The 529840-nt window shown below is 43.2% G+C and overlaps 4 protein-coding genes, 1 long non-coding RNA gene and 1 other non-coding gene across 19 annotated transcripts; 3 read left to right on the top strand and 3 right to left on the bottom strand.

Annotated features, from left to right (window-relative positions):
* Positions 1 to 58356: 58356 nt before the first annotated feature.
* Positions 58357 to 276588, bottom strand: NEK1 (NIMA related kinase 1). Of its 10 annotated transcripts, XM_067040071.1 has the most exons (35): positions 276506 to 276588; positions 276152 to 276263; positions 240528 to 240676; positions 239767 to 239863; positions 233967 to 234064; positions 218366 to 218449; positions 215611 to 215678; positions 215399 to 215485; positions 213126 to 213180; positions 210360 to 210560; positions 206119 to 206179; positions 202649 to 202800; positions 190837 to 190896; positions 190536 to 190595; positions 190393 to 190440; positions 189825 to 189899; positions 183962 to 184125; positions 174137 to 174239; positions 142042 to 142125; positions 141534 to 141617; positions 141041 to 141118; positions 140182 to 140460; positions 124789 to 124920; positions 122897 to 122962; positions 122585 to 122813; positions 116348 to 116500; positions 94603 to 94779; positions 92286 to 92406; positions 88554 to 88642; positions 87234 to 87466; positions 79492 to 79643; positions 76228 to 76436; positions 74911 to 75041; positions 74607 to 74739; positions 58357 to 59611 (listed from the first exon to the last, which is right to left on the bottom strand). In XM_067040071.1, the coding sequence occupies exons 3-35, from the start codon at positions 240642 to 240644 to the stop codon at positions 59598 to 59600; spliced, it is 3894 nt and encodes a 1297-aa protein (XP_066896172.1). In that variant the 5' UTR covers positions 240645 to 240676; positions 276152 to 276263; positions 276506 to 276588; the 3' UTR covers positions 58357 to 59597. The 10 variants fall into 10 exon arrangements, with proteins under 10 accessions (XP_066896172.1, XP_066896166.1, XP_066896167.1 ...); XM_067040065.1 differs by lacking the exons at positions 276152 to 276263; positions 276506 to 276588 and adding an exon at positions 257205 to 257663 and having other exon boundaries at positions 140290 to 140460; XM_067040066.1 differs by lacking the exons at positions 276152 to 276263; positions 276506 to 276588 and adding an exon at positions 257205 to 257655 and having other exon boundaries at positions 140365 to 140460.
* A 475-nt stretch (positions 276589 to 277063) lies between these two features.
* On the top strand, positions 277064 to 361587 carry CLCN3 (chloride voltage-gated channel 3). 4 transcript variants are annotated; one of them, XM_059071532.2, is made up of 14 exons: positions 277070 to 277297; positions 289209 to 289384; positions 329919 to 330076; positions 335628 to 335727; positions 337046 to 337233; positions 338223 to 338345; positions 339492 to 339698; positions 342017 to 342097; positions 343027 to 343572; positions 345804 to 345990; positions 348522 to 348920; positions 354420 to 354636; positions 358754 to 358829; positions 360338 to 361587. In XM_059071532.2, exons 2-14 carry the CDS (start codon positions 289225 to 289227, stop codon positions 360494 to 360496), a joined length of 2601 nt encoding a protein of 866 aa, XP_058927515.1. In that variant the 5' UTR covers positions 277070 to 277297; positions 289209 to 289224; the 3' UTR covers positions 360497 to 361587. The 4 variants fall into 4 exon arrangements, with proteins under 4 accessions (XP_058927510.1, XP_058927515.1, XP_058927511.1 ...); XM_059071527.2 differs by lacking the exon at positions 358754 to 358829 and having other exon boundaries at positions 277064 to 277297; XM_059071528.2 differs by lacking the exon at positions 358754 to 358829 and having other exon boundaries at positions 277081 to 277511.
* A 2430-nt stretch (positions 361588 to 364017) lies between these two features.
* Positions 364018 to 366797, top strand: LOC136794629 (uncharacterized). The gene is made up of 3 exons (XR_010841691.1): positions 364018 to 364521; positions 365311 to 365434; positions 366167 to 366797. It is a non-coding gene; the product is annotated as an uncharacterized lncRNA (long non-coding RNA).
* A 221-nt stretch (positions 366798 to 367018) lies between these two features.
* On the bottom strand, positions 367019 to 451814 carry HPF1 (histone PARylation factor 1). 2 transcript variants are annotated; one of them, XM_067040063.1, is made up of 9 exons: positions 450294 to 451814; positions 449124 to 449202; positions 386611 to 386770; positions 384756 to 384945; positions 383559 to 383657; positions 376489 to 376639; positions 372050 to 372137; positions 368916 to 369088; positions 367019 to 367263 (listed from the first exon to the last, which is right to left on the bottom strand). In XM_067040063.1, exons 2-9 carry the CDS (start codon positions 449172 to 449174, stop codon positions 367132 to 367134), a joined length of 1044 nt encoding a protein of 347 aa, XP_066896164.1. In that variant the 5' UTR covers positions 449175 to 449202; positions 450294 to 451814; the 3' UTR covers positions 367019 to 367131. The 2 variants fall into 2 exon arrangements, with proteins under 2 accessions (XP_066896164.1, XP_058927521.1); XM_059071538.2 differs by lacking the exons at positions 449124 to 449202; positions 450294 to 451814 and adding an exon at positions 389756 to 389877.
* LOC131762109 (U6 spliceosomal RNA) lies at positions 404063 to 404169 on the bottom strand. Its single transcript, XR_009337186.1, has one exon. It is a non-coding gene; the product is annotated as a U6 spliceosomal RNA (small nuclear RNA).
* Positions 451079 to 452308, top strand: LOC131760884 (bcl-2-like protein 13). The gene is given in 4 exon segments (XM_067041077.1): positions 451079 to 451387; positions 451390 to 451457; positions 451583 to 451782; positions 451863 to 452308. Coding segments are annotated over 4 exon segments (999 nt in total). The 3' UTR covers positions 452285 to 452308.
* The last annotated feature ends 77532 nt before the right edge of the window (positions 452309 to 529840 follow it).

The raw sequence follows: 529840 nt of genomic DNA, 5'->3' as shown, positions 1-529840 counted from the left end.
ACCGGCCTCGCAGGTTGCTGTGAAGCTTAAAAGACAGAAGACATTTTGAAGCGGCTGGTGTATTTACATGGCACTTAGTAAGAGCTCAGTAAAGCTTCAGCAGTCTTATCAGTAGTAATAGTGTTGACATGGTTATTTTATTTTATTTATTTTTTTATTATTGAAGTATAGTTGATTTACAATGTTGTGTTGGTTTCTGGCGTGCAGCAAAGTGATTCAGTTACATAAATATACACTATATTTGTATGTGTGTACATATATATTTATATATACTTCTTCATATTTTTTCCCATTATAATTACAGGGTATTGAATATAGTTCCATATGCTGTATGGTAGGACTTATTGTTTATCCATTTTATATACAGTAGCATGTATCTGCTAATCCCAAACTCCTAATTTATCCCTCCCCACCCTTCCCCTTTGGTAACCACAGTTTTGTTTTCTAGTCTATTTCTGTTCTGTAATTAAGTTCCTTTGTATCATTTTTTTAGATTCCACATATAAATGATATCATATGGTATTTGTCTTTCTCTGTCTGACTTATTTCACTTAGTATGATCATCTCTAGGTCTATCCATGTTGTTGCAAATGGCATTATTTTATTCTTTTTTAGGGCTGAGTAGTATTCCACTGTATATACGTACCACATCTTCTTTATCCATTCCTCTGTCAATGCACATTTAGGTTGTTTCCATGCCTTGGCTGTTGTGAATAGTGCTGCTGTGAACACTGGCGAGCATGTGTCTTTTCAAGTTTTGGTTTTCTCTGGGTACATGCCCAGGAGTGGGATGGCTGGGTCATAGGGTAGCTCTGTTTGTAGTTTTGACACGATTGTTTTACACGGAGGTATTTAGGAGCACTTTTTCTTAATACCATCAGAATTCTATGTTTTAAGTCTTGCGTTTAGCTTTTTTGTTTTTGTCTTTCTTTTCTTTCTCTTGGCACCAGAAGCTGCCCAAACCTCTCATGGTGAGGGTTGGAAGTCGGAGGGGTTAGGGGACAGGGAGAGGAGAACGACCCACAGCCCTGCTCTGTGGGCGCCCTTCCTGCTCTGAGCTCCGGACCCGTCTCCCAGGACCTGATTCTTTGCTGAGAGCCGCCCCTGAGTCTAAGCGTCCTTGACCTCTGATGCTGGCCTCTCACACCCACTCTTCCTCTCCTGCTCCCCACCCCCTCACCCGCCTTTGGTAAATAAGCGTCACCTGTGGATCTTCTCTTACACCTCCCCCGGACCTCTGTCTGCACAGATACTTTCCAGAGCGTGCTTGTCACCCGTCCTGCCCACTGCTGCTGGTTCTGGCTTGGCCTCCTCAGCTGGGGCAGGGGATCTACAGACTCTGACCTCGCACTGTCTCACAGTAGCCATCTTTCTCGATTAATTTATCCAAATAGCTGGTGCCTCAGCAATCAATTAACCCAGATTGTAAGGACTGTGTGCGGAGCAATAGAAATTAGTCAGAATGGAGCAATACCACCAAAAAATTATCTCCTTCTTATCTGTATCCACCCGTCCACCAAACCTGTGTATGGTGTTGTAACCACGTGGGTGAGCGTCCATATCTTTCCACCTGCTCATGTAATCGTACGTAAAATGGCTATATGTATTGGGAAGTTAGCTGTGTTGAAAAAATAGGATTATATCTTACATATTTCTCTGCATCTTGCCTTTTTCCCCACTACAAATATATTGTAGGAATCCCTTTTAGTCAGCTGACAAAGAGCTCACATTCTTTATCATGGTTGTATAGTTTTCCACGGGATGCTTGTATCCCAATCATTTTTCTATTAATAATCATTTACTGTTCTGTTTTTGCTACTAAAAACAAAGCCGCGATGAAGATTCTTGTCTCTATATCCTGATCTACAGAATAGATTCTCCAGAGGGGGCTTCCCTGGTGGCGCAGTGGTTGAGAGTCCGCCTGCTGATGCAGGGGACACAGGTTCGTGCCCCGGTCCGGGAGGATCCCACGTGCCGCGGCTTAGGCTGTTGAGCCTGCGCGTCCGGAGCGTGTGCTCCGCAACGGGAGAGGCCACAACAGTGAGAGGCCCACGTACTATAAAAATATCAAATCACTGTGTTGTACACCTGAAACTATTATAAGTCAACTCTACTTCAATAAAAAAAAATACAAAAGAAGTATAGTTATGAGATGTAGAAGTTCCATACATCTTCTAAACCAAATTTGTCGGTTGTTTTATTCTATTCCTTTGTTTCTTTCCTTTTTTTGTTTTTGGTCTAAAGTCGTCTGATCCTGAGAAATGTGTACTAAAATCCCCTATTATAATTGCATTTTTACTACATTCTCTTAATAGTTTTTGCTTTATATATTTAGCTGCTATACTGATTGGTGAACATGGTTTATGGTTGTTATACCTATTTTATAAATTTGTCTTTTATCATTACATAATATCAATCTTTATCCTGTTTGTTCCCATAGTAATGGCCAGACTTGGCTTCTTTGGGTTTATATTTATCTGATGGCATCTCTTTACATCCTCTGAATTTCAACCTCTCTCGCTTGTTTAAAGTGGGTTTCTTAAGTAACATGTGGCTGGGTTTTGCTTTTTCACCCACACTGACAGTTGTCAGTAGATATTACCCTGCTGCCCTCTGATTTCAGAGTTGCAGATAGAAATCTAAAGCCAGCGTTACTCTTCTGCGTCAATAACTTGTTTTTCCTGTCTGGGAGACTGTGGAACTTTATCATTATCCTGGAATGAGGACATTTTACTGCACTCTGTCTTAAGTGTCCTTTCTTGTGTGTGTGTGTTCCTTCCTTGGAACTCAAAGAATCTTTTCTATCTGAAGATTCAAATGTTTCTTTAGCTCTGGAAGATTTTCTTCACCTATTGGCTTAAATATTGCCTCTCCTCCCTCACTTGCTTTTTCTCCTTCTGAAATTCCTACTTACGTATACATTACAACTTCTGCATTTACCCTCTGGTCCTCTTATATTTGCTCTGGGGTTACTGTCCTTACATGTTTTCTGCTTTGACAGATTTTTTCCACTGTTTTTTCCAGGCCTCTGTTCATTTCTCAACAGTGGCCGTACCCTTTTTCAGCACATCTGCTGTTTTTTTATTTTTATTTTCATTTATTTATTTATTTATTTGCGGTACGCGGGCCTCTGACTGCTGCGGCCTCTCCCGTTGCGGAGCACAGGCTCCGGACGCGCAGGCTCAGCGGCCACGGCTCACGGGCCCAGCCGCTCCGCGGCACGTGGGATCCTCCCGGACCGGGGCACGAACCCGTGTTCCCTGCATTGGCAGGCGGACTCTCAACCACTGCGCCGCCAGGGAAGCCCCGTTGTGTTTTTAAAGTTACAGCTCACGTTGCTGAGTCCTGGTGATGGCGGTTGAATGCTCTCTTTGGAACTCGGTGCCCTCCTCCCGCCTCTGCTCTGCTGGCAGCTGCCCACCCAGAGAGCTCTGCTTATCCTCTGCTACCTGCAGTGCTGTTCACCCTGCGGCCACATCTCAAGGAACAGTGATCCTATGAGTTATGGGAGGCTCGGTGGTCTCTGCCCACCCTAGACAGACACGGTATCAGCTGGAAAATTCTCAATTTCTCATCCCAGCTTCTCTGCCTGCCCCGCTCCAGGTTCCTCAGCTACAAAGGTTAGTTTTCTTACAGCCTTGAAGATACAGAGGCTTCAGCTCACCTGTCAACTCCAGCCACTCTGTGAGGGCCAGCGAGACCAGCAGGTCCTTCAGGGACGCCAGATAAAATGGATTCCATGGGAAACATTTACATTAAGAGAATTATTCATTATTTATCTGGAATACAAATTTTGTTGGTTTTTTTTTTTTTTGCGATACGCGGGCCTCTCACTGTCGTGGCCTCTCCCGTCGCGGAGCACAGGCTCCGGACGCGCAGGCTCAGCGGCCACGGCTCACGGGCCCAGCCGCTCCGCGGCACGTGGGATCTTCCCGGACCGGGACACGAACCCGCGTCCCCTGCATCGGCAGGCGGACTCTCAACCACTGCGCCACCAGGGAAGCCCTGAAATACAAATTTAACTGGTCGTTCTGTATTTCTCTCTCTCTGGATAAATCTGGCCTTCCTATCCACTTGGGTGGTTCTCTTCTAATCCTTCCTCTTATCTATGGATTTCATGGCCCAAGCTCTCTCCAACTTTGGGACTCTGACCCTGGTATCCAAGCCCCTTTCTGAGGCCCCTAATTCCCTCTGGCCTGGAATACAGGCTCTGTCCACACTGGACCCCACAGCGCCGAATGCCCTGCACATTCTCCCTCCCCAGCTGCCACCCCCACTTGAGCAGGAGCTCCCAGGGATGCTGAGCTTGGAGAGGACGGAGCGCTGCTGGGTGTAGATTTAGGCAGCTCTCGTGGAATATGTGAGGAAAACTTCTCCTCCTCAAGCTCTGTGGGCAGCCAATCTATCAACTACAAAGCATGCACACAAACTATTTTCAGACCCACAAGCACTCAGAAAGCCTACGTCTTACCTATTTTTCTGAAGAAGCTGTGTGAAGATGTGCTCAAGCAAACAAGGAAGTAAAACAGGAGAGAAGAAGCTACGGGATTAGAAAAAGAGCAGGTCAACCTGAGCAGCGGGTTGGGACTCAGGGAAGGGACGTTCCAGAGTGCTGGCCCCGCAGTCGGCCCCGAGCGGAGCCAGCCCAAAGGAGAGCAGGGTCAGGACTACAGCATGCCCGTGTGTAAACAGTGTGGAGACCACAGAGAGGGTGAGCATGTAATGGGAAGCAGAGCACCCACGTCCCCCCAGCCAACTTTTATTCGAGATACGAGCAGGTCATTCCGGGATGTTCGTTCCGAGTTGATTCTATTCAGGTTCCTACCCTCAGGGGCTAGTCTCAAGCAGACCAGTATCTGAAGGATGAGAGAGGATGTTTGTTAAAAAGCCAGTCAATGCAATCGATCCTGCTCAAATTCAGATTTCTGAGATTTCAAAAGAATTCATTTCAAACCTTGAGTCCCCACTTTGTCCTGCTTCCACCCATTTCTAGCTAAAGCAAAATAGACTAAAAAGGATACCTGTGGTTCTGGTCTGGCATGTCAGGAGCTTGGAAGTTGCCACTCCATTCTAACAGGGTGAAAAGCTGAACACACTTGAGAACTGAAATGTTGCCGCCATATCAGTAAACAAAGGATGTTGCAGCCGTCAAGCCATCAAGCAGTCACATTACAGCAGCCCGGACGGTGAGCCCCGAGGACACTCAGGATGCGAAAGCACAGGACGCTGGCCCCAGAGAGCTGAGGTGCAGATCAAAGGAATGATTTCAGTGAGCCCAGCCTTTGCATCTTCCCATACACAGAAAAGCGCTAAATGCATTAACTTGAGATGTCTAGCTTTCTTTAACGAACGGTAATCTTTTGATGTTCCGGCTACCTGGTCTTTGTTGCAAAAACTCTGGTATATCCTGGCTCCTCCATCACCCCCTCGGAGCCCATCTCCCAGAGTTTTCTGAGATGCTGTCTCCCGGGCCTGAAGTCCTAAGCAGGTCCACTGCATAAAACATAACTCTCAATGTTTAGGTTGTGCTTTTCTTTTTTTTTTAGTTGACACATGAAAATCAACTCTCCTCAGATCTGTCAGAGAAGTGAGGGAGCAGAGCAAACCACTGTCACCCAAACTGGAGACACACAGATGGATACAGAGGATTACGAGCAACTGGTGCGCAGATCCACAGCCATAACATCTGCAGGAACCAGTGGCAGGGCAGGGAACCCTGCATTGTAGCCGGCACGTTGCTGGAGGCCCGTGCGCACGGTGGGCATGGGGTACAGTCGTGTGAGTTTCCCCTGCTGGAGCTCTACCAGCTTCTCACAAAATGTCAGAGAGAATCCACTCTGCTTCCGGCAGGGGAGGGAAACCCATAGGGCCTTCTGTTGCTAACAAGGTGTCTGTCCTCAGGTGAAGCTAGTCAACCAGAGCCTAACCTGCTGGGTTTTATCAGAGGCTAACTGACCTGGGGGAAAGGAAACACCCAACTCCAGGCCCCTCTAGCTGCCCTGTCCCACCTGTGGTGGGGGTTGGGGGGGGGTGCCTGAGAAATACAGGTGAAGCTCACAGTCCAGAGGCACAGCTCACAAAAAACTAAGAACCAAACCAGGACCACAGAACGCTTCCCCTCCCCTGCACCGCAGCACCTCATTACTAAGAGCCCACTTACAGAAGTTGCTTCTAGCCAGCACATCACATCCAGCTATCAAGAAAAATGACAAGACATACTAAAGACAGAGAAAGCATCAGAACCAGGCTCACATACATCAGAGATGATGGGATTATAAGATGTGGAATATAAAACAACTATCATTAATATGTTTAGGGCACTAATGGATAAAGACTTTAGTCTTTATTAGACAACATCCAAGAACAGATGGGAAAGATAAGCAGAGAGATGAAAATTCTATGAAAGAACCAAAAAGAAATGCTACAGATCAAAAACACTCCTAAAAAAAAAAAAAAGAACAGTATATCCAAGAACTCTGGGACAACTACAAAACGTACAAATACATGAACTAGGAATACTGGGAAGAGGAGGCAGGGCTTCCCTGGTGGCGCAGCGGTTGGGAGTCCGCCTGCCGATGCAGGGGACACGGGTTCGTGCCCCGGTCCGGGAGGATCCCACGTGCCGCGGAGCGGCTGGGCCCGTGAGCCGTGGCCGCTGAGCCTGCGCGTCCGGAGCCTGTGCTCCGCAACGGGAGAGGCCACGACAGTGAGAGGCCCGCGTACCACAAAAAAAAAAAGAGGAGGCAAAGGAACAGGAGAAATGTTTGAAAAATAATGACTGAGAATTTCCCCCAAATTAATGTCAGACACTTAACTGCAGCTCCATGCAGCTCAGAGAACACCAAGCAAGATAAGTGCCCCAAAACTACACTATGCATATCATTTTCAAACTACAAAAAAAAATCAAAGATAAATGAAAAATCCTGAAAAAAGCCAGAGGTGGGGGGGAAAAACCTCACCTCTACAGGATCAAAAATAAGAATTATATCTAACTTCTTCTCAGAAACCATGCAAGCAGGAAGAGAATAGAAAAGGAAAATATAAAGTATTTAAGGTGCTGAGAGAAGAAACCCCCACCAACCTAGAATTCTATACCCTGTGGAGTTCTCCTTCAAAAATGAAGCAGAAACTTCGCTGGTGATGCAGTGGTTAAGAATTGGCCTGCCAATGCAGGGGACACAGGTTTGAGCGCTGATCTGGGAATATCCCACATGCCACGCAGCAACTAAGCCCATGTGCCACAACTACTGAACCTGTGCTCTAGAGCCTGTGAGCCACAACTACTGAGCCCGTGTGCCACAACTACTGAAGTGTGCATGCATAGAGCCTGTGCTCTGCAACAAGAGAAGCCACCATAATGAGAAGCCCGTGCACTGCAATGAAGAGTAGCCCCCACTTGCCACAACTAGAGAAAGCCCACACACAGTAACAAAGACCCAATGCAGCCAAAAATAAATAAATAAATTTATTTTTTAAAAATGAAGGAGAAATAAAAGCTTTTTCAGACAAAACAAAAATTGAGGGAATGCATTGCCAGTGACCTGCCTTGCAAGACATATTAAAAGAAGTTCTTTAGAGAAAAGAAACATGATATAGGTCAGAAACCTGGATCTACATGAAGAAAGGAAGCACATCAGAGAAAGAATAAACACTTTCATTTTTCTTATTCTTAATTTATCTAACAGATAACAGTTTGTTCAAAGTAATAATGTCAACAACAACAGATTATGTATGTATATATATGTGTGTGTGTGTATATATATATATATGTAAAATGCTGATGTGTGCTAATGTATAAGTGGAATGAATGACAGAAATAATACATGGACAGGAGGGGGAAATTAGGATTATTTATCATATAAGTTACCCACACTACCTGTGAAGTAGTATAGTGTCATTTGAAAGTGGACTTGGATTAGGTGTAAATGTATAGTGCAAACTCTAGAGCAACCACTAAAAAAGTAAGAAAGAAGAAGCACAAATAATGTGCTGAGAATGGGGAGAAAATAAAATCATGTAGAATGCTCAATGAAAACCACAAAAGGCAAAAAAAGACGTGGAAGCAACCTAAATGTCCATCAACAGAGGAATGGATAAAGAAGATGTGGTACACATATACTATGGAATATTACTCAGCCATAAAACAGAACAAAATAATGTCATTAGCAGCAACATGGATGGACCTAGAGATTATCATACTAAATGAAGTAAGTCAGACACAGAAAGACAAATATATGATATTGCTTATATGTGGAATCTAAATAAAGGTTACAAATGAACCTATTTACAAAAGAGAAGCAGAGTCACAGATGTAGAAAACAAACTTATGGTTACCAGGAGTTAAGGGGGAGAAGGGTAAATTGGGAGATTTTTGGAACTGACATATACACACCACTGTATATAAAATAGATGACTAATGAGAACCTACTGTAAAGCACGGGGAACTCTACTCAATACTCTGAAATGGCCTATATGGGAAAAGAATCTAAATAAGAGTGGATATACGTATATGTATAACTGATTCACTTTGCAGTATGCCTGAAACTAACACAACACTGTACATCAACTACACTCCAATAAAAAATTTTTAAAAATAAAAAAATTAATAAAAGCACAAAAGGCAAAAAAAAAGACTAGAAGACAGAAATAGGAACAAAGAAGGGCATACGTAGAATATACTAACAAATATGATAGACATCAATTCAACTATATCAATAATCACTTTGAAAGTCAGTGGTCCAAAGTGCACCAATTAAAAGACGGAAATTGGCAAAGTGGATCAAAAAAAAGGCCCAACTATATATTGTCCACAAGAAACCAACTTTAAATATACACAAACATGTAGACTAGCAGTAAAAGGATGGAGAAAGATGTATCATGTAAACATGAATAAAAAGAAATCAGGAGTAACGATAATAACTTCAGACTGAGCAGACTTCAAACTAAGGCAAGTTATCAGAGATTAAAAATGGGCATTACATAATGACAAAGGGGTCATTTCTCTAAGAAACGTAACAATCCATAATGTGTATGTACTTAACAATGTTTCAAAATATGAGGCAAAACCTTATACAGATAAATCTACTATTATAGGTGGAGACTTTATTTCTACCAGAAATGGACAGCTCCATCAGGCAGAAAATTAGTACAGACATAGTTGAAATCAAGAACATGAATCATCTAGATATAATGGACATTTATAGACTATTTCATCCAGTAACAGCAGAATACACATTCTTTTCAAGCTGACCTGGAACATTCACCAAGATAGACCATATTCTCAACCATAAAACATACCTTCACAAATTTAAAAGCATAGAAATCATACAATGTCTGTTCCCAGACCACAATGGAAAGAAGTTAGAAATCAAAAACTGAAACATAGCTGGAAAATCTCCAAATACCTGGATTTCAAACAACAAACTCCTAAATAACACATGGATCAAAGAAAAAAATTCAAGATAAACTTAAAATATTTTGAACTAAATTAAAATATAACTTATCAAACTTTGTGGGATGTGGCAAAAGCAGTGCTTAGAAAGGAATTTACAACACTGAATGCATATATTAGAAAAGAAGAAATATCTAAAATCAATCATCTAAACTTCTATCTAAGAAAACCAGAAAAAAGAAAACAAATTAAATCGCAAGTAAACAGAAAAAAGAAATAATAAGAATTAGTGCAGAATCAATGAAATTGAAAACAGGAAATTAAAGAAAAAGTCAATGAAATCAAAAGCTGTTTCTTTGAAAAGATGGATAAAACCAATATACCTCTAACCAGGCTAATTAAGAAAGGAAGAGGGCTTCCCTGGTGGTGCAGTTGTTGAGAGTCCGCCTGCCAATGCAGGGGACACGGGTTCGTGCCCTGGTCTGGGAAGATCCCACATGCCGCGGAGCGGGTGGGCCCGTGAGCCATGGCCTCTGAGCCTGCGTGTCCAGAGCCCGTGCTCCACAATGGGAGAGGCCACAACAGTGAGAGGCCCGCGTACCACAAAAAAAAAAGAAAGAAAGAAAGAGAGAGTACACAAATTAGTAATATCAGAAATAAAAGAAGGGACATCTCTGCAGATCTCATAAACATTAATGGATAATCAAAGAGGAGATTGGTTCAAGATGGCAGAGTAGAAAGACATGCGCTCACTCCCTCTTGCGAGAGCACCAGAATCACAACTAACTGCTGAACAATCATCAACAGGAAGACACTGGAACTCACCAAAGAAGATACCCCACATCCAAAGACAAAGGAGAAGCCATAATGAGACGGTAGGAGGGGCGCAATCACAGTAAAATCAAATCCCATAACGCTGGGTGGGTGACTCACAGACTGGAGAACAGTTACAACACAGAAGTCCACCCACTGGAGTGAAGGTCCTGATCCCAATGTCAGGCTTCCCAACCTGGAGGCCTGGCAACAGGAGGAGGAATTCCTAGAGAATCAGACTTTGAAGGCTAGTGGGATTTGATTGCAGGACTTTGAAAGGACTGGGGGAAACAGAGACTCCACTCCTGGAGGTCACCCACAAAGTACTGTGCGCATTGGGACCCAGGAAAGGAGGAGTGACCCCATAGCAGACTGAACCAGACCTACCTGCTAGTGTTGGAGGGTCTCCTGCAGAGGAGGGGGGTGGCTGTGGCTCACCGTGGGGACAAGGACACTGGCAGAAGTTCTAGGAAGTCCTCCTTGGTGTGATCTCTCCCAGAGTCTGCCATTAGCCCCACCAAAGAGCCCAGGTAGGCTCCAGTGTTGCATTGCCTCAGGCCAAACAACCAACAGGGAGGGAACCCAGCCCCACCCATCAGCAAACAAGTGGATTAAAGTTTTACTGAGCTCTGCCCACCAGAGCAACACCCACCACCAGTCCCTCCAATCATGAAGCTTGCACAAGCCTCTTAGATACCTTCACCCACCAGAGGGCAGACAGCAGAAGGAAGAAGAACAACAATTCTGCAGCCTGTGGAAGGAAAACCACGTTCACAGAAAGACAGACAAGATGAAAAGGCAGAGGGCTATGCAACAGATGAAGGAACAAGATAAAACCCCAGAAAAACAACTAAATGAAGTGGAGATAGGCAACCGTCCAGAAAAAGAATTCAAAATAATGATAGTGAAGATGATCCAGGACCTCGGAAAAAAATGGAGGCAAAGATCGAGAAGATGGAAGAAATGTTTAACAAAGACCTAGAAGAATTAAAGAACTAACACCGAGAAGAATTAAAGAACAAACAAACAGAGATGAACAAGACAATAACTGAAATGAAAAATACACTAGAAGGAATCAATAGCAGAATAACTGAGGCAGAAGAACAGATAAGTGACCTGAAAGACAGACTGGTGGAATTCACTGCTGTGGAACAGAATAAAGAAAAACGAATGAGAAGAAATGAAGACAGCCTAAAAGACCTCTGGGAGAGCATTAAATGCAACAACATTCACATTATAGGGGTCCCAGAAGGAGAAGAGAGAAAGAAAGGACCTGAGAAAATATTAGAAGAGATTATAGTTGAAAACTTTCCTAACACGGGAAAGGAAATAACCACCCAAGTTCAGGAAGTGCAGAGAGTCCCAGGCAGGGTAAACCCAAGGAGAAACCCACTGAGGCACATAGTAATCAAATTGACAAAAATTAAAGACAAAGAAAAATTATTGAAAGCAACAAGGGGAAAATGACAAATAACATACAAAGGAACTCCCATAAGGTTACAGCTGATTTCTCAGCAGAAAGTCTACAAGCCAGAAGGGAGTGTCACGATATATTTAAAGTGATGAAAGGGAAGAAGCTACAACCAAGATTACTCTACCCAGCAAGGATCTCATTCAGATTTGATGGAGAAATCAAAAGCTTTATGGACAAGGAAAAGCTAAGAGAATTCAACACCAGCAAACCAGCCCTACAACAAATGCTAAAGGAACTCCTCTAAGTGGGATACACAAGAGAAGAAAAGGACCTACAAAGAGAAACCCATAATAATTAAGAAAACGGTAATAGGAACATACATATCGATAATCACCTTAAACGTGAATGGATTAAATGCTCCAACCAAAAGACACAGGCTCGCTGAATGGATACAAAAACAAGACCTATATATATGCTGTCTGCAAGAGACCCACTTCAGACCTAGGGACACGTACAGACTGAAAGTGAGGGGATGGAAAAATATATTCCATGTAAATGGAAATCGAAAGGAAGCTGGAGTAGCAATACTCACATCAGATAAAATAGACTTTAAAATAAGGAATGTTACAAGAGACAAGGAAGGATACCACATAATGATCAAGGGATCAATCCAAGAAGATATAACAATTATAAATATAGAGGCACCCAACATAGGAGCACCTCAATACATAAGGCAATTGCTAACAGCTATAAAAGGGGAAATCGACAGTAACACAATAATAGTGGGGGACTTTAACACCTCACTTATGTGAAAGGACAGATCACAGAAAATTAATAAGGAAACACAAGCTTTAAATGACACAACAGACCAGATAGATTTGATTGATATTTATAGGACGTTCCACCCAAAAACAGCAGATTACACTTTCTTCTCAAGTGCGCATGGAATATTCTCCAGGATAGATCACATCTTGGGTCACAAATCAAGCCTCAGTAAATTTAAGAAAACTGAAACCATATCAAGCATCTTTTTCTGACCACAATGCTATGAGATTAGAAATCAGTTACAGGGAAAAACTGTAAAATACACAAACACACGGAGGCTAAAAAATACGTTGCTAAATAACCAAGAGATCACTGAAGAAATCAAAGAGGAAATCAAAAAATACCTAGAGACAAATGACAATGAAAACACGACGATCCAAAATCTAAGGGATGCAGCAAAAGCAGTTCTAAGAGGGAAGTTTATAGCTATACAAGCCTACCTCAACAAACAAGAAAAATCTCAAATAAACAATCTAACTTTACACCTAAAGGAACTAGAGAAAGAAGAACAAACAAAACCCAAAGTTAGTAGAAAGAAAGAAATCATCAAGATGAGAGCAGAAATATATGAAACAGAAACAAAGAAAACAATACCAAAGATCAATAAAACTAAAAGCTGGTTCTCTGAGAAGATAAACAAAATAGATAAACCATTAGCCAAACTCATCAAGAAAAAGAGGGAGAAGACTCAACTCAATAAAATTAGAAATGAAAAAGGAGAAGTAACAACTGACACCGTAGAAATACAAAACATCCTAGGAGACTACTACAAGCAACTCTATGCCAATAAAATGGACAACCTGGAAGAAATGGACAAATTCTTAGAAAGCTATAACCTTCCAAGACTGAACCAGGAAGAAATAGAAAATATGAACAGACCAATCACAAGTAATGAAATTGAAACTGTGATTAAAAATTTTCCAACAAACAAAAGTCCAGGACCAGATGGCTTCACAGGTGAATTCTATCAAACATTTAGAGAAGAGCTAACACCCATCCTTCTCAAACTCTTCCAAAACTTGCAGAGGAAGGAACACTCGCAAACTCATTCTATGAGGCAACTGCCACCCTGATACCAAAACCAGACAGAGATACTACCATAAAAAGAAAATTACAGACCAATATCACTGATGAACATAGATGTAAAAATCCTCAACAAAATATTAGCAAACAGAATCCAACAACACATTAAAAGGATCATGCACCATGATCAAGTGGGATTTATCCAAGGGATGCAAGGATTCTACATTATATGCAGATCAATCAATGTGATACATCATATTAACAAACTGAAGGAGAAAAAACCATATGATCATCTCAATAGATGCAGAAAATTCTTTTTACAAAAGTCAACATCCATTTATGACAAAAACTCTCCAGAACATGGGCATAGAGGGAACCTACCTCAACATAATAAAGGCCATATACGACAACCCCACAGCTGACATCATTCTCAATGGTGAAAAACTGAAAGCATTTCCTCTAAGATCAGGAACAACACAAGGATGTCCACTCTCGCCACTATGATTCAACATAGTTTTGGAAGTCCTAGCCACGGCAATCAGAGAAGAAAAAGAAATAAAAGGAATACAAATTGGAAAAGAAGAAGTAAAACTGTCACTGTTTGCAGATGACGTGATACTATATGCAGAGAATCCTAAAGATGCCACCAGAAAACTACTAGAGCTCATCAATGAATTTGGTAAGGTGGCAGGATACAAAATTAATGCACAGAAATCTCTTGCATTCTTATACACTAATGATGAAAAATCTGAAAGAGAAATTAAGTAAACACTCCCATTTACTACTGCAACAAAAGGAATAAAATACCTAGGAATAAACCTACCTAGGGAGACAAAAGACCTGTATGCAGAAAACTATAAGACACTGATGAAAGAAATGAAAGATGATACAAACAGATGGAGAGTTATACCATGTTCTTAGATTGGAAGAATGAATATTGTGAAAATGACTATACTACCCAAAGTAATCTACAGGTTCAGCGCAATCCCTATCAAATTATCAATAGCAGTTTTTACAGAATTAGAACAAAAAAATCTTAAAATTTGTATGGAGACACAAAAGACCCCGAATAGCCAAAGCAGTGTGAGGGAAAAACACGGAGCTGGAGGAATCAGACTCCCTGACTTCAGACTATACTACAAAGCTACAGTAATCAAGACAATATGGTATTGGCACAAAAAGAGAAATATAGATCAATGGAACAGGATAGAAAGCCCAGAGATAAACCAACACACCTATGGTCAACTAACCTATGACAAAGGAGGCAAGGATATACAATGTAGAAAAGACAATCTCTTCAATAAGTGGTGCTGGGAAAACTGGACAGCTACAGTTTACATTTACAGTTTCATTACAGAATGAAATTAGAACACTCCCTAACACCATACACAAAAATAAACTCAAAATGGATTAGAGACCTAAATGTAGGACTGAACGCTATAAAACAGAGGAAAACATAAGAAGAACACTCTTTGCCATAAATCACAGCAAGATCTTTTTTGATCTACCTCCTAGAGTAATGGAAATAAAAACAAAAATACACAAATAGGACCTAGTGAAACTTAAAAGCTTTTGCAAGGCAAAGGAAACTACGAAGAAGACAAAAAGACAACTGTCAGAATGGGAGAAAATATTTGCAAATGAATCAATGGACAAACGATTAAACTCCAAAACATATAAACAGCTCATGCAGCTCAATATTAAAAAAAACAAAGAACCCAGTCCAAAAATGGGCAGAAGGGGCTTCCCTGGTGGCGCAGTGGTTGAGAGTCCGCCTGCCGATGCAGGAGACACGGGTTCGTGCCCCGGTCCGGGAGGATCCCACATGCCGCGGAGCGACTAAGCCCGTGAGCCATGGCCGCTGGGCCTGCGCGTCCGGAGCCTGTGCTCCGCAACGGGAGAGGCCACAACAGTGAGAGGCCCGCATACTGCAAAAAAAAAAAAAAATGGGCAGAAGACCTAAATAGACATTTCTCCAAAGAAGACATACAGATGGCCAAGAGGCACATGAAAAGCTGCTCAACATCACTAATTATTAGAGAAACGCAAATCAACAGTACAATGAAGTGTCACCTCACACCAGTTAGAATGGGCATCATCAGAAAATCTACAAACAACAAATGCTGGAGAGGGTTGGAGAAAATGGAACCCTCTTGCACTGTTGGTGGGAATGTAAATTGATACAGCCACTATGGAGAACAGTATGGAGGTTCCTTAAAAAACTAAAAATAGAACTACCATATGACCCTGCAATCTGCTACTGGGCATATACCCTGAGAAAACCATAATTCAAAAAGAGTCATGTACCACAATGTTCACTGCAGCACTATTTACAATGGCCAGGACATGGAAGCAACCTAAGTGTCCCTCGACAGATGAACGGATAAAGAAGATGTGGTACATATATACAATGGAATATTACTCAGCCATAAAAAGGAACGAAACTGGGTCATTTGTGAAGATGTGGATGGATCTAGAGACTGTCATACAGAGTGAAGTAAGTCAGAAAGAGAAAAACAAATATCGTATATTAACGCATATATGGGGAACCTAGAAAAATGGTACAGATGAACCGGTCTGCATGGCAGAAATAGAGACACAGATGTAGAGAACAAACGTATGGACACCAAGGGGGGAAAGTGGGAGGAGGGTGGTGGTGGGGGGGTGAATTGGGAGGTCGGGATTGACATGTATACACTAATATGTATAAAATGGATAACAAGTAAGAACCTGCTGTATAAAAAAAGAAATAAAATAAAATTCAAAAAAAAGATTTATGTCCACATTGTTCTATGATAACTTCTTCAGAAATTAAGACAGTATTAAGCGAGCGTATTAAGTAAAACAAAAACCAGTGCCTAAGAGCTAGACATAAAGTGAATACTCCTCTCATGTAACAAAACATTTACCAAGGGCCACTCTAGCCCTCGAGCTGGGCCTTGTTCGGGAGTCGCCGTAGGCAGCAGGGCTCCTCCCGCCCTCGGCTCGCTGTGGCCTGCGGCGCCACAGACAGACAGGCACAGGTCCAGCTCTCAGGTGCGCCTGCAGCACTCGGCCGGGCCCACGGGGACCAGCCACACCAGGCAGAAGGTCGCCCACGAGCCACACAGAGTTCACAAAGGGAAGCGAAACCGGTTAGCCACGCGCCCAGGAAAGTGAACCCCTGTCTGTCCTCACAGGAGCCACCAGAGGGCCCTCCAGAGCCCTGGGTCTGCTCTGCTCTCTGCCCACCAAGGTTGCCCCCCCTCGGCCCTCCCCCACCTGGCTGCCACCCAGCTGCCCAGGGACCCCGGCGCCGCAGGGGCAGTGGGGTCCTCGCGAGGCGTGGGGTAGGGGCTGCTTCCTAGGGCCGGCCTCTGACCGGGACCCGGGGCCCCTCCGTGAGAGGGGTTGGGAGGAAGGGGTTTTGGGGGCAGAACGGTCGTGTGGACACCTGCAGACAACGAGGGGCTTCCAGGCCATTCTAAATCCCCGGGGAAGGAACGGAAGTCCTCCTCCCGCTGCCGGGTGGCGCTGACTCACACCTTGTCTGCGCGGTTTTCCGGGCCGTGCGCTGTTCTCATGCATCTCCCTCTTTCTAAGCACCTGCAACGTCAGCCTCGTCTCGGTGACTTGACCGCACCCCGCAGTGACTTCTGTTGTTCGCTTGCTCCACACGAACAAACTGGTGTCTGAACAACAGGGGGCGCAGGAGCCGGGCCTTATGGGTGTGTTTTTTGGTTTTTTTTTTTTTTTTTTTTGGGATATGCGGGCCTCCCACTGTTGTGGCCTCTCCCGTCGCGGAGCACAGGCTCCGGACGCGCAGGCGCAGCGGCCACGGCTCACGGGCCCAGCCGCTCCGCGGCACGTGGGATCCTCCCGGACCGGGGCACGAACCCGTGTCTCCTGCATCGGCAGGCGGATTCTCAACCACTGCGCCACCAGGGAAGCCCGGGTGTGTTTTTTAATAACAGCTTCGTGGAGAGATAATTCACAGGCCACAGGACGCACCTCTCTAAAGGGTGCAGTTCTATAGTTTTTAGCATATTTGTCGAGTTGGGCAACCGCCATCACAACTTTAGAACGTCTTCACCCTCCCCCAAAGGGACGCTGGACCTGCGAGCAGGGTCCCCCCGATTCTCCATGTCCGGGGTTGAACTGTGTCCCCCGAGAGATTGTACGTTCAAGTCCTAGTCCCTGGAGCCTGGGGAGGTGACCTAATAGGGCAGCAGGGTTTTTGGCAGACACCAAAGACGCAGTCACACTGGATTTGCGTGGCCCCAAGTCCAGTATCTGGCACCCTTAGAAGAAGAGGGAAGTTTGGACGCAGAGACACAGACACATAGGGGTGGAGGCCATGGGAAGACAGAGACAGAGGCTGGAGTGTTGCTTCTACAAACCAGGAAAGCCAACGGTTGCCCACAACCATACGCTACATGAGGTAAGGAAGGCATCTTCCCCAGGGCCCTGGAATCTTCTTCTCTAGGCCCTTTGGGGAAGCAGGGCCCTGCCAGCAGGGATCTTGTACCTGTAGCCTCCAAAACTGTGAGAGGATAAATCTCTGTTCTAAGCCACCGAGTTATGGCAGCTCTGGGAAACTCACACACCTCCCTCCCCCAAAAGCCTCTGAACTCTGCCCTAGGCAACCACGAATCTACTTCTTGTCTCTATAGATGAATGTATTTCGGACATTTCACAGAATGAAACTGAATTACACAATATGTGATCTTTCTTTCACTGAGTGTAAAGTTTTCACTTAGTATAAGGTTCACCCGTGTTGCAGCGTGTATCACAGTACTTCATTCCTTCTAACTGCGAAAGAATGTTCCATTAGATGGGTGACCTGGCCACGTTTTCCTTATCCATTCATCAGCTGAGGAACACCTGGGTTGTTTCCACCGCTGGCTCTTTTGAAAGATGCTGCTGTGAAGATTCACGTGCGTTTTTGCGTGGACGTGCTTTCGCTTCTCCCGAGTACACAGCTAGGAGCGTGCGTGCTGAGTCGTAGGGTGACTCTATACTTAACCTTTCCAGGAAATGCCGTGCTCCCTTCCAAAGTCACTGCACCATGTCACATTCCCATCAGCAGTGTCTGAGGGTACCAGTTTATCCACACCCTTTCTCACACATGTTATTCTCTGTCTTTTAATCACAGCCATTCTCACGGATGGGAGGTGTGTCTCACTGTGATGTGGGTGTGTGTTTCTCTGATGGCCCGTGAAGCTGAGCATCTTTTCACGTGCTTACTGGCAACTTCTTTTGAGAAACGTCTGTTCAGATCTGTTGCCCATTTTTAAAAATTGGGCTGTCTCTCTTTTTGTTGTTGAGTTGTAGGAGTTCTTTATATATACTGGATAATTGATTGTCTCTTGCTTATTGTGCTTTCTGTATATATATTTTATAGCATTTAGCTATGCCTTGCCGTTCTCAGTACACTGAGAGCAGGGTGGGGAGTATGTGTGTCTCTTGCACATCACTGGTGTTCCGAAAGGATCATGTGGTTTTCATTTTATGCGTAATGAACAGGCTGCTGGGTCACAATTCGGGGTAAAGAAAGGAACATAATCTTTACTGACTGCCCACCAATGCAGGTGTTGCTACCGGGTGACCTCACAACGACCTAAGGAGACTCCGTGCCATTATCCCCAAGAAACAGGTGAGTCCAAGGAAATTACTTCCCAGACCTCACACAGTTGATAAGTAGTAGAGCTGCTTCTGTCCCTAAAGCCTGTGCTTTTTAAACATCCTGCCCCTTTGTCCCTTCATGATGTGGTAAAGCAAAGAGACTTCAAAGCAGAAGGACCCTCCCCCAGGCCTCTGACGCAAGTGCACGTCACCTCCCGACTTCACATCTCACCCAAGAAGTATAAACAGTATACCTGGTTTTCCGGCTCATAAACGCATGAAGTCAGTGCAGATGCTTCTCTTGCAGTGAAGTGTAGGAATGTCCGTCTTGTGCCAATTCTTCTGTTAAAACTGAAGCCCAGGATGGGAATATGTGGAAATTCACTCAGCAGTAGAAGAAAGAGCCTGCGCTTCTGGAGTTCCAGCAGGGAGCACGTGAGTCCTGCAGAGGCTCCCTGACAGCCCGCCTTGAACTTCAGCGACATTTCCTGGGGGCTCCCAAGTGCACATGGCTCCTGCAGCTGGTGGTTCTGGCTCCAGGCCAGCAGCACGCCTGCTGGACCTGCAGCCAAAGGCCACGGACTCTCTGCCGAGCACGTGACCGGCGTGCTTCTGCTGCTGAGTGTGCCCTCCTGGAGCCCCGCTGACACCCAGTTCTCAGGGATCCAGTTTCAGTTTTATGCACAAGTGTCTTCACACTTCCAACCCTAAAAATAGAGGTGAGACGAAAAACAGGAGTGATAGTTGGGAGGGTCTTAAAAGCTCTATGTAAAGTCCCCCAAACCTTTCAAACCCGGAGAGTCATCTCAGGGAAACATCGGATTATCCTCATTTATAACCTATTCTGGAAATGTCTCTCCTGGGAAAAAAGCCAACTGCAAGCTATTCTTGTTTGTAAATGAATTGTTTTCTTAAATGTCAAAGGAAGACATCAGAAAGTAGAAAAATAATTACAAGTGGAATAATTTCCCGAAATTACCCTAGTTGATTATGGGCAAGACAGCCCACAGGTCTCAGGAAACATGAGAATGAGATTAATACGGCCGTGTCAATAGTTTGACTTATTTTCCAGGGCTTTCCAAGCAGAGAGAGAGAGAAAGAAATTATTTTGCCATGAGATAAGGCTAAGCCCACCCCTGCAAAAGGGAATCCCCAGAAAGATTGCTGCTAATGTGGGAAAGACCATGTCTCTGGGATTTTCTCACATGGCCTGTGCCTGTGTACTTCTGTCCCGTGGGGACCTGCGTTCTGCTCGAATGCTCCCACGAGGCAGGCTCCACGAATGCCCCCAGAACACCATTCCTGCCAGAATTCTAGAGATGGTGGACGATGGAATGATGGAATTTTGCCTTCCTGGTCTGAGAAAAGGGCCGAGAAATGTTAGATTTCCCCAAAGGCCAGTTGAAAAGCGAAGCCCAGCGCTGGCCCTTCGCCCTGCGCTCCTGGTCCTCCGTCTCCCTCTATGGCTGCGGCCTCCCCGGGCCTTGGAGGTGCTTGAGAGCTGCAGCTGGAGTGATACTTTCTTATCCCAGGGTGGCAAGTGGCTTCGGCAGGTTCTGAGACCCCACCGACAGTCTGCATGTTTGAAAGCGTGAGACCTGATTTTAACATCACTTTGAAGAAGCATTTTGTATTTATTTACACAGTGAGTGTATCTTTTTTATTCTGTACTTCCCCGGGAATGCGTTAGTTGAAGGTCATGCATCCTAGGTCCGGAAGGGATGAGGGTGGCGAATAAGTTTCCTCTGGTTGCCAACTCTCCACCTTTCCTCACCTGCAGCTTTGCTGAGTATTATCCGTCTCATCCGAACACCCAGTTTGAACTAAAAATGGGTTGAGAGGAGTAATGTCTGAAAGGATGCAGTTTTCTCTCAGATCACTTATTCAGCGGGTGCTACAGATTCGGGGGCCTTCTTGTCTTGATTGACTAGTTGGCCTTTACTTGGGTTAAATCCAGTGAATATCTGAAAGAATTACATAGACTAGGCCCAGAAATTTGTACAGTACACGTAAAACTTGATTTTAAATGTAAATCTATATTCCCCCTTCACCAAAAAGCCAGTCATATTGGTGACAATGACGTATTTTTGCATATTTTTGGAAAATACAAAATCACAGGCAAATCACTACGGCACCTTTGGAATCACAGAACGGATTTATTGAGCACCCGCTACGGCGGAAGCCCAGTCGCTTTATGAATGCGACTTCTAATCACCACAAGGTGGATATCATTACTTCCCATTTACAGATGAGAACCGCATTTCAGAGAGAAGTCGTTTGTCCGAGCTCTGAGCCCCACAGGATCAAATCCATAGTCCACCAGGATTGAGCAGACCACATGGGTCTGAGGCCCTAAAGCTGAGCTCAGGAAAGGACACGGTCACTGCGGACAAGTGGGAAATGCACGGGATGCCAGGACGCACGAGCCTTTAGACTACGGGGCATCCCCTTGAGGTGCACGCACCACCCCCTCCGTCTGGAAACGCTCCGTGTGCAGGGGGTGAGACGGCGTAGTGGGGTGCTGGGGGCACTTCGTAGGACGGCGGAGGGTGAGGAGGTGGCACTGACAGTTAATATCAGGCAAGCTGTTCAAGGACCTAAGTGCCAGGAAAGGGGCCTGACCTGGACCTGTGGGCCGGGCCACAGCACCGCTGACTCTGCCTGCTGATGGACCAGTGCTGCACTCCCATCATTGCACTTGACACCGAGAGGGTGACAGCTGGTTCACCCAGAGCAGTCGGGGGGCTCTCCCAAGACCACTGAACTGCTAAGCAATGCGGGTCCCCGTTTCTGCAAAGACTGGGCTCTCCCCACTTTCTCATACCACTTGCTAGCCTCCAAGCCATGAAGTCCTTCGGGATTACAAACCGCCATCCGAAACCACCAAGAAAAAGTGAAATATTTCACGTGGGAGAATAGCACGTGGCCAACCCATTTGCCCGTGGGCAGGGGTCACAGCGGTTCTCCTGGAAGGGAACAAAGCCCTAGGGGTGGATGTGAGGGATGAGGACAGAGTGCGCCCTCACCTTGCCTTGATTATGAAGGTAATAAATACTTTATAGAGGACTGGGAAATAGAGACTGTCATGCAGAGCACAAAAGTCCCTGATAATTTCACAGCTAAGAGACAACTTTCCCATCGTGGTACTTTCCCTTCCAGCCTTCAGCACACGCGGGCCAGAAACTTGAGGGTCCTTCCTCCCTTTACACCTTGCACCCATCCGACCCCTCCCGGCCTCTCTTGTGCAGGCCGCCCTCACCCCTCGCCTGGATCTTTCCCTGGAGCCCTCCCCGGCCCACATCACACTCCATCCAGAGCAGTTCTCTAACACGCAACCCAACCCGCCGGAAGGCCGAGGACGGCTTCCACTGGCCCTGGGATAAGGCTCGAAGCACTCACCCTGGCTTCCAAGGCCTTCACCTCGGCGCTGGCGCCTCACCTGCGTCTCCCACACCCAGCCCCGCGCACCTGGGCGCGCCCCGCGGGAGCCGCCGCTCGCCCGCGGCTCAGGCCCTCGGGAAGATTTATGGGCCCCCTCCCTCTCTTTGCGCAGGGTCAGAGGCTCCTGCTGCAGTCGCATTTCTCCCCCGTCATAATCACTGCGCCATCACCGCCCTGTTTAACTGCCTGCCGCCTCGTGGTGGCGGCCCGTGACGGCGGTCTGCACCCCCGTGCGTGGAGCTCAGCCCTGGCCGAGGCAGGGCTGGGCCGCGACTCGCTAACCGCACCGCGCATCCCCACGTGAAACGTACGGCGCGCCCAGACTGTCTTAGTCATGTTTCCGCCGGTTCTCCTGCGTCTTCGATGTAGAAACGAACGTCCTCCCTGGAGGACAGCTGGGCATCTTCCTTCTAGGCCCGACCCCTTCTGTTGTTTCCTCGTCTTGCTGTGCAGCTAAGACGGAGACCTCCAAGGCAACGTGGAATAGATGGGCTGATTGCTGGCACATTTGTACCTGATTTACAGAAGGAAAGACTGACCATTTCAACGTTAAGTGTCATGTGCGATGTGGATTTTTGACGCTTACTCTTTGTCCTTTCAAAGTAATTCCCTTCTAGCCTTAGTTTACTAAATTTCTCATTGCGTAAATCACAATGAACGCCAAATTGTATCTAGTGCACTGTCTGCTTCACTGAGCTGCTTTATCGTCTTTAATCTGCTGATGTACTGAATTATATTAGACTTTCTAACGTTCAAACGTGCCACATCCTTGCATTGGTCATGATGTATTATTGTTTTGTACCCTGCTGGATGTGATTTACTCAAATTTTATGGAGAATTTTTTAAATCTACGTTTATTAGTAAAATTGGCCAGTAATTGTCTTTTCTGTTCTTAGTCTTGTCTAGTTGTGACATTAAGGGTCTTTGTAGTCTCATGAGTTGGGGAAAGTCTCTTTTTTCTGTTCTCCAAGACAATATACGTATGCATGATAAAGATTCCTTAAACGTTGGAAGAACTCATTTATAAAGCTCCTGGGCCTAGTGCAGGTTTATGTATCTCTCCATTAACTGAAGTTTGTTAATTGTCTTGTTCAAGTCATCTGCGTCCTTCGACCTCGTGCTTCTGGTTTTGGGAAAGATTCTTAAATTTCTGTTACATTTCAAATTCAGTTTTCAACACTCTCAATTCTGCTCTGTATTGCCTTTATAGGCATTTTAATTGTGTTTTATTCTTTTAATCCAGTGCTGTCTTTGTCTCAGTCCGCATCCTTACCCGCTGCTGTTTTGTATCTTCCATAGCACTTTGTACAGTCAGTATTTTCCTGTAGTTGTTTGAGATCACAAACAAGCTGGTTTCCAAGGCTGGCATCCACTTTTGCTACAGTAAATCTCCTCTAAAGTATAAACTTATTCTTCCTCTTTAGGGCCATGCTCTTCATACTGTAAAACTTTTATGGCCCCTATATTGTTGTGTTTTCCGTTTATTCATCCGTAAACACGAAAATCTGGAAACGCCTATGTACACTGACTGTTAGAAAATATTCAGTGGTACCTATTACCTTGAATACGTGGCTGTATCTAGAAGGTTCCATATCATTCTAACGTGCATTTGTCACACGATGCCTTGGCAAGAGAGTCTTGTCCGCAATGCTCAGGCCCTGCCACGTCCTCCAAGGAGCACAGGCCCATACTGCTTTTTCACCTGGTGTAGCCCAGATGCAGTGGACCGCTGGAAACTTCACACAGGCCCTCCCTCTGCGGACAGAGGCGTAACAGGAGGAGGCCACCAGTAACCAACAGCGCACCACGGGGGTAACACACGGGCCTCATCTCGGCATCCTCGTCACACGCCAGGGAGCGACTGCCTGGACGGCTCTGCCCAGGAGGATTCTGCAGCCCCCCCAGCTCGGTGGGAAAGGGCGCATTGATTCATTAGTGATATCTACCAGGGGCGCGAGAGTGGGGAAAGGCAGAAGGGAGCTGCTCTCTGCTGGCCCCTTCTAAGGGCTGTTGACAGCTGTGGCCTAAGATACAGGAATCTAGAGTTGGCTTAAAGGGCCCTCGCCTCCCTGAAGCTTATAAGGGAGTCCGTTCCACAGGACTCTGCACTGTTGGAGCGTGGATCTGCAGTGGAAAGTGCTTGCCCCAGACACTAGTGACCAGAAATTGGCCAAAACCCCGTCCAATAGCAGACTCAACCCAGGCCCGCCGTGTGGTTCATTAAGTGCAGAGCCGCCCAAGCTGCCGTCGGTCTGGCTGTGGAAGCACCTGGCTGTTCACGGCGCTGCAGAGCTGGGTCTGCCCTGGCCTGGGAAGGGGCGCCTCTCGCTAGGGCTGTGAGGACCTGCGCCCCACGCTCTCCTCTCCCCTACAGAAGAGCCGGCCACTCAGCCCTCCTCATCCAGGCGGCAGGCGAGGCCACCCTGGCACAGGCCTGGGCCCCCAAATGGGCGCTGCCCCGGGCCGGAACAGAGCCCTTGTCTTGGATCTTACGGTGGAGCCTTAGGGTGCTGAGCGGGGCTGCAGACGCCAGGCGCTCTCCCCACAGGGATGCGGGCCGTGCACACAGGAGGAGAGCCAGTTGCCCTGACGTCAGCGGGGCCTCACAGCCTGTGACGTACACTCCACCCCCAGACTTTGCTTACTGACTCTGTAAGGCCATGTTTGGTTCGGGTTTCTGCCCCTTGGGACTCCTTTCCCCAGGCGCCAGAGACGTTGGTGTGTCTCGTTGTGGAAGGACTGACGGCGCGGAGGCTTCCCTCGCTGGCACCGCCTCCACTGCCCTGGAGGCTTTCCCGGGGCGCGGGTGCCCCTCGCCTCCTCCGCCGCGGGGAGGGTCCTGCGGCTGGAGCAGCTGCCGCTCTGGGTCCACACCCCCCGACCCCAAAGCGGGGGAAGGCACAGGGCAATCCGGGTAGCGACCTTCTCCCACTGACATTTATGTCTCCGTTCAGCCCGTCTCAGCTGGGGTCCCAGCCTCCCGGGCTCTCCACGCAGGAAGCAAGAAAGGAAGTTAAGGGCCGGCGAGCCAGGGAGCGCCTGGCCGACGTGCTGGGCAGGAAGGAGGGTGTGCAGAGCAGCCTCCGGTCCACACCGCCTGCAGCCTGCCCTTGCCAACGACCCCATCCTCCTCGCCCTTCCTCCCGCCCGCTGCTGCATGACGTCAGCGCTGCTGATAGGATGGGTTTACGACGTTTAACCACACAGGGCGCCAATTAGTCATTTCATAATAAAGCTCAACGTGCACCGGTATGATTCCTTATCTGAGCTCTCCGGGGCGGGTGGGGGGATTGGGAGAGGAATGCGTGTCTCTCGCCTGCAGAAGAGCTGTCAACAAATCAGCCCCCATCTAATCCGAGGGGACAAGTAGGGATGATTTGTCCTCACGAGAGCGCTCTTGAGTCCACGTGACTTTGTGAAGATAACACGTGTTCACGCTCCTGCGTGCCCTGTCTCTACTCCTTGACTCAGCAGATTTTTCTTTTTTTCTTTTTTTCGTGGTACGCAGGCCTCTCACTGCTGTGGCCTCTCCCGTTGGGGAGCACAGGCTCCGGACGCGCAGGCTGAGAGGCCATGGCTCACGGGCCCAGCCGCTCCGCGGCATGTGGGATCCTCCCGGACCGGGGCACGAACCCGTGTCCCCTGCATCGGCAGGCGGACTCTCAACCACTGCGCCACCAGGGAAGCCCAACTCAGCAGATTTTTAAAAGCAAAAATTTCCCTCTTCTCTACTCCCCTTCCCTAACTGACACAAATATACAATGTTATAATAAATCGACTTCTTTACAATTGTTCTGCTTCTCCGACAAGTGACTCGTTCACATGTTTTAGAGAATTTCAAGGGAGGGGATGGAATTAAGGCAGGCATGTGCAGAGCGTGGAGGCAGAGCTAGAGTGGTGCCCACAGCCTGATGACAGACGATTCAAGAATGGTGTCTGTCAGCAACTGGGAGGAGGCCGAGATTTAACCTACAGTCAAACCCCCAAGTAAATCTGCAGCTTCCTGGATGCTGGTAGGAGATACGAGACTCCTGGGGTTAGAGACGCCGTATCACTCACAGGAATGGCAGAGCCCAGGTGTCAGCACTGCGCACGGGCCCCAAGCCCCAAACCCCACAGGTGATGGAGGCGGGCCAGGTGATGCCTGAACACGCAGTGGGCTGCATCTCAGGGAAGCCCTGAATATGGGGAACCCAAACCTGTCACAAGGGGCAGTAATTGTCCTGCCCTTGGCTCTGAAGGGAGATACTGTCTCCAAGGCTGATCCTTGAAAAGATGATCCAGGACAAAGGGAAGTCAGTGCCTTCCTTGTAAGACACACAAAAATGAGAATATGGAAGTGACCTAAGTGTCCATCGACAGAGGAATTGGATAAAGAAGACGTGGTGCGTATATACAATAGAATATTACTCAGCCATGAAAAGGAATGAAATAATGCCATTTGCAGCACCATGGATGAACCTAGAGATGATCATACTAAGTGAAGTCAGACAAATATCATTAAGATACCGCTTATATGTGGACTCTAAAAAAAAAATACAAATGAACTTATTTACAAAACAAACGTACTCACAGACATAGAAAACACACTCATGGTTACCAGAGGGCAAAGGGGTGCGGGAGCAATAGATTAGGAGTTTGGGATTAGCAGATACGGTTGAAACTTTAGGTCTTCAAATTCACACTACTCTATATAAATTAGATAATCACAGGACCTACTGTAGAGCACAGGGAACTCTACTCAATATCTTGTAATAAACCATAATGGAAAAGAATATATATGTACAACTGAATCACTTTGCTGTACACCTGAAACTAACACAACACCGTCAATCAACTATATTTCACTGTAAAAAAAATGAGCTACTCATGGAAAATTTTCTCCCAACAATAGCCAATCCTCATTTCAACACGGTTGTATCAGTTTCCTGAAAGCCCCAGAGCCAATGACCACAGATTAGGGGGCTCAAAACAACATAAACGTATTCCCACACAGAGGCCTGGAATCTTTTGTCATATATATATATATATATGACAAGATGACAAATTATATATATATATATATATTTCTCTGTGTCTCCTATACTCTTCCCTAGGATTTCAGACAGCTTACAAATACATACCAAGATCACAGTAATTACACATCGGTAAAAATATGTTGCAACGTGGAAAAATTGATAGATAAAATAGAACTAGGAGTGAATTGACTCAAGAACATATACTTCTAAAGATTAAGCAACAGATTTGATTCTAAGTTTTCTACCGGCCAACGGAAAGAGAAAAATGTGATCAATTACACAATTCATGGTTCAGAAAAACCCGCAAACTAGTTGCTGTGTTACCGAATCAGGTTCGTTTTGCCCTTTGCACGTTTTGCCCTTTGCACGGCAGAGGTTCACAGCAGAGGGTTTATTCTCCAGGCAGGCAAGTGAGGACATGCAAGAATGACCTCAAACCTGCCCCCAAGGCAAGGGGCCAGGGGTATTGATAGGATAAGGAAAAAAGAAGCAGGGAGGTCTGAGGCGTGGGGAGCCTGGGGAAAGGGGGTTGGAAACAGGGGCACAGTCGTCACTGAGGGCAGGTGTACCTGGACTGCAGGCCAATGCAGGTGCTAAAGGTCACCGAGTGGACACTGGCACAGGCTAAGTCAGAGGGTCTGGGGTGCCATCCAGTCTCAACCAGCTCAGCTCGCACTCGACGCAGCTGATTCCAAGTTTCTGGAAAACAGTTCAGGCAAACATCTTATTGTCTAGGCTCCTTGCTGCTTGGAGGACCTGCAAGTCTTAAAATGACCGATTAGTGACGGCAGGTGCAATGGATTTGACTAATAATTACACATGGTCTCACTCGTGAGAAGCATGTCTATTTCTAATATTAAGCCCGAATCATAAATTTTCCCCAAGGGTCTTTAACTAATAGGGTATAATGTAACGAAATGGGCAGAAATCTCAACAAAAAGGAGTTGTAGGATATTTTTAGCGCAGTAAGCAGCTCTACGTGCAGCGCTGAGTTAGGCAAGATCCTTCCGTCTGTTCTGTTCTGTTCATGTAGCTGCAGCCACGTCACACTGGCTTTGGGACTGTTCAAGACAAAACGTAGAAGAAGAAAAAGGAAGCCCGCGTGTATTTACTGGGTGCTCACCGAGGGCCAGACACGTTTTATGTGCCTCACTCAGCGAAGCATTTGATATGATATTTCACTCAGCAGGGCTTTGAGGCTGCTCCAGTTTACAGATGTGCAGAGTGACAGGTGACTGACCTAGGTCACCAGACTAGAAATCACTTCTTTCTGGAACAAATTTCATCCGTCAAAGGGACTTCCTCAGCGTATATTACTGTGTTATGTTTGTGACCTAAAGAAGCCTCTCATTTGTATTAACTGCCCCAAGAATATTAATAAAATGTCCATTCAGTGAATCTCTGAAGCTCCATGCTGGACACCCCAGGGAAACCAAGGGGAACTAAATACAGTCCCTTTCCCGACTATGGAACTCACAACCGAGTGAGCTGTTCCTGGTGACACACTCTGACTAGGTAAGTACATATTTCAAACAAACGTGAGACTTTTGTTACAAATTTCTGTGGCCAGGCCACAGTTGAAGTCTTTCAACTTACTTTAAAGATGGTATGATTGTATTTTGTAATGGCCTTTGACTAAAATCGTGAATTAGTTAACGTTTTAAATTTTAAGTCCTCAAAGCTAAAAGCTCTACTTTGGAATTTCCCAGGAAGAGGAGTGGAGAAGGGAAAAAGAACTGAAATACTCGGCAATAATTCAGGGAGCCCCTTCAAAGCAAATGCTCTCTCCTCTGATTCCCCCCACCCCTCCACTTTCCAGTCCACAATGGGGCATAAAATCCACACAGAGTATCTTTAACTTAAGACAATTGAAGAAAGAGCGACCATTAACCGACGTACATAGATACAAATGACAGATTCCAAACTGACTAGCGTTTCCTCGGAAAACAAAAGCATGGTCTTTGCAAGTAGCAGCAGGACGCATAGAACCTCTCGAGGGCGGGGCGGGGCGGGGCTCGAGCACGCACGGGGCGAGGGAAGATGCCCTGTTCAGAGAAAAAGAGCCTGAAGACAGATTCCACTTTTGTGAGAAGCCACAGTGGACACCATGGCTGATATATTGTTGGGAAACGGGGGTTGAAGGGGGAGAAGCTAAAATCTGAGAAACATATTTTTTTCCACGTCTAGTCTGGAGAAAAAGCCAAAAGTGTTCCTCCTATCCTATCCCAGCAACTTTTTTTCTCGGCTCTTCTGATTATCTACAGGTCACCCTTAAGGAGGTACATTCCACTGTAACTCTCCCAAGTTTCAGTATTCTGAGAAGCATTTTGGTGCCATCGAGAAAAAAAATCAACTCATTTTTTATAAGGTCCTTGTGATTCCATCAGACGGCCCCACTTGGAGCTTGGAAGCAATAATGGCGACCGGCTTCTGCAGCTAATTAGCTGGTGATCTCTTCCAGAATGACGTCAGGGAAGGGCCTGACCCGCCGTGAACACTGCCTTTGGCGGTGCACGCAGCCGTGACTGCCAAAAGGTGCTATTTGTTGAAGCGTGAAACCAAACCAGGGCAGGATAAAAGGAGCTTAGTCCTTATAAAAATAGTATTGTTTTTCGTTAATGAGCTCTTTCTAATCAAGTGCTCTTAATCAGGAATGCTTTTCTTAACTAAAGTTTTGAGTTTCCATTTTCAGGTACGAAGTTTTGTGTCCCGCATGTAAAAGTTATCTGATGAGGCTCGGTCACTTTTATTGGCCAGCTACAGAAGTTCGTCATTTTCATTGCTTTTGTCTAATTAATACTACGCAAACTTTATACTGAAGATAAAATTTATTTTCTAGAATTTCCACAGGCTGTAAGGGATTTCTGTATTCATCCATTCAACAAACAATCACTGAATCCCTACTCTAAGCCAGGCATGGGGCCAGACATCAGAAATGCGAAGACAAATAAGACAGTCATTGCTGTAAGAACCTTGCAAAGCCTTTCGGGAAGGAATACTCAATCAATCATTGTCCTGCAATGTAGGAAGTGCAAAGCTTTGCGGTCTGCGTGGTGTCAATGTTTTCACAGAGGAAGGAGGCATTAGCAGTGTCTGAAGCAGTAGAACGTCAGAGAAGACAGAAGGGGCCACCCCCAGATGGCACCTCGGCTCCTAAATGGAGCCTGTAAGTGGGAACAGGCACCAAACCAGCCTCGCCCCTTCAGGAACCTTCACGCCAACCTAGTGGTTTCCACCTTATGTATCATTTATGCCACTACTTCCTGGAACTTATTCTCCTAAATGACTCACTTCGAAGATTAAATTCAGTCCGCGATGTGCTCTGACATTTCTGTAACCGTGCTTGTAGTTGACGGGGTTGGCCCGGGTCACTGGCCACCACTTTGCGTGTCCCGAAGCCTCACGTACTTTTGCTTTCAACAGTCAACACTTGGGACATTTCTTGACCGGCTGCCTTCAGGCCACTGGAGCACTGCAGCTTCTTTTATGTATATATTTAAATTGGGTTTCCCTTAGGCAGGCATAGACTTGGCCTTATTTTTTTTTTTTTAATCCAAACTGACAATTTCTGCTTTTCAGTTGGGGTATTTAACATATTTGCACATAGTGCGATTATTGATATGGCTGGGTTTAAATCTGCCCTCTTGTTATTTGTTCTTGATTTGTCCCATTTCTCGTTCGTTTCCCTTGTCCTCTTTCTTTTTTTTTTTTTTGATTAACTGAATTACTGTTATAATTTCATGTTATCTCTTGTTGGTTTATTATATATTACTCTTTGTTTTCTTTCTTTTGGTGGATGTTTTAGAGTTTATACTATACAACTTTGCTACATACCATGTAAAATTACAGTATAAATTTTTGATGTCAAATGTAAGTAAAAATGGAGAAGGACATCTGAAAATTTTCTCCTCCATGAAAGCAATGATAAAATTTGCAAAAATGGTCAAGTTCAACTTTTTCAGAACTCTGGAAATTAACCAAGAGCTTTCAGCAATCCAGGGAGCATTTATTTAATAAAAATGACAGCCTCGGTAAGAGCAGTGAGATTCGTGGCACTTTAACTTGCCCTCCTCTCCTCTCCCTCTCTCTGGTTCTGAGGTAGCCTAGAAAACAAACATCTCTTAATCCTGCTGAAAAACAGCAGCCTGGCAGCCACCAGAGGGGGCAAATTTGGATTGGAACTCCTTCAAACCCTCATTCCCAGAGAACTGTGATTATATAACCTGTTTGGTGGTTCCCTGGAAGACCCCACTGCCGAGGCTGTTTTATTGAACCTGACTTAAGAGCTCACTAAGTACAAAACTCTTTTCTCCAAAAGCACCTGTGGAAAAGAATCAGAGGCGCTTGTTGAGTATCATGGCTGCCTCAGGCAGTGGCTAACAGTTGGGGCAATCAATAAGCTAGCCAAAAACGTAAAAGGAAGGATCTGGGGACTGAGACCCCACAGGGGCTTTGAAATGCTCTGACACATTCCTGGGAACTTGGAAGCTATGTGCTGTGGGAGAGAAAGCTTGTCTGGAAGCTACGTGCTTTTGCACAGGGCTGTGAACACGCTCAGGAGAGATCCGAGAAGGCCCTAAGCTCTCAGCCCTGCCAACAGTTTGTTCTTTTTTTTTTTGCGGTACGCAGGCCTCTCACTGTTGTGGCCTCTCCCGTTTGCGGAGCACAGGCTCCGGACGCGCAGGCTCAGCGGCCACGGCTCATGGGCCCAGCCGCTCCGCGGCATGTGGGATCCTCCCGGACCGGGACTCGAACCCGTGTCCCCTGCATCGGCAGGCGGACTCCCAACCACTGCGCCACCAGGGAAGCCCCAGTTTGTTCTTTTTGAGGCTGACATTCAAGGTGGTCCTGTTAGGAAGGGTCAGAACAGCCTTGGGTCTAGGAAGAATTCTGCACTACTGCTGAGGCGATCCTCTTTCGGAGTGGTCTACCCAATGCCCCCTGCATTGTTAGGTTTCTCCACCCCAGCTAGTGGGGACACGGACTCTTCCTGGCCATCGCTTTGCTCTAAGGACTGTTCCACGCCGCTCTGTTCCATTAGTGCCTTCCCGTGGTTTCGTTACACACACACCAGTCAGGCCTGACTGAGGTGAGGGCTTGGAGGAAAGCTTCTGCTGGTTTCAGCTTGTCACGTGCAGCTCTGCCCTGACCACAGGGCTTTATTCTGCGAGTTGCAGCCGCCTCGGTCTCCTCCGATCCTCACCTCTGTCTCCTCATCCAAGGGAGAGCACCACGGTCTCGTTTGCCTTCCTCTCCCTGGCTGTATCCTCACAGCTTTTTCTAGGCAGTAAGCTGGGCAATGATAAGATTCACTTAATCTGTTTCCTATCTCTCAGAGATCATTGTTCCGTAGGGCTTTGTGTCCAATGTCTGAAAACTGCATTTTGTCTGGTTTTTTTTTTTTTTTTTTTTTTTTTTTTGCGGTACGCGGGCCTCTCACTGCTGTGGCCTCTCCCGTTGCGGAGCACAGGCTCCGGACGCGCAGGCTCAGCGGCCACGGCTCACGGGCCCAGCCGCTCCGCGGCACGTGGGATCCTCCCGGACTGGGGCACGAACCCGCGTCCCCCGCATCGGCAGGCGGACTCCCAACCACTGCGCCACCAGGGAAGCCCATTTTGTCTGTTTTTGAAGTCGTTCAAGGCAGGAGGGTGTGATGATTAATTTTACGTATCTACTAGATGAGTGCTTCTGCATGAGATGAAGATTGAAATCGGTGAACTCTGAGCGTAGCAGATTGCTGTCCATAAGCGTGATGGGCCTCGGCCAATCAGTTGAAGGCTTGAAAAGAACAAAGGGACCGGTCTCCCCGAGCAAAAGAAAACTTCTCCATCAGACAGTCTTCAGATTCCAGCTGCACCACCAGCTTTTCTGGGTGTCCGTCTGCCGGTCTTTGCACCATCAACTCTCCCCAGTCTCCGGGCTAATGGCCTTAGAACTAGACCTGCCCAGTGTCTCTCCTGGATCTTGGGCCTGGTCCACACTGCAGATTTTCTATTTCCTGACTCTATAATTATGTGAGACAGTTTCTTATGATAAACATGCATCCTATTCACTCTGTTTCTCTGGAAAGCCCTGAAATTTACAGAGGGTAAATCTGTTCCATATTATTCCATTATGATGATTCTAAAGCTGTAATAATTAAGACAGTTTGGCAGTTATGCATTGCCAAGAAAATAAGATAGTGAACTAAAATAGAGAGCCCTGAAACAGATCCACAAGTACATGGATACTTGACATATACTGGGACTGCACATTTGTGGGGAAAGGATGTCCGTATAATTATTTTTGCTGGGGTATATGTTTATCTATGTGAAAAATGAAAAAAAATGAATGCATTATAACCAAAAATCCATTTTAGAAGAATTAAAGAATCTAATGAAAACTTTTGATAAGTAATAATGTAAAGTATATTCATAACCTCTGAGTATGAAAAAAGAAAGAAACATTTTCAACAATGTCCCAAAAGCACAAATTATAAAGGGATTACATTTTTAAAAAGTGAAAATCAACCTATAAATTTGGAGTAGATATATGTAGTACATAGAGCAGTCAAATATTAATATTCAGAAAGTATTTAATCTTTAAAGTCAACAAGATAAAAAACTCAACTTTAAAAAGTACACAAGATATTTTAACAGGCATTTGCCAGAAGAGAAAACCTAACTGGCTAATGGAACAATCAAAACGGGCTCAGCTCAGGGAAATTCAAATGGAAACCACTGTGAGACACAACTTTACACCCACGAGCCTGACTAGCATTAAAAGGATGACAATAATAAGTGTTGGTGAAGTGCTGGAATAGGAGGGCAGACCGTAGATAAATGTAAGAACTTGGACAAACACTTTGGAATATGATCTCCCCTCGTAAATCTGAGCCATGCTTCTAACTCATTAATTCTTTTCCTACAGAGGAGGAATTCTTGACACACGCATGTATCAGGAGGCGTGTGTAAGAGCGCCACTGTCTGTAACAGGAAGAAAAAACTGGAAATATTCCAAATATCCTTTGATGGGACAGTGGAAAACTAAACTGTGATATAGTCACACATTTGAATACTTTTTAGCAGGTTAAATGAATGAACTTCAACTACTGTCAACAACATGGATGAACCTCAGGAAAATAATGTTAAAATTTTAAAAACAAGTTATAGGAGAGTAATACCATATAACTATTTATACAACATTCAAACACAAGAATCCAATATATATTTTGGATAAAAATATATAAGCAGCAAACCCCCAAGATGATAAAACTCAGCAGGATGTTATCTCTGGAGGGGAGAAAGGAGCTGTGTTCAGGGAAGGGCCCAGTGGGTTTGATGACAATGACAAGATTTTGTTTCTTAAGCTGGGTATACGGGCATTTATCTCATTGTTATGCTTATAAAGTATGTAAATCATATATATTCCATATTTATCAGGTATGTCGTAAATTTTAAAAAGTTAAAGAGGGAAAGTGGAAAAAGAAATGGAAGGATGGAGAAGAAAGAAGGCAATCACAAGAAAACAGATGAGAGAATTGGGATCAGTCAAAACAGGGAATGAGATCAAGAGATGGTCATGAGAGGGACTTCCCTAATGGCGCAGTGGTTAAGGCTCCACGTTTCCAAAGCAGGGGGCCCAGGTTTGATCCCTGATCAGGGACCTAGATCCCACATGCCACACCTAAGAGTATGTATGCTGCAACTGAAGATCCCACATGCCACAACTAAAGATCCCGCATGCCACAACTAAAGATCCCACGTGCTGCAACTAAGACCCAGTGCAGCCAAAAAAAGAGAGAGATGATAATGAGGAATGTACATCCCTAGAAATCCCAGAAAGTGCCAGCTGAGTTTCCCACAGTGCTTGGAATGAGGACTCAAGCCATTTTATTTAAGTATTAAAAGAAGGGATTTATTGAGGACCTATTATATCCAGGCCCTATATCCAATGCTGATAATGAGCCTTATTTCTCAATGTTGGTCTTTTAAATACTTGTTCTATTTTTAAAATTATGTTGTTGATCCCTATTTACTTAGACATCTTTATTAGCCTGGTTCTGATTTCACTTTAGAAAGATGGTAATGATGAGTAGAAAAGTACCCTCTTGGAATTCTATGCCACCTCAAATAAATAGATACAAATATCATCATGGTAAAGTACCAAATAAGAGAATTAGCGTCCTTGAGAGGAGGCCTCCCATGTAACCTTAAGACACAGGTGGCCCATCTATAAGTCTCTTGCTTGACATGAGTTAAGAACTAACAGATGATGGGCTTCCCTGGTGGCGCAGCGGTTGAGAATCCGCCTGCCGATGCAGGGGACACGGGTTCGTGCCCCGGTCCGGGAAGATCCCACATGCCGCGGAGCAACTAAGCCCGTGAGCCATGGCCGCTGAGCCTGCGCGTCCGGAGCCTGTGCTCCACAACGGGAGAGGCCACAACAGTGAGAGGCCCGCATACCGCAAAAAAAAAAAAAAAAAAAAGAACTAACAGATGGTTTTATATTAACAGGTCACTTTCTGGGAGGTGTGGTTCTGCAAGCCTAATTCATTTGAAATTGGTTATAACCGTACCCTGGTCTGGAGTCATAGATAACAGAGACTTGTATCCTAGTAAGAAATTTCAGTGATTTATCTTAAAGTAATGTTGGTAATGGCTGTGAGAATTGAATGTTTAAAGCTGTATATGAAATGGAGGAAGATTATTTCACTCCCAAATGAAGCAAACTGTACTCATGAAAGAGTCCTGTGTTCCTTCAAAATGAGAAAAAATGTTCCAGTGCTAATTGTGAGGCTTTGATAAATGAAACTGTGTTGGCTACTCCATACCTGGACACATTCAAGGATTAGAAGTTCCACCAGTAAGGAACCAAGTGCAAAAGCAAGGTTACTTTAGAAGCTAAGACATGCCCGTAATCTTCTTGTTGAGTCATGACTCAGCACACAAAACCAACATTTTCATGTTAATTCTCTAGAATGTTTTCGGTTGAATAATTTACAAAATTACTATAATTGTCATAAAAAGCAGTCTCATTATGCTTGATTTCCTTTCTAATTATCGGGGACACTGATTTAAGTATAATTAAATAATTATAACTGAGTGTTTTTAACTCATTAAATGTACATTTCAAAATTTTGATAAATAATATTAGATGCTATTTTCAAAAACTGTGTCTTGCATTACATTTATTTTTATCATGTAAATAGAACCTACAATATACCCCCCTGGAGATGGAATTCTTATATTCTTGTAACACTATAATCGTTTGTGAAGGTGCAGTTAATGCTCCAAGGAGTCTGTTTCAATGTGTGACACCAACTCCTAATAGAACATTTTTAGAAAGACAGCATTCCTCATAGTTTCTGGCTGGGAATAGTGTTTCTCTAACCTTCAAAATCTCAGTTTTACACCTAGAAAACTATTTTAAATGGGAACAAAGCAAATGTCTTCAGTAAATTTTTTAAAATTTTGAAAGAGATAAATTTTGCTAACATTTTCAGTGAGCTATAGTTTATGAAACATTCCCACAGATAATTTCTCCTTTGATAAAGCCACTCACTGCAGCTGAGAGCAGGGGATGCTGACCACTGGGCCTCAGGGAGAGCATCACTTGGCAGGTGAATAACAGACTTAAGTCAACTAAGTTAATCAGGCAGCCGAACCAAGCCTGGGAATCGGGTCTTCTCACTACATGCCCAGAAAGAAAATTGAATACGCATATACAAGCACTCATTCTGCATTTTGGCATATTATGGTGATGGGTACAAACATGTATCCCAAATCTGGCAGCCTGGGTCACCTGCCTAGAAGGGTTCAGAGTGGCCAGAAACTACCACCCCACCACTGGCCCTGGGTCTCCTTCTAATTACAACCCCTCCTCCCTTTTATGATAATTTATTTCCTTGTTTTTCTCTGTAATTTTACCCTTTATGATTGTTTCCCCAAGCCTACTTCTTTGAGGCTTTGAGTAGGTGGAACCCCGTTGGGTACATTCTGTTATCCTGCTTAATTCACACAAAACTCTTTAAGATTAATTCATGTTTTTGAATGTGGTATAATATTCCTTCATACAAACAGTTTAGCTATCCCTTTTAATGTTGATGGACATTTGGGATTCTTCCAATCTGGAGCTTCTAAAAACGATGCTGCAATAGGCATTCTTGGGCACGAATTCTCGTGAACATGTGCACACATTTCCGTTGGTTATATACCTCGAACTGGAATACTGGTTATCAGATCTGCATATCTTCAACAATCTACAAGACAATGTCAAATCATTTCCAAAATAGTTGTACAAATTTATACTTCCATCACAACATGTGAGAGTTTACTTTGCCCCACAAAATTACCAAGTATTGGATTCATCTCATCTTTGCTAATCTGATGGGTGTTTAATGGCTTTGAATTGTGGTTAATTTGCATTTCCTTGTTTACCAATGAGATGGACTATCTTATCAACTTTTTTTTTGGCCATAAAGGCTTTTTATATATTCTAAATACTAGTCAAAATTTTTACTCTGTGGATTGTCTTTTCACTTCCATTACGGTATCTTTAGAGGAATGGAAATTCTTTTTTTGTTTGTTTTTCTTTTCTATTACGGTTTATTACAGGATACTGAATATAGTTCCCTGTGCTATACAACAGGATCTCATTGTTTATCCATCTTAAATACAATAGTTTGCATCTGCTAGTCCCAAATTCCCAATCCAACCTTCCACTGCCCTCCGCCCTTGGCAACCACAAATCTGTTCTCTATGTCAGTGAGTCTGTTTCATAAATAGGTTCATTTGTGTCATATTTTAGATTCCACATATAAGTGATATTATTTGGTATTTGCCTTTCTGATTTATTTCACTGAGTATGATAATCTCTAGGTCCATCCATATTGCTGCAAATGGCATTATTTCATCCTTTTTATTGCTGAAAAGTATTCCATTGTATATATGTACCACAACTTATCCATTCATCTATTGATGGATATTTAGGTTGTTTCCACGTCCTGGCTCTTGTAAATAGGCTGCTATGAATATTGAGGCGCATGTATCTTTTAGAATTATGGTTTTCTCTGGATATATGCCCAGGAATGAGATTGCTGGATCATATGGTAGCTCTATTTTGTTTTCTGAGGAACCTCCATGCTGTTTTCCATAGTGGCTGCACCAATTTACATTCCCACCAACAGTGTAGGAAGGTTCCCTTTCTTCCACATCCTCTACAACGCATATTATTTGTAGACTTTTTGATGATGGCCATTCTGACTGGTGTGAGGTGGTACCTCACTGTAGTTTTGATTTGCATTTCTCTAATAGTTAGCAATGTTGAACGGCTTTTCATGTGCTCTTGGCCATCTATATGTCTTCTTTAGAGAAATGTCTACTTAGGTCTTCTGCCCATTTTTCGACTGGGTTGTCTGTTTTTTTTGTCATTGTGTTGTATGAGCTGTTTGTGCATTTGGGAAATTAAGCCCTCGTCAGTCACATCATTTGCAAATATTTTCTCGCAGTTTTTAGGTTTTTTCATTTTGTTTATGGCTTCTTCTGCTGTGCAAAAGCTTATTCGTTTGATTAGGTCCCATTTGTTTATCTTTGCTGTTATTTCTATGGCCTTGAGAGACTAACCTAAGAAAACATTGGTATGATTTACGTCAGAGAGTGTTTTGCCTATGTTCTCTTCTAGGAGTTTTATGGTATCATGTCTTATATTTAAGTCTTTAAGCCATTTTGAGTTTATTTTTGTGTATGGTGTGAGGGTGTGTTCTAACTTCATTGAATTACATGTGGCTGTCTAAATTCCCCAACACCACTTGTTGAAGACACTGTTTTTTCTCTGTTGTGTATTCTTGCCTCCTTTGTTGTAGATTAATCGATTGTAGCTGTGTGAGTCTATTTTTGGGCTCTCTATTCTGTTCCATTGACCCATGTGTCTGTTTTTCTGCCAATACTATGCTGTTTTGATTACTATAGCTTTGTAGTATTGTCTGAAGTCTGGGAGGGTTATGCCTCCAGCTTTTTTCCCTTCAGGATTGCTCTGGAAATTCTGGGTCTTCTGTGGGTCCATATAAATTTTAGTATTATTTGTTCTAGTTCTCTGAATGATGTCATGGGTAATTTGATAGGGATCACATTAAACCTGTAGATTGTTTTGGTTAGTATAGCCATTTTTTGTGTGTGTGTTTGTGGTACGCGGGCCTCTCACTGTTGTGGCCTTGCGGAGCACAGGCTCCGGACGCGCAGGCTCAGCGGCCATGGCTCACGGGCCCCGCCGCTCCACGGCATGTGGGATCTTCCTGGACGGGGGCACGAACTTGTGTCCCCTGCATTGGCAGGTGGATTCTCAACCACTGTGCCACCAGGGAAGCCCTAGTATAGCCATTTTAACAATATTAATTTTTCCAATCCAAGAGCACGGGATATCTTCCCATTTCTTTGAATCATCTTTGATCCTTTATCAGTGTTTTACAGTTCTCAGCTTAGTAGTTTTTCACCTCCTTGGTCAGGTTTATTCCTGAGTTGTTTTTTTATAAAGTGATTTTTTTTTTTTTTTACTTTCTCTTTCTGATATTTCATTGTTAGTATAAAGAAATGCATCCAATTTCTGTATGTTAATCTTATATCCTGCTATCTTGCTGAATTCATGTATCAGTTCCATTACTTTTTGTGCAGAGTCTCTAAGGTTTTCTATATACAGCATTATGTCATCTGCATATAATGACAATTTCACCTCTTCCCTTCCAATTTGTATACCTTTTATTTCTTTTTCTTATCTGATTAATGTGACTAGCTCTTGAGGAATGGAAATTCTTAACTTTGATGTAGTTGAATTTATCAATATTTCCTTTATGGTTAATACTTTAGAGTTGCTTAAGGAATTCTTCTTTATTGTAAGGTCCAGAAGATATTTGCTTCTGAAAGATTTTTTCACATTAATATTTTGTCTGGAATTGATTTTTGCATGGAGTAATCTAGGTCCAGTGTCCTCCCTCCCTTCTTTCCTTCCCTCCCTCCCTTTCCCTCCTTCTTGTCTTTTTTCCTTAGATATGCTTCTGTCCCAGCACCATTTGTTTAAGAGACTCTTTTCTCTACACCGCAGAAGTGCTACTTCTATGAAACATCCATATTTGGATGAATATGTTTCTGGAAAGTCTACTCTGTTCCACTGGCATACTCATTTTTCTCTGCATTATTATATCTTAATTGCTATAGTTTTATAATAATTTTTGATACCTGGAACACGTATCAAGAATTATTTTTATTTCTACCTTTTTATTTCTAAAAGTCTCTTCACTATATCTACCTTTTTATTTCTAAAAGTCTCTTCACTATATCTGGCCTTTTCTATTGGGTTTGCCAAAATGTGCCTTCGATTTTTAAGTAAAAATAAAAGACCCATTTTTCATTTTCACCAAGAACTTTATTGAACAAACTATTCACCCTTTTGTTCCATTACCATCTGCCATTTTTCAGGCAACTTCATAATTCCATCTTCCAAAAACTTTTTATCTTTTTGAGCAAAGAACTGTTCCAGGTGCCTTTTACAGTTTTCCAGGGAATTGAAATTTTTTCCATTAAGATAATTTTGTAAAGACCTAAATAAATGGAAATCCGAAGGTGCAAAGCCTGGTGAATATGGCTGATAAATCAGAACTTCCCAGTCAAGCTGTAACAGTTTTTGCCTGGTCATCAAAGAAACATGCGGTCTTGCATTATCCAGATGGAAGATTATGTGTTTTCTGTTGACTAATTCTGGACGCTTTTTGTTGAGTGCTGCTTTTAGCCCAATTAGTTGGGCTAATTGGGAGCAGTACTTGTTGGAATTAATCGTTTGGTTTTCTGGAAGGAGCTCATAATAGAGGACTCCCTTCCAATCCCACCATATACACATCACCTTCTTTAGATGAAGACCAGCCTTTGGTGTGGTTGGTGGTGGTTCATTTCACTTGCCCCTCGATCTCCTCTGTTCTACATTATTATATACAGTATTCACTTTTCATTGCCTGTCACAATTTGTTTTAAAAACGGAACATTTTCATTATGTTTAAGTAGAGAATCGAACGTGGAAATACGGTCAAAGTTTTTTTTGCTTAACTTATGTGGCACACAAACATCGAAGTGACTGACATAACCAAGCTGGTGCAAATGATTTTCAATGCTTGATTTGGATATTTTGAGTATGTCAGCTATCCCCTGCATGGTATAACATTGATTGTTCTCAGTTAACGTCTCCATTTGATCACTATCAACTTCAATTGGTCTACTCGACCGTGGAGCCTTGTCCAGCAAGACACTTCGCAAACCACTTTTGACAAGTTCGATCAGTCATAGCACCTTCTCCATACACTGCACAAATCGTTTTTTGCATTTTGGTTACATTTTTACCCTTCCTGAAATAATAAAGCATAATATGCCAAAAATGTTTTCTTTCATCTTCAATGTTAAAATGGCTACACAAAAATTCACCAATATTGATGTCTTTTTTTAAATGCATGCTAATATGACAGCTGTCACATACAATCTAACAAAACTGTTTTGAATGACGTTAAAGACAACTAAGTGCTATGAGAGCCATCTTATGGAAAAAAACAAATGAACATTTTGGCCAACCCAATATTTTCATATAAATTTAAGAATGAGCTTATCAAATGAAGATTTAGATTTTGATTGCACTAAACCAATATATCAATTTGGTAGGAACTGACATTTTTATACTGTTGAATCTTCTAATTCATGAATATGGTACTCCATTAATTTAGGCTTTCCTTTATGACTCTTAATAATGTTTTACAATCTTCCCCTTGGAGGACTACACACCTTTTGTTGCTTAATATTTTTGATGCTATTATAAATAGGATCTTTTATTTTCTATATGTTTCTTGCTGACATACAGAAATATAATTTGCTTTTATATATTGACTTTTTATCTAGGAACCTGACTAAAATCATTTATTAATTCTAAAAATTTGAGTTGGGAGGTTTTCAATGCACATAATGGTTTTATCTGTGAATAATGATTTTCTTTCTGTTCAAAACTTACAATTTTCTTATATTATTGCACTAAGATCTCTAATACAATGTTGAATAGAAATGAGAGTAGTCAGCAACCACAACTTATCTCTCCATTTATTTATGTCTTTTAAAATTTCTCTCAAAAGACATTTTGTAGTTCTCAGTATATAAAGCTGTTCAGATATTTTGTCAGATGTATCCCTAAGTATTTAAAATAATTTATGCAATATCAATGGGAGATTTAAAAATTCAATTTCTGACTGTTGCTAGCATACAGGAAAAGTTTTTTGTATATTGAGCTTGAATCCTGCAATATTTCTAAATTCATTTATTAGTTCTAGTAACTATTTTGTATATTCTATCATGTTTTCTAAATGTAAAATCTTGTTGTCTGTAAAACAGGACAGTTCTACCTCTTTCCAATCTGGATTACTTCTATTTTCTTTACTTGTCTTATTGTTCTAACTGGAACTTGCAATACAATGTCAAATAGGAAGAAACATTACAATTTTCATCATTATGTATCATTTTAGCTGTGGCCTTTTTCATAAATGTCCTTTAACAAGTTAAGGAAATTCCCTTGTATTCCTAGTTGCTTAGATATTTTTTGCAACATGTGGTGCATTTTCTCAAATACTTTTCCTGTGAATATGCAGATAATCATTTACTATTTCCTTTCAGTTTTGTGTCTTTATATGTTCCGTGGTGTAGCTTTCTTCATGTTTCTTGTGCAGGAGATTTGTTGAGTTTCTTGAATCTTTGTATTTATAGTTTTAATTAAACTTGGGAAAATATCAGTCATTATTTCTTCAAATATTTTTTAATGTCTCCTCCCTTTCTCTTCTTCAGAGATTCCAACTAGACATAATTAGGCCACTTGGATTTGTTCCAAAGCTCAATGTTGCTGTTCTATTATTATTATTATTATTTTGTTTTATTATTAGAAATCTAGTTTCTACTGTTGTTTTCAAGTGTCATAATCTATTCTTTTGCAATGTCTAACCTGCCATTAATCCTCTTCAGGGTATTTTTCATCTCACATATTGTGGGTTTCATCTTTAAGTGTTTCATTGGGTCTTTTATTTCTTCCATGTCTATTTTTTTGAACATATGTAATATAGCCATAATAACTATTTTCTAATTGAAATCTTTGAGATAACTGTAGTTCACATGCAGTTGAAAGAAATTAGAGTTACACTTTATTCAGTTTCACCAGATGTTAACATTTTGCAAAACTATAGTATAATATCACAACCAGGATATTGGCATTGATATAATCCATCTCTAATTCATATTTCCCCAGCTTCTCTTGTACCAACATGTGTATGTGTGTATGTATGTCATTCTACAATTTTATCACATATGTGTTTATGTATCCACCACCAGAGTCAAGATAAAGAACAGCTCCATCACCACAAGTATCCCTCAAGTTGCCTTTTTGTAAACACACCCATTCCCTCCTTCTGGCCCATTCCTACCCCCTGACAAACACTGATGATCTGTTTACTAATTCTAAGTTTTTATCATTTTGAAAATGTTATGTAAATGTAATCATACAGTATCTAACCTTTTGAGATATGCTTTTTAAAAAAAGTATCACAATTCTCTGGAGAGTCATCCAAGTTGTTACATGTAACAACAGCATACTACTACACTACTATTGCTGAGTAGTATTCCATGGTATGGATGTACCACTTTATTTAACCATTCACCTGCTGAAGAAACTTAGGGCTGTTTACAGCTTTTGGCTATAGCAAATAAATCTGCTATGAACATTCCTGTACATGTTTTTGTGAAAATGTAAGTTTGAACGGTTCCCTAAATAAATGCCTGAGATAGTTAGATCAGTTGCGTTGTAGTTGCATGTAGCTTCATAAGAAACTGCCAAACTGTTTTCCAAAGTGGCTGCATCACTTTACATTCCCTTCAACAGTATATACACAATCTGGTTTCTATGCACCCTCATCAGCTTTTGGTGGTGTCTTTGTTTTTTATTTCAGCTATTCTGATAGGTGTGTCATGATATCTCCTTGTAGTTTAATTCACATTTCCAACTGCTCAAGATTTTAAGCACTTTTTCATGTGCATATTTGCTATCTGCATATTCTCCCTGGTGAAATATATGTTCATGTCTTTTACCCATTTTTAGATAGATTTTAATGTTGAGTTTTGAGAGTTCTTTATATACTCTAGATATCAGTTCTTTGTTGGATATGTAGTTTGTAAGTATTTTCCCCCATCCATGTCTTTTCATCCATTTCACATGATCTCTTGCAGAGTAAAAGTTTTAACTTTTGATCATGTTCAATTAATATATTTTATGGATCATTCTTTTGGTGCCAAATATAAGAATTATTTTCTTATACCTAAATCTCAAAGATTTTCTTCTATCCGTTCTAAAAGTTCTATAGTTTTATGTTTTACATTTAAGTCCATGGTGTATTTTGAGTTAATTTCTTTTACAGGTTGTGAAATTTAGGTTGTTTCATTTTTTTCCCTATAGATGTCCATTTGCTCCAACACAATTTGGTAAAAAGGCTATCTTTCCGCCATTGAAATGCTGTTGCATCTTTGTCAAAATCAGTTGTACATATCTGTATGGGTCTATTACTTGCTTCTTCATTCTGTTCCATTGATCTATATGTCTATTCCTGCACCAGTACTACACTGTCTTAATTACTATAGCAATATAGTGACCCTTAACTTGTGTAGGGTTTGTCCTCCCACATTATTCTTCTTTGACAAGATTGTTTTAGCTATTCTAGGGCTGTGCCTTTCCATATTAGTTTTATAATAAGCTTGTCTGTTTCCAAAAACCCTTATTGGGATTTCAATAAAAATCTCATTAAACCTATAGATCAATTTGGGGAAAACTGAAATAATTACTATGATAGATTTATAGATTCACAAAGTCAGTATGATTCTCCATTTATACAAGTCTTCTTTGATTTCTATCAACTGCATTTTGTAATTTTCATCATATAGACCATATTGATTCTGTATACGGTTTGGGAAGTACTTCATTCACTTTAAAGTGACTATGTATGGCATTGTGTTTTAACTTCAGTTATGACATGTTCATTGTTTATAGAAATGAGAATAATTTTTTTATATTGATCTTGTATCCTGCATGTTTGCTGAACACATTTATTAGTTCCAGGAATTTTGTTTCTGTATTTCTTCCTTTCCCATTCACATGTCTGTTATTTCTTTTCCTTGCCTTATTATGGTGGTGAGAATTTCCAATACTAGGTTAAATAAGATTAGAGAGAGTGGGCATTAGACAGTTTTGTTTCTGATCTTCAGGTAACAGACTTTAGTGGTTCACCATTAAGCATGTAAGTTGTAGATTTTTTTGTAGAGGTTTTCTATTAAGATGAGGTAGTTTCCTCTCTATTTCTAACTTGCTAAGAGATTTTTATTATGAATTAATACTTTTCTTAGCCTGTTGACATAGATTACACTGTTTCAATTTTCAATGTTGAACCAGGTTTGCATACCCAAATAAATCCCATTTGGTCTTGACGCATAATTATTTTTAAACACAATTTTGGAGGGCAGATAGCACTGATTGATTGATCGATTTATCTTAAGCCCACAGCCCTAACTTTCCGTCCCTCCTTCCCTTTCCCCTTTGGTAACCACTAGTTTGTTTTCTATATCTCTGAATCTGTTTCTGTTTTGCTACATATATTTTTTTGTGTTATTTTTTAGGTTCCACATATAAGTGATATCATATGGTATCTTTCTATTTCTGACTTATGTCATGTACTATGATGATCTATAGGTCTATCAATGTTGCTGCAAATGGCAGAAATCCATTATTCTTTATGGCTAATATTCATATACATACACATATATACACACACACCACATCTCTTTATCCATTTACCTGTTGATGGGCACATGGATTGCTCCCATCTTAGCTACTGTAAATAGTGATGCTATGAACATTAGGGTGCATGTATCTTTTCAAATCAGTGGGTTTTTCTTCCCCCCAGATACTTACCCAGGAGTGGAATTGCTGGATCACTTGAGTTTTATTGTTAGTTTTTTTGTGTAACGTCCATAATGTTTTCCATAGTGGCTGCAGCAATTTACATTCCCACCAATAGTGTAGGAGGGTACCCTTTTCTACACATCCTCACCAATATTTGTTATTTGTAGACTGTTTAATGATAGCCCCACTGACAGGTGTGAGGTGATATCTGATTGTAGTTTTGATTTGCATTTCTGTAATAATTAGCAATGTTGAAAATCTTTTTCATGTGTCTGTTGGCCATATCTATGTCTTCTTTGGAAAAATGTCTATTCAGGTCTTCTGTCCTTTTTTTTTTGAGAGGGTTGTTGTGGGTTTTTTGTTTGTTTTTAAGCTGTATGAGCTATTTATATATTTTGGATTAACCTCTTGTCACTTATCATTTGCAAATATTTTCCCCTCATTCTGAATGTTATCTGTTCATTTTGTTGATGGTTTCCTTGCTGTGCGAAAGCTTTTAAGTTTAATAAGGTTCCATTTGTTTATTTTTGCTTTTATTTCTTCTGCTTCAGGAAACAGATCTGAAAAAATACTGCTATGATCTACATCAAGAGTGTTCTCTTCTAGGAGTCTTATGCTTTCAGGTTTTACATTTAGGTCTTTAACTCATTTTGAGTTTATTTTTGTATATGGTGTGAGGAAATGTTCTAATCCCAATGTTTTCCATGTAGTTCTCCAGTTTTCCTAGCACCACTTGTTGAACAGTCTTTTCTTCATTGTACAATCTTGCCTCTTTTGTTGTAGATTAACTGACCATTTATGCATTGGTTTATTTCTGGGCTGTCTGTTCTGTTTCATTGATCTGTGTCTGCTTTTGTGCCAGTACCATACTGTTTTGATTACTGTGGCTTTGGAGTATAGTCTGGGAGAGTGATCTCCAACTTTGTTCTTTTTAAACAAGGTTCCTTTGGAAATTTGGGGCCTTCTGTGGTTCCATATGAATCATAGGATTATTTGTTCCAGTTGTGGGGAAAATGTCAAGGGTATTTTGATGGGGAATGCATTAAATCTGAAGATTGCTTTGCTTAGTATGGCCGTTTAACAATATTAATTCTTCCAATCTAAGAACACAGATATCTTTCCATTTCTTTGTATCATCTTCAGTTTCCTTCATGAATGTTGTATAATTTTCAGAGTAGAGGTCTTTCACCTCCTTCAATAAGTTTATTCCTATGTTTTATTCCTTTTGATGTGATTTTTAAAGGGATTTTAAAACTTTCTCTTTCTGATAGTTCATTGTTGAGGTACAGAAGAGCAACAGATTTCTGTATATCAATCTTGTATCCCATGACTTTGCTGAATTCATTTATTAGTTCTAATAGTTTTGGGGGTAGAGACTTTATAGTTTTCTATATAAATTTTCACGTTATGTGCAGACAGTGACAATTTTACTTTTCTTTTTCTTGTGTGATTGTTGTGGTTAGGGCTTCTAACACTATGTAAACATAACTGCAAGAGTGGACATCCATGTCCTGTTCCTGAATTTAGAGGAAAGGCTTTCAGCTTTACACTGTTGAGTATGATGTTAGCTGTGGGTTTGTCTTAAATAGCCCTTATTATGTTGAGATACGTCCCCCTATATCCATTTTGCTGAGAATTTGTTTTTAATCTTGACGTTGAATTTTGTCAAACACTTTCTGCACCTACTGAGATTATCAGGTGATTTTTTTATGCTTCCCTTTTAAAAAAACATCTTTATTGGAATATAATTGCTTTAAAATGGTGTGTTAGTTTTTGCTTTATAAAAAAGTGAATAAGCTATACATATACATATACACCTGTATCTCCTCCTGCTGGCATCTCCCTCCCAACCACCCTCCCTATCCCACCCCTCTAGGTGGTCACAAAGCCCTGAGCTGATCTCCCTGTGCTATGAGGCTGCTTCCCACTAGCTATCTATTTTACATTTGGTAGTGTATATATGTCCATGCCACTCCCTCACTTCATCCCAGCTTACCCTTCCCCCTTCCCCTGTCCTCAAGTCCATTCTCTACGTCTGTGTCTTTATTCCTGTCCTGCCCCTAGGTTCGTTAGAACCATTTTTTTTTTGTAGATTCCATATATATGTGTTAGCATACAGTATTTATTTTTCTCTTTCTGACTTATTAACTCTGTATGGCAGACTCTAGGTCCATCCACCACACTACAAATAACTCAATTTCGTTTCTTTTTATGGCTGAGCAATATTCCATTGTATATATGTGCCACATCATCTTTATCAGTTCCTCTGTCGATGGACACTTAGGTTGCTTCCATGTCCTGGCTATTGTAAATAGAGCTGCAATGAATATTGTGGTACATAACTCTTTTTGAATTATGGTTTTCTCAGGGTATATGCCCAGTAGTGGGATTGCTGGGTTGTATGGTAGTTCTACTTTTAGTTTTTTAAGGAACTTCCATACTGTTCTCCATAGTGGCTGTATCAATTTACATTCCCACAAATAGTACAAGAGGGTTTCCTTACCAACACACCCTCTCCAGCATTTACTGTTTGTAGATTATTTTTTGATGATGGCCATTCTGGCTGGTATGAGGTGATACCTCATTGTAGTTGTGATTTGCATTTCTCTAATGATTAGTGATGTTGAGCATCCTTTCATGTGTTTGTTGGCAATCTGTATATATCTTCTTTGGAGAAATGTCTATTTAGGTCTTCTGCCCATTTTTGGATTGGGTTGTTTGTTCTTTGATATTGAGTTGCTTGTAAATTCTGAAGAATAATCCTTTTGTCAGGTGCTTCATTTGCAAATATTTTCTCCCATTCTGAGGGTAGTCGTTTCATCTTGTTTATGGTTTCCTTTGCTGTGCAAAAGCTTTTAAGTTTCATTAGGTCCCATTTGTTTATTTTTGTTTTTATTTCCATTTCTCTAGGAGATGGGTCAAAAAGGATCTTGCTGTGATTTATGCCACAGAGTGTTCTGCCTATGTTTTCCTCTAAGAGTTTTACCGTGTCTGGCCTTACATTTACGTCTTTATCCATTTTGAGTTTATTTTTGTGTACGGTGTTAGGGAGTGTTCTACTTTCATTCTTTTACATGTAGCTGTCCAGGTTTCCCAGCACCACTTATTGAAGAGGTGTCTTTTCTCCACTGTATATTCTTGCCTCCTTTAACAACAACAACAACAAAAGGTGACCGTATGTGCGTGGGTTTATCTCTAGGCTTTCTATCCTGTTCCATTGATCTATATTTCTGTTTTTGTGCCAGTACCATACTGTCTTGATTACTGTAGCTTTGTAGTATAGTCTGAAGTCAGGGAGCCTGATTCCTCCTGCTCCGTTTTTCTTTCTCAAGATTGCTTTGGCTATTTGGGGTCTTCTTTGTTTCCATACAAACTGTGAAATTTTTTGTTCTCATTCTGTGAAAAATGCCTTTTGTAGTTTGATAGGGATTGCATTAAATCTGTAGATTGCTTTGGGTAGTATAGTTATTTTTACAATGTTGATTCTTCCAATCCAGGAACATGGTGTATCTCTCCATCTGTTTGTATCATCTTTCATTTCTTTCATCAGTGTCTTATACTTTTCTGCATACAGGTCTTTTGTCTCCTTAGGTAAGTTTATTCCTAGGTATTTTATTCCTTTAGTTGCAATGGTAAATGGGAGTGTTTCCTTAATTTCTCTTTCAGATTTTTCATCATTAGTGAATAGGAATGCAAGAGATTTCTGTTCATTAATATTGTATCCTGCTATTTTACCAAATTCATTGATAAGGTCTAGTAGTTTTCTGGTAGCATCTTTAGGATTCTCTATGTATAGTGTCGTGCCATCTGCAAACAGTGACAGATTTACTTCTTCTTTTCTGATTTGGATTCCTTTTATTTCTTTTTCTTCTCATTGCTGTGTCTAAAACTTCCAAAACTATGTTGAATAACAGTGGTTAGAGTGGACAACCTTGTCTTGTTACTCATCTTAGAGGAAATGGTTTCAGTTTTTCACCATTGAGAACGATGTTGGCGGTGGGTTTGTCATATATGGCCTTTATTATGTTGAGTTAAGCTCCCTCTATGCATAGTTTCTGGAGGCTTTTCTTTTTTTAATCATAAATGGGTGTTCAGTTTTGTTGAAAGCTTTTTCTGCATCTATTGAGATGATCATATGGTTTTTCTCCTTCAGTTTGTTAATATTGTTTATTACACGAACTGATTTGTGTATACTGAAGAATCCTTGTATTCTTGGGATAAACCCCAGTTGATCATGGTGTATGATCCTTTTAGTGTGCTGTTGGGTTCTGTTTGCTAGTATTTTGTTGAGGATTTCTGCATCTGTGTTCATGAGTGATATTGGCCTGTAGTTGTCTTTCTTTGTGACATCTTTGTTTGGTTTTGGTATTAGAGTGATGGTGATAGAATGAGTTTGGGAGTGTTCCTCCCTCTGCAATATTTTGGAAGAGTTTGAGAAGGATAGGTGTTAGCTCTTGTCTAAATGTTTGATAGAATTAGCCTCTGAAGCCATCTGGTCCTGGGTTTTTGTTTGTTGGAAGATTTTTAATCACAGTCTCAATTTCAGTGCTTGTGATTGGTCTGTTTATATTTTCTATTTTTTCCTGGTTCAGTCTTGGAAGGTGGTGCTTTTCTCAGAATTTGTCCATTTCTTCTAGGCAGTCCATTTTATTGGCATATAGTTGCTTGTAGTAATCTCTCATGATCCTTTGTGTTTCTGCAGTGTCAGTTGTTACTTCTCCTTTTTCATTTCTAATTCTGTTGTGTCTTCTCCCCTTTTTTCTTGATGAGGCTGGCTAGTGGCTTATCAATTTTGTTTATCTTCTCAAAGAACCAGCTTTTAGTTTTATTGATCTTCGCTATTGTTTCCTTCATTTCTTTTTCATTTATTTCTGTTCTGATCTTTATGATTTCTTCCTTCTGCTAACTTTGGGGCTTTTTTGTTCTTCTTTCTCTAATTGCTTTAGGTGTAAGGTTAGGTTATTTGAGATGTTTCTTGTTTCTTGAGGTAGGATTGTATTGCTATAAACTTCCCTCTTAGAACTGCTTTTGCTGCACCCCACAGTTTTTGGGTCGTCATGTTTTCATTGTCATTTGTTTCTAGGAGTTTTTTGATTTCCTCTTTGATTTCTTCAGTGATCTCTTGGTTATTTAGTAGTGTAATGTTTCACCTCCATGTGTTTGTGTTTTTTACAGATATTTTCCTGTGATTGATATCTAGTCTCATAGCGTTGTGGGTGGAAAAGATACTTGATATGATTTCAATTTTCTTAAATTTACCAAGGCTTGATTTGTGGCCCAAGATATGATCTATCCTGAAGAATGTTCCATGAGCATTTGAGTGTATTCTGTTGTTTATGGATGGAATGTCCTGTAAATATCAATTAAGGCAATCTTGTTTAATGTATCATTTAAAGCTTGTGTTTCCTTATTTATTTGCATTTTAGATGATCTGTCCATTGGTGAAATTGGGGTGTTAAAGTCCCCTGCTATGATTGTGTTACTGTCAATTTCCCCTTTTATGGCTGTTAGCATTTGCCTTATGTATTGAGGTGCTCCTATGTTAGGTGCATAAATATATACAATTATTTTATGTTCTTGGATTGATCCCTTGATCATTATGTAGTGTCCTTCTTTGTTTCGTCATAGTCTTTGTTTTAAAGTCTATTTTGTCTGATATGAGAATTGCTACTCGAACTTTCTTTTGATTTCCATTTTCATGGAATATCTTTTTCCATCACTTCACTTTCAGTCTGTATGTGGCGCTGGGTCTGAAGTAGGTCTCGTGTAGACAGCGTATATACGGGTCGTTTTTGTATCCATTCAGCAAGTCTATGTCTTTTGGTTGGAGCATTTAATCCATTTACATTCAAGGTAGTTATCAATATGTGTGTTCCTGTTACCATTTTCTTAAATTGCTTTGGGTTTATTATTGTAGGTCTTTTCACTCTCTTGTGTTTTCTGCCTAGAACAGTTCCTTTAGCATTTGCTGTAAAGCTGGTTTGGTGGTACTGAATTCTCTTAGCTTTTGCTTGTCTGTAAAGGTTTTAATTTCTGTCGAATCTGAATTGAGATCCTTGCTGGGTAATCTTGGTTGTAGGTTTTTCCCTTTCATCACTTTAAATATGTCCTGCCACTCCCTTCTGGCTTGCAGAGTTTCTGCTGAAAGACCAGTTGTCAACCTTATGGGGATTCCCTTGTACGTAACTTGTTGCTTTTAATATTTTTCTTTGTTTTTAATTTTTGGTAGGTTGATTAATATGTGTCTTGGCGTGTTTCTCCTTGGATTTATCCTGTCTGGGACTCTCTGCACTTCCTGGACTTGATGGACTATTTCCTTTCCCATATTAGGGAGGTGTTCAACTTTAATCTGTTCAAATATTTTCTCAGTCCATTTCTTTTCCTCTTCTTCTTCTGGGACCCCTATAATTCGAATGTTAGTGTGTTTAATGTTGTCCCAGAGGTCTCTGGGACTGTCCTCAATTCCTTCCATTCTTTTTTCTTTATTTTGTCCTGTGGTAGTTATTTCCAGTATTTTATCTTCCAGGTCACTTATCCGTTCTTCTGCCTCAGTTTTTCTGCTATTGATTCCTTAATTCCATTTATTGTGTTGTTCATCATTGTTTGTTTGCTCTTTAGTTCTTCTAGGTCCTTGTCAAACGTTTCTTGCATTTTGTCTGTTCTATTTCCAAGATTTTGGATCATCTTTACTATCACTATTCTGAATTCTTTTTCAGGTAGACTGCCTATTTCCTCTTCATTTGTCTGGTCCGGTGGGTTTTTTACCTTGCTCCTTCATCTGCTGCGTACTTCTCTGTTTTCTCATTTTATTTGACTTACTGTGTTTGGGGTCTCCTTTTTGCAGGCTACAGGTTCATAGTCCCCGTTGTTTTTGGTGTCTGCCCGCAGTGGCTAAGGTTGGTTCAGTGGGTTGTCTAGGGCTACTGGTGGAGGGAACTGGTGCCTGTGTTCTGGTGGATGAAGCTGGATCTTGCCTTTCTGGTGAGCAGGACCACATCAGGTGGTGTGTTTTGGGGTGGCTGTGAACTTATTATGATTTAGGCAGCCTCTCTGCTAATGGGTGGGGTTATATTCCTGTCTTGCTAGTTGTTTGACATAGGGTGTCCAGCACTGTAGCTTGCTGGTCGTTGAATGGAGCTGGGTCTTAGCATTGAGATGGAGATCTTTGGGAGAACTTCGCTGTTTGATACTACATGGAGCCGGTAGGACTCTGGTGGACCAGTATCCTGATCTTGGCTCTCCACCTCAGAGGCACAGGCCTGACACCTGGCCGGAGCACCAAGACCCTGTCAGCCAAACAGCTGCACGTGTTGGAGGGCCTCCTGCCAAAGTGGGGTGGTGGTTGTGGTTCACTGTGGGGACAAGAACAATGGCAGAAGTTCTGGGAAGTACTCCTTGGCATGAGCCCTCCCAGACTCCACCATTAGCCCCACCAAAGAGCCAGGCTGCTTCTCTTTGTTAATGTGGTGCTATCACGTTTGTTGATTTGCAAATGTTGAACCATCCTTGCATCCCTGGAATAAATCCAACTTCACCATGGTGTATGATTCTTTTTTATATATTTTTGGATTTGGTTAGCTAATATTTTGTTGAGGATTTTTGCATGTATATTCTTCAAAGAGATTGGCCTGTAATTTTATACACTTGGAGTGTCTTTCTCTGGTTTGGTATCTAGATAATGGTGGCTTTGTAAAAGAATTTGGGAGTGTTCTGTCCTCTTCAACATTTTGGAATAGTCTGAGAAGGACAGGTATTAGATCTTCTTTATATGTGTGCTAGAATTCTCTGGGAAGCTGCCTGGTTCTGGACATTTTTTGCTGGGAGTTTTTTAAATTACAAATTCGATTTCACTACCAGTGATACATCTGTTCAAACTCTGTTTCTTCTTAATTTGGTCTTAGGTTGTATGTTTCTAGACATTAGTCCATTTCTTCTAGGTTTTCCAATTTGTTGGCATTTAACTATTTGTAGCATTCTCTTATGATTTTTTGCATCTCTGTGGTATCAGTTATTATTTCTTCTATTTCATTTATTTTATTTGGATCCTCTCTCTTTTCTTCTTGGTGAGCCTGGCCAGAGGCTTGTTGATTTTGTTTATCCTTTCAAAAAACCAGCTCTTGGTTTTATTGATTTTTTTCAATTGTTTCTTTAATCTCTATTTTATTTCCTCTCTGATCTTTATTACTTCCCTCCTTCTGCGACTTTAGGTTTCATTTGTTCTTTTTCTTTTAGGTGGTAGGTTAGGTTGTTTATTTGGAGTTATTCCCGTTTGGGGAAGAAGGCCTCTATTGCTATGAACTTCCCTCTTAGGACGGTTTTTGCTGCATCCCATAGATTTTTGTATAGTTGTGTTATCACTATCTCAAGGTATTTTCAAGTTTCCTCTTTGATTTCATCATTGACCCACTGGGTTATTAGCATGTTGCTTAGTCTCCATGTAGTTGTTTTTTTCTTGCTTCCCTTTCTGTGTTTGATTTCTAGTTTCATGCTGTTGTGGTCAAAGCAGATTACCGAAATGATTTCTATGTGTTTGATTTCTAGTTTCATGCTGTTGTGATCAAAACAGATTACTGAAATGATTTCTATCCTCTTAAATGTGTTGAGGCTTGTTTTGTGTCCTAGTATGTGGTCTATCCTAGAGAATATTCCAGGTGCACTTGAAAAGAATGTGTATTCTACTGTTTATGTATGTAATGTCTTGAAAATATCAATTAAGTCTAACTGTTCCATCGTTTCATTTAGGATCTCTGTTGCCTAACTGATTTTCTGTCTGGAAGCTCTGTCCACTGATGTCAGTGGGAGTGTTAACATCTCCTACTATTACTACTACTTTTGTATTCCTGTCAATTTCTCCCTTTATGTATGTTTGTATTTATGTTTTCAGCCTCTCCTATATCGGATTCATGTATGTTAATAAATGTAATATCCTCTTCTTGTATCTATCCATTTATCATTATGTAGTGTGCTTTATCTTTATGGCCTTTGTTTTAAAGTCCACTTTGTCTGATATGAGTATTGCTACCCCACTTTCTTGTCATTTCCATTTGCATGAAATATCTTTTTCCATCCCTGAAACATCTAAATCATTTTGCTGTACACCAGAAACTAACACAATATTGCAAATCAAAAATTCTTCAATTAAAAAAAAAAGAAATGTGTTTAATTTCCAAATATTTGGAGATTTTCTAGCTCTCTGTGCAGCTCTCTGCTTTGTGGAACTCTGCAGTGCAAATTATGGCTGCTTTCACCTCTCTCTAAATTCTAACTTCTATACCTTCAATTTAGGAAGAACCCTGGGTTTTTTATGGGTCCCCTGACGACCATGCTATTTCTATGCAGTAAACTTGGGCAATCACATGTTTTACCGCATATGTTTCCCTTTGTTGTCTGTCTCCCACTGTCGAAGCATTGCTGCATGTATTTTGTCCAGTGTTTGAGTTGTTAAAGATAGGAAGGTAACTCCCCTTTTACTTCTTCATGGCTAGCAGTGGGAGTCAGAATTCATTTTTATCCACCCATGAGACATTTTTACTACATAGGTAATTTGGAATGACAATTATTTTCTTTCACCCCATTACAGATACCATTTCAGTGTTTCACTACTACTGCTGAAACACCAACTGCAGTCTTTAACATTCCTTTGAAGGTAGTATGCCTTTTTAATCTTCAACTTCTTTTAAGATTTCTTTTTTGTCTTTGATTTTACAGTTTTAATTTGAAGACACCAGGCATGCTTTTCTCTTACTTTATCCTGCTTGAAATTCACTATGCATCTGCAATCTGTGGACTGGAGTCTTCCAACAGTTTGGAAAAATTCTCAGACTTTATCTCTATGAATAACTTTACCCCTTTCTTTTTTTCTAGGACTCCAATCAAACATACATTAGACGTTCCCACTGAATCTCTTTCCTTCTCTTGTATACTTTCCATCTTTTTCTGTGTGCTTTATTATGGATAATTTCTTCCAGTTTGTTAATTTTCTTCCCTGTCACATACAGTGTGCTGCCAAGTATGTCCACTTGGTTTTTAAATTTTGGTTATTGCATTTTTCATGTAAATGAATTCTATTTGGTTCTTCAAATCTACATCACTTTTTAGTTTTAAACACAGTAAATATAGTTGCTTTATAACACATCTCTGATAATTCCAAATCTAAAGTCTGTGCATATCCTGTTCCTGCTATTTCCCACTTACACTGTCTTGATTTCTTATGTACTATTATATTTTTAACTCTGTGTTTATCATTGCTCTTAAAATTTTATTTATGGTGCTTTTCAAGACACAAAAGAAATGTGCCTTCAGAGAGGCACTGGAATGGCTTCTGCTGCATTCATGGGGCACTACCAATCAGGAACCACCTTAAATTATGTTTGAGTCTAAATTCCCCAACCCACCCAGGTTTTGTTGCTCAAGATACAAAACCAGTTGATGGCTGGTTTGTGGCTACAACTTCCAGGGGATTTTTGGTCCTCTTCTCTTCTGACAGTCCCTGAGTTTGGGGTTCTCCCTGATTGTGAGGATGTAGCCTTCTGGAGTGTCACCATGACACAGGGTTTCCTACACGATTCTCCAGTGTGGTGGATGCTTGGCCTTACCTTTTGCACTTTGCTCCGTGAGCCCATTCTACCCAAGTGAGAGGCACTGGACGTATGCTCCAGTCAGAAGCGCTTATTTATTCTCCAATATTCCACTCATCTCTGGGTTGAGGCTTTCTCCAAAGTGATAGCCTTGCAATTCATCTTCTTACCTCTTCTATTTTTAGGTATATATTAAACACACACATATACAAGCAATCTTGAAAGATCCATCAATGAAGTGATAAAGGGTAGAGTATATGCTAATTTATGGATAAAAAGCCAACTTTATTTAACATTTAAAAGTTGTTTTCAATAGCGAGGTAAATTAGAATAGTGTGCTACTACCAGAAACAGAACATCTCTGCAGAATTCTTAATGCATTAATGCTAAATGTACCTTTTCCTATTAAATCTATTGCTTTTCACTCTCTAGAGGAGATAAATTTTAAAAGAATGTGGAAGTAATAGCATATGGTAAGGCCAGTAACTGGTCTGACCCTGGCTATCTACACAAGTGAATTCACTCATGTGACAACTCAGTGCCCTTGCCTGAGAAATGTAGATAACACTAAATTATCCTGATAGCCCTTGTTCGCTCTAACATTCTATGAATCTATAGATACTTTCATGTTCCTCCTCTAACACCTACAATAGACCTTGCTGAACAATAAAAACCCTCTTTACCACTGGCACAGACAACCTTTCCATAATAACACCCCAGAGCCACTCACTACCAATTGACTGAAGATGGCACATATCCTATTTTTCACCCCTATTCTTGTATAGATGACATCTTTTTTTTTTTCTTTCAGTATGCGGGCCTCTCACTGTTGTGGCCTCTCCTGTTGAGGAGAGCAGGCTCCGGACACGCAGGCTCAGTGGCCATGGCTCATGGGCCCAGCCGCTCCGCGGCATGTGGGATCTTTAGACCAGGGCACGAACCCATGTCCCCTGCATCGGCAGGTGGATTCTCAACCACTGCGCCACCAGGGAAGCCCAGATGACATCTTTTGAAATATGGCTAAACAACTCTTTCTACTGTGTTATACTCCTACTTGCATTTCTAGGTTAAGAATTTAAGAATACTCACTCCCACAAATCATTATCATCATTTAGGACTGTAGAGAATTAAAGTACAGAATTGAAATATTCTTCTATTGAAAAAAAAATTAAAATGTTCAGGTAAAATAATCAAAAGTATTCTCAGCTCTCTGTAAAAGCAGTCTATTAATAACAGTGCTAATAAATAAAAGACAACCAATAGTGTACTTCAGGTAGATAGTAAAAATTTAATAGTAATATCATAAAATAAACAAACATATAAAAATCAAGTATTTAGCTTTGGATGTCAGAAATAATATACATAATTAATTCAGCATACTACTGATAGTGCTGCAACATACGATTTTACTGTTCAAATTACAGATTATGCCAATAAGGCTTCTTTGTTCTGAGTTTCCAAAATTCTGCTCTTATTACTAAAAGCATCTGGACTTCAGACATCTCTAATGATGTAATACCTGGCATATTGCAATTGAAGCTGTGTGACCATTGTCTTAATGACCTAACAAAATCTTCTCATAATGGTACTGAAAGAGGTAAACATTTCCCCCCTTTGGAATACTAGTTACCAAAACTGTCACACTGTCAAAATAAAAATGATTCCTTTCTCCTTCTGAATCTCAATTAAAAAGCACATGCATGAGAGGAAGCTGAAAACCAAAAGGGCAACTTTATGTTATACACTAGATCAATGTTAAAATTCACAGACTAATTTTTAGATATAGTCTTCCTTGTTCTGGTTCTCAAAAAGAAACAAAAGTAATTAACCAACTTTTTAAATATCAGGAAATATATTTTTGCTATTCTTTAGTAATCAAATTTTTCAATGACTTCTAAGACTGTTTTTATAGCCTGTTTCCATTCAGCTAGTTCAGGAGACACACTGGTTGAAAAAGCACTGAGAATATAAACTTTAAGGCTAAAAGTTCCATCTTCGAAATGTTAAGATTTAAATAGAGCCCTTGACAAGGTTATTTAGTCCAGAATTGCTGGCCATGAAAACAAGTAGACAGAAAAGAGGGTCATGCTTAAATGCATAATTGAAAAAGCAAAGGCAGGTCTTTCACAACAGAAGTTATTCTTTCAACTTAAAGACATTTGCTGAAAGTAAAAATTACCTTGCTGCATGGTACGTCTTCTTCAAAGCCATTAAGTGCAGTCTGGATCACTGTGTCTTATACTTTGGTTGGAACATTTAATAAAGTATATATTCTGTAGGAGATAACTATAGAACTCAACAAACAAAATAAAATAGATAAAAAACTAGAATCTTAATTGAAAAATGGCATGTTTCTCCATCATTTTCATGCAATCAGCACGCCCATTTTAAATCTAATATTTCATTTGCAAAAAATCCCTATATTTCCCCCTGAAGCTTGTTATTCTGATGAGCCAAAATTTAAATGCTTTCATTCCGTTGAGGATTAAAGAACGTTCTGAGGATTATTCATCATTATCTGTACAAAAAAGAAAAAAAATTAATTCACTCATTGCAAATCAAGCTCTATGTGTTTACTTAGTAAAAAACTCATTCTCTGTCACACTAGAGGAAAAGAGCCTTACTGTAGTTATTTATTTATTTATTTATTTTTGTGGTACGCGGGCCTCTCACTGCCGTGGCCTCTCCCGTCGCGGACCACAGGCTCCAGACGCGCAGGCCCAGGGGCCATGGCTCACGGGCCCAGCCGCTCCGCGGCATGCGGGATCCTCCCAGACCGGGGCACGAACCTGTATCCCCTACAACAGCAGGCGGACTCCCAACCACTGCGCCACCAGGGAATCCCCCCTTACTGTAGTTTTAAATGTAGTTTTTATTACAATATCACACACTCAATGTAAAATATTCAGACAGTACAACAAAGAATTAAGTGGGAAGCAAAAATCACCTATCAGCCAAAGACAACCAAAGCTAATAGTTTTATATAAATCTTCCCAGATTGCTATGCATACACAAATATGTTTTAAAAAATTACAACAAGATGCAGTTGAGACTCGAATTTTTTCCTTTGAAACACATAATGGATGGACAAATAAGTGATAAAGCAAGATTATAAAATGTTAATTTAATGGAAGAATCTAGATGGTGGGCATATGGGTGGTAACTGAAGTTTTTTCAACATTTTCATATGATAAAAATTTTACAATAAAATGTTGAAAATGAATAAATCATAGATATATTCCATGTCAGTTTCAATGCCTGTGTAGTATTTTCTTTACAGTTATGGCATATTTAAATTAACTATTTGCATTTATAGACATTCTAGTTATCTCCAATATTTCATTAGTCTAAAAAAACACTGTGGAACGAATTAAACAGACTGTTTAATTTAACCTTACATAACAGTCACTATCTTCACACTCCAGAAAGCTCTTCCATTAAAATTGAAGTGTCAGGCTTCTCTGGTGGCACAGTGGTTGGGAGTCTGCCTGCCGATGCAGGGGACGCGGGTTCGTGCCCCGGTCCGGGAAGATCCCACATGCCGTGGAGCGGCTGGGCCCGTGAACCATGGCTGCTGAACCTGCGCATCCGGAGCCTGTGCTCCGCAGCGGGAGAGGCCACAGCAGTGAGAGGCCCGTGTACCACACACACACACACAAAAACCACACACACAAAAAAAATCGAAGTGTCATCTCTAATCACTGCACTGCTTGAAACCCCTCACAAGCTCCCCACAGGCTCAGGACAGAACCTTTGCTCCTTATGTGGACTGCAATGCCCTTCAGGATCTGGCCTTTCAAGTACTTCTAGCCTTGTCTACTTCCATTGCCCATCTTCCTCAGCTGTCCCCATAATATATGCTCTAGTAACACCGAAGAGCTTATAGTTCCTGTAGTACAACAGCTGGTACCCCTCTATGTACAAGGAGACATATGCCTTGGGGGATAAATCCCCACTTATCTTTCAAAATCCAGCTCTGACGTCCTCTCCCCAGGGAGGAAGTATCCTGACACTTTATTTCTTCCAATATAGCTGGGCCATCACTTTATACACCATATTTTATTGCTTTCAGTGTTACACTTAATTGCTGTGTACTATAATTTACTTATTTTTTTACAGTGACAAACTTTCAAACAGAAAAGCACAGAGAATAAACTAATGAACACACAGGTACCTAATATCTAGAATTAGTAAAAGTTAACTTTTGGCCATACTGGTTTAGATAACTGATTCAAGAAAAACACATTAAAGAGAGAGAGCACCCTTTTCCCATCTTATTGCCTTCTCCACCTACTGAGGGGTGTTATCAGTATCCTGAAATTGATGTGTCCCCTTCCTTCCCATGGCTTTTTATTTTTATTACATATATGCACATTTAAATAAAATTGCTTTTAAATATTATATAAATTGTATCATGTACTACTTATTCAACTCATCATATTGGTGGGGTTTATCCAAGTGATAGATGAAAATTTCATTCCTTCACTATAACTGGTGTACAGAACCTCATCACATAAATAGCACAATATCTATCTAAAATAAATGCAGAAGGAAGGTCTTTGTTTCCTTCTTAGCCGTTTACAAGCTTGGACTGCTAAGATCAATGTTCTACATGAGGACCTGCTGGCCTTTACCATTCTATGACTGTCTACACTTGGCTCCTCCTCTTCTTAAAGAATATATTTTTTAGGAATAATATAAAGTGGTTCACACATTGTACTATCTCTTTTTAATCTCTGACTCTAGCCTAGCTAGTACCTAGCTAAAGACTAAGTGTCATTAATTTTACCAATCGCTACACCTGTAGGCACTTAGCAAATCTACAATGTGATGATATGAGGGAGTTGTATACAGTAGGTTCTTACCACATCTGCACAGTGACAGGGGAGTTGTATACTGTAGGCGCTTACCAAACCTGCACTGTGACAGTATGGGGGTGTTGTATACTGTAGGAGCTTACCAAACCTGCACTGTGACAGTATGGGGGTGTTGTATACTATAGGTGGTTACCAAACCTGCACTGTGACAGTATGGGGGTGTTGTATACTGTAGGCGCTTACCAAACCTGCACTGTCACAGTCAGGGGAGCTGTATACTGTAGGTGCTTACCACACCTGCACTATGACAGGGGAGTTGTATACTGTGGGTGCTTACCAAACCTGCACTGTGACAGCTGGGGGAGTTGAATAGTTCAGGCTATCTTTTGAGGACTCACATAATTTCTGATTAAATAAAACAGAAATGTATTGTAGAAAATATCTTTAACTTCTAACTTAATGCCCCTGATACCACTATTGGGTGTACTACATACCATTATTCACCCCCTCCCTCATTACCCCTAACCAACACAGAAAATAAAAGTGTCTAAGCACCATATGCAGATGACATGGTTTTATTGTTATCTCCTAAGATGTGGCCTAAAAGATGACAGTCTGGGGAGAGACAGCTAGATCTGCAGTATAAGAATTTTGAATAATAAGGACTCTAAAAGGGAGAGATCAAGGTGGCAGAGTAAGAGGATGTCGAGCTCACCATCACCCCCATCAGGAACACATTAAAAACACATCTACATGTGGAACAATTCTCACTGAAAACGAACTGGAAACTAGCTGGACGCTGTACAACCAAGGCTGTAAGAAAGATTCTCAGAGACTCTGGTATGATGGGAAGAAGAGAGATCAGGTTGCGACGTGTGCTCCTGGGAGGGGACTCAGAGGAGAAGGGAGACTGCAGCGATGGACACTTGCCTTGGGGAGTGAGCGGGCTGAGCCACAGACTGGGTGTCCCAGTACTGGGGTCCTAGACGGAGGACGTCAGCCCTGTTAGCTGGCTGGAAGACGCTGTGACAAATACAAGGGCCGGAGAAGCCTGGAGTCCAGTTGTGAGGAGCTCAAGTGTTGGCCCCAAAGGCAGTGCAGAGAGAGGTGCGCTCTAACGGCTGAGGTTCTTCCTGGGACCACCTCATCACACAACCCCAGCCCAAGCAGAGCCTATTCTCCAGCCCCATTCACTCCAAGCCACAGTGTAGCACTGGAACTGGGCAGCCAGAACTGGGGAAGAGGGCTTCCCTGGTGGCGCAGTGATTGAGAATCCGCCTGCCGATGCGGGAGACACGGGTTCGTGCCCTGGTCCGGGAAGATCCCATATGCCGCGGAGCAACTAAGCCCGTGAGCCATGGCCGCTAGGCCTGCGCGTTCGGGGCCTGTGCTCTGCAACGGGAGAGGCCACAACAGTGAGAGGCCCGCATACCGCAAAAAAAAAAAAAAAAGAACTGGGGAAGAGACTGAACCTTGGGACACAGAGGTGACCCAGGCCTGAGGCAGAGTTGGGTGGGGCAGCAGATGCCACTGTTGTCACTTACTCAAGTGGTACCATATGACATCACTTATATGTGGAATCTAAAATATGACACACGTGAACTTATCCACGAAACAGAAACAGACTCACAGATAGAGAACAGCCATGTGGTTGCCAAGGTGGGGTGGTGAGGAGGGATGGATTAGGAATTTGGGGTTAGCAGATGCAAACTATTATATATAGAATGGATAAACAACAAGGTCCTACTGTACAGCACAGGCAACAACTATATTCAATATCCAGGGATAAACCATAATGGAAAAGAATATAAAAAAAAGAATTGTATATATATATATATATATATATATATATATATAACTGAATCACTTTGCTGTACAGCAGAAATTAAAACAACAATGTAAATCAACTACACTCAATAAAAAATTAAAAAATAGAAAAAAAAGAAAGAAAAGGCAGAGGAACTGCTCTCAATTCAAAGAGTAAGAGAAAACTCCAGATAAATAATGAAATAGAAATAATTTTCCAGATAAAAAATTCAAAACAGTAAAAAAAATGTTAACTGAAGTAGGGAAAAGAATTGATCTAAACACTGAACATCTTAATGAAGAACTAGAAAATATAGAAAAGGGTCAATCAGAAATGAATAATACAACAGTTGAAATAAAAACACACTATAAGGAAATGAATCACTAAATGATACAGAAGACTGCACAAGTGATCTGGAAGATATAACTGAACAATGGAAACCACCCAATTAGAACAAGAGAAAGAAAAATTGCTTTCATTAAAAAAAATTTGTTTAAGAGATCTTTGAGATAGCATTAGGTGTTCCAACATTCACATAGGAGTCCCAGAAGGAGAAGAGAGAGAGAAGGGGATCAAAAATGTATGTGAGGGGCTTCCCTGGTGGCGCAGTGGTTGAGAGTCCACCTGCCGATGCAGGGGACACGGGTTCATGCCCCGGTCCGGGAAGATCCCACATGCCGTGGAGCGGTTAGGCCCGTGAGCCATGGCCGCTGAGTCTGCGCGTCCAGAGCCTGTGCTCCACAATGGGAGAGGCCACAACAGTGAGAGGCCAGTGTACAGCAAAAAAAAAAATGTATGTGAGGAAATTATGGCTGAAAAATTCCCAAACCTGTAGAGGAATATAGATATCCAGGTACAGGAAGCACAGAGGGTTCCAAACGAGATGCACCCAAATAGACCCACCACACAAAGACCTATCATAATTAAAATGGCAAAAGTTAAAGATAAAGAGAGGATTCTAAAGGCAGCAAGAGAAAAACAAAGAGTTATATAAAAGGGAACCCCCATAAGGCTATCAGCTGATTTCTCTGCAGAAACTTTGCAGGCCAGAAGGGAGTGGCAATATATATTCAAAGTGCTGAAAGGGAAAAACTTGCAAGCCAGGACACTCCACTCAGAAAGATTATAATTTAGAATAGAAGGAGAGAGAAAGAATTTCTCCAACAAGCAAAAATTAAACAAGTACAGCAACACTAAACTGACTCTAAAAAGAATGTTAAATTGTGTCCTCTAAATGGAAAAGAAGTAAAAACCTGTAAGAAAGGGAAAATCCCACTAGGAAAGGCAAGTATATAGTAAGGATTGAAGATCAACCACTTAAGCCAGTACATAGGTTGAAAGACAAAAAAATGTTAAAAGCAACTATAATTACAATGAACAGGTAAGAGATAAGCATGAATATGTAACACATGACATAAAAAACACAAAACGTGGGAGATGGAGTAAAAAATGTAGCTCTTTTGTAATACCTTTGAATTTAAATGACTAGCAGTTTAAAACAAGTAGATATAATTATTGGTCAACATGCCAACATATATGAATCCCATGGTAACCACAAATCAAGCCCTACAATAGATACACAAAAATTAAAAAGAAAGAAACACAGTATACCACTAAAGAAAGTCATCAAACCCTAAGAGAAGAAATTAACAAGAGAAAAACTACAACAGCCAGAAAACAGAAAACAGTAAGTACATACCTATCAATTAAGTACTTTAAATATCAATGGATTAAATGCTCTCATCAAAGACATAGGGTAGCTGACTAGATTTAAAAAAAACACCAAAAACCAAGACCCTTCAATATGCTGCCTATAAGAGACTCACTTCAGGGCTAAAAGCAAACATAGATTGAAAGTGAGGGGATGGAAAAATACATTTCATGCAAATGGAAATGACAAGAAAGTGGGGTTAGCAATACATATATCAGACAAAAATAGACTTTAAAACAAAGGCCATAAAAAAAGATAAAGAAAGACAGTATAATAATAAATGGATCAATACAAGAGGAGGATATTACATTAGTTAACATACACATGCCCAATATAGGAGCACCTAAATGTATAAAAAGCAAAAACTAACAGACATAAAGGGAGAAACTGACAACACTACAATAATAGTAGGGGACTTTAACACCCCACTTACATCAATGGACAGATCATCCAGACAGAAAATCAATAGGCAACAGTGGTCTTAAATAGCTCAATAGACTAGTTGGTCTTAGCAGATCTCTATAGGACCTTACATCCAAAACCAGCAGAGTACATATTCTTTTCAAGTGCAGATGGAACATTCTCCAGGATAGATCACATGCTAGGCCACAAAACAAGTCTTAACAAATTTAGGAGGATAGAAATTATATCAAGTCATATATCAATTACAGAAAGAAAACAGGGAAAAGAACAAACACATGGAGACCAAACAACATGCTACTAAAAACCCAATGAGTCGATGAAGAAATCAAAGAGGAAATCAGAAAACACCTCAAGACAAATGAAAACAAAAACACAAAATTCCAAAACCTTCTGGATGCAGCAAAAGCAGTTCTCAGAGGAAAGTTCATAGGGATACAGGCCTTCCTCAAGAAATAGGGAAAATTTCAAAAACACAACCTAACTTACCACCTGAATGAATTAGAAAAAGAAGTACAAACAAAGCCCAAAGTCAGCAGAAGGTAGGAAAAAATATAAAGGAAATAAATAAGATAGAGACGAAAAGATGAATGAAACTAAGAGTTGATTTTTGATAAGATAAACAAAGTTGATAAACCTTTAGCCAGGCTCACAAAGAAAGAGGACCCAAATAAACAAAATGAAAGTGAAGAAATAACAACCGATACCACAGAGGTAACAAAAAATCATAATGCTACGAACAGTTATATGCCAACAAACCGGACAGAAAAATGGACAAATTTCTAGCAACACGCAAACTGTCAAGACTGAATCATGAAGAAACAATCTGAACAGATCAATCACTAGTAGTGAAATTGAATTTGTAATAAAGAAAACCTCCCAGCCAACAAAAGTCCAGGACCAGAGGCCTTCACTGGGAAATTCTACTAAACATATAAAGAAATAATAGCTATCCTTCACAAACTATTCCAAAAAATTAAAGAGGATGGGATGCTCCCAAATTTATTCTATGAGGCCACCATTACCCTGATACCAAAACTAGACAAAGGCACTACAAGAAAAGAAAGTTACAGGCCAATCTCTTTGATGAATATAGATGCAAAACTCCTCAACAAAATATTAGCAAACCAAATCCAAAAATATATAAAAAGGATCATACACCACGATCACATTGGATTTACTCTCAGGATGCAAGGATGGTTCAACATTTGTAAATCCGCGAATGTGACAGCACCACATTAACAAAGGGAAGTGTAAAAAAATCACATGACCATCTCAATAGGTGCAGAAAGCATTTGAGAAAATTCAACATCCATTCATGATAAAAATTTCCATCAAAGTATATATAAAGGGAACACATCTCAACATAATAAGAGCCATTTATGACAAACCCACAGCTAATATCACAGTCAACAGTGAAAAGCTGAAAGCTTTTCCTCTATATTCAGGAACTAGACAAGGATGCCCACTCTTGCCACTTCTATTTACATAGTGTTAGAAGCCCTAGCCACAGCAATCAGATAAGAAAAAGAATTAAAAGGCATCAAATTGGAAGGGAAGAAGTAAAACTATCACTTCTTGCAGATGACATGATACTTTATATAAGAAAACCCTAGTCTCCCCCCCAAAACTATTAGAACTAGTAAATGAATTCAGCAAAGTTGCAGGATACAAGATTAACATATAGAAATCTGTTGCTTTTCTATACATTAATAATAAATCATCAGAAAGAGAAAAAAATCCTGTTTAAAATCACATCAAAAAGAATAGGAATAAACATAGGAATAAACTTAACCAAGGAGGTGAACGACCTATACACTGAAACTGTAAAACAGTCATGAAGGAAACTGAAGATAATACAAAGAAACAGAAAGATATCCTGTGCTCTTGGATTGGAAGAATTAATATTGTTAAATGGCATACTAGCCAAAGCAGTCTACAGATTTAATGCAATCCCTATCAAAATACCCATGACATTTTCCCTAGAACTAGAACAAATAATTGAAAAACAGATATGGAACCACAAAAGACCCTGAATTGCCAAAGCAATCTTGAGGAAAAAAAAAAAAAAAAAAGCTGGAGGCTATCTCCCTCCCAGACTTCAGACTACAGTAAGTCCCCTACATACAAACCTTCAAGTTGCAAACTTTCAAAGATGCAAACGTGTGTTCTCATGTCCAATCACATAAGTTAGTTCACATGTCTGGTGTACACTGTCACATGCATGCATCCTCTACAAGTGGTTATGCTTTTGTGTACGTTACTGTACAGTACTGTATAGAGTACAGTAATACAGTATCTTTATTTCAAGCCCAGGAAGCACACGTAAAGGCAGCAGTGTGTAGCTGGTATGGCTGAGAAGTGCCAAGCGATAACGATGGAAAGAAAAGTGAAAATAATTGAGAGAGTGGAGCTACAAGAGGAAGAAGAAGTAACTGAAGAACTGAAGAGATTCACGATGCAGGAAATGGCAAGGGGATTCTCTTTATTTGAGTAAGCACTGTTATTCTCTGAGGCTCTGGACCTAAACACAGAATGGTACACAAAGGTTGCAGCAGCTGTTCACAGTGCAATCCAGTGATACCATGTCATCTATGATGAGAAAAAAAGAGTTACTACACAGACATCATTGGATCGTTTTTTCAAAAGGGTAGATAGAACTGAATCCAGCAAGGAAGCAGAACCTGTGCCATCAATGTCAGGCATGAATGAAACTGCAGCTTGCCCTCTGTCTCCTATTGCTGATGATCTTTCAGCTCTGCCATCTCCCTCCTCCAGTTAGTAGCTCTTTTTGCCTATTCACTCGATGCCAGCCCCTGGATGCCAGCTGTTGTACTGGACTACTGTACTTTTCAAGGTACTGTACTGTAAGATTAAAAATATTTTATTTTTTGTGTTTCTTTGTTTTTTACGTATTATTTGTGTGAAAAGTATTATAAACCTATTGTGGTACAGTACTATATAGCCGACTGTGTTATTTGGGTACCTAGGCTAACTTTGTTGGACTTATGAACAAATTGGACTTACGAATGTGCTCTCAGAACAGAACTAATTCATATGTAGGAGACCCAGTGTCTACTACAAAGTTACAGTAATCAAAACAGTGTGGTGTTGGCACAAAAACAGACATATAGATCAATGGAACAGAACAGAGAGCCCAAAAACAAACCCACACACCTATGCTCAATTAATCTATGACAAAGGAGGTAAGAACACATAATGGAGAAAGACATTCTCTTCAAGGAGTAGTGCTGGGAAAATTGGACAGGTGCATGTAAAAGAATGAGATTAGAACATTTCCTCACACCATATACAAAAAAATAAACTCAAAATGGATTAAAAACCTAAATGTTAAACCTGAAACCATAAGACTCATAGAAGAGAACATAGAGCACTCTTGACATAAATCATAGCAATATTTTTTTGGATCCATCTTCTAAGGCAAAAGAAATATAAAAGCAAAAATAAACAAATGGACCTAATTAAACTTAAAAGCTTTTTGCACAGCAAAGGAAACCACCAGCAAAACAAAAACACAACCTTTGGAATGGGAGAAAATATTGCAAACGATATGACTAACAAGGGATTAATATCCAAACTATATAAACAGCTCATACAACTCAATATAAAACAAACCCAAAACCAAAACCAAAGAACAACCTAATCAAAAATGGGCAGAAGAGGGAGTTCCCCTGGTAGTCCAGTGGTAAAGAATTTGCCTTCCAATGCAGGGGACATGGGTTTGATACCTGGTCAGGGAACTAAGATCCCACATGCCATGGGGCAACTAAGCCCACGCACCATACCTACTGAGCTCGTGTGCCCCAATGAGAGAGCCCATGTGCCGCAAACTACAGAGCCCGTGTACGCTGGAGTCTGCGTGCCACAACTAGAGAGAAGCCTGCATGCCACAACCAAGAGCCTGTGCTGCAACAGAAGATCCCACACACCTCAACGAAGACCCCCGTGTGCCACAACTAAGACACAACACAGCCATAAATTTAAAAACAAAATAAATAAATAAATAAATAAATAAGTGGGCAGAAGTCCTGACTAGACATTTTCCAAAGACATACAGATGGCTAACACACATGAAAAGATGTCCAATGTCACTACTTATTAGAGAAATGCAAATCAAAACGAGATATCACCTCATCACCTGCCATCACCAAAAAGCCTACAAATAACCAATGTTGGAGAGGATGTGGAGGACAGGTACCGGTCCGTGGCCTGTTAGGAACCGGGCTGCACAGCAGGAGGTGAGTGGTGGGCCAGTGAAGCTCCATCTGTATTTATAGCCGCTCCCCATTGCTCACATTACTGCCTGAGCTCCACCACCTGACAGATCAGTGGCGTCAGATTCTCATAGGAGCGCGAACCCTACTGTGAACTGCGCATGCAAGGGATGTAGGTTGCGCGCTCCTTATGAGAATCTAATGCCTGATGATCTGAGGCTGTGATGCCGGCGCTGGGGAGCGGCTGCAAATACAGATCATCACTAGCAGAGAGGTCTGACCGCACAGAGACCATCATAAATCCCCTGCTTGCAGACTCACATCAAGACCCTATCAGTGAGTGGCAAGTGACAATTAAGCTGCATCTAACGGGGTAGACTGGACATAAGGAACACACTTTGGGTGTCACTGTCTCCCACCACCCCCACATGGGACCATCTAGTTGCAGGAAAACAAGCTCAGGGCTCCCACTGATTCTGCATTATGGTGAGTTGTATAATTGTTTCATTCTATATTACAGTGTAATAATAATAGAAATAAAGTGCACAATAAATGTAATGCGCTTGATTCATCCGCAAACAATTCCCACCCCAGTCTCCACTCTGTGGAAAAACCGTCTTCCACGAAACTGGTCCCTGGCACCATGAAAGGTGGGGATGGCTGATTCAGAGAGCTCAATACACATTTTACAGCCAGCTGAGTGAGTTGGTATGTTTAGCTGCTTTACGTCTTTTTCCAGGCTAAAGGAATTACTGCAGGCTTTGTGATCCAGAACTAGGGGTCCTCACGCCCTTTCATTTGTGCGGCAGAGAAAACCTGGCGCTGCTTCTTGAGGAATGCATTAGCCGGCATGATTGGTGGTGCTTTTGCAGGGCAATGGCCTTCTGTGCAGGCATGTGTCCTTCTGAAACCACTCAGCTGTCACAGGACGGTGTCCATTCTGCCTCGTGGCTCAGCTGACTGTGCTTTCTCTCTACGGAAGGGGCAAGTTTTCCAAATACCTGTCAAGCAAGGCTAACTCCCAAGCGCACTGTTGCTGACTACTCATGAAAAGCATCTTGAAACGATACTTGTGAGAACTGCCTGAAGGATGTGGTCTGAGTATGAACAGAACTAGTCTGACACTCTCCACAGATTCACTCAAATACAACCATTTTTCTGGCCTCATGCCATTAACTTCCACATGCCATATTATGAGAAAGGGTCCTATGAAATCCAAATATTGTAAAAGTTATTGAGAGTGTTTTCAGGCCATAACAGGGCTGTTTTATAAAATGGTGTCCAAGATTTCAATTAAATCAGGAATATACAAGTTCCAGATAATGTTTATATTTTATAAATTCATTTTGATAAAAATATTTATATAAATATATATATATATATATAAAAACCCCATGCTTTATAGTAATAAACACAACTGACAGACATTTGCAAAGACTAAGACTTCAGTTTTTCACTGAGGTCTACGGACTTAGATTCTTGGAGTCTGAAAAAGTATTTTCCCCTTTAGAGGACTCCACATGTTAGCCGAGTATGAGGAACACTGTATCATAGTCCCCTTTTTAAAAGAATCACTGGACATTTTTCCTTTGTTTCGATACCAAAAAGAGCTGTCCTCTGAGTAATGGACATATTTTGTCTCAAGTAATTAGTTAGGTTTCCTGCTTTGCTACAAATCTCAGCACCAAATTTGTGAATTATTTTCCCAAATTGTAGAGACCCTTTGACCATGAACTTTCTGTTCCGACTTCAACTTGGCTTAATATTATATTGCTTGCACTCATTTGCCTGAGGTATTCATTTGCCTGACATGCTGACTTTCCCAAACACTTGTTTTTAACTTAATTTCAGTTTGTTCTCTGTGTGTGTGTGTGTGTGTGTGTGTGTGTATAAACACAGAGACACACATACATACACTGCACTATATATAATGTAGTTAAACCTTTTATGGGGGAACGAGATGGAATATAAATAAATCTTATGAAAATTTGTACTGCCAAAATTACACATCAACACTTTAAATCCTTGACTTTAGTCTACAAATTATACCTTTAAAGTAATAGTATTAATTTTTAACAAATATTTTTAGAAATGAATTCTTGTTCAAAATATTCCAAATCAGTTTACAAACTAATTATACAAATTAGGCTCATTACTGCATGGTAAGTTACTGAAAAAGATCACATATCATTTATCTTGATTACCCACTTCATTCACTAAACTTGGTTGCAAGTAACTTTAAGCTTTTTCCAAAAAAATTAAATGCTCTCAGAATAGACTTATATCAAGAGAGACAATCAAAAGAATCTGGTATATAAGCTCTCAGGGAATTTCTAAAAGAGAAGTTTCAAGATATTTTGTGTAACGGAATACCTTTATTAGAATAAGTCTGTATCTCTGCTTTGAAGACACTAAACATTTATTTAGATAAGTACGTTCTTATATTTTTTCCCCAAAGTGGAATTATTTTATTGTCCTTTGACATTTTTTTAAATAAAGAAGAGCTCCCTTAAATTTCTACTGATAGGTTTCATAGCAATCACCATAGGCATAAAACATGATACTGTTTGTGCCTACTTCTGATAATATGAACTACTACATAGTGAAGCACACAGGCAGCACTAACTGCTGGCTTATAAAAAGGACTGGCTTACATTCAATCTATTCCTTGCTGCTAATGGCCTGAACTACTCCTTGGCAGTTATTCTGTTAGCTTAAGAAGAAAAGTAATGAAAATGCAGTGGGGTCTGAAGCTATAAGAGTACTTGCTGGACTTCCCTGGTGGCATAGTGGTTAAGAATCCGCCTGCCAATGCACGGGACACGGGTTCAAGCTCTGGCCCAGGAAGATCCCATATGCCGCGGAGCAACTAAGCCCGTGCGCCGCAACTACTGAGCCTGCGAGCCACAACTACTGAGCCCGTGTGCCACAACTACTGAGGCCTGTGTGCCTAGAGCCTGTGCTCCGCCACAAGAGAAGCCACCACAATGAGAAGTCTGCACACCACAATAAAGAGCGGCCCCCACTCGCCGCAACTAAAGAAAGCCCACGCACAGCAACGAAGACCCAATGCAGCCAAAAAGAAATAAATAAAATAAATAAATTTTTTTAAAAAAGAGTACTTACACTACCTGAAGATTTTCTAGTTTCAATTTAATGATAACTATTAGAATTTTAACAAGACTTTTACTTCCATTAAAGCAACTCAAAAAACATTTTTTGCTGAGCTTACAGTTAATGTAAATAAGTCTACGTAACCATAAAGTTTCTCCCAAAATAAAAAGCATTCTTGAGTTGTGATTTTAGCCGGCTTAATTTTTCATGAGTCAAAATGTCAAATATTTTAATAAAACCCTGGCTCTGAAATACTTGACCTGAACACCCCTCTGAACACGAAGTCCGGGTCCTCACCAACTCACACCAACTGCCTCTACCGTTTCCATCAGGTGCTCCTGGTGCCTCTTCCACTATGTCAGTCCTTTCACTTCAGAAACCTTCACTGGTTTCCTCCATGTGCCTTACACATTTCACAGGGTCAATCACAAAGACTAATTCTCAACAGGAAGCTCCTAATACAGTCAGTCTAACTCTAACACCCATGAATCGCTGGTTTGTTCTTTTCCCTACAAGTCACATCCTCTACGTTTCTTTCCATTTTTCCCAGTTTGATCTCCCTTCTCTAATTCCTACTGCACTGAAAACATTTTAGAATGAGCACTTCTATGTATAGTTTTACACTTCCTTTCCTATCTATCTGTCTTATCTCCCAAGGAAACTGTATACAACATGTAAGCACAGACCATGGCCTTCAGTGGCCACAGAAATGAAGTACCAGGCCCACAGGGGCCTCCATAAACACTCTGAAAACTCACCACAGTGCATGACCTTGGAGGTCATGCTCCATCTGATAGCAAAGGAAACAAACTCGAGACAAAAGAAATCACCTTGTGTCACGTGACCAGCTTGTCAGAGTTGGGACTGTAACTCTGGTCTCTAGGTTCCATGCTCAGTGCTCTTGACCAATTTAAGGGGAAAAACATTTTTAACTTTAATAACTTTTAACAAAGCCCTAGCACATTCTGAGTGATTCTATTGGTAAATATTTTCCAAATATAAAAATGGTTTACCCTCAAATCACTGTAGATGAACTCTACTTACTCTCAACAGAAGAGATTACATTTGGTTCTAGTAGGAGAAATTTTACTTATGTGTCTAAAAATTTAATTCTGCCTCCTTAATAAAAAAGTATTCTAATTTCTAGAGCTGTCCAATAAGGAGGCTTAAAAAATATCATTCAAAATGTTACTTGCAAATTAAGTTAAAATACTGACTTAAACTTAAGCCAATAAAAGCTTATGCCAGAATCAGTCAAAGAGAAGGACACAGTTAATTGCTTAAAAGTACTAGATATAATTCCAATATAGATTTCACCAAAATGCATGTGATATAAGCTCATCAATTTACATATGTCACTTTATATTTTGCACATTTATTTAAAATATAAGGCTGTGAGGAAATCTCACCTTCTTGATAGGCTCCATCTGCCATAACTAAATGAAGAATCTTGGAATAAAGATGCTGATGTTCATTTCCCAAAAGCTTCTGAACTACTGTTGAACAAATCTCAATATTTTCATCTTCATCTTCATGAACAGCCTGTACCAAATTTCCAAATATAAATTAATATTTGAATGTTAACCTCCTCTAATTGGAGACTGTTTATTATTTATAATGGGTCTACTGACCAATAAAAATCACTGACATTTCACTAGTAATTCAAACAGAGCATATTTCAAAATTAAATGTTTTAAGTGACATTTTACTCACTTTTATTTTCTCGTAAACCTCAAAGAACTTTTCGAAGCCTATTTCCTGCTCTAGGTGAAGCCTTAGTTCCTCTAAATGATTAAAGACACTGTCGTATTCACATTCACTAGTTATCTCACCATCACTGTTATCTAAAAAACATAAATAAAAAAGAAGACATTTTATGATTTAAAAGACTGAATAAAATAATTCTTACCGTAACTGATTAAAATCCTGTGTCACGTGAATACTGTCATTGAGACAGACTACTTGTACGTTCAATATAAAGTTTCTGTCATTATAATACTGGTCATTTATATAGGTAATCAATGTACGTATATATAAATTTGTCTTAACAGGAATGTTACTTTAGAAATCTTTTCTTTTATAGACATAAACAGTGAGTCAGGTTAGAATAAAAACTATATTCCAAGAGATGTCACTGAATTTAGCTAAAAAAAAAAAAAGGAAAAAAGCATACCCATATGTTCTGCACTGAGGCAACCAACTCTATTTTTAAAAACTTGATATTAAACATGGGGCAAAACATGAACGAGCATACAGATGACCTAAGATGTACATCATCAAACTTGGAAGGCACTTAGAAAGTATTAGAAATGCTTTATATCATGTACATGCCCAAGGTAATTTGAAAAATTCTAGTGAAAGAAAAATTAATGCAGAACCGTTCTTTTTCACATTACCTCTTCTTCTCAGATAAATCGTTATTTAAATACACACATTTTCTATGCACCTTAGGGTGTCAAGGTTTTAAAAACTCTTTCGGTTTAACCCTGCTGGTTAAGCACTGTATGTGGAAGCCCTTTGTAAAACAGCAAGGGCTAAGAAAACTAAGTGACTATCTTTATTGCTAGGAGAATAAGTCAAGAAGTGGAGGAAAACAGGATAAAAATGCTTCAAAAAAGCATTTCCAGGGGCTTCCCTGGTGGCGCAGTGGTTGAGAGTCCGCCTGCCGATGCAGGGGACGCGGGTTTGTGCCCCGGTCCGGGAGGATCCCACATGCCGCGGAGCGGCTGGGCCCGTGAGCCGTGGCCGCTGCGCCTGCGCGTCCGGAGCCTGTGCTCCGCGACGGGAGAGGCCGCAACAGTGAGAGGCCCGCGTACCGCAAAAAAATAAAAAAAAAAATAAAAAAATTTAAAAAAGCATTTCCATACTTTAGTGGGAAAGAAACGGGACAACTATGCATGCAGACTGTGTGAAAAGCGAGAGGCAACGCCAAGTCAGCGACGCAGAGAGGCTCCAGCCCCACTTAAGGCTGGACGGGGCCCGTGTCGGAGGCCAGGGAGACGCTCTGCTTGCAGTGTGGGCCCCGCGCACCCGAGTGCCACTCCTCGTTGAGCGCGCTCTCGCTGCTCGGGCTGTCGTCCTCATCGCCCGCGTCCGTGCCGTCGGCCGCCCGCTCCGCGTCGCTGGTCCTCAGGCCCGGCCCCTCCTCCTCGCTGTCGTCCTCCCCACGCTGCTCCCGCAGCAGCTGCTCCATGGAGGCCTGAAGCTCTTGTAAGTCTGTATCAGCCTCTTCCAACACACTGAGGGTTGAAAATGAAATGGAACGTCACCGAAACTCTACCTTTCTGAAATTTTACTTCAACTCAACATGCATGCGCTCCTTCCTACTTAAAAGTACTCGTCGTGGGTAAAAGGAAATCTGAAAAAACACATCGTTTTTAACAAAGGAAATGAGGATTCCCACAACTGATAAGTAAAGCACACAACACATCTGCTGGAATACATACGACCGAAGATGACTTGTATAAAATGGTCCTGATTTGCCAGAGAGAATCACATAACTATCAACATTATGAATTCCTTAAGTTTTGAAAGAATGCTTCGATATCGAAGAGCCAGACTGAATATTTTTCTTTCATGTAGATTTGAAGGTTCAGCTAAATCTTGGTGTGGATGTGCGACAGCCGTGCACCAGCCTCCCTGCGGGGGTCTTGCCCTCCAGGCGCTGCCCAGAGTATCCATTCCACTTCTGTGCAATGACAGGTGCTGAAATGAACTCATTTATGCGAGTAATATCTTACATTCATATAACACCTTACTTATTAAAGCTGTTTATCCTACTATTTAAATTTTATCCACACAAAACTCACTTTAGAAACATGGAAACTATGAATCAAGGTGCTCAAGTGACTTGTGTCAAGACCACATGGTCAATAAATGACAAAAACGAGACTGAGATTTAGGCCTTCTGACCACGTCTACAAGATCCAAGAAGCACACTCAGCAGCTCCATTCCCCCGAGGAGCTGCTTCTTTCTCCCTGGGGCACGCAAATGGAAGAACTTGTAGACTCACAGTTAAGTCGAGTTTTAGATACATAAAGTCCTCTGAAAGATCAGGGACCCACAGTGAGGATTTCCATAGTGGAAAAGCAATATTAAGCAGAACACAAGGCTGGTGAAGCCCTTTCTTAAAGTTTAGACTCTAATTGAATAAACAAATACTTACTGAAGAACTAAAACATAAATATTATTATGCGAGACCTCATACAAAATTTTCATTAACAGAAAAATAATTTTTAATGTAGAAATACCTTTATTTTGTACATATGTGTACAAACTCCTACGCTTTGACTTTGCAGCAATTAAAGAAAAGCAAACAACATCTAATTAGAATGAGAAGGACAGTGTCTAATCTTTTGGATCATCCTTCTAGGAGCATTTAGCTTCATATATAATTACCAGACTTCCATACCACACACATCTGCTATAGGTACCACTGCTATGTGACTAGGCATTAACCTGTTGGTAAAATCTTCCTGTAGAGGAATTAGAGTCCACCACAGATGGTATTAAAGCAAGTGGGCTGCTAACTATGCCAGTGTAAGAAAAGTGTAAGAGGATTAAGATTTTTTTATGAAATGAGCACTCAAAAAATTGACTCAGGTACTTTAAACCCTGGTCCCGAATTTTCTTTTTAATAGGTTTTCTTATTATATGACCATAAGTAAAGTTTGGATCAAAAAATGCATATTTTCCAAAGAAAAAAGTCAAGTGAAATTTCCCTATATGCATATGGAGTAACTTACTTGAAAAAAAACTTACTTTTCAAATTAAAAAAATAACATTAAAAGCTTCTAACTTAAATTTTAAAATAAAATTCTGTCATCAACTAGTAATAAAAAGAATATAAGCCACAAATAAGCTATATTCACTCAGATAAAAACTGATGACTTATAAAAACTCTGAGGAAAGAACTGTTACCAAGGATTTTGTCAACCATAGAGGTGCTGAAATGTTGTCCTGTTATCCAACAGGCTTAATAAAAATACAACATAAACTGCTTAATGACCACAGCCAAGCAGAAGAAGCAAGGATAAAAAGGTAACTTTTCCTCCAAATTTTGAGGGCACCAGCAAAAATCTACAGAACTCTATGGGGGGGGGTGGGTAAAGTCAACCTTTATTTTATTTATTTTTTTGGCCATGCTGCGTGGCTTGTGGGATCTTAGCTCCCCGACCAGGGGTTGAACCCGGGCCCTCGGCAGTGAGAGCATGGAGTCCTAACCACTGGACAGCCAGAGAATTCAAAAGTCAACCTTTGAAAGATAAAGTTTGGCTAGAAATTTAAAAAGAAAGGGCAAGCCTTAAGAAAAACAAAAACAGAAAATAAAAGGCACCAGATGCAGTGCCAGGCTCAAGAATTAGAGGGAGAAAAATCATGACACTGATATCATGCTTTCAATTAGATCAAAACACACATTGTTTCTATTGAAAGGCAGAGGTAAAAAGGAGAAACTTAAATTCAAACAAATCCAAAAATAAATCATAAAAATTACAGCATTTTGCAACCTATTTTCCCGGTGACTTGAATACACTTCTTGAACACTCTGGTTTTATTTCCCCAAAAAGTCTGTAACATTTGTCGGATGGGCTGAGAAGGCTGACTGATATCAAGGAAGGTGAAGGGGTATTACTGTCTAAGGAGCTGCCAGTTCCCAGCTCTTTCAGGAGTGTTGGTTAAATTTTCCTCTGGGATTCTAGATTCCTCAGGCATTAATAAGAAGGGAATTTTGTGAAAGCAGTTAAGTGCAGAACTCACATGTGAGCATGCGCGCGCGCGCACACACACACACAGACACACACACAATTCCACCTGCTAACTCCTCACTGCCATGGTTTTGAAATCACAGCCGGCAGGAGACAGATGTGGACAGAGCTTTCTGGCATCTTCCTGGGGAGGAGGAGAGTAGTGAGTCCCTCAGTTCCCCACTGCAATCCCTGTAGCATGTGGCATCACACTACCAAACAGTCACTACCCTGCTGAGGTTTCACTCAATTCAGCACCAGCCACATGGAGCGTTGTGGTGGGTGCTCAGTGGCCAGTAAGACAGAGAACACAATGGTGACCCTGTCCTTACAGTCTGCAAGTGACATCGAGTTACAGTATTTAGAGGCAGACACACATATCAAAGTTTACTTGACTGTACTTTAAAATACATTGTAAAAAGTTAAAGGAGTAGTGCAAGGTCAGCTACAGATCTTGTGTGAAAACTGTGGGTGAGTCTCCGTCTCTAGAACATGTGTAAGTTCAGAAATCCTGTTAGTGTCGGTATCTACGAACGTTATCATGCTCACATGTCCTCAGAGTCGGAAGGTCCTTCCTTAACATGCTCATCTTCCATTTCCTCCATTTCAAGATTGTCCTGACGTCCATCTCCGACAATGGGGACATCCATCAGTGTTCTGAACAGCTTGGAGAGGTCTGGAAGTGAACATGTCCTCAACATCTGTAAAAAGGCAACCGATATCTTATTAGAAGTGAGACGGTGAGAAAATTAAAAAGAGAAAAAAATAGAAAATTGGAGCTAATAGTAATTTTGTTATTTATATATACACATCGATCATCCATTGAAAGCTAGAAGCTTCGGGGGCGACTTGCCTAAGCTGAGAACCTGCTTCTCTTGAACTTCAGCTCAGTATTTTTTCAGTGACGAAAGTAAGCTTGCGAGTTCTACTTGGGTTTCGATGTGAAGTGGACTTTAAAAGGTAGGGAGGGGGCTTCCCTGGTGGCGCAGTGGTTGAGAATCCGCCTGCCGAAGCAGGAGACACGGGTTCGTGCCCTGGTCCGGGAAGATCCCACATGCCGCGGAGCAACTAAGCCCATGAGCCATGGCCGCTGAGCCTGTGCGTCCGGAGCCTGTGCTCCGCAACGGGAGAGGCCACAACAGTGAGAGGCCCGCATACCGCAAAAAAAAAAAAAAAAAAAAAAAGGTAGGGAGGGTATTTATCTGGGGTGTGCACATGGAGGGAGCTGGAGCTGGAGCTGGGTCAGGCCCCGCCACCCCTCGGCCACAGCACCCCTCCTGAGTCTTCCTCTCACTTCTCGACGTCCAATGCACTCCGGGTATTTTTGCCCAAGCTTGGCTAAGCAGCACCCCACACAACTGGTGGCTCTTAGTGTCCCTTTGCCCTAGCAGATGCTGGATGGCCAACAGCTTAGAGCAGGGCCTCCAGTTAGTGCAAAGAAGAGCCCACTGGGGCCTCCCTGAGCAGCGGACTGTAAGCAGCGAGCGCCTTTCCCACCAGAAAAAGCACAGCTGGGAAGGTAGGCACCTCCAAGTTCACGCTGACAGCACCTGGAGCAGCAGGGTGAGCAAGAGCCCAGCACACCGAGATGAGACAGCACAACACGGCAGAGGTGCTTGAAATGTGAACTGCGTTGGATAAGACCAGGATAACAGGAACAGCCTCTGTCCAGCACCCTTTCCACAGTCGGAACGTGGCAGACACACAGGGCTACGGCACACACATCTACAGAAGTCAGTCTCAGGGCTGGTCAACCCTAAAGGGATCGGTAAGATCTGAAACATGACTCCTAAGGCCCCGATAAGAACCCAGCACCAGATGGGAGACTGTGCAGAACACAGTTTGGCAATGTTTGGCACATTAGTGAAAATGTATATACTTGGCCAATTTTATTGGTACAATCTGTTTCTGAGAATAAAAAGGAATAGACTTCTATTATTTGAACGTAATTTACATATCACAGCACTCAAGAGAAAAAAATGGTGATGCGCTACAAGATGGTGCAGATACGCTGCCTGGTTAAAGCACTTAACAAGGGTACTGTCAGCAGAATTTACGCTTGACTTGTTTGTTATTTTAATGGTTTGAGCCACATATATTATAAACCCGGGGTATGCAAAATACTCAGGCACTAACGGTCTACCCAGATACATGCTAATCGATAAAAATAAATAGCATATACGCATCATATACCCGAATACAAGGGGACTACACAAAAGGATGCAATATTTTTTAGGCTGAGATAAATTTTACCCTGGTAAAATCATCTCAATTCTAGTTTATTCCTGTCATTAATTAAAATAAACTTCATCTCCTAACATCAAATAATAGGGTTAGAAAGAACTTTCAAGTGGTCTGTACCTCTGGGAATGGGTTTACACACCCATCAGTCCAACAGTTCCCAAAGGTCCTATATTTAAAATCCTAACGTTCACAGTCATCCCTGACAGACTGCTGAAGTTTTAGACAGGATATTCATCTTCATAGGAATTTTATATAAGAACACTTCCAGTTCTGTAATTCTGAGTCTACTAGATTTCTTTCATATTGTTTAAATAATATTCTATAGCTCTGACATTAACAGAAAGAAATCCTCCTGAAAATAGCTATTAATCCAGAACATGTTGCCTGAGATCTTACTTCATTTATAGTTAGACTAATTTTTTTTCCAAAAATTTTTGTAGTATGCTTATTTATGCAGCTAGCATTTGGTACCATTATAAATCAAACAGGAAACCAATGTTTTAGAAAACCTTAAAACATTAAAAAAAATGTAGTTCCTTTAGATCTCTCACTGTTGGTTCTATTTTTTCTCAAAAATGAAGACAACCACATAAAGAATGAATGAATTTAGTAGTAGTTGCACTAATAGAACTTCACATGAAATTCTACTTAATTCCATCAACTCAGTTTTTCATCTGCAGTATTTTTAATATAAAATTATATGTTAGTGGGCTTCCCTGGTGGCACAGTGGTTGAGGGTCCGCCTGCCGATGCAGAGCACACGGGTTCGTGCCCCGGTCTGAGAGGATCCCACATGCCGCGGAGCGGCTGGGCCCATGAGCCATGGCCGCCGAGCCTGCGCGTACGGAGCCTGTGCTCCGCAACGGGAGAGGCCACAGCAGTAAGAGGCCCACGTACGGAAAAAAAAAAAAAAAAAAATTATATGTTAGTAATCCTCTGGCTATATTATAAAATAGTTTATGATGAGCACATTTGTTTAGCTTCTGCTTACTGCAATTCGACTGTAACACTACACCCTCAAAATAGCTTCTACAAACACTTGCTCACTTCAACCCATAAACAAGGTTAAAAATGGACTTCAAAACATTGAAAAATTATGAACACTTACCAAAGGCAAAAATTACAGACATTTTCTAAGAATTGTGTTATTTGTGAATTGTACATTAATATTTACTTTCCCCCACTCTGCATTTGCCATAACAAGAAAATAAATTCTCCATTTTTCATAGAGACCAGTCTTCCACTCTACTCCCCACACAAGGTCACTACAAGGTCTCATCTGTACACTATTTCATCCTGACCTATTACAAATTTACCTTCAATAATCTTCATTTATGTGTTATACTCTCAATTTTATTAAGTCACTCTGTTACAACTTGCTTTATGAAAGCTGCCACTGTATTTATGGTGTTTCTTGTCAAAAACAGTACAGCCCAGAAGACAATGTAAGTCGCGATCTAGTAGAAATACCCTTTCAAAGTGAAAGTGAAATTAAAATGTGTTTAAATAAACAAAAGCTAAAAAAAAAATCATCACCAACAGGGACACAAGAAGTGTTAGAGAAGTTCTTTTTTTTTTTTTTTTTTTTTCGGTATGTGGGCCTCTCACTCTTGTGGCCTCTCCCGTCGCGGAGCACAGGCTCCAGACGCGCAGGCTCAGCAGCCATGGCTCACAGGCCCAGCCGCTCCGCGGCATGTGGGATCCTCCCGGACTGGGGCATGAACCCGTGTCCCCTGCATCGGCAGGCAGACTCTCAACCACTGCGCCACCAGGGAAGCCCCGAGAAGTTCTTAAAGTGGTAGAAAAATAATACCAGATAAAAATTCGAATTCTACACAAAGGGATGAAGAATGTTAGAAACGGTTAATATGTAAATATAAAAGACTTCCTTTCTCAATTTTTACTTTCTGTGAAGGATAATTGAATGTTGAAAGCAAAAACAATAGAAATGTATTGTGGAACTTATAATACATGCAGAAATAAAACACATGGCAACAATTCCACAAAGGACAGGGAAGAGCAGGGGAATGGAAATGTACTGTTGTAAGGCTCTGATGCTATTCGTGACATGGTACAATATTTGAAGGCAGACCAGGATAAACTAAAGATGTACACTGAAAACTGAGGATGACCATTAAATATTTTTTAAAGTTTACTTTATAAGCAAATAGTAGAGATTAAATAAAATACTAAAAATACTCAATCCAAAAGGGAGAATAAAAGTAAAAAAGGAATGAAAGAAGTAATGAGACAAATAGAAAACAAAAAGCAAAATGGTAAGTTTAAACTCAATCATAATGATAATATATTGAAAATTACACTAAATATAAATGGTCTAACCACTTTAATTAAAAGACTGTCAGAATGTTAAAAAGCAAGACTCAACTAAATGACAACTACAAGAAGTCTATATGAAATAAGTTTGATTAAAAGTAAAGGATGGGGATTCCCTGGTGGTGCAGTGGTTGAGAGTCTGCCTGCCAGTGCAGGGGACACGGGTTCGTGCTCTGGTCCAGGAAGATCCCACATGCCACAGAGCAGCTAGGCCCATGAGCCATGGCCGCTGATCCTGCACGTCCGGAGCCTGTGCTCCGCAAAGGGAGAGGTCACAACAGTGAGAGGCCCGCATACCGCGCAAAAAAAAAAAAAAAAAAAAGAAAAGTAAAGGATGTAGGGACTTCCCTGGTGGTGCAGTGGTTAAGAATCCACCTGCCAATGCAGGGGACATGGGTTTGAGCCCTGGTCTGGGAAGATCCCACATGCCGTGGAGCAACTAAGCCCATGCGCTACAACTACTGAGCGTATGCTCTAGAGCCTGTGAGCTACAACTACTGAGCCCACATGCCACAACTACTGAAGCCCACACGCCTACAGCCCGGGCTCTGCAACAAGAGAAGCCACCGCAATGAGAAGCCCACGCACCACAACGGAGAGTAGCCCCCACTTGCCGCAACGAGAGAAAGCCCTTGTGCAGCAACGAAGACCCAACACAGCCAAAAGTAAATAAATTAATTTTTTTAAAAAAGTAAAGGATGTAAAAATATATACCATATAAACACTAAGCATAAGAAAGCTAGAATGGCTATGTTAAAACCAGGCAAAGAAGATTTCAGAACAAGGTGATAGGATCAGGGATAAAGTGAGTCATTTCATAATGATAAACAGGTCAATTTATAAAGAAGACATAAGTATTATTAATTTACATTCAGTTGACTGGAAATGTCAACAGTGCTTTCCCAGTAATTGATAAACAGTAGAAAGAAAAGAAAAAGGATACAGAAGACTTGAACAACACTATTCCAGAGTGACGCTGCATAACAATAAATGTATCGATTCACCCAGAAGACAGAACAATACTAAATTCTTATTCACTCAATAACAGAGCTTCAAAATACATGGAGCAAAAGTTGACAGAACTGAAAGGAGAAATAAGATAGTTATGCAAGTATAGTTAAAAATTTCAATCTTCTTTTCTCAGCAACTAATAGTTAATGTAGACCAAAAAAATCAGTCAAGATAAAGAAAACACAAACAACACCACTGGACTCAATTCTTGACATTTACGAAACAATTCACCCAACAACAGAAGAATTATACTCTTAAGGAGATCTGTTAGTAGTAGTGGCTGCAGCAAAGGAAACCGGAGAGTGACAATGAATGCAGAGGAAAACCAGGAAAGTATGATACGCAGGATGCCTACAGATAGAATGATTATAAAAGAAGGTGTATATCAACTCTGTTGAAAGAAAAGTCAAGAAAGGTGAGAGAAAAAGGTACAGGGAACTTGATAGTGTGCTGGTAATTGGTGATTTTGGCAAGAGCAGCTTCAGTGGAGAAGTGGGCTGACAACCACACTGGAATGTACTGGGAAGTGAGTGGTGGGGACACTGCAAAAATACAACAAAGAGAAGTGGGGTGGGAGCAGGGGAGGACATGTGCTTACAGGAAGTTTGCCATTTATGATGGGATCTGTTAGAGCAGGTGTCCTGTGGGAATAACCCACCACTGAGAAAGACGTTCATGACGCAGGCTGGAGGGCAAAAGCAAAGGAGTGACTTCTTTAAGAAGGTGAGGGAGGTTAGGATCCAAAGCTCAAGAAGGATTTCCTTTAATTAAAAAAAAGGACAAAAGTAGTGTGACTTAACATTTAAAAAAAAATAACTTTTAACAAAAATCTCTGTAGGAGGTTAAATTATCCCATTTTAGTAAATGGATTATATAAACGCTTATAAATAGTTTTCACCTTTTCTTCATGATTCAAAGCCACCATTATGAACACTGATTATTTACTATTTTGGCACAGTAATGAACTCTCATGATCTCAGAAATTTATGGGATAGGCAGGCATGGCTTTCTGTCCTTGCCTTAAATGGCTATAGACTGCTTTGATTTTTCCAGAGATTTATCTTGTCCCCTCCCTCTACATGAAATCTGCTTTGCTGTAAGTCCAGAGTAAGTACTTCTACAGAACTACTAAGGCAGAACTAAGGTCATGAAAGGAAATCGAGTAATCAAATGTATTATTCAGTTAAAAGTCCATTAACTTTTATAGACAGCAGTAAGTTATTAAAAAGCTCTGGGATAAAGACTATACACCTTTATGACAAAAGTAAGTACATGAATCATACGGTGATCCTTTTCTGCCCACTGAGGATACACTAAGTTTACATCTTTGAAAATCTGAATGCTATCAGATAAGTGAGAGAATTTAGCAGTCTCTACATTTAAGAAAATCATAAGAAAATACTCCACAAAGTAAAAACATATCCACCTGGAAAATTAAACTGAAAATCATTTTTTCATTTAAAAAATATTTAAAAAACAGTTAAGGACAAGAGAATTGAGGTAATTCATTCATATGCAGAGTTAAATATATGAAAAATGCTCAACTCACTGGTAAAAACAGAAATATAAACTTTAAAGAGTTGATACCATTACTCATTCATTAAACACACAATTTTTAAGTAAATGATAATAGCTGGTGATATTTGGAGTATGAACTCTCACATACTATTTATAGCACTATACAATGTTTCTTGAAGGAAAATCAGACATTATACAATATACCTTTTTGAATTACACTTACAGAAATTTATTTTATGGAAATAATTGTGGATATGAACAAAGATACAGATGAACGTGGTTATAACAACAAAAATTGAAATCTAAAGGCCCAACAATAAAAACAGATTAAAGAAAGCATGATATAGCAGAACAATGGAATTTGTTGCCATTCAGAAGGATATGAGAGAATATTTGACAATATGACAAAATGCTGTTTTTGTAAAAATATTTGTAATAATTTTATAATATATACTAAATAGAAAAGCAGGTTACAAAAAGAGTATGCATAATATCCTAGTTTGTTAAAATGTTACATATATGTAAAAATTACGTATATAATATGTATATATATTACATATGTAATATGTAATATAACAAGTAATATAACATGTATATAATATGTAATATAACAAAATGATATGTGATTACTTACATTTCTAAATTTTCTATAATGTTCTAATCTCTTAATAAGAAAAAAATTGGTTACATATTTTTAAAACAGAGAGTGAGAAAAGATAAGAGGTATGGAAAAGTTTTATCAGAAAGTGCAGATGCACATCTACTAATCTTTCTAGGTACAAATTAGGCAACACGGCACTTCTATCCCTTTAAGGCATAATGCTCAAGCTGAGTCTAATAGTCAAAACGGAATTTGGGTTGGGAATGGGAAAGGGGGACAGAATAAGAGGGTGTAAGAGGGATGTTCTGCTCAAATAAAAGTAGACCCTATGAAGAGACCCTGCACATGGAGCCAGTGAGGCAGCCTTTGTCCTAGCTGTACTGTCAATGGCAATTTCTTTTCAGCAGTGGAGAGAAGATGGAGGGTTTTTCTTGTTTCTGTCTGTTTTGATGAGTGTGTTTTCGTGTGTATGTGTTTGTGTTTTTAAGAGATTAAAACTCAATATTATAGCTTATCAAAGAAAAATAGTAAATGTGAAATGTTATCAAATGGATAACGTTTTCCATCTGAGGAGAATACTTGCCTTTGGGTTGTTTGCATCAAATAGACCAGTTGAAAGTCCAATCAGCAAGGAATTCTGTTTTTTATTTCTTGGTGGTAAACCAGAGTGAGATCGAAGTGGAGTGGATTCTTCTGGTGAACAGAGGACTGACTGGACTTGAGAGGCTGCTTTCAAGTGTTTATGGAAAAATGGTTCTGGTTGCCTAGATTCAACTACATCACACTCAGAGTGTGGAGAGCCACCCACTCCAGGCTCTGTGGAATAAAGGAAAGATTACATGACAAGTCTATACGGTACTCAGTACTGAAAAGTATACTATATAACATGAATCATAGCAAAAAACTCCATGAAAACCAAAATCAAATACATATGTGATTTTATTACCTTATAAACATACTTTAACCAGGTATGTTTTATTTTCAGAAAGGAGATTTAATTTGTTAAATTCTTCCATTATAACAGAAGTTCAAAAAATGTGACACAAATGCAAGGACATGTGAAAAAGTACCGTTTAAACACTCAATAGCTCCAGGTTATCTTTGTTCCTACAGGTTAGATATTAAAAAATTGTACTTCTTATATTTTACTTAATACTATTAGAAATAAGAAGACCACTTATTTAATGTCCCGAGATACTGGCTTAGCTTTGGCAAGCAATTCTTTCTGTTTTGAACATTCGGTAAGATAACTGACCAAAACGTTACACTGCCCACATTGCCAAACGATACAGGCTTATAAATGCAGAGTCCAGCAGCCGTAAAAAAGAATGAAATTCTGCCATTTTCAGCAACGTGGACCTGGAGAAAATAATGCTGAGTGAAATACGTCAGGCAGAGAAGGACAAATACTATACAATATCACTTATATATGTGGAGCATAAAAAATAATACAAATGAATCTACGTACAAAACAGAAACAAATTCACAGACATAGAAAACAACCTTGTGTTTACCGAAAGGGAGAGGGAGCGGGAAGGACAAATTAGGAGTACGGGGTTAACAGATACACACTACTGTGCATGAAACAGATAACCAACAAATATAGCACAGGGAACACTACCCAGTATCTTGTAATAACCTATAATGGAATCTAATCTGCAAATTTAAACAATGAATCACTATGCTGTGCACCTGAAACTAACACAATATTGTAAATCGACTATACTTCAAAAAAATAATAAAAAAATAAATGTGGAGTCCAGTGCTCTATGCCTATTATATTTTTTTAGACAATTAAGGTTAGTGGTTAGTGATGCTCTCTATTAATATACAGTCCAAATAGAACAGGTTAGGGCTAACGACCTTCCAGAAAGTAATCAGGCCACAATACAGTGATGCTCACCTACATGAACTTCACTAAGGTGACCCATGCTCCTCGGGGTTGCATCTTCAGAAACTTCACTTTGCTGAATGGTGATCCTATCTTCCAACCTGCCACAAATAGAAACGCCAGTTAAGAAAACATGGTTTACTAGAAATAAAAACGCTCTCAAGGACAAAAGAGTGGGAGAAACAAAAGGAGTGGAGCACAAGTTCACTAGAGTCCTGTGATCCCTCTTCTGAATCCTCTTCTCACTTATACACACACTGTCTCTCATAAGCACAATCCTACGTTTCAGCCGCTCAAACCTTCACCAGTCACACTCATTCACAACAACCAGGCTCAACACTCTCATCCCCGTGGTTCCCAAAGTGCAGCCCCTAGACGTCAGTCAGCAACACATGGAGACCTGTGTGAGATGCAGATTCTCAGGCCCTGCCCTAGTCCTGTGAGTCAGGAACTTTGGGGGATAAGGCTGAGACAGTTGTTTTAAAATGTTGCAATGTTTGAGAACCACTTCTGTAAGCAATCAAAATGCCCCTTAATATCAGAGAAGAGAAAACAATGATGATATACACTATGAAATATTAAACAGGTATTTTAAAAATGAAGTAGAGATCTGTATAACCAGATATGGAATGACAGTCAAGATATATTATTAAGTAAGCAATTTTCAGACCAATTTATATTAAATGGTGTTAGGATTTGAAAAAATGCTGGGTAGCACAGTAAAAGGAATAGAATAATATGCACAAAAACGTTTTAACTCTTAAAGGGAATGAACTGATTTATGTAAAGAAGAACTCACAACTTGTATCTCAATACATGCTGGGAACTAAATGGATGTATTAGTTTTTTAACACAAATATAAAAACTAGAAAAATATCTTGCAAAAGTTGCCAGTAATTTATTTCTGGGGTTCTCGTTTATAAGGCAGTTTTAATTTTGCTAGTACTTTTTAGTCCATTTCAAATTTAAATAAACTTTTACTTTTTCAGTTTTAAATTTTGAGCAATTTTCTATTTTTATTTCTGAAAGTTTTTCTTTATTTTTAATCACACAAGTGATACATTTCTTCATTTGAAATGTAAGGTTTCTTGGTTCCTCAACAAGTGAAACATAAAATTACCATATGCTGTGGCAATTGCACCGCTAAATATATACACTCCAAAGAACTGCACACAGGTGTGCAAGCACAGAACTGTACACGATGCCCCCGGCAGTGCTATATTCAAAAGCACCGCAAGGCAGACGCAGCTCTGGGAATGACCCACCGTCATCTGCTGAACGTCGCCATCTGCTCAATGGATAAACCTATCGGGTATATTCATATAATGAATATTACTCGGCTATAAAAAGGAATGAAGAACTGATACATCCTAAAACACAGATAAGCTTTGCAAACAGTATGGTAAGTAAAAGAAGCCAGATGCAAAAAGCCACCCACTGTACGGTTCCACAGGAAATGTCAAATCCAGAACAGGCAAATCCACAGAGATAGAAGCAGATCAGTGGTGCCAGGGGCTGGGGGAGGGGAACATGGGGAGTGGCTGCTTATGGGCACAGGGGTTCCTTTGGGGTCGAGGGAATGTTCTGGAACCATATAGTGGCAAATTGTACACTTTAAAACGATTAAAATGATAAACTTTATGTTATATAAATTTTACCTCACTTAAAAAAAAAACGATTCTTTTAGGAGTCCCCTAACCACTCAATTCCCAGTTGCCTTTACTGTTATCAGTTTTGTGTACATCTTACCACACTTTTCCCTTAAATTTACATACATGTATATTCACTTAAGGATATATAATAATTTTAATAGGATTATCATAGCATTATTCTAATATATGGAAATGTTTTTTACTCAGTATAATTATATTCTGTTAATCATTCAATATTTTGACATATTTCCATATTAATACATGGAGCTCCATTCTATTTCAGTGCTGCATACCCATTATGCAGTAATACTGAGAACAGTATTTTTAGCTACTTCCATATTAATGATTATTTAGACTATTTCAAATGATTTCCTATGACTCTCCTGCAATAAACATGCTCGTACAGCTTTGCATCCATGTCCAAGTCCAGCCCACCTCCTGTTTTCACAGATAAAGCTGCACTGGAGCAGCCATGCTCACCTGTTCATGTGTTACCTATGGCTGCTTTTGCAGAACAAAGGCAGAATCAAACAGCTGCGTCACAGACCATATGGTCTACACGGCCAAAAAAGTGACTTAAACACCTGAAAAGATGTGCTCAACTTTACTAATAAAAAGAAAGAGATAAACTAAGACCCCAAACTGAGATACTACTTTTTACCTATCAGATTGGCAAAAATCAAAAACTTTGGTAACCAAAGTTTGGCAAGGCTGTGGGGAAAACAGGAGGTTTCATACATTCTTTCTGAGTGCATAAACTAGTACAATCCCTGGGGAGAATAATAATTACACTTATAAAATCATACTTCTTCGTCTCCATCCTCCAGATACACAGTAGTTTCCCCTTAACCACAGGGGGAATACAGTTCAGGGCCCCCAGTGGATGCCTGAAACATGGACAGAACCGAACCATGTTTTCCGTTCATGCCTTTTACCCACAAATTTAATGCCTTTTCATCTTAATTAAGCACCAATCACACCCTGTAGGTGTAACTTTTACAGTTTGAGGTTCGACAGCAAAACTAGCACAGATTTCCTTTTCCATCTTCGCAACTTCACAGATAGAAGTTTCATTCTTAACATAGACCTTAGCAACCTCAGGTATACGATTTTTTTCTTTCTTTGTTAAGTCTAGAACTTTCACCTTTCACTTAAAGGAAGCATCTTGTGGCTTCTCTTTGGCACATCCGAACTGCTAGCATCACTACGCTTGTGCTTTGGGGCTGTTATTAAGCAAAACAAGGGTCACTTGAACACGAGCACTGGGACACCCAGAGAGCAGATCTAACAACGTAGATGGCTACTAAGTGACTGACACGCAGGCAGCACACACAGTGTGGACACGCTGCATGAAGGGATGGTTCACGTCCTGCACGGGACACGTGGGGACGGCAGGATATGTCATCACACCACTCAGAACAGCACACAATTTAAAACTTATGAATGTGTATTTCTGGAGTTTTCCATTTCATATTTTTGGACTGTGGTTGATGGCAGGTAACTGGAACCATGAAGAGCGAAACCCTGTTGAATAAGGGGGGATGACTGTACTTACACACACGCAAAATACCCTTATTATTTAGGTTATCCACTGTACCATGATTTGTAGTATCAACTACTGGAGGAGACTAATCAGAGTTATAGTATAGTCCTACAACGGACTACTGCATAGCCATGAGATAACAAAAAAAGAGGAAGCCCTCTGTGTGTCAGTATGAAAAAATTCCCAGGTTACTGACTAAAATTAAAAATGGTACATTATACTAACAACTGTATTTAAAAGCGAGGGAGACTGCATATTCGCTGCTGCTTCTGTTTATGTTAATATTCATTACCATTAAACATGTCTGGAAAGAGGAGAGAGTGGGAATTTGCTGGATGGGGAAAGAAGTGGGAAAGAGACTTTTCACTGTTTATCTTTACACACTTGTGGATTTCTGAACCACATGAATATACTATCTATTCCCAAATTAAACTATTTTTATAAGGTATTATAACAGGATTTAATGTAATATTGGGTTATTACACTATTTCTTTAAAAGGTATTACAAAAAAGGACCAGGTTTTGAAATGTCAGAGAGAGGTAACGTACTCAGCCTCCTTTGCTTCTCTAACCCCGCTAGCCCACACGTCGAGCACAGGCCATGGCGAGCCACCGTCCCCGCCTGCTCCGCTGGGCTCCTGCAGAAATTCTGCCTCCAAGTCATCAGGCTCTGCACGGCAAAAACATAACGAGAAAGAGGTCTCAAAGCAAAATCCATTGAGAGAAAATGGAATAAACCTCCTATAAATTATCATAGCTAGTTTTAGGCGAAAGTACTAATAGTAATTACAATGAAAAATTTAATACTTTATCTATAGATCTTTAATCTTACTGTGTTGACTCTCTAGCTGTTTCTGAAATAACAGACTTTTCCTTTTGCATTTTCACTGCAGTAAAAATACCCCAAAGAAATACAGTACACTGTATTTTGATTATCATAAAAAATTTTCTCTTCATTAAAATTTCAGTAATATGTAAATTGCTTTCTTGAAGGTATAAAAACTAGTTTAAAGAATAACACTATCTATGGTTAGAAATATGGAAGGGGAGAAGATTTCATTGATTAGTAACTGATGGGAAAGTGCAATCATCAAAAAAAAAAAACACAAGAAGCACCAAACACTCCATTACCTGGACTTTTACAATGATATTGAGAACATAATTGGAGTGCACTAAAGCTATTTTCCTAGACTCTCAGACAATTCACAACCAGGGTACTACCTCTGTTTTCTGGCAGTGGCTCATTTTTCATCTGGGTGATAGTTCCTGGAAGTAACTAGTAATGAGAAATGGTTTCTGTCTTCATTTGTTAACTTTTCTTTTTCTTCTCCAGTTCTTCTTATTTCAGCCACCATAACCACCACTTTTTCCCCTAAAATCCAGATACTCTTTCCCTCTGTATTTTAAAAGTTTCCAATCAGTTGTCCAGTTTAGAAAGATGATTGGTATTTTACCAATCTTTAAAGTTCCTATCTTTTACTCAAATGATTTTTTGGTCATGCATACGAGGTAAGCAATTGGGGGAGGGGGATCCTTAAAAAAATTTTTTAATGAGTATTTGTTCTCTAGCACCTTAAGCCCTAACAATATGACTCATTCTACAAACTAGATTTGTCAATGTACTGCCCATAAAGTCGAAAATATTTACTATGTGACTCTCCGTAGAAGAAGTTTGCCAACTCTCGCACTAGGCTATACAGCCTCTATTATATGCCTAACAGGGTTTTTCTTTGTTTCTTTTTAAGAAAAGGCGTAAGGTACGTGTTAACTATGATTCTAGTGAATAAGACGACTGAAGTAACTATTAAGTCACTACGGTGAAGTAAAGACAACCACACATGAAGCAAGGTGTCCAGCGTTCCTCTCATCTAGAGGGGACTCTGTTGCCCCTCTCCTTGAGTTTGCCCCGGCAGTGAGCTCGCCTGGACCAGCTGAGTACTGCTGGAGTCTTGTAAGCCAGTTCCACGTCCAGCCGTGAAGAGAACCGGCAGCTTCCCCCTTGGAATCTGCAAGCCTAAGCCACAATGAAAGAAGTTTAACGATCCTGCAAAGACCACGGGGCAAGGCCCTGACACTAAGCTAAGGGGCGGGACCCAGCGGAACAGGCCCAGCCAAGCGCTGCCGAGACGCCACAAGTGGAAGTGACACCATGTCCCACCCTCCAAGGAGGCGCAGCTGACAGCTCAACACCACTGAGCTACGCCAGTGATGCCACAAGGAGGAGGAGAACCTTCCCGATTCCTTATGCACAAAAGTGTGAGATAAAACAAAACAGTTCTTTTAAGTCACTAAGTGTGGGGAGCAATCTGCTTTGCAGCACTAGATAAGCAAGACAGAATTTCATATCTGAAGGTGGGGTGCTTCCATGACAAAGCTTCTACAAGTACAAGCGGCTTCTACCCGGGGGTCTGGGAGCCCTGTGAGACGTCAGACCACCCTGCTGGAAAGAGTGCATAGAAAGGCCTGGAGACTGCATGAAGAGGAAGGGGCGAGCCGGGCCCAGCCTCTGAGCTGTACCTGTCAGGACACCAGGTAAGCCCTCTCGGACCCATGAGACCAGATGATCACAGAGACAAGAGCACATGGATTAGAAAAGCACAGGGCTGAGCCAGGCCTTGACTCAATTCCCAACACACAAAATCAGGAGGCAGAGTAAAATGGCTGTTCTTTTTTAACACTGGGTTTTGGGGTGATTTGCTATGTGGCAATAAAAAAAAAAAAACGACCAGTTTACTAGAAAAAAGAGTGAACTTAATTTGACATGAATCACCCAAACATATATACATATTTTGAAGATCTGTTTATAAAGAAGACATTAAAGTATTATTAAATCAAATCAATCTCATTTTGCCCCATTAAAACATACCATCCAAATTTCCTTCTGGTTTCAATACCGTCTGTGGAGATGGCTCACTAAAGTTTGGACTGTCTGTCTCAACAGAAGAATCAACAGTAGCTGATGGGTTCATGTCAGGTGAAATACATTTTATTTTTTCTTCTCCAGTAATTAAGGGTTTGCACTCCTCCCCTTGAGGAGAAATCTCTGAAACAACAAAAAGATGAAAAATCATGCTACGTTCTCAAAGTGACTTGAATTTTATCTGTAACAGCACTTAGAACAAAGTTCATTATTACAGCAGGTAATTACTGGGTAAGTTCTGTAATGTCCTAGAAATTAATAAACGATTAAGGCACATGATACCCACACTTAATTCAAACTGGAAAGGCATTTTTGTTAAAAAGACATTGTTTTCAGGCTTTTCAGATCAGTTAGAAAAATGTTTGCCTTTACTTAAAATCACAGCTCTCACTAAATTTAAAAGTGAGATAGTACTAAAACTCACTTGACAAGTATTCTGGACTTTGACATTTCAGCATTAAAGCAAGTTAGTACACATGAGTGTACTGACCTTTTTGAAGGCCTGACAACTAGTTTAGTAGCTACTTTAGCGTGTCCAGGTGGTGTTCTCCAGGTGAGTACCCAGTGATACTGCTGCTCTAGTACCTACCTCCCTACAGCATATATATTCCCCTCTAAGCCCTGCGCCTCGTGTGTTATCACGAATGACGGGCACGACTATGAAGTACCTACCTCCCTACGGCATATATATTCCCCTCTAAGCCCTGCGCCTCGTGTGTAATCACTAATGACGGGCACGACTATGAAGTACCTAGCTCCCGACGGCATATATATTCCCCTCTAAGCCCTGCGCCTCGTGTGTAATCACGAATGACGGGCACGACTATGAAGTACCTAGTTCCCTACAGCATATATATTCCCCTCTAAGCCCTGCGCCTCGTGTGTAATCACGAATGACGGGCACGACTATGAAGTACCTAGCTCCCTACAGCATATATATTCCCCTCTAAGCCCTGCGCCTCGTGTGTAATCACTAATGACGGGCACGACTATGAAGTACCTAGCTCCCTACAGCATATATATTCCCCTCTAAGCCCTGCGCCTCGTGTGTAATCACGAATGACGGGCACGACTATGAAGTACCTAGCTCCCTACGGCATATATATTCCCCTCTAAGCTCTGTGCCTCGTGTGTAATCACTAGTGACGGGCACGACTATGAAGTACCTAGCTCCCTACGGCATATATATTCCCCTCTAAGCCCTGCGCCTCGTGTGTAATCACGAATGACGGGCACGACTATGAAGTACCTAGCTCCCTACGGCATATATATTCCCCTCTAAGCTCTGCGCCTCGTGTGTAATCACTAGTGACGGGCACGACTATGAAGTACCTAGCTCCCGACGGCATATATATTCCCCTCTAAGCTCTGTGCCTCGTGTGTAATCACTAATCACGGGCACGACTATGAAGTACCTAGCTCCCGACGGCATATATATTCCCCTCTAAGCTCTGTGCCTCGTGTGTAATCACTAATCACGGGCACGACTATGAAGTACCTAGCTCCCTACAGCATATATATTCCCCTCTAAGCCCTGCGCCTCGTGTGTAATCACTAATGACGGGCACGACTATGAAGTACCTAGCTCCCTACGGCATATATATTCCCCTCTAAGCCCTGCGCCTCGTGTGTAATCACTAATGACGGGCACGACTATGAAGTACCTAGCTCCCTACGGCATATATATTCCCCTCTAAGCTCTGTGCCTCGTGTGTAATCACTAATCACGGGCACGACTATGAAGTACCTAGCTCCCTACGGCATATATATTCCCCTCTAAGCCCTGCGCCTCGTGTGTAATCACGAATGACGGGCACGACTATGGAGTACCTAGCTCCCTACAGCATATATATTCCCCTCTAAGCCCTGCGCCTCGTGTGTAATCACTAATGACGGGCACGACTATGAAGTACCTAGCTCCCTACGGCATATATATTCCCCTCTAAGCTCTGTGCCTCGTGTGTAATCACTAATCACGGGCACGACTATGAAGTACCTAGCTCCCTACGGCATATATATTCCCCTCTAAGCCCTGCGCCTCGTGTGTAATCACGAATGACGGGCACGACTATGAAGTACCTAGCTCCCTACAGCATATATATTCCCCTCTAAGCCCTGTGCCTCGTGTGTAATCACTAATGACGGGCACGACTATGAAGTACCTAGCTCCCTACGGCATATATATTCCCCTCTAAGCTCTGTGCCTCGTGTGTAATCACTAATGACGGGCACGACTATGAAGTACCTAGCTCCCGACAGCATATATATTCCCCTCTAAGCCCTGCACCTCGTGTGTAATCACTAATGACGGGCACGACTATGAAGCGTGACCAAACTGTACAACTGAATAGGATATTTTTCTAAAACTATGGTGAAATACACACGTGATATGGTTGACCCGCGTGACATTTCTATTTGCTGGGACTGGGTCTGCATTATGCCCATGGATAGACATTTTAATGATTATGAATTATAAAAATCCCTGAAAATGAAAAAATTTAAAATCAAAAATTTCCCATGGGATAGGGACATATTTCAGTGTCAAGCAGAAAGATTCTTAAATATACAGAATTATGTTACATCATTCATATGTGTGTGATTTTGTAATAATACTCTCAAATTAATAAAAAGAGGTTTCAATTTCTACCACTGTTGTATGCAAGTAATTTTATTTTTTAATAACCACACTCGTGTATAGTTGTGATTATCCCAGTTGAGTTATTGTGTATGTATGCATAGCAATGTTTTGTTCAAACATATTTTTGAATTTTCAATAATCATAAATCAAATCTTACCTTTCTGTATAAAACCCTTTATGTAATACAAAATGTATAATATTATACGTAACATTCAGAATACAATTATTTTGGCATGTTGGTTTGTATTTTTAATGTCCCAATTGCAGTATTTAATTATTTGAAACAGACTGAAACTTGGTAATAGTCAATAAAGCTAAAAAAACCAAGTGGGTAAAAAAAAAAACAAATAAACAAAAATACATTTCGAAGGTGGCTTACTTGCCTTTTCCTTTAGATGAAACTTTTACACACATATATATATAAATGTCAGAATGATATATTTATGTCAAAATGATATTTTTAAAATTATGAACTAACTGTTTTTGTGTGTTTCTGGTAATTGCTCAGAGACTTCCCATACTTTAAACTGACACCAGGAGAGGATGGACTCAGCTCAGAGCAGCTGACCGCAGTTACCTGGAAGGTGCCCAGGTCAGCCTGGCCCGCTCCCTGGAGGAGCTCCTTCCCAGCTCACTACTGGGAGCTCCCCTAACACCCATTCTGTCTTAGCTAATCTGCTGGACTTCTGTCTACACCAGTAAGCCTTCCTGTATCTATCTGGGCTGGTCAGTACATCTCCATGATGTTTTCTTCCCCCTCCGTCACTCCAATGCTCACACCTCAGAGATCCTGTCATTCAGTGCAGCGCCTCAAAAAGTTCACTGTTAAATACCCCACCTTCTAATTCCCAACATCCTGTGTTTCCACTCACCTCCCTCTACTACCCCAACTCTAAAGAATGGTACCCGACCAGGACCTAAAATGCACTGATCCTACCATGGTTTCTCTCCCCATCATCCCCATGAAAATCCATCTACAGCCCGTCATTAAAAACATTCTCTTCCATACATCCTCAACTCACGGTATTCACGGCAAAACCCCAACTCCATACCAATTCCATCTTCTGCCTGTCGTGTCTGAACACATGTGGCTGGAACAGTTGGAGAAAAACACAGAGCCTTGCTCCCTGGTCCCAACTTCGATTCATCATCACTGAAGTCAAGTGGGGCCTTGGTGTTGCCCATGTCCTTCTATAACACTGGGCTAGCAGGCACTGCCTGGTTAACTCCTTAGGAAAAACAGCTGTGTGCAGGTGCTTGTGAGCTGCTTTACTTCTTACTTCTTCCTGGTCAATGAGAACAGAACTACAGTGCTGCCCATGTTCTGGAACATCTTCCCTTCACCAAGTCTCATCGACAGTGTGACAGTGGCAGAGGTCATGTCTGTGCTCTGTTCATTCAGTCTAAGTGTTCTGCTATAAAATAATGTCTATTAAAACCAGGAACAAGGATGCCAGACAGCACTATGATTACTGAAGATTGCTCTGGAGGGTCTAACAAATGCAGTGAGAAGGAAAGGGAATAATCAAATAAATACTGGACAAAAAAACCGATTTCTTATTACTGATGAGATAATCTGCACATTTATAAGATTTATGATGTCAAAGAAAAAAAACTTAATAGATATAATGAAATAATTCAGTAAGGAGTCTGGCTATAAAATTTTACATAGCTGGGTAACAGAAAGAATACCTTTATTTTAACTAGAAATAACAACCTAGGGAAATGGAAAAAATACATCATCTATATTTTAATAAGGATAAAAATATACCCACTGTATAAAAATAAATTTACCAAAAAAGGTTTTAGAACTTAAATGAACAAAACAAAATGTTACTGAAAAACACAGAACAAGACTGGTGCAAAAAGAAAGACATACTTAAATTCTTGAAATAAAAAAAATTCCAAAAATCATGAAGACGTCCCTGGTGGTCCAGTGGTTAAGACTCCGCCTTCCAATGCAGGCGGTGAGGGTTTGATCCCTGGTTGGGGATCCCATATGCTGCGGGGTGCAGCCAAAAATTTAAAGAAAAAAAATTCCAAAAATCAATATACAAATTTAATACAATTCTAATCATAATACTCAATTAGATAAAGTGAACTTAAAATTCCTTTGAAATAATAATTGTCTAAAAACAACCAAGGATGGGACTTCCCTGGTGGCACAGTGGTTAAGAGTCCACCTGCCAATGCAGGGGATGTGGGTTCGAGCCCTGGTCCAGGAAAATCCCACATGCTGCAGAGCAACTAAGCCCATGCACCACAACTACTGAGTCTGCACTCTACAGCCCGCGAACCACATCTACTGAGCCCGCGTGCCACAACTACTGAAGCCCATGCACCTAGAGCCCATGCTCCACAACAAGAGAAGCCACCACAATGAGAAGCCTGCACACTGCAATGAACAGTAGCCCCTGCTCCCCGCAGCTAGAGAAAGCCTGCGCACAGCAACAAAGACCCAACACAGCCAAAAGTAAATAAATAAATAACTTAATTAATTAAAAAAATACTACTATAAAAAAGTGAAATAAAAGCAACCAAGGAAAATATTTTAGAATTCCAGCTAGGTTAAAGATTATATACGTACATGCATGCACATGTGATCACGTCTGTTATCTATCTATCTAATCCAAAGATTTGCCCAATTTTTCACCCAATAAAGGAAATTCAGAAGATATAAATAAAAGATATACTTGCATGAAAATTTAAAAAAAAGAAAAAAAAACTCTGTATGGCCAAAAATAGCATAAAAATAAGTGAAATAGCAGAGAGTAGAAAAAAACTCTAGATAAAGGTTATTTATACCAGATTAAAAATTCACAAGAAAAATAATTGGAAATGTAATATAAAAAAGGCAAAGAGGGGGCTTCCCTGGTGGCGCAGTGATTGAGGGTCCGCCTGCCGATGCGGGGGGTGCGGGTTCGTGCCGCAGAGTGGCTGGGCCCGTGGGCCATGGCCTCTGGGCCTGCGCGTCCGGAGCCTGTGCTCCGCGATGGGAGAGGCCATGGCAGTGAGAGGCCCGCGTACCAAGAAAAAAAAAAAAAAAAAAAAAAAGGCAAAGAATATACACACAATTTACAGAGAAGCAAAAGCAAAATGGCCAAAAGACTCTGACATGATGAAATTCACTCACAATCAGAAAATCACAAATGGAATCTTGTAAGATTGGTAACAATGAAAAAAAAGTGATAATATTGACAAGGCCTGCTTAATATTTGAAAATCAATCAATGTTATTTGTTACATTAATATAATCAAGGAGAAAAATCATACAATCATCTTAATTAAGTCAGAAAAAGGGTGAGATTAAATTTAATGACTCTTTATAAAACAAGACTAGAAGGGAATTCCTTAATCTGAAAATAGGTATTTTTCAAAAAAGACTTGAGTTAACATGATACATTTACTCCCTTGAATCAAGAACACGACCCTTCTATTCAACATTCTAGTAAATGGCATTTTTTGAAGAGAAGTTGTTAATTTTATTCTAGTCCAATTTATTCAGTCCTTTTCTTTACAGGTGGCATTTTTAAGGACAAGTTTAAAAGGACAAGCCACTAAAAGACAAAATATTTACAACACATGTAACTAACAAAAGGCTTCTAACCAGAATATACAAAGAACTCCTGAAAACCAAAGGGAAACCAACATAATGGAAAAATAGGGAAGACACTTGAATAGGCACTTCAAAAAAGAGCATATGCATCTTAGTAAGAAATTTTTGGATATGACACCAAAGCACAAACAAAAATAAAACAAAATGGCGGGTCTACATGAGTAAAAGCTTATGCACAGCAAAGGAAAAATCAACAAAATAAAGAGGTAAACTACGGAATGGGAGAAAATATTTGCAAATTATATATCTGATAACAGGTTAACATCTAAAATATTTAAGTAACTCAAACAACTCAACAGCAAAAAGATGGACAAATTAATTTTTTTTGCCATTATTAATGACAGCAATTTTAAAATCGGCAAAGGAACTCAAGAGACATTTCTGAAAAGAAGACATATAAATGGCTAACAGATATATGAAAAGGTGGCTCAACATCACTAAAAATCAGGGAAATGCAAATCAAAACCACAGTGAGAGATCATCTCACTCTTGTTAATACAGCTATTATTAAAAAGAGAAGAGATGACAAATACTGATGAGAATGTGGAGAAAAGGAAACCCTTGTGCACTGTTAGTGGGAATGTAAATTGGTGCAGCCACTATGGAGAACAGTACTGAGCTTCCTCAAAAAACTAAAAATAGAACTACCATATGATCCAGCAGTTCCACTCCTGAGTATTTATCCAAAGGAAACTAAATCAGATACCTTGACGAGGTATCTATACTCCTATGTTCACTGCAGCATTATTCACAGTAGCCAAGACATGGAAACAACCTAAGTGTCAATGAACGAATAAAGAAAATGCGGTATATATATATATATATACACAGTGGAATATTACTCAGCCTTAAGCATGAAGGAAATCCTTGGAAGATACTATTCTAAGTGAAATAAGTCAGACACAAAAAGACAAACACTGCATGATATTACGTATGACTGGAATCTAAAAATGTCGAACTCAGAAACAGACAGTAGAATGGTGGTTGCCAGGGGCTGGGAGGCGGGAAAAATGCCGAGATGTTGGCAAAGGGTACAAAGCTTCAGTCATAAGATGTATAAACTTCTAGAGGTCGAATACACAGCATGGTTAATTACAGTTGCCAATAATGTATAGTACACGTGAAATTTGGTAAGAAAGTAAATGTTAAGTGTTCGCATCACACACACAGAATGCTAACTATGGGAGGTGATGGGCACGTTAACTGGCTTGATTGTGGTGGTCATTACACGGGGTATACTTATGACAAAACACCATGCTGTAAACCTTAAATATACATAATTTTAAAAACTTGTCAATCATAACTCAATAAAGCTGGAAAAAGAATTATAAGCCATATGAACGGCTATTTTACTCTGGATACAACCTATTCCCATGGCCACGCCCAGCTGCAAAAGGAAGCTGGGAAATGATGTCTCTGCCTAGGCAGCCATGCACCAACACAAATCCAAAGTGGGTGTGGGGGCATGGGGAGATGCTAGTACTAAAAAGGAAGGAGGGAAGATTGGACACCGCAGGACAGCAGCGATTTCTCGCACGCACGCGCGCACACACACACACACACACACACACACACACCATGTCCCATAGATGCCAGTAAAATGGGGGATTATATCAAGAAAAAAGAAGCCATGGACTCCAGACAATAAGAGATCTAACATCAGGACAGGTTAGCGGAGAGGCCAGGATGACATCTTTCCAGCAGGTCAAAGGAAAAACTCATCTGGTTTGGAGCAGGTCAGAGGCGATTCCAAAGAAATGGTTCGAAGATTAGACCCATATAATACCTAATGTATCTGGATGATCTGAGAAGAGATGAACATATCTAGGGAAGAGTCTGGCAACAAACTAGAAATAAGCTTGTGAAAAACAAAGCAATTATTCACTAAAGGGAAAACAAAATATTGTGCAAGAAAGAAAAGTAGTCATGGTACAATTACCACAGCTTTGATCAGAATATACATGGTCAAAGTAATACCAACACTGTACAATGATTTCACCAAAATTACAAGTATATTTGGAGGATCTGGGGATAGGAAGTACTGTCATATATGGAGAGATCAGAGGGAAAAAAAAAGATGGAGGAAAGGCAGCTAAATTCTTATCTTCCAAAGTAGGAAGTCCATAGATAATGTCTAAAACTAAAATAATAATAATAAACACTTTTAAAAATCTAGAAGTAATAGTAGAGGTATATGATTAATAATTATGTTGATAAATAAGAAAACAAATAGTTAAAAGAACTGAAAGTGGCTGACTTTGGGAAGCAGAAAATAAGGTGATGAGTGAGGCCTAGGAACTAGTTTTTCGTAAAAGACTTCCAGAGCTACTTGGCATTTTTAATTATGTGTACAGATTACTTTTATAACAAGAGAAATATATTTTTAAATAAAGACAAAATTTATGTGATTAACAGGAACATAATCTTTAGGCAGCAAGGTTCTAGGTAATTTCAATTTTCTACAGCACAGTTTTTCGTATTTTCTAATGTTTTACAATGAAAATATACTATTATAGTCAAGGGAAAAAAAAGTTAGTTTAAAAAGATGTAGGGACTTGTTTTCCTGGCCATGACAATGTAACTCATACAGGATTAACTGCTCACTGAAAATAAATATAAATGATGAACAACAACAAAAAATATTTAAAAAGCTGTTTGGAAGCACTGGGGAGTAAGTGATGTAGGCAGGAGGCACTGGGCCACAACTGAGAGCAGCAAATGCTAGGATGAGCTCCACTCCATCCCAGCTTCCCTGCGGGCACTTCCTAAGTCCAGCACAGGCAGAAGGCAAGTCTTACTGGGCTAATAAGTCTGTGGTTACAAAGTGACCCAGACTGCAAGGAAAAAATCACCAAAAAGTTCCCTTAGCACAACAAAAAAATCCCCTCTATTTTCGGCTAACTCCTAAACTATGCATTCATTCACAAGCAACACTCTGGGAAAACCAGCATAAATCAGCAGCCAGGAGGGTGACGTGCTGGGCAAAGATGAGCAGCTGGACGGTGTCAGGAGGGAGAGTAGAGATCAGGTCCCGGGAATGCAGAGGGCATGGTGAACAAACATCATCAGCACTGAGAGGAGGTCTCAGGCAGATCAAGGTGTAGGAATAAGAGCTACCGCCTGGAAACAAACAGGCCCCAACTAACTTCAACAGTATCAAGGCAATCTGCTGGCATTATTTAGTTTTAAGAAGAAAACTTACTAATCTTCTTTGAAGAAAGATAACATTACCCAGAGACTATTAAATTTTTCATCCACAATGTCTGGCATCCAATCAAATACTGTAAAACTCAGGTACAAAAATTCTAACCTGTGCTCTGGTTTTTTTTTGTGTGTGTGTGGTACGCGGACCTCTCACTGTTGTGGCCTCTCCCGTTGCGGAGCACAGGCTCCGGACGCGCAGGCCCAGCGGCCATGGCTCACGGGCCCAGCCGCTCCGCGGCATGCGGGATCCTCCCGGACCGGGGCACGAACCCATGTCCCCTGCATTGGCAGGTGGACTCTCAACCACTGCGCCACCAGGGAAGCCCCTGTGCTGTGGTTTTGTATAGCCTACAAGTTATGAAAAACTTTTACATTTTTAAGGGCTGTAGAAAATTTTTAAAAGAAGAAGAATATGTATATATGGGGTCACAAAGCCTAGAATATTTACAATCTAACAATTTATAGAAAAAGTTCATTGCTCTATGTTATAAAGCATGGTTTATAACAAAGGAACAGGAAAAAATGACTGAAAACCAAGAAAAAGAAACAACAGAAATAGAACAGATCTAGCTAACAACAGAAACAGATCTAGATGACATCTGAGTTATGAGATTTATCAAGGAGGTACCTTAAAATAAGTGATTAATATGGTCAAAAAAACAGAGATGGGCCAAATGGACAAATCCATGAATACTTTCAGCAGAAAAATGTAATCTATAAAAAGTATGAAATGGACATCTTAGAACTGAAAAACACAGTATCATATTAGGAACCCACTGGATTCGTTTAACAGGTTAGAGAGAGCAGAAGACAGAATCAGTGAAATACTAAAGGGCTCAACAGATTTAAACAGACTGAAGCAAAAAGGAGAAAATGTAAAAAAGCAGAACAGAGCACAGAAGACATGTGTGACAAACTCAAAGGGTCGAATATATGTAACTGGAGTCCAAAATGAGGACGAGCAAATGGGCAGAAGCAATACAGGAGGACCTAAGGGACGTAATTTTCCCCAAACTCAAAAGAGATACCAACCTCCAGGTTTAAGAAGCTGAGAAAGCCCAAAGCAGGTTAAAAGCACAGGAAACTCTACCTAGGCATATCCTGGTAAAACTGCTGAAAATCAAAGAGAAACTACTAGATCAGCTAAGAGAGAAACATATATTGCTTTCAAACAAACAAAAATAAGACATAAAACTGACCTCATTATGGATACTGGAAGAAAATGTAACGACACCTTTAAAGTGCAAAAAACAAAATGAAATAAAGCAAAAACAGACCAACCCCCCACCTCCATCTACCTAGAGTTTAATACCCAGTGATAATACTCCTTAAAGCTGGAGGTGAAATAAAATCTTTTCAGACAAACAAAAGCTGACAGAATTCACGAAGAGCAGATCTGCACTACAGGAAATACTAAAGGAAGTTCTTCACACTAAAAGAAAAAGATATCAAATGGAAGTGTGTGACTTCAGGAAGGAATAAAGAGCATTGTAAAGAATAAAATATGGGTAAATGTAAAAAAATAGATTGTTTAGCATAATAACAGTAATAATGATGCTCCTTATGAGTTGTATAAGATATAAAAATAAAATATATAATTATAGTGGCATAAAGGGTTTAGAGGGGAATAAACAGAATAATATTGGTAAAAGGACTGTGCATGGTTTGAGAAGGGATATAAATACTAAATTTAGATATATATAAATGAGCATTATGGTAGAATTAAGCAAGGATGCAAATGGTAATCTTTAGGACCATGACAAAGGGCAAATGAAAAATGTACGATTAAAAACAAATAGAAGATAAAAATGAAATGTTTGATTAATCCAAAAGGAGGAGTGAAAATAATGAAAGGAAAAAAACAATAAAGAAACAAAGAACAGATGGGACAAATAAAAAACATATAGGGACAAACATATACACAGGCTAAATCAAAGCAAATCAGTAATTACATTATATGTAAATAAATTAAACTCTCTGAAAAAAAAGGCAAAGACTCTGGGGCTAGATTTCAGATAAGAGACACATTTAAACATAAGGAGTCAGAGAAAATGAAAGAAAAGGCTACAGAAAAAGATATACTACGGAAACATTAACCCAAAGAATGCTTGCTGGTGTAGCTCTGTAATAGGACATAAAGCAGCCTTTAAAGAAAGTAATGTTACTAGAGATAAAAATGGACATGTCATAACAATAAATGCAGCAGGAAGATGCACAAAGTGACCAATGCAATGGTCTAAACACTTTAAGGCAACACCTTAAGTTGCTATGCACTAAATAACTTAGCTTCAAAGCATAAATATCAAAAATTGATAGACTTAAAAGGAGAAAATGAAAAAATCCACACACACAGTTGGAGATACTAATGCTCTTCACTCAGTACCTGATACAACAGGCAGACAAGTAATCAGTTAAAAATACAGGAGATTTAAACATCATGATTAAGCAACACAGAATATATTGGGTGGGCCAAAAGGTTCGTTCATTTTTTTCCCGTAAGATGGCTCTAGTAGCACTTAGTTGTCTTTTACTTCATTTGAAACAATTTTGTTAGACTGCATGTGACAGCTATCAAATCAGTGTGCATTAAAAAAAAAAAGACCTACATCAACAGATGAATGGATAAAGATGTGGCACCTATATACAATGGAATATTACTCAGCCATAAAAAGAAACGCAATTGAGTCATTTGTGGTGAGGTGGATGGACCTAGAGTCTGTCATACAGAGTAAAGTCAGTGAGAAAGAGAAAAACAAATACCGTATGCTAATACATATATATGGAATCTAAAAAAAAAGAACCTGGGGCAGGACAGGAATAAAGACGCAGATGTAGAGAATGGACTTGAGGACACAGGGAGGGGGAAGGGTAAGCTGGGATGAAGTGAGAGAGTGGCACTGACATATACACACTACCAAATGTAGTGGGAAGCAGCTGCATAGCACAGGGAGATCAGCTCAGTGCTTTGTGTCCACCTAGAGGGGTGGGATAGGGAGGGTGGGAGGGAGGCTCAAGAGCGAGGGGATATGGGGATATATGTATACATATAGCTGATTTACTTTGTTATACAGCAGAAACTAACACAACATTGTAAAGCAATTATACTCCAATAAAGATGTTAAAAAAAATTCAACTCCAGAAGCATTATTCAAGCAAAAAAATAAATAAAATTAAAAAATAAAAAATAAAAATAGACTTAACAAAATTGGTGAATTTTTGTGTAGCCATGTTAATATTGAAGACGGAAGAAAAAAAAGCAACATTTTTGGCATATTATGCTTTATTATTTCAAGAAAGGTAAAAACTCAACTGAAATGCAAAAAAAGGTTTGTGCAGTGTATGGAGAAGGTGCTGTGACTGATCGAACGTGTCAAAAGTGGTTTGCGAAGTTTCATGCTGGAGATTTCTCGCTGGATGATGCTCCATGGTTGGGTAGACCAGTTGAAGGTGATAGAGATCAAATCGAGACATTAATTGAGAACAATCAACGTTATACCATGCAGGAGAGAGCCGACATACTCAAAATATCCAAATCAAGCACTGAAAATCATCTGCACCAGCCTGGTTATGTGAACTGCTTCGATGTTTGGGTTCCATGTAAGTTAAGCTAAAAATAAGCCTTCTTGACCATATTTCTGCATGAGATTCTTTACTTAAACGTAATGAAAATGTTCCGTTTTTAAAACAAATTGTGACGGGCAATGACAAGTGGATACTGTACAACAATGTGGAACAGAAGAGATCGTGGGGCAAGTGAAATGAACCACCACCAACCACACCAAAGGCCGGTCTTCATCCAAAGAAGGTGATATTGCGTATACGGTGGGATTGGAAGGGAGTCCTCTATTATGAGCTCCTTCCAGAAAACCAAATGAATAATTCCAACAAGTACTGCTCCCAATTAGACCAACTGAAAGCAGCACTCGACAAAAAGCACCCAGAATTAATCAACAGAAAATGCATAATCTTCCATCAGGATAATGCAAGACCGCATGTTTCTTTGATGACCAGGCAAAAACTGTTACAGCTTGTTTGGGAAGTTCTCATTCATCCACCGTATTCACCAGGCATCGCACCTTCGGATTTACATTTATTTCGGTCTTTACAGAATTCTCATAATGAAAATAATTTGAATTCCCTGGAAAACTGTAAAAGGCACCTGGAACAGTCCTTTGTTCAAAAAGATAAAAAGTTTTGGGAACATGGAATTATGAAGTTGCCTGAAAAACGGCAGAAGGTAGTGGAACAAAAGGGTGAATAGGTTGTTCAATAAAACTCTTGATGAAAATGAAAAATGTGTCTTTTATTTTTATGTAGAAACTGAAGGCAATTTTTGGCCAACCCAATACATACATAAATACAGTAACTGTGAAATACCTATTCCTTTCAAATGCATATGAAACATTTACAAAAGAGACCATAGGGGCTTCCCTGGTGGCGCAGTGGTTGAGAGTCCACCTGCCTATGCAGGGGACACGGGTTCGTGCCCCGGTCTGGGAAGATCCCACAGTGCCGTGGAGCGGCTGGGCCCGTGGGCCGTGGCCGCTGGGCCTGCGCGTCCGGAGCCTGTGCTCCGCAGCGGGAGAGGCCACAGCAGTGAGAGCCCCGCGTACCGCCAAAAAAAAAAAAAAAGACACCATAAGTTGGGCAAGAAAGCAAGTACCAAACATTTCAAAGGACTGAAGTCATGTACACTATGATGTTCCGTAACCACAACACAGGCTACAAAGCAACAACAGAAAGATAACTAGAAAAACCCCCAAATGTTAGGAAATTAAATGTAAAACACTTGCAAATGGTCCACTGACACAAAAGAAATCACAACATAAATTAAGTTTATGATTTAAGTCTTCCCACAGAGAAAACACCAAGTCCAGATGGCTTCACAAGTGAATTCTTCCAAATACTTAAGAAAAAAAAATAATACTAATCTTTCACAAAGTTTTCCAGAATATAGTCAAAATGGGAATGTTTCTGTCAATAATAAATGCTGCCTGCCATATTCATAAACAAAGTAAGCCATCACATTACAGCTGCCCCTATGGTGAGCCCTGAGGGGACTCAGGATAGAAACAGGATGCCCCCCCCCCCATCAAACAGTCACTGCTGCAGCCACTCCCCATCCCCCTCCGCCCCCCTCCCCAATGGTGCACCCTGGGGGGACTCAAGATGAGAAAACACAGGATTCTGGCCCCGTATAGCTCAGGTGCATATCGAAAGGTAAATATCAAAAATAATTATTTCAGTGAGCCCAGACTCTTGCATCCTCCCATACACAGAAGAGTGCTTAATACCTTAACTTGAGATGTCTGGTTTTCTCGAATTAACAGCAATCTTTTGAAGTTCTGACTACCTGGTGTTTGTTGCAAAAACCCCTATATATCCTAGCTCCTCCATTACCTCTTTGGAGCAGCCCCTCAGAGCTGTCTGAGATGCTGTGTCCTGGGCTTACGTCCTCAGTTTGGTTCACCAAATAAAACATAATTCTCAACTTTTAGGTTGTGCATTTTTTTTTCAGTCGACATTTCCCACCTTGTTTCATAAGTCAGGAAAACCTTAATTCCAAACCACTATAAGCACTTTACAAAAAAGGAAAATTATAGGCAAACTTCCCTCATGAATTATTTTTTTTCTTGGGTAGAGAGTACAGGTGTTACATGTTAAAGAAGGGAAGAATAGTCAAATTCAACAAAAATTTTTAGAGAACATCCTCCATGGCTTAAATATTTAAAGCCAAATAGAGAAATTCTGGCAAGATAGCAAAGAACATAGGTTTTTTTGGTTTTTGTTTTATTTTTTTAAATTTCCCTGAACCCCTCCACAAAAGAGACAAAACCAAGAAAACCAAACACCCACAAATAACATCTAAAGCAAATCTAAGTGACCTCACAACCCTCAAAACACATGTGAACAGGGACCAATCACAGTCAGCTCCAGACTCAGGTGGCAATAGCATCTGTGCAAAAGAAAGCAGAGGGAAACAATGGGGCACCCGATAGACCCCAGATCAGGAGAACCCCAAAAAGCCAGCAAGTATTCACAGGCAAGCACAATGGGCCAATTTAAGGAGAGTAGCCAGAACAGGAAGTGTTTTTACACATTCCAATTTTCATTTAAAAGGAAGGACCAATGGAGAAGTCAGAAAGGGTGGGGCAGTCTGCTCCTAAGAATTCTTGAAACTAACCACCTGAAGCTCCCTTCGAGATCAAAGCCCCACATTAAGGAGAAATTGCTGGAAATAAAATCCAAATTGATCTGTGCAGGGATAACAGAAACAAAGGACAGAGAAAAGAGGGGGAAAGGAGCAAAGACAGAAGAGCTCAGACTCTAGGAGGCCATGGTTTTTAAACATGTCATAAAAATAACAGAAGAGGAAGCTCAAGTTATGAAGTTAGAAAAGGTATTTTTACCCACTCTTCCTTCCTAAAATTTTAGCAAATCTAATTTCACATGAAAATAAGTAACATAAAAGGATCATTGTTAAATTCTATACAAAGTTACTGTCAGAAAAGAAAAAGAAGTACAATAGGGGGACTTCTCTGGTGGCACAGTGGATAAGACTCTGTGCTCCCAATGCAGGGGGCCGGGGTTCGATCCCTGGTCAGGGAACTAGATCCCACATGCATGCCACAACTAAGAGTTCACATGCCGCAACTAAGGAGCCCTGGAGCCACAACTGAGGAGCCGGCCTGTTGCAACTAAGAGCCAGTGCAACCAAATTAATTAATTAATTATTTTAAAAAAAGAAGAAGTAGAATAATGTCCTCATAGATGTGTTTCCCAACTTTGGCACTATTGGGTCAGATAATTCTTTGTTTGGGGAGAACACTTGTTACAATATGCACTCTGTGTGGCCTCTCCCCACTAGATACCTGTAGTAACCTTATCAGTGACAACCAAAAGGTCTCCAGACAACACCAAGTGTCCTCTGTGGGCCAGAGACAATAAAAATCCATGAAACAAATTAAATTATAACCTATTACTTAAAAATCAAATAGAAAAATGAGGAACATGGTAGAAGATATAAGAGAACAACATAAAAATATAAATTACAATATTACAATTAAATTAAATTATAAATTAAAATTATAATACAATTACAGTGAGAAAAGAATCAGAAATGAGGCAGTTGATAGATCTCAGGAAAATTCAGAAAAGAAGGAAAAAATCTGAAAAATAAAGATTCTAGAAAAAACACAAGATCATATAAGCAAAACACACAATGTCTTAAGAGATATGGAAGGTAAATAGGAGAAAAAAATTTTAATTAAAGAAAATAATTGACAAAAAGGATTCAAGAGAAAGTGATAAGCAAAAAAGATCCAACATATACCTAGAAGTCCCTGAAGTAGACTTAAGGAACAGAACAAAGAACTCAAAAAACTATAATTCAAGAATACTTTCCTAAAAAAGACTGGAAACTACATATTAAAAAACATACCATGATGAAGAAAACTACAAAACTCTAATGAAAAAGATGAAAGAATAACTAAGCCAATGAAGACATATTCCATGTTCATGGATAGGAAGACTCAACACTGTCAAGACGTCAGTTCTTCCTGACTTGATATATGGATTCAATGCAATTCCAATTAAAATCCCAGCAAGTTATTATGTGGATACTGACAAACTGATTCTGAAGCTTACATAAAGATGCAAAGATCCAGGTTAGTCAACACAGCATTGAAGGAGAAAAACAAAGCTGGAGAAGTAACATTACCCAACTTCAAGACTTACTAAAAGCTACAGTAATCAAGATAGTGTGATACTAATGAAAGAACAGCAAGGAACAAGCGGAGAGCCCAGAAGTACAGTCAACTAACATTTAACAAAGGAGCAAAGGCAATTCAAAGGAGAAAGGACAGTCTTCTTAGCAACAAATGGTGCTGAAACAGCTGGACATCCAAAGGCAAATAAACAACTTCACACTCTTCACAAATATTAACTCGCAATTGATTACAGACCTAAATGTAAAACTCAAAACTATAAAACTCCTAGAAGATAACATAGGAGAAAATCCAGGTGACCTTGGGTTTGGCAAGGACTTTTTAGATACAACAGCAAAGGCACAATCCATGAAAGACATTTAATAAGCTAATTTCATTTATCTTAAAAAACTTTTGCTCTGTGAAAGACATTGTCAGAAGAAGGAGAAGACAAGCCACAGACTGGGAGAACATATTTACAAATGAAATAAAAACAAAGGACTGTTACTCAAAATACATAAAAATCTCTCAGAACAAAAATAAGAAAACAACCCAGGACTTCCCTGGTGGCGCAGTGGTTGGGAATCCACCTGCCAGTGCAGGGGACATGGGTTTGAGTCCTGGTCCAGGAGGATCCCACATGCCATGGAGCAACAAAACCCATGCGCCACAACTGCTGAGCCTGCGCTCTGGAGCCCGGGAGCCACAACTACTGAAGCCCAAATGCCTAAAGCCCAAGCTCCGCAACAAGAGAAGCCACCACAATGAGAAGCCCACCCACCACAACGAAGAGTAGCCCCCACTCGCTGCAACAAGAGAAAGCCTGTGTGCAGTAACAAAGACCCAATGCAGCCAAAAATAAATAAGTACATAAATAAATTTATATTTTAAAAAATCCATCACCTTACATAGTTACCAAAAGGAATTAAAAAAACCAAACCAAACGAAAACAAACCCAATTTAAAAATGCACCAAAGATCTGAACAGACACCTCACCAAAGAAGATACAGAAGGCAATGAAGCCTATGAAAAGACGCTCCCCATCGTATGCCGTTCGGGAACTGCAAATTAAAACAAGGTGTAACACCACTGCACACCTACTATGGTGGCTAAAACCCACAGCAGTGACAACCGCAAATGCTGCTGAACGACGCGGAGCAACAGGAACCCTCAGTCCACATGGCTGGGAACGCAAAATGGCACAGACACTTTGGAAGGCAGTTTGGTGGTTTCTTACACAACTAAATATACTCTTACACCATACAATCACAGCTGGGCTCCTTGGCATATACTCAGATGAGTTGGAAACTTATGTCTACACAGAATCCTGAACACAGATGATCACGGCAGTTTTATTTATAATCGCCCAAACCTGGGAACAACCAAGATATTCTTCAATAGGTGAACAACCTATTAAATAACCTTTATTGACAAAGTGTGATATATCTATACAATGGAGTATTGTTCAGCACTAAAAAGAAATGAGCTGTCAAGCCAGGAACAGGCATGGAGAAAACTTAAATGCATACCGGTAAGTGATAGAAGTCAGTCTGAAAAGGCTACACACTGTGTGATTCCAACCATAAGACATTCTGGAAAAGGCAGAACTATGGAGACAGTATAATGATCAATGGTTGCTAGGAGTTTGGCAGAAGGAAGGGACAGTCAGGTAGAACACAGCGGTTTCTTAGGGCAGGAAACTAGTCTGTATGATACTGAAACGGTGGGTAAAGGTCAGTAAATATTTGTCAAAACTCCACAGAAAGTACAAGAGCAAGACGAAACCCCTAAGGTACACTATGGATTGGGGTGATAATAATGTGTCAGTGTCGATTCATCGACTGTAACACACGCACCACTCTTGGTGGGGAGTGATGGTTAGGGAGGCTCTGCATGTGTGGAAGAAGGGGGTATATGGGCACTCTCTGTACTCGCCGCTGAATTTTACTGTGAACCCCAAACACTCGAAAACAGAAGTCTATGAAAAGAAACCAACCAACCAACCATGTACTAAAATAAAAAACCAAAAAACCAACAGCAAAATGTATTTTAAGAAGTTAGATTTTAAGGAAAAAGACATCCTTTGAGTATCCAAACAAAAAGACCAAGTCATTTAAAAGCAAAAGAAAGTAAGACTGTCACCACACTTCCTGACAGCTATGCCTTATGTCACAATACAACGGTGTTATCCATTAAAGACATTCAAGGAAAGGAAATGTAAGTCAAGGATTTATACTTAGCCAAACCCACCTTCAAGAAGAAAGTCTTCACACAAACTTATGAACATGCAAAATCTTTGGCTGCATTGTTCACATGAGCTCCTCCTAAGGAATCTAACACAAAAGAGCTTCAACAATCAAAAATGATGAAAGAGACATTGACATAAGGACTGGAAGACTAAAGACAACACAAGTCCATCCTGTTTGTCATTTAATCCACAAAACAGTCCTGAATGACAGTGTTTCCATTCTACTCACCGAGCACCTGGAAGTCAAAGTCAGAGGAATTTGCCTCATGGCTGCTGGCAAGCGATGAAGCCAGAACTTTCTTTCCACGACATGAAGATGGCTCCCGCACACGTTAACGAAACCTCTGCGTCTTTGCAAATTGCCTAGGATTTCGTCCTCTCCCCTAAGTACCCAGTGGGCTCTTTTGTATCTCTGGCCCAGCTCAAAAGCACCTGCTCTCTCTGTGGCTTTCCCTGACCCCCAAGCCTCGCATGCATCAGTGACACGGGACAGTACTGATAACCCGGAGCCTCCTCAGCTGTGGGCGCACACCGCCTCACAGGTGACGCCTCTGACACACACTCGGCCACGTGTGACCTCCATGATGCTAACAACTGCAACGTCTCTGTCACAGAGCATATTCTTGTAAGTAAATGTAGTTAGAAGAAAAATTTTAAAGATGGCAGATGACAGCGCCTGGAAGCCTTCCACTATCACAGATAAAGTCAATTACATAAACGTCTCTGCACTGTCTCTTAACTTCGTGGGTACTTCTATTCTTGCCCTTTTCATGCACTGTTACCCTTTATTTGTTTTCATTTGTGTCTGCCTTCTGAGAGCAACGACCATCTTTTACTCTTGGTAGCCTGACCACCAAACACATTAATAGTATGCACAGCTAATAAGTATTCAATAGTTGGTAAATATGAGTTTTTAAAAAGACAAATCATAAAAAAAACCCTCAGTTCCAATTCTATGTAGATGGACTCTGTATGGAGAAGGAAAGTCCCGCTTTCCCACTGCCTAACTCTTTATCATAGACCATTATTACATTTATTTAAGCAATAAAAATGTTACGTAAGAGGAATCTGAATTTAAGTGTAATAGTTCTAATGGGAATGAACCTGTTTAGGACTTTTAGACTACCAAGTAATCTGAAATTTTTATTATCTTTGAAATGTTTTAGCCTGGAGGTACTTCTTTCTAAATAACGCCCGCAGCATTTGAGAACAGGCTCAGACTGAGGTGCAGGAACTTGTTACTGGTATCGTACTTTGGGTTGTGATTGTTAGTTGGCATCAACAGCACAACTTCCAGACCCAAGAGTGTGAACAAACTGATTACAAATACACACACTCATGTACTTGCTCTTTTTTCAAACAAATGATTTTATATACTTTGTTCAAATTGGTTTTGTTCCCTTTAATATTAAAGAAATGCTACAATGATTAGTGGCTGGGAGGCTCACTCTTAATAAGGAAACAAGAACCTACTTTTGCTACTTCCGTAATAAGTATGTAGGTTCATTTCCGTAGCTAATAGTCAGCATCTGGCTAAGTCCTTTTTACACAGTGTGAGTAGCTTCACCTCCCAGGTCATTCTTCTGTCAGTTTTGGATACAAGTTTCACTACAAGCTTTAAGGAGAGGCAGATAAAAAGAAAGTGAGGGTGGCAGCGAGCATGAACCCACAGAAAAGTGAAAGACACACACATTCAAGCCTTGACACAACTTCCAAAAAAGAAAAACCACCTTCGACGCCCTCTTGGTTTGAATAAGCTGTTAACTCCTAGAACACCTGTTCGCTAAGAGGAGCGCTCTCCTCTTTGCGTGGCTGTAACAGTGAGACCCATCACACTCGTGGACCACAAGCGTGTCCCTCTTGCCTCACAACAACGCATCCTCCCAGGCCTAGGATGACGCCTGCTGTGCCTACGACAGTATCTTTTAGTCCTTCAGTCCACTCGACTCCCGAATCCCCGTCTCAACGCACTGCTACTCCATCTTTCTTCATGTGAAATAGCATTCTGACTGCTCTGTTATTCCGGCTCCCCCTCTCCCATATACATTTCCTCTTCCTTTATTTTTAGATCCCAACCAGGTTACTTCAGATCGAAACTCAAGACTACCACTTGAGACAACTCCCCAGAAAAGGCAACCATTCTCCGGCTAACCAGAAAACGACTGTAACAAAAGGTAGTCTATTACAAACAGTTCATTTAAAACAGACACATCTTTAAAAATACAATTCCATTTTTAATATTATTTCTAGTATAGAAAAACAACTAGTTTCTCTGCTTACCACTTCTAATAGTTGTGTTTCCCAATAGTTCTGTCTGAAGTTGTAGTTCAGCTTCTCCAAGTACCTTTAGAACCGAATCTATAGGACTTTTTCCCCAGACTTTTCTTGGAGATCCACCAGGATCTAATTTAATAACCTCTCCCACTGTATGTTCTAGAAGAAAAAGATATAAAAAAATTTCTTAAGGCAGATTTAAGATCTTCTATCCAACTGAGTGCTTCACAGGAAAAAAAGGTTACATCACAAAGAGAATATAACGATGGTGCTTAAAAATGGACCTAAGGATTATCAAACTAAGTGAAGTCAGATAAAGACAAATATCATATGATATCACTTACATGTGGAACATAAAACAATGGTACAAATGAACTTATTTACAAAACAGAAACAGACTTACAGACTTCACAAACAAACTTATGGTTACCAAAAGGGAAAGGTGGTGGGTAGGGATAAATTAGGAGTTTGGGATTAACATAAACACACTACTATATATAAAATAGATAAACAACAAGGGCCTACTGTGCAGCACAGGGAACTCTACTCAACACTCCGTAAAGACCCATATAGGAAAAGAATCTTAAAAAAAGTGGATATACGTATATGTACAGCTGATTCACTTTGCTGCACACCTGAAACTAACAGAACAGTGTAAATCAACTATCCTCCAATATAAAATAAAAATTAAATTTAAAAAATAATAAATAGTCATCAACATAGAAAAACAAAACAAACCCCAAAAAAAGGATTATCAGGGAATGAATAATAAATGATAGAAAAAAACAAAAGCAACTAATACTACTACTAATAAATATATCTAAAGTTGCCTTTTAAAACACTTAAGAATTAAACTCTAGTTTTAGGGAATATAAAAATGGAAAAAAAACATAAATTATGTTTCTGTAAAGTTTTTATTTGAGAAAAAAAATTTTTTTTAAACCTAAGATAATTAAGAATAATGGGGTAGTAGTACAAAAATAGATAAAATATACATTAATATTTTGCTTCTATAAATTTCACTGAAGAGAAAAATAAATCCTAAGATAAATGTGCATATGGATTAAAAGAAGAGGAAAGTATTTCTAAGAAAATTTGTTCCACCTTATTTATTGTACGTAGGCAACTGACACTTTCTTGTTGACAATAATAATTTGGGGTAAATGTTTTTACTAAAATTTAGCAAAGCAAAAGCCAGAAAAGGACCTACTGAAGTTTGAGTCTTTAGAACATTTGATAATAATACATGAAGCATATAGGCACCTAGCAGTAACAGACAGGATATTATTATGGAGTGTAAGTCATATAATCTTTCAAAGGTGACCAAATACATGTTAATACGAATTTTTGTGTACTAGTCCATGAAAGTAAATATCTGCAGATTAGCAGGCAATTTCAGTTTTGCTCAGGGAAAATGATTACCAATAAGGAACAATTTTTAAAAGGACAGTTAAGAAGGGTAAAGAACCCAGAACCGACCCACAGCTTACAGCCACATGGTGTTGGATAAAGGTGCCAAAGCAATCTAAAGGGGGTGGGTGGGAAATGGGGTGAAGGGGGTGGGGGGAAGGTGTGGAGACAGCACCCAGCTGTACACAGACAATACTGTGAAGAGCTCTGCTACAAGGAGGGCTTCAGAAATGGGGGCAGTGGAACAGCAGGGTCCGAATGAAGACAAGGAGGCCGCCGTGCAAAGGGCTTGGGAAAGAGGAGAGGGGAGGAGGGCCGTGAAGTACAAATAGCGGCTGGGCGCCAGCGGTGGGAAGGGAGCCTCATGAAGGCAGAAGGGACAGAGCGAGAGGCAGGGGGGCCACGGGGCGCCGGTGCAGGCACCGGAAGGGACGCTGGGCCCCAATGTGCACTGTGACTGAGGTCAGGCAGGTACTAAAATGGGTGCGGGGATGCACTTTTATCCTCAAGGCTCTTTTCCATAAGGTTCCACCAGCCAGCACCACCCTCATCTCTCTTCCGCTCACAGCTCGGCTTCTGGAAAAGGCTCCTTCCTCAGCTGCCATGCGCTCCTTAATCCCTGGATTCTATGTCTGCCCCTAGCCCTCTAGCAACGCTGCTTTCATCAAGGTCACCATGCCTGTACCGACAAACTCAGTGCAGATATTCTAGCCCTCGTCTCTTTTTCTTGTAAATCCATACCACACTCTCAGTTTTCCTAACTCTGATGCTTCCTCATCTGCTTATCCAAGTTCTTGCCCTGGCACACTTGTAGAAGAGGTTCCCTTGAAGCCCTTACGAGTCTGTCCTTGAGAACCTCTTACATATGTCCGCTTTTATTATCTCCCAGTTAAGGTCTTCAGTTTTTGTCTAGATGAATGCAACAGCCTGTAAAAACTGGTCTCAAGTACGTCCACTCCCAGTAAGATAGAACAGGGTGACCAAAGTTATGCTATTGCCTGGATAACCAAGACAACTGGACAAAATATATAAAACATCGGTCTCAAGACACTGGACAAGAAGTAAGACAAGAAGAGGTAAGAACATGGACCCTGGGAGAAGAGAAACAAACAAGACAACTCCTGTGACGGCCCCTCCCGCTGCCTTGGGAGTTTCCAGCTGCAGCTCAGGAGGGGGACCCAGGCAGAGCCCAGCAGATTCCCTGAGTTCCAGCGACAGAGCTGGGACCGACCCTTGGGAGACTAAGGCAGAAGAAAGGGAAGCCCAGAGACTTCCAGAAGGTAGCCTTGAGTATTCAGCAGAGAACTGAAGGGAGCAAATGTGTGAAGAAACGACCTCAGGGAGGAAAAGAACCACCGGAGAGACTACAGGGAATACAGGACGTGAAACACCGCTTGTTCCCAACAGCCAGACTGGAAAATATCATAATTTGTGGTGAACTGGACACTCAGAAGGGCTTTCCCTCTGTGCTAGGAAGAATTTGCACTTGAGTTAAACGTGGCCATGACCTCACCTAACAAATCTTAAAAACAGACATACACAAATCAAACTGTGCCCAACTAACTTAACTGCATTCCAGAACAAAGCTCCAGAATAATTACAGTAACACAAAAAAACCCAGCACCCATCAAGGTAAAATTCACAATGTCTGGCATCCAATCAAAACTTGCCAATTATGCAAAGAAGCAGAAGAATATGACCCATAATAAGGAGAAAAATTAACCAATGCAAATGGACTCAGAACGGTGACAGACATTAGTATTCTCACACAAGCACATTTAATAAAGTTTTTATAACTGTACTCCATATGATCAAAACGTTAAGTACAGACATGGCAGATACTTAAACCCAAATCGAACTTTGAAACCCACAATATCTGAGATGAAAAATACATTGGATGGGATTAATACTAGATTAGGCAATGCAAAAAAAAAAAAAAAAATAGGTGAATTTGAAACTATCCAGAATGAAAGGCACAGGAAAAAACAGAATCTTAAACAATGAAAAGCACATCAGTGAACTATGGGACAACTTGATACACGTGAGGTTGCAGCCCCCAGAGGATGGGGAGGCAGCACAGGAAAATGCCTGAAGAAATATTGGAAAAGACGTTTCCAATCTGATGAAAATGATAAACCACAGACCCAAGATGCTCAGTGAACCCCAGGGAAAAGAAACATGAAGAAAACTATGGTAAGGCACTTCACAGTCAAACTGCTCAAAACCAGTGATGAACACAAGTCTTAAAAGCAGTCAGAGAACAACAGCATGTTACGGAGAGAGGAACAGAGGTAAATCTGATGTCTTGTCGGGAACAATGCGAGTAAAAGGACGACGGAGCAACATCGTTAAAGCACTCAAAAATGACACTGCCAACCCAGAACTCTATACCCAGGGAAGAAGGCTTACAATTTTTAAATTTAAAAAAATTTAAATTATGCCTCATAAAATTATATAACTAAATCTGTATTAATTTAAAAACATGGTATAAAATTAAGTAAAAATCCTCTTTAATATACAAAAGTTGAAAGAATCTATCACCTGCATTGCAAGAAATGTTAAAAGAAGGAAGACGATGCCATGGAGACATAAATCTAAACAAAGAAATTAAGAACAGCAGAAATGGTAACTACAGGGGCAAGGACAATAAGCGCTTTTTTTCTTCGTATTTACATGTCTAGAGGGTAACGAGAGTTCTGACTCCTGGGAAGATGGAGTAAGAAGCAGCGCCAGCCGTGCCCCCCGCTGACACAGTTCTAAGGACCAGAACCCGTGCAGGAGCAGCAGCGTGTGGACGCTGCGCACGGCTCATCGGCTGGATGAGCGAAGAAGAGGCAGAAACTCCCAGCACCCCCAGCAGGTGGTACACTCCATCCCCCTCCCGTTTCCCGTCAGGAACCCACGGGAGGGCACTGGGCTGCGGACAGACGAAGCTCTAGGAGGGGCCCTCCACTCTGTCTCAAGGGCCGCGCCAGGGAACCCTGATGCCTGGAGAGAGAGGGAGAGGGTGAGGATCTCTCTCTCTTCCCTCCGCTGCCTCCTTCCCAGCGCCAAGCGCTGCCACGGGTAATCAGAACCCAGAGCCCGTAAAGCTGGGGAGAGGACGCTTCCGTCCTGTTTGGTGGAGACGTGGTACCCAGACGGCGGGGCTGTTTCCTCCGGCTCCTGGCCACCCTGCTCCAAGCACGGGGCAGAGTGAGGTGACCGGAGCCTCAGCTTTCTGACCAGAGGACCAGAGACAGAAAACACCAGGGAGACAGTGCCGACAAAGGAACTCCAGAAGGCAATCCCCGGAAGTTGCCTGCTATTACCTGAGCTCACCTCCTGTGCACACGTGGATCTGATCCTGTGTTGCGTATCAAAGACTGAAAAGTGAGCCAGCAAACCCAGAAACACCCAGGTCCCAGACCAGTCACCGCCTGGTACACAGCCGGACAAGTTCAAGCAGCACTGCCAGGCTCTACTGAAAGCAGAGGCCACAGAAGGCAGGTGGGAACTCAGGACCTGACCCTCACTGGGCCGGCTACGAGACTATCAATGCTCTCCGTCAGGTGTAAACAAGCCCCAGAGCCTCGTAAGAGAATATTCAGCATGTCTAGGGTGTAAGTCAAGACTACTCAGCATGAGAGGAACCAGGAAAACCTTAACTCTCTCGGGAGACGGCTACCAGCAGCCGACGGCAACGCGACACAGACGCGAGAATGATCTAACGAGGATTTTAAAACAGTTGTTACAGAAACGCCCCAGGAAGCAATCATGAGCACTCGAGACGGCAAAGGAGAAAGAGGAAGCTGGAGAGAAGAAAGAAGATGTAAAGACAATTTTATGAAATGACAACGTCAGTGTCCCTAGAAAAAACCGTACTGGAAACACGGCCCCACGAGCACCTTTGCACGGTGCCTGCTGCCGCCCCTGCGCGGCGGCGTCGGAGCGGAGAAGCGGCAGCACAGTCCCCGCGGCCGGCGAGGCCTAAGCTGTTTCCTACCTGGGGAAACAGGTAGGAAACAGCTTCGGGGATTCTCACCTTCGCACCCGCGCTAGCCGCATCGGCTCCCCGGGGTCCCAGGCTCTCCCCCGCGTCCTGGGCTCAGGGCAGCTCACGCGCCTCAGCCCTCAGAACGCCACGCCATCCAGAAACCGCCTCCGGGCGACTGACCGGTGCCCCGACACGCGCTCTGCTCTCAGGGAGGGGCTCCGTCTCAACCACTGTGGGGTCCTCACTGCTCGGGAGTGTGTGTGGCAGGTAGTGGGACTCCAGACAGAACTGCTTGTGTGGGGCCTGTGGACTTTTCTCCAACACAAGAAAGAATTCTACCAAAGTGGTCCATCAGAAAACTCACGTAGAACTGTACTTACTTAGCTGACGGACAGACCGGCCCTTTAGAAAGCGAGCCCCCCGCGAGCACATGTGTCTGTCGGTTCCCTGCCGCGCCTCCAGCACCAGGAACAATGCGAGAAAAGGGCAGCGGCTCAGGAATCATCGCTGTGCGAAGGGATCGCTGCATGGGACCCTCTCGACACCGCTGCTCAATGCCGACAGGACCTTGCGAGTCTTTGCTGAAGTTCACTACTCTGAGTCTCCCCAAGAACTACCCCTGCTAACAGGTGACTCTAACGTGAGGGAAAGGCCTAAAGTACAGTAACACAATTTAAACTTGCACAGCTAGTTCCTGCTCTGATACTACAGACGGTTGTGAAAAACCCCTGCCATGTGAAAACTGAATCAATCGTCCTTTCCACGTTTCACCTATTACAGAAACCCTTCCAGCCTCTCTCAGCCCCTCTACGCGTGCCGGGCCGCACCAGGCAGGACACCAGCACGCTCATACGCACTTTCAGTCACAGAGAAGGACGTGTCCAGTGCCAGTTCATCCACGGGAATCACCAGGTGGCCTCCAGCCTCCCATTTCTTGCGATCTGACGAAACAGATTTTTCTTTTTCTCGCTCTTTGGCGTCTTCGTGAACAATTATTGCACCCATTTCAGAGTGACCCTGCTGTCCGTTTTCAACTTCTTGAGCTTTAAGATTTTGATTTAATCTACGTAGTATTTCGCGTTTACTCTGAAACAGTTAAAGTGTCGTATTTTAATACGTATACGATTAAGTAAAATGATTGAGAGAGAGAATTTGAAAATTGTACCTACCGAAATAGCACTGTTAGTCTTTTGCATTTCTTCTGAGGTTTCCTGGGCATCAGTCAAACTTCTGTCCTTTAAACACAGATAGTTACAGAGTAAGAAATAATGTTATTTTTAAAATCCACCTTAAAGTTTTGATATTTTTACTTTTTGTTTTCATTAACATTTCATGCTCCTTGTGAATTTTTTTATTCCTGCAAAATGTTAACACAGCTTTCTTCATTATCAGCAATGAGAAATAGTTACATATTATCATTTAATAGATGTAATATATACTAGAAGAGCCAAGTCTCAATTATTTGTCATATTTTTGGATTGCTTGACCACATATTTAACTATATTCTCTTCCTCTTTGGCACCCGATTCTTGGTAATTCTACATTTACTGTAGAAATTTTTAAAATTAATTCATATACTCAGAGCTAGGGAAGTTTTGATGGATGAATAATTCAAGAGAGCCTGTGTTATTCTGAAGCTGTCTTTATGTTTCAGGTACATATATTCTTATTAAGCCATACTACTTACTAAACATAATTGAGAACTGGCTTTTCTCCCTAAGCAAAGAGTAAAAATAAAGAGTTCTGAGTCCTTGGTACGAAAGAGAAAATAAATTTTGTTTTATGATTAGTATAATCAGAGTAATCTAGACGATCTAGAATTTGTAAATATATGAAAAGAAGACATTAGTAGTTATGAAAACTGCAAAAGCAAAGATATCTGGAAGACGCGGCAAGGAAAAGCGGTTCTCCAAGTTTTAAGGAAGTGATATTTAGCAAGAAGACACATAAAGAAAAACCATTTAGTTGCATGGATTACCTCAAATATTATTGAATAGTGGTCAGTTTTAAAGTAATACATGTAGAACAGACAAAGAACATTTTACCGAGTACAGTGGCTGCGACCAGAGAGGTGAGCAGCTGCGTGGGGTGTGAGACTGGGGGCCAGGAGGGGCCCCACAGGGGCGTCGGAAGCTGGAGCGAGCAACGCAGCACACGCTCGCCACCAGAGAGAAGAGAGACTACACCTGCGTGAGCAACAGCGGCTTCCTATAGCAAGTCCTCGAGGGTGACCAAGGCTGGTATTTCCCACTCAATCTTATTTTCAAGATAAACACAAAGGCTGTGAAAGACTGGTGTGCCAACAACGTCAGTGCTGTCCGCAGAAGCTTCGTGAAATTCAGCAAAGAGAAGGCACAGACTTCAAGGAGCAGGAAAGGACAGAACCAGGGTAAAATGTGTGATATGACTCAGACTCTTCCCTCTGCTTGAAATTCCACACCACGAGCCCCTTTCCCTGAACCTCAGAACAGAGTTTTTCACATTTCAGAGAGATGCCCAAAACATACTTCCAAGTTTAAACTTTTTACTCGCCCACGGTTCTGTTTTACTATCCATATGCCATGACAGAGACTGAAAAGTAGAAGGTTAAAGAAATAATTGATGAATTAAGTGCAATTATGCTGAGTCCTCTAACATTTGCTATGCTAAAAAGTTTTAAATACATGTACACGTCCCGGACACTATTCCCAGAGTTAATTAAGTACCAGAGAGACATTATTTTTTTTTAAAAGTGAACCTTTGCTAATTGTGAGTGTTACGGTATAAAAACGTTTTCTGCATTGTTTTCCATACATTTCTATATGTTTTTGTGTCCAATAGTCTTTTAAAGTAAAAAAGAGAATAATTTCAATATATTCTTACCTACTAGGTGGTCTTAGATATAAAACCTAAGCCCAGTGAGGCTCCAATATTCAGAGTAAACCACACATGAAAATCTTAAGAAGTAATTTTTTTCCCTAGAAAAACCTAATGGGACATTAGGAATTAATGTGATTTCATTAAATTTAACCCTTTTAATGATTTTTTGACTTTGAGGAGTTCTAGATTTTACAGAACTTACCATACCCACTTCTTTCAAAGCGGAAGTCACTGAAATAAGAGGTCTCATCTGTTGCTTGGATGGAGAGCCACCTGTTTCCTGCTGTCCTGAAGGTGGAGACATATCAGAGTTCTTTATTCCTCTGGCCGCCAACTGTAACAGAAACACAAGTACAGTGGGGAATTTATATTTGCATGAAGAGATCAAATGGTGTACATAAGGGCACTGTCTGTACACTCTAACCACAAGGAGTTTTCTTCATCCCTCACGTTTTGTTGAACAAGGCAACGTACTAGGTGCTGGGGAAAGATCAGCGAACACACAGAAACATCTCTGGCCTCACATGGAAACCAAATCATGTGCCACGTGGTACTAAATAACTACTTTCCATTGTGTTAACAATGTTTCACAAACAGCCTTCTAAAAGATTAAACGTTAGTCCTCTTACTCTAATTTTAATCCATTACAAAATTTGGCGAGAAGAAAAAAAAAAAGATGATTTACTAATCTTACGCTTCCAAACGAAATGCTTCTGCAAATTCTACAAGTTTGGCACAATCTTAAAGTCTGAACATCAATCACCCAACATGAGAGCCCTGATGATAAAAATGTCAACATAAATAACAAAGGAAGAATTGAAAAGTACAGGTGATGAGATTTACTTCACTAAAAATACCATTTGTCATATTCATATACGTTTTTGCTTTTATCTTGACATTTAGACTCTGTAAACAATGTGAAATTGTGTTCTGAACTTTCAGTAAATATAAGGAAATGGCATTTTGTAGTGTGCTCACAGGAACACGGCAGTAAGTCACTCCCAACTTCTACCTCTTCTTCAAACCAGTAAACGAGAATTTCTGTTGAGTAAATACCAATATTTCAACTGCAATATTTACTGAGCATCCTCTAAGCATAAGACAGTAATCCAATTCTAATATTTACTTTTCTGTACTTTCATTTTACACTAGTATCTGTTTCGCTCAAAAGGAGATGGAAACAGCTAACAGTACTGAAGGAGAACTAAGTTGGAGGAATGATACTTCAAGACTTACTAGGAACTACAGTGATCAAGACAGTGTAATACTAATGAAAGTACAGCAAACGAATCAACGGAACAGAACAGAGCCCAGACACAGAGTCAACCAACATTTAACAAAGGAGCAAAGACAATTCAATAGAGAAAGGACAGTCTTCTTAGCAACAAATGGTGCTGGAATAACTGGACACCCACAGGCAAACAAACAAACAACCTTACACCCTTCACAAATATTAACTCACAATTGATTACAGACCTACGTGTAAAACTCAGAACTATATAAAACTCCTAGAAAATAACATAGGAGAAAATCCAGGTGACCCTGGGTTTGGCAATGACTTTTTAGATACAACACCAAAGGCACAACCATGAAAGAGAATTAATAAGCTGGTTTCATCAATATTAAAAACTTTTGCTCTGTGAAAGACACTGGCAGAAGAAGGAGAAGAGAAGCCACAGACTGGGAGAACATATTTACAAATGAAATAAAAACAAAGGACTGTTAATCAAAATACACAAAAAACTCTTAAAACTCAAAAATATGAAAACAACCCAATTAAAAAAGGACCCAACAACTACTGAGCCCACGTGCCACAACTACTGAAGCCCACGCGCCTAGAGCCCGCGCTCCGCAACAAGAGAAGCCACCGCAATGAGAAGCCCGCGCACCGCAACGAAGAGTAGCCCCCGCGCGCCGCAACTAGAGAAAGCCCCCGTGCAGCAACGGAGACCCAACGCAGCCGAACATAAATAAATAAAATAAATTTGTTTAAAAAATGGGCAAAAGATCTGAACAGACGCCTCACCAAAGAAGATACAGAAGGCAATGAAGCCTATGAAAAGATGCTCCCCATTGTATGCCGTTCGGGAACTGCAAATTAAAACAAGGTGTAACACCACTGCACACCTACTATGGTGGCTAAAACCCACAGCAGTGACAACCGCAAATGCTGCTGAACGACGTGGAGCAACAGGAACCCTCAGTCCACATGGCTGGGAACGCGAAATGGCACAGACACTTTGGAAGACAGTTTGGTGGTTTCTTACACAACTAAATATACTCTTACACCATACAATCACAGCTGGGCTCCTTGGCATATACTCAGATGAGTTGGAATCTTATGTCTACACAGAAACTTGCACACAGATGTTTATAGGAGTTTTATTTGTAACTGCCCAAACCTGGAAGCAACCAAGATGAATGGGTTAAAGAACCAGTACATACATGGAAGAGCATTCAGTGCTGAAAAGAAATGAGGTATCTAGCCATGCAAACACAAGGAGGAACCCTCAATGCGTATTCCTGAGTGAGAGAAGTCGGTCTGAAAGGCTACATCCTTTAAGTTTCTAGCCATACGACATTCTGAAAAAGGCAGAACTACAGAGGCAGTAAAGAGATCAGTGGCCACAGGGGCTGGTGGGAGGGATGCGTGGGCAGAGCACAGAGGGCTGGCAGGGCGTGAGGACACCATACACGATGCTACAGTGATGGATACACATGTCAGTACACATGTGTCCAAACCACAGAAGGCACAACACCAACAGTGAACCATACTGTAAACTGTGAACTTTCGGTGAGGATGTGTCCATGCAGGTCCATCCACTGTAACAAATGTACCATCAAGTGGGGGGTGTTGATCGTGGGGGAGGCTGTATGCATGTGGGGGACAAGGGGGTACATGGGAAATCTCTGCACTGTCCTTTCAATTCTGCGATGAACCTAAAAATGCTCCAAAGAAAATAAAGTCCCTATTAAAAAAGGAAGAGGAAGATGGAAACATTGCTTTAATCCCACAGTTCAGCACTGTTGAAGTATACTGATATTTAATGTTATTATAAATAACTTAAAAAAAAATCTAGAGCTCACAAAACTGAGTATAATCTCCCTGAAAAATCATACAGAAATGTTTTAAAACTTTGTCTTAGTACCATAGAGTATATTCAAAAAAATATAAATTCTGAGGAAGTATAAACATACTTCAATTGGTTCTGAACAAACAGCAGCATTTTTAGGACAAGTATGTTACTTCCCTAGATGATTATTTTGAAGGAAACAAATTAGTTTGGGTGTGCACACTCTGCCATTTTATTTAAATCAGTAATTACTGATTGGAGAATTTGAGAATTATTTGAGGGTTAGCGCTCAATCAAGTTAGGAAAAAACCCAATATATTATAGACCACAACTAACTGCAGTAAGCAATTTTTTAAAAAAAAAAGAGGAAAAAACAAAATGATGACCAAGTGCTTTCTCTGAAAGGATTATAAACTGGAAGAGAACAGGGAACATAAATCAATCAGCACGCTGCAGTGAGATAAAGCGGGCAGATGTGTGCTCAGTGCTCTGGGGAAGAAGGGACTCCAGACCAGGGAAAGAGCGTGTGGTCGGGCAGCCCCGCACACAGCCCCGCACGTGCACACAGGCAGGAGGGGCCCACAGCTCCGGCCCACCTGCCCTCAGTGTTTCTTAGCCTCTCTGGACCTCACACCTCTCTAAGATGGGAATGCGGAACTCACTGGATTAAATGTGTAAAGCGCACAGCTGTGTGCCTAATAAATAGTAGTAATTATTACAGTTCAGCAAATACTTATTTAGTTTCCATTAAATAGGGTTATCTGCCTTAAACACTCAGAATCTGGTTTCAGTCCCTGACGAGATGAAGAAGCTTACAAAAGCAAGTTTCTGATCTCTAGAGTACAGCCCAGATTAAAACCCTCCCATCAGTGCAGAATCAGAAATGAAAGTGTTAGCACCGTATGCAAAGGTTTTATAGAAGTCAATGTGAAGCAGAAACCTGAAACACAAATACCTTACATTACAAATTTTTTAAAAATCTAAGATAGGGCTTCCCTGGTGGCGCAGTGGTTGAGAATCCGTCTGCAGATGCAGGGGACGCGGGTTCGTGCCCCGGTCCGGGAAGATCCCACATGCCGCGGAGCGGCTGGGCCCGTGAGCCGTGGCCGCTGAGTCTGCGCGTCCGGAGCCTGTGCTCCGCAACGGGAGAGGCCACAGCAGTGAGAGGCCCACGTACCACACACAGAAAAAAAAAACCTAAGATAAAAAAGTGATCAATAGAGTAATTTAATTGTATGAATAAACAAGAGCGATAATATGAATTTAACCAATTTCACTGAAGCAAGAATAGCACTAACCTCCCTTCTCAGCCTCTGATACAATTTTCATTGATGCTTACAGAGACTAACGCAAAAGTCATTCCCAAAATCACTGGTCAGCTGCCTAGAATAAGACCATTAAGGAGATTCTTAAAAAAAAGAGAAAAAAAATTCACCCATATACCCCTGCTCTGGCTAATTGCACTTCATTTATCTATAGTCTTTTTAATGTTTATCCACACACACACATAATTCTTATACAATTTAAACAAGACACTGGCACAACTCTCTGAAACTGGAGATATGTGACTTAAGAAGAATTAAAAAACCTCTATGGAATACTTAGCAAATTTGTCCTTAGTTAATGGCAAAAGTCACATATAAAGGGACTGAAAACGCTTTATTTTGACCTTATAGTCTTAAGTTGTAAAATATATTAGAGACACTCCTATATTAGTCCCAACCTTAAGAGAAACCTAAAGTAACAGAAAAGAAATATCTGCTTATTGATAAAGTGCTATGAGTTAAACAGGGCCTGACACCAATGACAATCAAGTTCAGTGCAGCAGGACTGGGCTACGACATGGGAGATCTCTGTTAAATTCTCTGCACGCTACTCATCTTTGAAAAGAAGTCTTTTCTTTTAATCAACAAAAGGCATTTTAATGAAGAAAAAGTGTCACACATAACTATTAAAATTCTACTCCGTAGTATATTAAAATCTGTCTGGCTGCCATACATATGGCTAACGACTGGTACAGACAGAGTCTCTAAGATATATGATCCACTGTGAAAGAAAGTCACTGGCACCTTTATAAGGAGGATCGTCTGCAGCCTTCAGGAAATGCTTACATTCTATAATCAAACATGTACTAGTCTCTCCCCAGGTCAGCTAAGCTAAGATACAGAAGAACCTGAAGATACATACATACCAAAAGAACCTGAGATAACAAACAAGTAAAGAAAGATATATGAAACCTAAACCAAAGAACAAAACCAAACAGAACACCCAACTGACTCTTAGAAATACTTTATAACAAAACTAATTCAGTTATTGAAAAATTAAGGGTAATTCAGGGTAACTACTGAGACATGGCAACACCTTTATAAGCCAAGGTAACACACATCAGTAACTTAGTAGCACAGGAGAACTTGGGCCTTCTGTGTAAACATCATGGATATATTATTTTTAGCCAGAAACATTAATGCTATTCAGTATTAACCAGACCTTGAGATGGAAGATAATAATGTATCCTTAAATTTGTCAAAAGAGAAAACATTAGATTGAGCCCTTAATTCAGAAAGATAACTGAATATGGTAAAACAACACAAAAATTAATTAAATTAAGAAAACAAAACAAAGTTTCATAGAAGAAAAAAACCATAAAACTTCAAAACAAAAAACAAATAACCCAATTTTGTTACAAATTGATCACCTGGTTATGTCTAGAATACCTACTTCATTCTAACAGTTCTTCAAAATTCAAAGTTAAAAAAAAAAAATCGCAATAGGAATAAAACACTGACCTGAAAGTTTCATAAGTCAGGTTTAAGAAACAAATTGCTTTAGAAGATTTTTTTTCCCTAGCTATTTTATCACCAGGTTAATAAATTCAAGACTTTTCCATACTGCTTATATTTCCACAAGATTTTTAATTATCACTGTAAAACTCCTTCTATTTTATCTGTCAGTTTTAAAATTTGCTGAAAAATTAACCAGCAATGCCACCTAATGACAAAACTAAAAATTTCACCAAATACTGAGGCCAGGTCTATAAATACATGGAATTATAAGTTTAGCTAATCTTGAAGTATAAATATAAATACTATTTCATCTCTATATACTGAATGATTATTAAGATTTTAATGTATATTAGAAAAATATTATTAAATGCCCTGATTTAATATTTTGAGTACAGAGCAACTTCACACATAATTTTATGTAGCCTAAAAATACATCTTGGCCAAATTTTAGCAAATTCATATTTAACTTCTCAAAACCTTGTCTTTGAAGTACCAAAACTATAAAAGTGTTCGTATCTGAATTTTTTTTCTTAACTAGTACTACTATAGTGCATTTGTAAGTATGTCTAAGAATAAGAACATGCCAAGGCAGCCAGAAGGGTAAGTGTGTCCAGCCTGGTGGAGGCTTTATAGGCCTATGTGGCAGGTCTAAAGAACACGACAAAGACAGAACACAAATGAAATACACAAGAAAGAGTCCAACGCAATTAAAAAGAAACACGTACTCAAAACATAGTCTCTGAATTTCCCTAATTCTATTTTTCACTGAATTTCAGATTACTAAATACACTGCTACCATTTTAAAAAACGAAACCTATCTCCCTTGTATGTTTTACTTACAATATGAGCATATATGCTGGCTGGGAAAAGCAACACTGTTATTTGGGTGGAAAAACTCTATCATCACACATGAAAATCATTCTCCATTCTAAAGTCCTATTTAGTACTACAATTTTTACCAATAATTGTGCCAAAAAGAAAAATTTATAAAATTGGGTATACATGCCAAAGAATCAGAATAATTAAGGCAGTGATTTTTACTGTTTGTTAGATCAAGGATACTCTTGAGAATCCACTGAAAGATAGGTGGTCTTACTGGGTAAAAATGCATCAACATACATACAATCAAACCTTTAATGAACATTTCTGGGAGCGGAATAACGCTAAGCCCAACCTGAAATGCCATGTTAGCCACTCCTGAGTTAGAGTAGGAACAGACGCTAAGTCCCTACAATACATCTAGCTTGTGCTAAATTAGACTTCCTGTTCAAACAATTACTTGGTAAAATAACTTCTACCCACTCCTGTAGATTAAACTGGACCTACGTGCTCACACTGTGAAGGCTACTCCTCAAGGCAACATTGAGACACAACAACAGGAGAGATGGATGAGGCAATAAAAGCCCCCAAACGTGAAGCCAGTCCCCCAAACAGGCTAATTAACTGGCAGAGCTGAGACAGACCCAGGTCTCCTGACTCCCAGCCTGCTGCTGTCCTCACCCCTCCAGCACGCGTCCTCTGGGCACAGCTCTGCACAGCACGAGCCACAGAATTCCTGGTGAACTCGCTGCTGCTGCTATTCGCAAGGTCGCATGCAGAGCACGTTACAGAGTCAATCTGCTAAAGTTCGTTGGCTGAAAGCAACAGAAACTAACTCTGGAGGAAGGAGATGTGGGGGATGGAGTTGGAAGAGAGGAGGGGAGCGGGGAGAAGAGAGAAGAGAGCTGTAGGCAGATCACAAAGCAAAGGGAAGCCCTCCACGAGAAGAGAACAGGAGCCGGGGTAGTTGCATGGATCTGACAGCAGAAGCTCACTCCTGGCTTCACCAGGTTCTCTCGCTTGATTAAATCAACCCCAACTTCCACCTGCTCAAACTTCATGCCCGCAGAGTCCAGCTGGACCACCGTAGATCACCGGCCTGCTCCTCAGCTGGGAGAAGCCAGGGCACCTTGTTCGACAGTCTTTCCAAAAGTGCACACAGTGCAATAATTCTCCCAAACGAAAGGGGGCTGCTTGCCTGCTGGACCCCAAAAGCCAGGCTCCTGCCACAGTTTAATTAATGTCGCCACCGTAAAAACCTTTGTGAAGAAACATGAGGAAATCCAAAGTTGTGCTGCACTAGAAATTAGTATTATCTATCAGGAATATAGCCATATAATCTGTCATTTGTGTGCACTTCAGAACTATCTAAGACAGATCTACCGTTAAAATTTTTTAAAAATTACACTGGCTTTACATGGTTTAGAGAGCCAAGACTTCTAAGGGAGCTTTTCCTGGACTGTACTATAAGCATGTGGTTGCTTATGCAAGTATACTGGTGGGTGTATGACATCTAGGGCAGCCTCTGGCAGAAAAGGCTGGGCTCCAGCTGCCATCTGAGGAGTCAGAATTGCTACTGTGCACGTGTGAAACAGGCAGTTTCATACTGATTCACCCTGATAGAAACTGCCCCACTGTGCAAATCAGCAAAGGACGAAATGTTTCTGTTTCCCGGGCTCAAGAGAACAAAGGCAGACTGTTCTCGACTCCACTATACAGAGGCCACCAAAGGTAGGCTCACCCTCCTTTCCACAACACATAAGTTTGAAAGGATTTGGCTAAGAGGACAAATTACTAGCTCTATGACGATGAGATATTTCTACTTCTGACAAATGTGGTTGCTACAATGTTCTCTTGCAGAAGAGGCAATAAGTTAGCACAGCAATTATTTCATACTCACGCCCTATGCATGCTATGTCTGAAACAAAGGAAAAGAAAGGGGGAAATAGGCCACAGGGCAGAGAGCAGAAGAAAAAAGAACTACAATCCTGCAGCCTGTAGAACAAAAACTACATTCACAGAAATATAAACAAGATGAAAAGGCAGAGGGCTATGTACCAGATAAAGGAACAAGATAAAACCCCAGAAAAACAACTAAATGAAGTGGAGATAGGCAACCTTCCAGAAAAAGAATTCAGAATAATGATAGTGAAGATGACCCAGGACTTTGGAAAAGGAATGGAGGCAAAGATCGAGAAGATGCAAGAAATGTTTAACAAACACCTAGAAGAATTAAAGAACAAAAACCTAGAAGAATTAAAGAACAAACAGAGATGAACAATACAATAACTGAAGTGAAAAATACACTAGAAGAAATCAATAGCAGAATAACTGAGGCAGAAGAACTGATAAGTGACCTGGAAGACAGAATGGTAGAATTCACTGCCATGGAACATAATAAAGAAAAAAGAATGAGAAGAAATGAAGACAGCCTAAGAGACCTCTGGGACAAAATTAAACACAACAACATTCACATTATAGGAGTCCTAGAAGGAGAAGAGAGAGAGAAAGGACCCAAGAAAATATTTGTAGAGATTATAATCGAAAACTTCCCTAACATAGGAAAGGAAATAGCCACCCAAATCCAGGAAGCGCAGAAAGTGCCAGGCAGGATAAACCCGAGGAGAAACACGCTGAGAAACACAGTAATCAAACTGACAAAAATTAAAGACAAAGAAAAATTACTGAAAGCAACAAGGGAAAAATGACAAATAACATACAAGGAACTCCCAGAAGGTTAACAGCTGATTTCTCAGCAGAAACTCTACAAACCAGAAGGGAGTGGCATGATATACTTAAAGTGATGAAAGGGAAGAACCTACAACCAAGATTACTCTACCTGGCAAGGATCTCATTCAGCTTTGATGGAGAAATCAAAAGCTTTACAGACAAGCAAAAGCTAAGAGAATTCAGCACCACCAAACCAGCCCTACAACAAATGCCAAACGAACTTCTCTAAGTGGGAAACACATAAAAAAAGGACCTACAAAAACAAACCCATAATAATTAAGAAAATGGTAATAGGAACATACATATTGATAATTACCTTAAATGTGAATGGATTAAATGCTCCAACCAAAAGAGAAGGCTCGCTGAATGGATACAAAAACAAAACCCATCTATATGCTGTCTACAAGAGACCCACTTCAGACCTTGGGACACATACAGACTGAAAGTGAGGGGATGGAAAAAGATATTCCATGCAAATGGAAATCAAAAGAAAGCTGGAGTAGCAATACTCATATCAGATAAAATAGATTTTAAAATAAAGAATGTTACAAGAGACAAGGAAGGACACTATATAATGATCAACGGATCAATCCAAGAAGAAGATATAACAATTACAAATATATATGCACCCAACATAGGAGCATCTCAATACATAAGGCAACTGCTAACAGCTATAAAAGAGGAAATCGACAGTAACACAATAATAGTGGGGGACTTTAACACCTCACTTACACCAATGGACAGATCATCCAAACAGAAAATTAATAAGGAAACACAAGCTTTAAATGACACATTAGACCAGATAAGTTTTATTGATATTTATAGGACATTCCATCCAAAAACAACAGATTACACTTTCTTCTCAAGTGAACACGGAATATTCTCCAAGACAGATCACATCTTCGGTCACAAATGAAGCCTCAGTAAATTTAAGAAAACTGAAATCATATCAAGCATCTTTTCTGAACACAACCCTATGAGATTAGAAATCAATTACAGGGGGAAAAAAATGTAAAAAACACAAACACATGGAGGCTAAACAATACGTTACTAAATAACCAAGAGATCACTGAAGAAATCAAAGAGGAAATCAAAAAATACCCAGAGACAAATGACAACGAAAACACGATGATTCAAAACCTACGGGATGCAGCAAAAGCAGTTCTAAGAGGGAAGTTTATAGCAATACAAGCCTACCTCAATACACAAAAAAGATCTCAATCTATAACCTTACACCTAAAGGACCTAGAGAAAGAAGAACAAACAAAACCCAAGTTAGCAGAAGGAAAGAAATCATAAAGATCAGAGCAGAAATAAATGAAAAAGAAATGAAGGAAACAATAGCAAAGATCAATAAAACTAAAAGCTGGTTCTTTGAGAAGATACACAAAATTGATAAACCATTAGCCAGACTCATCAAGAAAAAGAGGAAGAGGACTCAAATCAGTAACATTAGAGGGCTTCCCTGGTGGCGCAGTGGTTGAGAGTCCGTCTGCCGATGCAGGCGACACGGGTTCATGCCCCAGTCTGGGAAGATCCCACATGTCACGGTGCAGCTGGTCCTGTGAGCCATGGCCACTGAGCCTGCGCATCCAGAGCCTGTGCTCCGCAACAGGAGAGGCCACAGCAGTGAGAGGCCCATGTACCGCAAAATAAATAAATAAATAAAATTTAAAAAATAATAATAATAAAATAAAATTAGAAATGAAAAAGAAGTTACAACAGACACCACAGAAATACAAAGCATCCTAAGAGACTACTACAAGAGATTCTATGTCAATAAAATGGACAACCTGGAAGAAATGGACAAATTCTTAGAAAGCTATAACCTTCCAAGACTGAACCAGGAAGAAACACAAAATATGAACAGACCTATCACAAGGAATGAAATTGAAACTGTGATTAAAAATCTTCCAACAAACAAAAGTCCAGGACCAGATGGCTTCACAGGTGAATTCTATCAAACATTTAGAGAAGAGCTAACACCCATCCTTCTCAAACTCTTCCAGAAAATTGCAGAGGAACACTCCCAAACTCATTCTATGAGGCCACCATCACCGTGATACAAAAACCAGACAAAGACACTACATAAAGGAATATTACACACCAATGTCACTGGTGATTACAGATGCAGATCCTCAATAAAATACTAGCAAACAGACTCCAACAACATATTAAAAGGATCATACACCATGACCAAGTGGGATTTATCCCAGGGATGCAAGGATTCTTCAATATACGCAAATCAATCAATGTGATACACCATATTAACAAACTGAAGGAGAAAAACCATATGATCATCTCAATAGATGCAGAAAAAGCTTTTGACAAAATTCAACACCCATTTAGGACAAAAAATCTCCAGAAAGTGGGCAAAGAGGGAATCTATCTCAACATAATGAAGGCCATATACAACAAACCCACAGCCAACATCATTCTCAATGATGAAAAACTGAAAGCATTTCCTCTAAGATCAGGAACAAGACAAGGATGTCCACTCTTGCCACTATGATTCAATATAGTTTTGGAAGTCCTAGCCATGGCAATTAGAGAAGAAAAAGAAATAAAATAAAAGGAATACAAATTGGAAAAGAAGAAGTAAACTGTCACTGTTGGCAGATGACATGATACATAGAGAATCCTAAAGATGCCACCAGAAAACTACTAGAGCTCATCAATGAACTTTGTAAAGTTTCAGCATACAAAAATAATGCAGAGAAATCTCTTGCATTCCTATACAATAATGATGAAAAATCTGAAAGAGAAATTAAGGAAACCCTCCCATTTACCACTGCAACAAAAAGAATAAAATACCTAGGAATAAACCTACCTAGGGAGACAAAAGACCTATATGCAGAAAACTATAAGACACTGGTGAAAGAAATGAAAGATGATACAAATAAGTGGAGAGATAGATACACCATTTTCTTGGATTGGAAGAAGCAATATTGTGAAAATGACTATACTACCCAAAGCAATCTACAGATTCAATGCAATTCCTATCAAATTACCAATGGCATTTTTTACAGAACTAGAACAAAAAAAATCTTAAAATTTGTATGGAGACACAAAAGATCCCGAATAGCCAAAGTAGTCTTGAGGGGAAAAAAATGGAGCTGGAAGAATCAGACTCCCTGACTTCAGACTATACTACAAAGCTACAGTAATCAAGACAATATGGTACTGGCACAAAAAGAGAAATATAGATCAATGGAACAGGATAGAAAGCCCAGAGATAAACCCACACACCTATGGTCAACTAATCTATGACAAAGGAGGCAAGTACATACAAAGGAAAAAAGACAGCCTCTTCAATAAGTGGTGCTAGGAAAACTAGACAGCTATATGTAAAAGAATGAAATTAGAACACTCCCTAATACCATACATAAAAAAAAACTCAAAATGGATTAGAGACCTAAATGTTAGGCCAGACACTATAAAACTCTTAGAGGAAAACATAGGAAGAACAGTCTTTGACAAAAATCACAGCAAGATCTTTTTTGATCCACCTCCTAGAGTAATGGAAATAAAAACAAAAATACACAAATAGGACCTAATGAAACTTAAAAGCTTTTGCAAAGCAAACTAGAAACAAGACAAAAAGACAACCCTCAGAATGGGAGAAAATATTTGCAAACGAATCAACAGACAAAGGATTAATCTCCAAAATATATAAACAGCTCATGCAGTTCAATATAAAAAAAATAAACAACCCAATAGAAAAATGGGCAGAAGACCTAAATACACATTTCTCCAGAGAAGACATACAAATGGCCAAGAAGCACATGAAAAGCTGCTCAACATCACTAATTATTAGAGAAATGTAAATCAAAACCACAATGAGGTATCAACTCACACCAGTTAGAATGGGTATCATCAGAAAATCTATAAACAATAAATGCTGGAGAGGGTTGGAGAAAACGGAACCCTCTTGCACTGTTGGTGGGAATGTAAATTGATACAGCCACTATGGAGAACAGTATGGAGGTTCCTTAAAAAACTAAAAACAGAATTACCATATGACCCAGCAATCCCACTACTGGGCATATACCCAGAGAAAACCATAATTCAAAAAGACACATGCACCCCAATGTTCACTGCAGCCCTATTTACAATGGCCAGGTTATGGAAGCAACCTAAATGCCCATCGACAGACGAATGGATAAAGAAGATGTGGTACACATATACAATGGAATATTACTCAGCCATAAAAAAGGAATGAAACTGGGTCATTTGTAGAGACATGGATGGACCTAGAGACTGTCATACAGAGTGAAGTAAGTTAGAAAGAGAAAAACAAATATGGTATATTAACACATACATGGGGAACCTAGAAAAATGGTACAGATGAACCAGTCTGCAGGGCAGAAATAGAGACACAGATGTAGAGAACAAATGTATGGACACCAAGGGGGGAAAGTGGCAGTGGTGGTGGTGGGATGAATTGGGAGATTGGGATTGATGTATATACACTAATATGTATAAAATGGATAACTAATAAGAACCTGCTATATAAAAAAATTTAAAAAAGGAAATTCAAAAATTAAAAAAAGAAAAAAGAAAGGGGGAAGTAAAAAACACTAGAATTAAAACATGATTTAAAAAGCATAACAGTCTGAAGCCAGGTAAGACTGGGACCAGTAGGCCAGAAGATAAGAACCAGATAATAGTAATTATGATTTGGGAGGAAGATGAGATACCCTGTGACAGTTATCGTCTCATAGTCAAGACTTGTTCATGATGTGGCAAACAAGATAAGAGTTCTCCACTATTGGACTCTGGAAACTACAGAGAAAAACATTAACTAGTGGAGGGTGGAGAAATCAAAACTGCTGGGAGGAGAAAAAGAAAGGGAACTATCAAAAAATCCTTAGACTTATTCTGATTTCTGGAGTTCTGTCTCTTTCACTCATGCTTCATAGCTAAATGGTTCTTTTTCATTAGGAATATGGTAAGAGAATCTCCCTGTATATGACATCAATGGGTGGATTCAGAAAAAACACAATCATATTAAGAGATAACACAAAAGACATCTGACAAAATGCCAAAACACAAGTCTGATAAAAACTGTAAAACCCAGACGTATAATTATATTCCTTACTTATTTTACCATACATAACAGAGAAATGACTAAAGTATTTCCAGTAAAGACAGGAACAAAAGTATTATCCCTTTTACTATTTAACTGTGCCCTAGAAGTTCTGGCCAATGCAGTAAGGATAAAGTGGTAATAAAAGGCAAAACTTAAAGAAGGCAGGGGAGTTAGGCGTACCGCCTGTGAATACTAAGACTTCGATACCTGATGGGCACAGGTTCCTATCCCTATTCCACACTTCCTGAAAATGTGACCTCATCTAATTGTTTTATCTTTCTTTATCTGCTTTGTAAAGTCCTAAAGAGTAAGCAAAGCGATCCATGGGCAGTGGTTATAATCTGCCTTGCATACAATAAACAATGATGAACTGTAGCAATTACTGTTATGATGTATATCATGCCTGCTTGTCAGTGATATTGTTGTATGCTGAAACCCCTCAAAATTGGTAGAACAGGCACAGTCACTGCATAAGAGATAAGCAAAAGCCAACAATTTCTCCAAATATCAGCACTATTCTGTTAGAAAAAAACAAACGTTTAAAAGCAGAAATGGAATCATAAACCATCAAGAAATGAGCTTTACAAGAAATATAACAAGTATGAGTTAAAAATGATCAAAATTATGTAAAAGATATAAAAGATACAAATAAATGTAGATATTTAACACACTTCTGGATAAAGACTATTATAAACATGTCAGTTCTTCTTAAGTTAACTTGTAGGTTTAAGGTAGTATGATCAAAATCCCAACAGGATTTAAGAAAAGAAAAAAGAAAAAAAATTACCCTAAACTGTACCTCTCAGAGAAAAAGAGAGCAAATAAGTAAGGAAAACAAATGAAAAAGAAGAGTGAAGGAGAAATGAGGGAAGAACGCTTCCAGGAATTAAATATATTCTAAACCCATAATTACAAGCACAATGGGGCCCTGGGGAACAGACGTGGACTCATCCTCCAGGACACACAGGCGTCTAGTCTCTCACAGGCAGCACTGCAGATCAGGGGCAGAAGAAACGTTGCAGGCATTAAGTGATGCTGGGACTTTGATCAGCTACTTGGCAATAATAAAGACTAAATAAAACACACTGGGTTCTCACCTCAAATGAAACCCCAAAATAACTTTCACATGGATCGTCCTTAAATGTTGACAGAGACAGAGAGATGTAGGGGAAATGAACGAGAGGGAGAAAATAGGACCACAGAACCGTAAGGCTGGCGCAGCACCCCGTGAAAGCGGGCAGGCAGGAACCCGGCAGGACGACGACAGGGGCAAGGCTCACATGCTCCTCCCACAGCTTCTTCTCTCTCTCATACGCCTCCTTCCTCCTGCGTTCTAGCTGCTCCTTCAGCACAGCTGCGCGGGCGCTCACCTGGGCCTGGAAATGAAGACAATCAGCACAGCCGGTGCCAGAAAGAAAGGCACAGGGTTTGCCTGTTTGTTTTTCCAGGTCCATAAAAATATTTCCTTATTAGCCGAAAGAGAAGTGGGTGTGTGTGGTTCCAGAACACAAACGTAAGCTGCATGCCCAGCACCTCAACGGGCTGCCAACACACAGCAGCTGCTCGATAAGTATTTCTGGAATGAAAATAAATGCAGGTACAGTCAAATAGAAATAAAAATTCAAAAATTTACAACTATGACTACTATGCACAAACTTGTCTTCACGGAAACGGAGATTATGTTTTTCACTTTTAGGGTTACCATTTTCTCTTCTTAAGGTTACTTGTGTGATAGTCTCATGTATTTATGCTGTGGCGTCATCAAATGGCTCTCCATAAATATGACATGAAGAGAGAAAGACTCTGTTTTTCAGAAATGGAAAAGTGAGGGATAAAAGGGAAAGGTAAGTTAAGGCAAGAGAGTAAGTTGGTTTACTACGAAAGACTTAAGAACACGGCTTTCTATCTCGGGTTTCCATGTCCTCTAAGAAAACCTGTATCACTTCCAGTACATACCTTCAGCGCTTCCACTTTCTTACGCCTCACGTCAGCCTCCCCACTTCCTTCCTGTCCTTTGGAGCTGTCAGCTTCTTTCTACAAAATAAGTAGTGAGCAGACCACTTAGGATAGAACCGCAAACTCACTGTAGACTTCACATGAATAAACTAACACCTAAAAATGAAAAATAGCAAGTTGTTCACAGCTGCAACTGAACACTCCACAACCATCAACTCCTATGGACACTGAGAAAAAAGACAGAAACAGAAGGATATAAAATGTACCATTTCATATGTCCATGGGTACCACTCACACTTTCCTCTCAGAATCCCCCCGGAAGGTCTTATCAATTTTAAGTCATATAAATAAGATATACTGTATCCCTATGTATAGTTTTCTGGCCTTTGACTGTCACTGTCTTCATCAGACTTTATTTTGTGTTAGTGGCACATAATCTCAGTGTATTATAATGTCATTCAATTACTTTTTGAAAAAGAGATTTTTAACCTGCCTTTTCACCACGAAGCTTAGCTCTAATCTGTTGGCGCTCGTTGAAATTCTGCAGTCGTATTTGTCTCAGCCTTGCCAGATAAACCTACAAAGAGAAAAAAAAACCGCAACATTTTAATTCATAAGAAAAACTACGGTTTTCATTGCTAAAATGGTTTTTATTTAAAGAAAGGTGTTAATGTGAATATAAGAAATAAAAGTTTTGAAATCTGGTTAATGGCAATGTAATATTAGCTTTCAAGTGTTTAATCTAGATCAATTTGTTTCTGAAAAGAAATACAACACAATAACAAATTTTTAATTTTACCAAAAGAAAAGAAATTGAACTCAGAATTCTGAATAACAGTTATGGGGCAAAATTATGACACAGTATGTCAGTCAAAATATATTAACAGGTCCCTACAGACCTAAAGATCGTCCAGTCATTGTTAGGAATTTAAACCATGCAGGAAAGGAAGGCAATCAACTCAAAGTGACGGCGTGAGGCAGCGAGCATGCAGGAGGCGTACCTCTTCCTCTTTGCTTCTCGGCTTCCCTCCTCGTGAAGAGCTGCGCCTGCCTTCGCACAGAGCTGCCAGGTTGTGCAGGGTGCCCTGTGCATCATTTAATGTACTAAGGTTAAAGAACGACTAAGGCTACAGCAGCATCTTACCTAGGGACCGCCCGGCGCCACTACTTCTGGTGGCAAATACTGATCATGTCTAAATGATTAGCTGATAAACTGATAAAAGACGCTGGCATTCTCCTTTGGCGATTTAACCGACACATTCGGTGAGGACAGAAGGAAGCAATTAAACCCCAAATGGAATTATTCAAATAGAGACCAGCTACCTTTTTATTAGCCATTTAAGTCAACAGGTTTTTTAAAAGTGCTCTGGAGGTTAGCTAAACCCCAAATCAAAATCTTCCTCTACAAAGGCCCATCATTTCTACAGGTTCGCTTACATAGTAAACACACGTGTGCGCACACACACACACACGCGCGTGCACACGACAGGGAATAACACGAGCTCCAACTCCCTGCACCCGCCCTGGTCCTGGACCGCAAGTGACCCGCCCGACCACACGCCGACTAACGTGGTTTATCACAAACATGGGGTGATCACCTCATTAGAAATTACTCATAATCACCCACTTTCTCTGCCTGTGGCACCAGCTGTGGTTCAAGAGCCTCCCACCTGAAAAATCCTCACCCCACTTCCCCTTCTCGCGTCTTTCTGTCGGCTTGTTGAACGCGTACTTTTTACGTTTCCCTGCTTTTACCTGCTTCCCATTTATTTTTAAATCTGCTACACTCTGTGTTCTGATCCCACTGTGACTCTGAAAATCTTCCAAGGCTACCAATGCCCTCCAAGTTCGTAATTCAAACGGACCCTTTTGAGCAAATTTTGCAATGAACATTTCCACTGGAAATTAGTTTTCACTGAATCCATTTAGCTAATGCATTTTTTTCTCTCATAAAAACCATATATGTTCACTGTTGAAAACGTATGAAACAAAGAAAATACAAATCATTCGTAATTCTGCCATCTGAGAAACTTACAGTTTCCGTGTCCTCCTCCAGATTTCCTTCTATGCCTATGTAGGAATCCAACCATTTTAGTTTGAAATAGTATAGATAACAAGAGAAAGGTGAGAAGTAACGTACAGGGAGGTGCCGTGTACCCTTCACCCACCCTCTCCCAACTGTATCGTCCTGCCTAACTGTGGTACCTACCCACACTGGGAAGCTGGCACTGCACGAACCACAGAGATTTCACCAGTTACAAGTGCTCACGTTTCTGTATCTGCGTCAGTACAATTTTATCACACACGTAGCCTGATGTGACCACCATCAAATCAAGATACTTCACTGTGCCATTACTATGTCACTTGATAGCCACATTCGCTGCTCCCACCTCTGCCCGTCAACTACCAATCTGCTCTCCACGTCTACAATGACACTTCACACGTTCTATGTAAATGTACGGAACCGCACAGTATGCACCCTTCTGAGGTTGACTGTTTTCACTTGGTATTACTTCCTCGCGGTCCATCCAAGGCACTGGACGCGTGACTGAATGGCCTGTTCCATCTCAGTGCTGAGCAGCAGGCTGTGGTATGAAAGTACCATCATCTGTTCATCCATTCACCCTCTGAAGGACACTGGGGTCTCACAGTTTTGGCTATGAAGAACAAAGTTGCTAAGAACAAGCATGTAATAAGTTTCTTGGTGAAAATAAGTTTTCTCTTCTCTGGGACAAATGCCCAAGAGCAGCATTAACTGCTCTTGGTGTGACAGATCCATTTGTCGTTTTAAAAGGGACTGCCAAACAGTTTTGCAAAGTGGCCACATCATTTAACATCCCTGCTAGCGATGTTATGGTCACCCACTTTTCCCACATCCTCCCCAGCATTTGGTTTTATCACAATTTTTATCTGAGCCACTCTGATGGATGGGTAGTGATATACTATTGCGGTTTTAATTTGCATTCCCCAAATGGCTAATGACGTTGAACATCTTTTCATGTGTTTATCTACCATCTGTGTCTGTGTCTGCCATTCATCCACTTCAATGAAATGTTTAGACTGTCTTTTGCCCATTTTCTCACTGGACTCTTCGTATTTTTAATGTTGAGTTTTGGTGGGCTTTTATACGTTCTAGATACAAGCCCTTTGTTAAACATGGGGTTTACAAATACTTTCCCCCAATCTAACTTGTATATTGTTGTAACTTGTATATTCTTCCTCTTAACGGGGTCTTTTGCAGAGCAAAAGTTTTAAATTCTCATGTAGTCCAATTTATCAAGTTTTTCTTTTATGGATTGTGCTTTTAGTGTTAAGTCTAAGCACTCTTCATCTAGTCCTAGGTCTTGAAATTTTCTTCTTTCTCTCTAAGTTTTACAATTTTATGTTTTACATTAGAGTGCATGATCTGTATTGGTGTGAGGTTTAGGTCAAGGTTCATATTTTTGCCTACAGATGGATGTCCAATTTCTCCAGCACTAATACTGAAAAGGCAATCCCTCCTCCACTGAACTGCTTTTGCTTCTTTGCCAAGAATTAGCAGGGCATACTGGTGTGACTTTACTTCTGGGTTCCTCACATGCTCCACTGACCTCTGTGCTCGTCCTTCCACTAGCACTACACCGCTTCGATCACTGCAGCTACAAGCAAGTCGTGACACCAGGAAGAGTCATTCTTCCCACTTCAGTCTTCAGAATTGTTTGGCTATTTTAAGGCCTGTCTCTGTCTATATAAATTTTAGTATAAGCTTGTCTATAAAAAAATGTTTCTGAGGTTTTACTAAGAATTACAACTATTAGTAAAACAATTTAAGAATACTTGCCATTTTTATTACCTTGAGTCTTCCAATTAATGAACATGGTATGACTCTCCAAATATTTAAATCTTCAATTTCATCAAGATTTTGTCATTTTAACTGCACAAATCCTGCATGTTTTATTATACTTTTTTTCATTGTCTTTGGAGCAATTGTAAATGGTATTGCATTTTTAAAAATATGTTCCCACTTGTTCATTATCAACGTATAGAAATCAGTTGATTTTTGTGAAGTGATCTTATACTTTTATAATTATAATAAATTCACTTTTTAGTTCTAGGAGTGTTTTGGTACAGTCCTTCAGATATTCTATGCAGATAATCATGTCAACTGGAAATAGCAATAGTTTCATTCCTTCTTTTCAAATCTGTATGCCTTTTCTTTCTTTTTCTCTCCTTACTGCAGTAACCAAAACTGCCAGCAGTATGTTGATTAACAGCAGTAGGAGCTAACTTCATTGTTCTTTTCCAGACTGTAGAGGGAGAGCATTCAGTCCTCTACCTGTAAGTATTAAGTTAGGTGTAAGTTTGTTGATAGGTGCCTATTACGAGGTTGACGACATTCCCCTTGCTTTCTACTTAACTGACAGTTTTTGTTTATTATGATGTGGAATTCTGTCAAAACATTTTCTGCATCCATTGTTATGATCACATGATTTTTCTTCTTTAGCCTGTTGATATGGTGGATCTCATTGATTTTCTAATACCAAAACAGACTTGGGTTTCCAGACTAAATCCCACTTGGTTGTGGTTGGATTCAATTTGCTAAAATTTGTTGAGAATTTTTGCATTTAACTTAATGAGATATTAGTCTGTGGTTTGCTTTTTTGTGCTGTATTTGTACAGTTTTGGTATCACGGGAATACAGGCCTCAAAATGAGTTGGGAAGTGTTCCTTTTGCTCTGACAGCCTGAAAGAGACGGTATCATTTTATCAAATTGATGTTAATGCTTTCTCTGTTTGGTAAAATTCTCTAGTGAAACCATTTAGGCCTGGAGATTTATTTCTTGTCAGTTTTTAATCAAAAGTTCAATTAAAAAAGTTATAGGGCTATTTAAGATATCTATTTCAATTTGGCTAAGTTCTGGTAGTTCGTGGTTTTCAAATAGTTGGTGCATTTCTTCTAGGCTGTTTAACTTACGAGTATAAAGTTGTCATCTTTTTACACACCAGAAGATCTGTAGTGTTATCCTGTTTCATTCCTGATATTGGTGATTTGTGTCGTCTCTTTATTTTTATCAATCTTGCTAGAGATTTATCAATTTCATTCAATTTTTTCTAAGAACCAATTTTTTGTTTCATTACATTTCTCAGAAGTGTTCCTGTTTTCAATTCCACTGACTTCTACTCTTAATGATTTCCCTCATTCTGCTTGCTTTGGGTCTATCTTGCTCTTCTTTTTCTAGCATCTGCAGGTAGCAACTTAGACTACTACTAAGACTACTGATTTGAGACTTTTCTTCTTTTCTAATGTAAGCCTTTAGCACTATAAATTTCCCTCACAGCAGTGCTTTAGCTGCATCTCACTTATTTTGAAAAGTGACGTGTGTATTTGCATTCATTCTTTGTATTTTTAACTTTCCTTTTAGATTTCCTCTTTGTCTCTGTATTATTTAGAAGTATTTTAAAATTTCACGTGTTTGTAGATTTTCTTGTCATCTTTGTATTATTGATTTCTAGTTTGATTCCATTACGTTTAAAGAATATATATAACTTTAATTCTTCTGAATTTGTTAAGATTTGGTTTATGATCCAGCATATGGTCTGTCTTGGTGAATGGTCCATGGGCACTTGAAAAAATAATGTATTCTGCTATTATTGGACAGGATGTAAATTAGATCTTGGTGGCCTGTGGTAGTGTTTAGCTATTCTATACCCTTGCTCATTTCTGACTAGCAGTTCTATCAATCACTGAGGATGTGTTCAAGTCCCCAACTATACTTGTGGATTTCTTTATTTCTCCTTTCAGTTCTATTAGTTTTATATATTTTGAAGTTTGGTTGTTTGGTATACACCCATTAAGGATTGCGATAACTTCTTATTGGACTGATTCTTTTGTTATTATGTAATGTCTTTCTCCCTAGTAATTCTGTTTGCTACGTTAACAATAAATTCTTTTAGCTTATTTCGTTTGAGAACGTCTTTATTTCCCCTTCATTCCTGAAAGATGGTTTCATCAAATATAGGCTTCAGGGTTGACAGTTCTTTTCTTTCAGCACTTGAAAATTGTTATGCCACTTCTTTCTGGACTCCACGGTTTCAGATGAGAAATTTGGTGTTGTTCCAATTGGTAGTCCTTTATAGCTAATGTGTCATTGCTCTCTGGCTATTTTAAGATTTGTTTTCTTTGTCTTTTACTTTCAGAAGTTTAATATTCCTAGGTGAAGATTTCTTTAAGTGTATCCTATTTTGGGGTTAGCTCAGCTTCTTGAAGCTTTAAAGTTATGTCTTTCACCAAATGTGGAAAGTTTTCAGCTGTTATTTCTTCAAATACTTTTTCCAGCCCCATGTTCTTTCTATTATCCTTTGGGCTCCAACGATACAAAGGTTAAATCTTTTGTTATTGTCCCAGAAATCCTTAAGACTCTGATAATTTTTTTCAGTCTTTTTTCTGTTGATCAGATTGAGTAAATTCAACTGATCTGCCTTCAAGTTCAGTGATCATATCTCCATCAGCTCCACTTTACTACTGATTCTACCCAGTGAATTTTAAACTTTGGTTATTATATTTTCCAATTATATAACTGCCATTTGGTTCTTTTTATAACTTCTAATCCTTCACTGAGATTTCCCCCTTTTTTCATTCCAGAGAATTCCTAATTGCTTGTTGAAGCATTTGTTTAAAGCAGCTTGAAAATCTTTGTCAGATAATTCCAGTATTCAATTGGCGCTAGGTCAGCTCAATGTCAAGTTGTGGTTTTCCTGGTTCTTGGTATGACAAGTGATTTTTTTATTGTATCCTGAAATTTTAGGTATTACGTTAGAAGACTCTTGATTCTTTTCACATGTTCTGTTTGAGCAGGCCATTGAGGTCCTGGCCTACTTTTGTGGGGCTTTACTCCAATGACAGTTTGGCCTTCTGAACTCTTGTAATGTTAATCTGGTCTGCTTTGTTGTTCTGGTGCTGATGGAGCTCCTGCTCAGTCTGTTCTGCTGTTATTCTATGAGGATGAAGTTACCTCCCTGGGTCACCTGCTGTTACTGAAGATCTCCTGAGGGTGGGGGTGAGGGGCATATGCCACTGGGCCTGGTCTCCTTGTCATTAGGTGGACAGCATGGGGACACAGAGATTTGTGGCAACTGCTGCTATGGGTAGATGGATCACCTGCTCATGTACCAGTTGTTGAGTAGACTGGGACGGTCCAGGGCTTTGTTGCCACTGATGGGTCAAACTGCTCTCCAAGTCACCTGCTGATGCTCAAGTTGTGGGATGGGGTTGGGACACCCTGGGGCTTCACTGCTGCCCATAGATTAAACCACTCACCAGGACCCCCCTGTGGCACATATTGGGGATCTTCTTTCCTAGTAGGTTGGCAAGTGAGAGGATTTTCTTGGGGTTTTTTCGTTTGGTTGGTTTCTTTGTTTTTTTTTTGTCTATGTCTATGGTGGATCTGGATTGCAGGCATGTCCAACACCCAGTCCATGATATACAGGAGAAGTAACTTCCAGAGTATTTAACTGTATTTAGGACGGAAGAGCAGGGAAAAGTGAGTCTATGCCATCTTTTCCTGGAACAATGCAGAAGTCATTTTTTAGCAGCTAGGGTTTCTGCACTGCAATATGCTCTATCATAAGACCAGTACAGTTGACCCTTAAACAATACGGATTTGAACTGTGAGGTCCACTTATACTCAGATGTTTTTCAATAGTAAACATACTACAGTCCTACACAATCTGCAGTTGTTGAATCCATGGATGCGGAGCTGCAGACATGACTTGGAGGAACCATGTATACGGAGGGTAGGTGGAGGGTAGGCTTAAGTTATATGCAGATTTTCAACAGCAAGGCAGGTTGGTGTCCTCATCCCCACATTGTTCAAGATTCAACTGTATATCAAGGTTCCACAGAGTTACCTGGGATTGCTGTAAAGACTAAAAGGGTTGAACTGTGTTCCCCCGGCATTCATATGCTTAAGTTCTAACCCCAAGTACCTCAGAATGTGACCTTAGTTGGAGACAAGATCTTTATCAAGTTAAAAGAGATCACGAGGGTGGGCTCTAATCCAGTATAACTGGTATCCTTAGATAAAAGGGGAAATTTGGGGACAGACGCCCGTACAGGTAGAACACCATGTAAAATGAAGGGAGAGGCTGGGGTGATGACTCTACATGTCAAGGAGTGCTAAAGATAGCCAGGCAACCACCAGAAGACAGGGAGCAGATTTTTCTCACAGCCCTCAGAAGGAACAAACCCTGCTCACATGCTGATCTTGGACTTCTACCCTCCAGACTGTGAGGTAATAAATTTCTGTTGTGTAAGACATTTAGTTTGTGGAATTTTGTTACAGCAGCTCTAGTAGACTAATACAGAGATAATGCACATAAATTGTTTAACAATGTCTGGCATAGTAAGCTTTCAATAAACAGTTGTCATTTACTTAATTTTTGGTTTAATTGTTTATCTCCTTTACTGCTTAAGTTCTCTTGCTGGCACAGAACCTAATATATTAGTCAATAAATGTTTGTGTAATACTAAAAAAATGAGTGAAAGAATGAATTAAATATTTAACACTTCACTGAACATTTTAAAGGCATTTTTCCATTAATGTAAATAAAGAATGATTTAAGATAAGGCAGTAAGACAATAACATTTCTCAAGTTAAATAATACTGCTTCATCATTTTTTATAAAATTCACAAGTGTTCTGTTAAATCATTCAACAGAAGAAAACAGATAACCAAGAAAACTCTTGTATATGTGTACCAGGAGACATGTACAAGAATGATCAAAGCAGAAACTAGATCCAGCCTAAATACCTACTTTCAGGTGAATTAACTGTGGTATAATCATACAACAGAATATTATACAGCTAAACCCAACTATGTATATGAATCTTAGAAAAATAATGATGAATGAAAAAAAGTAAGTCCCAATCTATATAACAGTATGATGTAATTTTTACAATGCTTAAAAATAGGCAAAACGGAACAAGACATCATTCAGAGACATATATGTAAGTGGAAAAAGCATTTTAAAAAAATTCATAGGAATGATATATCCAAAATTCAAGATAATGGTCACCTCTGGGAGAAGACAGAGGCACAGTCAGGACAGCGGTTGACAAACTATGGTTCAGGGGCCAAATTCAGCCCACCACCTGTTTTTTTATGTTTCATAAGCTAAGAATGGTTTTGCACATTTTTAAATGGTCAAAAAAATGAAGAGAGTTATTTCATGACCACATAAAAATGATATGAAATCGAGATTTCAGTCCCTAAGTAAGTTTTATTGAAACTCAGCCATGCTCACTCACTTACACAGTGTCTATCGTTACTAATTTGCTACGATGCAGAGTTAGTAGTTACGACAGAGATCTTATGGTTTGAAAAGACTAAGATATTTACAATCTGGCCCTTTACAGAAAAACAACTGCAAATCCCTGGGTTAGGGAACAGTACACAGATAGAACTTAGTGCTCTACCTGCTGGGTATATTATTTTGCTTCATAATTTACACTATATATGACATATATGCTTTTTTATGTACCAAAAATTATATTTTACAAGGATAATAAGGGTATTATTTTTTTAAAAGAACTGAAAAAATAATCTTCTCAAACTGAACAACTTAGTGTTGAAGAACTCTACAAGAGTCAGCAAACTACAATTCTCAGGTCAAAACTGGCCACCTGCCTGACAGCGTAGATAAGGCTTTTTCTCTTTTTTTTGGTAAAGCATCTTAATTGAGTATAATTGCTTTACAATGGTGTGTTGGTTTCTGCTTTATAACGAAGTGAATCAGCTATACATATACATATATCCCCATATCTCCTCCCTCTTGCATCTCCCTCCCACCCCTCTAGGTGGTCACAAAGCACCGAGCTGATCTCCCTATGGTATGTGACTGCTTCCCACTAGCTATCTGTTTTACATTTGGTAGTGTATATAAGTCCAGGCCACTCGCTCACTTCATCCCAGCTTCCCCTCCCTGCCCCATGGTGTTGTCAAGTCCATTCTCTATGTCTGTGCCTTTATTCCTGTCCTGTCCCTAGGTTCTACAGAACCTTTTTTTTTTTTCAGATTCCATATATATGTATTAGCATACGGTATTTGTTTTTCTGACTTACTTCATTCGGTATGACAGACTCCAGGTCTATCCACCTCACTACAAATAACTCAATTTCGTTTCTTTTGATCGCTGAGTAATATTCCATTGTATATATGTGCCACATCTTCATCATCCATTCATCTGTCGATGGACACTAAGCTTCATTCCATGTCCTGCCTATTGTAAAAAGAGCTGCAGTGAACATTGTGGTACATGACTCTTTTTGAATTATGGTTTTCTCAGGGTATATGCCCAGTAGTGGGATTGCTGGGTCATATGGTATTTCTATTTTTCATTTTCTAAGGAACCTCCATATTGTTCTCCATAGTGGCTGTACCAATTTACATTCCCACCAACAGTGCAAGAGGGATCGCTTTCCTCCACACCCTCTCCAGCTTTTATTGTTTGTACATTTTTGGACGATGGCCATTCTGACCAGTGTGAGGTGATACCTCATTGCACTCTGGATTTGCATTTCTCTAACGATTAGTGATGTTGAGCATCCTTTCATGTGCTTGTTGGCAATCTGTATATCTTCTTTAGAGAAATGTCTATTTAGGTCTTCTGCCCATTTTTGGATTGGGTTGTTTTTTTGATATTGAGCTGCTTGTAAAATTTGGAGATTAATCCTTTGTCAGTTGCTTCATTTGCAAATATTTTCTCCATTCTGAGGGTTGTCTTTCCGTCTTGTTTATGGTTTCCTTTGCTGTGCAAAAGCTTTGAAGTTTCATTAGGTCCCATTTGTTTATTTTTGTTTTTATTTCCATTTCTCTAGGAGATGGGTCAAAAAGGATCTTGCTGTGATTTATGTCACAGAGCGTTCTGCTTATGCTTTCCTCTAAGAGTTTTATAGTGTCTGGCCTTACATTTAGCTCTTTATCCATTTTGAGTTTATTTTTATGTATGGTGTTAGGGAGTGTTCTACTTTCATTCTTTTACATGTAGCTGTCCAGTTTTCCCAGCACCACTTATTGAAGAGGCTGTCTTTTCTCCATTGTATATTCTTGCCCACTTTATCAAAAATAAGGTGACCCTACGGGTGTGGATTCATCTCTGGGCTTTCTATCCTGTTCCACTGATCTATATTTGTTTTTGTGCCAGGACCATACTGTCTTGATTACTGTAGCTTTGTGTTTAATATCATCTTTAATTTCTTTCATCAGTGTCTTATAGTTTCCTGCATACAGGTCTTTTGTCTCCTTAGGTAGGTTTATTCCTAGGTATTTTATTCTTTTTGTTGCAGTGGTAAATGGGAGTGTTTCCTTAATTTCTCTTTCAGATTTTTCATCATTATTGTAGAGGAATGCAAGAAATCTGTGCATTTTGTATCCTGCTACTTTACCAAATTCATTGATTAGCTCTAGTAGTTTTCTGGTAGCATCTTCAGGATTCTGTACGTATAGTACCATGTCATGTGCAAACAACAACAGCTTTACTTCTTCTTTTCCAATTTGGATTCCTTTTATTTCTTTTTCTTCTTTGACGGCTATTGCTAAAACTTATAAAACTATGCTGAATAATAGTGGTGAGAATGGGCAGCCTTGTCTTGCTCCTGATCTTAGTGGAAATGGTTTCAGATTTCCACCACTGAGAACAATGTTCGCTATGGGTTTGTCATATATGGCCTTTATTATGATGAGATAAGTTCCCTCTATGCCTACTTTCTGGAGGGTCGTTGCATAAATGGGTGTTGAATTTTCTCAAAAGCTTTTTCTGCATCTATTGAGATGATCATATGGTTTTTATTCTTCAGTTTGTTAATATGGTGTATCACATTGATTGATTTGCTGACATTGAAGAATGCTTGCATTCCTGGGATAAACCCCACTTGATCATGGTGTATGATCCTTTTAATGTACTGTTGGATTCTGTTTGCTAGTATTTTGTTGAGGATTTTTACATCGATATCACTATGTTCATCAGTGATATTGGCCCGTGGTTTTCTTTCTTTGTGACATCATTGTCTGGTTTTGGTATCAAGGTGATGGTGGCCTTGTAGAATGAGTTTGGGAGTGTTCCTCCCTCTGCTATATTTGGGAACAGTTTGAGAAGGACAGGTGTTACCTCTTCTCTAAATGTTTGATAGAATTTACCTGTGAAGCCATCGGGTCCTGCAATTTTGTTTTTTGGAAGATTTTTAATCACAGTCTCAATTTCAGTGCTTGGGATTGGTCTGTTTATATTTTCTATTTCTTCCTGGTTCAGTCTTGGAAGTTTGTGCTTCTCTAAGAAATTGTCCATTTCTTCAAGGTTCTCCATTTTATTGGCACAGAGTTGCTTGTAGTAATCTCTCATGATCCTCTGTATTTCTGCAGTGTCTGTTGTTACTTCTCCTTTTTCATTTCTAATTCTATTGATTTGAGTCTTCTCCCTTTTTTTGTTGATGAGTGTGGCTAATGGTTTATCAATTTTGTTTATCTTCTCAAAGAACCAGCTTTTAGTTTTACTGATCTTTGGTACTGTTTCTTTCATTTCTTTTTCATTTATTTACGGTCTGATCTTTATGATTTCTTTCCTTCTGCTAACTTTGGGTTTTTTATGGTTCTTTCTCTAATTACTCTAGGTGTAAGGTTAGGTTGTTTATTTGAGATGTTTCTTATTTCTTGAGGTAGGATTGTATTGCTATAAACTTCCCTCTTAGAACTGCTTTTGCTGCATCCCATAGGTTTGGGTCGTCGTGTTTTCATTGTCACTTGCCTCTAGGTACTTTCTGATTTCCTCTTTGTTTTCTTCAGTGATCTCTTGGTTATTAAGTAGTGTATTGTTTAGCCTCCATGCGTTTTTATTTTTTACAGATTTTTTCCTGTAATTGATATCTAGTGTCATAGTACTGTGGTCGGAAAATGTACTTGGTGCAATTTCAATTTTCTAAAATTTATCAAGGCTTGATTTGTGACCCAAGATATGATCTACCCTGGAGAATGAATGTTCCATGAGCACTTGAGATCAAAGTGTATTCTGTTGTTTTTGGATGGAATGTCCTATAAATATCAATTAAGTCCATCTTGTTTAATGTATCATTTAAAGCTTGTGTTTCTTTATTTTCACTTTGGATGATCTGTCCATTGGTGAAAGTGCGGTGTTTAAGTCCCCTACTGTGATTGTGTTACTGTTGATTTCTCCTTTTATGGTTGTTAGCATTTGTCTTACGTACTGAGGTGCTCCTATGTTGGGTGCATAAATATTTACAATTGTTGTATCTTCTTCTTGGATTGATCCCTTGATCATTATGTAGTGTTCTTCTTTGTCTCTTGTAGTAGTCTTTATTTTAGTCTATTTTTTCTGATATGAGAATTGCTACTCCAGCTTTCTTTTGATTTCTATTTGCATGGAATATCTTTTTCCATCCCTTCACTTTTAGTCTGTATGTGTCCCTAGGACTGAAGTGGGTCTCTTGTAGACAGCATATATACAGGTCTTGTTTTTGTACCCATTCAGCCAGTCTATGTCTTTCAGTTGGAGCATTTAACCCATTTACATTTAAGGTAATCATCAATATGTGCGTTCCTATTACCATTTCTTAACTGTTTTGGGTTTGTTATTGTAGGTCTTTTCCTTCTCTTGTGTTTCCTGCCTAAAGGACTTCCTTTAGCATTTGCTGTAAAGCTGGTGTGGTGGTGCTGAATTCTCTTAGCTTTTGCTTCTCCTTAAAGGTTTTAATTCCTCTGTCAAATCTGAATGAGATCCTTGCTGGGTAGAGTAATATTGGTTGTAGGTTTTTCCCTTTCATCACTTTAAATATGTCTTGCCAGCTTGCAGAGTTCCTGCTGAAAGATCAGCTGTTAATCTTATGGGAATTCCCTTGTATGTTATTTGTTGTTTTTCCCTTGCTGCTTTTAATATTTTTTCTTTGTATTTAATTTTTGATAGTTTGATTAATATGTGTCTTGGCATGTTTCTCCTTGGATTTATCCTGTATCGGACTCTGCACTTCCTGGACTTGATTAACTATTTCCTTTCCCATATTAGGGAAGTTGTGAACTACAATCTCTTCAAATATTTTCTGTCCCTGTTTTTCTCTTCTTCTGGGACCCCTATAATTCAAATGGTGGTGTGTTTAGTATTGTCCCAGAGGTCTCTGGGAGTGTCCTCAATTCTTTTCATTCTTTTTTCTTTATTCTACTTTGTGGTAGTTATTTCCACTATTTTATCTTCCAGGTCACTTATGCGTTCTTCTCCCTCAGTTATTCTGCTATTGATCCCTTCTAGAGAATTTTTCATTTCATTTATTGTGCTGTTCATCATTGTTTGTTTACTCTTTAGTTCTTCTAGGTCCTTGTTAAACGTTTCTTGTATTTCCTCCATTCTATTTCCAAGATTTTGTATCCACTTTGCTGTTATTACTCTGAATTCTTTTGCAGGTAGACTGCCTATGTCCTCTTCATTGGTTTGGTCTGGTGGGTTTTTACGTTGCTCCTTCATCTGTTGTGTGCTTCTCTGTCTTCTCATTTTATTTGACTTACTGTGTTTGGGGTCTCCTTTTTGCAAGCTGCAGGATTATAGTTTCTGTTGTTTTTGGTGTCTGCCCCCAGTGGCTAAGGTTGTTTCAGTGGGTTGTGTAGGCTTCTTGGTGTAGAGGATTAGTGTCTGTGTTCTCGTGGATGAGGCTGGATCTTGTCTTTCTGGTGGGCAGGTCTGTATCCTGTAGTGTGTCCTGGGGTGTCTCTGAGTTTATTATGATTTTAGGCAACCTCTCTGCTAATGGTGGGGTTGTGTTCCTGTCTTGCTAGTTGTTTGGAATAGGGTGTCCAGCACTGTAGCTAGCTGGTCGTTTAGTGGAGCTAGGGCTTAGCATTGAGATGGAGATCTCTGGGAGAGCTTTTGCCGTTTGTTATTATGTGGAGCTGGGAGGTCTCTGGTGGACTAATGTCCTGAACTTGGCTCTCCTACCTCAGAGGCACAGCACCAAGACCTTGTCAGCCACATGGCCCAGAAGAAAAGGGAGGGAGGGAGGGACGGAGAGAGAGAGAGAGAGAGAGAGAGAGAGAGAGAGAGAGAGAGAGAGAGGAGAGAGAGAAAGAAAAAATAAAGTTATTAAAATAAAAAATTTAAAAATATTAAAAAGTAATTAAAAAAAAAAGAATGAAGAGAACCAAACCAAAAAACAAATACACCGATGATAACAAGCGCTAAAAACTATACTAAATGCAAGAGGGAAGAGATATGGGAACATATGTATATGTATAACTGATTCACTTTGTTGTAAAGCAGAAACTAACACACCATTGTAAAACAATTATACTCCAATAAAGATGTTAAAAAAAAAACTATACTAAAAAAAAAAAAAAACCAAAAAAACGGACAGACAGGACCCTAGGACAAATGGTAAAAGCAAAGCTATACAGACAAAATCACACACAGAAGCATACAAATACACACTTACAAAAAGAGAAAAAGGAAAAAAATATATACATCATTGCTCCGAAAGCCCATCTCCTCAATTTGGGATCATTTGTTGTCTATTCAGGTATTCCAGAGATGCAGGTACATAAAGTTGATTGTGGAGCTTTAATCCACTGCTCCTGAGGCTGCTGGTAGAGACTTCCCTTTCTCTTCTTTGTTCGCACAGCTCCTGGGGTTCAGCTTTGGACTTGGCCCCGCCTCTGCGTGTAGGTCACCTGAGGGCGTCTGTTCTTCGCACACACAGGACGGGGTTAAAGGAGCAGCTGATTCGGGGGCTCTGGCTCACTCAGGCCGGGGGAGGGAGGGGCACAGATGCAGGGCGAGCCCGCGGCGGCAGAGGCCGGTGTGACATTGCAGCAGCGTGAGGCGCTCCGTGTGTTCTCCCAGGGAAGTTCTCCCTGGATCATGGGGCCCTGGCAGTGGCAGGCTGCACAGGCTCCCTAGAATGGAGGTATGGAGTGACTTATGATTGCACACAGGCTTCTTGGTGGCGGCAGTAGCAGCCTTAGCATGTCATGCCCGTCTCTGGGGTCCGTGCTGATAGCCGCAGCTCGCTCCCTGGAGCTCGTTTAGGCAGTGCTTTGAATGCCCTCTCCTCGCACACCCCGAAACAATGGTCTCTTGCCTCTTAGGGAGGTCCAGACTTTTCCCCGGACTGCCTCCTGGCTAGCTGTGGTGCACTAGCCCCCTTCAGGCTGTCTTCACACAGCCAACCACAGTCCTCTCCCTGGGATCTGACCTCCAAAGCCCGAGCCTCAGCTCACAGCCCCCGCCCATCCCAGCAGATGAGGAGACAAGCCTCTCGGGCTGGTGAGTGCTGGTCGGCACCGATCCTCTGTGCGGGCATCTCTCCGCTTTGCCCTCCGCACCCCTGTTGCTGTGCTCTCCTCCATGGCTCCGAAGCTTCCCCTCCACCCTCCCTGTCTCCACCAGTGAAGGGGCTTCCTAGTGTGTGGAAACCTTTCCTCTTTCACCGCTCCCTCTCACTGGTGCAGGTCCTGTCTCTATTCTTTTTCTCTGTTTTACCTTTTTGCTTTTGCCCTACCCAGGTACGTGGGGGACTTTCGTGCCTTTTGGGAGGTCTGAGGTCTTCTGCCAGCGTTCAGTAGGTGCTTTGTAGGAGCTGTTCCATATGTAGATGTATTTCTGATGTATCTGTGGGGAGAAAGGTGATCTCCACGTCTCACTCCTCCATCTTGATAAGGACACCTCCTTATCTCAGTGTCCTAGATAAGGTTTAACCAGCACAGCCCCGCCCATTTGCTTCGGCTTTCACTGCCACAGCAGAGTTGAGTAGTTACTCAGGACAGCCTATGGGCTGCAAAGCCTAAAACACTGACTATCTGCCCTTTTACAGAAAAGGTCTGTCTATCCCTGCACTACAAAATCATCAAATCCACAAGTTTTACCTAAAGTAAAGCAAACACTAATATGGGATTTTAAAAGGAACAAAAAGCAAAGCAAAATAGCTAGAAGAATGATCTCAAAAGTCAGACACACTGGGCTTGTATGCTGCCTCTGGACATACCAACTGATCTCGGGCAAAGTACTAATGACTGAGTCAGTTTCACAACGTGTGACCTAGGAATAAAAATCCCCACCACAGAGAGTTACTGTTAGGATTAGATTCTAAGTAACTTTAGTTAATTTTTATAAATACTGCTCAGAGAAAAACAAACAAACCACCTGGCTTGAGGTCTTACTTGTTAAGAGTTTCCTTAACCTGAATTTTTTTTTAAATTTCAAATTACCCAAACAGGGAAAATTTTGAATTTGCATACTAGTATATGAAGTAACTCTGAAATCCATGGTTACATTAAATTACAATTCAACCTAAAAATTATTTATGTCCCAAATGCTTATTCATAGGTCAGGGACTTTGATTTCATTTAGCCACAGAAACAATGTTATAATCATTATGATTTCCCAAAGCAGTTAATAAAATATAGTACTGATCAAATAATTTAACTACAGCAGTTTCCCAATACCAGAGGATTAATCTTTAAGACTGAGAACTTATTCTTAACTGCTTAGGTTTGATTATTTATAATGAGATTGTAAGTATTAGAAAACACACATTAGTTTTAAGACGTGTATCTGTCACAACCTCTTTAAAACTGCTTCTCTTCATTAGCAAAATGGATATTTCATGACTGGTTATAAGGATAAACCACAGTGTAATATATATACATTTTCAAACTGTACAAACAAACCATGAGTATTAATATTTATCAGTGGAAAAATATTTATTATGTGCTGACTTAAATCACTGGTGTTAATATATTTTTCTTGAAGATTCAGAGTTATTACCATAAATATCCATCACAGTCCTGTGCTATAGGTAACAGTTGTTATATAAATATCTCAGTAGTTACAATGCTGAATGCTGTCAGAGTCCAAAAATAAGCAATAATGACCACTATAAAAGTAGTACCCAAGTAACACCAGTTTCTCCTCATTCATCACATCAAGGTCTCTGTTGATCATTCTCTCCCTGATTGTTGTATGGTATAAATATCTGACAACATAGTACATGTCTAATGCAAACTGACTGACAAAGAAAATTGCTAATCTTCCTGAAGATGAAGGGTTTCATGAAGATGATAACAATGATACTGGAAAAATTTTCAAATCACATGCAAAACCGTCTACAAATACAACAGGATTAGATAAACTAATTGAATTTTTTAAAAGTGCAAAGAATTATGATGTTGGTCCTTCAAAATATTATGGGTATTAAAAAATTCAGAAACGATCTACGGAAAACTGCCAAAATCTCAGCCATTTTCGTAAGAAACAGCCCTCTTTTATAATATAGTTATAAAACTGAAACATACAAAAATTGTGAAGTGAAAGGTATACCATCTTTCATCAATTCTAATATGAACATTGTTCACATTATAACATCTCTGAAATGGGGTGCATCTTACAATCAATAGCATCTCTATGATCTGTTATAATCTTATAAACTGTGGGCTGGGCAGCAGTTACAACATAGATGTTACTGCCTGAGAATATATGCACATTGTCAATTTTTTATTTCTTGGTGTCATAACTGGAAAACCTCAACTCCTCAGTTTTAAATTTAAAAAATCACGAATTGGCTTGTTCAAGAGGAAACAGGAGCCTAGCAGTTGTTGAAAACCTTCCATTGATTCGCTCTGATAAGAGCAAGACAGCACCAGCACCAAGGCTTGCAGACTGGTGCTGACTCCCCGAGAGAAAATTGCAGTTCTCTTTTAAGAATCGCTGAAATCTCAGTGCGCTTGGTGGCACAGAGCGTAATATCATTTGAGAAAACGTGAACATCAATGACCCTAATTTTAAAAACGAATGATTGGAAAGTCAAAGTATGAAAGTAGATTTAGGAATGAATACCTTTACCAATTTATTTCATTCATATTTTCCTTTGTATGGATGCTCAAGAATAACATAATAAAAAAAATCCAAAAGACTTATTTCAACAAATAAAAAGGTTAAGTGATTAAAAGCATTATATCAAGTTAAATTGGCAAGATGTTTTCTTTTTTAATCATATATACAATAACAATATGCCTTATAGTTGCATCTTAGATTTGATAAAATACATATTGTATTCATTATACAATTCTAACAGAAAAATTATAATCCTCCTCAAGTTAGTTACTTTCAGAATCAACACGGACTTGGAAGTATATCCAAAATTCTGACAAACATAAGACAAAATAATTTTTAAATTTCATTTTTCAAGGTAAAATCCCAATCAAACCCTTTTTCCACTCTTTACTACAAAATGTGGGTCTCTATTTTAGCTGGATTTACTTTAAGTGGTTTTTCCCAACATGAATGCTGCTGGGCTAAGGAGGGTCTCCTACACGAGACACAGGGCTGACTGACTCAGCATCTCACGCTGACTGAGCGACGGTTCCCAGGCTCCTGGATGTTCTCAGAGGAGACTGCAAGGCTCTCCCCGAGGCCTCTCCTCCCTGAGGCTCCTCGGCTGACTCATTAGAGCTGATAAACTCTCAGAGCAGCCATGTCTCCCTGCTCCAGCCTGTGCAGCATAAACGTGCAGTACAGACCTGTGGCACAGAATCAATCGTTTTCCCACGGCAACAACGGAATGTCTACTCTTTGAAGATACACGAGGCTGGCAAAATCAGAAAGCTTTACATAAACTACCTAAGATGCTGTGCAAATTAACAGTAATTATTTCTAGAGTTAATCACCATCTCCTCCTCAGCAGGAAACAAATGCAGTAGCAGTAAAAACATGTCTACCTTCCCCCTGAATCTCTCCCACAGCCTCGGCCACAGTCCCCAAGCCAACAAGGCAACAGAAAGGTACCATGAACTCTCTCACGAAGATAAGGCAGATGGAATCTCAGTAGAAACTAGAAACAGTGTCTTCAGGGAACTGCACGTAGTCTGGGTATGGCTGAAGCTGAAGGGATGAAGAAGGGAACAGAAAAATCAAGAGCAGTAAGAAAGACAAAGGGTAGACCCCTTGTGCTAAGCTACCAGGTTTAATTTATCCTCTAAACAATAAATAACCACTGAGTAATTCCAAGCGTATGGGCAATGTGTTCCATGTGGCTTTAGAAAGATCACCTTGGCAGCCCAAGCCAAAGATGCATTAGAAGGATCCTCAATTAGAAGTGGTGAGATGAAAAGACTAACAAGAGGTAAGGATCTCAACAAAGGCAAAACTAACAAAAACAGAAAGGAGGAGGTGGCTACGGGATATTCAGAAGGCAGAAAACGTGATCTGGTCGCTGACTGGCTATGAGTTGGGTGGGACGTGACAGAGAGAAGATGCTACGAGATGGCTTTCACACCAGAACCCCCAAAGTCAAGCCATCTTTGATGGTGATTCTTTGCAGCAGGATGGGTACTACAGGAAGGGCCGTGGGTCTGAAGACAATGAAGTGAATTTGGTTTTGGAAATAAAAGAATGAAGTATAGAAGCTCTAGTCCTGGGTAAGATGGAAGCACACGCACCCCCTTTCCCAGTGAACACGTGATAAAGTGCCGGCACATCTGGGGACCCTGAAAAGTAAACAGAGGCAGGCAGAGTCGAGAATGCCAGAGGTCAGAGTACCTGTAAATGCACGATGAGGGTACCACATTTTTTTTTTTTTTGCGGTACGCGGGCCTCTCACTGTCGCGGCCCCTACCGTTGCGGAGCACAGGCTCCGGAGGCGCAGGCTCAGCGGCCACGGCTCACGGGCCCAGCCGCTCCGCGGCATGTGGGATCTTCCTGGACCGGGGCACGAACCCATGTCCCCTGCATCAGCAGGCGGACTCTCAACCACTGTGCCACTAGGGAAGCCCGAGGGTACCACATTTTTAAAACTGCGGTATCTTCTGGCCTAAACCTAACTTGGCCAAAAACCCGAAACTGAGCACTCTGGTAACAACAGCAGTAACTCCGGTTATCTCTTCCAGTTCCGGAGTGCGGAGGGAAAACTTAAGGAGAAAGCAGGAAACGTTCCAGTTTTTTCCCTTCTCTCTCCTTTTTTTTCTTGTGCTGCAGCCCCCAGGAAGGTTTACTGCTGTGGTGGCAGCCGAGATAGCAAGAGGAGCTTCTGGGAACTACAATGGTGAGAGAGGGATCCTTTGTCTCCTGTGACGTTGATACTCCAAAAGCCAGAGCAAAGCCTGTGGCCTCTGCCTCGCTCCTTCTCTCTCTGCCTCTGTCTGTCCATCTGTCTCTCCTCCCACTGCTTCACTCACTCTAGGAGTGAGGAAGCCCTAGGTATGAGGCCTCAGACTGAGAGGTGAGCCCAGGGAAAAGGAGGGCATCAGACCAATAGCACACTGCAGGACTCCGGAAAATGGCCCCAGAGTTGTTATAAAGTCCTGAGGTTGCCTGCATCTGTGTGTGGACAAGACCCTACTCTGCATGAGAACAGGGCTGGCCGACAGACTTCCACCCAAATCCCGGGCAGACAACACTGCACAGTGCACATGAGGGACAAACGGAAAACAGCAATTTGAAGCCTGACCCCAAAAGGTCAACTGCCTGCTAAAACAAAATCAACAGCCTCCTTAAAATTTAAACGAAATCCAAAGTCTAATAAGGTAATATTCCAAATGTCCAGAGTACAACTCAAAATTAACCAGCACATGAAAAACAACAAAAATCTCAACCTACCTGGGAATATACAATAGACAGATTATGATTAGATGAAACAGATGATATAATTATGTGACCAAAACTTCAAAGAAACTATTTTAAAAGTATTTGAACAGCAATCAAGTGGTGAAAAAAGGTTAACATAGGAAATATTACCAGAGAAAGAAAAGAAACAAGGAAAAACCAAATGGAAACACAGGAATGAAAAAATACAATTACCAAAATAAAACCCTCCCTGGATGGACCAAATAAGCAGAATAAAGATGAAAGGGGAAAGAGGAAGTGAACCTGAACACAACAGAAATTAACCAATCTGAACAACAGAGAAAAAAACTGTAAAAAACTGAACAGAGCTTCATAAACCTGTGGAACAAGAACAAAAGGTCTAACATTCATGTCATCAGAGAACCAGAGAAGAGAAAGAGCACAGAGCTGAAAAAAATATTTGAAGAAATCATGGCTCAAAAATGGCTAAAGGCATAAATCTACAAGTTCAAGAAACTTAGCAAACCACCAAGAGAATAAACCTAAAGAAATCCATGCCCAGAGACAACTTAATCACACCACTGGAAACTAAAGACAAAGAAAGAATCTGGAAGCATCCAGAGAAAAATAAGACATACCTGCAAGAGAAAAAGAGGTGAGGATTCCTCTTCAAAAACTATGGAGGACAGAAAGCAGTGAAGTAACTTTTTTTTTTTTTTTGCAGTATGCGGGCCTCTCACTGTTGTGGCCTCTCCTGTTGCGGAGCACAGGCTCCGGACGCGCAGGCTCAGCAGCCATGGCTCACGGGCCTAGCCGCTCTGCGGCATGTGGAATCTTCCCAGACCGGGGCACAAACCCATGTCCCATGCATCGGCAGGCAGACTCTCAACCCCTGCGCCACCAGGGAAGCCCAGTGAAGTAACTTTTTAAATGAAAATAGAAATGAACTGTCAACACAAAATACTACAACCATCGAAAATAATGTTTAGAAATAAAGATGAAATAAAACAAAGAGGATTTATAGCCAACAGACCTAACCTAAAAGAACTGCCAAAGGAATTTCTTCAGACAGAGAGAAATTATGTAAGAAGAAACTTGGATCATTAGGAATGAGTGACTAGCAAGAAAAATGGTAAATATCTGTGTAAATACTAGAAAGTATTCCTGTCCTATTGCCTTCTTAAACATGTTTGAAGTTGCAAGCAAAATTTATAACACAGCCTAATGAGGATTTAAATGTATGTAAATGTAATATATAAGACAACTATGGCATAAAGGGGAGAGGGTAAGGGTACCTACACGATGGAAAAATTTCTACATTCCAAATTGAAGCAGTAAAATAGTGTTTACAGCTGACCTGGGAACAACAAGGGGTTTGGGGCACCGATCCTTCACATGCAGTTGAAAATGAGATAACAAATACGTGTTGTTAAAAGCCACTAACTTGTGCTAATTTGTTACACAGCAAAACAAAAACAAAAATGAATCCCTCCACTAATACGAGGAACAAAAAGAGATTACATTTTGGTAAGAAAGGTCAATTCACTCTAATACCCCAACAATTCTAAATGTGTACACTCTTTATAGAGAGGGAGAGAGGCAGGGAGGGAGGGAAGGAAGGAAAAACTGACCAAACTAAAAGGAGAAACAGATAAATCTATAATTATATTTGAAGGCTTCAACTCTCTTACCTCAGTATCAGACAATGTTGGCATAATGTCAGCATGGATCAAGTACTAAAAAGCACCATCAACTCACTGGATCTAATTGAAACATATAGCACTCCACCCAACCACAGCAGGGTACACACTCTTTTCAAGTGCATGTGGAACATTCACGAAGACAGATCATATCCTAGATCAAAGTACAAGCCCTAACAAATGTAAAATGACTGAATGAAGTCCTACAAAGTATGTTCTCTGATCATAAAATAAAACCAGAAAACAATAACAGAAAAAAGTAGGAAAATGTCCAAACACTTGGAAATTAACCCATTTCTAAGTAATCCATTGGCCAAAGAGGATGTTTCAAGGGAAATTACAATAAATTTTGAACTGAATGAAAATGAAAATAGAACACAGAAAAATTTGTGGGGTGCAACTAAAAAGCAGTGCTTAGAGGGAAATTTATAGCATGCAATACCAATATTAGAAAAGAAAAAAGGTCTCACCCTCAGCTATCTAAGCTTCAACCTTAAAAGACCAGAAAAGAGCAAAATAAACAGAAATCAAGCAGAAGGAAGATAACATTGTGAATTGTTTATTTTTAAATGGTTAAGACAGACAATGTTATGTTTTGTGTATTTTACCACACTAAAAACATTTTCTTTCATGGATCATAGATATAAAGGTTGAAAGTAAAACTATAAAAATTTTTTGAAAAACAGGAGCAAATCTTCATGACTGCTGGATAGGCAGAGAGTTTTTAGACATGATAGAGCAAAAGCATGATCCGTAAATAAGAAACCTGAAAACGTACACTTTATCGAAGTTAACACCTTGCGCTCTGTGAAAAATATTGTTAAGAGAATGATAAGCCAAACTGCCACCTAGGAGAAAATATTGGCAAGTCACTTACCCAATAAAAGATTTGTCCAGAATATAAAGAAATCTCAAAGCAAAACAGTAACAACACAACACAATTAACATGGACAAATTACTCAGACACACGGTTCTCTAAAGAGGACATAAGGATCACAAATAAGCACATGAAAAGGGATTCAACATCATTAACATTCAGAGAAACGCGAATCAAGCCACAATGAGAGACCCCTATACATAGATTAGATGGCCAAAATAAAAGACAGTGACAATACTGGATGCTGATGAGGATGTGGGACAGCGGGCGCTCTTGATCACTGCTGCTAAGAAGGCAAACAGGTGCGAGTGCTCTGGCAAATGGCTGACTTCTGAAAACCCAAGTTAAGTCTACACTTACCACATGATTCAGAAAAGCTACTCTTGGGCATTTACCCTAGAAAAAGAAAAACTTACTCTTCTCCAAACACCTGTAAATGAATGATCAAAGCAGCACTGATTATAAGTACCAAACACTATAAACAACCCAAATGTCCCTCGGTGGGTGAATGAATAAACGAACTGTAGCACATCCATACAATGGAATATACCACTCAACAACAAAAAAGAAAAAGTCACTGATATACGCAACGACTTGGATGAACAGCATTAAGGTGAATGAAAGAAGCCAACCGCTAAAGGTTACATACTATTATATATACCACACACAAATACCCTATAAGACATTCTTGAAAAGACAAAACCATAGTAATGGAGAATAGACAGTGGCTGCCAGGGTATTAGGGGTGAGGGGACAGCAGGACTAGGTTGAGAGAGAGCACGAGAGAGTTTTGGGGTGATGGAATGGTTCTGTATCCTGCCGGTGGTGGTGGGTACGTGAATTTATACTTAAAGTTAAAATCCATGGAACTGGAGAAGAAAAATAAAGTTCATGTTATCGTATGATGATTTACACAATGACGGCGAGGAAATGATGTCCAGAGGCAGCGAGACAGGATGGAAGTGAGGAGGGCAGTCTGCGTAACTGACAGAGACTTTGAGGTCACCAGTCCCTTGTAGAATAGTAATGGGTAACACCCCAGGGTATTACCTTACAGTGAAAAATAACCAAGGACAGAACCCCAGGAAGTATCAGCCTTAGAAACTAAAGAAGAGAATCCTGTGGAAGAAGATATTAAGAAATAATAATCAGAGGGCTTCCCTGGTGGCGCAGTGGTTGAGAATCCGCCTGCCGATGCAGGGGACATGGGTTCGTGCCCCGGTCCGGGAAGATCCCACATACCATGGAGCGGCTGGGCCCGTGAGCCGTGGCCGCTGAGCCTGCGCGTCCGGAGCCTGTGCTCCGCAAAGGGAGAGGCCACAACAGTGAGAGGCCCGCGTACCGAAAAAAAAAAAAAAAAAAAAAAAAAAAAAGAAATAATAATCAGAAAAGTAAAGGATAAACAGAGAGAATTTGGTGTCACAGAAGGCAAGGAAGACATTTTGAAGAAGTAACTCATGAGATCAAATGTCACAGAAAGGTCAAGTAAGAGAAAGATTTAAAATACTCTATGGCAAGACGGACATCGGTGACTTCTGTTTCAACAGGATTATGAATAGCGGGTAAGCAATGACAGAGAACAGAGCTTCATTCATTTGAGGTGCCTGGCTGTGAAGAGGAGGAAGGAGCCGGGGATGTGAGAAACATGAATATATTTGTGGGCTATGCCAGGAAAGAAGGGAAGTTCAGAAAAGAGAGGAAACAAGTGACAGAGTAAGGAGGACCCTTGAGGAAACAGACAGCATGGCCCCAAAAATAAGGCCATGAAAGCGTGGGCTCTCCAGTCAGAGTGCAGGGATTTAAACAGGATGTAATCTATCATTTGGTGGCTGTAAAGCTCAACCTGTCACTTTAGCTTCTCCACCTCTGCCTCGGCGCGACGTAAGACGGGAAGAGGACAGAACCTGCCTGAGAGCACTGCTATGAGAAGTGCGTTAACACAGGTATAGAACTTAGAACTAAGCCTGACACATCAGCACCCAGTCAATGACTAATGTTAACAATTACCATCATCAAATAGGGTGGAAGAGGAAGATTACTTTTGAACAGAGGAAATCCTTCTCTGAGACTGGAGAAAACAAGGATAGATTGGGTACAATTACGCATAAGTTTATAAGTATGGAGGCAGAAAATGTGACGAAATGTGGGATTCTTAAGCCCAATTTTCTCTGTGATGTAATGACTATCTTCACAGAAAGGGAAGAAGGATAAAACCATGGAGGAAAGTCCCTGCTGTGGGCAACAGGAGAGGCTGCTGACCACGGAGATTCAGAGGACAGCCGAGAAGGACTGACAGCTCTGCGGAAACCAGACGCCATAAACCCATCTGACACTAGTCACCACAGCTTTAACTTTCTCCAGCAGTGTTCAGAAGTCTGAGAGTACAAACAGTCACCAACTGAGTTACACATAATAAAGAGGGATATGCCCACTCAGAAGGAAGGGCTCTGTGGGAGCGTGGGGAGCACATAATTGAGTGCATTTAAGGATCAGCTACTCCCGTGAGCTTTAAAAGCATCTCTTTTAGAAACTGCACAAATGCCCATCAACTGAGGACTGAACAAACCGTGGTACATTCACACGATGGAATATGACTCAGGAAGAAAAAAGAACTACTTATACACGCCAGCCTCAAAACTCTATATGCTGTATGATAATTTTACATGAAATTCTAGAAGAAACAAGACCACAGAGACAGGAAGCAGAGCGGTGGTTGCGTATGGCTGGTAGACGATTGACTGTCACGGGGCACAAGGAAACTTCTTCCTCCAGTTTTACTGAGACACGACTGACTTACAGCACTGTCAGTTTAAGGTGTACAACATAATGACTTGATACACGCACATACTGAGAAAGGCTCACTATGGTAACTTTGGTTATCACCCATCATCTCACATACCGACAGTTTTTTCTCTGGTGGCAAGAGGAGGAACCTTTTAAGAAATGATGGAATGGTGCCGTCCTGTGATTGTGGAAGTAGTTGCGTGACCACATACACTTGTCAACGCTCATCCAGATACACACCCAACACTGGTGAATTTCACTGTATTTAAACTTCATGTTAAGACAGCTGACTTCTTACAGGCTCTGTTTGGACGCCTGGGTTGCGTGCTCCACCACCAAGCACGGGCTCGAGACAGCTCCTCCCCCCCGCCTTGTCTCCATCCCCAGACGCGGCCTCTAAGTCATAGGCCGAGGGACTGTGGCAGGTAGAACCTGGAGAAGACCCCCAAGGCTTCCTGATACCCACCCCCACTCCCCAGGTGTGCAAGTCAGATGAGTTGTACCCCCAGGATTAGGTCACGATAAATGGGATGAGGGACGTTAAGCCAGTGAGCTGACCATTAAATGCAGAGCTTTCCCGGCTGGTTGTAGAAGCGGCAAGTGGGGGGTTGAGGCACAGGGAGTTCTTTGACGCTGAGATGAAGGGGCCACGGGGTCCCAGTCAAAGCTCTCCGACAGCGAGGCCCGAGTTCCACAGTGGCAGGGAGGGAGGTCCTGCCAGCACCCTGAGGGCTCGGTGAAGACGGCTGAGCCTCCAGCTGAGGACACAGCCGTTGACACCTCCACCGCAGCCTCAGGAGACCAGGAGCCGAGAACTGCTACAACGTGCTGGAGTCCTGGCCCGGAGAAACTGTGGGTCATAAATGTGTGTTGCTTTAATCCACTACATTTATGGTAATTCGTTATACAGCACGTTAAAGGAGAGGCCAATTTTAAACAGCCCCTCTACCTCATCGTTAAAAAGTTCCAATTTAGAACTGAAAATTGTGTGAACTTAAAATCTTAAAATCCCCACAGCTAACCTCAGCTTTCGCCTCTGTTCTTTACCTCACGCTTCCAGAATATATACTCTTGTCTAACACCAGACTCTAAGTTATTCCAGAGAGAAACTATATCTGAGTAAGCTTTAATTAAGTCATCTTTAATCAATTAATTAACCTATTACCCCCAAAGTGTTTAACACATTGCCTTGTTGTTATATTAGTGAATAAAGAAAGTAATATATGCTGCACCCACCCAAATACACTGAAAATTAAAAATTCTTCACTTTATAGCCACATTTTTCTAAAGTAAAGTTTCATGTATACATATAGTCATCTAGGGAATGAAGAAACTCTATACAGGTTAACAAAACGAATCTTGGAAAGTCATATAAAAATCACTGTCAAAAATGCACTGATTTCTAAAGCACATCTTTTAAAACTGATAAAACGACAAAATGAAAACACTAATATCTGACTGCAGTTGAGAAGAAGAAGAAGCCTCCCCTTCTTCCAAAATTCTAGACTCGAGAAACTGCTAAGTGAATGCATATCAGCACTCACAAACAAGTGAGACTCTTGGCAGTCCCAAGAGAAGAAGGAATCCAGAGGTAAGGAAAGTACACACGTGGGTTCAAGATGAGAAGCGTCATGAGCACAGCCTGTAGGGAAGAGGCCTCAGCAGCGGATGTGAGCAACAGGAGGCTGCTCTGCGATGAGCTGGCAGCCGGGGCACGACGGGAACAGCAGCACTGGTGCTTAAAGAAGAGGTCACCCAGCACACTATCCACCTCCGCGAGCAGCTCCCTTCAGACACGAGTGATGAGAGAGCTCGGAGCGAAAGGCCAGGTCGGTGCTCCAGGCGACCGGTGACACCCAGGAAGGTGGGGTCTCCAATGCCCAGAAAATAAGCTGCCAAGTATTTGCCTGGCCGAACAGCAACATGTCCCACCCACCCTCTACTCTGATGAAAAACTGAACAGAGGAGAGGTCAGCAACACGTGCCCATCTCGCCAGGGGGCGACCCAAACAGAGGCAATGAAGGGTAAAATAGACACCCCCAAACATGAATACACCAGCAAGAACACCAAACGTATGAGGGATGTCAGTACCATGAAACAGGGAGCGTACTTGCTGAAAAAAAAACTGAAGACGCCGAGGTGAACACGGCCAAGAGTGCACTAAGAACAAGACCTTATGATAACCAAAGTATCATTAGAGAAATGAGCACATGATCAAGGAGCTTTCAAGGAAAACTAAGAAGATTCATGGACATGAAAATACAAGTTTCTAAACTTAAGAGAAAACATCACTGGATGGGCTGAAGAGCCCAAGAGTAGACAAAACTAAAGAACATGTTACGAGCTGAAATTCGGGCCCAGGAATCCTTCCAAAACAGTAAGAAGGGACAAAGGGATAAAAAGGATGAAATAAAAATACAGAAAAAGAGACATTTGATGCAGAGGCTCCAATCTATCCATTTAACAGGAGTTCTCTTACGGAGAAAAAGGAGATGAAGCCATCTGTGAAGAATGTCCCAGAGCTGAAGGTGAGTGCTCAGACTGAAAGCGTCTGGTTAGAGTCACGACAGGTCAGTTAAAAAACACCGAGAACACTCAAGCAATATTTCAGAACATGGAAGGTAGAAAAACAGTGCCAAAAGCTTTCAGAGAGGAAAAACCCCTTGCAGAGGAACATGAAGGAAAACAATGTCACAAGACTTGAGAGTGACAATGAGACCATGATGAGGCAGCAGCTTCAAGGTGGGGTGGGGAGAGCTTGCAACCCACATTTCTTCACCCAGCAAACTACCAGCCAAGACTTCCACTTGCAGCTGCGGTGGAGTAACAGGGACCAGATCTACCCTCCCACCTCCAGCAAGTACAAGTCTGGACAAAGCAGATGAAACAACGATTTTACAACACTGGCAAACAGGCAGCAAAAGCAGATGAAACAACGATTTTCCAACACTGGCAAACAGGCAGCACAAGACAGTGATCCTTGTGAGAAGGGTAACAAGTGAGGTAAGCTCAGTAATTGCCCAGTTTCCAGGCTGCAGCACAGGGAGAGGGTGTCCTGAGTGAGGGAAACAGCAGACAGAGCTTGGGAGGTTGAAGAGCACTAACATTTGCAGGAAGGGGTACCAAGGAACAGAGAGCTGTCCAGAGAGTCCTGGAATCGGCAGAGGTTTCCCGAGTCCCCTGCTGAGTGACAGTTACCATGACATCACCAATCCCTCAGGCTCACTGACAGCTGGGAACACATCACACTTCCAACAGCCAGACTAGAAAGGCCTCCAAATCAACAGAGCATTGGAGTACCACCAATCCATCACCAGAGCGTCAAGAGTACTGCCTTGCTTTTCCGGTAAGCAGCCTGAGGTGACCTCTAAAAATGGTTCGCTATTCACTTGACCCAGAAAACCCCACAAAATCATGCAAGTCGAGAGGTTCAAATCTTCACATTCACTTTAACTCGTGAAACGGCCCAGGCCATTAAGGGTATGCATATCCGAAAAGTCACCAAGAATCTGAAGGATGTCACTTTAAAGAAGCAACGTGTGCCATTCCGTCGTTACAATGGTGGAGTTGGTAGGTGTGCCCAGGCCAAACAGTGGGGCTGCATGCAGGGTCAGTGGCCCAAAAAGAGTGCTGAATTTTTACTGCACATGCTCAAGAATGCAGTGAGTAATGCTGAACTTAAGGGCTTAGATGTAGATTCTCTGGTCATTGAGCATATCCAGGTGAACAAAGCCCCCAAGATGCGGCGCAAAACTTACAGAGCTCATGGTCGTATCAACCTATACATGAGCTCTCCCTGCCCCACTGAGATGATCCCTACTGAAAAAGATGAAAAAGAACAGATTGTTCCTAAAGCAGAAGAGGAGGTAGCCCAGAAGAAAAATATATCCCAGAAGAAATTGAAGAAACAAAAACTTATGGCCCCGGAATAAATGCTGCAAAAAGTAAATGCAAATAAAAGTTAAAAAAAAAAAAGAGTACTGCCTGAGTGGTGGTGCCAAGTGTGTTCTAGACGAAAGGCTGTTCTCCACCTGCGTAGCAAAGCTGAAAAGCAACCTTGAAAGACTCAAACTATTTTCAAGTAACATAACTGCACCGCAGAATAAATTTATTCATTTGTATTTAAATACAAAAAATCCAAGATGAAATACACAATGCCAGGCATCCAACCACAAATTACCAGGTGGGTAAAGAAGCAGGAAAAGATTACCCAAATGAAGAGAAAATCAATCAACAAACAGATTCAGGAATGACACAGATAATGGAATTAGTGACAAGATCATTAAAAAGGCGACGATAATCATATTCCATATGTTCAAAAAGGTAGAGAAAAGTCTAAGTATTATAAAGACAGACATGGAAAGTATAAAAATGACCCAAATAAATTTTAAGAGATTAAAAAATACAGTATCTCAAATGAAAAATATACAATGTCTGGATGGGATTAAGAGCAGAGCAGATTACACAAAGCAGACAAAAAGAGTAATGAACTTGAAGATAACAGTAACAGAAGCTACCCAAAATCAAACACAGGAAAAGGACCCAAAAGAAGTGAACAGAGCATCAGCGGGCTCACGTATGGGTACTGAGCATCCGGAGGAACAAGGAGAGGAGGGCAGAAAAAAGGTTTGAAGAAAGAATGGCTGCATTTTTCCAAAGTTCATAAAAACAATAAATCCACTGATCCAAGAAGCTCAATGAACCCCCAACAAAATAAAAATGAAGAAAACTACACCAAGACACATCTAAATCAATCCACTTCCAGTGATAAGGAGGAAATGTTAAAAGCCATCAGAGAGAAAAGACACATTACACGCAGAGGAAAATTTAAGAATGACAGCAGACCTCTGGTCAGAACAGGCGTGCCAGGATGTAAGTGGAGAAACACCTTTAAAGAACTGAAAGAAAAAGGACCCTCAACGTGTAAGACTACATCCAGCAAAAATATTTTTCAAAACAAGACAAAATGTTTTTTCAGACATATAAATGCTAATAAACAAATTCACCAGCAGACCACCACTACAAATTAACATTTAAGTGTGAAGACAAAATAAGGACCTTTCCAACAAATCTTTGACAGATTCTCTCCAAAAGGTTACGAGAGGACAGTCTCCATCATGAAGACAAATAAACTGAGGGAGGACAGCAGTATATAAGGAACTGTGCTGAGGAAAGAAATGTATAAATCTTGGTAAGTCTAATACCTGTTTTTAAAATCTGTAACTAAAATTCCAGATGCTACTAATATGGGAGAAACAGGGCAAGGGAAAACAAAGGAGGTTCTCCTCTGTCTATAGAGAGGATACAAACACAGATTAATTCCAGGTATTAGAAAAACAAGCCAATGGGTGTTAAACATATACAGGGTAACCATTAAAAAACTTAACTATTTTTCTGTGATATTATTTCAAAGAAAAAAAAATATCCTAAATTGGAATAATTATATTAATTAACTCATAAAGATATCACTTATGGACATACAGTAGATCTAAGTCTAAAGAAAACATACTACCATACAATTGACCTATTTCCTCCGTGAGCATGATGCTTCACGGGTGCTGAGATGACCAACCATCACCATTTGTTCTGTGGACAAAAGGTGAAAAGGCATGTGGGTACCTCTGCAAACCAAAACTATTAACTACTGAAACGATGTTCTAAAACTATTAATATTTTCTTATGTACATTACTTAATTCAGTTAACTGGAATAATTAGAGGCTTTAAAATACCTTTGTTCCTCACTTGCTTTTGAGTAAATGCACAGTTACATGTATATTTACCCAAATGTTTATTTCCCATTTTTCTTCTACAATTCTTTGCTACTTAAAAGTATTTAAAACCAAAAGCATGTTGGAAGAAAAAAGTAATGTAAGAACTTATTTATTTAATATAAATATCTGGGTTGCTATACCTACTTCAACTCTTTCAAAAGGAAGGATACAGCTATGAACTTACTCTCAATTAACCAAGGAATGACAGAATTTCACGCCTGGCATAAAAGAAATAGCTGAAGAGAGGTTAAATGCTCTGCAAATGTTCAGAGGAAATGTTTGTAAAGGATTACGACTCTTGTCGTTTATACCTACCTTGCTCCAGACCTTCACTTTGAATACTAACATGTTCAAAAATCTCAAGAACAAAATCCTACCATATGCCCCTCAGCCCGAGCCTTGTTCTGCCTCGCTTCCCGTCTTCGCTGTAGAAACTCTTCTACCTGCTTTGCTCTTTCCACAGCCAGCTGCCCCTTCTGCCTGAGGAATTTGGACAAATAGCAAAGTTAGAAATTCTGAACATTAAATATTTTTAAAAGTTTAAACTTACACTTATTCTACATATTTTCTTTAGAGATATTTGCAAAATATGAAGGCTGATATGAAGTAAAATCTTCCTCTGTAATGAAGAAATTGCTACACATATATTAGAATCTACCACTTAAGTTGGAGACATTATTGTTTTAAATAGAGGTAAAATTTCCACTGCTATGTTCATTTAATCTATTCTACTTATAGACACATAAAATGATTTTAGACTATACCTATAGAAAAACCTCTATAGTTTCCAAGTAGGTAAGCTTATTTCAGAACTCTGCATCAAATATATCAATCAGTATGGAAGTAAGATTAAAGCAGCAGAGTAGCAATTTCAAAGCTCATCAAAAACAATGAAGAGTTTGTGTGAATTTTCAAAACTTCAGTAAAAAGTGAAGTTTGAATTCCTTGAGTATCTCAACTATTAAAAAGAAAAATGGATAGATTAGGGGAAAAAACTAAAAGCACACTTATTTGTTTCCATCTTTTCCAGTTATGTTTCCATAGCGTCCTCTAACAACTATGAGAGAATGTAAACATGTTGGCCTTAGACGACAGCTAAAAAATATCAATAACATTTTGAACATCTAATATATATTGTGTGGGACTTCCCTAACCAGTGGAGCAGTGGTTAAGAACCCGCCTGCCAATGCAGGGGACACAGGTTTGATCCCTGGTCCGGGAAGATCCCCCATGCTGCGGAGCAACTAAGCCCGTGTGCCACAACTACTGAGCCTGCATTCTAGAGCCCGTGAGCCACAACTACTGAGCTCACGTGTCACAACTACTGAAGCCCGCCCACCTAGAGCCCTGTGCTCCACAAGAGAAGCCACCGCAATGAGAAGCCCACGCACCGCAATGAAGAGTAGCCCCCGCTCACCACAACTAGAGAAAGCCCATGCAGCAACAAAGACCCAACGCAGCCAAAAATAAATAAATAAATTTATAATATATATTGTATCTGTTACTGTGTACTAAGAAAGATACAAAAATAAACAAAACCCACCACCCGTAAATAGAGAACTCATTGCATAGTATCAACTGCAGTAATTTTGTGAGTAAGGAAGAAAGATGAGAAAGTTATTGACCGCACTTCTCAGATATTGGCTACGAAGGCACACAAAAGTCCTACAGCCTCTGTGATGGACCATAACTAAGTTATGTTCGGAAGAAGGTATGAAATAAGGCCTTCTCTCTTCCAGTAGATTTAAACACTTCTGATTTTCATACCCCAAACAGTCGTTTCTTTTACACGTTTTGTTAACAATTACAGTTGACCCTTGAACAACACAGGTTTGAACTGCGTGGGTCCACTGAATGTGGATAGTTTTCAACTGTAAATACTATAGCACCCCATGCTCATGGCTGGTTGGAGCCATGGATGCAGAGGAACCTCAGATATGGAGGGCTGACTATAAGTATATGCAGATTGATCCCTGTATTGTTCAAGGGTCAACTGTACTGAGACATGTAAGAATTTTAAATATGAAATTAAACAGTAGAAATTTAAAATCTGATTTACCATAAAGCTATGGAAGATAGTGGCCTAAGATTCATTTAACTTTTGTAGTGCTTAAAAGATATTCTTGTGAAACTCCATCATTGGAATTTTCTAGGATTAGATAATATCTATAGCTGGTTCAGAGCCTTTCCTGTGTATTAATTCCTGCAGCTTTACCAGATTCTTTGATGAGCTCTAGTAGTTTTTTGGTAGCATCTTTAGGATTTTCTATGGACAGCATCATGTCATCTGTAAACAGTGACAGTTTTAGTTCTTCTCTTCCAATTTGGATTCCTTTCATTTCTTTTTCTTCTCTGGTTGCTGAGGCTAGGAAAATCTCCTTCATATACTGGGTTGGCCAAAACGTTCACTTTTCTGTATGTTACAGAAAAACCTGAACAAACATTTTGACCAACTCAATATATAGGCAAGGCTGTTATTCTGGTCTGCTATAGCCCCATTTATATAAGGCTGAGCCTAAAGAAAACAAACTTTCAGAGAGTATGACGCTCAGATATGTCATCTGAAACTGTACATCTACTGATAAGGCTCTCTTTTTTTTTTTTTTTTTTTTTGCGGTACGCGGGCATCTCCCACTGCAGAGCACAGGCTCCAGACACACAGGCTCAGCGGCCATGGCTCATGGGCGCAGCTGCTCTGCGGCATGTGGGATCCTCCCGGACTGGGGCACGAACCTGTGTCCCCTGCATCAGCAAGCGGACTCTCAACCACTGCGCCACCAGGGAAGCCCGATAAGGCTCTTTTGAGGAGTCCTGGATGCTTACACCACCATATACAATTAGATAAAAATCTTTGCTTTGTATCCTGACTGCACTGACTTCCTTTTCTAACCTTTATAAAAGTAAAACTTCTATAAAGTTTTTATGTTTGATTTCCCATTCTAAGATACTGAGTATCTCCAATGTTTGTCAGTCTGGGGCTCCAACTCAGCATATGTTAATTCATATTCATTGACTGATTTGATTCACTAAATCAAATAATTCAGCTGCACAGAAATATTTTACTAAGAACCTGATCATACACATAACAGCTTTGATCTGAAGAATGTTCACAGCATTTATGTAAATATAGTACTACCGGTTCTATTTATTTATGTAATCTATAAGTTTTGCTTTACTAAAGAGTTTTTTCTTAAGCTGGTTTAAATAAGCAGGTATATATAACTGGTTGCTTTCAATCGCAAACTTAAAACCTGTAGTGATTTTTGCTTACCATTATTTCTTTTTTCTTCTCATTTATTAAACAAATACTATTTACCAATATCACATCTGTCTTTGAAAATATAAGATGTATAAAATGGAATTCCAGGAATGCAAGGTTGGTGCAACATATAAAAATCAATCAGAGTAATATACCTTATTAATAAAGGACAAAACTAGTTCAATTGATTCTATGATTCCTTATAATATTTAAAAACCTATACTATTTTCATTTTTCACATGCATTTCTGTTTACTACTTAATACATACCAAAAAGAAGAACCCATTCTCATATTCTTATTCCCCTTTCAGTAGTAAGACTGTATTGAATTGTGAGCACAAACTATATATGTGTGCAAGGCTCATAGGGATAGAGGAAATAGTCAATTAACTTCGTAAGAGTCATTCTCTTCATTAAATGTTATAAAGAATTTATATGTGGGACTTCCCAAGTGGCTCAGTGGTTGAGAATCCATCCACCTGCCAATGCAGGGGACACGGGTTCAATCCCTGGTCTGGAAGATCCCACATGCTGCGGAGCAACTCAGCCCACAACTACTGAGCCTGTGCTCTAGAGCCTGTGAGCCACAACTACTGAAGCCCACGCACCTAGAACCTGTGCTCCGCAACAAGAGAATCCACTGCAATGAGAGGCCCGCGCAATGCAACAAAGAGTAGCCCCCACTCGCCAAAACTACAGAAAGCCTGCATATAGCAACAAAGACCCAACAACTACAGAAAGCTCGCATACAGCAACAAAGACCCAACGCGGCCAAAAATAAATAAATAAATAAAAGAATTTATATGTGTATACTCTGTTTTAGACAAATTAAATAGATTATATCTTTTGAGTTCCAAACTTATGCCACTTTAAATTAGTAGAACATTAATCTAGATTAGTAGTAAAGGAATGATTAATATAAATACTATATAAGCCACAAATATACAGTAAGAAATCAGGAATCTAGAAAATGAAATACAGAGACATTAAAATGGGTAAAAAAGAAATAATGAGACAAACTCTTTTTCATCCTGACAAGAGAAAAAAAGGAAGTTATTTTCTTTCTATTTTTTATACAAATGCATGAATAAATGGAAAGATCTGGGTAAGATACCTCATATCCATGGCTCAAACCTGTTACTAAGGGAAATTAAAAATTTTGAAAGATGACTAAAAATGGATTTTTTTAAGAGGTGAAAGCAACATAGAAATGGCAGCAATCTAGGTAGCAGAAATAATCTGAGAAATGAAAAATGAGTCAATACAGTTTAAGGTAGAAGAGTTGGGGTGGTATAGGGTTAATGAAATGAAAAAAGGATGTTGTGGGTGAATTCACTAAGCTTCCTCCTCTGTTTAAATGGCATAATGTCTACCTGAGGGAACGGAACTGTTGTCAGCTTTACTCAAATGAAGCAATACAGAGGAAAAGACTTGGAAAAGTAAAAGCTCAATAAAATACAAATGTTTAGAGGCACTCAATGGTTTCATAAGATGGTCTCACGTGATTGAGGTTCTAACGTTGAAAGCTAACTGAGTATAAGCTCACCAGTTGTAACAAACATACCACTCTGGTGGGGATGCTGACAACAGGTATGGGGACAGCATGTGGGAAATCTCTGTACCGTCTCCCTCAGTTTTGTGGTGAAGCTAAACTGCTATAAAAAGTTAAAGTCTTTTTTAAAAGAAGCTAATTGACGTGTGTTATCAAGACATGGATACAAAAAGCAAAGTCGGACTAGCCTGAGTTACTGATAAAAAGGGAAGAAGAAAAATAATTAACCCCATGAAAAAGAAAGAAGCAAATATGGGCTACCTAAAATATGAGGAAAAGATAATCTGAAGGAGTCTTAGATGACTACAGATTTCAGTTTGCTGATTCAGTTTGAATCAGGGAAAGGAACTGACTACATATGACAATAACAAACAAATTATAAAAACCAGAAGTTATGACAGTGTGGAGAAAATGCTCTATAATGCCAATGGTGCTTAAAAGTTCAACAAAAGAATAGGGAAGCAGCTGAATAGTGCAGGGAGATCAGCTCAGTGCTTTGTGACCAGCTAGAGGGTGGGATAGGGAGGGTGGGAGGGAGACGCCAAGAGGGAGGGGATATGGGGATATATGTATACGTATAGCTGACTTACTTTGTTATACAGCAGCAACTAACATAAGAATGTAAAGCAACTATACTCCAATAAAGATGTTAAAATAAATAAATAAAAATTTTTTAAAAATGTGTACCAAATATTAAAAGATAGGCTATCTTAGAATAATTTCATATCACACCAGATTGCAAACAAATGAGTCCTTGTACCAAGGTGCATTGGTAATTCCTGGATATGAATGACATTAAAATGAAAGTACTGATTGAGAGGGCAGACCCATTGAATTCTCCAGGCTGGATATACAGCTTGCTTCACTGTTAATGGCACTTGTGTGTTCACACAGTTGGAGAAACAGACTTCTGTTTGTTTGTTGCTTTCAGTATGGAATACTTTATACCAATAAATTTTAAAAGGTTAAAAAAAAGACAAAATTTAAGTGTGACAGAGTAGGAAAAGTTATCGATCTACGACAGTGGAAAAGGATTACAATACATACGTAAATATGAGACCGTGGGTATTAGTAAGTACGAAGTTAGGAGCATATCACACACACAGTAGTTGAATACTAGCTATAAAAGGTAAGGGCATTTTTATTCTTATAGCAATATATAATTAAACTAGTTTGAAAGCTTTTTATTATTTCTCTTTTTTATTCACAAGGAGTTTGCAAGAGAAGCAAATCCTTGAAATGTGTTTAAACCGGCTGATTTATCAACACGTTTAAACTTGCTTCTTTCCCTAATTTAACCTACTGGAGCATATACCTTAGCAGGATCTGAAAATAAAATAAATAAATTTGACTTCTTAATATTAAACTGTAAAACGAACATACTGAAAGAGGAAAGAGCTGTGAAGCTGCCCTCATGAGACAGGATGGCTTGCTGGCCAAGGCAGAGTTGTGTGAAACCTGGCTATACTAACGTCACACATAAGAGCCCTAAGGTGAGGACAGCGGTAGAGGCGCAGTGGTGGCGATGGCGACAGTGACCGGGGCGCCCGAGGAGCTCCCTGAGGAGCCATCCGAGCAGCGACCGAGGGGGCCGTCCGGCTCACAGCTCAGGCCTCACGCGGAGGCCCACCGGGCTGTGGGAGCAGCCCGGACCACAGCTAGCTGAGGCTCGGGAGAGCGTGGGGATCTGCCTGGCTACGTCCCCTAACCGGTGGTCACTCCTCACTGAGTTTTCAACAGTTGTCAACAACATAAAGAAACGACTAATATAATTCTCACAAATCCAAATTTATTTAATCCCAAAGGATAATCTGTATTCTAAGATTGTGTCACCTCACTTTTTTCACATTAAAATGTTCATTCTTTTTTTTTTTTCATTTATTTATTTTTGGCTGTGTTGGGTCTTCGTTTCTGTGCGCGGGCTTTCTCTAGTTGCGGCGAGGGGGGACCACTCTTCATCGCGGTGCGCGGGCCTCTCGTTGTCGCGGACTCTCTTGCTGCGGAGCACAGGCTCCAGACGCGCAGGCTCAGTAGCTGTGGTGCACGGGCTTAGTTGCTCCGCGGCACGTGGGATCTTCCCGGACCAGGGCTCGAACCCGTGTCCCCTGCATTGGCAGGCGGATTCTCAACCACTGCGCCACCAGGGAAGCCCAAAATGTTCATTCTTTTACCAAAGGATGGAATTAGGGCTGAGAAACTTTTTTTTTTTTTAAATGAGCTTACTTGGCAAATTAAAAGTTGGAAGTCCTCAATCAGGTCTCCAATTTTATTTTATTTTTCCGTTTATAGACCTAGTGAGTGCCTGTGAACCTAAACCGAGGCCAGAATAGTACACAGGAGTTAACCAGGCAAAGATCTGGGAAGGGGGAGCAGAGGGTACACAGGAACAAGGATGAGGGAAAACACGTCCTTAAGTCTGCACGCCCAGAACTCTGGGAAGAAAGAGCAGAAGATAAGGCCATGGAAGTACCCAGGCCTCTAAGAGACCCTGCAGGCCATTTCGGGGGTGCAATTTGACCCAAGAGGCAATGAAAGGTCATGAGTTCAACTTTTTAGTGTATGCTATTTACAAACCTTTTCCAAGGGTATATTTATTTGGTCAGATGATTTTTCAGACTCAAAACTACATCAAATTCCCATTAAGTTTTCTCTAAATCAAGTTAGTTGTAGCTATGGTCTACTGAGATGATTTTGTTTCCTGATCAATCATACAACATATCTACTATTTCCTTCCACTTTATGTCTTCTGGAAATACGACTATATTCTTTGAATGTTTTTTCTATGTCCTCTTTAAAAATAGAGATTAGTTACAGGAGGACACGCTTCTAAAACTTTTTAAATTTGGACATCAAAATATTAACCAGCATCCTCTGAATATAATTATTTAACCAATGACTAATCCACCTAACAATTTTTATTTATATTTCTTCACCATGTCTACACTGAGACACCCTGGCAACAGTATCTTGCTGAAGTTTATATACCCTACTAGGTAGCTAAGTAATTTTTTCACAATGCCTCTAAGGCCAAAAGAAATACCTAGCAGTCCCATTCATTAAACAGTTAGGTCAAAACTGCTTAACAGTATGTGGTCTACACTTTGTCCAACAGATGTAGTTATGTTCCCCTCACACCTGTAACATATCCAAGGCACTGTGACGCGCCAAGGTGCCTCAGCACACAGTTTGAGAACTGTGGCTCTAGCCTACAACCCTAAAAGGAAATAAAGGCTGCATCTGACAAAATCCATTCTCTGTGAATTTATGCTGCATTGCGGTGATGACTACTTCCTTTTAAGATGTTTGCAGGCTCTACTTTTAATCTTGCTTGGGGTGAACATGAAAAGAACTAGTCTATTTTATAGAATCTGCCTTTTGAAAATTATATGATACTTGATGATCTCCAGTTTGCTACCAATTCTTCCATTTGCTACATCCTCAGATAAAACCAATATAAATTCAATGAATACATATGCAAGTTCATTCAGTATTTGGTATCATGTTTAATCTTTAAAGTACCCAATATTTTAAAATTTTATAACCAACTAAACCAATGACTGTTTTGCCTGTTCACTAGTAGTATCTCAAGAAGCTGAGAAGTCCTTACAATGGTGCTCGAGGAGCTGAACTCTACACTCAGACGGACTTAGTTTAAATCCTACCTCTGCCGCTTACTAGTGGCCTGACCATACACAGGTTTTAAATCTCTGCAGGTCCTAATTTCTTCATCTTATTAAAAGAGTGATATCTAATTCAAAGGGATGCTTTGATAAGTAAATATAACTTGGTATATAATAAGTATGCAATAAATAATATCTATCATCAATAATAAGTTCAAAGCAACATAAGAAAAAGTATACTCTATGTTTGAGTACTGCTAAGCCCCCCAAAGTTAGCAGAAAGGAAATGATAAATGATCTCACAATCACAAATGGTTTAAAAGCTGAAAATTAAAATACTGAAAGTATATCTGATGCTCAAACAAAGACTGAATGGAAGCTGTGTCCTAGTGGAAGAAGTAACTGAGATACACAGTCACTGAAGACAATATGAAACAAGCGTAAATGTGTGTGAACACTTCAAGGTTATATGGGAGCCTGATGCAAATGGACCAAACTAGTCCATTACTCATCACTCCAACTGTGAAGAACCAAGAACCCTTATGGAAGATGAACAGTGTGAAGAAAGTTTTCCCTATTTTCTTTACACGATACACATTTATTTTAGGAGATCTGATTAAAATTAAACCAAAAAAAGCCATACAAATTATATAGTAGAAAGGTCAATAATACCAGAGGATAAAACCCCACACAAAAATCTTTACCATTTCATAAAAAACCTGCATATGTGGAAGTCTGTAGCCCTCTTTTCTCAAAAATGGGAAGTATTTACAATTAGCTTAACACTTGTACATAATTCATAATGTTAATTTATATTCACCTCAATTATTTACCTCTGCTCAGCTACCTTTTAATAATCTTTTATAATTGGGAGAGCCATAAAGAGTTTTATCACACTCAAAAGTATTCTCTGTAAAACCACAAATTAAATTTTCACAAAATGATATCTGCTCTTCCTTAACTGGAACGTTTTTATGGAAGAAATGGGAAGATCTAAAAAAACACATATGCATACTTTAAAAAAAGGAACTATGCAAATCAAAACTATTGACTGCAACCATATTAAATTAATTAATGGAAGAAAAGAAAAAAACCCAATGAACAGGATCATAGTGAGATATCAATCAGAGATCAACATGCAGAGAGAAACAAAGAGAAAAGTGGGGTTCTAAGTAATGAGGAAAAGGAAGACCCAAAAGCATGTCTTGGAGTTGTGCATAGAATGTAATTCCATTTTAAATATATTCTGATTTATTTAAAGCAAGTGGATAAAGTTATTACAACCATATGTTGGTTCAAAGTTATCACATGTTCCTTTAAACAGTATGTTCAGCCTATAACATATGTAAGCTACAAAAATTAGACTGAAGAGCTACATGTTTCCCACATGTAATCAAGGGCCAAATTTGCACATAAGAAAATGACTGCACCCAGAAGGCCAAAAATATTCTATGTATAATGGAGGAAACACCCAGAAGGTGTCGGTATCGGGCTGTACATGACGTCAGGCAAATTTACAAGCAAGGGTGAATTTATGGGTCATCACAGTCCAACAACCTGTTTATATTGGCTTGTTTAGACACGGCCTTCAATCTTTTCCAAGTTGTTTTAAGAGCGTGGGCATCAGAGGAATGGTGATGACCTGCAGCCCCCTTGGGAAATCCTGGATGTGCTCCAGGTGGGACTCCTCCTCTGCCAATAAATATGCACGATGACTTCCGTTACTTTCTCTAAAGCACAGCACAAGCAACTTCTGCAGAACATGCCATACCTTTCTGGAAGCCTTCGGCCATGTATTTCTCCTTTCCACTTCGCTTCATTACCTTCTGCTCTTTGTTGCTGCATTTGATCAAAAATGGCATGGTAATGTTCATACTGTCCTCGAGAAGAAAAAGATGATGGAGCCACAGCCCCTCCACTGCCAAAAAGGGGAGCCTAGGAATCAAACAAAGAGCTCTCACATGCTTGTCTCACAAGACCTAAGAGGTCTGTACTACCCTCAAAAGAAAACAGTAAATTTCAACACTTGACTCTTAAAAAGCAATTACCTAATTTAACATGTTTTCCTACTATATTATAACCATTAACAATCAAAAACTAGTATACTTTGTTACTAACAATAAAGCTTAATTCAATGTAACTAAAATATAAACTACCACTAAATTTATGTAACTATGAAAAAACTTGGTCTTAATTAACAAGTTTCTAGTATACATTTTATGTGATTCTATCCTATTAAGTTTAAATATATAGAGCTTATAAATAAAAGAGCCTGATTTTGTAACACTCAAAATTATATCTAACGAAAACATACGGCATTTAACATACTCCAAATCCAATTCAACAAGCAATGAAGATATAAACACCACTGAAACATACTCTAGGTGTAAATAAAAGAAACAAAACATACCAATCCTTAAGCAGTTGACAAACAAACTGGGAAACAAAGTATAAAGCTTGAAAAACATTTCATTTCCTGTAGTAAATGAGTGGTAATAGGCACACTCTAAAGTAGTAAATACTGAGCAAATTTACAAAATAGAAAAAAAAATTATGAGAAATAAAAATTCCCCCCAAAAAAGTCACTGGAGGAAAATATTATTCAACCCAGCCTTGAAAGCAACGTAACAAAGAAAGAGTAAATGATTAAATATGAACCATGGTATTAAAGTAAAACAAAGTAAAAATAAGCACTGGAGGTATATGTTTAGGTGTCAGCAGTAGGGGAAAAAGGATGCAGGAAGACGTAAGAAGTTAACTAGAAAGAAGGCAGATAGGGAGTGTTATATTTGGTCCTAAAAGGTCATCACAGGTAACTTACCCTCAGCCTGGGTGTGCGAGCTCATAGAATAAACAACAGAAAGCACGCATACATTTTCTAGCAGGAAAGTGCACTAAGACAGTTTCTTAGAAGGTTGGTGGGACCTCCCTGGTGGTGCAGTGGTTAAAAATCCGCCTGCCAATGCAGGGGACAAGGGTTTAAACCCTGGTCCAGGAAGATCCCATGTGCTACGGAGCAACTAGGCCTGTGCGCCACAACGACTGAGCCCATGCTCTAGAGCCCGCGAGCCACAACTACTGAGCCCATGAGCCACAACTACGAAGCCTGTGCACCTAGAGCCTGTGCTCTGCAACAAGAGAAGCCACCGCAATGAGAAGCCCGCGCACCGCAACAAAGAGTAGCCCCCGCTCACCGCACTAGAGAAAGTCTGTGCGCAGCAACGAAGACCCAACGCAGCCAAAAATAAAAAAACCAAACAAATAAATAAATAAAATAAAAAGTCAGTAAGTCAAATCACGCATGATAAGCAAGAATAAGAGAGAGAACAAAGTAGAGGAACTAATTAGAAGGCTTGCTGCACTGACACCAAGCCAAGAAGCCAAGAAGCCTGCGAGAAAAGAAAGGCAATCAGAGAAGTGAACGGTGAAGGGAGCTGTGGGTTCTCTGTGGAAATAACAAAGGATGAAGGCAAAGGCATAGGACACAGCCTCAGAACACATGCACCCAAGTGCATGGAAAACTCACAGAAAACAGAGATGTCAGGATGAGAGGTGAGTAAGTGTAGACTGTCACAGAGGTCTGGGGGCAAGAACTGCACTGCAAAGAGGAAATTGGAACCTCAAAGGCAGAAGCCAGCAGCACCAAAAGGAAGACAAAGTGACATGACTCAAGTGGAGGTGCAGCGCTCAAACGCAGATGAGAGCAGAAGCCAGAACACTGCAAGGAAAGGGAGAAGAGCTTCCAGGTGACGACATCCTGAGGAAGACGTCTGGCTAAGGAAAATACGAGAACCAAATAAAAGGCATTTCAGTGTACCCAGTGAGGTAAAACTTGTGTTAACATCTTGACGCAAGAATTGTGTACAGTATTATAAGAAAGCCTGATTTTTAAAAAAATCAGCTCAAGATAAAAATAGAAAACTGATTCAAGATGCTTGAATAGCAAGAGATGAAAGTTGCTAGAAATAGGGAAGATACCTCATTAGGCAGGAAACTCCATCAGGGTGATTTTCATATACATTTTCAAAATGTGCATCTCAGGGCAAGATTATCAGAATCACAATTCTGGGAAAAAGGTGGTCATACCTCCTACGAGACTGGTTCCTCGAGTTTAGTCTGGGGCTAACATCATCTGAAATGTGAGTGTTCTAAGGTTTCTCTCTAGCAAAATCAAATGTATGTACATATCTCTGAAGATACCTATACTCAAACTAACGCTGAAAACACTGTACTAGAATACTGAAGCAATAGGATCTTTTAAACATGACTTTATACACCAATTATAAGTGCAGGTTGATGTTCTGACAAATAGACACTCTTGGAACCACTACCACAATCGAAAGCACATCCATCACCCCAAAAGGTCCCTCACGTTCCTCTGCAGCCAACACCCCCTCCTTCTAGCAAACACTGATCTGCTCTATGTCACAGAAATTGGATTTGCCTTTTCTTATCATTTCATATAAATGGATTCATACAATATGTGCTCTTGTGCCTGGCTTCTTTCACTCAGTATGCTTTTGATTGACCCATGCTGTTGCATGTATTAAAAGGCTATTCCTTTTCAATGCTGAGTAGCATTCCAATATATTATCAAACAACAGGTACACCCTTACATATAACGGTTATCCATATAATCAAACTATATATGTGGAACACTTCATAATTTTTCTAAAAACACACTTTCGTAAGAGATACATCAAAAATGGATAAAGCACTGAAAATCAACTACCATTTTAAAAAAGAAAAAAATACCTATCAGAAGAATCAAAAAAAAAAAATGGATAAAGCAAAAAGTCACAGATTTTGCAGATACTAAGTAATCAAGGACAGTAGGTTATTTATACTGTGCATAATGTCTTGGTATTTAGAGGTATATAATAATAGAATGTTAACTTTGAAATATCTCCCTTAATGTTTAGTTTTTGTTTTATCTTTATTTTGGGGAATCTCCTTAATTTGATTCACATTTTTACTGAGCTTCCAGGTCCTGTACAGAAGTCAAACAGCTGAAGAAGTTAAATATTTCAAACCTCTTGGGGAATAAGTACAGAAACTAACAGACTGTGCTTTATGTCATGGAAAATAAATTGTTTTATCAACCCTCACAGAAAGCAGTATAGAAGTTTATGAAGCGAAGCAGAAACCTATTAAGCACATAGTATCTCACACTTGTTGAGAAACTATAATCAAACATTGATAAAACTGGACTTTAGGATTAAATATGGCTTTAGACATCAAAGGGAAAAAAGGTGCTTTACTGCATAAAGAAGATATACGCAAAGGGAGAGAAAAAATAATCAAATTCTCAACACTAATCATGGACTGATATAAAATGCTTGACAAGATCTGAGGGCCTGCACTTTGGTAAGATTTTACTTTCTAATCATATAAGATATGGGGTTAGTTAATTTAGAATGGGCCAAATTCTGTCTACGTCATTCCTTATCACTCAGGAGGTTAAAAGCTCAATTTCACAGTAAACTGGAGAGTACAGTACAAAAACAGTAAAGTACAATTTTAAAAATAAAATTGCATTACCAAACACTGTGTACGTCTATATGAATACAGAATTAGAAAAAGTGACTCCTACTGGGTTATTGATATGTAACACGAAAAATGTGTCATCTCAAGACACTGAAGTACAAACTAAGAAAGCCAGGGCAGAACGTGTATATCTACATGAATAAATTTTTATTCAAATCTTATCTTTTGGGGAAAAAGAAACAAGTAAGAATGGTAATCATTTCAACTTAACAAATATCTACTGGGCACCTAAATACCAAGTTTACTGAGCGTGGTCAGGCGAATTCACAGTTTAAAGGCCTTAAGTAACAGTTGATTGGATGACACAAACTCAAACTGAAAACACAGAGGAATATTAGTGCATATTCACTTTTGATTGCTGTGTCATAAAGTGCCACAGACTCAGCAGCTTGAGACAGACCCACGTGTGGTCTCGGCAGTCTGGGCACGGCTAGCAGGGCCCTCTGCCCGGGGTCTCGCCAGGCAGAAATCAAGGTGCCAGCCAGGGCTGCCACCCTCATCGGAGGCTCAGGGTCCTCTTCCACGCTCATTGGTTCCTGGCAGAATTCACTCCCTTGTGGCTGTCACGGCTAAGGTCACTACATTCTCGCTAGGTGTTGGTCAGAGACCACTATCGGCTCCCAGAGGACACCTGTGCTTCCCTGCCACGTGAACGCGTGCTTTTTCCCAGGCCAGCAGAAGTTGTCTCTCTGACCTTCTCCCTTCCAGGCTGCTATGAGGGCGGCTTATAAAATAGTGATGTGACCACAGGAGTGGCTACCCCAGCAGCAGGGCCATACAACACAGCCTGACCAAGGGGCTGCGACACACCCTGTTCACAGGTCCCCCCACGCTCCAGCGGAGGGATAACATCAGGCCTGGCCCCTAGAGTCAGGAATTTGGGGACCACCTTAGAATTCGGCATGTAAAGGATGCTATGAGGGCAAAAGAAGAAATGCAAGATTCAGACTGGCAGAGCAAGGAAAGGAAAAGGAGCTTAACAGGTGAGTCCTTGCAGGCCAAGCTCGGGCACTGCTCTTGAAATTTTCTTTCTTTCCTTTTCTTTTCTCTTTTCCTCCCTCCCTCCCTTTCTTCCTTTTTCTTTTCTTCTTTCCTTTCTTTCTTTCTTTCTTTATTTCTCTCCCTTCCTTCCTTCCCTCCCTCCCTCCTTTCTTCCTTCCTTTCTTTCTTTCTTCTTTTAAATGAAGAAATTAAGGCTCAGAAGTTAAGTAACTTGCCCAAGGTTGTACAGTGTGGATCTGCCCAAAGGAAATGCCTGAATTAACCTACCTAGGTAAATGGCTGGTTAGATCACTGGTTACCTAGGTAAATGGCTGGAGGTAGGAGTGAGAGGAGGGACGGAGGGTGCTTTCAGGTAAAAAGAAACACAAGTGTCAGGACGTAGCTTCAGCAGGCCACACACAGTGGGGAAACTGCAGTATGGTCCTCAGCTCAGCATGACTAGAGCGCATAGCACTGCATGGCAGGACCAGGATGAGCGCGGAGAGACTGGCAGGGCCCCACTAAGTACGGGTCTTCTGAAAACGGAATCTTCAGGTCTGCGTGAAGCTACAGGAGGACTTTAGGCAGAGTGGAGACAAACTATATTTGATTTTAAAAAGACGCCTCAGGGCTTCCCTGGTGGCACAGTGGTTGCGAGTCCGCCTGCCGATGCAGGGGACACGGGTTCGTGCCCTGGTCCGGGAAGATCCCACGTGCCGCGGAGCGGCTGGACCCGTGAGCCGTGGCCGCTGAGCCTGTGCGTCCGGAGCCTGTGCTCCGCAGCAGGAGGGGCCACAACAGTGAGACGCCCACGTACCGCAAAAAAAAAAAAAAAAAAAAAAGAGACACCTCAGGCAGGAATGGTGTATCATATACAGCCTTCACAGCAAACTTTTAATGCAATTTTAACAGTGTCACATATTAGTTATCAGTACAAATTACATACCAAATACGTGCAGGAAAACTAAGGAGTCATAACAGATGCTGAAGAACTCTAGTAAAAAGTTAAGTGTATCCCCCCAAAAAGCCAGTTGTATACCTTTTCAAGAGGAGGGGGAAACTGGAGAAAAAGCAGTAGTGTAAGTGCACTGGCACCAAAGGCCTACCTTCATTTCACCGCTTCCACCAGCACTCAGCACGTTTCTCCATCCTTGTTCCCTGGCTCTATTTATTTTCTCCAACTTTTGGGGAAGAGAAACAAACAGACAAAACACCATTTCAAATATTTAGTATAAAGTACATGAAATAAATTTAGAAATAAAATGGAATCAGTGTATCCCTTTAAAAAAAAAGGCAGGGGGGACTTCCCCTGGTGGCGCAGTGGTTGGGAGTCCTCCTGCCGATGCAGGGGACGCGGGTTTGATCCCTGGTCCGGGAGGATCCCGCGTGCTGCGGAGCAGCTAAGCCCATGTGCCACAGCTACTGATCCTGAGCTTTAGAGTCCACGAGCCACAACTATTGAGCCGGCAGGCCTAGAGCCCATGCTCTGCAGCAAGAGAGGTCACCGTGATGGGAAGGAAGCTAGTGCACTACAGTGAGGCGTGGCCCCCACTCGCCGCAGCTAGAGAGGACCTGTGTGCAGCAACGGGGACCCAACGCAGCCAGGAAAAAAAAAAAAAAGGCGCATGTGTAGGAGGCAGTACAGCATACCGGAGAAACGGACCATCCTCTTACCCTTTCCTTTTCTTGCCTTTTCATCTGTTCAGCCTTCATTAAACTAATCTGTAACAAGTTTTAAAGACAAACTTTTCAGAACTCTTGAAACTATTATCCTCTCCACCTTGGCAGGGGAAAAAAAGTAAGAGCGAAATAACTACCTGATCCTTTTGTTTCTTTTCTTTTTCATTAAATTCCAACCTTCTCTTCCTTGCCGGTTCCTTAAAGGAAAAAAGAACATTTTTAAATTAATAATAAAGACTACTTCTTCTAGTTTCATCAGTAAAGCTAGCATACCAATGGTAGACGTATGCCCAAGGAGGTTAAAAAACAGAAGTAAGTTAGAGGTATTTGTTTGAAAGAAATAAGGAGGAAAGGTTTGAAGGTTTTATAAGATTTGTTTCTTTTTTTATAATTATTTTTACAAAGCTTTAAAATAAGCAGACAGATGTCTTTATATACCTCAAACAGTTTCCTCCTTTCTTCTCCAGGATTCACTTTCTTCACTGGACTTTGACGGGCCTGGACAAAAAGTAAAACTACAAATTAGATAAGGATTTTGAAAAATTCAAATGTATGGAAATTTAAAACAGGAAAAAATGTAAAGCCAATACTGCCATAACTGTCTTTCAAAATAAATTATCCCTGGGGCTTCCCTGGTGGTGCAGTGGTTAAGAATCTGCCTGCCAATGCAGGGGACGTGGGTTCGATCCCTGGTCCGGGAAGATCTCACATGCCGCGGAGCAACTAAGCCCGTGCACCACAACTACTGAGTCTGCGCTCTAGAGCCCGCAAGCCACAGCTACTGAGCCTGCGTGCCACAACTACTGAAGCCGATGCGCCTAGAGCCTGTGCTCCACAACAAGAGAAGCCACCGCAATGAGAAGCCTGCACACTGCAACAAAGCGTAGCTCCCGCTTGCAGCGACTAGAGAAAGCCCATGCGCAGCAATTAGAGAAAGCCCACACACAGCAATGAAGACCGAATGCAGCCAAAAATAAATAAAATAAACAAATAAAAATTTTTAAAAATAAATAAAAATAAAGTTACCTATAAAAAAGTAGATAAAGGACATACACAAATGTTAGCCAAAATAAAGGAAATAGCCAGTAACTACCACCCAAGTTAAGGCACAGAATACTGCCAACACGCAGAAGCCCTCCACCAGAGAGGCAGCCGCCATCCTGACTTTACTGATCACTCTCTTGCTTGTCTTTATGGCTTTGCCAATTAGGTATCCCTTCCTAAGCAATACAGTTTAGTTTTCTGTGTTCTGAGTTGTATATTAATGGAATTACACAATATATATTCCTCTGTATCTCACTTCTGTTGCTCAAGCTTGTTTTCAGAATCATTCATGTTATTTGTATCTGCTTTTGTTTTCTTCATTGATAAGTAATACTCCATTGATGTTGATTCCTTTCTTGCATAGTTATCTTGCACTTTTCTCAGCAGGTCTAAAGTATTTGAGAATTGGGAGACCGGGGTTGACATGTATACACTAATATGTATAAAGTAGATAACTAATAAGAACCTGCTGTATAAAAAGGAAATTCGAAAACAATAAATAAAAAATAAAAGGAAGTATTTGGGGGAGCCTGTCACTATGTCTCTCCATTTCCTTTTCTGCTTATTCACTTGTGGAGGCTGAACTTCTGTCAGGCCACCTTCCTGAATTCATTAGCAGTGTTCTGCTGCTTCGCTAGGATTTTCTACATGGGGAATCATATCATCTGTGAATGTCTGTTTTCTCTTCTCTCTCAGTATTTATGTTTCTTATTTCTTTCTCTTCTTAATTACATTAGCTACGCTTCTGGAATAACATTAAATAATAGCAATCATTGCAAACATCCTTGTTTTGCTCCGAACTTTAATGTAAATGCTTCCAATTTTTCAGTACTATGTATAATGCCTGACATGGGTTTCTAGTATATATAACTGTGTCATGTTAAGAACTTTCCCCTCTATTTCTTGAATGAAAGAAATTTGGATTTAAACAATTTATTTATTTTTGGCTGCGTTGGGTCTTCACTGCTGTGCGTGGGCTTTCTTTAGTTGCGGCGAGCGGGAGCTACTCTTCATTGTGGTGCGCGGGCTTCTCCATGAGGTGACCTCCTCTGGTGGAGCACAGGCTCGAGGCACGTGGGCTTCAGTAGTTGCGGCACGTGGGCTCAGTAGTTGTGGTGCACGGGCTCTAGAGCGCAGGCTCAGTAGCTGTGGCGCATGGGCTTAGTTGCTCTGCAGCATGTGGGATCTTCCTGGACTAGGGCTGAAACCCGTGTCCCCTGCATTAAGAGGTGGATTCTTAACCACTGCGCCACCAGGGAGGTCACTGGATCTTTTTAAAAAACAATTTTATTGAGGTACGATGGACATACAAAAAGTTGTACATGTTTAATGTATACAACCAAAGAAGTTTTTTTTTTTAAAGTGTTAAATTCTACTGAACTTTCAGTATCTACTGAGATCATTTATGTATGATTTTCTCAACTTACTAATGAAGTGAAACTAACCAGTTTCCCACTGTTGAACCATTCTTGCATCCCGAAATGTATCTTACTTAATAATTCTTAAATCATTCTTTTGATAAATGATTTGAGTTTTTAAAAAACTTCTTTTAGGATTTCTGCATGTGTGCTTGTAAGCATAATTGACCCATGGATTTCTTTCTTTTTTAATCCTGGGCTAGCTACTCAATTTCGTGAGCAATGTTAAGCCTACTGTATGATCAGTTTTTCAAACCATTCAAAATACAATTCTATATACCAAAAATGATTACAAGTATTTATAGGAAACTCTAGTTATTTATCATGAACCAATTTAAAATTTTTCAGCTACCTTAGGATAAAATGAATATAAAAAGAAACACTGTACAAAATTATTTACTTATGTTGGGTTTCAACTCAAAGGAAAGCAAATGCTACTTAAAAAAATTATTTCAGTGGTCATTTACATTATTATTAAAATAATTTAGCATTTCATTAAATCATTAAAGTATCTCCACTAACAATTCCATCTCAATAGCAGCTGTATTTTGGCAAAAGTCAATGTTATGAAATTACTCTCATATACCACTTCCTAAATTTTGTAAAATGACCATAATGGTTAAGTACTAAAATTCTAAATGTGAATTCAGAATATAACAAAATCAATATGAAATTAATATAATTAATTCCAGAAATATATCACTGTTAAGATATTATATAGCTCACAACACATAAAAAAGAACTAGAAAGGCACCAGAAGTTTCCTTTCACTAAAAAAAAAAAAATTCAAAAAGATATTTAAAGTTTCTGCTTACTTTAGAAAGCAACATGATACATAATTTAAACATAATTTCTTCCTTAGGAAATACAACTAACTTATTTTAATGAATACATTATTTAATTTGAGCACAATAAAATGATAATATTTAGAATATGCAACATCATCAAAGGCTTGATGAACTGTTAAAAATGAGAATAATGATTCTCTTATACTGTGTTTTGGCATTCTAATTAAATAACTATCATAAACCAAATCCATTTTATTGATACAGTATGTTTTAAACTCAAAGCTACATCATCAATGTGATAAGTGGTATTAAGTTTCATACCAGGGACTTCCCTGGCAGTCCAGTGGTTAAGACTCAGCAGTTCCACTGCAGGGGGCACAGGTTCGATCCCTGGTCGGGGAACTAACATCTCACAAGCCGCGTGGTGCAGCCCCCCGCCAAAAAAAAAAACACCTCACACCATGACTAACTAAATGGCAAGTTTACTCCCTGACAAAATGACCCAAGCAGTAGGTTCCCGGAACCATCCCATCTCCTCCTCACTGTATTATTAGATCATAACTCCTACCTAACCTAATGCTGGCTAGTTATTTCAATTCAACTTTCACTTAAGCTGAACCATGTTATCTTACCACCTCGCCCCAGGAAAGACACTAGGGCTAATGAGATGACAATAACACTGAAATATTTAAACAACAGTAGCTTTCAAACTTTTTGTAAAAGAAACCCACAGGAAGAAATATATTTCACATCCAGGCCCAATTAAGATACACACACACACACACACACACAAGTTCCATAAAATACTTTTACTATGTGTAGCTGAGTCTGTTACTTTCCATTCTACTACTTAAAAAAAAAAAGTCCCTGATCTTCACCCACTAAATGGTTTTGCCACCACTAACAGACAGCAACCCCCTCTCTTAAAATAGTCAAGAGAGCATTCTGGGGACACTATTACTGAAGTACAAGGAAAAAACAGTTGTATATAATGATTTTTATGGCATTACAATCACAAAGTTAACATTTCAAAGTATGTTTTATATATAGAGAGAATTTAAACTGGTGGGGAATGCTACCCAGGAGCTTTGTAAACATACATATTCCTTCCACACAAAAGCGTATTACTTGGCAATAAACAGGAATGAAGTACTGACACATGGTACAACATGGAAACATGCTACAACCTTGAAAACACTATACTAAGCAAAAGAAGTCAGTCACAAAAGACCAGGTACTGTCTGACTCCGGTTACATGAAATATCCAGAACAAGCAAATCTATACAGAGACAAAAGCAGATTAGCAGTTGCCCAGGGCTAAGGGTTGGGGAAGAACGGGGAGTGAATGAATGCTAATGGGAAAAGGATTTTGTGGGACAGCAATGAAAATGTTCTAAAGTCGATTGTGGGGATGGTTGCAAAACTCTTGCAAATTCATTAGAAACCATTTAATTCCAAACTTTAAATGGATGAGTTGTATAGTATGTGAGTTATATCTTGATAAAGCTATTTTCAAAAAACACATATCCCCAAGAGTTGCTGAATTATAATTTCTGGACACAGAGCCCTGTGTTCTACATTTTGACAAGTTCCACAGGTGAACCCTTATGTAGCAGGTCTAGCACTGGTCTCCACATTTGTGAACCACGACACCCAACAACTTAAAAATATTAACATGACTGATACAGCATCCCACTATACATGAGCAGCTTTAAACCAGATTACACAATTGTGTGCAACAAGGGAATGTTTAACTAAGACACCTACGTACTCTTGGGTAGGTCACATGAAAGCAAGAGTTATATTCATGTTTTGGTCCTCCAGATTGCCTCACATATAAGATACTCAAATATTTGTGAAATAAAAATTCCAAGCTGTTCCTCTGACATCACACAAGTATTTTCAGAACACTACTTCTACACAGAAGAGAAAAATATGGTAATATAAAACATCCATACTAAAAGAAAAGTGTTGTTTTGTTTCTTTGCTAAAGTCAGAACCAAAATACTGAAACATACTCACAGAGCTCCCTCTGGTGGCTTCATAACCACTCCTTTTTTTTAACTGAAGCCTTTTAGAAAACAGCTATGATTATTAACAGGAATTGGAGCCAAGAAAGTTTTTATGACATGCAGATATTTTTATGATATGCTGAGTAATAAAAACTTCATGTGTATTAGCTTAATTTTCTGCAGTTAAAAAGAGACAGACAGGACTTCCCTGGTGGTGCGCTGGTTAAGAATCCGCCTGCCAATGCAGGGGATACGGGTTCAATCCCTGGTCTGGGAAGATCCCACATGTCGCGGAGCAACTAAGCCCGTGCACCACAACTACTGAGCCTGCTCTCTAGAGCCCACGAGCCACAACTACTGAGCCCATGTACCACAACTACTGAGCCTGCGCTCTAGAGCCTGTGAGCCACAACTACTGAGCCCGTGCACCACAACTACTGAAGCCCGTGCGCCTAGAGCCCGTGCTCCACAACAAGAGAAGCCACTGCAGTGAGAAGCCCACGCACCACAACCAAGAGTAGCCCCCGCTCCCCACAACTAGAGAAAGCCCGCGCAGCAACTAAGACCCAATGAAGCCAAAAATTTTTTTAAAAAAAGAGACAGGCACTATCAGTAAAGGGTTATGGTTTTCCTTATAAACTTCTCCTTTTCAAGTTTGATAGAAAGTTAAATTTAAAATTCTAAGAGCCATTATGAATTTGAATCTAAAACATGCTTTAGATTTTCTGGGGACAAAATAAGTCTTTAAAAAAATATATGGGGCTTCCCTGGTGGCGCAGTGGTTGAGAATCCGCCTGCCGATGCAGGGGACACGGGTTCGTGCCCCGGTCTGGGAAGATCCCACATGCCGCGGAGTGGCTGGGCCCGTGAGCCATGGCCGCTGAGCCTGAGCGTCCGGAGCCTGTGCTCCACAACGGGAGAGGCCACAACAGTGAGGCCCGCATACCACAAAAAAAAAAAAAAAAAAAAAAAAAAAAAAAAAAAAATATATATATATATATATATATATATATGAGTCATATAAAAACCCAAAAAAAACTTATTTAAAAAAAATCACATTTAAAATAATTTAGACATTTAGTTTTTTTCCTTTAATTGTTTTCATTGTTAGGTTTGAAAAACTTCACACATGTGTCGTTTCTTTTATTTTTATTTAGTTTTCATTTACTTCAAATTTTTCCTAATTTGTTTTCATCGTGGTAAAACACATATAAAATTTACCATTTTAGAAAACAGTATGGAAGTTCCTTAAAAAACTAAAAATAAAACTACCATATGATCCAGAAGCCCCACTCCTGGGTATATATCCAGAAAAACCAAAAACTCTAATTTGAAAAGAAACATGCACCCCAATGTTCACTGCAGCACTATTCACAATAGCCAAGACATGGAAACAACCCAACGGTCCATCAACAGACGACTGGCTTAATCAGATGTGGTACATCAATACAATGGAACACTACTCAGCCGTAAAAAAGAATGAGATTTGCCGTTTGCAGCAACATGCATGGACCTAGAGATTATTATGCTAAGTGAAATAAGTCAGACAAAGACAAATACTATACGATATCACTTATATGTGGAATCTAAAATATAATACAAATGAATGTATATGTAAAGCAGAAATAGACTCACAGACACAGAAAACAAACTCATGGTTACCAAAAGGGAGAGGGACAAATTAGGAGTACAGGATTAACAAATAAAAACTGTTATACATAAAACAGATGAGCACCACGGATTCACTGTACAGCACAGGAAATTAATACCCAATATCTTGTAATAACCTATAATGGAATACAATCTGCCCCCCCCAATAAACTGAATCACTATGCTGTACACCTGAAACTAACACAATATGATAGATCAACTACACTTCAACTAAAAAAAATTTACCATTTTAACCATTTTTTAGTGTACAATTCTGTGGCATTAAGTACATTCACACTGTCTTGCAAAGAAATCTGTCGTGAAACGTTGTTTAAATAAGCTGCATGTTTATTTCATGTGCTTATTATTATTTAGTTCTCACTGGTCTGGTCTAGAAAATCATGCCAAATGCCTAAAAACTTTAAGGGCAACAACCTTGCCTGAACTCCACAACTCTTATAACTGTCACCTGAATCGTGCATCTGTCACTGACTAGTTGATGGGATGATATTACTCTCTGGAATCTGAAAATACCACAGGGCGCTGCCCTTGCCTACTGAATAAATGCTCACTGAAAGTGAGGGAAACGTTAAGAGCACCAACATGCTGCTTGACCCGACCAGCCATGTGAAAGAAGAGACACTCGGCTACGATCCCGCCCAAGGGTGAGGGCCGCCTGCTACATCTTCAGCCCAGCCTCACCAAGCGCTCTGATCTCTCCCCTTGGTCAGGGGAGCACGTGGCCCAGAGATAAGACAAATGACCTTCTACAAGGCCACCCAAGTACGTATTTGGGTTACAAGAGAAAGTTTAAGGGATCATATTAATTTTTAGTCTCTTCAGTACAACTATCGATAATAATCTTAGCAGACTACTTGTCTTTCTGACTAAAGAAAAGAGCCGTGGAGTCCATTTCTCCTCCTGTGACCTTATGGATACAGACACACCCCAGTGTGCTCAGGAGCTGCTCATTATCATGTTTTCTCTCTTGGCTTTGTTTTTCTAGTTGTTCTCAATTTGCGAACAACAGTAACAAAATGGCTCCTGCACAGAGTTTTACGAACAACTTTTGGGTGTTACTCATTCTTTTAAAGAATTAACACTTGAGTGGCTTGACAAAGTCTAAGTTAGTGCCCTCCAATCCACTCACCACTCACTTATCCAGCCAGTGTTTACTGGGGGCCCCACTGGTTCAGGCACCAGTGAACGACATCACCCCTGCTCTCACCGATTCACACCTCCACGGAGGAGGCTGGAAACAGGCACGTGCAAGAAAAGCAGCGGAGGAAAAAGCAGACGGAGCTGTGGGGGTGGGCCTTAGAAGGGTGAATGGCGGTTCTATCCATAGAGCTGCGAGCACAGCCCAGAAGGAAGGAAGAAACCTAAGCACGAGAGAGACAGTCCTCCAGGAGAAGAGAGGAGCAAGGGCAAGCGCTCTTCTGCAGAAAGGTGCTCAGCATGTCTGAGGACAGCAAGGTCTCACGAGCGCTGCTGGGCGGAGACTAGCAAGGAGGGGGCAGAGATGAGACCTGCGGAGGTAACAGGGCGCCTGCTCTGAGCGGGAGGAAAGGCTGCTGGCACCTCTTCGGCAGGAAAGGGCGACGCTTACCCTTCACCATCAGAGCAGCACTGAGGCTGCCGTGTGCGGACAGACGCAGGACGCCGGTCTGAGAGCAGCGAGGTCAGGCCGGGGAGGGCGAGGAGGCCCGGACCAGCGTTTGCGAGGGCGGGCGGCGGCAGTCAGACTGCGAGCAGAACAGACCCTGCAGGCGGTGGGCGGGAGGTGGCGGTGGCGGGGCGTCAGCAGACTTCAGGGGCGTGAGGCGGGACGAGGACGACGGGCCTGGGGACGGCATGGGACCCGGCGTTCAGACTTACACACCCTCAGGCCGGGACGCCCGTCACATACCCGGTTAGAAATGCGAGGACAGCACGGGTCTGGGGCTCAGGAAAGGAGTCCCGGCTCGAGATGCAGATGGGTCGGTTCACAGGTGCTGCCAGAGAGCGGGGATGGTCCAGGAAGGAGGTGTCGCCGGCCGGCGTCCTGAGGCACGTGAGCGTCAGGGGTCAGCGACACCAGGAGGGACTCGCGCGGGGGGCAAGAAGAGCAGGCGGGCAAGGAGGGGGACAAGCAGCAGAGCGTGACATCTGGACTCAAGTGCATAAACGCAGGTACTCAAGCGAGTCCAAAACTGAGGCAGAGGAAGAAGACAGCTGACCCCTGGGCGTACCCAACTGGGGTCCCCGCGGTCCTAACAGCTGTGACAAAGCAAGAGGAAAGGGGAAGCCGGGAGGCGAAGACGTACAGACAAGGCTGGGGGAAGTTCTGCCGCTGAAGGAGCAGAGACACAGGGAAAGGGGTGGATCCAGGGAGACATGGGAGGGAGGATTTTGTTAAGAAGGCTGAAGATATAACACGTTTGTTTGCTAACAGGAATGATTCAGGGGAGAGGAAAAATATGATACAGAAGAGAGGGTGAAGTCCTTCAGCAGGCAGAAATACTAACAACAGACGGTCCACAAACAGCTGGGCTGGCTCTGGATCAAAACACAAACATCATCACAGTAACAGGAAGAAAGGCAGGATATTGACAAACAGGGAGGACTGAGTGGCAGGAGTGCTGCTGAGTGCCGGCAACGTCCTTCCCCTTGCTTCTGTTTGCTCAGTGAAACAGGTCGCAAGGTCATGACCCTGAGGTGAAGAACAAGGAGAAAGGAGGAGACGACCACCTTAGAAAGTGGGGGGTAACCGGACTGTGGAAACGTAATAGGGCGGTGGCCCCAGTGCTCGCCTGCCGCTGGGGGGTTAAACTCAAAGCGAGACCAGTCAGAACAGCTGCCTGCTTTTCCCACCACATTCCACTGGGGCAAGACAGTCCAGGTTCTGGAAACTATTACAACGAGAGAACGTGAAATTAAAGCCGGAGAAAGGAAATAAAGACGAAGAAGGGATGGACAATGAAAAAACTAGTTAAGATCCACGGATCCAAACAGAACAAAGAAGTTCTGGTGGCAGAGTCCTCAGGGAATGAGCTGCAAACACAGGAAGTAGTGGTCAGAGAGTGGGGTACTTGGCACTGAGACTACCCCACAGATGCTCTTATGGATGGCAAATGTGATGCCGTGACTCCAGGGGAGAGTTCCAAGGAGACACGATCACTGACGAAAGAGAACCATCACGAAGACGAGGCCATGCACCACTGCGAGGGTCACATCCTCTCAGATACTGAAGTCACCAAGAATCACGGCCGCGCGGGGAAGTGTCCAAGGTGACCCTCACGCGGAGGCGCAGCGGCCGACACGAAGCCTGGCGGAGTGGCTTAGGGAGCAGGGGAGAGTCTGGCAATGACAAGCGAGGAGCACGCCTCCATCATCCCACCTCTAGGCCCGGCAGGACTGAGGGAGCAGAGGGAAAACGGTGCCCAGGGGAGACGCAGGTTTAGAGCAAAAGAGGTGAAGACACTCTGGACCAGGTTAGAATGCGGGGGACTCTGCTGACGGCGTGCCATCCGCGGCTCTGTGGAAGGGTTCAGGGCTTGGCTCGGGGGAGGACCAGGGCCTTAGGGAGCTGGGAGGCTGCGGAATGAGGGCACGCCGGGGGCGCTGGGTGTCTTGTGGTGACTAAAGAAAAGAGGGCTAAAGGCTATGACGGAACTGCTCCATTTAGGCCTGAATAAACGTGGCACCAAAACCAGAAACACAAACGCGGTGTGCCAGCTGTCACGGTGCCCCTCAGCTCGCAGTTCACCCTTCACCGTCCTGCTCGTGGCCCTGCGGCTGGACAGGGCAAACCTCAGGCCCGCGGCAGGATGTAAGCTTTGTCCGCAGACCACGTTGGAGGGAGGGACGCTGCACAAGGAAAGGGCTTCTCTTCCTCTTGTCCCTGTGGGTGCAGGACATGCGGTGAGTGACACCACCGCTGCGGGCAGAGTACCGCCGGCAGCCTCGAGGCCGGTGCCCGCCGCTCCCGGTGCCCCAGCCGGCAGCCCAGCCCAAAGAGCCCAGCGGCGCCCGGCGGGCTCCTCCATGGGCCTCTCAGCACAGTTCACCCTATGAAGGTTCCAGGAGTCTGATCAGCTCCACAATGGGCAGTCTCGCATCTGCCAGCCTCGGCCCTGGCACCTCAGGGAACTCCACTACCCAGGGGTCACCTCCCTCCACACCCAGCAGGCTCTGAGTCTCGGCTTTAAGGGCAGGCGGGGTGATACTCTGGCCTCTGTCTCTCCTATGGGGCCCTGCCTCTGCACCAGGAGCAGTGCCTGCTTCCTGCGTCTGTCTGCTAGGCCTGTATTCTTTAGAGTTCTCTTTACCCCTGAGAAGTCAATTACCTAAAAACAGATAATAATTACTTACACTAAACTTTCCCCTAACAAATTATTATGTTTTCTGTCTCCTGACTGGATGCTGACTTACACAACTTATTTGAAGACTGCTTTACAGGGATCATGTTGAACTACTTTAGCATAGCTTCTACCAAAGAGACGGACCACCCCTACTAGGAGGTCTGTCTTACAGCATTACACACTCCTTTGTAACTACACGTGTGTACGTGTATGCATGCACGTGCATATGCAGTGCAAAACCAACAGGTTCCATATACCAGAGAACACAGCTAGTGACGTGAAGAAAAATACCAAATTCCTGCAACTAATACTCTGTGTTCTTAGACACAACCCCTAAATGCTACAGGCCTTAATTTTCATCTGAAATATGACAGACTATATGATCATATTCCTCCAGCTCTATGATTTTGATTTATTTATCTCATTGTGAATTCTTAAATTCAAAATTTCCCCAGATTTTTATGATGTGTATCACAGATATTTACTTATTTTAGGCACAAAGACAAATGGCTCTGCTTAGGTTATTCAAAAATGATTTCATTTATAATGTTACTATCTTTTTACTGCACTAGCTACTTTACTTAACTAATGTTTCTTTATGACTTCTATTTTTTTTTTTTTTGCAGTACGTGGGCCTCTCACTGCCGTGGCCTCTCCCGTTGCGGAGCACAGGCTCCGGACGCGCAGGCCCAGCGGCCACGGCTCACGGGCCCAGCCGCTCCGCGGCACGTGGGATCTTCCCAGACCGGGGCACGAACCCGTGTCCCCTGCATCGGCAGGCGGACTCTCAACCACTGCGCCACCAGGGAGGCCCGTTTTTATGACTTCTGTAAGTCTCCCAAGTTTTAGAAGACTGGTGAAGCAGAAAACAATGTTCTTTAGTAACTTAATAAAAACAATCCTATGAATATCAAGATTAACTGAATTGAGCTACAATAAAATAAGGGCAACCTGAGCATGTGATTAATACACAGTTTATAGCATGACCATCATACCTGTTTATGTTTTTGGAGTGGTTTCTTTTCATGTAATTTTTTATCTCCATATTTCTTATACGTTAAAGGGACTCCATATTTAGCAGCAGGCTTTGTAATTTTCTGAGCAGACACAACAGAAGCCAAGCTTTGTCCTGAACCTGGTCTTTTAGCTACATGAAAAAAATAGAAAAAAGTTATTTTCAGAGTTCTTAATAGGAAGCCCCTAATTTCAAAATTCTTCAAGATGGCCTTGTTCATGTTCACAATCACTGAGATCAATGAATCTGAGACTTTTCATCAAACGTCTCATTCCCTCCTTACCACACGGCAATGCCTCCACTAGGGCTATTCCACACTAAAGTCACTCTTTGAAAGAAGCAAGAAGCTAGCTTGCTGAAATTTCTCACACAGAACAAGCACATCCCTAAAACTGACTATGGATGATGACTGCATGTATCTGTGAATATACTAAAAAACGCTGACCTGTTGACTTTAAATGGGTGAACTGAATGGTATGCAAATTATATCTCAATAAAGCTGTTAAAAATAAACTTTAAAAAGAACATTCAATGTCTTAGAAATTACTTTTTTTTTTTTTTTTGGCGGTACGCAGGCCTCCCACTGTTGTGGCCTCTCCCGTTGTGGAGCTCAGGCTCCGGACGCGCAGGCTCAGCGGCCATGGCTCACGGGCCCAGCCGCTCCGCGGCATGTGGGATCTTCCCGGACTGGCGCATGAACCCGCGTCCCCTGCATCGGCAGGCGGACTCTCAACCACTGCGCCACCAGGGAAGCCTCCTAGAAATTACTTTTGAAAGCAGAATATAAACCTCAAGAGCAAATGTTAAACATTAATTCCATCACTGTGAGCACTTTAATATTTGCTTCATATATAGTCTGAGTAATGCCTACACCAGAGACCCATTGAAGAACAGGTACTTAAAAGAATCTCTATAGCTAAGGGTCCCATGAAATGAGTATGTTTATGCACTGCTGGTAGGAATACAAACTGGTCAAACTTTCCAGAGAGCAATTTATATCAAGAACAATGTTTATGGGAATTCCCTGGCGGTCCAGTGGTTAGGATTCCACGCTTTCACTGACAAGGGCGTGGGTTCAATCCTTGGCTGGGGAACTAAGATCCCACAAGCCGTGCAGTGTGACCAAAAGAAAAAAAAAAAAGAACAACGTTTATAAATTGATTTTAAAGAAATAATCAGAGGGTCTTCCCTGGTGGCGCAGTGGTTGAGAGTCCGCCTGCCAATGCAGGGGACACGGGTTCGTGCCCTGGTCCAGGAAGATCCCACATGCCGCGGAGCGGCTGGACCGGTGAGCCATGGCCGCTGAGCCTGCGCGTCTGGAGCCTGTGCTCCGCAACGGGAGAGGCCACAACAGTGAGAGGCCCGCATACAGCAAAAAAAAAAAAAAGGAAATAATCAGAGAAACACAAAAATGTATACACAAGGATAAACCCTGCAACATTCCGTATTAAACTTTTATTGAAGCCCAGACAATATTCAGTCTTAGAACAATGATAAATTCAAGAAAAATAGACTAAAGTAATGAAAATGAAAGTCTACACCATACGGCCATCAAAGATACTACTAAAGGAGGTCAAAGAGCCTCCTCTGCTCGAAGCCTTCCTGGAGCCCCTTCCTCCATGACCCCCTCCCCCTGGCTCAGCCCCACTCCTCACTCAGCCTGCCCTCCATCCCAGGGGTGTACCATGTCCTAGAGCCACGTGATCAACCTCCGCCAACAAGCACGCTTCTTCTTTAAGAGGGGAATGGAGAAAAAAATTACCTGGGAGTTCACGAGGAAATACTAGCATTAAACTCTGTTCTTCAGAGAATATTTAATTGTATTAGAAAATGATCAACATATAATACTGTGAATTAAAAGAAATGAACCTTTGTTTATATAACACAACCCCAATTTTCAATCATTATGCATCTCCTATCACGGAAAAAAATATACCAAATGTAACAGTCTGTGTTAACATTAGGGTAATTTTTATTTTCTTCTTTTTAATTTTTATAATGAACACATACTATTCATAAAATTTAGTAAATGCTCACAAAAGTAACAATAATATAAGCCATTTGATTGGCAGTTTAGAGATTCACAACTAAGGTGTGTGGAAAATCTGAGATACAGTAAGTTTTTCCAAACGCAGACTCCAACTGTATCAGAACAGGAACTAGGAAATGTGAGAAAAAAAATTTTCCCCTTTGAAAATTCAACTGTAAGCTCCAATCCGAAGACAGATAAACAAAGTCACACCGCTGCAACCTGGCTACATATATTAACATAAGCAAAGAAATACTGTGTGTACCAGAAAAGGGGCAAGAGGCACAAAAGTACAAACACTCCCCAGTGAAGAGGGAGGATTATTCATCTGGCTGCCGAGGTGTCTCATCTCAGAGGCGAGGCTGCCGGTAGGAGGAAGCTTCCTGCCCACGGGGAGGGGGCCCACAAGGTAATGCCTCGCCATTACACATCTCCTCCATCCAGCTCCTCAAGCCAGAGTGGAGCAGAGCTCCTGCGCTCCACTTCGCGGGAGGCTCGCCCACCGGGAACAAAGTGCGGACACGGGGGTTCCTTCCTGCCTGTGTGACGAGGAGGCTTTTGAGGACGCTGTGACTCCTCACCAGGAGGGACACGCTGGCCCTGCCCCGGGACTGTCTCATGAACTTGGTTCCAAGTGGATCTGCCCTCCCAGGACTGCCAGTCTCGGCCGGCGCAAAGGGGGAGGAGCCCCAGCGTGTTTAAGAAGAGCTAACCCAGCTGTCCTCCCTGAGGACATACAGTCACACCGCGTCCAGCTGATATGGACTTTTATGATACAGGATTTATTTTTATTAATGTGTTCACACTCAAAATGGAGTAGAACATGCAAAGCATTATGTTTGAAAAACAACACAGTCTTCAAATCTTAAACAACTTCCACCGATTTTAGAAACCCATTCTGAAATCAATCAATGCAGCAAAGATGTAATTTCCCTCTCACAGGGATACACTTACATACATAAACATAATATATAACCACACTCACAGCCCTACAAATACTCCACCTCTGCTGGCCATATTTAAAAGGAAATCTATCCTTACTAAGGTGCCTGACTTCACACTGATTTACATTTAAAATATTCTAGCATATTAAATATTTCTCAAAGAAAATTATTTTACATAAAGATTTGCAATTAACTAGGGCATTTTATAACATTTTGTAACAATGTTCTCAGAATATGAGCTGAACATTTGAATAAGACAGATTTCAAAATAGAATTCATTTGAATAAGGCAGATAATGAAGAGAAATTTTGTTGTGAGTTCATCAGAAAGTGTTGTATATTGCTGTGTAACATAAGAAATTTAAAGATGCATTTCCTCTGGATTACCCCAACTTACTACATCTACAAATACCTCTAGTACAATTAGTATACTGATTATGGCAAACAGGGGAAAGGAGTCATATTAAACTTCATTTACCTGGTATAGGCTGTGCTCCAAACCTGGAAAATGTTTTTAGACAAAATTCTTCTGCAATAAGCTTAAAATGAAAGATGGGGGAAATCGTTAGAATCAATGTTAAATTACCAAATTAAAAAAAAAAAAAACCTAGCCATTAATCAGAACACATTTTTTTCCCTTTTTCAGTCACAATTACGCTGCCAAATAAGCTGTACTAAAATCCAAGTTATCCATTCAACAAATTCCTCTCATGCTACCTTCTCCGCAGTCTTACCAATATCTTCTTATTTCTCTGGACAAGCTCTCTTCTCGAATTAACAAAATGCACCCCCCAGGCCCCTACACATTGCCTGCCTGTTCTGCATTTTGGCGATTTAACAACACTGCCCTCCATCTGGAATAACCTCTGTATTGAGGTGCATCCGTCTCCCTCATCTACTTCAAAACTGCCGAAGAATCACTTCATTATCCCTGCCCTGCATTAACCTCTCGGTTATTTCAACTTTACTCGGAATCTTCTCAGCATCTCCAATGAGTTTTCTATCTTATCAATATATAACTGTAAACACATTACTGGATAAATATTTGAATATTCTTACATAACTTAAAAGTTATCTCCTTTTACTATTACTACAGCACTCCACTACTTATTTTGAGAAGCAAAAATCATTAGTATTTCCTGCAAGTAACTTTCTCTCCCTACTCACTATATTTTTTCCCTCTTTCAATGTAAAACTATGTTAGCAACAATATAATTGCTAAGTCGATTTAGGCCTGCTTTTTTTCTTACTGGGCAAAGAAGGGACAGGCAAATGATTTTTCCCTTGCTCCGAGAGAACAGAGGGGTGTGTGGGGGGGAGACTGCCCACAGTGGAAGGCATCAGAAACTCCAACAGGCAAAAAGCCAGAAGCTGAGAAGGTCGCCTTTCCCATCAGGCATCCCTAGAGGAGCAGTTCTCAAAGCCTCAAAATACCAGTGAATCAGCATCACCAGGAACTTATAAAATATTCGCATTCTCAGGCTCCATCTCAGATTTACAGAAACAGAAAGGGAGGTGGGATTCGGCAGCGTCCTCCAGGTAATTTTTATGTATGCGAAAGTTTGAGAACCACTGCATGACAAGTCTGCTTCACAGGCAACTGAGAGCCAACTGTGTGAGTGTGCTTTCTCTTCTGAACATGTGCGGGTTTTTTTCCTTTCTTTTTCATAGAACACGTGCTTTATGATCTCCACCTTGCCCTAAATTTGAGTGTGACTCTGTCTTCTCCCCTGTGTGAATGCACATGTGAACTGAGAGATGGGACGTGTGGAATCCAAGAAGATTCTGGAATTCCTATGTTGTGGCGTCCAATATAGTTGCCACTACCAACATGTAGCCATTTGGATTAAAATATAGAATAAATAAAATTTAAAGTTCAGCTCTTCAGCCACACTAGCCACATTTTAAGCTGGTGGCCATGAGGTGGCACATGCAGATATGGAACATCTTCAGCCTCACAGAAAGCACCACAGGACGGCACCTACATTCCTAACGGACCAGAGCTTGTCCATGATCTATCAAGCCACATCCAAGATGACATGTCCAGGATGTGCTCGACTGAGGACTATGCCCCACAGATCCTGGCTGACGGCACTGAGAGAACTCAGGGACCAGAAATTTAAAGACAGTACAGAATATTAGAGTGATACTAAACATAATAGTTCATACGCTGCAGCAAAGGTTCATATTGTTTCAAAGTTAAAGCCTTAAAGTATCATAAACTTTCTCGTTCAGGTACTGAACAAGAGATACATAGCAGAAAAAATCATAAGAACGAAAGCTTTCCATGGAGAGTGAAATCTAAGTGGCGCATAAACAGCAACGGGGTACGACTATGTATTTAGTAAGCAAGTGTGTCAAACGCTCTGTTAACAGTCACAATCTGCCCTTTTGTCTTCAGATGTTACAGCCTTTGTGTATATCAGGCTCGAATATTTCCTTTTGTAGCTGGCTAATTGAATTTCAGTGCTTCAGCCTGGGGACTGCACGTCCTAACTGCTGGTATGCGGGGGAAAGAAACTCAGAGAGATTAAATGCAGTCATTCTTTCTTCTCCAGTAGTTGCTGAAAAACAATAGTACGCTGCACCAAAAATCTGTCCTTGAAAATGTTTTTTATAACAAAGGAGTCTTGTAAGACACCCACACTTCAGAGATTGTAGCTAGGTCCTATATAAGTGGCCTTTAACCGCCAAATTTTAATTGGCTTTCTTGCTTACTAATGTGTTTTCCTGGATGTAACAGTTAAATCCACATCTCTGTTTTCTAAAGATTGTTTGTTCATACGGATGTTCTGTTAAAAGCCAGAGGATATATGACACTCCCCTCTCATCTCATGAACATATAAAGGTAATAAAACTATGATTTTGCTAGATATCTGATTTATACAAGCGTATAAATGATCACTGTTGATCATTTAAATCAACAAAGGCCACACAAACTACGTAAAATAATGCCACTTTCAGGTGATCATATTTATATCAATAACTTACACTAATTGACTTGATACAGATTTTTGATAAATCCTGTCAAATTAAAATTCAACACAACAAATATTTATTATGCACCTACATGTAAGTACTAGAGGAGGAATCATGAGTCAATAATCTATTACACATACATATAAATGCCCACACATCAGTGGTTTCCAATCATTTTCTGTTCGAGAAAAAACGATTACTATCATATGGATTATAAAGATAACACATTTATGTTAGCATAATAAAGTGATATACTGATAACGTTTAATATATATTGAGGATACTGAGTACTTATTAAGTATGAGACATCAGGCACTTCACAGGCAGTGTCACTTTTGATTCTCACAACCGCCTCATGATGTAGGTACATTTACAATCCCACTGTTCACAGGTGAGGAAAGGGAAGCACGGAAGTGTTCCGAAATCTTACTGTCAGAAACCAGAGAAGACAGGGAGAGTAGAGAAAGACAGGTGTCAGGGCTGGGGAGAGGGGAAGCGGAGTTACTGGTTAATGGGTATAGAGTCTGTTTTCCAGGATGAAAAGAGACGGATGTGGTGACCGCAGTACAGCATTACGAATGTAGTTAATACTACTGAATTGCGTACTCAAAACCGGTCACAATAATAAATGTTATGTTATGTCTATTTTACCACAATAAAAAAAACTGGAACACCAAACCAGAAGAACACAGGAGACAGAGGAGTAACTCTGTGCTGCGGCAACGACGTCAGGGAACATATACTTGGTCTTCGCTCAGTTCCTGGCACACAGCCCTCAAACCCCTGTGATTCCCTCAGCGGGAAGAGCACAAAAGCGTCTGTTGTTGTTCAAAACAAGCCCCTTTCAAACACACCTGAATTTATGTTAATGAGGTGATATCTGGAAAGCACCTAAGGATGGAGGCTGGTTGCAGGGAGACCAACCACCTGACTAGACGGTTAAAACTTTCAATGCCACTCCCCTCCCCTACCCAGGAGAGGAAAGAGGCTGGAGCCAATCACCAAGAGCCAATGATTTAACTGATCATGCCTACTAATGAAGCCTCCATAAAAACCAAAAGGACAGGGTTCAGAGAGCTTCTGAGCTTCTGAGTCACTGAACGTTCAAAGAGGGACCCCAGTTCCTACACTCGGGACCCTTCTGGACCTCGCCGTACGCACCTCTTCACCTGGCTGTTCATCTGTATCCTTTATCCTATGCTTTATAACAAACTGGTGAATGTAAGTAAATGTTTCTCTGAGTTCTGTGAGCTGCTCCAGCAAGCATATTAATCAAACCAGAGGAAGGGGTAATGGGGACCTCTGATTTATAAGTCGCTCAGAAGCACAGGTGGCAACCTGTGACTTAAACTGGCTTCTGAAGTGGGGGTGGTCTTGTGGGAGACACGGAGCCCTTAACCTGTGGGATCTGATGCGATCTCCAGGTACACAGGGTCAGGGCTGAAATGAATTCTGCTTGGTATGTACAACCTGCCACACATTTGGTGATGAGAAGTTCAGAAGTTCAGCAGGAAGTGTTAAGAGGAAACACAGAAGGTATGTTTTCCCTCCTATAGATGCACAGCTCAAAAGCAGACAGCAAGGGGAAGAGCTATGTGAGAACAGAAAGGAGGCTGACGCCAGTGCAAAGGCAAGCATTCCCCCACAGCTGCGACGTGCTCTCCTCCAAAGAGGAGGCCACGTCCCAGCCAAGCACCATAACCCTACTGTTCAATTTAACTATAAAATAAAAAAACATACCTGAGGGGAGAGAAACTTTTCAATGCGTTTGGCTATAAAACCTTTCTCCAATATGGAGTTGACTGATGGTCTATCCCTAGGATTTCTTTTAAATAGTTGAGACAGCAAACTGCGGAGATCATAAGAATAATGCAAAGACACGGGTGGAAAAGATCCAGATATGATCTTCAGTACCAGGTTTTTCATATTGCCAGCTTCAAACTAAAATCCAGAAAATAAATTAACATATATGAAACATAAGTCAAAAATGTCAGTTTCAACAATGAGAAACAGTGCTTTCCCTATCAATACAGAACAGAATTGCAACCCTCTTCCCAGTTTTAATCAGCACATGCTCTCTAGAGCGAGGTTCACTTGGTTATTTACGAACACATTTGAGAGAGAGTATCAGTCCTCATAAAACGGTACAACTCGCTATAAGATTAACTTTTACTTATTCAAAAAACTAAAAGATGGGATATAGGTATCAATTAGAGTAAAGAGTTTATAAACACATAACAGTAATCAAGATGGTAAAACAAGCAAACGTGGTAGTCTTCATTTAAGACCGGCCTTCCTGTGCCCCTGCTGTAGCAACTGGAACAAGAAATTAACTACAGAACTAAAACTATTTGAAAAAAATCTAATAAATAAAGGTACTGATTAATTTCCTTTTATACACTGCTCATTATTACTTTTAAGTGTGTGATGCTCCCAAAAGCCATGGGATCAGCAACGTGGCAAATATTCCAAAGGGGAATATAAGCCTTATCAATGGGAATATTTATTTTAGGATTAAACACAATATAAACTCTAACTGAAGTGGGGGGAAAAAAGAGGTGGGGCAGTTAAAAATCTAAAGATGATTTCATTTTGAAAGTAAAATTAAGCTTTTGACACTTCAGCTAAAATAGTATAGAACAGTTGTACACTATCAATATGTTCTTTTTTTTTTTTTTTTTGCGGTACGCGGGCCTCTCACTGTTGTGGCCTCTCCCATTGCGGAGCGCAGGCTCCGGACGCGCAGGCTCAGCGGCCACGGCTCACGGGCCCAGCCGCTCCGCGGCACGTGGGATCTTCCCGGACCGGGGCACGAACCCGCGTCCCCTGCATCGGCAGGCGGACTCTCAACCACTGCGCCACCAGGGAAGCCCCTATCAATATGTTCTTAATGCACACGTTAAGAAAACAAAACGTGCTATAAGTTAGGCACTGGTGATTATATCCAAGTACAAAAGGCTTCTGTTAAATGTGGAATTCTCCTAGCATTTAAAATATGATATTGTTTATTAAGATTTGAGTACAATTCAATCATCAGGAAATATCAATATACCTAAGAAGGACTCTTAAATGTAGAAACAGGTTATTACTCTATTCTTTCATTACAATGAAATTTTATTTATCCCTCAACTGATAAGCTCTTCAAAAATAAAGGTTAATGAATTACTTAATTTTATGTGTCCACTTAAGGGTAAACAATTCCACAATACAGAAACATGGTGACAGAACAATGTATTGTAAATGAAAAGACTTTCTAAAAATATGTAGATTTAGACCTAAATGACTGTGTGTCACAGAAAAACTAACCAATTCCTTAAAGTACAGATTTAATATCCACCAGGCCATATCACTTTGGCAGTCTATGCTTTTTTCCTTCAGAAAAATTAAATCTTAAGGGAATACAGTAGAAGAGTATGCAACTATGAATAAATACAACAAAGAAAAAAACTCCCCAAATAATATCAGGCAATAAAAACAAACTATAAAACTGCTTATACCATATAACCAAACTCTTGAGGGAAAAAAAACAACTCATTTTATAAATTTTTCTATAAGTCTAGAAGGAAACAACAAAATATTACAAGCAGTCATTATTGGCTGGAAGAATTGCTTTCGATATTTATTTACTTACTTATATTTTAATCTCTTCCCTTAAGTTTTCTGTAATGAAAATATATTATTGCTTAATCAGTGGGGAAAGCATTTTTTAAAAGATTTTAGAATGGAAAGTGATTAAAATTCAACCTATTCTGGACAAGAACTCCCCCTTTTTGGTGAATTATGTGTCACCTCAAAAGAATCTCAACCGTGAAAATTTTAAATACTCTGAATTAAAGATTATTTAAATTGATAAAATCCCCCCTCAACGAATATGCTGAGATACGTTCTTTAGATAATTTCAATTCCAAACTCAAATAATTTGGATGCTTTGAGAAAAACTGCTAAAATGAAATTAATAAAGTTTGTTAAGCTGAAATATCAAATTCATATGTGAATTTAACATTAAAAAGACAGCAAATTTGTCTTTAGAAATAATTTTCTGGAATAAAATGTGATATATGTATTATAATAACATACATAATATATATATGTAATATATGCATACATATTAAGGGAAAATTGATTTAAATTTATACCTCAGAAAAGAAGGAAAATTTATAAACCGACAGAGAAGAATTTCTAGCACAAGAGGGTCATCTGAAAGATGGCATATGATTTTTTTAAATCAGAAATTTTTTTTTTTTTTTTGCGGTACGCGGGCCTCTCACTGTCGTGGCCTCTCCCGTTGCGGAGCACAGGCTCCAGACACGCAGGCTCAGCGGCCACGGCTCACGGGCCCAGCCGCTCCGCGGCACGTGGGATCTTCCCGGACCGGGGCACGAACCCGTGTCCCCTGCATCGGCAGGCGGATTCTCAACCACTGCGCCACCAGGGAAGCCCTAAATCAGAAATATTATACGTACTTTTTGACATAATTTTTAAAGTATCTCAGAAACTTCTACTTACTGCATGTTTAAGTGTGCACATCTCATAAAGGACACACCCCAGAGCCCAAATGTCACTAGAAAAGAGAAAAATAAGAGATCTTCTCTAAATATCAGAATTTACTTTACACGGTTTTCTAATTTAAAGGAGACAAAAGCAGCATAAAAATGCTTTGCAAAAATATGTGTTCCATAAGACATGACCTTTCATACTTAAAATTACAACAATAACCAAATGACAAAAGCAGCTATCCCAGATTAGAAATAACAGTTGCCCAAGTAATTACTTTAAAAGTTTCATTAAAGAAATCTAGTATTTAAAAGGACAAAAATCAGTAAATTTCATGGATGCTTCATTTAGTTTTTTTATTTTGCATAAATCAAAATGTTTTGTTCAATTATTTGCAAAATACCACAATTTCTTAAATAGTATAAAAGCAAAATACTGCTTTAATTAAGAAGAAAATATTAATTTACTAAAATTAAATCTGAAACAAATCTGTGACAGCCAACTAAAATATGTAAGTACATTAATTTATTTTCTTCTAATTTAAAGACTTAAGTTACAATATCTTCTCTATCCATATTCTCTTCCGCTCTTTTATCTTAAACAGATAGTTCTGTAACTAAAAGAGTACTTCTATTTTTATTTCTTTTTATTTATTTTTTTTATTTTTATTTTTTTGTGGTACACGGACCTCTCACTGTCGTGGCCTCTCCCATTGCGGAGCACAGGCTCCGGACGCACAGGCTCAGCGGCCACGGCTCACGGGCCCAGCCGCTCCGCGGCATGTGGGATCTTCCCGGACCGGGGCACGAACCCGTGTCCCCTGCATCGTCAGGTGGACTCTCAACCACTGCACCACCAGGGAAGCCCCTACTTCTATTTTTAAAAGGAACCCCCCCACACAATTTAGAGCTATAGTGGTCCTTGGAAGTCAAAAAAAAGAAAAACAAAACCACTGCTCCTGGAAGCTGAACTTATTGAAAAAGAATAAAGCCTATTATTGAAATCCTAAAGTTATCTTTATCCAAACACTCACAAAAATCTACAAATATAAACCTGTAATCTCCGAAATCTGTTTAAGATTCAACTAAGAAAAAAATGTAAATGTAATTAAGCTTTTAGTAACTTGTACATGTTACAAACTAAAAGATATAAACAAAAACATTAAACTAATGATCTTATCAATAAAATGCTTTAAAATACATTTGGGAAAACATGAATTTCAAAGTATAATTGATGATGTTCATCAATTACATTTTTAAAGCATTTTTCCCAAAAAACCAATTTTACGTAAAATTCTCCAAGGGATGATTAAATCCATTCCAAATTTAAAGACTAATATTTTCACAGCTGAGTTATCCACAAGACACAGAAACAGCATAAAAATGTAAAATTACTTTAGCTCAAAGAAAATACTATTACCTTTTAGAATATCTACTAATAATACACTGCATGGACTTGACTGATCTTTGTAATTTAAACTGATCTTAGATACATTCCTCGGATGACGTTCTCAGACCTTCTGCTCAGGTCTGAAATGCAGCTTCCTCTCTACCCTCAAAAAAAAAAAAAGGGAGGGGGGGCAGGGGGATGGCAACCATGAATGCATTATTGCCAGCTATCACTTTCTTCCTTTCAGCTTCTAAGGGTGCTTTCAAAATTAAGACCAATGCTTCTTGGTTGGCACTTTTTAATTAGTGTGTATGAGAGAAAATAAAGGGTAACTGGAATTCAGTGGCAGAATTCCTCTTCCCAACACACATATTAATCAATCTGTTAGCCATAACATGGCCCAGTGATTAGGACTTTGTGCTTGGGAGCCAGATGCCTGGGACTTTGAAGTTACTTTACCTCTTTCTGCATTTGGTTTCTTTATAAGGAAAGGAGGAATGAATAATACCTACAACTCACAAGGTTATCATGAAGATAAAAAGAGTTAATGCATAGAATGCATTTAAAACAGTGCCTGGCATATAGTAAGTGTTCAATAAATATTAACTATGATAATTCAATAAGTGACTATTACAAACAGAAAGACAAAGAAAGCACGCTATTTCCCATTATAGCTTAAATAATAAAGTGATTCTACAGTTCCTTCAGCAAGATAGTGAAATAGCTGCTTTATAATTCCCCTCATTATATACTACAAAAATGTATATACATATGTATATATATGTTTACATAGGTGCATTACTGATTTTAGAATAATATTCTGAAGGTTAATAAAGACAGTACAACAGAGAACGATGTAAAGGAAATAAACACCTAATGAATATCATTTTAAATACCTTTTATTATTATATGGTTTGTTTTCACAGATTTCGGGTGACAAGTAGTATGGGGTCCCTATGCAAGTCCGAACCAGCTCCACAGTACTAGAACAAAAGAGAGTTACTGGAGAAGCTTAAGACACTTAAAGGCATTACCACACATACATCACCAGGGATTAAAATTTCACTGAAGACATTATAGAAAACTAAAGTTTAAAACTGTATGTTACCTATTAAGAACTCTAGCAATTCCAAAATCTCCAAGTTGTATTGTCCCATCTTTGGTTAAAAATATGTTCTGTAAAAGAGATGGAAAAAAAAGCCAGAAATATTGCTACAGTCCAGTTCTTAGTCAACGACTTCTGTCATAAAAATGAATCCAGTTAAAAAATAATGCTGGGATAAGTGGATATCCACATGCGAGAGAATGAATGTAGACCCCTATCTCACATCATAAGCAAAAATTAACTCAGAATGCATTCTAGACCTAAATGTGAGAACTGTAAAACTCCTAGAGGAAAATACAGGAGTAAATCTCCATGCCACTGGGTTACACAATGATTTCTTAGATATAACATCAAAACCACAAGCAAAAAAAGAAAATACAGATAAACTGGATTTCATTAAATTAAAAACTTTTGTGCAAAGGACACCATCAAGAAAGTAAACAGACATGGGCTTCCCTGGTGGCGCAGTGGTTGAGAGTCCACCTGCCGGTGCAGGGGACACAGGTTCGTGCCCCGGTCCAGGAAGGTCCCACATGCCGCGGAGCTGCTGGGCCCATGAGCCACAGCTGCTGAGCCTGCACGTCCGGAGCCTGTGCTCCGCAACGGGAGAGGCCGCAGCAGTGAGAGGCCCGTGTACCTCAAAAAAAAAACAAACAAAAAAAAAAACCAGAAAGTAAACAGACAACCCACAGAATTGGGGAAAATATTTGCAACTCATGTATCTGACAAAGAATCTGCATCCAGCATAAAGAACTCTTACAACTCAATAATAACCGAAGACAACCCAGTTTTAAAATAGGTACAGTCATATATTATATGATCCATTTGTATCAAATGTCCAGAATAGGCAAATTCACAGAGACAGAAAGCATACCACTGGTTTCCAATGCTCTATCATCAAACTGTGGAGCCAGGAGTTTGTGGGGTTACATGAATTAAACTCCGTGATCAGTCAGATGTGAACCAAGCACGTGCTCACAGCCAAAGATGGCACGAGGCAGGGTTGAGTGGAATGGAGTAAAATGGTCTGAAAGGAGATGATGAGGCAGAGGGTCGAGAGACAGGAAAGATGGGGTAGGGAGCCCCACCATAGTCCCTCTCCTTCCCACTACTCATCCTGGGGCTACAAGGCTACATAAGCAGCTGCAGGCCTAAGGAGGTAAGAAGACAGACACACGGCCTTGACATCAGGAAACAAAGCCCCTCTGCACTACCTACTCTGGGAAGTACGTGAGCCCAAGTGAGGCAAATGTGAAAGAAACCTCGATGCAAAGATCAGTGAGCTGTGGGGACAAAGTATCTCCCACAAAAGAATCCAATACACGTGAAGAAAGCTACTGCAAAGAAAAACAACCAATAAAATAACCAGAACCAGAATTCACTACAGACAGAATTAGTTTTACAAAGCAGTCCAATAAAAGCTTTGAAGTAAATATATTTAGAAACTTGCAAAGAAATAAATGAAGAATATGTATTTGAAAAGAACAAGACATTATGAAACAAAACCCAATTACAATAAGAACAGACCTATATGAAAAACCATTTAGAAATCCTGGAAAGAAAAAAAGTCATAATAAAGTCAACAGATGAGAAAAGCACTAGTTTACACAAAATTTCAAAGGGATTTAGTTAACTAGAAGATAGGTCGAAAAATTCATGAAGAATACAACTGAGACACAAATAAAATGTGAAAGAACAAATAAGACACTTGAAGGGACAAATTAAGAAGCTCCAACATGTGTCTAGAAAAAAATCCACAAGACAACTGTGAAAGTAGCAAAAGAGAAATAATATTTGAAAAATTATAGCTAAACATTTTCTACAACATTTCTAGAAGAAATATACATTCTCAAAAGTACACAGCATAATGAATAAAAGTGAGCCTCACCAATTCACAAACTGTGAAATTTCAGAACCATGGGACAGAGAGAATATCTTAAATGGGCCAGAGAGAAGAAACAAGGGCAAGAAACTGCAAATTCCTAAACAGCAACATAAGAAGCCAAAAGACAAACGGGCAACATCTTCAAAATCCTGTAAGAAAACAATTTCCAGCGTAGAAGTTGACAACCAAATTCTCATCAAAGTAAGAGAAACTTGGACTTCCTTTGTGGCGCAGTGGTTAAGAATCTGCCTGCCAAGGCAGGGGACATGGGTTCAAACCCTGGTCCAGGAAGATCCCACATGCTGCGGAGCAACTAAGCCCGTGCACCACAACTACTGAGCCTGCGCTCTAGAGCCCGCAAACCACAACTACTGAGACCGTGTGCCACAACTACTGAAGGCTGCGCACCTAGAGCCCGTGCTCCACAAGAGAAGCCACCACAATGAGAAGCCCACGCACCGCAACAAAGAGTAGCCCCGCTCACCGCAACTATAGAAAGCCAGTGCAAAGCAACAAAGACCCAATGCAGCCAAAAATAAATAAATAAAAAGTAAAGAAATATTTTCAAAAATTAAAAAAAAATAAAGTAGGAGAATCTTCAAACATGCAAAATCTAAAATTAAAAAAAAAATCCCTTCTACATAACCACTGTTTTGGATTTCTTCCATCATAATGAAAGAGCAGGACATGAAAAGCAGGCAAAGACCTAACATATGACACCTGTGTCATCTTCAGGGTTACAGTGGAGTGGGGACCATGAAGGGAGAAGATAGTCGGATGCAGACTGCACCAAGCTCAAACATTCTAGCCCAAGACAATGCCGGCCCCATGTCCACATCCACTGAGAAATCAGTAGTGACAGAATACACTTACCTGTGATTTTATGTCTCGATGAAGAATTTTTCTATCATGTACATGTTTCAGGGCCAAACATATCTGTACAAACCAGTCCAAAATCTAGGGGGGAAAAATCAAATCTGTCATTTCTTTTAAAATTTACATATCACAGTAGTGTTTCCTTGATCATTAAAATGATTCAGAAATATTCAGGGATATGGGGAACTAAATCCTTAAAAAAATTAGGCTATAATGTTTCACTTCACTGTACTGTAATTAATGTCACTAACATTAGGTAGATATTCGAGCCAACTGACACATTATATGCAGCACACATGGTAAGTTTAAATGTAAGACACTGCTACTGAAGCATCTCTCATAAATCAGAATTAATATGGAAAGAAATTTCCAGAGAAAAGTGAAAAATGGAATTACTTTATACTTTAGTATAGTATGATGGTAAATGACTTTTCTTTCTTGTTAAATATATATTTTTCTCTATATATATAAGTAAAAATCATAAGAGGAAAATAATTAGGCTGGAAATTTGGAACACATCTCTGACTTTTTTCTCGCTCCACATTCATCACATAAAAACACACACTCTGGAGGTGGCCACTTGAAAGAAAAAGGCTGAATTTCTACCTCACTCCTAACACCAAAAAAATTCCAAGTAGATGGCATTTTTAAACATGAAAAAATTAAAGTATAAAACGATGAAGAAAACATAGGTTAATTTTCTATACTCTGACTGACGCAGGACTTCCAAAACATGATACCAAACCCACAAGTCACAAGAAAAGTTCCCTATATAAACTTTAAAACATCTGGATGGCAAAATATACAATTAAATTTAATAATTATTTGAGAAAATACCTGCAACATAACTGATAGATTGCTAATCCTCTAATACACAACAGTTCTTCGACATCACTGAGAAAAACATGGCAGCCAAAATAAGAAGTGGACAGAAGAGGGGAAAGGCAAATGACAGAGGAAACATAAGCCAATAAACACATAAACCAAATACTAACTTCCCTCCAAATTAAAAAAATAGCAATTAAACAAGATACCACTGTAACCTGACAAAGATGAAGTGATAAACAATGTTGGCCAGAATGTGAGGAAATAAGTCTTTGCATACCCTGTTTGTGAGAAAGTTAATTACAGTTACTCGGTAAAAATTTTAAATTCACATACCATTTGAAAGAGCAACTGAAATTTCAAATTTATCCTACAGATAAAATGTCACAAATACAAAAGAATATGTACAAGGATGTGTACTCCAGCATTGTCTGTCCACCTAAACATCATCAAGGGCCTGGGAAAATATCACAGTTGGAATCACTAGAATTCTATGCAACCACTGGGAGGAAGGAAGTACTTCTGTGTACATATACCACCAAGAAGGGAAAAGAAGAAAGTCACAGCACGGTATGCAGAGCACACTCCTTTTCTTAAGTCTCTTTCTGTCTATAACATACCAGAACTCTGTGTAATTGTTTACAACTGTGTGCTGTGTGTAGGGAGGATGCACAGAAGGACAGCTACCCAGAAGTTAACAGTGTCTTCTTCAGGGAAATAGATTTTCAGAAGAATGAATGAAAGGCAAGTAACAGGCTTTACTTTTTATTCTCACCTCTTCAGCATTTTTTTAAAAGAACAAATGTCACATTAAAGTAACCTAAAATTAGAGACTCTGGGAGGGCTCACGCCAAGGAGTACTTCCCAGAACTTCTGCTGTCAGTGTCCTTGCCCCCATGGTGAGCCACAGCCACTGCCCGCCTCTGCAGCAGACGGTCCAATGCTAGCAGACCAATGAATTGGGAGACAAGGGATAACAACTATATTTAGAGAGCGGAGAGTCCAAGAAGATGGCAGACTAATGCCCCAGAGAACCACCTTGCCAGGCTCCGAACGCTAGTTTCTTTCACAGAACAAAGAGGTATTATAAGATTCAGGCTGCTAATGTTTGCATATGCGCATTCAGCCTTAAAAGAGATTAAGTTGAGAAGCAAGAAGAACTACAAACCTGCAGCCTGTGGAACAAAAACCACATTCACAGAAAGTCAGACAGGATGAAAAGGCAGAGGGCTATGTACCAGATAAAGGAACAAGATAAAACCCCAGAAAAACAACTAAATGAAGTGGAGATAGGCAACCTTCCAGAAAAAGAATTCAGAATAATGATAGTGAAGATGACCCAGGATCTCGGAAAAGGAATGGAAGCAAAGATTGAGAAGATGCAAGAATGTTTAACAAAGACCTAGAAGAATTAAAGAACAAACAAACAGAAATGAACAACACAATAACTGAAATGAAAACTACACTAGAAGGAATCAAGAGCAGAATAACTGAGGCAGAAGAACGGTTAAGTGACCTGGAAGACAGAATGGTGGAATTCACTGCTGTGGAACAGAATAAAAAAAAAAAAAATGAGAAGAAATGAAGACAGCCTAAAAGACCTCTCGGACAACATTAAATGCAACAACATTTGCATTATAGGGGTCCCAGAAGGAGAAGAGAGAGAGAAAGGACCCAAGAAAATATTTGAAGAGATTAGAGTCGAAAACTTCGCTAACATGGGAAAGGAAATAGCCACCCAAGTCCAGGAAGTGCAGTGAGTGCCATACAGGATAAACCCAAGGAGAAACATGCCAAGACACATAGTAATCAAATTGGCAAAAATTAAAGACAAATTATTGAAAGCAGCAAGGGAAAAACAACAAATAACATACAAGAGAACTCCCGTAAGGTTAACAGCTGATTTCTCAGCAGAAACTCTACAAGCCAGAAGGGAGTGTCATGATATACGTAAAGTGATGAAAGGGAAGAACCTACAACCAAGATTACTCTACCCGGCAAGGATCTCATTCAGATTTCATGGAGAAATCAAGAGCTTTACAGACAAGCAAAAGCTAAGAGAATTCAGCACCACCAAACCAGCTCTACAACAAACGCTCAAGGAATTTCTCTAAGTAGAAAACACAAGAGAAGAAAAGGACCCATAAAAACAAACCCAAAACAATTAAGAAAATGGTCATAGGAACATCCATATCGATAATTACCTTAAATGTGAACGGATTAAAGGCTCCAAACAAAAGACACGGGCTTGCTGAATGGATACAAAAACAAGACCCAATATATATGCTGTCTACAAGAGACCCACTTCAGACCAAGGGACACATACAGACTGAAAGTGAAGGGGTAGAAAAAGATATTCCATGCAAATGGAAATCAAAAGGTAGCTGGAGTAGCAATACTCGTATCAGATAAAATAGACTTTAAAATAAGGAATGTTACAAGAGACAAGGAAGGATACTACCTAATGATCAAGGGATCAATCCAAGAAGAAGATATAACAATTATAAATATATATGCACCCAACATAGGAACACCTCAATACACAAGCCAACTGCTAACAGCTATAAAAGAGGAAATTAACAGTAACACAATAATAGTGGGGGACTTTTACACCTCACTTACACCAATGGACAGATCATCCAAAATGAAAACAAATAAGGAAACAAGCTTTAAATGACACAACAGACCAGATAGATTTAATTGATATTTATAGGACATTCCATCCAAAAACAGCAGATTACACTTTCTTCTCAAGTGTGCATGGAACATTCTCCAGAATAGATCACATCTTGGGTCACAAATCAAGCCTCAGTAAATTTAGAAAACTGAAATCATATCAAGCGTCTTTTCTCACCACAGTGCTATGAAATTAGAAATGAATCACAGGGAAAACAATGTATAAAACACAAACACATGGAGGCTAAACAATACGTTACTAAGTAACCAAGAGATCACTGAAGAAATCAAAGAGGAAATCAAAAAATACCTAGAGACAAATGACAATGAAAGCACAATGATCCAAAACCTATGGGATGCAGCAAAAGCAGTTCTAAGAGGGAAGTTTATAGCTATACAAGCCTACCTCAAGAAACAAGAAACATCTCAAATAAACAATCTAACCTTACACCTAAAGGACCTACAGAAAGAAGAACAAACAAAACCCAAAGTTAGCAGAAGGAAAGAAATTGTAAAGATCAGATCAGAAATAAATGAAATAGAAACAAAGAAAACAATGCAAAGATCAATACAACTAAAAGCTGGTTCTTTGAGAAGATAAACAAAATTGATAAACCATTAGCCAGACTCATCAAGAAAAAGAGGGAGAAGACTGAAAACAATAAAATTAGATATGAAAAAGGAGAAGTTACAACATACACCGTAGAAATACAAAGCATCCTAAGAGACTACTTACTACAAGCAACTCTATGCCAATAAAATGGACAACCTGGAAGAAATGGACAAATTCTTAGAAAGGTATAACCTTCCAAGACTGAACCAGGAAGAAACAGAAAATATCAACAGACCAACCCCAAGTAATGAAATTGAAACTGTGATTAAAAATCTTCCAAAAACAACAACAACAAAATCTTCCAACAAACAAAAGTCCAGGACCAGATGGCTTCACAGGTGAATTCTATCAAACATTTAGAGAAGAGCTAACACCCATCCTTCTCAAACTCTTCCAAAAAATTGCAGAGGAAGGAACACTCCCAAACTCATTCTATGAGGCCACCATCACCCTGATACCAAAACCAGACAAAGATACTACAAAAAAAGGAAATTATAGACCAATAACACTGATGAATATAGATACAAAAATCCTCAACAAAATACTAGCAAACAGAATCCAACAACAGATTAAAAGGATCATACACGATGATCAAGTGGGATTTATCTCAGGGATGCAAGGATTCTTCAATATATGCAAATCAATCAATGTGATACACCATATTAACAAAGTGAAGAATAAAAACCATATGATCATCTCAATAGATGCAGAAAAAGTTTTTGACAAAATTCAACACCAATTTATGATAAAAACTCTCCAGAAAGTGAGCACAGAGGGAACCTAATGCAACATAATAAAGGCCATATAGGACAAACCCACAGCAAACATCATTCTCAATGGTGAAAAGCTGAAAGCATTTCCTCTAAGATCAGGAACAAGACAAGGATGTCCATTCTCACCACTATGATTCAACAGTTTTGCAAGTCCTAGCCACGGCAATCAGAAAGAAATAGAAGGAATACAAATCGGAAAAGAAAAAGTAAAACTGTCCCTGTTTGCAGATGACATGATACTATACATAGAGAATCCTAAAAATGCCACCAGAATACTACTAGAGCTAATCAATGAATTTGGTAAAGTTGCAGGATACAAAATCAATGCACAGAAATCTCTGGCATTCTTATACACTAATGATGAAAAATCTGAAAGAGAAATTACGTAAACACTCCCATTTACCACTGCAACAAAAGGAATAAAATACCTAGGAACAAACCTACCTAGGGAGAAAAAAGACCTGTATGCAGAAAACTATAAGACACTGATGAAAGAAATTAAAGATGATACCAACAGATGGAGAGATATACCATGTTCTTGCATTGGAAGAATCAATATTGTGAAAATGACTCTACTACCCAAAGCAATCTTCAGATTCAATGCAATCCCTATCAAATTACCAATGGCATTTTTTACTGAAGTAGAACAAATCATCTTAAAATTTGTATGGAGACAGAAAAGACCCTGAATAGCCAAAGCAATCTTGTGGGAAAAAAACAGAGCTGGAGGAATCAGACTCCCTGACTTCAGACTATACTACAAAGCTACAGTAATCAAGACAATATGTTACTGGCACAAAAACAGAAACATAGATCAATGAAACAAGATAGAAAGCCCAGAGATAAAACCCCACACCTATGGTCAACTAATCTATGACAAAGGAGGCAAGGATATACAATGGAGAAAAGACAGCCTCTTCAATAAGTGGTGCTGGGAAAACTGGACAGCTACATGTAAAAGAATGAAATTAGAACACTCCCTAACACCAAACACAAAAATAAACTCAAAATGGCTTAGAGACCTAAATGTAAGACCAGACACTATAAAACTCTTAGAAGAAAACATAGGAAGAACACTCTTTGACATAAATCACAGAAAGATCTTTTTTGATCCACCTCCTAGAGTAACGGAAATAAAAACGAAAGTAAACAAATGGGACCTAATGAAACTTCAAAGCTTTTGCACAGCAAAGGAAACCATAAACAAGATGAAAAGACAACCCTCAGAATGGGAGAAAATGTTTACAAATGAATCAATGGACAAAGGATTAATCTCTAAAATATATAAACAGCTCATGCAGCTCAACATTAAAGAAACAAACAACCCAATCCAAAAATGGGCAGAAGACCTAAATAGACATTTCTCCAAAGCAGACATACAGATGGCCAAGAAGCACATGAAAAGCTGCTCAACATCACTAATTATTAGAGAAATGCAAATCAAAACTACAATGAGGTATCACCTCACACCAGTTAGAATGGGCATCATCAGAAAATACACAAACAACAAATGCTGGAGAGGGTGTGGAGAAAAGGGAACCCTCTTGCACTGTTGGTGGGAATGTAAATTGATACAGCCACTATGGAGAACAGTACGGAAGTTCCTTAAAAAACTAAAAATAGAATTACCTTATGATCCAGCAATGCCACTACTGGGCATATGCCCAGAGAAAACCATAATTCAAAAAGACACATGCACCCCAATGTTCACTGCAGTACTATTTACAACAGCCAGGTCATGGAAGCAACCTAAATGCCCATCAACAGACGAATGGATAAAGAAGATGTGGTACATAAATACAACGGAATATTACTTAGCCATAAAAAGGAACAAAATTGGGTCATTTGTTGAGACATGGATGGATCTAGAGACTGTCATACAGGGTGAAGTCAGAAAAAGAAAAACAAATATAGTATATTAATGCATGTATGTGGAACCTAGAAAAATGGTACAGATGAACCGGTTTGCAGGGCAGAAGCTGAGACACAGATGTAGAGAACAAACGTATGGACACCAAGTGGGGGAAAGCTGTGGGAGGTGGGGATGGTGGTGTGATTAATTGGGTGACTGGGATTGACATGTATACACTGATGTGTATAAAACTGCTGACTAATAAGAACCTACGTATAAAAAAGTAAATAAAATTCAAACACAAACAAAAAAGAAACAAAACAAACAAAAAATGTAACCTAAAATTAATTTTTATTAAAATTAAAAAATAGAATAGTGCTGTCTACAGACAAGGGAAAGAGGGGAGTGGGGAGAACAACTCCCACTCCGGTCTTTTTGTAAAAAACAACCCTCTTGGTTTAGTTCAGTAGGTATTTACTGAGGACTACACAAATTTCAAGTTCCTTTCCATATTCACATAAGGCGCTGTAAGTAGAAAAATTAAATATAGTTCTCTGAGTTCGTTCATACAGTGGTAGAAATACACTTTTAGACAAATACCTAATAAAATGCACAAGTCTGTGCTCCCTCTGTCCGACTAGTTCAGCCTGTCTTACATCAGTGCTGGAGGGGAGGGAAGGCCATTAAATTACAGGCCTGCTTCTAACCGCTGCTCCTCTTCACTTCCTTGTACACATAAGCTCACATTAATATTTACAAAATAATGTTGGGATAATGGCATTCTCTTGCTCAAAAGAGAATGTCCCGGGCTTCCCTGGTGGCACAGTGGTTAAGAATCTGCCTGCCAATGCAGGGAACACAGGGTCGAGCCGTGGTCCTGGAAGATCCCACATGCCATGGAGCAACTAAGCCCATGTGCCACAACCACTGAGTCTGCGCTCTAGAGCCCTCGAGCCACAACTACTGAGTCCGCATGCTACAACTACTGAAGCCCGCATGCCTAAAGCCCATGCTTCACAACAAGAGAAGCCACTGCAATGAAAAGCCCTCACACTGCAAGAGAAGCCACTGCAATGAGAAGCCCGCACACTGCAAGGAAGAGTAGCCCCCACTCACCGCAACTAGAGAGAGCCCGCATGCAGCAATGAAGACCCAATGCAGCCAAAAATAAATAAATAAAATAAATTTAAAACAAACAAACAAACAAACAAAAAAACCTCTGCTCCTTTACATCTCTGTCCTACTTCTTTTGGTTGCTGATGTCACCAAATTACATCTTTGTACAATTACATCATTATTTGTATGTTTCAAAATGAAAAATTAATAATTTTTTAAAGTGCATTAGTCTCTTAAATCATGTAGAAAAACAAAATGGGGAGTTACAAACCAGTTACAATAATACCAGCTTTTAGACTAGTAATTGCTTTTTAAAAAATTTATTAGTCACAAATCATGTAGAAAAAGGGGAGTCACAAACCACTGTTGTCACAATTCTAGCTTTTATAACTGCCTGTGTATTTACCTTTACTGAGCTCTCCATTTCTCCACATGGCTTCAAGCCACTGTCTAGTGTCCCTTCCTTTCAATCTGCAAGACTCCATTTAGCACTTCTTTCAGTGCAACTCTAGTAGTAACAAATAGCTTCAGCTTTTGTTTATCTGGAAATGTCTCTCATTTCTGAAGGACAATTTTGCCAGACATAGGACCCCTGGTTGATAGCTTTTCTTCTTTTAGCACTTTGAATAAGTCAGCCCAGTGTTTTCTGGCCTCTAAAGTTTCCACTGAGAAATCTGCTGGAAATCTTACTGACGATTCCTTGTATGTGATGAGCCACTTCCCTCTTGCTGATTTCAAGATTCTGTGGCTTTCAACAGTTAGGTTATAGTGTGTCTGGGTGTGGGTCTCCTTGATTTCATCCTACTTGGAGTTCATTGAGTTTCTCGGATGTTTATATGCATGTCTTTCATCAAGTTTGGGAAGTTTTCAGCCACTAACGCTTCAAATACTCTGTCCGTCCTTCTCTCCCTCTTCTCCTTCCCATGATGCACATGTTGGTCTGTGTGACAATGTCCCACAGGTCCCTTAAGCTCTGTTCATTTTTCTTCAATGTTTTATCTTTCTGTTACTCAGACTCAATAATTTCCATTGTCCTAGCTTCAAATTCACTGAGTCGTCTTCTTCAGGAAAGGTTCAAATCTGCCTTTGAATCTCTCTAATGAATTCTTCATTTTACTTATTTTATTTTCCAGCTCCAGACTTTCTTTTTTGGTTTCTTTTTAGATTTTCTATCTCCTTATTGATATTTCTGTTTTATTCGTATAGTTCTTTTTACTTTCTCCATGTCTTCTTTTAGCTTTGAGCCTCTTTAAGACAGCTGTAATTTTTATTTTCTTTTTGCTGTACGCGGGCCTCTCACTGTTGTGGCCTCTCCCGTTGCAGAGCACAGGCTCCAGACACGCAGGCCCAGCAGCCATGGCTCACGGGCCCAGCCGCTCCACGGCATGTGGGATCTTCCCGGACCGGGGCACAAACCCATATCCCCTGCATTGGCAGGCGGACTCTCAACCACTGCGCCACCAGGGAAGCCCAAGGCGGTTGTTTTTAACTCTTTGTTTAGTACATCTGCCATCAGATCTTTTTCATGGACAGTTCCTGTTAGTTTATTTATTTTTTCCTATGAATGAGTTATACCTTCCTGTTTCTTCTTCTTTGTTTTTGGTGGAAAGTAGTCATTTGAATCTAAAAATGCGGTACCTCTGGAAATCAGATTCTTCTCCTTCCCCAACGTTTGCTATTTTTTTTGTTTCTGTTTTTGTTGATTGTTGTACGTTGTCTCTGAGCCAAGATCAGCCTGAGGCACAAACTTAAAACCCTCTCAGGTCTTTTCTGAGTCTGCATGTTTCTCTGGATATGCATGGTGACTTTTGAATTTCCCTCAGATCCGTGGTTGCTTTGAACGCCTTAAGTTTTTAACATCTGGCTCCCCAAAGTGGGGAGGAACAATAACAATGGCTGCCCACCTCTTTCCCCCCAGATCTGAAGTAGCCATCAACAATCAGAGCACAGATCCCTGACACGTGGAGGACAGGGACCTGTTTGCCCACCCTGGTTCCCACAAGATGCATGCAAGCTGCTTCTGGGATGCATGCACAGCTGGATGTCTCAGTGCTGGGACGTGGGGGATGAGTAGCCCCTGCTACCTAACTAAGAGGTGAAACTGACTGAAATTAAACACAATTTACTATCCAAGCCTTCCCCTGGAAGTTGCAAAGCTTCAAGAGATTCCAGAGACCCAAAATAGTTATATCAGATAGATTTTGCCACTGTCTTGTTGTACAGGTGGGCAGATAGATTCCTAGTGTTTGCTACTCTACTATCCTCCCAGAATCTTCTCCATCTGTATTTATTTTAAAATACTTTATCTCTTTGATTAAATAGGTAACCAAATATTACTTTTCAGGTACCCCAAACCGTCTCTTAATCAAGTGACCAAATTTCTGACAACTCTGTAATCTTTCCTTCCCAAGATTAGATCCTAAATTTAGGAAAAATAAAATAAAAATTCTAGGCTACCTCTCACCATATGTATTAGTTAGCACAACATTTTTACAAGAGCTGCATGGGACGACTTAACCAAATCAACAAAGATGCTCAGCATTTTCTAGGTTAAGTTTGTATACATAAAATATTATTAATATAAATATTTCAGAAAATGCATGCTTTATGGGAGGTCCCACAGACTTGTCAATGACTTTGCTGTCCGTTTTTACCCTTAGGAAAAATACTCGTCAAGCCCGTAACAAATACCCCTATGGAGAACTGTACTCTATTATTGGTTACTGTAAGAAATTAACTACAGCCTTTCAGTCTCATTATCAAACAGGCCTTTGCTTCCTGATGACCAGAAGGCCACCGGAAAGGGCTGTACTAGGAACAATGAACTACTGGCACCTCAGAAAACACTCTCTTGAGTACAGGCTTCTGAGCTGACACTGCTGATGCTGAACAATGGACTGAATCAATATTCCTAAGGCTTTTTCAGTCCAGAAGCTGATATACCTCATAAAAGCACTCACCCAAAACCCAGCATGATAAGAAGTACTAGGACTGAATGAACTGAATTAAATGAAATTTAATTGTGTTTATTTGTTTGGAATACAACTGGTATTATACATATATTTTTAATGTTCCATCCTTCTATAGTTAATGAACATACGAAGTCCTCTTCTTTCTCTTAAGCTATCTCTACACTCAGTTTAGGAAATTATGCTTTTCTAGACTGAAATATAACATCTTAAAATGATTACCTGCTTCTCACTGACCCATTCAGAATTCAGAAATAGTTTTACTGAGTTTTACTTTTCAGTAATATTGTAATTTTCATTGGTTCAATAAGAATGTACACTCCTTTTTACCAGAATATAACTACACAAATCAATTGTGCAACCAAAGCCATACCTGGACTGTCTTATGTGAGGATGATTTTCATTCAATCAGTTATGACAAGCCTGCTGCCAACAAATACACACAGAGCCAATCCCTACATTGTGCCACCAGGGAACTGGCCTAGTGCCTGACTTACAAGGTCTCAGCATCACAGGTGGCAAGGTCATTCAGTAGTAGCCAAAAACCTTGGCAAATCTGAAAACCCTCAAGAAGAAAGAAAATCACCCAAATTTATAGGTACTCCAGGTGAAATTTGGTGGAAAATGTACTGGGCTTGGTTTCCTGGCCTTGGGATAGAAGAACAAATAATATTTTAAAAAATCCAATCTAAGATTCCTTATGAAAACTTCTGTACAGAAATCAATTCTGTGGCCTTAGTAGCTGCATAGTTGCTCAATTCTATAAGGCTCTGGATTTTCAGAGCAAACTCAAGGAAGTCTATATGCCTAATTAACACTCTGACTGCACCTAAATATTAGGGCCAACCCTACGAGACCAGACTTTCTTTTAAAAGAACATACATTTGGAAATTATCAGGAGAGGGGACTATCAGAAAATTTATCCAACACTTAGAAATAAGCCAAAAATAGTCAATGGCACATCTTTTTAATATCTACATGGGGAAAGGCCATCCAAGGATTTTTCAGCAGAATGTACTTACTTCATATCATTGTTTACTACTGATTAAAAGTCACAGACTTAGTCAACTTGCTTCCTAACTTGACGAGGATTTTTTCTAGTAAAGACGCAAACAAGAAAGTATCACTGAAGAGAATGTCTTGAGCAGCTAGATAATTTTCTCGTCTCACACATCTCTGCTCCCACTTCCATTCTAGAGATGGAAAAAAACAATCTCAGACTGATTTCAACCTACAGCCTACAGCAAAAATGGCCTCTGACCTCTGTTTTCCTGCTTCAAAGCACAGAGAGTAGCAGGTTGTTTTTGCGTAAATAATTACCATTTTAAATAGGCTAACAAAACTTGTCATTTTGAAGGGTAGGAAAAAATGCTATTAACTTAATAGAAAGACTTGCTAAATTTTTATTGTTTATATGGAATAATCTCAGAGATGGACAAAAAAACTAGAGTAAATCTCCATAATTTCTAGGATTACAAGAAAGATATATGTACACACACACATATATAGCGTTATGTACTAAGAATATTTATCCAACAGAAAAACCAAATCCATAGGGATTCCCTGGTGGCGCAGTGGTTAAGAATCCACCTGCCAATGCAGGGGACACAGGTTCGAGCTCTGGTCCGGGAAGATCCCACATGCTGTGGAGAAACTAAGCCCACGCGCCACAACTACTGCGCCTGTGATCTAGAGCCCGCGAGCCACAACTACTGAGCCCACGTGCCACAACTACTGAAGCCCACGCACCTAGAGCCTGTGCTCCGCAACAAGAGAAGCCACAGCAATGAGAAGCCTGTGCACCACAACTAAGAGTAGTCCCCGCTCGCCGTAACTAGAGAAAGCCCACGTGCAGCAACGAAGACCAAAAATAGATAAATTAATAAATTAATTTAAAAAACAAAACTAAACTAAATCCATAGATTATCAATGTACTTTACAGTATAATGTTATGGAATTTAACAGTAAGAATTTTAAAGTCCAAAAGAGACAAAATAATAAAAATAAACACAAGCAATGGAATATATCAGATAAAACTGTAATAAAAAAATAGCACCGGGCTTCCCTGGTGGCACAGTGGTTGAGAGCCCGCCTGCCCATGCAGGGGACACGGGTTTGTGCCCCGGTCTGGGAAGATCCCACATGCCGCGGAGCGGCTGGGCCCGTGAGCCGTGGCCGCTAAGCCTGCACGTCTGAAGCCTGTGCTCCACAACGGGAGAAGCCACAGCAGTGAGAGGCCCATGTACCACAAACAAACAAACAAACAAAAAAACCCACTTTGTACACAAACAAACATTACTACCTGACCTTCACCACAACAGTACCTTCGGCTACTTGGTAGGAATATCCCTACTACCGAATGAGGACGTAAAGTCACAAAACAGTTAAGTAACTTGTAAACATAATTACCAAGCTGATAAGTAGGACAAGCACTCAAACCCAAGTCTTCTCACTCCAAATTCTGTGCTCTGCCTAGTAGGCTTAATTGTGGAACAGGAGGTAAGGAAAGCTTGAGGAATATGACACTACCCTACTCGATAGTACTTTTAAAAAAAAATCTTTTAATTAATTAATTTATTTGTTCTTGGCTGTGCTGGGTCTTCATTTCTGTGCGCGGGCTTTCTCTAGCTGCGGCGAGCGGGGGCCACTCTTCATCGCGGTGCGCGGGCCTCTCACTATCGTGGTCCCTCTTGTTGCGGAGCACAGGCTCCAGACACGCAGGCTCAGTAGTTGTGGCTCACGGGCTCAGCTGCTCCGCGGCCTGTGGGATCTTCTGAGACCAGAGCTCGAACCCGTGTCCCCTGCACTGGCAGGCGGATTCTCAACCACTGCGCCACCAGGGAAGCCCTCGATGGTACTTTTAACTCAAGCTCTCATCCTACCATGCCTCCAAGTTGCTGCCAAGACCCGCAAAGTTCCCATCTGTATGACATTACCAATCAGCCGATGAATTGTACCAAGGCGGTGCTACCACAGACGCAGGCTTCCTCGGCACCCTGACATGAGCAGAGTGGGGACTCCGCTCGACAGTCAATCACAACCTGCTCGGGAAACAACTCTAACGTGACATTATTCAGAGTACATTAACAAGGGTGCACGATGCACTAAAGGTGAGGGTAGACTGGGAAGAATCCCATGGGCTATTAGGTCGGAGCGAGAAACAACAGATGTACAGACAGCAAAGCAGATGGATCAGAAACAGTCCTTAGGGGAAAAGTAAAACTGAATAAGATATAATACAACAGGTACACATTTAAAAATACATGTATACAAAACAATGATGGCTATTTTGCAAACACAGACAGAGATATTGAATAAAGACACCGGAAGGGCTGCCTAAGGATAGAGGGGAGTGGAATGGAAATGAGTAGAAAGTGAAAAGAAACAAAGCAAGGGCTTTGCTGGAATGAAATATAATGCACCTCTTAAAACTAATGCAACTCATCTTGGGACTTCCTTGGTGGTCCAGTGGTTAGGACTCCAAGCTTCCATTGCAGGGGGCATGGGTTTGATCCCCGGCTGGGGAACTAAAATCCCGTATATGGCGTGGCCAAAAAAACAAAAAACAAAACCTTATACAGCTGATCTATATGGACCGACATGTCAAAGTAATCAAGATAATTTTTAAGCGACAAAAGCAAGACAGAGCATGGTATGTATACTATCCCATTTCTGAATATGCATGTCTCAGTGTATACACGTGTATGTTCAATATGAAAAAGAAAGCACACCAAACCGAAAGCAGTGGTAATCTCAGGGACAGAACGGCAGGGGAAGACGGCTTTCCATCTCCAAACCTCTGAATAATTTTACAATTTAAGTTTGTAAAAAGAACATTTTATAAACTCTGCTGTTAGATAGGGGTAGGTTTAAACACCAACTGTGATTTGGGGCAAGCTACTTAACCTTAGATTTCTTACCTATTAAACAGAGAAAACTACAGTACACTAATTCATAGGGGGATTTAAGAATTAAAAGAGACAACAAATGCAACACTCCTAGCACAGAGCTCCCTCCATTCTCCTACGTAATAGCCTGCAATTAAAATTAAGGATGGGTGATAATGAGAAATGCAACAGGAATTCAGAGAAAGAAAAGATCATGGAAAATCAGAGTACCTATGGAAAATCTAAAGAAGAGGCTGGGACTTGAGCTGAGTTTTTAAAAAAATGGTAAAATATTAGTAACAGAGAGTCAGGGGTGTGGGGGAGAAGGTACTACCAAAATAAAATAAATAATCATAATAAATACACAGGAAGAAGAATGAGAGGTATAAACCCGTGTCCCAGTGCCAACCACAAAATGAATGCGCGATAAATATCTGGTACATCAATGAAAAAGGGTGCATACTAGGCAACAGGAAACAAGACTGCGTACATAGAATAGCTCATATTTTAGAGATTCTTGAAATCAAAATGAAGACTGGATTTCACGCAGTTGCAGGGCAAGGCTTCTAGAGCTGGAGTTACCGGCAAAGCCACATTCTAAGATAAGGCGGCAGTAAGCCAATTGACAGCACACAGAGTAATCAATCAGCTACCCGCATAAAAATATAGTTACACACACACACACACACACACACACACACGACACAACGTATACGACACACACAGCAGCAACGCCAAAGACGGAAACGAGACGGGATCTGAACTCAGGAGGGAGGTCACGAGAGCGGGAGTAGGCGTCCAGTTAACACTCGTGGTACAAACAAGTGCTGAATGAATTCCCAACAACACTTATGGAGTAAGAGCCAGTCCCCCACGTGCTAACTCACCTGGTCCTCTTGAAACAAAATGCCTTTCTGGGCATTTATGCGTTTAAACAGATCCCCTCCTTCACAGTAATCCATCACTATGTAGAGAGAGCCATTTTCTATAAAATATAAACATTACAGTCCATTTTTTAAAATGTACATCAAAAGCACAGCTACATTAAAGGTACCTTAAGGTTTTCTAAAAAGCAGCAATTAATTAAATACGTTCCAATAACTAAAAACAGAACCAAAAACAGAACCACAGCCAGAAGAATTGAAGTGCAAAGTCAAGGTTTACTGGTCGCACAGACTGTGCGGTAACTTGGGTTAACAGGCAACTCCATCATTAATGACTTTTCTGCCAAGAATACACCATCCCATTATCCACACTGACATAAACATCTCTGAAATATGGACAAAATGCAGACAGATATAGTTGATTTCATTTAATAGATATACTTCCTTAAACGTCAACTATAAAAATCACATTTTTCCACTCATTTGTCAGAGATGGGTAACCTTGGTTTTTAGCTGACCATTACTTTCCAGCTTTATTTCATCCACTGAATTACCTGTTAAACAGACACAATAACAGATGCTGCGATGAACTGTCAGGACTCAACAGTGAGACAGTCTCTACTCTCCTGGAGCTCTCTTTGTAGTGATATAGAATCTGTGAACGCACATGAAGATGGGGCACTTCCCTAATCACCTGTATGCCTCAGTCCACAGGATAAAAGACTTCCATGACCCTTCCGGTGGTAGATAGGATGAGAAGAACACTTCTAATCCTTCTCTCCGCCCTCACTCTTCCACAGGACTAAGACCACACCACTTCTTCCCGGGTAAGGAAGAGCGGCCGACATCACCTACTACAGCTCAAGAAACAGCCTTCCCAGGGGTCACTCCTCGTGCTGACGGCCGTGCTCCCGGCACCTCGGGTGGCGGTCTTGTCACTCGCAGTGCTCACATACACCTCGGATACACTGCTCCCAATGTGCCCGGGTGGGAACCTACATGAATGAGCTGATTAAGAATCTGCATAACTCTTTACAATTGATACGAAAAGACCATCCAAATACACATGTGAGAAATCACTGTGCAAAAAAAAAAACCCCAGAAAACCGTACAATCTACTACTTATGAAAAATATGTATAGAATGTCACCATTTACATAGCATGAGAAACAAAAAGCAAAACAAAAAAGTACCGTGTGCTATGATTTTATGTATGCTTATTAACGCTTAAAACGTTTCTGGAGGGAAACTCAAGATAGTGGTAAAACAGTGGGTACCTCCAGGAGGGAAAAACAGGTGACTCAAAAATAGAAACAGAAGGCAAATTTTTTACTGTTATGTACCTTTGAATTCTGTACCATCTGCATGTAGCAAAAATTAAATAAAACCATTACAAGATTTTTTAAGAAAGGTGTGTGTATCTGTGTATGAGAGACACAGACAGACAGACACAGATACAGGGAGACAGAGAAGGTTAAACAGGACCTGGGAAAGGAAATGGAGAAGCAATCCTGAAGAAAAATATCTGAGCTTTGTTATATTTTTTGCTGTTTAAACATTTATCATTTATTTTGGGATAAGCACTAGTTAAAATGTAAGGTTAAAAGAAAAGTCTTTTCTGCATGAGGGAGATACTAATCTGTTCTGTATTCCTTCGATCATTCAAGCATCTGAGTGCCAACTATGTTCCAGGCACTTTGCACAAGATGCCAGGGATACAGAAATATAAGACATCACCCATGTCACCGATGGGCTCACACAGTACTGAAGAAACACCCTCCAAAAAACCCAACATAATGACCGCCTAGAAACTGCCTGAAATTGAGGCAAAAAGACCGTAAGGCAAGTGACAAAGCCTCAAGGCATGTTAGAAAACGACCGAGAGTTTAAGAGAGGACACGAACCACAACCTCTCAGAGAAGCTCGCACTGCTGGCGGGCTAACCCTGCAATTCTAACACTTTTCTCCCTTCATCGCCTCTCGCTTGAGAAGCTGAAAAAAATCCCAGATTCCCTAATTCCCAGTCTCCCCTACAGTTAGAGGTGGTCACTGACCCCACATCGGTCACTAAGATCTAAGAGGAAATCTGCAGTGGCTTCTGAGAAAGCACTGGCTCGTCTGGTCACAGGAACAGACAAGAGCAAGCTGCTGGAGCTGCCCTTGCCCCTTCTCTTGGCATCTTTTGCACGCAGGTGCTGCCTGGAGTTGCAAAGCATCTTCTCAGGACAAGGAGACAGCATTAGGCTTAAAAACGTGCCTATTAAGGATGTCAGAGTAGAAATCAGAAAGGGCCTAAGCTGCCATATACGCCCTACACACAGGACAGCTCATCTTTAAGACTTCCTGTTAGGTGAGACCATTAAATATCTTTCTCACTTAAGCCAGTACCGGCCAGATTTTCTGTTATCTGCAGCAAAAAGTAATCCGAATTTAGCCTCAAAGGAAAGCTTTCTTCAAGTACATAGAGAAGTTAGCTTTTGGCGACACCAATGGGGAACAAGGTGAACGCCAACACAAGCTCCATAAGTGAGACTGAAAAGCTTCCATCAAAGATATAAAACTACTTTTGCAACAGTAAGAAGTAAAACAAACTAATGAGGTTAAAAAAACACATAGACTGTACGAAAATACAAACAAAAGAATGAAAGCAATTAGAAGGTGATAGCTAGAGACAACTAAAAACAGAGAGCAATATATGACTAACAGTAGAGAAAACAAAACTGTATAACACAGATACCCCAATATACAGTGACACAACACTTTCTCAATAAGATCAAATTTTTTAAAATTTTAAAATGTTAGGAATACAGACCAAAAGTGTCTAATTATAATATTTAATATAATCTAATTATACCTTTATAGACCTGGAAATACTGTTTTCTCCCCACTCTCCAGTTTTACAAAACAATTTTATCCAAATTTTTCACATCTGTCATCAATATAAATGTCTTTTATTGATTCACCTATGTTTTCCCAATACACATGATCTTCATTTCCTTTTAAGTTAACTGAAAGAGAGCACTTTTTAAATCTGTTTATGTTGTCAGTGGAATTTTTTTATGTCCTAATTCCCATACGCATAATATTGGGACTTTAAAAAAATCATCCTAGAGAGTTCATATCCATGATTGTCACAACATAACCATACTGCCTTTTAAGTGACTTTAGAAGACTTACAACAGTATCTAATATCTGCAATTATGACATCAGTATTAAATTTCTTTGATGCCTCTTTTTAAAACTGATTCTGCCTGAGGACCTCTATAAGCACTCAAAACTAACTTAGTGAAGTTTTCTTCCCCCAAACCACTTTGTTATTTAATGTATTTTAAAATTTGAGAGCACATCCTGTAATACAAGAGACTTTATAAGAAAGAATTCATCTGTAAGCTAAAACAACTTTACGACAAATTTTAGAATATTTTTCCTTATTTTAAGGTATATATGGATTTTTTTTAAATAGTGAAACGAAAACTTTCCTGAAACAAAGAAAAACCAGAATCTGCAGGCAGAAGGTACAAAATGTTCCAAGAGAGACAGAATTATTAATACTAAGCCATATTCTGGTGAATTTCAATTCTAAAGAAAGAATCCTTCGAGCATCGAGGAAAGATACAGTAAATTACTTCAAGAGGAGAAGCTTTATGCTGACCTCAAACTTCTCTACAGAAACATTCAATGTCAGAAGACATAATGTGCTTGTAAGGGAAAAGGGGTCATCAAAGATACTTCTTCACGTATAAAAGCATCAGTTAGACACTCTCAGAAATGCAAACAGTAAATGCATTGAGGGAATACAGCATCCATAAGCTCGCCATGAAAAAAAACTGATGAAATCCAAAAAAGTTGGAGATAAATTCAAGTATCTCTGGAAAGGGGTATCTAAGTTATAAAAGAACTAATAATAAGAATTGAATCTGTCTAAATATAGAAACCAAGGCCAAACAACTCTAAGAATTATAATTTCAGAACAAAAGATAATTGTTAAATATTTTTACCCTGTCAAGATGAACAAAAATCAGTGGGGAGGAACTGTAAAGACACTAATTTCCTCACCTTTCAGGGCAGACATTCAAAATAACATCAAAATTTTCACCTTTTTAACCAACTTGCTTATTTTTAAAAATTGAGATTTAAAATGTTCACATATGTAAGTTATTTTTAATCATTTTAAAGAAAAATTAAATATTTGTGTTTCAGAGCTCCCAAAAGCTCTATGAGAAACTAAGAAGTCCAAAGAGCTACATGATTAAAATGAGAAGATGGCTCAGGTGAGGCAGAAACAGGGACCAAATTCTATACCAAATGTATAGAGTCACCAAATGAAACTACATCTTATGAATTTGAGAATGAACTTATAGGCCACGGTTGGAGAGCCTGTGAGAAAAAGGAACTCTCATGTCCTTTAGTCTAAGAACTCCACTCCTAAAAGACTGCCACAGTACACAGACACCTGTGCAAGGACGTCCAGTGCAACACTACCTGTAACAGTGAATCACTAAATACAAGTATCCATAACAGAAAAGAGACTAAACAAATTGTGATACAGCCATAAAGTGCGTCCGATGGAAAACACTACAGATGTTACAAGAAAGTGGTAAAGAATGGGGTGCATCAATACACAGTGACATGGAAAGATAGCCATGAGAGACAAAGTGAAAAGAACTAGATGCAGACATACATAGATACGATCCCACTTGTTGTTAAACGTCGAAGGCTACACACGTATGCTTGTGGCACACAGTCACACAGAAAATACAGTAAAGAATCAATGTGGAATTATTCACGTTGCTAACCCCTGAGAATGAGAAAGAGTGGGAGGAACAGAGAACCTGGGCTCATGCATGTCTGCACTCCTGAGTACACTTACCATGAGCATTTACTCCTTTAAAACTAAATGTCAGTAATAATACAACTTTATTTAAAGAACGTGCTATCTCTTTTGAATCATTCAGATGTTTCTAGGTGAAGCATTCAACATAAATACAAAACGCCGATAGAATATGTGTTGACATACACTCAAACCTTTTGCCTTGAAATAGTAAAATCTTGGTGATGAAAGAAGAAAGAAACTGAAAGGCAGATGCTAAGGGAAAGATAGATAAAGGGAATTCAAGGTCCTGAGAAAGAAGAGGTGGTTAACACTGTACCCTTTCACATGAGCTATAAAGTCTCATTTCACTGCCGTCATAAAATAAAGAAACTGAGCACTTTATGGCATAAGGTGTTAATGATCCATATACTTTTTAAAAGTATGTTCTACTTTACTAGATACCAAGTTTATTTGGGAACAAGGATACTTTAATTCAGCTGCTGAAACTGGTATGTAACGCGACCCTGAAATGGTCATTTACACTATCTTTTACTTTCAATCTAGATTATCTTTCTATTTTGCAACTGACAGAGATTTATGATACTGGGAATGACTTCAATAAACCACCTCTTCCTGCCTTTAGAGAAGCTTTGTCTTATCTTAGTTCCTGCATTACCAAACATGATGGTAGATATTTCCAAAACAGCAATACTTTATAGTATTTTAAGAACCTGAGAACACTCTCAAGCAGGATACTTTCTAAAATCAGAACATTTTCTCAGTGGCAGTGGTGGTAGCACTTACAAGAAGTTAAGTTTAAAAGGTGTAAATGACTGTTCCTTCTACGTCTAAAATGCATGTGTATTGAAGCAGAAATGATATACTTTTGTTCCTGAGAATAATTCACAAAAAGACCCTTAAAAGGGAAGTATACAACAGCTGTCGTAAGGCTTAGGAGTTCTTCTGACCGCTCTTGCAAAATTTATCTGACCTTCAAATGATTCTCTATACTGGACAATATTTGGATGCTTCATGTTTGCCAGCACTGCAACTTCTCTCCTTGATTCTTCCCTTTCTTTACCGGACATCTTAAATAGAAGCAAAAAAGAAAATAGTAAATTAAGTAAATAAACAACATAATAGTCCATCAAAAAGAGAGTGGTTAAAAATAATGCTACCGGGACTTCCCTGGTAGCGCGGTGGACAAGACTCCACACTTCCAATGCAGGGAGCCTGGGTTCAAACCCTGGTCAGGGAGCTAGATGCCACACGCATGCCGCAACTAAGGAGCCCGCAAGCCACAACTAAGGAGCCCGCAAGCTGCAACTAAGGGGCCCGCCTGCCGCAACTAAGACCCGGCACAACCGAATAAATAAATTAATATTTAAAAAATAATAATAATAATGCTACCAATGAAGCACAGCCCAAATACTAAAATATAGCTAGAATACTAAAATATAGCTAAAATATAGCTAAAGAATAAGTTGAAGGCACAAATATAACAAAAACATTTTAAGATGTTCAAACCAGATTAAGTCACAGAACAGTAGGTGAAGTTTCTTTTTTAAACACATAAACATGAGCACACATCACAGAAAAAAATCTGAAAGGATTTACACACTCTTCTGAAATTAGTGGTTCTCTCTGCGATTACAGCAGTCTTTCACTTTAGGTCATGCATTGCCATATTTTTTTTTACTTTCTCTTGTAACCATACTTCTACTTGGATGACCAAACAAAAAATATACTTACACTTGAGATGTTAATTTCTTTGATAACATACTGTCTGCCATCTTCTAGAGATTTAACAAGAATGGCTTTCCCAAATGAACCTTCTCCAATCTTCTGTACTCTAACATACTTCTCCATGGTTCTTTTTCTAAGGCATCTTAACAGATAGGCTAGATATTTAAAAAAAAAGAGTGACAGTTAATAGAAATAAAGCATGTCATCTAAAACAATTATAATATTTAATTCAAATTCTATTCCTCAGTGATTTGCTTACTTAAAAAAAGATATATAAAATCTTACTGAAGGTTAAATAAACTTTACCTCAGTTTTAGTCATGCAACCTAGAGATAGCTAAAAAGAGAAAACCAGTGACATTTCAATCTTATAAGAATACTTTGGAAAGTCAAATACTGTACATACTTAATGGAGGAAGAAGCAAGCGTTTTCCTACATGAACTAATTAATTAGCAGCATTACTTTACTACCTGCAATAAGAATACAAGCTTAGCAAGACTATTTCCCAGTTATTTAACTAATCCTCTCTTATTAGACATTTAAGCTGCTTACAGCGTTTGCTATTATAAAAAAAACTTCAGATTAAATTTCTGTACATACATTTTTATGTACTCATTATAAAGATTTCCTTAGTACACACTGTGAGTTCAAAGAATATGCACATGTTAAAGCTTTCAAAGACACTGCTTGTCTTACAGAAACGCTTACTAGCTTGCATTCTGACCAGCAGTGAATAAAAGTGCCTGTTCCTACGTACTCTTTTAACAGTGGTTATTACTTATTAAAATCTTTCAGGGGGCTTCCCTGGTGGCGTAGTGGTTGGGGGTCCGCCTGCCGGTGCGGGGGACGTGGGCTCGTGCCCCGGTCCGGGAGGATCCCACGTGCCGCGGAGCGGCTGGGCCCGTGAGCCGTGGCCGCTGAGCCCGCGCGTCCGGAGTCTGTGCTCCGCGACGGGAGAGGCCACAGCGGTGAGAGGCCCGCGTACCGCAAAAAAAAAAAAAAAAAAAAAATCTTTCAGAGGCAATAAAGGGTTAGTAGTCAAAGAGCACTAAAACCTAAGAGTCAGAGAGCCTAGGTTTAAATCCTGGCCTTAGCACGCACTTATTTGCTATTTGACCCTGGACGAGTTACTTACCTTCAAGTGGCACAGTTTGTTCATCGGTACAATGTGGCCAACAACAGGACCCGCTTATAGAGCGGCTGGGAGGGTTCGCCAATTTCGTTAGCGTCTGGAGAACGAGCACTGTGTCACAGTCTGTTCTTACTGTTAGTCATTACGCTGGATGGGGGAAGTAGTGTCTCGCATTTTTTTTAAGTTCCTTTGCTTACCAATGAATCTGAAAAGTTCTTCCACATTTCTGAACTGTTGCATTTCTTCTCTTTTGAACTATTCATTCAGGTTCTTTGTCCATTTTCTACTGGGATAGTCTTTATTGCTTTTTAATTGAAGTATAGTTGGTTACAATACTGTGTAAATTTCAGGTACACAACAAAGTATTCCAGATACATGTATATTTTCAGATTCTCTTCCATTTATAGGTGTTTACAAGATTAGGAATATAGTTCCCTGTGCTATACAGTAGGTCCTTGTTGTTTATCTCTTTTGTATACAGTAGCTTGTATCTGCTAATCCCAAACTCTTAATTTGTCCCTGCCACCCGTTTCCCCTTTGGTAACCAAAATTTTGTTTTCTATGTCTGTGAGTCTATTTCTGTTTTGTCAGTAAGTTCATTTGTATCATTTTTTAAATTCCACACAAGTGATATCTTATGATATTTGTCTCTGTCTTACTTCACTTAGTATGATAATCTCTATGTCCACCCATGTTGCTGCATATGGCGTTATTTCATTCTTTTTAATGGCTGAGTAATATTCTATTGTATATATGGACCGCACCTTCTTTATCCATTCCTCGCTCGATGGACACTTAGGTTGCTTCCATGTCTTGGCTACTGTAAACAGTGCTGCTGTGAACACTGCATCCTCTTTAGAGTTTCTAGTTGCTTGTTACAGTGATCTGCATTTCTATCAATAATCTTTCTTAACTCCTTCAGCATTTTTCGTACCTCCTTTTCTAAATCAGGGTCTGGTAGACTGGAGAGGTCTGTTTCATTGTTTGTCCCTTCGGGGGATTTCTCTGGTTCTTTTACTTGAGAGTAGTTCCTCTGCTTTTTCATTTTAGTTAAATCGCTCTGACTCTAAGAATTTTGGAGAAACAGTTATCTATTGTGGTCTCACAGGGCTGTGTTTGTGTGGGCGTGTCCCTGTGTAGACTGTGTGAGTCCAGTATCTTTGGTGCGAAGGCTGTTTTTAGTGTGGATGCTTGCCATGTCTTTCCTCAGGGTGTGCTGGCCCTTGTCCCCTTGATAAGGGGTGTGTCTGGTGTTGTGGTGGCCAGAGCCTGCAGTGGATACTGCGTGGGGCCTCTTCTCTGCCCTGTAGTTGTCACAGCCCTGTCAGGGACAGGGTCGGCTCCTCAGTTGTCACAGTTGAAGACCCCAGATCCAGTTCCGAGCTGCAATACGAGGCATGAGGGACTGGAGCACTAGGAGCCAGGAGCCAGTGTGTACTCCTCCACCAGGACGTGCAACTCTGTGATGCCAACCGTGTGCACACGCACAGAGTTCACTGCTAGTGAACTAGTGCTAGTGCTGCCCTCAGGGGCCACGTCAGGGCCGCTGTGGACGTCGCTCAGGCATGCGTGAGCTGTCCCCAAACCCACGCACCACCACGAGAGCCCGCCACAGCCACAGCCTGGGACCCGCTGTGGGAGGACTGGTGCACGCCCACGAACTGCACCAAGTCCACGGCAGCCAGAGCCATGCCCGCTGTGAGCATGCTGATAACGGGCTGCTAAGGCGGCCCACCCCCCTCCCTTTATGCACTGACAACAGGCTCCTACCGCAGGCCCACACTCCTGCTGTGCGCACCCCCAGTCGTGTCCTGTGCCACACTCCAGGCCCCTCGGGATGTCCCCGCACACCCAACCTGAGTCCCTCCCTGGGTCTGTCTGCTGAAGCCTGAGTTGCAGCACCCAGCGGCTGCACACCCCAGCAGATGCATCACAGGCTAGAGAGTGCAGCGGCACGGCCAAGACTGTCTGAGCTGCACTCTCTCTACCCTGCAGGACAGCAGGCCAGCTTCCACACTGTCCTCTCAAGCCTCTGAAGCTCCCTATCTGTCCCACCAAACCTCCCAGCAGGTAAAGGAGGTTCCCAGAGAGAGGGAACATTTCCTCTTTCACAGCTCCCTTCCAGGGGGCAGGTCCCATCCCAATTCCTCATTTCCCTTTTCCCTTTGTCCTGTTTAATTACTTGGGGATCTTTACTGCAGCTTTGGTTGTATGAGATTTTCTGCTAGCTTTCAGTAGGTATTCCATGAGAATAGTTTCACATATAGATGTATTTTTTAAAATTTATTATTTATTTTTGGCTGTGTTGGGTCTTTGTTGCCGTGCACAGGCTTTCTCTAGTTGCGGCGAGCAGGGGCTACTTTTCATTGCAGTGCACGGGCTTCTCATTGCGGTGGCTTCTCTTGTTGCAGAGCACAGGCTCTAGAGCACAGGCTCAGTAGTTGTGGTGCATGGGCTTAGTTGCTCCGCGGCATGTGGGATCTTCCCGGACCAGGGCTTGAACCTGTGTCCCCTGCATTGGCAGGCAGATTCTTAACCTCTGTGCCACCAGGGAAGTCCCATAGATGTATTTCTGATGTACTTGTGGGAGGAGGTGAGTTCCATATGCCTCTACTCCACCATCTTCAAGTTCATCTTCTTTTCATTAGTTTGTAGAAGCTTCTTTAATGACGATGTTAGCCCTTCTCCAGTGTGAAATTTTTTTGCTTATATGCCATTTGTCTTCAATTTTATTGAAATACAAAATTTTATTTTGACGTGAACAAATTTATTAATGTCTTCCTTATATTTCTGCCATTGGTAGGTATCACACTTAGAAACATACTGTACCAAATACCGTAAGATACTTGATTAAGGTTGCTAACTTCAGCAAGAGTAACTTCAGGAGAGTGGTGGAGACAGAAGTGAGAGTACAATAGGTTAGGTAGTGAAAGCTTAAAAAAGTGAAGGGATGGGGAGGAGGATAGATGGAGGGAGAGGAAGGGAGAGAAAAAGTGTCCGAAAAGCAACCTCTAGCACTGCCAATTGGCAAGATCACACATACTGTGAAGATACATGAATTCACTTTGCTAATCTAAAAATAATAAATATTTAATTTAGGGGGGTGTGGCAAAGATGGCAGAGTAAGAAGACCCTGAGATCACCTCCTCCCACAAACACACCAAAAGTACTATTTAAAGAGCAGCTACCTATAAGAACAACCGGAAGAACAGCAGAAAAGATTTTCTGCGACTGAAGGTACAAAGAAGGACCACAATGGGATGGGTAGGAGTGGTGGAGACCCGGTATAGACAAGACCCACAGCCATGGGCAGGTGACCCACAAAAAGGAGGATAATCACAAATGCAGAGGTGCTCCCCGAGAAGCAAGGGGTTCAAGCCCCACATGAGGCTCCCCAGCCCAGGGCTCCTGCACCAGGTTGATGAGCCCCCGGAATACCTGGCTTTGAAGGCCGGCAGAGCCTGCATACAAGAGAGCCAGAGCGCTGTAGAAAAAAAAGACTCTACTCTTAGAGGGCACACACAAAATCTCACCCACTCTGAGATACAGCTCTGAGAGGCAATAATTTGAAAGAAGCTTATATCAAACCTACTTGCTAATCTTGGAGAGCCCCCTGGAGAGGCAGGAGGGCCACTGGGACTCCCCTGGGGACACAGATGCTCGCAGCAGCCGTTTTTGGAAGTCTGTTCTTCTACAAAGACACTGATGGTGCAAAAGCCATTTTGGAGTCCTCCCTCTAGCCTATTAGCAACAGGAGCTTACCCAACCACTAACCAGATGGCAACAGCCCTGGAGGCCACCCCCTGGGGACCTGTAGTCAGCTACGCTAGTACCCAGCCCCATGCACCAGTGGCAGCCACCATAGGAGGCAGGACCTGACAATCAACCAGGCCACGGGGCAGCCCCACGAAAAAAAAAAAGGGCCCACATAAGGGACACTCCTAGAGCACATAGCTCTTGTGACCAAAGAGGAGTGTGCCACTGGGCCCCCACCATAGGACAACTCCTAAACAAAGCCACTTGTCCAAGATTGGGAAACACAACCAACCTACCTAATTCATAGAAATAAAGACAGATAATTCAGTAAAATGAGGAGACAGGAACACGTACCATAGGAAGAAACAAGACAAAACCCCAGAAGAACTAAGCAAAATGGAGATAAGCAATCTACCCAATGAAGAGTTCAAGGTCATGATCATACAGATGCTCAATAAATTCAGGAGAAAAATGGATGAACACTATTAGAAGTGTGACAAGGAGTTAAAAAACATAAGGAAAAAAACCAACAAATATGAAGAATACCATCACTGAAATAAAAAATACACTAAAAGGAATAAACAGTAGATTAGATGATACAGAGGAACAGATCAGCAAACTGGAAGACAGAGTAGTTGAAATCACCCAGCTGAAGAGAAAAAAGAAAAAATAATTTTTAAAAATGAAGATAGTTTAAGAAACTGCTAAGACAACATCCAATGTGTAACATTAGCATTATAAGGGGTCCCAGGAGAAGAGACAAAGAAAGGGGAAGATAACTTATTTGAAGAAATAATAGCTGAACATTTCCCTAACCTAGGAAAGAAAACATATCCAGGTCCAAGAAGTACAGAGAGTCCCCCAAAAGATAAACCCAAAGAGGTCCACAGCAAGAAACATTAAAATGAAAATGGCAAAAATTAAAGATTAAGACAAAACCTTAAAAGCAGCAAAAGAAGGCTTCCCTGGTGGAGCAGTGGTTAACAGTCTGCCCGCCAATGCAGGGGACATGGGTTCGAGCCCTGGTCCGGGAAGAAGTTTTTTTAAAAAAGCAGCAAAAGAAAAGCAACTAGTTATGGGACTTCCCTGGTTGTCCAGTGGTTAAGACTTCGCCTTTCAATGCAAAGGGTGTGGGTTCGATCCCTGGTCAGGGAGTTAAGATCCCACATGCCTTGCGGCCAAATAAACCAAAACATAAAACAGAAGCAATGTTGTAACAAATTCAAAAAAGACTTTAAAAAATGGTCCATATCAAAAAAATCTTAAAAAAAAAAAGAAAGAAAGAAAGGCAACTAGTTATGTACAAGAGAACTTCCAAAAGATCATCATTTGATCTTTGCAGGCCAGAAGGGAGTAGCATAATACATTCAGAATGATGAAAGGAAAAAGCCTATAACCCAAAATACTCTACCTGGCAAGGCTATCATTCAGATCTGAAGGAGAGATAAAAAGTTTTATAGAAAAGCAAAAGTGAAAAGAGTTCAGTATCATTAAACTGGCTTTACAAGAAATGTACAAAGACTTCTCTAAGTGGAAAAGACCATAACTAGAAATATGAAAATTACAAAAGGAAAAATCTTATTGGTAAAGGCAAACATACTGTAAAAGTAGTAGATAAGCCACTTATAAAGCTAGCAGGAAGGTTAAAAAAGAAAAGTTGTAGAATCATCTATATCCACAATAAGTAGTTAAGGGATACATAAACAAAAAGATGCAAAAAAATGAAGACAAAAACATTCAATTTGGGGGGTAGGGAGAAAAAACACACAATTGTTAGAATGCACTAGGACTTAAGAGATCATCAACTTAAAATAATCATGGTACATACACACACACACACACGTGTGTGTGTGTGTGTGTATGAGAGAGAGAGAGAGAGAGAGGGAGGGAGGGAGGGAGGGAGGGAGGGAGAGACAGTGGGGAGAGAGGGTTAGGGAGGGAAGGGGGTTGTTATATATGAACTTCATGGTAACCACAAACCAAACGTATAATAGATAGATATACAAAAAAGAGAAAGGCATCCAAACATAACACAAGATAGCCATCACGGGAATTCCCTGGCAGTGCAGGGGTTAGGACTTGGCACCTTCACTGCCATGGGCCCAGGTTCAATCCCTGGTCAGGGAAGTAAGATTGCACAGCAAAAAAAAAAAAAAAAGATAGCCATCAAATCACAAGGGAAGAAAGCAAATGAAAAAAAAAGAACGAGAAAACAATAACAAAAGAGCAATAAATACACACCTATCAATAATTACTTTAAATGTAAATGGACTAAATGCTCCAATCAAAAGACACAGTATGTATGCTGCCTTACAAGAGACTCACTTCAGAGCTAAGACACACACAGACTGAAAGTGGGAAGATGAAAAAAGGTATTCCATGCAAAGGGAAATGGAAAGAAAGCTGGGGTAGCAATACTTATAGCAGACAACAGAGTCTAAAACAAAGCCTGTAACAAGAGACAAAGTATAACTATAGACAATGATAAAGGGATCAATCTAACAAGAAGATATAACAATTGTCAATATATATGCACCCAACATAGGAGCACCTAAATACCTAAAGCAAATATTAACAAACATAACAGAAGAAACTGACAGAAACACAATAACACTAGGCAAATTTAACACCCCACTTACATCAATGGACAGATTATCCAGACAGAAAATCAAAAAGGAAACAATGGCCTTAAATGACACATTCAATCACATGGACTTAAGAGATATATATAGAACATTCTATCCAAAAGCAGAACACACATTCTTCAAGCACACATGGAACATTCTCCAAGATACATCATATGCTAGGCCACAAAACAAGTCTCAATAAAGTTAAGAAGAGTGAAAGTATCTTTCACTCAAGTATCTTTTCTGATCACAACAGATTAGAAATCAATTACAAGAAAAAAACTGCAAAAAAATTTAAAATGCGGATATGTTACTAAACAACAAATACATCACTAAAGAAATTACACATGAAATCAAAAAATACCTGGAGACAAATGAAAACAAAAACACAATGATCCAAAATCCGTGAGACACAGCAAAAGCAGTTCTAAGAGGGAAGTTTATAGCAATACAAGACTATCTCAGGAAACAAGAAATCTCAACTAAACCATCTAACCTTACACCAAAAGGAACTATGAAAAGAACAAAACCCAAAGTTAGTAGAAGGAAAAAACAGAGTTCACAGCAGAAATAAATGAAATAGAGACCAAAAAAATAGAAAAGATAAATGAAAGTAAGAGTTGGATCTTTGAAAAAATAAAGAAAATTGCTAAACCTCTAGCCAGACTTATGAATAGAGAGAAAAATATATAAAATATGAAATGAAAGAGAAGTTACAACGATACCACAGAAATACAAAAGATCATAAGTGATTACCATACATAATTTTATACCAATAAAATAGACAACCTAAAAGAAATGGATAAATTTCTAGAAACATACAACCTCCCAAGACTGAAACAGGAAGGAAACAAAGTATGAAAAGACTGCTCACCAATAATTAAATTGAATCACTAATCAAAAAACTCCCAACAAACAGAAGTCCACAACCAGGCAGCTTCACAGGTGAATTCTACAAAACACTTAAGACAGAGTTAACACCTATCCTTCTCAAGCTAGTCAGAGAAAACTGAAGAGGAAGGAACACTTCTGAACTCATTCTACAAGGCCAACATGACCTAATACCCAAACCAGACAAAGATACCACAAAAAAGGAAAATACCACTTTAAGGGTCAATATCACTGATGAACACAGATGCAAAAATCCTCAACAAAATATAAGCAAACCAAATTCAACAATACATTAAAAGAATCATATACCATGATCAGGTGGGATTTAACTCAGGGATGTAAGGATGGTGAGATATCTGCCAATCAACCAATGTGATACATCATATAAAAAAAAAAACTGAAGAATAAGAACCATACGATCATCTCAATAGATGAAGAAAAAGCTTTTGACAGGATTCAACATCCATCTATAAAAACTTAGCAAAATGGGTATAGAGGGAACATACCTCAACATAATAAAAGTCATATATGAACCTACAGCTAACAGCATACTCAACAGTGAAAAGCTGAAAGGATTTGCTTTATGATCAGGAACAAGATAAGGATGCCAAATATTGCCATTTTTATTCGACATAGTATTGGAAGTCAAATCAAAGCAACTGGTAGCTTTGCTAGTCAAAGCAATCATACAAGAAGAAGAAATAAAAGGAATCCAAGTTGGAAAGGAAGAAGTAAAACTGTCACTGTTTGCATATGACATGATACTAGAAATACCTGATATATAGAAAATTCTACAGACACCACCAAAAAGCTATTAAAACTAATAAATGAATTGAGTAAAGGTGCAGGATACAAAATTAGTATAGGGAAATCTGTTGCATTTCTATACACTAACAATGAACTATCAGAGAAATTAAGAAAAAAAATCTCATTTACAACTGTGGCAAAAAGAATAAAATACCTAGGAATAAATATGACTAAGGAGGTATCAATAAAAGACCTGTATTTAGAAAACTATGACAATGATGAAAGAAACTGAAGATGACACAAACAAATGGAAAGATATACTGTGCTCATGGATTGGAAGACTCAGTATTATAAAAATGACCATCCTCCCCAAGGGAATCTACAGATTCAATACAATCCCTATCAAAACACCAATGGCATTTTTCAAAGAACTAGAACAAATAATTCTAAAATTTGTATGGAAATATAAAAGGCCCGAAACAGCCAAAATGATCTTGAAAAAGAAGAACAAAGCTGGAGATATCAAACTCCCTGATTTCAAACTATACTACAAAGCCACAGTAATCAAAACAGTGTGGTACTGGCACAAAAACGGACACATAGATCAACTGAACAGAATAGAGAGCCCAGATATACAGCCACACTAATATGGGCAAATTAATCTAAGACAAAGGAGGCAAGAATATACAACAGGGAAAAGTCAGCCTCTTCAATAAAGGTTGTTGGGAAAACTCGACAGCCACATGCAAAAGAATCAAACTAGACTACTTTCTCATACCATATAAAAAAATAAACTCAAAATGAATTGAAGACTTAAATGTAAGACCTCAAACCATAAAACTCCTAGAAGAAAACATATGCAGTATACTCCTTGAAATCTTAGCACTATTTTTTTAGATACCTCTCCTCAGGCAAGGAAAATAGAAGCAAAAATAAACATTTGGAACTATATCAAACTAAAAAACTTGCACAGCAAAGGAAACTATCCACAAAACAATAAGGCAGTCTACTGAATGGGAGAAGGTATTTGCAAACATTATACTTTATAAGGAATTAATATCCAAAATATACAAAGAACTCATACAACTCAACATCAAAAAAAAAAAAAACCCATTAAAAAATGGGTTGAGACTCTTAACAGACATTTTTCCAAGAAGACCTACAGATGGCCAACAGACACGTGAAAAGATACCCAACTTCACTAATCATCAGGGAGATGCAAATCAAAACCACAGTGAGATATCACCTCACTCCTATCAGAATGGCTATTATCAAAAAGACAACCAAAAAAAGGTGCTGGAGAGGATGCAGTGAAAAGGGAATCTTCGTGCACTCTCAGTGGAAATGTAAGTTGCTGCAGATACTCTGGAAAATGGTATGAAGGTTCCTCAAATAATTAAAAATAGAACTACCACATAATCCAGCAATTCCACTTCCGGGCATTTGTCTGAAGAAACCAAAAACACTAATTCAAAAAGATATGTGCACCCCAATGCAGCATTATTTAAAACAGCCAAGACATGGAAGCACCCGAATTGTCCATCAGTAGATGAATGGATAAAGAAGACTTGGTATATATATACAACGGACTATTACTCAGTCATAAAAAAAGAATGAGGTGATTCCTTGGTGGTCCAGTGGTTAGGGCTTGGCGCTTTCACTGCCGGGGCCCGGGTTCAATCTCTGGTTGGGGAAGATTTCGCAAGCCACGTGGCACAGCCAAAAAAAAGAGAGAGAGAGAGAGAGAATGAAATCTGCTATTTGCAATAACATGGACAATATGCTAAGTGAAGAAAGTCAGACAGAGAAGGACAAATACTGTATGACTTCACCTACACATGGAATATATAAAAGAAAACAAATGAAGAAATGTAACAAAAGAGAAACAGACTCATAGATACAGGGAACAAACTGGTGGTTGCTAGAGGGGTGAGGGTGAGAGATGAGTGAAATAAGTTACGGAGACTAAGAAGTACAAACTTCCAGTTACAAAACAAATAAGTCATGAGGATGTAACGTACAACATAGGGAATACAGTCAATAGCACTGTAATAACTTTATATGGTGACAGATTGTAACTAGACTTATCATGGTGACCATTTTGTAATGTATAAAAAAATCGAATCTTTATATTGCACACCTGAAACTAATATAATATTGTAAATCAACTACTTCGATAAAAAAATAAAGTAAAAATAAATAATTTGAAAAATAGTGATTCACATAACTTGCTCTTCTCTATTTCCATTCCATAGCAAGCAAGCTTTCTATGTATGATTCCCTTCTATGAGAAAATGAGCTTGTCATGAAGACTATATTACAATTTCTATGACAGTTTACCATATCTCTCATTGTAAGTGAACAAATTCATGTTCTCATTTCACCCATTAATACTAAATTTAATTTTATTTTGCCTCTAATATATTGATCCAGTCTCCTTAAATGACAAAATTCGTATCCTGGGCCTGTAAGACTCAAAGGCCACAACTTTGCCTGTGGTAAATCAATGGGATAATCATGCTTAATAGAAATTTGTGGGAAAGAGTCTTCTTCTACCTCAGGAACCTTTTCTATTTCAAACTTTCTGTAAGAAATGACATGGCTTTTAGCAGCTGTAAGAGAAACAAGAAATTAACTATTATGACAGCACTACAGCATCGCTAGTGAGTTAAAGAAGAAAAGTCACTCCAAACATATTGTCAAGCCCAAGTATGGTCAACCGGCATAATATAATAGCTCTCTGGGCACTAGCCAGAATTTAATGATTTCTCCAGGACACGGTATCACATTACTATGCTGTTTAGAAAACATATAAACTCATCTCAGAAAACTAAATTTCATAAATCAAATTACATTAAATAGTAACCGTACAATGAGACTACTTCACAACCATCATTACTCTGTGACTTTTGCCAAGAAAGAAAACACCATTAGTCCATTTGGCCCTCCCCCAAAATGGAGCTGCCAATTCCTTTAGAGGGACCACACTAACGAGACGGAGGCTCCGAGGGCCCCAGCACTGCAGTCCGCCGCCCACCGCAGGACTACCGTGTGCTCTGGCACCTCAGGAAAGCGGAGGAGAATCTACTGCCCCGGAAGTGAAGAAAGACAGCTCTCACTGCCACCAAATAACGCCCAGTGCAGACACCTTTCTGGACAACGAAAGGCATGGTAGGTGAGTTTCAGAGCAACCAACAACCCCTCCTATTCTTTTTTTCTTCTTTTTTTTGCGGTACGCGGGCCTCTCGCTGCTGTGGCCTCTCCCGAGGTGGAGCGCAGGCTCCGGACGCACAGGCTCAGCGGCCACGGCTCACGGGCCCAGCCGCCCCGCGGCACGTGGGATCCTCCCGGACCGGGGCACGAACCCGCGTACCCTGCATCGGCAGGCGGACTCTCAACCACTGCATCACCAGGGAAGCCCCAACCCCTCCTACTCTGCAGAGTCTACACTTGACTAGTATCGGAAGCCAGACGAAGTGAAAGGGAAAACACGGCAAGATAGATAATTTCAAGGTCTTAAAGCATATATAACTGGGGTACTTACTTCCTAATCAGGAGACTTCTCAGCTGAATAACAACTCTAGAAGATTTTTAAACCAAAGGAAATAAAAGGTAACAACAAAATGTACTATAGGCTTACACATCCAAAATAGTCGTAACATGTAACTGAAGAGGCACACGGATTCTGTTCTAATTTCATTACTGTAATAAACCCAAATTATCAATAAATATTTGTCCTTCCTATGCTTCAGCTTCCAAAGTCAGAGGGAAATCACGTAACAACTTGACAGTATCTTAAAGTCTCTAACAATTACATCAGTTTAATCCCTGTAATACATATGTGATACTGAAGATATTCAATGTATAAAATTAGAGATATTATATAACAAACAAAGCAATGGATTCAGAAGAGAAAAGTTATGTGACCAAAAGCAAACCACCCGACTTCCCTGGGTCTTAGTTTCTTCATCTAAAAACACTAAAGATTTAAATATAATACTATGTTAAGGGCCCTACGAATTCAAAGGCTGTGACTCAAGGAGAAAAAAATTTTAAAGTAGGTCAGAAAGTAGGAAACTTCAACAATTTTAAATTGCACTATTAGCCACAAAGAGTAGGAATGACAGAGAGATGACCAAAGCCTTTCCTTCAGAAAAATCAAAAGATGCCCCAGGGCTTCCCTGGTGGCGCAGTGGTTGAGAGTCCACCTGCCGATGCAGGGGCCACGGGTTCGTGCCCCGGTCCGGGAGGATCCCACGTGCCGCGGAGCGGCTGGGCCCGTGAGCCGTGGCCGCTGAGCCTGCGCTCCGGAGCCTGTGCTCCGCAACGGGAGAGGCCACAACAGTGAGGCCACAACAGTGAGAGGCTGGCGTACTGCCAAAAAAAAAGATGTCCTAAATCTTTAAAAAGTCAAAAAATAAACTGCAACTTACAATTTAAGATACCAGACTGAACGTACGTATTTACCTCTGCTTCTTCCCTAAACCCAGCTAACACAACTTGAAAGGATCAGAAAGGCAGAAGAGGAGAGACAGCACCGGCAATAAAATTCTGGAAGCTGACAAACACAAGAGCAGCAACTGACTCAGGAAGCTAGAGAAAACTGTCATCAGCCACGAGTGGGGAGGAAGTCACTTCCACTACAGACCAGCTCAATAACTGGTGGAGACTCTGTAAGAAGCTGTCAGACACACTGCTCCTCCATCCCCTCTCCCAGTCAGGTGACCACCCCTCCCATCTTGGCAGCAGGCCGAGAGATGTCTCCATATTAGGAACACCCATCACAGCTGAGAATGGAAATACCATCTGGGAGACTGGATGAAAGCTGACATCATGAACCGTGAGACTGTTCCAACCATGATGGCGCACTTGTACCAGACCACCCTGCCTCCAAAAACAATCACGAACCCTGAGTAAAATATATAAAAGAACAGAAAGAAATTCACTGAGAGGTGGGAATATGCTAGTTGAGTCCCACATTACCCCAGCCTTTTCCCTGAAGACATCTTCCAAACTGTGGCACAGCAGAATGGAGCTTGAGTAGAAAGCGGCAGCCTTATTGGGCTGAGGACAGAGAGGTCAGAGTTTAGGGTCGCCAAAATCCTGGGGAGGAGGAGAAGGAACAGGAGGCCAAAAATGTGCACATAAATTCCTCTCCTGTCAGTCAGCCCATTCCTAAGTTGTGCAGATACAGGGCAAGACTAAATCAGACTAGTCCTAAGGACAGAAACAGACTCACGAAAGACTCAAATACGGAGCTATCAGCAGGGGACTTCAAATAACTTTGATTAATAAGTTCAAGAAAATAAAAGGAAACGATGGACAAAAGCGATTTTTTAAAAGATGGAGAATTTCAACAAGGAACTGAAATTTATTTTTAAAAACTAAATGAACTTCTAGAACTAAAATATTAAATATCTGGAATTAAGAACTCATTGCATGGGTTTTACAGCAGGCAGCATACAGTAGGATTAGTAATCTGGAAAATAAACCAGCAGAATATATTCAACAAAAGAACAGAGAGAAAAAAATGAAGAAAAATCAAAAAGACATACCCGGAAGGAAGGAAGAAAAGGAAAGGAAGTTTCAATATTCGAAAGATTTTAATTCTTAATCTCTAAATTTAAAGCTTCCCCAGTAAAAACACAAACTCTGGGGGTGAGGGTGATCAGACGAGCTGATTTTTAAAGTTAATGTGAAAAAAAGAGTCAAGAATAGCCAGAGATACTGAAAAAAGGAGCAATGAAGGAAGAGTTGTTCTACTTGATAGCAAGACACATTATAAAGCAGTAATAATTATGAACTAGACAGGTAAATCATAGAAAGTCCAGAAATATACAAAAAAAAATTTTTTTAATTTGGTGAATGACCATGGTGACATTTTAAATCAGTAAGGAAAAGATGGATTTTGAAATAGTTTTTAGGCAACTAGGCAGCCATATGGAAAAAAACATTAAATCCATTTTCTTCGCTTTACACCAACACAAATTTCAGATGATAAAATATGTAAATGTCCATCAAATTTTTCTACATGGCATCACTCTTTTCAAGTATGTCAACTACGCACCAGAAAAAATATCTTAGCCTCTAGTCAAGTTAGACATCTTTCCTCACTTTTTACTAAGAACACCTTTAAGCTACAAATAAATGTTGGACATAATAAAATTTTGTGCACCGAATGAGAAAAATGTCAGAGTATATGAATGAAAAGCTGTATCCCCACCAACCTGGAACATTAAGCCTCTTCAGCTGCTTCAGCTATTTGATGCACAAAGCAAGTTGTCCTGAAGGGAAACACTGGTAAAGAAGTGTCAACAGATTTCAGGAAGCCCTCAGGGTACTGTCTGCAACCAGGATCTACACATATAGTTCTCCCCAAATAATGAATACCATTTGGGGTTATAGGAGAGGCTCAGTTTAACTCCTCAATGAGGAAAGGCCCTGTCTTATTTCGCATAATTCAAAAAAGGAGAAAGCAAAAGCGGGATTCCTAATAGACTTCTTTCAAAATATTTGTTGTTCTTCTCTGTAAGTCTATTCCTCTCTGTAAGACTATAAAGACAACAATTAACAGCTTCCCTAGTGAAAGTACTAACATGTAAATAAAGAGTTTACATTCATGAAATGGATATATTCAAGTCCAAGGGATTAGACAGAGAAGAATTTACTTGGAGTACAACGTCAATGCATTATTAAAATGACCTCAAAATAACTCCTGTGGCCAAGTTCCATAACCTTTACTAAACTCCCAGTGGTGACTCTTAACGTGCAAAAACCTGTTTTCCCACAAAATAGGCTCCTTACCTCTCACTAAAAACAGGCGGGCAATGTTAAAACAGATCTGCGGATGCTCTAATTTCAGACAAATCTAAAGCAGAAACAAACAACTACTTCTCTACGTATCTGGCTTCCCTCCATCATCTCTGCAATACTGCTGCATCATAAGAAAAGGCCATTATTAGCATATACCGGATATTACTTTTGATCCTTCATAATTACTTCTTTTGTAACTTACCCTGGAAATACAAAAATTTCTGCTTATTGGGGGGCGGATCTTACATTAGAGAACAAAAATCAGGCGTGCATAAAAAAAAGAGTTGTGATGAACTCTACAAGTCCTAGAACTTTCAATGCCTTCCATAAAGAAATTGTTGAATCAAACTATGTAAACTGAAATATAAGATTATGGGCCAGACAGTTAACTGCTACTCATTTTCTAGTTAAAAGGTATACGTAAAGATCGCAGACAAGATACAAGCAACGTAAATGACTTCTTACCCATACCAACGCTTCTATTCTTATTTTAATTCCATGATCACTACCGCTTTTTAAATAATGTCCAAAGGGTGCTCAGTAACACACACGGTTCCTTAGAGAACTCCCATCTTGACGAGGTGCGGCTACTGGTGCTATTTTCCTCGCACTTCAGGGAGGACCCCGCAGCCTCTACATCGGAAGTCGAGGCAAGCTCTCCCGTTTCCCGAGCGACCCCACCATCGCGCACGTCACGCCGCCCCGAGCGCAGCTCACCTCAGGACCCAGGCCGTGGGCGGGCACCGTCCGGGGGTCGCCGCCTTCCCGCAGGGCTCAGCGAGCCCGAGGCACCCCCCCGCGGTCCGGAAAGGGCATTGGGCCGCAGCCCGCGCCACCCCGGCCAACGCCCCGGGACACGGGTCTGCGCCGCCGGACGAAACAAACCGGTTTCTGAGCCCCTTGCAACGACGGCGGCGGCGTGGGGTGTTCCCCGGGCGCCGCCCCCCAACTTCTCAGAAGCGGCTGCCGGCGGCCTCGCGGGCCGGGCGCATTGGGGCTGGGGGCTCCCTGCCGGTTCGTCCCCCAGCCTCGCCACACGGGCACTGGCTACCCGGCAACGCGGAGATGTGGTCCGGGTTCAGGCTCAGGATTCCACAAGCAGCGCCCCAAATACCGGAGCCAGAGCAGAGGGTGGGGCGTCCCTGGCGCGGGCCTGTGACGTCAGCGCGCCAAAGCCGGCGCGGAGCGGGGGTGGCCGGGAAGGGCGGGCGGGCGGGGGCGGGGGCGGGCTCTCTAGGTGCTGAAGGAGAGGAGAGGAGAGGAGGAAAGGGAGACCAGAACTTCCCCCATCATTCAGAGGAGCGAGGCCCGGCGGCAGCCAGAACCCGCTAAAGCTGGTGTGGAGTAAAGTCTGTGATAAATTCGTCCCGCACATACCGCACAGAAAACGGGATTTTTTTTTAAAACTTGAGGGATATTTCTTAGGGATACCATATTTTTAAATTAAATTTGCTGTAAAAAGCAAGACAAGTGAAATAAGTCAAATACTGTATGATATCACTTACATGTGGAATCTAAAAAATAATATAAACTAGTGAATGTAACAAAAAATCAGCTATAATCCAACAAATTTTTTTTCTTCCTTTATAAATTTATTTACTATTTTCGGCTGTGTTGGGTCTTCATTGCTGTGCGTGGGCTTTCCCTAGTTGCGGCGGGCAGGAGCTACTCTTCATTGCAGTGTGCAGGATTCTCATTGTGGTGACCCCTCTCGTTGTGGTGTGTGGGACTCCGCAGTTGTGACACAGGGGCTCAGTAGTTGTGGCTCATGGGCTCTAGAGCACAGGCTCAGTATTTGTGGTGCACGGGCTTAGTTGCTCCGCAGCATGTGGGATCTTCCAGGACCAGGCTCAAACCCGTGTCCCCTGCATTGGCAAGTGGATCCTTAACCACTGCCCACCAGGGAAGCCCTCTAATAAATATTTTATAAAACAAAATAAACAAACAAAAAACAGCAAAAAGGAAACAGACTCACAGATACAGAAAGCAAACTAGTAGTTACCAGTGGGGAGAGGGAAGGAGGGAGGGGCACGATGGGGGTATGGGATTGAGGTACAACCACTATGTATAAAATAAATGATAAAGGATATATTGTACAGCACAGGGAAATATAGCCATTATTTTGTAATAACTATAAATCAAGTATAACCTGTAAAAATATTGAATCACTGTGTTGTACACGTGAAGCTTATGTAATATTGTACATTGACTGCACTTCAATATATAAATAAATAAACAGAACGCTTTTAAAAAGCAAGCCTATTCCTAGTATATTCTGGACGATTAAAGCAAGAAAGTATTTTTAAGTCTTGAAATTTTTTTTTAGTATAACTTGGTTTAAAGAGAAAAAAATTAAAACAAAAACAAAGCAAATAGACAATGTGGTTCCACACCTTTACATCTAACGGGTGTACGCATTCCTCGCTGGTATATTGAAAGGGTTAGTGGTCTAAGTACCTTTCTTCATTGCAGGGCTTTCAAAGATAGAGACAGACTTTGTGTAATAAGGGATCAGGTGCGGTGTAGTCCTTCAGCTAAATTGCCTTCCCTAGAGTAAAGCCGAGATACTGGAGAATCTAAACTTGAAGCTGAAGGAGGACAGTGGTCTAGCCACCTTAGTTACTCCCCAGGTTGTAGTACCTGTTTGTAGGTGTTGTGTGTAGCGTGGCAGAGACACCACAGATTCTGCCAGAGACCTCAGATGTAAATGATTCAGACCTTGGCTTCAAAGAAATCTGCTTCCTTCCCCCTCATGCCCTCCCAAACACACCAGCGCCTGAAACTTCTCTGGGTTCTCTCGCCAGTCTGGTTGAGTCCTGCTTATTAAGTCCTGCTTAGTACTTTATTGCTAGCGTGGAAATTGAACGTTTTTGGCCTCTTTGCCACAAGATGGCACTGCAAGTCACCCAACCCGGCAAGCTGGGGCAGTCTGCTTTGCTATATCTCCTCTCTTCAATCTCCAGGCAAAAGACTTGTTTCCCTCATTTCCCGACTCCTAGGCTAACCTCCTGTGACCCCTCCCACCCCCAGTCAGTAGGAATTTTGGTGTCTGAATGCACAATAACGCCAGTTCTACCCACATCCCTTTGTACAGCAAAGCAACATGAAAACATCGCCAATTGCTAATCTAAGTAAACTCTTTTTTGCTGCTTTCATGAAGAATGATTAGTCAGATCCTTCTTTAGGCTACTGCCATAAACTGTTGGTGGGAACATAAACCGCTGTAGTCTTTGCAGAAGGCATGCCAGCTATATGCATATCCTTGACAGCAAGTTCACTTCTAATACAAAGGGCAAATATATATATGTATACGAGGTAACCATCATTGTTTATAATCAGAAAAACTAAAAACAATGTAAATGTCTAACAATAAGGAATTGACTGAATACATTCCAATATATCCAAACAACGGAGTATTCTGGAGACATTAAAAAGGGTGATTGGGATCTATTTGTACTGACACAGAAAGTTGCCCCTGACATACTGTTGAGTAAATAATGCAGTTTACTCTTTACTGTAACAGAGCAAAGGGCCAGTGCCCAAGGTGTAGAAAGCCAAACTCCCACAGCAACAGCAGGAGTTTGCAGCAAAGTAAGGGTTTATTGCAGGGATCCAAGCAAGGGAGTGGGAGACAATCCTCAGATCCACTCCCTCTTGGTCTTTGAGTTGTGTGTGTGTTTTTTTTGTTTGTTTGTTTGTTTCAAAGGGGAAAAACAGAGAAGCTGGGGTTAATCATTGTCTTGTCACATTTCTTAATCGAAAATCAGGCGTCAGGATGTCTCTGGATTATGATTCTCTGGCCAGGTGTTCCATGGCTGGGGGGTCTGTGAGTTCATCTTGCCCTGGAGAAACAACCTGCATTTGTATGTTAATGATATCTATAATAGCAATTTTAGTACTTTAAAAATGTTATCAACAACAACAATTTTAGTCATCTGATTCCCGTTGATGAGTGTTCAGTGAGCATAGGATTGAGGTCAGAGGCGACAAGAAAAGGAATAAAAGAGAGATGAATCATAAACTCGGCAAGGGAACTTGGTTTTAGGGGGCCCCAGTTTCATAATCTGAGTTAAAAGGATTACCTGATTATTTCTCTTTCTAGTTTATATACTTCGGTAATATTCTTTTCTTTTTACAACAAGAGTGTGTTTAGGTTCCTTTGATTCTTTTTATTTAAATATTTTATTGGATTTTTCTTTCAAACAACAAAAAGTCTGTTCCTTGCAAAAACCCAATAACACAAACATGCATACGAAAGGTCCGTATGCAGTCTGTTTCCAGAACTCACCCTGTGCTCACTCCCCCGGGAAGCCACTGTTAACAGTTTCACGTATATAATCTACATTTTTCTCTAAGCTCATAAAAACATACATGAGCTTGTATTCATATATATTAGTTTTAATCTTTTAAAATGAGATTATAGTATATACATTATTTTGCCACATGAATTTTTTTAATAGTAAATCATGAACATTTCTGCAGAGATCAATTAATCAATACTCCATGAGATACATGTACTGAAATCTATTTCATTAGATCCCACTCAACAGACATAGAGATGGTCTCTACTGGTATTATTATTTCTGAAGGATAGATTCTGAAACGAGGGTTTGCTGGGTCAAAAAGCATGCTTTTTTTTTTTTTTCTTTTTTCACTTTAATAGGTACTCCTGTGCTTTGGTTATATATTTCTGTGTAACAAACCACCCTAAAACTTAGTGGCCTAAAACAACAACGATTTATTATTTCTCATACTTCTGAGGCCAGGAAGTCAAGCAGGGGTCTGCTGCAAGGTGCTTTTGCTCCCTGTGGCCACGGCTAGAGTTGCTCATATGTTTTATGGCACCTTTGACCATACAGAAATTTGTCAATTTGTTTGTGGTCAAATCTATTGGTCTTTTTCTTTGTCACTTAGGTTCCTCATCTTGCCAAGCAAGTGTTCCTTCACCCCAGAATTATCTAAATAATCTCAATGTTCTTGGGTTTTGTCTAATGAATTAAATGCACTTGAAATTTATTTTTATATATAAGTAACATAGGGAGAAAAACTTGGTTTTCTTTGGGAGGAAAGCTAGTTATGCCACAATCATTTGTTAAATGTGATTTCCTTTTCCACTGATTTGAAATGGAAACTTTATCATACACTACATTTACTATTTATACCAGAGTCTATTTATGGATTTCTCTTCCATTTACCTGTTAGTTTCTTACTCAATGTGTCCATTTTAAAAAGAATAAGTTTGTTTTGGGACTTCCCTGGTGGCCCAGTGGCTAAGACTCCACCCTCCCAATGCAGGGGGCCCCAGTTTGATCCCTGGTCACGGAACTAGATCCCACATGCCACAACTAAGAGTTCACAGGCTGCAACTAAGAGTTCACATGCTGCAACTAAAAGATCCCACGTGTTGCAACGAAAGATCCTGCACGGGGCAATGAAGATCCCGTGTGCCACAACTAAGATCCAGTGCAGCTAAATAAATAAATATGTGTGTGTGTGTATATATTTTTTTAAAAAAGAATAAGTTTGTTTTAGTAATCAAGAAATTCTGTAAACAATGTTACTGAACCAAACTTGGGTCCACTCTCCTTTGCTCAGTAAAGCCAATCTACTGACAGCAGATTGTGAGGAAGGAAAGTCCAGGGTTCATTACAAGGCACCAAGCAAGGAGAATGTGCAGCTCATGCTCAAAACACCCGAATTCCCTGATGACTTCCACGGAAGGGTTTTGAAAGGCTGGGGAAGGAGAGGGTCACAGAGTGCATGATCAGCTTGTGTACAATTCTCTGATTGGTTGATGGTGAGCTGACAGGGTGATATTCCAGGAAACTCAATTACCAGTTTTCTGGCTCCAAGCAGTCTGGAGTCTACGTGCTTGTGGGCAGCATGCAGTTAACTTCTTCCACCTGGTGGGGGCTTCAGTAACTGCAAAACAACTCAAGGATATGGCTCAGGATATTATCTACAGCCCTTGAGGAGGAAATAAATGTCCTTGACTTTGTTTTATGGCTACACTCTTATTATTCCCTCTTGCTTAATAATTTTCCTTTGTTTATGTATTTTCTCAATTCTCTGATTAAATTTGCTCTTTGGAACCTGGAGAAGGCCTAAGAGGCTAAAGTTTTTCTAAAAACAACAGGCAGGGGACATGGTGGGGAGGGAGGGGTCTGTCCCCAGGGAAGACCCCACAGGACCCTGCTCAACAATATTTCCATTTGAAAAAAAAAGAAATGCCAACACTAAAATAATTTTTTCTTTCAGGCCTCACTGCATGGCTTGTGAGATCTTAGTTCCCCGACCAGGCACTGAACCGGGGCCACAGCATGTGGACACGCCAAGCGAGTCCTATCCTCTGGACTGTCAGGGAATTCCTAAAGTAATTTTAAAAATTATGATAATTAAACAGACTTCTATCCTAAATATGGTTATAAAATTATACTTGTGGACCTCTTTTCTGGTAGGAAAAAAAAAAAGAAAATTCGTTAAACATTTATTCATAGCAGTGTATAATATGGCAAGCAGAAAGGGACTATTTCTAAAGTGCTCTTCTGCTGAGGTTTTTCAGAAATATACCCTGTCATTCATTCATAGTTAATTGAGTGCCGTGCTGGGTGATGGGGACAGACATATTCAGGGCTGGGTATTGTGGTTTGTTCTCCCCAGAAAGCAGGCAGCAAGGAGACAAACTGGAGGAGAACAAATTAGAGCCGGTGGTTGGCAGTCCACTTACACTGAGTGTTTTCCCTTTGTGAAGTTGTGAAAAGGCCATGTGTTTGTGTAGCTCTATGTATGGGATCAAATTATCCTGACACACAAGTCATCTTTTGTGATTGGGGAAGAGAAAGACCTAAAACCTTAAAGAGGAGGAAACACATTCTCTAAAATCCAGACCTCTTAAAAACATGTAATATTCAAATGCAAGAGGCAAACAACTCAGTGTCTGTGCACGCCATCTTTTTATGTTCTGAGAGGAGAGCTTTTAGTTTTAAGCCACACTCCTGAAAGCCTACTCTGGCCTTATGCTAGATGTACAGTTTAAACTAACCATTAGCTGCACGGAGCTTGGATGGAAACTGCAGCAGCCTGGTGCATTTCTGGATCTTAATCTGGTAGGTCTAGCTTGATATGCAAAGATAAAACATTATCTAGTCAGGTCTTAAATTTCAGGCTTTCTGGGCTGGGTCACCACAAGAGCTCATATGGGAAGGAGGAGCTCTGTCTGAGGAGGATGATCACAATTTATTTCCAGGAAGAATAAAGCAAAACACTGAGCCCTGAGCTGGGTAGAGCCTGAGACAGGAGTCTCACCATGAGACTGAACTAGGGACGGGCTTGGATGAATAGCTCAGAGGGTATCAAATTCCAGGGAGGCTTAGATAGGGGATCTATGTTTAGAAGAGAATCATGAAACTGGAAGATTGTCAGCCTTGTCAAAGCCTTCAAAATGTAATCAAGGAGGTCCCAGCCTGTCTGACCAAGACTGACTATCTTGAGGGAATCTTGACATGGTGGAGCCATTACTGAGATGAACATTTGCAGGAAACATGAACGCCACCACAAGTTACTGCACTCTGTGGGAGCCCGGTTCATTCGCTTTGTGCCCCTGGAGTGGAATCCAAGTGGAAAGATCAGCATGATGGTTGAGGTCTATGGATACTCCTATACCACCAGAGACCTCTTGGGCCCAGGTATTATCAATCAGGGAGAGCTCTCCCAGAGATCTCCGTCTCAATGCTAAGATGCAGCTCCACTCAACGACCAACAAGCTCAAGTGCTGGATACCCCATGCCAAACAACTAGCAAGACAGGAACACAACGCCACCCATCAGGAGAGACGCTGCCTAAAATCATAATAAGTTCACAGACACCACAAACACACCACCAGACACAGTCCTGCCCAAGAGAAAGACAAGATCCAGCCTCATCCACCAGAACACAGGCACCAGTCCCCTCTACCAGGAAGCCTACACAACCCACTGAACCAACCTTACCTACTGGGGGCAGACACCAAACAATGGGAACTACGAACCTGCAGCCTGTGAAAAGGAGACCCCAAACCCAGTAAGGTAGGGAAAATTAGAAGTCAGAGAAATATGGAGCAGGTGAAGGAGCAAGGTGAAAACCCACCAGACCAAACAAATGAAGAGGAAATAGGCAGTCTACCTGAAAAAGAATTTAGAGTAATGATAGTAAAGATATCCAAAATCTTGGAAATAAAATGGAGAAAATACAAGAAATGTGTAACAAGGACCTAGAAGAACTACAGAGCAAACAAACAAAGATGAACAACACAATAAATGAAATGAAAAATTCTCTAGAAGGAATCAATAGCAGAATAACTGAGGCAGAAGAACCGATAAGTGACCTGGAATATAAAATAGTGGAAATAACTACCACATGGCAGAATAAAGAAAAAAGAATGAAAAGAATTGAGGACAGTCTCAGAGACCTCTAGGACAACATTAAATGCACCAACATTTGAATGATAGGGGTCCCAGAAGAAGAAGAAAAAAAGAAAGGGACTGAAAAAATATTTGAAGAGATTATAGTTGAAAACTTCCCTAATATGGGAAAGGAAAGAGTCAATCAAGTCCAGGAAGCATAGAGAGTCCCATACAGGATAAATCCAAGGAGAAACATGCCAAGACACATATTACTCAAACTATCAAAAATTAAATACAAGGAAAAAATATTAAAAGCAGCAAATATTATACAAGGGAATCCCCATAAGGTTAATAGCTGATCTTTCAACAGAAACTCTGCAAGCCAGAAGGGACTGGCAGGATATATTTAAAGTGATGAAAGGGAAAAACCGACAACCAAGATTACTCTACCCAGCAAGGATCTCATTCAGATTCGACAGAGAAATTAAAATCTTTACAAACAAGCAAAAGCATTACAACAAATGCAAAAAGAACTTCTCCGGCAGAAAACACAAGAGAAGGAAAAGACCAACAATATCAAACCCCAAACAGTTAAGAAAATGGTCATAGGAACATACATATTGATAATTACCTTAAACGTGAATGGATTAGATTCTCCAACCAAAAGACACAGGCTTGCTGAATGGATACAAAAACAAGACCCATATATATGCTGTCTACAAGAGACCCACTTCAGAGCCAGGGACACATACAGACTAAAAGCGAGGGGATGGAAAAAGATATTCTAGGCAAATGGAAGTCAAAAGAAAGCTGGAGTAGCAATTCTCACATCAGACAAAATAGACTTTAAAACAAAGACTATTACAAGAGACAAAGAAGGACACTACATAATGATCAAGGGATCAATCCAAGAAGAAGATACAACAATTGTAAATATTTATGCATCCAACATAGGAGCACCTCAATACAAAAGGCAAATGTTAACAGCCATAAAAGGGGAAAGCAACAGCAGGGGATTTAACACCCCACTTTCACCAATGGACAGATCATCGAAAATGAAAATAAATAAATGACACATTAAAAAAGATGGACTTAATTGATATTTACAGGACATTCCATCCAAAAACAACAGAATACACTTTCTTCTCAAGTGCTCATGGAACATTCTCCAGGATAGATCATACCTTGGGTCACAAATCAAGCTTTGGTAAATTTAAGAAAGTTGAAATTGTATCAAGTAGCTTTTCCGACCACAACACTATGAGACGAGATATCAACTAGAGGGAAAAAACTGTAAAAAAATACTAACACATGGAGGCCAAACAATATACTACTAAATAACCATGAAATCACTGAAGAAATTTAAAAATACCTAGAAACAAATGACAATGAAAACATGACGACCCAAAACCTATGGGATGCAGCAAAAGCAGTTCCAAAAGGGAAGTTTATAGCAATACAATAAGAAACAAGAAAACAACAAAAATCTCAAATACACTACCTAACCTTATACCTAAAGCAATGAGAGAAAGCAGAACAAAAAACCCCCAAAGTTAGCAGAGGAAGGAAATCATAAAGATTAGATCAGAAAAAAATGAAAAAGAAATGAAGAATACAATAGCAAAGATCAATAAAACTAAAAGCTGGTTCTCTGAGAAGATAAAATTGATAAACCATTAGACAAACTCATCAAGAAAAAAAGGGAAAAGACTCAAATCAACAGAATTAGAAATGAATAATGTGAAGAAACAAATGACAATGCAGAAATACAAAGGATACTGAGAGATTACTACAAGCAACTATATGCCAATAAAATGGACAACCTGGAAGAAATGGACAAATTCTTAGAAAAGCACAACCTTCTGAGATTGAACGAGGAAGAAATAGAAAATATAAGCAGACCAATCATAAGCACTGAAATTGAAACTATGATGAAACATCTTCCAACAAACAAAAGCCCAGGACCAGATGGCTTCACAAGTGAATTCTATCAAACATTTAGAGAAGAGCGAGCACCTATCATTCTGAATCTCTTCCAAAATATAGCAGAGGGAAGAATACTCCCAAACTCATTCTACGAGGCCACCATCACCCTGATACCGAAACCAAACAAAGATGTCACACAAAAAAGAAAACTACAGGCCAATATCACTGATGAACATAGATGCAAAAATCCTCAACAAAATACTACCAAACAGAATCCAACATCATACTAAAAGTGTCATACACAATGATCAAGTGGGGTTCATCCCAGGAATGCAAGGATTCTTCAATATATGCAAATCAATCCATGTGATACACCATATTAACAAACCGAAGGATAAAAACCATATGATAATCTCAATAGATGCAGAAAAAGCTTTTGATAAAATTCAATACCCATTTATGATAAAAACCCTGCAGAAAGTAGGCACAGAAGGAACTTACCTCAACATAGTAAACGCCATATACGACAAACCCACAGCTGACATCGTTCTCAATGGTGAAAAGCTGAAAGCATTTCCTCTAAGATCAGGAACAAGACAAGGTTGCCCACTCTCACCACTATTATTCAACATAGTATTGGAAGTTTTAGCCACAGCAATCAGAGAAGAAAAAGAAATAAAAGGAATCCAAATCGGAAAAGAAGAAGTAAAGCTGTCACTGTTTGCAGATGACATGGTACTATACATAGAGAATCCTAAAGATGCTACCAGAAAACTGCTAGGGCTGATCAATGAATTAAAGTAGCAGGATACAAAATTAATGCACAGAAATCTCTTGCATTCTCATACACTAATGATGAAAAATCTGAAAGAGAAATTAAGGAAACACTCCCATTTACCTTTCCTACAAAAAGAATAAAATACCTAGGAATAAACCTACCCAAGGAGACAAAAGACCTGTATGCAGAAAACTATAAGACACTGATGAAAAAAATTAAAGATGATACAAACATATGGAGAGATATACCATGTTCTTGGATTGGAAGAATCAACATTGTGAAAATGACTCTACTACCCAAAGCAATCTACAGATTCAGTGCAATCTCTATCATACTACCAATGGCATTTTTCACAGAACTAGAACAAAAGATTTCACAGTTTGTATGGAAACACAAAAGACCCCAAATAGCCAAAGCAATATTCGGAAAGAAAAACGGAGCTGGAGGAATCAGGCTCCCTGACTTCAGACTATACTACAAAGCTACAGGAATCAAGACAGTATGGTACTGGCACAAAAACAGAAACATAGATCAAAGGAACAGGATAGAAAGCCCAGAGATAAACCCACACACATATGGTCACCTTATCTTTGATAAAGGAGGCAAGAATATACAATGGAGAAAAGACAGCCCTTCAATAAGTGGTGCTGGGAATACTGGACAGCGACAGGTAAAAGAATGAATTTAGAACACTCCCTAACACCATACACAAAAATAAACTCAAAATGGATTAAAGACCTAAATGTAAGGTCAGACACTATAAAACTCTTAGAGGAAAACATAGGCACAACACTCTGTGACATAAATCACAGCAAGATCCTTTTTGACCCACCTCCTAGAGAAATGGAAATAAAAACAAAAATAAACAAATGGGACCTAATGAAACTTTAAAGCTTTTGCACAGCAAAGGAAACCATAAGCAAGAGGAAAATACAACCCTCAGAATGGGAGAAAATATTTGCAAACGAAGCCACTGACCAAGTATTAATCTCCACAATATACAAGCAGCTCATGCAGCTCAATATCAAATAAACAAACAACCCAATCCAAAAATGGGCAGAAGACCTAAATAGACATTTCTCCAAAGAAGATATGCACATTGTCAACAAACATATGAAAGGATGCTCAATGTCACTAATCATTAGAGAAATGCAAATCAAAACTACAATAAGGTATCACCTCACACCAGTCAGAATGGCCATCATCAAAAAATCTACAAACAATAAATGCTGGAGAGGGTGTGGAGAAAAGGGAACCCTCCTGCATTGTCAGTGGGAATGTAAAATGAAACAGCCACTATGGAGAACAGCATGGAAGTTCCTAAAAAACTAGAAATATAACTACCTTACAACCCAGCAATCCCATTACTGGGCATATACCCTGAGAAAACAATAATTCAAAAAGAGTCCTGTACCACAATGTTCATTGCAGCTCTATTTACAATAGCCAGGACATGGAAGCAATGTACATGTCCATCGACAGATGAATCAATAAAGAAGATGTGGCACATATATACAATAGAATATTACTCAGCCAGAAAAAGAAATGAAATTGAGTTATTTGTAGTGATGTGGATGGACCTAGAGTCTGTCTTACCGAGTGAAGTAACTCAAAGAGAAAACCAAATACCATATGCTAACACATATATTTGGAATCTAAAAAAAAAAAAAGGTTCTGAAGAACCTTGGGGCAGGATAGGAATAAAGACACAGACGTAGAGAATGGACTTGAGGACACGGGGAGGGGGAATGGTAAGCTGGGACAAAGTGAGAGATTGGCATGGACATATATACACTACCAAATGTAAACTGGATAGCTAGTGAGAAGCAGCTGCATAGCACAGGGAGATCAGCTCGGTGCTTTGTGACCACCTAGAGGGGTGGAATATGGAGGCTGGGAGGGAGACGCAAGAGGGAGGGCATATGGGGGTATATGTATACGCATAGCTGATTCACTTTTTTATAAAGCAGAAACTAACACAATATTGTAAAGCAACTATACTGCAATAAAGATGTTAAAAATATATTATCAAGACTGCAAATCTATTCAATAAAATTTCATGTTCTCCCTTAGGGAAAAAGGCAAAGGACAAGAAAAGGTCATTTTCAACCCCTTCTCTGATGCTGGTGAAATCAGGAAGAAATTCTAGACTAGAACCACATCACTATTTTCCTAACAGAACTTCCCAATCCCTCTTGACAATGTGCATGAAACATTAACTGATAAAATCAACGTTCTTTTTCTGAATCAGCTCACAAATACATGAAGCAGATCTCCGTGGCTTTGTTCATATCTCTGATCTTCTGCGGCCCTGTTTTTTAATGTAGATTAAAAGTTGTTATGGGAAATAATCATATCTCCAGGTTTTTCTATTTCAGGGAAGAAGAGCAACTTGACTGAGGCCAGAGAGCAAGAATCTAGGAGAAACTGAAATCTGACTTCCAATGCTCTTTTTCACTTCTTTTGCTAAGTCTGTAAAATAGCACATTACAAGCTGCCACTTCCAGAGTGACAGAAATGCTGGCAGAAGGGAACGGGTGCCACCACATGCGCTCACTGGCGATGTCTACCATGTGTTCTCTGGATCTGCCGGGGCACCAGACCTGGTTGGAATAAGCACACTCTTAGCACTGTGCGCTGTTCTTCTTTATCACTTTCCTCGAGAGCTTCAAGGTTGTGTTGGCTGGTTGGTGGAGGAGCAGTAAAGCTAGTACGAGTCTTGGTAGAGTTGTTGTTATTACAGTGTTTCAGCTCAGTTCCAACCAGAAACTATGACTTAAAGTACAGGAGCCTGGCTTTATTCACAGAACATAGTTTGCTCTGCCTCCGACTACGTCCTGTGTGCTCACAGCTTTTTATTTATTTTTAGTCATTGGTTTGGTTTGGGTTTTTCCAGTTTTATTGAAATACAGTTGATGGACAGCACTGCATAAGTTCAAGGGGTACAGCATAATGATTTGACTCACATATACTGGGAAACAATTACCACAATGCTTAGTTAACATCCATCATCTCATATAGATACCAAAAAAAGGAAAAACATGTTTTTTCCTCTTGTGATGAGAACTCTTCGTATCTGGTCTCTGAACAATTTTCAAATATACCACACAGTTAACTATAGTGTTAACTATAGTTCCTCGTGTTGGATGTTCTAGCACAATACAGTGACTCTGACTATTGTCTGCTCTCAAACCTAGGCACCTCTCCCCCAATTTAGGCTACAATATCTTCAGTGAGAGAAGAAAACATAGAATGTCTGTAAATCTCTTGTGAAAAATTCCACTTAGTTTAGAAAAGTTTTCACTTCCTTTTCAACATTTTTCTAAGAAAGAACCTAAGAAACTTGTCCAACAGTGTCCCACATAAAATAAGAGAAAACCGGGCTTGGCTATGAGCATGGTTCCGTGAATTCTACCACGATACCAGCAATGAAAGAGTCCCAAGAAGTCTGAGTGCGTTGTGGGCACCCCCATCACCAGCTGGGCACCATACCAGCTCTGAAGCCCAGGACTGTGTTGTCTGAGAAAATTGAATTCTGTCCTGGGAGAAAAGAAATAAATAGGATAGAAAAAAACTCATATGTTAAGCACAGATAAGTAAGTTACTCAGCTGTGAGACATGGTGGACAGATGACGTCAGAAGGGCATACATTGATACTCGTGAACGGAGATTGAAAAGGTTGGAAAGCCCAAGAGACGCCACATGTTCATGAGGCACTAAACATACAAGAGGCATCGAATATGCACCAAGCACCATATCTTCATGGCACACTAAACGTCCATGCGACACCCAACATTCACAGGTCTTAATCCTGCCACCCAGAGGTGACACTCTTACTGTATCCCACGTGTCCTGCCCGAAAGGCGCTCAGCGGGTTAACTGGCGACCTGGGGCTGTGGCCAGGCCCTCTCGCTCTGCGTCTCTGTGACAGAGCCAGAGTGTGTCGTTGGCTTAGGGCACCTTCCATTTCTGCACCCTCGCTCAAACCTCACCTCTGGCTCTACTTACCCCACCATCCACAGGAGGCTGACAGACCAAAAAGAGACAGGACGTATGTACATTGCATGACCACAGGTTTTAACCTTTCCACACCCCTTGTACGCTATCTAACTGTGTTGACTTTCCTTCGCCCTGGCTTCTCAGGGTATGTTGGCTTTCCTTCCCTGACCTCTGGGATAGCTCGTCTGCTCGTGTATTTGGAGGGTGCCATTGCACGGAGGTAACCTCCCACACAACACCAAGCAGGTAATCTCTGGGTATTACTCGGCCCTGTATATTAAAAAGAATTTAAAAGGAGTGAAAGTCTTTTGCCTGATATCCAACAATTTCCAACTCTTTGCACTCAGAAGTATACAAGGGAGAGTAGACTTTCCTGGCAACAGGGGAAAGCATCCCTGATTTTGGCAGGTCCTAAGATATGTCCTTAGAAGACTTTTGAATCTTTAGGCTTTTCAAATAAGCCAGACACACAATTTTTGTAATATTCTGGGGCATAGTTTATTTTAATCGCAAGAAGCTGAATTTCTTGATCCTGCAAAGGTCACCTGAGTGGCCCTCTGACTACCACACACGTTGGGTGACTAGGCCTCATGGTTCTGGGCTTAGATAGCAAGACCTTTGGGTGTGTTCTGCCTGTTTGTTTAAATGGCCTAGCCTGAGATTTGGAGTTAAGGAAATCTGCTGTGTAAACTCCTATAATTTTATGCGAGGCCTAGTGACAGGGAAGGGCCAAGGCGGTTATGAAATAAAGTCACAGAGAGAAAAACCTGCTTTGTGAGCTGGTGCCGGTGCTGAGTCAGGAAGTGAAGAGGCTGTCAGCCGGTGCAGCAGATACAGGATGTGGGAAAGCTGATGCTCTAGCCTATTGAGGCACAAAATCCTCTTGGGTGAGGGCAACACAAAGGGGATTTCCTTTTCTCAAAAACACACCACCACCCCAAACCCAACTACTGCGCTCAGGGAAGAGAGGGCCACCCTCGCCACCGTGGAAGGCAGCTGTGTGTTGAGGACAGGTCCCCATCTTCCTGCCTCTCCCTGTGGACTGGAAGGCCTGCCACCGTCCCTCCGCCTGTCCCTGCCCTGTATTTCAGGAGCGTTGGGAGCAGGCAACGTGGCCCTTTCGTGTCACTGGTCCACAGACGGAGAGGAATTTAGTGGATTACACGCAGGGGCCCCATCCTCACCTGACTTGGAAGAGCTTTTGGACACTGAGTGGATGAGATTTAGATTTAGACGAGACCCCGGACTTCACGCAGATGCTGTACTGGTACGAGGCCCTTGCGAACGTTGGGAAGGGGTGAATGCACTTCACCTGCCAATCATTAGGGGCTGGAGGAGGGGCTGCTGCAGGCAGAATTCTGACGTGGTCCCGAGATTCCCAGGCCCTGGTGTACGTGCCTGGTGTAACTGTTGCTCCTTGAGTGCGGGCTGGTCTGTAAATATGGTAGATTTCACTTCCATGGTAACGTTATTAGTCAATTGACTTTGAGTTCATAAAAAAAGGGAATTATGATCGGTGGGCTTGACCTAATTACATAACCCCCTTCCTTCCCTTCAGAGAAGTCAAATTCAAGGGAAGGAAGAGAAATTCTGCTGGCTTTGAAGGGGTAAGTTGCTACGTCGTGAGAGCAACATGGTTGGGACTTGAGACCGATCTCTAGGAGCTGAGAGTGAGCTCTGGGAAACAGCTGGCAAGAAGGCAAGAAAACAGCAGCCTCAGTCCTACAACAACAAGTAGAATCATGTCACCGGACCCTACTTAAAGACCTTTTATGTGATATGTTGTATGCGGCCATCAAAAAGGATGAGTTGAATCTAGAATGTTGATATTAATGCTTATAGAGTGCTAGGTGCCTCAAAGATACAAAAAAATACATATTTAGATCAGATATTCATTACTCTCTTGTGTTTTTACTGGAGGGCCCCCAAAGTGTACATAATCAAAAGCATTAGTGTGTGATACAGAGTTTGATACAATTTGGTAGGGAGGCAAAGAAGTTTCTCTTGCACACCCTGCTGTGCAACACTCGACAGCAAACGCTCCTCCAGCACTCACCCCACTTTCCCCCGGTCGACAGGGCTCCTTTCCGCCCCTTTCCTCTCCCCAAAGGAAAACAGCCTCCTCTCCCTCCACGTGCTTCTCTGGACTCTAGGAACCAGCTGAGACCTATCTAGGGTCTCCTACCCTAAACACTTACCAGAAGGTTTGGCCAAGCCAAGCCCGTTATCTCTTAACAGGGCTACTGGTGAATAAAGTTTCCTCCATCATTTGATGTACGTAATATGTTTGTACATGCCTAAAAAGTCCCTGGAAAGACATCCAAGACATACTCAGTAGTATCTTTTTGTGGCGAGCAGCACTAAGGTTGGTCAGGTTGTACAGGACGACATCAGCTTGCATTTCATACTTTCATACAAAGTACCACAAACCAGGGGTCTTAAAACAACAGAAATGTATTCTCCCACAGTTCTGGAGGCCAGAAGTCTGAAATCAAGGTGCCAGCAGGGTTCTGCTCTCCTGAAGGGCTCTCGGGGAGAATCCTTCCTGACTTCTCCCAGCTTCTGACGCTCCCAGCACTCCTTAGCTCTGGACAGCATCACTTCAGTCTGTGCCTCCATTTTCACATGCCATCTTCCTGCATGTCTGTCTTTGTGTCTCTTCTCTTCTGAGGACACCAGTCCTGTTGAATTAGGGCCCATCCTAATGACTTTCCTTGATCACGTCTCTAAGACCCTACTTCCAAATAAATCACGGGGTGGGGGAGGGAGCGGGTAAGGTCTTCTTTGGGTACACAGTCAATCTACACAAGCCATAATTACTCTTAGGATTAAAAGACAACTGTTCAACGTGCAACATTCTACAAGGCAACTTGTCTCTTTAAAACATCAGTGCTATGAAACATTGGAGGGGCTGTTGAAGAATAAAAGAGATGTAAGAAACATAACCAAAATGCAACGTTTGAAACTTGTCTGGATCCTGGTCTGAAGAAAAAGTCTGCAAAAGATGTTTCGTTGTTGTTGACAACTGGCAAAATTTAAATATAGCCTGGTTATCAGATGATATGAGGGATCTATTGTTAACTTCCTAGCTGTGATATTGTGATCGTTTTGGAGAGGTGTTATGTGGAGAGCGCCATGCCCGTTAAGGGTATTCGGCCTGGAGGAGCATGACCAATTGAGCACAGGCTCCCAAAATAGAGGCAGGCGTTCATGCATGCCTCAGTAAGGTTGAGCCTACGCTCTTGGGACTTCTCCACCCATGTTTTCCCCGAGGTGATCAGTGCATGACAGGTGCAGGTGAAGCCCATTCTGGACAGATGAAAGCCCCTTTTTTGCTAATGTTTATCACAAGGTCAAGAACAATATGCCCAGTCATAACAGAAACTTTGGGTACAAACAGAGCAGGCAAAATTATTGTTATCAAGAAGTTAGCAGGATGAAGGACAGACTGACCCCAAAAGGAAGAAACTAACCTAATCTTAAACAGAACCTAGTGCGCCTTAACTCCCTGAACTTCCTGGATCTGCATTTTATAAAAGCTGTGCATATAAACAATAAAATTCACACTTGTTTGCAATGGCTCCTGGTGTCCCTCCCATCCTCATTCTTTCCTCTTAAACTTTCTCTTCATCCCCTTGCCGCCTGGATTCGAGCCCTCGGTCGTGCTGGCAGCGACAGTGTTATTCTTAGGAGATGCATGTTGAAGTATCTTTGGGGAGAGTTTCATAATGTCTGCCTCCGACTGTCACAAGTTTCAGGGTAAAAAATTACACCCGAATACAGATGAAGCTAATACAGCAGGATTTTTGCATCTAGATGACTGATCACGTCATGCTCATGATTAAAACATTTCCATGTTACATGCAGCTACTGTAAGTTGACGTTAGACTTTTAAAAAACAATCTTATTTATTTATCTTTGGCTGCATTGGGTCTTCGTTGCTGTGCGTGGGCTTTGTCTATTTGCGGTGAGCGGGGGTTACTCTTTGTTTTGGTGGCTTCTCTTGTTGTGGGGCACGGGCTACAGGAGTGCGGGCTCAGTAGCTGTGGCTCACGGGCTCTAGAGCGCAGGCTCAGTAGTTGTGGCTCGCAGGCTTAGTTGCTCCGCGGCATGTGGGATCTTCCCGTACCAGGGCTTGAACCCGTGTCCCCTGCATTGACAGGCGGGTTCTTAACCACTGCGTCACCAGGGAAGCCTGACTTTAGACTTTTAAGACAGAAAATTTTAGAGTGTTTATCATATACCTTAAAGAAATGAAAAACCATATTTGAGTATGCAATAAACTTATTTCATACTCTCAGGTATTTTGGGTTTGAAAATTTTCATAATAAAAATTGTGCGGGAAAAACTACACTCAGACAACCACAACCTTTACAACAACTCCCAGTTATCTGGGATAAAACACCAACGCTTCCATACAACTGCATCAACAACCCAACTCCTCATCCCCCTAACACCTGCATTCCAGGAACACCAGGGCGCCATTCGCCTTTACACTTCTTCCTTTCCTTGCCACCAGGTGCTGTTGGACATCCCCCCCCCGACACCCCCGGCCCCTCCAGCTCCAGGTCAGAGGTCACCTGTGGGATTCAGGACGTCCCCACGCCGCAGAGCCGCGTCCTGGACTGTCCTTGAACGGCCCTCCCAGCTCTGGGATTCCGCACTGGCGCGCCTGAGGCGTTCCACAGGTGTCTGCCAAAAGGAAATCAACTCAGCTCTGCCACTCGAGTCCTCAGGTTACATGTTTTCTCCAAAACAGTCAATTAACAAGCATTATTTTTGACAATTCGTAACGGCTAACTGGGTGCCGGCGCGGAGCCGGGTCCGCGAGTAAACTCAGACAGACCGGCTGCCCACGGAATCAACGCTCCCGCCACGGTAGCCCAGTCTCCGCGCTGCTGGACGCCGAGGTCTCACCGGCGCCGAACCCGAACCTTAGATCCGCCGGACTGCGCGCAGTGCCCTTCGGGGAAGGCGGCCCGGTGCCATCTCAGTCCTCTCGCGAGGTCACCACGAGGAGGACCCCCCCCCCCCGCCCCACACACACCGCGAGGGGCGTGACCAACCACCTGGGAAAGGTCGCGCCCCCAACCAGCCCCGCCCCAAGGCGCCACGGCCCCGCCCACTGCCTCGCATGGCCCTCCCACTACCCACACACGGCCCGCCCACTGGTTCCTTCACTGCCCCACATGGCCTGCCCCTTGTTCCCACAAGGCCCGCCCACTGCTCCCCAAGACCCGTCCCTGCCTCCACACGGTCAGACGCCTGTTCTCACCTGGTTCTCCCACTGCTTCCACAAGGCCCGCCCCCCGCCTCCTCTAGGCCCGCCCACTGCCCCCACGCGGCCCGCCCCCTGCCACCACAAGTCCCTCCCCCATCCTCCACAAGCCCCGCCCCTGCTTCCAAAGGTCCCACCTACTGCCTCCACGCGTCCCGCCCCCTGTTCCCACACGGCCCAATGGGCGTCGACGCGGCTCCGACCGGCCGTTCACGGCTACGCGGTGACGTCAGGCGCCGACGCACCTGTCGGCCCTGCTAGCGCTGGTCCCGTCGGCTTCCCGGGGTCGGTGGGTCGGGCGGGACGGTCCCGAGCCGCAGCCCTTCCTGCGGTCCCGTCGCCCGCAGCCGGAGTCGGGCCGAGCTCCGAGGAGGGGTGCTGGTGGCCGGCCGCTCCAGTTCCTCCCCGAGTTGGAGCATGGCTGCAGCTGCGGTCCCTCCAGAGGGAGGTGAGCTTGGAGGCGGTCGTGTTTGATTCGGGGCAGCAGCGGGTCTAGTCCAGGGCCCCGGAGCCGGCAGCTGCAACTTGATGCGGCTCCCTCCCGGCTGAGCCCGTGGGTTGCGGTCGCGGTGGGGCTGGCCGCGCCGGCCGCCCTCAGATGCGGAGCCCGCCGGCGGCGCAGGACGCGGCCCCGGGGCTGCTGTCTGCCTCTGAGCGGCGAGGTGAGTGGCGGCGGCGGCGGCAGCGGGTCCGGGGCCGTGGCGTCCGCGGGGCAGGGGCGGGCCGCTCGCCTCTCCGTCCTGGGACGCTGACCCTGCCCGCAGCAGGTGTGGCCCGCGGGCGTTCTTTGAGCTTTCACCTGCTTCCTTCGGGAACCGCCGAAAGACCTTTGAGCAGAATGGACATAGGTGCCAGGAAGAGATTAATTGTGGGTTTTACTTTTGCGAAATTTGCCCAAATATAAAATTCATTGTCTCTTTCTTTAGATTTATGTGTATATCAAGACATAGTTTGTGTGTATATGTAACATTTGTGTTTTGTTCTTAGACTTGGACCGGAAACCACCTTAGATTCAGAAATCGATTTTGTATATAATGTGCTTTATTTGTATAGCATTTCAAAACCGGAGCACCTAGGAGATAATTACACATACTTTATGCATATTAGAGGCCGAGATTTGTGTTTCCTTTGGAAGAAAATTCTTTTTTTTTTAATAAATAAGAATGAATCAACAGTGACCGTACTATTTTTTCTTTTCGGTAATTCAAAAGTTCAGTTCTGCAAACTATAAACTTTTTTGAGTTTACAGCATGCAGTTAAGTTACAGCAGCATCACTGTGGTTTATGTCTTTGATTGTTGAATCTTTCCAGAAGAGCTTTTCTTTTCATCTCTCGAGAGTTAATTTAGAAGGCTCTTTTCTTGATGAGGTCGGCATGGAAATAATTTAACTGATGTCAGTCAATTTTACTTGCTTCTGTGAGTCACTGGAAAATACTGTCTGTGTAGCACAGGAGTACACAGAGAAGTTAAAATGCTCGTGTATAGGTTGTTGATTTCATGTTAAAAGGTGCTGTTGCTGATTTTCTTGTTACAGACTGTGGCTTAAAAAGCAGGTGTGTGTCCTGCAGTTATTTACTCAGGTTAAGCCAGCTTTTATGACCTCTGGTTAATGGGAACGGACACTGTTGGGAGAACCCAGGGCAAATTGCAGCTCTCCCACACCTAACTCCCCACACTCTAGAAAGACTGAATCTTTGTTTGCAAAACAGGTCACATTATTTTAAGAGCTCAATATGAACGTATAGTACCTACAGCTTTAGTTGGAACTTGTGTTTTAGCATGTGTTTTCAATCATACATAGCTCATTAGGAATGCCCATATTTAACCCGGTTTGGGATGTATACAGTTTAGGGGAAGGATTTGCTGAGGTTAGGATTTTATGTTAGTGAATTGACTGTTTTCCAGGTCATGTTGGTGATAGGCTTTCCATTTCCTGTTGTGACATGTTGGTAATAATTTTCAGATGGCTCAGGAAGCCAGATTTGATCTCTGGTGGGTGAGATATCAAAGCAGTATCCTGTGAGGTTTGGCCACTATCACTGCTTTGTAGAACTTTCATCTTCGTTTCTAGTCAAACTTTTTTTTTTTTTTTTTTTGTGGTACGCGGGCCTCTCACTGCCGCGGCCTCTCCCGCTGCGGAGCACAGGCTCCGGACGCGCAGGCCCAGCGGCCACGGCTCACGGGCCCAGCCGCTCCGCGGCACGTGGGATCCTCCCGGACCTGGGCACGAACCCGCGTCCCCTGCATCGGCAGGCGGACTCTCAACCACTGCGCCACCAGGGAAGCCCTCTAGTCAAACTTTTCAGCAGGGGTCTAAAATATGATAAGTGTTAATATTTATTGAGTGAATTCTGTGGTTCAGGATCTTTCCTAAGTGGTTTTGTGGATTATCTCAATTCTCACGCCAACCCCTTGAAATAGGTACTTTCATTTTTCCCGTTATAGAGCTGTGGAAACTGAGGCATAGAGGATTTAATTAATTTGCCCAAGGTCTCAGTCAGTGTCAGAACTGAGACTGAAGCCTGGCTCTGTGATTTCAGAGCTCTTGCTCGCAGTGGCTGCACTTCATTGCGAGCAAAACTCAACAAAATGCTGGAAGAAAAGATGGGGTGAGAGAGATGGCACCACAGGTCCATTGATTCTTCAGTTATAAAAATAATGTAAAATTACAGAAACTCTGGAAAATCTTTTTATTTAATCCTCATGCCACTACTCTAATCAACTCTTTTCTTGTGTTTTAAAATTATGCTCTTTCACATGTGTATATAAACATTGTAGCTGTGATACAGTTTGATTCTTAAAGATCAGTGTTCTTCGGTTAAGTGTAAGGTTAAGTATGGAATGAAAGATGAACCCACTTGGGGAAACTGCCCATTTGCATTGCTGAAATATAGAGAGATTTGATCTGCAACTTTGATTGGAACCTCATCAGGTGAATACATTTCTTTTCCTCATGGGAAGTAGTTGAACAGTTTGTCTTGTAAAGTCATGGAAATTATTTAGTTTTCAAAGTCTAAGTCTTCCACAGCATCTTTTTGTTGGATTGTTTACCTTTTTACTTGTTATAGTCTGACTTTTATGTTTGTGTGTGTTTTTCCTTTTAAAATCATCTAGCAGTTATCTTTTGACTGGATCTAAAAATATTTATGAATCTGGGAAATTTTCTTCAGAATAGAAAGCCACTTTCTTTAGCAGGTTATCCATTTAATACTTTTTTGAAGAGAAATATCTAAGGTGCAGCGATTTGGACATGCAGCTAACTTAATGGACAGTAGGATAAAATATCAAGAAATATTACTTTGGGGAGAAATCAGTTTCATTACTGTCATCTCTTGTAAGTACTGACAGTTTGTATTAGGGTAAATTCTTTTTTAATATGGTGATGTTCTGATCTAAGTTTCATGATGTTATAATGGGTAAAGTGGTCATTCCCTGGTAAAATAAATTTGAGAAACTTTTAATAAATTTTGTTTATGAAGTTAATGTTTACTACAGGTTTTCTCAAGAACCTTTCTTATGCTGTTAGCCATTACAATTCTAGACAGGGTATGTTTTATTACCTAAAATCTGACCACGAAACCTTGGACTTGTGTTCTCTGCACAGACTCACTCATCTCCAAATGCCTTTGTCACCTTCTAGGCTCCATGGCTTGGTTCACGCCAATGCTTCAGTGTTGCTTCAAATGAACTAACCTCTTCTCTCACCTCTGCCCCATAAAATTCCACTTAACCTGATTTTTGGCCGCACCACGTGCCTTGCAGGATCTTAACTCCCCTCCCAGAGTTTGAACCTGGACCCCTGGCAGTGAAAGCAAGAGCCCTGACCACTGGACCGCCGGAGAATCCTCTCACTTACCTTTTAAGGTCCAGTTCAAGGGTGTCTCTTCCAAACAAGTCTTCTCATCGTCAGTTACAGGTGGATGCGATCTTTTCCCCCCGAGCTCTTCTAACAGTTTTAGTGTCTTCTGTGACATCTGTCTTGCGTTGCCTGTCATTATACGGATACATAGTAATTTATAGGAAAAAATTACCATATCCCTTTTGCGGACAGCATATTATGTAATGTATGCTGAAGTTTATTGAAAGCTGTAAGGCCTATACAAATATGATGCCATTAATAAAAATGTTATCTGTATTTTTTACAGTTTCTGGTACCCGAGTAGCCATTTTACAAACTTTAGTAAATGTGTAAGTGATCGTGTTGAAATTCATCGTCACGTTTTAGTCTTTGACAAGTCTTTCGCACATCTAGTTCTTGAAGTATTTACATGAGAAAGCTCCTTACTTCCAAGTGGCTAGATCAGTGAGAGTTCCACGTCCTTGCAGTCATTGCTGTTGAGACTTTTTGTTTGTTTGTTTGTTTTTAAATTTTTGGCTGTGTTGGGTCTTCATTACAGCACGCGGGCTTCTCATTGTGGTGGCTTCTCTTGTTACGGAGCATGGGCTCTAGGCACTCGGGCTTAAGTAGTTGTGACATGCAGGCTCAGTAGTTGTGTCCCACGGGTTCTAGAGCACAGGCTCAGTAGTTGTGGCTCATGGGCTTAGTTGCTCCGCGGCATGTGGGATCTTTCCGGACCAGGGCTGGAACCCGTGTCCCCTGCATTGGCAGGCGGACTCTCAACCACTGCGCCACCAGGGACACCCTGCTCTTGAGACTTTTGTTCATCTCTCTGGCTGCTGACATTTGGGATTTTCTTTTCTTCTTTCTCTGGGGTTGATTGTGCCTGCTGTTCTGTCAGATAGCTGACTGACACGCCTTAGAAACTTAGCCATGGCCCTCAGGCCTACCCAGTCCCCTTGATGAGAGGGCGAAGCCTTGTTGGAAGCTGTGAAGAAGCGGCGTACCTCCCTCAGGCTCTGGGTTCCGGGTCTCCCTCTCTCTGCTCCCCGCCCCCTGGTTGTGGTGCTGAGCTGCTCAGTGTCTGCAGTTCGGGGGCTAGACCGGTGCACTCAGGGTCGCCAACCCCTCACTGTAGTCTGGCCTGGAATAGGACTAAAGCCTGGGCGTGTAATCCTGCTGTTGGAAAGAACGCTCTGGTTCTGAGTCCTACAAGCTGCTGGAGACGGCACTTTGTTTCTTCCACTGCTTTGAATCAATCAAGTCAGAAAGCGAGCAGATACCTTCAATTTCTCCTTCACCGCTCCTCGCGTTTTGTTAGCTACCATGGTCTCTTAAATGTCCCTTGTAGCCCTTCCTACTCCTTCATGTGGCCATGACTCAGTTTGGTGATGACCTCACTGTTCTGTGTCCAGGGCTCTTCAAGGTCTCCTGGAGTCCTCCCCGGATCACTCTTGCCCTTTTCCTCTGCCTTCCGCGCTGCTGCTGCTGCTGTTGGCTTGTTAACGTTTGTATCTGATCAGGTGATTTCTCTTTTAAACCTCTTAATGGTTTCCCACGTGTTATCACGAGTAAGTTCCTCAGCAGGACCTAGGAGCGCCTGCCTTTCTCTGGCATCTGTCCACCTCCCCGGCTACTCTCCAGCCCCTACCTCTTGCATAAGCTACCCGAGCAGGTTTTATTATGCTGCTGTGTTTTTGCACGTACTTTTTTCTTTTTCCTTTATTGACTTGGCATCTCATAGTTGGCCTGGTTACCGCACCCTGACCCTTCAGGCCTCATGTCCTCTTTCAGTGTTTGCAGACTTTCCCGGCAGCGGCTTGTTCTTCCTCAGCGCCATCGTGCGCCTTGTGCTTACTTCTCCTGCGGCGCTTCTCACACCACATGTCATTGTCTCTCCGTCTTGCACCTTCACTGCCTTGGGAATAGGGACCTTTTCTTACTCACCACCCCAGCACATGCCGGGGGCTCAGCAGGTGGTTGTTAAGTGCATTAATCAGTGACTCTCGAAACTGACTTTGGCTGCTAGGTAGATGGTGACCCTGTAACTGAGATACAGGGAGAGGGGCGGGACGAGCGCGTTTGGGGCGAATACGTATGTGGCTTAGGTCTTGTGGAATTCGGGTTCCCATGCAACATCCAGGTACAGACGTGTCAGGCGTTTGTTATTCATTCATACTATAGATTTAATTGACGCAGCAAGGTTCTGCTAGATACAGACCAGACTATTCTAAAATTTATGTGGAAAGGAAAAGGGACTAGAATAACCAAAACAATTTTGAAATCTGAGAACCAAGTGTGAGAAATCAATCTATCCAATTTCAAGAGCTCCAGTAGTCAATACTGTCCTTACTGCTGTAGGTATAGACACACAGATCAGCGAAAGAGAACAGAGAAGTCTGAAATAGACTCACACAGATACGCCCCACTAATTTTTGACAGAGACCCCCAAACAATTCAGTGGAAGGAAGATAACATTTTTGGCAAATGGCATTGGAGCAGTTGGGTATCCACACCTCCGGAAACAAAAACAAACTGCAACCTGTGTCTTACAACTTATACAGAGGTTCACTCAACATGGACCACAGACTTAAATGTAACATGTAAGACTATAAAAATTTTAGGAAAAAATTTAGGAGGAAATCTTTGGTAGGTAAATTTCCTAGAGTTGACGCCAAAAGCCCGCTCCTTAAGGGAAATACTGACGCGTTGAACTTCATCAAAATTACTTCATCAAAATAGACCCTATCAAAAGGAAGAAAACCAAGCTATAGAGTGGGAGAAAATATTTGCAAGCGACGTACCTGACAAAGGACTAGTATTTAGAATATATATTCTACAACATGAAACTCGAGAGTAAAACAATCCAGTTAGAAGATCGGCAAAAGATATGAACAGTCATTCCACTGAGGAGGACGTGCAGGTAACAAGTAAGCACATAAAAATATGTTCAACGTCATTAGCAGTTAGGGAAATACAAATGAAAAGAACAGTGAGATACCACTACACACCTGTCAGAATGGCTAAGAAAAAAAAAAATAAAAAAGAAAAGGAAAAACCCGACACCACCAAGTGCTGGTGAGGATGTGGAGAAACAGGCTCACCCATACACCGTTGGTAGGGCTGTAAAATTGGGATGTTAAATTGGCAGTTTCTTTAAAAGCCAGCCATGCAGTTAGCATATGGCCCAGCTGTTGCACTCCTTGGCTTTTATCCCAGATAAATGAATCCTTAAGTTCACAAAAAATCTGTACGTGGATATTTATAGTGGCTTTGTTTATAACAGCCCAACCCCAGAAAAGAGCCAGAGAATTCTTCCACGGGTAAATGGTTAAACAAACATATGTGGTGTGTCCATATCACGGAGCACTGTTTAGCAACCAAGAGGGAAGAACTGTTGACACACACAACCCCTGGATGGCTCTCCAAAAAGTCACGCCGAGTGCAGAGAGCTGATCCCTGAAGTTGTCGACTGTAGGATTCCATTTATACAGCCTTGCTGAAGTGGAGGAGTTTTAGAAATAGAAAGCAGATTATGGGTTGCCAGGGGTTAAGGAAGGGGCGGGGCACTGGAAGAAAGTGGGTGAGGCTGTAAAGGGCAGCACGAGGGGTCCTTGTGGTGGAAGGTTCTGTGTCAGTCAGTGTCAATATCATGATTGTGCAAGCAGTTTCCATTGGAAGAAACTGAGTAAAGGGTACATAGGAGCTCTCTGTATTATTGACAACCACGTGAGAAATCACAATATCGCGAAATAAAAAAATTTAATTTAAAAAAGTGAACCCCTCGTAGGTACGTGGTGCTGTGCTAAGCATTGCAGAGTTGAGTACAGATGGGCGCAGCCAGGCCTCATGCCACCCTCCGGAGGGGAGGACTTCCCACGTGAATCGGGGTGACGTTACGCCTGGGCTAAGTGCTGTCAGGGAGAGGTGTGAGAACTCACAGTGAGAATTCGACCTGATCAGGGAAGTCTGGCCCGGGTAGGAGGTAGGTGAGGAAGGCTTTCCTTACAGCTGCATGACTTTGGGCCAGTTACTGAAACTCTTTGTGACTCAGTTTCCTCATCTGTTAAATGAGCATGATAACAGCACCTAAGATTTAGGGTTTTGGTCGTATTTAGTACCAGTCTTAAATGGGTTAACTTGTAACGTGCTTAGGATGGTGCCTGACACATAGTAAACTCTGCTTGAGAGGTTTTTTTAAAATTAATTAATTAATTTTAATTTTTGGCTGCATTGGGTCTTTGTTGCTGTGCACGGGCTTTCTCTAGTTGTGGCGAGCGGGGGCTGCTCTTGGTTGCGGTGCGCGGGCTTCTCGTTGCGGTGGCTTCTGTCGTTGCGGAGCGCGGACTCTAGGCACGCGGACTTCAGTAGTTGTGGCTCGCGGGCTCTAGAGCACAGGCTCAGTAGCTGTGGCGCACAGGCTTAGTTGCTCTGTGGCATGTGGGATCTTCCTGGACCAAGGCATGGACCCGTGTCCCCTGCATTGGCAGGCAGATTCTTAACCACTGCACCACCAGGGAAGTCCCTGCTTGAGAGTTTGTTAACTGAATAAAGGGATGCTTGAGGTGAGAGCTGAAGAATGCCTTGGAGCATTACCTAGATGAGGAGGTGAGGGTCTGTTCCAGGCTCAGGGAGCAGCTAAGCCTAGGGCAGGATCTGGGGCCAGCCTGGTGGGGCTGAGAGGGAGCTGTGCGCCCCAGGAGAGGCAGCGGAGCCCGGGCCGCGTGGGCTTCGTGCGCTGTGTGGAGGAGTTTTGTCTCCTAAGCATGGTGAACGGTGATTAAGACCTAAATCCATGGCATGCGCAGAGATGACCCATCAGACCTGCTTTTAGAAAAGACCATGCTGGCTGCGGTGTGATCAGATGACAGAGGTCAGGGTGACTGTACGTAGAGCACTTGGGAACTTGCTGCAGTGCACCAGGCCTTCTCCCTAGAGATTTTCACAGGCTAGCTCTACTCTTCCTAGCTCTGCAAGAATATATTGGCAAGCCTCTGTGTCTTTTATAATGTTTTGTAATGGCTTTAAATATATTTTTGACAATTTAAAAGGAAAAAAATGACTTTGTAGTATTGCTTTCATTTTTTATATGCCAAATTTCAGCTGCTGTATTATGGTTTCAGTAGGCTTTTGTAGTCAAGCCTGGGAATCGAGTTTGAAACCTAGAGTGATTTAACACTGGTGTCCAGATTCCTTCTGTGTATTTCTTTTATGCTACCGTAGAATCTTGACTATTTTATAGCAGTGCTGTGCAATAAAAATATTTGTGCTGCAAATTCAAGATACCTATGAAATTTTCAATTTCTTAGTATACACATTAAAAAGGTAAAAAGGAAATGGTGAGATTAATTTTAATCATATATTTTATTAAACCCAGTATATCTAAAGTGTTTTTTCAGCATGGAATCAATACAAAATTTTTTTTTTTTTTTTTTTTTTTTGTGGTACGCGGGCCTCTCACTGTTGTGGCCTCTCCCGTGGCAGAGCACAGGCTCCGGATGCACAGGCTCAGCGGCCATGGCTCACGGGCCCAGCCGCTCCGCGGTATGTGGGATCTTCCCGGACCGGGGCACGAACCCGTGTCCCCTGCATCGGCAGGCGGATTCTCGACCACTGCGCCACCAGGGAAGCCCAATACGAAATTTTTAATGAAATATTTGACATTCTTTTTTGTCATGAAGCCCTACAAGTCCAGTAGGTATTTCTCCTTAGAGCCGTGTTTCAGGACTAGTGGCTGCTGATCAGACAGTTCAGCTCTACAGGTTTCTGGGTTAATAAGAATAGTTTTTTTTAAGTTATTGGATTTATAGAAATAGGAACCCATGCAGGCCTGAGTTTAATAAACCTTTGGAACAGAGTTGGTTGCTCTTGTTATAAGGAAAGGTGTGGAGTCTAGATGTCTCAGAGGTGTTCGTGAAATGAAGTTTTTAAACGTTTTGAAAGGGTTAAGTTAGCAGTTATCACTAGTGGTTTTTGAGGACTTTCAGGGATAAAATGTAGGAGCTATGTTGGAACTTGCTGATTGAGGGCCTAGGACACAGACAGTTTTATTTTAGAGTGATTTCTCAGTGCTCTATAGCCTCTAGCGAATTAACGTTTATTGATGTATGTTATCACATGTATTAAGCACTTCTAGTGTGACCGTCATGTAAAGAAGTGAAGAATAGAATGTCTGTGTCCTTTGCAAAATCTTAGCATATGTGCTTTGCTACATCAAAATTAAAATGACTCTTGAACTGTTAATCCTTATTTTCTTTTAAAAGCCTTTTAGTTATTTACTCAAGAGCCACAATATTGAATTTGATCACCCCTATGGATACTGCAGAGTTCTTAGCATAAACAGTTATTTTCATACTATTCTATTTTAACATTTACCTTAAGATAAAACTCTTGTTTTCATTAGTATATTCTAACAAGTCTCAGTATAATAGGCTGTCTTTGGTAGAGGTAATCATAAAACATTAATAAAATTGCAAAGTGGTAAATACTTCATGTTTTCTTTGTAACTTAGGTGCTAGGTTTTGGTTATTCTCCCAAGACCAGATTAACACTGTTGTAGAGAGGATTTATTTATTGAAGACTGAATTCATTTCTCTTTTTTCACCTGGTTGATTGCGAGAACAGTCTGGCATTTTGACCACTATTATCCGTATATTACGTTCCAGTCACTGTGCCAGATGCCGAGACCAGAGCTCTCAAGCTTCACCTTCTCTCAGGTGGTCTTTAAGTTAGGGAATTTATATAGTGGACCTTTTAAAAGTAGTTATCAGTATTTTATTTTTCTAAAAAGTGTAAAAGCTTTGCAAATAATTTTAATCTTTGCAGCTCTTTGAGGTTGTTTTTCCGTGTGCCGAAGGAACATTTACCGAGGACAAGAGATTGTCTTAAAACCCTTCAAATCTTCAGTGCTAGAATTCAGCACTCGAATTGGAGTGCACGTAACTGCATCCATCCTTTACTTTCTGTGTGTACTCATCGTGACAAAGCTAAGAAGTCTTGCCTTACCAGGCTTACTGGGTGGACCGCTCCTACGGCTTCACCTTTCAAGTCCCGCACACGAACCTCTCAAGCCTGTTGCTGGTGTCTAGCTCACTAATGTTTAGCTGTCATTTGTATGTCGAGCAAGCAGGTAGATGCATTTAAAACATCAAACTATTTAGGAGTTACATTGTTTTTAAAGTATGGAGTTAGAACAGTGAAACGTGTGCTTACTTGTTATCTGATGGGAAAAAGTAGAAATCGTGACCTATTATCATACTTTTCATGGCTGATATTTGACCATGGGCTCTGAAGGTTTAAATTTTAAAATGGGGACTTCCCTGGTGGCACAGTGGTTAAGAATCTGCCTGCCGATGCAGGGGACACGGGTTCGAGCCCTGGTCCGGGAAGATCCCACATGCCACGAAGCAACTAAGCCCGTGCACCACAACTACGGAGCCTGCGCTCTAGAGCCTGCGTGCCACAACTACTGAAGCCCGGGCGCCTAGAGCACGTGCTCTGCAACAAGAGAAGCCACCGCAATGAGAAGCCCGCGCACCGCAACGAAGAGTAGCCCCCTCTCACCGCAACTAGAGAAAGCCTGCATACGGCAACTAAGACCCAACGCAGCCAAAAGTAAATTAAATAAATAAATCTTAAAATGATGAAAGGAGAATGAAATTTTAAAAATGTTTAAATGACAGTATTTTAAAATTAGTATTTGCATCTGGTAAGATATTCATAAGGGACATATAGTTTCCCTCTCAGACCTGGTACTTCAGCCACTGTTCCTTTTCCCTGTGGGCAGCTTTCTTGGAACTCCCTCCAGAGATGGTCTGGACATACACAACCAGTCGTGTACTGTATTTCATCCTCTACCACAGCCCCCCTTTTTCACGGGGACCCTCCACATATATTGTAGTGTACTATAAACCCTTCTCTGTACTTTGTCTTTTTAAAAAATTTTTTATTTTAATTAATTAATTTATTTGTTTTTGGCTGTGTTGGGTCTTCGTTTCTGTGCGCGGGCTTTCTCTATTTGCAGCGAGCGGGGGCCACTCTTCATCGCGGTGCGCGGGCCTCTCACTGTCGCGGCCTCTCGTTGCGGAGCACAGGCTCCAGACGCGCAGGCTCAGTAGTTGTGGCTCACGGGCCTAGTTGCTCCACGGCACGTGGGATCTTCCCAGACCAGGGGTCGAACCCGTGTCCCCTGCATCGGCAGGCAGATTCTCAACCACTGCGCCACCAGGGAAGCCCTGTACTTTGTCTTTTAACTTAACAATTGATCTTGGAGATTGTTTTATACCACTACCTGAAGACATTTTTCATTCCTTTTTTCAGCTTCTTGGTGAGAATAGAATTATTAAATGATCCCCAAAGACTTAACACAATAGAGTTAGCTATTGTTACAGTGAATGAAGTTAGTATATATATATATTTTTAATACAGAGATCAGAAGTTTCCTTCGACTTATTAAAGCAGATGCTTTTTATTATATGTTGGGAAAATGTTAAGGCCGTTTCTCCCCCTTTGTTTTTTCAGATAACCAGACAGCTCAATGGAGTCTGAACAGCTGTTTCATAGAGGCTACTATAGAAACAGCTACAACAGTATAACAAGTGCAAGTAGTGATGAGGAGCTTTTAGACGGAGCAGGTGTGATTATGGACTTTCAGACTTCTGAAGATGACAACTTATTAGATGGTGACACAGCAGTCGGTAAGTTTGGCATTACAACTCTTAATATTTATAGTCATGAATGTCTGCTAATAAATATATACATTGTTTTACTGAGGTTAAGTTTTGGGGTTACTTTTCCTTTTAGGTGTGGTATTTCATGTAACATAAACTTAACCATTTTAAGAGTGTACAATTCAGTGGCATTTAGTACCTTTACAGTGTTAGGCAACTACCATTTGTGTCTAGTTTTCTTTACCCCAAAAGAAAGCCTTGTATATGGGTAAACTTTAAAATTTTAGTATACATAGTACAGAGAGGTATACAGCTGTAATTGGAGCTGTCAGAAGAACAGAACTCATGGGATATATATATATAGAGAGAGGCATGTAGAGAGAGATTTATTATGAAAGATTGGCTCATGTGATTGTGAAGGCTAAGTCCCACCGTCTGCCATCTGCAAATTGGGGGCCTGGGAGAGCTGGTGGTGTAGTTCCGGTCCAGACCCAAAGGGCTGAGAACCAGGGCAGCCAGTGGCGTAACCCCAGTCTGAGTGCGAAGGCCCAGACCCAGGAGTTGCTGATGCCCCAGGACAGAAGAAAGATATCCTGAATCAAGCAGAGAGCAGAGTTTTTAGTCTACCGATTCAAATGCTTATCTCTTCTGGAAAGACCCTCACGGGCACACCCAGAAATGACGTTCTGCCAGCTCTCTGGGCATCCTGAAGTCCAGTCAAGTTGACACATAAAATGAACCATCACAACCATCATCACATCACAAGCGTGGAAAGTAATGAATTTCTACACAGTGAACACACTCATACATACCTCAATCAAGAAATAAAAAATGACCGGTTCCCCCAGAATAGTCCCTTGTTCCCCCTTCCAGCTCCAAAGGTAACTATTATTTTGATTTCTATCACCACAGAACACTTTGGCAGGTATTTAAACTTTACATAAGTGGATTTGTACTGTATATACCCTTTTGGGTCTGGTGTCATTTACTTATGTCTTGACTTGTCTGTTTTGTTTATATAGCAGTAGTTAAATTTATTTTCATTGCCATGTAGTATGCCATTGTGTAAATATGCTGCAATACCCATCATATATTGTTAAAGGGTATTTAGGTTTTTAATTAAAATATATTTTTTTAGATTTTGGCTATTAATAATAATGGTGCTGAGAATTTTCATATACATATATTTTAGTGCATATCATGTACACAATTCTGTAGGATTTATACCTCAGAATGGCATCTTAGATGACAGGGTGTGTGGGTCTCAGTGCTACTAGATACCATTAAAGATAGTTCCAAAGTGGTTGTAACCTGTACATTCTGTCAGCAGTGTGTGAGTTTTCGTTGCTTCACACCTTCACCAATACTTGATGTTATCAATTTTTAAAATTTTAGCTGTTCTAATTGTGGGTGCAGTAATCTCATATTTTGGTTTTAATTTACATGTACCTAATGACCTGTGAGTTTAAATGCCTTTGGTATGTTGATTGGCTTTTTAGATAGCCTCTTTAGAAGTGCCTGTTCAATCTTTTTGCCTATTTTATGAGTTCTTTATGCATTCTGATTGAGTCCTTTGTTAGGTTTATGTATTGCAAAACGTCTTCTCTTGCTCTGTGGTATGCCTTTTCACTCTTAATGGAATCTTTTGATGAAGGTGTAGTCAATTTTAATGAAAACCAGTTAATCTTTTCCTTTATTTTTTATGCTTTTTGTGTTCTGTTTAAGATAGCTTCCCATACCTCAAGGTCAAGAAGATACTCTCTCGTTTTCTCCTAGAAGTTTTATTTTTCATGTCTTTCACATTTAGATTTATAATCTACCTGCAATTAATTTTTATATGTGATGTGAGTTAAGTGTTCAGATTCATTTTTTTCCCATATGGATGACTAGTTGGTCCATATATTGAAAAAACCTTCCATTCTCCAGTGTACTGCACTGACGTCTTTGTCATCTATCAAGTGGATGTATTTCTGTAGGTCTGTTTCTTGACTTTTTACTCGGTTACATTGAAATATTTGGCTATCTTTGTACCAAAACCCAGCATATATATGAGTTTTGTTTTTCACATTGGTTTTATGTAAATGTAGTCCATTTACATTTAATGTAACCACTGATATATTTAAGTTCAAATCTACTATATTTATGTTCTATTTGTCACAGCTGGGTTTTTTCCTTGCTTTCTTTCTCTTCCCGCCAGTACCCTGTTAGTTATGCATTCTCTTATATTTTGTTTGGTGAGTTACTCTAGAGATTATAACATGCACTCATTAGTTCTACTATAAATTAGTACTTTTACCACTTCATGGGAAATGTAAGGGCCTTACGATACTTTACCTCTTATCCCCCCTCCTGCTTTTTGTGCCATTGTTATCCTCTCTTTTAATTCTTTATATATTTTAAACTTCATGAGACATTATTATTGTCATCTTATGTCAATGCCTATTTAGATTTTGTGGCTTTACTTTTTCCATTGCTCTTCATTCTATCCTGCATTTTCATGTTTCTGTCTGGGATAGTTATCTTTCTGCCTGAAGAACTCTCGTTAGTATTTCTTTTAATTATAATCTACTGGCAATAAATTCACTCAGTTACAAGCCTTTGTTTCACCTTTGTTTTTGAAGGATATTTTTGCAGCTGTATTCCAGATCTACAGTTATCTTCTTTGAACACTTTAATGATGTAATTTTGGTGTCATTTGCCTTCTGCTGAAAAGTCAGCTATCAGTTGTATTTTCCCCTTCTCTGGCTTCTTTTAAGGCTTTTTTCTTTGTTTTTGGTTTTTCAGAAGCTTAACCATAGTGTGCCTAACTGTGGTTTTCTTTGCGTTTATTCTGGCTGGGGTTACTAGAACTCCTCAATTGTGACTTGTTTTTTTTTTATTTTAATTTCATCTTTGGATAATTTTGACTGGTGTGTCCTCAAATACTGTTTCTACCATCTCCCCTGCTCCCCCCCACCCCCCCGCCCCCGCTTTTAGGACTCCAATCACATGTGTTACATCTTTTCACTGAGATCCTTGTGTCTCTTATGCTCCTTTCTGTATTTTCCTTTTGTCATTTGGATATTTCAACTCATTAGGGTAAATACCAAGGAACACGATAGCTGGATCAAATACTATGTTTAGTTTTATGAGAAACTGCCGAACTGTCTTCCAAAGTGGCTGCACCATTTTGCATCCCCACTGGCAATGAACGAGCGTTCCAGTGCTCCACATCCTTGTCAGCGTTTGGTGTTGTCATTGTTCTGGATTTGTTGCAACAGGTGTGTAGTGCTATCTCATTGTTTTCTATCAAGTTTTGAATTTCACTTATTTATCAGTCATAAAATTTCCATTTGATTATCTTTTTTTAAATTTTTTTGGCCGCATCGGGTCTTAGTTGCGGCACGCGGGGTCTTCGTTGAGGCACGCAGGATCTTTCGTTGTGGTGCAGGCTCTTTGTTGTGGCTCATGGGCTTCTCTCTAGCTGTGGTGCGCAAGCTCCAGGGTTCGTGGGTTCTGTGGTTTGCGGCACACAGGCTCTCTTGTTGAGGCATGCAAGCTCAGTAGTTGTGGCACGTGGGCTTAGTTGCCCCATGGCATGTGGGATCTTAGCTCCCTCACCAGGGACTGAACCTGCGTCCCCTGCATTGGAAGGCGGATTCTTTGACGCTGGACCAGCAAGGAAGTCCCTCCATTTGATTATTTTTAAGTAGACTTCTGTATTCTGGGAGAAATTCTGTGTGTCTGTTTTTCCATATTAATCACTTGTTTAAAGTCTGTGTCTGAGTCTTCTAATGTATGGATCACCTGTGGGTCTGTATCTTTTGCCTCTTTTTCCTCTTGGTTTTCAGTGTTTTGGCCCTGACTGTGGATGGGCTTTGTAATTTTTTTACGGAATGCTGGATATTGTATACAAATAATTATAGATGCTCTGGATGATATCTTCACCATAGTGTATTTAGTTGTTTTTGGCAGACAGGTAGTCTAGGATCCAATTACAATGATCCCATCAAAGATAGAGAGAATTTGCAGCCTGGTTTCAGACTTTCTGAGGGTTAGTCTGTTTTGGGCTGTGACTTTATTTTTAGGGCACAGCCCCTTGAGGATTTTAGTAGAAAGCCTGCTAGAGTGTGTTTACGAAGACTCTTTCTCCTTTTTGGGCCCTGAAATTCAGTTTCTGTCTCCCTGGCGTTTTGAAACTGCTGACAGCTCTGCTTATCATTTTAGTCTCTTAACCACTGCTGTGTGCTTGGTTTCTCAGCCACTTGCTCGTGAAGTTTAGGAACTGTAGATATTTTTAGGGAAAAGCATGATGGCATGAACTGTTCTGTCTCTTTTCTCCAGGATATCGGCCCGTTCACTTGCCTTGGTGGTTTTGCCTCCGTGGCCCTGTGAAGCTGCCGAAAGCTCCCAGCCTGGCCTCTCGGTCATACGGTGCTGCTCTGAACCAGGAAATGACTCAGGGCAAACAGTGACCAAGGCTGTCGGGTTTACCTGTTTCACTTCTGCTCGCAACGTTAGCACTTCAGGTTCTCACTGCCTGATATCTTCTCCGGCTCTTTTGTTAAATGTCCTTTGCTTTAAAAACAGCAGCAGCAGTATTTTGCTGTTATTAATCATTGGCTCGCCTCATCATCGATGGAGTTTTTCCTGATCTTAATTACAAGTTATAAACCAGCTAAACACATGTATTCATAATTTGAAACATCAGGTGAAATTTAACAGCATACCCACTTTTCTGTGTTTTCTGTGTTTCTGCTCCTTGGCCCTGTATGTGAAACAGAGAAGTAATGCAGGGCAGTAGAAAGGGACACAGGAGGACCTAGCTCTTTCCATCTTTCCACACTGCCTTCCAGTGTTGGTGATGTCTTCACTCATGGTTTTCCACAGGGACACAGTGTCACGTAGGAAGGAAGGGGCAAGGGGGGAAGAAAGGGTCTTTTTTTGTTCTTTTCTTTTTTCTTTATCAGGGAGGACAATTTTCTAGAACACAGAACACACTCTGGCATCACTGGCCAGAAGTGGGTTACATGACCACACCTAGACTGATAACTGACTAGGAGGCTTATTGACTGGTTAGAACAATCATGATTTGTTCCTTGCAGTTAGGCACATTACCAACCAAACAAAATTAAGGTCCTGTTAACAAGGGAGAAGTTGGAATGACCATAGGGTAAGCAACCATTAATGTTTCCCGTATGGAGTCTGTCCTCTGAGTTAGCCTAGTTGAAGGTACAAGCTGTGGAACAGCAGTTGACGACAGCTATCTAAGTGTCAAATTGGGTAGTACAGATTATAAGTTCGACATCTCGAAGAGAGGATATTATTTCCATACCTGTTGAGAATTGCGGAGTGTTCTGGAAAGGGAGATAATGCATGAAGGCCCAGCGGTAGGAAAAGGTGTTAGGTTGTGAGACAGCAAATGTCCTTGGTAGGCTGGTGATATCCTTTCTTTCAGCAGAGCCGAAGTGGTTCTGTTTACAGTAGCTGGGAGAGGACAGTCCTGCGGTAGAAGAAGTGCGGGCCTCGGCGAGACCTCCCTGCCCGGGCCAAGGCAGGTGCCCAAGAAGAGAGCTCATCTCTGTGTCTGCTCTGTGTATGGAGCATGGAAGTAGACAGTGGACAAGCAGTTGAGTCTTAAGTATTCTTTTATGACTCAATATCTCTCTAGAATACCAAAGAATAATTAATCACTGGAAAGAACTGGTAGTGTTTGACGTATGTGTTGAGTAGAAATCTTACGTTCATTGGCTTTCAAGTTGTAGACCTGAACTTACGTCTTGGCTCTGCCAGTTACTCACTCTGTAACCCTTGCAAGTCACTTTGCCTGAGTTTTTTCCTTTGTAAAGAGCAGTGGTACTCTTTTCTTCTGTGTTCCTTCCCCTTTCGGTGTATTACACTTTGTTCCCCCAACTTGAACAATTTCCTTTTAATTTAGCATTCAAGTGAGCTGTCAGGAACATTTCTGGTAGTATTAAAAAGAGATACAGCTCTAAAACTAAAATACGACTCTGGATTAGGATTTAGGTTGTAGAGATAAACCACTTTGGACTCCCCTGACTCCAGTCGATAATTGAGTTACTTATTTGTTACATAGCTAGCCCTTGTTTTGAAAGCAAAGAAATGGACCCAGATCTCAAAAATGAAATCAGCCTTGTCTGCTCAGAGTGAATCCTAAATAATCCAGAACGCACTGTGACTAAAAAATAGAGGTTATCCTTAATAATGATGACTAATTAGTAGTATCGAAAATCTAAACGAATGAAGAGCTGAAAAATTAGACTTGATATGTGTTTATATGAAGTATATTGAGTGAGTCACTTTAGTCTAAAATTCAGATTCTTTGGAAAATGCAAAATTTGTCATTACACGTAGCGGGAAGAGAGTGCCAAGATTTTGTTGTCAGAGTTGTATTCGTTACAGAGAACCATAAGGTTCTCGCTTCGTTGAAGATGAGACGCACGAGCGTTCCTCTGTACAACTGCAGTGTTCCCCTTAAATGCATGGCTCTCACTGGGACTAAGAAAACGGACTGACGGGGTGAGAGCTAGAGTCGGCCACTGTTCAGCAAAGTAACGATTAATTTGTGTTAATGATGGTGATGAGTTTAACATTTAGATTCTTACATCCCTCTTCGTCCCGTGTGAATTGTGACTCGTATGACTTCCTTGCTGTCTCAGGGAGTCACTCCCAGCTTTCTAGGTTGTGCGTAAATGGTAGTGTCACAAACCGAGAGAGGAAGTGGGCAAGGAACGGTAGCTTCCAGAGGGCTCACTCCTGATTGCTTCCGTTTCCTGTCTATAGAGAACCTTAAACAGACTTTGGAAACACTAAATTCAAATGTCAGACGTTACGTTTTTTTCCGAGACCTTGGGACATATAATCACTGGGAATAGAACGCAGAGGCATCCCATAGGTGGTTATATTCTGTTTCACGTACGTATCGCATCCTGAGCCTCAGGACTCAGAAACCGCGTACAGCTGCGCGGGCTGAGAGGCGGATTGTTCTGTTCTAGGTCTTGTGACCCTTCCACCTCTGCTCCAACTTAACTTACCTTCTGAGCTGTTACGAGAGATTCCAGCATTTTCATTTGAATATCTGTCAGATTTAGCTGTATTCAAAATGTTGTGAATTTGTTTGTCACATACCCTCTGGGTGGTGTGTTTGTCAGAACTGTGTTTACTAGAAACTTCAGCAGGAAAGACCTGGAGACGTGGACGCAGAGGGACCATGCCAGAAGCTGGCTGACCATCTACAGGATACCTCTTAGGATTTGGCCAAACCTCACAGCCCAGGGTCCAGTCCTTTGTCCTGCAGACACAGAAGCATGGCATCAGCCCCAGGAAACTGAGCTGTTGCTTAGAAGTGGATTCATATTAACCAGTATCTTATATCTTGTTAGGTAAAAGTCCTAACGTATTTACAGTGAGTAATATACTAACGCTTTACTTCATTTGAAAGAAAAGACTTAAAGCAGCGTATAAAGATACGCAAAATTCGGTAATTAATGTCAGTATTTGAGAAGGCTGAAGCAAAGGGAAAACGGGTTGAAATGACATACAATGTAGAGCTGAATGAGGCCAATGGAAACTTATTAGCGATATACTGTTTACTCTCTGAGGGGAGACTAGGCATTTGGCTCCAAGCTTTGTAGCAGCAGGTGAAACGAGGGAACCTGTTCAGTTAAGTGATTCACAGTGTTTATGAGAGAAAAACCCAATCAGTTTCTCAGCAGAAGCCCTATTACTAATATTAAGATAATCCATTTTTGAGTAACATTATGAAGTGGTTCCTATCTCTGTAGTAGACTGATTTTCAAGACTATGCTTGGAGTAAACAGCAGTTATTTTCACAGGGCTTTTGTGATAACATCCGTCAGTATTGCGGACTTGAATCACAAGACCTATTCCACAAGGGTACTGTATTATATGGTACAGGCATTGATTATTTATGATGATCTGGCAGGATCCACAGATGTGTTTTAGAGTATCTTGGAATAGATGGACAGTATGAAGTTTCAAAAGTCATCAAAGCATATTATTATTGTGATTTTTTTTGCCGAAGGTTTGATATATATTAGATAGCAGTGATTTTAGAATTATATTTCGGAATTATAACAGAGCTACTTACTTATATTCAGCTCATTTTCCTTAAGAAGTTGAAAAGCCTAACACACCCTAAGACTGAATAGAAGCCACTAGAAGGCCTCTTAATGAAAAGTGGGCAGGGTTGGGAGGTCTTTGTTTTGACAGTAATTTTGTGCCTTACAGGAAGTCATAGGTAAATAATTAACAGAAGGTCCAAAACTTATGTTCCGCGTGGCAAGGTCATGATGATTGCAGCTATGATAGATTTTAAAGGGAGTAGCTACCACAGACATTTAAAAAAAAAAGTATCCACAACATGCCTGGCTTTGACTAATATTTAAGTATACCTTTTAAGGCGATAGTTCTCAGACCTTTTGTTCTCAAGATCCCTTTCTATTCTTAAAAGATTATTGAGGACCCTAACAAGCTTTTTTTTTTTAAATGTAGGTTAGAGCTATCCATATTAACCATATTAAAAATTAAATTTCAATCCTTTATTAATTCACTTAAAAATAACAATAGCTAGTTATATTATAACATTAAGAACACTTTTTATGAAAAAATAGCTGTTTTCCAAAGTAAAAATAAATTGAGTGAGAAGAGCGACATTTCATGTTTTTGTAACTATCTCTAACGTCTGGCTTAATAGGAAACATCTAGATTCTTAGATCTGCTTCTTCATTCAACCTTGTGTAACGTGTTGTTCAGTTGAAACCTATGAGAAATATGTAAGAAAGTTTGGCCTTATACAAATACATAGTTAAAGAAGAAATAATTTCATAGCCTTGGCAGATCATTGTGGATATGCTTCTTTGATACTACACACAAACTCGACAGAGGGTAGTTTCTTAAAGGTGAATTGCAGCGTGGTAAGTGAACCCATACTAATGAACTTTCTGCGTTGCATTACATTAAAATCCACTGGCCTATCTTGTGCTTTTGAGTGGATCTGTTACCCATGCATGCTTTTATAATATGCATTCATCATTTGGAAACTGAGGCACTGATTTATCAGTTTGCTAGGGTTGCGGTAGCAAAGTACCACAGACTGGGTGGCTTAAACGACAGAAATTAATTTCCTCACAGTTCTGGAGGCTGAAGGTCCAAGATGGAGGTTTTGGCAGGATTGTTTGTTTCTTCTGAGGCCTCTCTCCCTCGCTTGCAAATGGCAGTCTTCTTCCTGTGTCCTCACGTGGTCTGCGTATATGTGTGTCCTAATCGCTTCTTCCTTGAGGGTACTAGCCCTACTGGATTAGGCCTTGCTCCAGTGACTTTACTGAGCCTCAGTTACCTTTTTAAAGGCCTTACCTCCAAGTCTGGTCACATTCTGAGGTGCTGGAGGCGAGGGCTTTTATCATACGCGGTTGGTGGGACACGGTTACGGTTCAGCCCATAATGCAGATTTATGCAGATCTTGCTAATGTTCACACATTTTATTACAGAAAACCAACAAGTCGCATTTTGTTGCCACCAATCCCACAATCCCATCGGAAGCCTTTAAGTGCTGGGAAGCTGTCAGGCTCACACTGGTGAATACAAGTTTTCCAAAATTTAATTTTTGCTTTTCCTCAGGAAGGAACCATTGTTCCACGGTATACACAAAAAAAGGCTTTGTGTATTCTTCCCGTTAAAAGGACGTATACTCAAGAGTTGCGATTTTGTAAAGCGAATAACTTTCACTGTTTTATGAAGGACATTTGGAAGGGAAACGGGCCTTTGTTCCCTGGTGGTGACGTGGTGTTACAGAATACAGTGCCTGCTAGCCTGTCTTGGTGTCACTGCTTGGCTTTGTGCCGGGTGCCAGCCTTGTACTTACTATTGCTCATGTACCCCAAATACTGCAGAGTGAAAAAGACGGACACTGTTGTGTAGGCTCACTAACCCTCCCACCCCCACTCCGCCGGGGCCTGTAAATATTAGGTTACTTTACGTGGTAGAAGGACTTCCCAGTTTTGAGTAAGTGAGGAGTCTTGAGATGGAGCGATTTCTCTTGGATTATCTGGGTAGCTCCTTGCAAGGCGGAGGCGGGAGGCTGAGTCCGAGTCCTGAGGCTGGGGTACTAAGAGGAAGGGGCCGTGGCCCAACCGGAGAGGGGAGGTGAAGGGCAAGGGGAGAAGTCTCCCCTGGAGCCTCCAGAAGGAGCGCATCCCTGCAGACACCTTGACTGTACACGCCTGACTGCCGCAGGCGGAAGAGAACACGTTTGTATTGTTTCAGACCACTCAGTTGGTGGCAATCTGTTACAGTAGCAATAGGAAACTGGGGCACATGTATCATTTCAGTCATACACAGATGTGTTATTATGAACATGTTTTAACCCCACAGACCTCCTGAAAAAGATCTTGGGCATCTCCAGGGGTCTGTGGGGCACACGTGACCGTACTGTGAGAATTCTGACTTAAGAGAAGCCAGCTGCGAAATGCACGTTGGGTAACTGAATAAGGTAACTTGCTGTGTTGTATTATAAGCTACAAGAATGGAAGGGCTTATATAAAAAGGGTAAAATCTGTTTGTATAATGTGATCCCAGTTCTCTTAAAATACTATATACACACACATACCCCACACAGATTTGGAGGGAGATACACCAAAATAATGATTTTTTTCCCTGGGTGATGGAATTTTTTTTTTTTTTTTTTTTTTTTTTTTTACTGCTTTGCAGTGTTTTCCAAATCGTTGCCAATTTGTCTTCTGATTTATAAAACTGAGCCAAAACTTCCAACTCACTCTAAGGTGTATTTGTCAATGTAGGAAGATAGAACATATTTCATGAATAGTTTAACTTGCTTTATAACTTAAAATCTAGCCATGTGGTAAACGGGCCTTCTTTGGTTCTCTTGTGCTGGGCGTTGTAAATGTCAGGTTGGGGCTTGTGCCCGGCCGGCATATCTCCAGGTCTTTGAACGTGTTTCCTCTGCCTGTAATACCAGTTAGTACATGTGCTTTGCTTCTCAGGTTACACCTCACGCCCCTAGAAGGCCTTCCCTGACTTCTCAGGTTTGGCTTAGGGGGCCTCTCCTGTGTTGTGAACTGTGTTGCTTCTGTTGTACGTTTGCTTTCTTGACTTTTCTTACTTGTTTTGGTTGTAGTTTGCCTTCCTCCTAGACTAAGCCCACTATCTTTCTGTCTAATTATCCTACTAATTTGTGTTGGCCTGTAAGTCCTTTATTTTTCTGTCTGCATTGTTCTGTTCAGAGCTGATCCATTATGTACTGATGACATATCTTAACTCTTGATGAGCAATCTTATTTTCCCTATTTCTAAATTTTGTGGGGCTGGGATATTAGTGAACTGTGGACAGCCACAGCTGCTGTTTATTTCATCCTCCCTCCTTAAAGTGTTTAATATATTGGCATACATCCAGTAGAAGCTTGTTAAAAGTTTGCTACTTTATAAAATATGCATCTGTTTAACATAGTAGCTAGTCTTACTTTATAGTGTTTAGGAGTCTTTTTTCTTTTTTATTTATTGAACGAATATTGGTGTATTGAGAAAAGTTTTGGTTTAACTGGACATCTATGAAGCTAGTAGGGTATTCAGTGGAGTGGTAGGAACTGTCATTCACCCTTGTTGTCACAGCTGTATTGCACAGGGGCCCAGAGCGGCCACTCGTCTTCATCCAGGAGGGAAAAGGCACGGGACGGAATATACTGTCTGGGTTGTATCCAGCTCCCTGACTTTAGTGACTGTCATCGCTTCTGTTTCTCATTTTTCTTTTTTAAAAAATTAATTAATTAATTAATTAATTCTCAGCTGCATTGGGTCTTTGTTGCCATGCACGGGCTTCCTCTGGCTGCAGCGAGTGGTGGCTACTCTTCATCGCGGTGCGCGGCTTCTCACTGTGGTGGCTTCTCTTGTTGCGGAGCACGGGCTCTAGGCACGCGGGCTCAGTAGTTGTGGCTCGTGGGCTCTGGAGCGCAGGCTCAGCGGCCACGGCTCACGGGCCCAGCCGCTCCGCGGCACGTGGGATCTTCCCGGACCGGGGCACGAACCCGCGTCCCCTGCATCGGCAGGCGGACTCTCAACCACTGCGCCACCAGGGAAGCCCTGTTTCTCATTTTTCTTATCTGAAAAATGAAGACAAAATATCAAATCTATTCTCCCCACCCAACTCAGATTAGTTTTGAAAACAAAATAGAAGAATATAGTAAAAGAAATGGTGCAAATGTTCCTATTATACCTGAGAGTCCTTTGTGGCAATTTTGGCTTGGGTGCTCAAAGGTTAAACTTACTTATACTTAGTGTAGCCATTAAAAAGCTTACCTCATGACATTCACATAGATTATCCTGGGTTCACAATAATCTTATACGGTTAACTACAGGGCTTAGTGATGACTTGGCTTGCCTCGGAGAAATGCTAATTCTAGACCAGGGGCACGGAAAATACAAGAGGAGCCCAGGGTATGTGTAGTACCAGAGGAAGGAAGTGCTCAAAAACAAAAAGGTGAAGGCGTGTCAAAGGAACACTGGAACTAACCTGAGAGAGTACCTAGTGACCAAACCTGGAACCATTTGAGCAAAAACCAATAAGGTAGAATTGGATTATAACCAAAGTGTAAGATGAATATAAATGAGTACATATACATACAAATAAATAAATGGGGGGAGAAAGACAAGTCTCCCATGTAGAATTCCAAATAATTTATGTAGCTATTCCACCCTCATGGAGGAGGAGCTTAATTCCCACCTCCTCCTTTGAGGGTGGGCTAGACTTAGTGACTTACTTCCAAAGAATAGAGGAGGGGAAAATGGTAACTCTGCAGTGGAGAAAGCTGGTGAACCATTGTTATAACCGAGTACCGGATGTTCCCATCAGCACTGAGGCCATATGGATGTCACATACCCCTAGGATGTGACGAGAAGGGCACTTGCCTTTGTGATATTCTTTCCAAAGACCCATAGTCCCAGCTAAGCACAAGAGAAACGATAGACAAAGCTAGACTGAGGGCATGTTTTGCGAGACAAGGTCATGAAAAACAAGGAAAGTCTGAGAAACTGTCAAGACCAGAGGAGTGGAGTGGAGACGCCTTGACTAAATGCAGTGTGGTGTCCTGGATGGGACCCTGGAATAGAGACAGGACAGTGAAAGAGAAGCTGGTGAGCTGGAGAATGTCTGGGCTTGACTTAGTGGATATGTACCAATGTCAGTTTCTTAGGTGAGAAAAATGTGCCCTGGACACATAAGATGTTAACAGTCTGGGAAACTGAGTGAGAGGGATTCGGGACCTCTTTGTACAATCTTTGGAACTTTTTTTTTTAAATCTAAAATTAGTCCAGAGTAATGTTTATTGTAAAATATGAGTAGGAAAGAATTAACTTGTAAATAGTAAAAGCAAGTGTGCTTATTGCAGAAGATGTGAATGAGAAAAGGTAGTACATTGAGATCACTCGTAACCCTACTACCTGTGGATAGCTGATTGTTTTCGAATCTTTTTTCTAGACTTAATTCTATGTATATTCCACTCAGCAAATAATTCTTAGCCTCCCGCATGGGCCAGGCACCATGCCAGGAGCTCGGGATAGAGCAGCAAACAAGAATGATGTGAGTCTCTCTCATGGAGTCTGTGCTCTGCTGAGAGAGAGAGTGAGCGCCATTAAAATAAACGATAATCCCACAAGAACCAGTTACAGTGGTGTTGTGGGAAATGCTGTAAAGAAGCAGTACGGGCGTGAGGACGTGTCGGGGGGGAATCGAAGATGCACCATTGGAGGCGAGAACTGAAAAATGAGGGGTCGGGCAGGTGAGGGAGGGTGGATTGGGGGCCCTGGGAGTTTGGGTGCAGGTGCACGTACAGGCGGGGGACCCTCAGGGAGGAAGGAGTTAGGAGCTAGAGGCGGGAGGGGCTGAGGCTGAAGAGGTAGTCAAGCGAGGTTGCAATCCTGCATTCTAAGGTTTGGGCGCTTTTTCCGGAAGAGTGATGGGGGAGTAATAATATGTTAGTGATTTTAGAAGACCATCCGGCCGCCGTGTGAGCAGGTGGATGGAAGGTAGTGAGAGCAGGGAGGTAAGTGTGGTGGGTCAAAGGGAGGTGATGGGTCTCTGACGGGCAGAGCAGCAGCTGCAGAGCGGACGGGTGCAGTACAGCTTCTGAGGTGAAATCAGGCAGACGTGCTGATTGTTTGGATGTGGTTGGGGGTGCTGTGTTCCTCGTGCGTGAAACTGGTAATGCCATGTATGAGACGGGACCTTTTTCAGTTAAGATTAAAAGCATTGCCTTAAGTTACAAAAGCTTACCTTAATAATTTTGAATGGTTGCATAATATTTGAATACATGAATGTATTCTAAAATCCTAGCAAAAATTACTGGGAGGAAGGCATTTATTAATATCTGTTAATGTGTAGTGAATACAGTGGTTTGAAAATGGATGGTAGAATTGTTGCTAAGGACACTAAATGCTGCTAAGACAGTTGGAGCTGGTCGCTTCCTGTGAATAAGAATAATGAAGTTCTTTGTTTGATGTCAGCTGCAGATAGAAAACATTACTAAAGTAATCCAAGAGTAATTTTTTAGTGAACTCAGCTCCTTGCATGGAGATTTGTAAGCAAAAACAAATTACTGATAGTGTAAAGTTGTGGTATAGCTCAGTAATCCAAGAAATGTATTCTGAGTTAGGATAATCTGACTTTGCTACAGCTTTTCAGAGGTTACGTTTGTGCATGATGTCATCAGTAGGTGACAAGTTGATTTTCGTTCCATCTGGCATCTACCGATGACATGGGTGGCATGGTTCTAATGAGTGAGGCATTTGGCCCTAAAGTTGAATTTGGCAACATAAATTCAAGCCTTTAAAAAACATGAAATGGTTACATCCTGAATCCTCAGTAAAGGGTTTTTTAGAAATTCTTAAAATCAAGTTAATAAAACACTGCCACTACCATTTAATGGGTATCTGTCAGCAGAAGGTCAAAACTCTTTCAAACCGTCTACTCAGAATTACTTTTAGAAATGAGCAAATAATTCTAGGGTTCATCTGATACTTATTCTAAGCCATGTTCTTCATACATTTGACACCCTTCACATCCTGTGGGCAACTAACTACCTTGTAAACATTTTCTGCACCTGTGTTTCCTACTTAATATGTGTGGGGTGGGGCTTCCCAAACGCGTGCACTTGGATGAGGGTTCGGTCACACATTCAGGGGGAACTAACCCGTACTAAGTTTATGAAGTGCTGTAACTCAGGATGTCACTAAAGAACTAGGAAACAGAACTCGGTATTGGAAAGTGGTGCCTTGATGCAGTTAGCCTAAAATACCAATGGAAAGCCAATCAAATACTGGTTGGATCTCCTCAGGAAGGTCATTGGAAAGCAATGAGCTTAGTTTTGATTTTCGTGTATAGAGCCCGAGGATTTGTACTTTAAATGTCACCTGTAATTATTGTCATTGCTCCACGAAAAGAAGTCCATAGAAAGTTAACTAAAATTACTCGGTCAATGAATAATTGTTTGGTATGTGTACTGTACCCCTCTTACCCTAATGTCATGATGTAATGAATTGGCTTTGTTCCTGTGCACGTAGAGCATTACTTATGAACTGTTCTTGGGAGAATTGAGAAAATAGTCGGTTAAATTCCGTTTTGTGTTGTGGTTCCAGTTAAAAAGTTCAGTTGAAAAAGGCTTCAGGAGTTGTGAACTAAGCCTATAAAATCATCAGCTGAAGTAAATACAGAAAATCGTAGGGAGTCTGTGGACCTGTTTAAACAGTTCTAAAACACTAACATTTAGAGGAAGTTCTTTGGAAGAGTCTGTGCTTAGAACAAATGAAAGTCAGTGTAGACACTTAAGAACCTGTTATCTGTAACTGATAGACACTGTAAATAAGATTTGACTAGAGGGGTTTAGGATAGGGAAGAAAAAAAGAGTAATAAGGCCACACTAAATGTTAGTAGAATTAGAGATATTTAGGATAAATTTCTAACTTTTCAGACTTTTGAATTGTGAGGTATAACACATGTCAGAAAAATACATAAAGCATACTTGTGCAGCTTAATGAATTATTACAAGGCAAGCACCTTTGCAACCCACTCAGGTTAAGAAAATAAAGGATTACTGTACTCCAGAAGCTTGCTGATCACAACCCCTTCCCTTTCCCTAGAGATAAATACTGTTTTCTCTTTGTCCAGTCACTTTTTTCACTTTACTTTATGGTTTGATCATCTAAGTGTGCATCAGTGGGATTATAATTTAGCTTTGCCCTGTTTTTGAAGGTTAAATAAATGGAATCATACAGTAAATATTGTTTTTCTTGTTTTTAAAAAAATATTAATTAATTTTTGGCGGCGTTGGGTCTTCGTTGCTGTGCTTGGGCTTTCTCTAGTTGCGGCGAGCGGGGGCTACTCTTCGTTATGGTGCGTGGGCTTCTCATTGTGGCTTCTCTTGTTGCAGAGCACGGGCTCTAGGAGTGTGGACTTCAGTAGTTGTGGCACATGGGCTCAGTACTTGTGGCTTGTAGGCTCTAGAGCGCAGGCTCAGTAGTTGTGGTGCTTGGGCTTAGTTGCTCTGCAGCATGTGGGATCTTCCCGGACCAGGGCTTGAACCCGTGTCCCCTGCATTGGCAGGCGGGTTCTTAACCACTGTGCCACCAGGGAAGCCCTGTTTCTTGCTTTTATGCAGCATGATTTTGAAGAATCTTCTTTGCTGCAAGTAGTAGCATTTGTGATGTTGCTGTAGACTATATCATTCTTTTTTATAAATACACCACAGTATACCTACTCATTTTACTACTGATGGATCTTTGAGTTTTTAACAGTTTTTGGTGGGAACAGACAGTGCTATTTTGAATACTATCCACGTATCCTCGTGGGTATGTGCACAAATTTCATTGGTCTGGGTGTGAACTTGCTGGGTCGTAGGCTGTGTTCTCCGTGGTGGTGTTCCACTTTTCACTCAGGTAAGCATGTATGAGAGCTTCCCTGGCTCCACATTCACCGACCACGTGATGATGTCTGACTTTTAAGTTTGTCCATCTGCTGGCGAGGTTATGGATTCTGATTGTGGTTTTAATTTGCATTTCCTTGGTAGCCAAAGAGATTCAGCATCTTGTCATGCTGATGAGGTATTTGAAAAAAATTTTTGAGGTCATTTGTTGATTTTTCTATTGGCATATCTGTCTTAGAGGTATGTAAAATTTATTTATTTTCTGTAAACAAGCTTTTTGTTAAATGTGTTGTAAATATCTTTTATTCTGTGGGTGGTATTTCACTCTCTGTCTTGGTCTGTTTGGGCTGCTATAACAAAAATACCACAGACTGGGTAGCTTCAACAACAGACATTGATTTCTTACAGTTCTAGATGCCGGGAGTCTAAGATTGAGGCACTGGCTGACTTCATGTCTGGTGAGAAGGAGCTGCTTCTGGTTCATAGTCTGCCATCTTTTTCTGTGTCCTCTAGGGAGCTCTCTAGGGTTTCTGTTCTAAGGGCACTAACCCTATTCATGAGGGCTCCACCCTCATGATCCAGTCACCTCCAAATATGACTACATTGGGGATTCAATATATAAAATTTTTAGTTTTCAATATATAAATTTGGTGGGATACAAACATTCAGTCTATAACATTCTCCTAATGGACAGATTATGAACAGATGTTCTTAATTGTAATGTGGTCCTGTGTCATAATCTTTTGTGTTATGGCTAATGCCTTTTGTCATAAGAAAAATTTCCCTACCCTGAGGTCATGAAGATATTTTTCCCTATTATTTTGTAAGAGCTTTATTTGCCTCTCACATTCAAGTCTGTAACCATCTGAGTGATTTTTTTGGGTGTGTATGGATAAGGGTGTATTTAATTTTTTTTTTTTTTTCATGTAGGTAGCCCATGGTACCAGTGCTACTTACTAAGAAAACCATTTTCTTACCCACTCTTTTATAGAGCCACCTCTGATATATATCAAGGGTCATATGTAAAGGAGGGTCTATTTCTAGACTCCCTATTCTGTACTGTTGGTTATTTTTCTAGCTTTATGTCAAAAGCACTCTGTTTTAATCACTCTAACTTTATAAACAGTCTCAGTGTCTGGTAAAGCAAGTCCTCTCACCCTATCTTTAAGAGTGTCTTAATTATTCCTGGGCCTTTTCATTTCCCTGTAAATTTTAGCTGAGTTTGTCACAGAAATGCCTGTTTGGGTTCTGTTTTGTTTTTAAATTGAAGTATAGTTGATTTATAGTATCCTGTTTGGTTTTTTGATTGGCATTTTATTAAGTCTGTAGATCAGTTTGAATGTTTCAGTTCATGAACATGATATACTTCTCCATATATTTGGGTCATTTTAAATGTCTTTAGTCTTTCCTGTTGACTTTGTCTTCATTCTTTGTTACACACATTTCTAGGTAATTTTTTAACGCTATTGCTATTAAATGCTGTTTTTATTTGAAAATGCAATATTTTATATGCTGGTATATTTTGAAATTCAGTTGTTGAATATTGATTTTTGAAAATTCATCAACTTTGTTCAAATCTTACTAATTCTAATGACTTATTTGTGATGTCTTTAAGATATAGTCATATCATTGGCAAGCAATGGCAATTTTGTTTCTTCCTAATCCTTACAGCTATCGCCTCCCCATCTGCCTTTGCTGGACTGCACTGGCTAGGACCTCTAGTAAACTGTTAAATGGTAATGGTGATTGCAAGTCTTTTTTTAAAGGAATTAACAAAAAAAAAAAGGAGCATGCAAATCCTAATCCAAAGAACATTGAGCCAAGTTCCGCATTGGGGTCTGTTTTAACTACTCTTCAGCTCTGGGTTGCTGTTTTTCTATATATATTGCATTATGTATGTCTAAAAGATAATAATTCTTTTAAAGGCTATTACATCTAAAAAATAAATAATTCCTTGTAATCAATGATCTTGTCTATTTCACATTTCCCCAATTGTTTCATAAAAAATTGTACATTGAAACTGGTTGATATGTCTTAAAAAAAAAATTCTATAGGGCTCCCCTTCCCTTTTTTTTTTTTTGTTCTTACTGTGTATTTGTTGAAGAAACGAACAAATCAGGTCATTTGTTTCCCATTTTGAGTTTTCCTGATTGTGTTCCTGAGCTGTCATTTAACATGTTTCTCTGTTTCCTGTATTTCCTGTAAATTGGTAGTTAGATCTAAAGATAAAAAATATTTTTGTTTTTAATTTTTTAAGCACTTATAATGTTGTAGGTTTCTTGGATCATGTGGGTTTGGAGGGGCTTGAAGGTTGAACATTACATATAGTTATGTATGTGTAGTTATAGTGCATGGTTATAATCATATAATCATGCCCTGTGCCTCCCTGATTCTCACACCTCCAGAATCCCACATCAGTTTGAGGTTAGGATCGAGGGTGCATTTGGAAGTAGAAGTACCTGCCCCTTTTGAAATTCTAAGTCCTTTTTTATGCTGCCACTTAAGTGTTCTGGTTCTTCAGAGGTTCTGTCCGGCGTGTCGACTGAAAAAAAAGCACAGTGTGAGAGTTGTGAGTTAAGTTTTATTTGGGGCAAAATGAGGACTATAGCCCGGGAGACAGCATTTCAGAGACCTCTGAGAAACTGTTCCAAAGAGGTGGGGGCGAGGTCAGTCTAGATGTGATTTTGGTGAAGGGGGAGTCCGTGCAGTCAAGCACATATTTTTTGCAGAAGGTTTCTGCTAGTCATGAGGAGCAGACGTCACCAAGAAAGATTTTTAGTGCTTTTCTAGATACGAGGAGATGCAAGGCTTGGGCTCATAAAATCTTCTCCTAAAAATATCTAACTCTCTGAAGACCTGCTCTGCCAGTTTTCCCCAGAGCCCAGAGCGCCTCATTCCTGCTCTCCACCCTGAGCTCCTTTCAGGGGGTGCTGAAGGCCAGCAGCCGCAGCGGCTCCTGATGTGATCCTTGCAGAGGGAGATGGCAAGTGCCGATTTGTAGGCAGCATGAGCATTCCCCTGCCCTGCCCCACAGCCGTGCCTAGGAATTCTTGAATTTGTCTTCTGCTCTCTTTAACTGTAATTCAGGCTCTTAGTCTGATAATACCTAATCTGTGTCCAAGTGCTCTTCGGCCACACCTTCCAGTTTACCTCTTCCCTTTCTAAAGTGTAATTGGAAAGCACCTTAGCCTGAATAATCATTCTTTTGCTTTAGGAGAAAGTGGCAGCCGTGGACCCCATAAGCATGAGAAATGTGTTCATTTCTGCCATTTTTAAAAATTTTTCAGATTTATCATTACAAAAGTCATCATGTATTTCAAAATTAAATAAGTAACATATTTGTTTAAAAATTTTAAACAATGTAGAACTTTATGTAAAGTAAGAACTGAATGTACCATCATCCTTCCCACTTCCACCTCATTCCTTCCTCAGTGATAATTGTTAAGTTTGGTATATCTCATTTTGAACTTTATACAGATACACGACATATTATATGTACATGCATACATATACAACTGTTTTTTTCTTTAAAAATATTCAAAACCTTTCCCTTACGCTACAAAACTTTTACCTGTGCAGCACTGTCAATGTATTTTATAGGGGAGGCGTTCTTCCCGCTCCAGTTAGGGTTAGCTAGCTCTCGTTTTCATTTTTCCTGTATTGACCGAGTTGTAAATCGGGAAAAGCAGGTTAAGAGAGTGCCTACAAATTACCAGGAAAACTTGTAGATAGCTTTTCATTTTATAAAAAGGCATGGAAGGATGTAAGTAGTATAAAAACTACTTTATAAATGCCCTGTAGCATATATTTTTAAAAGTCTTATAATAGTAGAACTTAAAACACCAAAGTACCAAAAAGGACCAAATTTATACGTAGTTAAGTTAGCTCTTTGTTTAAAAGTTCGCTTTCCTTGTTTAAAAAAATCATTTCGGGGGGTTGGGGGCTCGGACGGGACAGGGTCGTGCGTGCCAGGGCGCGGGGGACGGCGGGGAGGGTGGAGTTGCTGGGCTCTGACGCCTTTCTCCGCGCAGAGAAAAGAAAAAAATCATTTCCAAGAAAATTGGAAAAATACAGAAAATAGAAAGAGAAAGCCACCCATGGTCATTTCATAAATGTTAATAGCCAGAATCAGAATTAGATGGAATAGTCCTATGGCAGTATATAGTCTATATTGCTTTCCCAGAACCTTTTTTCCCAAATCCCAGGTGGGATTTTATTGGAAGATATGTCTTTCTGAGGTGCAAACTTATTGAAATTTTAAAACTTGATTTAATCTAATTTTTTAAAAGTTCCCAAATATCTAAGATGTACTAGACGAATAGAACTTCTCTCTTTACTGCCATCTGAGTCCTCTCTTTCCTTCTCTTGCCCCCAGTTCTCATATAAAATCATTGAATTGGAGGCGACCTTAGGGTTGGCTCATTCAGTACTTAGGAAAACAAATTTTACAAAAGCCTCTGAGTCCTGTGGAGCTGCTTCTAATGAATAGAACATTTTTGATTAGTGGCATCGCCCCTCCATAGCTCTTTCAGAAGGAGAATCTCCTAGTCTAATCACCTGAGAGGCAGCTGTAAAAGTTTGAACTCAGTTTAAATGAGCATCAGCTTTTTTTTTTCTTTTGATTGGAATGACAGTTTGAAACAAAAAGAGTTCCTTTACTTCTGAATTTCATAAAATGCCTAGCAAAGAGAGAGAGTGCACTTTGAGACATATTTCGCTAAAAGCCTTTTTATTTTATTTATTTATTTTTTAGCACAACAAAAATCTTTGTGAGGTAGGAAAAGAAGTCAGGAGAGAGGAAATCTCCCACCTAGTACATCTCTTTTTGCATAGTTTCACAACTAGCTAAGTTTTTTACTTAGGATGTTAAGTTTCTTTCTCCTCACACCTGGAATGTCTTACGAGCCAGTTTCTTGAAGGAAGGAAATAAGAGGCTGCTGAAAGGGATTAGTACCGATCCAGTTACTGACAATGTGAATCCACAGTAGAAGTCCGCATTAGTACATTTTAGATAATTAGGAATAGGTTTTTAAACCCAAGGTTCTTAAAGCCTTTGGTATCTTCTAGGTCTTTATGATTCACGTGACGTTACTACCTACAAATTAGTATCTTTTTACAGTAAAATCACACGGCTCGCATTTATCTCCATTAGGAATGAAAAGGTTCCTGCGCTGCGGACACGCAGAATTTCCGTTCACAGCTCTGTGTCGGAAACCGAGAAGTACGGTTTCTGTCGCCGTCCTGTGGTTGCCCCCTTGCTGTGGAAGCTGTTTGGTCTGTCACCCCCGGGCTTAGTCACCGTCACACGTAGCAGGGCCCGCTTGATGGGGAGGCGAGCCCGTCGCTCTGCCAACCGTGGCACCTTGGTGACGTCAGCCCGCGGGGCTGCGCGCGCCGACCGGTCGGGCATGGCGGCTGCCCATTCTGCTGCGGCGGGGCTGCGGGGCGCGCGCGGGCGGTGAGCTCGCGAGCTTTTCCTCCGCTTCTTCCTGCGGACCTCGGCCATGGACGCCGCCTCCGACCCCTACCTGCCCTACGACGGGGGAGGAGACTGCATCCCCCTGCGGGAGCTGCACAGGCGAGGTAATGCGGGCGGGCGGCGGGGCTGCTCCCGGGCCGCGGGTACGCAGGGCCTTGGAGGGTCCTGGTCCGGCTGTTCCCTGCGTGCGCATCGGGGCCGCCGTCACAGCGCGCTCCGGTCCTGCCGGGTGGCGCGGGCAGTGGCGCTTCTCCACCTTAATTCACACCGCGGAATCCAGTGCGTGTCCCGGTGCCATTGGATTTCAGCTGCTGCCGGTTACCGTGGAACCCCTGCACCCTAACGTCAATTCCTAGGAGAAGCTCTACCTGCCTTTTAGAGCACTTTCAAATGGCAGTAGAGAGGAACACTGTTTTATATGAATGTTTTTATTTAGCATGCATTCAGCTGATTAACTACATTGTCTTCCACAGGTATCTGGTAAAAATTTATATGATAAAAAACATGTAGGATTATTTTGACACATCGGAAAAAATCAGAGTCCGTAGTTTGTAAAAGCCAGAAAAGCGCCCAGCATTCATGTAAGTCTTTCGGCAGGCACTGCTCAAACTGATTACATGTTAATTAAACTGCCCTTTTTTCATTTTTCTTAAACTGATTATTCTGAAAATAGACTGGCAGTTCTAGAAAAAAAAAAACTGAACCACAAGAAAAATCTCTTAGCTAGATGACTTCATTTATGAGCCACATTAGTTTGAATTTCCTGCATGATATTATGAACTCATTTTGTAAGTAAGGAAGTCATGATTTTCCTGAGCATATTTAGCCTCTTATTTAAAATATAGTTTGTATTCTGATAACACCTTTCTTTAGTATTAAGTTCCATTAGGATGAAAAAATGGTAGTATATTTAACAAATACTTATTGGTTGACTTGTGTCTTCTAGACAGTTATTGTAGGCTCAGAACATTTGTAACATTATATATCCCATAGTATCCTGTTGTTAGTAAAAGCGTGCTTTTCAGATTTTGAGAAAAACGATATGAAGATCGGGTTATATATTGTGCTTTCCCTTAGCTACCTTTTTAGTAAAATATACATATATATGTACATATAAATTATTTTAGAACATTTGGGGAAGTACCTAAAAGCATAAAGAAGAAAATTAAATTTTCTCATAATCTTAGCACCTAGAATTGTTGGGTTTGTTTGTTTTTCCAGTTCTAATGTGTTCCTATGCTTTCCTTTTTTTCTGTGTTCCCATCATGCCTCTTCTGGTAGGGATTTCTTTAAACAGGAAGCAACGTGAATGAATGGTGGCTGTTCAGATGTCACAGTATTTGCTAATCAGTAATTAAACTGTGTTTTCTTTGAGCTGTTTCAACCTCCGTTTGTTGATTTATAACAAACCAGAAGACCTGGGGTTGGGAAATTTAAATTCCCAGTGTTAGCCGTGGCAGTCTTTGACATGAGTCAGGCATATGGATCCCACCTCTGTATAAGGTGTGCAAGTACTGAGAAGTAAGCCAAAGCTTTTGTGTGAGTAGGCATGGTTCCTGGTATGATTATTACTAAACTAGAAGCTTTTGGCTTCTATTATATTTTCACAAATAGTCCTTTAGGAACCTTGCTTAAGGTCTAAGTCAGTCCCACTCTTGGCAGCTCAGACGGGTTCCTTATCCCTTGACAAGACCTTCCACAGCCAACCTAAGCCGTTTTGTTTGAGAGTAACACTGTGTCTTTGTAGTACAGGTCAGTTGGTTATTAGGCTCACTTGACCATTCTGTAGCATCCTAGCATCTGTGGGTAAGAGGGTATTTGTGTTCCATAATTTATGACCTTTTCTGTCCCTGGGTCAAAACAAAGGAACTGGAGATGTGGAGACAAGCAGTTAACATGAATCAAGAAAAAGAATGAGCTTCCCTGTAAGGACAAAATGGCAATGACTAGAAATATCTCTGGGAAAGAGCGAAGAGGCAGATAACCCAAGTATAAAATTGTAAAGGATATCAGTGAAGGAAACATAGACTGTTTACTGAATCCCTGAATGCTAGAGTTAGGAATTACCTTTGTGGAATAAATTAGATTTAATGCTTCTTGTCCAGGCAAGATAGCAAATATGACAGTTCCCACTTAAGTGAATAATACAGAGACTAGAAATGTATGTAGATTAAAAATAGAATTAGGGCTTCCCTGGTGGCTCAATGGTGAAGAATCCGCCTGCCAGTGCAGGGGACACGGGTTCGAGCCCTGGTCCGGGAAGATCCCACATGCCATGGAGCAACTAAGCCCGTGCGCCACAACTACTGAGCCTGTGCTCTAGAGCCCGCGAGCCACAACTACTGAAGCCCGCACGCCTAGAGCCCGTGGACCACACCGAAGAGCAGCCTCTGCTCGCCGCAACTAGAGGAAGCCCGCGCGTGGCAACGGAGACCCAGTGCAGCCAAAAATAAATAAATAAAATAAGTAAATTTATTTAAAACAAAATAGAATTGGTTAATATATTGTTGATGGATTAGAAGTTAGAAATTAATATGACATTTTAGAAATAGTTATCTTTGGGGGTAAATTTCCTATCAGACACTATTAAGTTCTTTCATAAAATGTCTCTTCCATTTTCATCAAGTGGGGGAAAGAAAACCTTTGGTTTATTTGGATTGTTAGTTTTATACTCTGACTTTTTTCCTTATTTGTTCATGAAGTTTAGGTAGTTTGGGGTTGAATTCTTTTTTACTCTAACAGGCCCTTATAGTGGGTTTCATCTCTAGCATTATTTGAGTATTGTTTCATTTGAAGTTTGTGTAGAGCTCTCGTGTGTGTACAAGGCACTCTCAGGTGCTGTGGAGAACTGGTGGGAGTAGTAAGGGTGATGTTAATAAAAGCTAGACACTGTGCTAATAAGTGCTTTACGTGTGTCAGTTCATCGATGTGTAACAGATTATTTTAATCCCTGTCACAGACTGTGAAGTAGGAACGGTTATAATCCCCATTTTCCTGTTGACAAAACTGAGGTAAAGAAATGTTTAAGTAAAGTCAGGATTCAGTGCAGATGATGAGACGCGTAGTCTGATTGTGGAGACGCACTGCTTTGCACTGTGTCTGTCCCTGTGATAACTTGGCATGCGCAGTCTGCTAGGAGCGTAAAGAAGGCTTCCCAGGAAACCCCAAGGAAGCTAATTTCTCGCGAATGGTACAGACTGCATGTTCCGCGAGTCTGTGTTTGGCGGGGTGGGGGAGTGGAGACCGGTCTTCTTTTGACAGGTTTTATCCAGGTCGGCCGAGTCTGCAGGTCCGCATGGGATTTGATGCGCGTTCCTGGAGGGGAGGGGAGGCTAGTGAGCGCTCTGGTGGGACCGAGTGCCTAGTATGTTGTCCCCTGTCCCCCTGTCCTGTTGTGTCACTGGGTCAGCCAGAGGGCTCCTGTAGGAAGGTAGAAGAGTGCCAGATCCCAGAGGAACTTGAATGCTGGGCCAATATTGGTCCTAAACCACAGGAGGTGCAGCTTTCCTTCTGAAATAAAGTTTGAGGGTTTTTCTTTTTAATTAATCAATTAATTAATTAATTTTTTCAGTTTTATTTATTTATTTATTTTAATTTTTGTCTGTTGGGTCTTCGTTTCTGTGCGAGGGCTTTCTCCAGTTGTGGCGAGCGGGGGTCACTCACTATCGCGGCCTCTCTTGTTACGGACGGAGCACAGGCTCCAGACACTCAGGCTCAGTAATTGTGGCTCACGGGCCCGGTTGCTCCGCGGCATGTGGGATCCTCCCAGACCAGGACTCGAACCCATGTCCCCTGCATCGGCAGGCAGATTCTCAACCACTGCGCCACCAGGGAGGCCCTTTAATTAATTAATTAATTAATTATTTGCTGCGTCTAGCGGCTTGCTTGATCTTAGTTCTCTGGCCAGGGAATGAACCCGGGCCCAGAGCAGTGCAAGCGCTGAGTCCTAACCACTGGACCACCACGGAGTTCCCAAGGTTTTTTTTTTGTTTGTTTTGTTTTTTAAAGTTTCTACCTGAAATCATTTCTTGACATCCATTAGCTCAGACATATATTTAAGTAGTAAAGCTTTTTTCTTCCTATTATAATAGATGAATTTGTTCATTTTTATTCCCTCCTGAAAGTATCAGTAGTTAGCATTTTTTGCACGTTATTTGAAAATCCAGGTGTTAGATTCTTATTGCCATAGGGGCATTCTGTAGATCCTTTGTAAAATGATTTTAGGATTCAAGTCCTGATTGTACTTCTCTTACCTTTAATCTTCTAGGCAACCAGAAAATTAAATCTCTTCCTACAAATTAATTCATCTGATGTCAAGAAGTCTTTGTATTCAAAAATAATAGTATAAAACAAAGCCTGTCTTCAGATTTATTTTGCCCACAGTATATGAATTTAAAATTTTCAATTATATGTGTTTCATATTACTATCTCTAGCTCTATTTTCTAAAATTAGCTGACACTTTTAGTATGATTAACTTTATACCACCTCATGGCTTGTTGTAAGCTAAAAATGCTTTGTGTTTCAAGATATCAAAACGTGAGCAGGTCTCTTGCCACGTAGATTTTGGCTGTCTTCCCAGCATTGAGGTCTCTGTTCCGTGTGGACACGAGGCCACAGGAGACTGGTGGCTTAAATTGTATTTTAAAGTTACGTTTTTGTTTTTTAACAAACAGATGTTTAATTTGTAGTTTTTTGGTAGTCCTTTACAACCGTAACTAGATCAAAGATGGATTTGCTTTAGTTTGTCAGTTTATTCCCTCCACCATTTAAGAGAGCAAATTCCATGAATCTTTCTATTCATGTAATCTACAAATCATCTTATGCGCAGAGATAATAAATGAATGAGGAACTCGTTTCCAGTTATACAGACGTCTTAATACCCACTTTATCATCCCTACGTAAGAACGTGGCTTTTTCTTTTGGGGTGTCAATAGAACAGAGAAGGAAACAGTGAATTGGGTAATTTAGCATTGCTATTTACTGGTTGTGTATCTTCTGTCAACTTCTTTGCCATTTGGTTTTATTTATTTATTTATTTTTTGTGATACGCGGGCCTCTCACTGTTGTGGCCTCTCCCGTGGCGGAGCACAGGCTCCGGACGCGCAGGCGCAGCGGCCACGGCTCACGGGCCTAGTCGCTCCGCGGCACGTGGGATCCTCCCGGACCGGGGCACGAACCTGTGTCCCGCCATTTGGTTTTAATTTCCAAGGCTTTGCCGTTTAAATAGGTGGCAGTTAAGTATGACTGTGAATGCCAGAGCAAACTTAAAGAGTAAATGCTTTATTTATCATATTAATTTATCCAGCAGATGTCCCGTTGACCACCTCCTAAATACCGGCACTGGGCTGTTACACTTTTAATCTTCCATTTGGAAATCTGCTGACATTCTGGGACTTCCACTATCAACTTACAACACTCACTTTCCCCTCCCTCACCAGGGTGACCATTTCTTATCAGGAGGGTCACAGAGGGAGGAGAAAATCCACTGGGGACTAGACTTCCTGCTCTTAATACACAGATGAAGCCGGGCTGTCAGGGAACGTGCAGACTTGTAGATTTCTGCCTGCCTTATTCCATAATTTAAAACAAAAGCATATATGTTTTATATGTGTGTGATAGGACAGTAATCTGCCTATGAGCTTAAATGGCAGGGATCACTGCTCTCAAATCTTTTGAGATCGACCCCAACGGTAATAAGCCATAGTCTTAGTAAACAAACATATACCTGCTTTTGCATGTAGAGCTATTATTTGGATATTCCCCTTTGAGAAAAGACTTCGACTGCGGAAGAAGTGTGCTGGTGAAATTTACTAATAAATTAGTTCACTCTAAGGTGTAACAATTAAGTACTGTTTTTTTGTAGCTCAGTTCAGCAAATATATATTGAGGACTAGTGGGTGGGAATATAAAGGTTTTTATTTGTGGGAAAGCAGATAATTTCATTAATGTCTGTATTTCTCTAGTTCAGTGTTTGTCAAATTACAGGTTTCAGCATGTTTGGTTGTGACCAACATTTAAAAAAAAAAAGAGGAAGGAAGGAAACACAAAGTAAAAATACCAGTGTATATGCCGAATAGTAAATATGCTAAACTTTGGTTTTAGCTAGGTGCATATCTGTACACTGTGTCAGTGAGAAATATTTCTTGCTGTGGGCCACCGTTAAAAAGTTTGAAAACCCGGTTCTAAGTAAACCCCTGGAGGGGCAGTTGGCTCTGCTTCCTGTGCCTAAGATGAGTTTGGAACCACCTGAGGATGAGAATGGGATGTGTAATTGTCCCTGACCTCTGCTGGAGCACAGGGGTGTGAGTGCTGGTACCAAAGCAGTGCCAGTGACAACTCGTGCAGCAGACTTGAGGTCTGGGGCCAAAGGCAGAGAGGGCTGGTGATGGTGAAGGGTCGGGTTGTATTAATTGCATGAGTGCTCAGTGCATGTGCATAGGTGTTTTGGGAGAAGGCAGCATCAACAGTCTTAACCTACTCGCAGAGCAACAAGCAAACAAACCGTGAAGCTGTTTTTAGGCAGTCCTCATAGTGGTAAGAAATGCCTTTGGAATCAAACTACTTGAGTTTGAATCCATGTTCCACTACTTACTATGTGGCCCTGGCATATCTCTTAACTCTCTGTGCCTGCCTTTTCTAATTCGTAAAATGGGGATTGTAATACCTATCCCCTGGGCTGGTTGTGAGGATTAAATGAGCTAATATATGTAAAGCGCTGAGAACAATGTCTAGCACACAGTAAGCACTCATACATGTTAGTTCTTTTATTGTTAGTATTACACACAATGTCTGGCCTCTAGGTGGGAACGATTATCTTAATTCTGATGTAGTCTCGTTTATCTGTTTTTTCTTTCTTTTTTTTTTTTTTGCGGTGCATGGGCCTCTCACTGTTGTGGCCTCTCTCGTTGCGGAGCACATGCTCCGGACGCGCAGGCTCAGCGGCCGTGGCTCACGGGCCTAGCCGCTCCGCGGCGTGTTGGATCTTCCTGGACCGGGACACGAACCCATGTCCTCTGCATCGGCAGGCGGACTCTCAACCACTGCGCCACCAGGAAAGCCCTGTCTGTTTTTTCTTTTGCCACCTGTGCTTTGGTGTTTTATCTGCGAAACTATTGCCTCACCCAAGGTCACAAGGATTTACTCCTCTGTTTCCTTTTAAGAGTTTAATAATTTTAGCCCTTACATTTGGGTTTGAGTTAATTTTCATGTATGGTGTGAGGTAGGTAGGGTCCAACTTCATTCTTTTTTTTTTTTTTTTTTTTTTTTTTGCCGTACACGGGCCTCTCACTGCTGCAGCCTCTCCCATTGCAGAGCACGGGCTCTGGATGCACAGGCTCAGTGGCCATGGCTCATGGGCCCAGCCGCTCCACGGCATGTGGGATCCTCCCAGACCGGGGCACGAACCCGTGTTCCCTGCATCAGCAGGCAGACTCTCAACCACTGCGCCACCAGGGAAGCCCCCAACTTCATTCTTTTACGTATAGCTAGCCCATTGTCCCAGCATTGTTTGTTGAAGAGACTATTCTTTTCCCATTGATGAAAATATTTATTTAAATAATAATATAAACCAGAAAACTACTAGAGCTCATTAAAGAATTTGGTAAAATTGCAGGATGTAAAATTAATACACAGAAATCTGTTGCATTTCTATACATTAACAACAAAAGATCAGAATGAGAAATTAAGGAAACAGTCCCATTTACCATCGCATCAAAAAGAATAAAATACCTAGGAATAAACTTATCTAGGGAGGCAAAAGACCTGTGCTCTGAAAACTGTAAGAGGCTGGTGAAAGAAACTGAAGACAACATAAACAGATGGAAAAATACACCATGTTCTTGGATGGGAAGAATCAGTATTCTCAAAATGACTATACTACCCAAGGCAATCTATAGATTTAGTGCAATCCCTATCAAATTACCAATGTTAAAATTTGTATGGAAGTACAGAAGACCACCGAATAGCCAAAGCAATCTTTAGAAAGAAAAATGGAGCTGGAGGAGTCAGGCTCCCTGACTTCAGACCATACCACAAAGCTACAGTAGTCAAAACAGTATGGTCTTGGCAGAAGAACAGACATATAGATCAATGGAACAGGATGGAAAGCCCAGAAATAAATCCATGCACTTATGGTCAATTAATCAACAACAAAGGAGGCAAAATATACAGTGGAGAAAAGACAGTCTCTTCAGTAAGTGGTGCTGGGAAAACTGGACAGCTACATGTAAAAAAATGAAATTAGAACATTCTGTAACACCATACACAAAAGTAAACTCAAAATGGATTAAAGACCTAAATGTAAGACCAGATACTCTAAAACTTCTAGAGGAAAACGTAGGAAAACATAGGCAGAACACTCTGACATACATCATAACAGTATCTTTTTGGATCCATCTCCTAGAGCAATGGAAATAAAAACAAAAATAAACAAATGGGACCTAATTAAACTGAAAAGCTTTAGCACAGCAAAGGAAACCATAAACAAAGTGAAAAGGAAACCTACAGAATGGGAGAAAATATTTGCAAACAATGTGACTGACAAGGGATTAATCTCCAAAATATACAAACAGCTCATACAGTTCAATTTCAAAAAAAAAACCACAACCCATTCAAAAAATAGGCAGATCTAAATAGACATTTCTCCAAAGAAGACATACAGATAGACAAAAAGCACATGAAAAGATGCTCGATATTGCTAATTAAAGAAATGCACATCAAAGCTACAGTGACGTATCACCTCACAATGCTCAGAATGGCCATCATGAAAACATCTACAAATAATAAATGCAGGAGAGGGTGTGGAGAAAAAGGAACCCTCCTACACTGTTGGTGGGAATGTAAATTGGTGCAGCCACTATGGAGAACAGTATGGAGGTTCCTTAAAAAACTAAAAATAGAGCTACCATATGATCCTGCAATCCCATTCCTGGACATATATCTGGAGAAAACCATAATTTGAAAAGATACATGCACCCCAGTGTTCAAAGCAGCACTATTTACAATAGCCAAGACATGGAAGCAACCTAAATGTCCATTGACGGATGAACGGATAATGAAGATGTGGTATATATATATACATACATACACACAATGGAATATTACTCAGCCATAAAAAATGAAATAATGCTATTTTCAGCAATATGGATGGACCTAGAGATTATCATATTAAGTGAAGCATACTGGACAAAGAAAGACAAATACATGATATCGCTTATATGTGGAATCTAAAAAAAAAATGTGATACAAATGAACTTATATACAAAACAGAAATATACCCACAGACACAGAAAGCAAACTTATAGTTACCAAAGGGGAAAGCAGGGGGAATAAATGAGGAGTTTGGGATTAACATATACACACTACTATATATAAAATAGATAACCAACAAGGACCTACTGTATAGCACAGAGAACTGTACTCAATATTTTGTAATAACCTATAAGGGAAAAGAATCTGAAAAAGAATAGATATATACGTATAACTGAATCACTTTGCTGTACACCTGAAACTAACGTAACATTGTAGATCAACTATACTTCAATACAAAAACCAAAACCAAGGGGCTTCCCTGGTGGCGCAGTGGTTGAGAGTCCGCCTGCTGATGCAGGGGACACAGGTTCGTGCCCCGGTCCGGGAAGATCCCACATGCTGCGGAGCGGCTGGGCCCGTGAGCCATGGCCGCTGAGCCTGCGCGTCCGGAGCCTGTGATCCGCAACGGGAGAGGCCACAAGAGTGAGAGGCCCGCGTACTGCAACCCCCCCCCCCAAAAAAAAACCCAGAAAAAAACAAAAACAAAATAAATAAATTAAAATTTTCTGACAGATAATTTAAAAACTCTTTGTTTAGATTATAGATGTTAATAAATAATAAAGTTGTGTTTACATAGGTATGCTTTTGTGTCTGGGGAAAAAATAAACAAGGAAAAAAGTCCTCTTATCAATAAAGTTATTTTTGCAAGAAAGCTGCAAACCAGTTACATACAGCTCATTGATTGGATAATTTTTCCTACTTGCTGAGGTATTGATATTTTAGTGTTAGTGATGCTTGAACTATGAAATATTGTTGGTGATATTTAAATTATATGATGTCCATTTTATGAAAAGGTTGGTCATTGAGCACACATTTTATTTTATTTTTTAATGGTATTTCCTTTTTTAATATATATATTTATTTATTTATCGGCTGCATTGTGTCTTTGTTGCTGTGTGGGCTTTCTCTAGTTGCAGCAAGTGGGGGCTGCTCTTCGTTGCATTGTGTGGGCTTCTCATTGCGGTGGCTTCTCTTGTGGAGCACGGGCTGTAGGCATGCGGGCTCAGTAGTTGTGGCTCTCAAGCTCTAGAGCACAAGCTCAGTAGTTGTGGCTCATGGGCTTAGTTGCTCCAAGGTGTGTGGGATCTTCCTGGACCAGGGCTCAAACCCCTGTCCCCTGCATTGGCAGGTGGTTTTTTAACCACTGTGCCACCAGGGAAGTCTGACCATACATTTTAGAAATTTGTTTTTGTGTCCATACCAGGTATAATGAATTAAGTTATCTGTTAAAACTCTATAGGATTTTTGCTCAGTAAACAGTTGCAGAAGAACTCATTGCTCAAATTTTAAGACCCTTTTTCTTCCCTTTGTCACATTTCAGTCTTCTGGTTAAGATTAATACCATAAGAGTAACATAATTAAGCCTGATGAAATTTTTTTTTTTTTTTTTTTTTTTTTTTTTTTTTTTTTTTTTTTTTTTTTTTTTTGCGGTACGCGGGCCTCTCACTGCTGTGGCCTCTCCCGTTGCGGAGCACAGGCTCCGGACGCGCAGGCCTAGCGGCCATGGCTCACGGGCTTAGTTGCTCCGCGGCATGTGGGATCTTCCCGGACCAGGGCACGAACCCGTGTCCCCTGCATCCGCAGGCGGACTCTCAAACACTGCGCCACCAGGGAAGCCCCAAGCCTGATGAAATTTTAAATGCCAAAATATTTGAGCAGAAACAATAACTTGTGTTTATTGATTTCCTACTGCTTGTCAGGTATATTAGTTGGTATTTTACATGTTTTATCTCCAGTCCACATACCACACTCTAAAAGTGGGTGTGATCACCCAGGCACCTCTAAGAGGGTAATTCGTAGTTCGTGCTGGCTTATGTGGCAGCACTGCGATTTGACTCTGGGTCTTTCTGACCTCAAAGTGCATTAAGGTCACGGAATTTCTCTACTAGGCCACTCTGAAAAGAAGGTGATCTCTTCTCTAGTCTTTTCTTGTTACTGTTTTTCAGCCATTGGGCAGTGGAAGGGTAGTCACTGGCATCTGGTAGCCAGACCTCCAGAAAAGTTTTTGTCTGAAATTTGGGAGCTACTACTTTCAGACCATACTTTCTTATACTGTGTAAGATCTGGGAATCTAGGTAGCAGGGACTATCCTATATCCTTTTGAAGTTCGGGTGTTAAAATTAATAAACTCCTACTGTCTTTGTATCGCTCTGCTCAGTGTTTATATTTTCAAGAGGTAGAGTTTGATTAACCGACCTTGGATTGTGTGCCGTTTTCTTAGCTGGACAGGGGAAGATACTTTGACTGATGCCCCCATCAAGATTGCATGCAGTGAGGAAGTTTCCTAAAAATAATTGGGTTCTGTTTCAGAAGAAGGGGAAAGGGTTACTAGGTGGGCAGAGACAATAAGGATCCATTACATAAATATTAACCTAATCTGAGGACAGTCATGTGGTTATTTTAAGTTTGGCGATATATCTGGTTATTAATATTGGATATCTGGACATAGGGTTGGGAAAAAAGTTAAGAACAAGAAAAAGATTAAAATTTTAAAAATTAATTGGAAAAGAGGATGACTGGGTACACGTATGTTCATTGTATATACTATTTTCAATGCAAACTAACCTAAATGATAGAGGACATCACAACGGTTAGAGTCGAGTCTGAAGTCCTTTGAAAATGATGTGTATGTGCATTTAATGACATGAGGTGGTTTTTAGAAAGTATGTTGAGTAATGAAAATATGCTAAAAGCTTATAAATAAATGTGGCTAATTAGATCTTATCTTTTTTCTTGTATAAAATGTTAAAAGCTGAAACCAGTTGCCAGTTTAACTATTTTAAACTCTCTTGTTTACTCAATTCCCTCTCCTTGCTTCTCCCACAGACCTTATGTAACTGTGTAGAATCGCTTCTTCGTCTGTTCTTTTTTCAATCCAAGGCTTATTGCAGAAACTCTCTTTTTTACTTAAAACATTTTGAAACCCAGAAACCCATTGCTTACAACTCAAAGGTAATGACTTTTAAGACTTTTCCTTTTACGTGAGTTTCAAAAGCCTGAGTTGGAAACGCGTAGAAGCCACGGTGCTGAATCTCGTTTTCTGTGTTCTGCTGTGTGTTTCTTTCCCTGTGGTGGTGGGTGTTTCCTGAATTGGTGGGGAACACGTGCGGGGAGGACGAGGAGATCGTGTCGGATAAGGAACCCGATGAGTAGTGTTTCCAAAAGGTGTCCTGGTACGTCTCTGCTACTGTCTCCACAGATCGATCATTGAGAGCTGCACATGAGAAATGCACTTTGAGAAATGGGAGGTCCAAGTAAATCATGTCATTTTGTGTTCATGCACCTATAACCAGAGTTTTTACTGAGGCAAAGAGAGGCCTTGTCGGGGAAGTGCGGCCTCACCCCTTTATCTCATCCTGTCGACCTCTTTGTCTTCTGGACAGAGAACAGCTTTAGGAAAGCCATGTTATAATTTCCTAATTAACCAACCCTTGAAATAATATTTTAGGAAAGAAAGAGAGATGCACTTAACTTGTGAGAGAACTTTAAAATTTATTATTTATTTATTTATTGTGGCTGCACTGGGTCTTCATTGCAGCACATGGGCTCTTCATTGTGCTGTGCAGGCTCAGTAGTTGTGGCATGTGGGATTTTAGTTCCCTGAGCAGGGATCAAACCCAGGCCCCCTGCATTGGGAGCGTGGAGTCGTTTTATTTATTTTTTAATAAATAAGTTTCTTTTCTTTATTTTTGGCTCCATTGGGTTTTTGCTGCTGTGCATGGGCTTTTCTCTAGTTGCGGCGGGCGGGGGCTACTCTTCGTTGTGGTGCGCGGGCTTCTCATTGCAGTGGCTTCTCTTGTTGCAGAGCACGGGCTCTAGGCGCACGGGCTTCAGTAGTTGTGGCACGTGGGCTCGTTAGTTGTGGTTCGCAGCTCTAGAGCGTGGGCTCAGTAGTTGTGGCACATGGGCTTAGTTGCTCCGTGGCGTGTGGGATCCTCCCGGACCAGAGCTCGAACCCGTGTCCCCTACATTGACAGGTGGATTCTTAGCCCCTGTGCCGCCAGGGAAGTCCAAAGCAGACTTTAAATATAAAAAATATGTTAATTGATTTTGCATTCAATATGATATATCTTTCATTTGTTAATAATAACCCAGTAAGAAACAGGTTGAAAGGAGAGAGGTTAAAGCCAGATTGAAATGTCTGCGTTTGGGGACTTCCCTGGTCGTCCAGTGGTTAAGATTCCGTGCTTCCACTCCAGGGGGCATGGGTTCTGTCCCTGGTGGGGGAACTAAGAACCCGCATGCCACGTGGCACAGCCAAAAAAAAGAAGAAAAAAAAAAGGAAATGTCTGCCTTTTTTTTTTTCTTCCTGGAGATTCCTTTTAATTATATTTATCAGAGCCAGAGAAATATTCTAATCAACTAGCAAAAAGGTGTTATTTTACTTTCATAGCAAAATCCATCTTGGTTACTTTCTAAGCCGATTTGATAGCAAGAGTCACAAGAAGGACTCAAACCTCTTTTCGGAATAATTTAGAGGAGAAACTGAATCTCTGTTTCTGTGGGCCCCCCCAAAACCAAGCCCAGTCAGCATTTCTCCCATACTCTGCTTTTTGCAAACAGCATTGCTGTGTCAGGTAGAAATAGGCATGAGGGGACAGACTGACTTCAAATAGTCTGTTGGGGACACAAACTGCTCTGGCTAATTCCTACCCTAAAATGTGCAGTGGTAGCCCCAGAAATTCCAAGGGACACACGTGAAAGTCCCCAAACATAAGTCATTGGTACACAGGGTCCTCTGGTTTAAGAAGTTGAATACTTTGTATCTGACTTTCTGGACTTTTGAATTACTGTGTAGTTATGTAAGTTAGATGTCAGGGTGGTTTCTACAGACTAATGATTTGAAAGTCACTGAGGCAGGACGCAGGGCTTCCGTGGACGTGTGTGTGGTACTGCCTCCGAAATTAGGCGTAGTGGTCTCTCCCCGCCCCTCCCTAGCTCAGAAGCTTGTTGGAGCGATACACTCTGTGTTTGCTTAGCACCGCACGTGCAGCCGGTGGGGAATTCTCATGGGGCTGGTGACATGTTGTGTGCGTGCGTGGGAGGTGCCATAGAAATTTTGCTTTTGATTTTTCATAGAAGATAATAATAAAGATCAGTAGTTCATGTCTCTTCAACTCTACCCAGATAAGGGCAAATAGGGGGAAAGTTTGAAGTTTGCAAAATATATCACAGTAGACTTAAAATTTTTTTTTCTTTTAATTTCAAACTTAGAGCTGTTGAAAAATAGTGCAGAGAATACCATATCCCCTTCATCCAGATTCCTGAAATGTTAACATTTTACCACATTTGTTCATCCTGTGTCTTGTTCTTTCTCTCGCTGTTGTATGTACTGTTTTCTGTGTAATACATAATATATATGGCTATTTATATGTATGTGGTGCATATAATTACCACATAATTCTTTCCTGAACTCTTTAAGGGTAAGATGCAGACGTGATACACTTTAACCTCTAAATACTTCAGTGTGTATTTCCTTATGGAAGGATGTATAGCTTAGTACAGTTTTCAAACTCAGAAAATTGACATTGATACAGTACTGTTATTAGAGCTACAGGCTGTTTTCAAATTTGCTGCTCGTTGCCCTGTGTCCTTTAATACAAAAGCGCAAACATGTCTGTCCCAGTCCTTCTGTGCTCATCCCGGGCACAGGTTATGTTCTGTAGCTGTCTCTTTGGTCGCCGTGTTTTTGTTTTGTTTTTTTTTCAAGCAGTACCTCTTTATTTTTTTTTTTAATTTTTAAATTTTTTAAACATCTTTATTGGAGTATAATTGCTTCACAATACTGTGTTAGTTTCTGCTGTACAACAAAATGAATCAGCTATACGTATACGTATATCCCCATATCCCCTCCGTCTTGCGTCTCCCTCCCTCCTTCCCTCCCTATCCCACCCCTCTAGGTGGTCACAAAGCACCGAGCTGATCTCCCTGTGCTATGCGGCTGCTTCCCACTAGCTGTCTGTTTTACATTCGGTAGTGTATATATATATCCGTGCCGCTCTCTTACTTCGTCCCAGCTCACCCTTCCCCCTCCCCGCGTCCTCAAGGCCGTGCTCTAGTAGGTCTGAGTCTTTATTCCTGTTTTACCCCTAGGTTCTTCATGACCTTTTTTTTCTCCTTTAATCTAGAGCCGCTCCTCAGTCATGCTTTGTCTTGCGAGACTTTGACATTGTTGAAGAATGCAAGCCATTTATCTTGCAGAATTTCCCTCAGCTTGGATTTGTCATGTTGATTATGCGTTTTGGGCAGAGCACCCCAGATGTCTTCCTAAATGGTATAGAGGCTTTGGTGCTTCCCTCCAAAAACCATCTTCACAATGACCGATTTTAGTATTATCGTACAGAAAGCGGAGTCAGATTCTGAAATTCATCAAGATATTATAAATGCTGTTATTATTTTTACTCTCCTGTCGCTTTTTCTTAAGAAAATTTGTGGACTTTCAGTTAGCTTTCACAAAGTGGAAATTAGTGAACAAAGTCAGGATAGAGGGAGGAAGAAAGGGCTAGTGTACGTAAAGGCTGAAGAGGAAGGTTTAGAGCATGGGTTTTATGTAAGCAAGCATGGGCCATTTGCCTCAGCCAAAATGGTGAATTATTTACTCCCGGAGGGCTTCTGCCAAAACACTGAAATCAGTACACTCCTCTCCTTTTAGAAGTTTTACACCTTTCCGAGGCAAGCACAAATGTATTAAATGGGGACGTAAGAAAGAACTCTGTTCTATCTGGTAGAAGTAAAGAGACATCAAGTTTATTAGTACAATATTCGGTACTTATTACATCGTTTGAAATACTGACCCTTTTTGTGTTAATGCTTGTTCCTAATACTGCCTCTTTGAATGATCAAGAAACAGAGCTTGCAACCCACAGCGTCGTCTGTTTGGTTTCTGTCTGAACAGTAACAAAGTGAGCCCCTGTCTTGGCGTGGGGGCTGTGTGTGTCTCTCCCTCCCACCGCCCCACTGCTTCTAGACCCTCTCCTGCTCTAATCTAGGCGCTGTTTATAGCGAGGCGGAAAGTTCAGGTTCTGGCTTTGCCACGTGATCCTTTGGTGAATGACTTAACGTTTATGATAGTTTCCTTGTAAATTAAAGAGAACAAGTCAGTTGAAACCATCAGACTGCAAGAGTAGTCTGGAAATTTTGCTCTATTCCTTAAAAGCCACAGAATAAAATAAACTGGTTTCTTGGGTTTCTTTTTATAGCGTTTGTTTAAACATTAGTATAGTGCTACTCCTTGTATTCTATATCAGTTAGTACATTTTTATTAAAATGACACACTTTTACATGATTATTTTTGGCATAAAATCTATATTACTGCTACATAATTTGAAGATGTAATCTGTAATCACTTATGCTAAGATCACCTGTTTGAAATTATGTACCAGCTTTTCTAAGTCTTTAGGGCTTTTGAAAAATTCCAACTGCTTCTTTGCTTATATGTCTTTGTTATAAGGTATAACAAAATGGTATAGAACATATATCGTTTAGATGCTTCAGATTTGAAGATGACTTGTCCAAAGTCACTCAGCTGTCTCAGACTAGAACCCGGGCCTTTTGCTAGCAGTTTGTCGCTCTTTTCACTTACCTAATTGTTAGATCCGTTAGGGCTCCTTTATTCTCAGTCCCGTTCACATCCCTATGAATAGTGTGTGTGTTTATCTAGAAAAGTAATTTTCATTGAAATATATATACATATATACTATATACGTGTGTGTATGTGTATATATATTTATATACCTACAAGGGTTATGCAGACAAAGTTCATTCTCTACTTCTAAGAAATCTCCTTGCCAGAGGTAACTGTTAACATGTTGTTTCTTATCTCTTCATACCGTTTTCTCTGTATTTAAATATACATGTAAGTGTAACTTTTAAACCAAAATAAATTTTACTAAATAATTTTTTAAATTAAACATGCTGATCTGTACTTGAAAATAGGGTCAGGGGTTAGGTCAGATCTCGCTCTTCACCTGTAAATAAACTATTATCGAAACACAGCCATATTCATTCACTTACATATTGTCTATGCCTTCTTTTGTGCTACCGTGGCAGAGTTGAGTAGTTCTGACTATACGGCCTCCAAAGCCTAAAAGATATACTCTGGCTCTTTCGCTGACCCCTCTTTTAGATCGTAAGCATCTGGCATTTGTTTTTGCTTACTTTCTGGAGCACCAGTAAGATGTCCTCCCCACACTGTGCATGATTTATGGACTTGTACAAGGATAAGTGCAGGAAGAATTCCTAGATATGTGGCCGCTGGGTGGGAGATTGTCTGTGTAGCTTTGCCTGCCCAAAGAGGTTATACAAGTTTATACTGACACTAATGCTTTTGTGGCGGGACCTCTTTTCCCCATAACTTTGCCAACTCAGTGCATTAGCCAGCTTTTTTAATCTTTATCAGTCTGATAGAGGAAAATGACATGGTAGGTTTTATCTGCATTTCTCTTTCTGTGTTAGCTTGAACTTCTTTTCAAATTTAATGGCCAGTTTTTATTTTTTTGTGAATTGTCTTTGTCTCCTTCCTTGTACCTTCAAGTCTGTTACATAGTGGACACTTGTCAAATATTTATTTAACTCTAATGAGGGAACCAGCTTGATGACAAAGCTGATTTAGGGGATAGTGTGTGAGTTGGAGAGGACATGCCACAGTCTTTGTGCGTATCTCCACGTTTCAGATGAATTTTTCTAATGCTTTCCTTCCTCTGTTTTGGTGTAATTACTTCAAGTGATGACTATTTCTGTATGAATCCCTAATGAACTGCTGAGGAGGCTGCATCGTTCACCATTGTGTGTCACAGAACGCTCCCATTGTCCCCTTTTTGCTTTGTAGGAACTCATTACACAATGACAAACGGAGGCAGCATCAGCAGTTCCACCCACCTGCTGGACCTCCTGGATGAACCCATCCCCGGTGTTGGTACCTATGACGATTTCCACACCATCGACTGGGTGCGGGAGAGATGTAAAGACAGGGAAAGGCATAGACGGGTGAGTGCTTTCAGTAATCTTTAAAATGACAGTGCACAATTAGATCATTTCATAGTGTGGGACCTCGGCCTGCCAAACTATGTTACACATTAAAAGTACATTCAAATAAATTCCTACATTTTATAAGTACTATGTTTTTTCTCTTTGTAATTTTTAAAAAGTTTATTTATATCCCATGTCTTTCTGGAAAGGACTTGAAGTAGCTTAAAAATCAAAGAAGTCTAGTAAGACAAAGCAGGAAGGAAAGGGAAAAACGCGGCATGTGAATTGAGGGAGGATGAAGCCAAATTCAAGATGCAGCAGTCAGCAATGATATCTGGCTTTGAGCAGCACAGCAGCGACGGCAAAAGAGGAGACGGAGACGTATTACATAATTTCAGTTGCTGGAGAAGGAAGCAGCTTACTGGAGAGATAGTTTCCCGGGGTTTGGCTGTTTTCTTCTATCTCCTTTCTTGGTTTTAAATTCTGAGATATTTCTCAAATTGAGTCCTGTATAGGGCATATTGAACGTTGTAATGAATCACTAATCAAAAAAAGAATGGCTTTTGCTAAAAACTACAACTGTTAACTTTTTTGTTGTCGATTGTGCCTTACTGATACAGCGTAATCCAAAAATAATTTTAAAAGAGGAAAAAAAAATCTCTTGAAAATAAAATTCCAAATTCTAAAAGGGCCGTTTGCAAATTTGAGCTCTGAAAGTTACTTGTAAATGAAATAATTGCTTGTACAAATTAGGTATTACCTTTCCTAATAATGTATATATGTGTGTTCAACCTAAAATTGGACTTCGATTATATCGTTTATGAAAAGTACTGCTTCTGAGATGCATCAGTCAGTATTTACCTTTTCTGGGAACATTTAAAATAGAGTGTAACTGAAAATAAGAGATAATACCATATTAGATACTAAACCTGAGAAATTTCAAAGATACTAATTCATTTAAAAGGAACAATAACAAACCCATTACATGTTAACATAAAAAACATATTTTTATGAAAAATAACTATTTTCCAAAATAAAAAATATTTAGTGAGAGAGTGACATTGTATTACATCTTTATAAATCATTCATTCATTGTTGTCTGGTTTACTGAAAACTGCTGGTTTCTCATATCTGCTGCTGCAGTCTGTTGTGATATGTTTTGCTTGAAGTACATGAAGAAAATCCAGCCTCACACAGACGTGTAGTTGGAAAAGCCAGGAGTATTTTAATAACCTTTTCAGATCATTGTGGATACTCTTTGATACCGCATGACAGTGACCGTGGCAAGTGGTAGTTTCTTAAAGGTTAGATGCAATGTGTAATCTGAAACTGTATCAATGAACTTTTTGTCTCCCATTACATTATAATCTGTTGGTTCCTGTTGAACTTTGAATGGATGATTTTGTAACATTATGCCATGATCCTTTGAAACGTAGTAAAAACAAACAAACAAACAAAAAAATAAGAAAGGAAGAAAAAGTAGTGATTCATTGATTCATGCAGTTCTTTCAGTAGTTGACACTTCCATTACACCATATCATTATACAATATCAAAAAAGGCACATTTGTTAATATCAACACTGATCTCCTCAGAAAAGTCTTGGGATCTGTCATTTTTATAGTGATGGCTACAGGTTTTCTAAAATTCATTTCTACTTGAAAGCTCACATTCTATGATTGGAAACAAATGCACATTTTACTTGAAATGACAGACTTACTTGGTTCATTTTTGAGAAAAATACCTGTCAAACTTCCAAGTCTGAAAAACCATGGCTTGGTGGTTTTCTTTCAAGTAATATGGGTGTTCCACGGAAGCGGTTTATTTTGCAGCTCGAGTAGATCGCACAGGTGCTTTTCGTCAAGGCCTCGCCTCTGGCTTCAGTGTGCGTCGGAAGTGCTGTGTCTTTGCTTCCCTCATCACACGCCACGTTAGGAAGCCTCCGTGGACTGGGCGCAGTACTTGTGACTGCTTCCTCAGAGACGTTTCAAAGTGAAACTGTCACTTACTTACCTTTCGGCTCCAAGTGGCAGTGAGGAATGTGATGACTGCCGGGGTATTTGGATGCCACCGCCTTGACCCTGCTGAAGACCCAGCACTTTTGCTACCACTTTTGCGCCATCAGTGAAAGCATCAACATGGTGGAAAAGGCACACCGTGTTTTAGTGTTACTATGAAAATAGCTTTGACCTGGAAGACCTCCGAGAAAAGGTCTCAGGGACACACAGGGTGTCCGGGCCACACCATGAGAACCACCGTGTTTTTTTTTTTTTTTAATTCTTTTTTTTTTTTTTTTTTTTTTTTCATTTTTAGTTTTGACTGTGCTGGGTCTTTGTTGCTGCACGCGGGCTTTCTCTAGTTGCGGTGAGGAGCTGGGGCTGCTCTTCGTTGAGGTGCACGGGCTTCTTGTCGCGGAGCACGGGCTCTAGGTGCTCAGGCTTCAGTAGTTGTGGCACGTGGGCTCAGTAGTTGTGACTCGCAGGCTCTAGAGCACAGGCTCAGTAGTTGTGGCGCACGGGCTTAGTTGCTCGGCGGCACGTGGGATCTTCCCTGGCCAGGGCTCGCACCCGTGTCCCCTGCATTGACAGGTGGTTTCTTAACCACTGCGCCACCAGGGAAGCCCTCGAGAACCACTGTTTTAATCCAGTGTGCCTAAATCACACACACGATAAATTCCGTACCTTGTGTGATTGTTAGGTAAACACAGTTGTACTTGGAAGTCTATTACTTTACAGAGTCACTGACATTCAAGGAGGGTTTAAATGTGTTCTCAGGTGAGGGGATAGGAGAGGGTCCATAGATACCGTGTTTATAAAATTTTAGAGAAAACTGAAACTAAAAGCACAGCACATCCCTTTTTTTCTCTGGTGATGAAAGTAGTCCATGGTCCTTGAAAACATTTCAAATAATATAACAATAAGTGAAGTAGTCAGTGAGTGTCCTAGCTATTCACATCAATCATCTCTTTCTAAGTAAGTCAAATATCATTTTCAGTGCTTTAATATTTGCTTATATAAGCATAAAACTCTGTTAAAGCTGGGAAGTTGTACATGTAGATGTTCTTCAAGCATCAAATTAAAAAAAACCTTTCTATATCAGTGCGTAGAGCTAATCTAATTCCTTTTTCCCCTAAACTTTTTATTATCCTTGTAGCCCTCCTACCCCAGATTATTTTGAAGCAAATTCAGCATTATATCATTTCAAATATTTATGTCAGTATTTCTCAGGATGGTAGCAATCTAATTCCCATTCCGTTTTTATTTATTAGCTTGACTTTTTCTGTAAAGAGAAGGTTCCCACACCAATTATCTGGATTCCCTCAGGTTCGGATTGTACAGAGAAGGGAGGAAGTTTGACGCCTCCTGGCTCCCTGGCACCCTCAGAGTCGCCCAGTGAGGTTTTGGTTCGCCTGTTGCGTTGCTGTTTCTGTATCTTCATGGGTCTAAACATATTTGATGTGTTTTAATCATCACAATTATTATCCTGTTGATGTCCATGTTACTCCGTTTCTGACAGTGGCAGCTTATTTAGGTTGGTGTCTGAGTCCTTTGGCGCGTGCTTAGTAGACTTTGATGTATTCTGGGAAGACAAGATAATCCTGGCTCATGTTACATGTTTCCCGCACCGAACCTGCACCTCCCCGAGGAGCTCTGGTTCCTTTGGAGGAAAATGGAGCACAGGCATTCTGAGCGCTGGAGGCTCTTACTGCTGGCAGGCTGGCCATTGTTTCTAGCCTCTTAAGTTTAGAGGAACCTTCTAACTTAAATTAAATGCCGTAGGGCTTTCATTTGACTTCTAGTCCTTAAACCTGTATCTCCTTTCAGCCAAGCCCAGAATCTCAGCGTCACGTGCATTGATTCTGCTCGCAACGCACAGACAGCAGCTGTGTTATTTCAGAATACCGCTACCCGCGCTCTCGCCAGCGGTATACGCTTTCTGAAGAGTTTCAGTGTTTTCTTGTTTTACGATACTTTTTGTCCTTAGTGTTTATCCCACTAGGGTTATACATACAAATTACTTTCTTTTATAGTCCCTGTGCCTCCCGACATATTGCCTTCCTCCCCTTACAGGTAATGATCTACACTTTCACTGTTATGTTTTGTCCCTTTATTTTCTAAAATACAAGCATATATATTTACTTATTTTTCTTAGATAAATGGTAGCAGCCTATACACACTTATACATACCTTGCTTTTCTCCGCCAACTGATACTGCATTTATCTCATTCTTTTTTAATGGCTACAGTTTTTCATGACATAGATGTACTGCAATTTATTTAAGCAGTACTATAGTGATGAACATTTAGATGATTTTCAAATTTCTACTTAATGTTATATCTCATTAAACATTGCAGTTATTCTTACTTAGAGAGAGGAGGAAGCAACATGAGGTTTATTGTTTTTTTTTTTTTTTTTTTGCGGTATGCGGGCCTCTCACTGTTGTGGCCTCTCCCGTTGCGGAGCACAGGCTCCGGACGCACAGGCCTAGCGGCCATGGCTCACGGGCTTAGTTGCTCCGCGGCATGTGGGATCTTCCCGGACCAGGGCACGAACCCGTGACTCCTGCATCAGCAGGCGGATTCTCAACCACTGTGCCACCAGGGAAGCCCAGGTTTATTGTTTTTGAACGGAATGACCTACCTTCAATCCTAAAGAATGGTTAATACCTGTGGTTGGTTGCTTATAATATAGAAGGAATAAAGTTGCCGCATTCAATCTAGAACTTACTGAGTCTTTTGAATGGAGCCTTGTGGCTTGAAATAAGAGCCAATGTTTGAAATAGGCCAGGTGGTTAAATTCGGGCTGTAGCCCTCCCGTGGGATGAGGGGGCCCTGAAGTCCCGGCCCGAGAGTGTGGCTTTGTAAAGCAGCCGTGGTAGTAGGACAGGAGAGGTCTGGGCAAGTTCAGAGATCGTTTCTTAGGAAGAGAGGAGAGACTTGCCGTCTTGTGTCTTAGAGTGAGAATCAAATCTGCTGCCGTCCCGCGACTCTTACCTCCTGCTCTGTGTTTGTAGAGGACCTTCCTCCCTTACACAGTGATGGGACCCTTCCCCTGGGATTGGAGCGCTCCATTCTCGCATATTAACGGGCCTACACGTTTTGGCAGCCCCTTTACTCACGTGACTGCTTTGTACTACACTTATGGGCATCGTACTGTTATTCACTGACCTTACCTTGTAAAGACTATGATGTTCCGCTTAACTGCTACAAGCAGAGAATGAGCAGGGAATGACAGACATTTCAGGCTATAATGTCTTCTTTCTGTTCATATAAAAGATGTATACCAGCTAAGATTGATTCAGTTTAAAACAATCTGTGTCAGACTTTATGGGGTTTGTGGACTCCTTGGCTCTCATCCTGTGGTTCTTGTTAAAAATACAGATTTCTGGGTAAATGCTTGTCATCTGGGCCACAGGTGTCTGACCTCGTGATTCTGCCCCAGACTCACTTATCGCATTACTTAGTTGAGAACGTACTGTGCCATGTACAGTAACTGAGAAAATTGTTAGATTCTAGAATTGTGGCTTCTGTTCGTAGTTTGAAAAATGAAGCATAAACATTTCTAATTTCAGATCAACAGCAAAAAGAAAGAATCAGCATGGGAAATGACAAAAAGCTTGTATGACGCGTGGTCAGGATGGCTGGTGGTCACACTAACAGGACTCGCATCAGGTAAAGAAAATGTTTACTGTCAGCCTTTCTTGGTTAACAGGATAATCAATAATTCTCCCCTCCTCCTTGCAATTTTTTTTCAGGTACTTTTTGATTTTTAGAAGCGTTTGTTTTGTTGCTTTCCTTCAAAAAAATCTTCTTAAACGTAAGAGTAGGAGGCAGGAGGCTCAGAGTTCTGGTCTTGGCTTTGTCCCCTTCCGTGTCTGTCCAGTTCGGCTGACCTTTCTCGCTCTGTTTCTTTATCTGTAAAATACACGGTTTGGACCAGATGATCAGTGAAGTATATTCTAATGTTAACATCACAGTAAATAGCTGATATTTATTGAGTGCTTCCTGTGTGTCATACACTGTTCCAAAAGAGCTTTACGTGTGTGTAAACCTCATGGCAATCCTACGGTGTGAGCCTTAACAGACGAGGAGACTGAAGCACAGGGAGCTGAGCGGCCTGACCGAGGCCACGTAGCTAGAGAGTCAGCAGCAGAGGCCACGGTCAGAGCCCACACTTCAGCCCCCTGTGGGCTGCACCGTGCCCAGAGGCCCTCCGGGTGAGTCTTTAAAAGCAGTTGAAGATGTGAAAACAAACACGAAGGGCTGCTTTACTGACTTTCAGCTTCCACTGTGGAAGGCTATGTCCTGAAGAACATGAGGGAAAGTTAAAATCTGTGTGGGGAGTAGAGGCAATCTGATACCCCTTATTGGCTGGCCACTGTTTATGGGACGCACTGATCTTTCTCTATGAAAAGGACCTAGATTTTGACCATAAATTTGTGCCTTCTCTGTATTCTGTCAGTGAGACGATCTTGGTATATTTGATTTTCTGTTTAAAAAAAAAAAAAAAAAAAACAAACCTGATAGTCTATCGCAGTAATTCATTAGGCCGTGAGTTTCACGAATTCTCACGGATATTCCATTTTAATGAGCTTGAGACCCTTTTGTAAATCTACGGGTTCGGTTTCAGATTAGGACACACTAGTAAAGACTGTGACTCCACAACCTGAGGTGAGCCTCTCCTGCCAGGTGGTCGTCTGCGGAAGATTCCGACACATTTAAAAATCACAGTGAATTTTAGTGATGTAAGCAGTTTTAATTTCAAGCAAAGAGTAACACTTTCATTTTAAAGAATAGCTATTTACGCTTTTAAAAAAGTAATAGAAACTTATTTCTAATACGATTTGCAATCTTAAATTTGTGAAGTGTTCCCTTTATGACCCTTTATTTGTAGGGAGTCCCCAGCTTTCCTTGACCCTTGTAACCTGACAGTTCTGGGCTCCCCAGAAATGGACTGTCTGTTTTCCACCACCTCCAACATTTTTTCCAGGGGCGCTGGCTGGTTTAATAGACATCGCCGCCGACTGGATGACTGACCTCAAGGAGGGCATCTGCCTTAGCGCTCTGTGGTACAACCACGAGCAGTGCTGCTGGGGCTCAAATGAAACCACATTTGAGGAGAGGGACAAATGTCCACAGTGGAAAACATGGGCGGAATTAATCATAGGGCAAGCGGAGGTGAGTCTTGCTTTGTCTCAAAGGGAATTAATAATTGATACTGTGAAATGAGTCTCCAATTCATTTAATTGTAGAATTAATCACACTGTTAGATGACTGCAGCTGCATTAAAGGCAAAGAAAGAAAGAAATGTAATAGGATAGAGCGGGAAATACGAGAATACGTTGCCGTGAGTAAAATGCAGGTACTGTTTCAAGAGGCTCTTCTATTAGCTGCATAGCCACATACAAATCTGCTGGGTTACGACGTAAACTGTGTTTCTTATTGTGGAAAAGAAGTGCGGTGGGAGCTGGGCAACTGCACGGTGCCCGTTAACGTAATACATCACAGGTGTTCGGGAAGTATGAATTATCACACGTTTCCGTGAGAATAAGCCTTCTAACTGGAGATACCTTGCAGAAATGCGTAGATTTTTCTTTGTGGCATGACAGTTTTTAAGTGAGTATTTTACTATTGTTGATGTTCTATAAAGAACATTGTAGAAGTTAGAATATTATATTTTATATACATATATATATGGTTACATGGTAAGATACGGAAATGTTTTTAAAATTTTGTTACAGCTGAATTTTAGCGCTAAAAAGAATATATCTGCTTGGTGAGATAGGCAGTGTGCTGTTTCTCACTTAATCTTCCGGAGAATCGCAGCAAAATGAAATCTGAGCGTGAAGGTAGTTTTGTCTTCACCAACTGTTTCTAAAAAGTGGTTTGTGGGTTGGCAGAGATTGAAGTGCAGCTGAGATTCTTGGCAACAAGACTTTGAGGGTCAGGAAGAAGCTAGGGAAAATATTAAATAGATTGTCTCCTTGGTATGTATATAAATATGTTTTTAGATTCTACTGAAGTGTTTTGTTCATGTAAAGCTTTTATTATTATGGCAGTGAACCAGGAGCCTTCTACAAGCTTTGCCCCAGCTGCTTAGGTGGCAAGCACTTGAATTAGTGGTGCACGTAAATAAAGTTCATGCTCTTGCACTATTTGTTTCTTAGGGTCCTGGTTCGTACATCATGAACTACATAATGTACATCTTCTGGGCCTTGAGTTTCGCCTTTCTTGCCGTTTCGCTGGTGAAGGTGTTTGCTCCGTATGCCTGTGGCTCTGGGATTCCAGAGGTAAGCCATGCGTGCTTAGTGCCGTCAGCATTTTGCAGTTGTGATAGTTACCTTTTTGCCCGTAGGGAGGAAAAGTAGTGGTTTTTCTGGGGAAGTGGTTTGTTTGTAGTATGAGAAGGAAAATGTTTTAAATGTCGGCCGATAGGAGACGTCGTTGGAAGGAATTCTTCCCCGTACTCATTTCATTGTTTGTTGTGGAGGTTGGTTTTTTTTCCCTCGCCACTAATTTCGCACATGACTAAACGAATATCAGCACTCAGCTAAACACCAAGAACCTGGAAGATATCCTGCAGCCTAAAGTTCTTTCGTGACTTAGTGGATGTTTTGCTCATACGAACTGGATTTGATTACGTTCATTTTCTTTTTATAACTATCTTTTAATTAGATAAATCACTAGTCCTTGAATTTGGCAGGTAACATTTATAACCCTTTTGTACTTTAAAATAAATATTTGATCATAGTGGGTCCATAGTACAAACTTTGGGGTTTTATTTTTTATCAACAATGACTTAAAGAAGAATATACTTAGGATTGAACATGATGTGAACTTATTTCCTTTCTTTTCCCTTTTTATTTATCTGTCTTAAATAAGTTACTAGCTTTTTCTAAGTGCGTTGCTTTTAAAAACAATTTTAGTGATTTTAAAGCTGTATTAATTAAGAATGTCTTTAATAAGGAATAATACTGTGCAGTATTTAGCAGTTGTACTCATCCTTCTTAATATATAGGAAAATATTACACATTATTGCAGTACTCTGAGAAAGTACAGTGTCTTTATTTCTGACACAGAATGTCTGAAATGTACCTAACTGTATTATATGTCTGTAACAGAAATATCCCAATTCACCATTTGCTGGTTGTGTAATTATACTGCTTGCATTGAAGTCTGCAGCCCCTTAACATGGCCTGCTATTTTAGTTTTGTTCATGACATAGGGTTGCCTTCTATCCTTGCTGGGGAAGAGAACTAGAATACGTTACAGGTGTATTATATAGAGCATAATAGTTGAAGCTTTCAGAAAATGAATTGTGAACCTTCCCACTGTCCACCAAAGTCTGCAGGGGGAGGAAAACAAGAGAGTGATCTATTCGTTAAGGTCTCATGTTTCTTAAAGGAAATTGAGCTGCCTTGATCTTTCCTTTGTAGATTAAAACAATTTTGAGTGGATTCATCATCAGAGGCTACTTGGGAAAATGGACTTTAATGATTAAAACCATCACATTAGTGCTGGCTGTGGCATCGGGTTTGAGTTTAGGAAAAGAAGGGCCCTTGGTACACGTTGCCTGTTGCTGTGGAAATATCTTTTCCTACCTCTTTCCGAAGTACAGCACAAATGAAGCTAAGAAAAGAGAGGTAAGCGCCTTCTGTTGTTTATTTGACAGATGAACATCTGTTACATAGACTTAATCAGTGAGGAATTTCCTAGTGTAAGGGTCACGTTGGATAAATTCTGTATTCGGATTTTACCACTTTACTGTGCTCTGAATGATCTCCAATATTTGTCTGGGGTCCGTCCTCAATGCTCTCACTCCTGCACTTCAGGGAGGTTTAGATGGCCTGGTGTCCGTTGGTTTCAGCTGAATTTCACAAAGATTTGCATTTGTTTTTGCTTTGCCCGACACCTCTCCTCATCTGAAGTGTTTCCCACATGTAACATTGTTTTTACTCCTGTTTCTCCGATCAGTGTTTCTCCCGGGCTGGGCCGTCTGGCCAGCTGTCTTCCTCTGGAGGAGGTGTCTCATGCCCAGTGGGAGAGGCGTGTCATGTCAGAGGTGCTGTCTGGCACCTTAGGGAAGCTCGAAGGGTCTTTAACCTCCTGAGGTTACATCAGAGGTTCACGTTAAGGGGATACAGGACTTCCTCTTGCCTGAGATCTTCTAGGAGACCTTTAAACTTGATATATCATAGAGTTCCCCTGATGTTTCTAGGTTGCTGTGGGTATTTTCTAGAAGAAAAGTGGGCTCCTGGGACCTTGTTATTAGCTCTAGACTTTGGGAGCCCAGTTCCCAGTCTCAACTGTTTCCTCAGTCTCAACTGCATTTGTCTATCCAGTGCAGTTCCTTTACTTGCTATTGTACCTTGACATTTGTGGGGTAAGATTTTAATTTTTTTTTTTTTTTTTTGTGGTACGCGGGCTTCTCACTGTTGTGGCCTCTCCCGGAGCACAGGCTCCGGACGCGCAGGCTCAGCGGCCACGGCTCACGGGCCCAGCCGCTCCGCGGCACGTGGGATCTTCCCGGACCGGGGCACGAACCCGCATCCCCTGCATCGGCAGGCGGACTCCCAACCACTGCGCCACCAGGGAAGCCCTTAATTTTTATTTATTCGTTATAAGTACAAAAATTAATTTATTAGAAAATATTATCAAAATTAAATTCACCCAGATTTTAATGTGCACACTGTGAAGATTAGTAATGTTTATGACATTAACTTGATTCTGACACCTTGGCCCGTAAATGACTAGAGTTCACAGGTTAGTTGAAAGCATTTAGGCTTCATATTTTGGCCTTCTTCCCTTGACCACTGCCTTGACGTATTTAAATTAAGTGATTCTTAGATATTTATGAAACAGACAAAAACATCTGTGGCTTTTAGGTATGTGGGTGCTAGCTTGATTGTAAAATTCTATTAAACGTACAATCAGAGAATTCAGTTAAGTCTGTTGTCTGCAATCCTGTTGGTGGAAAAAAACAAAATAGTCAGTTAGATTTGCTCTCCCTCCTCCCCCAAATAAGCAGTCTGCCTTCTAAAGCCGGGTACAATCTAATTAAAACAAGTATTTGTTCATTTTAAATTTACCAACTACTGACTGTGGAGCCTGACTATGGAGTTCGTTCTCTTAACCCTTACAATTTAATTTTTATTATTTCAAATTTCTCTTTCGGAGATGTCAGAATTCACCATTTGCGGAAATGCTTTGGTAGCCTCAGATATTTACTGTAGTACAGTAGTAAAAGGAATAAAGACTTAGACAAGTACTTGATTACCAGTAGATGCCCAGTGACTTGATATGTGTGTCTGGCTTCGCCCTGGTGGGAGGTGGGCAGCGTTCGCTGGCCGCCTGGGTACTGGAGGGAGGACCGTGAGTGCTGCTGCTTCCTTGCTGTGACCTGTGGTGGGCGTGCGCCCTCGGGTGGCCACGGTTTGCACCTTCACCTGAGGCTCCCGTGGGGGCAGTAGCCGTCTCTTCAGAGGACTTAGGCAACCGAACCTGTAGGGAGCTCTATAGGTTTTAACTTCCCTGGACATTTCACTAGGATGTGGGCTAGAGTAATTATTAATGATTCAGCAGTGAGCTTCAAAATCTGAAGAAATAATATCCTGTTTAAAAATAAAGAGCTCTCTCCCCTGGTCTCTCTCCCCTGGTGTCCTCAAGCACACGTCTCGAAGGTTGTCTGTGGTCATTGCCCTTTCTTTACATCCTGCTCATTACATTGGTAGATCTCGCACAAATGTTTTTTGACTGAATATTGAATATAAGAGTGACCTTTCAATTAAAGCAGAAGAGCAGAAAATCTTTTTAGAAGAAATATTTGCCTTTGCTTGGAGAGAGGGAGACATGTGAGTTAAATTCAGAAGGGCATTTCGAAAGTTTGAGTAACATGAAGAATTTGTGTTTGGTATATTTGAGTTTATAAGAACATGTGAAGTAACCCGCATCCTCTTTGTAGGTGCTATCAGCTGCCTCAGCTGCAGGTGTTTCTGTAGCTTTTGGTGCACCGATCGGAGGAGTTCTTTTCAGCTTGGAAGAGGTAGGTTAAAAACAACAACAACCAGCAATTAAAATTATGCATAATTACCATTACACATGTATTTTGGCACACTTTTCAGTGTTATAGCTAGTGTAATAGATACAGACTTTGCTTTTAAGTTTTCAGATTTATTTTCATAGTTATTTTTCACTCTTTCTTACATTAAAAAGTCATGAAGAGTCATATATATGTTCTTTATTGAGAAAAGTCTTTTAAAAATATTCACGTATAAAATGTTAGTGATTATTTAAAATTTAACTTTGTTGAACATAATTAAGAGTAAGCACAAATAGAAAATATTGGAAACAATCCTTATTGGCTAAATTATAGCCTTGTTTTTATTTAAAGATTTTTAATCAGTTTCTAAGTCATCTTTTTAAGTTTTTCTTGTGTAATTATTTCTGTGGCAGTTATTGATGTTTAAGGAAATAATTCTAGTCGCTTCAGGGGAATATTTTGTTTTTGTGTTCTCACTGGTGCTTAAAGAGTTTTTACACATTTACACAAAAATGTGACTGAGAAATGTTTAAAATTTACTTTTCTCCCCCAGTTGTTTATGTTCTTCTTTTTGCTTTAATATATAAGAGGGAAATTAAATACTTTATGAACTAACAGGAGTTGGTGGTGGTACATTTATTCTTAACTACCGTGATTGAATTGGCATGAAGCTCGTTTTAAAAATAACACAATGCTAGATATTTTAAATAATTATTAGACATTTATAATCAGTTGATACTGTGAATTAGTAATGATGTGATAGCCAGAGTTACTAAATTTAGTGGTATTTTTCTTACCACGGTAAAATCCATTTATGTGTAAATTCTAGCTGCGGCAAAATTTAGAGTGTTGATATTTACCGTTCAAGTTATAACATACCAGAACTATCTTATAAAATTATAGCACTAATTTTTCTTTTCCTTTGTTTTTAGGTTAGCTATTATTTTCCTCTAAAAACTTTATGGAGATCATTTTTTGCTGCTTTAGTGGCTGCATTTGTTTTGAGATCCATCAATCCATTTGGTAATAGCCGTCTGGTCCTTTTTTATGTGGAGTATCATACACCGTGGTACCTTTTTGAACTGTTTCCTTTTATTCTCCTCGGGGTATTTGGAGGGCTGTGGGGCGCCTTTTTCATTAGGGCGAACATCGCCTGGTGCCGCCGTCGCAAATCCACCAGGTTTGGGAAGTACCCTGTTCTCGAGGTCATCATCGTTGCGGCCATCACCGCCGTGGCGGCCTTCCCGAATCCCTACACGAGGCTCAACACCAGCGAACTGATCAAAGAGCTTTTCACAGACTGCGGCCCCCTGGAGTCCTCTTCTCTCTGTGACTACAGAAATGACATGAACGCCAGTAAAATCGTGGATGACATTCCTGATCGTCCCGCAGGCCTTGGCGTATATTCAGCTATATGGCAGTTATGCTTGGCACTCATATTTAAAATCATAATGACAGTGTTCACTTTTGGTATCAAGGTAGGTGCTCCTGTGAGGTGATACGTAAGCAGTCTTGGCGTGTTCAGAACTTGTATGTGGAAGGAGAGATGAAAGTCGTGGCGAAAGATGGTTGCTTCGTAAACGCAGGCTGAAAACGTTATCTTTTGGGTGCCATTTTTAGTAATGAAGAGAAGAAGTTTTCAGGATATATCGTTGAGCATGGTGTCTCTTGCTGGGTTAACGACTTCCCCCAAGCCCAGCAGCTTAAGAGAAGCGCTTACTGTGCTCTTGTTGTCGGGTCAGTAGGATGGGAGGGTCTCAGCTGGGCCTGGTGTGTTCGTGGTCAGCTCCACGGTTGTCACCAAGACACGGCTCGGCTGGTCACCTCAGGGCCACTCGTGCGCCAGGCGTCTCAGGGCCACTCGTGCGCCAGGGGCCTGGGCTGAGCAGGTTCAGACAGCTGGGCTCCTGCACTGTCTGTCTGTCTGTCTGTCTCTGGTTTTTCCCTCGTGGTGGCCTCAGGGTGGGTAGAGTCCTCACATGGTGGCAGTCCAGGGTCCCCAGAGCATGGTTCCGAGAGGACCATTTCTAACCTAGCCAAGGATGTCCTGCAGCACGCCTCCTGTTGAGTTCTGTTTCTCTGTGCGGTCACAGAGGCCCCGGGTTCAGGGAGGGGACACACACTCTACCTCAGAGCGGGAGGGGGTGTCAGAGAATTCATCATCATGTTTTAAAACCACTTTTAGTAACTTCCTGTTGCTGCTGTGACAAATTACCACAAAATCACATACATTTATTACAGTTCTGGACATCAGAAATCCAAATTGGATCTCCCTGGGCTAAAGTGAAGATGCAGACAGGGATTTACGGAGGTTCTGGGGGAGAGTCCGTCTTCTTGCCTTTTCCAGCCTCCACGTGCCTTGGTTCCTGGCCCCGTTCCTTCATCCTCAGAGCCATGGCTGGTCAAGTCTTTGCTTTATCTCAGCATTCTGACACGCACTCTTCTAAAGCCTTCTTTCACATTTAAAAAGCCTTTGTGATTACTTCAGGCCCACCCATATCATCGGGGTCGTCTCCCGTTTTCAGGTCAGCTGGTTAAACAACCTGAATCCCCGCTGCATGCGGCGGACCGATTCCCAGGCATTAGGGTGTGGGTGTTTGCGGGGGGCCCTTGCTCTGCCTCCTGTATCGCTGTGGGGTGTTGGCTGGAGAGGGCCCTGTGGGCGCAGAGCTCGGTCACTAGGCCTGGGGGCACCAGGCCTTTCCACCAGGGGTTTCAGGCAGCTAGGCCTTGTGCCCTGGGACGTTGCTTCTTTTGAATTTGTGAAAGTGAGAATAACATTCATCAGTTAGTGATTTGCCAGAGATGCAATTCTTAACGATCGTCAGTGATGTGTGTGGGAATCAGATGTCAGTCCTTCGGACCCTTGTTCTTGAAAGGCCGGCCGCTGTGGCTGACGCAGCTGCTACCATTCACGAGCGAGGCGCCACCGAGAGCCACGGGGAGGACAGCTGCAGCTCAGCAGACTGCAGCGGCAGCAGCCTTTGAACCACGGTCTCTCTCTTCTGCTGTGCTCTGCCTTAGTCCGCTGGGCATAAGGGTTAAGTGATAGAAAAGCTGTGAAGTTTCCCCCTTTTTCATAGTGAATCAAGTTAGAAGAGCCACTAAAGCCCCCGCTTCTGCAGGGCGTTTGCTCTGTAAATGCAGCTTTCTCCCGCGGAAGCCGGAGGCAGGGGGCGGGCCGCCAAGGCTCACGTTGGCCTCCACTCTGGCTGAGGGCCCAGCTGGCGGGAGAGTGAAACGTCTGCGTTGGTCCCTTCTATGTGCATATTCTTTTCATGACCTGACACAGTTGCCAACACGCGTTCCTCTGTGCTGGGCTCGTTTCGTGCCCGGCAGGTTGGAGCTGTTGGTCTTTTAATATTGGTTAGATAGTTGGTCTGTACTGTTCCTGGTTTCCTCACTAAATGGAATCAAGAAAACGGTGCGCCTTTCAGTCATTTCATGTATGTGTGCGTGTAAGGGACCAGCCTGAAGAGACCCCTGAGCTAAAGGAGAAATAACCCTGGGGTCCCCTCCTCTTTGGGCTGGGGAGCGTGGGTTGTTACTTTGTCGCCGAGCCGGTGGGATTGTTGCCCTTACGGTGAGAACGAGGCTGTGCCGTGAGCTCCCTTTGCACCCGGATTTCGCGTTGTGCCGCAAGGCGCGCACCGTGGGTCTGGAGCAGGCGCGCAGGGGACGTGCCTCACCCGTGCTTGCCCCACTGCAGGTCCCGTCCGGCTTGTTCATCCCCAGCATGGCCATCGGCGCCATCGCCGGCCGCATCGTGGGCATCGCAGTGGAGCAGCTGGCCTACTACCACCACGACTGGTTCATCTTCAAGGAGTGGTGTGAGGTCGGCGCCGACTGCATCACCCCCGGCCTTTACGCCATGGTCGGCGCGGCCGCCTGCTTAGGTAACGGGGCCCTGCGCGTGCGCACGTGGGTCTGTGGCTGCGAGGGCGGCGGGGTGGGGGAGGAGGGCTCGGCGAGGCATGTGGCCTGGGCGGCACTGGTTCTCATCTCGCCAGCCCCTGCACGCTTGTTAACGCGAAACCGAAGGAGCAGTTAGCGGATGCTGTAGGGCGGAGAACATCTCACTACGGCAGAGGCTTGACTTGAATCCTGGCCAAGGAGGTGTTTGTTTTTTCGTTGTCGGGGTGCTTGGCTTACCTGCAGCCCCTCCAGCGTGGTTCCTGGGTGAGCACTATCAGCAGAGCTTCGGGAAGCCTTTACTCCGCCTCTGCAGAGGTTCCCTGTCAGCCTTAGTAAAAGGTCCTTCACCAGGCTGCCTCCGTTTAAGATGGATTTACAGCCGAAGGAAAAAGCTAACTCGTGTGTTTAAGGCAGAGAAAAGCAACATGTCTGCATTACATTCTTAAGAGTCTGTTTCTTGTCTTCTTGGACATGAAAAATCATTATTTTATATTTAAAATGTCAACTAAACTTTGGTTATAATATTTAATTATACTTGGTGTTTTGACTCAGTTTTGTTCAGTGAGCCAGAAATGCGTAGCTGTTGATCTTCCAAAGTGTAATAGTAAATGAAAGAGTTGGGAAGAATCGTCTTCTGCAGAGCAGCAAGTGGGCATCCGCTGTGTGATGAGCGCCGCGCGGGTGCGGTGAGCGGTACCGGAGGAAGTGGGAGTGCGGGGGCCCTCCCCTCACGAGACGCGGGTGGGGGGACAGGGCCAGCGCTGGCGACACGGAGGAGCCCGGCCCGTGGCGATGGGCTGCAGCGCGGCAGCGCCATCACGGGCCCTGCGGGGATCCGGAGGGAGGGTGGCGGCCGGGGCTCTGGAAGAGGGGCGGGGTTTGAGGGAGCTGCCTGTGTCGGAGAGGAGAGTGATGTGCAGATAGCGGGGTCGGGACGGATGAACTCGCTACGCGGGGCGGGGGGGGGGGGGCGCTTTGGAGAACCTGGCAGTGTTGAAGTAGAGAGTGCATTTGGGGCACTTTGGGAAAGAAAGGTGGATCGGTGAGAAGGAGGCAGTGACTTATGTCAGGATGAAGTTCTATTTGGAATTGCTCAGATCTGTGGCAGGGTTGTGGCTTTGCCATTTTTAGTGTGATGATTTGGCGAAAATTCCTTTACTGCTTGATTTTTATCTTTCTTATCTTTAAAATGGAAATAATAACTACTTATTTCCTACAGTTGTTTTTGACGATTATGTAAAGTAAAATGCATATAAAGCTGTTAGCACGGTGCCTGGTAAAATACGTGCTTGGTTAAAAAAATAAAAGCCTTTGCAAACCGCCTAGGGCATCCCTGGCATAGTGTAGATAGCTAATATATATAGTAGGTTCTTTCTCCCTTCTATTTCTAGGTTAAAAAACAAAAGGGAAGAGCCTTAGCTTCACACAGTATCGGCTGACAAGCCCTGGTAGGTTTTTGAGCAAAGGAGCAACATGGTGAAAGTAGCACTTAGGGAAGTTTAAGCTGGGGACGTGGCTTATAAAGTGGATGGCAGGTAATGGGGCCCGCAGTCAGGGAGGTGAGACGAAACAGTATTCAGATTCAGGAGCCGAGAGCTGAGGGTCTGACTTAGGTGGGTATCAGCGAGAATACTGGGAAAGGGGCCCCTAGAGAGATGTTTGCCGAGCACATCAGCTAGGACTCGGTGAGGGTCTGGACGTGGGACAGAGTGAAGGGATGAACCGGGGGTGAGCGCTCGGTTCTCAGGAGGAATGTGTTGTCCGGTCCTGGAGTTGGGGGCCGGGATGGGAGCCCTCTGGGGGAGAAGAGGGGTCTGGCCTTGAGTGTGTGGTCATTTCTGCAACAGTGGGTCCCCCAGAGTCTGCACGGCTGGAAATGAGACCAGCGTAGCCAGAAGATAAGGTGTGGGTGGCCAGAGACACGGGACAGACACAGCATGGGTGGAGGGGCCTGGGTCAGGGAGGCCTCAGCAGACAGCAGGGTTCACGTTGGCGACCTGGTAGATGCCCGGAATAGTTCAGGTGAGTTTTCTAAGAGGGGGCACTACACTGTTAACAGAAACCGCAAGGCGTCAGTGTTTTATTCATTTTGAAGAGATTTAGAGGAGAGAAGTGTGTTAATGTAATATTCTGCCCACGAGTTTAATTTGTCAATCGGTTGTAAACAGGTTAGCTATGACGTGCTTCACCAAGTTCTTTAAGAATTAATTGTAAGCTTTCATAGCGGTGAAATTACGCCTTTGTGAGAGCGGTAAACCAAAATGGCAAACTGTATTCGTCGGTCAGCTGTGGTTTTTTTTACCTGAAGTAAACCAGTTTTAAAATGTTATTTTAATAGTCTTCTGTGTTATAAACAAAGAAGATTGGTTTTTCTAGATCTTATTAAAATAGCGATGATCCTTTTCACTAAGTTCTGTCTATAATTTGTGTCCACCTGCCTAGTGCAGAAATTCTACCCCCGTGGATTGATGAGGGCCCTGCCCTTCCTGACCTGCGGTCTTATTTATTTCAGGCGGTGTGACAAGGATGACGGTGTCCCTGGTGGTCATTGTTTTTGAGCTCACTGGAGGCCTGGAGTATATTGTTCCCCTGATGGCTGCAGTCATGACCAGTAAATGGGTTGGAGATGCCTTTGGGAGGGAAGGCATTTATGAAGCTCACATCCGGCTAAATGGATACCCTTTCTTGGATGCAAAAGAAGAATTCACTCATACCACCCTGGCTGCCGATGTCATGAGACCTCGGAGGAGTGACCCTCCCCTGGCCGTCCTGACCCAGGACAACATGACCGTGGATGACATAGAAAACATGATTAATGAGACCAGCTACAATGGCTTTCCTGTCATAATGTCCAAAGAGTCTCAGAGATTAGTGGGATTTGCCCTCAGAAGAGACCTGACAATTGCAATAGGTACCCTTTTAAAGAACTACACACACATAGACGTCTATCTACGGCTCTGTCTTTTGGTATCTAGCTACCTAGGTGGACGAATATAAATATGTAATAGATTTCTGAAAGAAAGGAAAGCTATAAAATTTAATTGGTTGGGTTCGTGGGGACAAGTGGTGTATTTATTTATTTTTTTTTTTTGCGGTATGCGGGCCCCTCACCGCTGTGGCCTCTCCCGTTGCGGAGCACAGGCTCCGGACGCGCAGGTGCAGCGGCCACGGCTCACGGGCCCAGCCGCCCCGCGGCACGTGGGATCCTCCCGGACCGGGGCACGAACCCGCGTCCCCCGCATCGGCAGGCGGACTCTCAACCACTGCGCCGCCAGGGAAGCCCAAGTGGTGTATTTTATGTCTCGTAATATCTTAGGTTCTTTAGGAAAGGAATTTACCCTTCCGTGGGATGTTTACCAGCTAAATACTGTTTTATCTTTTGATCTGGCATTGTTATCAGGGACTGGAGTCGGGCTCTTTCTTTTCGCACTCAGATGAGTCTTGTTAAGTTGACGGTATTCGTAGTAGCATGTAATATAGCGCCTTAGTAACTGCCGAGGCATACAGCTAAATACCTTCTTGTAGTTAATGAAGTTGGCTTATTTGAATGCAAGTTACTGAAAATTCCATCATCTTCGGTCTGTCTCATGTCAGATCCGTAGGGTTTTGCTTTTTCAATTGTTGGATGTAGATTTACAGTATTAACTTGTAACATGTAGTTTAAGGCAGCGGTCCCCAACCTTTTCGGCACCAGGGACTGGTTTCCCGGAAGACGGGTGGGTGGGTAGGGATGGGGGATGGCTCAGGTGGTGACGCGCGCAGTGGGGGGCGGCCCATGAAGCTTCACTCGCCCGCCCGCCCGCCCGCCCCTCGCCTCCGGCTGCTGTGCGGCCTGGTTCCTAACAGGCCGTGGACCAGTACTGACCCGGGGTTGGGGACCCCTGGTTTAAAACGAAAAAGTTATAGAGATTTTATTTTTGGTTAAATGCCAGGTTGAAAAAGTATATAAGGCATTCACCATCCTGTGTTATTTCTTGGATAGAAATTAAACTTCTCCTTCTGAGGAAGCCCGTTTTGTTCCTCCAAAAGTTATTTATCCCCTTTCCTTGTCGTCCTGCAGTATTGATCAGGGGCCCCGTAAGGCTTCAGTCCTTCTCTACACAATCTGACTCCTCTTCCCAAACCGCAGCGGGCCCCAACCTTTCTGGCCCCAGGGACCGGTTTCGTGGAAGACAGTTCTTCCTCGGACGGGCCAGGGCGATGGCGCAGGCGGTAATGGGAGCGACGGGGAGCGGCCGATGAAGCTTCGCTCGCTCGCCCGCCGCTCACCTCCTGCCGCGCGGCTTGGTTGCTAACTGGCCGTGCACCGGTACCGGTCCGTGGCCCAGGGGTTGGGGACCCCTGTGATAGAGGGTATCTTCATCCAGCCATTGCTCTGATACTCCTGGTGTTCAGTAGAGGACTCAGAGCTGAAAATGTAGAGCCTTCAGCCTGTCCCCAAAGGTCATTCCTGTGAGCCCGCCAACTCCTTCCAACTTACCTCTGTGGCCAAAGGGTTGTAAAATATTTCAGTTCTTGAGCCATTTGAAGGGGGAAGGCTAGATGGTGTAGATGGGCAGCATATCTCAAAGCAAACTGGAAGCTCTCAGTTTACAAGAGCTATTCAAGCAAAAAGAAGAAAGAAAGAAAAGAAAAGAGCCTGTGCAGAATATCCAGTTCAGCTAAGGAAAAGGCTGCAGCTCTGGGAGACTTGCTCAAAGCCTAGCATTCCCCTGAGCTAGCAGACTGGTAATTGTCCGAGTGAGCGGAGCGTGTGTTAGACGCGGCCGCGTTCAAGTGTTTCAGCCTCTGAGCCGTCACCACGGCCGACCTACAGTCGGAGAAGAGTTTTGCTGTTCACATTTTGTTCTTTACCTTGTAATAGTAAGCAAAAAAGGAAAGGGTCAGAATTTTGGAATTTATGTAGAAATTTGAAGGAAAAAAAGCCCGGGTTTTTAAAAGATAAAGTGGTAAAGTTAAGAATTATTTATATTCCCATTGATTGGACATATTTTTTAAAGTTGATTTTACTACTGTCTTGAGAAATAGAACATTGGGGTAGCAGATAATGTCAGTTTAAGGGAATAGGGGTACTTTAGGTGTGTGAAATAGTAACTCACGTCGTCAGAAGGGTTAGTCGCAGCATGATTTTTCTTTAACACACCTTAAATATTTGCCAGCATACATTTTGGTAAAGTTTTAGTCTTTGAATGGGAAAAATAGACTCGTACACTAAAGTTTTGTATATAATGTGTAGTTTATAGATATTTATATAAAATAGGTTATCAGCCCGTGAGCCATGGCCGCTGAGCCTGTGCGTCCGGAGCCTGTGCTCCGCAACGGGAGAGGCCACAACAGTGAGAGGCCCGCATACCGCAAAAAAAAAAAAAAAAATAAATAAATAAATAAATAAATAAAATAGGTTATCAAAGGACCGAAAGGAATGCTTGAATAAATTGTGAACTATATACTGTGTCTGGGGGTGGAAAACTCAAGATTTTAAAAGAGCAGCTTTCTCCAAATTTATTTATAAACTTGGCATTAAATTTTATGTTATATCGTTAAAAAATTTTTTTAGGTTTTTTAAAAATTTTAATTTTATTTATTTTTGGCTGCGTTGGGTCTCTGTTGCTGCGCGTGGGCTTTCTCTAGTTGCGGCGAGCGGGGGCTGCTCTTGGTTGCGGTGCGCGGGCTTCTCATTGCAGTGGCTTCTCTTGTTGCGGAGCACGGGCTCTAGGGCGCACGGGCTTCAGTAGTTGTGGCATGCGGGCTCAGTAGTTGTGGCTCGCGGGCTCTAGAGCACAGGCTGAGTAGTTGTGGCGCACGGGCTTAGTTGCTCCGCGGCATGTGGGATCTTCCCGGACCAGGGCTCGAACCCCTGTCCCCTGCATTGGCAAGAGGGTTCTTCTTAACCACTGCGCCACCAGGGAAGTTCCTTTTTTTAGTTTGTATGTAGATAGTACATTCACATCGTTCAAATTCGAGAAGATTAAAAGTTTATAGTGATGAATTGCCATACAGAGAAAGGAAAAAAAAGGTATATAGTGAAAAAAATCTCTCACCCATGACCTCGTAGTCACCAGTTTAGCTCCGTAAGCAACTGTCTCCTTGGCTTCTTACGTTTTCTGTAGGTATCATTCTCTGCCTGCGTAAGTAAGTGTATATGTTTTCTCCTTCTTTTTAAAACAAGTCATAACATGCTACCCAACACTTGCTGTTCTGTGTCTTTTTTTTTTTTTTTCACTAAACAATGTTTTCTTGGACATCTTTCCAAATCATTTTATTTTTAACAGCTACACAGCACTCCACTGAGTGGATGTCCTGTGGAATACATCATGATTTTTTAAATCCGCTTCCCGCTGATGGACATTTAAGATGTTCTTGGCCTTGCTATGATAAAAATCTCCGCCTCACATATCTGATAACCTTGTGTCCTTGACGTTTTGCCTCTGTAGATGTAGGGAAATACTAGAAATGGGATTGCTGGGCCAGAGAGTAGCGCATTTGTAATTTTGTGAGGTATTCTCAGATTGCACGAAGTTGTGGTTCTGCCATGGACTCCCACCAGGAGTAGATGACAGTTTACCGTGTTGAAGTTTAGTCCAAATGGAGAGACATTCCTCCTGCATTTCTTTTGTCCAGGTGTAAAAGTGAGGCTGAATGCTTTTTTATAGATTTGTTTAAAATGAAGCATATATGTAATATTACATTTATAGTGTGAATTGAGTCATCTCGCCTATCTTCCACCTTACGGTGTAAAAGTGTACCTGCTCCTTTCTGATTATGTGCTAGGAGCTGTGAGTTTTACAGGGAGGCTCTTACCGCGTGAGAACTCGAACACCGTTGACAGATCGAACACGGTTAGAAAGGCGCCGCGGCACAGGGACAGGCTGTTCCCCTCGTACTTCCCTCCCACCCCCTCAGGAGCTGCTGTTCAGAGTACAGCTGTAGCCTGTGCGCCTGGGAGAGAGGGTCTGCTGAAGGCTTTCCCCGTGGCAGTATCATTATCAGCCTTAGACTGTGAAACAGCGTTTACTCCATAACGCGAACTGCAGTACGTGGACCCCCCTTTTGTTTCTCTCTTTGTAGGAGTTAAAGGTGGCTTTGTACCTGCTCAGGTAGTTGAAACACCGTTTTATGAGTATAGAGACTTTTTTGGTTTCTAAAATTAATTCAAGTGAAAGAGCTGTAGATCCCTGGGGGGTGTTTTTGGAATCTGTCACTACCAGGTTTCACAGAGCAGCTGTCGTGCACGCTAACAGCACCTCCATTCCTCCATTCACGAGCCATCAGCCTGATACTTCTTAACGAGCATTTTTCAGAAGTCATTTATGTCCGTTGCTGATGGGCTTTCTTCTTCCCCATGCCCTTCTCATGCTTCTGAGGTGCTTTAGGGAATCCTGGTGCTGGAACGCCACTGACTGTGGCAGCACAGTGAAGCAGGGCCTTGCTGGTCAGGAGGAGGAGGAGGCGTTGCAGTGTGTGTTTATGAGCTGGGCTCGCTGCTCGTGTAGGGCTGATGCTTGTTATTTTGGCTTAAATATTTTCGTGGCAGACCTCACGTTCAGAATATGTTCAGTATGACAGATACGATATTTGTACACACAGCTTTGGATTCATACTAACTAGGAGCATAAGCGCTTTCACTTTGCTTGTGTATTCTCTCCCTTCCGTGGGTTTCCTCCTCCTCCCCGTGGTCTCTGCCCCTCCCCTGCCATTTTCTGCGTCTTGGCCACCTGTTGTCTCACAGTTTGAGAGGTGGCCGAGAGGAGGTAGGCACAGGACAGGAGCACTTGAGGCGGGGCCCCGGAGAGCGGGAATGAACGGAGCCTGTGCAGATAAACCTCGAAAGTCGGTTGGTGTCCGTTACGTGTGTAACTGTACTTTCACCCCACCTCATGATGCACCTAGAAAATTAAGCTTGAACGTCAGAAAAGAGGAAGAACTAGCTGGTTCACAGGGGTAGGATAGACAGCACAGTCCAGGCCTTAAGGATGAGATTCTCTGTGGTCCCACCTCCAAGGCGGGAGGAGTGGCCCACGGCGCAGGCGGGCCGCTCGGGGGTGCGATCCCGTAGTCAGTGGTGCTCTCGTTACTCGTGTACCTTTAAAAGTCCGTATTCCCAGTATGCTTCCTTGTCCCCCAAAGTTAGACCACAGCAAAGAAAATTATACCATGATATACCACAAGTATTTTATTTGCATGAAGATGATTTGTTATTGGTGGATTCTAATTCTGTCTAATTTAAGAAATTGCTAAATGGCTTTTCAGTCGGTTTATTTCTCGGTTAGGAAGATGGGAAAAGAGAGGGGACCGAAAGGATGCGTTTATTTATTGTTTTAAGTCTCTGAATAAGCAGGTTGTCCTGAAAGCAAAACAAACAAAAGCCAACCTACCGATTTTTAATTTTTGGTCTTCTCTGTCTCTTCAGAGAGCGCCAGAAAAAAGCAGGAAGGGGTAGTGGGCGGTTCCCGCGTGTGCTTTGCACAGCACACCCCGTCCCTCCCAGCAGAGAGTCCGCGGCCCCTGAAGCTCCGCAGCATCCTCGACATGAGCCCGTTCACGGTCACGGACCACACGCCCATGGAGATCGTGGTGGACATCTTCCGGAAGCTGGGCCTGCGGCAGTGCCTGGTCACGCACAACGGGTGAGTGTGCTCGCCCCGGCCCCCGCCAGCCTGCGGGGCCCTCTGGGGGAGCCCGGCCAGCCCCGTCGCCCTCCCCGGGAGGGGGTGCCCGGTCAGCCTTTTAGGATCGGCCCCTCGGAGTCCCGCTCGCCAACGGTGAGCAGAGTGTCAACTGCCCGCCCGGTCTTTGCCAAAGCAGAAAGTGACATTTGTCAGGAGCTGGCAGGGAGCCCCGCAGGGAGCCGCAGGCGTCGTGGTGCGGGGTGGGCGGGGCCCAGCCGAGCGCCTTTCCCCTCCTGGAGGGTTGGGGGCGCCCGCGGCCTGGGGCACCGCGGCGCCCTGCTCTCTTCTCGTAAGTACTCCGTGGTTAGAGTATTCGTCTCCAGGACAGTAATAGCTCTCTAAATGTTTTGCTGTTTACTCTGTGATTTATCGTGTAATGAGGGAAATCATATATAATTAAGCGAGGTTTGTGAATTAGATGAAAACCTTTGGCGGATGCTTTGTTTCTGCTTTTCTGTGGTCTCCATCCACAGATCTTTGGAGTCAAGTGCTGGCAGGTGAACACCAGTGCAGTTAAAATGTATACATTGATCTCTCTGCCCTTTGCACGTAAACCGGCCGTGTTGCCCCAGGGTAGGGGTGTGGGGAGGTGTGGCCTGGCGGGTGTCCCGCCTCAGCGCACGGGCCTCAGCCTGGCGTTGCTCCCCTGCTCCTGGGCTGGCATCCGCCTCCTGCCCTTTCTCTCCGGGCCCCTTGATCCCTGCTGTGTGGCCCCGCCTACCTGGCATCCTCAGGGACAGCGTTTCCCCTGCAGGCTGATGACAGCGAGGCTGGGCTGCGTGCAGACCGCATGATTCCCCTGCGCCGCGGGAGGCTCCTGGAAACACCGCACGCTTAGAGGAGCCAGCGGTGTAACAAACAATCCCGGAGGGACGGAGCGCACGCCCCCTCTGTAGAGAAAGGAGGGAAAGCGGACGCCTCCCGCTGGGCCACCTCCTTCAAGTTTCTCGCTCGCCTCTGCGGCCCCTGCACAGAGGTGGTCGTCGGGGCCGGGGAGGCGTGTCCGGGCACGTGGTCAGCACGGCGTAGCTCAGGGGCCAGGAGGGCTTCCAGCTCGGAAGCCCAGCCTCCGGCCGCTTTACGTGGTGATTGACCGATAGAGGCTGTCTGCTTTCTTTGTGATTTCTTAAACTGCTGTTTTCTTGGACGGTATATTAGCCTGTATTGGGTTAGGAACGGAAGCAGGAAGCCAGAGAACTCGGTCCATGCTTGGTGGTGTTTCCACTGTGCCGACCAGCTAAGTCAAGTCTAGGTAACAGGAAATAAATCCTTTGAGGGGTGCAGCTCTGGATCAAGGGCAGGGAGTCTGACGATCGAATGCCACAGATACTGATGGGAGAAGAGATGTATGTTGTAAAATAGCTACTGTCTTCTGTTTAATGTTTGATTCAAAGAGTAATGGTACCAGGCTTCATTGTTTGAAAAGCTGAATACGAACACGCTCAACGGAGTACCTTTTCATGAAGGTTTGGGGTCCTTTTAGTAACGAATGGGTCACTGGGAAGCCTGGCTGGGTGAGTTGGCTTATCAAACGCTGGCCCGCTCTGTGTTGCGCTCTGTGCCTGGTGTGGCTTGGCCTCCTGTGTCATAACAAGGGTGGCTGTCCTCCTCCAGTCCCGGTGGAGCGTGTCACAGGCTGCGTGGGTTCACGCCCGTCGTGCACTCTGCTGACGGAGCTCGGGTGCTCAGCAGCACGGATGCTGGAAGGCAGTGCAGGGGTGGGGGGAGAGCGGATGAAGATCTCATCGGATCCCGCCTGTTTGTAAGAAAGCGTGGGGTGGGAGGTAGCTTTTTATGCTTATTGGCCTTGATTATATTTTCCTCACTTCTGTCCTTCAAGGAGGATAGATTGGTAGGTAAAAGAAGAAGAGAGATCGTCTCTTCTGCACTTTAGTGGAGAGTCTAATGGGCAACATGTCACAGCTCATACTGGGTCCTCCGAGGTGGAAATGACTATGTATTTGGGGGAAGAAGGCCTGAGGAACCTAGACTCTGAGACGCAAGGAGAAAGCGAGACTAGGCGGGTGTCTGTCAGGGTTGAAGATTCTCCACGCTCTGTGTTCTGATTAACAGAATTTCTCAAAATCTTTTACTCTTGGTGGAACCAGTAGGACGTTAACTAGAATGGCTCAAAAAAGAGGTCCGTGACCGTATGCATTTGTAAAGTGTTGGATTAAATACAGTTGAGGTTCTTTACTGTGGAGCTTCTCAGAGGGGGGTGAACAGCAAGCGCCGTTTTCCAAACGTGCACCCTTTAGGGGAGGAAAACGGGAGCAGAGGAACTCCTGGGACCGGTGTCTCTTGGAAACCAGTATTGATACTCTGGGAAGGTGCTGGGTCACGCCCTGTTTACTCTGACGTCATTGTTCGCCCCCCGCCCCCCGCAGGGAACAGAAAATTGTTTCCTACGTGAATCACATTTTGCATTGATTTTCCTTGCACTTCTGAAAGTAGTAAAAGCAGCACTGAATTTGCCCTTATTACTCTCAAATCTCTTTTCTCCAGTAACTAAAGAGAGGAAATAATGTGTATTTCCTCCTTTTTAGGGCTGTTACTTGGTAAATACAAAGATTACCTTAGACGTCTATAAATTTGCCATTGTGTCTTTAGTAAATTCGTGACCGTCCCCACTGTGTAGTTGGCAGTTTGGCAGAGGTTACTAACATATTAACTGAAATTAATCATTGTGTGTAACTGGGTAGAAAAGAATGAGTAAGAACTAAACTGGGATTCTTTTACTGAATTGTCGGGATGCTCACATTTCTTGATTCCAGCTATAAATGCAAGTGAATTGATGGTTTTTGTCTGTTTTACCTCAAACATTTAGTCAGAGAAGCACGTCGACTGAGTTAGTGTTTATTTTATGTAGTGCATTTTTTGAGCTTTTTGGAGGGAAACTGGCTCCCATGCTCTGAGAACGGTTCAGTTAGTTTGTCTTTGTTCTTGAGGAAAAGCCCGTTATTTTAAAACGTAATGAGAAAACATTAGCAAAGAACCTGTTTCTGCCTTTCCCACTCCCTACCCTCCCTGTTTGCTGCCCCGCCCCGAGCATCCCCTAGTGACTGCTCTGTAAGTGACATCGGTGGGGGACCAGAGCCTTTGACTGAACGAGGCCCCCTGTGACTTCTTCCGGAAGTCAGGATGGCCGGAGGCGGTGCCATACGGGGCGGACTTAACCGGATCACAGGGACGTCCAGTCACCCTGAAGGGCACGCCGGATGGGCCTTCAGAATTCAAAGACTCGGAAAGCTTTTTAGGGTTCTTGACACTCACTGTCTGTATCGCCACACATTGCAGTTGAAGTCGTTCACTTCCGTTATAAAGCCAGTTACCAGAATTTTGTTTTAATGACTAAAAAGCAGTTGAATTATTTTCAAGCACCCTCATGAGAATTTGTTCATCATCTTGCTTGATGTTATAATAATGACATTAGCCGAGAAGTAATCATTATTTAGAGAAAAGTGTATACAATCAAAAGGTCATTTTGCTTAAGCTTATCTTGAGGAGCCGAACTTGGCAGGTCCCGACGGTCGGGGAGCGCGCGTACTCGTCGGCTTTAGTGCGTGCGCGTTTTCTGTCATTTTCATCCCAAGTAACAGTCACGGGACAGGCAAGAGGCTTGGAGGCCAGAGCCGGAGGGACCTGGGCCGCCTCCTGCCTTTGCCCCGGTGAGGAGGGCCGCGGGTGACATGACAGAAACGAGAGAAACACTTTCCTCTGCGGGAAGAACCCCGAAAATGAAGCTCCATTTCAGAGTCCGGCAGCTGTGATATAGATGTTGCTTCTTTGTGCTTTTTTGCAGTCACCGTCATTGTGAGCTTTTGATTTTTGATTTAAAAAGGATATAGCCACCCACCAGTGTTTCAAGTAGGAGCGCGTCACTTTGGAAAGTCAGTAGAATTCATGCAGTGGGACCTGGGATTTCAGATCACTTTTGTGTTTGTTTTCCTAAAGCTCATTGAAGCATTCTTAGGGTTCATGTTTTAATTTTTTCTCGCACTCTCTATCACTGTGATTGGAAGCCCCTCCCGCCTAAGTTCTTGCGCAGTCATTAGCGTCACGTGGTCTGTTGCAGGACCGTCTTGGGGATCATCACCAAGAAGAACATGGTAGAGCACCTGGAGGAGCTGATGCGGCGCGCCGAGCCCCTGGTGATCACGTAGCTGCTCCCAGACCGGGGGCGGGGGGGGGGGGGCGCACTGTGACGTCACCGCGCACCGGGGCGCACGCCGCCCGGCCGCCGGGCCCGGGGCGAGGCGGGGACCTGGGGGCCGTGACCCTCCCGCCCCCACACGCCCGCAGTCTGTCCGCGAGGCTGGGGGAGCGTCCAGGCCCCACCGTAGGGAGGGCCGGCGGGTCCCGCCTCCCGTCAGGGCCTTTCCTTGGCTTGGGGGCTGTAGGCAGTGTGGTGGGACCCTCTTGGACGGTCTTGCGGCAAACGTGTGCCCTCGAGGACAGCCCGCTCTGATGACCGTGCCCCCCAGCCCCACCCCGTCTCTCTCTGTCTTGTTTCCTGGCCTCTGGCCGTCTTGTGGGGACTCTGGCTCAGACGTGGTTGCCACCGGCCTCCGTTCCCTGCCGTACCCACGGAGTCCTGGCGCCTGGGCCCCGGTGCCCTTCGCAGGCTGTTTCTAGAACGCTGTCAGCAGCTTTGAGAGCCACGTGCGGTGGGTCTAACTGGCTCTCTGTCCCAGTGGCGTCGTGACTGGAGATGATTTTGAATCATCTGATAAGTGGCCTGGCTCTGGCAGTTACTGCCTGCAACTGTCTTGCCCTGCAGTTGCCATCCCTCCGCGAGATCTGTCCCAGTCCAGCGCCGATCAGGCACCCCTGTTGTGCGCTAACTCCACAAGAGTTTCATGCATCCTTTTCTTAAAAAAGCTACTAACCAGAATAGTAAGTAGCTACCCATCCATTCTGCTTTCTGCTTCGTCTATACTCATCTTTTAGGACTGCTTCTTGACGTTTTCACCTATCTTTTAATGTAAGCTTTATCAACTCAGACTTTCATAAAAGCACTGGATCTTAACTTTTTTGACCAAAATCAAAAAAGGAAGACATGGATGACTGTACTAGAAATTTGGGTTGCCTCAGAGATTTATTCTTGGGATTCTGACGTTTGGGATGGAAATTCTGTGTTGGCCATTTTATATGCATTTTATCTCAATTGTATGTGCTTTCATGTAGATTCTGCATACAACTGGGCAATCCTTAAGTTATTTTTTTTAAGTTAGTTCATTTTGGCTTTTAAAAAAAGCAGAACTTCGAGGGGATTTGGTCATCAGACACTTCTTTCTTGATGCGGTGGGAACAGATTTTCCTTTTCAGGTGGGGTCAGTGTCCTTTCCTGTTCTACACCCTCCCGTCTTTGTCCCTTTCTCTCTGGCACACGTTACTCAGAGTGGCTCTGCTTCGGGGGGGCCCAGTCCTCGGCCTCGGGGAAAGGACACCGAGCTGTTAGTGACGTCGTCCTCACTATATCCCAGGATGGGTGCTGGGTATTTAATTACCTTCACCAATGAAATGCTTTTAGAACATGCAGAATCAGGCTGCTTGCTTTGCTCCACTCCTGTCAACAAAAAAGGGTTTAGCTGTGGATTTAGCTCCTCTTTTCTTTTCCTTTCAGTTTTAACGGCCACCTTCTGTTTACCCATTTCAGACGCCTCCTTGGTATCATCACGAAAAAAGATATCCTCCGTCATATGGCCCAGACGGCAAACCAAGACCCCGCCTCCATCATGTTCAACTGAGCCCCGTGACGTTGGAGGGAGAGGAGGCCGGGGAGGAGGCCCGCCTGCTGAGCAGCACCGAGCTCTAACCCCCTTCAAACAAGGAGATAGAAAAGCCAGGCTGCTGCAGCATGGTTTGCAGTACTGCCGCTGGAATGGAGGAGTTGTTTGGGGAGGGAAAGGAGAGAGAGAAGGCGGCGAGTGAGTATCTCCCATCCCACGGGGGCACCACGTGGTCTGCTGTCTGCGCTGGATGCGCTTAGCCCGGGGTGCGGCCTGGGCCTCTCTCCACAGGGAGGGCGCCCGAGCCTGACCCCGGCCCCCGGCCTGCTCTCCAGCACCGCAGAGACGTGCCTGTCTCGGGAGGGATCCCTCTGAATCGAGCCATCTCTAAGACTGCAAGGTCTTGCCCTTTTTTAATCACAACTTTTCTGTTTAACTCATGAAGTGTACAGTTAAAGCGTTACCTTTCTACATTCCGGACGATCTCCCTCTCCCCGCCGCCCCTTCTCGCGCGCGCTCTAACAAAGCCTCTGTAAGCTGGTGTGCCCTTTGGAAGCAGTCCTTTCTCATATTGAGATACTGTCCTGAGGTTGTACTGAGGTTTCACACAGAAGAAGGGAGTGTTTCTTGTGCCCTTAACCCTGTAGTTTGCCCCGTCACGAGGCGCTCGGTGCAGTCACGTGTGCGCCGACCGAGGCCCAAGGCACCGGGAAGACCTCCACGGAGGAGAAACGAGCTCTCTCTTGGGTGCCGCGTGGTTCGGAATCAACAACGGTGAACTTGACTTGTGAGGATATACAGATTTCTTTTTTGCTTTTTTTTCCGTCCCTCTCTGACTTTAATGGATAATGTGACCTGGTCGTATGCAGATTTTCTGTTGCTAAAACTCCTATAATACACAAGTACTGTTGAGCGTAAGGAGACAAGATGCTGCTTCATTGACAGTGACGAGAAGGAAGAATTCTGTTTAGCCGCACCTGGTATGAGTTGCATGTGTAAACACTGGAATTTTCTTTTTCTTGAAATTAGATCAGTCTTTTTCTTTTTTTCCTCAAGGTGTTTTACTGCTGACACTGAAGAAGAAATATAATTCATAACTTGCACTAAATGTATATTTCTTTCTTAAAAATTTACCATTCTTATTTATATTTTTATGGATTAAAATTTATAAAATACAGATCAGTTAATATCGCACTTAGGTAATTTTACCTTTTTAATGTGATTTTTGTAGACTAATTCAGACTTAGAAATATGGAGTTACGAACAAAGTTTACAGTGGGAACAAGGGTGTAAGATGTGGTTATGGTTATTTCTCTGTGACGAGATATGTACGGAAACCTTTTCTGATCTTTCACTGCCATCCCCTGGGTTTGTCTTCTGACCTGTCCATTTTGACTCATTAACTGGAGGCTGAAACACTACATATTATTTTGCAGATTAAAACCAAAAGTTAAATACTGTTAACCTTTAAAAGAAAAATGAAATGAAAACAGTAGAATTGCAGAGGTGGCAGTTAAAACGTTAATCTGAACAGAACCTGTGAATCTCTGCATAGGTCGCGTCCAGGTGTCCAGTGACGTTTTGAATCCACACTGCACTTTTTTGCAGGATGAGTTGAAAATGTACTGGGATGTGTTTGGAATTGTGGGTTTTGGAAATATCTGACTTAATCGTGGTCTTAATTCACTATTGGCAAAGGCAGTTTACTTGAAGCACTGGCCTAAAACTTCTGGTTTCTGTACTTTTGGAGGCAAAAATGAATTTTTACAGACACATTTTCTGAAACATAGCTGGCAATGAGCTGTTTTTACATTTTAGCAGTGGTTCTTCACTTTCTGGTTCTTAATATATCTGTAAGATCTGTGAGATCACGGAAGATCTTTACGATCTGGAAGGTTTATAAGATCATGAGGCCAGATGAGAGTGACAGTTGAGAGTTGAGCAAAATGTTAGGCATTTCGTGAGACCTTCTGAGTTTTGCTGTCTGCCTGCAGTTAGCGTTTTGTCCCCGTGCCTCCCCCCTTGGCCGCCTCCACGCTTCCTTCCTGGTGTCTGGAGGGCAGCCCTTCCTGAATGACGGTCCTGCGCGTCTCCTCTCGACCTGTCATCCGTGCATTTGCCCCCGAGAGGCGCGGCCTCACGAAGTCACCCGTGGCGTGGATTTTGTCCCCCACGTTTCCTTTCCGATTTCAGGTCCTGCTTCAGAGACTGACATCTCGGGCGGACGCGGAGTTTCTTCTCGGTGTGTCCGCCCCGCTGAGACAGGGGAGGGGGGCCGTGTCTCCAGTGCGCTCGCGGTGGTCTGCGTCCCTCTGTTTCCCTTTTCCTTTTGGTACGTTGGGGTGTGCCTGCTTTTCAGCCAGAGCGGGGAGCGCTGGAGAGCGTGAGATCGATGTGCCTGGCTCGTTGGCGAACGGACTGCCCGCGGTGGGTGGAGCGCCTCATTCGAGTACCCTTTCAGAGAAGGTATGGTGAGAATGGGCAAGGGTGTCAGCATCTCTTCTTATTCAGCATTGTTTTCAGTTGTGGCTCATGAAGAATGCTTAGTTTGTTAATCTGTGATGTTGCCTAGAGCTGTATTTATCTGTTTTTATTTATACTCATGTAGTAAAGCTGCATATCATTACAGTAAAAACGGTTACTGTGATGAGTCAATCAGAAACTCTATTAAAATCTGTATGACAGTGTGTGGTTTGGCCTTTGATTCCCTCTGTCACCGCCCCCCGCGGTCGCTGCGCTCCGCGTGGTGCGGCCGAGGCGCCCGGCGCGCAGCCTCGAAGCCGGGGGGAGGGTCGCCCCGCGCCCCTGGCGTTGCAGTGCCCGTGCTGTCCTTTGCGAGCAGGAGCGGCCGGGGGACGGACGCTGCGGTGACAGCGGGTGGACGTACCAGCGATGGTGCCGGCGGCGTCTGCGGGCCCGCAGAGGGAAGGAGACGCGCGAGTCAGCGGCACCGTGTGCTTTTCAGAACGAGTGTGGAGGTTTGCTGCGAGGGCTGCCCACGAGGAGGTGGTGACGGGTGCGCTGTGGAAAGGCCTCCGGGGTGTCCGGCGGAAGGAGCCCGGTCCCCACGCGCCCGGTGGGCCTCGTGTCATCGCTCTCGCGCGCTGTCCACTCGGCCCGTGTCGAGCACCGACGGCGCGCCCAGCGCTGCCCCCGGCCCCCGAGGCCTCCGGGCACGCGGGCTCTCAGATGCCGGCACGTGTCAGGGTGCGCTGTGGTGGTTGCCGAGCACGCGTGTTTACGCGATCCCGGGGCCCGCGCGCTGTGACTCGGGCAGAAATCCCCCGGCTGGGAGGGTCGGGGGGATACGAGCCACGGGGGGCGGGGATGCTGGTCGTGTCCGAGGGGCAGGGTGAGCTCACCCACGGTGAGCGCACCGTGGGTTAGGCAGGCTGACGGAGGTCCCCGCGGGCGGAGGAGGAGCCCCGGCAGGGGCTGGGGGCGGGGCTGGGGCGGGGCTGGAGGAGGAGCAGGGGGCGGGGCGGGGCGTGCGGACCCCCGGGACGTCCCGGGCTTCGGGCCAGGGAGCTCGGAGCCCCGGCTGGGTTGGGCGAGGGCGTCCGGGGGGCGGTTGTGTGTCTGAGGTCCGTGTTTGGGACGCAGGCCTGACCTGAGCCTCCTCGTGGAGTAACACAAGACAAGGCCCCCGTGAGGTCGAGTGACCAGGGCAGCGTGAGGCCGGGTGCAGAGGCCCGTCGTGGGAGAGGTGGGCCCCCGGGCGCGTGTCACGGTCGCCGACAGGCGAAGTCAGTGAGGACGAGAGTCGGGCCCGCGGACGTCACTGATACTTCGGCCGGGGCAGGTCCAGCGGGATCAGGCTGGAGGGCGTTGTGCAGAGACGGGAAGGGGCTGAAGGCATCCAGGACCGCTTTCGGAAGAGCGGTGTGTGACGGACGGTGCTGTGTTGTAAGCTGCGGGGTATCATGGCTTTTGCTGTTGTTCGTGGTGTTGTAAGGACACAGCGGGCCCCGGCGGAGGCCCCGGACCAAGCCCACGTCACCGAACCACGGCTCAGTCCCTCAGCTAAGGGCAGGTCCAGCCCCCGGCAGCCTGGAGATGCCCGGTCAGCACCAGTGAGGTCATCCGCCACGGGCCCCTCTGTCCCCCGCAGGTAGGTCACCTGAGCCCCAACAGGGCGCCGTCTCCCCAGGGGCCCGGGAGGGCCGCCCGTTTTGCACAGCCCCTCGGACCCGCTCCTGCTCGCTGGATGGGATGAACCGTTGAACACGGCCAGCAAGGTCTTCGGCATTTACTCGGTTGGCTTTTGCTTCTTTTAAGCAGTGGGGCTGTTTGAGGGAGACTCACTGCTCTGGGGTGGGGGGCGGGCCTTGAGTAGCAGGAGGGACTCCAGGGGGCGGGGAGCAGGTTGGACAGGCGGCCTTGAGCGGGAGCTTTGAGCTGGTGCGAGGGGGCGTGTCCTCGTGGAGACCGTCGAGGTCTCGCGGGTGAGGTTTATCGCTTCCGCTTACTTTCTCGCGTGAATCATTCTGCCTGTTAGAGGTCACACAGAAAAAACTTGCCAAGCCCCAGGTGTGAGCTTAGCTAAATTTGAGCTAGGTGATGATTTTGTTAAATTCTGATTGGGTCAAGGTGCTTTATTCATGAAAGGGCCCGGGCACTTAAAGTGAACAGGGAGGCAGGTGGCATGTGGAGGCCGCAACAGCCATTGAAGAGTAGATAAGAATATCTAGTAAACGAGGTTTCCAAGGACTGCGCCTTCAGTGCAGGAGAAAGGTAAGAAAGGAATATGCTTGGTGTCGGGCTGACAGGAGGGGCTTGTTCCTGAACGACCGAGTCCTTGGAAGGCCAGTCCCTCCTGGAACGTGCTACCAGCGCTGGGACGCAACTGCTGGGCTTTGAGACTGCAAATGTTTCTATCTCACAAGACTCTCGTCCTCAGGAAGCTCCGCTCACAGCTACAGCATCCAAATTGTAACCGCCCCGTTCTTGGCACGCCTGTCCAAATCCTGTCTTGGCTTGTGTATACCCAGCTTTCTGAAGATTTGCACTCAGGTTTGTGTAAGGTATGGATGAAAAGCTGAATTTCTTTGTCCCCTTTCCTGTATTCCTTGCTAGGAAATCCGCATTACTGATCACAAGAAGGCAAATTGTAAAAACTCACACTTGAGACTGTTGGATCAACAAATAGCAAAGTTAAAGGAACCTAGGATTTCTAGCTGAGCAAACCGTTTGAACGGAAGACACTTGAGTTTCATAATCAGTATTTTAGATAAATGTGTTAACTGTTTCTAAATACTGCCACAGTACTGACAAGCACCCTAGAAAGTAATCTGTGGAAAAAAGCTCAAGAGCTTCTTAAAAGGCTAAGACCAAACGTGATCTGTTTTTTTCCGAATCGAAGCACGTGTGAGCTCATTGTTACTGTCACGTTTCAACGTAAAGCAGCTCCGTGTTCAGATGGGCCCAGGTAGCTGCAGGCAGGGCCTCACGTAACGGAACTGTGTCCGTTCTTAGAACGGGAGCCCTGCCGTCAGGATGTGGATGTCCCTGGACAGGAGTGAAAGGGAGGGAGAGGCGCCATCAGCTGAGTCTTAACTGCCCACAGCGGCGGCGCGGCCACGGGGAGGAGGACGGCTGCCGCGCGTGGGCTGCAGCCGAGGGGACTAGTGGCCCCAGGAGTCAGGGCTCCCCCACCCCTGGGCGTCTCACCAAGCAGTTCCCCAGACCGTGCTAGCGTGGGTTCCCCTGGCGCTGAGTGTGGGCCACGGTGGCTAACCGATACGCGTGTGTTCAAGGGTCTGCGCCACTGAGGGACCTTAAAGCCCACAGCCTCACCGGGGAGTGAGTCCTGCCCATCTCCTCGGCCTTCTGCCACGAAGAGTCCGGGTCTCGGGTGGGTTCTAAGGAGGCGGCTGACACAGGTAACTGTGGAGAGCTTTGTGGGCAGGTCCAGTCAGTCCTGCAAGATGGGGGCCGAGCCGGGTGACCTGCAGGCTTTTCCACCTTGAACCTCACGAGGGGAACCTAAGGGGCCCTTTGGCCCCATCCACAGTTTGCTGTTATTTTGTGTTTCATTGTGAGCGCTGAGGTTTTAAGGTGAAGGACGTTCTGTCAGGTTGAAGAAGGATCTGAAGCTGGTCAAACACAGCTACCCCCAGCCTGTATTGGGAAACCAATGGAAAACTTGCATGGTGTGCTGGTTACCTACTGTATCAACATCCTAGTGCTGTGTCGACTGGTAGCTACAGACTGAGCCCGGGGAGTGCTGCTGGAAGGAATGGGCCTGACGGGGTGAGCGGACGCTCGTGGGGCCAGGCCCGGAGCGCCTGCAGCTGCTGTTCAGATGCAGCTGTGGGGGATCCGGGCTGGGTCCCGAGCCTGCTCCCCTGCGCCCTCCCTGCTGCAGCTCTTGTCAGCTCGAGTCCCAGAAACACGTTCCTCGCTGCCTACGTGCTAAACGCTGAAGCGGGACTCACTCCTGGGAGGAGAGGACCGCGTGCTCGTCCACAGGTGTCAGGCGTGACATCCTATGACATCGGCCAGGACCACGGCGGCGGCATCCCCCTCTTCACACGTGATGAGGGCGTCACCACGCGGATGACCTGACTGCACGTGAAAGAAAGAAAACCAGCCGCGAGAGCTTCAGGAAAGCTTTTAGCAATGTTCCCGTCCATTTATTTGCTGTACTCCTTGAAAACAAAACATCCCGTTTCATACTGAAGCTCTGACACACTGTGCGCCAGAGAGAGGCACCTCCCACTCACGCTGCAAGCCGGTCCACGTCCCCTCTGCTCCTGTCTGCCAGGTGAGCTTCAATAATTTCTGCAAACAGATTCCTCTTCAACAGGTTATATGCAAGAGGTAAAAGCTGGCCAGCAACTTTATGAAAATACTGAAAAACAAGAGAACACGACATTAAGCAGAGGACGCGGCGGGTCAATATACTGGAAAAAGCAGTTGTTAACAAAGCCCGCTCCGCACACGCTGGGTTTCAGCCAGCGTCTGCACGAGAACCGCGAGTTCTGAGCCAGCGCCTGGCACCGTCCCTGGGGCAGCCGTGCAGCTCTTCAGGACGAAGGGCACTTCTTGAAGGAAACTCAGAAGAAAACCAAGTAAAAACTGTAAGCGTCCTTATTCCCTCAGAATCGGTTTATTCACCCCCTTTTGCCCCCAATACGCTCAATGCCTTTTCCTTCTCGTCGGCGTGTCCCCACCACTTAACACTTCAATCATCGTTTCCGTGAGCTGACACGGTCAGCATAAGGAGCTGAGTGTGAGTTTTCACATGGCACTGAAGGCTCCCCTTGTCTTCAGTTCCTTCTCTCCCCACGCCCCACGTCAGCCTCACCCCTGAAGTCGCTGCCTCCGTGTGTCACGGGCCCAGGGGCGCTCCGAGGACAAGGGAGGGCAGCCGCCGTTGGCGCCCGCGGCCTGCTCCCCCGGCCCTTCTCTTCTCAGATGCCGCTGGAGTCTCAAGACAACCGAGTTTCTGAGAAGCTGGTCGAGCGCTATTCTGATGGGTCACGGACTCTCTCTGGCTGGTAACCACTCTGATTACTTTTACTGCTAACAAACAGCCAGCCCTACACGAGAAAGACAAGAGTCCCCAAAACAGACTCCCCTGACAGCGGCGTCAGCCTGACCCAGTAGCTGTCGGTCAGAAACGCAAATGCTCAGGCCCCAGCGGGAAGGGAACTCGGTGAGGCCCAGGGGGACTGGGGGGCGGGGGTTGGGGGCGCGCCAGCCTGTGCGGAACAAGCCCCTGGGGCAGCCCCGCGGCGTCCCCAGGCGACCCTGCACTTCACAGACTGCACAGTCAGCTTCTGGCGTAGACGCTGACGCGGGAGCCGCCTGCCCGCGTGGCCCCGAGCCCCCGGGGCCCTTTCTGTGCCGCAGGTGACACGGTACGAGAAGGAATTAGGTGGTCTCCACAGCGGGCCACGGCCTGGGAGGGCCCCAGGTGGCGCGGAGGTGCGGGGAGCACGGCCCACGCTCACACGGCTACTGCTGCGGAGGCGGGACTCAGGCCGGGGCCGCCCGGGCGCCCGCCGGAGCCACCGCTCCTCCTTCCCGCCTGCCGAGCCCCAGCAGCCCCGGCTCAGCGGCCTCCTGCGACTGCCTCGTACGTTCCTCCTGTGCGAGGAGCAGGGAGGCCATGCTAAAACAGCGTCTCCTCTACGTTAAGGAATTTCAAGCGTGTTTACAGGCAGCATTAACTCTTCATCCAGGAATTCAAGCACGAAAACAAACCCCCCACGGAAAGTGAGACGGAGCCAGGAAAGTGTGTCCGCACCCAAGTGAAGGGCACAGCCGTATATACGTAGCTAGTAAGTCACTTGGGCAAAACATCCGGGTCATTCACCTCGGCCAGAGTACAAGGCGAACTTCAAATAAAACATATGCTCACAACATCTGCTTAAAAATCATTTCAGAATGTTCATTTGGAAATGCAAGCTGAATCGGTACCCTACGCGCGCTGGACTTGGGCCACATCAGTGAGCAGGAGTTGGGGGAGGGCGGGGGGGGCAGGGCGTGCTCACTCACGTGGGAGCCGTGGCAGAAGAGGTCCGTCCCCAGCTCCAGCCCCATCCCGTAATCACACTCGTCATTAGCAAACTGCACGTAAGTCATCATTTCCTGAACAGGAGCAAAAGCTCTGAGTCTCTCAGCATCACTGGGGGCCTCCACGATCGTCTTGCAGATTCTCCTGAGACTGGCTGAAAGATCAAGGACACAGCGTTACCTGTAACCATCATGGCGCAGACCGTGACCTGGGTGTTTCCTCACGGCTCTGTCCTAGTGCAACAGATGCCTCCTTGGTCGGCACTGTATTTTACAGCAGCCAAGATTCAAGCATAAAAATGGCTAACTTAACAAAAAAGACTTCTTGTATTAGCACAGTGGGACCGTTTCCTGATGACGCTAGCTGCAATCAGGAATCACACCAGCTTCCAGAGATTTTCCCTGGGCTAGAGTCCAGGGTCCGCAGACTATGGCCAAACCTGACCCACCTGTTTTTAACTGCCCTCAAGCTAAGAGTGTTTTTCCATTTTTAAATGGTTGGAAAAAACAAAAACAATATGGAGACCGAGGGATTTAAAAAAAAATCCAGACAGTAAAGTTTGCTCTTTTTGCCCCCTCCTACCTTACTTAAACAAACAAACAAACAAAACCCAGAAAAAGACATACAAGAGACAAGAAATCATTGTAGAATTAAACCTTTACCAGTACTTTTACCAAAGTGGGGGAAGTGCAGCTACGGCCTAAGTGTAATCTGAGCTAAGAACAGAGAAAACTGCTAACATTTATCTAAATTAAAAAAAGCGAGTGGCTTAACATTTCTATCTGGACTTCCAACGTTTTTCTTCCTGCTTTCGGATGCCGGGGTGCATCAGCTCCCACGAGGCACGTGACAAGGAAGGCACCGAACGACGCCTAATTAGACTTCCTTTCTGACAAACTGGGAAAATCCGATAACGCAGGCGGGCTGTCACTCACCCGGGTCACCAAGACACGCTCCTGGGCACAGGGCTGCCGTGCCGGCAGGGACGAGGTTCCGTCATGACGTGAACAGTCACGCCCGGAACTCCCAATGCCGTTTCACGCGCGAGGGACTGACGTGAGACGCTGCTGACACCAGCCACACACCCGGGCCCACGGCAGCGCTGAGCGTCTGCCGGGCCTGACCTCGGAGCGCACGCCCCCGGCCCACGCGCCCCGTCCTGTGGCAGGCGGTGCCGCCCCGGACAGACAGGCAGCAGGGGCGTGTCCGCCGGAGGACAGACATGTTCTTCCCCTGGCGACGCTCTGCAGCGCGCCGCCTCACAGACGCCAAACCGAGAGACCGCGTAGGCGGCCTCCACCATCCCGACGCTTCAGGACCCGCGGCTGCTCTGCTCCCCGCGGCCACCGCCCCCGGCGCCCGGGCGCAGAGCCACAGGCTGCAGCACGGGGCAGTCAGGCCGCCGGCTCGGCGATCACGCGACAGTCCGAGCCACGTGTCAGGTCCCCCCTCCCGGACGTGAGAACGAGAGCCGCCGTCAAGGCCTGGGTGAGGATTAAGGTAACACCGTGTACACATCCCCTGACGGCGTCAACCACGACGCGATCCAGTGCTCAGTAAATGGTATCCCCCGGGCCACGTTACAGCGTTACGTGTAGAGAGCCTCGGGGGAGACTGGTCAGGAGCAGACTTCACTGTGACCCGCTGAGCGCTGTCACCCGTCCACAGACCGCCAGCCACTTAACACCTCCTGGCAAACAAAACAGTGAGACACTAGATCCTTAACTATGTCTGCTACCACTCCTCGTTCAAAAATAATTAAACCACGGAAGGAGCTAATGCTAGAATGTTAGAAAAAAGTACAAGTAGATAAAAGTGACCTTGGACGTAAAACCCAGAACCCCAACCAGGGGAGGTAACGGCTTACTCCAGGGCACCGCAGTTAAACACCCACCGCGATCGCTGTAACAAAGGCCCTCAGTCTCCCCAACAGGACAGTAAAGCTGCTGCTAAAGCTCGGGGTGGACTGGCTCACAGGCGGCGAAGACCAGGGCTTGCCCGCCCGGCCCTGGGACAGAGCCCCTCTCCCCTCCGGCCTCAGGGAGGACGTCCAGGAAGGTCCCGCGTGTGCAGCGCGTGTGCAGCCGGCTGCGCGTGTAACCCACCTCGGCCTCACACCGAAACAGACACGTGAAAGTAATTTTAAGCTATCTGATTTAGCCCAACATATCCGGAACAGTATCATTTCTACATCTGGTCAATGTAGGAAAAACTTAACGCCGCTGCGGTTTCTACATCGAAGCGAGTTACAACCAAGCCAGCCTACAAGTTCAGCTCCTCCACCGCGGGGCCCACGCGCAGTGCTTTTCCCTGGGAGTCCTCCAGGCGGAGGGCGGCCGAGGCCACAGCGCTGTTCTGAACAAGGGAGGGCCTGCGTTTTATGTGCTGCGCAGGGGCGCCTCTCCCTCCCTCCCTCTCGCTGAGCGCCCCTCGCCCCGCTGCCCAGGCGAGCAGGGGGACAGGAAGGCGGTGCCCTCAGGGGTGCTCAAGTAAAGGGGGGGGCGGGGGAGCTGAGAAGCGGCTTTCATCCTCTCTGCAACGTGGCGATCATTACATTTTCTGTTGTTTGTATACTTACAGATGAAGTAATAACTCAGCACTGGCTTCTAAAAGCTAAACAGACTTACATACAGATGAAAACTGCTCACAGAGCGGTATACAAACGCGTGCTGTCTCACCAGTTACTATATTGCATGTTGTTGGCTACAACGTCAAAGGCTCTGAAATATTTCAGAAAAAGTCACCTAGACCAGAGGGCCACGTTCTTTTAACTTGTAAATACACTCTGTTTTGAGCGCTGTCAGGCAAGCAGTGTGCTGAGCACGTACGTGCTCGGTTCCGCCCCGAACACCCCTCGATGGTATTCACCACTACTACCCGTATGGCGGGCAAAGACGACCGCGGCTCAGGGTAGTTCAATAACTTGCTGAGGCTGCAGAGTGGCAAACCCAGCGTCAGTTCGGGCTTCACGGCCCGTAGAGCCTGAGCCCTTCTTCCCTAAGGGGAGGTGACTGTCCCCCAAAAGGCACGTGTCCTCACCTACTTCTCAACATCAGGAAACCTCTCTCCGCATGCATTAACGCACACGCACGTGCTCGCGTGAGAAATACGTTACCGTCGGCTTCAGGGAGTTCTCGGTATCCCACACCATTTTTGTCTACTGGGACAACCAGGCCTGCTCCATGAAAGGTCTTTGTCACGACCTAAATAAAAGGAAAAAACAAAAAAAATTTAGTCACGGTAAATAGACAAAAACAACCGGGGCGGGGGTGGGGGTGGGGTGGGAAACCCCAAACAAAGCACACACACAAACCCTCAAGACTTCTGCCAAAACACAACATTCAGTGCCCTTTTATTTCAGTGAATTTGGACCCCAGGGCACATGTTTAATATCATTTCTTTCCTTTAAAATTAGCTAGAAGTCAAGCACTTGAAGTAAGTGCAACAGTGAAACAGCCGGCTTTTATTAACTCAGTCAGCTGTCTGAAGTCTGTGCCGTGCCTCCCACTACAGGAAGCAGGGCGTGGTGTCAGTTCCATCCACGGCCATGGGATCTTCTAGGCAGAGAGCCTGAGGGACTGGGCCCTGAAGGAGAAGGAATGGTTTTTGTCAGCAGGAAGACGTGGAGGGCAGAACTCCTTTCCATCTTGTGAAATTCAGGTCCCCCATTTCTACCTGGAAAATTCAGCCTTGTCAGCAAACTTCCCCAAAGTAGGGCAGTTTCTAGTTCTGTGGTGCCCTTCATGGAGGCAAATAACATAAACCGGTGAGCTTAAGTGTTAATTTTCAAAGACAAGCAGAGGTCCAAACACAACCCCCATCATAACCCTTCCAGTCTGCATTTTCCCCAACACTAGTGGCGTTCTTCTTAGGTCTTTGCTGAACAAAATATCTGCTTCCAGTATGTCTCTGTGCAGTCCAGTGACATGCCCGAGGGAAGGATGCTCTCAGTTTTAAGGTCCTCGCCCCCAAGTCTCTGTACCAGCTCTCCACCCTCTCACTGCTTTCACTGTCTTTCATTAAGCAACACAGGGGACAGGTTATTCCAAACAAGTCCCAAGACAACTGCTCACCCCTTGGGAAAAAACAAATGAAGTCACAGTTACGTTGTATCTTACTCCTGATACCAAAATAACTTGCAGTTGGATTTCAGGATTAAATGTAAAAATAAAACCATAAAACTACTAGAAGAAAAGGCAAGTATTTTATATGATTTGGGGCTGGAGAAGGAAAAGACTTATATACTTGACTACATTAAAAAAAAAAAAATCAGACTTCCCTGGCAGCGTAGTGGTTAAGAACCTGCCTCCCAATGCAGGGGACACAGGTTCGAGCCCTGGTCTGGGAAGATCCCACATGCCGCAGAGCAACTAAGCCCGTGCGCCACAACTACTGAGCCTGCGCTCTAGAGCCCATGAGCTCACATGCTGCAACTACTGAAGGCCGCGTGCCTAGAGCCCGTGCTCCGCAACAAGAGAAGCGACCACAATGAGAAGCCCGCGTACCACAACGAAGAGTAGCCCCCGTTCGCCGCAACTAGTGGAAGCCCGTGCACAGCAACAAAGACCCAATGCAGCCAAAGATTTTTAAAATTTAACAACAAAAAAAATCAAGTAAAAACCAAGAACAAAATTAACACAAATTAAATGATGAAAAACATCTGCAATATATATATATATAACAATAAAGTTAATAGAGATGAATGTCTTTAAACTATAAAGCAAGTCTTACAAATAATGGAAAAGACTTAACACCCAAATGAAAACACAAGTAATTCTAACCTGATGGAAAAACGGGCAAAGTTCAAGCAGTTCACAGAAGAGATATAAATGGCCAGCGGAGAAATGAAAATGATTTAATGTCCTTTACAATCAAAGAAATGCTGATGAAAACAACGGTAGATCATTTTATACTTTTCAGGATGGAAAGACCAAAGGGGCTGGTAAGACCAGCGCGGGTGAGGACCCAGGGAAAGGGGCGCACAGCCCCTGCACGTGGGGTGCAGAGGAGTCCAACTCCTGGGGGGAGTTCTGCAAACAGAGAAGACACACACATGCACACGCGCGCGCACACACACACACACACACACACACACACACACACACACACACACACTTAGGGTTTTTTCATACCTGTATAAATTCTTTTAAAAAACCACTTTGGACCTGGCAATAGTACATCCAGGAATTTTTCTAAGGAAATAATCGGGGAAGTGTGCCAGTAAAGGTGTGAATGGTTATTTACGGCCGGCCGTCTGCACGTGTGGAGTTCTCAGCACCCCGAGCTCTGAACACTAGCGCAGCGCCCTCACGAGGCAGGCCTGCCGCGCGGCACGTGGAGCGAGGACCACAGCCTGTTCACCAGGCAGCGCTGACCACGAACGCAAAGGGAACGGGGATGGCGCGGCTGCCTTCCGCCCGACTCGGGCTGACGCCCAACACAAACCATGCTGTGTACGTATTCTCACTGACGAGAAACTGTACTAAGTGTCCATAAAGGGGCATCAGTTGTTAGTAAAGGACCAGCATCCTAGTTTCATTACGAAGAGTCAGATTAGCAGTTTCGGAAAAGCCTGCACAAGGGTGGGCGATGTGCTGAGGCGTCAGAAGCAGAGGCGGGCAGAACGACGGACCCGCGTGTTACAGCGACAGTGACTCAACGTCGCCTTTAAAAGTGACGCCTAGGTACTGGAAAAGGTAAAGTGGCACACGGCCAGCTAGTCAGATAGGGTGAAAGGAACGCTAGCTATGAAAGATGTGAGTTCAGGTGTCAGATCTGTCGTGCAGAATTCCGCACGAGGAGCAAAGCCCCTGCAAGCCTACGGTGCTTGCCTGTCTGTCGTAGGGGTGGGCTGAGCACCTCACAAGGAGTTCCGGCCAAAGCACGATAAGGCACAGCTGCTGTAAACACGCAGGCTCCCGGTGTAGCGCGGAGCGCCCCGCCATCCTAGAATGCACGCGCTGCTTTCGCACGTAAGGACCAAGTCACTAACTCACATATACTAGTGGAGCCGAGTTTTTTTCAGGACTAGAAAAATAATTATTCCATGAAGATCTCACAATAACAATAAAAGAATAAACTTATAATAGAAAAGGACCTGGAAGCATTATCACCACATGCTGTCTTTGGGAAGATAAAATCATGGTTGTCTTAGAAGTTCTTTTTTTCTTTGAATCTGTGTTTACCAGCTAGTTTTGTAAGAAGAACAAATACTAAAAAGAAACCTCATGGGGGGAGGGGGCCAGGACAAACATTCCTATGAAACTTAATCTAATAAGTTTAGATTAAGACTCAGATTACATCAGACTTCTATCTAATTTATAGTTTTGGGGAAGAAGTAATGAAATCTCATCGGAAATGACTTGGTGACAGAATGTGCTGCTGGCAGCTGTTCTGCTCAGAGAAGCTTCGTCTTTAGTCAAGACAAATCAGGGTACATCACAACGGGGTAAGCAACGCTCCCCTTCCGACCCTATAACGTGGGAGTGGCTCCCTAGGAAACCCAGGAGGGTGAAATGGCAATTGAAATCTTCGAGCAACTGAAAAATGCCCCATTGCAAGGAGTTTCATTCAAATGAACATTTTTAGAAACTGCTTCCGATCTCAGGGACTAAAGAAAGAGTTGGTAAGACTGCGATTCAGTGACTATAACTTATCAGAACATCACCCCTGCAGCCGAGTCAAGATCAGAAAAAGCACTGAAGTAGGATTTTCAATAACTAAGTAAGCCGGTGTACTTAGCTGCCAGCACTAGTTTATTCTGGGTTAGAGAGGATTTGGCCTAGAACGCTCAGATGAAGCAGCCACAGCAGGAGACGCTGCCGAGAGGCTGGCTGCCGGGACTCCGGTGACGAGCGCCCTCCTTCCCCGGGCGACTAGGACAGACCCGTACACAGTTCTCATTTACCCCAGGGCAGAGTTCTTCTAGCTTCTCTATTAACTTACTCTGACAATTGTAAGTGAGAAACCCAAAGGATCCAAAACCCAGAGGTATCTGCTGTTTACAAAACCACTCACGCTGCAGGCGCCAAGGGAAGCGTTGGTTGGTGGGCTCCATAAGGCAAAGGAGAGGGGCCTCCTCGTGCACCATTTCCTGGAGAAGTTTACACCCCTCAGTACACACGGCTCTCAAACGCCAACTGCCTGAGGGGCTATAACCGTAAGGCACTGTAAGGCAGGCCTTTACACATCTACCCCCAAAACACCTGGCACGAAATCAACTGACCTTAGCCATTAAAAAAGGAAATTTAAGCAAATATTATGTACAAAGGCGCTTTCACTCTTCTTCTACAGGAGAAACTGGTAAAGCAAGATTAACGAGTGAGAAGGCCTGGCCGAGTTCTGCACCCGCGGCAAGGGCACTGCGTCGCGTGACCCAGCCTCCCCGGCCAGATCCCGGCCGGCCTCCGAGGGGGCCCCGCGAGGGCGGCGTCCAGCTCTCCCCGGCACAGGGCAGCGAGAGATGGAGAGAAGGTGCAGGTGGGAAGGAATCAAGAGAGGAAAACCCCCCTATTCAAACAGCAAGAGTCAGAGACTAACAGACGAAAATCATACTTTCTTATCTCTCTGTTTCATCTTCACGGTTCTCTGTTCCAGTGAGAACCCCAGTTCTCTGGCTGCTTCTGTGAGTTTCTCATCTATGGTTTTCAAGAGACTAGTTTTCTTTTTATCTGTTACTTCTTTAAGTTTTTTCATCAAAAATAATCTGAAAAAGAAGTAAAAGCCCTCATTAGTATGCAGGCCACTGTGCTAAGCACACAGACTTTGGGAAGTTATGGGGAGCCGAGTTACAGACCTCAAACTCCATGCAAGGGAATGACTGCAGAACCACCACCAGAGCCCCCCCAAATCCCGAACGAGTCATTCAAGCCAGAGAAAAGCACTATTAATAAACAGCTGCCAGTCACAGAAACAGCAAACAAGATTTGTCTGTATTATCTCTGTAATGTCTACAACAAAGACACAGGGTATTAACAAAAATGAGGTTAAGCCAAGTTCCTGTCTGACGTAATGGAAGAAAAGAGTGTGGAGACACCAAAAAGGATTTTCTACTTTTAAAGAGCCAGAGGACGTTTAGAATACTTAAGTATCAGCAGATTCTTTTCAATGTTACCTTCAAATCTGCATTAAGATAAATTTTAAAAGATATAAAAGGAAAGCAAAACTATTCTATATGCTGATACAAAAGCACAATTCAAAATATTTTTTAAAGGTATGTGAATAGTACAATACGTTGTTGCCAGTTATGGAAATAGCTTTATGTTAAGAATGCTGCAGAGGGTGTGGAGAAAAGGGAACCCTCCTGCAATGTTGGTGGGAAAGCAAACTGGTGCAGCCACTATGGAGAACAGCATGGAGGTTCCTTTACAAACTAAAATTAGGGTTACCAGATGATCTGGCAATCCCACTCCTGGGTATATGTCTGGAGGAAACCCTAAGTCGAAAAGATACACGCACCCCAATGTTCACTGCAGCACTATTTACAATAGCCAGGACATGGAAGCAGCCTAAATGTCCACTGACACAGGAATGGATAAAGAATATTACTCAGCTATAAAAGGACAAAATAATGCCATTTGCAGCACATGGATGGACCTAGAGATTATCATACTGAGTGAACTAAGTCAGATACAGAAAGACAAATATCATATATCACTTATATGTGGAATCTAAAAAAAAGGGTACAAATGAACCTATCTACAAAACAGATAGTTACAGATGTAGAAAACAAACTTATGGTTACCGGGGGTAAGGGGGAGGGATAAACTGGAAAATTGGGACTGACATAAACACACTACCATATACAAAACAGATCACTAATAAGGCCCTACTGTGTAGCACAGGGAACTCTACTCAATACTCTGCAATGGCCTATGTGGGAAGAGAATCTAAAAAGGAGTGGATATTGATTCACTCTGTTGTACACCTGAAACTAACACAACATTGTAAATCAGCTATACTTCAGTAAAAATTTAAAAAAGACTTTTGCCGTCAGAGCAAGAGTGAAAGGAAGAGCTGGAAACAGTGCCCAGCTGGACACAGTTGGTCCCCTTCCTGCAGCCACTACCAGGCTCCCAGGAGGAAACCCACTCCTGCCTGCCACTAACGTTGTTCAGCACTTTGCTATGGGCTGGGCGCGGTGGGTGCTATTCTGATACCCATTTTACAGATCAGGAAACTGAGGCACAGAGGATAATCAACTTACCCAGGCTGACAGAATTAGTGTGCGTGGATTAAAGTGCCACAGAAGCCAAGACCACCAAAATCACGGTCTCATGATTACAGCACAGCATCACAGTAAACCTCACCTTCAACCGCACCAGCCGCGTATCCAGAGGCTCTATCTGCAACAACCAGACAAAGCACACCGGCGACGCCAGGGCCCCGGGGCCGCTGTCCTCACTGTGCTGTTCTCTGTCCACAGCACCCTTCCTCCCGGGAGGCTGGCGCCTTCACCAGGCCCACGGGAAACGCCCTCTCAGAAGACGACCACCTCTCCCGACGGCCCTCGGTGCTGGTCTTCTCATCCTCAGCACATTATAGGACCACTTCCATTCCGGTTTATTAAGCTTTCCTCTCTCAGCTTCAAACCTGCAACCCAATACTCTGCTGCAGTGTGCACACGGAAACAGCCAGAACGTTCTGTGCTGTCCCGCTAAACCTAACGGGAGACTGTGAACCCTGAGCGAGTCCCGCAGTGGCCACGCACAGAGCACCGGCACGCTAAGTTACGCACGTGTCCCAAAGAGCGGCCCTTTCCACTGTGTCCGCTTTACTCCGTTCTATCACAGTGTGGAAAACCTCACTCATTAGCGGTACCGCCAGCCTCGTGAGCGGAGTCTTCGGGAAGTGAGAAGCTGTCAAGCTCACAAGGTGGTTACAACTCTCCCCAGTTCCAATGCTTGCTTTTGAAACCTTAAGTGTCAACACTGGCAACACACACAGTAAACACAGTCAGCTGTTTTCATCGGTGCGTCGGAGACGGTGCCGGCCAAACACGCAGGTCACAGTGACCAGCGTCCGCCAGCCCCTCTCTTCAGCGAAGTGGAAGAGAGCTGAGCTCACAACTCGGCCTCGCGAGACCTTCTTCCCCGAGACAAACCCCAGCACCTCAGCGTGCAGAAGTGCCTTTTCCGTGCCTCCCCCCGGCCCCCCGCCGTCACACGGGGCGTTAAGGAGACACGCGCCCAGCGGCCGGGGTCTGACCCGCCTTTCCTGTGTCATCACCGAGCTCCGCAGTGACACCCACGGCCCACGGCCCCGACCCCGTCGAGGCGCCAGCCGGGCTACCCGCCTCCGCCTTTGCGCTGTGGTGTGAGAACGACACCCTGTCGTTACCCGGAGTTTGCAGCTCACAGGCCTCCTGGGAAGTCGGCAGGCACCCCTGGGGGTGCCACACCCCACTGTTCGATAGCTGCTGCTTAGTTAATGGTTTTAAACGCGACTACACGTCAGGACCTCCTGGGTTCCTGGTTGAAAATACCCAGCACAGCGACGGAGGGTGGCAGAGAGGACTGGGGGTGCCGACAAGAGGAAAAGAGACGACTTAGCAGCGCATCTCGACCCAAGAGCTGACACCTTGCCTACACGTGCTCTTGTACTAGAGGCACCAAGTGTTTTGAATGGCTTTGGGCCCGGAACAAGGAAGCGTTCATTAAAATGAATGTTCATTCACTTAAAACGAATTTTCTAAACTTAAGTATTAAAATTATAGACGTACAGGTTTGAGATCTCTAAGTATATCTACACTAAGATACACCTGGAACATGTTTTTTTTTTTTTTTTTTTTTTTTTTTTGTGGTACGCGAGCCTCTCACTGTTGTGGCCTCTCCCGTTGCGGAGCACAGGCTCCGGACGCGCAGGCTCAGCGGCCACGGCTCACGGGCCCAGCCGCTCCGCGGCACGTGGGATCCTCCCGGACCGGGGCACGAACCCGTGTCCCCCGCATCGGCAGGCGGACTCTCAACCGCTGCGCCACCAGGGAAGCCCTGGAACGTGTATATTTAAAGAACGTTCCCGAGTCCTGATCTAGACGTGCTGAAGTGGAGCTGAGGTGAAGCTCCTAACCACGAGGCTGGGAGGCTTCTGTGTGCAGTCAGGTTTGAAACCATTAACTAAACAGCAGTGGTCAAATAGTGGTCTGTGGACCCCAGGAACCCCTGAGACCTTTTAGGACGTATGTGAGGTCCAAACTATTGCTACAATTATTTTAGGGAAAAGAACAGAATAAAAAGAAAATCATTTCTAATTTTGTTGTCTAAAGATAAGTATTTTAAAACTTTCAATCTATCTAGATTTCTCTCCATGTGCATTAGAGGATGTGAAAAGGGAACCGTTCCACACTGTTCTGTTATTTGACCTCTTCACATAATGTATCAACTCCTTCCCAAAACAACATATCAATATCCTGGTGTTACACTTTATGGACATTTTCTATTTAGTTACCTAATTTTCTCTAACTGCTGGATATGTTTTTTCTAACTTTTCCTTTTTATAAATAATCTAAAATATACACAGATATATGTGTACCCATCCAAAATTTCTTCAGATAAATAGCTAGAAATGGAATTGCTGATTTAAGGTATAGCATATTAGCTGGCAATGTTCATTATCTGTTAAGAAATCTTTGAAAAAATACTTAAACAACCCTATTCCAACTGCTTTCCACAAACATCTTACCAATTAACACATGTCAGAAAGGTTTCTTATAACCTAACCATCCTTGGGTATTACCATTCTTTAATCTTTACTCATCTTTGCTAGCTGAATTTGCATTTCTTTGGCTACTATTAAATCTTACACAAAGAGAACTAGTTTCCCTGGGCATAAAAATAATTTGTGTATAACAAACGGTGTGCCTTAAAAGACATTACTGGGCTTCCCTGGTGGCGCAGTAGTTGAGAGTCCGCCTGCCGATGCAGGGGACGCGGGTTCGTGCCCCGGTCCGGGAGGATCCCACGTGCCGCGGAGCGGCTGGGCCCGTGAGCCGTGGCCGCTGAGCCTGCGCGTCCGGAGCCTGTGCTCCGCAACGGGAGAGGCCACAACAGTGAGAGGCCCGCGTACCGCAAAAAACAAACAAAAAAAAAGACATTACTGAGGCTGATATAGAAATTGTTTTGATTAGCTGACTTAAGGAAAGTCTCAAAAAAGTATACTATATATACTGTAACACTTGAAAAGTATAATAACCTTTGTACCTTTATGTTTGAGATAAATTACTGGAGGTGCAGAACATTTTTTGTGTGAAATAGCATTAGGTACTCAAATATACTCACTTGCTGGTCTTCACCTAAGTTATAAATCTATCACCTATGTATTTTTGTTTTCTATTTCCTTTTCTGTGTTCTCCAGTCAGCTAAAAAAATACCAGAACGATCTTGCATTATTTTTGTTAAGAACTGTATCTTTCTTTTTTTTGTAAGACCACTAGGACTAAAGACAAGTTAGTTGTTTTTGCTGTCAGAGTGTTTGTGGAATGATTCACCGAGCATCTACAAGAAAGGTGCTGTGCACAAGAAAAAGCCTCTGCCCTCAGGAACTCACACGTTAGTGCAAGAGACAGACAGTAAGGAAATAACTATAGTTGTTTCCAGTAAAGACAGCACCAATTTAAATTCAACAATAAATCTGAAGGGTGTAAAGAACTATAAATTATAAACAGCAAGCAACGTTTTCTATAAATTTCAGAGGTATCAGAAGAGAAAAAAAAAAGAGCCTTTCTGGGACATCTCCCATGCCCTTTAGATACACCGGTATGCACACAGCAGCTCAGCAGGTGCACTGATCGACTTAGTTTTCTGTTTACTGCAAATTTGTGCTGTTAAATCACAGGGAATGAAAGTCTTTTTAAAAAGTAGGGTAGGGACTTCCCTGGTGGCACAGTGGTTAAGAATCCACAGGCCAGCGCTGGGGACATGGGTTCGAACCCTGGTCCGGGAAGATTCCCACATACCACGGAGCAACTAAGCCCATGCACCACAACTACTGAGCCTGCGCTGTAAAGCCTGAGAGTCAAAACTACTGAAGCCCGTGTGCCACAACTACTGAGACCATGTGCCACAACTACTGAACCTGTGCTCTAGAGCCTGCGAGCCACAATTACTGAAGTCCACAGGCCACAACTACTGAGCCGGTGCTCTAGAGCCCGAGAGCCACAACTACTGAAGCCCGCACGCCACAACTACTAAGCCTGCGCTCTAGAGCCCGTGGGCCACAACTACTGAAGCCCGCATGCCACAACTACTGAAGCCCACATGCCACAACTACTGAGCCTGTGCTCTAGAGCCCGTGAACCACAACTACTTAAGCCTGCGTGCCACAACTACTGAAGCCCACATGCCACAACTACTGAAGCCCACACACCACAACTAATGAGCCTGCACTCTAGAGCCGTGCGCCACAACTACTGAGCCTGTGCTCTAGAGTCTGCGAGCCACAGCTACTGAAGCCCCCATGCCACAACTACTAAAGTCCACACGCCACAACTACTGAGCCTACGCTCTAGAGCCCGAGAGCCACAACTACTGAAGCCCACATGCCACAACTACTGAGCCTGTGCTCTAGAGCCCGCGAGCCACAAGCCCACACGCCACAACTACTGAGCCTGTGCTCTAGAGCCCGCGAGCCACAACTACTGAGCCTGTGCTCTAGAGCCCGCGAGTGACAACTACTGAGCCTGTGCTCTAGAGCCCGCGAGCCACAACTACTGAAGCCCGCATGCCACAACTACTGAGCCTGCACACCTACAGCCCGTGCTCTGCAACGAGAAGCCACTGCAGTGAAGAGTAGCCCCCGCTTGACACAACTAGAGAAAGCCTGCATGCAGCAAGAAGACCCAACACTGCCAAAAACGAATAAATAAATCAAGTAATTAAAAAAACATGGCCTACTTATTTTGCTCAAGGTGATGAATGTGCTTTCTTCATTTTATTAGAGTGTCCAAGGCCCAGCTGCTGTGGAGGCTCCGGATGGTGTCTGTGTCCGCACACCGCACCGTGGGCGGCTCCCGGGCTGGGCTTTGAGCCGCCCCTGCTCTGCTGCACCACCCGCCCTGCGCTTCAGCTCGTGCTCCGGGCGGGGCCGATGCCCCACTCGGGCCCTGACCTTGACCTGGGGTGGGGTGGGGGTCCAGCTCCAGCCCCACCCGCATGCGGAGGTCTCAGCCTCCTGGGTGGAGGGGCGGCGGGCAGGGGCCCCCTCTCACCAGCGCAGGTCCTGCCAGACCACGCGGTCCCCGGCCCGGAGCACGCGTGCAGCTGCGGCTCCCCAGCGGCCAGCCCCCCGTGATGTGCCGACCTTGGCTTCACCACACCCAACCTTCCGTCACGGGTTCTCGGAACGAACTCTTCAGGACTGTGTTTGACCGAAGATGCCTATAAATCTTTTGAGTTTGCCACGTGACAAACAAGGTCAGATTAAGTCATATTTTCATTAGTTATAAGAGAGGTCTGTTGTTTGGCGAAAAGTTGAAGTGTGGATAAGATGCCTGCAAAAGTCATGTAAATGATCTCCAGGTATCTAAAAATTTTTGATTACCTCATTTCCCCTCAGAGATGGACTGATAGAGTACAAAAATTGTAAACCAACATAAATAGGAGACATACTGAAATAAAACATTTTCTTACTTGACTGCAGCAAACACATTATCTCCATTTTGAACAATTATACAATTTTTCTTTGCTTCATTTGTACCGACAAATACAGGAAGTTCATCAGGAGAATCCCTGTTTAAGCAAAAGATATTAAAAATTTAGCTGCCCATAATTTGTATTATCAGCAAAGTAGAATTTTAGGTCTATAAACAACAAATTATATCTGCATGTTTCAAAAAATTCCAATGAATTTGCCAGGTTTAAGCTCTAGTTTTCTTACGAATACTTATGACAAATCTTATTTATATAACAGAACCTGAAATTAAGATTCTTAGGACCTAGTTACTTTTATACCTGAATACAAAGAAAGAGGGAATAAAGCTTGTCAAAAGGAGGTGAAATTATACACAATCATCTCTACCGCAGTTTAATAGTCTGTGAAAAAAAGAAAGGTGGAAAAACCAAAAGAAACAGGACAGAAAGGATCATAAAACATTGGCAGCGAAAGGAGCCAGTTCACATCTACAACCAAATCCCTTTACTCTACGACTGAGGAAACCGACAGAGAGGAAGGGACTCGGCCGAGGTCCCGGGGAGGCGGCGGGAAGCCAGCAGACCCAGGCGCCCCAGCTCCCAGCCCCGCGTGTCCGCGTGTCCACGGCTCCCCGGCACCCCTGCACCCCTCCTCCTCCACGCCCTCTCCTCCGAGCCTCGCTGTCAGTGACAGCACCGCTCCAAGTGGAGGAGCCACCCCCCACCCCCTGCTCTACTTCTAACAGTCCAAGCTTCCTGCATGTATCATTTAGCCCTCCCCACATTCCCGTGAGGCGTGTCTGATGATCACAGGACAGGAAACCGAGTCACAGAAAGTCACTGGCACACGGTCAGCCAGGTAATAAGTGGGACCAGCCTGCCTCCAAAGCGCATTCTTAATTCTATGGCCCCTGGAAGCACAGGGCCAACTTAAGCCACAGCAGCTGCTCTAAATTACCTTTCCTAGGCTAAAAGAGCTTTTCTGAACTCAAAAGGAAAAAAAAAAGTTTATAACTACAGAGGAAAAGCTGGAGAGGTTCAGCCTCACGAGTTCACCCATCCCAGGGTAGGTGAGGAGGTGAGAAGGGCAGGCAGCCTGTGTGCCCGGCGGGAGAGGGTGCGCGGCCCCCCCCCACACCTGCTTACACTCACTACAGGGGCGGCAGCTGCATTGTAGGAGAAGAAGAGGCCCTTTACCTGAAATACCCCATGTGGAACTCAGTTTTACCATCTCCAATAATAATGGTCTGGAACTCAGGAGGATCATAGTAAAATCTCCAGTGAAGGTTAAAATTCAGGCTTGCTGACTTCTTCTTCCTTTTATGTTTTCCGGCAAGGATATCATAAGGACCCACTAATCGAAGTCCAAGGCTTGCAGAAAGTGAATCTGTAAATGAAACATGTTTATTTAGACAGTGCCTTTCTGGAGGCAGACAGGAAATACTGCCTTTCATTCAGAAAATATTTCTAAGCAGTTGTCTTAAAAAAGAGCTTCTAAAGGAAAAGAAAGACGTCTTCGGTTACACGTGAAGATGTCAGTTGTAAATACTCAATGGAAAAGAAATTAGAGCAACGAAGATGTGGCACGTACCTTTAGGATCTCCTCTTAACTTTACAAACACTGATGACATTTCAAACATTCCTGCTGTTTCTTATTTTGCCCAAAACAAGACTGTTTTGTGTTCCTATGTACTGCAAACCTTTACCCTGTCTCATTACTATGCTGCTGTCGGCCTCAAATATTTGTAGCACATCCAGACCAAGGGAGAGGCAACAGACAGCACATGAGGGCGAATAATTTAACGAAAAATGTGTTTAATGGAAGTATTTCCCTCCCCTTCCCTCGACCTCAGCTACCTATCACTCTCGGCTCATTGCCTCCCTGACCATCCATCCGGCTCACCCTGATCCTGGATGAGCCCACCTTCTTCTCCCGTCCACAGATAAGTCACCACATCCGCTCAAATGTACACGTTTACGGCATCAGAGGGGCCTTCGTGCTTCTCTAAGAGGGAGGCAAGCACTTCAGGCAGGGCCTGGATATGCAAGGAGGTAAGGATGGAGAGAGGAAGAAAATTCTTGGAAGAGGTAACAATGTGAAAAAAAAGCATGGGGACAGTTTAATTCCCCCCCTCTACGAACAGACATAAATATATAGATGTTTGACAGGGAGATCATGCTGTTTTGTAGTGTTTTTTTGTTCTTCACCCTGTCCTCATTTAAATCTTCTGAATAGTTTCCCATGCTATTAAATGCTTCTTTAATATGTCTGACATTGCTAGGCGTTTACTGTTTCTTTTTTATTCGAGACGGTGCTTCCGTGAACATCTCTGCTAACGCGCGCTTGCGCACACACCCATGAGCGCTTTTAGAGAAGGTGCTGCACGGCCGCGGCATTCTGATACACCGCCAAAATGCAGTTACCTCCCAGCACACATTTTCGCCAGCAGTCTCTGGGACTGAACAGTACAAAAAGGTAACAACGAAAAGTAACTGTTACAGCATTATCAGTTTTTAGTGTACCTTTTCAGAGATAGTATACGCACATAGGAAGTTATGTAGGGATGTGTGTGTATTCTTGACCTAAAAATACTAACGGTAGCATATGCTACACACTCTCCTTTCTTCTTTTGAAATATTCCAGGCATGATACTTTGTCATCGCTTAAAAATCTGCCTGATTCTCTTAAAACTATATATGTCCACTGAAAGATGTGTACCTGATGCTCATTTAAGCCACTTTCTGCTTTTTGTTTCAGTATCATTTCACATAGTTTGGGTTCACCTAACCCTTAAGACAAGTTCCCAGGAGCAGCACTCCTAAGTCATACCAAAAGTCCCGGAACACACAGAAGTATGTGCTTGTTTTCTTTCAAACTCTCATCAGAGCATGTTGTGGAATGATGTAGCCTCGCTAGGATAACATTTTATTTCTCTCATTTGAAACATCTTTGGAAAAGTTCCTTTTTCCGTGAAATGTTTAGATCCTGGGTCCAGTTTCCTACCGTCTTTTCCACTGGCAGAAGCCAGAGCCAGATTCTGGAGCCACTCACCGGCTGGCCGTTCGGGATCAAGTCCTTCACAGAACCTCCAGAAGTGATAGAAATCTTCAGGCAGAGAAAGCCTGTAACGACTTTCTACTTCTCTTCGAAGGTCACTGGGCACGTCAGCTTCACAGCATTTCCCCTTCTTCACGGCGACTGCTTTTTCACCCTGAAAATCCACACACAAAACTTTGTTTCTCCCAAAGTAATTTCAGCAACTTGGACTGCTTAATAATATTGATCATTTTCGTTGACCCCAACTCTGTGAGTTTCCTTTAAAACTCTATAAATGGTATTTGAGTAAAATCTGGGGATTCTTTTGGGCGAGGAAAAAAAGGAAAGGACAGTTTATAATATATAGGTGTCAAGAGGGACAAACAAAGCAACTCTTTAAACATATTTCCCTAAGATAATGGAAATGCAGACAACAAAAAACCAGAAAGTATAAAAGAAAAGGTAAATAGCAAGAAAAGAGGAATGTGAAAATGGCAGGTTTTGCCGTTTAAACAGACTCAGTGACCACACCAGAAGCAAATTGCCAGAAATAACTGGATGCAAGGGGATTTACCAGTTAAAACAAAGATTTCAGAAAAGGTCGTTTAAGGCCAGACTAGGTTATAAAACTCAGCTCCAGCAGCTGTGCAGTACAGGTTCATTCTGCAAGTATGCTAGGCTTTAGAATGCTTATTACATCTGTGACCTATTCGCACAAAAATAAAACGCTTGGCTGGAGGGTACGCATCTTCAGTCTTGGGAGCGGCCGTGCGCGTTGTTCTTTCTGGGAACCTGGATCCTTTCCTTCCTGTCCTTCCTTTCCAGCTATCAGTACATCAGTGCTGCCCAACCCGGAGGTATTCTGCCCCCAAGGGGACAGGTCTAGCAGTATCTGGAGACCTTTTTGGTTGTACAAACTTGAGGGGGGGGGGTGCTGCTGGCGTTCAGTGGGTAGAGGCCAGGGATGCTGCTAAACATCGTACAGTGCACAGGAGAGGCCCCTCAACAAACACCTGCCTAGCCCAGAGGTACACAGGGGTCACGGCTGAGAAATTCTAACCTGACGGTTCTCATATTTACATGCTTCCAGCAGGCTCAAGTTTATTGATGTTATTTTGGGTATTGTTCAAAGTCTGCAAACTGTATTTATGAACCAGATGACATATACAAGAATGTTCTTGATGGCATTGTTTTACTAGTGGAAAAGAGGACAAATGAAAATGCCTATTGACAGGAGAATGGTTACAGGACTTTCAAACAATGGAACATTACGCTTGGTGAAAAGGAAATAGAGCCACACACAATACAGATCAATCTTAATAATATAATGCTGAATGAAGAAAAAAGTCCCTGAAGATTATATGCAGCATGACAGCCTTTTTATGAAGTTCAAAAAGTACTGTTCAGGCATAAACTCATGGGTGATAAAGCCATAAAAAGACGACAGAGGAAAACAGTTCAGGATCGTAGCTACACCGAATGGGGTCGACAGAAAGGGGTTAGGCAGACAGCACAGGTGAGCAACGTGGAGATGGAGAGCCACGGTCAGCCTTTCAGTGCTTGGCCTGGGCAACGGCCTCACAGGTGTTTGTCCTATTATTAAACAAATAAGGTAAAACAGGACCATGACCAAGAATCACAGTGTATCACGCCAAGGGTTATAACATGTCTATCTGAGGTCATAAAAAATTAAATTGAACACGAAGGCTGTTCAAATATGGATCCAAAAATTGATGGTGATAATAGCAAACAGTAATAAACGTAACAGTAAAAAAAGTAATTACTACTTGTTATGCACTTACTATCGTGCCAAGCCACTGTGCTAAACTCCTTCTATGGATTAACTCATTTAGTCCTTAGAAATTCCTTATGAGCTAGATTCTGTTATCCACATTCTACAGACAAGAAAACTGAGGTTAGGTGACTTCCCCTGGGTCCCTAACTAGAAAGTGGGAGAACAGGCATTTAACCCCAGGTGGGCTGGCCGCCCAGCAGATCCAATCACTTCATGCTGTCTCCTCAACTGCAAACACACAACAGCAGGAGCATGTCAAGTCCTGACCCAGCCTCCCCTCTGTGTGTACGCCCGCCTTTTGGTGAGACTTCCAAAGACTGGCTCAAACTTAAGATGTTAGAAAGAAGAGCCTTAAATCTACCTTGCTGAAAGGCAGTTTTGCATAATGGTTAGGCGGCCCTGGTTGATTCTTGACTCTCCCCATTTCCAGCTCTGTCACCTTGGGCAAGTTACCTAACCTCTCTGTGCCGTTCTCTTATCTACAAAAAAAGGCGTATATAGTACCTCTAACACAGGGTTGTTACAAGGAATAAATTACTTGTAAAAATACACCAACAGTGCTAGCACAGAATACATAAATGCTTACTATTACTGTTGGCCATAGTCTCTGTAGACGCATCGTAATTTTTGATGCTTTATTTCTAAGACTAACACTCTGTCAAAGTAGTTCACTGCCCTTTCAAAGGCAGAAAAGGGTGTTTTCAGCTTTGCCTGAGCTCACACGCTGGCTGCATCACGAAATCCCTAATAACTAGAGTTTAGGAAGGCTGTGCCCTTCAGGGGCTGCCCTTACCCTTCACCCTTCTGTTTCTGGAGAGCGGGACCGGGGTAAAGAACGCCCAGAACGCGGCCCTCCTGCACCGTCTCACCCCACCCAGCCGACAGCGCAGCCAGAGAGAGTTTTGGAAACCTCTACTTCTTTCCGGCTTGACTCCCTGCTGCTCTTGCAGTGGTGACAGAACGTGTGAGGTCGCAGGAAAGCCGAAACCGACGCCCCTCCGAGGTCAGCGCCCCTCGGTCCCCACCCCGGCCTCCCCGCGGCCGAGCTCGGCGCTGTGCCCGGCCACCCCTCCGCCGCGTCTCCCGCCTTCGGGGACGCCCTCCTTCCGGGGCGTCCGCGGCTCTTTCTACACTCGGCGGGGCCGGCCGGACCAGAGTGTTGGGGGAGCGTGTTGTGGGGGCACCGGGCTGAGTGAACCCGCTCCCCGGGGGAGGGTCCCTGACTGCGCCAAACCGGCCCCGGGGGAACCCCGGGCTGTAACCCGCCCCGGGCCCGCCCCCGGGGGACGCAGGGACGCGAGGCGCCCCTCTCCGCTCCGGCTGGGGGCAAACGTGCCGGGCCGCCCTCGGACCTCCGCGCGGTACCTGCGGCCCCTCCCCGCCAGGCCTGCGTTTCCCGCCGCCGCCCGCCATCCTGTAGCCGCTGCAGGAAGAAGCCCGTCCCGCCGAGAGCACGTGCGACGCCGACTGCTTCCGGTTGAAGAGCGACCAATCACCTCTCCGCGCCGCGGCGCACACAAATATAGGGAAGGCCCCGCCTCCACAACCGAGCGCGCGGCCGAGGCCCCGCCCACCAGACCAGTCGGGCAGGTGTGCCCTTCGTACGCGCGTGCGCGTCCCGCGGGCTGACCCGCCTGGGCTTCTCCGGGGGCACATGGACACCGGCCCAGACTCGGACACTGCGGAGGTCTCCCTCCTCCCCAGGCCTTCACTGGGGCAAGGCCGGTGCTCCTTCGTCTGTATTCGTTTAAAACATTCCTCTTTCTGTCCCTCCCCTACCGCGTTTTTCTTGCCCAGCACTGATTCATCTTCAGTGGTTTGAAATCACACAATTTCTGTCCACCCAAGCTTTTGTTTTACTTCACTGAGTCGGTTTTAAATAAGAGCCTCTTGAGATCTGTATCTTTGAAAGGTATTCTTTTTTGTTAATAAAAGTTTGTCAGTGAGACCAACTAAAGTCTGCCTAGAATTAAGCTACAGCGTGTCCATAGATTTGTATAAGATTGTTGACCTTGCTGGGGGAAAAGATAGTAATTCTTTGGATTATTATATTTTTTTGCCAAATTTGGGTAACACAATTATCACCAACATACTTTAAAACAGATATTTTTGTTGGTGATGGTGCTGGTGGACTTCTGAAGGAAAATTCTCTGTATGAAAACAGGGGAATTGACAAGTAAAATCAGTGAAATGTTTAAGATCGCATAGTTGAAGGCTCTCAGACCCAGTAAAATGCTAAAATAGAAGAGGATGCTAATCGCAGTACAGACTGAGAAAACACACACTGCAAAAATAGTAGCTACCAAACGAATATCTTTTTTAGAGCTAAAAGTCACTGGGATTACTATTTAGGGTTAAGCTGTTAGTGAAACATGGATTAGTAAAAGACAATGAAAATGGAATCAGAATTCCTCTGTATTCCTTAAGAGTGATTGATTCTAGGATTCAGCTACATTTAAGCTCCTGATCCAAGATAAGATTTTAAAAGGAATATTTATTTCCAATCTTTTTAATGCTTTCAAGACAACAGACGTGACATCTGGCCTCTGGAATAAACACCTCTTTCTGCATTTCTTACGAGAGCTGCTGCAAATAAAAGACAAGACGGAGGCACTTGGAATTTCCAGGTCCTGGGGTGAAACCAGACGCCTACTGAAGCAGGGTGAGGCTCTGGATGTGGGAACCATTAACACTACCAATCAGGAATGAGCTCCTGACAAGGCACTGCCCACCGCTGGAGGGTAGCAGCAGCATTGAGAAGGCCCAGAGCCCCTAGGGCATTCAGGTTCCTAGCCTGTCCTGGCAGAAAGGACTTCTTGTAGGGACTGTTGATCCTGAGGGACCTAATTAGGGAAACCCAGGTGACTGTGTTAAACCCAGAGGACAGGGAGAGGTGGGAAGGGTCCATTTTTGTCTATGTTGCCAGATCAAAAGTCAGAGGCAGCTTCAGACAGAGCTGGTCCCAGGTGGTTGCTACACTGATGGAGTGCAGATGAGCTGTTGAATTCATCTTTTCTTTTAAATGTAAAATCCTTGATGCAATCCACTTCAGGTTTTTTTTGGTGTTGTGTGTGTGTATGTTTTGTGTTTTTTTGGCTGCACTGGGTCTTCGCTGCTGCATGTGGACTTTCTCTAGATGCGGCGAGCGGGGGCTACTCTTCATTGTGGTGTGCGGGCTTCTCATTGCAGTGGCTTCTCTTGTTGCAGAGCACGGGCTCCAGGCGCACGGACTCAGCAGTTGTGGTGCAAGGGCTTAGTTGCCCCGCGGCATGTGGGATCTTCCCGGACTAGGGCTCGAACCTGTGTCCCCTGCATTGGCAGGTGGATTCTTAACCGCTGGACCACCAGGGAAGTCCTTGAGTTAATCTTTGATACTGCATGCAGACCCTATCTGTGACCACTGGACCCTGGCACACTACCAGCTAAACAGTGACTAAACTCTGCCTGGTCTGTCCAGCTATGCTTAATCCAGATCAGTAGCCCTGGGACCATTTATCCTTTGACCATTTATCCTTTAGTTAGCACTAGGAGGATCATCCAAACGCCTCTTAAAAAGGCTTCACAGATGCCTGAGCCTTCACATTTACACTGGATTACAGGTCCCTCTGATGCACCAATCCACTTTTTTTCTACTACAATTTTGTGGAATCTGGCCCCAAGCACAAAGTGGCACATCATGGGTTCTCAATAAATATTAATTGACTGGCTGATCTCCATTAGCAAATAGCCATCACCACCATTAAACAGTTACCCTTGCTTCCATCCGTTTAGTCATTTACTCATTTGAAACATTTATTAAGTGCCAGTTATGGATCAGACTGTATCGGGCACTGGAAAAGCCGAGATGATGCAGGCGGTGTGTTCCAGGAGCTCACAGGCAACTGAAGAGTCCTGGACACACGGAGACTCCTGTATCCACACAAAGAGGTAGAAGCATCATGTTGTCTTTATTACACTCCAGTCTTCCAGATGTCTTGCTACAGATCAGCCTCCTTCAAATAGCTGCTCTAATCATTTTATTTTTAGAAGATCACAGAGTTGATCAGACCTAAAATTCTGAGCAAGGAGTGTTATTACCAGGAAATGACAAATGACACAGCAGCAAAGCGCAGAGTACTTGATTAGGGGACCAAGCTCAGCTGAAACAAGGACCTCACCTGGTGATGTTACAGGGGCGGGGGTGGGGCATCAAAAGCAGTAGCCAAGACCAGGAATGAGGGAAACAGCCAAGGAAACAGGAGATGGGAGCTTGAGGAGCAGTTACTGCAAGGATGCGACCCGATTCTGCTGAGTAATATCTGTCTTGGATGAGGTCATTCTCCTTACCCTCCAATTTTATTTTTTAATTTCTGAATATAAAGCTGTAATGTACATTAATTTTAGAAAGTCTGAATAGTATGGAAAGATACAGAGATGATCATATCCCACCACCTAGAAGCAGCCTCAGCTAACATTTAGCATAGTCAGTATTTTCCTACTTGTTTCTTTTTTTAAATAATTGAGATAATACTGCTCTTAAAATTTTATAACTTGCTCTAAAAAAATAAAGCTTCATAAAAAACATTAATACTTCATAAATATTTCAATGGCGACATAAATATGCCATTGGACAAATGTTTAATAAGATAATGAACTTTTCGTAATAAGCTTTCACTATTTTTCCTAACTTCTCGTTGCTGTGCATTACTCTATGTTCAACATCTCGCATTCTGGAACGTTACCCTAGTGCGGGTCCTCAGAAGGATGGCTAGATCCCAAGACATGAAAAGCTTCGAGTCATAACACATATTGCAAATTGCTTTCTAAATAAAGCAGTTTGAAATTAGAGCAAAAAACGTTTTGTCATTTAGAAGTAGTATGAGAGAGTGCTCTTTTCAAAACAGCATTGGGCATTCTCGTTAAAAATAATCTTTGCTAATTGTTTTGTATTTCTTTTGAAGTTAAACAGCAAAGATGGTAGCTATTGACCAAAAGGTTGTGCTCACTTTTTTATTTTTTATTTATTTATTTATTTTTTGCGGTACGCGGTCCTCTCACCGCTGTGGCCTCTCCCGTTGCGGAGCACAGGCTCCGGACGCGCAGGCTCGGCGGCCACGGCTCACGGGCCCAGCCGCTCCGCGGCACGTGGGATCCTCCCGGACCGGGGCTCGAACCCACGTCCCCTGCATCGGCAGGCGGGCTCTCAACCACTGCGCCACCAGGGAAGCCCTCTCACCTTTCCTGAGTGTGAGTTTGTACTAGGAGGGAGGCGGTGGTCCAGCCAGGGACGATTTCCCAGTCACCCTGCATCCCAGTGCGTCCAGTGACGCAGTGTCGCTGAGGGACTGTGGGCAGGAGAGATGCGTGTCAGGTCCAGGCCAGGTTTTCTCACGAAGCCTGTGTGCCTCCTCCACTTACTCTTCCCCTGCTGGGTAGCTGAAGAGGTCCCTGTGGCCCCAGGGGATGGCAGAGCCGCAAGGCAGAAGAACCTGGAGGCCTCCGTCATCGTGGGAGGAAAGCCACTGACAGCTAAGCACGGCTGAATTGAATGGACTGCTTCATGAGCGAGAAGTAAATGTTTATTACATTGACTCACGGAGACGCTGGCAGTCTCTTGCTACAGTAGCCAGCTTCATCCTCCCCAACATAGGTACCCACATAAAAGATGATCACACGGAGGGGACATCAAGTGCTCCTTGTCTTTCATTGTAACTGTAGACGATGTACATGTACATGTACATGTCGATGTACATGACGATTGTAACTGTCACGATGAACATGAGAAATGCGTTACCTGAAAATTAGGAATGAAACTGATGTCTAACACAACCCCACTTTCAACCATTCAGCTATCCATCCAGGCAATCATTTAACAAATATTAGGGGTCACTCATGTGTAAGACACTGAGGATTGGTTTCTGTGATTTCCTAAGCACATCCAGATGACCCGCAAATGACCTAGGCACTGGGCACCATCCTCCTTAGAGCCGGTGGCCGTCCACCCCACACAGACGTATCAGGAGCACTTGCGTTAGGAAGCAGGTGAGATTTCGAGGTCGCGCAGCAAGAGGGTCCACAGGCTGGATCGAACCAGGAGCGCATCGGTCATCAGGGTGACCCACGGAAGCTCTGAGACCAGAGAGAAGAGAAAGCGTCCTTGGGAAGAGCCAAGATGGGCAGATATGACAAGTCAGGCGGGAAGCGGCCCTCGCGTTGCACCGCGGCTGCGCGCGCGGACCCTCCGCTGCTTCTCGGCGAGCGAGCCCTTCCTGTTGTTCCTCGACGAGGAGTGGCGTTCAGTAGGTCAAGTTCAGAACAGTATTTTTCTTCCCGTTACTGCTGTCTCGTGTTGAGCTGTATCTTGGATAAACTGAGGCCCGCTGTCTCGGTTTGTGTTGCCTTTGCCCCCCCAGCAAGTTCATGTCCTTCTGGTGTGTCATCAACTCAAATGTCTCACTCCGAAGTCTCCTCTAAACACCATCGAAAGCAGATGTGGGTGAGACTCCGATTCCTCTCCAGCCGTGAACCTCTGGTTCCAAAACACAGTGGTGAGGCAGGCATAGTACAGACATAGGAAGGACGGAGCGCCCAGCACCTCCAAAATCCAACAGGGCAAGGGTGGCTCACACCTCAAGGGTCAGGAGTAACCGCGGGCTCGGTGTTCTGGCCTCTGGCCCACCTTGCGGAGGTTCTGCTTTCCAGACACACTGGGACGGGGATTCTGGAGCCCCCCTTTGGAGGGCTCTAGAGGGCCTGCCCCGGGGGCTTTGCTGGGTGGGAGCCCAGGCATGCGGCTCTCTGCAGGGGAACTCACCACACCACAGCTGGCTCCCCTGCTGTCCCGCTGGGGTGGCCCTAGCGGGGGCTCTCGGCACGAGCCCCCATTCCTCCCGCGGTTCTCTTGCCTGGACCCGAGGCTCTTGGCGGCATCCTTTGAAGTCTGGGAGGAGGCAGCTACGTCCCCACAGCTTTGCTCCACCGGGGGGGGGGGGTTGGAGTGCAGGGGGTGGCGCAGAGCCCCTCCTTTGAAATCGGTCGCCCCCAGGCCCTTGCTCTCTGGGCCTGTGATGGGAGGGGCAGGCCTGATTCTCACAACAATTGATTAACAATTCCATCTTTGTCGTGTCTCTCTCCTTGCATTTTATTATAAGCAGTCAAGAGGCATCAGGCAATTTCTCTGACACTTTGAAATGTTCTCAGCCAAATACCCAGTTTCACCCCCAGAAAGCTGTACCTTCTACAAAACCCTGGGAGGTGAGCGCAATTCCTCTAAGCTCGTTGCTACCTTGTAACAAGGCTGGCCTCTCCTCCATCACTTGGTCATCTGTGATCCCATCAGAATGGGCTGCGTTGTCCATATTCCCACCAAAACCCTGTTCAGGACTCCTTAGGTATTCTCTAAAAAACGGAGGCCTTCTCCAGAAGTCTGCTCTTTTCTCTCTGGTCTCTGACCAGAATCGCCCCTCGTGGTCTGTTCACGGCAACTGGGCTTCTTCCAGCAGGACCCTCAAAGCTCTTCAGCCTCTCACCATTACCCCATTCCAAAGCATCTTCCACATTTTTATGGGTCTGTTACAGCGGCATCCTACTCTCAGTACCAATGTCTGCCTTAGTCCGTTAGGGCTGCTATCACAAAAGCCCACCAACTGGTGGCTTATACACAACAGACGTTTATTCCTGTAGTTCTGGAGGCTGTGAGCCCGAGATCATGGCGCTGGTAGATTCCGTGTCCGCTGAGGACCTTCCTCGTAGCTGGTGGCTCTTTTCACTGTACCTGTGCCCGCATCGGCAGTAGGGGCGAGGGAGCTCTGTGGGGTCGTAAGGGCTCTGCCCTCACGACCTCATCACCTCCCAAAGGCTCCACCTCCTCACACCATCACAATGGGCGTTCGATTTTTAACATATGAATTTGCAGGGCACACAATCAGTCAACCTATAGAACCTGCCAGATAAATTACTTCTGGATAAATGGAAAATTCTTTTTCGTTTAACGTGTGGGACATGGAAATAGGTGGTTTTCCTCTTTTTAGGGACAAATATTCTCTCACTGCTGACATGGCACCGAGTTCCGGGCCTTTCCCTTTGGTAAATCACCGCCGTGAAATTGATGAGAATGGCTTCAGAGGCCACCCACAAAGTAAGAAGGTAAACTCTGTTCCCTCTGTCTTCAGGCTTTATTTCCTCTTCCCAGGGAAACGTGTATTTGTCACAGGGCTGTTTATTCCTAGGTCTCTTAGACTCAAATCACCTTGTCATGGCTACAGGTGCAGTGAAGCTGCTGCTTTGCATGCTTTTCTTCTTAGGTAGGGAATCACTGCTTGATTTAATTAGCCACTGGCTGGCTCCCAGTTTCCAGGAAAAAAATGTCTGCAATTGTACTTTCCTGGCACATAACTGCATCTCTGCAGTTTTCAGTGGGTCATACCTATTTATACAGGTGAAATAAGGAGCCAGGGCATGGAGCTCGGCTACATTCAGAATGTTCATTTGAAAAGTCCAGAGATTTTTCTGGAAGCCTAGAGTGTATTTCTGTGGGAAACAGCATGAAAATAAGACTTGAATTGATTTATTATCTCAGGCATCTTAAAATTCATAGCAACAGTTTATATTCAGGATATGCAGTTAATTTACAGGTGTCGCATGAAAACAACACTTATTGTTATGCACTATCCATTATTTTTCTTCCTGTCCAATGAAAAGACTTTTATTATAATCCAGTCTGACGGTCCAGATGCTGCGTGCCTTCACTTTCATGTATAACAGTGCTTCCTAGCATGTTCTACAAGAAGACAATAGCTATTACAAGAAGAAAATTACCGGGACTTCCAGGAGGAACAAAATTGAGTGCAATTCTTTACTACAGAGCTTATGGACACACCACTCTGCAACTCCTAGAGAGGCATTTCATGCACACTTGCTGCTCTTCTTGGAGATGAAAAGCAAGGTCTCAAACGTTACTGTATCAAAAAAACATGCCTGAAAAGAGAATCCAAAACCTGAGACCATGCCTATTCTGAGAAATGGGGAAAACCACATGGAAAGTATAAATTATTGTATTGCCTGATGCTTTTGTTATTTCCTCCTGGACCTCATTGACAGGAAGCCTTATAGGCATTACAACACAGGGCCAGACCCAGCAATAACCGGGACACCCCCAGTTTTGTGTGTGTGTGTGTGTGTGTGTGTGTGTGTGTGTGTGTGTGTGTGTGTGTGATATGCGGGCCTCTCACTGTTGTGGCCTCTCCCGTTGCGGAGCGCAGGCTCCGGACGCGCAGGCGCAGCGGCCACGGCTCACGGGCCCAGCCGCTCCGCGGCACGTGGGATCCTCCCCGACCGGGGCACGAACCCGCATCCCCCGCATCGGCAGGCGGACTCTCAACCACTGCGCCACCAGGGAAGCCCTAACACCCCCAGTTTTGAAGTTCTAGCTCGCTCTCCTGTAGCTGTCAAGGGTTGCATTTACCATTTTGTCTCTTTTAATTTGGAGAAAAAAGTAGTAGCTAGGGAGACTAGTAAATGCAAAATCTTGGTGACAAATGTGACTGTGTTTGTGGATTAAAGCACATGAGCCCAGACCAAGGGAGAGATGGTCATGTAGGAGATGAAGCAGCAGCATGTGAACTGCTGATGTTGACAGAAAAATCACTAGTCTCGTCATTTCACAATGAAATAACTCTATAAATCACCAGACATAACAATAGGTAATACATACTTTAAAAAAAAAATTAAAAAGGCATTTTGTGGCTAAATGGCAGTTGATGTCACACTTCCTGAGAACTCACTGAAAATCATGTCTGGCTTTGGGCAGATGAACTGATTTTTCTTAGGTTTTTTTTTTTTTTTTTTTTTTTTTTTTGCGGTATGCGGGCCTCTCACTGCTGTGGCCTCTCCCGTTGCGGAGCACAGGCTCCGGACGCGCAGGCCTAGCGGCCATGGCTCACGGGCTTAGTTGCTCCGCGGTATGTGGGATCTTCCCGGACCAGGGCACGAACCCGTGTCTCCTGCATTGGCAGGCGGATTCTCAACCACTGCGCCACCAGGGAAGCCCTGATTTTTCTTAGTTTTGACGGAACCACCCTCTAGGTCATCCTGCTGTTGAATTCCCTAGTCTGAGTCTATTCTTTCCTGTATCGCTCATGTCTCCTCAAATCCTACCCTCTAAACACACCAGAAGATTAAACCAAAGCAGCCTGGCCTACCGGACACTTTTGATTGATTGGCATTTTTATTTATCTGGGTTGAGGAAAAGGCACGGAGCCAGCATGGGCTGCCCAGGTGCATGAACACAGGACTGTGCAGATAGAGACCCTCCTGTCCAGAGCTGTCAGATCAAATCCTGCTGCCATAGGAAATAGAGAAGCAAACCCAGGCAGGAGCTCAGCAAAAACTTGGCATGTAGCCAGCACCAGGGGTGCTGGGAGCTCGCAAATGGGACACATATCTTCCAGACATGCTCTTCGATTAGAGTTTTTTTTTAAAATACAATTTGAAAAATATTTATTTATACTTATTTTTGGCTGTGTTGTGTCTTCGTTGCTGCACGCGGGCTTTTTCTAGTTGCTGCGAGCGGGGGCTACTCTTCGTTGCACTGTGAGGACCCCCTCCTTGCAGTGGCTTCTCTTGTTGCGGAGCACGGGCTCTAGGCACGCGGGCTTCAGTAGCTGTGGCTTGCAGGTTCAGTAGTTGTGGCGCACGGGCTTAGGGGCCCCGCGGCACGTGGGATCTTCCCAGACCAGGGCTCGAACCCGCGTCCCCTGCGTCGGCAGACGGACTCTCAACCACTGCGCCACCAGGGAAGCCCTAGAGTTCTTAAAGGCTGCTCTTCTTAGAGTGGAGACGGTGGAGTCCACAGCCCTGTCTAACCCCGAGACCACCTTCCACGCTCCTGCTGAGATGGCTCCTTTGGTCAAGTATCAGATTAGTCACACCTGGGCCATCTTTCTCCTTTCCTCACTTTGTTCCTTTGTCTGTTACTCCACCTCCACCTCCCACTTTGGAACGTTCTCTCCAGGGCTCAGAAATGGACGATGTCGGTTTGAATCCCTGATCCTTCACTTCCCAGCTATGAGAACTTGGACAAATTACTTGATATCACCAGGCTTTAATGTTCTCAGCGGTAACTACAGATAATAATCGTACCCCCTTCGCAAGGTTGTTGAAGGGATTAAGGAGTAATGTCCGTGTGAAGCCCCGCGTTGAGCTATGATTATTGCACAGCATTCAGGTCTCAGAGTCACATCCCACTTCCTCATAAAGTCGTCTCCGATGAGCCGAGCCGGGAAGGACAGTTTCCTTGGCTGACTTCTTGTAGCTCTTCCTGTGCTCATCACCTGTACGGCCACAGTCCGCACGGCCTTGTGGTCTAGTTATTTGTGTACGTTTTCTCACCAGAACTAGAGGCGAAGTTTCTGGATGGCAGGGAGTGTGTCTTCTGCAGTATCTAGCACAGTGGCGTCCTGTACATTTTTATTAAATCAAAAAGTCAAATGGATACTTTAATGAAATGGTTGAGTCAATCAAAAGTGTAGGTGGTCAGAAACCAGTAGTGATCTTAAGACATTACTCATGTATCTGGAGAATCTGGGCTGGGATTCAGCTCCTGGGGACCCAGAGGCACCTGAGTGAGTGGGTGCCCAGGTGTGGGAACGAGAGGCCAAGGAGAGAGAAGCCCCAGGTCCCCTTGGCCGTGTCAGGCCTTAGGTGAGAGAGAAGACGTTAACTCTGAATGAAGACTGAAATTTTAACTTATTGCACCAGACTGGATATAGTCGTCACTGAATCGAAACAAAGTTTTAATGACTTAACACTGCTGGAGGCTTTCTGATATCGGAGGGTGACTGTAGGAATTTTTGTCCAAAGGCAAGAGGAAGAGCCTGCCCAGAGGGTGGATGTGAACGGTCAGGTGGGATTTCACACCAGGAGGCCTCCTGCAAGGTACCAGGTTCACGAGCTGACTCACTGTGGCCTTGGCCAGTGGAACAGCAGCGAGAGACAGAAGTGTTTGCAGGGCGGGGAATAAGCGGGATGGCCTTCCCCTTACCCACGGTCTCATGGCTACCACCTCCATCGCTCCAGCTGCCTTGCCTGCTGCAGAGCCTGTGGTGGTTTCTGAGACCCTGGGCTTTTACTTCTCCCTCCCCCAGGTGACAACTTCCTGCCATCTCCTGTGAGCTCCCTCCCCTAGTCACTGCCAAGCTTTTGCTTCTTGGGCCTCACAGGTCAAGCCGGGAGCAAACCCTCCAACTGACCAGGCTCTCAGGGAAGTTCTGATTCTTCCAAATCTGTTAGATTGCTTTTATCCTAAGGTTTCTGTTCGGATGCAATTGCCAGTTGCCATGGGGTTCTGTGCAAACAGAAGCTCTTGTATTCTGTGGGATGCTTTCATCATGCAGTGTCTGTCACAGAATGAATTGCTATTAGAACCAGTTTGTTTATAGGTTACACCTCTAGATGGCAAGCCCTTGAGATTTTTTTTTTTTTTTGCGGTACGCGGGCCTCTCACCGCTGTGGCCTCTCCCGTTGCGGAGCACAGGCTCCGGACGCACAGGCGCAGCGGCCACGGCTCACGGGCCCAGCCGCTCCGCGGCACGTGGGATCCTCCCGGACCGGGGCACGAACCCGCGTCCCCTGCATCGGCAGGCGGACTCCCAACCACTGCGCCACCAGGGAAGCCCACCTTTGAGATTTTCTTATGCGTGTTAGCCGCACCTGATATCCATTTGAGACCCAGCGCTCACAAATTATTCCACGTGAAATTGTGAACTCTCAATTAGGTGCCGTTGATATTGGCTTGGGGAGGAAAAGGTACATTTTGAGGGCTGGCAGAGATAGGAACTAGGTAGACTGTTTTCCTTTAATGCCTAGGGATTTGGGTAATAATTACAGAACCCAGGTTTCACTGTAGCATCATAGCAAACACTAGTTCAGCGGCCAAAGGTAGAAACTAAGTTGAGGATGGTGGTTTTGTCATCTCTCCAGCTTCCATTTCTTTTTTTTTAAATTGAAGTATAGTTGATGTACAATATTATATTGAATGTTACAGGTGTACAATATAGCGATTCACAATTTTTAAAGGTTATACTCCATTTATAGTTATTATAACATATTGGCCCAGTCCCTGGGCTGTACGGTTATGTCCTTGTAGCTTATTTTATAACAAAGAGTTGGCACCTCTTACTCCTGTACCCCCATGTTGCCCTTCTCCGCTTCTCTCTTCCAAGTGGTAAACACTATTTTGTTCTCAATATCTGTGAGTACGTCTTTTTGTTATATTCACTAGTTTGTTGTATTTTTTTAGATTCCACATATAAACGATATACAATGTTCATCTTTCTCTGTCTGACTTATTTCACTTAGCATAATGCCTTCCAATTCCATCCATGTTGCTGCACAAGGGCAAAATTTCATTCTTTTTCATGGCTGAGTAATATTCCATCACAGATATGTACCATATCTTCTTCCATTCATCTGTCAATGGACATTTAGGTTGCTTCTATGTCTTGGCTATTGTAAATTCTGCTGCTATGAACATTGGGGTGCATGTTTCTTTTTGGATTAGTGTTTTTGGTTTTTTTGGATATATCCCCAGGAATGAATTGCTGGGTCATTGTTCTATTTTTAGTTTTTTGAGAAGCCTCCATACTGTTCTCCACAGTGGCTGCGCCAACTTACATCCCCCCCCGCAACAGTGCAGGAGGGCTCCCTTCTCTTCATATCCTCATTAACATTTGTCATTTGTCCATCTTCCTTTTCTTTTTTTTTTTTTTTTTTGGCTATACCACTTGGCTTGTGGAATCTTAGTTCCCCGAACAGGGATTGAGCCCAGGCCCTCTGCAGTGGAAGTGTGGAGGCCTAACCACTGGACCGCCAGGGAAGTCCTGAGCTTCCTTCTCATCTTTGCCTTGTCACTGCCTCTCCAGTCCCCACTGCCACCCACTACTTCCCACTTTAGAGCCCTGAATTTGTAACTTCTGGGTCGTGTCCCCCTTTCCAGACTCTCCTGTCCTTCAGTGATAATTTATCTCTGCTAAGAGAACAGCTGGAAATACGACATATAAATCAAGCTCAAGCTACTAGTGGGAGCTAATGGCTGAATGCATGGCACTAGGGCTTGAGAGACTTTTTTTTTCCTCTCTCTCTTTTTATAAAAATTTATTTATTTATTCATTTTTGGCTGTGTTGCATCTTGGTTGCTGTGCAGGGGTTTTCTCTAGCTGTGGCAAGTGGTGGCTTCTCTTGTTGTGGCTCGTGGGCTCTAGGTGTGCGGGCTTCAGTAGTTGTGGAGCATGGGCTCCATAGTTGTGGCTCGTGGGCTCTAGAATACAGGCTCAGTTGCTGTGGCGCACAGGCTTAGTTGCTCCGTGGCACGTGGGATCTTCCCGGACCAGGGCTCGAACCTGTGTCCCCTGCACTGGCAGGCGGATTCTTAACCACTGCGCCACGAGGGAAGTCCCTCTCTCTTTTTTTAATTACAGTATAGTTGATTTACAATGCTGTGCCTATCTCTGCTGTATAGCAAAGTGACTCAGTTATACACATACATTCTTTTTTTCATATTCTCCATTATGGTTTATCATAGGATATTGACTATAGTTCTGTTTCCATTATGGTTTATCATAGGATACTGACTATAGTTCCCTGTGTTCTACATTAGGACCTTGTGGTTTATCCACTCTAAATGTAGTAGTTTGCATCTACTAACCCCAAACTCCCAGTCCATCCCTCCCCCTGCCCCTCTCCCTCTTGGTAACCACAAGTCTGTTCTCTATGCCTGTGAGTCTGTTTCTGTTTTGTAGATACGTTCATTCGTGCCGTATTTTAGACTCCACATATAAATGATATATGGCATTTGTCTTTCTCTTTCTGACTTACTTCACTTAGTATGATAACCTCTAGTTTCATCCATGGTGCTGCAAATGGCATGATTTCATTCTTTTTTATGGCTGAGTAATATTCCATTATATGTGTGTATCTCTCTCTCTCTCTCTCCATCTTCTTTATCCACTCATCTGCTGATGGACACTTATGTTGCTTCCGTGTCTTCACTATTGTAAATAGTGCAGTTATGAACATAGGGGTGATGTATCTTCTTGAATTATAGTTTTCCCCTGGTATATGCCCAGGAGTGGGGTTGGTGGATCATATGGTAGCTCTATTTTCAGTTTTTTAAGGAACCTCCATACTGTTCTCCATAGTGGCTGCACCAACTTACATTCCCACCAACACTGTAGGAGGGTTCCCTTTTCTCTAGACCCCCTCCAGCATTTTGTTATTTGTAGACTTTCTAATGATGGCCATTCTGACTGGTGTGAAGTGGTACCTCATTGTAGTTTTGATTTTAATTTCTCTAATAATTAGTGTGTTGAGCATCTTTTCATGTGCCTACTGGCCATCTGTATGTTTTCTTTGGAGAAATGTCTATTAAGGTCTTCTGCCCATTTTTGGACGGGGCTGTTTGTTTTTTTTGCTGTTGAGTTGTATGAACTGTTTGTATATTTTGGAGATTAAGCCCTTGTTGGTCGCATGATTTGCAAATACTTTCTCCCATTCCGTGGGTTGTCTTTTCATTTTTTTTTTTTTTTTTACGGTTTCCTTTGCCGTGTAAAATCTTGTAGGTTTGATTAGGTCCCATTTGTTTATTTTTTGTTTTTATTTCCATTGCCTTGGGAGACTGACCTAAGAAAACATCGGAACAAAAATATGCCATGCTTCATAAATTTGTGCGTCATCTTTGCGCAGGGGCCACGCTAATCTTCTCTGTATCATTTCCATTTTAGTATAAGTGTTGCTGAAGCGAGCACAGGAGACCTGCTTTTAAACTGGGATGGGAAAAATAAACTTTGCAAGATGCTCATGGAGCAGGGGCCCCAGCTTGAGCCAACTCCCAAGAAATGTATTCTCATGGGGGATTTGTCTGGAGGAGCGTGGTGTCCGCGGAGCCTCGGGGAAGGATGGAAGGATGAGGGCAGCTTGATGGATCGGAGCGCAGATTCTGCGGCCAGAGGACCCGCCTGGGGTCAGGTCCCCCAGCTCTCCTGCCTAGTGGCTGGTGACAATCTTGGACAAGCCGCTCCATCTCCTTTTACAACTGGGGGTGTTGGCGGTTGCACGCCTCTCAGGGGGGTTTTCAGTCGATCTGTGTAGCCCACTTCAAGCAGTTTGTGGCATGGATCACGTGCTCTGCACCAGCTGTTTACGTGGCTGTGTGTCTCCAGCCCTGCGTGCTGGACGCCTGTCGAGCTGGCAGAGAGAGGACTGCGTGACACCGGGCCACGGGAGCCCTGTGTTTATGCTCAGCCGAAGAAGTGTGACCCAGAGAGGGAAAAGGACCTGTCCGCCTGTTACCTGGAGCAACGCGACTCGCTGTGGTGCAGGGAAGACCCCAGGCTGTAAAGGCCCCAGGGTTCCCTCCCTGGGAGACAGGGCGGACTCCACGAGGGCCCAGCCCGGATGCTGCCGGCGAGGGCCGCCGCGTGTGAACGGAGCCACACCGGAACCTCAGAAATGCTTCGGGGGCTTTCCAGGGGGCCGAGGCGGCTTGCAAGAGCAGGCTCGGCGCGGTGTACCCCGAGCTGTAACTTGTATGGCCCATCCAGATGAAAGGCTGCCAAGACCTTGGGAGACTCCAGTTACCCCCGTAAAAGAGATCTCATGAGATCAATCGACTCCTGGAGACTCTTCTTTTCTTGCTTTCTTAGCTTTCCCTCCTTCCCAAACCATGCAGTTTTCTCCTAAAATTTGCGCTTTAAACATAGTTCGGGTCGTGTCTATGGGAACCGGAAGCCAGGCTGGGAAGCTATTTACCCATTGCCTCTACTCACGGCTTGGTGGGGGGGTCTTTCCCGTGGAAGGTGCCTCAGTCTCCCCACTGACATCCACACACAGCATTACTCATTAATAAAAGACAATTAATAAAACACACAGACACAAATACCGTTAACACAGCCAAGATGATACCGGAGCAATAGTGATTTTCTGTGCTGGCTGATGACGGAAGTTACTCCGACGGGCATCACCTCGATGCTCTGCAAGTACGAAGGGACCTGGGCGTGCTCCTGTCCCGCGTTCTTACTGGAAGGAGCTGGCTCGGGCTCGGGGACCGGCCTCGGGCACCCCGGGCAGGGCCGCTCCTCCTCAGCACCTCAGACTTCAGCCCCTAACCGCCCTCTAGATGGCTGCTTAGAAAGCAGTTGTGCTGCACGCGTGCTCGCGTGCTGTCTTTGCAGGTAGACGATCATGGCCTGGGGACAAGCGTCCTTTTGCACTTCTTTGGTATTTCCGCAGCATGGAGCGAAGTCCACGACACAATAAAGCCCCAGGGGGAGGACATTTCCTCTGCACAGTTCACGTGGCGTCCGCGGCCCTCGTGTTGGCGAGCTCCCCCCCCCCAGGAGACACCGGCTGCAGCGGCCATCCAGCGGGTCTGAGTAACGTCGGACATGCGCACGGACACGAGCACGTGGGAGCGCAGAAGCGAAACTCAGGTCTTCACAGGTGGATCCTCGCTGATGTATTCAGTTCGAGTAACTTTGTCCCCATGTCGTTGGAGCAAACGTTTGCTACCCGAGCGCCTACGAGACACTTGCATAACTGCCCTTACGCATTTTTGCAATATGCACCACACTTTGAGAATGCAGTTGAGAACTGGGTTTTTGCTCACAACTGCTCTCTTTTACTGCGTTGACAGAGAGACGACTGTTAACAGACTTCTCCGTGAGGATCGTGCCTCGCTTTTCCCAAATGTTCCACGCAGTACTAACTTAAGCGAGCAGGCAAGGCAGGTCTTCCAACACAAAAGCTATTCAGCCCTCCGCTCTGTCGCCGCTGCTCAAGCGCTCCTTCTCCATCCTCTTCCTCTTCCTGCTTCCTGGGACCAGTTCTGGGCGGGGCATCCAGGGCTGCTGTACCCTCCCAAGTCCCACCTAGGGGTGCGGATTTGTTTGCTAGGGCTGCCATAACAAAACCCCACAGACTGAGTGGCTTAAATGACAGAAATGTATTGTCTCCAAGTCTGGAGGCTGAAGTCCAAGACCAAGCTGTCAGCAGTTCAGTGTCTGTCGAAACCTCTCTCCTTGGCTCGCGGACGGCTGCCTTCTCACTGTGTCCGCACATGGCTGTCCTGCTGCTGTTTTCCGTGCCCTAATCTTCTTCTTATAAGGACACTAGCTGTCATATGACCTCACGTTAACTTAGTGATCTCTTTAAAGGCACCGGCTCCAAATACAGTCACATTCTGAGGTAGAGCAGTTAAGGCATCAGCATACGGATTTTGTGGGGACACACTGAGCCCTTCTTAACAGGGTGTTACTTGAAGATGCTGTTCTTGTCTCGTCTTGTTCTAATTAGAATAAAAATACATGAGCTCAAGCGTGATTCTTGAAATTTCAGAAGTAGATGCCACCTTTTAAATATGTAGCAAACAGTAAACAGTTTCCTCTTCTTCTCTTAAATGATTAGTGATTTTTAGGGAAGGTAGAACAGCTCTTAGTAGCATTTTAGAAAATTTCTGAAGTCTTGATTATTACAATGATTGGCAGGTGCTATTTTAAGGCATAGCAACTGATTATTTCTGTAGTAGCTACACACTGAACTACATTAAGAAAATTGCAACATTTTTTGTTTATATTTTATAACTAAAATACATATTTTATAATTTATATTATAAATTTGTTATAATTTACAATTAGGGCATTAAAATGGTTTTTTGAATTTGTAGGTAAACTACTTACGGGTTTTATATCAGAATTGTGATGGTGGCATTGCAAAATATTTGTTTTAAGAGGGAGTGTTGGGTTTGATAGGGTTGAGATTCTCTGCACCAGATGTTAAACTCCTAAGGGTCAGACTGTCTCTTTTCTTTCCCAAACTCTAAACCACAGGAGTGCATAGGAGGTGTTTGATGCATGGCTGTTAATTAAGGAAATGCTTCCCACAGATCTTTTATTCTTACCATTATGAAAATGCTGAAGAAGGAGAAATGTGAACAGATCTGTATCCCGATGTTTTCACTGATGTCTGCATATCTTTGGGTAGTGTACTCTTCACTGTTTGGTTTTATTTATAAATTTTTAAATTTATTTTTGGCTGCGTTGGGTCTTCGTTGCTGCACGCGGGCTTTCTCTAGTTGCGACAAGTGGGGGCTACTCTTGGTTGCGGTGCGCGGGCTATTTACTGCGGCGGCTTCTCTTGTTGCGGAGTTTGGCCTCTAGGTGCGCAGGCTCAGTAGTTGTGGCACGTTGGCTCAGTAGTTGTGGCTCATGGGCTTAGTTGCTCTGCGGCATGTGGGATCTTCCTGGACCAGGGCTCGAACCCGTGTCCCCTGCATCGGCAGGCGGACTCTTAACCACTGCGCCACCAGGGAAGTCCCACATACTCTTCATTAATAAAGGAGAATAAAGGGCTGGCCAATGACGGGGAAGGAGGAGAGCTAGAAAGTTCCTGTCCTGAGAGGAAGAGAGAGCTCCAGGGGGCGGGCGGTATCTTATGCCTCAATTCCTTGTGGCTACAGAGATTAATCGATACACTGAGGAGTGACTTGGTTTGTAGGCACATGAAGTAGATTCTGAATGTTTTCCTAAATGGAACCTCTTGTCATGACAGCCCTTCAAATTCCCCAGGGGGAAAAAAAAAAGATGAAAGATGATTAGGAGTCAGACCCCAGAACCCCCAATCCTCACCCCTAGATCTAGGAAAACAAAGAAACGAATCAACACGCCGGGTCGGTCACTGCGACGGTGCAGGCGGTGTTCAGCCGGTAGAACCTTCAGGAGGGTTTACGCCTGTCAGCAAAAGGGAGGGAAGCAAAATAGTGCAAAGGGGAAGGTGGACTCTAGTGAAATCTTGCCGAAGGCCTCGGCTGACCCCGTAAGGGGCACTGACACGGAAGCCTTTTAAATTTTCCCAAATTTCGCGGTGTGTGTGTGTGTGTGTGTGTGTGTGTGTGTGTGAACTTTCACACCCCACACTGACCAGTCTCGGTGCAGGCTGACCTCAGGAAGAGAGTGAGCTGGCCTTTCTCCGCTGAGAATGATTCCAGAGGGACTTGCAGGAGGCTGAGTGGCGGGGGGGAGATGGGGGGGCGGAGTGCAGGTGGCTTCAGCCCCAGGCGGGGGGATTAGGGCGGCTGCCGGGGTCCACTGCTTCACCTTGCTGGCATCCTGCTGTAAAGCCAGCAAGCGCACTTTCAAGCCTGTGCTGGTATACGCTCTGTAGCAAAATGGGGTCGCGGTGTGGTTTTCTCCCTCCGACTTGTGAAGTCGTCCGGTCTTCTCTTCGAGGACTTACAGTCTTGCTTTTCTCTTTTCCCTGAGAATTAATATTGAAGAATCAAACAACTGCATCAAAATCTGAAAATGGTCAATGTAATACCGCATCTAAGGCAGCTGGAGGAACATTTCTCTCCTGCCCTAACGAAGATCGTTCTTCGCCTTTATGGGACTGAGGCGATAAAGCTCATGACTCAGCATGGGAACTGTCAGAACAAATAAAACAATTTTGCTTCAACGCTATCCTCTCATTTACCTTCGAAGGTGATGAGGAAAATCATTGATATTCTGTGGCAGAACAATCAAACTAAGACAGAAAGAAGAAAGGAGACAGACGACATGCCCCCCCTTTGGGCAGGCTTTTCCCAATGTGCGATGTGCACCTACATTATACATGAACCAGACCTCCTCAAAGCAGGAGGGTGAAATCAACCTGTGGGAAAAAGTTGGCCCCTTTCTTCAGAGGCCAGCATGGTAATATTGTAATTCTATGATTAACAGGTTTCTTTTTCGTCTCATACAAGGGTACAAGGGGCCGCGTTGACCAAAGGCTTGTCTGTACATGCATGATTGAAAAAAAGGAAAAAAAAAAACTTTGTTGATTGAACTATGGATACAATGCTAACCTGTCAATATGATACATAATTTCTTTGTCTCAAAAATGTACAAAAATGCATCGTTAATTCCTGATCAGTGGAGCAGTTCTCAGAGCTTCTGAGAATCTGTTTCCCAGGTTATAATCCTCAGTTTGGCTCAAATAAAATTCTCTTTTCTTTCTCCTTAGCTTGATTGGTATTTGGTTTTTCGTCGCCAAAGGGACTCTCACCAAATTTAGCCGCCACAGTGCACACCAGCTCCCTGGGCCATATTTTGTTTCCTGTTGGTTTTCTCCCCCTTCTTGCCAGATACTTTCAGAGGAAATTCTCAGATCCTGTCCTCAGACGACCTCCCACATTCAAAGACGCTTCCTCAGCTGAAAGACTTAGGCTCCTTATTCAAACTAATTCTAGCTTTCAGACAATCCAAAAGGCTGGCGTTTGTTTTCCTGACTAGGAGAAGCTTTCTGCTTTGGGGCCAGAACATCTATTTTGATTTCAATACCAGCAGCTAAAAAACGTGTGATACAAAGGGCAGAAAACAAGCAGCAAATTTAAAGTAATATTTCTCACAGTTTGCGTGGCACGGAGGGTCTTTCATCTTATATCCACACCGAGCATGTCCATCTTTACAGAAAAATGTATGAATTCTGGTTCTCATTTCCCTCAGTCTGCGGTCAGAATGTTCAGACTATGCTGCGTTGGATAAAATGCTCGGAAAGGCTGTTCCACTCGTGTCCTGCTCCAGGCGGCTCCTGGAGCCTCCCAGGAGTTCCACGGAAAGCTCTTCCCGGGTCCACTGTCTCTCACTGTTCAAACCCTGGGCTCTGACTTTCCATGTGCGTTCTCTCTCTCGGGCGTGAATGTGGAAGGCAGACGACCTTAGGGGCGTAAGATGCCACCAGATGGGCAGTGTCGGGCACCCAGCAGCTTCACGAGGTGGTGGGAGCTGCCGGGAGGTGTCTTCCGTGTCCGCTTGTCTTGGGCGCTTTCATTCCACGTTGTGTGTGAGGTTCATCCGTCTTTCTGCGGTGCAGAGTTGTGGGTGACTCCCTGTCTTTGCTGTGTGCGGGTCACTTTAAACCTCCCCTCCGCCCCTTACCTTGGTTTCATCATCAAATCCTAGCAGCGTGATCTTCGAGTAGATCTAAAAGCTGCGCCCCCTGCCCTCTCCTCACACACCACCCACCCGGGCCCCGGCCACCCTGCCGGGATGTTGCATGGTCCTTGGGGAGTGTCCTCGCTTCCGTCCCCGCTGCGCTCCTGTCCCGCCTGCCCAGGCAGCCAGCGTGGCCTTTCAAAGAGACCGCAGTGCGCCAGGGTGATGCCCGCTGCGCACCCACGGTCACGAAGCGCCTGGCTTCGGCCTGACACCGCCCCCACCATTACGCGCCCCCGGTCTCTCCAGACCACCGCCTCTCCACGTGGGCACCTGTTATTTTTCCTCCTTAGTCTGGCAAATTCCTACTCAGCCATTTCTCAGAGAGAGCGCCTTCCCTGACGCCCCGTCTACGTTGAAGAGGTTGTTTTCACGGACAGGGATGGCCACGCCCCGCGTTACACAACGATCTGTCGTCCCACCATAGGCTGCGGCGCCACAGGGCCACGTGTAGTTTGCTGACCGCATCTCGGCATCTGGTACGGCGCCCGGCAGGCAGCCGCCCCCCAACCCCAAATATTTGGGGGATGAACAGCTGATTAAAGTTGCAGGGACATCACAGCGTGTACCAGAAAACGTATTCAGGGGACTTGCCTTTAAACCTTTATGGTCTGAAGCTTTGCAGCTGAAAATGGGTAGATTTGGGCATCAGGAATGCTGAGCGCCGTGCAGCTCGGTTAGGGCCTGAAGGCAAGAATGCCCCCCTTCGTGAGCTGCTCTGGCCAAAGCAATCTCGAGAAACACAGCCCCTGAATTAGAAGCAGCACGAACGCGATGCCAGAGTCCCAGCTTGGAACTGGAACGCTGATTCCATCCCCACACGCTGCAGCCACAGGCAACGACATCCATCCCAGCCCCTTGCTGCCTGCCCTCCACTGTAGCAAATATATAATTTATTAAGAGAACGTGCAGTGAATAAAATGACCTAAGAAGCTGACCAAACTCTGAGTTGCCAATGGCTTTTTTAGGCCACAAGAGGGAGCTGTTTAAATTCCTGTTAAACAAAGAAAAAAATGGAAAGAGAAGAAACTGGAAATCGTAAGGTTGGCCAGATGGACACCTATTTATATGATGTTGACTCCGGAATTCCATTTATTTTTTTAAGCTACAAAAATTCCAATTCTTTTTGTCTTCAAAGTAATTTGCATTTTAAATAGTGTTATGAAAGGCAGAGAATTGTTTTTCCCTTAAAATCTAATTTTAAGTCTAATTTAACTAGTGTGAGGAAGTGTAAGTATCCAGCGAAGGGACAAAGAGATGAAAATTCCTTTCGAAATGAATCTTTTTTTTTTTTTTTCTGAAACAGCCTCAGGGAAGAAATAAGCTTTCTTTAAAAAGTTACTGTTTCAAGACAGACTCACAGACATAGAGAACCGACTTGTGGCTGCCCAGGGGGAGGGGGTTGGGGGAGGGGTGGGCTGGGAGTGTGGGATTCGCAGATGCAAACTAGTACATACAGGATGGATAAACAACAAGGTCCTGCTGTAGAGCACAGGGAACTCTAGTCAATATCCTGTGATAAACCAGAATGGAAAAGAATCTGAAAAAGAACGTATATACATGTATAACTGAATCACTTTGCTGTACACCTGAAAGAAAACATTGTAAATCAACTATAGTTCATTAAAAAAAGTTACTGTTTCTTTCACTAATTAGCCTATGAGATTTCAAATATCTAAATATCTGTGCCAATCATCAGATTTTTAAAAGAAATGTACAGCCTGTGGCTTGAGAATTTATTAAGAACACGGAGTCTAATCACAGATGTGTTTACCTACATGGCTGCGTTGAAAGGGCCTGACCCAAGGGCGTAAGGAGGCTTTTCTGAGAAGCTAGTGGGAGGGCACACGGGGGCTTTGATGGAGTCAAATGACCCGTGAGGATAACACCACGCACGGAGCGTCGGGCGGTCCAGGCTCTGTGCTGGGAACTTCGCACGGACCAGCCCGTCTGTCCTGCACAGCGCCGCGTGGAAGCCACGGTCGTGTTTCAGTTTGCGGATGGGAAAACTGAGGCTCAGAGAGAAAGCCCGAGTGTCTTGTATTGAGTCAGGGGGCCACGATTTGAACGACCCCCCCCCCAGGGGGGTGGCCCTTGAATGGAATTCTACTCAACTGGCCCGTCTGAGCGTGGGCCCCCCCGGGGAACGTGCTTCTTCCTTATAATGGGCCAAGGATGTACATCGTTACCCTACTGAGAACACCAGGATTTAGCCAAGATTCTCTTCTTCCCCTAAAATGTTTTTGCCCTAAGAGGGAGAGAGGAAAGCTTTTATAGTGTCTCAAGGGCAGCGATTTCTGGGATGACTGTGGTAGAGATGCTGGCTTTCTGCTGACTCACCTCGGTGATGTCAAGCCTTGCGGGAACACAGACAAACCCATCTGAATCACGATGAACACACACGATTTCATGTTCGAGAGAGGTCATCAAAAATGCTCCAAGCACATGACTTTTAAAAATTCCTACACTTTTCCTGTAGCTGTCTAGAGCCTGAGTGTGTGTTCTGAGTAAACACTCAAGACACGTGCTGCAAGCAGACCTCGAAAGGTCATCTTCCTGGCTCGGGGTGGGAATGGTGGGGAGGGGGGGAAAAGACCTCTTGCTACTGACTGTCTGCTGCCTGCCTGCATTTTCTCCTGACCCTGCTCTCGTCCCTACTCCTAGCTGGCCTCCTGTAAGTACTTGCAGAACATTGCTGGGTTTTCTTATCAGAGTACCTAGGAGAAAATGGCGTTCCTGAATATAAAAATAAATGACCCGCTTCTTATACTTCCTTTTTTAAAAACGTCTCCTCACGTCTTTACTCAAGTTTTTATGAACCAGGCTCAGAGTCTGAATGAATTTTAAGTAGGGCTAACAATCATGGTGCCCTGGGATGCCTGTTTTCTGTTGTTAATGCAGGGTCAAACCCGCTTGCCTTTTCTTTCCAGTGGTTGACCAAAGTCCAGCATCAGGACTGGGACATGATTCTGCCCTTAGAAGCATGTATTCCAATATGGCAGCAGATTTGAAAAGGTTCTCTGGAATTAGACAGGCTGAGGCTCAACCCTCAGGTATCCCTTCCCCACAGGGTCGCCCGTTTACGTACAGGCTGTTCAGGACTTCCCTGGCGGTCCAGTGGTTAAGACTCTGTGCTTCCAACGTAGGGGGTGCAGGTTCGATCCCTGGCGGGGGAACTAAGATCCCACATGCCGCGTGGCACAGCCAAAAAAAATAAAAATACAGGCTGTTCAATCCAATTTGAGTTTTGGACAAACAACAAATAATTCTTTTCGTAAAAGTATATCCCAAGTATTACATGGGAGACACCGGCACTTAAAATAATTCATTGTTCGTCTGAAATTCACATTGGGCTGGGTGTCTTGTGTGTGTATTTGCCGAGTCTGGCAGCCCTTCTCCCCGCCTCACCGATCCTGGAGCTCCGTGGCTGAGGACGGGCCCTGGAACCAGAGCGCTGGGACGCCGTGCCAGCTGTGTGGACTTCAGCAAACTACTTGGCTTCTCCGTGCTTAGTTTTCCTATCTGTAAAATGGGGCCAATGATAGAATCCCGGACCTCAGAGTTCTGTTGTCAGGATGAAACGAACTAAAGCATCAAAGCACTTAGTAATCGAGGTGCTACTCAACAAAATGTGAGCTGTTATTACTCCTATGACTTTGAGAGACGGTCGAAAATGCGGACAGGACCAGCGCCTCAAAGTACTGAGCTCACCGTTAACAGAACTGGACAAGATAGTGTGTTGAAAGCACTCGGCACCAAAACATTTAAACTTCTTTTTTGAAGGTTTCCGTGTCATCAGAACGCTATCTTTCATCTATTTTAAAGGATCCTAGAGGTCTGAAGACACAGCCTTTGTCCTGTAACCACTGAGGGTAGGTCTCTCTTGTGTGTGGGTGCTTATATACGCATCTGGCTAAGCTGATACACTTACCAGGGATTCTGAGTCCAGGGAGAGTAAGTGTTGGCTAAGTTCAGCCACTCAGGGGTACATCGGAAAGTGGTACCCAGTCCTTGGGCGGGGGCCTGAGAGCTCGTGGGGCGTGCAGGGTAGCCCCTGGCCGTCTATGGCCTACTGACTGGTCACATCCCGGTGTGCCCCTCCCCCACTCTCTAGAAAGCTCCCGCATACTCCCAGGTGATGGGGGGAGGGGGCGTGAGCGTGGCACCTGGCTCAGCAATTCCCAGAGGCACCTGCGGGAGTTAAGGGCTCTTCCCAGCAGGCTCATTCACCCCCAAGGACAGACTCGAGTACGAGGGGGAATGGTGAACGGTGTAGAGCCCCAGACACGTCAGAGGGACTGCTGAATAGAAATTCAAGTTCTGACCATTTTTATTATCTCTTAACAGCGGAGATCCTGAGGCTCTGTGAACACTGGGATCTGCAGCTCCTGAGAGCTATGTGTGTGCCATATTGATGAGGCTCTCGTCCTACCATCAATTTTCTAACTGGGAAGTCACTGAAAACAGGACAGAAAGAAACAGACTTTTCTTTCCATCTATCATTTACTCTAAAGATGGCTCGGCGGGGCGGTCAGACTAGAGCCCTCCTGTGCTCCTATTTCCAGGAAAGGCCAGAGAGGGGAAAAGAAAGCTGAGCGCCTCATGTCTGGGCTCAGCTTTGTCTAGAAAGGAAGCAAGACGGGGGTGAAGTTCAAGGCCAAACGTGAAAGTACCTGCCCCTGAGACACTGAGAGAGCCCCAAGGTTAGAGCCAGAAGACACTGGAACCAGGATAAGGCGTGGACCTAACACCCCTGATACCATCTGTCAGTTTAGACGCACGGAAACCAGAGCCCTGTGCAGGCTGGTGACTTCCACAAGGCCCTGGGTCCGGGGAGAGATGGATCTGGAGCCAGGACCCTGTCCCCTCGTCTCCCCGGCTGCTGTCCATCTTGTAAGATGACTATTGCCATCCTCACAGGTGCCAGCCGATATCCGCTGGGCACTTACACCTGTCGGAGGGGGGGACACAGCCCTAAGGAGCTGCGGGTCACTCCAGGAGTGGAAACATGGTAGCAGTCAGGGTGTGCGGTGAGTATGGGTGTGCGCGTGTGGGTGACGGGCGTCCGGGAGGACCTTTGGGACCGGGAGCGTTTCAGTGGCCACCATACAAGGTTAAAAAAAAGCCTACGATGTGATGCCTGCCCATCTAGTATTTATAAACCACCCGACGGAGGGCCGTGACCCGCCCTGTTACAGGCAGCCAGCTCACCTGGTGCTTCAGAAGCGAAAGTGTAGCCCACTTTTCTGACCCCTGGGAGAAGCAGCTTCCGTGAGTTCCTCCAGTGAGGAACACGCTTCTGTCGCACGAGGCAGGCATGTGTGGCTCCTAAGGAGACCAGGAGTCTTGAACATAGAGCCTCCTGTTTAACAGAAGATAAAACACCAGTGGCCTACACTTTTTTTTACCAGTTTAAAAATTCCATCCAGAAATTGCTGTCATAATGCTTTTACCAGGAACGTGCTGCAAAATATTTTTTCCAGTGGCATTAGAGTCACAAGTCTCAGTTTTCCTTTTCCTGACAATTTTCAGACGTCTGCCCTTTTCTCTCTCCTGTCTTCCACGGCCAAGCATTTATTTTGTAATAGGACCCTTTAGTGTCACCTTAATAACAGTCGAAGATGCCATGCTGGCTGCTGTTTCCCAGAGACGAGAAAGACACAGCTTTCCCTGATGGAGCAGATGACCCCGTGGAGGCAGGAAAGCAGCAGCGGGGGAGGGGAGGAGGGGGTGGGACTGGGTGTGAACAGTGCCCCGAGAGAGGTGCCAAACATGCCACGTGAACTGGAGATTAAGTCCACTTTGGGGCAGCCGTGAGGGAAGAAAGGGAGGAATTAGGAAAGACGGTGTGTAAAAGACGGCATTGCAATTGGTCCTTGAAGCAAAAAGAGGCAGGATGTTCAAAGGCTGAGAAGTGTAGAAGGATCAGGGAAGAATGAACAGCCCAGTTTGGCTGAAAAGTAGGTTACTTTAGGGAACTGGTGGACATAAGACCGAGAAAATGCTCTGAGTGAATTTTGTTTGAGGTGGAGTTTGGGTTTCCGTCGATGGGCAACGGGGAAAGCCTTGACCAGGGCTCAGCAGAGAAGCCACAGGACAAATAACGACCGTGGTTTTGCTACCAGGCACTTTTGTTAGAAGGAAACAAACTGCAAACCTGCTGGCTGCCCCAGAGATCGTGTCCACACCAAGGACCTCTCAGCTGTGCTGCTGAACTGGCTGCACCGTATCTCCTGCACTTTCTTTTTTTTTTAGTTTTTAATTTTTATTTAAAAACTTTAAAAAATTGAAGTGTAGTTGATTTATAATGTTGTGTCCATTTCAGGTGTACAGCAAAGTGACTCAGTTATACATACACACACACACACACACATATATATATATATTCTTTTTCAGATTCTTTTCTATTATAGATCATTATAAGATATTGAATGGACTTCCTTGGCGGTCCTGTGGTCAGGACTTCGTGCTTCCATTGCATGGGCACTGGTTTGATCCCTGGCCGGGGAACTAAGATCCCGCAAGCCGAGCAGCCAATCAATCAATCAATCAATTGAATATAGTTCTCTGTGCTATACAGTAGGACCTTGTTCATCTATTTTATATAGAGTAGTGTGTATATGTTAATCCCAAGCTCCTATTTTATTCCTATCCCTTTCCCCTCTGGTAACCATAAATTTGTTTTCTATGTCTGCGAGTCAGTTTCTGTTTTGTAAATAAGTTCATTTGTGTCATCTTCTTAGATTCCACATATAAGTGATATAAGTGATATGGTATTTGTCTTTGTCTGACTTGTTTCACTTAGTAGGATAATCTCTAGGACCATCCGCATTGCTGCAGATGGCATTACTTCCTTCTTTTATGGCTGCACTCTCTACGTGAATACCGTTGTGTCGGTGGTATGAGGGCTGCAAAACACTACTTGGAGAATCATCAGAAGACAGGCAGCAACGTGGATGCATCTCACAGGAAGTGTGCTAAGTGACGGAAGCCAGAGTCAAAAGATGACATACTGTGTGAACCCATTTACACGACATCCTGAAAATGCCAGGACAGCAGAGGTAGAGACCAGACCAGTGGTTCCCAGGGGTTGGGGTGGGGAGAGGGTCTGACGTCAAAGGGTCAACATGGAGGAATTCTTTGGGGTGATGGAGTCATGCTGTTTCCTGCCTGTGGAGGTTAGAAGAATATCTGCATAAATTAGAGCTCAGAGAACTGGACGTGAGACATTTTACTGTAGGTACATTTAAAACATAAATGGATATGAAAAAGCAGGTTAGTTATGTTCAGTTTTCTGGAAATAATATTTTTAGTTATCCAAGTTTTCAAGAAGTGGTAAATTCTTTGTACTACATATGACAAGTCTGCATGTAAAAATTAATGTACACATAATTACACAGCACTATATAATTATATATTATTTAATATATATTTAATTCATCAGACTTCTCTAACTATGGCTATCAGAAAAAACTTGCTATGCATTCTCAAATGTTTGGGAACTTTATTAAAGTTTGCACTGGCCCTCTGTATTAAACAGATGACACCTGTGAGAGTATACTGTGTTTTTTTATATTTAAAGATTTTTTTTTACAAATTCTCCTTCCAATCTTGTTTATGTTAGAAATGTGCATAATAATCTTTTTGACTATAATCATATTAAATGTAAATCTCAGATCAGATTGGATCTCATAGATTTTGACTTCGTGGTGACTTAAATGAAGTTCGTTTGTGAAGTCCGGTTGTTATAAATACTTTTCTCTCAGTAGAGGATCTCTACAGTAGCTGGCCACGTTTTCAAAGCATAGCTGCTACAGCATATGGTCCAAATCAAAGGTTCTACCCACGTTATCAGTGCATGGAGGACTGAAAGTAAAGGGCTTTGCTGTTTCTTGCAGCTCAGGATCAGAAGAGGGGCTGACCCTGTTACAGATTCGAAGCTCCAAAATGATTTCCTTCTTTTTCCTTTGAAGCCTCTTTCCAGTTACTCTAACTTCACTCTGTGTCTTTGACTAAGATAGTGGTTGGCAATAAAATAACACTCTGCGTTTTGACTTCAACCTGTGTTTGCTTTGTAGAATAATAGGCTCCAGGATCTGAGTGCCGTACTCCTCAAACCGCCATGATCGCAGCCTGCATGTTTACAGGGGTGGCGCTTCCCGCCAGAGAGAGGGCCCCGACCAAATCCAACTTCTCTTGAGAGCCACGGGGCTGCAGCCACGAACCACATAAAGTCCGGTGGCATGGGATGGAGTGAACCATGTGGGTGTCCACTGAGGTTTTTATTTTTGTTCTCATGAATGGCTGTCACTGAGGATAAAAGGAAATTATATGTTGTGAGGGCTGCTTTTTAAATCAGTAAAAGCAGATCGTCAAGATTCTAACATCCTGAAATGTTCCAGGGCACCGCCTTCATCAGATGCTATTTAACATCTTCCCTTGTAAGTTTTACTGGGCTGGACAAAAAGCTCCTTCCGGTTTTTCCGTAACATCTTACGGAAAATCCCGAACGACCTTTTTTTGGCCAGCCCCCTATTTCTAATGCACAGTTCCTATCTCTGCCCCACTGTCACCGGGCAGAGCTCTCCCCGAGCTTTCGCCGTGCTCTGGCTGCCCTGGCTTTCACCCCGTCGTCTACGCCGCTGCAGAGCTCGCTGACAGGCAGGTGCATGTAACATTCGTGAGTGGATCCTTTCTGTTCTCAGGATAAAATCCAGAGTCCTCGACAGGACTGAAAAGGCCGGCATGGTCTGGCCCTTGCGCGCTCCGGCAGCTGCCCTCCTACCGCTTCGCCGTGGTTTTCCTTCCTCAGAGCCTTGGCTCAAGCTCCCTCTTCGTGGAATGCTCTCTTTGGACCCCTCTTCCCCACCCAGCTCTCCGATCCCTGTCCGAGCATCCATTCCCAGCGGCAACCTCCCTGAACTCCCAGGCTGTCACTCTCTCTTGGTATAATCATCCTCCATTTCCCCTTAGTAGCACCTGTCAAAATTGGAGTTGAGCAATTGCTATGAAATTATTTGTGCATTGTCTTCTCTGATGGACTTGGCCCCTGTGCTTCCAGGGAACACTTCTGGCTTGTGTTCTTGTGTTTCTCCAATGCCCAGTCAAGTGCCTTGTTCATAACACTTGTGCAATGAACATTTGTTGAGCAAATAATTGAAAATCCAAGGCAACCATAAGTTGACCATCGAATGAGTCGAGTGGTGAAATGGGAAGGGGTACAGGTTGGTTCCAGCCTGCGAATCCGTGGGTCTCAAATCTCCCTGTGCACAGGGTGACCTCGCGAGCTTCCCGAACAAGCAGCCTCCCTGACTCCACTCTCAGACACACTGATTTCATACATCTGGGGCAGCGGCCAGGAGTCCGCACGTGTAATGGGCATCTTGGGTGAGGTGATGCGGGTGTTCGAGGATAGTCTCCGAGAAGCGCTGCTGTGAGTGGAGCTGCACGTAAAGCCAGCCCAAAGTTATAACAAGTGCATTTGTGGAAGCGATTTGGACATGGTCATCAGATTCAACTAGCTACCTCGGAAACAGGCTTGCAGCCTTAACAAAAGCTGAAAGAGAAACCCCTTATAATCAAGTAGCAATTGAGATGTGGAAATAATTGGAAAGTTATTCATTATCAAATTGGGCTAGAATTCTGCATTTGAACAATAAGCCAAGGGGCCTGATGTGGTTCAAAGTAAACCAATGTAGATGCATATAACAGAAGGTGTCAGTCATGATGACAAAAGACTGATGTTTCCAAATTAATCCTTTACGGAAAACCCAACTCCTTTCCTCCCCTAACTCCCAACCGCATGAGTAGCTGAGCTGTACACAGTTCTCTTGGGCATCGGTCAGTTTCGTGTTTCCTGTCATTTCCGGCACATACATCTCTTAGGGGCAGGGTGGCGGTGGTTTTATACATCTTCTAGTGTGATTACCCAATTTCACCTAATTTCACACCAGGTGACAGTGACTCAGAATCACTGCGAAGAGAAAAACACCCAGAAGCAAAAGATTACGGTTTTCGCCCTTGAAGACTTTGTTCCATTTGTCCCAAGGCTGATTGGACTTTCCAGGGCTCTGTTTCAACGGGATAACAGGATGTGAAGAGCAGAGCAAGGGACCATCTGCTTCTGAAGGTCTGCTTCTTCGTTATGTGTCTTGTTAGAGGTGCCAGAAATGCATTTTCTCTCATGCATTTTTGAGAACTTTTTACATTGTAGCCATCTGGGCAAATTACCACCCTATTTAAATTAAGCATTCTTAAAGAGATCAATTCACCGTCTCTGAGCTAAATTCCATGTAGCAATGAATGCCTGAGAGATTTCTCGAGAGCTCCCGGCTTTGTCAGTGCTTTGTCAGCGCTGAGTACCGACGATCCTATTCCAGGACTCAGCATACAATTTGCATGACAGAGCCTGCTGTCTGCAGGTCGGGTTAGAATCTGCTACAAGAACATGAATGACATAAAGGACATGTTTGGACTGTCATTGTGAACATCTCTGCTCTGTAATACACTTGCATTTAAGGCTCTGGATCCTGAGGTAACACATTTGTTTAGAAAATCTTTGCTAATCTTTGCTAATCTTTTGGACTTCTCTATCAATGCCCCTGTAGAACAGTACTTTTTTTTGGTGGAAAGATGGCGAAAATAGCCTTTGCGTTTCATTGAGTCTTTTCAATACCAGGATCTCTTTCATTTAGTTGGACGCCTGCCTTGAAATGAAGTTGTCACTGGACATGATCAATTGCTATCCTCAGAGTATCCAGGTGTCAATTTATCCATAATGATCCTTCATTTAACAGCTGTGTTTTAGTATTAACGACAGTGTGAAAGTCGTTGGAGGAAAAATCTGGCACGAGCTGGCGTTCACCTGGGAGAGATCCAGGCCCAGGAAGATAAATTTCCCGTGTACTCTGCCACTGAGACCAAACTGTGTCGTCCCCAGGGCCGCGGCTGCCCTCTGGAATGCTGAGTCCTTCCCGTTTGAGAGAGAGACCAAGAGCTGGCCAGTGGTGACGGCGGCAGTAAGCACGGTTCTCGCACACTACAGCACCTGTGTCTGGCACAGGTGTGAGACTCTTACCAAAAACCGGCCTCCCGTGGGCGGACCTGCGTAAGAAACGGGGCTCTGGGAGAGCGAAAGACACCGGGCTTGGCGGGGAGCTGTCCAGGGTGCTGATCCCGTAGACCTGAACCTCCGAAGTCCTTTTGCTGCCCTGCTTGTCCAGCCCGCGACAATTGGTCAGAAAGGAGGCAAGGCCTACTGCCTGAGCCAAGTTCTGTCCTGTCGGCCCGGCCTGACCTCTGCCCTGTCGGACCTGTGCCTGTTGGAGCTGGGACACCATCCACCGTGACCGCTACCCTAGTTCTGCCCTAAATCAACGGCTCCCAAACCTGGCTCTGGCCAGCACCGTGAATGTCGTGAATCCGAGTGTCTGGGAGCGGGTCTAGGACCCTGAGGCTCACTGTCCTGGAATAACTGCTTGGATCCTTTACCATCTTTCCTTTCAGTATTGGGTCTAATTCCTCTTGTCCATCTCTTTCACTGAATGGAAAGTACGTTGTAGTATCTAAATTTTTTTCAGAGGGATTATTGAGGAAAAGTGTGTTGAAAAACCCATGCCCTATGGGTTTGGAGTCTGAGGTTCCTCAGAAGATTAAAAATAAAACTATCATATGATCCATCAATCCTACTTTTGGGTATTTATCCCAAAGAACTGAAAGCAGAATTCTGAAGGGATCTTAGCACTCCCATATTCCTTGCAGCCTTATTTACAATAGCCAAGCTATGAAAACAACCAAAGTGTCCATCAAGGATGAATGAATAAAGAAAATGTGAGGACTTCCCTGGTGGTCCAGTGGCCAGGACTCCGCGCTCCCAATGCAGGGGGCCTGGGTTCGATCCCTGGTCAGGGAACTAGATCCTGCGTGCCACAACTAAGAGCCCGCATGATGCAACTAAGAGCCTGCAAAACGCAACTAAAGATCCTGCATGCGGCAACAAAGATCCCGTGTGCCTCAACTAAGACCTGGCACAGCCAAAGAAAGAAAGAAAGAATTTTTAAAAATTATTTTTAAAAATGTGGTATTTACACACACAACTGAATATTATTCAGCCTTATAAAACAGGAAATTCTGACATGTGCTACACTGTGGATGAACCTTGAGGACATGATGCTAAGTGAAACAAACCAGTTCCAAAAAGACAAGTGCTGTATGATTCCACTTATATGAGGGATTTAATGTGGTCAATCTCAAAGAAACAGAAGGCAGGATGGAGGTTGCCAGGGATAGTGGGAGCAGGGTGAGGAGTTGCTGTTTAACGGGTACAGAGTTTCAGTTTTGCAAGAGGGAAAAGTTCTGGGGGTCTGCAGTACAACAATGTGACTACAGTTAGCACCACTGAACATTGAAATATGGGTAAGATAGTGACTTTTATTTTACATGTTTTGCAATATTTAAAAAAATTAAAAAGAAACCACCCCCCATACTCTGGCAAATACTGTATTTTGGGACAATTCAGTTCAAGGTAGAAATGAATAAATTGATAACTAGATCCACATATTTGCTAGACGCTAGTTGCCTCAGATTTCATAGGATTGCTACAGTTTATTTCTGTCTCATGGCCCAGATTTTAACACTTCTGCTCATAGTATCTGGGTTTGAGTGTGGCTGCTTTATAGAAAAGGATGTTCTTGAAATGATTTTTTATCCGTATCTGTATCAGACCTTAGGGAATACTAGAGGACTCTTGTCTCTGGATCACACTTCGAATTACATTGGTTTAGGGACTTCCATGGTGGTGCAGTGGTTAGGAATCCGCCAGCCAATGCAGGGGACACGGGTTCAAGCCCTGCCGGGAAGATCCCACATGCCACGGAGCAACTGAGCCGGTGTGACACAACTACTGAGCCTGCGTTCTAGAGCCTGAGAGCCACAGCTACTGAGCCCACGTGCCTAGAGCCCGTGCTCCACAACAAGAGAAGCCACCATAATGAGAAGCCCGCGCGCAGCAATGAAGACCCAAGGAAGCCAAAAATAAATAAATAAATTTATTTTTTAAAAATTGGTTTAAATTTTGTTGATGTTATTTGGTTTCACTGAAACATATTTAATTCCCAGTCTAAGTGCTGGAAATCTGTAGAACTGAAAGAGTTTTAGCAGCAAAAATAAAGTTCACTGGGTCACTTTTTTTTTTTTTTTGCGGTACGCGGGCCTCTCACCGTTGTGGCCTCTCCCGTTGCGGAGCACAGGCCTCCGGATGCGCAGGCTCAGCGGCCACGGCTCACGGGCCCAGCCGCTCCACGTCACGTGGGATCGTCCCGGACCCGGGCACGAACCCGTGTCTCCTGCATCGGCAGGCGGACTCTCAACCGCTGTGCCACCAGGGAAACCCGTATCGGTCGTCTTTGATTGTTAGGGCGTTTCAGTTGAGCTGATCCAAGCTTTGGGTAAAGCTGGGCTCTGCCCTCTGTGAGGGACGTGGTTCCACCTCCTGGCTCTCCTTCCGTCCAGGCTCTGCAGGACTCTTCCCCTCTCCGCGGAGCTGACCCCCTGGCTGCTCTCACAGCTGCCCTTCCTGGGTGGCTCTCGCCCATTCTTTTCCCGTGGCCCTACTTCTGATTTTCGCTGACATCAGCCTTCGCAAGTTTACACCCCTTGGTGTATTGAGATTCTCTCCTTCAGCAACAGATTTTTACTGCTTGTTATGCGCCCTGTAACTGTTCTAGGATCTGGGGAAAAAGCAGCGGACAGAGCAGCAAAACCCCTGCTTCATGGGCCTTAGGTTCTCATGGACACAGAGGGGAGCCACAGTGAAACGAACACGCAGCACTTTAGACAGAGACGGAGCCGTGAGAAAAGCGAGCTGCGAGGCGCGGTGGGAGGTGAAGGGAGCGATTTACAGGGTTGAATGCGGCGACTGCGGAGTCTTCCCTGCGGAGACGACGTTTGCGTGAGGACCTGAAGCTTCCCTTCCCTTTGGAGGGAGCGCACCGTGTGCTCCAGGGGGAGGACCCACCAGGCTGAGGGAGCAGCCAGCACAGAGGCCGTGAGCAGAACGTGCCGGCAAGTTCAGGAACGGGAAGCGAGGCAGCACTGCGTCGGGAAGTCGTGTTTGGGGACGATCTGTGTGTCTGCGGGCGGCAGGAGAGATGAGAAGGGCACCTGGAGGACACCTGCCTTGGACAGTTGGTGTGACTGAAAAACAAACCTCCCTTGTGCTGAGCCTTGAGAACTCGGGGTGGATCTGTTGAAACAGCGATTAGCCTGCCCTACTGATCGAGGAGGACCCCACCGACAAGATGATCACTAGGAAGCCTCTGGAGGGATAATCATCTCTCTTTTGTTTGGAGGAAACTCAGCAAGACGTAAAGGACGGAGTAACATAAAGTCGTTTAAAAATACGTAAGAGGGACTAGAGGGAAAAAAAACCAAGGAGGCAAGTACAATGGTGCAGATGCAGAGGACCCAGAGGACTGGGTGACTGGGGTGGAATAGAGCAGTGGCGGAGGCGTGGAGAAGGACGAGATGGCGTGAACTCACGGCTGCTTACAAAACGAGAAAGGATGAACGGGAGCAGCTGATGGTGTGCGTGAGTCACAGATATCGGCAGGGTCTAGACTGGAGTCTGGAACAAAGGTGGTGCTGGCAGTGTTAGCGGCGTACACGCGGTAGAAGGGCATACAGTCCTTTTTTTTTTGCGGTACGCGGGCCTCTCACTGCTGTGGCCTCTCCCGCTGCGGAGCACAGGCTCCGGACGCGCAGGCTCAGCGGCCACGGCTCACAGGCCCAGCCGCTCCGCGTCACGTGGGACCCTCCCGGACCGGGGCACGAACCCGCGTCCCCTGCATCGGCAGGCGGACTCTCAACCACTGCGCCACCAGGGAAGCCCCAGTCCTCTTTTTGCTTAAACTCCATGGACGTTATTTAAAAACCTCTGGCAATACTGGACATGCTGACTCTATCTTCACTCTCTCTTGAATCCACTCTTTTCCGGGTTTTTGTTTTTGTTTTTTTTGGCCGTGCCACACGGCATGTGGGATCTCAGTTCCCCCACCAGGGATCAAACCCTTGACCCCTGAAGTGGAAGCGCAGACTCTTAACGACTGGACGGCCAGGGAAGTCCCTGTTTAACCCTCCACTTCTCAGCATCCTTCGAAGATTCTTCTTTCTCTGACTCCCACTTCACTGTGGATGCTTTCCCAGGTGTAGACTTCATTCAGTCCTTTTTTTAAAAAATTACTCCACACTAAAGGTTGGCAATTTTTTCTGTAAACGGCCAGATGGTAAATATTTTAGGCTTTGTGGACATACGGTCTCTACGGTAACAATTCAACCTTGCTGCTGCCGTGTGAAAGCAGCCGCGGACGCTGTGTAAACAATGGGCGTGGCTGGCCCCCCGTAAAACTTTATTCAGAAGAACAGGCAGTGGGCAAGATTTGATCCGAGAGTCCAAGTTTGCTGAGCCCAGACTTAACACTGTGCTCTTGGTGACGTATCGGCTCCCATCCATGTGACAGTGGCTCCCATGTGTACTGTATTTTTTTTTAGGACCGACTATCTCCTCAACTCCACAATCCTGTGTACTACTTCTTACTGGACACCTGCACCTAGAAACCTGCATTCCCAGTTCGGAGCTCACGTATCCCTTCCACCCCGAACAGCGCCACACGCACGTCCTTTTGGCTGAGCTCGGAGCCCCGTGAACCCCTCTCCCCAAGCAGCCACGTGCAGACAGGTAGGCCGCCTGCCATCTCCTCTGCTTCGCTCGGCGACGTCCTCTTTGCACTCACCGCTACTCTTCGTTCTTGCTCCCCTTCTACCAGCCCCCAATCCGCTGCCAGAGGCATCTTTCTACCACACGAGATGGTTCAGTTCCCTCCGTGCTTAAGACTTTTACCGAAGCCTCAGAATAGAACCCAAACTCCTCAGCACGGCCTGCAAGGCCCTTCGCCACCCAGCCCCTGATGCTTCTGGAGCCTCGCTTCGCGTTGCCAGCCGGCTGCCCGCGCGGTGAAATGGGGCCGATCTCGGATCTCTCAGCCACCCCGGTGCTCTCCCCACCGGGTCTGTGCACACGCCGCCTCCTGTGCCGGAACACCTCCTCCGGGTGCCTGTGCCCCTCCCTGATTAGCACCCAGCCCACCCCGTGCCCATCCTCTTCAAGATCCAGCCGTGTGCCACCTCCTTCTAGAAAATTTCCACGAGACCTTGTTGGGGGCAGGTCCAGATTTGGGGGACCATGAAACTTACCCCATGTCATTTTTGTCTCCGTGACAAAAAAAGACAGAAATTATCTTTTTTTTTTTTTTTTTTCAAAATTTACGACGTATAACCACGTGAGTGCATTGCCAGGGTCCCGGGAGAGGTTTGTGCAACTGAGGAGCCTGGAGGCTGCATCTGGGAATCTGCCCCGACCTGCCCCACGCGGGGCTTCCTTATACCCTGGACCCGGCGCCACCACAGCACCCAGCAGACGGCACTGAGTCCGCCGTGGTCTGCTCATTTCTCCGTGCTCCACGCTGCACCGTAAACTCCTCGAGGACCCAGTGCTGCGCGCCCAGCACGCGGCAGCCCTTCAATAACGGCGGGTACAGTGAACGGCTGCCTGCCGGGTAGGCAGAGACGGGTGCGGGCTGCCCTGACTGCAGGTCGTGTGCGACGCGGGCGTGAGGGGAGGGGCAGGTTCGGGGAGGCCACCTCTGGCAGACAGAGTTGTCCAGGGTATAAAATCCTCTGCCTGTTCCTGCCGGGAATGTCGAAATTCTCAGCGTGTGGTGAATGTGCATCCTGTTTCCTAGGGACCACAGCTGACTTTCCGAGAAAATGCTCCCGTCATTGTAAGTCCAATTTCTCTCATTGCCCCAACAACATCACGCTTTTTCACGACAGCACCTGAACGTGGGGAAGAGGTGAGACGTGCTGGCACCTGGTCAGGACACTCGGTCACAACATAGAAAAACAGAATCTAGTAAAAGATGATAAACTGGCAGACTTGAAAAGAGAAAATGAAGAGAAATAAACTTCGCTACGTGTCTTCTCCTCAACTAATATGACATTATAGAATTATTTAAAGAATGGGAGATGCTGGAAACACGGAGGCGTTGCAACTATAGTTAAATTATATGCTGTGTAGTCCTGGATCGAGATGTAGAAAACATGCCTGTAACGTCAAATGACAAATGGCCTGCTCCGTGGCTGTCAGATGTGAAGTGCATCTTATAAACCAGGAATAAAGAGGCGAGGCCTCAAGGTACTTGGTAGGCCTATAAAGCGGGGATCTCCGGGCTGAGCTTCTCATCTCTTCTCTACAGACACACCTCCCCAAAAGCTTGTGGCTTTAAAACCCCTTATTATTTAATACTCCAATGACTCCCAAACTAATACCTGTTGACATAACTTTTTCACTGGGCTTTATTTAGACAAGGCTACCCAGCTGTCTACTTTAACATGTCCACTTGGATAAGGAACATGCATTTCAAACTCTGTGTGCTCCCCACAGAATCTCCGATTTCCCCCACCCCATCCCATTTCAGCAGACGGCACTGCTGTTCAGCCAATGACTCCAGCCCCAAACCAGGGCGGGATCCTTGGTTTCTTTCCTTCCCTCACTCCCCGCAATCAATCCATCATCAAGTTCTATGAGTTCTACTTTCAAAATACATCTCACATCTGTGCCACCATGAGCAACCACTTAGATGTTTGCACCCAACTCTGAACTGCTGCCATGTTTTCACCCTTGTCCCTGCAACGCAGCTTCTACAGAGCTCTACGGAGTGGAGAGATCTTTTAGAAGTGTAAGCCAGACCGTGGCCCTCCCTCGGCTACATAAAGCTCTCCTGACCATGGTGGCCTGGGGGAGTCACAGCAGCCTGGCCTGCCTCTGCGACTGCATCTCCTGCCTGTGCCCCCTCTGGCTCTCCTGCCTCGTGGGTCACACCAGGCAATGTCCAGTCTGGGGTTTCCATCCTAGCAGTTTCCCTCCCTCACACCTTCAAGTGTTTGCATATTATGATTTAGGTCTGATTCTTGCTATTTAGGTCTTGGCTCAAATGGTGCCTGCTCAGAAAGGCCTTTCCTCACCAACCTAAGTAATTCCAATCATATCTTTCTTTGTTTTCCTCAAGATATTTACCACGAATTGAAATCATGTGTTCATGTATTTGGTTTTGTTTTTTTTTTTAAGATTTTGTTGCTGTTGATGTGGACCATTTTTAAAGTCTTCCTTGAATTTGTTACAATATCGCTTCTGTTTTATGTTTTGGATTTTTGGCCGCAAGGCATGTGGGATCTTAGCTCCCCGACCAGGGATCGAACTCACACCCCCTGCATTGGAAGGCGAAGTCTTAACCGCTGGACCACCAGGAAGTCCCCCATTGATTTGTTTTATGCCTAACAGTCCCCACTGAATTGTGAGCTCCAGAGGCTGAGTTCTCTGTCATTCACCGTTCATACCCAGCGCCTGGAGTAGGGCCTGACTCATGGTGGGAGCGCGTGAGAACCATTTGTTCTATGAATGAATGAATGAATGAATGATCTGCCCTCTCCGAGCATGACCTTTGTACTAGGGCCTGGCTCTTTATGCCGATGGAAGGAATGAGACATTCTGCCGTCTGTACCTCCGTGGCAGGGGCAGGTGGGTGGCGTGGAAAAGGCAGACCTGTGTTCTGAGACGTGTCTCTGTACGATGGGAGACCTTGCACAAGCCTCTCAGCCTTTCTGCCCTCAGTTTTCTAACCTATGCAATGGTAATAAATATACAGGCTGCTAGAGTTTTTCAGTAACATTTATGGAATTCAAGTCCAGCTGATATTTGTAGAACTTCTATGTGTAATTTATGAGTAAATAGCATATAATGATAGCAAAGAATATATACAAGTATAGCTATAAAGACATATATATTATTGCTCAGAAGAATGCTTAGTTCCTTTTGGGTTACCTTTCTAGCATGAAGCAGAGTCCTTAACAGCCTTATTTAATTGATGTTAACTGGTAATAATAGGGTAAATTTACAGAACTCACATGTGAAAAAAAATGACCTCCTCTTAGAGTGTTGACGCTGGGAGTTCTAAGAAGAACCAACAAGCTTGCTATTCAAGAAGTCCCTGCCACCTGTGACTAACAAACAGATCAAGGAGAAAGGGGTTGAGGGACCCCTTCAAAGTACTCAAATCCCTCAAATGCCGGTCAATCAACGGAACCCTCCAAATGAAGGCCGTTTCCACTTGGAGGCCTGCTGTACGTTTATAATCTCTTTTTCTCCCTCTTCTCTCAGAAGCGCTAATGAAACGTATTTCTCCCCCTCTTCTTTCAGGAAAGCCTGTTAGAAGCTTTGAAGATCAGTTTATCCTGCTCCAGATTTTGAGGTTATTTTTCGGCCTTTGGTCGGTAGGGTGGATCACAAAATTAGAATTTAGAGTTGGAAGGGATTTGATACCATGTAGTTCAAACTACTTTGTGCATCTTTCTCATAGATTAAAAAAAAAAATGTGCTGTCAATTTTTAATACTGTTTTCAAGTCTTTGAAAGAAAGAATTTTGCTTTTCCTAATTATAGGCCAGAACTACCAGCATTCCAGGCTGTGAGCTCGTTCAGGGTGGTATGGTTTCATTTGTTTTATAAGCCCAGTGCCTGGCACGGCTCCCACAAGAAACGCTTGAAGAATGAATCATTCCTAATATGTCACTTTGCTAACTAGACGAGCTTGTCAACATTTAATTGCTTACATCTGAAAAGACACATGCACCCCAATGTTCATGGCAGCACTATTTTCAATAGCCAAGACCTGGAAACAACCTATCATCTATCTGACATGGACAGACAACAATCTGTCCATCAACAGATGAATGGATAAAGAAGATGTGGCACATATATACAATGGAATATTACTCAGCCATAAAAAATGAAACAGAGTTATTGTAGTGAGGTGGATGGACCTAGAGATTATCATACTAAGTGAAGCAAGTCATACAGAGAAACACAAATATCATATGATATCACTTATATGTAGAATCTAAGACAATGATACAAATGAACGTATTTATAAAGCAGAAACGGACTCACAGACTTAGAAAACAAACTTATGGTTACCAAAGGAGGGGGAGGTGAGGGATAAGTTAGGAGTTTGGGATTAACATATACACACTACTGTATATAAAATAGATAATCAACAAGGACCTACTGTACAGCACAGGGAACTCTACTCAACACTCTGTAATAACTTATATGGGAAAAGAATCTGAAAAAGGTTACATGTATATGTATAACTGAATCACTTTGCTGTACACCTGAAACTAACACAACAGTGTAAATCAACTACACTCCGATATAAAGAAATTAAGAAAACATTTAATTGCTTACAACAAAATAAAGGGATAAAGGCATGGATAACGTAAAAGAACAGGTAATTCAAGAATGATTTTATCAGATTTAGGAAATGAGTGAGAGGTCCCCCAAATAAGTCTAAACTTCTTCACAGAATTTCCTCTTTTCCACAGTATGTTACTAACTTAATATTTCCGTCGGTGATTGATGCTTAATTGTGCGGTAGGAACATAAAAGCCCTGAATTTCTCAGATAATTCACAGAGCAGAAGAAACCTATTTTAGGACCAAAAAGAGAAATCAGAGTGTCAATAATTATTACCATCTCACTGACTTCACCTTCCACGGAACTCAGCTGGGATGGCACTGTCACATGTCCACATTCTACACGTGCAGACCTCTGTGACACGGCTCCACATTTTGTATCATATGCGTCTATAAAACCACTGGATCATTCGTGATGAAGCCTACAGCACAGAGAGGTTCAGTAACCAGCACAAGGCCAAACGGCTAGTTAGGCGGCAGAGCCAGAACTCTTAACAAGGTCAGGCCCTCTCCACTCTGCCTCACTGGTTCTGCCTGACAAGTCACAGAGCTGAAGGGATTTGAAGGTGACTTAAATCGTATGGCTCTGAGCCACTGATGAGGGCCCTGGGGCCAGAGAGAGGGGGACACGGCCCTCAGGCACGCACACAGCCGGTGCCCGGCAGCCTCCTGGCCACGGACTTCCATGCCTCCTGGGGTTGAACGGGGTCAGAGCTAAGGAAATGGAAGTGCAGGTCCCAGAAATGACGAGGGAAAACACCCCCCACTCTGTTTCCTGACTTACGGGCAGCAAAGGAGTCACAGCATATTCGCATTTTAGAAATCTCTCTCTAGCACAGCCGGAGGATGGATTTGAGAGGATCCCACCGTGAGGAATGACAAAAGGGCGGTTCCTCAGACAGCAGCTGGTGATGGGGTAATAGGGAGGCTGTGGAGACAGGTCACCTTGTTGCTTTAGCAAGTGCAGGGGACAGGTGGCGGCTGGCAGACCCGGGGTTAGGACGCTGCGTCCGCCCGGCTGGGCACAGCGGCGTCACAGCTGTGGCTTTATGGAATGTTGCGTCCTCCCGGGTGGGCGGGGCGCTCTGTCCGTCCTGCTCCTGGTTACGGCCTCGGTGCTGGGCGCACTGCCGGGCACACGGGAAGCCCTTACATACTGCTCAGTGGATGAAATGAATATTTCCCTCTTCCGACACGGCTGGGGAGAGAGGCAGTCTGTGAGTGGACAGTGAAATCTTTAGTGTTAAAGCTTTATCTTTATGGGATGATAGTTAAAAATACAGTATTCAAGTTCAGCGTCTTAGAAACAACACATTGACCACTCGTTTTCTTTTCCCAGATGATTGTCGCACATCCAGGTGTTCGGGTGCCCTGTCTTCCTGAGTTGTCAGATCCCTGAGGGCGGCAAAATGCTGCATTTGTCAGATAAACCAAGATAAAGCTACTCCAGTAAGCCTGCTGCCAACCTCCCACTTAAGAATGGGAGGTCTTATGATTCCAACAGCCTTGGAAGGAAGTGACATAAAGAAATGTTTTTTGAAGCCTGTAGACTTAAGGCCCATTTTAAGAGTAATTCTAAGGAGCAAGAGACGTCAAACACTTAGGCTTGATAGACAGTCTTCAGCAATTCTAGGCAATTCAAAAGAGGTACAGAGGGAAAACTGGTTCTTGTTCCCAGATGCAGTATTAATAGATTCTTAACTGAAATATATTTTTTTGCTATTATATAATCTGTGGCCTGAAAACAGATTGAATGATGCCGGCAAGAGTAATTTACAAGATGAAAACAAGGGAAAGGACAAGAAGTACTGGTCAAAGAGAAAATGTTACAAATAAAAGGCTTTTCCTGAATTAAGAAAAAAAGATGGCATTTGAACTGAACAACCAACCAATAGCTTGGACACTTAGCAAACCTCTTAATTTCCACTGCATTAGATACTTAAATTGATCTTGGGAAAATGTTGTTATTTGCTCAGGCATTTATGGTAATTTAATTGTTCCATATTATATGCTCAACAGTATTTTAGAAATTGTAGCTATTACAGAAAATTCATTTTATCTCTTCAACTTGAGCCAAGAACAGGTTTATTTTATTTTTTGAAACATTAAAGAGCAGTAAGAGGGCTTCCCTGGTGGCGCAGTGGTTGAGAATCCGCCTGCCGATGCAGGGGACGCGGGTTCGAGCCCCGGTCCGGGAGGATCCCACGTGCCGCGGAGCGGCTGGGCCCGTGAGCCATGGCCGCTGAGCCTGCGCGTCCGGAGCCTGTGCTCCGCAACGGGAGAGGCCACAACAGTGAGAGGCCCGCGTATTGCAAAAAAAATAAAAAATAAAAAAAATAAAGAGCAGTAAGAGTAACATAAATGTGTTATATAACTAACAGCAGGTGTCACCAAAACATCTACAAATAATAAAGGCTGGAGAGGGTGTAGAAAGAAATCCTAGTGCACTGCTGGTGGGAATGGAAATTGGTGCAGTCACTGTGGAGAACAGTATGGAGGTCTCTCAATAAAACCCCACAAAAACCTGAGCTACCATAGAATCCTACAATTCCACTCCTGGGTATATATCTGAAAAAGACAAAAACACTAACTCAAAAAGACACATGAACCCCGATGACCATAGCAGCATTATTTACAAGAGCCAAGACATGGAAGCAATGAAATATTACTCAGCCATAAATAAAGAAGAATGAAATAGTGCCATTTGAAGCAACATGCATGGGCCTGGACAGCATTATGTTAAGCGAAGTAAGTCAGACAAAGATAAATACTGTATGATATCACTTATATGTGGAATCTAAAAATACAACAAACTGGTGAACATAACAGAAAAGAAGCAGACTCACAGATGTAGAGAACAAACTAGCGGTTACCAGTGGGGAGAAGGAAAGGGGGAGGGGCAATGTAGCAGTGGGAATTAAGAGTATAAGCTATCGGGTGTAAGACGGGCTCAAGGATGTATTATACAACACGGGGAACATACCCAATATTTTGTAATAACTGTAAATATAAAGTTACCTTTAAAAATTGTATAAAAATAAAAAATTAAAAGTCAGCACTTCTGAAAAAAAAAAAAAAATTAACAGCAGAGCTAAAGGCGAACCAGAAGAAGGGAAGCAAGTGTAGGGTTAGGAAATCTACTGCACGTCCCTGACATCATGCAGGGCTGACCGCACCTACCCCATCTCGGACTGAGGGCTCCAGTCTGATGTTTAACGACTCCGAAGGGAGAAATTTGCCCTGTTTCTACAGTGTTTTCAATGGTTACATGAGCCAGTGAGGGGTTATGTGAGTAAAGCAGAGGGTAACCTCAGGTTTCTCTCATTCCCTCCCTGCCTTAGTCCGTTCAGGCTGCTGTAACAGACCATCATAGATGGGGTGGCTTAGAAACAACAGAAATCTATTTCTCACAGCGTGGAGGCTGGAAGTCCAAGGCCGAGGTGCCAGCAGATGTGCACCAGCCTTCTGTGTGAGGGGTGATCCCATCCATAAGCACCGCACGCATGACCTCCCAAAGGCTCCACTGACAAATGCCGTCACGGTAGGGATTAGGCTTCCACATATGGATTTTTTTTTTTTTTTTTTTTTTGCGGTGCGCGGGCCTCTCACCGCTGTGGCCTCTCCCATCGCGGAGCACAGGCTCCGGACGTGCAGGCTCAGCGGCCACGGCTCACGGGCCCAGCCGCTCCGCGGCACGTGGGATCCTCCCGGACCGGGGCACGAACCCGCGTCCCCTGCATCGTCAGGCGGATTCTCAACCACTGCGCCACCAGGGAAGCCGCACATGTGGATGTTGAGGAGACAAACATTCAGGCTATGGCACTCCCATGGTGAAGAAGGGTGTGCACGAGTCTGTGTGTGTGAGTGTGTGTGTGTCTGAGAGTACCTGTGTGTTTTTAACTCAGACCAATGCTCCTGTCCAATAATGAGAGTAATTGAGGAATGACTGAATTATGATTAAAGTTCTACACTGCAGAGTTATGGTTATGAAGTCATAACCAGGACTTGGAATTCTCTAGAGTGACTACATTAAAACTGCCCTCATGGGTGAGGACGCACGGATGCCTTTTACAGGAATGATCGCTGGCGATGGCTATGGGCTTGATGCCGTTCTGTGCAATTAATGTGTAGCCCACTTAATTCTTACAAGAGCCCTACACCTGCCTGCTCCAGATTAAAAAAAAACAACAACAACAACTGCAGCAAAGATCAGTTATTAATAACCTTCTGAGACATATTGTGAGTAAAGCCAGGTATGAAACTGGATAAACCGGCTTCAGAGTTCTTAGATTCTGAACCACTGTACTGTCTACCCCCCACCCCCAGAACGTTTCCATGAATTCAACCAAGAGCACGCTAGAGACAACAGTGGGGAGAGCACAAGCAAGGCGTCATGGTTATTTGGTCACTCTCCTAGGATCCGGATGTAAGTCTTTAACCAGCTAGAGGGGCGGCTTGCTGACTTGGAGCGTTTTCACAGAACTGACAGCAGGTGGGAAGGATGCTGGCCCCGGGGAAGCCTCCAGGGTTTACTAAGCAGAGGGGAGAGCCGCCTCTGTTTCTTTACTGCTGATGGGCTTTAGGACCACCGTGGAGGAACAAAACATCACCAAAACGGCTATTTATATCTTTGTTCTTAGTTGAGAAAATGCATTTTATAATGGGCAAGATTTGGTTGACTTTGCTAACCCAGCTGTGAAGTTTAAAATATGATCATTATATCGTTTTTTATGTCGTAGCTCACATGTGGAAACCAATTTTCCAGTTTTCAGTTCTGAAAAGCAGTATACTTCCTCCATCATTTAGACACTTGGGTGCTTTTCCCCCCTTCTCTGTTCTTAAAGTCCGCTTTTTGAGACTGCCCCTGAATGGAGGTAATTCATGCTTATGAATATCATCTGAAACGTGAGCATCACAGATGTGAAGTCACGTCTCGGGGACCAGGTAATCACGCGTGTTCAGGTGAGCCCCTGACGGGGAGTGCAGGCTTCCTGCGGCAGCGCTGCTCCCAAGGCTATTTGATTACACAGAGCTGCTTTATTTCTGGCCCATGATAACTGATCATGAAAATATCCAGATGTAAGATAACAGTTCGTAATGAAAGGATTTAAATAGTAAAGTTTAAGTCTTTGGATCCTATCTGTGATGAGGTCTCTACCTCCTATTTTGTAGTAGTTCTTATAAGGAAATGTCTTGTTTTTAAAGTGGATCCAGAATAGGGGTATATCCTTTTTAAAATACAGATGCTCTTATACCCAGACAAAACTATAATTCAAAAAGATACATGCACCCCAGTGTTCACAGCAGCACTATTCACAATAGCCAAGACTTGGAAACAACCTAAATGTCCATAGACAGATGAATGGATAAAGATGTGGTACATATATACAATGGAATATTACTCAGCCATAAGAAAGAACGAAATATTGCCATTTGCAGCAACATGGATGGACCTAGAGATTATCCTACTAAGTGAAGTAAGCCAGAGAAAGACGAATACCATATGATATCACGTATGGTGTGGAATCTAAAATATGGCACAAATGAACTTACTTACAAAACACAAATGGACTCACAGACACAGAGAACAGACCTGTGGTTGCCAAGGAGCGGGAAGGACTGGGTATTTGGGGTTAGTAGATGCAAACTATTATATGTAGGATGGATAGACAACAAGGTCCTGCTGCAGAGCACAGGAGACTATAGTCAATATCCTGGGATAAACCATAATAGAAAAGAATATAAAAAGAGAATGCATCTATGTGTATAACTGAGTCGCTTTGCTGTACAGCAGAAATTAGCACAACACTGTAAATCAACTACACTTCAATAAAAAAATAAAATAAAATACAGATGCCCTATTTGTAAGCCATTTTCTTGTTCTGACATTGAAAGGCACTTGCAAAAATTACAATCTTCTTATCTTTTATGGTCAGCGAAAGGGGTTTTCAATTAGTTAATAAAATATTCTGGTTAATATTTACTCCATGTTTTAAGTGTGGTTTAATATTTTTAATGAACAATCACTGATCGTTCCGTAGTCTACACCCTGTTGAAGGAACACTTATTTCTGTTTTCTGACGTTCCCTTCGACGGGGAGGAAGACCCACTCAGTCTAGAACTGGTTTCTCCCCAGCCCCTCATTCACTCTCCCCGGGAGAGAAGGATTTAGTCTGTTTAGTGCGCTTAGGCAGAGACGCTGGGCACCCGTAACCCGTCCCTCCACCTGCCTGCTTCGGGGACAGAGCTGCCCCAGAACCAACGTTCCCCTCAGCTCCTCCACGCCGTCAGGACGAGCCTCGGGGGCAGGGCTGCCTGATCCCTTCTAGGGTTTGGCCCTAGGACGTCCATTTGCTGCAGATGTAATCTGTCCACCAGCCGAGGCTTGATCAGTGAGACGTGGGAGACTGTGTCTTACTGACTCTTCTGTCTTGTTTCCCAGTTGGACCAGGACTCGTCATGGAGGGGAGTCCAGAGCATCTCCGCGCCAGTGGCCCGAGCCGCCTGACACGAGCCAGGGCAAGCCACCACGTGGGGCGGGGTGTCTGGCGTGGCAGTGCCGTCGTGCTGGGGATTCTGTGCCAAGTGCAGATGATCCCTGCAGGGAGCCGGGCAGCTCTGTCCACAGGCAGGGAGCTGCTTCTAAACTGCGATCCTGTCTCTCTGGAGGCAGAGGTGGGTCCCCAGGGCTGAAGCTGAGGTGTGGGCCTCCAGCAAATCCGAGGGGTCTCAGAGGGCAGAGCCAGGAGGGTGCAGTGTTTACGCTAAGCGGGCAAGGCTGAGGCCAGCGTTGATTTCAGGGAGGGGTCCTCCCATATGGACTTTAGTGATGAGGGAGCCAACAGTGTTTGCCTTTTGAAAACAGATGCACCTGGTTTTCGCAGGGGCTCCAGAGCACTGGTGAGATCCCACCTGTAGCCACGTGCCAGGCTAGGCAGGCAGCGTGCGGCTGTTGCCTTGGTGTCTCTATTCTGTGCTTGGGTTGTTCTGGCTGCCTTCGCAGCCCAGGGCGGGTACGGCCCGTCCTGAACTCGTGCGGCTTGTCCGTAGCCAAAGGAGCCCAGCACCAAAGGCATATATACACTGTTCGATTCCGCTCATCTGATGCTCCAGAACCAGGCATAACTAATTTATGATGATAGATATCAGAATATTTGGTCTCTTTAGGGGGGTCACCGACTGAATCGGAGCTCAGAGGGGGCCTCTGGGTGCTGGAAAGTTTGACACTTTGATCTCGGTATTGGTTACTCGGCCATATACATGACAAAAATTCACTGATGGGCCTACTTAAAAGCTGTGCACTTTATTATATTTCTATTTTAAAAGAAAGCATCTATCTGAACACGGATCACACAGAGGACTTACTAGTGCAAACAACTTAGCTGCACGTTCCTTGCACCTGCCCCGCCGGTCCCTTAATTCTCACAGGCTACACAGCCTGTTGTGGGAAAGATCCTGTCAGATCTATAACACCTTACTGTTTCCAAGGTCACTTTTAACTTAAAAATTTTTTTTAAATTGTTAGTGATTTTGTAAAATTAAAGTGTAGTTAATTTACAATGCTGTGTTAGTTTCAGGTGTATAGCAAAGTGAATAATACATATATATATATGCATATATGTGTATATATGTATTCGTTTTCAGATTCAATTATAGGTTATTACAAGATATTGAATATAGTTCCCTGTGCTATACAGTAGGCCCTTGTCCTTTATCTATTGTATGTATTGTAGTCTGTATATGTTAATCCCAAACTCCTAATTTATCTCTCCACTGAGATTTTTTTTTAAATTTTTATTTATTTTTTAAACATCTTTATTGGAGTATAATTGCTTTACAGTGGTGTGTTAGTTTCTGCTGTATAACAAAGTGAATCAGTTATATATATACACATATATCCCCATATCCCCCACCCTCTTGTGTCTCCCTCCCTCCCACCCTCCCTATCCCACCCCTCTAGGTGGACACAAAGCACCGAGCTGATCTCCCTGTGCTATGCGGCTGCTTCCCACTAGCCATCTATTTTACGTTTGGTAGTGTTTATATGTCCCTGCCACTCTCTCACTTCGTCCCAGCTTACCCTTCCCACTCCCTGTGTCCTCAAGTCCATTCTCTACATGTGCATCTTTACTCCTGTCCTGCCCCTAGGTTCTTCATAACCATTTTTTTAAGACTGCATATATATGTGTTAGCATACGGTATTTGTTTTTCTCTTTCTGACTTACTTCACTCCGTATGACAGACTCTAGGTCCATCCACCTCACTACAAATCACTCAATTTTGTTTCCTTTTATGGCTGAGTAATATTCCATCGTATATATGTACCACATCTTCTTTATCCATTTATCTGTCAATGGACACTTAGGTTGCATCCATGTCCTGGCTATTGTAAACAGTGCTGCAATGAACATTGTGGTACATAACTCTTTTTTTGGATTATGGTTTTCTCAGGGTATATGTCCAGTAGTGGGATTGCTGGGTCATATGGTAGTTCTATTTTTAGTTTTTTAAGGAACCTCCAAAATGTTCTCCATAGTGGCTGCACCACTTTACATTCCCACCAACAGTGCAAGAGGGTTCCCTTTTCTCCACACCCTCTGCAGCATTTATTGTTTGTAGATTTTTGGATGATGGCCATTCTGACTGGTGTGAGGTGATACCTCAATGTAGTTTTGATTTGCATTTCTCTAATGATTAGTGATGTTGAGCATCCTTTCATGTGTTTGTTGGCAATCTGTATGTCTTCTTTGGAGAAATGTCTATTTAGGTCTTCTGCCCATTTTTGGATGGGGTTGTTTGGGTTTTTTTTGATATTGAGCTGCATGAGCTGCTTGTATATTTTGGAGATTAATCCTTTGTCAGTTGCTTCATTTGCAACTATTTTCTCCCCTTTTGATGGTTGTCTTTTCGTCTTGTTTATGTTTTCCTTTGCTTTGCAAAAGCTTTGAAGTTTCATTAGGTCCCATTTGTTTATTTTTGTTTTTCTTTCCATTCCCCTAGGAGATGGGTCAAAAAAGATCTTGCTGTGATTTTTGTCAAAGACTGTTCTTCCTATGTTTTCCTCTAAGAGTTTTATAGTGTCTAGCCTAACATTTAGGTCTCTAATCCATTTTGAGTTTATTTTTATGTATGGTGTTAGGGAGTGTTCTCATTTCATTCTTTTACATGTAGCAGTCCAGTTCTCCCAGCACCACTTACTGAAGAGGCTGTCTTTTGAGATTACTTTTAAATTTCCATTTATTTATTTATTTATTAGAGAATTTTTTTATGTATTTCTTTTTGGCTGCGTTGGGTCTTCATTGCTGCCCGCGGGCTTTCTCTAGTTGCGGCGAGCGGGGGCTACTCTTCATTGTGGTGTGCGGGCTTCTCATTGCGGTGGCTTCTCTTGTTGCAGAGCACGGGCTCTAGGAGCACAGGCTTCAGTAGTTGCGGCACGCGGGCTCAGTAGTTCTGGCTCTCAGGCTCTAGAGCGCAGGCTCAGTAGTTGTGGCACATGGGCTTAGTGGCTCCACGGCATGTGGGAGCCTCCTGGACCAGGGCTTGAACCCGTGTCCCCTGCGTTGACAGGAGGATTTTTAACCACTGCGCCACCAGGGAAGCCCCATTTATTGATTTATATTTGATGCCTTCCTAGTACCTCTTGGCTGCTCTGGAGACTCACCAGTTATAAGTGGTGAAAGTCAGAGGCTCATGGGTGTGGGTGATGACCTGACGTGTTTCTCCGTGTCCACCACACCACCTGGTGAATCCAAGGCTAGTGCTCGAGGTGTCCCCTCCTCTGGTAGGATGGGTCCCAACCTAGGTCTATTTCTGCAACAGATATAAAATATATGTGCTATATTTCAAATTCCCGCACATGTACAACAATCATCTAAACCAGAGGTTGGCAAACCTTTTCTATAGAGGACCAGAGAGTCAATTTTTTGTTTGTGAGCCATATGATCTCAACTGTGCGTGAAGGCGGACAGACAGATGAGATGGTAATCAGGCAACAGGAAGTGTGTGGATGAATGACCAATCAGAAATCAAGGTTTAGATGCTGGGCTTTTCCAAGCAGGCTGTGTGACTCTGAGCCACTTACTTAACCTCTCTGGATGAGGCTTACTCATTCCAAGGTATCTACATTTCAACAGGACACCTAAAGAAGGCAACATTATAACTCAATTTTCAGTGGAGCCGAACGGCACACAGATGAAGGAGTTCATAAGAGCATCTCAGATCAAGTCGTGTCAGTATCCTCACCTCGTTTATTATGATATCCATGTGACCACAGCCACAGCAAGTGATGTGAAGGTTCTGTCAATCACATCCCAACTTTTGAAGCCGGTAACAGGCTAGAGAGAGTTTTCAGGCCAAGGAGTAAGATTATTTCTTAATCTCATTTAAAATACTGTCCAGTCAAAGGATGTAAATATATATTTCCTTCCCCTCAGCGCTTCCAAGCTTTACTCAAGAATTAAATACTCTCACACGAAAATATACGCAACATCGTTAGTCATCAGGGAAACGCAAATTAAAACCACAATGAGATCTCACCTCACACCTGTCAGAATGACTATTATCAAAAAGAACACAAGTAACAAACGCTGGAGAGGGTGGATAAAAGGGAACCCTCCTGCACTGTTGGTGGGAGTACACATTGGTGCAGCCACTGGGGAAAACAGCATGGAGTTTCCTCAAAAAACTAAAAATGGAACTACCATATGACCCAGCAATTCCATTCCTGGGTATATGTCTGAAAAAAACCAGAAATACTTATTCGAAAAGATTCACGTACCCCAATGTTCACAGCAGCGTTATTTATAATTGCCAAGATATGAAAGCAACTCAAGTGCCCATCAACAGACAAATGGATAAAGAAGATATGGTGTATACATACAATGGAATATCACTCGGCCGTAAAAAAGCGCGAAATTTTGCCATTTTCAACAACATGAATGGACTTGGAGGGTGTTATGCTAAGCGAAATAAGTCAGAGAAAGACAAATACTGTGTGATATCACTTATATGTGGAATCTAAAAAATACAACAAACTAGTCAATATAACAAAAAAGAAACAGATGCAGATATAGAAAACTAGTGATTACCAGTGGGGAGAGGGACAGGGGGAGGAGCAAGCTGGTGGTAGGGGATTAAGAGGCACAAACTACTATGTATAAAATAAATAAGCTACGAGGATATATTGTACAGCCCAGGGACTACAGCCAATATTTTATAATAACTATAAATGGAGTATAATCTTTAAAAATTGTGAATCACGGGGTTCCCTGGTGGCGCAGTGGTTGAGAGTCCGCCTGCCGATGCAGGGGACGCGGGTTCGTGCCCCGGTCCGGGAAGATCCCACGTGCCGCGGAGCAACTAAGCCCGTGAGCCGTGGCCGCTGGGCCTGTGCGTCCAGAGCCTGTGCTCCGCAACGGGAGAGGCCACAACAGTGAGAGGCCCGCGTACCGCAAAAAAAAAAAAAATTGTGAATCACTATATTGTACACCTGAAACTTATATAATATTGTACATCAACTATACTTCAATTAAAGAAATCCCCCCACCCAAAGAAAGAAATCCCCCAAATAATTAGCTAACACTCATTTGTTCCATGTTTGTATAAAGGAATGGGCAGGCAATTGTTAGAATCATGGCCTTACCGCCTTTAGATTTTACTAATTAAACCAGAATTCACAAAAAATGTCAGCCACATCATGCTGACCCCAGGGGCTGCACGTGAACCACCCACAGTAACTGCTCTGTTCTTGGGATGCCCCTTTCCTTTCAGAGTCGATGAAACGTAGCACAGGTACTCCGGGAAAAGGAGGGAGAAAATGGTGCTTCTGTTGTGAACGTTACCTACTCTTCCCCTGTGGCAACAAATACTTTTAAGAGGAAATAACCACCACATCACCCTTCTATTTAAAAGAAACGCGTACCGGTTTTTCTCGGTGCAGCGCGGCCAGTCTGGGCGTCGCAGTCTCGCGAGGGTCTCCACGGGGGGGTGGGATGTGCAGTTTAGCGGCAGGAGGGTGGCGACCAGCCACGTGGCTTTCTTCACGCTTTCGCGTAGGGCCGGCCCTGCGGGACACACACGTTCCTATTTGCAGATTCAAAGGGCATCTTGCTGGAAACAAATTCCGCACCTTGTTCTCCTCCAAACTATTTACACATGAGGAGGGGTCATGGTCCACTGGCCAGTCAGCTATCCTTCATCGCCTGGAGGCAGCGGCCTGTGCTGCAGGCTGGGAGCACGGTCCTTTCACGACCTGACCCTCCTCGACTTTTTTATTTTTTTAATTTTATTTATTTTTTATACAGCAGGTTCTTATTCGTTATCTATTTTAAACACATTAGTGTACATATGTCCATCCCAATCTCCCAATTCATCACCCCACCACCACCCTCCCCCCGCTTTCCCCCCTTGGTGTCCATACGTTTGTTCTCTATACCTGTGTCTCCATTTCTGCCCTGCAGACCGGTTCATCTGTACCATTTTAAAACTTTTAAAACGTTCTATTTCCCCTCATGCATCTTGACCTGCAGACGTTCCCAGTGGAGTCTTGCTCCACGTGCCAATGATGTCTAGTCTGAACGCCTTTGCACGGGTTCTGCCTTCTCCTTAGAGACCCCTGCCCTGGTTCTCTCCTGAGTAAGCACCCGGTCTGCTCAGCGAGCACCGCCTCTGGGAAAGCTCTCTGACCAGAGACGGGCATTTTCTCCCCACTGCGTGAGGATGGCTGCTGAGGGGTAAATGCTCCTTGGGCATCAGGCTCCCACTAGACTTAGTGCCCCAACAAGGTCTGTCCTCTTTTTGTGCCTGGCAGGGTGGAGAATTTAATAAATGCGTGCTGGAAAGAATGAATGACCATTTTATACAAGAGGAGATAGTTTAGATTTCTAACATTCTGCTTTCATCACATTAATATTACAAATAGGAGTTGTTATTTTTATTTAAAATTGTTTTAGCTCTTAGTTTCTTTTCAAATTTTATTTTTATGGAGGTATAATTGACATATAACATTATATTAGTTTCAGGTGTACGGCACAGTGATTTGCTACTTGTATATGTTGCGAAAAGGTCACCACAATAAGTTATCAACCGTCAGCATCCATAGTTATAAAATTTCTTTTCTCGTGATGAGAACTTTTACAGTCTACTCTCTCAGCAACTCTCAAATATGTAACACAGTATTATTAACTACAGTCACATGCTGGACATGCCAGGACCTAGTTATTGTATAACTGCAAGTGTGTCCCTTTCGACCCCCTTCACCCATTTCTGCACTGCCCACGCCCCTCCCAACCTCCGGCAACCACCGATCTGTTCTCTGTACGAACAGGAGTCGTCAGGGGTCAGAGCCTGAGTCTCGCTCTTCTTTGCCTTTCTGTGCTCGCATAGCGCATGGTGGCGACGCTTGGCACGTATCTGGTGGTTGGAGAGAGGGGCAGGTGGTCGAGCGGGTGATGGGTGCAACCTCCACCCACCACCTCACACCACCAAGGAAACAGAGGAAGCTGTGGGCAGCCCAGGCCCACAGATGCAGGTCTGATGAGGTGACAGAACGGCTCGAGCCATCGGTGCAGGGCTGGCCTGGATGAACAGAATAAACATGCCCTCGTGAAGCCCTTAGGACGTTCGGTCATTTATTTAACAAATATCTACAGGAGCACAATTCCTAATCTGAAACTCGTGAGGCCAGATGTGTTTCCGAATTCAGATTTCTTTCAGACTTTAGGACAGTGATATACCATATAGCAGGTACAATGGGGTCTAGGGCAACCCTATGGAATAAAGCACCTGAATGTTCCTCCGGAAGAGCGTATTTACATTTACACCACTTGCGGGACACACTGAAATAGGCTCATGCAACTCAGGCCAGGTTTTGACTTTGAAAGCATTCAGGTCAGGTCAGGCTTTGCTGCTGACTGTGTTACCAAACACTTGCTGCTTTCAGAGCTGTCTGGGTTTTCGAATTGTGGAGGAGGGATTGCAGAACTATATCCATGATCCTCTGAAAGAAACTTTCTCCAGAAGAAATTTAGAAAACAAGTCAACAAACACACTCTCTATCAGTGATTCCCAATGTGGCTTTACTGAACAAAAGTCATCTCAAAGGATCTTATTACAATTGGAAGAAAAAATGAACTTAAATGTACTTTTCATTAAAAGATAAACCTTGACATCGCATGTATGAGTCTTAACCAACGGCAAAGTAGATCTGATAAGCAGGATCGAGGGGTTCTAAAACCCAAAGCAGCTGTTCCTTGCAATCTTCACTGTGGGGAAAGTTGGGGCAGGGGTCGGGCGCAGGGGACAGGGAAGGAACAAGGGGCAGCGGCTAAAATTAGAGGCCGCTCTGCCCCAGGGCCTGGTGATCAAATTTGTACTGTACCTGCAAGGGCTCCAGAATCCTCACTTTCTCCTGTTATTTAATGCCGGACATCCCTTTATCTGCGCAGGATGCATTTCTTCACAGCCCTCCCGACCCCCCAAACAAAAGTGGACACAAGGAGCTCTGCCCCGTGTGAAGGTGCAGAACCAAATCCCCTGCACTGCGTTTCAGGCTCATTGCCTGTCCAGATGGCGTCTGCAGTTTTACCATGAGGTGAAAACCCTCTATTTTTTTTTTTACTTTTTGTGGTATGTGGATCTCCCACTGTTGCGGCCTCTCCAGCTGCGGAGCACAGGCTCCGGACGCGCAGGCTCAGCGGCCACGGCTCACGGGCCAAGCCGCTCCGCGGCACGTGGGATCCTCCCGGACCGGGGCACGAACCCGCGTCCCCTGCATCGGCAGGCGGGCTCTCAACCACTGCGCCACCAGGGAAGCTCTGAAACCCTCTTTAAAAGCTGTTCAGAAAAATACATAATATTCCCTCGGTTGTTCTGGGTCCTGAATGTCTTTAAACTGCTCACCTCCATCCCCAACTCCCCTGGCTTTTGCGGGGAAACAGATTCTTCGCACCCTACCAAGGCGAGCTGCTAGAGGTTCAGAGAGAGGAGGAGCCTGGAACCCGAGTAGATGGTGCGCTCACGGGACTGGGCGTGTGTGACCCTCTGACTGGAGGCCAGTGCTTGTGTCCCCACCCTCCCCGGCCTGGGGGCCCCCTGCCTGCTCACTCCCTCACTCCGTGGAGCCAGCCTCAGGCTCCTTCCGCCTGACGTCTCTGCTTTGATCACTGTGGACTCACTAACAAAAAGACCTTCGGGCTTGGCCTGGAGAAAATCCGGGACCTTCCACGAGACAGCATGTTCGTCCTCGTACCACGCACACACAGTCGGCAGCCTCTCTTCCAAGCTTCCTCATAGGAGCAGGCGTGGCTGGTCCCCTCGCTTCTGTTCCTGGGGGGTCAGGCTCATCGCTTATGTGCCAGTGGGGTTACCCGGGCCAAGGCGAGAGGAGGACCCTCCCCTGCTCTCTCTTATAAGGGGCCACAGGGAAGAGGGGTCTGCCAGCTGTGTCTAAACACTCAGGTGAGGCTGCTCGGCACACAGCCCCCCGAGCCTTCTACCTGCCCCGCATTTACAGCAGTGGGAATGAGGCTCATTTTAGGAAAAAGGAAATGGCCATCTGGGTTCACAGTGTTGGGGCAGGGGGCAGAGGGTGCGCACAGAAAGGGAAACTTCACCACTGAAGCGTGATCTCCAATTAAAGGATGAAGAGCCTCGCACGGAGGGACGTCAGGGTCAAGCAGGTGGGAGAAGGGCTTGCACGGGGCTGGACGGCGCGGACGGAACTGAAGGTGTTCATCTGCGTGAGGCTGGTCCCCGGGAGCCTGCATCTCTGCGGGGTCCCGGCAGAGGCCAGCTGTGGAAGCGAGCTCAGGCCCTAACCCTTTCCCAGATGGTGTCAGCGTGTGTTAAATCCGGACACCGTAACTCTCAGGCCTCTTGGCAGCAGAGACAATGGAAAACGGCCACTTGGGAGAAACAGGAGCCGGTCACTGATGGAGCCAGTGCTGAGCTGAGCACCTGGCAGGGTTCCTCACAACTCCATCTCTGAGATGAATGCCGCGCCCCCCCACCCCCCCGACGCCAGGGCCACCGAGGCCTGGAGGCTCGGTGCTTGTCCAAGGCTCCAGGGCTGCTAGGAGGTGGTGGTGGTGCAGGGGGTTCTGGACCAGCCTCTCCCTTCCTCGTGCACGAGCCGCAGGGGACAGGAGGGGGCCGGCGGGGGGGGGGCCGGGGGCACAGTCTGAGTGCCCTTAGCCTGTGTCCACGACGGTGTGATAATAAAACTATGTAGATCAGCGATGACTGAACCTTAAGACCCCCCTGCGGAGTGGGTGGAGATGCAGAGGCAACGCAGACCCCTTCCTTGAGGTTTTGTCCATCACCACCGGCTACGCCGCCCGTTTTCCAGAGCTGGAGCCGCGGTGGAGCCTGCAGGCGCTCGTGACCTCTGACCTCGTTTTCCTTTGACTTCTTAAATCTGAGAGCGTCAACAGCCGGACAAGAGGAACGGGGGTCCACAGGGGGGACACAGAGCAGTGGGCGGCGGACGGGGAGCAGAGGTGACAGCAGAGGCCTCCAGCGGGGAGGTCTGGGGCTCCCACCCTCCTCCGATGTAGACCATCACGCTTCCTCCACTTTACGCAAAATGCCCTTAACACTGGAGTTTCAACAGCCTCTTTCAGACAAGACTTGCAGCCCCAAAGCCCTTTAGGAATGCAAATCCTGGGGAAACTGGGGACCAGCTGAAACTCAGTAGAGCTGGTTCTATCAAGGCAGCTGGCTGACCTGAGCTGGGGACCCTTCTGCGGCCAGAGGGTGGGAGGTGGCTCTGCTCTGGGCCAGGGAAGTGATGGAAACTCTCTGGGAAGGAAATTAAGTTACTGGCCCGATTCCGCTAAAGACAAGAAAACCCGTTCCTTGGTTTTCGTTCTCTCCAAGTTATATACATTTCACAAACGCGGTCTATTCGGGTGTTTCTCAAACAATTTTCATAATATGAGACTGAAATTCTCTTTTGAAGGATTAAGGGGTAGCTGATAGGCACTCAGCTGGGTCACACGTCCTGTCCAAGGTCAGCCTCGCCCTGGGGCAGACAGCAAAGCAGGAGGTGACGGTGCACGAGCTCTGGCATCAACAGCCTTGGGCTTGAATCTGGGCTCTTCTCCTGTGTCTGCCATCGCTTTCCAAAGCTCTCAGGGCCTCACTGGCTTCACTTCTTGCATGGACATAAACCCTACCTTCCAGATGGTGAGGCAGCTGAAACCAGGTGGACAGAAGTGCCAGGGTGTTCAGGAAGCAGGAAGCGCTGCTGCCGGGCAGCAGGTCTCTGCCAGAAGCAATTGTTCACGGCTGGAACACTGACTGCAAGTTGACTGGACACTGTCGGCGTGGAGCCGGAGAAAGGAAACAGGGCACGGCTATTCCCCAAATCATTTACACTTGATGCTTCCTCCCTCCCTCAGGCCGGTCTGCCTTGCTCGTTATGTCCACCGCGGCTAATATGGCGATTAGTCTGCATTTCTCAACCACTGCTGGTGGCTTGTCTGAGAGGGGCTGTGGCCCAGAGCATTCTGAGTGGTCTGGGACTAAGTGTGCCCAGGGAATTCAGTTACGGTGAGAGGTACCCTCCGCTCCAGGGAGGATCCTTTGGAGGCTTTCCCCCCTACCTGTTCGTGGCTTACTTTTAGTCTTTCTCTCCATCTGTACTCTGTAAGCTTAGTAGGATCAGATGAAGTTTCTCCCCTGACATCTCAAGACTGCAGTGAGATTGTGTCTCTGATGCTACACAGCACATCGCAGCCTCCATGGGCACCAGGACATTCCATTTTCTCAGACCCAACTTTCTCGCCTCTGTAACACCCGGGAGAAAAACAGAGCCATGCAGGGTGTTCTCACCGATCCTTTCAACGCCTTCCTTTCAACGTTTCCTTCTTGGCAGTGTGACCTCTGCTCTAGGCTCTGGGACCCTCAGGGTTTGATGACCATTGTTCTAACCAAACTGACACCCTCCCAGTGCTTCAGGTATTGAAAGGCACCTGGCTTGTGTCCATTTCAGTTGGAAGAAACACTGGCTAGTACTGTCGTGCCCTTTAACCTCAATGGTCAGTAAGCAAACAAACAAAGCCTGGAATGCCGTCTTCATCACTGTTTGCTTGCTTTCTACCGTCAGATGCTGGGGCTGTAACCTCTGTTCCAAACACTTGAGACACCCTGAGAACTGCAGTCATGACCATGGAACGAGCCTCCCCCATCACTGGACTGCTAGGCAGGTGCAGCCCAAATAAACTGGTTTGTATCAGCCCTTCAAGCCCATGTTCCACAGGTAATTTACACCAAAAAATGATAAGCAGTACCTGCTACATCATCTTCAAAAGCACCCGAATTCCACTTGTGGATGGGAGTAGATATGAGTTACCACCACGTGTGGCAACTTACCTTAGGCTGAAGGGAGCCGGGGGGCCTGGCCCTGTGACCGGATGCTGGCATCCTTCCGCGAGCACCGTCCTTGGAGAGCCTTGTGGAGAAACACGGTTGAGTCCCTCGTTTAGCGAGCTTTAATATTGTGAAATTTCATGAAACTCTTTAGATTATATGATGTAAGTATTTATGTTACATTAAACATTGACTTATTTGAAATACTATTTAAAATGAAATATTACAGGATCAATATTATTTAAACATATATTAAAAATAAACATTAACATAAATATATGTACCTATATTTGCTGCAAAACTTAAATTTTTTATCTGTTGGGAAAGTCCCTTTTGAAAATGGGCAGAAGCAGGTACCAACCAATAAAAAAGATTATTTGAAATAAACAAATGATTTAAATGGTGCATGTTGGAGTGTGAGGGAGCCTGAAAAAATGCACCCTCCCTTCTCAGACCAAGTTCTTAAACTACAGAGGAATATGAGGAGTAAGGCACGCAAGAGTTCCAAACATCAGCCGGTCTGTCTGTGAAGAATGGGCTTCGGAACCCCGAACCCCCAGGGACAGACCAGCCACGCAGCCTGACGTGCCTCCGAATCTTCCTGCAGGGGGCGCCGCTGAGCCCGAGCTCTCTGGAGGCCGGTGGGCGCTGGAGGTCCAGGGCCTGGGAAGTGCCTGGGCTCCACCACGCACCAGGGGTCCCGTCTGTTCTCCACTTAGAAGGAAGCTTCAGAACTGGGGAAAAAGCCAGACCAGCCCGCAGCGATTAACTCCTGAACTTAAGATATCCACTTATGATGGTTCATTTATTTATCCCTTCATTATTTATCTGTTTCCTTTAATCCTCTGATTCCTTTACGAGATGAAATAGTATGTGAAGTTCATCAGATTCTATTTTCAGACTGCCTGGGTTTAAATCCTGGGCTCCACTGCTTACTAGCCATGACGTGGGGCAAGTAACGTTTCTAAGCCTCCGTTTTCTGTAGAGTGTTTACTGTGTTATGCTTTTGTTATGATAATACACGAAAAGCGTCACTTCAGTTCTTGGTGCATAGTAAGTGCTCAGTAAGCGTCACTGATGTTGTTGCTCAAGTTGTTTGTTTCTAGTCTTTTCTGGTACCCTCCTGAACACACAGACCAGTGCTCCTCAAACGTCAAAGCTCAGACAGCTCACCTGGGAATTCCTCAAGATGCAGATTCCGGTTGGTCTACCTGGACCAGTGGGGCTAGAGCACCCGTGTGTCTACCACTCCCCAGGTGATGCTGGTTGAGGCACTGCAGTTGGAGGTGTGGGACCTGCGCGCCTTTTACACAAAGTGCTGGAGAAGGTAGAGCCTTCTTAGTTTTCCCTTCTTCAGCTAAAACAAAATCCTTTAATGGAGTCAGCTGTCTCTGTCTAACGCTGCTGTCCTGAACATTTGAAAGGGTCAATCCATACCTAACCAGGTGGTAAAAGGCTTTGGGATGGGTTGGACTCAGGTCTGCCCCTAATGTTTGCAGGGTTCAAGGCAAGGTTTCAGTTGGAGGCCCGTGTGCTGTGTGTCCCAACAGTTGAAAGTTATAATCAAACGAACGAGCTCAAATAAAATCTGTGCTACTCGCAACAAGCACAAGGAAAGACGCTCAACATCACTATTCATTAGGAAAATGCAAATCAAAACCACAGTGGGATGTGACCTCATACCCACTAGGAAGGTGCTATCAAAAAACAGAAACACAACACCCTGGAAAATAGCAAGTGCTGGTGAGGCTGTGGAGACACAGGAGCCACGGCACACTGTTGGTAGGAACACGAAGAGGTGTAGCTGCTGTGGAAAACAGTAGGGTGGCGCCTTAAAAAAAAATTAAAAACAGAGTTATCTGCCGCCGCTGTGTCTTTCACCTCTTCGGGGGCAGCGGCCCGGGCCAGGTTTTACACCTGTGCAACCAGACCTTTCCGGAGCTCTGCCAGCCGACCCCATGGCGTCCTCTACCACGGTGCCTCTAGGCTCTCACTACGAAACAAAGTGTGTGGCCCTCAGCTACTCTCAGGAGAAGCAGCGAGAGCAACATCTTTCCTCACCCCAAGGGATTCGACAAGATACGGCTTCACGATCTCTGGATCAAGAAATTTTATTAAAAGTTAAAACTGAAATTGAAGAAGAGCTAAAATCCCTGGACGAAGAAACGTCTGAAGCCTTCGCCAGCACAAGGCTTCACCCGGCAACCTCCGCCGTGTTCAGCCGCACAACCCCCGACAGTTCCGCAGAGGACGGCTTGGCCCACCCGGGGGAGAGAAGGCGTCGCAGGAGCTGAGGGCGCCTCTGCGCGCGGCCTTGCGGACGCCCCTCAGCCGGACGCTAACGCTCTTCAGCCTGGCAGACAGACCCCGTGAGGACTCGGCGGCGCACAGCAGCGGCAGGCAGTTCCGGAAAGGAAGTGAAGGGACCGATGCAGGCGAGCCGAGCTGCAGGGCGCACACAGCCCAGCGACGCACCAGGCACGTCGGCAATGTACACCGGAGGCCACAGTTCACGCCAGCGGCCGGAATAAGACGCTGGTGCCTCCGATTCTGCTACGACCAGTGCCCTTGGGGTCGGCAAGGCGAGCTCAGGAACCTGGAGCGCATCGCGGCAGCCTGGTGCGACCCTCCCGGAGGACGCCGCCGCCTAGCGCACCATGCAGCCGCCTTTAACCTGGAGTCCGCGGAGGAGGCCGAGGAGCGCCCCGCGGAGGACGGCAACGACACGGACACCCCGCCCAGAGGCGTCTCCGACGCTCGCCAGCCCCGCCCAGAGGCGGCTCCGACGCTCGCCAGCCCCGCCCAGAGGCGTCTCCGACGCTCGCCAGCCCCGCCCAGAGGCGGCCCCGCGCTCGCCAGCCCCGCCCAGAGGCGGCTCCGACGCTCGCCAGCCCCGCCCAGAGGCGGCTCCGACGCCCGCCACGGCGTCCTGGCGGGCCGAAGGCTTCCCCGCGTATCCGTGCGGCAGCCAGAGCTGGCGCACCGAGGGCCCACCGGTGTCCCCCGAGTCCTGGCGGCAGGTCGCGGTGGACCCCGAAGAAGTCGAGAGCCTGGACAGCAACGGGGCCGGAGAGAAGAGCGAGAGCAAGTCCTCCAACTCGGAGCTCGGGCACGTGGAGAAGGAGGGGGGTCCCGAGGGCGCGGAGGCGGCGGCCCTGCCCTGAGGGCGGCCACGACAAAGCCGGCCCGCCGCCCCAGGGCAAGGCCCTCCCGCCCGGCGGAGGGGCAGCCGCCGTCGCCATCCCGGCGGTGTCAGTTGGGGTGGCACTGGCTCCGAGAAGGAAGTAGATTTTTCGCAGAGAGAGGACAAAAAGGTGTAAGGTGTTCGCTGTGTCGACCGGCCTGGAGCCGCCAGGAGCTGGCTGCACATCGCCTGGACACTCCGGGGTCAGGAGGACTCGGGTCCGCAGGGCAGGGGGCCGACCCACGTGTCAGGGCCTGAGCCGGAGGCTGCGCGCGGTGGTCTGATTGGAGGCCCCGGGCCTGGGCGCCTGGGCCCTGTAGGGTGCGCAGCCCCCGGCCACCAGCCCCGGGGCGCCTTCCCCAGTGGCGACAGCCCCACCCCACGGGTCTCCCCGTGTCGCCAGACGTCCCCCGGGGATAACGTCGTCCCATGAGAGCCACAGTCTCAGAGCGAGAGGGTCCCTGTGGGGGGGCTGGGGGGCAGACCCCGGGCAGGAAGGCGTGGCTGCGGGCCCCCCAGCTGCTGGCGCGCTCCCGCCTGGGGTCTCTCAGCCCCTCTGTTCTTTCCGCCCTCAGGCCCGCAGCCCAGGTGCTCTGGCGGGTCTCAGCCGCCTTGCCCCCGGGGTGCCCCGAGGCCCCGTGGAGAGGGCTCGGCCCGATGCTTCCCGAGGTTCCCCTTGTAAAGATGCTGCCTTTAGAGTTTAAACGTACAAGACCGAAGAGACCCGGGGCCCCTGCCCGTGACCGCGGGGCAAGTTTGTCTCCGCGTTCGGAAGCTGGAGGGTGACTTCGCTGGCCTATCGAGGTTGCTTCCAGCCCTTTTGTCTGCGGCCACCCTTGAGCCGATGGGGACTCGCCGGCCGTTAGCGTCTCTCTGGCTGGGCATCGCCGTCCCTGACCTGGACTAGCGTGATTCCCGGGTTCTGGCCTCAGCCTCCTTCCCAGTCAGGCCGCTCCTCTGCGGTCTCTTGCCAGGTGATAAGGGTTTCCCTACGTGGGCTTACAGGCCAGGGAATCATAACTCTCATTCAGTACACGAAGTCTCCTAAATATCACTGAAGTAAAAAGCAGGGGAGAGAGGCTGCCCTTGAGGTTCTAGCTTGGCTTTCAGAGTTCCATAAGTGAAGCTTACACTGAGCTCGTCACGGCCCAAATGCCAGAGTGACAAACCGTAATGATCACGGTCAGCACGTGCCCGAGGAGACTCAGCGTAGCCTCATCCGCCCACCGCATCCCTCACGGGGGACCGGCGTCTCTTCATGCCTGAGGTCAGTGTCACTGACGGGACCCACGTGCTTGAGACAGGTCATCTCAGATTATCCTAGTAAATGTAACAGTTTACTTTTTAAATCCTGAAATTTGTAATAAAATTACTTTACCTATCCCGATCACCAAACAACAACAACAACAAAACCAGAATGATCTTATAATTCAGCAGTTCTGCGTCGGAGTATATACCCCAAAGAATAGAAAGCACAGTCTTGAAGAGAGATTTGTACACGCGTGTTAACAGCAGCCAAACGGTAACAGCAACCTAAGTGTCCACGGATGGAAGAATGGGATACAAGAATGGATAAACAAAGTGTGGTCTCTACATACAAAGGAATATTATTTGGCCTTAAAAAGAAAGAAACCTTGTCACATGCTGCAAAAAGGATGAACCTTGAGGACATTATGCAAATTGAAATAAGCCAGTCACAATAAAACAAATACTGTATGAGTCCACTTACCTAAATAAGTCAGATTCATAAGGACAGGAAGAATGGTGGTGGAGGAGGGTAAGGGGGTATTGTTTAATGGTGGCAGGGTTTTAGTCTTGCCAGATGAAAACATTCTAAAGATCTGTTGTATTCAATACAACAATGTGAATGTAAATCAACATAAATGTCCATCGACAGAGGAATGGATAAAGAAGATGTGGTACACATATACCATGGAATGTTACTCAGCCATAAAAAGGAATGAAATAATGCCATTTGCAGCAACATGGATGGACCTAGAGATGATCATACCGAGTGAACTAAGTCAGACAGAGAAAGCAAACATGTTATCACTTATCCGTGGAATGTAAAAAAAATGATACAAGTGAACTTACTTACAAAACAGAAGCAGACTCACAGACATAGAAAACAAACGTATGGTTACCAAAGGGGTGGGTATGGGGGAAGGGATAAAGTCAAACCCACGCTCCTTCCTCTGGGACATGCTTTCTGGTGTGAAGTTCAGGAGCACAGCCGATCATGAAGTACTGTCCCGTCATCCAACAGGCTTATCCTCTCCTCGGTGAGACAGGCATCCAAGTATGTTAGGTTATGAAGAGCACAGATGAAGGATGTTCAGTTGCACCAAGTATAGGCTGGACACTTCGCCCGTGAACTCTGCTGGCCACACAGCATGGTTTTCGCTGCCCAGCGGGGACCCGGCACCTGCAGCCTGGGGCCAAGCCCAGCTGCGCTCCCTTGCTCACCTCCCTCCCAGGGCTGCCCTCTCCTTACAGAGGAGAGCCCGGCTCATAAAGCTGAAAGTATGTTCTATCTGGCCCTTGACAGAGAAAGTTTACCAATCCCTGCTGTAGAGCATAAAAAAAAAAATGAACCAACAGCACAAAAGAACACATGACGAATGAGTATATGGCAGAACAAGCCATTTGCTGTAATGAATATTTCTAGCTTAGCTATTTACAAGAAGAATAAAATGCTTTAGTTCTTAGAAAGCACCTTATTTCCACTGCATGTTGTTGAAATTATAAATAAATACATATTTTAAGACTTGGGCAAAAACATATAGGTTCTGGATTGGTTGATGGACTGATTCATTTCTTGCTATTTTAAGTGGTGAGTTTTGTTGAAAAGTTAACACCAAAAAACAAAGAGAGCTTTAGCATCCCTCACTCCAAACAGGACTAGCTGTGATCAAACTGTCAGCCAAATGCAACACAAAGTAGGAGATACACCCCGATAGCTGTAGTTTGCGTCTCTTACATGCGGGGGATGGATGTTTCACGGACAGACCGCGTTCTCCTGGCTCTTTGTAAATAACGCCCGTCACCACCTGAACACTTTGCATTCTTCAGCCTGGTAACTGGTTTTCAAATATTTCATGTCATGATTAATTTAGCTTGAGTGGAAAAGCAGGAAGTAAGGCAGCAGCGTGACACAGCGGCAGTGGCTTGGGGAGCCTGGGGTTCTCATCTCCACTGTGCGGTTCCCTGGCCAAACCGGATGCTTAATCTCTCTGCCCTCATTTCCTGCAACCCGACTTTGGAGACTCACACAGTGCGTGTGTAGAGAGGGAGGGCCTCCGAACTGCAGTCCTCCCTACCTTCCCTCTGAAATCCTGCAGAATGTACCTCCCTGCAGCCTGGGGACGTTTAACTGCAGAGTGAACCCAGTTGAATTAATTATTTCAGCATCTCTTTAGAGCCTGTTCTACAGCCTATCAGCCTCTTCCTGGCTGAAAGGGAGGCGTTCGAGGGGTTTGGCTGGGGGTGAACCAGGAAAGAGGGAGGCCAGTGTGTGTTGAGAACTCCAGTCTCCACCTGGGGGAAGTCTCTCGTTCCCAGGAAGAACCTTCAGTCCGATCTGCAAAGGTTGCTCTGCCCAGATGACCAAGCAGAGCCCGGGCCGACCGTCCAGATCACCCAGTACAGCCTTTCTAATCAAACGTACGGCAGACGTGACGGGGCAGCTGGAGGCCCAGTGCCTTCCCCTGAGCTGTCTGCTCCACTGGGGGTCTGGAGACTTTGTTCCCTGAAGTCTGGCAGTGCTGTGGTCGCTGTTCTTCACAGCATCAGTCTGGGCTCTGGGCTTTCCCTCCACCGTTGTTTCTTAAGCCCCTACGTTGTGTTTCTAGTCCTGCCTTTTTCTCGGGCACAAGGGAAACTGGCCTCATTTGGCTGGTCCCTGTGGGATCCCGTGGTTTTTTAGTTTTCTCCCAGGAAACCTCTTCGTAAGGCAGAATGTAGTCTGCTCTCCACAGGGGATTATTTGGGAGTTGTTAGCGGAATGTTTTGCAATTCTTATCTATCAGATACTTTATTGATTGCTTATGTTATCTGTTGCTGAGAGGGGTGTATGAAATTTCTATGAGACTATGGATTTGTCAGTTTCTCTTTGTAAACCCGTCAATCTTTGCTTTGAAAAATTTGAACCTATGTCTTAGAGATACACAGGTCCAGGACTCCATCTTCTTGGTGAAGTTTTCCTTTTTAATCATTATGTTATTAATCTTTTCTTTTCTACTATTTTTTTTGGTCTAAAAGTCTATGTTGTTTAACATTTGCCTGGTATAGCTAGTTTTTTCTCCTTAGGTTTAGTTCGCTTTGTTTTTGCTGGTATGAAACCACTGTGCTGGCCACAGCAGAGTCCTGAGTGCTCTGCAGTGAGACCAGGTGTGGATCTTGAAGGATCAGGAGATTCCCGATGGGGACACTGAGTCCGAGTGAGAGAGCTGAGCTTTGGAGGTGGCATCAGGCAGCTTCGGCCGAGTCACCCAGGGTGGCAGGAAACCACTGCACAGCTGGGCAGAGGGGCACGGACACTGCACTCTGGGAGAGGGCTGGGAGGCACAGGCACAGAGGCGCAGCGCCCAACCCCCTTGCCAGGAGGGAGAGGGCTGCTTCCCCAGCAGTCTTGCCTCCAAGAGGTCAGGGACGCCTTGCCCAGGTGATGACACAGGAATGGCAGTTGCCACTTCCTATGAGTGTTCAAATCTTGACCAACGTGCCATGTGGTTCGCAACAGCCCAGGGTAACTTGGGGGTGGTTTTTGGTCACCTCTTTCATTTCTCTGGAAGCGTGCGACCCTTAGTGCCTCATCCTCAAGAAATGGGCCCAGAAGAAGTCAAGGAAGGCAGCGAGACGGATCTCCTCCGGGAACTTGATCATCACGTCCTTGAGCGGACAACCCAGCCTGGTGTCCAAGACCGTTCCCGCCCCTGTCCTTGCCCTCTGTCTGTCCTTAGCACCAGCGGCACCTGCAGCCTTTAGCTTGGCTGATCCCGTGGCGAAGCCTAGTGTATCTTTCTCCATCAGTTTGTCCTTGACCTTTCTGGGTTCATTTGTTGCTAACTTGTGTCTTTTAGCATATAACTGATTTTAAAAAATCAATCTAAAAAGTTCTGACTTAGAGCTGCTTCATTTATCCATCATATCCATATATGACACTGATGCATCTGGTTTTATTTGTACTACCTACTGTGTGTTTTCATTTTGCCACTTTTTGGCTGCTTTTTACTGATTCTTTCCTGACTTCTCTTTATTCTTTCTTTTCCCTATTAAGTTTTGATTTTGTACATTCTGTTTCTATTTTTTATGGGATCCTTTAAATTTTTAACATGCATAATTGACATATCAAAGTCCAAAGTGATGTCTCTACCATTCTTGAAAACGTATGATTTTTTGTTTGGTTTTTTTGCATTACGCGGGCCTCTCACCGCTGTGGCCTCTCCCGTTGCGGAGCACAGGCTCCGGACGCGCAGGCGCAGCGGCCATGGCTCACGGGCCCAGCCGCTCCGCGGCGTGTGGGATCCTCCCGGACCGGGGCACGAACCCGCGTCCCCTGCATCTGCAGGCGGATTCTCAACCACTGCGCCACCAGGGAAGCCCACTTATGATGCTTTAATTCTACTTTCCCTGTGCTGTTTTTCGTATTTTTGGTGCCCAGCATTTTAGGTGCACCTCCTTTTAACTGTCCTTTCCATTTTTTTTTTTTTTTTTAAAGAAAATCCTTACCCTCATTTACTTTATGTTCACCACCTTCCTCACTCACTTCCATTCCCCTCATTCCTTCCTTCTTGGTTTGGTTTTCTTTGTCTTTCAATTCCTTCTGTAAGGATCTGTTTGTTGTTCTTCGACTTTGTTTCTCTGAAAATGTTTATTATGCACTCTGACTCTTGAATGATGGCTCATCTGGGTCCAGAACTTTAGGACTTTGAGATACCATGAATGTCCCTGATGGGAACTGTCATACCTTTGCAGGGGATCCATTTTTTTGCTTTGTTTTGTTACGTTTAAGGTTTTCTCTTGATCCGTGATGTGCTGTAGTTTCACTTCCATTTGTCTTTTATTTATTTATACTGTACTTAGAGAGCCCTTTAAATCTGAGGACTTATGTCTTTCCTCAATTTGGAGTCCTTTTTCTTCTGAAACTCAAAATTAAAAAGCTCTCTCTCTCACTTCATGTATATGTATATATATCTTTAAAGCTCCATACTCTATTAAACTTTTTCATACCTTTTATAACTTCATTGTTTTGTGCTGAATTCTCGTTAATTTCTGCAAGTCTATCTGAGTCATTTAAGCTCTCCATTGACGTCATCAATTATACTTTTACAAATCAAGCATTAAATAAACGTTAACTGTTATGGTCCTTCAGTAACTTTAGACATACTAGTTGCATAGCCCCTCTGGCTGCTCTAAGGGGCTTGGATTCTGGAGGTGTCAGTTTTCACATGGTCTCATATGCTGATTCTTCCTTACAGCAGACTGCTTCTGTGTGAGGTTTGGGATTTTTTAACGTTTGGCCCATTTTTAGCTAGGTTTCTTTTTTATGTGGGAAACTCATGCTTTCGGTTTATTGAGCAATTTGAGGTTTGTTTCTGTTGGATCTGCTCGAATTATCACAAATTTTTCTTTTTTTCTAAACATCTTTATTGGAGTATAATTACTTTACAATGGTATATCACAAACTTTTACATTAATTTCTTAACTGTGGAATCCAGACCTGCCCATGGTACAAGACTGCAGATTTTTTTTTGTTTGTTTGTTTTTTGGTTTTTGGTTTTTTTTTTTTTGCGGTACGCGGGCCTCTCACTGTTGCGGCCTCTCCCCTTGCAGAGCACAGGCTCCGGACGCGCAGGCCCAGCGGCCATGGCTCACGGGCCCAGCTGCTCCGCGGCATGTGGGACCCTCCCGGACCGGGGCACGAACCCGCGTCCCCCGCATCGGCAGGCGGACTCCCAACCACTGCGCCACCAGGGAAGCCCAAGACTGCAGATTTTTAAAGCACACTTTTTGTGCTTTTTGTACACACATATATGCACACACACATATGTGTGCCTGTGTCCCAGAATTCAAGATTTTGTGGGATTTAGAGCCATTTATTCTCTGTGTCTACAAAGTAGATTTATAGTTTGCAACCAATTATTCAATATTTGGCCTCTCCTCACAGCACAAACGAAATCCAATGAACTCCCCAAACTTAAGGGAAAACTCCTTATTTTCTTTGTCCTGAGGATGGTAATGAATTGGCCACATCAAAAAGTAAAACAGCTTTTGGAGTTGAACCCTTTTAAATCTACCACACAACTCCGGCATCACACTGAGGAGACTGGTTCAAGACGGCGGAGTAGAAGGACGTGCTCTCACTCCCTCTCGCGAGAGCACAGGAATCACAACGAACTGCTGAGCGGTCATCGACAGGAAGACACTGGGACTCACCAAGGAGGATACCCCACATCCAGAGACAAAGGAGAAGACACATTGAGAGGGTAGGAGGGGCACAATCACAGGAAAATCAAATCCCGTAACTGCTGGGTGGGTGACCCACAAACTGGAGAACACTTAGACCACAGAAGTCCACCCACTGGAGTGAAGGTCCTGAGCCCCACGTCAGGCTTCCCAACCTGGGGGTGCGACAACGGGAGAAGGGATTCCTACAGAATCAGACTTTGAAGGCTAGAGGGATTAGATTGCAGAACTTCGTCAGGACCTGGGGGAAACAGAGACTCCACTCTTGGAGAGCACACACAAAATAGTGTGCACATCAGGACCCAGGGGGAAGGAGCAGTGACCAAGGGTAGATGGAACCAGACCTACCTGCTAGTGTTGGAGGGTCTCCTGCAGAGACACGGGGTGGCTGTGGCTCACCATGAAGACAAGGACACTGGCAAAAGAAGTTCTGTGAAGTACTCCTTGGCATGAGCCCTCCCAGAGCTCACCATTAGCCCCACCAAAGAGCCCGGGTAGGCTCCAGTGTTGGGTTGCCTCAGGCCAAACAACCAACAGGGAGGGAACCTACCTCCACCCATCAGCAGACAAGTGGATTAAAGTTTTACTGAGCTCTGCCCACCAGAGCAATAGCTAGCTCTACCCACCACCAGTCCCTCCCATCAGGAAACTTGCACAAACCTCTTAGATAGCCTCATCCACCAGAGGGCACACAGCAGAATCAAGAACTACAGTCCTACAGCCTGTGGAACAAAAACCACATTCACAGAAAGATAGACAAGATGAAAAGTCAGAGGGCTATGTACCAGATGAAGGAACGAGATAAAATCCCAGAAAAACAACTAAATGAAGTGGAGATAGGCAACATTCCAGAAAAAGAACTCAGAATAATGACAGTTAAGATGATGCAGAATCTCAGAAAAAGAATGGAGGCAAAGATCGAGAAGATGCAAGAAATATTTAACAAAGACCTAGAAGAATTAAAGAACTAACACCGAGAAGAATTAAAGAACAAACAAACAGAGATGAACAATACCATAACTGAAATGAAAATTACACTAGAAGGAATCAATAGCAGAATAACTGAGGCAGAAGAACGGATAATTGACCTGGAAGACAGAATGGTGGAATTCACTGCTGCGGAACAGAATAAAGAAAAAAGAATGAAAAGAAATGAAGACAGTCTAAGAGACCTCTGGGACAACATTAAACGCAACAACATTCACATTATAGGGGTCCCAGAAGGAGAAAAGAGAGAGAAAGGACCCGAGAAAATATTTGAAGAGATTATAGTTGAAAACTTCCCTAACATGGGAAAGGAAATAGCCACCCAAGTCCTGGAAGCACACAGAGTCCCACACAGGATAAACCCAAGGAGAAACATGCTGAGACACATAGTAATCAAATTGGCAAAAATTAAAGACAAAAAAATTATTGAAAGCAGCAAGGGAAAAACAACAAATAATATACAAGAGAACTCTCAAAAGGTTAACAGCTGATTTCTCGGCAGAAACTCTACAAGCCAGAAGGGAGTGGCATGACATATTTGAAGTGATGAAAAGGAAGAACCTACAACCAAGATAACTCTACCTGGAAAGGATCTCATTGAGATTCGATGGAGAAATCAAAAGCTTTACAGACAAGCAAAAGCTAAGATAATTCAGCACCACCAAACCAGCTCTGAAACAAATGCTAAAGGAACTTCTCTAAGTGGGAAACACAAGAGAAGAAAAGGACCTACAAAAACAAACCCAAAACAATTAAGAAAATGGTCACAGGAACATACATATCGATAATTACCTTAAACATGAATGGATTAAATGCTCCAACCAAAAGACACAGGCTCGCTGAATGGATACAAAAACAAGACCCATATATATGCTGTCTTCAAGAGACCCACTTCAGACCTAGGGACACATATAGACTGAAAGTGAGGGGATGGAAAAAGATATTCCATGCAAATGGAAATCCAAAGAAAGCCAGAGTACCAATACTCATATCAGATAAAATAGACTTTAAAATAAAGAATGTTATAAGAGACAAGGAAGGACACTACATAATGATCAAGGGATCAATCAAAGAAGAAGATATAACAATTATAAACATATATACACCCAACATAGGACCACATTAATACACAAAACAACTGTTAACAGCTATAAAAGAGGAAATCAACAGTAACACAATAATAGTGGGGGACTTTAACACCTCACTTACACCAAAGGACAGATCATCCAGACAGAAAATTAATAAGGAAACACAAGGCTTAAATGATACAATAGACCTGATACATTTAATTGATATTTATAGGACATTCCATCCAAAAACAGCAGATTACACTTTCTTCTCAAGTGCGCACAGAACATTCTCCAGAATAAATCACATCTTGGGTCATGAATCAACCCTCAGAAAATTTAAGAAAATTGAAATCATATCAAGCATCTTTTCAGACCACAACACTATGAGATTATATATCAATTACAGGGAAAAAAATGTAAAAAACACAAACACATGGAGGCTAAACAATACATTACTAAATAACCAAGAGATCACTGAAGAAATCAGAGGAAATCAAAAAATGCCTGGAGACAAATAACAATGAAAACGCGACGATCCAAAACCTATGGGATGCCTCAAAAGCAGTTCTAAGAGGGAACTTTAAAGCAATACAAGCATACCTCAAGAAACAAGAAACATCTCAAATAAATGATCTAACCTTACACCTAAAGGAACTAGAGAAAGAAGAACAAACAAAACCCAAAGTTAGTAGAAGGCAAGAAATCATAAAGATCAGAGCAGAAACAAAGAAAACAATAGCAAAGATCAATAAAAGTAAAAGCTGGTTCTTTGAGAAGATAAACAAAATTGATAAACCATTATCCAGATTCATCAAGAAAAAGAGGGAGAGGACTCAAATCAATAAAATTAGAAATGAAAAAGGAGAAGGTACAACAGACAGTGCAGAAATACAAAGTATCCTAAGACACTACTACAAGCAACTCTATGCCAATAAAATGGACAACCTGGAAGAAATGGACAAATTCTTAGAAAGGTATAACCTTCCAAGACTGAATCAGGAAGAAATAGAAAATATGAACAGACCAACCAATCACAAGTAATGAAATTGATTAAGTCTTCCAACAAACAAAAGTCCAGGACCAGATGGCTTCACAGGTGAATTCTATCAAACTTTAGAGAAGAGCTAACACCCATCCTTCTCAAACTCTTCCAGAAAATTGCAGAGGGAGGAACACACCCAAACTCATTCTATGATGCTACCATCACCCTGATACCAAAACCAGACAAAGATACTACAAAAAAAGAAAACTACAGACCAGTATCACTGATGAATTTACATGCAAAAATTCTCAACAAAATACTTGTAAACAGAATCCAAGAACACATTAAAAGGATCATACACCATGATCAAGTGGGATTTATCCCAGGGATGCAAGGATTCTTCAATATGAGTAAATCAATCAATGTGACACACCATATTAACAAATTGAAGACAAAAAACCATATGATCATCTCAATAGACGCAGAAAAAGCTTTTGAAAAAACTCAACACCCATTTATGATAAAAACTCTCCAGAAAGGGGGCATAGAGGGAAACTGCCTCAACATAATGAAGGCCATATATGACAAACCCACAGCAAACATCATTCATTCTCAATGGTGAAAAACTGAAAGCATTTCCTCTAAGATCAGGAACAACACAAGGATGTCCACTCTCGCCACTATTTTTCAACATAGTTTTGGAAGTCCATAGCCACAAAAATCAAAGAAGAAAAAGAAATAAAAGGAATACAAATTGGAAAAGAAGAAGTAAAACTGTCACTGTTTGCAGATGACATGAAACTATACACAGAGAATCCTAAAGATGCCATAAGAAAACTACTAAAGCTAATTGATGAATTTGGTAAAGTAGCAGGATACAAAATTAATGCACAGAAATCTCTTGCATTCCTATACACTAATGATGAAAAATCTGAAAGAGAAATTAAGGAAACACTCCCATTTACCACTGCAACAAAAAGAGTAAAATACCTAGGAATAAACCTACCTAGGGAGACAAAAGACCTGTATGCAGAAAACTAGAAGACACTGATGAAAGAAATTAAAGATGATACAAATAGATGGAGAAATATACCATGTTCTTGGATTGGAAGAATCAATATTGTGAAAATGACTATACTAACCAAAGCAATCTACAGATTCAATGCAATCTCTATCAAATTACCAATGGCATTTATACAGGACTTGAACAAAAAAATCTTAAAATTTGTATGGAGACACAAGAGACCCTGAATAGCCAAAGTGGTCCTGAGGGAAAAAAACAGAGCTGGAGGAATACGACTCCCTGGCTTCAGACTATACTACAAAGCTACAGTAATCAAGACAATATGGTACAGGTACAAAAACAAAAATATAGATCAATGGAACAGGACAGAAAGCCCAGAGATAAACCCAAACACCGATGGTCAACTAATCTATGACAAAGAAGGCAAGAATATACAATGGAGAAAAGACAGCCTCTTCAATAAGTGGTGCTGGCAAAACTGGACAGCTACATGTAAAAGAATGAAATGAGAACACTCCCTAACACCATACACAAAAATAAACTCAAAATGGATTAGAGACCTAAATGTAAGACTAGACACTATAAAACTCTTAGAGGAAAACATAGGAAGAATACTCTTTGACATAAATCACAGCAAGATCTTTTTCGATCCATCTCCTAGAGTAATGGAAATAAAAACAAAAATAAACAAATGGGACCTAATGAAACTTAAAAGCTTTTGCAGAGCAAAGGAAACTACAAACAAGATGAAAAGACAACGCTCAGAAGGGGAGAAAATATTTGCAAACGAATCAACAGACAAAGGATTAATCTCCAAAATATATAAACAGCTCATGCAGCTCAATATTTAAAAAACAAACAACCCAATCCAAAAATGATGAGAAGACCTAAATAGACATTTCTCCAAAGAAGACATACAGATGGCCAAGAAGCACATGAAAAGCTGCTCAACATCACTAATTATTAGAGAAATGCTAATCAAAACTACAATGAGGTATCATCTCATACCAGTTAGAATGGGCATCATCAGAAAATCTACAAACAACAAATGCTGGAGAGGGTGTGGAGAAAAGGAAACCTTCTCATACTGTTGGCGGGAATGTAAATTGATACACCCACTATGAAGAACAGTATGGAGGTTCCTTAAAAAACTAAAAATAGAACTACCATATGACCCAGCAATCCCACTACTGGGCATATACCCCGAGAAAACCATAATTCAAAAAGAGACACTCATGCCAATGTTCATTGCAGCACTATTTACGATAGCCAGGACATGGAAGCAACCTAAATGCCCATCAACAGACAAATGGATGAAGAAGATGTGGTACATATATACAATGGAATATTACTCAGCCATAAAAAGGAACGAAATTAGGTCATTTGTAGAGACATGGACGGATCTAGAGAAATGGTACAGATGAACCGGTTTGCAGGGCAGGAGACAGAAAAGTAGAGGACTAACATATGGACACCAAGGGTGAAACATGGTGGGGGTGGGGGTGGTGGGATGAATTGGGAGATTGGGATAGACATGTATACAGGAATATGTATAAAATAGATAACTAGGGCTTCCCTGGTGGCGCAGTGGTTGAGAGTCCGCCTGCCGATGCAGGGGACACAGGCTCGTGCCCCGGTCCGGGAAGATCCCACGTGCCGCGGAGCGGCTGGGCCCGTGAGCCATGGCCGCTGAGCCTGCGCGTCCGGAGCCTGTGCTCCGCTACAGGAGAGGCCACAACAGTGAGAGGCCCGCGTATCGCCAAAAAAAAAAAAAAAAAAAAAAACCCAACAAAAATAGATAACTAATAAGAACCTGCTGTAAAAAAAAAAAAAAGGTATCTGGGAGTTCCCTGGTGGTCTAGTGGTTAGAGTTCCAGGCTTTCACTGCCATGGCCCAGGTTTAATACCTGGTCAGGGAACTGAGACCCTGCAAGCTGCACAGCTCGACCAAAGAAGAAGAAGAAAAAGATATCTGCACTCCCATGTTTATTGCAGCATTATTCACAATAGACAAGACATGGAAGCAACCTCAATGTCCCTCAATGGATGAATGGATAATGATACCGTGATATATATATTGGAATGGAATATTATTCAGCCACGAAAAAGAAGGAAATCCTGCCATTTGCAACAACATAGACAGACCTTGAGGGTATTATGCTAAGTGAAATAAGTCAGAGAGAGAAAGAAAAACACTGTATAATCTCACTTATATGTGAGAATCTAAAAAAGGTGAACTTGTAGAAACAGAGTGGAATGGTAGATACCAGGAGCTGGGGGTAGAGGAACTGGAGAGATGTTGGTCAAAGGTTATAAACTCGCAATTAAAAGATGAGTAAGTTCTGTAGATCTAATGCTCAGCCTTGTGATTATAGTCAACAACACTGCGTATATACTTCAAAGCTGCTAAGAGAGTAGACCCTAAATGTTCTCACCACAAAAAAGAAGAGATGTGATAGAGGTGTTAGCTAAAGCTATGGTGGTAATCATATTGCAATATATAAAAGTATCAAATCAACAAATTGTATACCTTAAACTACCACAATGTTATATGTCACTCATACATCAATAACAAATATATTTTGAAAAATTTCCATGCATTCATTCAAATATTATATATAATATGAATACAAATGTATACTAAGATATCTGCATTAATATTAATGGGGCTTGACTGTACATATTATTTTTAAAATTTTTATTTTATATTGGAGTAGAGTGGATTAACAATGTTGTGTTAGTTTCAGATATACAGCAAAGTGATTCAGTTATACATATACATCTATCTTCTTTTTCAAATTCTTTTCCCATTCAGGTTATTACAGAGTACTGAGCAGAGCTCCCCGTGCTACACAGTAGGCCCTTGTTGGTTATCTATTTTAAATATAGCAGTGTTGTACATATCAAAAATAAATAAAAGCAAAAATAAACAAATGAGACTTAAGCAAACGTACAAACTTTTGCACAGCAAAGGAAACCATAAACAAAATTAAGAGACAACCTACAGAGTGGGAGAAAATATCTGCAAATAATGCAAGTGACAAGCACTTAATTTTCAAAATAAACAAACAGCTCATACAACTCAACAACAACAACAAAAACAATCCAATCAAAAAATGGGCAGAAGACCTAAGAAGATATTTCTCCAAAGAAGACATACAGATGCCAACAGGCACATGAAAAGACGCTCAACATTGCTAATCATTAGAGAAAGGCAAATTAAAACTACAATGAGGGGGGCTTCCCTGGTGACGCAGTGGTTAAGAATCGCCTGCCAATGCAGGGCACACAGGTTCGAGCCCTGGTCTGGGAAGATCCCACATGCCGCAGAGCAACTAAGCCTGTGTGCCACAACTACCGAGCCTGCGCTCTAGAGCCCGTGAGCCACAGCTACTGAGCCCACGTGCCACAACTACTGAAGCCCGTGTGCCTAGAGCCCGTGCTCAGCAACAAGAGAAGCCACCTCAATGAGAAGCCCGCGCACCACAACGGAGAGTAGCCCCCGCTCGCCGCAACTAGAGAAAGTCCGCGCGCAGCAATGAAGACCCAATGCAGTCAAAAATAAGTAAATAAATAAATTTATTTATTAAAAAAACCCCAAAACTGCAATGAGGTACTACCTCACACTGGTCAGAATGGCCATCCTTAAAAAGTCTACAACTAACAAATGTTGGAGGGGGTGTAGAGAAAAGGGAACCCTCCTACACTGTTGGTGAGAATGTAAACTGGTGCAGCCACTATGGAGAACAGTATGGAGGTTCCTCAAAAAACTAAAAATAGAGTGGCCTTATGATCCAGCAATCCCACTGCTGGGCATATATCCAGATAAAACTATAATTCAAAGATACACAGACCTCTATATGCATAGCAGCACAATTCACAATAGCCAGGACATGGATGCAACCTAAGTGTCCATCGACAGAGGAATGGATAAAGAAGATGTGGTACATATGTACCACAATGGAATACTACTCAGCCATTAAAAAGAATGTAATAATGTCATTTGCAGCAACATGGATGGACCTAGAGATGATCATAGTAAGTGAAGTAAGTCAGAAAGAGAAAGACAAATACCATATGATATCACTCATATGTGGAATCTAAAATATGACACAAATGAACTTATCTATGAAACAGAAACAGACTCACAAACATAGAGAATAGACTTGTGGTTGTCAAGGGGAAGGGGGTGGGGGAGGGGTGGGCTGGGAGTTTGGGGTTCGCAGATGCAAACTAGTATATACAGGATGGTAGCACAGGGAACTATATTCACTGTCCTGGGACAAACCATAATGGAAAAGAATACAAAAAAGAATATATATATATACATGTGTATAACTGAGTCACTTTGCTGTACAGCAGAAATTAACACAACATTGTAAATCAACCATACTTCAGTAAAATAAATAAATTTTAAAAATACTGAAATGACTAATGGCACCTGGGTGTGAATCACTGCACTACTTTTCCTAGTTATTCTTCCTCTCCAACTTGGTCTCAGCTCTTTGTCTCCCAACAGGGATTTGCTGCTGTCCATTTCCCAGATCTTGCTTTCAGAAACCATTCCCCTCACTTCACAGAAAGTCACTCGATTACTTATTTGGGTTGGCTGGAAGCTCAGCCCCCTGTACCCTGCTACCTAAGGGCTAGGCACCATTAAACGTTAGAAAGTGGCCTTTGGTGGTGTTCATTCTTCATCATTCATGTGTGAACAGAACACAGGAAACTGGAAATTAAATATCTAGGGAACGAAGAGTACATTTTAAAACTGCCAGGGGGGCAAGACCTGTTTCTCCATGAAATATACCTGTTATATAATGATCATTAAATGTTAGTACAATGCCAGATTGCTTTTGTGCCTTTTTCATCAGCTTAATGGAAAACATAAAGCTTTTCGGTTGATAAACAAAATTTGCAAAATCATAATACCTGAAAGTATTGGGTTGGCCAAAAATTTTGTTCGGGTTTTTCCGTAAGACGTTACGGAAAAAACCCAAACGTTTTAGCCAACCAATAGATTTTTAAACTCTCATTTATTTTTTAGGTTAAAGTTTATAAAATATATTCAACCATTAAGTCAACCATTTATATATTTTTTTGCATCAAAGTTCACAATATATGTTCAAAACCAGATATACTGGTTCTTCCAATTACACAAAAACATTTCTCCAACACTTTACCTGAAAGAAGTACTACTATATGGAGCTTTTGTGTAAACCTCACGGAACTGGATTTCAAACCTCAAACACAAGAGAGATTTTTTTGAGAAACATTTAATTACATTGGGAAAAAAAAAAAGAGAGCGTTGGAAGATCATGAAATGGATATCATTTCATGAGACCAGACTGAAAACTGGCTTCTTCCTTCTTTCACAAACTGTCCGTGTAGCCCCGGCGCTTGTGATTGACACTGGCATCACTGACGTGCCGAATCACTTAAAAAATATTTACCCAAACATTTTGGGCGCCTTATATAAAATCTGAGTCAGTCAAGCAACGCAATCCCATACATACTTCCTTATTAGATGTTACTGCGTGCCAGGTGCTGTTAGGGGGACAGAGAAGTTTAGGGTAACGCCCCAGAGCACAGGGAACTGCTGATCCAGCCAGAGAGAGAAGGCCATGCCTGCAGCAGTGCAGGGGCTCACCACACACGTGTTAAGAGCATGCATCCGTGACTCACGTGGAGCAGACATTCACTGAAAAGGAAAAGCCGCTTGGTGCAGGGCTTTGCAGGATGGGGAGGACAGAACAGCTAGGGAAGACCCTGAAAAAGCTAGCAAGGCAGTGAGGATGGAGAGAGAAAAGGAAGGGAAAGGAAAACAGTAACCAGGTATTTATAACATTCCAGACTCCTTCCATGCCTTGTCTCACTAGGTCCTCATAGCATCCTATCAAGTGAATAGTACTCTGCCTGTGTTTCAGAAGAGGATACTGGGGTGCGGACTCAGATTCCCACAGCTGTGCTTTTCGCATGACACATCTCCTCTGTGAAAGCCTCAAAGGTGGGTAGTGCTTCGACGAGCAGCGTCCTCACTTGATAAATGGTGAGACGGGAGCGCAGGAATTCAAACGCATTTTCAAAACGGAAACGGCCAATTTGGGTCACGGTCAGCTCATTCTGTCTGCCAAGCGGCACACTCTCCTCATCCATAAATCCTTCTCGTATTTAATAAATGTCCTTGTGTTTGGCCCTTTGTTAACTTGACTTATGAGGTTTTCATTTCCTCGTGACAATTATCTCCAAAGTGATGAATTAACAATCCAGTCAGTATGGGTCTGTGGCTGAGGAATTAGAGAAATGTGGTTCTTGCTAAAACCCTCACCGGCCTGTGAGTTCCTGGAGAGAGAGAGTTGTTCCATCAAGTCAAAAGCTCAGGTCAGCGCTGGCATTAATGGAAGGGCAGATGGCTTGGAGAAATTAGTCAGGACCATAGATTTTTGTTTAGCTCACGTGTGTACCTCTTCATTGGCTTAAATTATACAGAGATGGATAGACATTTGAGGCTCAAAGATGCCAGAGATTTACAGAACATAGATTCACTGGAAGATGGGTTTCTAAGGTCCCCTCCTCACTCCCTTAATCTTAACCATTTCCATTTCATTTCAGGCCCTCTTAGGACTCCCACTGTAGGGGCCAATGATCTCTAATGGGACTTCAGCTCATACACGGCATTACATTTCTTTCCTTTTAAGGACGTCTCTTCTTTGAGACCTGCAAACATTCATCTTCTTCCGTGTTACCAGCAGCTGCATGTTGCATTAATCCATGATTGTATTTTGTATCTTCAGAGCTGACAAACTTTTAACGACAATGTTTTTTTTAAAAAAATAAATTTATTTATTCATTTTTGGCTGTGTTGGGTCTTCCTTGCTGTGCACAGGTTTTCTCTAGTTGCGGCGAGCGGGGACTACTCTTCGTTGCGGTGCACGAGCTTCTCATTGCGGTGGCTTCTCTTGTTGTGGAGCATGGGCTCTGGGTGTGTGGGCTTTAGTAGTTGTGGCACACGGGCTCAGTAGTTGTGGCACACGGGCTTCATTGCTCCGCAGCACGTGGGATCTTCCCGGACCAGGGCTCGAACCCATGCCCCCTGCATTGGCAGGCAGGTCCCCAACCACTGCGCCACCAGGGAAGTCCCAACTACAATGTTTAAACTCACCAGAATGCTGTAGCATAAAAACATTTCTTGTCAAAGAATCCTTTGAGGTAATATTTTTAAAGCAGACTATTACTAATTTCATTGCAAAAGAAAAGAAAATTTGGTTGCCAGCTTATCACTGTAAAAAAACTGTGTGCAGAATGGAGAAAGTGAAAAAAAAAAGAAAACCCAACCCTGACATCTGATATTCTTCTATAATTTTTTATGCAAATAACAAAATCGTACACATAAATGGGGTCATATTTTCTTTAATTTACATATATTTTTTCAATAATCTGTCATAGACATCTTTCTGTAGCAATAAAGATCTATTTTATGCATTTGAATTCTGCATAGTATTCCACTGCATGTACACATCATGATTTATTCCTATTGACAGAAAAGTTGGTTGTTTCTAATTTTCAGCTTTTTTCAAAAAGGGTGTCATCAATATTAATTTATATACATATATTCTATCTACTTCTTTTGCCCTTATCCTTTGGATAAATTCCCAGAAATTGAATTTATGGATCAAATACTATGCAAATTAACAAGTTTGCTATGTAGTGCTAACCTGCCTTCTAGAAATTCTGTGCCAATTTTTATTCTAACTAACATTATGTAAGAATATCTATTTCCACACACTCTTTAGCAATTTAATAAACCATTAAATTTTTTCCAAACGGCAAAAATTGATACCTCAGTTTTGTTTTCATTTGTATTTCTTTGATTATTACTGACGTTGGGTATATTTTCTTTTGAGTAATGTCCATTTGTAGTTCTTCTATGAATTGTCTATTTATATTTTTCTCCACTGCTTTAATGGAGGTGTTTACATTTTTCTTATTTATTTCTAAGATCTCTTTGTATATTATGGATCTTAAATCATTGCCATAGATGTTGCAAATATTTTCTCCACATTGTCATTTGTTAACATTGTTATTAAATTATGGCAATTTTTACATTTAATTTTTAACATATCTGGAATTTATCTTGATGTCATATAGGAAAATCTAGCCTACTTTCCCTCCAGATGGTTTAGTTTCCCCAGCTTTGTTTATTGAATAATTCATCATGGTGGATCGATTGCAGTAATGGCCCCAACGAGCCCCCTGCTCCCTGCATCCAAGCTCTTTGCAAGTGTCCTCCTCTGCTGATTCTGCTTGGGCATCTCACTTGCTTTGTCCAATGGGACGGTAACAAACATGATGCGAGCAGAGAGTTGGAAAGTACCTGGGAATTGAGGCTCACCCCCTGCTGCTCTTGGAACTCTGCGCTGCATAAACAGGCCCAGGGAGCTGGTTGGATAGTGAGATCTGTGGCCCAGTCCCTCTGTTCCTCCCAGTGACTCCTGAGTTGTCTGAGTGAGACCATTAAAGCCTTCAGCTCCAGCCAAGCCACCAGCTGACCACATACCCCGGAGCACAGAGACCCGAGAATTACCCAGCTCACTCCAGCCCAAACTGCCAAACCACCAAACCATGAAGTAAATAAATGGTTCTTTTTTTAATCTACTGCATTTTTGGATGGTGTGTTTCTCAATAAAAGGTAACTGGTGTATCCTTCTTCCCTATACTGATTTGAATATCACACTTTTTGGGTGCTAAATTCCCATTTACACATGTGTCTGTTTCTGAGCTCCTTATTCTGTTTCTTTGGCCTGCTTGCTCCTTATTCTGGTAGCTTCACACTTATAAACTTATTGTAGCTTTATGGCATGCTTTACTATTTGATAGGTTAATTTCTCCATCACCCTGCTTCTTTTTTATTTAGCAGAAACTTGTCGAATTCACACACACACACAAAAAGTCTTGTTAGGATTTTATTGTGGTTTTTTATTTTTTGGGGGTACGCAGGCCTCTCACTATTGTGGCCTCTCGGGTTGCGGAGCACAGGCTCCGGACGCGCAGGCGCAGCGGCCACGGCTCACGGGCCCAGCCGCTCCGCGGCATGTGGGATCTTCCCGGACCGGGGCACGAACCCGCGTCCCCCGCATCGGCAGGTGGACTCTCAACCACTGTGCCTCCAGGGAAGCCCAGGATTTTATTGTTAATTGCATTCATTTCTTGGAGTATTTTGAATTTTCAGCACAGAAGTCTCTTTATCTACTTGTATGTCCTTCAGCCACATTTGACATTTTTCTTCAGAAAGACCCCAGTAGGAGGTATATGTTAAAAGATTTGTTGTAGGGCTTCCCTGGTGGCGCAGCGGTTGAGAATCCGCCTGCCGATGCAGGGGACGCGGGTTCGTGCCCCGGTCCGGGAGGATCCCACATGCCGCGGAGCGGCTGGGCCCGTGAGCCGTGGCCGCTGAGCCTGCGCGTCCGGAGCCTGTGCTCCGCAACGGGAGAGGCCACAACAGTAAGAGGCCCGCTTACCGCAAAAAAATAAAATAAAATTTAAAAAAAAGTTTTGTTGTAAAAAATTGGTCAACAGGATTGTGGAGGCCAGTCCAAATCCGTAAGGCCATCGAGAAGGGAAGGCAGAAGATCCTGGTTATGAAACGGCTGTCCACAGCTAGGACGCAGCTGGAATTTCTCCTCCTCCTTCTGGGAAACCTCAGTGCTGCTTTTAAGGCCTTAAACAGAGTGAATGAGGCCCACCCAGATTACCTAAAATAATCTCCCTTATTTAAGAGTCAACTGACTATGGATTTTAGTTATGTTTACAAAATGTCTTCAGAGTAACACCTAGATTAGTACTTGCTTCAATACTGGGGATATTAATTTAGCCAAGCTGACACAAAAAACACCACAGCATTTATATCAGTGATTTTTCTGTTCCAGAGTTTTCATCTTATTTTCTGTTCATTGATTTTCAATAGAAAAACGAGTGATTTAAAAAATATTATTCTTTTTTAAAAAAAATTTCTTTATTTATGGCTGTGTTGGGTCTTCATTGCTATGCACAGGCTTTTCTCCACTTGTGGCGAGCGGGGGCTACTCTTCGTTGTGGTGCGCGGGCCTCTCATTGCGGTGGCTTCTCTCGTTGTGGGGCACGGGCTCTAGGCGCGTGGGCTTCAGTAGTTGTGGCTCGTGGGCTCTAGAGCGCAGGCTCAGTACTTGTGGTGTATGTAGTTGCTCCGCGGCATGTGTGATCTTCCCGGACCAGGGATCGAATCCATGTCCCTTGCATTGGCAGGTGGATTCTTAACTACTGCACCACCAGGGAAGTCCCTACAAAATAATTTTCTTGTATCTTGTACCTCTGTACTTTTGTTATGCTTAATAGATTTTTTTGTCTGTTTTTCAAACACGAATAATATTTTCATTTTCTACAGCCTTTTGTTGTCTTATTTTATTCGTCAGACCTTCCAGAAAAATTCTTAAAGGATATAAGACTTCTGCTTCTATGGACCTTGAGGGCATGATGCTAAGTGAAGAAGCCAGAGAAAGTCAAATACTCTATGAACTCACTTATGTGTGGAATCTAAAAAACAAACAACAAACCCGAACTCATAGAAAAGGGCATCAGATTTGTGGTTACCAGAGGGGGAGGGGTGTGTGTTGGCAGGCTGGTGTCAGGGTGGGGGTGGATTGGAGGAAGGTGGTCAAAAGGTACGGACTTCCAGTCACAAGAGAAATATGTCCTGGGGATGTAAGGTACAGCACGGTGACTCTAGTTAACACTGCCGTGGAGGTACATTTAATCGTTAAGAGAGTAGATCCTAAGAGTTCTTATCACAAAGGAAAACACTTTTTTTTGGGTATCTATATGAGATAACGGGTGTTAGCTAAACTTACTGTGGTCATCATTTCACAATATCTAAGTTATTATGCTGTATATCTTAAACTTACACAGGGGTGTATCTCAGTTATATCTCAATAAAACTGGAAAAAAATGACTACTGACCACTGTTCCTAATAGAATGACCCAAGGGGCAACACTATTAGATATATTGATTACTTTAGTTCAGAAAAAGCTCTGACCATAGAATAATACCCACCCCCCTCCCCCCCGGAAGAACGACTTCTGCTTCTAGACGTTTTGGACTGATCCTCTTTCTGGACACCACCCCTCCGCACCCCCCAATCTGTGCAAAATGTAAGAACATTTCTCCTAAAATCTTCAAACTGCTCAGAAGATGGCAAGGCCTTAGAGGAAAAGAACCCAGAGTCGGAGCCAGGTGTTCGGGTCCACTTTTGCTCTGGGAATGTTTGGGGATCAGGAAGAGACAGAAAGAGCTGAGCTGTGTTCCCAGCCCCCCGGGGCAGCGGTTGTAATCCAGGCCCTGCCAGGGGTGTGGGCCTAGCAAACCGGCCTCCACTGGGGCCTGCCTGGCTCTTCCAGACACTGGCCTGTGGAGAGAATCTGGCAGAATCCTGGCCTTGCGAGGATTTTGACCCAGATTCCAGCCGTCTTGGTGGCCAGCAAAATTCTAAGCCCTTACGTGGGTTGAGGTGACCCAGACTGCTGGCACCCCAGGTGCTTGGCAAAAGCAATTCTTTAAAAATTCTCTTTGGAAGAAGATCACATAATTTTGGTCTCAATTTCTACAAATAGTTTTTCAAGTAAAATAGCCAGCATACAAGCAGGAAAAGACCCCCAAGTGATAACACTCCATGAACAAGAACCGACAGAAATAATCAACAACAGAAACAAACTTACAAAGACTCCAGATAACAGAATTATCTGGCAGAGGGTGACAAAGAACCTCCTTGTTTTGTTCCTGCTTTGGAAGGAAATCATTTTTGTGTCTCACTATTCATTATGACATTTGCTCCACTGACCAAGATAGGGTGCCTCTCACTCTTAAGAATTTTTTTAAAATTAGTAATTAATATTAAATCATACCAAATTTCTCTTTAGTATATATGCTTGGATTGTGACTTTTGTCATGAACTTTGTGGATTTCCTAACATTAAACCATTATTTCATTTCTGAAATGAAACGTAATTGGTGTTAGTGCGTTTTTACAAGTATACTTCTGATTTTGTTAGTATTCTTATATTTATACTCATAAGTGGGACTAGTATGTGCTTTATTTGTTTGTGGTTTTTTTTTGAGCCATCTATCAGATTTTGGTACTGAGATGACAGAGACAATTGGAAAATTTTAAAAAAACTTTTATGTTATGAATTTGTGTTTTAGAAGGTCAGAATTATTAAGGATTGTCTGTTCTGTTGGTCTATTTTAGATTCTGCTCTTTTTGGTTTATAATTGTAGGTGATTTTGAGCATCTTTGCAATAGTATTTATTTTTTTTGTGAGCTCATTTCATCCTTAATCTAACATTTTTGGTTAGTTTGGTCATCATAGTCATAGATTTTTAAGAGCTTTTCACATATTAATGAAATTAATTCCTCATTATAAGTGTTACAAATATTTCCCCCAGTTTTAAATTTTACTTTGATTTGTTTAGCTTGATTTTGTTTGTTAGCTTTTGTTCTATGGAAATTTATAATTTTAAATCAATTTTATCAATCTATTTTATCTCCTCTGTGTTTTATGTTTCACTTAGGAAGGACTTCTTCATTCTGATTATTTTTAAAACTCCCATATTTTTTCTCTTTTATCATTTCAATTTTGATGTTTGACTTGATGGTCTGTTTGGAATTTATTTTGAAGTAAAGGATGAGAAAGGAATCCAGTTATTTCCCTGAGATGGCTATAACAATTTGTAAAACATGATTTAATGAATCTTTTTACCTCAACTGATTTGAAACACTACTTTTTCTTCCCATTTTTATTTTGATCTATGTCTCGACTTTCTGGTCTATCAATCTATAGGGTCACTGCCAATACCAAACACTTTTACACTCCTAGATTTATAATACATTTTAATATCTACATTTTCTAGTGGCTTATGATCCTATTATTAGGTTTATTTCTACTTCATTTCCTTATGGTTTGATATTATTTTTCTTTTATAATTTTGTGATTATCTTCGTGGCTTAATATAAAGTTAATTTTTATAATTTACATAATTAATTGAGAAAAGAGAGGTGTACTAAAATCTCCAAATATGATGGTGGCTATGTCACATTTAGTATCCCACCAGCTTTTCCGTTCAGTGCAATTGTCACTTGGTGCAAATGTGTTTAGGACATGTTACTTTGTGGGTTGGTTGTAAACTCTTACCAATAACCATCCTTTAATCTAATTAATTTTTTCTTGAAGTCCACTTTGATATTGATGCTCTCACTTCTGCCTTCTCCTCGCATTGGTATGGTATATTTTAATCTATTCCCCTACATTAATATGTCTGTCTCATTTGCTTTAGGCATATCCTAAAAACATAGCTGACTTTTCGTGTTTAATATAGGCCTTTAACTGATCCATATTTGGTTTTCCAAGCCCGTCGTGGGGGTTTATTTTCCCAGTGCGGGTCCCCTGGGCTGGCGTGCCCACGTGGGGCTCAAACCCCTCACTCCTTAAGGAGGAATCCAGGTTGTGATGTCCCCTCTCGCTGTGGGTCCTGACTCGACCGCGTCTCTGGCCCTCCTACCCGTCTGCGTGTGGTTTTTCCTTTACACCCTTCGTGGTAGAAGAGCTGTGCTGCCCGTCTTCCGGTCGTTCTCGGAGGGAGATTTTCCATGTGTGGTCGTGACTGTGGTGTGCCCGTTGGAGGAGGTGAGCGCGGGGTCTTCCCGATCTGCCATCTCGAGTCCTGTTAACCCTAGGCAATCTTTGCTTTGTTTTGCTGTCGTTTTGCGTTACGCGGGCCTCTCACCGTTGTGGCCTCTCCCGTTGCGGAGCACAGGCTCCGGACGCGCAGGCGCAGCGGCCACGGCTCACGGGCCCAGCCGCTCCGCGGCACGTGGGATCTTCCCGGACCGGGGCGCGAACCCGCATCCCCTGCATCGGCAGGCGGACTCTCAACCACTGCGCCACCAGGGAAGCCCCCCCTAGGCAATCTTGATCACATTCTTTTTCTTTTTTGTTTTTTAAAAATTTATATTTATTTATTTATTGGCTGTGTTGGGTCTTCGTTGCTGCATGTGGGCTTTCTCTAGCTGTGGTGAGCAGGGGCTACTCTTCCTTGCAGTGCGCGGGCTTCTCTTGTGGTGGAGCACGGGCTCTAGGCATGCGGGCTTCAGTAGTTGTGGCTCTCGGGCTCTAGAGCGCAGGCTGAGTAGTCATGGCTCACGGGCTTAGTTGCTCCGCGGCACGTGGGATCTTCCCGGACCAGGGCTCGAACCTGTGTCCCCTGCACTGGCAGGCGGACTCTTAACCACTGCACCACCAGGGAAGTCTCTTGATCACATTCTTGATCCTGTTGTATTTTCTCTTCACAAGACATTTTTTTTTAACTGCAGTATAATGGATTTACAATATTATATTACTTTTAGGTGTATAGCATAGTGATTCGGTATTCTTGCATTATATAATTCCATTTTAAGTTATTTTATGATAATGGTTATAATTCCCTGTGCTATACAGTATGTCCTTTGCTTATTTATTTTATACACAGTAGCTTGTATCTGTTAATTCCATACCCCTAATTTGTCTCTCCCCACTCCCCTCTCCCCTTTGGTAACCACAAGTCTGTGTTCTATATCTGTGCGTCTGTTTGTTCTGCATATACAATCTTTTTTTTCTTTTTTAGATTCCACATATAAGTGATACCACACAGTTATTTGTCTGTCTGACCTCTTTTACTAAGCATAATATTCTCTAGGTCCATCCATATTGCTGCAAAATGGCAAAATTTCATTCACTATTTTTTACTAATATTCCACTGTGTATATATACCACAACTTCTTAATCCAATCATCTGTTAATGGGCACTTGGGTTGCTTCCATGTTCACAAGACATAGTTTTAATGGATGGACACATAGCTTGGTTAGGACCTATGGCACACAAAGAACAGTTTGGGAGAACATCTGAAAAGCTCCCTTGCTCTCCCCCAAACAATCCAAGCTCACTGTCTTGAAAGGATGTGGGCAAAACACACGTACTTCCATGATCCAGCCTTAAGATAAAGCTGATATCATCTTGAAAGCAAACTTGAGGGATGTGAAGAAACGATCCTGTTGTACTTTCTTCAAAGTGTTTGTTCTCCTCTGATATTCTCATATTTATTTATATGGTGCTGACTGCTTTCCCCTTTTCACCAGCCTACAAATCCCACTTTATTCACTGTGTCTTTTTAAAAACAATATTTTTAAAATTTATTTAGGCTGCACTGGGTCTTAGTTGCTGCATGCAGGATCTTAGTTGTGGCATGCAGACTTCTTAGTTGCTGAGTGCATGTGGGATCTAGTTCCCCGACCAGGGGTGGAACGTGGGCCCTGTGCATTGGGAGTGCAGAGACTTACCCACTGGACCACCAGGGAAGCCCCTATTCATTGCATGTCTTTGACTGTTTTAATAGTGCCTGGCACCTAAGGAGGAGCTGAGCGAATGGAGAAAAATATGAAATAGCAAAAGCTGCTTTTCCTCTTTCCAGTATTTCCAAAAGATGTTCCATATTATCAATTCTCTTTCCTCTGTTTAATTTCCCAGCTCCCTAAAACTGCCTCCAACACACCATACACACACACACCAAACACACACACCACAAACACACTACACACCACACACACACACTACACACCACACACAGCACACACACACCACACACACTCAGCACACACACACCACACTCACACTACAAACACACCACACACCACACACACACTACACACACATTACACACCACACACACCACACACACTACAAACCACACACACTACACACCACACTATACACACTACACATAGCACACACTACACACCACACACACCACACACTACACACACTACACACACTACACACAGCACACACACACACCCACCATCTACACCACACACACACCACACATACCACATACACCCCACATACACCATCTATACCACACACACACACTACACACACACACATGCACACCACACACATAAGCATATACTACACACACACCACACACAGCATGTGCACATACACACAACACACACGCACACCGCACACACATACACCACACACACAGCACACGCACATACACCACACACACACCACACACACTCACATACTTGCAAGAGGGCAAATTTATGCACCCAGAGGTTAAGGGAACTCCGGCATGTGGGAGAGCTTAATTATGCACTCGATTTAGTAAAGTTCACAAAATGTCTGGTGTATTTGGTCACTCCTACCCTCCGTTTCACATCATTTAAATTATCTGAAATATGATCCAACTCTCATTTCTGATTACTGCCTAGTCACTGCCAAAGTACTGAATGTTGCTTTTGTTGTTTCTTCAAATATGATTCAATACATATCAAGATTATATTGTAAACAGATCTGTTTTTGCGAGAGATTTAGTTTCAAATGATTTGGTCTGACCAACATAATCAGACTTTGGCAATGCAAGTTACACGCAGAAATCTAATAGTAATATTTAGGCCATTTTCTTCAGCTATTTTATCTTGAACATTTGGTTAAGACTAGAAACTTGGATTCCCACGCTGGCCTTTTTGCTTTACCGCACCTTTATCTTGCTTAAAGGACCAGAGTTGAAATGACAAGCTGTTATGACTCCTGTTTTGCAGTGAGAATGATTTGTTCTGTTACTACACAACAGGAGTGCTATAAATGTTGAGCACGTGTACGGGTGAACGTAAATAACCACGAAAAAGGGTTCAAGCAAATTATTAGTTGTGCTCTTAGTTTTTTGTTCTTAAAGCTTTCTGGAATGACTGGGGATGTCGCTGAAGACACTGAAGGAAGAGAGGAAAACTCTTGTGCTTTTGGATAAATAGAGGCAATGACTTTATGCTGAATGTCTGTAAAATTCTCATCAGTTGTCATCAGTCCACTCTACAAAACCAATTTGTCAGGGCTTCCCTGGTGGCGCAGTGGTTGAGAGTCCGCCTGCCGATGCAGGGAACACGGGTTCGTGCCCCGGTCCGGGAGGATCCCACGTGCCGCGGAGCGGCTGGCTGGGTCCGTGAGCCGTGGCCGCTGAGCCTGCGCGTCCGGAGCCTGTGCTCCGCAACGGGAGAGGCCACAGCAGTGAGAGGCCCGCGTACTGCAAAAAAAAAAAAAAATTTTTTAAATTAAAAAAAAAAGAAACAGCAATTTGTCACAGAGATTGCTGGGTGGGCAGGAAATGTCAGAGCTGCATCCAAGTTAGTAGTCATTAGTGCTATTCACCCAATATTCCCAGTTCTTGTTCTCTGGGCATGTGGTAGAATGGTATTTCCTGGTGCCCTTGTGACGGTGTGGACCTATGTGCTACCAGTGGACAATGAGTTGTGAGCAGAAATGACAATGGCACACGCCATGGTTCAGCCAGAGCACTTTATCAGGGAGGTGAACCCCCCTCCAGAGCTCCCTTTCCTTCGGGAGTGATGACCAGCAATTCTCCTGACCGTGGGTGCCGGGGTCCCGGGGGAAGGGTGGTGTGGAGTACCCAGCTGAGACCCAAGAATCGTGCGTGTGGATCAGGAACTGGGAGCTGGAAATCAGTCTCCCTTGTCTAAGACACTGAGGTTTGGGCAGTCTGCTAGGGCAGCAAAACCCAGCCCCTTCTGACCGATATGTAGAATTTCAGTAAAAGCTGCTCCAAGCGGGGGTGCTGCTGCATCTCTTGCTCTCCTGCTATGCCTGGGCTCAACCCTCTGCCCTGTTTCTTACGGCCCTCAAACAACTTCTGGACTTTACTTCTGCATTCCATCTTGAATCTTACTGCCTTACCCAGCTGATGGGCTCGAATAAAATACATACAGCTTTTATTAGAACTAAGATTTGAGGCCAGGTCTCTCTCCTTATCTGTCATCCCTCTCATTTATTCATTTCTTCATTTATAAAAAAAAAATTTGAGCATTTCTACGAGCCAGTGTTAACCACCAGCATAAAATGGCAAATAAAAAACTCATTGGGAGGGGGAGGGGGAGGGATGGACTGGGAGTTTGGGGTTGGTAGACGCAAACTATTACATATAGAATGAATAAACTACGAGGTCCTATTGTACAGCACAGGGAACTATAGCTAACCTCCTGGGATAAACCATAATGGAAAAGACTATTAAAAAAAGAATGTATCTATGTGTACAGCTGAGTCACTGCGGTACAGCAGAGACAGGCACAGCATTGTAAATCAACTAGACTGCAATTTTAAAAGATAATGAAGAAAAAAATCATGGGAATTACATTCTAGTTAGAAAGACAAAAATTAATCAAATAATTACACAAATACATGTAATATTACAACCCTGGTGAGTGCTATGAAGAGGAGATGCACACAGCATCTACCACCTTACCATCTATCTGTCTACCTATCTATCTTTCTCGATCTCTCACCTACTTATGAACACTAACAAAGCAAATGTGACAAAATATTCATAATTAGAGAATGCTGGTATCTAGGGATGATGTTATACAGATATTTTTGTGTTATTTCTGCAGCTCTTCCCTCAGTATGAAATCCTGTCAACATTAAAAGGCTTTTTCAAAGTACTGACTGGTGTGGCGGCACACGCTCCTTTAGGGGCCACAATCAGCTGGGCTGTTTATCTCCGTTTGGTACTTTACTCAAACTCTTGGTCAACTTACACCGCCCGGCGTGGCCGTCCCCCTCTCTGTATCTGTACCAGTCATCATTGCTGCACCCCTGCGGCCCACACGGTAGTGCAATGAGCTTTGCATTAAAACAAAGCACAGTAACTTCCCTGGCGGTCCACTGGTTAAGAACCCGCCTTCCAACTCAGGGGCGGCAGGTTTGACCCCTAGCCGGGGAACTAAGATCCCACACACCAGCGAGGCAACTAAGCCCGTGTGCGCTGCAACTACAGAGCCCGTGTGCTCTGGAGCCCGCCCGCCACAACGAGAGAGAAGCCCACGTGCCGCAACAAAAGATCCCACGTGCCGCAATTAAGACCCCATGCAGCTAAAGATAAATATTTTTTTTAAAAAACCCACAAATTAAAAACCACTCCCTTTTTGGGTTTTTATTCTGCTTTAAGAAAAGTGATATATAATGAATACTGAAAATGAAGAAGAGATACAGAAAGTCTAATAAAAAATGAAAATTACTCATAACTAATCAGTCGGTGATCACGGCTATTAACATTTTGGCAAATTTTCTATCATACATTTTTGGTTTTCATCTGGCAGTATTAATTGTCTTTTGTATGTAACAAGTTAACCTGAAAATCAACTGTTTAAAACAATAAACGCTCACCATCTCAAACAATGTCTGAGGGTCAAGCCTCTGGGATGAGTGGATCTGGATCAGAGTTATTAGGGGGTTGTGGCCAAGTTGCAGCCACCGAACGGGGCTGGGGAAGGGGCTTCAACCTCATTCACGGAGCTGTTGCCAGGAGGCTTCAGTTCCTCACCAGGGAGGCTGTCCCCAGAGGCAAAGAGCTGCTCACACTGTGAGGAAATTGGCTTCCTGAGTGAGTGGGGGAGGAGAGACAGAGACAGAGGAGGGAGGGAGGGAGGGAGACAGAGACAGAGGAGGGAGGGAGGGAGAGAGGAGAAGAGAGAGAAACAGAGACAGAGACAGAGAAGGGAGGGAGGGAGAGCCAAGACAGAAACTGCAGTCTTTTAGGACCTAACCTTGGGAGTGACACACCATCGTTTGTGCTGTATTCTACTGACCGTAAGGCTAGCGCTGGTACAGTGTGAGACGACCCTACGAGAGGATGAATGCTTGCAGGAGGTAGGAAACATCAGGGCCATCTCGGAGACTCTCCCTTGTATAACACTCTATCACGAGCATTTTACCACGTTATAAACTATTTCCTATGACAGTATTTCAATGAATTAATAAAATTGAATTTATTAATTTCATCCATCAAATTACTATATTAGTGATAATAATAGTTAATTGCATTCTGTTGCTATAGCCCTTCAAATTCATGTACAAAGGGACATAAAGTTATGAGGCTGTTATTTCACATTTTTTATTGAAGTATAGCTGATTTACAGTGTTGTGTTAATTTCTGCTATATAGCGAAGTGATACCATTATACATACACACACATATATATATATACACATACATTCTTTTTTATATTCTTTTCCATTATGGTTTGTCACAGGATATTGGATATCGTTCCCTGTGCTCTACAGTAGGACTTCGTTGTTTATCCATCCTGCATATAACGGTTTGCATCTGCGAACCCCAAACTCCCAGTCCTTCCCTCCCCCAGCCCCCTCCCCCTTGGCAACCACAGGTCTGTTCTCTACGTCTGTGAGTCTGTTTCTGTTTTGTACATAAGTTCATCTGTACCATATTTTAGATTCCACAAATAAGTGATGTCATATGGTATCTGTCTTTCTCTTTCTGTGTTGCATTTAGGTGAAGTAAGAGATTATCAGGATAATCGCCAAGTCCACCCGTGTTGCTGCAAATGGCATTATTTTATTCTTTTTAATGGCTGAGTGGTATTCCATTGTATATATGGACCACACCTTCTTTATCCATTCCTCTGTCGATGGACAATTAGGTTGTGTCCATGTCTTGGCTATTGTAAATAGTGCTGCTGTGAACACAGGGGGGCGTGTGTCCTTTTGAATTAGCGTTTTCTCCAGATATGTGCCCAGGAGTGGGACTGCTGGATCACAGAGTAGCTCTTGTTTTAGTTTTCTGAGGAACCTCCATACTGTTCTCCACAGTGGCTGCACCAGTTTCCATTCCCAATGAGGCTGTCATTTTAAAAAGTGACGCCAGGTTTTGTCCAAATCAGTGCTGACCGTTACAGTGCTCGCCTTGGGAGCCTGTGACCTTATTCTGATGGTGTTGGGTTGTTGTCACAAACGCGCCTGGGACGCTTCTTTTGAAATTACAGTCAGAGTCTTGCGGCGTTTTATTTTCAGTAAACGCGAAGGTGGGATGAGGCAGCTAGCTTAGCACGTAAAACATTCACTGGATTTATTCTTGTTCTTCTGCTGTTCTGTGATACCAAACCAGATGTACGGTCAAAAATGAGCTTTGGGGGCTTCCCCGGTGGCGCAGTGGTTGCGAGTCCGCCTGCCGATGCGGGGGACGCGGGTTCGTGCCCCGGTCCGGGAGGATCCCACGTGCCGCGGAGCGGCTGGGCCCGTGAGCCGTGGCCGCCGAGCCTGCGCGTCCGGAGCCTGTGCTCCGCGACGGGAGAGGCCACAGCAGTGAGAGGCCCGCGTACCGCCAAAAAAAAAAAAAAAAAAAAGAGTTTTTGGCACTCAACTGCAGCTTAACAAAATGATTTGCAAAAATAAGCTGTCATAAGAAGAAACTGTATGCAAGATGAACGTTGTTGATTCAGAGATTTTAGCTCTGGGCTTTGAATGCATTCCCCAGCCCTACCCCAGCCACCTGCCCAGTGAGTGTCCTGAAACACTTTTTAAAGTGTAGCTCTAGGGTTAAGTTCTAGTTTTATAGAAACTTACACCTGCCGACATACAGTCTTGTATTTACACTGCCATCAATTTTGTTGGCAAAGGAAGGTATGGACTATGAGGCAATGTTAAGTCAGAGTCTCGTCTTATCTGACTGTGTTTCCCAATCACGCTAGACACAAAGCACATACTTAAGACACACTTGTTGAATTAATGACACGTTGAGGGGCTTCCCTGGTGGCACAGTGGTTAAGAATCCTCCCGTCAATGCAGGGGACACGGGTTCGAGCCCCGGTCCGGGAAGATCCCACGTGCCGCGGAGCAACTAAGCCCGTGAGCCACAGCTACTGAGCCTGCGCTCTAGAGCCTGCGAGCCACAACTACTGGACCCATGTGCCACAACTAGTGAAGCCCACGCACGTAGAGCCCATGCTCCGCAACAAGAGAAGCCACCGCCATGAGAAGCCCGCGCACTGCAACAGAGTAGCCCCCGCTCGCCCCAACTAGAGAAAAAGCCCACACGCAGCAACGAAGACCCAACGCAGCCAAAAACAAACAAACAAAAAAGACACACTGAAATTGTGGCATTGTAAAAAAAAAAGAAGACATTTCAGCTAAATAGTACTTGCCCGGTGGTCTAAATCTTAAAATCAATCATGTTGATACTTGGTACTACCATGTCCTTTTTTAATCCTATGCTGTGACATCATAGAATTTGTTCATTTTTCTTGAGTACTGCAGTAACGTTAGCTGGGCTAAAGTAGACAGCAGGCTGAAAAATATGGACATTTCCCCAACAGCCCAAACTCCCCAAACAAAAAATAATGACCACCAAAACAAACCAGTCACCCTAATTACTAACAGAATTTTTTAAAAGCTGGAATCCTTTTCTAACTTTCCTTGAAGTTGTAATGGTGTATGTGTGCATTTCCCACACTGAAACCACTGACGTTATCCGTTGTCTCTAAGACATCCAAGAAGTATGTGCGGACCGTATATGTAATCATAGTCTTTTCAAACAACTGCTCGGGGGAGGGGATGGGGCAGTGGGGAAATAAGCAAAGTGCCGCCATTCCCCCAGAAAGCCAATGTTATATTAGCAGTTCTGCTGTGGAGGAGAAAAATAATCCAGTTTCCAGGCTGGCATAAACATTATGCTCATCACTGACTGCCTCACATCAGTGGCAGAAAATTCCGTGATTCCAACGCCAAGCTCTCTAACACAAGACACGGCATGGCTTTCTGATGTACTTGGCTTCCTCCTATTTTGAAGTTGCAATTTATACTTCCAAAAAGCATTAGAGGCAGCTTCCAACTTTCTCACTGTTGAAACAGTGAGACCAGATCATTCAAAATAAAAACAGAACAAATTCTAATGAATGGACTAGAAATCCCTACAGGAGTTCTCTCACGAGAGGAGAAGCCGCTGGGTATCCGGGAAGAAACTGGGGCGCCTGCATCCAAGGAGGCCCTGGTGAGACCCCGGGGGCTCCGTCCCCACCGTGCAAATGAGCAGTTCTCGTCTGCGCCGTCCTCGTCCTCGGTCACTGGCTGGCTCTTCTCTCTCTTAAAATGTAACTGCACTCACAGAAACGTTGACAGAACCGAACTTCTGAACACCCTTTAACAAAACCTTCCAATTTTTGTTTACATTTTCCCCTGTTTTCTTGCTCACTCATCCCCTCCCCTCTCTCTACAAGCACACACACGTACACACACACACACACGCACACTTTTCTTCTGAACCATTCGCAAGTATGTGGAAGGCATGCCTCTTACCATGAGATACAGTAGCATCGTATTTCCTTCAAACAAGAAAAGGACTCTTCCTTACATCATCAGAACAACTATCGACACCAGGAAAGTTAACCGTGAGCCGCACCTCGTCTACGGATCTCACTCAAATTCTGTCAAGGGTCTGACTAATGTCCTTCGAGTGAAAGGAACGAAAGTTCTGACCCGGGTCCGTGCGGGATGGCACGGCATTCGGGTTCCACGTGTCCTGGTCTCCTTTCATCTGGGGCAGCTGCGCTGTCACTCTGTCCCTCACGACCTCAACGACCTTGGAGGATACTCTGTGGACGGCCCTCAGGTGGGGCTTGTCGGGCCTGGCGATGGTTTTCGGTGGAATTTCACACAAGGTGCAGCCCGCCAGGAGGTACCTGGTGCCGGTTTGTCCCAATGCTGGATGTCAACCTGACCGGCTTCTGAAACCCTACCGTCTGTTTTGTGACATGAGGCAAAACGACGGCTTCGAGACCCTGGGACTCACAATTGGAGGCTGGCCGTGTACTGGCTACTCTCTGTCTGTTCCAGCCTAGGTTTGTTGCAGACCCTGGGGGTGGGTCCCCGGCACCGGCACCGGCCGCCTCTGTCTCGGCCCCTGAACAGATTCAGCCCGCGGGAGAGGCCGACAAAAGATCAAAGTCGGGAGGAGAGAGGTGCGGGGGGACGTGGCCCCCGGAACCCTCACTGCTGTGCGTCAGCCCCCAGTCTGCGGCAGCGGCCGCGCTGCCCGCCACGATCACGGCCCCCGCTCCCCACTCGCCCCACCCTCTCGGCCCCGGGCGGGGGGGGCGGGGCAGCGGGTGGCAGGGGGCGGCTTCCTGCTCTGACCCATCCCCCAAGACGCCCTGCTGCCCACACCCCTAAAAGTGGTCCTTAGTTAAAGCGGCTTCATTCCTCAGACCCGAGTTGAACTCTGTTCTGTGCCACGCCTCCCACTGGTCCAGCTCTCACTCCGTGTGGTGTTTCTGGGGGACAGATGGGGAGGAAGAGACCAGTTTTAGAGACGTGTGGACAGAAAGGCCAGGGTGTGACTTATCATCGAGAGGAACAAAGGCCAGTTGTTGGTCCTTCACCACACGTAAGACACCACGTGGAGCCCTGAAGAAACACAGGACGTATTTCTTTTCCCTCCACCTGCTCAGAATGGACTCGAGGAGGCGGGTGGGAGCCCTGAACGTGGGGGCAACCGGAAATGCTCTTGGCTGCAGCAGAGGGAACGGGAGGACGGAAGGGGATGGGCTGTCTTCCGTTGACCAGACACGTTACCCAGGGCCGAGCTTGTTCTTTTTCTTATCTCGTCTCAGGGACCCCGTGCACAGATGAAAACACAGAGACTCAGAGGACTCGAGTGCTTCGCCTGAAGTCACAGATGTAACCTGTGAATCTGCTGGGATTCAAACCCAGTTTTGTTGGAATCAAAAGCTCCTGCTCTCTTAGTTACAAAAGCAACACGGAGAAAGAGTTTCATAAAGGAGAGACGTGGGGAGAAATGCCAGGGAAGGGGAAATGTTTGTGGTGTCTGGAGTCACTGCTGGCTGATGGGAAAATCAGAATCACACAAGCAGAGCCGGCGTGGGGTGCGGAACGGGGGTTTGCAGAAGCCAGCCTCCGGGTACAGAAATCAGGCTGAGGGCCACTGCCTACGGTCAGGAGCCAGGGATCCACCAGCACCATGCAGATGCATGACTGTGCAGGAAGAAAGTCACCGTACGCTGGAGTCGGACGGTCCAGACACCGCACTAATGGTTGGTGAAAGTACCCTAAATATGACAATCTGCCACTTTTGCAGCCATTCAATTAGAAAAAGATAATATTTAGATGAGAAAAAGTAAAATGTTTTATATCACATATCCCTTGTTAATAAGTTAGATTAAAATTTAGTCCATAAGATCGAGTACTGGGACTTCCCTGGTGGTGCACTGGTTGGGAATCCTCCTGCCGATGCAGGGGACGGCAGGTTCGAGCCCTGGTCCGGGAAGATCCCACATGCCGTGGAGCAACTAAGTCCATGTACCACAACCACTGAGCCTGGGCTGTAGAGCCCGCGAGCCACAACTACAGAGCCTGCGCTCTAGAGCCCGCGAGCCACAACTACTGAAGCCCACGTGCCACAGCTACTGAAGCCCGTGCGCCTAGAGCCAGTGCACCACAAGAGAAGCCACCGCAATAAGAAGTCCGTGCACTGCAACAAAGAGTAGCTCCAGCTCGCCACAACTAGAGAAAGCCCGCACGCAGCAACGAAGACCCAACGCAGCCATAAATAAATAAATAAATAAATTTTTTAAAAAATGTGTACTGTAATGATATATTTGACTGTATAAACCACAAATCCTTCGATTTACACGGCATCTTTCCTCCAGAGAGTTACAGGCTGACAACCCAGGACAGGTAAGATAATTCTCAGAGTCGCAGCAAGGGCCAGTCTCAGAATGAGACATCATTAAAGCAATACAAATACAGCACTGTGCAATTCAAACTGCTTAAATGTCCCGTTCTTCCTTCATAAGGATTCCGTAAGACAAGTGTCTCATGCCCCGCGTCAGGGCCTCTGCCTTCTTCCAGGAGCCTCCCTCTCCCCCAAGTCCCTTTCTTCTCTCTCAACACCTTCCCCACTGTCTAGTCCCTTACTCTCTGCGGATTTTCTTTCCCTGACGATGTAGTAACTGACATGTAACGTAATAGCTGATAATAATTTAAGAGGCCACCATTCATGGGGCTCTGAGTTCTAACGGAGGCTCTAAAACTAGGGGCTCCTCCACAGAGGACAGACTGGTGGTTGCCAAGGGGGAGGGGGTTGGGGGATCCGGGAGGGACGGACCGGGAGTTTGGGGTTCGCAGATGCAAACTAGTAGATACAGGATGGATAAACAACAAGGTCCTACTGTAGAGCACAGGGAACGATATCCAATATCCTGTGACAAACCATAATGGAAAAGAATATAAAAAATGTATATGTATGTATGAGACGCAAGAGGGAGGGGATATGGGGATATGTGTATCTGTATAGCTGATTCACTTTGTTACACAGCAGAAACTAACACACCATTGTAAAGCAGTTATAGTCCAATAAAGATGTTAAAAAGAATAGGTGTATAACTGAATCACTTTGCTGTACAGCAGGAATTAACACAACATTGTAAAATCAACTATACTTCAGAAAAACCCGAGGAGCCCTCTACTCAAAGAAAGGCTCCTTGGATGGTGCAACCACAGGCGGTGTGCCGTCACATTCTGGGGTAAGGAGACCCCACACGCTCCCTGTTTATAAGGAGCGTCTGGGCGTGCCCGTCGGAAGTGCACGGAAGTTGGTGCAGACCTTCCACGAGGCGGGAGGTGGGGACAGGGAGGAAGTGCATCTGGTCCCTGCAGACCTACTTGCTTGTCTGTGAGGACCTGGGAATTGGGCGGGAAGTCCCTGGAGGCACCTGAGCCCGGCTGTGAGATGGGCCTGGCCTGAGCACAGCACCCCGACTCCTTCGTCTTCTTAAGGGAACGACAGGGGATGACCCCCAGCGTCAGAAGCATTACAATGGAGACCCACGGCCCTACGGGCTGCTCCCAAAGACTGAGGCTCATGTGGCAACTTGGAAGGCCACCTCCACAGCCCTGCTGACGGCTGGCTCTCCCCCAAGGCTGTCACAAGGAAGAAAAATTTGATCTCGTAACGCATGCCCTTTGTAACGTCCAACTGTCCTCCTGGCTACGACAGGCAATTTTTCCTAGGTTAGGCGCACAATGTTGATTTATTGGGCTTAGCATGAAATTTCTGGAACGGACAGAAGAAAGGATGAGGGGTTAATTTTTTTGTTCTTCCTTATTTGCTAGGAAATAGCACCCAAGGGTCTTGGGAAGAACGGGAGAGGTAATTCTCCTCTCCTGGCTTCGCAGACCTGGACCTAGGAAGGCAGAGCACAACGGACCTCTGTCCTTGGTGCCCAAGAGCCTCAACCATGAGTCTCTCCTGGCCACTGCTTGAGGCAAAAAGCCACTGCTACGGATGGAAAGCAGGTGGTCACAGAAGGAAGATCTGGGTTGCACCTGGGAGACGGGGAGGCTGGTTACCAGTGAGTGTCCTTCCCCTGCCGTGGCCTGGACCCAGGGGGAGATCTGAAGTCGATGCCTTTCCAGCAGATCTGAGCCCGATGGTCCCTCTACTCATACAGAGCCCAAACCTCGCAGAAGGGTGTCTCTCCACACGCAAGAGAATGAGGTACCTTGCCTCTGCCCGACAGCACTGGATGCGTAAAGCAACCCCTGCCCTCCTCAGCACCACGAGTCCACACTCAGTCTGGGTTCCACTCCAGCCCGGAGCTCTGATGCCCTGTCAGCGTCTCCCCTCTTACGTTCAGCAGTGGCCTGGGAATCTCACGTTCAGGCCATGCGAAGTTTTCATCCCTCCCTTGTACGTTAAAGTTAAAACGTAAAGAATGGTAAGAGGTAAAGACAGATTCATTTAATACAAGCCTCTTACGGAGGCAATGCTGCCCAGAGCTTTGCCATCCGGGGTTTTGGGAAATTAGATTTAGATTATCTCTTACAAGCTGCAGTTCACCTTCAAAGGGGCCAGATGCTGTTTGCTGTCAGTTTTCTTAATTACCTGTCAAGCATAATCCCTTCGCTCCCGGCCAAGCCAGCGAGGGAGGCCCCCAGCCAGGCTGGCCCAGCGTCACTCACCAGCAAGACAAAGGCGCTCAAGTCAGGGTGGTGTGGCCACCAGCCAGACCTAGAATAAAATATCGGAGGGGCAACTGCTCTCTCCGCCCGATAAATGAACCACTTTAGAGGTTCTTTATGGTCTGGGGCTTCCAGATCCACCCCCGCCCCCAAATATCCCTTACAAATGAACAAGTGCCATGTATCCGTGTGCAGGGGCCGTGCCTCACGGAGCCCCGAGAAGCACAGCAGGTCGTTGTGGGGTGAGAAGATGTAGGTGTGGGGCAAGATCGCAAAGAGTCCTTGGGCTCAGCCCGCGCGTCCTGGCTGCGAACCCTCCCGGGACAGTCTGGCTCGTTTTCAGTCCTGGGATTCGCAGTTTGTCTGTATTCACGGCAACGTTTCAAGAATAGTAGGTACGGAAAAGCAGAAAGCAGGAGGAGGCTCAGAGCAAACGTGCTCTCCAGGGAAGGTCGGTCCAGCGGGGAGAGGAGCACAGACCAGCATCTCAAGAATTCCCTCTGGGGCTTCCCTGGTGGCGCAGTGGTTGAGAATCCGCCTGCCGATCCGATGCAGGAGACACGGGTTCGTGCCCCGGTCCGGGAGGATCCCACGTGCCGCGGAGCAACTGAGCCCGTGAGCCATGGCCGCTGAGCCTGCGCGTCCGGAGCCTGTGCTCCGCAACGGGGGAGGCCGCAACAGTGAGAGGCCCGCGTACCACAAAAAAAAAAAAAAAAAAAAAGAATTCCCTCTGGTGCGTGAATGCCTCGCACCAGCACAGACTAGACGGGGAGAAGCCAGTCAAAATACCCTTCTGGTGCCACCCGCCTCTCACTCGGAGGAGTTCCTGGGTTTTTCCTTTGGGAGGATGATAGGACTGGCTTGAGATCTCCCTCTGTTACATTGTTCCAGCTCCTCCCTGAGAGGCTATGAGTTATTCTGCATTATGTTCTACCATCCGTCGGCTCTTGATCGAGGGGCGTGGAACATAATATTCAGGCATTAACGACTGGACAGATGCACCCACGGCTGCGGACGCTGTGACCCCTGACGCCCTCAGACTCCTGCTCCCTGACCCCCCAAGTGCTTGCCTGCCTCCTTGGGGATGGTCTCCAAGCCACACCTGCACTCAGGCACATCTGCCGTCCCTGGTCAGCCTGGGTCTCCACCTTCCACAAAGTCTTCCAACCCACTTTTGGACGCCTTTGTGTCACTAGTGCAGATGCTGCGCTTGTTTCTTTTTCGCTTTTGTCTTCCACCAAGAAGCCAAGCAATTCTGAGTCTGGGACCACATCTTTGGTAAACGTCCTTGACGGGCACAGGGCAGGAAGCACGGGGACATGGCAGGTCCCTCAATAAGTATGTGTAGGCGTGCATACGGAGAACAATCCCGGCTAGGAATTCCCTGCCAGGAAGAAGAGGAGGAGGCACGGAGAAGGGCTGCGAGACTCAGCCAAAGCCGCCGGGACCTGGGCCGGTGAAATGCCTTCACCTGTCCTGGGAGAGGGTGGAGTGTGTGTATCTGTTTCACACCCAACAGCTGAAGGGTAAAAATGTCCCCGTTTAAACGTCCCCATTTAAAGGCACAAAGCCTTTCCGTGTCCCCCAGTTCTCTGATTACAGGAAACAGCCTCCGTGACCTTCCCTGAGTTCCAACGGGGCAGATCCAGGCAGTTGTCAATTAGGGAAGGGAGGGGATGCGGGACCAGGGAGAAACAGTCAAGAGCAGCCTGGGGGCAAGGTCCTCCATCAACAATACATACAACAACATCTTTGAGCTACTTTGCAGAGGTCGAAACCCCCTCCAGGTGGGAGAAGTTAACTACTGATGATGGTACGCTGCCCACAAACACGCAGACCCCAGACCAGCTGGACCTGAACGTTGATGACGCCGACTCCCACGTACCTCACCGCCAACCCATCAGAAGAATTCAAGACTGTTCCCGCCTTGACCCTTATCGCATACCCCTGACCACGAGCCCCCGACTGTAAGACCTCTCCCTGGGCTTCCCTGGTGGCGCAGCGGTTGAGAGTCCGCCTGCCGACGCAGGGGACACGGGTTCGTGCCCCGGTCCGGGAAGATCCCACGTGCCGCGGAGCAGCTGGGCCCGTGAGCCACGGCCGCTGGGCCTGCGCGTCCGGAGCCTGTGCTCCGCAACGGAAGAGGCCGCGCCAGTGAGAGGCCCACGTACCGCAAAAAAAAGAAAAAAAAAAAGATGACAGGGAATTTTAGCTGTGATGAAAAAAAGTCTTATGCTGGTGGAAATATGAGTAGCCGCTGAATATAAGATACACTGATGTAGGTATCTGCATGTACCTAACACACACATGTACCTGGTATGTTACGTATGTGCGTTAGGTGAGGCGTCACACACACAGGCGCATAGGTGAGAAGACGAGCGGGCCGGTACCCCTGGGGCCTGCACTGCGCTGTGCAGTCTAAGGACACCTATAAAGGCCCGGGCTCTAGACTGTGTTGCCCTGAGAATTAGTTCTTAGCAAAGAGAAGAGGCTGAATGGACCCTCATGGGAGCCTCCAGATGTCCTGGCCCGGGCAGCACCTGCGGAACAGAGACGTAACCATGGTGCCAGGGATGCGGCTGCAGGAGCCAGGCTGCCCTGTGACCCCACGGCGGGCGGGGGGCGAGGTGGGAGGGCCGCCAGGTGTGGACACTGCTGCCCTCGAGTCCTCTGCAGACAGGCGTGATGACACACCCGTCCCATCATCTGGGGCCCCCCTCTTAGAGTCACTACGTCACTTTACCCAGCACACCCGTGGGTCCTGCTGACGACCCCTATTCCACTGTTTTCAGCCTTTCGAAGCCTATTTTCTCCGGATGAACACAAATCACGCCCTCCTTTCAAGTTACGTCCTATTTAGGAATAAACAAAATGTTGTGACGCCCTCCTGACGGACAGTCCCTGTGCCAAGTCACGGGACGCAGCTCAGACGTGGGGACTTCACCTGCTTCGCTGCTGGCCGAGCTCCCGGAAGCCTCTGGAGCAGAAGAGCGGCTGCCGTCGGCCCTGCATCCTGGAGAAGTGGCTGGGCTGGGAACCTGCATTAATCTCGCTCCACGGCACAACCATCACGGCGCAGAGTGTGTGTGGAGGTCGCATTCGCGGAGGAACGGGCGCCTGGTGCTGGGGCCGCCCGTGCTTGTCCTTGTCACCGTACGGGGAGGACGCAGGGAGCCGCCCTCAGCAGAGGGGACGCAGGCTCACCCTGTCACAGTGCGGGAGGAGGGGCGGCAGTGACGCACCCACAGCTGTAGGGCTGCGGTCTGGGCGACAGGCCAGGCCGTTGGGTCCCAGGGCCGTCGAGGAGCAGGTCCCGGGCAGGCTGTCTGCTCTGGGGGTGGCGGCCGCTCCTCGGAGCCGAGCCGCAGCCCTTCCCCTGTCACTCTGTCCTCTCTGTCTCTTTACTTCCTTTGTGATGTCCTCGCTCTCCGTTGACACCCACCCACCTGTCTACACAGGCTCACAGACACTTGATTGTCTGCTATCTCCTTCCTATGCCCGGGGCCCAGGATGCGCCTCTCATCAAACGTCTGTGACGGGGTCACGACCTGCACCCAGGCCTGGCTTCCGAAGGCCAGCTCCTCTGGCAGATGACTTAACCCCGGCGGGGCCTTTTGTCTCCTGTAAACTGTGTGGGTCACACCTTCCTCAGGAGACGGTGGTGAGGGTACAGCACACACTAGCCCCAAGCACAGCACCTGGCACACAGCACAAGCCCCCGAGGTGATGGCTGGAGATTCAAATAATCTGCGCTTCGCTGTCTAAGCGCTCTGAGGGCTTTTCTAGCTTAAATTCTGTTCTGTGACTTGTCTGGAGCCAGGAGTGCAGGGCAAGGTGAAGCTCCTATTTACAAGTAGGATGGAAAGGCCAGTCTTAGGGAAAAGCTCAAAGGACAGAAAGCCACAAGCTTCAGTGTTTCTTAAAAATAACACATGGTCCCTTTCCCAGGGGAGGGGAGACGTTTGGCCTTGCTTCCTATTGCTTTGTGTTTGGTGAGAACACGTCAGTGAGTGTGCTTGCGTGCTCCTCTCTAGTCGGCCCTGGGAACACGGGATCTGTGGTCCCCTTTGTCCTTCGGAGAACAAACCCTTCCCTGGTAAATGTCCTTGGAACACGTACTTATTTCTGCTTTGAGTCTTGGTTGTGTTGGAGGGTGGTGACGGCTGGGAACTGTAAAAGAAAGGAAGCTAAGAATAGAAAGAACTAGATCAATCTTAGTGTACTTTTTCTAAAGAGACAGACAACCCTTGAAATTGTGGTTGTGGAGACCTGGTTTATTTATTTAAACTATCATGTGTCTACTTAAAAAAAAAAGAGACTCATAAAGAAAAGCTAAAGGATGAATAAAGCAAAACTGATGGCCCCAAATAAACGAGGATGTGCCAGATAAGATTAATATTTTGTTCCTGAAAAATGTTTTCTATCATATGCAGTGTTGCATCGTTTGTGTTTGTTTATCTGAGAGTTTATATCTTGGAACATTAGTCACAAGAATTACTACCTTCTTTTATCATAAGAAATAAAAAGAAGAGCTTGGAGATAAAAACAAGTCTTGGGAAAAACAAGGGAAAGAGGAGCAGGCTTGCTGTAGAAAACACTGCTTTATAAATAACAGAGCTACAAAATTTCATGAAACTAGAGATATATTGCATATGGAGTTTCATGCTTTATGAAACATCAATGAGAATAGTATTTGCTAAAAGTGTCTGAGCATAAGAGTATAGTGTTTTTCAGGCATTTATGATGAAAATTTTTACTTATTTCTCAGTGCTGGGCTGTTACCGTAGAAGGTCGGGTCGGAGGCTGACCGGCCCGTGACTCTGGGTGAGAAGCCACTGCACCTCTTCCATAACGTGTTGCATAGGAATGAGATGATGGCTAATGAAGTTATTCATTAAAAATCATGTAAACAGCCCCCCAAAGAAATGACGCTGATGCAGCAAATTACCGAAGAAGATAATTCTTTGATTTTTTACTTGTTTTAGGGAAAGAAGGATAAAGGAAAAGGCCTGGCAATTGGATTCTGTTTTGCAATGTAAGACAGCTGTAGGCAGACGGCTGGTGCCCCCAGAAGAAAAAGATGGGTGTCCGCGGACCCAGCAACAACAGCTCTTTTTGATGGAGGTATTTTGGCCTCCAAAAACCTCCTGGGCAGAACCTCAGGCCCAGGTCCTGGATGTTTTAGACAAAGGAAGGTGCCATGACGTAATAGTTTTCCATTTTAAATGGGAAGTCGTGTTGTTCTAGGGCAACCATCACTGTGGAAAGTCAAGGCAATTCAGGAGCACGAAACACAAGATAAATTAATAGACGATGTTTGCTCATCCTTTTCCATTTGAGATCTGGAAGCCAAGAGTTTAAGCCCATCAACGAACATCCCTTCCTGACTCGACACAACTCAAACGTCATGAGAGTAAACTAAACAGCAGATAATTATCGAATGCAGTATTGTGGCGGTGTGATGGCCGCTGAAGGTCTTTTGACTACAAACAGCCATCGCCTTGGGTTTGTTCTTATTTCCTGTCTGGTCATGGCAACGGCCTTGTGCTTGGACCTCTTTCTCAACAGCCCTCCCCGCTCTGTCCTCCACATTCTGCCGTAGTGATCTTCACAAACAGGAGCTGGATCAAGTCACACTTCTCTGAAAACTCGGCACTGGCTCCTCATCGCCGTCAGACTGACGTCCAGCTTCCTTGATGAGGTGTTCATTGCTTGAATTTGGGAAGTGTTAATTGGGAGGGTTACCAGCAGTTTTTGTTGTGGTGGGGTTTTTTGTTTGTTTGCTTGTTTTCATTTTCTAGGAGTAGAGATTGGAATTTATCTCTGGGAAATCCCCTTTGTCTGGAGAAACCATCGTGACAGTGACCTTTAGTTATGTAGAAGTAACAAGAGAAGTAATGAGAACTTCCAAATTATTCTTGTGAATGACACTGATGAGATACCCCAAGAGAAAATGCTGCAGAGTGAGCTGTTTGGACTAATGTAATACTTAATAACTAAAATGTACTGAGCCAAATCCTGTACACCAAATACCCTCCTAAGCTTTTTGCACTAACTGATTTAATACCCATAACTCTTTTACAGCCCCTTACTATCGATGAGACAGAGACACAGAGAGGCTCAATAATGTCCCCAAGGGCACGTAACTGGGATTTCAGTCCAGGTGGAGTGACTCCCAAGCCCACACTTGTAGACACTACGTTCTATTGTAGCAGATCAGGGCAGGGGCCGGATCTGTGGCATGATCAGGGCAGGGGCCCTGCAGAGTCCAAGACACCCTTCCCCCCACCCATCTGATATCCGATGGATTCTTTTCCTAAGTGCTTGTACATGAGACGTGACACCTGCGGCTTGATCACAGCTGGAGAAATATACTGCTTTAATCTGTTTAAGCCACTTTGGAGGCAGGACTCAAAAAGTACAGTGCAGCTTGGATGGGATGCTGGTGTCCTACATTGGTGGTACTTAAAAACCAATCAGTCGGATATTAAGCAGTATCGTGTGGACACTTTTTGAGTCTCATTTGATCCATCTTATTGCACACTTTTGAGAATAAAAGGTGGGGTTTTATTTGGAGGGGCTGACTCTTTCTACTGTCAATTGTTCTGGGGAGATAATCCAAACATAGGCATTTGAATTGCTAGAGAAAAATTTTGTATTTGGGGGTGCTCACAGAGTCGGACCTCGACTGCTACGTGGGGACTTGGGAGTATTCCTTTGGTGGAGGGTGAACTAGCCTGAGAACTCAGTAGGGATGTTAAGGGTTGGGTTGGGCCTCTGGGCTCTAAGATCAATCCTTTCTCTTAGCAGTGCTAAATAAATCTGTTTATTACACTTGTTTTCTTCCTTAATTTCCAAACTTTCAGTAATGTTTTATTAAGGGTCGTAGTTTGCTATGATGTCCCTTCTCGAGGTCAGAGAAGAGGTGGCAAAGGCCCCCTCTGTGTACCCTCCTCTTTCCCTTCTCTTCTCCACATGGCACATGGGATTTCCATCCAATTCAGCACATTCTTTTAGGCCTCCATGCTTTTCCTCATGCCAGACTCGGAGGCTATGAGGTAAATTTTATGTGCCAACTTGACTAGGTCACAGTACCCAGATATTTGGTCAAATGGCAGTCTGGATGTCACTGTGAAGGTATTTTTTTTTAAATGAATTAACACCTAAATCAGTAGACTTTGAATAAAGCAGATTATCCTCCATAACATGGGTGGGCTTTGTCTAATCAGTTGAAGGCCTTAAGAGAAAAGACTAAGGTCTTCTGAGGAAGAGGGGCTACTGCCTTCAGACTGGAGCTGCAATACCAACACTTCCTCGAGTCTCTGTCTTCTGACCTACTCTGCAAGTTTCCTGCTTGTCAACTCCGACAATCAGTTTCTTAAAATAAATCTCTCTCCATACACGCATCCTCTTGGTTCTGTTTCTTTGGAGAACTCTGACTGGTAATGGGGCCCTGACTTTGTGGGTGTGCACACCGGGTGTCAGGCGGTGTCACAGCACAGCACATCCCTGGCAGACTGCCCCTAGTCGGGGGGTTCACAGCTGTTCACAGCTGTTCTTTTCCCAGCAGGAGCACTCCAGTCCTGCCCACATCACACTGCAGCTTGGAGCAGGTCCTGGGGTGGACAGGTCCTGGGAGAGCCCTCCCACAGAGGCAGCCCAGGTCTCATGCAGCAGCACAACCACCTTTATTTCTGCAGCCACAATGCCCCGGCCTCCAGCACCAGCCTAGCTCTAGGCCCCAGACGAAACACAACGGAGAAAGGGGCATCACCTTGGGCTGCTTCTGGGCAGAACCGTGGACACATACATCGGCCGTGCATAGGTCTACTGTGACCACACCAGCCTCACTGGCTTCAGAACTCACCTCCTTGGGGACAAAGCACACACTTAAGGGCAACAGAGCCTTACCAAACCAGACCCTCAGGGCTTCTACTCCAAAAACTGGGGAGCAGACCCCACCCTTAACAGAGCTGGGACAGCCACAGAGCAAAGAGAAAGACCCACCCAGCATCCAACGCAGGCTCTGGTCACCACAACACCAATCACACCCCTCAGCAAGGGGATAATAACCAGAACACTCTGAGAAAAGATGTAGCTGGCATCCAGACCAAGTACAGCCATCACACCAAAGGTACTGGACTCACACAGTTTACACAGGGACACTCCCACACAAAAGCAGCCCTGTGAGACCACGATAGATAATTGTTTCTCCAAAATTCATAGAGACAGAGCAATTTAAGCAAAATGAAAAAGCAGGGGAACTACTCCCAGTTATAAGAAGAGAAATCCCCTGAAAGAACAAACAATGAAACAGACCTCACCAGTCTACCAGACCCTGAGTTTAAAAAGGAGGTACGAAAAATGCTAAAGAAATTAAGAAAGATTATTGACAGAAATGCAGATCACTGTAACAAGGAACTAGAAAGTATAAAGAAGACCCAATCAAAATTAGACAACTCAATTGCTGAGGTAAAAACCAAGCTAAAGGCACTGAAAGCACACTAAATAATTCAGAAGAACAAATTACTGACCTGGAATATAGAATAATGGAAATCACCCAATCAGACAGAAAGACAGCAGACAGAAAGACAAATGAAAAAACATGAAAGCAACAAACAAGATCTATGGGATAATATAAAATATGCCAACCTATACATAATAGGGATTCTAGCAGGAAAAGAAAGAGAAAAGAGGATCAAAAATGTGTTGGAAGAAATTATGGCTGAAAACTTCCCAAGCGTAAAGAAGGAAACAGATATCCAAGTACAGGAAGCACAAAGAGTCCCAAACAAGATGAACCCAAACAGACCCAAAATAAGACATATTATAATTAAAATTTAAAAGTTAAAGAGAGGATTCGAAAGGCAGAAAGAGAAAAACAAAAAGTCAGTTACAAGGGGACCCCATAAGGCTATCATATGATTTCTCTACAGAAAATTTGCAGGCCAGAAGGGAGTGGCAACATATATTCAAAATCCTGAAAGGGAAAAATGTGCAACCTAGGATACTCTACCCAGCAAGATTATCATTTAGAATAGAAGGAGAGACTAAGGATTTCTCAGATAAGTGAAAACTAAAAGAATACAGCAATACTTAACCTGTCCTAAAAGAAATATTGAATGGTCTTCTCTGAATAGAAAAGAAGCAAGAATCTATAGGAAAGGGAAAAACACAATAGGAAGCGTAAATACATAAAAGGATTGAAAATCACTTAAGCCAGTACACAGATTTTAGAAAACTTTATAAAAGAAATTATAACTATAATTAACAGCAAAGGATAAACATGAAGATGTTAAATAGGACATCAAAATCACAAAATGTGGGGAAGTAAAAAAAAAGCATATATTTTAGAATGTGTTTGAACTTTTATATGACTATCAGTCTAAAGCAAGTAGATATAGTTATGGGTTAACATACTTGAAAAACAGGGTAACCGCAAATCAAAAACATGCAATAGATTCATAAAACCCAAAAAGAAAGACTCAAGCATAATACAAAAGAAACCTATCAAATCACAAAAGGAAAAACAAAAAGAAGGAACAAATAAGAAACACAAAATCAGCTGGAATATAAGGTTTAAAATGGCAACAAATACATGCTTATAAATAATTACTTCAAATGTCAATGAACTAAATGCTCTGATCAAAAGACATAGAGTGGCAGATTGGATAAAAACCAAGAAACTTCTACATGCTGCCTATAAGAGACTCATCTTAGGGTGAAAGACAGACATAGATTGAAAGTGAGGGGATGGAAAAAGATATTTCATGTCAATAAAAATGACAAGATAGCAAGGGTAGCAATACTCATATCAGACAAAATAGACTTTAAAACAAAGTCCATAAAGAAAGACAAGAAAGACACTATATAATGATAAAGGGATTAATACAAGAAGAGGACATTACACTTGTTAACATATATGCACCCAATATAGGAGCACCTAAATATATAAAACAAATACTAACAGATATAAAAGGAGAAACTGGCAAGAATACAATAATAGTAGGAGACTTTAACACCCCACTTACATCAATGGACAGACCTTCCAGACAGAAAATCAGTAAGGCAACAGAGACCCTAAATGACACAATAGAACAATTAGACTTAACTGCTATCTTCAAAAAAACAAAACAAAACAAAAAACCCCAGAATATGATAGACCACATACCAGGACACAAAGCAAGTCTCAACAAATTTAAAAGGATAGAAATTATTTCAAGCATCTTTTCTGATCATACCAGTATGCAACCAGAAATCAACCACAGAAAGAAAAATGAGAAAAAACAATTACATGGAAACCAAACAACATACTACTAAAAAGCCAATGGTCAATGATAAAATCAAGAGGGCATCAGAAAATACCATGAGAAAACGACAATGAAAAGACAACCATACAAAATCTACAGGATGCAGCAAAAGTGGTTCTAAGAAGGAAGTTCATAATGATGCAGGCCTTTCTCAAGAAACAAGAAAAATTTCAAACAAACAGCCTAACCTACCACTTAAAAGAATTGGAAAAAGAAGAACAAATAAAACCCAAAGTCAGCAGAAGGAAGGAAATAATAAAGATCAGAGAGGAAATAAATAAAATAGAGATTTTTTAAAAATAGAAAAGGTCAATAAAATAAAGAGCTTTGAAAGGATAAATGAAATCAATAAACTTCTAGCCAGGGTCACCAAGAAGAAAAGAGAGAGGAACCAAATAAACAAAATAAGAAATAAAAGAGGAGAAATATCAACCAATACTGCAGAAATACACAAAATCATCAGAAAATACTTTAAACAGTTATATGTCAAAAATTGTACAATCTAGAAGGAATGAACAAGTTTCTAGAATCATACAGCCCACCAAAACTGAATCAAGAAAAAACAGATAATCTGAACAGACTGACCAATAGAAGTGAAATAGAATCTATAATAATAATAATAATAAAAAACCCTCCCTGCAAACAAAAGTCCAGGACCCGATGACTCCACTGGGGAATTATACCAAACATACAAAGAAAAGCTTATTCCTATCCTTCTCAAACTAATCCAAAAGATTGAAGAGGAGGGAAGACTCCCAAGATCATTCTATGAAGCCACCAACACCCTGATACCAAAACCAGATAAAGACACTACAAAAAAAGAAAATTGCAGGCCAACATCTTTGATGAATATAGATGTAAAAATCCTCAACAAAATTTTAGCAAACTGAATCCAATGATACATAAAAAGCATCATATAATGATCAAGTTGAATTCATTCCAGGGTTGTAAGGATAGTTCAACATATGCAAATCAATCAATGTGATAAACCACATCAACAAAAGACAAAAAACACATGGTCATCTCAATAGATGCAAAAAAAGCATTTCATAAAATGCAACATCCATTCATTACAAAAACTCTCACCAAAGTGGGTATAGAGGGAACATATCTCAACACAATAAAAGACATTTATGATAAACCCACAGCCAACATAATATTCAATGGTGAAAAGCTGAAAGCCTTCTCATGAAATTCTGGAACAAGACAAGGATGCCCACTCTCAATACTTCTATTCAACATAGTATTGGAAGTCCTAGCCACACCAATCAGACAAGAAAAAGAAGTAGAAGGTATCTAAATCGGAAGAGAAGAGGTAAAACTGTCATTATATGCAGATGACATGATACGTTGTATAGAAAACTCTAAAGACTTCAAACAAAAACTATTAGAATTAATAAATTAATTCAGCAAGGTAGGATACAAGATTAATATACAGAAATCTATTGCATATCTTTACACTAACAATGAAATGTCAGAAAAACAAAGTAAAAAAAAAAAATCTTACTTAAAATCACATAAAACGTACCTAGGAGTAAACTTAACCAAGGAGGTAAAAGACCTATATACTGAAAACTATAAAACATTGATAAAGGAAACTGAAGATGATTCAAAGAAATGGAAAGATATCCCATACTCTTGGATTGGAACTAATATTGTTAAAATGGCCATACTACCCAAAGCAATCTACAGATTTAATGTGATCCCTACCAAATTACCCATGACATTTTTCAGAGAACTAGAACAAATAATCCTAAAACTTATATGGAACCATCAAAGACCAAGAATTTCCAAAACAATCCTTAGGGAAAGGAACAAAGCTGGAGGCATAACTCTCCCAGACTGCAGATAATACCACAAAGCTACAGTAATCAAAACAGCATGGTATTGGCACAAAAGCAAACATATGGATCAATGGAACAGAATAGAGAGACCAGAAATAAATGCACACACCTTCGGTCAATCAATCTTTGACAAAGGAGGCAAGAATACACAATGGAGAAAAGACAGTCTCTTCAGCAGCAAGCGGTGTTGGAAAAATTGGACAACCACATGTAAATAAATGAAGTTAGAACACATCCTCACACCATGCACAAAAATAAACTCAAAATGACTTAAAAGCTTAAATATAAGGCATGACACCATAAATTTCCTAGAAGAGAACGGAGGCAAAAATTCTCTGACATAAATTGTACCAATGTTTTCTTAGGTCAGTCTCCCAAGACAATAAAATAAAAGCAAAAATAAACAAATGAGACCTAATCAAACTTACATGCTTTTGTACAGCAAAGGAAACCATAAACAAAATGAAAAGACAACCTACAGAATGGGAGAAAATGTTTGCAAACAATGGAACCAACAAGGGATTAATTTCCAGAATATACAAAGAGCTCATACAACTCAATATCAAAAAAACAAACAACCCAGTCAAAAAATGGGCAGAAGACCTAAATAGACACTTTTTCAAAGAAGACATACAGATGGCCAATAGGCGCATGGAAAGATGCTCAACATCGCTAATTATTAGAGAAATGCAAATCAAAAGTACAATGCGGTACCACCTCACGCAGGTTAGAATGGCCATCATTAAAAAGTCTACAGGGCTTCCCAGGTGGCGCAATGGTTGAGAATCTGCCTGCCAATGCAGGGGACACGGGTTCAATCTCTGGTCCGGGAAGATCCCACGTGCCGTGGAGCAACTAAGCCCATGCGCGACAACTACTGAGCCTGCGCTCTAGAGCCCGTGAGCCACAGCTACTGAGTCCGCATGCCGCAACTGCTGAAGCCCGCATGCCTAGAGCCAATGCTCTGCAACAAGAGAAGCCACCACAATGAGAAGCCTGTGCACCACAACAAAGAGTAGCACCCGCTCACCGCAACTAGAGAAAGCCCACGCACAGCAACGAAGACCCAACACAGCCAAAAAAAAAAAAAGTCTACAAAGAATAAATGCTGGAGAGGGTGTGGAGAAAAGGGGACCCTCCTACACTGTTGGTGGGAATGTAAATTGGTGCAGCCACTATGGAAAACAGCATGGAGGTTCCTTAAAAAACTAAAAACAGAACTACCATATGATCCAGCAATTCCACTCCTGGGTATTTATCCAGAAAAGGTGAAACTCTAATTTGAAAATACACATGCTCCCCAGTGATCATTGCAGCACTATTCACAATAGCCAAGACATGGAATCACAATAGAATACTAAGCCGTAAAAAAGAATGAAATAATGCCATTTGCAGCAACATGGATGGACTTAGAGATTATCATACTAGGTGAAGTCAGTCAGAAAGAGAAAGACAAATATTATATGATATCACTTATATGGAATCTAAAAAATGATACAAGTGAATCTATTTACAAAACAGAAAGAGACTCACAGACACAGAAAACAAACATATGGTTACCAAAGAGGAAAGCAGGGGCAGGGGGGAGGGGTAAATTAGGAGTTTGGGATTAACAGTCACATACTTCTATGTATAAAATATATAAGCAACAGGATTTATTGTATAGCACAGGGAACTATATTCAATATCTTGTAAGAACCTATAATGGAAAAGAATCTGAAAATATATATATACTGTATAACTGAATCACTTTGCTATATACCTGAAACTAACACAACACTGTAAATCAAGTCTACTTCAATTTAAAAAAGCATTTATTCAACACTTCCCCAAAAATAATGAGGTCCATTTGTCCAGCTTCCAGCCCAGATCTGTTTCCATTATACTTTGCTTCCTACAATTGGGGCCTACAAATTACTAAAAGCATAAAGAATTTATTCATGGCAATGTCTGTTACAAGGAACTAACAACTCAAAGAAATCCAATTTTCCGATACAGTCTTCTCTCATAAGTAGTGCTTGGAAATGTGCATTCAATCAAATGACTTCAGGAGGACATTGTCGTTGTCCTGCTGGCAGCTCATTCCCAGGGCTTTGGGGCTGTGATCCTTTTGTTCTCTGGATATTTTTGCTAAAGGGTCATTGGTTAGTTCTCATGTGTCAGGCATTGTTTAGGTGCTGGAATACCAATGGGAACAAGACACAAAACTCCCTGCCATCATGAAGATCGAATCTATAGGGGGAACGGACAATAAACAAGGTTAAATAAGTAAGAATATCATCGTCTAAGAAGCAAGGGACCTCGTACAGTTAAGCAGGTTGTGCACTGCACAGTGTTCTGCGTCTAAGGGTGGGCAGTGACACAGCACTCACTGTGGCTTTATACATTTATTCCTACATCATTCTGGCAGAAGGAAATCAGTGTATGGAGAGAGGCGTCTTTCTCTAATTTGCACAAAGGCACTGTCTGGGCCAGTGGTGGCCCTGCCAGCAACGAGGAAGCCTGTTGGAAACTATCGCAGACATCGGGGAAGACTTGCCGGTGGCTGGGGTTAGGAAGGCGGCAGTAGAAAAGGGGGAAATTTTGTGGTCCGATTCCGTATGTATTTTGAAAGTAGAGCTGAAAGGGTCTGCTACAGACTGAATGTGGGGTGTGAGAGAAGATGGCCACCAAGGTTTTTGTCCTAAGCAACTGGAAGAACTGAGTTTTCCTTAACTGGGGCGGGGAGACTGCAGGAGGAGCTGGGCCGGGGGCAAAGGTGAGGAGCTGTGCTTCGGAAACGTGCAGGTGAGCTGTTGATCAAACCTCACGTGCAGATGTCACACAGGCATTGGAGACGGGGGTCTGGAGTGCAAGAAAAAGACCCAGACTCAAGATATAAGTGACACGTTTTATGAGACCTACTGCAAACCATCACTGGCCTTCTAAAGGCTCGTGATGTTAGTAAACATGTGATTTCTACCCAACATCTGTAACAAGTTCCTCCCCGTTTCACACTTCTCTACCTCTTCATATGAATTGAATGCATGCGTTTTCGCTTGCAGTTCTGCCTCTGAAAAGCTTGCAAAATACTTTGAACAAATTATGATTGAAAACAACCGCTCTTAAAAAATTATGACATTATGACCGAGTCCAGTTTTAAAAAATTTATCTTTAGAGAGAAGAGTAGAGAGAAGGGATGGCGCCCTGGTAGCCGCTGAATTTTCTCAGAGGGAATTTGAATTTGACCGTATGCGATCGCGCATTTGGCGCTATTTTTTTATGGCAAGAATAAGGGTCATGATGATGAGTGTATGCTGTTATCAGTTACCATCTGAACTTCTCTAACATCAGTTCTGGCGTTTACAAAGCTGGCAAAAACAAGACTAGGTAAAGAAAAACAGCAGGACTCTTACAACACAGAGGAATCTACTGCTCAGGTTGTCAGCAGATCTGTCAGGAATGGAGGGCAAGTGACAGCTATGGGCTAAGAACCGCTGGTCCGCAGGGGAACTGCCAACCCTGCTTTCCCCCAGCAGGTCATCATCTACCTGCAGGTTTTCTGCAGTTTCACGATCTGTGTCTCTCTCGTGGGCGGAAGGGAATCGCAGTCCCGGCACACAGGTTGAGCATCTGTGTATCGAAGTGCTTTCTGAAGGCCACTCTCATCGATTTCGGGCCTATTTATAGTTTTGTAATGTTTTCACCCCTTTAGCCGGCCGCCTGGTGCAACCGAGGGCAGTTAGGGGAGAGGTGGCTGCAGGCACCTTGCTGTGTTCCAGAATCCCTCACTCTACGAAGGTCCTACTTCTGGCACAAGTAAGAAATCCAAACTAAACTTTCGCAACAAAAAGATGCCTCGTTGGTTTCCGTTTTTATAAATCCACGTGTTCATATGTTGGCATCGTTAGTTCTAATTGGCAGTTAGCCTGCCCCTTTAGTTTTAATGTGGTGGTTGAGTAGCCCTTTGTAAGCTGACTTGGAAAAACAGCTTTATTTAGATAGAGGATTCACAGAGCATACAATTCACCCACTTAAGGTGTGAAATTCTATCTTTTTCAGTATATTCGCAGGGTTATTTAACCATTACCATAATTTAATTTTAGAACATTTTTAGCTCTAGAAGAAATTCAATACTCACTGCTTTCGTTCCCCATCCTTCCTTCCCTCCATCAGCCCTTGGCCATCACTCACTCATCTACTGTCTGTTTCTATGAATTTACCTACTCTGGACATTTCATATAAATGGCACCACCCAATATGTGGTCTGTCGTCACTCGCTTTTTTCACTCAGCAAAATATTTTCAAGGTTTATCCACGTTGTAGCATTTCTCAGTACTTCATTCTACTGACTGAGAATATTCCATGGCGTGACTATTTCACATTTCACCCACCTATGGGTGGACATCGAATTGAGGGACACCTGGGTTGTTTCCACTCTTTGGCTCTTATGAATGACGCTACCATAAACATCTGTGTACACGTTTTCATGTGGACGTAGGTTTTCATTTCTCTTGGGCTGATGCCTAGGTGTAGAATTGCTTGTTCGTATGGTAACTTTAACCTTCTGAAGAACTGCCAAATTGTTTTCCAAAGTACAATCTGGCTTTAAAAACGCAACCCGTGCTGTGCTTCCCTTCTCTCTCTCAGACTAAATGTTTTTCTTTAGTTTGTGCGTTTCCAGGTTATCGTGTTGTTGTCACCTCCGTCGTGTCCTGAGAATACTGCAATGGCGAAGGTGCCTGCTTCTCCCGGTCAAATGAATGTTTAGAGGACTCTTTCATTCTTCTGGGACTGTACACAATAATGCAGCTTAAATTTTTTAATTTGAATTTCATTCTATTTATTTGCTTTTTGAATAGGTACTAGAGTCCCAGGGCTCAAAATGCTGGGGGGTCCAGTAAGTTACCTGGTATATCCTGCCCCTGCCCTGCACGCTACAGATGCCACTTTCCCTCCCTGGGGCGACAGTGATGTCTACTTTTTAGGTGGTCTTCCAAGGAAGGCATTTTAACACGATTTTAATTTGAAAAGAATAAACTGAAAAAAACAAAAAATCAAACTGAGTATGTGGGACTCCAGGGGTTTTGTTCTAAACGTGGTGATTTTCGTTAAGCAGAGTCAGAACACCGTAACCTCAGAGACGGCTTTATCTCCGGTTCGAAAAGCAATGAAGAACTCACGAGTTTAAGGACTGCCTTAAACAGCTCAAGGACATAATCAAAGCAGAGTCTCTACCCCTTAACTGTTAGCTTTATCCTGCAGGGGCCAATCCTGGATCCACAGCCTTCTGGTTATTATTGCACTTTGTCTACATCCCAGGGACACGTCACTGCTGATTCCATCCTCTCTAAGTCCACTCTGCCTTCCACGCTTCACTGTGCGGAGATCACCCACAGACGTCTCCAGGCTGCCTCCTGCCTGACCCCCAGGCCCCCTCCGACTGCCTCTCCGTCCTGGAACCCAAGCTCCTCCCACCTCAGGCCTTGGACCTACCGGTTCCTCCCTTCTCCGAAAAGGTTTCCTTCTGTCCTTCCTACCTGACAGGTCTCAGCTGAAGTGCCCCCCTCTCTGACCATCTCAGCTAAAGTTGGCCTCTTCTCCTTTCCCCCTACTGCATTCCACAGTTCACTTCAGTCATAGCACCTACTACAGTATTTGTTTATTGAGTCGTTCATGGCCTGGAATCATCTATTCTAGAATAGTCTATGTTCTAAAACAAAATGGCTAAACTACAGTCCAACCCTGTTCTTGTATGGCTCTGGACCTAAAAATTGCTTTACTTTTTTTTTTTTTTTTTTTTTTTTTGTGGTACACAGGCCTCTCACTGTTGTGGCCTCTCCCGTTGCGGAGCACAGCCTCCGGACGCGCAGGCTCAGCGGCCACGGCTCACGGGCCCAGCCGCTCCGCGGCACGTGGGATCTTCCCAGACCGGGGCACGAACCTGCGTCCCCTGCATCAGCAGGTGGAATCTCAACCACTGTGCCACCAGGGAAGCCCTGCTTTACATTTTTAAAGCGTTGTTTACATTTCTTTTTAAAGCAAAAACAAAACAAAACAAAACCAACCATGCAACAGAGTTTGCAAAACCTTAAATACTATCTGGCCCTTTACAGAAAAGTTTGACTCTAGGGCTGAACAATGTCTCCAAGGTAGACTGTGTACATTCCAAGGGGTGTGCGATATAATCCAGCAGGATCTTAATTGCTCACTCTTTTGCAGATATCTATCATGGATGCTTTATAAAGTGCATGACTCTTAATACAGTAGTATGTGCATATAATTTATAAATTAATATATGCCTATATGTATTGGGGATGTTTCTCAGAAATTTTAAAATAATGAGCTTATAATAAAAATGGTGGGGGCAACGGTAATAAATTGTATCACTTACGAAGGCAGGAGCCACATTCTCTCCTTCCTTATTCCCATCATCTGAAACATACTCAATACAATATTTTTTGAATAAATGATGGCAGAGGACTTTCCATTTATTGAGCACATATTATATTCTCCAGACATTAACTAAGCTCTTACTGTACAGTATCTCCTTTAATGATCACAGCTACGCTACGTCCTAGGTCCTGTTAGCCCTATTTCACAAATGAGGAACTTGAGGCCCAGAGGGGTTAAATGACTTCCTGAAGGTCACACTGCTAGTGACAGGTGGAGGTCAAGGTCAGCTGTCTTCTGACTCCAAAACCAGTGCTTTTATCCACTATTGGCTTGTCCCTAATTTCGTTCCTTTTGACTACCTCCGTGCATCGGAATACAGTCCCGTTTGGAACCCTTCATGTCTGGAAGGATGAAGTCACAATGGCTCGGAAGGGTTCAATGTTTCCCCCGGCGGTCAACAAAAACGAAGGGATGTGTATCTTCCTGACAGGGGGAGTCACTTTCAGTGCTTTGTTGCCAGCTCTTGACGTAAGAATTAGGACACATGAGTTTGCAATTTACAAGATAAATCATTTAACTTCTATGAGCTAATTTCTCACCTATAAATTGCGGCTAACAGTCATATTTATCCCAGAGGTGGTTTTGAAGATTAAATGCATGTGAAAATGCTTGCATACTAAGCGCTATAAAATATTAGTCCTTCTTTAGTTATATAACTGTGTAGGGGCATACTTTTTCCGCTCTCACAGTTTTGGCTACTATTTACTGTAACATGCTTTGCTTCATAACCCAGTTGGGGAACTGTTCAAAGCAAGCAGCACCGTTCTGGCTTAGGAAGGAATCAGAGCCCAGGTCTAAATGTGGCATTCTGTTTCTAGGCTTCTTCGAAACCTAAGTTTACTTGATCTTAGTCCAAAGTGCACACACTGCATGCGCTTTAAAAGAGAAAACTGCAGTAGCAATCAGATCTCCTTTACCCACCTGCTGCAAAGTGGAAGAACAGAATGCTTTAACTGAATGGTACAGATGAACTTCTTTGCAACGCAGAAACAGAGCCACAGATGTAGAAAACAAACTTATGGTCACCAAGGGGGGAAGGGGAGGGTGGGATGTATTGGGAGATTGGGATTGACACATACACACTACTATATATAAAATAGATAACTAAGGAGAACCTGCTGTATAGCACAGGGAACTCAATGCTGTGGAAGGAAATCTGAAAAAGGAGGTGTATGTATGCGTCTGGCTGATTCACTTTGCTGTACAGCAGAAACTAACACAACATTGTAAAGCAACTAGACTCCAATAAAAATTAATTTTAAAGAAAGAATGCTTTGTCACGCCCAGCAATTTTAGAATTAAATTGGAAGCTACTATTTAGATTTTGCTGGTGCAACTCTTTTTTATCGCTCTTTTTTTTTTTTTTTTTTTTTTGCGGTATGCGGGCCTCTCACTGTTGTGGCCTCTCCCGTTGAGGAGCACAGGCTCCGGACGCGCAGGCTCAGCGGCCATGGCTCACGGGCCCAGCCGCTCCGCGGCACGTGGGATCTTCCCGGACCGGGGCACGAACCCGCGTCCCCTGCATCGGCAGGCGGATTCTCAACCACTGCGCCACCAGGGAAGCCCTTTATCGCTCTTAAACTTGAAAAAATCCTTCAAGTCCTTTTTAAAAACCACAGCTCTTTAAGCTAATTTTATATTAAGTTACAAAATAAAACCCAAAGCACATACCACATTTTCACTTTAAATAATATCTTTCACACTTTTTAAATACTGAGCTCCCCAGGCCTTAGGCTAAATTTGAAATGAAAACTTTCAAAAGAAACCAGTTCTCTGTGGAGGTGGGAAAGGGATGGACTGGGAATTTGGGGTTAGTAGATGCAAACTATTACCTATAGAATGGATGGACGATAAGGTACAGCATCGCTACGGTATAGCACAGGGAACTATATTCAATGTCCTGGGAAAGAATATTTTTAAAAATGTGTATATGTATATATGTGTATAACTGAGTCACTGTGCTGTACAGCAGAAATTAACACAACCTTGTAAATCAGCTATACTTCAATTAAAAAAAAAAAAAAGGAAACCTAATGGCATCAAATCCTTCTCACAGAGTCGTGACATTTTTGCCATGAACCCTTTACCTTTTTCCTTCCCTAAAGTGTGGCTTCCAACTTTTCTTCCACAGGCCCTTTTGCAGGAGAAACCAGGTCCTAGTTTTCTCTTATTTTCTGCCTTTGTCCTGCCTCCAATTAGGGACTTATTTAGAAAGTCCCAATACGTTGCCAAAGTTCGTAAATATGCATAGATTTCCCTTACCTCTAAACGGTGGTACCAATTACAGCGTGACCGTTCATTTAGCAGTTAATCATGCTCTGCCTCGTGACACATTTTCTCTTTCGCTTGAACCGTTATTACACTGCTATTTAATTTTACACGAATCTGTCTTTTCTCTAATGGCATTTCAGAACCTGAAAGACCAGGTCTTTTGGACCCCAGAGCATGGAGCAGAGCCGCTGACAGAGGTGTGGCCTTTGGTACCAGACCCAAGTCTCAAACCCAGCTCCGTTCTTGATCCTCTGTGACTCTTTGTTCCTTGATGAGCCTGTTTCATCCCCTCCCCAGGCGGTTACCGGGATTGACTTGTGTGCTGGCATGATGGCTGCGCTGCAGCATTGCAGGCTCCGGGGACGACTCCAGGTTAGGGGCCTGGTACAGAAGGCACCCTGCACATGCTGTCACTGAATCCCATGTGCTAGATTCTTAAAGGGCAAAGAAGCAAGCCCGGCAGAGGCTCGGTGCAACACCGTGTGACTTGTTGGCAGGGAAAGAGCTACCTTTGGCTCAAGCTTCAAAGAGCCACGTGGATTTTAATTCTCCTCCGGGACAAGGTCAGCTGTTTTGTGAAGCTGTAACATTTATTGTCTCTGTAAATTTCCTTTAAACAATCAGTTCTAATCTCTCTTTTATGTCACATGAGATTGGGGGGGCGCAGAGAGGAACGGAGACACCAAGCCACCCGGATCCTCTGACCCGGCAGGTTCTCTTCTCTGGTATGTCCCTGGGGGTTGGTGACGCTGGCCTGTTCCACCAAGGAAAGAGGGACCCAGGCTTACAGCCAGGCTTGGGCATCTTCAGACATTCGGAATATGACGACACTCAAATTCCCAATCCAGTCCTTCTGGTTAGCAACTGATTTAGAGCTTCACAGCAGAAAGAGCAGTATGGAGGCTCCCTAAAAAACTAAAACCAGAACTACCATATGATCCAGCAGTCCCACTCCTGGGCCCATATCCGGAGGAAACTCTAATTTGAAAAGATACACGCATCCCAATGTTCACCGCGGCACTATTTACAATAGCCAAGACACAGAAGCAACCTAAGTGTCCACTGACAGATGAATGGATAAACAAGATGTGGTATATATATATATATACACACAATGGGATATTACTCAGCCATAAAAAAGAATGAAATAATGCCATGTGCAGCTACATGGATGGACCTAGAGATTATCATACTGAGTGAAGTGAGTCAATGAGAGAAAGACAAATACCATATGATATCATCTATACGTGGAACCAAAAAAACTGATACAAATGAACTTATCTACAAAACAGAAACAGACTCACAGACTTAGAGAACAAACTTATGGTTACCAGGGGGGAAAGGAGGGAGGACGGATAAATGAGGAGTTTGGTGTTAACATATACACACTACCGTATATGAAATAGATAATCAACAAGGCCCTCTGTGTAGCACAGGGAACTCTACTCAATATTTGGTAATAACCTATGTGGGAAAAGAATCTGAAAAAGAATGAATATATGTATATGCATAACCGAATCACTTTGCTGTACACGTGAAATTAACACAACATTGTAAATCAACTATACTCCAATGTAAAATAAAAATTAAAAAAAATAATAACCATAAAAAAAGAACATAATTTGGATGGCACAAAAGAAGGAAAGAGGAATGTAAAACCTGGCGAATGAAAGACCTGAAACTCCAGGTGGGTTTCTAGGAAGTACTGAGGATATGACAGGTACTACTTTTTTAAAAAAAAAATAATTAATTAATTAATTAATCTTTCTAACGTCTTTATTGGAGTATAATTGCTTTACAGTGGTGTGTTAGTTTCTTCTGTATAACAAAGTGAATCAGCTATACGTATACATATGTCCCCATATCCCCTCGCTCTTGCGTCTCCCTCCCTCCCACCCTCCCTATCCCACCCCTCTAGGAGGTCACAAAGCACTGAGCTGATCTCCCTGTGCTATGCGGCTGCTTCCCACTAGCTATCTATTTTACATTTGGTGGTGTGTATATGTCCATGCCACCCTCTCACTTCGTCCCAGCTTCCCCTTCCCCCTCCCAACAGGTACTACTTTAAAGCCCTGAGGATGGTCTTTGTTTAGCTGGAGAAAAGGAAAGAAGGAAGGTATCCTTGAATAATTCTTCAGGGTCGCAGAGCAAGCGACACTGGGGGGTGGGGGGCAGGAAGAGCGGTTACGTGCTGTTAGATTAATGTCACATCATTGCAACATACGGAAGAAACGGCAATGTTATTAGTCAGGTGCTACGAGCAAATTACAGGAAAATAGTAACTGGTTGATAGAATCATAGGACAGTAGAGCTGAAGACACATGAAGAGATGACCTGGCCCAGCCCTGTGTCTTCAGGCAAAGGGATGTCTAAACCATCCAGGCAGGTGTTTTTGCATCTCAAAGAGCTCACTAGAGATAAAGAGGCCTCCACATTTTTTTGGTGGCCCCTACGATTACTTTATCACCCTGAGAGTAAAAACATCCGCATCCCTATCTAATCTCGGGCTCAGATGATTAATTTAGATTTGCAGTCCCTTTCCCACAAATAACCTGCGCAGACGGGTGCTTGCTTGGGGTGATGGGGTCGCCCCTGCCCCCTCTCATTGCCCTTGTTCTTTGTTAGGAGAAGCCGAGAAGCTCGTTCGCTCAGCAGGTGTTCAAGCCTCAAGCTCTGTGACAGGAGCCGAGGACGCAGTGACAACTAAAACAGCATCCTGGCCTCAATCCACGTACAGCCTGGCAGGAGGGCAGCAGACGGGAGGAGAGGTGACGGACCGGTGGCCGGTAACGTGGCGGGTGCAATGATAGCTCGGCACGCACGCCACGTCATTCATCCTCAGGCCTCTCCTCCCTCATAAACTCACAACTGTAAAACAAGACCCACGTGCAAACTTTTCCTGCCAGCTGGAACTTTCTTTAGCGCACCCGAAGTGCTTCCTGCCAATGGCTTAGAGGAATTGATGACGGGTCGTCAAGCTTTACTTGTGAGACGTAAAGGAAGCGCTCCAGGCTGACATTCCTCTTCTCTCCCCTGCGTTTCGGCTTTCAAGACCATTGTGTTTCTGTGGGCTTCAAAATTCTATTCTGGAAGCCGAAAGCTTTCTTTCTCTTCGCATTTCCACAGTAACAATTCTACTTCTCCCGCAGGCAGATGGAATCTTCTGGTTGAAGTGGGAAACGCCATATGTAAGAAAATGAGGAAGAGAAAGGAAGAAAACCACATTTCAACATAGCATCTCTGTTTTACGGCAGAAATGCACACAGAGCTACTTCCACAGTAACTGAATCCAGGATTCCATGCACAGCCTCATCCAAAGGTATTTATAATTTGACTGGAGATGAGTCTTCAGCCCACATAATGTAGATTATTTCTAATGGTGGAATTTCAAGCATCAAGGTAGTGGGTAAGGCTTTTTATTTTCTAACACTTCTTCTTTGCAGAACCCATCGAGCTAAGGATACTGTCTACGAAGCTGTTCCCTTATGGAAATTAGTTAATTTTCAACGTTCATTACAGCTTCTGTAAAATGTTCGCAGGCACTTCCTGCCCTCCTACTTCTTGCCCTCCTACGTGTCTATACTTCACACACGTGTGATTACAGTCTCTAAGGTAATCACTGTGCTGAGGATAGCATCGGAGAGGTCAGAAAGATAGTCTCCGATTACACTTAACAGCAAACGCACAGATTCACTTCTTCCTGCTCGGGTGTATGTAACGCAAGTGGCACGGCAACGCAGAGGCCAGCTGCCATGACCCATCCCGGTCGGTCTGTTCCCTGACTAGCGTGTAACCATGGAGGAAAGAAACGCCTCCTATCATGTACCACTCAGGTTCCTAAGCTGAGGACTTAGCGAAGTTTTACTAAAAGCATGCCTCTGGGTCCTGAAGCTCACACTTGGTACAAATGCAATTGCAGGGCATACTGGCTACCAAGGTGCTGTCTGGGGGGACCCCCGCTGTCATCATGTGCCCCCCTCAGCCTCCCACCGTGACTCCGGTCAGGTCCTCACCACCTGCCCTGCCTGAGCCCGCTGTTAAGAAGGCCAGGATGGAAGTGTATTCTTTCAGCTTCCTTGGAAGGACACTCACTGACCTCTCTCACTCTTTGGTCGGCTTTTCTTCCTCTCTGATGAACGAGGACAAATCTGGGAACCCCTGAAGAGACACGATTCAAGGCCATTTGGAGCTGTATGTCCGCCTGGGAACCCCAGAGAGGGTGTTGGGGGAACCTGGCTAGGTGGCCTCTCTCTTCCTCCTGAAGCTCAGCTGATGTTTGTACGCACACAGTTCTCTGCTTCTCTGCCCCTTTCTTTTTCCTTGCACGCTTCTCCCCAGCTCCCATCCCCTCCCCCAACACACGTAACCTTGTTACAGGATGGAGAGCGTCGGTCTGCTCTCCAGGCAGCAGGAGAAACAGCAGATGTGCTAGAGCGTCAGGGAGGGCCCCGTACAGTACACACTATGTGTACTAAGAATACACCGGGAAACTTAACTGTTATCATCATTATCACTTATCGCAATGTGCCCTAACTGTATCGCCTTTGGTGTGGTGACTTAATATTTCAAGTGGACAGGCAAGACATTTAGACCTAAACTATCAGGCCTCTAAGAAGGTTGTGATTTAAAGACGCTGTGCACAACCCAAGGGGGAAAAAAGAAAGAGCAAAAATCCCTTAATTTTCCTTCTGAATGTTCTTGAATTTGTTCTGTCTTCTCCTTGGTGGGAAATGGTGGTGCTGCATACAGAGAGATCTGCCTGCCCTGAGTGGTACTTCAAGGCTCTCTTAGCTATTAGCTAATTAGCTCTCTTAGCTAATCTGATTCTGATTCTGGAGGTCCAAGGAGCCTGAAGTCCTTCAGTCCTGCGGGTGTGAACTGCATTAGGAGGGGGCGGGGATGGGAACAGACGTAGAGGTGGAGGCAGGGATGGAGATGAGGATGGAGGGAAGAGAGAAGTTACACAGAGTGCAGGGTGATCGGAAGGGAAGAAGGAAGGGAAGTGAAGTCATGGTCTGGAATCAGAACCTACAGCTCCACTGGTCCCACAGTTCCACTTTGGCCCGGTGGTCACCGTGCTGACACCAGGCTACAGCCTCTCTCTTGGAGCACAAAAGAAAATGAGGGCATTAATAGTGAGGCCAGGAGTTAGGAAACAGGAAGCGAGGTGCTTCTGCAGCTGTTGGAGCCTGGAGCCGTCCCTGAAATGTAATCGTGACATCCTGGTGCTGCAGGACAGCACAGTCGAGGTGCCGGTATCTCGGTTGGCAAAGCTCCCACCTCGGCCTCAGACTCTTGTTCCTGCCACCCAGGCTCCAGACAGGGACAACTAAATATTGCTCTGCATGGTCATTTGTTTGGGAAAAAAGAAAAAAATGTTAGAACCATACCAGCTTTTTGGTTCAGCAATTGGGGCACTTAAGTAAAATGTGAACCTGGCCATCAAGAGATGTGCTAGAAAAAAATATGATTTGGTGAAATCAAATTTCAAGTCAGCATCGTTCACTACAAGGGAAACCACACATTCAGCAGAAGGCAAGGCAAAGCTGAAAGGGACCTGCAGAGCTCAACACTGTGCCTTAGACCAGTTTAACCTCTAATTCATTGCAGATTTAATGATCTGCTTTGTGTCTGGGTAAATCTGAAGTTAAGTGGTTAGCAGAAGGTCTTGGCTTATTAGATTTTTATTTCCTTACAGATTAAAAAAATTTTTTTTGAATTTTTTATTTTTTTTAATACAGCAGGTTCTTATTAGTTACCTATTTTATATATATCAGTGTATACATGTCAATCCCAATCTCCCAGTTCATCCCACACCACCCCCGCCCCCTCCTGCTTTCCTCCTTTGGTGTCCATATGTCTGTTCTCTACATCTCCTTAAAGATTAACTTTTTTTTTTTTTTGCCTTTCCACGAATACTTTTATTTTATTTTTTTTAACATCTTTATTGGAGTATAACTGTTTTACAATGGTGTGTTAGTTTCTGCTGTACAACAAAGTGAATCAGTTATACATATACATATGTTCCCATATCTCCTCCCTCTTGCATCTCCCTCCCTCCCACCCCTCTAGGTGGTCACAAAGCACCGAGCTGATCTCCCTGTGCTATGCGGCTGCTTCCCACTAGCTATCTATTTATAAACAGAGAAGAGTTACTGGTTTAAATGTTTCCTGCAGCTGGACTTGGAGAAGCACTGTTTTCTTAGTCCTAGACTGGAAGAAATACGTTCCTCTTGTGAGAGGGGGGGAGGAAGCCATGCTTCCCAGTGGGGTCGGTGGGGTGGTGAGCAGGGCGTGGCTGGCGCAGAGCAGCTCGGGTCCCAAAGCAGCGCGGGGCAGAGCCTGGGAAGGCAGAACCCTTTCTGCAGTGGTTCCCGCTAACCATCTCATTTTGCCCCAGGGAGGTCTAAACTCCCAGACACAAGTATTAACTGAGCACTTCCTACCAGAGAAACAAAGGGAGACAACAAAGAATAGAAAGAGAGAAAATTTATGCAAATGACAAGGACCACTGAGGTCATGTCTGTCGCAGGAATGGGACAGACTAGAGGAATTCCCGACTTTTTTGAGCATGGGTCACTCTTTTTTTCCCCTGTTGAGTTTAACTTTATTAAATTTATTAAGATACTAATTAATTTTAATTAATAAAGTTAAGCTACCTATGTAAATATATATGTATTTATATTTAATAAACCACGAATTTGAACATAGCTTTTACGTGACATAATGTCATATGTCACAAGGTGAAATGAACACGAAGGATAATTCTGGAGTTGGCTTCAAACGACCCCTCACTAAAGCCAGAGCGGGGGGGGGGGGCTGCTGAGGGAACCCTCCCCCACGGCCCAGTGTGGGTCTCTGTCCCCTTTATCCAGCTGGTGCTGCGGCCTTTGCTGGCCCTCCTTCTTTTCCCTGTTATTTCACACCAACATCAAACATTTGGGGGAAACCCCACATGCAATAATTACTTGAATTGTCTGTTGACTGAGGAAATAGATACACTTATATACAGCTGTTACGATATCTTGAACGATTTTCTTGATCACGACAACGCATGTTTGAAAGTAGTAGAAAACAGATGGGTGAGACCTAGCACTGGTGTGTCTTCATGGCAATAACTGGCGGGCATCAGAGTCACAGAACACTTCACGGTAGGCGGACCCCAGGGCAGCCCCCCGACAGGGCTTGGAGGACGGACATGCCTGGGGAAGACGGCACTGATGAGGGGGCCTCTGAGCTCTGTGGTGGGGCAGGGCCTCCCGATCCTCAGCTCTGCACTGTTAAGGATGTAGCTGACGTCCTCACGCTGTCAGCTGGCCAAGCCCAGCAGTATCTAGAAGCTGATGCTGCTCTCACTACAGTGGCCTTTGGGAAAGGATGGCTGTTGACTGGACAAATGCGAGGCAGCTGGCATTCGAGTCTGAGTGACAGGGAAAGTCCAGAGGCCTTTCCCTCTGGAACTCGGAGGGCTTCTGCGAACCTCTTCCCCAACAGCATCTACACCCAGTACTGGCTTTCTACTCTTTAAAGCAGGACTGGGCTTCCCTGGCGGCGCAGTGGTTGGGAGTCCGCCTGCCGACGCAGGGGACGTGGGTTCGTGCCCCGGTCCGGAAAGATCCCACGTGCCGCGGAGCGGCTGGGCCCGTGAGCCGTGGCCGCTGCGCCTGCGCGTCCGGAGCGGCTGGGCCCGTGAGCCGTGGCCGCTGCGCCTGCGCGTCCGGAGCCCGTGCCTCGCAACGGGAGAGACGCCAACAGTGAGAGGCCCGCATACAGCAAAAAAAAAACCCCAAAAAACCAAAAAAAAGCAGGACTCATCCCCCTTACCAACACGTTTATAGGTAGCCTCCCAGAAAGGTCTAGTAGAAAGCTCCCAGTATAAAATGTGCTGCTCGAGATAAGACGGAGTGCTCTCCCCGAAGCGAGAGTCACTGATCCCTTGGGCCCACCCCGGGGACCGTCCAGCATCCCTGGCGGCTCCACGCGCTGCTGCCCTAAGCTGGCTGGCAGAAAATACAGGCTTGGCCCCAAGTGAACTGTCTTCATTTCTCACCTGGAAATTTGAAGCTTGCACCCGAGTGGCCCAGAGTCTGGGGGCTTTCAGGGCTGAGCCGTGTGGACCCAGCTTTCTAAGAGGAGGGGCGTGGACTTGAACTTCTAGGGTTCCGTGGGCTGCTCCATCTTCCCAAGAACTCCCACTTGGGTTTGTTTGTTTTTTTTCCTTAGGCTAAGCAGAAGTGGGTTCTGTTATTTGCAACCCAAAGAACTTTATCTAAGAGCTCTGGGGCAGGGAAGTGGAATACCTACCCTCTTTTCCACTGGAAGTTAAGTCCAGGGAAAGATGGAACGATTCTTAAAATTGTATTGTAGGCCCCATGTGCGTTAGAAAGTTGTGGGCTGAGACTAACCCAGTGGGAATCTGAATAAACATCACCTCATCGATGACCCACCTCGGGTTTTCTTGCAGCTGGGTGGGCTTTCTCCTGACCACTCCCAAGTTCCCTAAGACTTTCCTGTTTCTCTCTTGGTCCCAGCAGAAGCTATCTGAGGGCATGGCATCCGTAGACTCTGACCAAGCTCATCTGGCTTAATGTCCCTTTAAAGGGGACACTGCTTCCTCTTTCCTCCCCCACCTAGCAGGGCTGCTTTTAGAAAGAGTGAGTGAAAAATAAGTGCTCTAGGGCTTCCCCGGTGGGGCAGTGGTTGAGAGTCCGCCTGCCGATGCAGGGGACGCGGGTTCGTGCCCCGGTCCGTTAAGACTCTGCGCTTCCACTGAAGGGGGTGCGAGTTCGATCGCTGGTCAGGGAACTAAGATCCTACATGCCACGCAGCGCAGCCAAAAAAGAAAAAGTGCTCTATTTAAAGCACTAATTTTATACTGGTCAATGTGAAAAATAGATATGTTATTCTTGGGACTTCCTTGGTGGCGCAGTGCTTAAGAATCTGCCCGCCAGTGCAGGGGACATGGGTTCGAACCCTGGTCTGGGAAGATCCCGCATGCTGCAGAGCAACTAAGCCTGTGTGCCACAACTACTGAGCCTGCGCTCTAGAGCCTGTGAGCCACAACTACTGAGCCACAAGCCACAACTACTGAGCCCACATGCCACAACTACTGAAGCCCGCGAACCTAGAGCCCGTGCTCCACAAGAGAAAAGAAAAAAGAAAAAAAAAAGAAATATTCTTCCTACAAAAGGAGTATACATTTGCATACGTAGTATAATTACGCCAATATAGTAAAAATGAAACCAGTACTTATGTAAGAAACTTTCAGGGGCGCTAGATGGGAGTGCTGATGGCCTCTGGGCAGGAGCAGTGGAGGTACAGGTGGCCCCCCCTTGCTGTCATTTTCTCCAGTTTTCCAGATTTTCCCTAATGTGGGGTTATCGCACCTATAATAATTTTTGACAACTCTAGATGCAGGGGCAATAGATAAATACACCTAGTGCGCTTTAAGATGAAAAAATAGAGAGAGAGAAGGAAGGAGGGAGGGAGGGAGGAAGAAAGAAAAAACATAAAGAAAAAGACAAAGAAAGAAAATAAAAGAGGCAGAAGGAATGAGGGAGAGAGAGAAAGGAGGGAGGGACAAGTGGGGGTTAGACATTCTCAAGTCTTGTCGGATTGTCAGAGAAAAAACCTGATGAAACAGTCTTGAAAAACTTTAAACTTTGACTTTTGGTCTTGGAGTCCTAGGAGATTTGTGTGTGTGTGTGTGTTTCAGTTTATTAATGCCTGAGAGATGTTTGTGTCAGCATTTAAAAATGGACTAGAAGCTAATGTATATGCATTTTTCTTCAGTGCAACTGCTTGAAATGCCTAAATGCCTGATACTCCGAAGGATGAAGCAGCAGCTTCTCAGCGGCAGGTTTTAAATTTTGTAGCTAACTACCATCTTTTTACTTTTTTATTTTTTGGCCCTTCCGCACGGCACGCGGGATCTTAGTGCCCCCTACCAGGGATGGAACCCGTGCCCCCTGCAGTGAAAGCGCGGAGTCCTAACCACTGCGCCACCAGGGAAGTCCCACAGCAGCAGGTTTTAGAGGACAAGGTTATTGGCAGAGATGCCCACTTTACCTATTCATCTAAAATAGAATTAGACTACGTGAACGACAAAGATATGCAAGAGAAACCCGTCTAGATTCAAAAGGAAGTGAGACAACATTGCATTGCTACTGCAAACATGCTTCTAAACCCAGTAAAAGATCCCTCTTGCAAGAATTTTCATGTAAATACTTTGCCTCAGGAAGTGTTTTAATTAGAACTTAAAAAAAAAAAAAAAAAAAAAAAAACCCTTTAACATATATAATGGACCAAGGTAGTTACCTATTTTGTTGACTAGGACACCAACACATTCCTTGACAGGGTGTCCACATGTACTTACGTATCAGTACAAGAGGGCCTTTCTCAAAGCTCCAGCGAAAGAATTCAAGAATTTAAACAATCCTGTAGAGCTGGATTGGCCTTTACAGATAATCCAGCCCAGGGCCTTCCTTAGGGCTCCTGGGATGATGTGGGTGTGCTGTAACTGCTAACACAGGGCCCACGAGTCTCGTGAAATCGCTTGAATGGGGGGTACAGGTGGCCCGCCTTGCTGTCATTTTCTGGCAAGGGGGGCAAGACTGAAAACTTAGAACATTCATTTAAATGTAGATGAAATGGCCACACATGTCCAGCGCCATGCACTGGACAGCACAGAGCACACTTTTTGGCAGATAAAGAAAGCAGCAGAGGGCTTCCCTGGTGGCGCAGTGGTTGGGAGTCCGCCTGCCGATGCGGGGGATGCGGGTTCGTGCCCTGGTCCGGGAGGATCCCGCGTGCCGCGGAGCGGCTGGGCCCGTGAGCCGTGGCCGCTGGGCCTGCGCGTCCGGAGCCTGTGCCCTGCGGCGGGGGGGGCCGCAGCAGTGGGAGGCCCGCGTACCACAAAAAAAAACAAAACAAAAAGAAAGCAGCAGAGAGGTAAGTGGGAAGCTGTCACACCCCGCACTTCTGCGTTCCATCCGTTTCATTCAGGAGGGCTTCGGGGCAGGAAGGAGGGTGAGGGAGGCGGGCACACCAGCAACTGAAAGGACGCTCCCTGCTCAACCTTCCCCGTGAACCTCTTGAAATACCTAGAAACCAGCCACCCAGCAGGGGTCCTGGGGAAGATGATCCAGGCAGACTAAGCCCTCCGAGCCCACGCCTATTCTCACGCTAACAGTACGTCTGCTAGTGCTTCGCAGTGTTCACACTGGCTCACATACACGATATTCTCTCCTTCCTGGTTTCCAACAATCACCTGAGGCTGCAAGAGAAAACCCAGCCCCAGTGTGTACCTGAGGCCAAAAGAGGAGCTCAGGCTCCTGTGTCTTGCAGGTGTCTGTGATGGAAAGGGCTTTGACCCTTAGTTCGGCCTCTTTCTGGGACACCGGCTGCCCTTCATGGGAGCCCCTGAGAAGAGCTGAGACGTGGGGAGCTGCCTCAGTATTTTGGGCAAATTTCGGGAGCCCCACAGAGCAGGGGGGTCTCGCACGAAACGTCCTCTGGGGGCCATGCAGACCCAGAATCATGAAGGTACAGGATGGAGACTGGTCTGCTGCACTTTCTAGAGAATACCCTGGGTGAGCTCCTCAGCCTCCTCATATCCGCTTCCCTCTTTGGGAAAGCGAGGATATACTGGCACCTAGTAGGCATCTTGTGCAGATGAAGTGAAGTGATTCATGCACAGTGCTTTGCGGGGACACAGCGACGGCTCGGTGCATCAACATGGAAGGACGTAAGCCGGAAAGAAAAAAAACAAGTGTCGTAGATCAATGCATGTATGTGGAACCTAGAAAAATGATACAGATGAACATATTTGCAGTGCAGGAATAGAGACGCAGATGTAGAGATTGGACGTGTGGACACAGAGGGGGAGGGGAGGGCGGGATAAACTGGGAGATGAGGACTGACATATACACACTACCATGTGTAAAACAGCTAGTGGGAACCTGCTATAAAGCACAAGGGGCTCAGTTCAGTGTTCTGGGATGACCTAGAGGGGTGGATGGTGGGGGCATGGGAGGGAGGTCCCAGAGGGAGGGGATATATGTCTACAGCTGCTTCACTTGGTTGTACAGCAGAAACTAACACAACATTGTAAAGCAACTAGACTCCAATCAAAAAAAAAAAAAAAAAAAAAGGAAAAGAGAAAGATGTCAGCTGTGCTGTGATGGTTTCATTTCCCTGTTTCCAGACCCAGGAGGTGTGACCTTGGTTTGGAGTTGCTTCAGAACACTGCCGACTCCTTCAGCATTTCCCCACGTGCTCCCCGGCCTCCACAATTCTCTCTTCTCTTTTTCCCACTACAGCGCCGTCGGGAAGACGGAACTGCGTGTCCACCCCTGGAATCTCTCGCCTTGCTCTGTGAGCTCTAGGGGAAACAGCGAAGGGACACCCTCACCTGTGGGGCTGTGGAAACACTGACCGGCCCCCTGATGTCCACCGGCATCGTGGGAGGGACAGTGGGAAGCCCATGCCCAGTTCAGAGGAATATATTTTGACAAAGCCTTCTAAGACTAAACTCTTTCTCGCTGTGGAAACATCCCTCCCCCCACCCTACCTCGGGTCCTACCACCCTCACTACTATAAAAATGGAGCCGTTATCAAAACAGACAGGAGAAATCTGCCTGTACATAAAGCCTTCGTTCCCGCTTGAGGGGTTCTGTCCAGTAACCTTCCCGTCTCCTTTTCCAGGCGTCTTGTGAACTAGAACCTCCTTCATGAGCTTTGGGAGTGTTCAGGGTGGACCCAAGAACACCTGAGGATCAAGGATACCATTTGGGTCCGTAGATTTCCTCCTCACGGACAGCCATGGGTGGGAGAAGAGAACCCAAATGATGTCGATCCCACACCCCACGGGGGAGCTGAAGACGGGCATTCCAGTTAGATGGAGTGCAGACGGCAACTGCTCGTCCCGTCTGGTGGACGGAAACGCACAGCAAGATGGGAAAAGCGCCGTCCGGGAGGCGCCTCCTGCTTTGCCATCTGGGTGAGCGCAGCCCATCCCAACTCCACGAACGACCACCCTTTGAAGAGCAGCTCCCGTTGCTGCGCCCTCCCCTATGGATTATCAGATGGGCGGATTGGCTGTCACACACTTCTTTGGCTACTGTGGTTGGTGATGAGAGAGGGTAGTACCACTAGGGCCTAAGTCTCAACAGAACGTCACAGACATTCAACAATCACCGTGATCTGTGAAGTGCCACGTGTCTCCATTCTGGTCACGGCTCATACTTTTGTTTCTGTTAACAGTCTGCATCACGGCAGGAGTGTGCATATATACCTGTACAGCTCTCTTTTGAGCCATTGGAAAAAATATTCCGGGTAAAGCATGGCGCCAGTGTAATCACAATTTTGATCTTCACAAAGGCCAGATAAATTAAACAGTGTGGTTCACATTTATAGCCGGAATCCGCGGGTGGGACTGGCCTTTTAAGCAACGTGCACCCCTACGTGGAAGCTGACTGGACTACAGAAGGTCTACGGCACGTCCGCCCATCACAGTTACTGGAAAAACCAACACAAGGACCTTGGCCTCCTGCTTGAAGAAGAGCACGTTATCGACACTATGGTGAGCGTGTGCTGGACCCAGCTTCAAGCTCAGGCCACTCGCCAGCCCTATGACCTTGGGCTCCGCCATTTGGAAAATAGAAAAATATAATAATAATAATAGCTTTTCTTCCTTTATCGCCTGGGTGTTGTGGGGAATAAATGAGAAATCTCTTTGTAACCGTAAGCTGCTTTTACAAGTTGAAGATACTATTAATATTTATAGCCTAAATGCTCAGAGATATTTTATCGTGGCTGCTGTGTGTTTGTTTTATTTCCCCTGGGGTAGCTTTGAAAAATGTGGCCTGCGTTACTGTTATGATGGCATTCAAAGTCAGGGGCGAACTTTCACAAACTCTTTTTCTTGATGGAAACAGGAAGTCCCGATGTCTGGAGAGGCAAACCATCACCGGCAAATTCTGGGTTATGATGAACAGCCGAGAAGCAGAGCTGGTGGCCGAAGCATCATTACCCTTCTACACAAACCCCATTAATACAACACTGTGCAACACCTGAAGATGAGGCCGGCTTGCGAGAGGTTATTTTTAGTTGAGAGAGTGGAAAAGAAGAGAGTGGAAGACATAGCACCTGAAACTGCTTCCTGCCCGAGAAAAACAGGGGCCACGAGGCTGGCTTTCTGTGTTACACCCCCCCTTCCATACTGCTCAGCGGAGCTGTACACGTTAAAGCCACAAGCACAGGGAAGCTCTTAATTCTCTTCCTTTCCTTGAATCACGCTTTAGTTTGAAAGTCGCACGAGATCTAAGAAATTCTCTCTTTAAAAACTTAAGTTAGGTGCAGAGAGAAGCATTTCAGGGAACTTAAACTTGGACACTGTTGAGTGAAGTCCTCCATAATCTAAATACTGAGGGGAAAACGCCCTGTTCAGTGAGAAATAATGCACTGTAAGTAATAAAACACTTGGACCAGTGACTGATAACAGAAAAAGGAGAAAAATCTCCATGAAGAGTCAGTTCAAAATCACGCTGGTTTGATGTTAAGCTGCTGAGACCAGCCTTGCAAAGCCCCCAGGTCTTTGGAGGCCTCTGGGGACCAGGCTGGAGTATCAGCCTAGTGGCCTTAAGACAAGGGCTGCCTTGTGTTATGAGGGATCTCAGGCAGGGACCTGGATAAGATGGACTGAGCAGAAAGCCAGCTTCTTATTCCTGGAGGGATTCATGCCAACTCCATTTCCCTCTAGCCTTTAAATAGAAAAATCTCTAGTTTCTTGAGCTACAGTGCAGAGTTGAGGCACAGCCTCTGATGTGAGGACAGGATCAGGAATCTTCTTGCCAAGGGAGGACTGGATCTCCTTCGGGGAAGACTTCCGTTTTGATCCATTTCCCATGACAGGGAAATGCGGATCCTTGTTTAATTTTTTTTTCTGGGTAATATCGCATTAAATCATTTGGTAGCTTTTTTGTTGTTGTTGTTGTTGTTGTTGTTGTACGCGGGCCTCTCACCGCTGTGGCCTCTCCCGTTGCGGAGCACAGGCTCCGGACACGCAGGCTCAGCGGCCATGGCTCACGGGCCCAGCCGCTCCGCGGCATGTGGGATCCTCCCGGACCGGGGCACGAACCCGTGTCCCCTGCATCAGCAGATGGATTCTCAACCACTGCGCCACCAGGGAAGCCCCACTTGGTAGCTTTGACTCAAATACGGTCTTAGCTCCTAGAGCCCAGGGAAAGACAAAGGAAGAGAATTTCAACGTGTTTTAAATAGGGTATTTTGCTTGGAGTGGGTATTCAAAATGGTGATGGGGTGTGTACTTAGGGATACACACGTATAGGGCCTGTGAGACTGTGAGCCAACACCTAATGCCTATCAACGGCCGGGAAACCATTGCATGGGCTTGGTCTGACTTTTCTAGTCTCTGTCTACAGCCTCAGTGACACAGTGGTTGATGTCTTTACAAAGGGCTGTTAGGATAGCTCACAAGGACAATTATGCTTGTGTTCATTTTCCACAACCTAGATTAACTGCTAGGTCCTTTTATAAACCATAAAGCTTCTTTAAGGTTATTCTGCAAATAGTTCCAGAATACGCATGCTCTAATACCTTGTTTCCTGCTGGCATTTAGCTGTGATGTATGTTAATGAATATAGTGCAATTTTTATACGAAAGTAGTATCAGCTCTTTTCTAGGATGACATTAGGAACTGGATATTATTCGATGGTAATTAGATAGAGGATGCCTCCTCTTACGAGGTTCTCACGGGAGCTATTCACACACACAGTAACGATAAATAAGAAATAGTGTATTTACTTTTGCAGAAACTTTTAGAGCCTGATCTAAGAGTGATACCACCCATTCCCCGCCCCCCCAACGTGAATAGTTTCACCCAATGGAAACGTTTCCTAGCAATGTGTACAAAGGATTCAGTTAACTTCAGAGATTCTAATCACAGAAATAGTTTAGTACCGGCAGCTCCCAGGGTCCTTAACTCAGAGAGCGAGACAATGTTAAAACAAGCCTCAGGAGAGAACAGTGTGACCAGTGGCTATCTCCCAGCCTCTCTGTACAGTGTGTTACATTCAGGTAGGGGTGCAAAACAAAGAATGAACTATATGGTAAATAGCCGTGGCAGAGGGTGGAAACCCGGACCCTGGGCTCATCTCCTTTTGGTCCTCATCAAAGAACTATTCCTTATTATGTGACGTCCACCTTCCTAAGAGAGAGTGTGAGGCTTAGGCCAGAGGCCAGCGTGGAGCTTTCACTTCTCCACGACCCTGAAGGCTGAAACCCCACACGCTCCACCTCCGGAGAGCGATATGGCACAGAAACGGTCCACGCGTCAGGGAGACAACGATCAGCCAGCTCAGGGAGCCACGCAAAAGGGAAGGAGTGAAGGCTGGTCCCAAGCCGAGCCCTGGGCCTTAAGTGACCCTTCTTCCTGGGCTTGACTGAAAGTCTAAGAGTTACCTTAACCTGCTCAAGACTGGGGTCCGCACCCAGCCCCCGTTCTAAGCCTGCGTCTTTCCCATCTCAGTTAGGGCCAAAAATCGATGAATCACTAAACTCCTCCCTTTTCCTCCCTCCCACCCACAATGCCTGACCCAGCAGCGAGTCCTGTTGCTTTTACCACCAAAATCTCTTCAGAAGCTGCACACTTCCCGCTGTTTCCACGGCTACGAACTTAGTCCAAGCCTCCCCTGTCTCCTGCAGGGGCCACTGCGACACGGTCCTAGCAACGGCCCTGCTGCACCCCTGCCTCAGCACCACCACCCGGCACCGAAGCCCAAATGCCCATCAGCCCACCTCCTCTCCTGAGCACAATCCCCCAGTGGCTCCCACTGCGCCCGGAGTAAAACACCCACCTCCAGGCCAAGCCGCCCCCAGGGCCTGGCAGCTCTCCACCTCCCCCGCTTCCTGCACCCACTCTTGACCACCCCCCACCTACCCCCCACTCTCTCCAGCCTCTTCTCCAGCTTTCTGCGTGACAGGTTCCTTGTCTTGAACCTTGTCTTTAGGCTAAACTGTCACGTCCTTGGAGAGGCCTTTCCGGGCACCTTAAACCGAATAAGCCACCTTCCCACTGCAGCCCCACTACTCTGTTCTGTCTCATCCTTAGCGTTCTTTCCTCTAAATCGCTCTCATGTGTTTGTCGGTGTCCTTGTCACCCCCCTGCGATGGCCGCCCCACGCCACTTCACGGCCATGTCTCCAGGGACCCAAGCAGTGTCTG

This window comes from Kogia breviceps, chromosome 8 (assembly GCF_026419965.1).
Source record: "Kogia breviceps isolate mKogBre1 chromosome 8, mKogBre1 haplotype 1, whole genome shotgun sequence".
In the NCBI taxonomy this organism is placed as follows: Eukaryota; Metazoa; Chordata; class Mammalia; order Artiodactyla; family Physeteridae; genus Kogia; species Kogia breviceps.
The sequence above is the reverse complement of the archived record's forward strand: the minus strand, read 5'-3'. Positions and strand labels throughout refer to the sequence as shown.

Coding starts and splice junctions, on each gene's coding strand:
- HPF1 (XM_067040063.1), bottom strand. CDS start 449,174: ATGCCAGCATCCGGTCACAGGGCCAGGCCCCCCGGCTCCCTTCAGCCT. Junction 386,771..449,123: donor CCGGCTCCCTTCAGCCTAAG/GTAAGTTGCCAC, acceptor GTGGATTTTCAG/GGTGAAAAAGCAGTCGCCGT. Junction 372,138..376,488: donor TGAAACAGAGAGATAAGAAA/GTATGATTTTCG, acceptor CCTTTTATTTAG/GTCGTGACAAAGACCTTTCA.
- CLCN3 (XM_059071532.2), top strand. CDS start 289,225: ATGGAGTCTGAACAGCTGTTTCATAGAGGCTACTATAGAAACAGCTAC. Junction 338,346..339,491: donor GTGGCTCTGGGATTCCAGAG/GTAAGCCATGCG, acceptor TTTCCTTTGTAG/ATTAAAACAATTTTGAGTGG. Junction 343,573..345,803: donor TGTTCACTTTTGGTATCAAG/GTAGGTGCTCCT, acceptor GCCCCACTGCAG/GTCCCGTCCGGCTTGTTCAT.
- NEK1 (XM_067040071.1), bottom strand. CDS start 240,644: ATGGAGAAGTATGTTAGAGTACAGAAGATTGGAGAAGGTTCATTTGGG. Junction 174,240..183,961: donor GGCCGAAGGCTTCCAGAAAG/GTATGGCATGTT, acceptor CAAATTCCTCAG/GCAGAAGGGGCAGCTGGCTG. Junction 88,643..92,285: donor AGAGAAGCAAAGGAGGCTGA/GTACGTTACCTC, acceptor TATTTGTGGCAG/GTTGGAAGATAGGATCACCA.